The sequence below is a fragment of the Hemiscyllium ocellatum genome, chromosome 13, assembly GCF_020745735.1.
Source record: "Hemiscyllium ocellatum isolate sHemOce1 chromosome 13, sHemOce1.pat.X.cur, whole genome shotgun sequence".
Taxonomy (NCBI): Eukaryota; Metazoa; Chordata; class Chondrichthyes; order Orectolobiformes; family Hemiscylliidae; genus Hemiscyllium; species Hemiscyllium ocellatum.
In genome coordinates, this window is record NC_083413.1 from 27,208,210 (window position 1) to 27,784,925 (window position 576,716).

General features: G+C 41.0%; 7 protein-coding genes and 1 long non-coding RNA gene across 14 annotated transcripts in view; 4 read left to right on the plus strand and 4 right to left on the minus strand.

The window, feature by feature from the left end:
- Positions 1-14,744: 14,744 nt before the first annotated feature.
- Positions 14,745-79,314, plus strand: LOC132821828 (myoneurin-like). 4 transcript variants are annotated; one of them, XR_009645358.1, is made up of 10 exons: positions 14,767-14,813; positions 16,739-17,082; positions 20,122-20,990; positions 27,705-27,864; positions 40,838-41,016; positions 41,896-41,979; positions 48,302-48,388; positions 63,259-63,380; positions 70,359-70,483; positions 79,286-79,314. XR_009645358.1 is itself a non-coding variant. In XM_060834670.1 (9 exons), the coding sequence occupies exons 2-8, from the start codon at positions 16,814-16,816 to the stop codon at positions 55,768-55,770; spliced, it is 1,890 nt and encodes a 629-aa protein (XP_060690653.1). In that variant the 5' UTR covers positions 14,767-14,813; positions 16,739-16,813; the 3' UTR covers positions 55,771-55,805; positions 63,259-63,346. The 4 variants fall into 4 exon arrangements, 3 of the variants coding, with proteins under 3 accessions (XP_060690654.1, XP_060690653.1, XP_060690652.1); XM_060834670.1 differs by lacking the exons at positions 70,359-70,483; positions 79,286-79,314 and adding an exon at positions 55,529-55,805 and having other exon boundaries at positions 63,259-63,346; XM_060834671.1 differs by lacking the exons at positions 63,259-63,380; positions 70,359-70,483; positions 79,286-79,314 and adding an exon at positions 55,529-59,934 and having other exon boundaries at positions 14,745-14,813; positions 16,785-17,082.
- lrrc34 (leucine rich repeat containing 34) lies at positions 79,247-106,371 on the plus strand. The gene is made up of 9 exons (XM_060834422.1): positions 79,247-79,517; positions 81,121-81,185; positions 81,997-82,080; positions 82,645-82,773; positions 85,561-85,656; positions 91,018-91,172; positions 92,193-92,348; positions 97,698-97,824; positions 106,105-106,371. The coding sequence occupies exons 1-9, from the start codon at positions 79,247-79,249 to the stop codon at positions 106,369-106,371; spliced, it is 1,350 nt and encodes a 449-aa protein (XP_060690405.1).
- A 2,880-nt stretch (positions 106,372-109,251) lies between these two features.
- On the plus strand, positions 109,252-128,162 carry LOC132821717 (leucine-rich repeat and IQ domain-containing protein 4-like). The gene is made up of 5 exons (XM_060834424.1): positions 109,252-110,298; positions 112,356-112,529; positions 119,030-119,168; positions 123,674-123,870; positions 127,485-128,162. The coding sequence occupies exons 1-5, from the start codon at positions 109,252-109,254 to the stop codon at positions 127,626-127,628; spliced, it is 1,701 nt and encodes a 566-aa protein (XP_060690407.1). The 3' UTR covers positions 127,629-128,162.
- A 5,765-nt stretch (positions 128,163-133,927) lies between these two features.
- On the minus strand, positions 133,928-180,317 carry lrrc31 (leucine rich repeat containing 31). Of its 3 annotated transcripts, XM_060834080.1 has the most exons (11): positions 180,023-180,105; positions 174,579-174,633; positions 170,524-170,763; positions 167,820-167,966; positions 164,178-164,345; positions 160,753-160,920; positions 153,950-154,117; positions 147,574-147,738; positions 142,516-142,683; positions 138,885-139,052; positions 133,928-134,690 (listed from the first exon to the last, which is right to left on the minus strand). In XM_060834080.1, exons 2-11 carry the CDS (start codon positions 174,610-174,612, stop codon positions 134,371-134,373), a joined length of 1,746 nt encoding a protein of 581 aa, XP_060690063.1. In that variant the 5' UTR covers positions 174,613-174,633; positions 180,023-180,105; the 3' UTR covers positions 133,928-134,370. The 3 variants fall into 3 exon arrangements, with proteins under 3 accessions (XP_060690063.1, XP_060690062.1, XP_060690064.1); XM_060834079.1 differs by lacking the exon at positions 174,579-174,633 and having other exon boundaries at positions 180,023-180,317; XM_060834081.1 differs by lacking the exons at positions 147,574-147,738; positions 174,579-174,633 and having other exon boundaries at positions 180,023-180,317.
- A 205-nt stretch (positions 180,318-180,522) lies between these two features.
- LOC132821830 (uncharacterized) lies at positions 180,523-198,887 on the plus strand. Its single transcript, XR_009645359.1, has 3 exons — positions 180,523-180,623; positions 186,437-186,508; positions 198,768-198,887. It is a non-coding gene; the product is annotated as an uncharacterized LOC132821830 (long non-coding RNA).
- On the minus strand, positions 189,860-487,047 carry LOC132821829 (multiple epidermal growth factor-like domains protein 6). The gene is made up of 38 exons (XM_060834673.1): positions 486,771-487,047; positions 464,502-464,636; positions 461,386-461,495; positions 460,328-460,432; positions 295,560-295,682; positions 282,141-282,263; positions 277,046-277,171; positions 272,472-272,594; positions 265,131-265,253; positions 264,064-264,201; positions 263,186-263,308; positions 261,419-261,541; positions 259,615-259,788; positions 257,490-257,621; positions 246,530-246,658; positions 245,133-245,261; positions 243,739-243,873; positions 242,921-243,055; positions 242,240-242,365; positions 235,962-236,093; positions 232,183-232,311; positions 229,471-229,602; positions 226,116-226,244; positions 221,680-221,808; positions 220,213-220,341; positions 219,115-219,243; positions 218,887-219,015; positions 213,140-213,268; positions 210,227-210,355; positions 204,358-204,489; positions 203,948-204,076; positions 198,757-198,885; positions 197,844-197,972; positions 195,730-195,858; positions 195,075-195,203; positions 192,164-192,292; positions 190,934-191,062; positions 189,860-190,359 (listed from the first exon to the last, which is right to left on the minus strand). The coding sequence occupies exons 1-38, from the start codon at positions 486,848-486,850 to the stop codon at positions 190,277-190,279; spliced, it is 4,806 nt and encodes a 1,601-aa protein (XP_060690656.1). The 5' UTR covers positions 486,851-487,047; the 3' UTR covers positions 189,860-190,276.
- A 25,782-nt stretch (positions 487,048-512,829) lies between these two features.
- LOC132821486 (apolipoprotein D-like) lies at positions 512,830-539,832 on the minus strand. 2 transcript variants are annotated; one of them, XM_060834082.1, is made up of 6 exons: positions 539,729-539,832; positions 537,142-537,281; positions 531,601-531,728; positions 521,735-521,823; positions 517,622-517,645; positions 512,830-513,710 (listed from the first exon to the last, which is right to left on the minus strand). In XM_060834082.1, exons 2-6 carry the CDS (start codon positions 537,259-537,261, stop codon positions 513,484-513,486), a joined length of 588 nt encoding a protein of 195 aa, XP_060690065.1. In that variant the 5' UTR covers positions 537,262-537,281; positions 539,729-539,832; the 3' UTR covers positions 512,830-513,483. The 2 variants fall into 2 exon arrangements, with proteins under 2 accessions (XP_060690065.1, XP_060690066.1); XM_060834083.1 differs by lacking the exon at positions 512,830-513,710 and adding an exon at positions 513,869-513,935.
- A 12,076-nt stretch (positions 539,833-551,908) lies between these two features.
- LOC132821487 (apolipoprotein D-like) overlaps positions 551,909-576,716 on the minus strand; it is a 28,588-nt gene continuing 3,780 nt past the window's right edge. The window contains exons 2-6 of the mRNA XM_060834084.1: positions 575,648-575,787; positions 567,754-567,881; positions 562,276-562,364; positions 558,005-558,034; positions 551,909-552,581 (exon numbers count right to left, since the gene is read on the minus strand). Of these exons, the coding sequence (XP_060690067.1) occupies positions 552,355-552,581; positions 558,005-558,034; positions 562,276-562,364; positions 567,754-567,881; positions 575,648-575,767 (594 nt within the window). The 5' untranslated portion in view covers positions 575,768-575,787 and the 3' untranslated portion in view covers positions 551,909-552,354. The remainder of the gene's footprint in view (positions 552,582-558,004; positions 558,035-562,275; positions 562,365-567,753; positions 567,882-575,647; positions 575,788-576,716) is intronic.

The window sequence follows — 576,716 nt, forward strand, 5'->3', positions numbered from 1 at the left end:
TTTTACTTATGGTCCCCACCATCCAGCCACCATCAAATTCACCAGCCTCCACAATCTTCTCTATGCCAACATTGAAGGCTCCCATCAACAGATCTAGGATTAAGGAGCACATCAACCAGACAGCAACAAGAACAGGAAATGGTTACACTGCTCTTCAGTTTCTCATTTCATCAATCACATGGTGATCATGACATTACTGGATAGTTATAAAAACATATCTTATACACTAGTTTCCCTTAGGGAAGGAAATCTGCCGTTCCTTACCTAGTCCGACCTACATGTGTCTCTAAATCCACAGCAATGTAGTTGACTCTGATCTGCATTTTGAAATGCCCTGCCAACTCATGCAGTTGCATTGGACTGTTACAGAAAAGCCAAGGAACATTCAAAACAAATACAACACCTGGCATTAATCAAGGCACCAAAACAACAAAGGCATACGATGCTGGAACAACTCTGTAAGATCTCTCCTTGTAAGAACTACAGCCCAGTTAGCTTATATCTGTCATATGGAAATGTTAGAAGCTGTTATTAAAGATGTTATGGCAGAGGACTTAAAACCATTCAAGCTAATCAGACAGAGTTGATGTGCTTTTCTGAAAGGGAAATTATATTTAATTTATTAGCGTTCTTTGAATAAGTAAACGTACTGTGGATAAACAGAAACTGGTGCATTTCCTGTCCTTAGATTTCCAGAAGGCATCTGTATGGAGCCACATCAAAGGTTATTGTGAAATAAAAGCTATGGTGTAGGAGGTATGTTGGCGTGGATAGAAGATTGATCGACAAACAGGAACCAGACAGGCATAAAAGGGTCCTTTTCTCATTGGCACAGTGATTGTTACTAGGACTTCAACTGTTTACATTTTTCTTTAAGTGACTTGGATGAAGAGACAGAAAATGGGGTTGCTAAATTTGTTATATCACAAAGAGAGGTAGGAAAGAAAATTATGGAGAAGAAACAAGGAGGAAAAAAAGAATATAAGTATGTTACAAACATAGAAAAGGCTGAAGACAATAAACAGGTCTGTCAGCATCTGTGGAAAGTGAAGCAGAATTGATGTTTCCAGCCTCTATGATTCTTCTTCAGCAATCCTAAGTGTGACTTGTTAACTGGACCATTGATTGTCAAGACGGTTAAGAAATTACTTGGGCACAAAGTTGCTTTATTCCTGGGAAATAATTTAGCAGGACTAAAAATTAAAGCTTCACCTACAGTCACAGAAAGTCCATATGAAGCAGTTGCAAGAGATGGAGCAGTTGCAAGAACAGAGTCTAGGTATTTTTTTCATTGGATGCAGTGATCGGAGGAATGGCAAACCAATGTCTATCACCAGATGTTATAGTTATATCACTAGTGATTGGTAGCATAGTTGAAACTCTACTTAAGAACAAGGATAGTTTAAAAGAAGTATTTGGCATATCTTTATTACCTGAAGCTGAGGAAGTAGGTTCAAAGTTAAGTAAATTAGCACAGACAGCCCATACAAGGTAGATGCAATTCCAGAGAGCTAATATTTTAGAAGTGGAGTTCAGATGAGGATATTCAACCATCATCACAGGCCAGCTGGATGGTTCCTCATTAAATACCACCCAAATATTGTAAGTACACGTTGCAAGTAGCACATGAAATTCCTATGCTAGGCCACAAAGAAATATGAAAAACACAAGCATCAATAAACAAGTATTTTACATAAGACTTCACAAGGATGTAGTGCCGTTCTGTAAAAGGTGTCACACATGTCAAGTGGTAAGAAAACCACAACATGCAATTAAACCAGAACCTTTGTTAACCATACCAGTTTTTGAAGAACCATTCAGTCATGTGGCAGTGGACTGTAGCATCATTCCTGGAAGCAAAAGCAGGGAACATCAGTGTATCTTTCTAATTATGGATAAGACAACCCAATTTCCTTTTAGGATGGTGGTAGAAAGGTTAACTCATTTTTTGTTTCATAATTGTGGATTATTAATTGAGATAAAGTCTGATCAGAGTTTTAATATTATGTCTAAAGGTTTACAAGAGATTATGAGAAATTTGGTGTCGAACAATTGAGGAAACAGCATACCATCTGTAAACATGGGGAACATGGAAAAATACCATCAGGCACTCAAAAGTATATTTGTGCCCAAAAAGACATATTGTTATGAATATCCACATGACTGGGACAGGGGTCAGATTTCTTATGATTTGCTTCCAGAGATTTCCCTAAATGTGGTTTAGTCCATCTGAATTACTTTAGAGCCATGAGATTAGAAGTCCGTTAAAATTGATTAGACAGATGTTCTTGAACAAAAGATGAATCTTCAATATTAGACACTTGTCCACAGCAGTGAACCTCCACAGTTACTGCCTTTGCTGTTGAATTCATGTATCGCTGGACATTGGAGTGTGTCTAGGAAAATTAACAAACAGTGAAATTCACAACTGATCTTGGAGGAACCTGTTTCAGAGAGGTCACAGCACAGAAACAGATATATGAATTTTAAGTGTGGCGTTGCTGTAAGTCTGCAGTAATGAGTAGAGAGGGTTCTTTCTTCATTATAAATTTTATTGAGATATGTCTCTTGATTAAACTTAAAATATAATCCATAAGTATTAAGTTAGTCTGGCGCAGTGTTTTGTTGAAGAATAAGATGGAGCTATTTTCTGGGTCTGCAGATTGGAAGAAGGAAAAATAGAGTGATATGCTCTTCTTGTCAAATGTGGGAGTTTCGGAAGAGTTTATGTGTTACTGAGGAATATATCTGCAATAAATACCATTGGTTGCAGATTGAATGGATCAGTTGGAGTGACAGTTAGAGGCAATGAGGAAATTACAAGAGCAAGGGGTGTGATGGATGGCAGACATGGGAAGGGAGAAAAGTTGCAGATACAGTCACATAGATGGGCTAACTCCAGGAAAGGTAAGAGAGGTAGGCAGGTAGTGCAGGAGTCTTCTGTGGCTATCCCCATATGCTGTTTTGGAAAATGCAGCGGGTGATGGATTCTCAGGGGAATGTAGTACAAGCAGACAAGTTTCTGGTATTGAGGATGGCTCTAATGCAATGAGGGGTACGTCGGGTTACAAGAGATCGATTGTGTTAGGGGATTCTCTACTCCAAGGTACAGACAAGTGTTTCTGTGGCCAGCATGAAAAATCAGAATGGTGTGTTGATCCTGATGCCAGAATCAAGGATGTCTCAGAGAAGTGCAGGATGTTTTCAAGGGGGAGAGGGCCCAGCGGGGAGTCATTATACATATTGGAACCGACACAGGAAGGGAAAAGGATGAGATTCTGAAGGGAGAACATACAGAGTTAGGCAGGAATTTAAAAAGTAGGCCCTCAAGAGTATTAATATCTGGATTACACCTGATGCTACGAACTAGTGAGGGTAGGAATAGGAGGATAGAGCAGATGAATGCATGACTGAGGAGCAGGTGTACAGGTGAAGGAATCACATTTTTTGGATCATTGGAAGAATGGATTGCACCTAAATTGGAAGGAGACAAACATACTGGCAGGGAGTTTTGCTAGAGCTGCTTGGGTGATTTGAACTAGTGAGGTGGGGGGTGAGACCCAGGGATAGAATGAGGAAAGAGATCAATCTGAGACTGGTACAGTTGGGAAAAGAAGCAAGTCAAACAGTGAGGGCAGGTAGGGACAAAGCACAGAACAAGGTAGGATTGATAAATTAAACTGCATTTAATTCAATACAAGAGACCAAACAGGGAAGGCAGATGAACTCAGGGCATGGCAAGGAACATGGACCTGGAATATCATAGCAATTACAGAAACATGGCTCAGGCATGGGCAGGACTGGCAGCTTAATGTTCCAGTATACAAATGCTACAGGAAGGATAGAAAGGGAGGCAAAAGAGGAGGGTAAGTGGCGTTTTTGATAAGGTATAACATTACAGCTGTACTAAGGGAGGATATTCCTGGAAATATAGTCAGGGAAGTTATTTAGGTGGAACTGAGAAAGAAATGGATGATCACTTACTGGGATTATATTATAGAACCACTAATAGTCAGAGGGAAATTGAGAAACAAACTTGTAAGGAGATCTCAGCTATCTGTAAGAATAATAGGGTGGTTATGGTAGAGGATCTTAACTTTCAAAACATAGACTGGGACTGCCACAGTGCTAAGGGTTTAGAAGGAAAGGAATTTGTTAAGTGTGTACAAGAAAATTTTCTGACTCAATATGTGGATGTACCTACTAGAGAAGGTGCAAAACTTGACCTACTCTTGGGAAATAAGGCAGGGCAGGTGACTGAGGTGTCAGTGGGGGAGCACTTTGGGGCCAGCGACCATAATTCTATTAGATTTAGAATAGTGATGGAAAAGGATAGACCAGATCTAAAAGTTGAAGTTTTCTACATTGAAGAATACCAGGTTATAGTCCAATAGGTTTAATTGGAAGCACTAGCTTTCAGAACGCTGCTCCTTCATCAGGTGGTGGTGACGGTATTACGCAAGAGGTAGGGGATGGGACCCAGGCAAGAACCTTCAAAAGCTGATTGGGGGCAGATGTTCGCAGGTGAAGGGACAGCTGGAAAATGGAAACCCTTCAGAAATGAAACAACAACAGTCCAGAGACAGTATATTCCTGTTAGGAGGAAAGGAAAGTCTGGTAGGTGCAGGGAATGCCGAATGACTCAAGAAATTGAGGGTTTGATTAAGAAAAAGAAGGAAGCATATGTCAGGTATAGACAGGATAGATTGAGTGAATCCTTAGAAGAGTATAAAGGCAGCAAGAGTAAACTTAAAAAGGGAAATCAGGAGGGCAAAAATGGGACATGAGATAGCTTTGACAAATAAAATTAAGGAGAATCCAAAGGGTTTTTACAAATACATTGAGGACAAGAGGGCAACTAAGGAGAGAATAGGGCCCCTCAAAGATCAGCAAGGCGGCCTTTGTGTGGAACCACAGAAAATGGGGGAGATACTAAACGAGTATTTTGCATCAGTGTTTACTGTGGAAAAGGACATGGAAGACATAGAATGTAGGGAAATAGATGGTGACACCTTGCAAAATATCCATATTACAGAGGAGGAAGTGCTGGATGACTTGAAACGCATAAAAATAGATAAATCCCCAGGACTTGATCAAGTGTACCCTAGAACGCTGAGGGAAGCTAGGGAAATGATTGCTGGGCCTCTTACTGAGTAATCTGTATCATCAATAGTCACAAATGAGGTGCCAGAAGACTGGAGGTTGGCTAATGTGGTGCCACTATTTAAGAAACAGCAAGCCAGGGAACTGTAGACCAGTGACGTCAGTGGTGGGCAAGTTGTTGGAGGGAATCCTGAGGGACAGAATATACATGTATTTGGAAAGGCAAGGATTGATTAGGGATAGTCAACATGGCTTTGTGCATGGGAAATCATGCCTCACAAACGTGATTGAGTTTTTTGAAGAAGTAACAAAGAGGAGTAATAGACATGATCTATATGGACTTCAGTTGGGCATTCAACAAGGTTCCCATGGGAGACTGATTAGCAAGGTTAGATCTCATGGAATACAGGGAGAACTAGCCATTTGGACACAGAACTGGGTCGAAGGTAGAAGACAGAGATTGGTGGTGGAGGGTTGTTTTCAAGACTTGTGGCCTGTGACCCCCAGTGAAATGCCACAAGGATCGGTGCTGAGTCCACTACTTTTCTTCATTTATATAAATGATTTGGATGTGAGCATAAGAGGTATAGTTAGTAAGTTTGCAGATGATACCAAAATTAGAGGTGTAGTGGACAGCGAAGAAGGCTACCTGAGATTACAAAGGGATCTTGATCAGATGGGACAATGGACTGAGGTGTGGCAGATGGAACTTAATTTAGATAAATACGAGGTGTTGCATTTTGGGAAAGCAAATCTTAGCAGGACTTATACACTTAATGGTAAGGTCCTCGGGAGTGTTGCTGAACAAAGAGACTTTGCAGTGCAGGTTCACAGATCCTTGAAAGTAAAGTCATAGGTAGATAGGATAGTGAAGAAGGCTGTTGATATGCTTTCCTTTTATTGGTCAGAGTGTTGAGTACAGGAGTTAGGAGGACATGTCGCGGCTGTACAGGACATTGGTTAGGCCATTTTTGGAACATTGCATGCAATTAAGGTCTCCTTCATATTGGAATGATGTTGTGAAACTTGAAAGGTTCAGAAAAGATTTAGAAGGGTGTTGCCAGGAATGGAGGATTTAGCTATAGGGAGAGGCTGAACAGGCTGGGGTTGTTTTCCCTGGAGCGTCGGAGGCTGAGAGGTGACCTTACACATGTTTATAAAGTCATGAGGGACATGGATAGGATAAGTAGACAAAGTCTTTTCCCTTTGGTGGGGGAGTCCAGAAACAGAGAGCATAGGCTTAGGGTGAGAGGGTAAAGTTGTAAAAGAGACCTCAGGGGCAACTTTTTCATGCAGAGGGTGGTACATGTATGAAATGAGCTGCCAGAGGAAGTGATGGAGGCTGGTACAATTGCAACATTTAAGAGGCATTTGGATGGGTATATGAATAGGAAGGGTGCTAGCAGCTGGGACTAGATTGGGTTGGGATATCTGGTCGGCATCGACAGGTTGGACCAAAGGGTCTGTTTCCATGTTGTACATCTCTATGAATCTCTGTCTCTAGAATGACTCACATGTGCATGTAAGCTAGCAGAAGAGCTTCTGAAAGTTTCACAGATGAAAATGAAAGAATGGGCAGATAAACTTCAGCAACTAGATCATTTCAAGTTGACACAAAGTATTGTTGCCTTTGCAAAGTGAACTCTGAAAGTGAAATTAAGTGGTCCATACAAAGTAGTTAGGACGGCCAGTAAAGTGATTTATCTGATAAATACTCCTGATCATAGGAAGAATTAATATCACATAAGGTATCATCATAAGGGACAGGATAAGAAGAAATGTATGTCAGGTGATAAGAGTAGTAGAAGATCATGGAGATAATGAGAGTGAGGTTGAAGAAGAGGTAGACAATTCTCAAAGTGAACTACAATTCCACTAGCTAACACAGAAATACCAGGACTATTAAATACTCTGTTTCATCTTAAAAGAAAGGAAAAAGGAAGGATCTTAGAAAACTACTTGGAAAGTATAAAGTAACCTGTAGAGAAACATCTGATCAGATTATATTAGGAAGGCCTAAAGTGGACATAGGAGAATCAGGACCGTTAAGCAAAATCCCTATCCGTTAAGCCTGGACATTTGCAGATGGCACCAAAATCAGTGCTTTGGTTGACAGTAGAGAAGATTATCTAAGATTACAAATGGATCTTGAGTAATTGGGCCAATGGGCTGAGGAGCCGCAGATGGAGTTTAATTTGGATAAATGTGAGATATTACATTTTGTTAAAACAAACAAGGGCGGGACTTATACAGTTAATGATAGAGCTCTGGGCAGCATTGTTGAACAGACACCTCGGAGTTCAGGTATATAATTCTCTGAAATTTGTGTCACAGGTACACAGGATGGTTAAGACGGTATTTAGCATGCTTGCCTTCATTGCTCAGACCACTGAGTATGGGAGTTGGAATGTCATGTTGAGGTTGTACAGGAAGTACAGGAGTTTGGTGAGGCCACTTTTGGGATACTGTGTACTGGTCACCCTGCTATAGGAAGGATATTATTAAATTGGAGAGGATTTGGAAAAGAATTACCAGGACGTTGCCAGGACTGCAGGGTTTGAGTTATATGGAGAGTCTAAATAGGCTAGGACTTTTTTGACTGGAGCATAGGAGGTTGAGGTTTATAGAGGTTTATAAAAGCATAGTGGCATTGATAAAGTGAATAGCAAAGGTCTTTTCTCTAGGGTGGGGGAGTTCAAAACTAGGGGACATATGTTTAAGGTGAGAAGATAAAGATTTAAAAGAGCAACCTTTTCACATAGAGGGTGGTACATATGTGGAATGAACTGTTAGAAGAAGTGGTAAATGCAGGTACTGTTACAACATTTCAAAAAACATTTGATACAAATAGGAAAGGTTCAGAGGGATATGAGCCAAATGCAGGTAAATGAGACTAGTTTAATTTGGTTGGCATGTTTCCGTGCTGTATGACTCTATGATTATATGACTGTAAGCTCATGTGGAAACAGTTTCAATATGTGCTGAAGAAGCACTTGATTGAACCTAGCCAAAACTGCTGGAGATTACCTGTTGAGTTATTTCCTAAACTGGAGGGAACATATTGATTCTGTATGGTTTTTAGAAATGTATATTCAATCATGAAGACAAACTTGAATCCTAATCCATAGTTCAAGGAGTAATAGGGCCTTATTCATCTGTTGAAGGGGTTGTAAATCCATGTATTTTCTTATTTCTATGTATTTTTAATTGTAGACTGACAAAGCAATCATCAACCATGATCAGTTGAATGGTAGAGCAGGCTCAAAGAGCTGAATGGCCTATTCCTGATCCTATTTTCTATGTTTCTCTGAAAAGGGAAAATAATTATTTTAAAGCTTTAGAGGCTGAAGGACCACTATGTTTTTGAAAGCAAGTAAGCGAAACTTATTGTAGGTACTGTTTGCAGAGCTGATGATTCAAGCAGTGCCGGGAGAAGATGCAGACCAGCTGGAGTGGAGGATATCCACAAAAGGAGATTCAGCTAGCAACAAGTAGCTGATGGCGCTGTAAGCAATATTTGGAGAAGCCATCACATCCCTAAATGCTCAGAAGCTGTTTTCTCTGCAGTAAAATGCCACTGTAACCCTAATGAAACAGTAAACTTTCCCTTCAACAGTTGCTGTAAACTGAAAGGATAAATAGATATGTGTTGTTGCTTGTGAATCACATTTTCTGTGATAAACCACATTTTTGAAATGGTGTTTCATCTTATACAAGTGGAGGCATGTAAAGAGGATATATTTTTATTTTTGTACGGAAACAGACCCTCCGGTCCAACTCGTCCATGTCGACCAGATATCCCAACCCAATTTAGTCCCACCTGCCAGCACCAGGCACATATTCCAAACCTTTCCTATTCATATACCAATCCAGGTGCCTTTTAAACGTTGCAATCGTACTAGTCTTCACCACTTCCTCTGGCAGCTCATTCCATACACGTACCACCCTCTGCACGAAAAGGTTGCCCCTTAGGTCTCTTTTATATCTTTCCCCACTTACCCTAAGCCTACGCCCTCTAGTTCCGGACTCCCCCACCCCAGGGAAGAGGCTTTGTCCATTTATCCTATCCATCCCCCTCATGATTTTATACAACCTCTATAAGATCACTCCTCTGCTCAAGGGAAAACAGTCCGAGCCTATTCAACCTCTCCCTATAGCTCAGATCCTCCAATCCTGGCAACATTCTTGTAAATCTTTTCTGAACCCTTTCAAATTTCACAACATCCCTATGTGCTGAACTGAAAAACGGAGACTGTTAGGACTGTGGAAATAATTATTCAGTGCTTTAGAAGTAGGTTACCAGCACCCGTTGTAAGTGTTGTTTACATTGCTGTTTGTTCAAACAAGGATACTGCATACAAACTCTCACTGGTGGTGTGTATAACATGATGTTCAGCCAGTAACAACTAGCAGATTGGTTTACAGAATAGGAACAAATTGTCGATGACAAGGCATTCTTCCTGCCAATAACCATGTTCTTGGCTCCCAAATAGCTGAACACTTTTGGGTGTGAACAAGATAGCCAGAAGCCCTTGGACCTTTGGAAGACAGGTGCTTTCTTTCTTTCGCCACTTAAGTAAATAAGTTTGTTTCTCTTACCAGTTGTTATGAGCTGTTGCTTTTAATCAAATGATCAGATATATATTGTGAACTAGTTAATCCATTCAAACAGCAAGCAAGTGAAATTATCTGAAGAGAGATCGCAGTGCAGCACATCCTGGCAAACAAAAGGGATCACCTTAGTGAGCCCTGTGGACATGGACCATTGAAATGCCTCCTCAGTTTTTCTCTCCACTCAAAGCACCATTTTTTTTTGTACTTGTCTGTATGCATGTGCAGGGGGAGTTTTATAATGGGGTTAGAGTTTAACTAGGAGAGTTATATGTTGATGTTTTATAATTGTTGAGCCGTAGCTAGAGTCTATTTATTAGTCCTAAAATAATTTTTGTTAAGCACAGAAACCTGAGTCTAAAAGACAAAGTTTACATACTTTAATAAAATCTTTAATTTCAGTGACAACCTCTTAACAGGGCTTGATTTCCAGTCTACTACCGCAATGAAATGTGACATCATTCCTTCCTAAACACTGAATATCTTGAATGTTCAGTTTCCAGTCCTGGTTATAATGCAACCATGTGTCTCTATCGGCAATAATATTATAACCTTTAGGTCATCTATGTAATTGTGAATTCTGCATGTGTGTCCTTAACTTTGTGTCTTTACACATCATTCTACATTTGAGGCATATTCAATGCACAAGAGAAAGTGAGGACTGAAAATGCTAAAGAGTCATAGTCAAAAGGTGAGGTGCTGGAAGAGCACAACAGGTCAGGCAGCATCCAAGGAGCAGGAGGGTTGACAGTTCAGGCAAGTCCTTCATCAGGAATTCGTAGCTTTATGCATCATGTGTTCATTTCTCCCTCACAACGTTTCTCCTTCCTGTTACCAGATTAATTCCCTTCCAATTTGGGTTATCCCCAGGTTCATATGCCCTGACAATCTAGTCCAAGCTAACCCAAGCACAACAGCAATCACAAATCCCACTGTGAGCCTCACAGAATCAGTCTCAATCCTGCTAAGATTAGATTACTTACAGTGTGGAAACAGCCCCTTAGGCCCAACAAGTTCACACCAACCCACCGAAGCGTAACCCACCCAGACCCATTCCCCTACATTATCCCTTCACCTAACACTACGGGCAATTTAGCATGGCCAATTCGCCCAACCTGCACATTTTTGATTGTGGGAGGAAACCGGAGCACCCGGAGGAAACCCACTCAGACATGGGGAGAGTGTGCAAACTCCACACAGTCAGTCGCCTGAGGCAGGAATTGAACCCGGGTCTTTGGCGCTGTGGGGCAACAGTGCTAACCACTGTGTCACCGTGCTGCCCACCTGGAGGTAACCCAAATTGGAAGATGTGTTCCAACCAGCTTGTACACATCCCTCCTGCCTCAGAACCAGTCCAAATGTCTCCAAAATCTGTTGTCCCCCCTCTTACACCAGTTCTCTAGCCACATGTTCAATTGATTGACTCTCCTGTTCTTATGCCGACTAGCACATGGCAATTGTTTTCAAGATCTGCTTTTCAATTTCCTCTCTGACATCCTTGACTCTGTCACCACAGAGGGAACATAGCATCCTGGAATCATGTTTCATGCTGCAGAAACACTTATCTGATCCCATGGCTATGTGATCCCCGTCATTGTTGTATCCCCATTCTTCTTTCTCCCCCACTGTACAGCTGAGATGCCCTTGAAGGGACATGGACTTGTCACTGACTGTACTCCCCTGAGGAACCATCACCTTCACTCATTTACAAAATGGAAAACAGACTGACAAGCATGATAGGCTGGGGTTTACTATGTCTGCCTGGTTGTTACCCATTCCTTCTCTGCCTGTATACTTCTAACCTGCAGTATGACCACCTCCATACAAATAACATCTGCCTCAAAGATGCGCAATAGTGACTTCAGCTATTGTTAAAGTTCTAAAAGCTGGAGCTCAAGCATTTGCAGCTTGTGACACTTCTTGCAAATGTGTTTGTCTGGGAGACACAAACATCCATGACTTCACATGTAACACTTCTCCCCATTGACATGCTATCACTCTGAAAACTATTTTCCTCCCTTAGAATAAATATAAGCTAACTATAAAAGCATACTCATAACAACACTTCGTGTATGTTCCCTTTGTTTTCTTTCAGTTTTACTTTATTAATTTTTAGGTTTTGACTTGAATTAATTTTATCCTCTTTTTTCAAATTTTTTTTCCCTGAAATCCAAGCAGCCATGACTATCCTTTATAAATGCTCCTTTCTTTTAGTTTTAATTTTTTTTGGATTCAATCCTGACAATAACTCCTCACCAACCAACAACTTCATAGATTTCATGACAAGTCACTCTTGGAATTTTCCACTCAGCCTCGACTGCACTGTGTTCAGAATGAAACCTCTCCTAGTCCTCCATACTGTTAATCTTTCTACTTCCTCTCTTGGTATTGTGCTCAGAATACACCATATCCTTTTGATTTGCAAACGTACATCACCCCCTTTACTTAGTTTAAAGCCCTCTCTAAGTCCTAGTTGTTCAATTCTTTGGGACACTGATCCCAGCACAGATTACATGAAGCCCTTCCAAATGGAAAACCTCCTGACTACCCTAGTAGTGATACCAATGCCCCATGTGCTGAAACAATTACTCCCATACCAATCATTAAGCCACATATTTACTCCCTTGATTTTATTTCCTCTATGCTCAGTTTGGCCAGGGCAGAGGACAGTAATCCTAATGTTATTGCTTTTGAGATTCTACTTTTAGTTTACCTTCCAACTGTTCAAAATCCTCTAGTAACAATCCCTTTACAGTCCTATCAATCTTGTTAACAGAAACAGGATCCTCCCCTCCTTCTCTGCAGAGAAATCCATTTGTTTCCTCCATTCCTGAAGGCTGTGTGCATTTGAGTATTTCATAGTCATTTTGAGAAATAAACACAATATTCACAATTGCTGGCTCTGTTTGATAGAAAAAAGTGAGGACTGCAGATGCTGGAGATCAGAACTGAAAATGTGTTGCTGGAAAAGCGCAGTAGGTCAGGCAGCATCCAAGGAGCAGGAGAATCGACATTTCGGGCATGAGCCCTTCTTCAGGAATGAGGAGAGTGTGCCAAGCAGGCTAAGATAAAAGATAGGGAGGAGGGACTTGGGGGAGGGGCGTTGGAAATGCGATAGGTGGAAGGAGGTCAAGGTGAGGGCGATAGGCCGGAGTGGGCAGAGGAGATGACCTGGGGTGTGCAGTGAGAGGGCAGAGGAGATGACCTGGGGTGTGCAGTGAGATGGCAGAGGAGATGACCTGGAGTCAATATTTAGGTCATGTTTTCCCAAATATATCCTAGAAATTCCTTCACGTTTTAACCATTTTCCTCTTACATGACTCATCCAAATATCAACTAAGCTGAAGTTCCCTCCACAGCTTTTATCTGAGTTTTCCTTACAGATTTGCTCTTCTCCTTCACTATTTGGGGAACCATAGTGTATACCCAATTGAATGTGTGGTGTTGGAAAAGCACAGCGGGTTAGGCAGCATCCGAGAGGCAGGAGATTGACATTTTTCATCAGTAATGAAGGACTTATGCCCAAAACATCGATTCTCCTGCTCCTCAGATTTGCCTGACCTGCTGTGCTTTTCCAGCACCACACTCTCGATTCCGATCTCCAGCATCTGCAGTCCTCACTGTCTCCCTGTACACCCAATTACCAGATCAAGCCCTTCTATTTTTCAACTCCAAGCAAATTGCTTCTGACTTTTCCCTCTCTTTCAAACACTATGTTATTCTTGATCAGTACTGCTACTCCATTCTCAAACTGTGGGTGGTGTGGTGGCACAGTGGTTAGCACTGTTGCCTCACAGTGCCTGAGACCTGGGTTCAATTCCCAACTCAGGTGACTGACCGGGGAGTTTGCATGTTCTCCCTGTGTCTGTGTGGGTTTCCTCTGGGTGCTCCAGTTTCCTCCCACAGTCCAAAGATGTGTGGGACAGGTGAATTGGCCATGCTAAATTGCCCGTAGTGTTAGGTAAGGGGTAAATGTATGGGTGGGTTGCAGGTTGGTGTGGACTTGTTGGGCCGAAGGGCCCGTTTCCACGCTGTAAGTAATCTAATCCATCTTCCTTCCCTTTTTTTTAATACATTACATTCTTGAATATTTCCACTAAGGAAACAAGAGGTGAGCTTTCAGAAGTGAAATTAGCTAAAACTTCATCACACGATGGATTGTAGAAATTTGAAATGTTGTTCTCCAGATTGAAGCATCTTCCTCCTGTCCATATGTTTCCATATACCTGTATTTTGCTAACAAGATTTGCTAACAACAACAAATTGCATTGTTGGGCAGATGTAACAGTTTGGCTTGGATCAGGGGGTCGTTCAGAGACACTGATAATGTTTGAGGAGGAATGGGGTGATTGTCAGGAGGGTTTGAGGGTGGGGAGTTGTTTGGAGAGACAAATAGTGTTTGAGAAGGGTTTGAGTGTGGGGAGTTGTTTGGAGATACGGATAGTGTTTGAGGAGGGATGGGGGTGATGGGAGAGGGTTTGAGGGTGGGGGTTGTTTGGAGATAGGAATAGTGTTTGAGGAGGGATGGGGAGAGTTTGAGGGTGGGGGTTGTTTGGAGATAGGGATAGTGTTTGAGGAAGGATGGGGGTGATTGGAGGAGGGTTTGAGGTAGTTTGGAGATAGATAGTGTATGAGGAGCGATGGGGGTAATTGGGGAGGGTTTGAGGGTGGGGGCTGTTTGAAGATGCAGATAGTGAATGAGAAGGGATGGTGGTGTTTGGGGAGGGGGCTGTTTGAAGATACAGATAGTGAATGAGGAGGGATAGGGGTGTTTGGGTGGGGGTTGTTTGGAGATAGGGATAGTGTATGAGGAAGGATGGGCTGTTTGAAAATACAGATAGTGTATGAGGAGGGATATGGGTGTTTGGAAAGATGGTAAATATGAGGGGTAAGCGAGTTATTTCAAAGAACTCTAACTCAAACAAACCAGTTAATGTCCACAACGACTCACTTCATTCGGTTTAGCAGCTGGTTATTCTGGTGAAATCGGTCACCGGGTAACGAGCCGTGGGAGAACATCCGGGTTATGACCCAAAGGCACGTGACCGGATGTGGCGACACCGGGATGGCGGTCGAGGGATTGGGAGAGAAAATTAACAGTAAAAAATAAATAACAATTTATCAGAGATGGTGGGGGAAGAGAGGAGCAAGGTGGAGAGAGATGGACAGACAAACAGATGGGAGGCGAGAAAGATGAGACTGCGGAGCATTGGAAAGTCGTGATAAGATTTGACAGAGTCAGCGCAGGAGCTTGGTCAATGGGGAGGTCATTCCTGACAAATCAGTTAGAATTCTCTCAGGAGGTAAAGAGCAAGTAAGACCAGGGAAAGCCGGAGGGCGCGATCTGTTTGGATTTCTAGAAGGTCTTTGATATGGTACCTTACAGGAGACTGCTAAATAAGAGCCCACAGTATTCGGGGCGAGATACTGGCGTCAGTAGAAGATTGATTAACTTGTGGATGACAGAGAGTAGGGGATAAAGGGATCTTTCTCGGGATGACAGTCGGTGCCTGATAGTGTTCGACTGGGGTCTATGTTGGGGCTATAACTGTTTGTGTTATACACTAAAGGTCTGGAAGAAAGAACGGAGGACATTATTGCTACATTTGTAGATGTCACAAAGATACAGGTATTTCTGGTATAATGCATGTTTTGTCGATGTGATTTGGCTGTAATACAATTGATGAATAGTGGATGCTGTTTGAATACCACAAACTTCTACTGCATAGCTATAGCAATTTTCTATATATTTTCACAAGAATGCTACCATCACATTATACCAGAAATATTTGGAGGGTTAGGTAGTGTTGAGGAAGCAGGAAGCTGCACAGGAGTTGGGCATGCCAGGCAAGTGGGCAAAGAAGTAGCAAATGGAATTCCTGTGTGAAAGTGTGACATTAGACACTTTTTGTGTAGACTATTTTCTGCATGTGAAAGGGCTTTGGAAATCTGAAGTATAATGGGATTTGGGAGTTCAAGGGATTAACATGTGGGTTGAGTTGGCAGTTAGGAAGGCAAATGTAATGTTAGCATTCATTGCAAGAGGACTAGAATACAAGACCAATCGTGTTTTGCTGAGGCTCTAAAATGCTCCGATCAGACCACATTTGGAATATTATGAGCAGTTTTGGCCCTGTATCTAAAGAAGGATGTGCTGGCCTTGTGGAGGTTTACAAGAATGAACCTGGGATGAAGGGCTTGTCACTTAGGAGTGTTAAGGACTCTAGGTCTGTAGTCAATGGAGTTTAGAAAGATGATGGAAAATCTAATTGAAACCTCCAGAATACTGAGAGGACTGGATACAGTGGACGTGGAGAAGATGTTTCCTCTAGTAGGAGAGACTAGGACCCAAAGGCACAGCTTCTGAGTGAAAGGACACCTATTTTGAACTAAGATGAGGAATTTCTTCAGCCAGAGGGTGCTGAATTTGTGGAATGCATTGCTCCAGAAGTTGGTGGAGTGAGGTCATCGAGTGTATGTAGGATAGAAATTGATATTTGATTAGTAAAGGGATCAAGGGTTACAGGGAGAAGGCAGGTTGAGAAACATATCACCCATGAGCGAATGATAGAGCAGCCATGGCCAAGTGGCCTAATTCTGCTCCTATATCTTATGTTGAAAAGTGTGGTGCTAGAAAAGTGCAGCAGGCCAGGCAGCATCCGAGGAGCAGGAGAATCGACGTTTCGGGCATAAGCCCTTCTTCCTCAGATGCTGCCTGACCTGCTGCACTTTTCCAGCACCCCACTTTTCAACTCTGGTACTCCAGCATCTGCAGTCCTCACTTACTCCTATATCTTATGGTCTTATGGAAAGGGAGAGAGAGAGGCAGGGCATGGGGAGAGGAGAGAGAAAGAGAGAGAGAGAGAGCAATGGGGAAGGACAGAGAATGGCTCATGGGGGAGAGGAAAAAAACAAGGGAGAAGTTGGACAGAAATGGGGTAGTTGAGGGGAGACAGGTATTTGAAGGATTGCTAATTGAATTGTCTGCTGGATCTCACTGAGTTTGATTACTGATATTTTACAGTGACCTTGGATTTCCTTTACTAATGTGTTATCGCAATGATTTGCAGCTGAGAGCTGATCAACACTATCGGCCAGAATGCAGCAGGTTCATCACTGCAAGCAACTCCTTGACCAGCTCCAACAGCAGCGCCTTGATGGCTTTTTGTGTGATTGTACTGTTGTCATTGGCCAGTTGCAGTTCCGAGCCCACCGAAATGTTTTAGCTGCGTTCAGCAACTATTTCCGATCTGTTTACGGGCTCAGTCTAGACAATAATGTTGTGTTTCTCGATCACAACCACGTCAGCTCTGATGGGTTTCAAAAGATCCTGGATTTTATATACACTGGAAACATGAATATCGATGGGTGAGAACTTGTCTTTCTGTTAAATTGTTAGCTGCAGGCAGAATTACTCATTTCCGACTAAAGTGATGAAATGCAAGGTTCTACCTGCTGCTCCAGTGCTGCATTCTTCAGTAGCCAATTGGAGACCAGCTTTTCTGCCCCTTTGCAGATCCCTTTCACCCCACCACCACAAACAGTTTCCCATCACAGGACTCATTTTACCTCCCTCCAACCCATTCCTTCACCCACGCTGACACATTTCACTTTGTTTCAGTCCCAGGAGTCTAATAGAAAGGGGATCTCATTTTCACGTTTTGTTCACCTGCTTCTGTGAGAAAGCAATCTAAAGGTCAGGTACATGATAAAATTTGATATTGATCTCTAATTGACATCCAAACAGATCTTTAAAAGATCAGGGCATGTGCAAACCTCGTGAAGAATGTACGAATTGCGGTTTCCCACTGTGGCTGTGGAGTGATTATTCCTGGAGTTCTGGAGGAATTGTTGAAATGTTGAACTGAAGGTTTTAATTTGATTCAGTTGGTTATGGTGTTGAATGAGCCAGGACATTCCAGATTTAATTGTTGGTCTGCTGTTTCAACTAATGGCTCCCTGAAAGACATTTGGTCTTCATACCCACATGAAGCCAACATGAGTGGTTCATGTGTCTGTTTAGAAACAGGAGTTTATTTCTCTGCCTGAGCCTGGGACTCGTGTTTGATGTGTTATGACTGATCTGTGACCTGACTCCATGTATCTGTCTTTATTGCATCCTTAATATCTTGCGTGAAGAAAATTTTAAATGAGATTAACCAGCTTAACAATTGATCTAAGCATCAGTTGCTCTTAGTGTAAAAGCACTCAACTATCACTGCTGTGTCTCCCCTCGTCCGGCCAATTGCTTAATCAGATCAGTGATTTGTCCTTAATTCCATTAACTTCAGCTTTAGCTAATAGACTGTGTTTTGAAGATATCTTCTAGAAGTCCATATAAGTAATTTTCTTAGACATTTCCCTATCTGATATGTTAGCCAGCCTTTTATAAACATTTAGTCATATTCTCAGGTAATGCCTACTGTTTATGTTGCCGTACTGACCATACTTCTTAGGAGCATAAGTACATCATTTTGTCCATCGAGACTGCTCCAGCATTCATGAGACTGGATAATCTGACAATCCTCAACTCTACTTCCCTGCCTTGCTCTCGTAACCCCATGTCTGCGTGGGTTTCCTCCGAGTGCTCTGGTTGCTTTCAACAATCCAAAGATGTGCAGGTTAGATGGTTGTCATTGTGGTCTTCTAAGGTCCGGACTTGCTGCTCGAGAGTCCGGACCCGATCCACGGCTGATTCTGCAATGGCCTCGGAGGTCGTGGCCTTTAGCTCCGCCCCTCCGACTCAGCATTCAATTTCTTCGGTGTCTTGGCCGTGCTTTTGTAGCGCGGCTGAGAGTGAATTCCACCGACTTCGGGACTCTTCTATGAAAGCATCGATCTTCGCGTCAAGTTTAGAGATTATTTCCGCGAGGCTCGCCACTGAAAGTAAGTCCCCCGGGGCTGCTGTGGACGTCTCTGCTGCAGCTGGGGAGGGGCTACTGCCTGCTGAGAACTGCGGGCTCCTTTCCCCCTAGTCATTTTTACAGGAGACTGAATTGTATAAATTTAGTACTAAACCACTAATTACATCAAATCAACTAAAAATAGTTTTTATTTAGTGAGTGTGGTGGGGGAGGGTGGCCCACTTTGCCTAGGTCTTGGGAGGAGCACTTGGGAGGAGACTTGCTGAGTCACCGCCATCTTGGATCTCTCCAAAATCACACTTATGTTGCAATTTTCAACAGTCTTTCCCCATTTAATTATATTCAGCATTTTTTCTTGTCAAAGTGCCCTATAACCTCACATTTTCATATGTTGTGTTCCATCTGCCAAGTTTTTGCCCACTCAGAGCTTGCCTATGTCCTCCTGACTCCTCGTGTTACCCTTACATTTTGCCTTACTTCACTTTGTGCCATCTGCAAACTTAGTACATTACTTCTCTCATCCTACTCAGTAATATTAATGGCACTGGTTCTGTAGTCAGCTGAGCATTTCAAGATGTTATTTGGTTTGTTAGTGATGGACTTTAGACTAATCTTAATTATAGACTTCAGCAATTTCGCAGCAACAACTGTTAGGCTGATGAAATATAGTTTCCTGATTTCTCTTTATCACCTTTTAAGCAGAGTGAAATGGACAATTTTCCAATCTAAAGTTGTTCCAAAGTTGTGAGGACTTTTGAAGTTTATAGAATGTTTGCAATGTTCTTACTATTTTTGTTAAAAACCAAAAGTTTTAAACCATCTAGTCCTGAAATTCGTCATTCTTTAGTGTGGTTATTTTCTTTATTACTGCTATTTTGGTGAATCATTATTCTTTATTCAACACTAGTTCCTTTAGAACATCAAACAAGCTGATCTTTTCCTTTGCTGGAAATACTGATGTGCCATTTATTTATATTGATGATTAGTCATCAAAAGGCAGTCACATTGCCGCTGACCACCACCTTATCCTAATACTGTATAAGCCTAAACAGTTGTGTTGAATTTGGTATGCATTAAGCATGTTCTATGGAATCCATCAGTTTGCCAGAAAGTACACAGTGTCCCATATGCCACATTCAAACATCTGAATGTGCACCCAGTGACCAGGTGTGATTGCTGAAAATTTTCCATAGGATTTAGTTTTAGCAGGGTTACTGCTGGATAAAATTTGTATTTGTGCTCAGGCCATCATTTTGAAAGGCAGTTTAGATGTTTTTGCCTGGTTACTGCAAATTGAAACACTTCTCACAAAACCAGTGTATTATCAGTTCTCAGTGATCTTTGATATTTCTGGTTTCCATCTTTTGCGTTTTGTCAAACCAGTTGTTTGGCAGGCTAAAAGCTGCTTGACAACAGCAGTGACTGAGTTGGATGTTCCAGCTTATAGATTTTCCTGAATAGACATGTCAGGCCCCCTGAAATTGGGTGCATGAGATACTCATTGCAACTTTTGCTGTCTTAACCTGATTTGTTGTGTCCACAGATGTAATGTCGCTGCAATAGAGGCTGCTGCTGGTTACCTGCAGATGGAAGATGTGGTGAAAATATGTAAAGTAAAAATGGAATCACCTGTGATTAATTTGAACACTGTCTCTAAAGCAGCATCTGGCATACCGGGGAACATAGAGCTAAGCAGCTGCTTCACCTCTACAGGGACAGAGAAGGACATTGTTCAGGAAGGATCTGGAACAATGGTCAGCTGTGAAGAAAAGTTGCTAAATACTCCAGATTTCAGCCTTCATCTCAAATCGGAAGAACTGCAGATGCAGCCAGCAAATGCAAACACTGTGTCAGGAACCAGAGGCCAGAAACCAAAGGCTGACCACAATTCTGTGCTGCCAGTGAGAGGTATCAGTCCCAAAAACATGCTCAAGTGTACTAAGATGAAACGAAAGAGTGGCTGTGCTGTGAGAAGGGTGGAGAGGAGAATACGCAGTGAAAGTACAGTACAGTTAGACACAGTCAGCTCTGCCCTCCAGCCTAACAAAGACTCTCAATCAGCTTTGTTTAATAACTACAAAAATTCTTTAGCAGAGAATAAGATTATTCAGAAAACAAACAGGAAACAGAGACGGAGATGCTCTCAGCGGCAAGAATCTGTAGGAGAAAGGAGCAAATCAAAGCTGATAACTGGAGGAAGTGGTGTAAGGCTGGTGGAGCCAGGGAATACTGACATGAAGCAGCTGAAAATGAAGCCAATTTGCAACATTTGTGGCAAAGTATTCTCTGAGGCTAGCAGTCTGCGCCGACACATGAGAATTCACAAAGGACTAAAACCTTATGTCTGCCAACTTTGTGCAAAGGCTTTCACGCAGTGTAACCAGCTCAAGACCCACATCAGGACCCACACAGGTATCTGCAAATACAGCAACTAAATGAGACCAGTACTAATTGTATTGTCTATGTTATTACTGGGATTTTGGTGAAAGTGTAATGGTGGATGATGACAGATGTTATAATGTCTAGATTTTGCACATGGAAACAGCTACCTGAACAGGGATAAATATATCTGTCACTATAACACTGGGGTACAGTAAATGTGGGACAGTTCTGCCACTGTATCATCGGTACAATATGGTTTGGGACAGATCTGTCACTACGTAGTACTGGGGTACAATACAAGTGGGGGCAATGCTGTCATAATGCTGGAATACAGTACCAATGTGGACAGGTCTGTCAGTGTGTAACACTGCAGTTCAGTATCAGTGGGGACAGGTCTGTCACTGTGTCACACTGGGATACAGCACTAATCCAGTATGCCTTGAATGCAGAATGATGTCAAAAAGACAAAGTTATGTGCACTCTGCCTGAATGCTCATAGCATTTGTGTAAAGCTAAATTACCTAAAGGCACAAATAGAGCTAAATTGTTATGACATAATTGCCATTACAGAAACATGACTGAATAGTGATCAGAACTGGTAACTGAATATTCCAACGTTTAGGATGGACAGACAAGAAAGGAAAGAAGGTAGAGCTGCACTGATGGTAAAAGATGGGATCAGTGCATTAGTAAGAGAGGATCTCCACTTAGAAGAACAATGCATGCAATTTTTTCAGTAGAGCTAAAAAAAACAGTAACGGACAGCAGACATTGGTTGGAGTTATTTATTGGCTACCAAACATAATGTTAATCTGGGGCGTGATATAAACCAGGAAATGAGAGAAGCTTGTAGCATGACCAACATAGTTGTTAAGGGTGACTTCAATCTGCATATAGATTGGCTGAACCAGTTGAGCACTACACCTGTAAAGGACAAGGTTATGGACTGACTTAGGAATAGCTTTCTAAAACAGCATGTTGAGCCAACTGGAGAAATAGTATTGTGTAATGAGGAACAACTATTGTGCTGGAGAAATTAATGGAGCTGGAAGTTGATAAGTCTCCAGGACCTGATGGTCTACATCCCAGAGTGTTGAAGGAGGTGGCCATAGAGAATGTTGTTACATTGGTAATTACCTACAAAATTCTGTAGGTACCAAGATAATTGCTGTTGATTGGAAGTGAACAAATTTCAGCACACTATTTGAGAAGCGAGTGATAGAGAAAATGTGGAACTACAGATCTTTTATCCATTAACAGTAGCAGGAAAAATGTTACAATCTTTTACAAAGGATGTGCTAAGTGGACGTGGACAACAATTATCTGATTGACTTGCAGTATCCCAGATGTGAACATCACAATTCCAGTGGCAGGACAGGCACAGCAAATGTGACAGTGTGGTGGTATACCTTTGGGAGAGACCTGCCCTGGCAGTCCTCAACATGGAGTCAGGGCACCATGAAGTGTGACGGCATCAGGTGAAACCTGTTCAAGGGAATCTGCTTCTGGTTACCACATGCCCTGCCTGCCACAAAAAACTTAATGAATGAATACTCCTCTATATCAAATGTCACTTGCAGGAAGCATTAAAGGTGTGGAAGATTTTCTGGGTGGGAAATTTCAGTGCCCACTACCAAGAGTAGCTGGGCAGCAGCCCTACTGATCCAACTGGTTGAATCTTAATGGATATTGCAACTAAACTAGGTCTGCAGCAGATAGTGAAGGAAAGAAAAGAGGAAGAAACATATTCTACTTCCTATTCATGGATCTGCCTGCTGCAGGTGCATTTGTCCATGACAGTTTTGGTAAGAGTAATCACTGCACAGTCATTATGAAATTGAAGTCCTTCCTTCACACTGAGAATATTTTGCATTGTGTTGTATGGCAGTATCACTGTATTAAGAAGGACAGATTTTAAACTGATCTAGCAACTCAATACTGGCCACCCAGAAGCTGTGAGCGACAGTGGCACCAGAACTCCAATATAATCTGCACCCTCCTGATTCAGCTATCCCCTGCTCTGCTATTACCATTTAATCCAGGGTATCCACCCTGGTTCAGTGAAAAGTGTGTGAGAGTATGCCAGGAACAGTATCAGGCATACTTAAAAATGAGCTGTCTACCAGGTGAAGCACAAAATAAGACTACCTGCAAGCCAAACAGCATAATTTGCAACTGGTACATAGAGCTAGGGAATTCCACAATCAGTGGATCAAATCTAATCTCTGCAGTCCTGTCACATCCAGTCATGAATAGTGCTGGGCAGTTGACTCACTGAAAGAGGAAGCTCCATAAACATCGAAATCCACAATGTTAGGGGAGACCAATACATCAATGCAACAGATAAACTGAAGCATTTACAAGAATCTTCAGCCAGAAAAGGAAAGTGAATGAACCATCTCAACCTTCTCCAGAGGTCCCCAGCATTAGGTGCCAGTCTTCAATCAACCTCTGTTGGATAGAGTCATGTCTGACACAAAAGAACATGTCCATGGCTGTTTGAAATAATCACCTCAGCTCCAGGACAGCTGTACAGGAGTTCTTGGGGCAGTGTGCTAGGTCCAACTGTTTCATATATGACTCTCTGTCTGTGTGTGTCTCTCTCTTCTCCCTCCTCCCACACCCCAACATAAGGTTACTGTGGGAATGTTTGATGATTAGTGCACAAATGTTCAGCATCATTTGTGACTTCTCAGATACTGAAGCAGTCCATTTCCAACTGCAGCAAAACCTAGATTATATACAGGCCTGGACTGACAAGTGACAACTAACATTCATTTATTCTATACCAATGCCAAACAATGACAATCTTCAACCTGCGCATACACAACATGGGTGCTGGGAAAAATAAGCACTACTGCAGTTAGATGGTAGTGTGGGGGCTGAGAAAAATAAGCACTACCTCAGTTAGACGGAAGTATGAGGGCTTTAAAGAAAAAAAAGAGAAATCTGACCACTATCGTCCTTTGACATTCAGTGGTGTTTCCATAACAATCTACCACATCAACATCCTTGGGTGGTTGTCACTGACCAAAAACTGAACTGGACTAATCATGTAAAAGCAGGGCTACACAAAACAGATCACAGGTAGGAATCTTCCAGTGAATAACCCACCTCCTGACTTCCCCAAAGCCTGACCACTATTTACAAGGCACAAGTCAGTAGTGTGATTGAATATTCCCCACTGAGTTCCAGAAACACTCCAGAAGCTTCGCAACATCCAGGACAAATCAGCCCACTTGATTGGCACCATATCTACAACCATTCACTTGTCCCATCGTTGACACTCTGGAGCAGAAGTGTGCTCCATCTGTCAGGTGCACTGCAGAAATTCAACAAAGATCCTTAGATATCTGCTTCCACAACAATGTCCACATCTGTGTAGAAGGTCAAGGGTAGCAGATACATGGGAACACCACCCATTCCCCTTCAAGCCCATAACCATCCTGACTTGGGAACGTATTGCTGTTCCTTCTGTATTACCGGGTTAAAGTCATGGCACTCCGTCCCTAACAGCATTGTAGGTGTACCTACATCAAATGGACTACAGCACTTTAAAAGTGGAGCTCACCACCACCTTTTCAGGGTTCAGCCAGCAGTGTCAACATCCCATGACTGTTTTTTTTTGAAAAAAAAGGACCAAGGACATCCCTGCAGGAATTTTTCACAGTAAGTCACCAAGATTCCTCTGACAACACTTTTTAAAAATCATGATCTCTACAATCTAGTAGTGTGTACAAATGATGAATATGACTTGTATTAGCTTGAAGTATCTGTCCTGAGAAATGAAGACACTACAGAGGCTGCAGAAAAGATTTGAAAATAGTTCTGGGACACAGACCTTCAATTACAAGGATACATTTGAGAAATTGGAACTGTTCTCTTTTGAGAAGGGAAGGCTGAGTGGAAATTTGATCAACGTATTCAAAGTCCTACATGTCTGGATGAGGTAGATAGGGAGTAACTGTTCTCATTGGTACTATGCTGGAGATTGAGGAGATGCAGATTTAAGGCAACTGTCTAAAGAGATAATGGCAACATGGGAAAATTCTTCTTACACCGTATGTAGTTTCAAATCTGGAATGCACCGTCAAAGAGTGTGTTGGAGAAAGGTTCATTTGAGGCACTTAAGCAGAATTTGAATTACTGTTTGGAAAAGGAAGAGTGTGCAAAAGAAATCAAGGAATGTTTCTTGATAAATCACTATTTCAGAGAGCCACCGCAGACAGCAAAGCTGAATGGCCTCCTGCTGAGCTGTAACCATTTTGTGACGCTCTGATTCCTTTGCAAACCTTTAATTCCTTAAGTGTGATTACGAGAACTGGATCCACTTCCAGTGTTTACCCTATACAAAGCCTTATAAAGATTCAACCTAACTTTATAGATTCACTGAATTCTAGGAGAAAATCTTTTAGGAAATTAAGCCTTTCTACAACCTCTAGCCCCAATTTCTTTAATTTGGGATACAAGATATCTGGGCCAAGTAACTTATCTGCTGTAAGCATGACTGATCTTACCACTAAGTTATCCCTATTTGCCTGTTAGTTTGCACCCTATCTTACATGTATCATTGCTGTTCATATTGTTATTTCATCATGTTATTTTCTCAGTGCACTTAGTATTCCAGCATTGCCATATACCTTGAAGCATATGTTATCCTCCTTGTCCCAAAGATAATCCACTCCATGTCTTACCACCCACTTGCTATTCCAGCATTCACTTTTATATTGGCTACTGTTCCATTCTCATATTCTGTTCTTTGCCAGTCTTTCAGTATGTTGAGAGGGAAATAAAAAGGAAAGTATTTGGCCGCCTCCTACTCGCTTGAAAATTCAGCACCATGCATCAGGCATTTTTTATTTGTTGTTTCTTCATATTCTCTATCTCCCTCATCGTATGAGCAGTCCTAGTTTTGGATTCCCTGCCTTTCACCTCTTGTCAATTATACTTTGCCTATAACTGAAACATCTTTAAATGTCATTTATTATTAATTATAGTATTTCCTATCAGTCCCTGGTTTGTCTGTCTTTTTCAGTGAATTCCATTGATATCCTCATGAAGAAATTGATTACAATAAGATTGAAATGGATTGTCATACGTGGATCAAAAGCACACTTTTTATAAAAATAATTTTTCGATCATAAATCAAATCTATAAAGCTGAAAGGCAAATCTGAAGGTTGTTGTTGGAAGCAAAAGAAAATTCCAGTGATCCATAACTGTCTGAGTGGAGGAATCCCTCCTTATCTCTGACTTAAATGGCTTACCCTTCATCTTGAGGTTATGTTTCCAGCTTTTGATTTACCACCAGGGAAATGTCTTCTCTATATCCACCCTGAAAGAATGTTGTAAGTTTCAATGAGGCAATCCCATATTCTTCAAGACACGAGGAAATGCAAGTGCAATTTCCTCATTCTCTCCTCAGAAGACACGCCTACCATTCTTAGGGATCAATCTGGTATACCTCCTCTATAGCATGTTCTTGTTTCAATAAGAGGACAGGAGCTACACATAGTACTCCCACCAAAGCTTTATACAGCTGCAGTAAGACATTCTTACTGCTGCACTCAAATTCTCTTGTGATGATGCCAACGTAATATTTGCCTTCCTAATTGTTATGGCACATCTCCAATACCAGTGAGATTTGTTGAAACCCCCTTGTAGATATTTTTAATCAGCATGTTCAGATATGTTATGACGCAGGTAGAAATATGGGACTTGAACCCAGACCTTTTTGTCCAGAAAGTAGGAACACTACCATCTGCCATTCTCATTTATATAGATCATGAACAGCTGTGCCCGAGCATTGACCTTTGTTGTATCTCACTAGTAACAGCCTGCTATCTTGAGAAATATCCATTTACTCCTCTCTTTTCTGACTATTAAACAATTCTCAATTCATAGTATGTTTGCCACAATCCGTGTGATCTAATTGTATTTGAGTGGGACCTTATCAAATACAATTAGGTCACATGGGTTGTGGGAAATATACTTCTGAAGCCATCTGAAAATCCAAATGCACATCTATTTGTTCAGTTGTTAATGTTACAAGTATTCTCAAAACACTCCTAAGTTTATCAAGCATATTTTCCCCTTAAATTGAGAAGAGGCAACATAAATCCATGTTGACTCTTAATTTTAGTATTTGTTCCTTAATGCCCAGTTACCACATCCTTCATAACAGACTCTTAACATTTTCCCTAGTACTGGAGTCATGCTCATATATCTGTTGTTCTCCATTCTTCTTCCTCCCTTCTTAAACAAAGGGTTACATTTGCTGCTTTCCACTCTGCAGAAGCCTTTCCAGAATCTAAAGAATTTTAAAAGATAGATAGTAGATACATTTGTGGCTATCAGTCCATCTCCTTTAATCTATTAAACATCAGCCAACACCACCCTCACCATTTATCCTCTTTAGTCCTGCCCATTAAAATTTTATAGCCCTCCCCTCTGAAATCTCTATTGAGTTGCCTCAGCTGTATATCATACGTCCTGGCTTTCAAAACCTTCAGTTTAAACTTTGCTTTCATTTCCCCAAGTTTAGCCACTGTATTTTCCCATGCTCTGTATGTTCACTGCATCCTTTCATCAAAAATGCTCCAGCATTTTCCTGCAACTAAAATGCAACCAAAATCTATTGGACAAAGGAAAATCCTCACTTTCTAATTTCAGTTAGACATTCTAAGTTACAGTTGCACTTTCAGTCTTTTCCTGCAAGCTGATGTACTGCTGTAACCTGTTGCAGGTGAGAAGCCCTATCAGTGTGACATGTGCGATAAAAGCTTTGCCCAGAAATGCCAGCTAGTCTTCCACAATCGCATGCACCATGGTGAGGAGAAGCCATATGCTTGTGACGTCTGCAGCCTTCAGTTTGCTACTTCCAGTAACCTGAAAATTCATGCCAGGTAACGTACAAACCACACATTATGTCAAGTCCATTCTTGAGCATATTCCATCACTGTCATCCGTGGAGTCAGATTTGCTATTTTACAACCAGAAAGCTGTTTCTGTTCATTTGAAAAAACTTTCTTTCCTTTATTAAAAGTATATCTGAGATTTTTATTTGTTTCATTCATTGATTCATGGTATGTAGATATCACTGGCTAGACCACAATTTTGTGTCCATCCCTTCTTTTTTAAATTCAAAAATGTGATTGGTTACCACTGGCTAGACCAGAATTTGTTGTCCATCACTAATTTAAAAAAAAATCATTCATAGTATGTGGGTAACACTGGTTAGGCCAGCATTAATTGCCCTGTTCTAAATATCCTGATGAGGATGATAGTCAGTTTCCTTCATGAACCACTGCAGTCCATGTTGTGTAGGTATGTCCATCTAGCAACAAAAGAACATCAAATATAATTTCATATCAGGGTGGTGTGTGGTTTGAAGGGTATTTGGAAGTGCTGGTGTTTGCATGCATCTGCTCTCCTTGTCTTTCTTGGAATGTATTGTTGAAGGAGTTTTAGTGAGATACTGTAATGTATCATACAGCTGGCTTTCACCACTGTGCATCAGCGCTGAAGAGACTGAATGTTGTAGGTGATTGGTGGGGTGCCATTCAAGACTTGGTAGATTGCTGCAGAGATCAACCCTGTTTCTACTTAGTATTGTTACTGATTTGGACTATATCATCTAGACTTGCATCTTCTCTCTCAGTGCGGAACAAATCCACTTATTCAATTGCAATTTGTAGCTGGCTGGCAATGATTTCTTATCAACCTTTTATATACAAGCTATTTCCTGTACTTAGATCATGTTAAGGGCCGAGAGAGAAATTTCCAAACGTTCATCTTCTTAAACTGGTGTTGGGTATTTTTGATTATTAAACTTTTAATCCACAAAAGCAACAGTGAATTGAGAGTAGAAGATCTGTTCTCTTTGAAATAGGTCTCTTATTCCCACACCATGATATTCTCATGTGGTTGTTGACACCTGAGCTCACCAACCTTATTTATCTCATTTTATGGATTCACATAGATATGCTGTAAACCTAATTTATACCCTAATATGTTTCACCTTCCTCTGACACCACCTAACAGTCATTATTTCTTACTCTAATTCTCTTTGTCTCCCATAATCCCTTGTGCATATTGGTTCCCAACCCCTGCCGAGTTAGTTTAAATCCTTCCAAAAGTAAGAGGAAACATCTCCATGAGGACGGAGATTATACTTCTGTTTAAATGTAGCCTGTTCACGTGTATAAGCTAGTCCCAAGTCCTAAAGAATTCTATTTTGCATAATTCTTCCAGCCACCCATTCATTTTTGCAAGGTTTGTGAAGGTTTGTTGCTCAGGTTGAGGTTTAGGGTGTAGGTTTGCTCGCTGAGCTGTAGGTTTGATATCCAGACGTTTCATTAGCTGGCTAGGTAACATCATCTACAAACTACAAACCTGTGTGTACAGAAAACTGACCAAATACTTAACTACACCAGCAACCATCCCAACACACACAAGCAAAGCTGTACCAGAACACTATTCCAACGAGCCACCTCACACTGCAGCACAGACGAACTTCGGAAAACACAGAAGAACCACCTATACAACATATTCAACAAGAACGGGTACTCAAAAAATACAGTCTGCAGATTTCTCAAGAATAAACCACGACAAGCAGACCAAACACAGCCAGAAACCCTAACCACCTTACCATACATCAAAGAAGTTTCAGAAATGACAGACTACTAAGACCCCTCAGAATCCTAGTAGTACACAAACCCACCAACACTCTGAAACAAAAACTAACAAACTTAAAAGACCCATTACAACCCATGGACAAAACCAACGTTGTCTACAAAATTCCATACAAGGACTGCACAAATACTACGTAGAACAAACAGGAAGAAAGTTAGCCATCAGGATACACGAACAACAGCTAGCCACAAAAAGACACGACCCTCTCTCCCTCGTAGCCCTATACACGGAGGGAAAAAAACCATTTCGACTGGGACAACACATCTATCTTGGGACAGGCTAAGCAAAGACATGCCAGAGAATTCCTAGAGGCCTGGCACTCCAACAACAATGCCATAAACAAAAACATAGATCTAGATACCATCTATCAACCCCTCAGAAAATGAACAGGAAATGACATCACCACAAACCCTAGGAACCTCATCCCAGACAAACATATAAATAGAAAGCAGGAGACAACAGCTTCACTTCACTTGGAGGTCACCACTCATGATATTACCCAGCCAGATAATGAAACGTCTGGATATCAAACCTAGAGCTCAGCGAGCAAACTTACACCCTAAACCCATTAATTTGCTTTATCCTCCTCATGTTCTTCAGGGAAGGAAACTGCCATCCTTTCCTGGTCTGGCCTAAATGTGACTGCAAACCAACAGCAATGTGGTTGACTCTTAACTGCCCTCTGGGCAATTCGGAATGGGCAATAAAAGCTTGCTTTGGCCAGTGGCGCCCTCATCCCATGAATGAATAATAAATATATGTATGTGTCAGTACTTTAGTCCTAAAATCTGCCCTTATAAAATTACTTTTACATGAGAGATGCTCAAACCCATTTTTGCTCCTTCCAAAGAAGCTTTGAGGAAGTTGTGCTGAACTGCCTTGCGCCAATTTATTGGAATTCTTTTTGTGTTGTACACCCACAGCGCTGTTAGAGAAGAAATTCCAGGATATTAACACAGTGATAGAGAAATGAGTTTGTTTTTGTGATGTTGTTTGAGGTATAAAGGTTGACCAGGGCACTGGAAGGATCTTCTCTGATCCTTTTCAGAGTGATTTTTAAATTAATTCTTGGGTGTGGGTGTCACTGGACAACCTACCATTCTTGCGTATCTCTAGTTGCTCTGGAGAAGGGGGTGATGGTGAGCTGTCTTCTTGAACCATTGTGTGCCCACACTTTTGGCAAGAGAGTTCTAGGGTTTTGACCCAGCGACATTGCAAGAATGGTAATCTGCTGCCCTTTTCCTTCTAGATGGAAGTGATTGTTGGTTTGAAACGTATGGTTGGAGGAGCCTTTTTTTAAAATTCATTTGTGGGGCTTGGGCGTCACTGGCTGGCCAGCATTGATAGTCCATCCCTATTTCCTCTTGAGAAGGTGGTGGTGAGCTGCCTTCTTGAATTGCTGGAGTCTAGACGTTGTGGTTGACCCACAATGCCGGCAAGGAGGGAATTCCAGGATTTGACCCAACGACTGTGAAGGAACGTCGGTATATTTCCAAGTCAGGGTGGTGAGTGGCTTGGAGGGGAACTTGCAGGTGATGGTGTTCCCAAGTATCTGCTGCCCTTGTCCTTCTAGATGGAAGTGGTTGTGGGTTTGGAAGGGACTGTCTAAGGATCTTTGGTGAATTTCTGCAGTACATCCTGTAGATAATATACACTACTGCTACTGAGCGCCGATGATGGAGGGATTGAATGTTTGTAGATGTGGTACCAATCAAGTAGGGTTGCTTTGTCCTGAATTGTGTCAAGCTTCTTGAGTGTTGTTGGAGCTGCACCCATCCAGGCAAGTGGGGAGTATTTGATCACACTCAAACTTGTGCCTTTTAAATGGTGGATAGAGTGGTATCAGGAGGTGAGTTACTCACCGCAGTATCCCTAGTCTCTGACCTGCTCTTGTAGCCACGGTGTTTATTTGGTGAGTCCAGTTGAGTTTCTGGTCAATGGTAACCCCCAGGATGTTGACAGTGAGGGATTCAGTGATGGTAATACTGTTGAATGTCAAGAGGTGGTGGTTAGAGTGTCTCTTATTGGTGATGGTCATTGTCTGGTGTTTATGTGGCGTGAATGTTGCTTGCCACTTGTCGGCCCAAATCTGGATATTTTCCAGATCTTGCTGCATTTGAGCACAGAATGCTTCCGTTTCTGAGGAGTTGCAAATGGTGTTGAACACTGTGTAATCGTTGGTGGACATCCCCACTTCTGACCTGATGACAGAGGGAAGGCTGATGAAGCAGCTGAAGATTTTTGGGTGTTGATGAGTAACTAGAGTGTGTTTTGTAGTGGTGCACACTGCTGCAATTGAGTATTGGTGATGGAGCGAGTGAATATTTGTGGATGTGGTGCCAATCAAACAAGTCACTTTGGCTGAAGCAGCATTTTATGTACTTAGCGATGAAGAGATAGCATTACTTTCTAGCAAACCTAACCACAAGTGAACAACTCTCAAGTCAATGGCAAAACAGGAACCAATCTGCAGACTGTAACTCTGCAACTTTCAGCACTAGACCTTTTCTAAATCTCAGTTTGTTTGTCAAGGAGCTAAAGTAATTAAACAGTTCTTTATTTTTGTTTTGGTTGTCTTTCTGCCAAAGTCTGACAGTCCCCATCAAATCAAGCGTGCAGTCTTCCATCACACTTCTGACTGTGCCTTGTAAATGATGGACAGGCTTTGGGGAGTCAGGAGGTGAGTTACTCATCGGATTCCTCACCTCTGATCTCTTGTAGCTCCAGTATTTGTATTGTTGGTACAGGTCAGTGTTTGAATTGTTCAATTTCTATAATGCCATGGCATCTTTTACATCCACTTTAACAGGCTCCTGGAGCCTCAGTTTAATGTCTCACCTGAGATACCACCACCTGTGCACAGCAATGTACTGCAGTGCATCCTCTGTACAAGAGCATTAGTCTTCTCCTGGATCGAGGGGAGTCTAGCACCAGGGGACACAGGATCAGGATACAGATTAGACCATTTAGGACTGAGATGAGGAGCAATTTCAAAGGGTAGTGAACCCATAGAAGCCTCTATCACAAGGCTGTGGTGATCAAATGTTTAGGTTTTAAAGGTGTCAAGGGAATGGGGAGAAAGTGGGAACATTGCTTTGAGATGGAAGATCAATCATGATTATGTTTAATAACAGAACAGGGCTAAAGGACTGAATGGCCTTCAGGGTTTAATTTCTATGATGGTCTGCTCAAGTCCCTGTGAGGGAAATGTGGTCTCACCAATACCCTCTATAACTGAAGCATAATATGTTAAACTCTTCTTGTAACAAAGGGTTGCACCCATTACTCCTCTTTGGTTGCATGCTGTTCTTACATACTAACTTTCCAAGCAATATAACACCTATATTGCTATCCCAGAATTCTGCAGTCATTTTTGTTTAAGTCAAACTGCAACTTGTTCTTTCTGCCAAAGAGCAACTGCACGTTTTCCCAAATATACTCCAAACAGGTTATCTACTAAGCTAGGGTGCAGAATTAGGATGAGGTGCACAGCTCTGCAATATCATTTGACCCTGTTTATCAAGAGCCCAAGGTATCATGGGGTGACTTTCTCTGGGTTCTTTCAGTTAAAGAATTCCACAGAGTCACTCGAGAAAGAGAGAGACGGGGAGAGAGAGAGAAGTAATTACTTGTCATCCTCACCACTTGCCTTCCTACCCATTTGCTGACACAATCACATTGCTGACAGCTACAAAACAATAGAAGGTTTGGGTAAAAGGTCAGTTAAATATTGATTTACTATTGAATTAACAATTTAGCTTTCAGAGGTTGATATCAGAGATATTGATTCCTGGAGATTTCTGTGATTCTCAAGAAATATTTTCTGCCAGTGGTTTGGTTTTCCTCAAGGGTTATGTTGTTACTTAGCGATGAAGAGATAGCATTACTTCCTTGCAAGCCTAACCGCAAGTGAACAACTCTCAAGTCAATAGCAAAACAGGAACCAATCTGCAGACTGTAACTCTGCAACTTTCAGCACTAGACCCTTTCTAAATCTGTTTGTTTGTCAAGGAACTAAAGTCATTAAACAGCTCTTTATTTTTGTTTTGGTTGTCTTTCTGCCAAAGTCTGACAGTCCCCATAAGACACTGCAGTAGAATCTGCTTTGCCATTAAATGATGTTATAACTCATCTGATAATCCTCACCTCCCTTACTGATTAAAAATCTATTTCAGCCTTCAATATCTTAAAATATAATTAGAAATCCTGCAGACTCTACATCCATCTGCATTAAAGAATCCTACAGATTCACAGCTCTCTCAGAGAAGAAATTACTTGTGGTGAAGATGACTTGCCTTCCCATGTACACTTGTCATCTGCAAACTTGGAATAGTATGTATATCTTTCTTCATCCAAGTCATTAATGTACATTGTAAATGGTTGTGGCCCTAGCAATGATCCATGTGGCACTCCACTACTTGTTGCTGTCATGAAAAAGGCCTCCTTATTCCAACTCTGTCTTCTATTAGTTTGTCAATCCTCTATCCATGCAAATATGCTAGCTTCAACACCTAGGGCACTTATTTAGTAGCCTAACATGCACTTTTAACAAATGCTTTTGGAATTACAAATATATTACATTCACTACTTCCCTTTTATTTATCCAGTTTGATACCTCAAAGACTTGTAATAAATTTGTTAAGCATGACTTTTCCTACATGAAGCTAGACTGATACTGCTTAATCCTATTTTGTATTTTTAATGCTCTACTTTTACATCCTCTATAATAGACTCTAGCATTTTCCAAATCTAAGATAGAGTCATAGAGATGTACAGCATGGAAACAGACCCTTCGATCCAACCTGTCCACACCGACCAGATATCCCAACCCAATCTAATCCCACCTGCCAGCACCCGGCCCATATCCCTCCAAACCCTTCCTATTCATATACCCATCCAAATGACTCTTAAATGTTGCAATTGTACCAGTCTCCACCACATCCCCTGGCAGCTCATTCCATACACATACCACCCTCTGCGTGAAAAAGTTGCCCCTTAGGTCTCTTTTATATCTTTCCCCTCTCACCCTAAACCTATACCCTCTAGTTCTGGACTCGCCGATCCCAGTGAAAATACTTTACCTATTTATCCTATCCATGCCCCTCATAATTTTGTAAACCTCTATAAGGTCACCCCTCAGCTTCCGATGCTCCAGGGAAAACAGTCCCAGCCTGTTCAGCCTCTCCCTATAGCTCAATTGGCCTACATTTTTTGTCTACTTCTCTTTTAAATAATATGTCACATTGGCAGTTTTCCAATTCTCTGGGAATCTAATGATTAAAAGATTGCTATCAGTGGATCCACTATCACTGTCTTCTAGCTACTTCTTTGGTTCCCCATTTTCATTCTCTAAGGGGCCTGTGTTAACTTTGATGTCTGTTTCTTTATATTTAAAATAAGCTCTTGCTGTCTGTCTTGATATTACTTGCAAGTTTATCTTTACCTCAAAGTTTATCCTTTTTTTTAAATCAGCTTCTATTGGTTTCTAAAGCTGTCCCAATTCTCTGGCTTACCACTAATCTTTGCCACAGTGTATGTTTTTTTTTCCTTCAATTTGATGCTAATCTTAACTTCCCTGGTTAACCATGGTTGACTTACCCACTCCTCAAATCTCTCTTTATCACTGCAATACATCTTTGTTGTGAGTCATGAACCATTTTCATAAACATCTGCATTGTTCCTCAGGTGTCTTTGCTGCTTAACTCCTTTTCCTGTCCACTCCAGCTAGCTCTTCCCTTGTTCCAAGCTACCCAAGTTCCTCCCTTTCAAGCTAAATGCTAAATTCTGCCAAATTATGGTCACTGTTCCTGAGGGGATCTTTTTCTGACATCATTTATTAAAACTGCCCCATTACATATTATAAGATCCAAAATAGCTTGATTTGTGATTGGATCCATAACACATTATTCCAGGAAACTGACCCAAACACACACAGTTTTTTTTTCTCGTGGCTAACTCTGCCAACCTGATTATTCAAATCTGCAGGATGATTAAGGTCATCCATGATCAGCAATATACTGTCATCTTTTTAAATGCCGTGATTATCTCCAGATATATTCTCTGTCTCACCATATATCTACTTACAGGAATACCTAATAGACAATTCCTACCAGTGGCATCTTCCAGTTTTTATTTCTTATTTCCAGCCGTATAGATTCTATAATATACAATCCAAAATCATTTCTTACTACCATATTTATTTCATCCTGTATTAGCAATGGTACCCACCACATTTTCCTTCCTGCCTGTCTTTTCCAGAAGTTAAATACCTCAATATTGGATTCCCAGCTTTGATAGCTTTGTGACCATATCTCTATATTGAGTATAAAATCATATCCAGTAACCAGTAATTGTGCAATAAATTCATTCATTTTGGTCTCAATACTGTGTTCATCCAAGTAAAGAGCTGTTAATTTTGCCTCTTCACCACTTTTCCCTCTTTGACACTATTTAATGCTGTCATTTCATGTTTGTACACTGTCTCTTCCTGTTGCATTCTGGCTGTCCTGGAAAGCTGCCATCTCCTCTTGCTTTGCAAGTCTACATTTTCATCCCCAGTTAGTTCAAAGCTCTCTCTACAGCCCTAGTTATTCAATTCAACGGGAGACTGGTCCCAGTATTGTTCGAGTTAAGCCCATCCCACTAGAACAGCTCCCTTTACAGTGTGAAAAGAGACCATTTGGTCCATCGCATCTGTACTGATCTTCTGAAGAACATCCCACCTTAACCCCTATCCTATCCCCAAACCCCTGCATTTACCATGGCTAATCCATCTAGCCTGTGCATCTTGGACACTATGAACAATTTAGTACAGCCAATTCATCTAACCTGCCCATCTTTGGACTATGGAGACATGTAGTGGAAACCCACTCAGACATGGGGATAATGTGTAAGTTCAACACAGACAGCCACCCGAGGCTAGAATCAAACCCAGGTCTCTGGTACTATGAGACAGCAGTACTAACCACAGAGCCAGTGCTTCTGCCCTACTAGTGTGAATAACCCACAAACTGAAACCCGTTCTGCACACTCCAATCTTTGAGCCATATAATGTTTTGACTTTGTTTACCGTATGCCAGTTTGCCTGTCTCTGGTGGTACTTATGAGGTTATTACCGTTGAAGTTCTGATGTGTAATTTCGCTCCTAATTATTCAAAACCTTTCTGCAGAACAACCTTTCTAGTTTTATCAATGTTGGTATCATTTCTAAGTCATAATTTTGAGGTCCAGTAAGGAAATGTTTAAGTTTGCATAGGCCCTACCAAAATTTGAGGTAAAGGTTGTGGAGATGTTGTTTATGTCATGTGTGAAAATGACTAAACGAATGAATTAGACCACGTTGCAAGGGAAATCCATGGGATGAATCAGGGTTTGTGAGGGCGTGTCCAAAAACAAAAAGCCACAGATGACATTGTAGCTTTAACTACAGAAGAAGTTACATAGGCTGAACAAGACATATGGAATTTTCTGTCTGAAGGGAAGATAACCCCTTTGATTTCTTCAAAGGAATCGTTGAAGTCCATAACTGTATGAAGGAACACAAGGGCTGTTCAAACTCTTCATGTTGGAAAAGAATTTAGTTTTTCCTCCGGAGTGTTCGTTGAAAGGCATGGTGTTGGTAAATGGGATAGATGGAGAGTATTTCCAGTGACAGAGTTGATTTACCCCGCGGAGTGATTTAGCAGGACTAAATGTTATAGATTCAACTATGTTCACAGAAAGTCCAATTGAGGCTAAAGAGATGGAATAGTTACAAGAAGAGGTTTGAATATTTTTCCATCAGGTGTAATGATCAAAGCATTGACTAAGCAAAATCAGTCACCAGTGGTCAAGATAATAGCATACATATGCAGATATTGAAGGGATGCTAGCACATGCCAGTAACACTCAGGACAAATGAAATTTCTGCTTCAATTGCAACAGATGGGTTATGCCAATGTTTAGTGATGCCATTTGAATGCCACAGCTTCATTCCAGAGGCTATGAATAAATTTATAGTTTATTTCACTAACAATGTCGTTGATTTAGATGATGTCATAGTATATAGGGGAGGCAATGGCCTAGTGGAATTATCGATAGACTATTAATCCAGAAACTGTGCTAAAGTTCTGGGTACACTGGTTCATATCATGCCAAAACAGATGGTGGAATTTGAATTCAATAAAAGTAAAACCTGGTAATTAAGAATCCACTGGTGACCATGAAACCTTTGTTGGAAAAAACACATCTGGCTCACATAGCCCTTCAGGGAAGGAAATCCTCACTGGGTACGGCCTACTTGTAACTCCAGACCCACAGCAATATGTTGACTCTCAACTACCCTCTGGAATGTCCTAGTAAGCTACTCAATTGTGTCAAATTGCTACAAAATCTCAACAAAGACATGAAACCATACGGATCAAATTGACCAAATCAAGTTGACTCCTCAGAATCCTCCATAGAAACATCTGGGGGCAAGTATCAAAACTTTGAAAGCTGTCTCTGAAACTAGTCAAGCAACAGTCTGACATAGTCATATTTATGGAATCATACCTGACAGACAACATCTCAAACACCACCATCACCAGCAGGACAGACCCACCAGAGGTGGTGGAACAGTGGTGTATAGTCGGGAGGGAGTTGCCCTCAACGTTTGATTTCATGAAGTCTCATGGTTTCCGGTTAAACATGGGCAAGGAAATTCCACATACCATCCTCCCTCGCTTAATACTCTATGTTGAACAACACTTGGAGGAAATAATGAGGGTGGCAAGGCTGCAAAAAGTACACTACTCAGGATTTCAAAATTCTACCATTAGGAGTGGCTCAGCAGCACTGATTGATCTGGTTGGGTCTTAAAAGGGCAGAGCTGCTAAACTGGTTTGTGGCAAATGGTGAGGGAACCAACAAGAGGGAAAACTAGACTTGACTTCATTCCTTACCAATCTGCTGGCTGCAAATGCATCTGACCGTGACAGTATTGGTAAGAGTGACAACTGCACAGTTCTTGTGGAGATGAATTCCCGCCTTTACATTTAGAGTACCCACTGTTTGTGTTGTGTGGCACTATCACTGTACTAAATGCGTAGACTTCAAATAGACCTAGCAACTCAAGCAAGACAAGGCATTCGTACTGTGGGCCATCAGCAGCAGCAAAAGTTGTACTCCAGCACAATATGCAACCTCATGCCCTGGCTTATCCCCCACTCAGTTATTACCATCAACCCAAGGGATCAGCACTGGTTCAATGGCAAAAACAGAAAGGCATTACTGGAGCAGTACCAGGCATAACTAAAAAATGAGCTGTCACCCTAGAGAAACTACCAAACAAAGACTATTTAGATGCTAAACATCATAAGCAGCAAATGATGGACAGAACTAAGTGATCCCATAACCAATAGATCAGATCTAAGCTCTGCAATCAGTTGGAATCATATGTGCCACATAGGAATATAGTTGTGATTGTTGGAGGTCAGTCAGCTCAGCTTCAGGACATCTCTGCAGGACCTCTTCAGGGTAGTGTCCGAGGGCTATCCATCTTCACCTGCTTCATCAATTACCTTCCCTGTAACATAAGGTCAGAACTGGGCATGTTTGCCAATGATTGCACAATGTTCAGCATCATTCATAACTCCTCAAACACTGAAACAGGAGCCACAACAAATTCTGGACAATGTCGAGGCTTGAGCTAACAAGCGACAAGTAACATTAAAGCCACACAAATGCCAGGCTATGACCATCACCAATAAGACCATCTCCATTGCCCCTTTGACATTCAATGGTGTTACCATCATTGAATCACCTATCAATGTCCTGGGTGTTACCATTGATCAGAAACTCAACTGGAATTGCCACATAAACACAGTGGCTACAGGAGACAGGTCAGAGGCTAGCAGTATTACAGCAAGTGACTCACCTGTCTCCCCAAAGCCTACCTACTGTTTACAAGACACAGGTCTGGTAGGGCAATCTAGGGCAGCAAAATCAATATCTTTCAAAGCCAAGACCTCTTCCATCTGAAAGGATAAGGGCCTTTGGAATGAGAGACTCTTCAGATGGAATTGATTATTTAAACCATTTAATATAAAGATTATTTACATTTCTGTACTGGAAAAGTTATTTTAATTGCAGTCCCATTGTTTCAGGTATAAATTAAAGGTATAATAAACGGTAAGATAGTGTAAGGGGAAAAGAAGGATGATTGAATGTAGACCTTAATTCATTTTTTGTATATCACATAGCTTGTGATGAAACACATTTCTAAAATGGTATGGCCATTCCTTTAGTATCTTTGGGTCAGAATCTTAGAATTTCCTTCCGAATGGCATTGTGAATTCACCTGTAGAACATAGACTGCGGCCATTCAAAAGGCAGTTCATCACCACCTTCATAATGGCAATCCAATCAGTGATGCTTGCAATGGGAAAAGGGCTGTTTTTAAAAACCAAGGATTGTAGGAAGGATTGCTGCATCTTTTTTAAAGCAGGCTCCCAACACTGATTGTAGATACTGTTTACACTGCTGCTTGTTCAAGTGGTGGGGGAGGTGTTTAATGCAGATTAGCTGGTGCCAGGAGGATTATATAAAGGGAGATTTAGATGGCAACAAGTAATTGGTCTGTGGTGTGGTGATCATTTTCAGTGGCTAAGGCCTTCTGCCTTATACCAACTATGTGATCAGCCTTCAGATACTTAATCAGTGTTTGGGTGTGAATGATACTGTCAGAAGCCTTTGGACCTCCAGACTAGGTGGTAGTGCTTTCTCTCTGTCTCTCTCTAGCCACTAATAGATTCAATTGGGAATTGAATTGAGGAACGTTTACCCAGAGAATAGTGAAAATGTAGAACCAATGCACATAAAAAATGATTGAGGCAATTAGTGTTGATGCATGTGAAGGGGATATATTGTTAAGGTTAAATAGAGTTTTAAAGAGATTTGTGCTGATCATAGGAACTGCAGTGGGCCATTTGTTTCAAATGACCTTTCTCATGTTCGAAGTTGAATATCTCCTGGAAATTGTGATTGAATCTGCTTCCACCAATGTTTATAGCAGTACCTTCTGGACCATTATCATTTCTTGCATTAAAAGAAAATTCTTCTAATCTCTTAATTGGATGAATTACTATTTATCTTCAATCTGCATCCTCTCATAACCAGATTTTAGTGTGCCATTTTCAAAGTGTTTCTCTGGCCTTGTTTCTACAGGAAGCACAGTGGAGAGAAACCATATGTGTGTGACCGGTGTGGCCAGCGCTTTGCTCAGGCCAGCACTCTTACGTACCATGTGCGACGTCACACAGGAGAGAAACCTTACATCTGCGACACGTGTGGAAAGGCATTTGCTGTTTCAAGTTCACTCATCACACATGCACGGAAACATACTGGTATGGTCTGCTCAATGCAGGGCTCTATATTAATATGTAACTTCATGGTTTAGAAGAGGAAGAGATGACTTGATTGAAACATAAAATCATGAAGAGGTTTGACTGGGAGGATGTCAATAGGGTATTTCTTTTTATGGGAGAATTAGGGGTCATTGATTAAAAATCAGGGGTTATTGATTTAAAACAAAGAAAAGTCAAAATATTTCTTGAGATCCATAATGATATCAAACCTTGAGCACAGTTTCAATGGCACTCCAGAAGCTTGACATCATTAAGCAACAGCTAGGTTGATTGGTCCTACATTAGTACCTAAATGACCTGTGACCTTCAAGGCCAAAACACTGTATGATTTCAAGAAGCTATTGAAGCTGCACTCATCCAACCAAGAGGGGAGTGTGCTGTCACAATCATGATTCATACCGTAAAAATGATTGAAAACACAGGGGAGTCCAGAGGTGGATTACATTACTTGTTGCAATATTCCCAGCCTCTGACTGTTTTTTAGTCACAGTGATTTTATGACCTGATTGCATCCAGAGTAAGGTATGTTTCAGTGAGTATGTTCTGAGCTTCCTTGGTCCAAACTGTGTCTGATCAGCTGTGAAAGCCAAGCATGTTCTGCTGCTTGTGTACTCAAGCACTGACCTTCTGCCTTGGCACTAAGAGTATTACCAACTGAATCATGCTGGCATAATATAAAATGGTATGTGACTGGTGCAGCTGGAGACTGTATGTCATGGCAGGTGATTTATTGTGAGGGAGAACAAGAACCAAGGCCCCTCTTATCACTCATAATTAGTCACTGACAATAATAATTTTAAACTGTTTCACGTTGTTGAAAGTGTGTTACACAACCATGTTCCACTCTGTCTGTTGTAGGCGAGAAGCCATATAGTTGCCGGACATGTAATAAAAGTTTCATCTCTTCAGGAGAGCTGAATAAACACAGCCGATCACACACTGGTAAGTAGCGGCATTCTGAGGGGGTCAGGAACCTATGTTGGTCCTCAATCAGCAGAACTTTAAAATTCTAGTGCAGATTGTTAACTTATAGCTTTCCCAGTGGACCAATTAATAAAGAGTACTAGCAACTGAACCCCCTTACCCTCAGTTTGGTTTGGTACAGAGGATAGTTTTGGTGGGGAAGCATGTGAGGGTAAAGTAAGCGAAAGAGGCAATGGGGAAATCAATGGAGTAAGTGAATGAGTGAAAATGAATGTGCTGGGAACAAGGAAGATTGCAGCCTTCATGGGAATTCTGAGCAACTCAGCTGCTTGAGGATGGATCAGGGAAGATATGGCCACTTGCTGTACAAGCAGAACATGAGGAACTACTGAATGAGTGACTGTGGCCATGCAATAACCATTGCACACATGCTAAACTCCTGCCCTCAGAGATTCTGTCCTGTTTATATCACTATCATTCACATCATCCACTGAAGCCCTTGAATAGATTGTTAACCTTGACATCAAGCTACAAGTGCTTCCCCAGCTATACAAATAAAGAAAGGGCACTAAAAATAGAAAATATGGATTAACCAACTATGAGCTATAATGAAATCAGTGTCAAACATAATAGCAGTTTTGGAAATCTTGAACAGTTCTCTTAAATGCATATTAGCTAGTATAGCAAGTCCAACATGAGAGAGTTTAGTCAAGTGGAGGAAGTTCAGGAATGGAAATGACATGATGGGCAAGCTTTTCTATGGTGGAGATAATACGTCAGTAAGTTTAAATAGTTATGGAAAAGGACAAAGCTAGACCAAAAGTTTTAAATTTGAGAAAGGCTAATTTTTACTTAACTGCCGGGTGTTTCATGAAAGTGGACTGAAAACGGCTAATTGTAAGTAAATCAAGGTCAGAGCAATGGAGGCATTCTAGAAACAGGGAGCGAGGGTTCCACTTAAAAACATGGAGAGGAATCTCTGTAGTATTACCTGAGCCACATGCAAATTGGCTTAATGGAAATCAGATTAAAGAGATGAATGAAATACTGGGGCAGGTACATATGTGGTAATGGAAGAGACTTGTGAAATATTAGATGTCATAAATGCACTGAGGAATTTTCAAGTAATATAACATCTTTGAAAGTAGATATTGTCAGGCAGGCCCAAGTAAAATGTATCTTAGGTTGCTTAAAGTTGTAAGGAAGAAATAGCAGAGGCTCTGACCATCATTCTACAGTTGTCTTTAGCTGCAGGCATGGGATCAAAGAAAGGATTGCTATCACTACCATTGTTTTAAAGAGGGAAGAAGGCAGAATTGTTAAAATCATGGAAAGCCATTCAGCTGTCATGTCTATGTCAGTTCTCTGCTACAGCAATTCACTTTGTTCCACCCCTCCATCTATTGTTCTTCATTTTCTTTCTTCAGATAAACATGCAGTTTGTTTGAAAGCCTTGAGCCTACCTACACAGTCTAGATTAGAGTGGTGCTGGAAAAGCACAGCAGGTCAGGCAGCATCTGAGGAGCAGGGAAATCGACATTTTTGGCAAAAACCCTTCATCAGGAATATAGGCAGGGTGCCTGCAGGGTGGAGAGATAAATGAGAGGAGGGTGAGGGTGGGGAGAAAGTAGCATAGAGTACAGTAGGTGAATGGGGGTGAGGAGGGTGGGAAGGTAGCAAAGAGTACAATGAGTGAATGGGGATGGGCATGAAGGTGATAAGTCAGAAACGAGGGTGGAGTGGATAGGTGGAAAGGAAGATAGGCAGATAGGAGAGGTCATGAGAGTTGTGCTGAGCTGGAAGGCTGGAGCTGGGGTGAAGTGGTGGAAGAGGAAATGAGGAAACTGGTGAAATCCACATTGATGCAATGGGGTTGAAGTGTTCCGAAGTGGAAGATGAGGCATTCTTCCTCCAGGCGTCGGGTGGTGAGGGAACGGCAGTGGAGGAGACCCAGGAACTGCATGTCCTCAGCAGAGCGGGAGGTGGAGTTGAAATGTTGGGCCACAAGCAGTGGGGTTGATTGGTGCAGGTGTCCCAGAGATATTCCTAAAGCGCTCTGCGAGGAGGCGTCCAGTCTCCCCAGTGTAGAGGAGATCGCAGCGGGAGCAATGGATATAATAAATGACTTTAGATGTGCAGGTGAAACTTTGATGGATGTGGAAGGCTCCTTTGGGGCCTTGGATGGAGGTGAGGGAGGAGGTGTGAGCGCAGGTTTTGCAATTTCTGCAGTGGCAGGGGAGGGTGGGTTGTTGTGGGGGCGCGTGGACCTGACCAGGTAGTCACAGAGGGAATGGTCTTTGCGGAAAGCAGAAATGGGTGGGGAGGAAAATATATTCCTGGTGTTGGGGTCCATTTGAAGGTGGCAGAAATGGCGTCGGATGATTTGGTTTATGCGAAGGTTGGTAGACTGGAAGATGAGCACTAGGGAGGTTCTGTCCTTGTTACGGTTGGAGGGGTGGTTTGAGGGCGGAGGAGCGGGATGTGGATGAGATGCATTGGAAGACATCTTTAACCGCATGGGAAGGGAAATTGCGGCCTCTAGAGAAGGAGGCCATCTGGAATGTTCTGTGGTGGAACTGGTCCTCCTGGGAGCAGATACGGTGAAGGCGGAGGAATTGGGAATACGGGATGGCATTTTTGCAGGAGGTAGGGTGGGAAGAGGTATAATCCAGGTTGCTGTGGGAGTTGGTGAGTTTGTAAAAAATGTCAGTGTCAAGTCGATCGTCATTAATGGAGATGGAGAGGTTCAGGAAGGGGAGGGAGGTGTCAGAGATGGTCCAGGTAAATTTAAGGTCGGAGTGGCACACTCAGGCGGCCATTCCAGACCTGAATACTTACTGCTTCTTTTGCCATTTACATTAAATTGGTATTCTTTGTTTCTGAACACTCCTAGCAGTGGGAACAGTTTCTCCTTATCTCATCTTGTCCAGACCCTAAATGATTTTGAATGCTTCAATAAAATCTTCTTTTGCCTTCTCTCCAATCAGTCCACATAATTGAAGTTCCTCATCTTCCGAACCATTTTTGTGAATCTTTTCTGTCCTTTTCTAATGCTTTCACATCTGTCCTCAAATATGATGCCCAGAACTGGACACCAGTGGAAGCCAAACCAATTTTTAATGCAGGTTTGTCATAACTTCCTTACTTTGGTACACAATTCCCTATTTATAAATCACAGGATACTGTATGCTTTACTAACCATTCACATAGCCTGCACTGCCACCTTAATTATTTTCACACATGTCCCCAGGTCTCTCTGCTCCTGCACCCGTATAAAAATTGTGCCCAATATTTTGTTCTGTGCAATTTTCTGACCAAACTGAATCACTTGATATTTTTGTTCAATTTCCTGCCTACCCATTCCACTCTATCATTTTAAATTTCTACACCATCCTGTTAATTCACAGCACTTCCAATTTTATGTCATCTAAAAATTCTGCAATTGTACCATGTACACCAAAGTCTAGATCATTAATATATTCCAACAAGAATAGGGCTGGAAATTCTTGTATAACACTCTTCCAGTTCAAAATGTTCTGTTTCTAATTATGCTGCCAGGATCATAGCCATTGCAAGGTTTGTGAAGGTTTGTAGCTCAGGTTGAGGTTTAGGGTGTAGGTTTGCTCGCTGAGCTGTAGGTTTGATATCCAGACGTTTCATTACCTGGCTAGGTAACATCATCAGCGACGACCTCCAAGTGAAGCGAAGGTGTTGTCTCCTGCTTTCTATTTATATCTTTCTCCTGGATGGGGTTCCTGGGGTTTGTGGTGTTGTCATTTCCTGTTTGTTTTCTGAGGGGTGGATAGACCCCTCGGAATCCTAGTAGCACATAAACCCACCAACATTCTGAAACAAAAACTAACAAACTTAAAAGACCCAGTACAACCCATGGACAAAACCAATGTCATCTACAAAATTCCATGCAAGGACTGCCACAAACACTACGTAGGACAAACAGGAAGAAAGTTAGCCACCAGGATACACAAACACTAGCTAGCCACAAAAAGACACGACCCTCTGTCCCTTTTAGCCCTACACACGGATGGAAAAAAACCGCGATTTCGACTGGGACAACACATCTATCCTGGGACAGGCTAAGCAAAGACATGCCAGAGAATTTCTAGAGGCCTGGCACTCCAAACACAACACCATAAACAAACACATAGATCTAGATGCCATCTATCAACCCCTCAAGAAATGAACAGGAAATGACATCACCACAAACCCCATCCAGGAAAAAGATATAAATAGAAAGCAGGAGACAACAGCTTCGCTTCACTTGGAGGTCGCCACGGATGGTGTTACCTAGCCAGGTAATGAAACATCTGGATATCAAACCTACAGCTCAGCGAGCAAACCTACACCCTAAATCATAGCCATTGCAATTGCTCCTTTTAGACCATGACCTTAACTTTACTATCACGTCTGTTCTGCGTCAACCAATCAAACACCGCTTGGAAGTCTGTGTACAGCACGTTAACAGCATCATGCTCATTAACCCTTTCTATTATCCCCTCAAACAAAAACTTTAGTTAAACATGATAAACCCACAACAAATCACGTTCTGGTTTTTCTTAATTAATCCACATTTGCCCAAATGACTACTAACTTTCTCCAAAATTCTTAATGCCATCACCATTGCCTGCACCAGCTAATGTGCAACCTAGATTTGTACAAGTTCAACCTTCCTCAAAAACAGATCCAGAAATCTAAAGCCTCCAATGTCAAGTGATGCATTGCATCTATTCAATCAGGCTATTCCTATATTTATTATCCTCTGCTGCCCTCATGATGGACGGAAGGTCATTGTGAAGCAGCTGAAGATGCTAGAACTCAATCCTGAAGAAGTCTTGCAGTGAAGTGATGTCCTGGGACTGAGATGATTGACTCCACCAACCACAACCTCCATTCTTTGTGCTAGGTATGACTCCAGCCAGTGGAGAGTTTTCTCCATAATTTCCATTGACTCTACTTATGTTGGTGGTTCCTGATGTAGAAGTAATCACGCTCACCTCATCTCTGGAGTTCAGCTTTTCTTGTTCATGTTTGAACCAAGGCTGTAATGAGGTCAGGAGTTTAGTGGTCTTGGCGTAACTGAGACTGAGCATCATTGAGCAAGTTATACCTTTGCTAGCACTGCTTGATAATGCTCTCGAAACCCCTTTCCATCGTGTTGCTGATGATCAAGAGTGGAGTGTGTGTTGCTGGAAAAGTGCAGCAGATTAGCAGCATCCGAGGAGCAGGAGAATTGACATTTCAGGAATGAGGCTTGTAGGCCAGGGGGGCTGAGAGATAATAGGAGGGGGTGGGGCTGGGAGGAAGGCAGCTGGGAATGTGATATGTAGATGAAAGTGGGGAAGGGGAAAACTATGGGTCAGAGAGGAGCCTCTAACTCAACACTACCCTCTTGCCCTGTCCATCTTCCTTCCAACTTATCCACTCTACCCTCCTCGCCAACCTATCACGCCCCCCCCCCCCCCCCCCCCCCCCCGCCACCTTCATCTATCTATTATATTCCTAGCTACCTTCTCCCCCACCCCATCCCCACCTTGCTCTCATTTATATCTCAGTCCCCTTGGCACACAAGCCTCATTCCTGATGAAGGGCTTCGATGCTGCCTGACTTGCTGTGTTTTTCCAGCACTGCACTCTCAACTCTGATCTCCAGCACCTGTTTTGTTTTGTAATTGAAAATACCTGGGAAATTTTCCGCATTGCTAGGTAGATGCCAGTGTTGTAACTGCACTGGAACAGCTTGACCAGTTTCTCAGCAAGTTCTAGAGTACAAATCTTCAGTCCTATTGGCAAAATGTTGTCAGAATCCAATTAATCCGTTACATTAATCCACTGCCTTCAGCCACTTACTGATTTTACATTGAGTGAATAGAACTGGCAGAAGACTACGTCTGTGATGTTATGAACTGAGGAAGGGGTGCGATAGATCATTCATTTGCCATTTCTGCCCAAAGATGGGTGCAGATATTTAGCTTAGTCTTTTGCACTGATGGGTTATGGGGAGCAAGCTGGGCAGTTGGACTAGGATTCGTGCAGGGCTGTGTGGACACAGTAGAGGCCATGGCTTCATGTTTAGCTTTGAAAAAGGGCTTATAGTGAGTATGTGGTGAGTGAGATTAATATAAGGCAATGGGAGAGAGAGGGGCATTGGGATTAGTTTGGGTTTGATACAGGGATATGGATACAGAGCAGAGCAGCAGGATTGATTTTTGGAAGTGTGGCTTAATGCTGATCCTAACTGAAATTTCCATTAAAAAACAGAATAATTTTCTGCATGATAATTTGAACTATTTACATAAATATTTATTTTAAAATATTCCTTTCAGGTGAAAAACCTTTTGTCTGTGAATTATGTGGAAATTCATACTCTGATGTGAAGAATTTAAAGAAACATAGCAGTAAAGCTCATGATGGTGAGTATTTTCATCAAATTTTAAATACTGGCAGTGCAGAAACACATTATTCAGCCCATCTAACACCAAGATTTTCGATGTAATACATTGCCTTCTGAAAGTTCCTATGAAATCTGATACTGCCAACTTTCCAGATGTTAAAAACCTATTTGAGGAATTGATGCAGGGCCACAGGAAAGAAGGTGGACAGAGGAATGCGGATCATGACAGGGTCAGTGAGTTTAATTTTGATACTGATACAGGGCAATGGGGAGAGCACAGAACAGTGGGATTGAGAGCAGTTTATGGAAGAAAGCAAAGCAATGGGATAAATTTGAAAAGAAATTGCCCATTTCCTTTCTAGTTTGTTTACCAATTATTTAGGACTATGTTGCAACCAATTTAAGCAGGACAAAAATGATTTCCTTCTTTGTCTCACTCCTTTACACGTCACAACAAGATTTGAATTTAAAAAGGAAAGTGACGTGACCCATGAGATGTCAGAAATGAGTCACATTTATTTCATAATGAATAGTTAGTTTATTACAAACAAAACTTAGGTAAAGATAATTCAGAAAACATTTGAACTGTGCAAATGCGTACAACTACCCTTCTTGAAAAATGCTATAGACACATACATAAAATCTACACACAACATAGAACACCATGGGAACGGGTTCTTTGGCCCACCATTTCTGTGCCAACCATTATGTAATTTAAAACTAATTCTCTCTACCTGTACATGCCGTATCCCTCAATTCCCTGCCTTCTTACGTCTGACTAAATCCCTGTTCTATGGGCTATGGTATTGATCTTTACTTGTCCCTGCTAAAATGTTCCAGGCTCCTTCCACCCTCAGGGTAAAACTCTGGCCTTGTACATCTGTGTTATATTTCTCCTCAATCTCACTTTAAATCTATGCCCTCTAGTATTTGACATGTCCACCCTGGGGAAATGGCTCCACCTATCTGTGCCTCTCAATTTTATATACTTCTGACAAGTCGCCCTTCAGCCTCCAATGATCTAGCAAAAACAATCCAGGTTTGTCCAACCTCTCCTTATACCTAATATGCTCCAATCAAAGCAACATCCTGATAAATCTGATCCATCCTTTCCAAACCCTCTACATCTTTCCTACAGTGTGGTGACCAGAATTTTGTATAATACTCCAAATGTGGTCAAACTGAAGTTTTATACAGCTACAACATGATTTGCCAACTTTAATACTCAGTGCCCCAACTGATAAAGGAAAACATGCATATGCTACCTTTACCACCTTATCCACTTGTGTTGCCGCTTTCAGAGAGCCATGGACTTGCATCCCAAGATCCCTCTGTATGTCAGTAAATGGAATGCCTATCTGCACAGCTTTCTGCCTCCTATCTGCTCCGCAGTTAGTCCCACAGCAGCTGCAAACAATCCATGTAGTTGGAGAGGAGCTGCAGATGGACATACTTCCTACAGACATTGTTTTCAGGGACGTTCAACTTCTCACTGATCTCCCACATCTCACAGGAGGAGCATTCCACTCCATTAACTGCTGCTACTATTTTTCTAGTATCTATTAGATTAAAAGGAAAGGCAATGCTACTCACCTTCCTCAGCAAAAGCCAATGCTCATCTAAACCTGTGCTTTAACCTCAATAGCAGCACTCCAAAGTTGCCATTCCCTCAAAGAGCTTGCCTCCCTTTGACATGCTGCTGGTAGGAACAAAAAGGTATTCTCGGAATCTCCCAGAATCCTCCTCAGTCACTTTTCACTCCTCTGGTGACTATGGCCATCTGTAAGTAACTCTGACTATTTGTAGGCAGGCTTATCTTAAAATTGTGAAATAACAGTCAAATTCAGAAAATAAAAGTGGACCACAGTGAAGTCATTATTCACAAAAGCCTTGGCATTGGACAAGAGAACAAAGAGCAATACAGCACAGGAACAGACCCTTTGACCCGCCAAGCCTGAGCCACTACATTTTGCCCTTCCAGGCTAAAGCTCTTACAGGAACAGTAATCCTGTATCTCACTATTCCCTTCCTATTCATGTTTTCACCCTTCTTAAATGCTGCTTTGTGTCTGCTTCCACCATCTCCTCTGGCAAGGCGTACCAGGTGCTCACCATCCTTTGTGTGAAAAGCATGCCTCGTTCATGTGTTTGAAATTTCTTCCTTGCATCTTGAACCTGTGTCCCCTAGTAATTGACCTCTCCACTCTGAGAAAAAAGCCTCTACTCTCCACTCTATCCATGCCATTCTCAAGATCGCCTGTCAATCTCCTATGTTCCAGTGAAAACAAACCCAGTCTAGCGAACTCTTCTTCATAGCTAAGATCCTCTGTATTAGGCAACATACTGCTTACCTTTTCTTTACCCCCTCCAAAGCATCCACCTCCTTCTAGTGTTGTGATCAGAACTGTATGCAATATTCCAAGTGTGGTCTAACTAAAGTTCTATAAAGCTGCAGCATTACTTGCCTATTCTTATATTCAATGCTCCTTCCAATGAAGGCAGGCATGTCATAGGCCCTTTTTCACTATCTCATCTACTTGCACTGCCACTTTCAGTGATCCGTGGACCTTCATACCCAGATCCGTCTGCATATTGATACTTCTAAGAGTTCTGCCATTCACTGTATAATTTCTATCTGTACTTGACCTTCCAAAATGCATCACCCAACATTTGTTTGGATTAAATTCCATCTGCCATTTTTCTGCCCACGCCTCCAACTGATCAATATCTTACAGTATCCTCTGACGATCCTCCTCCACCAACCTTTGTATTGTCTGCCAAGTTACTAATTAACATAGAACATAGAACATTACAGTGCAGTACAGGACCTTCGGCCCTCGATGTTACACGCCCTGTCATACTAATCTGAAGCTCATCCCACCTACACTATTCCATGTACATCCATATGCCAGTCCAATGACGACTTAAATGCACTTAAACTTGGCGAACCTATTACCATTGTAGGCAAAGCATTCCATACCCTTACTACTCTCTGAATAAAGAAACTACCTCTGACATCTGTCTTTATACCTATCTCCCCTCACTTTAAAGTTGTGTCCCCTCGTGTCTGCCGTCCCCATACTTGGAAAAAGGCTCTCCCTGTCCACCCTATTTAACCCTCTGATTATCTTGTATGTTTCTATTAGGTCACCTCTCAACCTTCTTCTCTCTACCAAGAACAGCCTCAAGGCCCTCAGCCTTTCCTTGTAAGACATTCCTTCCATACCAGGCAACATCCTAGTAAATCTCCTCTGTACCCTTTCCAAAGCTTCCACATCCTTCTTATAATGCGATGACCAGAACTGTACACAATACCCCAAGTGTGGCCGTACCAGAACTTTGTACAGCTTTAGCATAACCTCCTGGTTCCGGAACTCAATCCCTCTATTAATAAAGGCCAAAACACTGTATGCCTTTTTGACAACCCTGTCAATCTGGGTGGCAACTTTCAGGGATCTGTGTACATGGACACCGAGATGTCTCTGCTCATCTGCACTCCCAAGAATCTTACCATTCGCCCAGTACTTTGCATTCCGATTACTCCGGCCAAAGTGTATCACCTCACACTTGTCCACATTAAACTCCATTTGCCACCTCTCAGCCCAGCTCTGCATCCTATCTATGCCTCTCTGCGACCTACTACATCCTTCGTCACTATCCACAACTCCACCAACCTTAGTGCCATCCGCAAATTTACTAACCCACCCTTCTAAGCCCTCATCCAGGTCATTTATAAAAATGACGAACAGCAGTGGACCCAACACTGACCCATGCGGTATACTTCTAGTAACTGGACATCAAGATGAACATGTTCCATCAACTATAACCCTCTGTTTTCTCTCAGAAGTCAATTACTGATCCAAACTGCTAGTTCTCCCACAATGCTATTCCTCAGCATTTTGTATACTAGCCTACTATGGGGAACCTTATCGAACGCCTTGCTGAAATCCATATACACCACATCAACCGGTTTACTCTCATCTACCTGTTTGGTCACTTTGTCAAAAAACTCAATAAGATTCGTTAGGCACGACCTACCCTTCACAAAACCGTGCAGACTGTCCCTGATCAGATTGTTCTTTTCTAGATGGCTATAAATCCTATCTCTTGTGACCTTTTCCAACACTTTACCAACAACTGAAGTGAGACTCACTGGTCTGTAATTACCGGTGTTGTCTCTACTACCCTTTTTGAATAAGGAAACCACATTTGCTATCCTCCACTCCTCAGGCACTATTCCTGTAGACAATGATGATTTGATGATCAATGCCAAAGGCTCGGCAATCTCTTTCCTTGCTTCCCAGAGGATCCTAGGATAGATCTCATCCGGCCCAGGGGACTTGTCTGTTTTCACACTCTGCAGTATTTCTAATACCTCTTCCTTGTGAACCTCCATCTCTTCTAGTCTAGATGCAAGTATCTTTGTATCTTCCTCGCCAACATTTTCTTTTTCTGTAGTGAATACTGTCGAAAAATATTTATTTAGTTCTTCCCCTATCTCCTCTGACTCCACACACAACTTCCCACTATTATCTTTGATTGATCATAATTTAACTCTCGTCATCCTTTTATTCCTGACATATCTATGGAAAGCCTTAGGGTTTACCCTGATCCTATCCACCAACAACTTCTCATGTCTCCTCCTGGCTCTTCTGAGCTCTCTTTTTAGGTCTTTCCTGACTTCCTTGTAACCCTCCAGCGCCCTAACTGAGTTTTCACATTTTGTCCTAACATAAGCTGTCTTCTTCTTCTTGACCAGGGATTCCACTTCCTGAGTAAACCATGACTCTCACGTTTTATATCTTCCTGCCTGCCTGACAGGTACATACTTATCTAGGACACAAAGGAGCTTTTCCTTGAATAAGCTCCACATTTTTAATGTGCTCATCCCCTGCAGTTTCCTTCCCCATTCTACGCTTCTAAATCTTTCCTAATTGCATCGTAATTTCCCTTCCCCCAGCTGTAACTCTTGCTCAGTGGAGTACACCTATCCCTTTCCATCACTAAAGTAAACCAGCTACATTTTCCTACAAACCCTTTATGTAGATCACGAACAGCAGAGGTCCCGGCACTGATCCCTATGGAACTCAACCAGTCACTGCCCTCCATTCTGAAAAGTATCCTTCCACCGCTACCCTCTGTCTCCTATGACTAAGCCAGTTCTGTATCCACCTTGCCAACTCATTCCTGATGACTTCATGTTTTGTACCAATCTGCCATGAGGGATGTCTTTTTGTACTAGTTACAGTTGGTAAATTCCCCATTAAGACTTCTTCATTTTCCAGCAATGAAAACTTCCCTTTCAGAACCCTCTACTTGGGGTAATGCAATATTCCAATAGTTTTTCAGTTGTCAAACTTTGAGATAGGTTTCAGGGTGGAGAGACAGCAAAGCCTGTTCCATTCAAATTTAATAGCTTTATTACAAATCCCTAACTGGATCATGTGACACACTTCGCCAAAACTATTATAGACTTGGTGACTCCAGTCGAGCAGCTTGTGTTCTTGATAAACGCAACATTTTTTTCCCACTGCAGCCAATTTGTTTTGTTTTCCAAAGTGTCCTGTCCAAAATGCTCAAGATTTGGATGTATGTCCAATCAATAATATTTAAAGTCAGCACCTCAGATATGAAGAGCCATTGGCATCAGAATTGTCTTGAATCACAGTAACCACAGAGCCCTTACTCCACCATTAGTATTAATCCATCAGTCTGGGAGACTAACTGTTCAATAAAGTGTGCAAAGGGGGTATACGAGCAACAGAACCAGGCATACCTAAAAATTAGTTGGCAAAGGTACAAAATTATATTTCGTACCTTTGCAGCTTTATAGAACTTTAGTTAGTCCATACTTGGAATATTACGTACTACCAGAAGGATCTGGATGCTTTGGAGAGGGTACAGAAAAGTTTTACCAGGATGTTGCCTTGTGTGGGGGATTTCAGCTATGTACCATATTTGCATAGTAAACAGTAGAAGCAGCATGCATAGACAGAACTAAGCGATCCCACAATCAATAAATCCAGTCTAAGCTCTGCAGACCTGCATCCAGTCATAAGTGGTGGTGGCTAATTAAACAACTACAGGAGGAGGCTTCACAAATATCCCCATTGTTAATGATGGGGGATCCCAGTAACTCTGCAAAACACGAGGCTGAAACATTCGTAGCCATCTTGAGCCAGGAATGGAGGAATCCGTCTTGGCCTCTTCCTGAGGTCCCAGCTATCACTCATGTCATGATATGATGTGATATGGCTGAATGCACTAGATAACTGCCAAAAGCTATGTGTTCCTGACAACACACCAGAATACTACTGAAAGCTTAAGGCCAGAATTGACATGCCTTTAGTCAAGCTATCCCAGTACAATTATAACTTTGACATCTACCTGGCAATGTAAAAAAATTGTCTAGTTATGCTCAGCTCAGGAAAAACAGGACAAGTCTGACATGGCCAATTACTGACCTATCCGTATACTTTCAAAACAGTGCTTTTGCCCAGCACTTGCACAACAATAAGATACTCACTGACAGTTTAGACTCTGACAGAGTTGCCCAGCTCTTCTCCTCATTACAGCTTTGTCCAAACATGGACAAAAGAGCTATATTTCACAGATGAGTAGCAAGTGCATCCCTTCACGTCAAGGGCATATTTGAATATGTGTGGCACCAAGAGCCTTAGGAGAAAGTGAGGACTGCAGATGCTGGAGATCAGAGCTGAAAAATGTGTTGCTGGAAAAGCGCAGCAGGTCAGCAGCATCAAAGGAGCAGGAGATTTGACGTTTCGGGCATAAGCCCTTCTTCAGGACCAAGAGCCTTACCAAAATTTAGAGTTGGTGGGCGCAGGAGGGAATTTTCTTTGCTGGTTAGAGTTGCATCTAATGTAATGGCAGAAAGACTGCGGAGGTCAATACCAAAGGAGCACTGTACTATCAGGGAGTCTTTACCAAGAAGTTGCTGAACTGTTAAGTCTCATCTTTTTCTGTAATAATGATAAAGGGACTTTAGCCCTAACTCTGCCTGAGTGTTGTCCATTATGGTGAGGCCTGTCTTTATTGAAGAACATTATCCTCACATACTCTTGACATTTGGTGCTTTAAATGAGAAGTGGGGATATCACCATGCTTAATGAGCTTATTCTATGTAATGATTTCCTTTCCAGCTGTAAAGAGGACCAATAGTAATGACCACGAGACAGACTTTGTTGACCGTGAATCACAGGATTCCATGGAGCTGAAACCCTCTGATCTACCCATCCCACTTGCTGTTGCCATGGGTGCGGATCAGCAACAAATGATGTTGACTGTGGGCGAGGGCTCGTCTTTATCCAGTGAACAGTTGTTACGGCCATCGGTGTCCTCTTACTCTGAAACGCAACTCATCTTCCTGCAACAATTATACTGAGAGGATCACAGCACATTGACAGGAGGGGACCTCAGGTCATTGAGGGTCAGAGGGGAGCTCAGGTCGCTGAAGGTTCATCGAGAGTTAGAGGGGTACTTGCTCACCAAGTGTTAAGGAGGAGTCAGGGGTTCTCAACTAACCAAGGTGTGAGAGAAGGATCTCCATGGAGTTAAAGGGGAATACTGAGCTCACTGAGAGGACAGAATCACAGCTTCTGGGTGAGAAAGGGAATCTCAGCTCACTGACGGAGAGAGGGAGGGATACTCGGCTCACTGACAGATGGAGATGAGCCAGGGTGTGTTTGGGAACACAGTTGTTTGCCTGTCAACTGAGATATGAGCTATGAAGCATGAAGTATCTAGACTCCTCACTCCCCAGGGTTTGCTGCTGCATTACTGCTGCCCACAGATATTGACAATGTAGATCCATGTATTTATTTCCACGTTTTTTAGAATATTAGTCATAGCAAAGCCTGTGCTGTTCACACGCTGGAATCATGGTAACAAGCATGTTATTTTGTTCCTGGGATGAATATTTCTGTCTACTGGCCAATCAGAATGTTTGTGTCTGATCATGATTTACTTGCCTCAGGTCTTGGGCATGTTGCCATTATTGAGGAGCTGTACAGCCATATTTCAAGGTATCTGTTTACTGTGAGTCTGTTATCTGGTGCTGTATTTATAGTCAGTATTCCCCATCGGTATGGTTACATGAAGGTAGAGCACCCCTTTTTTTTTAATCCATCTCTCGCTAATATTAATCCATCAGCTCAACCAGCCCACTGCACACTAACTATGGGTCTATGTTTGCTCCTTGTTAAATTCTCTGTATCAGAGATTTCCTTAATTATTTGAATCAGTCTTCCAACAGTGTCACCCTTACCCTTTTGTGGATTAGAAGGAGCTTTACCCAACCTGTATTCTGCCTTGATAGTTTGGTGGGGACAGTGTACAAAATTCTTTACTCTCTAAATAACCCCATGCCGTACCTCTCCTGGGAATGTTTGGAGACAATGTAGAAGAATTAGATTAGATTACTTAGTGTGGAAACAGGCCCTTCGGCCCAACAAGTCCACACCGACCTTCTGAAGAGGAACTCGCCCAAATCCATTCCCCTACATTTACCCCTTCACCTAACACTATGGGCAATTTTGCATGTCCAATTCACCTACCCTGCACATTTTTTGGACTGTGGGAGGAAACCAGAGCACCCGGAGGAAACCCACGCGGATATGGGGAGAACGTGCAAACTCCACACAGACAGTTGCGTGAGGCGGGAATTGAACCTGGGTCTCTGGCGCTGTGAGGCAGCAGTGCTAACCACTGTGCCACCGTGTCGCCCAATCTTGACTTTGTTTACAAAAGTAGAGGGAGCTTTACTTTCAGTATAAAAGAATAGGGGGAAATTTACTATGTGACCCCTGTTCTATACCTACCCTGAGAGTGTATGATGGGGACAGTGTACAGGAAGCTTTAGATGTTTTCTAATTCACATGTTATTACACACTTCTGGAGCAGGTGGGACTTGAACCTAGGCCTTCTGGCTCAGAAGAAGGAACAATATAGGGAGCTTTACTCTGTATTTAACCCTATGCTATCCTTGTCCTGGGAGTGTTTGGAGGATAATGTAGAGGAAGTTTTACTCTCTATCTAATCCTAACTCTACTTGGGAATGTTTTATGGAGAGAGTAGAAGGAATTTTACTCTGTAACTTATTGGGAGGGCAAAGGTTTTAACGGGCTTGAAATTTGATGTCCTATGCCCAGAAGAGGTTAATCCCAGGCTGTTGTGAGAGGCAAGGGAGGAGACTTCTTATACCTTGATATTAATTTTCAAATCCTTTCTGGCTGTAGAAGAGGTGCCAGAGGACTGGGAGGACAGCTAATATGCTAACATTACTCATGAAGTTAAAAATCGTACAATACCAGGTTATAGTCCAACGGGTTTAAACGGAAGCACACTAGCTTTCGGAGCACCGCTCCTTCATCAGGTGGTTGTGGAGGACACAATTGTAAGACGCAGAATTTATAGCAAAAGTTTAAAGTGTGATGTACCTGAAATTATACATTGAAAAATGCCTTTATTGTTTGTTGAGGCTTTCATCTGTTCGAATACCATAATAGGTGTGACACACATACACAAAGACCCACATGCACACACATACGTGTACGTTTGTGGGGTAAATTTGTACTTGCAGAGTTACATTGTACTTTACTCAAAAACTGCATGAATTCATGTAAAACTCTGTTATCTCACTTTTTAGATTAGAATCAGTTGAAACATTATGGCACAGACACAGAACACAGGGGGCTAACACCTTCAGCATATTGTCTGGCGAACACCAATTGTTACAGTTAACCTGAGAATGTAACTTTTTTTTACACATGAAAGAAGTGAAACTATCATGGTATTCGAACATATGAAAGACTCAACAGTCAAGGTATTTTTCAATAATTTCAGTTACATCACACTGTAAACTTTTGCTATAAATTCAGTGTCTTACAATTGTGTCCTCCTGATAAGTGGTGCTCTGAAAGCTGGTGCTTCCAATTAAACCTGTTGGACTATAACCTGGTGTTGTGTGATTTTTAACTTTGTACACCCCAGTTCAACACAGGCATCTCCAAATTATTCATGAAGGTATACTGATAAACCGGGGAATTAAAGACCAGTGGTAGGGAAGGTTACAAAATCATTTGAGGGACAGAATTAATCTCTGCTTGGAAAAGCAATGATTAATCAAGGTAGTGAGCATGGCTTTGTCAAGGGGAGATGATGTCAGACAAGTTTGATTGACCTTTTTGAGGAGATAACTAGATGTGTAGATCAGGGTAGTGCAATTATTGTAGTCTACATAGTCTTCAGGAATGCATTCGTCAAGATGTTGCATGGGAGACTTGGAGAGAAGGCAAGAACCCTAGGATCCATGGCAATGTGGCAATTGAATCTATAATTTTTTTTTTGTTCATGCGATAAGGGTATTGCTGGCTAGGCCCACAATTATTGCTCCGGGGGCAGCATCAACCACATTTGTGTGGGTCTGGAGTCTCGTGTAGGCCTGATAGGATAGCAGTTTCCTTTCCTAAAGGACATAAATGAATCAGATGGGTTTTTCCAACAATAGACAATGGATTCATGGTCATCATGAGAGTCTTAATTCCAGATTTTTGTTTCTTAATTGCATTTTATTTCTAAATTTCACCATCTGCCATGGTGAGGTTTGGACCCTGGGTCCCCATGATATTACCTAGATATTGGCTGGATTAACCTCTAATGAAAATACCAGGAAGCCATCGCCACCATCACTAAATGACTTAGTGGCAAGAGGCTGTGGACCAGTAACAATGGGATTTAGTCCAGAGAAGTGTGAGGTGATGTGTCTTGGGAGCAGGACCCTAGGAAGTACAGAGGATGAGGGGGTCCTTAGTATGTATGACCACAATTCTTGAAGGCAACAGACCCGGTTGATATGGTGATTAGAAAGTATATGGAATACTTGCCTTTATTAATTGAGGCCTTGAATACAAAAGCAGAGAGTCTATGATGGAGCTGTGTATAATGCTGGGCCACAATTGGAATAGTGTGTGCAGTTCTGGTCACCATGCTATGGAAAGGATGTGACTGACCTAGAGTGGGTACAGAGGTGATTCATCAAGATGCTGCTTGGCTGGAGCAATTCAGCTTTGAAAAGAGATGATATCGACTGGTGTTATTTTCCTCCAGTGGTGGAAATGAGGACTACAGATGCTGGAGATCAGAGTCGAGAATGTGGTGCTGGAAAAGCACAGCAGGTCAGGCAACATCCAAGGAGCAGCAGAGTCGACGTTTCGGGCAAAAGCCCTTCATCAGGAATTATTATTATTTTCCTACAGAGCAGAGAAAGCTGAATAAATCTATGTTTTGAGGTGTACGAAATTGAGGGACAGTGGTAGGATAAATGGCAAGAAATGTTTCCCTGTACAAGATGAGTCAGTAAGAGGGGGCCAGATTTAAAATTAGGACAGCATGGGATTGAAAGTATTTAATGAGCTCTCAAAATGTGAGAGCATACAAGACTGCAGTTCAAGTGCGAGACAAAGAAACTACCGTAGATAGGTGCTTGATGATAGGGAGGTGTAACTTATCACATCCATGCTTATTTTCATTCTGTACAGGCTACAGTCCCTTGCTGTAGCTGGCCTTGGGTGGGGGAGGGGGTGCGTGTGGGGGAGTCAGTGTAAGGGGGAATAATGTAGAGTCAATTTTACTTTCAGTTTAAAATAGATGCAAGCCAGTATGCCACATTTCCTCTTATGGTTCTCAGGAGCACTGACCTTATTGGCCCTGATCCTGTCTCCAGTGGTTCTCAGTATTTTTTTTTCAAATTGCTGTTGATCTGCAGTTTTGGATGAGTGAGATTTGCTTTTATCACTTAATATGTGAGTCTTTTGAAATCTGAGCTGCAAAATAAACTGTTTCACTCCATTGGTGTTATTTTTTTTATCAGTTTAACCCCTTCAGCTGCTTCTTCAATGACCTCCCTCCATCATAAGGTCAGAAGTGGGGATGGTTGCAGATGATTGCATAATGTTCAGAACTTTGCAACTGCTGCAGTCCATGTTCAAATACAACTAAATCTGAATGGTCTGCAGGTTTGGGTGGGCAAGTACCATTCACGCCATATGAATGCTATGCAATGATCATTACCAATAAACAACAATCTAATTACTGCCAAGTAACTATCACTGATGGCGGGGGGGGGGGAGAGAGAGAGGTGGAGTTATCATTGACCAGAAACTCAACTGGACTCACCATATAAACACAGGAGCTGCAAGAGCAGGTCAGAGACCAGGCATATTGTGGTGAATAATTCACCGCTGAAAAATGTGTTGCTGGAAAAGCGCAGCAGGTCAGGCAGCATCCAAGGAGCAGGAGAATCGATGTTTCGAGCATAAGCCCTTCTTCAGGAATCCTAAAGAAAAAGGAATATAGTTCCTGATTCCTGAAGAAGGGCTTATGCCCGAAAGGTCGATTCTCCTGCTCCTTGGATGCTGCCTGACCTGCTGCGCTTTTCCAGCAACACATTTTTCATCTCTGATCTCCAGCATCTGCAGTCCTAATTTTTTCCTAGTGAATAATTCACCACCTGACACCTATTTCTAGGTGCAAGTCAGGAGTGTGGTGGAATGTTCCCCTCTTGCCTCGGTGAGGGCAGTTCCAACATCACTCAAGAAGCTTGACACCATTGGCATTACATGCACAAGCATCCAATTTCCTCCACCACTGACGTTCAATACCAGCAGTGAATGCAAACTGCAAGATGCAGTGCTAAATTTCATCAAAGATCCTCAGAAGACCTTTTCCAAGCCCACAACCACTTCCATCTCGGAGGGCAAGGGCAGCAGATACATGGAAATTCCACCACTTTCAGGTTCCCCTCCAAGTCACTCACCACCCTAATGAGGAAATAGATTGCTGTACTTTCACAATTGTTGGATCAAAATCTTGGAATTCCTTCCCCAATTACATTGTGGATCAACCCACAGCAGGTGGACTGCAGTGGTTCTCAAAGGCAGTTCACCACTACGTTCTGAAAGGCAACTAGGGACAGGCAAGAACAACTATATTCCACAAATGTTTTTTTTAAAATCAGCAATCCACAGGCAATGGCTTGGATCTCACACCTGACCCTGCAACACACATACTATAAAGAATAATTCATTGACATTGATACTATTGTCACTTATTCCATTTGTGGCTAGGATTTGCAGCCTTGCTTTCCTAACAGTGTTGGATAATCTGATCTTTTACTGAGCACAATAGCTCTGTGGTTAGCATTGCTGCCTCAGAGTACCAGGGGCCCAGATTGAGTTCCAGTCTTGGGTGACCGGCTACACATTTACACATTCTTCCTATGTGTGGGTTTCCTCCCACAGTCCAAAGATTTGCAGTTTAGAGAAATTGGCTATATTGCCCATGGTGTCCAGGAATATGTGGGTTAGGTGGAACAGGGTAGGAAGAAATAGGATGGATCGGTGTGGACATTCTGTGATTCTATTTGTCTTTTTCTCTTTGCCTATCACCATCTCTGCCCCTCTCTCACCCAGTTTCCTATCATTGTCCCTGCTGTACCTTCCAAGCCCTCTATTCCTTTATCTTTCTCTTTTTGCTTGTTTTTGTCTATTTCTATTTGTTTCCTTTATCTCTGGCTGCCTTTGTCTCCGCAACTCTTTGCAATGTTCTGATCCATGTTTCTTATTGGCCCAATTTCCCTCTCCTCTTCCTGTCTCTATCTCCAACTCTTTTTTTTTAGCCATATCAACACTTATTTTGAGACGTACAGCAAACTTAACACCATGTGAACAGGCCCTTTGGTCCATTAATGCATGCTGACCAGATATCTCAAATTAATCTAGTTCCATTTGCCAGCATTTGACCCAAATCTCTATAAACCCTGCATATTTATTTGCCCATCCAGATACTTTTTAAATGTTATTGTACCAACCTCCACCATTTCTTCTGCCATCTTATTCCATACAAGCACCACCCTCTGCATGAAAAAGTTGCCTCTTAGATCACTTTTGAATCTTCCCCCTCACCTCGAATCTATGCCTCTCGTTTTGGACTCCCCTACACTAAGTAAAAGACTTTGGCTGTTTCATTTTATATCTGTATGTGCCTCTGATCTCCATCACTCTTTGCTATCATTCCTCTCTCCTTCCCCCAACCTTTATCTTTCTCCAGTCTCTACGTGCCTGTCTTTCTCACTCTTTACCATTTCTCCTCCCCCCATGTGTGCCTCCTATTTCTATCATTTCTGTCCCTACACACCTCTCTCTGTCTCCCCCTGGCAGTGGATGCGGTTTTCTGTGTTGTGCTGACATTATGAGAAGCTTGTTGCTGTTTGTCGGTCACCATAGAAACAGAACACGCGGTTTTATGCAAGATGGATTTCACGTTGGATCAGGGAGAGGTCAATGGAGAGGGGGATTAGAGAGGGAGGTTGGGAGGGAAGTCGATCAAGATAGAGGGGAAAGAGCGGCAGGGAAGGGAGATGTGCGGTGGGCGGAAAGGGGAGGTTGGAGAACGCGAAATGAAAGGGAGAGAGAAAACGACAGAGATTGGCGTTGGTGAGAGACAGACTAGACAGCTAGAAAGTAGGAAGAAGTTGAATTAGGAATGATGTGGAGGTGCCGATGTTGGAAAGGGGTGGACAAAGTTAAAAATCACACAACACCAGGTTATCATTAATTTTTTTTAAAAGTATAACCTTTCGGAGCGCTACCTGACGAATGAGCAGCGTTCGAAAGCTTGTACTTTCACATAAACCTGTTGGACTCTCACCTGGCGTTGTCTGATTTTTAACTTTGAATTAGGAAAGCAGAGGCATGAGGCAGATGGGGAGAGGAGGGAGGAGAACCTTATGGAGTGGCAGTAATGAAACAAAGTGGGATCAATTGTGCTGTTGGTTTGTGTCAGACCGTCTAATTTACTTTTGTTATATTTTTAGACCAGGCCGAGCAGTCCAGGAACCCTGATGAACTTTTACTTGCAAACCTGTGCAGACATGAACAAAGAACGCAACCCATACATTGAGGAGGTGACTCGCCAGACTGACCGCCTCCCACCAGGGTCAGTCTGCCCAATACTTCTTCACATATTAAATTTGCAAATGATATTACGGCTAGTAGTAAATGTTCTTATATGAGATACAGAACGATTAAAGGAAATGGGGTTCATTAAAGTCCCAGATATTGTAATTGCAAACAAATGAGCTGCGGGGGCGTTCTGTTAACAAACAGAACAAATATGTATGAACAAATCATAGAGTGGGTGCAGCAGGAGACAATTTCATCCCAACATATCGATGTAACTGACTTGCTTAGATCCATGTCCAATTTTTATTTTGTGGCCCTCTGATCTGTTTTTCTTTAATTCTCAAGTCCATGTCCAACTCATGGTTAAGATAATTTATGGAACCAGCCTCTGAACATATTTTTCAAATTGCATTTTCTACCGTACATCTCGGGAATATCTAAAATAGAGAGACTATTCAGTACCACAATCCTCAAATTGTAACCAATGAGATCATGATTGATTTGTGGCCTCATTCTATCCGCACAAAGCACTGCTGCCTCACAGCGCCAGAGACCTGGGTTCAATTCCCGCCTCAGGCAACTGTGTGGAGTTTGCACATTCTCCCAGTGTCTGCGTGGGTTTCCTCCGGGTGCTCTGGTTTCCTCCCACAGTCCAAAAATGTGCAGGTTAGGTCAATTGGCAATGCGAAATTGCCCGTAGTGTTAGATGAAGGGGTAAATGTAGGGGAATCCGAAGGGCCTGTTTCCACACTGTATCTAATCTGAACTCCATATCCTCAAGATTATTATTGACATCAATTTCAAATTACTATTACTTTTTGTGGGAATGCCATACTTCTGAACTACATGGGAGGTGTTTCTGACTTCTCCATGAAGAACTTGGCTCTAAAATTTGTTTCCTTGACCTATCAATTAATTTCAAAGCCCTAACATTGCCAATCAAATCACCTCTTATCCCTCTATACTGGAGAGAATGCAAATTCCTTCAATGTCTAATCTTTGGAGTTCACGTTGAACTAAATCAGTGCTGCATTCCCACCAAAGCCAAAATGTCTTGTCTAAAACATTGCCCAAAGGTGAACATGATAATCCAGATTTGTTCCAATTAGAATTTTGCAAAGCTTTAACAAAACTTTCTTCCCATTATATTACAGTGGTGTGCTGTGGTTGATATATAACTACAGTGCGGAGTGGTAGCCCAACTCTACAATTAATCTAGAGGTTTAGACTAATGATTGAGAGGCATGAGTTCAAGTGCCACAATGGCAACTGAGAAACTTCGATCAATTAAATCATGCTAAATAAATATCTTGTCTTGGTAATGTCATTTACTAATGTTCCTTATGGAAGGAAATCTGCAGTCATTATCTGGTCTGACCTAGGATAATGTGGTTGATTCTGAACTGCTCCTGGAAATGACCAAGAAAGCCATACAAATTGATAGTTTCATCCCTTGCTTTGAAGGCCATTCCCAAATGCATTACCTCATATTCTTCTGGGTTGAATTCCATTTACCACTCCTCTGTCCAGTTGGCCAATGCATTGATATCTACCTTCAGTTTAAGTCAATCCTCCTCACTATCTAGCACACTACCAATTTTGATGTCATCCACAAACCTCTCAAACATATCCCTTATATTTAAGTGCACATCATTAATATACACCACAAACAGAAAGAGCCTCAGCACATGAATAAATTGTGAAGAGTTGAGTCCCATCACTGATCCCATTCATTGCAACTAGAAAATGACTCATTTGTGCCTACACAAACCACAATTCATTTTTCAGAAATGACATTATGTCGCAATTGTCAGGCAAGGACTAACAAAGGGGAATCTAACCATTACTCTTTGATATTGCACGACATTACTATTACTGAATTCCTTAGAAATAAAATGTTGGGGCATTACCATTCACCAGAAATTGAACTTGACTAGCCATATAAATCTTGTGGCTGCAAGAGTCAGTCAGACACGACGAATTCCGTGACAAAAACTCACCCCCATCGTCTGAATGTTTGTTCACCATCCACACAGCACAAGTCAGGAGTGTACTGAAATACTCAATAAGTTTGACACCATCCACAACTATCCAAGCTGTTAGGATACTCCACCCATCACTTTAAATATTCATTTCCACCGACATACAGCAGTGTGTACCATGAACATGATGCACCACATTCACGAAAGTTCCTTCAACAGTACCTTCCAAACCTGCATCCTCTACCTTCTCAAATGACAAAGGGCAATTGATACATGAGAACACCGCCACCATCAAATTCCCCTCCAAATCACATCCCATCTTGACTCACAACTAGTCAGGTCTGCTATAATGCACGTTTCTTCAATGCAAATTGGCTTTAACACAATTGAAGAATTTAGGCCATTATTTCTAGAAAGCGAACTTTCCTTACCTGTATTGGCTATAACACAATTCCGAACCAATAGTTTAAATGGCGTGGCTATCACGCAATTTTCTTATAACATGGGATCAGATGGAAACGGAACTTTCGCATTACATCAGAACCTACTGTATGTTGCTGTTCCTTCATTGTTGCTGTGTCAACATCCTGGAACTTCCTCCCTACCTGCACAATGGGTGCCCCTATGCTGCAAGAGTTGCAGTAATTCAAAAAGGCAACTCACTTTCTCAAAGATAGTTAGTGCTGGACAAGAACAATGAACATCCACGAAGAAGTAAGTAGCAAACCTACATGGTGCATAAAACCAGATGGTAAAAGTTTCTACAACTGCGTACAAAAAAGAGAAAAAGATTAGTGAAGACATATAGTAGATCCTTAAAGCTCATGGAATGCAAGCAACTGGCAGAATAATTAACATAAATTCCCAAGAAATCTACTGATAAAAAGATCTCAGGAGAGAGACTTGCAATTGCACTCACAATAGTTTTTACTCTTTACTCTTTGATAAAACTCTTTTAAATCCAGAATCTGTCTTGAACGTAACGTCCAATCCTGAGCTATAAGTATGTATTCCCAACACTAATGTTAAGTATTGGGATTGTCATTCCTGCTTATGTCTCTCCATCCTGTCTTATATAGTGGAGGTACACTTGCTACTTTTCATTCTGCAGGAACAATTTCTGAGTCTGTAGAATTTTGAAACCTGACCACTAGGGTTATGAGAACAGGAAACTTGAAGATGTGAACAATTCTTGCTTTGCAAGTGGCTTGTCATGACTTTTTCAAATGCAAGGTCAAATGGTCAAGACAATTGGGGATTGCCTGCAGTTTACAAAACGTTAAGTGACTTCGAGAGAAAACTTTTAAAAGAGAGATAAGAGAATGTTTGATGGTCTATAATTGCTAGACAACAGCTTGAGCTATGAAAGGAACAAAGTGCTACATATGTTGCCAAATTAACAGTCTCCATTCGTTTGATTTCTGTTTGGCCATAAACTTGAGAATTGCTCTCTACTGTTCGTCTTTTCTCTTCTTCCTCTCCTTCAGTAACAAGTAATCCTTAAAGAAACACACTTATCACAATGGAATATTTTCTGGGTATTTTAGAAAGTTCCAGAAATCAGTATCTCGAATCTGCTCATAAATTCATTCTGTTGAACGCTAAACTCAATGGAACACTCGCATATACTGAGAGTCTTTCATCACTTTGTGACCAACAACAATTGGAGGTTTTCAATAACTTCCTCTTTGAAAACAGGCAGAAATATCCTTTTAATATTGATATGCTTTCTTTTATTGGTCAGAGCATTAAGTATAGAAGTTGGGTCATGTTGCGGCTGTACAAAACATTGGTTAGGCCACTTTTAGAATACTGCCTCCAATTTTAGTCTCCTTCCTATAGGAAGGATGTTGTGAAACTTGAAAGGGTTTAGAAAACAAGGCTGTTGCCAAGGTTGGAGGGTTTAAACTTTCAGGAGATGCTGAATAAGCTGAGGCTTATTTCCCTAGAGTGTCGGAGGATGAGGGATGACCTTATAGAGGTTTAGACAATCACAAGGGGCATGGATAGGGTAAATAGACAAGGTTTTTTTCTCCTCGGTGAGGAGTCCAGAAGTAGAGGGTGTAGGTGTAGGGTGAAAGAGGTAAAATTTAAAATGGACATAAAGGGGCAACATTTTCACACAAAGGGTGGTGCGTGTATGGAATCAGCTGCCAGATGAAGTGATGGAGGCTGGTACCATTACAAATTTTAAAAGGCATCTGGATGGGTATATGAATAGGAAATATTAGGAGGGATATGGGCCAAGTGCTGGGAAATGGGATAGATTAATTTAGAATATCTGGTCAGCATGGATGAGTTGGACCGAAGGGTCTGTTTCCATGCTGTACATCTCTATGACTCTGTCTGCGTTTCCTTTTAAATTCACTGTGAATTTAATCAATTCTGTTAGTCATGGACAAACTATTTTTTGCTAATCTTTTCCTTTTATGTATACATATAAGCTTTCCAGTTCATTTTTACATATTTTTTGCTAATTTACTTTTGCATTCACACTTCCCTTTATTGTTTTCTTAGTACTCCGTTGCAAGATTTTAAAATGTTCCTACAGTAAGGTTAGTTCGTTAGGGTCACTATATTTAATAGTGAGTTAGATAACGCAAGCCAGTCATACATTCAACTTTGCTAATTGTGAGTTGATGACAGCGTCCACGATGTGGATGGTGAAATAACTCTTCAGAGGCCAGCATTCCATCACCAATCTCCCTTTATTTACAAATGCATAGTCGTTGACAATAACACCGTGTCTCACCGAGTCAGTCAATCAAGGGACCCAATATCTCTGACTTTCATCCTTTAATGTCAGCCAGGTCTTCTTGATTGGACCAGATTAACAGCCCCAATCAGGAAACTCATATTCAATGAAGTCCAGCTGGCTGATTGCATTACAATTACTACAGGTGACAGTATAAAATTACAGAGAGACAGCAATGTTTTTGAGTGAATGATTTATTGAGTACGCGGTTATCCATTTTCAACCAAAAATGAATGCATCAGTTTACAGTTTTGAAGAGTCAAATCAGACTTGAAACTTTAACTCTGTTTCTCCCTGCACAGATGCTATCAGACTTGCTGAGCACCTCTGACATTCTTTGTATTTGTGTCAGATTTCCAGTATCCACAGCATTTTGCATTTATTTTAGACCAATGTGCATATTTAATCAAATTACTGGAAGTACAAAGAGAGTTAGGAGTCCCTATAGGCAATAAACAAACATTTCAGTGTCAGGACAAAAAAAAATCAAAAACTATTAAGGTTTTGAATGTGTTTTTTTATTTATTTACTGGATTTAGGAGTTACTGGCTTGACCAATATTTGTTGTCCATCCCTAATTGACCTTGAGAAGATATTGATGAGCTGCCTTCAACTTGATTATGTTCAGCGTGTTTATAGCCACAGTATTTATGTGGCTAATTCATTTCCATTTCTGGTCAATGGCATCCCCCAGGATGTTTATAGTGAGAGATTAAGTGACAGTGATACCATAGAATTTAACGAGTCAATGGTTAGATTCTCACTCATTGGAGATGGTAATTTCCCATTCTTGTGTGGTGTGAATTTGCCACTCCTCAGCCCAAGTTTGGACATTGTCCAGGTCTTGCTGAATTTGGAGGTGGACTGGTTCAGTTTTTAATAATTTGTGAATGGTGCTGAACATTGTGCAATCATTAGTGAACGAGCCTACTTTTGACCTTATTATAGAAGTAAGCAGCTAAAAATTGTTGGGCCTAGGACACTACCCTGTGGAACTCCTCAGGGATGTAGGGATGTCCTGAGACTGGTACAACCAACAGCCACAGCCATCTTCGTTTTTACTTGGGCATGACTCTGGATAGTCTGGCTTTTTTAGGTCTGGTCACTGACTGGTATCAGATGGCTTTGTGTCCAAAATTTCTTGAATTAGTCTAATCACTACAGGTAACAATAGCAAGACCTATGCTTGTGCCTTTCTACATTTGTAGATCTTTAAACTGCATGAAATAAAGGAGACAGAGATTCATTTTCAATTTCCTTCTCCCTCTTCTCTCTCATTTATGTACTGGCACTTCACCCACTATCATCTCAAAATGCAATTAGATTCCCTACAGTATGGAAACAGACCATTCGGCCCAACAAGTCCACACCGACCCTCCACTCAGACCCATTCCCTATACTTACCCCTGACTAATGCACCTAACACTATGGGCAATTTAGCATGGCCTATTCACCTGGCCTGCACAACTTTGGATTGTGGGAGGAAACCAGAGCACCCAGTGGAAACCCATGCAGACACAGGGCAAACTCCACACAGACAATCGCCTAAGGCGGGAATCAAACCCAGGTCCCTGGTGCTAACCACCGAGCCACTGTGCCGCCCCGGTGAATGAATCTCCAGATGTAATAACATCATTAGTGAACTTCGACACTTCCTCTCGTACCCAATAGGATACTGCAGCTGAGGCCCAAAGCCTAGCAGCCCAGAGGAGTCCTGTACTTTCCTAATTCAGAACAAAGCCTTTCTAGAAAAGAACAATGGAGTTAGACTAAAGACCTATCTGGCAATTACAGACAGGTTTAGGTCCTTCACACTCATTAGACCAAGCCTGCCATGATGAGGGAAGATAGTCTCCATACTAATTAAGGCTTTTAGATTCTGATTTTATTCTGGATACTTTGTGCATTTTTTGCAGAGAATGTTTATCCTACTCCATTGAAGGGAAGAAGAGCCCAAATGGTAAAGCAAGCTTCTTTCTCATTTCATGTCTGTACTTTGGTTACTTTTGGGGGCTGACCATGAGCTGTGGCAGGCTTCCCGAGCCCAGTGTGTAAAATTTGAACCCTAAACAGCCAAATGACAAGAGGGAAATATTTCTTGCTTGGAAGTGTTAGACGGTGGATGTGAGGGTCCTGATGAATGGACCACTGTCTGATATCCCTGCTTTAGGCACGGCTTCCTGCAATGTAGTTTGGAGAACATGAATGCAGAGAGAGTGTGACAAATCCCAAGTGCCCCAAGTCCCTAACTGACTTGTCTGCCCTTTCCCTGTAGGACAATGTATGGGGGATTCACATTGACTCTCAACGGAAACTCACGGCTTTTTCCTAACCATAAACTAACAGACGATGATATTGCAGTTCTGGTTCATGTCATACATCGAAACACCTATATCACAGGTCAGTAATGTTCTGTCTAATTTTTAAGATCAAAGTATAACTTTAAATTGAATTTATATTTTGTAGTTTGTAAGTTAAGAGGGGAAAGACACAGCCATTTTCAGGGTTTCAATTCTGAGCTTGCAGGGTCTTGAGAAACGGAATCTGGAGATTTTATTTTCTTTATCTGCACTTACATGAGATTTTAAACCCTTGAAGAGAACAGTTCAATGAAATAAAAAGAGAGAGAAAAAAAGTTGTTACCCAGCTAGAGAAGTCCAGTGACACAGAGAAACTGAACAATCCAAAAGGTCAGCCAGATAACTGAGTGAGGGAATTCAAATGTGTTTGCTCTGATGTTAAAAGTGATAGTGAGTTTAGTTTGCAGTTTGTTTTAGGTGTTTTAGGGAAAGGCAGCAGATGAATGCAAAATGCATTTTGTGACTACACCAAAAAGGAAAACCGTTGTAGCTCTACCAGCCTGAGTCTGAGCAAGGAGCTTTAGAGTGAAGATAGTAGTGACTCATCACTGAGGTTTTAATATTTACAAGGATAGCACTTGAAATAAAAGGACTGGTGTGAGGCTTCTTTTTATATTCACTTGCGGGACCTGAGCATTGCTTGTTGGGTGAGCATTTAATGCCCTTGGGAAAGTGCTGATGAGCTGCCTTCTCGAACCACTGCAGTCCATATGCTGAAAGTTAGTCCATGATGCTCTCAAGGAGGGAATTCCAAGATGTTGATCCAACAACCTTGAAGGAAGGGTGATATATTTCCAAGACATAATAGTGAATAGCTTGGTGGGAACCTGCAGGTGGTGGTATTCTCATGTATCTGCTACCCTTGTCCATTGAGATGGAAGCGGTCATGTGTTTGGTGAATGTCTGCAGTGCATCTTGTGGATGGTACTGTGATGAAGCTGCTCCTTTAGCAAGGTTAGGTCGTCCTTGATTTGTTTCAGAGAGGTTGTAAATGACAAAAGTTCCATACATCCTGTGTATGGACGGATTTTAGGGCCAATTTGATAACAGCTAGCAAGAGTTGCCTCAGGCAGAAGGCTTTCAAGTTAAAAAAAACTTGTATATTTGAAGGGGAGTGGCCAGTTCTTCCAGCTCAGCTATTCTCTAGTTTTAATGCAGGTGTGTGTGTGTGTGTGTGTGTGTGTGTGAAGGCTGCTAGACTCTCTCTCTCTCTCTCGCTGCTAGACTCTCTCTCTCTCTCTGTGTCTCTGTCTGTCTCTCTCTCTCTCTCTCTCTCTGACGTCTCTCCTATAAGAACTTGTTTGATTTTTCCTTTTGTGCCAAGGGATGTTTATGGGGATTGTTGCAAGTATTTAGGAACAGCATAATTAAGTTGGAATAGTCTGGGGGTTTTCGGTTAGGATATGTTATTCAGTATTCTGTTTTCTGTTCTGTGTGTTTCATTCAGTAATCTAATAAATAAATTCTGTTTTGCTTAAAATGAAGTGGATTGACCAGCTGAATCTCTCCTGGAATAGCCACTGTACACTTGCTTAAATCAAATAGCAAAGTTAGGGTCTGGACCATCGTCTTGAAATGTTTTGAAGAGTCTGGCCTGGTCCATAATAGATTGAGGGCTATTTGCGAGATTTGTTTTGTAATTCCAAATTGGGAGTGGAATTGATGGACCTGAAGGCAGCAAGTAGTAGTTGTTAGTGTCTTTTGTTCTGGGTATTGATTTAAGTTGGTTTAAAGAGTGCTTGGGATAACAATGGCTCTTTCAGTCACCAAGAGTTTTCTGAGGGTGGAAGAAGTGACCTTGAGGATTTTACAAAAGGTGGTTAAGGCCAAGCTGCGGGAATTAGCAAACAAGTTGGAGTTGCAGCTTCCTCCTTCCGTGAGGGAAGAAGTGATAATTACAGCAATAGCTTAGCATTTAAATTTGCTGGAAACACTGTCACAAAGCCAGTCTTTTTTTCTCAAAGCTGTTCCTTTTGTCAAGGATACTGTATCCTTGATTTTTTTCAGAGGGGTCAGAAAATGCTCCAGCCTCTGAATTGGATGGGTTTTGTACAGAGATGAAAGGGTTTTGGGAGGCCTTTTTGTTTATACATAAACAGATGAGACTTTAGGCCAAAGCTTTTATGTTTTAGAAGTGACCTGTATAAGTCATGGGGGTGTGGCCAGCTCTCTAGCTGTGCAATTCAATTCAGAGCTTTGGTGAGTCAGTTCAGCAGCGAGCTGTGTGGAAACAGGCTGCTCTACTCTCTCTCCATCTGCCCTTCTAACTTCAACCTGTAAGCCTTTGTTTCATTTTTACTGTTAAGGGGTTTGTTTATTGGGAGTGTTGCACATATTTTTCAGAACAGCATCATTAAGTCTAGTTCTGTAGATGTTCTATATTCTGTTATTTGTGTTTCATTCCATAATTTTGTGAATAAATTTCTGTCTGTTTTAAAAGCTGATAGTCAACCTAGCTAACTTACTCCGAGTAATTTTCCCTGTACACTTACTGAAACAAATTGCAAAGTTACAGTCTGGTCTGCCTGCTTAAGAATGTTGTGAGTGATCTGGCCTAGTCCATAACAACACCATCGGAATGTATAGAGATGGCTAAAGTTCAATTTAAAATGAAGCAGTTTTAGTTAGAAGCAAAAGACAAGGAAAGGACAACAGAAATGAGGAAAGAGAAAAAGAATGAATGGCTTTAGAGGAAGAGAGAGAAAAAGAGAGAGTGTTTGAACTTCAGAAATTGGCACTTAGACAAGAGTTAAAAAATTCACTTTCTGAAGTAGTGAGAACTCATGTGGAAGAGCAGAAAGTTACAACAACAAGATTACCAGCTGAAATGAGTTGGTCCATAAAACAAAGTTTGGCATCCCTAATCAATTTCAATCTATAAGGGATAGAAATTAGGGAAAAGAGAAACGCTCACGTGAAAAGGGAAAGGTAGATCTCGGTGAAGATCATAAGGCTAACTTACCATATGGTAAAAAGGAAACCCTTGAAGGGGACAGAGAAGTTAAAAAACCTCCAGTGTTTTCACTGCAGTAAAGTTGGCCACATGAAATCACAGTGTTGCTGGGTTAGGAGAAGCACTGGGAAGCCAGATGTAGGCAAACAGGATAAGCCAGTGAATTTTGTTGGAGTGGGAACAGAAAGCACAGTGGAGGCTAGAAAGCTGCACCAGAATATACAAGCTGGTTGGAGGTTGGTTAAGGAGGAAGTGCCAGATCTTCTTAAACCATATACCCGCAAAGGTAAAATTTATTCACATAAGCTAGGAGCAGCAGGTAAAGAGATTACAATATTAAGAGACAAGGATCCTCTCAGTTGTGATGCACAAAGATGAGGAGACATTTACTTCTGAAGGACCATCACCAGTAACGGGAATTCATGATAAGACAAAAAGCTCTCAATTATGTAAAGTGACATTAAAGTGTTCAGAAAAGTGTGCAGAATTTGTGGTAGGAGTATTGGACAAACTCTCAGCTCCAGGAATACAATTCGTCCTTGCTATTGACATAGCTGATTCATTGATAGGAGTGCTGCCTACTGTGGTTGAAAAGCCAGTGGAAACTCAAGCAACTGAACATTTACAGGATACATATCCTGAAATTTTTCCTGACAGTGTGATAACGAGGTCAAAACGTCACAAGTTGAAACAGGAGACATCAGAGAGTATAGATAAGAAAGTTAAAGTGGGATTAGCAGAGACCTTGTATGATCAGATGGTTGAGACAAAGCAGGAGCAGTTGATGACAAAGCAGACAACTTTAGCTCAGATAAGTTAACTGAGTTACAGCAGAAAGATGAACATTTAAAGCAGTCATATCAAAAGGCACGCACAGAAAAGAAATCTAAATGTATCCTTGAATGTTGTTACATTAAAATTGATGTTTAATGCAGAAATGGAGATCATCTCATATTCAGGCAGATGAGAAATGGGCAGAAGTCATCAAATCAGTGGTGTATAGAAAGGAGGCACATGAGCTACCTCTGGGGGGTCATTTCGGAGTGAGGAAAACACAAGCCAAAATACAAAAACATTTTTACTGGTCTGGACTGCACAAGAAAGTAGTTGAATTTTGCCAGGCATGTAATATGTGTCAGGTGATTGAAAAACCACAGGTGGCAATAAAACCCACACCTTTAATACCTAATCCTGCATTTGAGGAATCTTTTACAAGAGTCTTCGTTGATTGCATAGGTCCCCTACCTCAAACAAAAAGTGAGAATCAGTATTTGTTAATAATAATGGATGAATTGACTATATTTCCAGAGGCTGTCCATTACACAATATCGCAGCTAAAAGGATTGTAGAGGAATTACAAAAATGTTTCACCAGATACAGACTACCAGTACAGATATAATCAGACCAAGGGTCAAACGTCACATCAAAACTATTCAAGGAAGTTATGGACAGCTTAGAAATAAAACAATTCAAATCTACTGTGTACCATACAGAATCGCAGGGAGTGCTAGAAAGGTGGCATCAGACACTAAAGACCATAGTCAAGACTAACCAGATGATTGGGATAAGGGAATTCCGTTTGTGCTTTTTGCGAACAGAGGTGCACCAAACGAATCGACCAAATTTAGTCCATTTGAATTATTTTTTGGGCATGAATTGAGGGGAGTGTTAACATTGATTAAGGAGAAATTAATAAGCCAGAATTCAGAGACCATATATTAAGACTATGTGTCAAATTTTAGAGAATTATTAAATAGAGTTGGGAAGTTGGCTAGACACATTTAAAAGTATTGCAGCATACAATGAACAGGAAGCAGACAAGAAATCAAATGCTTGCAATTTTGCTATTGGGGATATTACTTCCAGTGATAGGTGAACCTTTAAAAGCAAGGTTTAGTGGACCTTATCAAGTCGAAAGGAAATTAATTGAGGTGAACTGCTTGATAGGGACTCCAGACAGAAAGAAATCTCACAGAGTGTGTCTTGTGTATGTGCTCAAAAGGTATTTTGACAGGAAAGGAAAGCAAGAGAAGAATGCATTATTAATTACAACACAGAGGGAAGAACCAAGTTCAGAGAATTCTGAATTAGACATTCCTCAAATTAAAGTGGACAATGAGGAAGTTGTCAAGTATTGGGATAAATTATTGAGTTACCTTCCCAAAGAAAATCAAAATGACCTGAAAGAGTTATTACTATCACGTGGGGAGATATGTGGGAATAAGCTGGCAAGTACTACTGTAATTATGCATGACACAGAGATAGGAGATGCTGTTCCAATTAAGCAACATCCTTATAGACATAACAGTCTAAAGTTGGCACAGGTTCAAAAGGAGATTGAACACATGCTCTAAGATGTCATAATTGAAATGAGTTACAGAGACTGGAGCTCATCCATAGTAATGGTGCCAAATCCAGATGGTACACAATGGTTATGTATAGACTATCGCAAAGTCAATGCAGTTACAAAGACTGATGCATATCTGATTCCATGTTCGGAAGACCCTGTTAAGAAGGTGGGAGAAGCAGCTAATATTTCTAAGTTGGACTTGCTCAGAGGATACTGGCAGAAAGAGCAAAGACAATTTCGGCTCTTGTAACGCCGAATGGGCTGCATCATTTTAAAGTCATGCCATTTGGCATGAAAAATGCATCAGCCATATTTCAGAAACTAACCAATAAGGTCATTGTTGGTCATGTGTCATTTATATAGATAACATGGTGATTTTTAGTCACGTATGAAAGAAACATTTACAACATTTATCAGACTGTTCGATTGACTTCGGAACACAGGCCTGGTGACAAACCTGACTAAAAGTGAATTTGCCAAAGCCCAAGTCACCTTCCTGGGCCATGTTATTGGGCATGGACAAATGGCCCCATGGGATGCAAAAACAAAGGTACTTGGGGAGTTTCCCATACCATCAACAAAAAGAGCAGTACTATGGTTCCTGGGATGAGATGAGTGGATTTTTTTGAAAATTTGCACCAAGCCTTAGCAGTATGGCTGCTCCACTCACTGAATTGTTAGAGAAAGGCAAGAATTTTCTGTAGACAGCAGACTGTCAGAAGGAATCTGACAGCCTGAAAGCTTATATAATAAAAGAGGAGTGGCCAGTTCTCCCAACTCAGCTACTTTCTGGTTTGATTTTCATGCAGGGGTGTGTTTGTGTGTGTGTGTGTGTGTGTGAAGAAAGGCTGCTGGACCTTCTCTCTCTCTCTGACATCTCTCCTGTAAGAACCTGTTTGATTTCCCTCTTGTACCAAGGGATGTTTATGGGGATTGTTGCAAGTATTTTGGAACAGCATCATTATGTTGGGATAATCTGTTGGGTTTTTGGATAGGTTATTCGGCATTCTGTTTTCTGTTCTTTATATTTCATTCAGTAATATTGTAAATAAATTCTGTTTTGCTTAAAACGAAGTGGATTCACCAGCTGAATCTCTCCTGGAATATTCACTGTACACTTGCTTAAATCAAATAGCAAAGGTAGTGTCTGGGCTATCTTCTTGAAATGTTTTGAGGGGTCTGGCCTGGTCCATAACAGTACAGACTGCTGCTACCAAGCATTGGCGATGGAAGGAGTGAATGTTTGCGGATTTGGTACCAAACAAATGTAATGCTTTGTCCTGAATGGTTTGAAGCTTCTTGAGTGTCATTGGAGCTGCACTCATCCAGGTAAGTAGTGAGTATTCTATTACACTCCTAACTTGTCCCTTGGAGATGGTGGACAGGTTTAGGGGAGTCAGGAAATGAGTTACTCACTGAGGTATTCTTTGCTTTAATCTGTAGTTGTAGCCATAGTATTTATATGGATATCCCAGTTCAATTCTCGTCAATGATAGTTATTAGTGGTCTCCCTGCTATAAGAAGGACGTTGTGAAACCTGAAAGGATTAAGAAAAGATTTATAAGAATGTTGCCAGGCTTGGAGGGTTTGAGCTACAGGGAGAGGCTGAATAGGCTAGGACTAGTTTCCCTGGAGCATCAAAGTCTGAGGAGTGACCCTATAGAGGTTTATAAAATCATGAGGAGTATAATAGGATAAATAGACAAGGTATTTTCCTTGGGTGGAGGAGTCCAAAATTAGATGGCATAGGTTTAAGGTGAGAGTGAAAGATTAAAAAGAACCTCAGGGCCAATTTTTTCACGTAGAGAGTGGTGCGTGTATGGAAAGTACTCCCAGAGGAACTGGTGGAGGCTGATACAATTATAACATTTAAAAGGCATCTGGATGGTTATATGAATAGGAAGAGTTTAGAGGGATATAGGCCAAATGCTGGCAGAGAGAATATATTTATTTAGGATATCTAATCAGCATGGACAAATTAGATCAAACGGTCTGTTTCTATGCTATATGCCATGGAGTATCAACGGGCGATGGTAAGATTATCTTAGGAACATAGGATCAGGAGTAGGCCTTTCAGCACCTCAAGCCTGTTTTGCCATTAAATGAGATCATGGCTGATCTGAGACCTAACTCCATCTACCTGCCTTTGGCCCATATCCTTTAATAATTTTGCTTAACAAAAACCTATCAATCTCAGATTTTCTCAATCTCTTATTGAAGATGGTCTTTACCTATTTCTGATGTCTGCAATGAAAGGGCTAGTTTTTATTTTTATTGTTTCCGTATAACAGAGCTCATAGTTTCTTTTCTTTTTCATGTTGTGTTAAAACTGTGCTGCAAGACTGTTATAAATATATTCAGTATCTGATTCATAGAATCCCTACAGTGTGGAAACAGGTCATCCAACAACTCCACACTGACCCTCCGAAGAGTAACCCACCTAGATCCATTCTCCTATCTTTTGAATTAGAATTAGAATCCCTACAGTGTGCAAACAGGTCATTTGGTCCAACAAATCCACACTGACCCTCCAAAGAGTACCCCATCCAGACCCATTCCCCGACATCAATTACTCTAGACTTCCCTTAACTAATGCACCTAGCCTACATATCCCTGAACACTATGGGGTAATTTAGCATGGCCATTTTGCCTAACCTTCACATCTTTGGATGTGGGAGGAAACCAGAGTACCTGAAGGAAACTCACGCAGACACATGGAGAATGTGCAAGCTCTACACAGACAGTTGGCTGAGGCTGGAATTGAACCTGGGTCCCTGCTGCTGTGAGGCAGCAGTGCTAACCATTGAGCCACTCTGCTGTTTTTTAAAAAAAACATGTTAATGTCAATCCAAGCCATTTAACTCTCTAGAATCTGAATTGTCCAGTATTAATATCAGCTAGCATTATGCAAAATCAAATCAATGTGTAGTCTTAATTCAACATATTAATCGAACTCAGTTTGCTTTATTCTATAAACTACCCCTGATGCTTGTGACAGTTTCCTCATTCAATACACATAGAACCAATTTGGGATACAGTTATTTTAGTTCTAGTATTATGCAATGTGGCTGGGTTGATCAGTAAACTCATAGGAAAAAATCCACTGGGAAAAAAGTGATTGTAATACAATTGAATTCCATATTAAATTTGACTGCAGTTACAAAAAAACCCTAAATAAAGCTAATTGCATAGGTATAAGGAGAAAGTTGGTTAATTTGATTTGGTAAATAGAACATAAAGTAAAGGAATATATAAAAAGTGTGAAACAATTTCTAAGTGTTTGATAAAAATTGATTCAACTGAAAAACAAAACTGGACAATGCAGATCCAACTATGAAAACTTGAGGCTTGTAATGATGCAAAGATTTATCTTAGAATGGGGAGTGATTTTACAACAAGCAAACGATTAGCAAAAAAATTGATATAAAAGGATAGATTACATTTCTAAATTAAGCAAAAATATAAAATCTGTTTCTAAGAGCTGTTGCAAGTATATAAAAATGATGGAAGTAGTTAATGTAAAAATGATGTTTTTGAAGCAGAGACAGAAGAAATTATCGTCAGGAGTGAAGAATTGGCAGGGACATTTAACAAACATTTCCATCCGGCTTCAAGTGGAAGACAAGAATAACCTTCCAGAAATCATGGATAAGCACAAACTTAATAATAATGAGGAACTTAATGCCATTAATATCAGCAGAGGAAAAACACTGGAGAATCTTAAGAGACGAAAATTCAATAAATGCCAGAGCCTGATGGCCTGCATTCTGTGTAGATAAAAACAAGGACTGCAGATGCTGAAAACCAGAGTCTAGATTAGCGTGGTGCTGGAAAAGCACAGCAAGTCAGACAGCATCTGAGGAGCAGTAAAATCGATGTTTCAGGCAAAAGCCCTTCATCAGGAATACAGGCAGAGAGCCTGAAGGGTGGAGAGATAAGTGAGAGGAGGGTGGGGGTGGGGAGAAAGTAGCATAGAATACAATAGGTGAGTGGGGGAACATCTCTGGGACACCCGCACCAATCAACCACACCGTCCTGTGGCCCAACATTTCAACTCCCCCTCCCACTCTGCCGAGGACATGGAGGTCCTGGGCCTCCTTCACCGCCGCTCCCTCACCACCAGACGCCTGGAGGTAGAACGCCTCACCTTCCGCCTCAGAACACTTCAACCCCAGGACATCAATGTGGACTTCAACAGTTTCCTCATTTCCCCTTCCCCCACCTCACCCCAGTTCCAAACTTCCAGCTCAGCACTGTCCCCATGACTTGTCCTACCTGCCATCTTCTTTTCTACTTATCGACTCCACCCTCCTCCCTGACCTATCACCTTCATCCCCTCCCCCACTCACCTATTGTACTCTATGCTACTTTCTCCCCACCCCCACCCTCCTCTCACTTATCTCTCCACCCTTCAGGCTCTCTGCCTGTATTCCTGATGAAGGGCTTTTGCCCGAAACGTCGATTTTCCTGCTCCTCGGATGCTGCCTAAACTGCTGTGCTCTTCCAGCACCACTAATCCAGAATCTGGTTTCCAGCATCTGCAGTCATTGATTTTAGCCTGTGTATGTCTATATATTATGTGTAGTGGGGAGTGTGCATAAGTTAGGAAGAGTTTTAAGCAGGAGTAAAACAATGACTGCAGATGCTGGAAACCAGATTCTGGATTAGAGTGGTGCTGGAAAAGCACAGCAGTTCAGACAGCTCCAAGGAGGATGCTGCCTGAACTGCTGTGCTTTTCCAGCACCACTCTCATCCAGAAGAGTTTTAAACAGTAAAGTTTTATGTTGACCTTTTATAATAATATATCTGAAGACAATATTTATTTGTTTATAATAAATAGCAATTCTTGTTAAGTACAAGAATAGTAACACTTGTTAAGTGTTAAGAAACCTTCTGTCAGTCTGGTTCTAAAAAAAAACAGGTAAATTGGGGAGTTCTGCATATTTTAAAAATGGTTTAACTTTTATGACAACTTCAGGAATGACAGGACTTGATTTCCAGCATGCTCTTTCATTGAGGAATGTTTGTTTTTTTTTAAACAGGGCTATGGGGAGAGAGCAACACGCAGGTTATTTCTTTACAATGGGCGATGGGACAGAGGGAAACAATCTTTTTGGGCTTATCCAAGTTGATTAGAAGAGATTGTGGCAGCAGAATGAGTTTAGGATTGCCACAGGGTTAAATGGAGACAACAGACCAGTGGGATTGGTATCGGATGATAGGGGGAGAGTGGGGAAGAATTATTCATTTAGGATTCCTCGCAAATTTACTTATATAGATCAAAGATTTTTTTCAACATTGGGATTGGGAATTGAAGAAAAAAGTAAACTCTCATGAGGAGTCAAGAGCATTCTATTTTCACTTTTTTTTTCAGGCATTAATTTACAGTACAACAACTTGACAAACTGTGCAGCGGAAATGATTGGAAAATTGCTTCTGGTATGTTAGAAGAAAAATACTGGGAAAGGTTTTGGCCCATATAGGGCTATGGGGTGACATTAGGATGGTGGGATTAGTTTGCGGATTGATACAGGGTTATGGTGAGAAAACAGCACAGCAAGACTATTTTTGGATTGATACAGAGTGATAGGAAGAGAGCAAGGTCATCGGATTAGTTTGGGATTGACATAGGACCATGGGAGAGAGCCGCAGAGTGTGATTAGATTGAGATTGATATAGCGTTGAGGATGTAAAGAGTGCCAGTGGGATTAGTTTCCAATTGATACAGGACTATGGGGAAGAGTATTGGAATTAACTGGTACAGGGTGACAGGGAGAAAATTGGCAGTGGGATTTATTTGGGATTGTTACAGGACTGTGGGAAAGAGTGGGACCGTGGGAATAGTTTTGGAATTATACAGGGTGATGATGAGAAAATGGGCAAGTGGGATTATTTGGGATTGATACAGGGCGATAAGGAGAAAATGGGCAGTGAGATTTGTTTGCAATTGCTACAGCGTTGTAAGGATGAGTGGAGCAGTGGGTTTAGTTTTGGATTGACACAGGGGGTTCAGGAGAGGATTGGGAAGTGGGATTAGTTTGGGATTGACATTGGGCTATAGAATGAGAGCGAGACAATCAAATTGTTTGAGATTGATACAGGGCACGGAGGAGGAAAGAGACAGTTGGAATAACCAAAGTAATAGTTTTTGTCAGGTCATTCTGTCTGAATGTGTGGGTAATAATGATGCTGATGTGAATGTGTCTGGTGACTTTCTCTTGATTGTTACTCTTTTGATATCTCCTTCCAGGAGAGCACCACAATTACTGATCTCAACCTCATGTGTAATGACATTGGCAGCCATGGTGCTAAATGGTTGAGCAAAGCTTTACAGGTAAGTCTCTGAATCAGTTGAGCATCACAGGGTGAGCTTGGAACCAGTCCTGATTGGACAGTTCCATGGACACTATCACTCATAGATTGTGGCCTTGCATATGGTGCTATGTGTCATGCTTATGTCACCAATGCCCCCAGGGCCACTTCTAAACCACAGGAAACATGTGATAATAACCACTGTTTCTCCAGTGTACATCAGTGACAGGGTGACTGGTTGCACTTGATGTGGATGTGATTGATCCTTGCAATGGAGTCACTGGTTTGGAGAGCCAGGGTTCAGGGGATCTTGCCTCTTTCTCCAGCTTTGGACTGAGATGTTACCTGTGGAGTGGGTGAGAGAATGGGTGTGAACATTTTCCTTGCTTGGGAGAGGTTTGAATGGATCCTAGATTTTGGGGGTGGGGGTGTTTCAATCAAGTAGTAATAAGCATAAAGGTAAAGATGGTACATTGGGATTTGTCTCCAACTTGCGGTTAGAAGTTGCATTAGCAAAAGCCGAGAAGTGAAATGTATCAACGAGCTTTATTCAGTACTACTATTAAAAATAAACCTTTTCATGCAGTTCAACAGATCTGTGAAGAATCTGAGGATGAATGGAAATAAAATTGGCAACGCAGGTGGAATGCACTTTGCAACAATGCTTCAGCTAAACCGTACTTTGGAATCTCTAGATCTTGGTGACTGTGATTTGGTGAGTCACTCAGTAAGATTCAATTATATAGACCAGTCATAAATGGCCAACTGGCAGTAGCAGAGAATCAGTTATGTGACCAAAGAGTCACGGATGTAGATGCCAGTGGAGTAACATATGCAAAAAGGAGTAGCATGATACAAATTAAAGATTAGATTAAATTAGCTACAGTGTGGAAATAGGCTCTTCGGCCCAACAAGAACACACTGACCCCACAAAAAGCAACCCACCCAGACCCAACTCTCTCTGACTAATGCACCCAACACCATGGACAATCCAGCATGGCCAATTCACCTGGCCTGCACAATTTTGGATTATGGGAGGAAACCGGATCACTGGAGGAAAACCATGCAGACACAGGGAGAATGGGCAAACTGCAAAGCTGGAATCAAACCTGGATCCTTGGCACTGTGAGGCAGCACTGCTAACCACTGAGCCACTGTGCTGCCTATGGATACACATGTTAACGTCTATCAATATGTTTTTGTCAGCATTTCAGTGCAAACGCGAGTGTGTGTATTACAGCATGTCTTTGAGCAGACGTGCCAGTGTGTGTAAATGAGGAAGTGGGTGCAATTGTTTATTTGTGTATGTGCTACATTGAGTGTATGCCAGTCTGTAGGCATCTTTAAGTGCACCCATGATACTGTGAGTAAATCAATTCGAGAATGTATACTGTTTCTTGAGGTTAAATGCCAGTACACACACATGTCTGTGTATGATTGTTTGTATGTCAGTGCCTGCGCACCTTAATGTGATTCTGTTGCTCATCAGTTTTTAAATGATTCTATTTGCTAGCATTTGTACATGTTAGTAATGTGTTGGTCATGTTTATATCAGTGTTTGTGCAGGTTACCAGCACGTATGCTAATCAGTGAGTGTGTTTGAATTAATGTGTATTCATATAGCATGTCTATTTGTTGTATGTGGAGCTATATGCCAGTGTATGTCCATGTCATGTTTTGTGTGTTGTGGAGGTGCCGGTGTTGGATTGAGGTGGACAAGGTCAGAAGTCACACGGCACCTGGTTATAGTCCAACAGGTTTATTTTAAATCACAAGCTTTCGGAGCACTGCTCCTTCCTCAGGTGTCTCTTCTGACCATGTTTTGTTTGTGTTAGTGTTTGTGTGAGTCAGTAGTAGTAGGCAGTTAGCTGGCCAGCTGGTTAACAATGAGAAGTGACACCCACGGATCAGCTTCATTTCCTGCACCAGTTGCGGTTACCTTGATGGTCATCCTTTTCAACTTTGACTCTGGCCTGAATATTGGTGACCATCAGGTAAAATACACCACCAATATTCATTTGCATGAGGACAGCCCTCAGGTTCAGTGGGACTATGCAATGTTATCTTTGCGTCAGTGTGTGGTTTTCTGCGTTTCAGTGTAGCATTTCAGTATGTATCTGTGTATGGATCAGTGCATATGAGCGTGTGTTTTGTTTTATGTTTTTTTTTATTAATTTGACCTCGGGATGTGAGCGTAGATGACTCTTACTTGCCTGAGCAATTGTGGTGCTGAGTTGCTTTCTTGCTGTTAGCGGGGGCAGGTTCAAGATTTTGATCTAGTGACACATGGTTCCACATCAGGATGCCAAGTAACGTGGGAATCTTGCAGCTGATGGTATTCTGAAGTATCCACTTCTAGATTATAGTGGTGGTCAGTTTGGAAGGTACTGTCTTTGAATTCCAAACTTCTGTTCCAAATTCAAGCTTTTTCATGTCTAATTCTCTTGCCTGTTTAAGTTGCTTCATGTGCAACTGAATTCTTGTTAACTCACCTAAATTGCTATTCAGTTTGCTTTCCAGTTCTTATACTAAATGTTGTGCTATTACCTCAATTACACCTGATTTCTTAGCTGGCTTTAAATCTCAACTTAAACTTTGTCTACCAAATTCTAATAACCTTGCCTTGTATTTTTTTTCCAAATCACCCAAGGATAAATGTTCCACCCCCTGAATAGTCAAAGCAACCGCCAAAGGCAATTTGATTGAAAAATGCCCACGAAACCAAAACAAAAGCTGTTAACCGATCAAATTCATTTTCATAAAATTAGTTCAAGCAATTAAGGCCAGCAATAGCTGGAGTTGAAAGCTTTCCAGGAAATGCCTTATTTTAAAAAAAAATTCCAATGTGACTTTACATTGTAGTTTTAAAACAAGTTATCCCCACAACCCTTCAGACTCAAGTCTACAAAAATGATGAAATATGAGCATAACCTCTGTTTCTAATTATGTCTGTTTGTTGCTTGACTGGTCTGTAGAAGATTCTTCTAAATTTTGTTTAAGGTCCTAGAGATTAGGAAGGAAGTCTTTGTGGGAGCAATGGAGTTATATTAGTTACTTCCAATGCCTTGACTGATACTGATTTTCATTCCTTTTCTGAAGCTTTAGATTAATATGATATAACCTTGAGTCACTTTCTAGGCCTTTTCAGTGGCCAGTCAGTCACAAGCTGATGGGTTTTAGCAATAATCGACTTTACGCTGACTATTAGAATAACTTCAATTTCAAATTTATCAATTGAATTTAAATTCTCCCATCTCCCAGACCTTAGCCTGAGTTTTTCTATTACTAATCCAGTGACGTGATCACTACATCACCATCTCCCATGAACTGTGAAGATTTTAGATAATATTGAAACATTTTCATAAATGGTTGCTATAGAAGTATCCATCTTTCAAGCTAGATCAAGTTCTTTTATTTTATTTCCTTGTTGGAATTATGTTTTCTGCAGCATAGATTAATTTTTGTATGGAATTTTATGATGTTTTTCATTCTGTGTTTTCAGGAAACTCAAAGTCTAATTGCCTTAGCAACAGTTCTGCACCACAACAAAACTCTCAGAGCCATTGATGTAGGTCGTCCTATCATTCACACCATTCAGGTACGAGCGGAAAGTCTTCATTGCCAATATTCCTGTTGGCTTATTATTCCTTCATGGAATGTATTCTTATTGCAAATCATGGGTTGATTATTTAACCATTTGCCATTGTTTATCTATTGTCATATTCTAGAATCTAATTTACCAATCCATCTCATCTGGTTCACAAATGCAGTTTGCTTTGTTCAAATTTGAGAACTTGCAATAGTTTGTATCCTTTTATTTTCAGTATTTTTGATCCAGTATCTTTGACTCCTGATGCCTTCAGATGTCAGAGACCTTCAGTATTGACGCTGAGGACTGCAGCCAGTGTGTGGCATGTTAATGTGCAAAAACACATATTTGAGGTTTCTTCTCAACTTTCCTTTTTCCAAAGACTTCTACTGGTTTCCAAGAGGCACTGGGTTTGTGACTTATCTAAAATGTAAAGAAGAACAGTTTTAAGAACCAAAGGTTGTTGAAAGATAGCTGCACATTTTGAAGCAAGTGACTCATTATAAGTGCTGCCTACATGGCTACAAGTTGAAGCAGCAATAGAAGCATGGTTGTAGGGGAGTGGGAACTAGTAGATCTTCAGTCCGAAACAAGTAGTTCATTGAACTGATTAGATTCACTACCGTGTGGAAACAGGCCCTTTGGCTCAACCAGTCCACATCGACTCTCCAATGAGTAACCCACCCAGACCCACTTCCCTCTGACGAATGCACCTAACACTATGAGCAATTTAAGATGACCAATTTACCTGGCCTGCATATCTTTGGACTGCAGGAGGAAACTGGAGCTCCCAGAGGAAACCCACGCAGACACGGGGAGAATGTGCAAACTCCACACAGACAGTCACCCAAGGCTGAAGTCGAACCTGAGATCCTGGTGCTGTGAGGCAGCAGTGCTAACCACTGAGCTACCATGCTGCCCCTAAATGGACTATAGACGAATGGTCTATGGATTAATGTCCAGATATCAATGTCAGGGATCTCCTGCCTGCCAGCCAACAACTATATGAGCTCACTGGGGTATTCCTCTGGAAGTTAAACCCCATTATTCCTGGAGTTGTGACAAAAGTTAAAGCTTTCAAAACAAATATGCAAAATTCCCAAACTACCTCATTTTCAGATGAGCATAAGAGGTACAGTTAGTAAGTTTGCAGATGACATCAAAATTGGAGGTGTAGTGGACAGCGAAGAGGGTTACCTCAGGTTACAACAGGATCGGGACCAGATGGGCCAATGAGCTGAGAAGTGGCAGATGGAGTTTAATTCAGATAAATGCGAGGTGCTGCATTTTGGCAAAGGAAATCTTAGCAGGACTTATACACTTAATGATAAGGTCCTAGGGAGCGTTGCTGAACAAAGTGCAGGTTCATAGCTCCTTGAAAGTAGAGTTACAGGTAGATAGGATAGTGAAGAAGGCGTTTAGTATGCTTCCCTTTATTGGTCAGAGTATTGAGTACAGGGGTTGGGAGGTCATGTTGCGGGGCTGTACAGGTCATTGGTTAGGCCACTGTTGGAATATTGCATGCAATTCTGGTCTCCTTCCTATCAGAACGATGTTGTGAAACTTGATAGTGTTCAGAAAAGATTTACAAGAATGTTGCCAGGGTTGAAGGATCTGAGCTACAGGGAGAGGCTGAACAAGCTGGGGCTGTTTTCCCTGGAGCGTCGGAGACTGAGGGGTGACCTTATAGAGGTTCGCAAAATTATGAGGGGCATAAATAGACAAAGTCTTTTCCCTGGAATCGGCGAGTCCAGAACTAGAGGGATAGGTTTAAGGTGAGAAGGGAAAGATATAAAAGAGACCTAAGAGGCAAATCTTTCACGCAGAGAGTGGTATATGTATGGAATGAGCTGCTAGAGGATGTGGTGGAGGCTGGTACAATTGCAACATTTAAGAGGCATTTGGATGGGTATATGAATAGAAAGGGTTTGGAGGGATATGAGCCGGGTGCTGGCAGGTGGGACTAGATTGGGTTGGGATATCTGGTCGGCATGGACGGGTTGGACCGAAGGGTCTGTTTCCATGTTGTACATGTCTATGACTTTATGAAAGAAAGCATGGTTCACGTTTTCGTACTTAACAAGAAATCACTACTTATTAGAGGTCATTAGACTGTAGCTACAGATAAGCAATTAAATTTAATTAAGTAAGCTCCACAAATTAAAACCTAAACCACTTCAAACTCCCTCTTACACAAGACAGGAATAAACATAACAAAGGTTAAAAAAGGTCACATGGTCAGAGGAAAACTGAGAAGCACACTCCTTATTCACAAAATCTGTGGGTTGATTCTTGCTGATTTAAAGATTTCTCCTCAATCTTAATTTTTTTCAAATACAAGGGGCACTTGCTGCTTGTTTCACTTGTGTAAGGTTTCTGACTTATATAATTCAAAGTCCCAATTTGCAGCATCAATCAAAGAAAAGATAAACTTAAAAATCACACAACACCAGATTATAATCTAACAGGTTTAATTGGAAGCACTAGCTTTCTTAGCGCTGCTCCTTCATCAGGTGGTTGTGGAGTACACAGTTGTAAGACACAGAATTTATAGCAAAAGTTTACAGTGTGATGTAACTGAAATTATACATTGAAAAATACCTTGATTGCTTGTTAAGTCTCTCATCTGTTAGAATGACCATGATAGTTTCACTTCTTTCATTTGTAAATCACAAAACGTTTTTAAAAAGTTACATTCTCAGGTGAACCTTAACAATTGGTGACAGCCCAGATAATGTGTTGAAGGTGCCAGCCCCCTGTGTGATGCTGTCTGTTCCAGAATGTTTAGACTGATTCTAATCTAAAAATGAATTAACAGAATGTTAATAAATCCATGCAGTTTTTGAGCAAAATACAATGTAACTCTGTAAGTACAAATTCACCCCAAAAATATATATGTGTATGTGTGCATGTGGGTTTGTGTGTGTGTGTGTGTGTGAATGTAACTTGTAAAAAAAAGTTTTGTGATTTATATATGAAAGAACTGAAATTAACATGGTCATTCTAACAGAAAAGAGACAACAAACAATCAAGGTATTTTTCAACATATAATTTCAGTTTCATCACACTGTAAACTTTTGCTACAAATTCTGTGTCTTACAACTGTGTACTTCACAATCACCTGATGAAGGAGCAGCGCTCCGAAAGTTAGTGCTTCCAATTAAACCTGTTGGACTATAACCTGGTGTTGTGTGAATTTTAACTTTTTACACCCCAGTCCAATACTGGTACCTCCAAATCGTGAAAGATAAACTGGTTTTGTTCAGGCTTAAAGTGGTTTACTAACAAAGAACACAGAGAGAGAGTTATTGAGCTGCCGGTGACCCGATTTTTCCTCAGTCTATCTTCTCCCTGCAACAAACAGAGAAAATGCAATCTACAGGTCAGGAATGTAATGGAATACTTCCCACTTGTCGATAATAGTGCAGCTCCAAAAACACTCAAGAAGTTTGATACCATCCATGAAAAAGCAGCCTGGTTACCACACATTCATCACCTTCAACTCCTAGTCTCAATAACCTGACAGCCTGTTCCTTGAGTCTTAATGCAACTGTGTTTAGATTTTCTCAGCTTCAAGTAATTCCTTCAGGATTTTAACCAAACCTTTCTGATCTTGAATGTTCAACTAAACTCCTTACATTGAGGTAATCTGTTTCTTAGCAGTTCTAAATCTTCAGGAGACACTGCTTTACACACCCAACTGCAGCCAAGTCTCTGCAAACTTGAATTGAAAACAGCTTTCTTTAAGCTATGGTAGTTTCTCGTAAACCAAAATAAAAAAGTTCTGGAACTTCCTAATCAAAACTTACTGCTGAACTTTTAACTCTGCTTATAAAGCTCACCCAATGAAAACAAAACCCCAGAAAGTCTGTCCCATATTGTATTTTAAAATAAATCACCATGGTGACAGAAATATTTGCTTGTCAATAATTTCATTTTCTGTTCTTTTGGTTATCAATTCAAAGTGAAAAAAAAGACTGTTTTAAAAATCAAAGATTTTGAAAGGAATTGCTGCACTTTTAAACAGAGGTTACTGCAACTCATTATGTGTGGTGTTTCCATTGCTGCTTTGTGCAAGCAGTGGGAGAAGAGGTTTGTAAATGGCACAGCAGTGGCTGTGTGTGCAGTGTGAGATACAGTGCGAGATATTTATAAGTTAATCATTAAACCCTTTAACTGACATAAACCAAAGCCCACATTCTGCTTTTGAACAGACCTCTCAAATGTTAATTCTGACTTCGCTTTGCACCTTCTCTGCTGCTGTAACACTGTACTGTATTCTCCACTCTTCCTGCTATTCTGCTGCACTTTGTATGGTATGAGCTGCCTGTATTGCATACAAAACAGCCTTCTGTTTCTGTATCTCAGTACATGTGACAATACACCAATCAATCAATTATATTAAAATATATAAAAATGACACACCTTAAATCTCACCCCAGCAATTGATCTCTCCACTAAAGTAAACAGGTGTTACCGGTCTCTTCTATCCAAGATCTTCATTATTTTGTAAACCTCAATTAAGTCACCTTTTAGCTTTTTCTGTTGTAAGATAAAGAACCCTTGTCTCTTCAATCTTTCCTCATTTCTGCAATTTCAATCCCTGGCAACATTCTTGTGAATCTGCACTTTCTTTTTCAGGCTAAATTATGTCCTTCTTGCAGCATAATGGCCAAAACTATGCATGAAATTTTATATAGTTCCAGTATTACATCCCTCCTTTTGTATTAAATATCTGGCCAATAAAGAAAAGTATTTGATATGTTCTGTTAATCACTTTATCTACTTGTCCTGAAGAACTTGTGGACTTGCAGTCTAAGGTGTCCTACTGCCTCTACCCCATTCAATAGCCTCTTGTTTATTATTATTAACTTGCTTTGTGTGCCCTCCATAAATGCATTATAGCATATATCTCCAGATTGACTCCTATTTCCCACTTCTCTATCACTAGCTAAAACATTGATATTAATCTGGAGTTAATAGCTATCCTCCACCTCATCTTCTGCATGGTCAAATTCCCAATCATGTCTCCCATCACATTTAAATCCAAATCACCAATGATAAACCATAAACAGCAAGGAATCCAACACTAAGAACACTATTGGAATCTACTTTCCACTCACAAAAACATCTGTTGACTGTTACCCTTTGTTTCCTGTTGCTGAGCTAATTTTGTACCATGCTCACCACATTCCCTGTATCCCATCTTTATATTTCTGACCAAGCTGTCATGTGGAACCTTGTTAAATTCCTTATGAAAATCCACGTAGATATCATCTACTGCACTACCCTCATTACTTAGTATTGATAATATTCCTTAGTAATGATTAATATGCCCACCAGAATTTCTTGTTTTTGTTTTTTTTGTAGGAAGAAGCCACTGTCCACATGGCCCATATGCTTCAAGTTAACCAAACTCTTCAGGAGTTGCATTTAATAAAAATGGAAATGAGAAACTTTGGCATTCAGCAAATTTGTGACAAACTGGTTCATAACCACAGTCTTCGACTCCTTGATCTCCACTGGTAAAAGATAGTTGCCTTTTCTCATTCAATTAATAGCTGGTTGGTGGGCCAAATAACCTCCTTATTTACTGATGTATTCTATAATTTGTTATTGTATAGTGCTGAGGGAGGACAATTAAGCAAATAATTACAATTGTATAACAGAGGCATCTGCAACTGGTAGAATGGTGACAACTTGGTTGAAAATGTTTTCACTTTAGTTGGTCCTTTTACCACCCATCAATGAAATCTCCAATTTCAATATCCAGAGGGTTACCATTGACCAAAAAACTGAATTGGACTAACCATGGAAATATTGTGGCTACAAGAACAGGTCACACGCATAAAGCTCTTCTGACTGATAACTGACATCTTCACTCCCGAAAGCCTGCCCACCATCTAAAGTCAGAAGTACGGCAGAATATTCCCCACTTACCTGGATAGGTGCAGGTCCAATAATTTATAGTATTGCATCTGTCTTCCAATTCCCTACAAATTTGTTGCTCTCTATCTTATCCACTAGTTGGCCGACAATGCACCCAGTAGTTTAGATAGAGTTATAGTGTCATAGAGTCATAGAGATGTACACCATGAAAACAGACCCTTTGGTCCAACTCATCCATGCTAACCAAATATCCCAACTCAATCTAGTCCCACCTGCCACCCGGCCCATATCCCTCCAGACCCTTCCTATTCATATGTCCATCCAGATGCCTTTTAAATATTGCAATTGTACTAGCCTCTACCACTTCCTCTGGCAGCTCATTCCATACACGTACCACCCTCTGCGTGAAAGGGTTTCCTCTGGGTGCTTTGGTTTCTTCCCACAGTCCAAATATGTGCAGCCAGGTGAATTGGCCATGCTAAATTGCCCGTAGTGTTAGGTGCATTAATGAGAGGGAAATGGATCTGGGTGGGTAACTCCTCAGAAGATTGGTGTGGACTGGTTGAGCTAGAGGGCCTGTTTCCAGACTGTAGGGAATCTAATTTAATTTACCTCCAATGTATAGCATATACAGATCATTTCATGTGTCATGTCAGTAACCAGATATCCTCTGATGGAGCAAAGTCTTTGGCTAAGCTACTGAAACACAACACTCCCTTGAAGATCCTGGATTTGGCCGCCAACAGAATTGAGGACGATGGACTGGTTTGCATCAGTGATGCTCTTCGCTACATGAATGATCAGCTTTTAGCGTGAGTCTGTACTCTAATCTAATCTGGTCAACAGGTTAATCCAGTAAATAGGAACTTTCCTTGGGGAAATGAGGCTAAGGAACAAGCACAGATTAATGCACACCTTCAATATAAATAGGCTAGAAGATCAATGAAGGACAATGGTGCATCTTTTTACATTGTGCATGAGAACATAGGGAAAGAAGATAGTCAAAAATTACTCAAATATTAAAACTATAAATGAACGAGAAAGATAGATTAAAGCAGAGACCAAAGAAAATTAAATTGCCAGAGAACAATTTAAAATATAAATATCCTGGGGGATACCATTGACCAGAATCCAATCTGGACAAGTTATTTGAATATGATGGCTACAAAAGCAGGTCATGGGCTAGAAGTCCTGCAGCTCATTATGCAGCTCTTGACTCCCTAGTTTTTATTCACTGTCTACAAGGCACAATTCAGGAATCTGAAAGAGTGCAACTCTAACAATACTGAAGAAACTCAATGTCATCCATGATATAGCAGCCTGGTTGATTAGTACCACAGGGAGAAAGTGAGGACTACAGACGCTGGAGATCAGTGTCAAGAGTCTGGTGCTGGAAAAGCACAGCCAGTCAAGCAGCATCCGAGGAGCAGGAGAATCCATGAGTCGGGCATAAGCTCTTCATCAGGAATGAGGATTTTGGGTCGGGGGCTGAGAGATAAATGGGAGGTGGGGTGGGGGGGGGGGGTGCTGAAGCAGGGGATAGGTAGCTGGGAATGTGATAGATAGCTGAAGGTGAAGGTAAAAGCAATAGGTTGGAGAGGAGGGGGAGCGGATAGGTGGGAAGGAAGATGGAAAGGTCAAGAGGGCCGGAGGTGCTGAAAGATAATTGGGGGGATGGTTGGGGTTGGGGGGAAGATAGCTGGAAATGTGATAGGTAGATGAAGGTGGGGGTGAAAGTGATAGGTCGGAGAGGAGGGTGGAACGGATCGGTGGGATGTAAGATGGACAGGTCAAGAGGGGTGTGCTGAGTTGGAGGCTTGGGTCTAGGATAAGATGGGGGGAGGGGAAATGAGGAAACTGGAAAAATCCATATTGATCCCGTGTGGTTGCAGGGTCCAAGGTGGAAGATGAGGCATCCTCCCTGGGAGCAGGAGGACCAATTCCACCATTGGACATCCCATTGGACTTCCTGCACCTCTTCTCTTGAATCCCATCCCTCCAATCGCAACAAGGACAAAATGCCCTGGTCTTCACCTTCACCCAACCAACTTCCAGATATGTTGCATCATCTTCCATCACCTGCAAACAGACTCCCCACTTGCGATATATTTCCCTCCCCACCCCTATCTGCATTTCAGAGAGATTACTCCCTCTGCAACTCCCTTGTCCAATCCACGCCGCCCCACCAGCCCACCACCCACTCCCAGCATCTTCCCCTGTCTCTGCAAGAAATGCAAGACCTTCACCCACACCTCTCCCCTCACCTCTGTCCAAGACCCAAAAGGATCCTTCTACAACTGACAGGAATTTACCTACTTCAACACATCATCTACTGAACCGATGTGGTCTCCTCTGCATCAGGGAGACAGGACGCCAACTTGCAGATCGTTTCAGAGAACATTTCTGGGACACCCGCACCAACCAACCCCACCGCCCTGTGGCTGAACACTTCAACTCTCCCTCCCACTCCACCAAGGACGTGCAGGTCCTGGGTCTCCTCCATCACCAAACCCTAACCACCCGACTCCTGGAGGAAGAACGCCTCATCTTCCACCTTGGAACCCTGCGACCACACGGGATCAATGTGGATTTTACAAGTTTCCTCATTCCCCCCCCCCCCAGTCCCAAGCCTCCAACTCAGCACACCCCTCTTGACCTGTCCATCTTACATCCCACCTATCCGTTCCATCCTCCTCTCCAACCTATCACTTTCACCCCCACCTTCATCTACCTATCACATTTCCAACTATCCTTCCCCCAAACCCAACCATCCCCCCAATTATCTTTCAGCACCCCCAGCCCACAAGCCTCATTCCTGATGAAGGGCTTATGCCCAAAACGCCGATTCTCCTGCTCCTTGGTCGCTGCCTGATCTGATTGGTACTACATTCGCGGTACCACATCTATAAACATTCACTCCCTCTTTCACCGATGCTCAGTAGCAGCAATGGAGAGAGAGCAAGCTAATGTTTCGAGTCTGAGTGACTCTTCATCAGAGCTGAAGTCAGAGTCATCTACACTCAAAACATTAGCTTGCTGTCTCTCCATGTAGGCCAAAGTTAAACCTGATAAGATTTGTTAGGTGACCTGCAGGAGGCATCAGTGAGCCATAAGAATCCCATTAATCACTGGGCCACTCTGAATTCCAGTGTGGAAATAACAAGTGTTAAAGATGAAACTGAACTGGAGTTGCCATATTATTATTGTGGCTACAGGAGCTTGTAAGTCTATGGCAGGATACCAACTCGCAGAGTATTTAGGAGAACATCTCTGGGACACCCGCACCAACCAACCCCACCTCCCTGTGGCCAACCACTTCAACTGCTCCTCCCACTCCCCCAATGACATGCATGTCCTGGGCCTCCTCCACCTCCAAATCTAAGCCACCTGACGCCTCGAGGAAGAATGTCTTCCACCTTGGGAGCGTTCAACCACATGGCATCACATTGACTTCACTATTTCCAAATCATCCCTCCCCCCACCACCTCATTCCAGATCCAACCCTTCAACTTGGCACTACCCTCTTAACCTGTCCATCTTATTTCTCACCTATCCGCTCCACCCTCCTGCTCCCTGATCTATCACAATTACCCCCCCCACCTCCTCCCAGTTACCGCCCCCCATCCCTAACCCCACTCGCCTGGATGACTGCAGCTCCAACAACACTCAAGAAGCTTGACACCTTCCAGGATGAAGCCGGCTACTTAATTTGACCACTTTCAACAGCTCCACCACCAATGCACATTAGCAGCAGAATTGAGCAGCTTTGTCTGGGTTCTGTTAAATTCCGCCTTCCAATTCTAGTCAACAGGTAGAGTAGGCTGAAGGCTTTATCTCTAAAATTTCCAATGTCTATGCTAGATTGATGATGTTTACTTCAGCCTCAAAGGTGAATGATTTGAATACAGTGAAAACTGGTTAAACTGGAGCAGGTGTGACTACTCAAACTGCAGACAGCCAAAGCCCTGAAGTCATGTCACAAGAAACATGATACCTTAGAATGTATAAGTCAATCTCATCAGGACACGAAGCTGGAGAAACATCTGAGAGAGAAAAATCACAAACTGAGGGAGCAGTGTTAAATGCCACCAATGACATTACATTAGGAGGCATGGTGGCTCAGTGTTTAGCTCTGCTGCCTCACAGCACCAGGGTCCCAGGTTCGATTCCAGCCTCAGCCGACTGTCTGTGTGGAGTTTGCACATTCTCCCTGTGTCTACGTGAGTTTCCTCCGGGTGCTCCGGTTTCCTCCCACAGTCCAAAGATGTGCAAGTCAGGTGAATTGGCTATGCTAAATTGCCCACAGTGTTAGGTGCATTAGTGAGAGGGAAATGGGTCTGGATGGTCGGCGTGGACTTGTTGGGCTGAAGGGCCTGTTTCCACACTGTAGGGAATCTAATCTAATCTGACCTGTAGGTGAAATCAGAACCATGGGCCGTGAATAGTGACTCATTAACCAATAGACAAGGCGGGGAAATCTCTTTGATAAAAACAGAAAGTGCTGGAGAAACTGGCTGTATCTCTGGTGAGAGAAGTAGTTAATGGTTTAAGTTCGATATAACTTTTCTTCTTTACTTCTTTTGCCAGAGATGTGTGAGAATGTAGAATAGCGGTTGTTTGAAGTGAATATTGTCATTGCATTTAAAGAGATGCTAAATTAACATAGGGACGAAAAGATTTAGTGAATATGCTGATTGGGCAATGAAGAGACTTTGGAGGATTCATTGAAAGGTTACTGCAAGGAAAGAGATCATTTAGCCCATCAGTCTATGCTGAGTGAATGAACAAGCCACCCAATCTAATCTTGCTTTCCAACCCTGGTCCCTAGCCCTGCAGTTCATAGGATCTCAGCTGCAGATCCAGTTTCGTTTAAATGAGTCGAGGGTTTCTTCCTCCACCACAAAACTGGATTGTGAATTCTAGACCCATTGCTCAAAACTTAAGTGGCACCGACAGCACCATATTACATTAGAACCAGCACTTGCTCATCCAAAGGAAACGGTTGAAGAGTAAATCACCATAATGTACTTTGCAGCAATGGGATTTGAAACTGCCCCATAACAACAGGAAGCTAAATTCATCACCTCAAACTACTTTGCCACATGATATCATTACACATCGTTAATTAAGACTAGCACGGACCAGATTGCTTGAATGGTCTGTTTCTTCACTGTGTACAATCTCTGCATGAAAAAAATGCCTCAGATCCTGGGGGTTACTCACTCAAGTGAAAGCAATTCATTTTTGTTCGTACCTGAAGATATAGAACTATGGTCTCAAAAACACCAAGCTGCAGTTCAGCAGACTATAGTCCCAGAAATGCCACATCCCTAGCCAAGCAATTCCACCGCACTGGTATCTACTTGACAATGTGGAAATCTGCCCAGGTATGTGCTGCACACAAAAAAGTAGGACAACTACAATGCAAACAATTACGCCACTAGCAGTCTATTCTCAGTCATCAATAAAGTGTCATCAACAGTGCTCATGAGCAGCAGTGGCTTCTAATAATCTGCTCACTGACTCTCAGTTTGGATTCTGTGAAGACCAGTCAGCTTCTGATCTCATTTCAGTTTTGAATCAAATATGGATAAAAGATGGATTCCAAGGATGAGGTTAGAGTGACTGCCCTTGACACTGGGGCAACATCGAATCAAGTGGAGCAATAGACACCCATAGCAAAACTGGAGTACATTAGAAAGGAAGGAAATCTCCTCTGTTGAAGTCCTATCCAATACAAAGGAAGATCATTATGGATGTAGGGTATCAATACTCTCAGCTCCACAATATCTCTGCAGGAATTCCTCAGGGTAATGTCCTACACCCAGCCATCTTCAGCTGCTTCATCACATGGTCAGAAGTGAAATGGTTCACTGATGGTGGCACAATGTTCAGGACCTTTCATAACTCCTCAGTTAATAAAGCAGTCTATATCCAAATTCAGGAATACTTGCATCACATTCAGGCTTGGACCTACACAAATGCCAGCTAATATACATGGTCAAAATAAATGTAATTGTTGCCTCATAACATATGAGTATTGTCATCACCAAAGCCTCGTCAATGTCATAGTTCTTAACTCATAAAATTGTGAAGTAGCCATGCTCAAAGTTTTGAAACCCATTTATAGAATTAATTGTATATATGTTTTGTTCCATCAGATTATCTGTAGCCAGGAATAATATTTCTGGTATTGGACTGATGGCACTTGCAAATGCCTTGAAATCGAACAACACATTAACCAATGTCTACGTCTGGGGCAACAACTTTGATGAATCAGCCTCCATAGTAAGATAAAATATATTCTATGTTTTTGGAATATAATTAATTGTTGAGTTTCATTACAACCAGCATAACCAATGTCCATACTAGAGAAAACTAGTCAACCCCTCAAGTCTGCTCTGCTATTCCATTAGCTCATGGTGAACTGCATCTTACTCCAATTACCCTTCTGAGTTCCATAATCCTTCGCCAACAAAGTTGATCAACCTCAGTTTTGAAATTTGTAACTGACCCCAATTTCAAAAGATTTTTGGGACGAGATTCCAAATTTCCACTCCCCTTTGTACAAATAAGTATTTCCCAATTTAACCCCTGAATGATCTAGTTTGAATTTTTGCTTTGATTTTAACTGTTAAAGAAATGAGCTTTGTGTGGTTTAATTTGAGCCCACTCACTAGTTGAGGCTATGAGCCAACTTTTCCAGACTTCATCTAGAGCTAGAGCTTTTCTAAAAGAAAGCTCAGTAAGCACATGTTTTATTCTTACATGGGCAGTGGGCATGACCAGCAAGGCAGGTATCGGTTGCCCAACCCCATTGCCTTTGTATTGAAAGATTTGGTCAGCCACTTAGAAGGCCGTTAAGAGTCAATCTCATTGCTGTGGGTCTGGAGTCATATATCGACAAGACCTATTAAGGATGGCAAATTTCCTTACCTGAAGGACATTTGTGAACTATATGTTTTTCTTCACAACAATGAACAATATTTTCAAAGTTGCTGTTAGGCTGGCTTTCACTTTTAGATTAATACTTATTATTCACTATCTACATATTGGGATTCAAATTTATTTCTCCAGAACATTAGTCAGAGTCTCAGATTTTTAGACTTGTGATATAACCATTACTCCCAGTAGTCAGTTGATTGGCTGAATTTAGAGTCATAGAATCATGGAGAGGTACAGCATGGGAGCAGACCCTTCAGTCCAACTCATCCATGCCAACGAGATATCCCAACCCAATCTAGTCCCACCTGCCAGTACCCGACTCATATCCCTCCAAACCCTTCCTATTCATATACCCATCCAAATGCCTCTTAAATGTTGCAATTGTACCAGCCTCCACCACTTCCTCTGGTAGCTCATTCCATGCACATACATCTGTGTGAACAAGTGGCCCCTTAGATCTCTTTTATATCTTTCCTCTCTAACCCTAAACCAATGCCCTCGAGTTCTGGACTCCCTGACTCCAGGGAAGAGACTTTGTCTATTTATCCTATCCATGTCCCTCATGATTTCATAAACCTCTATAAAGTCACCCCTCAGCCTCCGACGCTCCAGGGAAAACAGCCCCAGCCTATTCAACCTCTTCCTATAGCTCAAATCCTCCAACCCTGGCAACATCCTTGGAAATGTTTTCTGAACCCTTTCAAATTTGACAACATCTTTCTGATAGGAAGGAGACAAGATTTGCATGCAATATTCCAAAAGTGGCCTAACCATTGTCTTGTACAGCTGCAACATGATCTCCCAACTCCTGCACTCAATACTCTGACCAATAAACGAAAACATACCAAACGCTTTCTTCACTATCCTATCTACCTGCGACTCCACGTTCAAGGAGCTATGAACCTGCACTCCAAGGTCTCTTTGTTCAGCAATACTTAAGTGTATAAGTCCTGCTAAGATTTGTTTTCCCAAAATGGAGCACCTTACATTTATCTAAATTAAACTTCACCTGCCACCTCTCAGCCATTGGCCCATCTGACCAAGGTAATCTGAGGTAACCTCCTTCGCTGTCCACTACACCTCCAATTTTGGTATCAGCTGCAAACGTACTAACTATATCTCTTATGCTCACATCCAAATCATTTATATAAATGACGAAAAGTAATGGACCCAGCGCCAATTCTTGTGGCGCTCCACTGGTCACAGGCCTGCAGTCTGAAAAACAGCCCTCCACCACCACCCTCTGTCTTCTACCTTTGAGCCAGTTCTGTATCCAAATAGCTAGTTCTCCCTATATTCCATGAAATCTAACCTTGCTAACCAGTCTCCCATGAGGAACCTTGTCAAATGCCTTACTGAAGTCCATATAGATCACGTTCACCACTCTGCCCTCATTAATCCTCTTTGTTACTTCATCAAAAACTCAATCAAGTTTGTGAGACATGATTTCCCACACACAAAGCTATGTTCACTATCCCTAATCAGTTCTTGCCTTCCAAATACATGTACATTCTGTCCCTTAGGACTCCCGCCAAAATTTGCCCACCACCGATGTCAGGCTTACTGGCCTGTAGTTCCCCAGCTTGACCTTACCACCTTTCTTAAACAGTAGTACCGTGTTAGCCAACCTCCAGTCTTCCGGCACCTCACCTGTGAATATCGATGAAACAAATATCTCAGCAATCACTTCCCTAGCTTCCCACAGAGTTCTAGGGTATACCTGACCAGGTCCTGGGGTTTTATCCACTTTTATGCATATCAAGACATCCAGCACTTCCTCCTCTGTAATATGGACATTTTTCAAGATGTCACCATGTATTTCCCTACATTTCATACCTTCCATGTCCTTTTCCACAATTAACACTTATGCAAATTACTCATTTAGTTTCTCCCCCATCTCCTGTGGTTCCACACAAAGGCTGCCTTGCTGATCTTTGAGGGATCTTTTTCTCTAGGAGACAGTGAGGACTGCAGATGCTGAAGATCAGAGTTGAGAGTGTATTGCTGGAAAACCACAGCAGGTCAGGCAGCATCCGAGGAGCAGGAAAATGGACGTTTCAGGCCAGAGCCCTGATGAAGGACCCCATTCTCACCCTAAATACCCTTCTGTCCTTAATAAATTTGTAAAACTCTTTGGATTCTCCTTAACTCTATTTGCCAAAGCTATCTCATGTCCCCTTTTTGCCCTCCTGATTTCTCTCTTAAGTATGCTCCTACTTTCTTTATATTCTTCTAAGGATTCACTCGATCTATCCTGTCTATACCTTACATATACTTTCTTCTTTTTCTTAACCCACCCTCAATTTCTTTAGTCAACCAGCATTCCCTATACCTACTAGCCTTTCCTTTCACCCTAACAGGAATATACTTTCTCTGGATTCTCGTTATCTTATTTCTGAAGGCTTCCCATTTTCTAGCCGTCCCTTTCTCTGCGAACATCTGCTCCCAATTAGCTTTTGAAAGTTCTTCCCTAATACCATCAGAAAAAGCATATTGCTGTCAGGGTGAAAGGGAATGCTGGATGACTAAAGAAATTGAGGGCTTGATTAAGAAAAAGAAGGAAGCATATGTCAGGTATAGACGGGATAGATCGAGTGAATCCTTAGAAGAGTTTAAAGAAAGTAGGAGTATATTTAAAAGGGAAATCAGGATGGCAAAAAGGAGACATGAGATAGCTTTGGCAAACAGAGATAAGGAGAATCCAAAGGGTTTTAACAAATATATTAAGGACAAAAGGGTAACTAGGGAGAGAATAGGGCCCCTCAAAGATCAGCAAGGCGGCCTTTGTATGGAGCCACAGAAAATGGGGGAGATACTAAATGAATATTTTGCATCAATATTTACTGTGGAAAAGGATATGGAAGATATAGACGCTAGGGAAATAGATGGTGACATCTTGCAAAATGTCCAGATTAGAGAGGAGGAAGTGCTGAATGTCTTGAAATGGTTAAAGGTGGATAAATCTCCAGGACCTGATCAGGTGTACCCTAGAACTCTGTGGGAATCTAGAGTAGTGATTGCTGGGCCTTTTGCTGAGATATTTGTATCATCAATAGTCACAGGTGAGGTGCCGGAAGACTGGAGGTTGGCAAACGTGGTGCCACTGTTTAAGAAGGGCGCTAAAGACAAGCCAGAGAACTATAGACCAGTGAGCCTGACCTCGGTGGTGGGCAAGTTGTTGGAGGGAATCCGGAGGGACAGGATGTGCATGTATTTGGAAAGGCAAGGACTGATTCGGGATAGTCAACATGGCTTTGTGCGTGGGAAATCATGTCTCACAAACTTGATTGAGTTTTTTGAAGAAGTAACAAAGAAGACTGATGAGGGCAGAGTAGTAGATGTGATCTATATGGACTTCAGTAAGGTGTTCAACAAAGTTCCCCATGGGAGTCTGATTAGCAAAGTTAGATCTCACGGAATACAGGGAGAACTAGCTATTTGGATACAGTACTGGCTCAAAGGTAGAAGACAGAGTGGTGGTGGACGGTTGTTTTTCAGACTGGAGGCCTGTGACCAGTGGAGTGCCACAAGGATCGGTGCAGGGTCCTCTACATTTTGACATTTATATAAATGAGTTGGATGTGAGCATAAGAGGTACAGTTAGTATGTTTGCAGATGACACCAAAATTGGAGGTGGAGTGGATAGCAAAGAGGGTTACCTCAGACTACAACAGAATCTGGACCAGAGGGGCCAATGGGCTGAGGTGTAGCAGATGGAGTTTAATTTAGATAAATGCGAGGTGCTGCATTTTGGGAAAGCAAATCTTAGCAGGACTTATACACTTAATGGTAAGGTCCTAGGGAGTGTTGCTAAATAAAGAGACCTTGGAGTGCAGGTTCATAGCTCCTTGAAAGTGGAGTCGCAGGTAGATAGGATAGTGAAGAAGGCGTTTGGTATGCTTTGCTTTATTGGTCAGAGCATTGAGTATAGGAGTTGGGAGGTCATGTTGCAGCGGTACAAGACATTGGTTAGGCCACTGTTGGAATATTGCGTGCAATTCTGGTCTCCTTCCTATCGGAAGGATGTTGTGAAACTTGAAATGGTTCAGAAAAGAGTTACAAAGATGTTGCCAGGGTTGGAGGATTTGAGCTACAGGGAGAGGCTGAACAGGCTCTGGCTGTTTTCCCTGGAGCGTCGGAGGCTGAGGGGTGACCTTATAGAGGTTTACAAAATTATGAGGGGAATGGATAGGATACATGGACAAAGTCTTTTCCCTGGGGTGGGGGAGTCCAGAACTAGAGGACATAGCATTTGGGTGAGAGGGGAAAGATATAAAAGAGACCTAAGAGCCAACTTTTTCACACAGAGGGTGGTACGTGTATGGAATGAGCTGCCAGAGGATGTGGTGGAGGCTGGTACAATTGCAACATTTAAGAGGCAATTGGATGGGTATATGAATAGAAAGAGTTTGGAGGGAGGTGGGACTAGTTTGGTTTGGGATATCTGGTTGGCATGGATGGGTTGGACCAAAGGGTCTGTTTCCATGCTGTACATCTATGGCTCTATGACCATTAAAATTAGCCTTCCTCCAATTTAATCTCCTTTTTCATTTGTCTTCACTTTTCAGTTCTTACTGAATTTCTGCCAATATCAGGATTGACACCGTGTAAGTTGTGAGTGGAAACTGTTGAGGTTTCAGTGACTTTTTAATCCAATAGACAGCAAAGCAGAAAATATTTTCTTTTCTTTGATGGGTTGTGAATGTTGCTAGCAAGGCCATAATTTATTGCCCAACCCTAGTTGAACTGATTGGCTCTCTGGAACATTTCAGGGGGTACTAAAGTTGCTCCAAGTGTAGAGTTACATGTCACCCAGACCATTCAAGCACGACAGATTACCTTACCTGAAGGGGAATAGTGAACCAAATGGGTTTTTACAATTAATGGTTGTCTCACTGTTACTGAGACCAGTTTTGCAGTTCCACTTGTAGTTTTGTGTACAGTTTTGGTCTCCCTTATCTAAAAAGGGACAAACTTGCCATTGAGGGAGTTTAATGAAGGTTTACTAGAATAATTACTAGGATCATGGAATTATTTCATGAGGAGAGATTGAGGAAACTGGATCTGTATTCCCTTGAGTTAAAAAGAAAGACAGGTGATTGTATTGAAATTTATAAAATTCTTACAGGGTGCAACAGGTTGTATGTACTTAGGATGTTTCTCCAGCATGAACCAGGGGACATAATTTCAGGGTACATTGGTGGCAATTTAAGACTGAAATGGTGGAGAAATTCCTTCACACAGTAAATGGTCAATCTTGGGATTCTCTACCCCAAAGGATTGTGAAGGCTCAATCATTGAGCATATTCAAGTCGAAAATCAATAGATTTTTGGAAACTCATGATGTCAGGTAATATTAGGATAATGTAGGAAAGTGCAATCCAGTAGCTGATTAGCTATGATTAAGAATAGTGGGGTAGGTTCAATGGGCTGAATGGCCTACCTCTGCTCCTATGCCCAGTTCTGAATGGCATACTTTAGGAAGGATATAAAGTATTAGAGAGTCATAGAGCCATAGAGATGTACAGCATGGAAACAGACCCTTCGGTCCAACCCGTCCATGCTGACCAGATATCCCAATCCAATCTAGTCCCACCTGCCAGCATCTGGCCCATATCCCTCCAAACCCTTCCTATTCATAAAAACCATCCATATGCCTTTTAAATGTTGCAATTTTACCAGCCTCCACTACTTCCTCTGTCAGCTCATTCCATACACGTACCACCCGCTGCGTGCAAAAAGTTGCCCCTTAGATCTCTTATATCTTTCCCCTCTCACCCTAAAACTATGCCCTCTAGTTCTGGACTCCCACCACCCTAGGGAAAGATCTTTGTCTATTTATCCTATCCATGTCCCTGTGTGAAGAAGAAGCTTGAAAAAGGTTGGGGAATTTCAATTACGAAAATAATTTGGAGAAGTTGGGACTGCATTCCTTGCTGAAGGTGAAGAGGAGATTTGATTAAAGCATTCAAAATCATGAGAGTTTTAAACAGAGTAAATGGGAAGTAAATGTTCCCATCCTGTGAAAGGATGGAGAACAAGAAAACACCATTTTAAGGAAATAGTAAAAGAAAGAAAAGTGATTAGGAGAAAAGTCTTTCAAGCACAAGTAAGTAGGATCTAGAATGCAGTGCCTAATAGTGTGGTGGAGATGGGTTCAACTGAGGCTTTCAACAGAGAATTAGATGATTATCTGAATAGAATAACATACAGGATTATAGGGAGAAGGCAGATATGTGGCATTAGGAGATCTGCCAATTTGAAGAACTAGCACAGACACATTCGGCCAAATGGCCTCATGTTTCTGTGGTTATTTGTGAGAAACAAGTTGTAATTTTTACAGCTAATGGAGACTGAAAAGAGGCAGAAAAAGGAATACTGCTTCCCTTTATGTAGTGACTTCACGTGAACCAAATTCTCAACTCTTCATTTAGGTGCAGTGGTCTCTCAACTCACCTATTACTTCAATGGCTAAGCAGTGTGTGAGGGTCAGATAACATTGAAATTCTGAGACAGGAACTGGTTAGTCAATTTGTGTCAGAGGGCATAAAAATGGCCAGACTTCTATATCCATATAATCAACATTAACCAAGTTACATATAAAATGTCATGACACACACTTAGGAAAATGTGCTGAAACTCAAGTCGACTGGTCCAAGGTTGTCACAAAAGCTGAAGATTTCATTAAATTATTCAATTTAACTGTCTACTGTACTCACCAGATATCACTGACCACATTTCCATATTTAACAAGAAACTACTATTTATTATAAATAAATAAATTCTAAAAACAGGAAACAAAGTATGAATTATCAACTCCTCCAGCTTAAGATCGATCCCCTTATGAAATCACTACTCACAAATGGTGACAGACACAAACAAGTAAACAAAAACACATGGATGTTACTGGTCTAAGGAAAAGTACTGGACAAACACAGTTCAATTGCACAGGATTCATTCACGTGACTCTTTTACATCATGTGATCATTGATCACTTTTTTCCAGAATCATTCCTTTGTTAAAGATGGAGGTGGTTAACAGATTATTTGTTCATACTTTCAATCACTGGCTAGAGGCAGTAGCAAATGATGGAATACGTGAGGTAATTTTTCAGTTTTTAGTTCCTGCAGTGCGCAGAGAGAAACAAAGAAAACCAGAGAGAAACACCAAGAGGCTGTCTCTTGCAGTCTGGAGACCTGTGTCTACCTCTGTACTGTTCACACAGAATCTATAAACTTGTCCAGAAGCCAGTGTTGCTGTCATGCGGATGGGTTTGGGCTCACACAACTGATCCCAACTGGACAACCAATCTGTCTCTGAGTGACCACATTGTACCAACAAAGCCATGAGAGTTAAGATATATTCCCCACTGCTTGAATAAAGTAACAGTACAAACACAACTCACAATGAGTTACAGTAACTTAATTTCAAAAATGCAGCAACTCTTTCCATAGTCTTTGGTTTATAGCAATTATTTTACCATTTTGGACCACAATACAAAATAAAAGATGTGGTCTGTACAATAGACTGTCTAGAGGTAGGGAGAATGCTGATGTTTTATCTGACATCATCAGCTGAGCATAGACTCTACTGCCCTTTAACACCTTTCATTTAATATTTCAGGACTTTGCAAACCTGATCAAAGCTGGGCGTTTGAAGCCAAAACGAACAGACATTAGCCCATACTGGATTGATGGAAGAGTCTACCTTTCTGAGCTAGCTCATGGGCTGCAGATGTATTATTACTGGACTCCCCTGTACGGTGACAGGGATGAGGCAGCTTGTAATGCCAACACATACCTGCTGAAAGAGCCAAATACTTCCATAAGCCAGATCGATATAGAAGAATCCATAGACACTTCCAGCTTTGAAGGAGACCAAACTTTCTAACATCTTTCTGCCAGCTCTTTCTACCAGCTATTCAACGAATCTCATTCATCTGCTTTTTATTGCTGCATAGTTCTGGAAGTGTTTCTTTTTAAAATATGCAACCAAATCCCTTTTGAAATTACCATTGCATCTACTATACTAGCTGATCAGACAGTACATTCCAAAGGACAAAAACTCACTACATAAAAAGTATTCTCATCTCCCTTGATTCCTTTAACAATTACCTCAAATCTATGTCCTTGAATTATTGATTCTTGTCCTAGAAAAAACAATTTCTTCTTGTTTACAATTTCATAATTTATTCTGCCTTATGAAAAATAGCCCAGATTCCCCATATAACCAAAATTCCTCACTCCTGAAAATACACTTGTGAACTTCCTTTCTAAAATGAGGTCACCCAAAGTGAACACAATACTACAACAGAGCCTGAACCAGTGCATTACAAAGTGTTTACCCACAAATTCCTTGGGTGTGCACTTTGTGCCTCAATTTATTAAGCCAAGGATTCAAGTGACTTTTTAATGACTTGTCACCCTTAAGGATTCTGCATGAAAAAACCCAGATCCATCTGTTTCCACACCCACTTTAATATTGAACTATTTAAATATACTTGGCCTCAGATTGTTTGAAGTAAATAGTATTAGGATAAATATTAATCTCAATTTAACCTCATTTGTATCAATGGGATATTGTTTGTACTCATTTCTAATTTAGTGTAAATTTGATTAAATGCTATGATTAGTATCATTAAAACTCTCACCTAATTAACCTAAGGGTCCATATTCCCTCTATGCATGGCTGCACAGACACTCAGCAGGACCATGCATGACTTCCTGTTCTGGAAACCACTGCAATGTGTGGGCCACAGAAGTGTGCACAGCAGCAGGAAAAGTTAGAGGAAACATAGCTCAGAGTGTTTTACTACAAGTGTACCAATTACAAGATGCACTGCTGCAACTCAAAGGCTCCTTCGACAGTAACTTCCAAATTCGCAATATCTACATATAAAAGGACAAGACCAAGAGAAATAAAGGAACACCACCACTTGCAAGTTCATCTGCAGGATGCTCATCATCCTGACTATGAAATATATTGTCACTGGGTCAAGATCCTGGAATTCATGGCTGATCAGTAAACTCAATATTCTGTTCCTTTCTCCCTGTAGCCCTTTATTCCTTTAGTCCTAAGAACTTTAACTTTTTAAAAAACATTCAATGTTTTGGCCTCAACTGCTTTCTGTGGAAGAGATTATTGTCTTTGCCACCAATTCCATTCCATATCTACTAACTCCTCCTCTCTCATTAGATATTGTCTGAAGTAGAGTTAGCCTGCTTGCAAACTTGCTATCATACCTTACCTCAAAATGAGCTTCCAACTATGTGTCTGTGCCTTCACCACAACTGACTGTTTCAACCATCTACAAGATATGGGTGGCATGGTGGCTCAGCAGTTAGCACTGCTGCCTCATAGTGGAAGGGACCTGGGATGGATTCTAGCCTTGGGCAACTGAGCAAACTTCATGCAGATATTTTCCCCGTGTCTATGTGGGTTTCCTCCGGGTTCTCCGGTTTCCACTCACAGCCCGAAGGTGTGCAGGTTAGGTGAATTGGCCATGCTAAATTACCCATAGTGCTCGGGGATGTGTAGTTTAGGTGCATTAATCTGGGGAAATATTGAGGAATGGGTCTGGGTGGGTTACTCTTTCGAGGGTCAGTGTGGACTTGTTGAACCAAATGGCCAGTTTCCACAATGCAGTGATTCTATGACGATCCACTGCAGAAATTTACCAAAGATCCCCTGGTAAAACTCACCACCATTTCCACCTAAATGGACGAGATGCATGAGAACCTGCAAGGCACTTGCCATCCTGATTTGGAAATATTCCTTCAGTGCCACTGGATCACTATCCTGGAATTTCCAACCTAAAGGCATTGTGGGTCTAGCTATAGCACATGAACTGTCAAGAAGACAGTTCACCACGACCTTCCAATGAGCAACAAGGCATGTACTACAAAATGCTAGCCCAGTCAGCGATGCCCACATTGCACGAATAAAAAAATTCTTCCCTATGTTCTCTATGTCGATGAATGCTGTGTTTTCTTTTGTTCTAGGAGGTCACGTTGTTTATCGATGGGCCAATGCTTTAAGCTAGTGCTTAATAACAGACCCCCTGAAAGTCAACAAAAATTCCAGTGTATAAAGCAGTTGTCAAACACTGCAATGAAACCTGGGCGATCTATCAGCAACATAACAATGTGAGGGAAATTCTGCCAGGCACGCCTCTGACCCATTCTCCAGATTCAATGGGACGATTCTTAAATGAATGCTAGTGTCATTGTTAAAGTCACAAGCATTTCGACTTAAATCCTGCAGTTTTGAGGTCAGTTCTGAAAAAAATGATTCCCTCTGCAAGTTCTATCTTTTCAAATGGACATTGTTGGTGGTGGGGGAGGTGTGAGAGAAAGCAAGTGCTACCAAAAGCAGCTCACAACCACACTCACAAGGAACAACTAGGGACTGGTAATAAATGCTGGGCCAGCCAGGGGCACCCACGAATAAATGAATTTAAAGCAAAAGGACCTAGGGCAGAAACAGTCAGCTCACCCAGTAAGATAGCTGCTGCTCATGTTCCTGCCCTGGGTTTTTGTTGGTTTCTGCTGAGTCATCGCGTCTCTTGTCTCCATGGAGACGCCCTCCCACCGTGAGCTGTAACTCACAAACCTGGATGGGATGGGGGGAGGGAGGTTTTAAAGGGGCTGTGGACTGAAAGTTTATTTTGAAGAGGGGGGATTTTTTGTGGGGGTGTGGGGTTTGAAGGGGTTATTTGACTCCCCCCGCTGGATATTTGAAGGGGGGTGGGGAAGGGAAGGATTTTCCCAGATGTTGGCTGCGGGACTGCAGCAGTTTTCTTGCGCCCCCGCCCAGGGAAGTGGGCGCTGTGTCAAGGAAGGTGCAGATGTCCCGCCGCTGCTGCGGGGCCGAGTCCTGTTCCAGGATTTTGGGGAGATGCAGTTGCCGAGCTTCCCGCCCGCCGTCTTCCAGCTGCAGCATCTGGAGGAGTTACACCTGGAGGGGAACCTGATCGAGGAGATCCCGCCGCAGATCGGGCGCTTGCGGAGGCTGCGGGTCCTCTACCTGAACGGGAACAGGCTGCAGCAAGTGTGCGGGGAGCTGGGGGAGCTGCAGCGTCTGCAGAGCCTGGACTTGAGCGACAATCCGCTCAACTGCAGCGCCCTCACCGAGACCCTGTGCCGCCTGCGGCAGCTGCGGCAACTCCGCCTGTACCACACCAACCTCAAGCAGCTCCCAGGCCAGCTCTGCAAGAAACTCCGCCACCTGCAGCTGCTGGGCTTGTCCGGGAATAAGCTGGAGTCGCTGCCCTGGGAAATCAGGAGCCTCAGCGAATTGCAGCAACTTTACCTGCAATGCAACAACTTGCAGGGTTTACCCGTCGGCTTCTGCCAGCTGCACAATTTAGAGGTATTGGATCTCAGGGACAATGAAATGATTTCCCTCCCAGACGATATCAACTGTTTGCAAAACCTGAAACACCTGTACCTCGCCGATAACAACCTGGCATTTATTCCACAGACTCTGAGTAGCTGCAGCAGCCTGTGTGTGTTGGACATCAGCAGAAACAGTCTGGACCCGCACCACCTCTGGCCACTCCCGGGTTCTCTGGCCGAACTTGACCTGTCCGGGAACTGTCTGCAAACAGTCCCGGCTGTCGTCTGCGAGCTCGGCGCCGCCTTACAGCTGCTCTACCTGAAAAACACGCACATCAGAAGCCTGAGCTGCCGCTTTTCCCAGTTAACAGGACTTCGCCTTTTGGACCTCGGCCAAAATGTTCTGCGGTACTTTCCGAAGCAAATCTGCAGCCTGGGCCATCTGGAAGTTCTGTCGTTGGATGACAGCAAACTGAAAGAGGTACAAACCTTCCTGGTCAGAATCGAGCAGAACAAGAGGGTGGGGGAAGAGAGAATGGGAGGGCACGGGGGAAGGTGGAAAGAACATATTTCCTAATCAACCTGTTCAGATATTATTAAGGAGAAAGTGAGGACTGCAGATGCTGGAGATCAGAGCTGAAAATATGTTGCTGGAAAAGCGCAGCAGGTCAGGCAGCATCCAAAGAGCAGGAGATTCGACGTTTCGGGCAGGGCTTATGCCCGAAACGTCGAATCTCCTGCTCCTTGGATGCTGCCTGACCTGCTGCGCTTTTCCTGCAACACATTTTCAGCAGAGATATTATTACACAGCTCTAGAGGAGGTGGGGGCTGGAACCTGGCAATAGTGAGGACTGCAGACACTGGAAATCAGAGTCTAGATTAGAGTGGTGATGGAAAAGTATTGCAAGTCAGGTAGCCTCCGAGGAGCAAGAAAATCGACGTTTTGGGCAAAAGCCCTTCGTCAGGAATGGGCCTTACACCTGGCCTGCCTGACTCACTCAAAGGACCCCAGCACACAAGAGCCTCCAGGCGATTAGCAATAAGATTCTTACTGGAGATTCCATATGATTCATGGGGACCAGGATTCAGATGCTGAAACGTATTTTGAGCATAAAATTTTAATATATTGGAAAGGTCCTAGAGAGTGTTGCTGAACAAAGAGACCTTGCAGTACAGGTTGATAGCTCCTTGAAAGTAGAGTTGTAGGTAGGTTGGGATAATGAAGAAAGCGTTTGGTATGCTTTCCTTTATTGGTCAGAGTATTGAGTACAGGAGTTGGGACATCATGTTGTGGTTGCCCAGGACATTGGTTAGGCCACTGTTGGAATATTGCTTGCAATTCTGGTCTCCTTCCTATCTGAAAGATGCTGTGAAACTTGAAAGGGTTCTGAAAAGATTTACAAGGATGTTGCCAGGGTTGGAGAATTAGAGCTATAGGGCGAAGTTGAATAGGCTAGGGCTGTTTTTCCTGGAGCATTGGAGGCTGAAGGATGACCTTATAGAGGTTTACAAAATTATGAGGGGCATGGATAGGATAAATAGATAAAGTAAATTTCCCTGGAGTGGGGGAGTCCAGAACTAGAGGGCATAAGTTTAGGGTGAGAGGGGAAAGATATAAAAGGGACCTAAGGGGCAACTTTTTCATGTAGTGGGTGGTACGTGTATGGAATGAGTTGCCGGAAGAAGTGGTGGAAGCTGGTACAATTGCAACATTTAAAAGGCATTTGGATGGGTAAATGATTAGGAAGGATTTGGAGGGATATGGGCTGGCTGCTGGCAGGTGGGACTTGATTTGGTTGGGATATCTGGTCGGCATGGACGGGTTGACCGAAGGGCCTGTTTCCATTCTGTACATCTCTATGACTCTGTGACTCTATATGTAAGAACTATGTTTAAAGAGGCTACTGTAAGAACTGTATTTTGGGATTCTACTGTCCCCTCAAAGTTGTTCTACTGCACTTTCTGAATAAAGAGGCTATTTTCGCCATTCACTGATTTTGGTCATTATTTGAACATGATCCCAAAGAGGGCTGTGAAGGCTCAGTTTGGTAATCCAAAATCCATCAATTATATCGGGGTTATGGGGTTGGGGTGGGTAAAATATCAATAGGCAATTATATTAAATGTGGGGCATACTGAACAGGCTGAATGGCTTACCCCTGTTCATATGTCCCTGTAGAATCCTTTTTTGCAGCTTTCCTTTTTATCCTGTATATTAGTTCAGACAGGTCTAAGTGGAAGCAACTGTGGGCATCACGCACAAAACAACTGCCAGTAAATGACTCTGGGCTGGAAATGTGGCCAGAATCGAGGATATGTTTTTGTGGTGGGAGGAAGTCCTGTCATACAGGAGCAGTTGTCTCACTGACCAACAGGAAAACACTAGCCCTGGTCTCTCTAAACAGAGAGCAAACCAAACTAGCAGTATAATTCCGATTCTGCTGCCTATTGATATTTAGTTGGTAGTTCTGGTCTGAGACCACCAAATGACACTCCCATATTTTGTTGGCAACAACAAAATCCTCATTACATTCGCAGGTCGCTCCAGGAATAAAGAATTTGAGCAAACTGAAGACCCTCGGTTTGACTGGGAACAGGTTCCGGGCTTTTCCCCAAGAGATTTGTTTTGTGAAATCCTTGGAAAAATTATACCTGGGACAAGATCACGGGATGAAGTTCATCCACATACCTGAGGAAATTTCCCAACTTGTGGTAAGTGATGAAAAATTGGAATATCAAAACTCAGTGAGCTCTAACAAGCTCTGGTTATTGTAGACAAGAGGGAATGCATCTGTGATAACTTAGCTGTCACATCCCAATGTTCTCTGTATAAATGGCCAGTGCTTAGAATGGAGTGATGGTGGTGTCTTAATATCCCTGCCATGGCACACCTCATTCCTGAAGAAGGGCTTATGCCCGAAACGTCGATTCTCCTGCTCCTTGGATGCTGCCTCACCTGCTGCGCTTTTCCAGCAACACATTTTTCACCTCTAATATCCCTGCCATGTAATCCAGAGGTTGAAATTCTGTAGATATGAGTTCAAACCCACCCACTGGCATAGCTTTAAACATAAAGCTAATCTTAATCATAACAGCCATGAAATATAAGGAGGAACAATAAATACTGTCATCACATTGAATAAAAGAATTACAACTGTTTGTAATCCTGTTGAAATGTTAACTTGTTCCAAAATTACACCCCTATTCCCCTCACCCACACCCCCCCACCACTTCTTAAAAAGGGTCATGGGGCCTGAAATGTTGGTTGTTTTCTCTTCACAGAGGCAACACGATAGGACACAGTACTGTATAAGTCTCAATGTGTTGGTCAGAATGTTGAAGCGAGATTGAAATGGTGTGCATCATAAGTTTTTTTTCAGGATAGTTTTGCATCTGCAAGGAGAGTGATCAGTTAGATTAGAAAAATCAAAAAGGTCACAAGCGGGAGTTGTTCACGGATCACCTGACATGGCAACACTATAGGGACAGCACTATTAAACAAGAAATAACGGAGAAAGATATAATAAAGAATTTTGGATGCTGGGAATCTGAAACAAAAACAGATATTGCCAGAAATTTAACAGGTCCAGCAGAGAGAAAGGAGAGTTAACAATACAAGTCCAATGATCCTTCTTCAGCTTGTACAACTTCTCTTTTAACTCCTCTCACTTTCTTTAGATCAAAGTCGTGGCAGTGGGTACCCACATGGGCCCAATTATGCCTGTCTCATAGAATGATAGAATCCCTGCAGTGTGTAAGCAGGCCATTTGGCCCATTAAAAGCATACTGACCCTCCTAAGAGCATCCCAAACCCTATCCTATCCCTGACACCCTGTATTTCCCATGGTTAATCCACTAAGTCAGCACATCCTTGAACATAATGGGCAATTTAGTGATGGCCAATCCATCTAATGTGCTCATCTTTGGACTGTGGGAGAAAACCCGCACAGACATGGGGAGAATATCCAAACTCCACACAGACAGTCACCTGAGGGTAGAATTGAACCCTGGCATTGTGAGGCAGCAGAGCTAACCACTGAGCTACCATGCTGCCTCTTAGTGGGGCATGTGGAACATTCATTGTTCCAGTCCTACTCTGGTCCCTCCCCCATAACTCTTTCCCCTGTAATTGCTGACATAGTCAGTGCTGCCTCCATCGCTCATTCGGAATTGGAAAAATTATCAACTTTGCACTCTGCTCTCATCTTCTTTTGATCAATCTCTGATTTCTCCTTTCCCTTTCTCAACATTTCTGCTTCCATTTCTGATAATAGACTGGTCACCGATTTCCACTACGAACCTGCTAACCCCCACAGTTACCTGTACGACACATCCTCATACCCTGCTTTCTGTAGAGATTCCATTTCTTTGAAGAAAGGTTACTGGACCCAAAACGTTAACTCTGCATTCTCCCAACAGATGCTGCTAGACCTGCTGAGTCTTTCAGGAAATAATGAAGGCTTGAAACAGCAATAGTTGAGGGGGACTTTAATCTTCACATCGAGTAGACAAATCAAAGACAGGCAGGAGATGACTTCACAATGTATTCCATGGTGGTTTCATAGAACAAATACATTCTAGAACCCATAGGCAATAAGCTATTTTGGACTTGATCGTGTGTAATGAGACATGATTAATTAAGAACATCATAGTAAAGGATTGTCTAAACATGCTTCAGTTTGAGTGGGAAATGTTGGTGCACATCTAGTTTCTTAAACTTAAATCAAGACAAATACAAAGTTATGAAGAGACAGAGTTATGGAGTGGAATGGGACAGAAAGGTAGATACTGAGATGGTAGAGGAACAGTGGCAGATTTTTCATTATTTTCAACAAAGATACATTCCATTGAAAAAGAAAGATTTTACAGCAGGAAGCACCATCTGCAGCTAGGTAAGGAAGTTAAGTATGATGTCATAATGAAAGAAAAGGCTAAAAATACAATGAAATTGAGTGGTAGGCCAGAATTTTGGGAGGTTGGGATGATAAAAAAAATGACTAAAAAGGAAAATAAAGAGGGAGACATTTTGAGTATGTGAGAAAGCTAGCAAGTAATATATAAACAAACAATTGTCAGCTGTATCTCAGTTCAAGTTTGATGTTTACTCCAAGTCAAGGCTTTCTGTCAAAGATCATCATGTAACTAATTCTCAACCTGCAAATCTTTGGACCTGGTGCAGGATGAAGTACTGACAGACAATAAAAGCTTTTTTTCTATGTACAAAAGGTACAAATAGCTTAAGTGAGCATTGGTCCTTAGAGGATGAAAAATTAATACAAGAAAAGGAGGAAGTAATGGAGAGTTTGAAGGAGTACTTTATATGAGTATTCTATATTGTCGTCAGGGTCGATTGCAAAAACAACTCAACAGTACTGGGACATAAATAGGAAAGAAAGAGAAGGAATTTAAAATAATAATGATGATTTCTCACTTAATTCTCACTTGATACTATTCTGCCTTTCCTTCACTGCTGCTGTGTTAAAATCCTGGAATTCCTTCTCTAACGGCATCTGTTGTGGCCATGTCCACCCAAACTATCAAGAACCTCGATAGGTATTTATTGACAGCAATACTTCATTTGGTATAAGTCTAAGTTGCTAATTCCAGGTGAAGAAGGATGCTCACAAAAAATCTTCAGCATAAGAGAGGGTCAATCATTTCCAACAGAGTTGGTTTATTATATAGCACTTAACAATTAGTTGTATTATGTGTGAGTTGGATGGCATTGTAAGACCTCAAGCTAGATTTAAAAGTCTGTGCACATTTGTATTGAGCGAAATGGAATTTAGTAGTTTGGACAACAAACCAAAGTTGCAACACTGATTAACTCCTCCCAGGAACAGCCCTTCATATCGTTATCTCATGATGTCAGTTAATCCTTCAGATACTGACTGCCTTCCACAGAATCAGAAGTCACATGACACCAGGTTATAGTCCAACAGGTTTATCTGATATCACAAGCTTTCAGAGCGCTGGTGCTTCGTCAGGTGAAGTGACTTTCAAACAAACCTGTTGGACTATAACCTGGTGTCATGTGACTTCTGACTTTTTCCACCCCAGTCTAACACCTGCATGGTTGCCTTATACAAGATCTCTTTGTGATCCCTAAAAAGCTATTTTCCAGTTACAAAATTTTAATACAATTGTTACAAATTTATAAAACTAAAATAGGCTTAATACCCCATCTCCCCTCAAGTCTCTGACTTTATAGATTCTGGTGATCTTGAGTCTAGACTAGCCTGAATATGTGGTGGACTGAGATTTCAGTTTTTTTAATTGTTTGAGCTTTGTTGATTTGGCTGTTGATTTCATGCTGGAGGTGACCATAGCTGATTAGGCTCTTGATGATCTTCATTAGGGTTCATTCTTTAAAGGAGCAATGAGCTATGATTCATTAGTGAGACAAAATCTGCAATATTGATATATTAGTGAGTTATTGCCAACAGGAATCCTGATGAGGGGCTTATGCCCGAACTGTCGATTCTCCTGCTCCTCGGATGCTGCCTGACTTGCTGTGCTTTTCCAGCACCACACTCTGGGCTCTGATCGCCAGCATCTGCAGTCCTCACTTTCCACTTTGTTGCATGACAGCACCATGAGTGCTGAGATCCTTAATCCATATGGTTTGCTCTTACTGCTCAAGTCTTGGTAGAGTTCGAGGTAAAATAATTTGTTCTACTTAGCTGTTTGTCGCTGACAAAATTTCTGTTCTTTGAGATAAATGTTTTTTAGTTGCATGGGATTCCTTCATGCAGTCAACCACCTTTTGGAGAGCATAGTGAGCTACTTTTAGTTTTCTCCCCATTTGTTGTTCTAATGATGAACAGCCAGATTACATTCAGTGGAATGAGGTTTTGTGACTATATGGACTCCCCATTCAGCTTATATGAGGATAACTTGGTGAACTTATTAAGCATTGGGACCCTGAAATAGACATAGTTTTCAAAGATTCTGTTATTAGATATGGAATTGCCAAGACATACCAGGCTATGGACCAATTGCTAGAAAATGGGATTATTGACTGGCATGGACTCGATATTTCTATGTTGTAGACCTCTATGATTCAATATAACCACATCTGAGATTACATGGGTGGCAGATAATTTGACAGTGAAATTTCTTGACTTTGATCTATTGACATAAGTAGTTGACTTCAGTTACATAGCAGCACCTTCCAACACAAACAGGTTAGTCCATATATGTCCCCATGATGAGGCTTCAGAAAAGATTTACAAGGATGTTGCCAGGGTTGGAGGATTTGAACTACAGGGAGAGGCTGAATAGGCTGGGACTGTTTTCTCTGGAGCGTCGAAGGCTGAGAGGTGACCTTATAGATGTGTATAAAATCATGAGGGGCATGGATAGGATAAATAGACAAAGTCTTTTCCCCGGCGTGGGGAGTCTAGAACTAGAGGATATAGGATTAGGGTGAGAGGGGAAAAGATATAAAAGGGAGCTAAAGGGCAACTATTTCACGCAGAGGGTGGTGTGTGTATGGAATAAGCTGCCAGAGGATGTGGTGGAGGCTGCAACATTTAAAAGGCATCTGGAAGGGTATTTGAATTGGGAGGTTTGGAGGGACGTGAGCCAAGTGCTGGAAGGTGGAACTAGATTAGGTTGGGATATCTGGTCGGCCTGGACGAGTTGGGCCAAAGGGTCTGTTTCCGTGCTGTACATTTCTATGCTGTACATTTCTATGACTCTATAGTGGAAAAGGTAGTTGGGATCAGTCATTCCCTTCTTTCATAGTGATGTATGACAATCAGTCAGTGATTGTCTCTTTGTTAAGTGACTCCTGGCTGCTGTACTGAAGGTGAGCTTGAACTCTACATTTGGACATGTCCAGGTTTCTTTGCTGTATCTTGTCCAAGATACCAGTGCTTTATGAAGGAGGCAAATGAGTCAAAAGAAGTTATATGATTGGTTCAAAGTGTACAGTATTAGTTGCATTCTTTTATAATCTTTCAGAAGTATCCATCACTTTGCTTATATTGTCATTTTAAAATATGATCTGCAACTCTACCTGCAAAACAAAGTGCTGGAGGAGCTGAACAGATCTGGCAGCATCTATGGCTGGAAAACAGCTAAAAAACCTACGATTTTAATACCTTTTCTTTGGAATATCATTTGCATTGAGATGGAATGGACAGGGAAGAATCCCTCAAAATTGTTTGAAAGAAACCTGGAACTATACTTGAAGCTCAGTAACCCGTTAAGCCACTTCTAGTACTGTTACTTGGGATTAAAATTGATGGTTAACTTTCTTTCCCTCCCCCCATTTCTAACCTAATGATGGAGGGAAGGTCATTGATCAAGTCACTGAAGACAGTTGTCTAGGACATAGAACCTGAAGAACTCCTACAGAGATATCCTGGAGCTGAAGTGAAACCTTCTAAAACCACAACTATCTTCTTTCATGCTGAATATGACATCAACCAGTGGGTGCCCTTTCCCTGATACCCATCGATTCCAGTTTTGCTACAGTTCCTTGATGCCACATTCAATCAAACGAGGCCTTCATGTGAACAGCAGTCACTCTCACCTTTCCTGTGGAATTTAACTCTTTTGTTTGAGCTAAGCCTGCAATGAGAATAGAAGTGGAGTGGTCCTGGCAGAACTCACACAGCATTCGTGAGCAGGTTATGCTGAGCATGTGCTGCTTGATCACACTGTCGATGACACCTTCCATCACTTTACTGATGATTGACAGTAGACTGATTGAGCAGTAATTGGCTGGGTTGGATCTGTAGTGCTTTTTGTGCAGAGGGCAATTTTCCACATTGTCAGGTAGATGATAGAGTCTCAGGTGTACTGGAACAGCTGACTCAGGGTACAGTTATGTGATCAATATTACTTTCTCTTGGGATATGGGTGGTTTTGTGCTTACTGAAGCTACACTCATTGTGTTATAGTGAGCTGTACTAATGCCCCGACCTTCATTGAGCCTGAGGCCCTGGTTAGGCTTTACTGAAGTCACTATGAGCACTTGGGAACATCACACATTGACCTTGTTAAGAGTGCAGTTTGGATGTATCAGCATGGCCTTGAGAGGTTGAAATCACAAAGCTAGGCTTGTATTTCAGGAAATTTGGAGGGTTAGGGGTTAAAGGATTTCAGATGTTCAGGTCGATTGATAGCGCAGATTAGAGAAGTTATTGCCTGTGGTCAGAAGCTCACAGTTTGTGTAACTACAACCTGTGTTGTGTTTTCAGAACCTGAGAGAATTATACCTCGAGAACAACGAGATTGAGTTTTTGCCATCAACAACTGGGTTGCTCCAGAACCTGGTTGTGCTTGACTGCCATGAGAACCGTTTACTGGAATTACCTCAATCAATTGTGGACATCCCTGGTACTTAGCTCCTTCTGTCAGCAGTCACATCTGCTTCCAGTGTGGTAAAAAAAACCCAAACGAAAGGTCTGTGCTGAGTTAGTCAATGTCAGAAGGCTACAAAAACTCAGGTGGGAAAACTAAGATGATAGCCAGAGATTTGTGGGAAAACTGTGTTATTGGCTGAACAGTGGAAATTTGAGACTGGACACACTGGTGTCCTTCCCTCCATATTGCCCTACCCACTCCCTTGAGCACATCCACACATTTGAGCCTTTTTTTTGTACCCTCACTGATGGAAGACTGTTGATACGAGTCTGTGACAGGGCTACAGATCATTGGAGGATGGCTCTTCCTTTGCTGCTCTCAATATTCAACATCAAGGGTGAAGCTCAAACCTGGGTAATTTGTGAGATAAATAATATACAACTGAGATCCATTAACTTGGTACAGACTGAAGAGTTATCCTGTTTACTGCAGTTTGCCTTTTTAAGTGTCACATGTTTATTACTTGCTGTTAAAGGATGCAGCTGTGGTTTTACTTCCAGCAGCCCCTGATTTTATGGAAATCATGATCAGAACTTTATGGCTGCAGGCATAGGATTGGCAGTTTGGTGGGGGAGGGAATGTATGGTTAATTGTGGGAACAGTGCCCATCCTCCATGTGACCCCATCCACACCCGCAATGATTTTTTTCAGTGGCAGAAGGGGTTGGTGGCCAATCAAGAGAAGATGCTGCCTTTTTTTTGTCCCTACTATGCCAACTGTAGACAGCTGATCTTTCCCCTGCCCCTTTGCGTTGTCCACCTAAACCCCACATCCTTCCCCAGGGTTTGTCAGCCTTGCCTCAGCAAGGCTCAAATACTTTCCCCAGGCTCCATCACCATCTCTTCCCCACAACATTTACAGTCATAGAGCTGGAGAGTTTGTGGTGGTCTCAGCCGTTATCACTCTTGGTGACTGTGTTCTCAGAAGCAATTTCATTCCTGGTGGGGGATGTTCAATCTCAATTATTAAAAGGCTGACAACTATTAAATAGCTACAGAGCAGCCAGCCAAGCTATCTACCACACACCCCAGGCACAAACTTCAGATCAAGGAAATGGAAACTGTGAGGAAAATCTAGCCAGTCTCAAAGGATCAACAATTTCAGTGTTTTCTTTTCCAATTTGTCTCTAAGACCAGAAAATTCTGCACAAAGAACTCCTCAGAAGCTAATGATGCAATTTTGATGACAGGGCACTGAACTGAAATGTTGACATTTTCCTCACACCAAATGTACTATGTGTGGATTTCTGGCATTTTGTTTTTATTTGAAGTAAATAGTTGATTGCATTTTTTTTGCTTGAGAATGAACATTATCAGAGGGGTGACAGATGTAGGACAGATGTCAGAGGTAGTTTCTTTACTCAGTAGTAGGGGCCTGGAACACCCTGCCTGCTACCTGCCAACTTTAAGAGCATTTAAATGGTCATTGGATCAACATATGGATGAAAATGGAATTGTGTAGATTAGATGGGCTTCATATTGGTTTCACAGGTCAGCGCAACATCGAGGGCCGAAGGGCCTGTACTGCACTGTAATATTCTATGGTCTAGAGGTGGGCCCTCCTCTACCCTTTATACAGTCTTTCTTACAAACAAAATTGTAGCTTTCTTTTATATTAAGACCAACCAGCATTCACTCTCACACCTACATTTTTCCACATCTGTTCTGATTATTCCATCTTCCACAGAGGGGGTGGGGGGTGTCTACTTCTGCCCTCACCCCTTTCCTTCCAATGACAGCCTCTGTAGGCTCACTCTGGTCCTCATTTACTATCTTACCAGCCTCTGCATCCAAAGGCTTGCAAGTTGCCATTTCCTTCACCTCCAACAGGATGCCATTATCAGACAACATTCCTCTCCCTTTCTTTGTCAGAATTCCGCAGGAACCATTCCCTCTGGGTCACTCTGGTCCATTCCTTTTCCATTCCCCAATATCTCCTCACACTCCCACAGCGCGTTACCACGCAAGCACAATAAGTGTAATAGCTGCCAGTTTACTTCCTGGCATCCCAGACATACCTTCCAGGAGAAGCAGTGATTTACCTGTAATTCACACAATCTAGTCTACTATATTCACTGTTGACAATGTGGTATGAAACGCAGGCTGGGTAAGCACTTTGCAGAACACCTACTGTCTGCCCACAAAAATGATTGAGCTTCCAGTTAAATGCCACCTAACACACCATGTTCCCACGCCATCATTTCTGTCTCAAGCCTGCTGCAGTGTTCCAGCAAGCCTCAGAACAGGCTGAAAGAGCAGCACCCCATTTTCTGCTTAAGATCCCTGCACCATCCAGGACTCAACATCAAGTTCAATAATTTTAAGAGGAGGATTCCATCCTTCCATGTTTTGTCCACTTACCCCACAACCGGTCCTGTTTAACATGGTCATCCATTCTCACGTACTTAGAATCATAGAACCACGAGTGTGGAAACAGGCCCGTCAGCCCAACAGGTTCACACCGACCGTCTAAAGAGTAACCCACTTAGACCCCTTCCCCTACCCTACTATGCACCTAACCTACACATCCCTGAACACTATGGGCAATTTAGGCATAGCCAACTCACATAACCTGCACATCTTTGGATTGTAGGAGGAAACTAGAGCACCTGGAGGAAATGCACACAGACATGAGGAGAATGTGCAAACTCCACACAGACAGTTGCCCAAGATGGGAATCGAACCTGGGACCCTGGTGCTGTGAGGCAGCAGTGCTGAGCAGTGAGCTAACCTGCTATTTTAAAAACAAAAGGCCAAGTTAATGTCTATCTAAGTCATATAACTCAATGGAATCTGAACTGTCCAGTATCTGGCATCTTGTAAAATCGAATCAATGTGTAGTCTTAATTTAACATGTTAATCTAACTCAGTTTGTTTTATTCTATAAACTACCCCAATGCTTGTGACAATTTCCTCATGCCATACACAGAGACGAGATTGGGGCACTGGAAAAGCATAGCAGGTCAGACTGCATCCAAGCAGCAGGGGAAATTGATGTTTCGGGCATAAGCCCTTCATCAGGAATCTGCATCGAACCAACTTGGGATATAATTATTTTAGACTGCATAATATTCTATGTAACTGGGTTAATCAGTATACTCACAGAAAATGATCCACGAGGAAAAATTGAATTCCAAGTTTGACTGCAGTTTCAACAAAAAATATTAAACTTAAATAAAGCTACTTGCATGAGAAGAAAGTTGGTTAATTTTATTAGGTAAATAAAACAAAGTAAGGGGATCTAAGAGGTATGACATATTTAACATTATGTTTGTTGCATTCAGGACAGCTAACCCACTTTCTTACTCTTAGCTCTCATGATCACTTTCTTTTCCTCTGTTTGGCCTGTTATCAATAATCTCCTTGTTTACCTATCCCTTTCATCTCGTGTTCTCTCTCTCTACTCACCTCCATTCCCTATCCCCACCACCAGAAATTCTTTTTCCGAGCTGCTATCCATTCTGATGAGTCTCTCGACTCTAGATGTTAACTTTGCTTTCTTCCCATACATGCTGCTAGACCAGCTGAGTTTCTCCAGCAATTTCTGTTTTTGCTTCAGATTTCCATGGACAAAACAAAGAATTGCAGATGCTGATGAGGAGGTTAGATTATATTACTTACAGTGTGGAAACAGGCCCTTTTGCCCAACAAGTCCACACCAACCCGCCGAAGAGCAACCCACCCAGACCCATTCCCCTACACTTACCCCTTCATCTAACACTACGGGCAATTTAGCATGGCCAATTCACCTAACCTGCACATCTTTAGACTGTGGGAGGAAACCGGAGCACCCGAGGAAACCCACACTGACACGGGGAGAATGTGCAAACTCCACACAGGCAGTCACCGGAGGAGGGAATTGAACCCAGGTCTCTGGCGCTGTGAGGCAGCAGTGCTAACCACTGTGCGACCATGCCGCCCACACGGTGCTGGTGTTGGACTCAGGTGGACAAAATTAAAAATCACACAACACCAAGTTATAGTCCAGCACTTCCAAATAAACCTGTTGGACTATAACCTGGTGTTGTGAGATTTTTAAACTTCGTTTTATCCAAGTATTCTTTACTTGGATGGTGATTTTCCAAAAAAAAATGCATTTTTCCAAGATGATGCATGCAGAAAAAAATCCACCATCCATGAATAATCAGTGATTCAATTGCACAACATTTAGCTCTTCACTCAATTTATACTCTCAATGTCCAGGTTGCAAAATTACTCTTTTCATCTCACTCCCAACTTCCTAATTTTTAAATAGTGACCCCATAAACCTAGATATTCATTCCAAATAACTGATTTGAATCAATTGTGTCAAATTTCTCCAAGCAAAAAAAAACACTGCAGAATGATGGCTCTTGGGAAAACGTAAGATCACAAACAATAGAACCTATTGTGGGGAATGTACATACTTGAAAATAAAGTTTAACCAACTACAGTCGGTTGAAAAAAACTACTTTTATTAAACATGGTGTGATCCTACAGGCTTGAAGCATCTTTTTGCAAGTTGTAATCGGATAAGACATCTTCCAACAAACTTTGATAAACTGAAGAATCTGGAAATCGTCTCCTTGGAGAGAAACCCACTGGAAAAACCTCTTGATGAAATTTGTCACAAGGGAGTGTCTGCTATATTCCAATACTTTGAGAAACTGAAGACTCAGAACTTGAAGGCAACCAAGGTATTAATATTTCCATTCTTAAGATGTAAAACATTGGTCAAAGTATATCAGTAATCCCAGGTCTCAATTAAAGGAAATCAGCTGTCCTTGCCTAGCTTACTTGATCTCTACACCATAGCAATGTGATTGGAGAGTCTATCAGCTCTGAAATGGCCCAATGAGAACCTCAGCTTTACTAAAAGGAATGAAATTGGGTTGTCCAATTCCCTCCACCGGACATCGACATTGGCAGCAGACGTGATAGGGGCCTACACACCCATATCAATCCTGCAAAATCCTCATTTATTTCTGGGGGACTGTGCCAAAATTTGGGGGGGCTTCTTTTTTCATCATATGGGCACCACCGGCAAAGCCAGTATTTATTGTCCATCCCTAATTGCCCAGAGGGTAGGTAAGAGTCATTGCTGTGGGTCTGAATCACACAGGTCAGAAGATGGCAGATTGCCATCCTTAATAGACCAGATGCATTTTTTTTTTGATAATTGACAATGGTTACATCAGCATTAAGCTAGTTTGTTTGTATTCCAGACTTTTTTTTTATTGAATTAGAATTTAATTACTTGCTATGATGGGATTCAAATTAATGTCCCAAGATCTTAGCCCTGGGATGTGGAATACCAGCCCACACCACTGTATCCCCATACAAAAATTCTCAACAACCCATTACAATCCTTGGTATACCCAAATGCAGCATTGCAATAGTTCACTAGGAGTCTTCAGCATGAACAAACCAAATCTTCTGCTGATTACCACCTACTGCTCCCCTTCAGCTGATCAATCCATACTCCGTGTTTAACACCAGTTGGAAAAAGTATCGAGGACGGCAAGGATATAGAACATACACTGGATGGGAGACTTTAATGTCTCGCATCAAAAGTGGCTTGGTAGTACATTTACTGACTAAATTTGATAAGTCCTCCAGGACATAGCTGCTAGCTTGGGTCTGCATCAAGTAGTGAGAGAACCAACAAGAGGGAAAGTCTTTGACCTTGTCCTCAGGTTACCTGTCACATGTCAGTCATACAGCTCAGACACCGACCCTACAGTCCAACTTTTCCATTCCAGCCAGGTTTCCCAAACTAAAATAGTCCCATTTCCTGCATTTAGCCCATATCCCCATCCTGTTGCCTTTTAAATGTTGTAACTGTACCCACCTCTACCACTTCCTCCGACAGTTCATTCAATACATACATCACCCTCTGTTGCCCCTCAGGTCAGTTTCAAATTTTTCCCTTCTCACCTTAAACCTATGCTTTCTAGATTTGAAATCCCCCAGCTCTAGGGAAAAGACCTTTGCTATTCACCTTACCTCTGCTCATGACTTTGTAAGCCTCTTTAGGGTCACCCTTCAATCTTCTATGCCCCAGAGAAAGAAAAACAAACAAAGAAAAAAAAAAGTCCCAGCCTATCCTCAAACCATCTGGTCCTCATAACATCCTTATAAATCTTTTCCACGCCCTTTATAATTAAATACTATCCTTCCTATAGCAGGGCAACCAGAACTGTGCACAATACTCCAAAAGTGGCCTCACCAATGCCCTGTACAGCCAAAACAATATACTTTCCAAATCATATATTCAACAGTTTAAGCAATGAAGACAAGCATGCCAACGTGTCTACCAATGATGCCACATTCAAGGAACCATGTATCTGAGTGAGGTCTCTCTGTTCAGCAACACCCCGCGGTCCTACCACTAATTGTGTAAGCCCTGCCCTAGTTTGTCTTACCAAAGTGCAATACCTTGCGTTTACTTAAATTAAATTCCATTTGCCACTCCTCAGCCCATGATATTGCACTCCTAAATAGTCGTCTTCACTGTCCATTATAATCATCAATCTTGGCGTCATCCACAAACTAATCACACTTCTTATATTCTCATCCAATTATTTAAATAACCGAGCACCAATCCTTGTAGAGCACCACTGGTCATAGGCTCTAACTCCAAAAAAAAACTCTGTACCACCACCCTGTCTCCTATAGTTAAGCTAATTTTGTATTCAATTGGCTAACTCTCCCTGGATCCTATGTGATCTAAATTTATAACCAGTCTATCAAAGGATAACAGTGCTGGTAGAAGTCACCACCTTTGTGGAGACAAAGAGCTGAATTTTATTTGAAACTGGCCTAGTGTCAATCTAGACAAGCTTCACGAAGGGTTTCTCTCGATGAACTCTAGTAAGAATGCTGATGAAATTTCCAAAAATCAGCTCATTCCCAATCATCACACCACTCTATCTTCCCCCCTGCCTCAGCTGGGTCTTCCTGGGATCCTTGGCGCTGGCACCACCTTAAGTGCCTAGCCATGCATTCAGACTAGTCCTGCCAGCCAAGAGTGGCCCATCACTGTGCTTATTGTGGGAAGGGAACCAAAGAACAAACACTTTTCAGGGTACACAGACAGCACGGCTGACACTATTTCAAATACAAGTGCACATCTGTAAAAACTATTGCTATTTAAGAACTGAGCTACGCAAGTTACCCTTTCTTAGGCTCATCCTGACTTTGAATCTAGTATGAGGAATGCTATACTTTCCTTAACACCCATCTTCAGATATTCAATGTGAAATCAGCACATTGAAAACCTTTCAATAAGATGCGTTGAATCAATTAACTATAGTTCCTGCTGCAGTCTGCTTAGTGAATTAAGGAGAAAGCAATTGTGTAGTAGTAATTTCACTTAAGTATTAATCCAGAACTCAGTTAATGTTCTGGGTTGATTTACTAAGGCTCATTTTATAGCATCGTCCAAGCTCACAATCACTACCACAAAAAAGAATAAGATCAGCAAATACATAGAATACCACCCACTGCAAGTTCCCCTCCAAGCCACTCGTCATCCAGACTTGGATGCACTATTACTTTTCCTTCAGTGTTTTTGGGTCAATATCCTGTAACTCACTCCCCACTGGCATTGTGGTTTTATCTAATCCAAGCCGACTGCAATGGTTCAAGAAGCCAACTTACCAACACCTTCTCAGGGGCAACTAGAGATTGAGCAGTAAATTCTGGTCCAGCCAGTGATGCCCACATCACCTGAAGAATCAAGAGGGAATCATGGCTACACTAGTATTACTCTGATGTTCGTTTCACATCCATATGTTCACATCCATATTCTTTCAATCTTTTTAGACTACTTCACTGTAGTCTGTTGTAATCTACTTTGCTGGTGGGTGTTCTAATTCTGCTGAAACTGTGCATTTTATGCTCAGTGATTTGCAGCTAAATCATATCAAAGTTGTTCCAGGGTACTGAAGGCATTTCCCAACAAGTCTAACTCTCACTCTCTTTATCGACTGCTTATCTCCCAATTCAAATCTCACTCCCTCCTTTCCTGATTGGTCACCTCTCAGTCTCACTGTCTTTTGCTGATGGCTTACCCTTCAGTATTGCTCTTCCCTTTCCCTGTTCACTTCTTGGGATTGCTGCCATTCATAACGTCGCTGCTATGTATGATTTTGTATTTGCCCCTAGCTCGCCATCATCCTCTAACCAACCTGCCCCTCTATCCGTATTCTCAGCTGATTACATTCTTGCTGGCCTGATATTTGCTCAGTTGCAAGCAAGGAATTCTTACCTTGTTCTTAACTCAAATGTTTATTTCTCCATCTGACAGATCCAAGCATGGTGGCGTGGACAGATGGTTCGAAAAGAACTAGGACCTTTCAAAAACCTGTTCCCAAAGAAAGACAAAAAAGGGAAGAAAGACAAAGGAAAGGAGGAAAAGGGAAAGCAGCAGCAGAAAGGAAAGAAAAAGTAATAAAAGTATTGACATTGTCAAGCCAGAAGGCTATTTGTGAATGTGCATAAAAGCTGGAGAGTCCGACAATATTTCCGGCTTCAGGAAACCACTAATTATTGACCAGAACAGCAATGACAGAGTGAAGGGAAAATGGATTGGTTTCCGCAAGAGCCTGTCCATGTCATTGGATATCCACCTAGAGGCTGGGGGTGAGGTTGAGAGTTTACACACAACATGAACCACAATCTGAGCTACAAATCTTCTTAAAAATTGCAGAGACCTAGAGGCTGTCCTTATCAGAATTATCTGAATGTTTGAATATTGCACCTCACTTTCTAGATATCAGGGGTAATATAAACCAGGCAGGAGCAAGGCCCACCCCATTTTCCAGCACTTGTTTAAAGGAACTGCTGGCTTGGTGTCATCCCATTTCGAGCTTTCACTGAAGACCATTTTCAGCTTCTCTGAGAAGTTCAAAGGTTACTCTCCTAAAATATCCACCATTGGAGAGTTGAAGGTCAATATTTTAAAAGTTATGATCAGAGATAAACAATCGAACATGCTGGGATGTTTGTAGAACTTGAGAGAAATTTTGTAACATCTACTCACTGTCCTGCACTTCATAAAATAGCTGCCTGATAGACACTATAATCATAACTAATTGTAAATTGGCAATACCAGGCCTTTACAGCATGCAAGACAAAAAAAATGTAGTTTGAATGTTTAACTTATATGATCAAAATTAGAATGTAAGGATTCCAAGCCAGGCATTGCACAAGCTGCATTTCTCAAAAGGAAAAAAAGCTTAGTGAGTTGCAACTTGGAATTTTATTCTCATATGCAGCTAAAGCAAACGCAATGGAATAACTCTAGTATTTGGTTACTCCACCAAAATATTATGGAGTGTTTGATCAACATTTTTAAATTCTTCCAAGTAATAAAGAACAATAAATAATGCATGACGTTTGGTATATAAAAGATCTTCCAAAAGGGTTTTGCTATTGGACCACATAATTTTATCAGGTTGTATTTCCTGACAGACAGTTACTGGGATTGGAAGAATATCAAAGAAATCTTCTAAAAACCTTGGTACTATGTCTGTTATAATTAGTTCACAATGTACTTAAACAATTTGAATCAGGAATCAGACGTACTTCGCACAATGGGACCTGGGTTTGATTCCACCCTCAATAGCAGTGTCTGTGAAATTTGCACATTCTCCCAGTGTCTGTGTGGGTTGCCTCCAGGTGCTCCGGTTTCCTCCCACAATCTAAAGATGTACAAGCTAATGATTGGCCAATGTAGATTGGCATAGTGTGAGAGATGAACCATGGGGAATGCAGGAATCCAGGGATAGGGTAGATCTGGGTGGGATTCTCTTTGGAGGATTGGTGTAGACCCAATGGACCGAATGGCCTGCTTCCACACCATAGGGATTGAATGATACAAGTTCGAAAACAGTAAATTACATCAAATTAAAGGATTAGGGTCAGGAAAAAAAAATTGAGAGTGTAGTGAAGACTGAAAAGAGCTGTGGCAAAACACAAAACATAACTTGCGGAATGGGCATGCATTGACACTAATTTCATGTGAATAAGTGAGGTGGTGAAGTTTAGTAGAAGAATGAAGGGGATTTTTTAAAAGTATAAAACAGAAAGTAGGAGCAAAGGGATCTAGCAGTACAGAGAAATAAATCAGTGATTTAAGTCATAAATTAGTGATTAGTGATAAATAGAAAACAAAACATATTTCTAGAGGTATAATATTAAAAAGCAGAGATGATAAAATGATAGAGAATCCTCATCCATGCTTGGAATTCTGGGAAAGAGGTTAAAGATACACATTTACTTTTGGTATGAAGTGGCAATTAATGTCTGTAAAAATAATCCTCTGTAGTTGCAAGATACAGAACTAGTATGAAAATTGGTGTCTTTCCGATCAAACTAATTCCAATTGTTAAAAGCTAAGCTACCTTTTGGATAGACATTTTTGTACTTTTTAAAAATAGCTGCCATGACTTCTGGAACTCCAAATATCAAATGCTTCTCGAGGCTTTGAGAACGGAAATACAATGGATATGCCAAGACAACATTCTTATGGAATATCACATCAACAATGGTCAGAACTCACTACAAAAACACCATGTCAATAAGCCAAGACTGAACCTGGTTAAGGAGCAAGACACCAGTTGAAAGTCACTGTGTCTAAGGAAGTGTCAAACACCACTGTCAATCTCCGGTTGTATTTTCATCCATGGAGGCAGAGGCTACATGAACACAAACAGGCTACTGATTGTCATCAATGGCAGTTATTTTATAACATGGAAACTGAATTTTGAGACCAATGTGTATTAAGCTTGGCTTTCTTTTGAGCCCTTTGCAAGAAGTAACGTCAGACAGAAATTGGGACACAACATCCAACTTTTTAACCATGCCACATGGCATGAATTTTAAATCCTCCTAGAAGGTAGTTTCCCCAAAGATCATGGATTTGCCAGGAAAGGCAAACTGACCCTCTTTCTGCAATCATTATTGAAATCTGCCTTCTCAACTTGGTATGCATCTCTTTTACTGAAGAAACTTTACAAATTCTGGTCTTCTTGCTATCGAGACCCGTCTAGACTTTAACTCCAAAGTATAAGAAATCCTGTCACTGGAATCTTAACAGTCATGTGAACTTAACTGTTTTGGTCAGTTTTAATATTTGTAGAAGTGAAATTCCTTGCTCTATCTCATGTATAGTGTCAAAACAATGCGGCGTTAGAAAAGCACAGCCAGTCAGGCAGCATCGGATGCTGCTTGATTGATTGTGCTCTTTCAGTGCCACACTTTTTGGCTCTGATCTCCAGCATCTGTCGTCCTCACTTTCCTCAGGTGCATTTAGTGTGTCATAGTAACTAATTTTTTTTTTGAGTGTAGTGCGTTTTCAAAAAAAACCCCAGGGTAGTCAGCTGCTGATAACTTCGTTTTTTAAAATAAACTGATTACATAAACAGGGTTTAGGAAACAACAGAATTATCAAAAGAAACAATTTTAATCACAGAAAGGAGGACAGAAATCATATTGGGGGTTCAAATTGTTTCTCTCTCCATCCCTAATACTGGAATTAGAGTAGTGCAATAAAATTTAAAAGAAACTTCCAAGAAAACTTTTGCACTAATCATGCTCACTCACTGATGTAGTTTCTGGATAGCGTAGCCTGATGCAGAGAAAAATGTTCAGAATTGTATTTTGGTGGGAAGAATGAGTAAAACAATGTAACAGTAGTGTGTTCAGTTTGTTGAGTCGAGACAGTAATTGTGAACCAAAGGCAGTTTTTCTAAGAAAGTGTGTGACTTAAATTAATTGCTGAATATTTACAAACTCCATTTATGATCCAAAAACTGGATAGTCAGGGGACCACGAGAAGGTGGAGTTCAGTCGAAACGTCATTCCAGCAGAAAGGTTTTTTTTTAAAAAGATTTGTTGAAATCTGCAGGCTGTCAGAATTGGGTAAAAAAGAATCAAGGTCATTAGAGCTGGACTCAAAAACAAGAGTGAATCTTCACTGGGATTATGTACTTATACATACTCTCCCCTACTCATTTCTCTTCTCCTCTCTTTCTGCACACTGACTCTTTCTCACCACCTCTCCTTGCACCCCCCCGCACCCCCCCTCCCCTCCCCCCGCACATACCTTCCAACCCCCATTTCTCCAGCTGCCTCCACCTCTTCCCTCTCCCCCTCACCCTGCCGTCTCTGATTTGGACATGAGCATCATTAGCAAGCCAGCATTTATTGCTCGTCCTTAGTCTGCCTTGATGTGCATCGAATCTTTTTCTTCTTTACTTTAAAGATTTTTTTCTAAATTGTCACATACACAGCTTTGCTCTTTTTCCTTTTGTGTAATAAACTTGTGTCTTTTTCAAAGAGAACTTTGACAACTTCATGTCAACACGTTCAGAGGTTGATGATCACATTACACAACCTGCAATAAGACGACTCTGGGTATATCAGCCAGGTTTCTGCCTGGAATCTGGCTAGTCTCGCATTACCATCAGCTGGAATCAGAAAGTTGTGGTGCATCCAGGACTGAAATTCATTGAACTTAAGAGCAATCTGAAAGTCCAAAAGAGAGAGTGCATGGACGTACTGGACAAAAAGGAAAAAAAAAGTGCTATTGTGAAGTAAATTACATGAAATAGAATTTCAAAATAGCTTTGGCAGGTTTTAAGATGTTTCTGGGAGTTGTAAATGAATTAATGGAAATCTTTGACTAAGGTTACACTGAAAGAGTTAGCAGATAAATTGAATGTTAAAATAAAAGCAGATTCTTGCAAGAATAAAATGCTTGAAGTAATTATCATGAAGTTAGAGCTTAAAAAAAAGTACAAGAACTGGAAATTGAGTTAGAATTAGCTAAGATTCAATTAGAAAGTATAAAAAATTAGAAATGAGAAGAGATGAAAGCCAAAAAAAAGCAACAGAAATGGAAAAGAAATTAAAAAATAGGGAAAACAAAACTGGAAATAAGGAAGTTTGAGTTGGCAAATTACAAGAAGGATCAACAAGGAGAAATTGAAAAGTTAAAAATAAAAGCAGAGACTAAAAGAAGAAATAGAAATCCAGGAGGATTCGGATTCAAATGAGGGATTTAAATATAAATCTACTTTTATCTTCAGTAAAGCTAATCAAAAAAGCTTTCACCTTATTTAAAATAGTAGTTGAAGATAGAGTAGCCAAAAGATGTTTAAGTTTACAGAATGTTTCAATAAAATACACAACTATGGAATGTGTACATTTGTTGTCAGAAGAACAATCTGCAGACTATGTAAAATACTAAAAGAGCTATGTTCAATGCTTAGGAACTAGTCCCTGAAGCTCATCAATTAAAGTTTTGGATTATAACAAAAAAACCTCAATTAGACAAGAGTAGAATTTGAGAGAAAAATAATTACAGCATTAGCATTTTTAAATGCTGAAGTTGCAAATAAAAATCGAGAATTTGAGGAAGTGATTATTGAAGAATTCTGAAAATTGTAGAAACTCCATTTAGTTCAGTATCATGCAATGATCCAAGCAGTAGCAGTTCTGGCAGATACCTATGATATCTCAGAGATAAGTACATACGGCAAATGATTATATTAAAAAAACTCAACAAGGAAATTGGAGAAGCGGAAAAACTAGGGATGGAAGGTGGTACTCAGTTTAGGGACCAATCAAAAATGTGAAAATAATGAACTGGAAAGATTAGAACCAAGTGACGTAAAGAAAATTATAATAAAACTGGAAGTACTACAGCTAGTAGCTGAAAGCTAGAGAGAAGATCAATTGTAATAATAGGAAGTGGAAGGAAAATTGTTATTAAAACAGTGGTATCGATGGAGTGGGCTCCCTCAGAGTTTGCCAGGATGGATAACTCAGGAAAGCAAATAACATCCTTCTTGGGATTATTATTAAAAGATAGACTTTTGGAAGTTGTAAATATTCTGAATAGACTCATGCCTTCTAGATGGTGGACAGGCTTTGGGGAGTCAGGAGCTGAGTTACTCATTGTAGACTTCCTAGGCTCAAATCCACTCATACAGCTACTCTATTTGTGTGACTGGTCCAGTCACAGTTTAAAGATATGGGTTAGGTCATTTAGACTGAGATGAGGAGAAATTTCTTCACTTAGTAGTGAGCCTGTGGAATTTACTACCCCAGAAAGTGGTTGAGGCCAAATCATTGAAGGTTTTCAAAAGGAATTAGATATTCTTTGTTTCCTTCACTCCTAAAGACTATAAGGGGAGATTGTGGGATCAGGCTATTGGGTTGGATGATCTACGCTTCAACTGATTGGCCCAAATCGATCATGATCTCTTTGCAAGCTTAGATACTTTCTTCACTGTCCACCAAACCACCAGTTTTGGTGTCATCTGCAAACTTTTTAACCAAACCTCCTGCATTCTCATCCAAATCATTTATGTAAATGACAAAAAAAAGGATACAATACGAATCCCTATGGAACAAGGCTGGTCACAGGCCTCCAGTCCCTCCACCACTACTCTGTCTTCCACCATAAATGTGGTGGTGTCCCACCTTAAAGCCAATTTTGTATCCAATTGGCAAGTTTACCCTTAAGCCCACGTGATCTAACTTTACTCAATGACTTTCCCACGTGGAACCTTGTCAAAGGCTTTACCAAAGTCCAAGTAATCAATGTCTACTGCTCTGTCTGCAATCATTTCAATTACTTCATTGAAAAATTCAGTCAAGTTTGTGACACCTCATTTTCCTCACACAAAATCAGGCTGACTATCCCTGATCAGTTCTGGAGTCAAAAGGAAAACCAGAATATGTTGAAAATTGACGTATTTAATGCACTGGGTGAAGACAGTTCAGAGTTAATAACATGGCACAAAGTTAGTTAACAACAGAATCCCAAATGGTGCAAATTTCAGTAATTCAGTCTGTGGAGCCAAAGAATCAGCTGAGGGGAACCAGTCCATTCGCTCCAGTCATATGCTCAGCATTTCCATTATCATTCTCCATCTCTGAACCTCAAATTGTTCATCAACTTTAAATATACTGACAGACTGAAATCAGTCAATGCACAGATTTGGATGTTTGAGAGAGGTGGACTGGAGTCAACATCCTAGAACCAGACCAGTCTGGGTGTGAAACGCTTTGAATGATGTCCTTCCATTTTGAAAGAATTTTTTATTTAAAAAATCTGTGATCTATGACGTGCTGAGCTTAGTCCCCACCTTTGAATCTCCATTTTAGCATCAACCAAATGACTAACAGTGGAAAAGGATGTTCCTTTTATTATCGCTGTTAAAAGTTTCCAAACGTTTTCGTTGTGAAGCGCTAAGGACCCAGTGATGCATCCCGAACTCGGAGAGTGAGGGAAACCTAACCAGGCTGTCCAGAAAAATGCTGATCCATGGGTCACAAGCTCGATGAGTCAAAGGTCGTAGGCCAATGTCTAGCTCGGACAGCTCCTTTAGGCCACTTATTTCCTGGAAAAACATTGCCCAAGATTGACCATCGACAGTATTGTTGTAGGTTAAATCCAGATTCTCAAGGTTCGCTAGAAATCCAGCACGTGAGACAGACACTGGAGAGAAAGAAACAGCAATGAGCTTTGAACTCTGAGAATTACTTTCCCTGGATATCACCAGGATTAGGCAGGACACACACATATGACATTCCTCCCTCCCTGAAGAGGGCACTCAAGCGTCTGTGACGGAGTGCAGCTTTAAACAGCATGTGAAGGAAGCACAGCAATGAATTCCAGTCCCGACTGTATCCCTGATACTGGTCAGAGACCTGTTGGAATAAATACTTCACTCACCTGGTGAAGATCTCCATTTCCTCAAACCACAGAAAGATAGAACCGCTTTGAAACCTTTTATTAGGGGAACAGAATCTGGAATAGCCAGAGAGATCCTTTAAAATGTGTTGGTATTCATACGGACGATGTAATACCTAAATAAGCTCAGAGTGACAGAAATATGTATCCCTCATGATATTTATGAAAAGAAAGAGAAATACATTAAGTCAATGAAGAAAGCATTGGAAGGTGAAATGGTATTATGGAGATTGTTTTTTGCATTGGGAAGGAGCAAGACAGGTTCTTACACTTGAGTGAACAGAAGCTGCTGTGCAGTTGCAGAGGGATGTCAACCAGTGACAGTACATTAAACCAATGGCATTGATTTGTAAGAGTAATTAAACCTGTGAAAGAGATACAAATACTAGAAACTCTGAGAACTTGCTCTTTCCAGCAGCCAAGAATTCACTCATTCCATTTCTGAGGAGTCCATAGTACTGAGAAACCTAGATTATCTGAATGAGGTGGGTGAGCACTATTTCATTTGGATAATTGATTATTCGGTTAATTGATTTAATGTCTTTCCTCTGGGGCTTGGAGTTTTCTGTTAATCTGCTCCCGTTCAGGAAATGAGGCAGCAGTACACCGCGCATGAGCTCCTGTGCACCCCATCACGCCCTCCCCCCCCCCCCCCCCCCCCCCCCCCCAAGTCCCCACCCTGTCCAACACCAACACCCCCACCCCACCCCAACCAATATACCCCTTTCTCCACCCCCCAGCTATCCCCAACCCCGTCCAACACCGCTATCCATCCACCTCAAGCCAAACTGCCCCCAATCCATCCCCTGCCTGCTCCCAACCCCATCCAACACCATCCCCCGTGCGCCCCGACCCCTCTCCGGGGCAGCCGGACTGGACACCAACGACAAGATTTCTGCCTTTTTTGGGGTGTGTCTCCAAATAGAGCGCACACACACACACACACAACGTTTTACCAGGTTCCACCTTTGCCCTGTGTGGGACAACATTGGAGAGATCATCTGAGGAAGGGGGTACACACCTATGTAGAACTCCAGGGAAAGCGTGTGGGGAAAGAGAGAGAGGGGGCGGGCGGTCAGTTAGTCAGTCATTTGGAGATGGGGTCTGGGCTCCCATCAGTCCAGGACAGCTCTTGGCAACACGTCAGTGAACCGAGTTCACTTTTAATCACTGTAAACAAAAGACGCGATCGGTGTTGGAAACACTTCTTTGATATAATGTTTCTATTGGGACCTCGAGATCTCTTTCTGACAATCTGATACAGGTTCCTCTATACTGCCAGATTACTATCTGGGCCCTCAATTTGTCTATTTTATTCACTAAACCCTTTGGTTTTATGTTCTAACTTTTGTTTATCTGCCTTTGATAATGCAATCACCAATTTTGTACATTCCATTTCTAATATTGTCCCCATCTAAATTCACCCCCATCTCCATTTCCTTCCTGTACTTGCATAAACCCGGACCAACAATACAAACAAAAATTCAGCAAGGATACTTGATTTAGTCTTGTTGGGGTGCAAACCATCCAGCTTGTGTATACAAAAAAGTGACAAAATAATTGTGGAATCCTTAGGGGGATATGACTGGGAAACTGATAACAGGTTACAGAAATGGCAGATAATTTAAACCAACTGTTGTTATGCAAGAGTCTTCAGAATGGAGGAGACTGTAAACATCCAAGAGACATTAGACAAGTAAATGCTAACACAGACACACAGTCCCTAACACAAGGAATCAAGTATTTTACAAATTAATGGGACTGAAGGCAGACAAATCACTATGGTGTGAAAGCTTGTATCCAAGTGTTGTAAAGGAAGTGGCTGCAGAGATAGCGAAGACATTTGTTGAATTATTCCAGAACTCTGCTGGCAGAGTTCAGTAGGATGGATAACGACTAATGTCACACTCCTACTCAAGAAGGGGAGACGAAAATGAGGCAACTGTAGGCCAGATAGCCTAACATGTTCATTGGAAAAATGCTACAGTCCATAATTTAAAATGTAAAAAGCAGGACATTTAGAAAGGCTTAAGAGAATCAAGTTGAGAAACCTGCTAGGATCCTTCGTGGATATAACAAATAGTTGGTTGGAATTTAAAAGTAGGGAAGTCTTGTTACAATTGTACAGGACATTGGGGATAGTGTACAGTTATGTTCCCTGTACTTAAGAAAGGGTATACAGGTAGTTCTGGGATAACGGGTTTTAGCAGCACGATTCAGCTATAACGTCGCGGATGAATTAGGGAATGGTATTTTTGAGAGAGTTGGCAGTAGTGTGATTCCAGTGGGGATAGGTTTGCATGCTTCACCCTGTGCATGTGCTGATGTTAGCACTGGAACCTCCACACCGTTCTGTGCATGCGTAGGTATCTGCACCATTCCACGCATGCACAGTCCACTTCATGTCATTCTGCACATGTGCGATGTGAGCTGCTGACAGAGTAGCTTTCTGAGACAGCTACTGTAGAGACAGCAGCTTTCTTACATTTAATAAGTGTACTGTATTAAATTTACTCATTTCATAAATAAACATGGCTTCAACCTTCATTCATGCTGTGCGATACTTTGTTAGACTTTTGGATCATTTTTGAGTGATCGTGAGTGATATTTTTAAGCTGGTCTGCCCCAACTCCACTTTTTCCTATAGTGGGCCCCATTATTTATATTAAGTGATTTTCATTTAAGCAAGATTTCACTGGAACACAACCACGGTGTTATAGGAGAACTTTGTACTGCATTGGGGGCAGTTCAACAGTGACTTACTAGGCTGATTCCTGGGATGAAAGGGTTGACTTATAAAGGAAAGGCTAAACAGGTTAGACCTTTACTCATTAGAAATAAGAATGGGGGAGGGGAATCTTATTGAAACGTACAAAACTCAGAGGGCTTGATAGGATGGATATGGAGAAGTGTTTCCATGAGTAGGGGAATCCCCAACTAAGGGACAGTTCCAGAAAAAGAGCACATCCATTTAAAGCAGATGTGAGGAAATTTATTCTCCTAGAGGGTAGTGAATATCTGAAAATTTCTACCCCACAGCGTTTGAGACGAGATCACTGAAAATATGTAAAGAGGAAATAAGTAGATAGATTTTTGACCTAGAAGAGTTGGGGCTCTTGAGTGGGATTTCTGGTTTGCTGCAGTTAAAACTCACCATTATCCTGAAGTTTATTTTTCCTGCAACAGTTGGTGAAAGCTGTGACTTAACTGATAAGTTAGAAACCTTTTATAAAGGAACCAGCCACCCTATATCTGATATCAAGCAGTGGGAGAAAAACAACTGAAACAATGGCTGATCAGCAGAAAAAACACCAGGACCATCACACAATATTTTACAACATGTCTGTCGGTGTGTTTCAGTCTGTGTAAGGGGTCATTTCTTAGGTGATTAAGGTTTTAATTAATAGTGTTAAATGCCAAAGGTTTCGAACTGTTTACCCGTAGAGTTCAACTATTTCTAATAAATGGTGATTCTTGTTCAGTACAGAAACCTCTTCCATGATTTCTATCAACAGAGGTCGGAATGTCATGTAAATCGGGGAACTTTCCATCTTTCATAAAATCTTTAACTTCTGGGGTGACTCTGGGAATAGAGGGGCACAATTTCCAGCTTTCTAGCCCAGTAAGGCACAACAATGCTCACATATTCCCTTTCTCGCTCGATGTACCCTTGAACTGTAGGGTGACCACATCTAGAACTGTGCAGTCCATGTTGCTTCCAGATTCATGGCTGCACCAGTGACACTAGCTGCTGGTCCAAGTTCTGAAACGTGGAGCCGCTGCCACAGTCAACACTTGCTGCACAAACGGTTATCAAAGGAGCCATGAATTATACTGGAGAACCCACATTACACAGGGCATGCATTCAGGGCTGCAGTCATCCAACCATTACTTTATTCATTAACTCAAACTTTGTTATTGCCTATGTGATGGGATTACCGAGCGATTCCAAATCCTGGCGAGTCAGATTGCAGCTACACAGCTTCAGGACACGGAGAGATGAACTACTTTGCAACGTTCGGAGAAGTAGCCCCAGATTTCCACCGATGCATTTGTTCCAGGACACATCCAAGGTCTCTAGTTCCATTAGGTTTGGGATGGTGTCAGCTGTAATATTTAAACACAATACTTTCATTTGTGTCATCTATCTTCACAAAAATATAAAAAGACAAGCTGAATGGAACTTAGAGAATAGCAGGTGGCATTGTAGTTCACTGGTTAGCACTGCTACCTCACAATGCCAAGGATCCAGGTTTGATTCCAGCCTTGGGTAACTGTGTGGAATTTGCACATTCTCGCCCTTAATTTGCAGCCATCCAAAATTCATCTAATATTTCCAAGGCCATTTCCTTTAGTGACTCTGGGATGCAGATTACCAATCCAGGCAATTTTTCAGACTTTAACCTCATTAAATTTCCCACCTTCTCTTTTAAATTACAAATACCGATTTTCAATTGCTCCCTCTCATGAGATTCTTGGTTCTCCAAACATTTCCACGAAGCTAGTTGTGCCCTCTTATGAGCACTGAACCAAAATATTTGCTCAATTCTTCCGCCATTTCTTTGTTCCCAGTTATAACTTGACTAACGTTTCCACTGACTTCTGACTTAAAGGGAACTAAATTTGTCTTTGTTAATCTTTTTCTCTACACGGAATTTTAGAAGCTTTAGGATTGGTTCTTAAGTCCCTTGTAAATTTACTCTCATGTTACTTTCTCCCCTTGACCAATCTTTTTGCCCTCGTTTGCTGAATTCTAAACTACTCCCAGTCCTCAGGCTCACTGCTTTATCTAACAATGTTATATATGTCTGGTCTTTGGATCTAATACAATCCTGAATTCCATTTGGAGAGCCAGTGACCCAAGGCTGAGTCACCTTTCCTGTTTTATTTTTGCACCAGATGGAAATGAATAATTGTTGTTCCGTATACTTATGATTCCTCACATACTGGAACAGCCCATGCCCAAATACAGCTAGACCTAACAAATTTGACGATGAATGTAAATAACATAGCTATGAGAGCAGGTCAGATGCTCAGAATCCCGCAGCAAGGATCTCACCTCCTGACTCCCCAGAGCCTATAAAGGCACAACTGAGATTGAGTATTCCCCATTTGCCTGGATGAGTGTAGCTCCAACAACTCTCAAGTAGCTTGACACCATCCAGGTCAAAGCAACCTGCATGATTAGCACTACATTTGCTATGTCCACCACAGACAGCCTGTTGTAACACAGTGTATACCATGAACAAGATGCATCACAGAAATTAACTAAGGCTCTGTATCTTCCAACCCAGTCCCAGTACGAACTAGAAGGAAAAAGGCAGGAAATATATGAGAACACCACCCATCTGCAAGTTTCCATCTCAGCTACTCACTGTCCTGATTTGGAAATACATCACAGCACCTTCAGTGTCACTGTGATTGGTGGTAATATACTGGTAGGGACTGAGAATTGGTTAGCAGATATGAAAATAGTGTTGGAATAGAAAGGGTTATTTTCCACAGTGGAAGGCTAAAGGAGACCTGCAGGGATCACTGTTGTGACCCCAGCTATTCACAACATAGAATCCAGATGTGGAAACAGACCCTTCAGCCCAACAAGTCCACACTGACCCTCCAAAGAGTAACCTATCTAGACCCACTCCCCCACCCTATTACAATATATTTAATCCTGACTAATGCACCTAACCTACACATCACTGAACACCAAGGACAATTTAGCACGGCCAATTCATCTAATCTGAACATCTTTGGACTGTGGGAGGAAACCCACACAGACACGGAGAATGTGCAAACTCCACACAGACAGTCGCCAGAGGCTGGAATTGAACCCAGGATCCTGGCGCTGAGGCAGCAGTGCTAACTACTGAGCCACCGTGCCACCCTATGTGTACTAACAGTCTGGGTGAAAGAATTTAGTTCAAGTTTAATAGTTCCAACTTGCAGATGACAAAACTAGGCACATATGAAGGAAGTAAAAAGGGCTTCAGGTTGATGTGGAGAAGCTGATTGAGTGAGCAAATGCATGGCAGATGCAAGATAACAGCCTAAAAAACTCTAGCAGTTGTGCTAAACAAAATTTCCATTTCATATGTTATGATGAAAAGACAACATAGAACATAGCCTCACAAATCTTACTAATTTCTTTGAGAAGGTGACTAAGGAGGTCGACGAGGGTAAAGCAGTAGATGTGGTGTATATGGATTTTAGTAAGGCGTTTGATAAGGTTTCCCATGTTAGGCTACTGCAAAAAATACAGAGGTATGGCATTGAGGGTGCGTTAGAGGTTTGGATTAGGAATTGGCTGGCTGGAAGACGACAGAGGGTAGTAGTTGATGGTAAAGGTTCATCTTGGAGTGCAGTTACTAGCGGTGTTCTGCAAGGATCTGTTTTGGGACCACTGCTGTTTGTCATTTTTATAAATGGCCTGGAGGAGGGGCTAGAAGGTTGGGTGAGCAAGTTTGCAGATGATACAAAAGTCGGTGGAGTTGTTGACAGTGAGGAAGGATGTGGCAGGTTACAGCAGGATATAGATAAGCTGCAGAGCTGGGCAGAAAGGTGGCAAATGGAGTTCAATGTAGCTAAGTGTGAAGCGATTCACTTTGGTAGAGTAACAAGAAGGTGGAGTACTGAGCTAATGGTCGGATACTTGGTGGTGTGGATGAGCAGAGGGATCTTGGTGTCCATGTACACAGATCTCTGAAAGTTGCCACCCAGGTAAGTAATGCTGTGAAGGCGGCATATGGCGTACTGGCTTTTATTGGTAGAGGAATTGAGTTCCGGAGTCCTGAGGTCATGTTGCAGTTGTATAAGACTCTGGTGTGGCCGCATCTGGAGTATTGTGTGCAGTTTTGGTCGCCATACTATAGAAAGGATGTGGAGGCACTGGAACGTGTGCAGAGGTGGTTTACCAGGATGTTGCCTGGTATGGTAGGAAGATCGTATGAGGAAAGGCTGAGGCACTTGGGGCTGTTTTCATTGGAGAAAAGAAGGTTTAGGCGTGACTTGATAGAGGTGTGCAAGATGATTAGAGGTTTAGATAGGGTTGACAATGAGAACCTTTTTCCATGTATGGAGTCAGCTATTATGAGGGGGCATAGCTTTAAATTAAGGGGAGGTATGTTTAGGACAGATGTTAGGGGTAGATTCTTTACTCAGCGAGTTGAGTGTTCATGGAATGCCCTGCCAGTAGCAGTACTGGACTCTACCTATTTATGGACATTTAAACGGGCATTGGATAGGCATATGGAGGATAGTGGTCTAGTGGGTCGGTGCAATATCGAGAGCTAAAGGGCCTGTACTGTGCTGTATTTTTCTATGTTCTATGTTGCCTTTTCATCATAACATAAACAATTTGTAAGTGTCTTGCTACCTGTCCTTTTATAAGCCTCCCATCATTCACCTTCCAGAGACTTCAAATCCTCCATAAACTCTCATTAGCACAGATTTGTTCATTGCTGCAAACTTCTAGCATTACAGAGCCATTTCAAGGAAAATTATTTCATCATATGACACTAAACTCCCAAAAGTAAAACATTCACTTCTTGAATCACAGCAGCAATTTTCTTACCTAATTCCACAATTGATTCCTCGGATAAGTTACAATTGTTGGCTACAAGAGTTGTTAATCTTGGTAAAAACCGCAGACGGGCAATCAGGTGTTTCAGAGAATTTCCTATATTCTTATTCAGTGCTAAATTCAGCACTTGCAGACTGGACAGTAAGGGCAGTATCTGGGCTATAGAAGGGAAAAAGCATAACACCACAGTGAAGTAGGTAACTGATTGGTGAGGGTTTTGCTTGTTTTAACTTTTGTGAACACGCATGTAGTAACAACTGCAAGGTTGTATTTCTAATAACATTTACCAGCAGTAACACTTATTATAGATAATTACTCAAATCATTTAAGAAACTAATGCTGGAGTAAAAATGCTGAGTATTAATAAGTTAATTATTAAAAGCTGGTGAGCATTGTTTTATTTTTAAGTGATATTTACAACATTATGAGTGATATTTATAAAGTGTGCTAAATGTCTGTAGGAGTTTTCAGTATTATTCAGTTTTATTATTAGCAGTATGGTTTCTTAGAATTGGTGTTTATTATTAGCAATAGCAAGGTTAAACTTAAAAGTAAATGGCTGGGCTGTCAATCTCAGAAACACACACCAAGTACAATATGCAAACTCAAGGATGCTTCCGGTGTTCTGCTTATCCATTTGTGAGGCAAGGCTCATGTCACTGTGGTATATTCGGGGGCTTAGAGCTACATGGATAACACATTTGCAAATGTGGTCACCCTGCAGCATGTGCTAAGAGATCTTTAGGAAGGACAGATAAAAATGGAAAAGGAGATGGGGTGGCATTGTTAGTGAAAGAGTAAATCAGTGTAATGATGAGACAGCACACAGTTAAGTGTTGGACCCTGGGGAGTGTTGCCGAGCAGAGGGACCTAGGGTTCAGGTACACATTATTTTTGAAAGTTGCGTAACAGGGTTGTTAAGAAGCATTTAGCATGCTTGCCTTCATTGCTCAGAGCATTGAATATAGGAGCTGGGATGTCACGTTGCGGCCATACAGGACATTGGTGAGGCCACCTTTGGAATACTTTGTACAGTTCTGGTTGTCCTATCAGAGGAAAGATATTATTAAATTAGAGACCATTTAGAAAAGGTTTACCATGATACTGCTAGGACAGGAAGATTCATGATGCAAGGAGAGGCTGGATATGCTGGTACTTTTTTCACTGCAATAAAGGTGGTTAAGGAGTCATTTTATTGTACATTTATAAAATCATGAGGGGCATGGGTAAAGTGAATAGCAAAAGGTCTTTTCCCTAGGGTTGGGGAAATCAAAACTAAGGGATAGTTTTAAGATAAGAGGAGAAAAAGTTTCAAAAAGGAACGCAAGGGTGGTTTCCAGAGGGTGTTAATGTGTGGAATGAATTGCCAAAGGATGTTTTAGACACAGGTACAATTGTAAACATTTAAGAGACATTTGGACAGGTACACGACAAGGAGAGTTTGGAGGGATATGAACTAAAAGGTTGGGAAATGGGATTAGTTTGGTTTGGAAAACTTAACTGGCATATACAAGTTGGATCAAAGGGCCTGTTTCTATGCTACAAGTCTCTATAATCCTTGCAAGAAACAAGATACAAGGAATTGTGGTTAAGGTAACTTTGGGAGTTGGGTTTGTAGTGGAATTTGGTCATCAACCTATCCCCAGGCACAGGCAAATCAATGAACGGAAGATTCAGAAATGGAACAGGTCAAAGTGAGACAAGGATGAAGAACATTGAAAGCAGAATTAAAAATCTTTTCCAATGCTGGCTCAGAGCAGGAAGAGACATCAACAAGGACATTGGTGTACCAGGGAAAGAGCACTTTGCGTTGCCCAAGCGGGATTGGAACAGAACTTGTACTAAACTTCTGTAAGACAATCGCTTGGCCTCAGCTGAAGTTTTGGGCATCACACTTTGGGAAGGAAGGATAAGATGACATTGCAGAAAGAGTGGAGGAGACGTTTGAGAATGGTTCCAGGAATGAAGAATTTGAATGATGAGGAATTAATAGAGAGATTAAGACAATTTGCCTTGGAGAAATAAATGCTTGAATGGAGATTTGAAAGACTCACTAGAAATTCTGAAGGAGAGAGAGAAGATGGGCAGATGAAATAATTTCAATTGATAGAGGAAAAGCAAGAACCAGAAGCCACAGAAGTAAAGAAAACAGAAGACGACTCACAAAAAAAAATTGTTTTTCTGCAGCAAGTAATTAGGATCTGAAACACTACCTGAACATGTGGTAGAGACAGGCCCAAATGGAATTGGACTGTTATCTGAACAAGATTAGAGTGGTGCTGGAAAAGCACAACAGGTCAGGCAGCATCTGAAGAGCAGGAAAATTGACGTTTCGGGCAAATGCCCTTCATCAGGAATGAGGCTGGGAGCCTCAGGGGTGGAAAGATAAATGGGAGGTAGTGGGGCTGGGGAGAAGGTAGCTGAGAGTGAAATAGGTGGACAGAGGTGGGGTAAAGATGATAGGTTGGAGAGGAGGGTGGAGCAGATAGGTGGGAAGGAAGATTGACGGGTGGACAGGTGTTGCTGCGCAGGAAGGTTGGAACTGGGCTAAGGCGTGTGCGTGTGCGCGAGGGGAAATGATTCTGGGGTTGAAGGGTCCCAAGGCGGAAGATGAGGCGTTCTTCCTCCAGGCATTGGGTGGTGAGGGAGTGGCAATGGAGGTGGCCCAAGACCTACATGTCCTCGTCAGAGTGGGAGGGGGAGATGAAAAGCTCAGCCATGGGAAGATGGGGTTAATTGGTGTGGGTGTCCCAGAGATGTTCTCTAAAGCACTCTGTGAGAAGGTGTCCAGTCTCCCCAATGTAGAGGAGACTGCCTCGGGAGCAACGGATATGATAAATGACACGTGTGGAAGTGCAGGTGAAATTTTGATGGATGTGGAAGGCTCCTTTGGGGCCTTGGATAGAGGTGAGGGAGGTGGTGTGGGCATAGGTTTTGCAATTCCTGCGGTGGCAGGGGAAGGTGCCAGGACGGGAGGGTGGCTTGTTAAGGGGCATGGACCTGACCAGGGTAGTCACGGAGGGAACAGTCTTTGCAGAAAGCGGATGGGGTGGGGAGGGAAATATATCCTTGGAGGTGGGGTCCTTTTATAGGTAGTGGAAATGTCAGCAGATGATGCGATTTATGCGGAGGTTGGTGGGGTGGAAGGTGAGGACCAGAGGTTTGTCTTTGTTGCGGCTGGAGGGGTGGGGTTCAAGGGTGGAGGTACAGGACGTAGATGAGATGCATTGGAGGGCATCTTCACCCATATGGGAGGGGAAAGTTTGGTCTTTAAAAGGAGGCAACTTTCTGATGTGTTCTGTCGTGAGACTGATCCTCTTGGGAGATGTGGCAGAGACAGAGGAATCGGGAATACTGAATAGCATTTTTGCAGGAGGTAGGGTGGGAGTTGGTGTAATCTAGGTAACTGTGGGAGTCGGTAAGTTTGTAAAAAAATGTCAGTGTTGAATCAGCCCTCGTGGATGGAGATGGAGTCGTCTAGAAGAGGAGAGGGGTGTCAGAGATGGTCCAGGTGAATTTAAGGTTGGGGTGGAATGTGTTGAAGTTGATGAACTGTTCGACCTCCTCATGGGAGTATGAGGTGGCACCGATGCAGTCATCAATATAGCGGAGGAAGAGGTGGGGAGTGGTGCCGGTGTAACTCCAGAAGATGGACTGTTCTGCGTAGCCAACAAAGAGACAGGAATAGCTGGGGCCCATGGCTACTCCTTTCGTCTGGAGGATGTGGGAGGATTGGAAGGAGAAATTGTTGAGGGTGAGAACCAGTTCAACCAAACGAATAAGAGTGTCAGTGGAAGGGTACTGGTGGGGATGTCAGGAGAGGAAGAAACGGAGGGCTTGGAGGCCCTGGTTATGGCGAATGGAAGTGTAGAGGGACTGGATGTCCATGGTGAAGATGAGGCATTGTGGGCCAGTAAATGGAAGTCTTGGAGGCGGTGGAGGATGTGGCTGGTGTACCGAATATCTCCCCCAACTTTACCCCAGTTCCAATATTGTATTTGTTGCTCCTCTACATTGGGGAGACTGGACAACTTCTCAGTGCTTCAGAGAACATCTCCAGGGCACCCGCACCAATTAACCCATGGCCAAACATTTCAACTCCCCCTCCCACTCTGCCAAAGACATGCAGGTCCTGAGCCTCCTCCACCACCACTCCTTCACCACCCGAGGCCTGGAGGAAGAACACCTCATTTTCCACCTCAGGACCTTCCAATCCCATGACTTCAATGTGGACTTCACCAGTTTCCTCATTTCCCCTCCCCCAACTTTACCCCAGTTCCAACCTTCCAGCTCAGCACCATCCTCATGACCTGCCAATCGTCCTTCCCACCTATTTGCCTCACCCTATCACCTTCTCCCCCGAATGCGCACTCAGCTGCCTTCTCACCAGCCCCACCTTCCTCTCCATCCCCAAGCTCCCAGCCTCATTCCTGATGATGGGCTTTTACATGAAACGGTGATTTTCCTGCTCTTCAGATGCTGCCTAACCTGCTGCGCTTTTCCCCCACCACTCTAAATCATGACTCTAATCTCCAGCATCTGCAGTACCCACTTCTGCACTGTGATCTGAACAAGAGATTGTGTAATATTACTTGGAGAAGGCAGGGTAAGGCACAAAATGAGATGCTCATTTGAAGAACCAGCACAGACACAATGACCCAAGTGGCCTCAATCTACACTGTAGCCATTCTGTGGTTCATTATAATACCGTCATAGGGTCAATGGCTAATGCCCTTTAGCAGCCAGATACTGAGGCAACAGCTGATATTTCATCTAAGCCCAGTTCCTGCGACAATGAAAGATGCATTCTAAAATTTCAAATTGGAACAGAAATGGGAAGTTCCCTTGTTTCTCTTACAATGCTACTCCATTCGAGTGACATTAAAACTAACTTCAAAATAACAAGTGGGAAAATATTCAATTTTCTATCACTACCTTTCTTAATAAATACAAATTCTCATTTTTAAAACATTCACTCCAAGATTTCCTCCTGGAGAGGTGTTCAGCTATTAAGAATAGTACAGAACAGTTGATTGCAGCTTTACTCACTGAGAGCAGAAACATCATCTTCAGTCAATGAGCACCGATGTACATCAAACACTTGGAGCTGTTTGAAGTTTGATAAATGGGCTGCTGTCTCATTGAAACTACCTCCAATGTCATTACAGGAGAACACTAACTTCTTCATACAAGGCACACATTCTAGTGCATCACCTGCAGATATGGAGACAAATTTATTAAAATTAAATGTTGATTGAAGACATATTGGAACTGATCAGATCAGACTGTGCTGTTAAACCTCTTACAACCAGTGATGCTGAATACCAGAACTCATTCTTCCCTTAAATTTTATTCAATGTGAGACGTTACAAAATATTTAAATCCTAAGTCAACAACTCACAGCAGTATCCCTTTGACAGTGCAGCACTTGATCACTAGTTTTTTTTTAAGAAAAAACAAGTTTCGACACCAAGAATGCAATCCAAAACCATCAGATTCAGAATCACTACAGTGTGGAAGCAGGCCATTTGGCCCATTGAGTCCACACTACCCCTCCCAAAAAGAGAGAGTGTCGCATCTCCATTACCCTATAATGAATGAAAGTGGTAGAGCGTGAGCCTTGGTGAAGTAGGTTCAATAGTAAAGATGGAGTGAACATCAGGTAGCAGAGAGACAATGGTGGCACTTACGCTGGCAAAGTGGAGAAGGTTTTGGACCTTCTGCCTACAGAGCTACGTATTTATCCAGATGGATAAGACTGCCATCCAGGTTAAAGCAATCTCAGACCAGGCTGATGTCATCAGCCCTGCTGGCAAAACAGGAGACCGACTCCCCCTCTTCTCTCATGTCCAGGGGAATGTTAGACACCAGGTAGGGCAACTCTAGGCACAGTGTTTGTCGGGGGGGGGGGGGGGGGGGGGGGAGGATCTACAAACCTTTAAAGTTGGTACAGGCACAGAGCCGACAGGGAGTCCCAAATATTCCAGGAGCAGCAATTTGTTCTGGGAATGGTGTTGAAACAGTTGGGGATAAAATCAAAAATGTGGGGCCCTTTGAGACAGGATTAGATAGTTAATGAGGCAAGTTTGTCAAGACACTGAAAACATGGGCTAGGCCTTGTGGTGAATATCACAAGAGAAAAAAAAAACTGATGCAGCTTGCACTTATCAAACAGAAAGGTGAGCTTCAGCCCAATGACCAATTCCTGCTTTCTCAGTATTCATTACCAATCTGTGCCAGCTGTCTTTAAAGGTAAATCATGTTTGATCAACTTGTTTAAACATTTTGATTATACCTTCTCTGTGGCATGATCAGCTTAGTGCAGAAGATGTATACCTGGAAGGTTCGAAAAATGTGCCATAATGTGCACAGAGAGGTGTGCCAGAAGGTAAGCGGAGACCTGTTTAAATTAACTTTTTTCTTTTCGTAGTCTGTGTTTGTTTTCAACTAGGAGTGGGAACCCAGAAGTCATCAACAGAGGCTTCTGGGAAGGTAAGTTTGAGTGGAGAAGGAACCAGAGACACTACACGTGTAGTGTCTCCCACCCGCTCTCCTCCTCTAACCTAAAAAAAGGACTCAGTCGGCTGAACAGGTAAGCTACTTAGTGTTCTTGTTTTGGAGACTAAGTGTAGAGTTATGGCAGCGCAGGCAGTGGAATGTTCCTCCTGCAGGATGTTGGAGGTAGGGGTGACCACCGATGCTCCTGCTGACTTCACCTGCAGGAAGTGCAGCCAGCTCCAGCCCCTCAGACCGCGTTAGGGAACTGGAGCTGGATGAACTGAGGATTATTCGAGAGGCTGAGAGGGTGATAGATAGAAGCTACAGGGACATAGTTACGCCAGAGAACAGAGGTAGCTGGGTAACAGTTAGAGATGGGAACGGGAGGAAGCAGGCAGTGCAGGGATCCCCTGTGGTCGTTCCCCTCAACAATAAGTATACCGCTTTGGATACTGTTGGGGAGTCGGCCTAGCAGGGGTAAGCTGCAGTGACCGGGTCTCTAGCACGAGGTCCAGCTCTGAGGCCCAGAAGGGAAAGGGGAGAGGAGGAGAGCGCTAGTTATAGGAGACTCTATAGTTAGAGGGACAGACAGGCAGTTCTGTGAAAATGGGCGAGACTCTTGGATGGTTTGTTGCTTCCCAGGTGCCAGGGTCCGAGATGTCTCGGACCGTGTCTTCAGAATCCTTAAGGGGGAGGGTGTGCAGCCAGAAGTCGTGGTGCACATTGGCACCAACATAGGTAGGAAGAGGGGTGGGGAGGTCATTCAGGAGCTCAGGGAGTTAGGCTGGAAGCTAAAAGCTAGGACGGACAGAGTCGTCATCTCTGGTTGTTGCCGGTGCCATGTGACAGTGAGGCAAGGAATAGGGAGAGAGTGCAGTTGAACATGTGGCTGCAAGGATGGTGTAGGAGGGAGGGCTTCAGGTATTTGGACAATTGGACTGCATTCTGGGGAGGATGGGACCTGTACAAGCGGGATGGGTTGCACCTGAACCAGAAGGGCACCAATATCCTGAGAGGTAGGTTTGCTAGCACTCTTCGGTGAGGGGGGGGGGGTTTACATAGAATGCTGCAAGACAGGATCGGAGGAACATAAATTGGGAGCATAGGCTGTCAGGGAAGGATGTCATTGAAATGTGGAACTTTTTCAAGGAACAGATACGATGTGTCCTTGATATGTATGTACCTGTCAGGCTGGAAAGAGATGGTCGTGTGAGGGAACCTTGGTTGACGAGGGACGTTGAATGTCTTGTAAGGAGGAAGAAGGAGGCTTACATAAGGTTGAGGAAACAAGGTTCAGACAGAGCATGAGGGGGATACAGGACAGCCAGGAGGAAGCTGAAGAAAGGGATTAGGAGAGCTAAGAGAGGGCACGAAAAATCTTTGGGAGGTAGGATCAAGGATAACCCCAAGGTCTTTTATGCGTATGTGAGAAACATGAGAATGACGAGAACGAGGGTAGGTCCGATCAAGGACAGTAGTGGGAGACCGTGTATTGAGTCGCAAGAGATAGGAGAGGTCTTGAATGAATACTTTTCTTCAGTATTTACAAATGAGAGGGACCGTATTGTTGAAGAGGAGAGTGTGAAACGGACTGGTAAGCTAGAGGAGATACTTGTTAGGAAGGAAGATGTGTTGGACATTTTGGAAAAACTTGAGGATAGACAAGTCCCCCGGGCCTGATGGGATATATCCTAGGATTATGTGGGAAGCAAGAGAGGAAATTGCAGAACCGTTGGCAAAGATCTTTTCGTCTTCACTGTCAATGGGGGTGGTGCCAGGGGACTGGAGAGTGGTGAATGTTGTGCCCCTGTTCAAAAAAGGAAATAGGGATAACCCCAGGAATTACAGGTCAGTTAGTCTTACTTCGGTGGTAGGCAAAGTAATGGAAAGGATACTGAGGGATAGGATTTATGAGTATCTGGAAAGACACTGCTTGATTAGGGACAGCCAGCACGGATTTGTGAGGGGTAGGTCTTGCCTTACAAGGCTTATTGAATTCTTTGAGGAGGTGACCAAGCATGTGGATGAGGGTAGAGCAATGGATGTAGTGTACATGGATTTTAGTAAGGCATTTGATAAGGTTCCCCATGGTAGGCTTATGTGAAAAGTCAGGAGGCATGGGATAGTGGGATGTTTGGCCAGTTGGATAGAGAACTGGCTAACCGGTCAAAGTCAGAGTGGTGGTAGATGGTAAATATTCAGCCTGGAACCCAGTTACAAGTGGAGTTCCGCAGGGATCAGTTCTGGGTCCTCTACTGTTTGTAATTTTTATTAATGACTTGGAAGAGGGAGTCAAAGGGTGGGTCAGTAAATTTGCAGACGATACGAAGATTGGTGGAGTTGTGGATAGTGAGGAAGGCTGTTGTCGGCTGCAAAGGGACTTCGATATGATGCAGAGCTGGGCTGAGGAGTGGCAGATGGAGTTCAACCCTGTCAAGTGTGAGGTTGTCCATTTTGGAAGGACAAATAAGAATGCGGAATACAGGGTTAACGGTAGGGTTCGTAATAAGGTGGAGGAGCAGAGGGATCTTGAGGTCTATGTTCATAGATCTTTGAAAGTTGCCACTCAGGTGGATAGAGCTTGTAAGAAGGCCTATGGTGTATTAGCGTGCATTAGCAGAGGGATTGAATTCAAGAGTCGTGAGGTGATGTTGCAGCTGTATAGAACCTTGGTAAGGCCACATTTGGAGTACTGTGTGCAGTTCTGGTCGCCTCATTTTAGGAAAGATGTGGAAGCTTTGGAGGGGGTGCAGAGGAGATTTACCAGGATGTTGCCTGGAATGGAGAATAGGTCGTATGAGGATAGGTTGAGAGTGCTAGGCCTTTTCTCATTGGAACGGCGAAGGATGAGGGGTGACTTGATAGAGGTTTATAAAAGGTGATCAGGGGAATAGATAGAGTAGACAGTCAGAGACTTTTTCCCTGGGTACAACAGAGTGTTACAAGAGGACATAAATTTAAGGTGAAGGGTGGAAGGTACAGGGGGGCTGTCGGGGTAGGTTCTTTACCCAGAGAGTGGTGAGGCATGGAATGCGCTGCCTGTGGGAGTGGCAGAGTCAGAATCATTGGTGACCTTTAAGCAGCAATTGGATAGGTACATGGATAGGTGCTTAAGCTAGGACAAATATTCAGCACAACGTCGTGGGCCAAAGGGCCTGTTCTGTGCTGTATTATTCTGTGTTCTATATGGGAGACTCATTAGGATTCTTGTGGAGGAGTAATAGTACCTGTACCACTGGGTCAGAGGTCTAAATTTAAGTCACAGCTGTTCCAGGTCATCCTGTTTGAATAGATTAATTAGAAATATCCTTAGGAAGCCTAGGTGGCAGACAATTGTCTCAGTGACAGGAACAAAGGATGATGGGTAAATGAATGTTTTTCAGACGGTGGGGGTGGCTTGCAGTATTGTGATCCTTGCTTTTCCTCAAATGTAATTAATGGACTCTATTAGTGAACAGGGCAGCATTTCAAACTTTTTCTAGGATAGAAAACTTGAAAGAATTGTGAAGGGGTCAATGCAGAACTTCATAAAAAAATTGTTGAAAATTTGGTGAAGTGAATGGATAGATGGCAGATGAAGTTCAATGCAGAGAAATGGGAGGTGATACATTTGAGGAAAGAACATGGAGAGATTATATATAAATAAAGTTCAAAGTAAAATAAAGTAAACCTAAAACGAAGCAAAGAAACTTGGGTGGGTATGTGCTTAAATCATTATAAGGTGGCAAGACATCTGGAGAGATCAGTTAACAAAGCATGCAGGATCCTCTACTTTATTAATGGAGCATAAAATACAAGAACAAAGAGGGTCTGCTAAGCTTATAGGGCACTGGTTAGATTTAAACTGGAGTATTGTATACTGAGCAGGACTGAGAGCCGCACATTCAGAAGGGACGTAAACACAGAACTTGCAGAAGAGCTTTACGAGAATGGCTCTAGGGATGAGACGCTTGAGTTATGGAGTTAGATTGGAAAAAGGTCAGGGTCGTTTACCTTGCAGAGGTGAAGGCTGAAGGATGATTCGGCTGTAGCTTGCAAAATCATGAGGAGTGTGGACAAAGTAGTTAGTGAGAAACGGTTTCCACTCGCTAAAGATTGAAAACGCTTAAAGCAATTTGCAAAAGCAACAAATGTGATGCAAATTTAAAAAAACATTATGTAGGGAGTAGTTAAGATCTGCAAAACACTGTCTGGACGTATGGTGGAATCAGGTTCAAGAGAACAGCAAATGATTAAATTTGAAGAGAAACAGCATGCAGGGTTACAGGAAAAGACAGGAAAATAGTTTTGAGTCAGATGTTCATTCAGAGAGTTTGTGCAGATGTGATGGCTTCAAATAGCTTCCATCTGCACCCTAACAATTCTGGAACTCTAACATTTATTTTGTTTGTTCAAAACTCTGGAATTCTGTGGCTTTATTCTCCTGGTGAGTAACTGCGATTTCAAAACTTGGTTTACTTGCTTAAAATGTTTATGGTCCCTAATCAGATTGCAATATATAGTGATTTGGTTTGGGAATGAGAGAAATTGCAGCAAAATTTCCTTGTAACTAAGGAGTTATATCAATTATCTTCCAAATTACTCATTGTAATTGTATGGCAACATTGTTATTTGTATAGGATGCACCCAAATCCTTCTGAACATCAATTACCAGTTTCTCATTTTCTTTTTTTAAAGAAAAAATGCTGTTTTACCCTTCCTACCAAAATGGATAATTTCACACTTCCATATATTTATTCCGTTTGGCGGCATCTTGCTCAATATCCCTCTGCAGCCCTCTTGAGGAGTAGGATCAGGAAGAAGTGTAGCAAAAAAAAAACACAATGGGGATGAAGGTAGATGTGAGGAGAGCTGAGAGAAGGAACGTACAAATTAAATACAACAGGAAGAGGCCAAGTTAATCTCATTGCCACCTTAGAGAAATTACCCAAATTAATGATGCTGCCCCCTCTTAATCCACACAGGTGCAACTTTAATACTTGCAGATGAGGTACGTGCTTCAGCTCCTGAAATAAGGCTTCCAGACCACTTCCCACATCTTTATTCATGGAGAGATCCAGAACTTCCAATTTTGTGATTACAGACAAAGCCTGTCCTTTAGGAGAGAAATGAAAAAAAGTTGTTACTGTAGATGCAAAAATTCTCCAGCTTTAAAAAAAATCTGAATTCAGCAATTTAGTGAACTGACAAAGCTGGATAATATGACTCAAAGAACAATTTGAAAGACAGATTCAAATTCATGGGACATTGGCACCGGTACTGGGGAAGGAGGGAGCTGTTCCAATGGGGCAGGCTCCACCTGAATCATGCTGGAACCAGAGTCCTGGAGATTACAACTAGGGAAGTAGCTAGGGCTTTATATTAAAGTCATAGGGTAGGTTCTGTTGCACAGAAAATAAAATCAAAGGTAAAAGAGAAGGAGAATTTCAGGTTAGTGAAGGGGTTGATTGTTACCAGAGAGGAAAAAAAAGTGACAATGTGCTAATGTCATACTGTATTAAAGGAACCATAAAAGTTCAGGGAAACTTGACAGGAGAATAAACTAAAAGGCTTTGTATCTTAATGCACAAAGCATTCAGAATAAGGTAGATGAACTAATGGTGCAAATCAAGGTAGATGAATATGATCTCATCGCCATTATGGGAACATGGTTACAAGGAATCAAAACTGAATTTAACATTCAGGAATATTTCATGGGACCTTTTGGAGAGGCAGAAGGAATGGAGAAGGTGGTGGGATAGCACTGTAATAAGAGAAGAAATAATGACAGTTGTGAGAGATGATCTCGGCTTGGATGATGTAGAGGAGAAAGTGAGATGCTGGAGATCAGAGCTGAAAATGTGTTGCTGGAAAAGTGCAGCAGGTCAGGCAGCATCCAAGGAGCAGGAGAATTGACGTTTCGGGCATGAACCCTTCTTCAGGATGAGGAGAATGTGCCAAGCAGGCTAAGATAAAAGGTAGGGAGGAGGGACTTGGGGGAGGTGCGTTGGAAATGAGATAGGTGGAAGGAGGTCAAGGTGAGGGTAATAGACCGGAGTGGGGGTGGGGTGGAGAGGTCAGGAAGAAAATTGCAGGTTAGGAAGGCGGTGCTGAGTTCAAGGGTTGGGACTGAGACAAGGTGGGTGGAGGGGAAACGAGGAAACTGGAGAAATCTGAGTTCATCCCTTGTGGTTGGAGGGTTCCTAGGCGGAAGATGAGGCGCTCTTCCTCCAGCCGTCTTGTTGCTATGGTCTGGCGATGGAGGAGTCCTAGGACCTGCATGTCCTTGGTGAAGTGGGAGGGGGAGTTGAAGTGTTGAGCCATGGGGTGGTTGGGTTGGTTGGTCCAGGTGTACCAGAGGTGTTCTCTGAAACGTTCCACAAGTAGGCGGCCCGTCTCCCCAATATACAGGAGGCTACATTGGGTGCAGCGGATGCAGTAAATGATGTGTGCGGAAGTGCAAGTGAATTTGTGGCGGATATGGAAGGATCCCTTGGGGCCTAGGAGGGAAGTAAGGGGGGGGGGGGGGGGGGGGGGGAAGGAGAAAAGGTGTGGGCACAAGTTTTACATTTCTTGCGGTTGCAGGGGAAGGTGCTGGGAGTGGAGGTTGGGTTGGTGGGGGGTGCGGACCTGACAAGGGAGTCACAGAGGGAGTGGTCTTTTCGGAACACTGATAGGGGAGGGGAGGGAAATATATCTCTGGTGGTAGGGTCCGTTTAGAGGTGGCGGAAAGGACGACAGATGATACGATGTATATGGAGGTAAGCGGGGTGGTAGCTGAGGACCAGTGGGGTTCTGTCCTGGTGGCGATTGGAGGGATGGGGCTCAAGGGTGGAGGAGCGGGAAGTGGAGGAGATGCGGTGGAGTATGATGTAGAGTCCATTTTGGCAAAGGTAAAAATAGCAAAGGAAAAGAAGGCAGATAAGAGTAATGTACAGACCTCCACACACTAGATAATAGGTCCAAAAGATATATCAACAAATAACTGCCTCATGTTGACAAGAAATCGAGCAATAATTATGGGTGATCTTCATGTTGACCAAATTAATGAAAATGCAAACAATAGCTCCGATAATAAATTCATAGAATGCATCAGGGTTAGCTTCCTCGAGCAATATGTCATGAAGCCAACCAGTGTGACAATGAAACTCCTTGAACAAGGTTAGGTTGTCCATGGTTGTCTTTACGACCCTTCTGGGAAAAAAAAGAGAGGTTCTGTTTTATCTGCACTGATCTACTTGAAGATTTTGAGTTTAAAAAAAACACTTATACAATGAAAGGGGAGTGACCAGTTGTCCCAGCTCAGCTTGTCTGATTTGTTTGAGTTTATGCAGCCTGGCTGTTCACAGCTGCTGGTCAGTTGGGAATCCAAAAGAAACAGCTCCATGGAAGGTGTTCCATGCGGAATCTTTCTGCCATCCCTCTCTATCTCTCTCTCTCGTAAGACCCTGTGTTTGATTTTATCCTTTTTGCCAAGGGGTGTTTCTGGGAATTGTTGCAGGAATTTCAACAGCATCATTATTTTTGGATAGTCCATTGGGTTTTGAATAGGTTAAGCTAATCTGTTCTCTTGTTTGTGTTTCATTCAGTCCTCTAAATAAATTCTGTTTTGTTTAAAACTGAGGAGTTTTGAACAGCTGCAGCACTCCTCAGACATAGACTTTAAACCTGCTCAAAACTACTAGAAATTTCACCTTCTTGAAATGTTTTAAGGGAGTCTGACCTGGTCCATAACACCAAGAAGCAGGTTTTCATGGGTCTGGTAATGGTAATGAGAAGAGTTTAATAAATTACCTCAGTTATAAATCCCTGCAGAAATAGTGATCATATATGATGGAATGAAATATTCAGTTCAACAGTGAGAATTTGGGACAAAAATGACTGTTTAGCTTAAATAAAGGGAATACAATGAAATTAGGATAACATTATGAAGAAAGGTCAGTGGACTTGAAATGTTAAAGGAATTCTCTCCATAAATGTTATTAGACCTGCTGAGTTTTTTCCAGCAATTTCAATTTGCATTTGTGAAATAAAGATAGAGTGAACTGGGAGGATAGATCAGCAGGACTGACAGTAAGCAAGTAGTGGCAGACATTTCATGGGGTGTGTGGGTGTGTAGGTGTGTAGAAAGGCTGCTGAGATCAGTCTATTGAGAGTGGAACACCTCTCTCTCTCCATCTGCCCTTCTAACTTCGACCTGCAAGCTTCTGTTTCAGTTTTATTGTGTTTAAGGGGTTTGTTTATTGGGACTGTTATGTACTTCAGAACAGCATAATTAAGTCTAGTTTGGATAGACAGATCTATGGGCATTCTGTATTCTGTTCTGGGTGGTTCATTCTGTAATTTTGTGAGTAAGTTTTGTTTGTTTTAAAACCTGGTAGTCAACCTAGCTAACCTCTCAGTAATTTTCATTGTACACTTACCAAAACAAATAGCAACATTATGGTATGGGCTGCCTGCTTAAAAATGTTTTGAGTGGTCTGGCCTAGTCCATAACAGATTATTATATTTGGATTTCCACAAGGCATGTGACAATGTACCCCATAAAAGATTAAGTCATAAGATAAGATAAAAGAGGGTTCTTTGTCAGATTAGTGACCTATGATCAGTGGGCTTCCACAGGGATCAGTGCTGGGACTTCCACTGTTTAGGTTATATCCTAAATGATCTGCATGAAGGAAGTGAATGTATGGTTACCAAATTTGTAGACAACACAAAAATAGGTGAAAAGGCAGATTGTGAGAGGGATACAAACATTTAGAGATGGGCTAAGTGCTCAATAAGTTGACAAATCGAGTATATTGTGAAGAATGTTAGGTTGTTCATTTTGGAATAGAAAAGAGAACAGAATATTATTTAAAAATGAAGAAAAGCTTCAAACAAAAAAAAGGACTTTGGGATACTTGAGCATGAAGCACAATGCTAGCATACAGGTTCAGCAGGTAATTAGGAAGGCTAAAGGAATGTAGTACTTTATTTCAAAGGAGTTGGAGTATCTCTACAGCTAGAGTAGGGAAATCTTACAGCAACTATTCAAGGTGTTGGTAAGACCACATCTGCAGTATGGAGAGAAATTTTGGTCCCCTTATTTCAGGAAAGATATAATGTCACTGGAGGCAGCTCAGAGAAGGTTCACTAGGCTGAGCACTGATATGGAGGGATTGTCTTATGTACAAAGATAAAACAAGACTCTCCTGGTTGGAAGAATGAAAGGTGATCAGAAACATAAGATTTTTTTAAGGGGCTTCGCAGAATGCTTAACCCTCAGTGTCTAGGACCAGAGGACACAGCCTCAGAATAAAAGTTTAAGCCTGGAACAAGGCGTAATGTCTTCTAAGGGATGTACAAGTTTGGAATTCCTTGCCACACAGAGCTGTGGGGCAGAGTCTTTGTGTATATTTAATTTGAGATAGACATATACTTGATCAGTCCGGGAAATCAAGGGTTTATGGGGACAGCACAGGCAAGTGGATAGGTGGAATATTGGATAAGCCAAAATCTGACTGACTGGTGGAGCAGGCTCAAGGGGCCAAAACAGCTTGCTCTTGTTCCTGATCATCCAGGCTCAAATTGTATACACTGCTGTCTCTCTGCACTGGATTGTGAGATTACACAAAATAGGAGTGAACTATCACAACAGAAAGACAGTTGCACATTGTGTTCAAAGCACTGGGACTGTTTTCAGGTGTACATTGCATTTCCATCAACTTAGAACTTAAGAAAAATAAGAAAAACTCAATTCTTTTAGAAATTAAGGGGAGTAAACATTTGAGTCTGTGGGGGTGATGTGGAGGCAATGCCACGGGACTCGTAATTCTGAAATCTGGGGTCATGAGATCAAATCCCAGCGCTGCATGTTTCAAAAAACAAGACAAAAAAAAAGCTAGCTTCATGGTGACCTATAACCACCATCAAAAAAAAAATCCAGCTGGTTCACACACATTCAGTGAACCAGATGGGTTTTTCTAATGGTGGTTATGGGTCATCATGAAGCTAGTTTTTTTCCAATTTTTTTTGTTTTGGTTTGTTTTTTTAATGTGCAGTATAGGCATTTGATCCCATGACCCCAGGGTTTAAAATTACTAGTCCAGCGACTTTAGATCTTTATCTTGTACCTACAGGAGATTCCAGATCCACAACAATGGTTGACTGAACTACCTTCTGGGTCATGAGGGATGGACAATCAGTACTGACCAGAAATGCCAACATCCAATGAACGTTTTAAAAAAAAATAAAACTGGGCTGAAAAGTCATTGGAGGAGGAGTGATTCAAAAAAAAACAAAAAAAGCACAAGACAGTCATTTAACCCAAAGCCCTGTAATTCTTTCCTGATCAAGTTTAGTAAACTTGTTACTTTACACTACTAACCAGCATTCTCTTACAAATGGCAAGGTAAATTTCTTTTCCCAATGTTCAGTTTTTTTTTTCAAAAATAGTTGATTATAAATTGGCAAAAGTTGTTCTTGGGCACGACATTGAAGTTCTTGGGTCAGTTTAGTTTTGATATACTGTACCACTTGGAGGAAACGTCAATTAATCCATTATTTCTTAAAAAGGTAATTGAAGATCATGGGTCAGCCTGTACTTCCAATGTGGTGATTTTATTGTAGAGTTTTGTGCTGGCGATTCCTCAACCTCCTTGACTCACATCTCAGTTGGATTTGCCTCCACAGCATTTTTAGGCAGTGCATCTCTGATCACATCAACTCACTTCGGTTTTTGAAAAAAAAAATCACCTTAAATCTGTCTCCTTCCAATACTTTTTCCATTAGAAAAACATTTCTTCTTTCTTACTTTAGTAGAACTCGTGACTTTGAGCATCTCTTTGCTTAGTATCTGCACCCTAGAAAACTCCGTTTACTCAAATTTACAGCATAGAAGGAAACTATTTAGCCTGTCGGGTCTGCACCTGTCAACAACATTCTGACAACAGACCCCATTTCCCAGTTTTTGGTCCATAGCATTGGAGTCTATAGCAAAGCAAGTGAAAATCTAATCCTGCATCAATGTTACAGGAGTTTCTGCTTGAACCAGTAAGAGAAATCAAGGGCTGTGGGGAAAAGGCAGGAAAGTAGATATGCACCGAGCTGCCTGTCACCTCCTCAAATAATTTTGAGCAATAAAGTGAAAGATGCTTGAGCAAGACAAATATGGATGGAAGGAGACTTGTCCAGAGGATACACCATTCTAAACTATTTTGGAAATGGTCGGTTTCTGCACTATAAATACCTGATGTTCCAAATCCAGTAAAACACCTTTAACAAAAATGTAAGCTTGTTCCTGGATGAGGACATGCTGTGTAGGCCAGCACCTATTGCCCAGATGATAGTTAAGAGTCAAAAACATTACTGTAAGTCCAGTTTCACATGTATACAGACCAGTTCAGACTAGCAGATTTCCTTCCCCAAGGGATATTCATGAACAATTGACAATGGTCATATGTTTGTCTTTGTGCCATTTTGTTTTATTCCAGGCTATTTTTCGTTGAATTTAAAATTCAACATTTGCCATGGGATTCAAACACTTGATCCCAGAACATCAGCCTGGAGTTCTGGATTACTCAACTATTGACAGTGCCATCACATCATGGCCTCTAAATTAATGAGGATTTCTAAATTTTCATTACTTCTCAGAGAGCAAGATAAAAGCTCAAATTCCCACAACTTGTGCTTAATGTGACCAAATAAAACCTTGCCAAGATACAAGAAAAGAAATTGGAATCAAAATTCCTTTCTGCTTGTAATCATTACCCAAGGCTTTCGCATCCTTTGCGGTTAAGTCACAATCTACCAGCTTTAGAATCTTCAGCTTAGAGTCTACTCCGAGCTTCTGAGTAAAGACAGACAGGTTTCCTCCCAAATCACTGTTCCAAGATAAATCAATTTCTTCAACATTTGGCAAGTGTTGAATCCAGTCACCTGCAAAATAATTTCTCAATTAGTATTCCATTTAATTTCCAGATGGGTAATTGTCAAAGTAATATATTTTACATGGTAACTATCAACCGCTTTCTATTGTCAAGGTTCAGGACATCTGCTCAGGGCTGGAAAGGAACTTGCAGTGGGAGGGCAAGGATGAATGCTGTGAGCCATGTATATACCAAAAGCATAGGCAGGATAAAGGAAAGAGGTACTGCATTGGTACTATGAGGAGCAAAAAACTAGACTGAAGAGCTGAATTTCCTAGGTAACATTCACCAGATCATTATCTAAGCAATTAGTGAATCAGCGTGGAGCAAATTAGCTGAGAGAAACGAGTGGCTGGGAGAAGTGGGTTCACAGTCATGGGACAGTGGCACCAGTATTCGAGAAAGCAGGATCTGTAACGATGGGATAGTTTACACCTGAACATGCTGCAACTGGTGTTCCAGTGGGACACATGACTGGGGATGTAATAGGTGTCAAATAGTGGGAACAGGAATGAAATATGGGAAGATGCAGAATATCTAAAAGTAGAGTCAAAGCAAACTAAAAAAAATAGTTATATGGAGGTGTAATGGACAGCGAAAAGGGTTACCTCAGAGTACAACAGGATCTTGACCAGATGGGCCACTGAGAAGTGGCAGATGGAGTTGAATTCAGATAAATGCGAGGGGCTGCATTTTGGGAAAGCAAATCTTAGCAGGACTTATACACTTAGTGGTAAGGTCCTAGGGAGTGTTGCTGAAACAAAAAAAAAAGAGACCTCGGAGTGCAGGTTTATTGTTCCTTGAAAGTGGAGTCACAGGTAGACAGGATAGTGAAGGCGTTTGGTATGCTTTCTTTTATTGTTCAGATTATTGAGGACTGGAGGTGGGAGGTCATGTTGCAGCGGTACAGGACATTGGTTAGGTCACTGTTGGAATATTGCATGCAATTCTGGTCTATCGGAAAGATGTTATGAAACTTGAAAAGGGTTCAGAAAAGATTTACAAGGATGTTGCCAGGGTTGAAGGATTTGAGCTATAGTGAGAGGTTGAACATGCTGGGGCTGTTTTCCCTGGAGCGTCGGAGGCTGACGGGTGACCTTATAGAAGTTTACAAAATTATGAGGGGCATGGAATAGGGTAAATAGACAAAATCTTTTTCCTGGGGTCAGTAATTCCATAACTAGGGGGCATAGGTTTAAGGTGCGAAGGGTCTGTTTCCATGCTGCACTCTATTTGGGAAGTGATATACTCTCTTTTCAGTCTAAATCAGTAGATAAGAGTGGAGGTTCCAAAAAAAATTCATGATAGAATCCCTATAATGTGGAAGCAGGCTATTTGGCCCATCAAGTCCACACCAACCCTCCAAAGAGCATCCCACTCAACCACCTAATCACTGTAAACCTGCATTCCTCATTGATGGGGCACCTAGCCTACACATCCCTGGGCACTATGGGCAATTTAACATCGCTAATACATGTAACCCACCCATCTGTGGAATATGGGAGGAAACTAGAGCACCTGGAGGAAACCCACACAGACAGAGAACTTGCAAGCTCTACACAGTCACCCAAAGGTGTAATCAAACCCAAATCCCTTGTACTGTGAGGCAGCAGTGCTATCTACGAGCCACGATGCCAAATACCCAAATAAAAAAAATACGAAGTGAAGGCTCTGTATCTGAATTCAGTACAAGTACACCACATTGGAAATTGGAGTCAAGAGTGTGGTGCTGAAGAAAATGTACAGCAGGTAAGGCAGCATCTGAGGAGCAGGAGAATCAATGTTTCAGGCAAGAGCCCTCCATCAAGAATCATTCCTGATGAAGGGGTCTTGCCAGAAACTTCAATTCTCCTGCTCCTCAGATGCTGCCTGACCTGCTGTGCTTTTCCAGCACCACACTCTCAACTAACAGAATGCTATGATGCCAAAAATGTCTGAGACACAAATGAACAAAATGGCACATGAGTTCTGGTGCCTGTATGATGCCAGGTCATATGTCCTATAATCAGGCACATCATATCATTCAGCTATTCATACGTAAAGGTACAAACCATACCAAACCTTGAATCTTACAATGAGTCACCTCCACACTCCCCAGAGACTAGCCACCAACTACAAAGCACAAATCAGTAGTGATGGAATACTTCCCTGGATGAGTGCAACTTCAGCAACACAAGAAGCTTGATGCCATCCAGGACCAAGAAGTCACTTAATTGGCACCACATCTCAAATATATAATCCTCCACCACCAATGCTCAGTGTGCATCATATTCAAGATGCACTACAGAAATTCACCAAGGCTCCCATGACAAAACCTTCTAAACAGAGGATCACCACATTTAGATTGACACAGGAAGATGATACAGGGTCATCACCACCTGCAAGGTCCCCTCCAAAGCATTCACCATCCTGACCTGGAAATATCTTGCCATTTCTTCAAATTCCTAGAACTCCCTCCCTAATAGTATTGTGGGTCTGTCTATACAAAATAGATTGATGATGTTCAAGTAGTAAGCTCTCCACCACCTTCTCAAGGGCAACTAGGGATGGACAATAATGGCTAAGTCAGCCAGAGATACACAAATCCCATGAGTGAATGAAAAGCAAACTTGTGTTTGCAAACTCTTGATGTCACCACAATGTTGTCAGGACCCGCAGCCTTTTCAGTTTTGAATGCCTCTAATGATTTCTTGATAGGATGTGGAATAAGCCAAATTGACTGAAGACTGGCATCTGTGACGATGCTGAGGACTTGTGCAAGAGGCAGAGATGAATCACCACTCTGCAGATATTTGCAAATGTTTTATCTTTTGCACTGATTTGGTGGGCTCCCTCATCCTCAAGAATGGGGGTATTTGTAGAGAATCCTCCACCAGTGAATGGTTTAAATTTTTCACCACCATAACAATTAAAATCAGGCAGGACTACGGAACTTAGATCTGATCGGTTAATCATGGAATTAGTTAGCTCAGTCCATTACATACTGCTTCTTCTATTTAGCAGATCATTAATCCTGTTTTGAAGCTTCACCAGATTGGCACCTCTTTTTTAAATTATGTCTGGTGTTGCTCTTGAACTACTGTTGATCTCCTGGCTTGATGGTAATGGTAGGTCCTTCAGGAACTGTCCTCCAGTCAGAATCAATGATTTTAGATGAATGAGCAATTTAAGACACAAAAGGTTACAGTTATACATAAAAATCAAAACTGCTTACTGCAATGTCAATACTCTGGCACATTAGGAAGTGTAGGAATAAAGTATACATACCTAGGGCAGAAAGATCCATCTCTGACAGTCTGCAGCTTCCCAGCACCAATACTCTAAGCTGGGGTATGTGCTGCATAGGATTGGTCAGCACTTTGAGAGTTCCACCAATTAACTCATTCCATGAAAGATCCAGTTCCTCCAATTGAGGCAGGTTTGGCAACAAGGCAGCTAGAAATGAGAATCAAAAATGTTTTCAATACGTGCAAGATGGACTTCAAAAGTAAACATTTAGAATTCATCATTGCAATAAATAGCAATGTTTGATCAAGTCAAACATCACATCTCACATTGGTGAAGCCACAGAGCAGAGGAGGTTGGGTCATTGATTTCTTTTCAAGGCTGGCTTAAACAAATTCTTGAAGGAAGTCAAGCATTATGTGGGTATAAGCAGAAAAAAAAATGGTGTTAAAGCCACAATCTGGTCTGATGAAGAGCAGGGCAAGATCTTTGAAGTAAATGTCTACCTCTTCCAATTTATGTTTATTAATTATTATTTCCCTCAAAAGTGACAAGAGCTATTTAAACTCAAAATTATCGAAGTTAGATGAATTCCAATACAATCACAGTTGGGGGATGGTGATGGAGTGGTGACACGGGGTGGAGGGATGTGCAGATGTCACAGTGGAGATAGAAAGGGCACACATCAGATGAAAGTGCACGAGAAAGGGCAGATATGATAGCATGGATGAGAAAACATTATGGTAATACAGAGATGGACCATGAAACATCCCAGTTTAAAAATATGTCGCTGGAAAAGTGCAGCAGGTCAGGCAGCAAAGGAACAGGAGAATCGATGTTTCGGGCATAAGCCCTTCTTCAGGAAACGTTGATACTGCTGCTCCTTGGATGCTCCCTGACCTGCTGCACTTTCCCAGCAACACATTTTTAAAAGGTCTGATCTCCAGCATCTGCAGTCCTCACTTTCTCCATGAAAGATCCCAGGGTATACTTGGGGACCATTGAACAAAAACATTTGAATTAGAAGCAATAATACACAGGGGCCTACTCTGCCATTCCACGAGATCTTGCCTGAGCTGTTTGTTTCAAATTCCACATCCCCTCCACCCCAATCATATTGGAATCCCTGCCTAAGAACTATCTCCCTAACATCTTGAAATTAATTCATGGCCCTGCCTCCACTACCTTCTTGAGACATAGTGATCCAAAATAGTTAAACTCAAAAATTTCTTCTCATCTCAGGGTAAGCATTAATTTTAAATAATTGCTCTCTTGATCCAGACTCACCCAGAAGAGGAAACATCCTTTCCACACCCACCTTGATCAGACCATTCAGGATCTTATGTATTTAAGTAAAGTCATCTCACAAACCTCTAAACTCCAAAAGGAAGCAAGCTCAGCCTGCCCAACATTTTCTCAAAATAAAAACACCCCTGCTTATTCCAGGTATCAATCCAGTCAACCTCCTCTGAACTAACTCCAATATATTAACATCCTTCCTTAAATAAGGAGCCCAAATTGAGACCACAGCAGTGATCTCAGCAATACTGTACTTAACTGAAGCACAGCATCTTTTTTTTTTGTGTTGATTTTTTCCTGTCATAAACTATAGCATCCCATTAGCTTTCATGATGTGCTGTACCAGCACTAACTTTTGTGACTCATACAATGGACCACTTAAATCCTTCTCCATCTCAGATTTTTGTAGCCGTTTTCTGTCTAACTAATACACTATTTTTTTAAAAATCCTTCCTATTAAAGTGAACAATTTGTTGAACAATCGTTAGATAAACATATCCTTCTATTTGCTTCTCTGCCATATGTTGATGGGATGAGAAGAGAAGAGGTTCCTGTAGTTCATAAATATCAGCTCTGACCTGACTGTACAAAATGAGCTTAAAAACTAAACAGCAGGAGTATGCAATTCAGTGCCTTGCCCTTGCTCTGTAATGGTCTGTTTCTTGCGAAAGTTATGGTGTTACTTTCAAAACCGAAGGCAAGATTTAATAAAAGTTGCGTAAAACTATAAAGGTGCTTACAGTAAATGCTGAGAGAAAGAAAAAAGGAATCCATTTGAGAGATGACAAGTATTTTTTTCTACATGTAAAAAGTGAGGTCTGCAAAGGGCTCTGGCCCAAAACGTCGAATTTCCTGTTCCTTGGATGCTGCCTAACCTGCTGTGCTTTAACCAGCAACACATTTTCAGCTTTTTTTCTACATCACAAGTTATGATGATTTGGAATATGCAACTTGAAAGATCAGCAGATTCAGAATTAGCCTTAAAGGGGGAATGGCATAAATATTTGAAAAAGCAAAAATACGCAAAGCTTGTATAAGCAAAGGAATGGGACTAATTGCGGAGCTATTTAAAAAACTGACAACGCAGCAGAGCCAAATGGCTGTATAATTTGCCTTTTAGATAAAAACTAAGATAGATAGGTTCTTGAGTATCAAGGGTTATGGGGAGAAAGGAGAATGGGGTCGAGAAAGTTATCACCCATGATTGAATGGCAGAGCAGCCTCAATGGGTTGAATAGCCTAATTTCTGCTCCTGTGTCTTATGGTCTTATTCTCGGCCATTAACTACCCTCAATAGATCTCCAATGAAACACCAAAGAAGTTGGCATAGAGCAGGTAACTCTGTTGGGACAGTTGCAAACACAAGACAGTATGTACATGACTTTAAACAAATGTTCTTCATCCTCTTCATCACCATGCAGGTTCTCTGAAACCTAGGTCTGAAAATTAACTCTGGCTTTTCCCCTCCAAATCCTTCCCCCTCATTGCTGACTTCATGAATACTGCCCACACCATAAGCCTATATAGTACCCTATATATCCCTGACCAGAGCTGTGGGCCCCAAAGACAGTTTGTTTGCATCCCTTATTGCTTGTTGACATGCATGGCTCTGTTGTTCCACAATCTATGTGTTTAGTAGGATCTGATTCACCTACTCCACTGCAGAGCCAGCCACTGCATTCAAAACCTTTACTGCCTATATCCCACTTTTTAAATCATCCAGACTTTGGCAACATACCTTACTTACCACTCTCAAACATTTCACTACAAAATTTTCTTTCTTATGTTTAAGTGCCTTATAGGTCTTGCCTCTCCTTTCTTCCTACAACTTTAGTCTGACCTTGCAACTCTGCTGAATAAAGTCCTTGGTATATTTACTTCACATCACCTTTAGTTAGTCCTTTGACCTTAGACTCTTTCTTAAACTTTTTGGTTCACAACATTCACCTCCCTCTTTTAAAACACTCCATTTTCATCCCTTCTCATACTCATTTGTCTGCCAAATTCTTGGAAATATTTTGCTACACAAATGAAATTTGTTGTTGTGATTGATTGGCAAATGCTTTTAGTGCTGAATGGTTGACGATTCAGTGGAAATTTGGGAATACTACCCATGAAAGTTTGCTTGGCAAAAGTTTCAACTTTGCCCTGGAACTGCCAAATCACAATTTGATATTTTTTTCTCTCCATTACCCAGCTTTGCTGATTTTCATAGCTTTAACAGTTAAGTGAGTTGTTAACATGCATATTAAAATTCCTGTTTGCTGATTTCCATTTACTGCCTCTGGTGCTGTTAATTCTTAGCAAGCTTTTTGCATAATGCTTTTGCCGAGTGATTAATATGCCAAATCCAAGCTCAAGATTAATAATATCAGACAAACTTACCCAACTGAACTGCATCATTAGCAGTGAGGCTGCAGTTATTAAGATTCATACATTTCTGATCTGGCTCCTTGCCCAGCCTCTCCATGAACTCGACGACTTGCTCCCATTTTGCTGTACTGCCCTCAGGATCTGTGGACTTGAATTCATCTTAATGCAAGAAACGCAAACAAATCATTCTAAGTAAATGGGTCAAAGGATGTCAACCAAATGTCAATGCAAATACATCTAACTAGCAACTCATTTCTTTCCCCCCCCCTCAAATCTTTTTCCTCCTAACTCATAAGCATACACAAGCTGACAATGGTTTCTGCATACCTGATATTCTTGTAAAATAAAACTAAGCATCAGAAAACAGCACAGGAACAGGCCCTTCAGCCAATCATGCTTGTACCATATATGATGCTATTCTAAACCAACTGCATCTGGCTGAACATGTTCTGTGTCACTCTACTCCCTGCCTGTTCATGTGTTTGTCAAAATGCCTCCTAAGCTTTGCTATTTCTATCTTCTACAACCTGCCCTGGCAGCGTATTCTATGCAGCTACCACACTCTGCATAAAGAGATTTTCCTGGCACATCCCCCTTAAACCTTTCCTTTCTCAAGTTAAACCCATACCCCCGAGTATTTTAGATTTTCATCCTGGAAACCAAATATTGAGACAAATTTAACCACTGCCTTCGGTTCCAGCCATAAGTCCCATTCCCTGGCTACGAGCTTCCTTCCTGTGCCTGACAAATATCTGAGCTCAGCCAAATAGTTCCCAACTTTAAATATCAAACTTGGTCCAAGGGAAGCTATCGATCACAAATCCTTACCATTGCTTGACCTCAATTTCACCTCTGCAACATCACTCCACTCCACCCTGCTTCAACTCATCTGCTCATGAAATATTCCTCCATGCCTTTGTTGCCTGTTCACCCTAACCCAGAGTACCACAACAATTTGCTGACACATCCATAACCTCAGGACCATACAGAACTACTATTTGGGCCATAACCTAATCTACTTCTGGTCACCACGGTCCTTGTGCATGTTGACCTATTTTTGCTCTTGGTCTGGAAAAGCCTCAGTGAAAATCTTCTCTTCTTGCTTAAAAATCTTCCAAAACTCCACCTTCCCAAACATCTTGGCAATCCACTCGCTCTTTGAGAGGAGTCTTAAAATTGTCGCTTTGACCAAGCTTTAGGCCATCTGCCCCTAGACCTCATTATGTAGATTAACATCCAGTTCAGTTTGTTAATAGTTTAAGAATGATGTCTTCCTTTTAAAACTGATGTGGAGAACTTTCTCTTTCCATTCACTCAATTCTATCGTGGGTCACACTACGGCAGAATCCTCTTCTCCAGAAGATAGTGGAGTCGGGACATGGGAGTTAAATAAATCTTTGACAGATAAACAGGTTTAGGGTAATGGGGCAGATGAGATGCAAATCAGACCAGCCACAAATCGATCTTGCAAAAAAATATCCAAGTGTAGCACCTCAGGCAACTGGGTGACTAATGAGTACATGAGTATTCTATTCTTTTCTATTGAAATTGGAGGCATTAATTTTCCAGTTCCAAATTTGAAACCATGAACTAAATCAGATTGCTACAGAAGTAAATTAATAAAGATAAACACTCAGGGCTGATCTCAAAGTGTTAATTGATATGGATAGTTCAAACATCGTCAATCTCTCTCTCCATCACAGACTGTGTATACCTCCTTTCTGCAGAAAATGGAAAGACAGGACAAAAATATCTAGAGCTCCCCGGATGGGAATGGACAGTTTGACTGGAAATAGACTGGGACCTTTTTCACTGGAGCACAGAAGGTCGAGGGGTGACTTTAAGAGAGGTTTATAATATTGTGAGGGGCATAGATAAGGTGAATGACAAGGGTCTTTTCCCTAGGGTTCAAAACTAGGGGCATATTTTTAAGATGAGAGGAGAAGGATTTGAAGAGAGAGGAGGGGTCAACTTTTTTTTTAGAAAACCGGTGTGGTTCGTGTGAGGAATGAACTTCAGAGAAAGGGGTGGATGCAGTTATAACATTTAAAAGGCATTTCAATAAATTCATGAATAGGGAAGGTTTGGACAGATATCTGCCAAACTCAGGCAAGTGGGTCTAATTTTGTTTGGGAACACAGTCAGCGTGGACTAGTTGGACGAAGGATCTGTTTCCATGCTGTATGACACTATGACTCTATAACAAGCTATTGTGATTAAGTTAAAAAAGAATGGTCTATGACAGGAGTCAGATGGATAATATAACCCAGAACCATACTGAGCATACAGAGTTCAGAAAGGACCTGAAACATTAACTGTATTTTTCTCTCTACAGATGCTGCCAGACTTGCTGAACTTCCCCAGCACTTGCTGCCTTTCTCTCAGATCTCCAACATCCACAGTTCATTGCTTATATTCCTAAAGTGGAGGTGCCAACATAGGTACAAGGTTTTGCTTGAGATACAATGGGGATGTGAGAAAGAACATTTTCACGTGGCAAACACTGAATCTGTGCCAAAGTCCTAAGTCTTTAATCAGCCATTAGAGGCACTACAACCAGTGATTGCAAGTGTGCAAAAATGTTGCCTTGACAGTGTTATTCAGCCTTTACCCACAGCATATGTCAGATGTAACTAGGTGATTTTATCTTCCTGCTTATTTTTAGACTTAGCAAGGCATGCCTCTCAAATTGTAAAGTTAACGTATTTATGCATACCTGATGATAGCTTTGAAGCATTCTCTTTATTTTCTGAATCCAGTGAGGTTTTCCCTTCCTTCTGCTTTTCTGTCACACAGGCAGCTTCATTGGAATTCTCAGTGACCTTAAAGAAGCGTGCCATTGAAGATTGTGGCCATCTCTCAGAAAAAGATTTACTCCTCCAAATCTGGTTCACAATCAGATCGAAGGGAGACTTTGAATGCTTCATGCTGATTTCATCCTGGTGTTGTTTAGAACCTAAAAAACCCAGAAACAACACTTGCCTTACAGGGCCAACCTTGCTCAGATATTCACAGACTAACAGTGCTTATTTCCTGGACTTCCATTGAATACTTGGAAGAACAAGGCCAAAGAATATAGAATATTACAGCGCAGTACAGGCCCTTTTGGCCCATGTTGCGCCAACTTGTGAAACCAATCTGAAGCCCATTTAACCTACACTTCCATTAACATCCATATGTTTATCCAATGTCCATTGAAGTGCACTTAGAGCTGGCGAGTCTATTACTGTAACAGGCAGGGCATTCCACACTCTTACCTTTGACATGTGTCCTATATCAATCACCCCTCAATTTAAAGCTAGGTCCCCTGGTGCTAGCCATTGCCAACAAAGGAAAAAGGTCTCACCTGTCCACCCGGTCTAATCCTCTGATCATCTTGTACGTCTCTATTAAGTCAACTCTCAACCTTCTTCTCGCCAACGAAATCAGCCTCAAGTGCCTCAACCTTTCCTCATAAGACCTTCCCTCTATACAAGGCAACATTCTGATAAATCTCCTCGGCACCCTTTCCAATGCTTCCACATACTTCCTGTAAGTGTGGCAACCAGGACTGTACACAATACTCCAAGTGTGGCTGCACTTCGTACAGCTACAACATGACCTCATGGCTCTAAAACTCAATACCTCTATCAAAGGTAACAGTATACACCTTAACAACTCTAAATCAACCTTAGTGGCAACTTTCAGGGATCTATGCACATGGACACAGACTCTCTGCTCATCCACACCACCATGAATCTTACCATTAGCCCAGTACTCTGTATTCCTGTTACTCTTTCCAAAGTGAATCACCTCACACTTTTCTGCATTAAACACTATTTGCCACCTCTCAGCCCAGCTCTGCATCTTATCTACGTCCCTCTGTAACCTGTAATATCCTTCGGCACTGTCCACAACTCCACTGACCTTATTGTCATCCACAAGTTTACTAACCAATCATCCAGCTCATTTATAAAAATAACTAACAGCAGAGGGCACAAAAAAAAATCCCTGCCGTACACCAATAGTAACTGAACTCCAGGATCAACCACCACCCTCTGTCTTCTTTCAGCTAGCCAATTTCTGATCCAAACTGCTAAATCACCCTCAATCCCATGCCTCCATGTTTTCAGCAATAGCCTATCATGGGGAACCTTATCAAACTTTTCTGAAATCCATATAACCTCAACTGCTTTACCCTCATCCACCTGTTTGGTCACCTTCTCAAAGAACTCAAGGTTTGTGAGGCATGAGCTACCCTTCACAAAACCACGTTGACTATTCCCAATCAAGTTATTCCTTTTCTAGATGATTATAAATCCTCTCTCTCATAATCCTTTCCAACACTTTACCCACAACCCAAGTAAGGCTCACTGGTTATAATTATTAGGGTTGCCTCTACTATCTTTGAAGAAAGGAGCAACATTTGCTATCCTCCAGCCTTCTGGCACTATTCCTATAGACAATGATGACATAAAAGATCAAAGTCAACGGCAATGCCAAAGGCAAGAGAATACTGGGATAAATCCCATCCAGCCCAGGGTACTTAGCTATTTTCACTCTCCCCAGAATTGTTAGTGCCTCCTCTTTGTGAACCTTAACCCCATCTAGTCAAATAGCCTGTATATCAGTATTCTCCTCGACAACATTAGTATTAACACAGGAAAAAGACAATTAAAAAAAAATTCATTTAGCGCCGCTCTTATTTCCTTGGACGCCACACACAACTTTCCACTACTGAACTTGACTGGCCCTAAGCTACTCTAGTCATTCTTTTATTCCTGACATATCTATAGAAAGCTTTAGGGTTTTCCTTGATCCTAACTGCCAAAGACTTCTCATGTCCTCTCCTGGCTCTTCATAGCTCTCTCTTTAGTCCTTCTGGTTAATTTGTAACTTAAGCGCCCTAACTCAGCTTTCATGTCTCATCTTTACATAAGCTTCTTCCTTCCTCTTGAAGAAGAGATTCAACTTCTCTAGTAAACCACAGTTCTCTTGCTCGACCACTTCCTCCCTGCCTGACAGCTACATACTTATAAAGGACACGCAGTAGCTGCTCTTTGAACAAGCTTCACATTTCAATTGTTGCCCATCCCCTGCAATTTCCTTCCCCATCCTAATTCTTGCCTTACATTTTAATTGCCTTTCTCCCCAACTAGAACTCTTGCCCTGCTGTATATACCAACCCTTTCCTTTACTAAAGTAAAGGAAACAGACACACTCATCTAGTCCCCTTCAATTGAACTTCAACAGTAAATATCTATGCTCAAAGAATAGCAGCAGGGAGGAGGTTGCTATTGGGATTTTCAATATGAATGCACAGACCATAACCTTTGGAAAAAAAAAACAATTTCTTCAAGAGGGACAAAAATTTGGGAAGCCAATGCTTTTGACTCAGTCATGGCAGCACAGGAAACCACTCAGCTCACCCAGTTCATATGAGCTCTCTCATCTCATGCCCACACTTTTCATTTGCAACTTTTATTTGGTTTACCTTCTTTAAATTTGTCTTCAATGTTGTACACCTCCATCAAACCTTTCCTCAAGTGTCTTTGCTTTGGGGAGAATGTCACCAGTTTTTCTAACTCAGGCATACTTATCACTGGTAAGTAACAAATCTCTGTACCCTCTCAAGGATTCGTGCATCATTCCTGAAATGCACTGATGAAATTGAAAGCAATACTCTCGCTGTGGCCTAACCAGTTTAATAGATTCAGCATAATGTTCGTGCTTTTGTACTTCAAAGTTTTGGTCATGAAGTCCAGGTTTCAGATTCTTTGCAAACTACTGTCTCAAAACGTCCTGCCATCCTCCAGGTTGTATGTAAATGTTCCTCGACTCCTGCACCATCTTTAGAACTATCACATCAACTCAATGCTGCCTCTCCCAATGCCTTCTGCCAAATACATCCCCCCCCACCAAGCTTCTCTTCTATTAAATTCCATCCACAAGACATCTGCCAATTCTTCTGGCCCATGTCCTGTTTTACTATAAGGTGTAGGAGCAGAAGGAGGCCATTCAGCCCAGCTAGACAGCTCTGCCATTCAATGAGAAAATGATCGAAATTATAAAGAGTGACACTTTCCTGTCTTTATCCCAAACTCTGTAATTCACTTACTGATTAAAATCTATTACAGCATTAAATATACTTAATGACAGATATACCACCCTTAGAAGAAATTCCTCATTTCTGTCTTAATGCATGACCCCTTACTCTGAAATTATGCACTCTGGTTCGAGACTCTAAGGGAGAAAGCCTCAATATCTAGTCTGTCATGCCCCTTAAGAATCCTACTTGGTTCAATAATAACTTCCTGTTCTAAAATCCAAAAGGTACAGGCCCAGCCTATTCAACTTTTCCTCATAAGAAAATCCCTTCACACTCGGGATCAATCTAAATGACTTTTCTCTGTACTGCTACAAGCAAAGCTAAGGGGCCCTTTAGATAAAGTTGCAACAAGACTATCCAGCTCATAAATTCTACACCCCAGCTAATGAAGACCACCATCCCATATTCCTATCTACCCATGCTGACACCATAAGGGATCCATGGACTAGTACACCAAGGTCCCTTTGTTCCTCCATACTCCCTAGGGACTTATTTCTTCCTTTATTAGAATATCCCAAAATGCATCACATTTATCAGGACAACATATATGATCTTTAGAGAATATTTCAAATTACAAAATCAAACAATTCAGAAGGAGACCATTCAGTTCATCATGCCTTCGCAGGTCCTTAAAAGAGCTATTAAGCTAGTCCTATTTTATCTACAAAATAATCATACAATACCTGAAGTCTCCATTTTTTGTTGAAATAAACTCATCCTGGGCCACGCTATTCCTCCCTTAAACCAGAAAAATATTTATCATTACAGCATAATTTAATGGTCAATATCATTCATTACTTTCACAACAGTTTGCATTTTCTACAGCACCAACGTCACTTGGCAAGACGAAAAACTTGAGACTTGTTTAAAAAAAAAATTACATGCTGTCAAAGCTCTTCATTTTGCACTCATCAGGACAGCATCTCAAGAACATCAAGTCTCAAAGGGAATGCAACATTGAGCTGCATTAGGATGGGATCGGTTAGTAGGCAAACAAATTCTTACTGACTAGAGGTGCTGCCATGCAATTAAATTTGAGACAGGTAATTCAATTTCAATTGGTCACAACACCACCATTGGGAACACAGCAGGGAAAGACTGCCCCCTCAAGCTCTTTTAGTTGAAGGCAGCAAAATGTGTGGATGTGTTCCGTTTGCAAAGGACAGGGCCCCATTGATGAGAGTGTACATGGCTTTAAGTAGCCCATGCTATAACCCTAACTGACATCTTTAAATGACTGGCTGATATAATGCTTAGCGCAACCAGACTACTTATTAAATGTTATGCAAATTCAGAATTACATCTAATGTTGGACACGATACTCCAAGCAGGGCCCAAAGAGAGTCACACTAGTCTCAAAATGTTAACTGAATCAGTCTCCAGAGATGCTGTCAGACCTGCTAATTTTCTCCAGCATCCTACGTGTTTGCTTCAGATTTCCAGCATCACCACTGTTGTGCTTTTATCTGGTCATTTATGGTCAGTGCTCTGACAGTTGTGAACAACTGAAGGAAGGGTGTACTGCTTGAAATGATCTACCAGTGTTTTGAACTTCCAGGTGACATACCTGTTATTAGTCTGGTACTGAAATTAATATACCACATTTACTTGTGCTGCAAGCAGTATCTTTTTTAGTTTAATGGCAACATTTTGTTTATCAGAGAACACCACTCATGCTGCATGATTCCAGCATAAAACAGCTAATTTCACCTGTACCTTAATTTTTTGAGATACCTTACCCTTCCAAGTAGACTGGGAAATGACTAAACAGTAGTCCGTGGAAGGTCAGACAAGATTGTTGAGGGTTATTTCGAGGAGATCAAGAAATTTAGTTTCAAATCAATTGGGGATGGGAGAATGCAACATAACATTTGTCTTTTTTACAACAGAGGTGTGAAGTGTTCAGTCCGCAGTATGTCTAAGTGTACTAAAAACAACAATCTTACACATTGAAATTCACATCTACTAAACTCCCCCTGATGCTTGTCCAGGCAGATCATCCCTTGAGGAGTTAAACTTCCTAAATGATTTTTAAAATTCTACTTTGTACTATTTTAAAACCTCTTTTGAAATGACTATCACTTATTGCTCTTTCCAGTCTCACTCCTCCTGAACTTGATAGCAAAAGCAGCACATTCACTTACCCAAATCAGCAGTCACAAATCCTGCTTCACATTCTTGCTATTCTGATAAACTGTACAGTACAGTGATGTGTCATGAACATTTGGCTTAATGTTAAGCCTAGCCTGTTAGATTATGTTAAATGTGATACCCTATTTTTACAAGCAGCAGCAATTTCAAAGATCAATGCTACAATAATCAAAGGCCCATGAAAGATGGGCAAAATGAGTTGTAAAGAGTCAGGAGAAACAGAGGTTGCAAAAGGGGTAAATGCATAGGGTTATAACTTGTACTTAGATCCAAATATTTATTGTCTCAAGTCTTTTTGGGTTTTTTTTTTAAAATTGGCATAATCTACTGCCACAGGTAAATTTCACTCTCTTTAAAATCAAGACTCAATACAAAGTTGAGTACATCGACTAAATCCCCCCGAATCATCTGTCTTCAGCTTCTCCCCTGAAGGAAGTCATTCACTCTCATCCATTCCCCAATCAAGGATGAAAGATTGAGACAGAAGTGCAGGGAATTGGGAGCATGGTGAATGCAATTAGAAATATTTGTTGAAGATATACTGATAGATTGGGTGATCCGTTTCCATATTGTGACTTGTATTTCTATAATTAAAGTGCTGTTTTACATTCTCCACTGTGTTACTCCTATGTCTTTATGCATCGCTCAAACAGCTCTCCTTCTTGCATAACTTCATCCAAATTCAGTATCTGCTGAATAATAGTGTGAACAGAACATCACAGCCAACTGTTCATCTTGTCTCACTCATATCCATACAGACTTATTTCTCATAAACCAAAAGGATAGTAAACAGGAGCTGAATCCCTGGAGTTCCTTTGAGACCTGACAAAAATTCTTTGCGCCTTAAGGACAATGTCAATACTTAGTGTTTGGCTAAGTGGTATTTAGAAATCAGAACCTTCCAGGTCAGTATGATGAGAGTCCAGACAGTTATGAAATTATTGAGTTTGGGAAGGGGGTGTGTGGGTAGGGATACATGGCTGATGAGTTAATGCAGGGACAGACTCAAACACTGAATATTAACAGTATTATCTTTAAATATTTGTACTTTCTTAATAAATGTCTTTATACATGTGCCAGAGGTCAAACAACTGAACATTAAAATCAGGACACAATGGGGCAAAACTTTCTGTAAGTGACAATAAGGCTACTGCACAGAGACTTGGACAATAACTTCAAGCGAGCACAACAGCACAGAGAATGAGAAATTTAAAATTTAAAATTGCCCAACATCTGTCTTGCCTCCATAAGCTGAATGAACACTGCATTTTATCGTCTTCCTCCCATTCAACTACCATGAATGGTTTGTAGTTCCTCAACTTGTACAGTACTAGTCTCAACACCTCACAGAAAGTTAACATCTGTCCATATTAGTCTAAAATAGTCCTTTTAATTTTATAACAGATCTTCTTTACTTTCTCTCATTTTTCAGACACTGAACCAACTCCATGGAATTTCACTTCTGAAGCTTTCAACTGTTAATAGACTCTTGTTGGGCAGAATTTTAGGGAGACCTGAACAATGTGGGTTGTGGTATCAAATGTGGCAGAATCACATGAAAAGTCAGGCGAAGCCTATCTTGATGTCAGGAACAACTTGCTGCATCTTTCAACTAAGTTTGGGCACTGAAGTAAGATTCTCACTGGGCAGCAGTGTTTATTAAGGAGGATTATTGTGCCTCAATTACCTTGTGAAAAGTGCATCTTGCCTCAGATTTTTATGGTACCACTAGCTATGACCAAATCAAATAGAGAATTCTTAATATGGAAGTCAACGAGGATGACAAGCAATTTCAGCTTACAACTTGCTCAAAAGGACTTCCAAGTTGGACACTAGACACCAACATCTCAAGGCATGGTCCATGCGCACCAGCCATGTGGTGACAGACAGTGGCATACAAATATGCCAGCCTGTACAATTCAAAAGGTGTATCTCCATTCCACATCATAGAATCCCTACACAGTGTGGAAGTAGGACAATCAAGCCCATCAAGCCCTCACCGACCCTCTGAAGGGGATCCCACCCAGACCCACTCCCCCACCATATCCATATAACCCTGCATTTCCCATGGCTAATCCACCTAGCCTGTATATCCTTAGACACTGAGTAATTTAGCAGGTCCAATCCACTAAACCTGCACATTGTTGGACTGTGGGAGGAAACTAGAGCACCCTGAGGAAACACACACAAAGGGGGAAATGTGCCTGTGTGAAGTTTGCAGTCACCCAAGTGACTGCATTTCAATGCTGAATCTCAGACAGTAACAGCATTTAATGTTGCAAGGTCATGCCCCCAGCTCACAGACTTGACCAGGGTACATCACTGCCTTACTCTTTTGCATCTTTCCCCTCAGCCAGAGATACCAGGCTCACTGTCCTGCTTTATTAATGCACTACTTAGCACAGGTACACAAGCAGGAGGCTTATGGTTGTCAACAAGCCTTAGTCAAAGGGAGTAGCCTTCAGTCAGAGAGTCCTAGCACAGTCAGTCAACAGCAGCCTTATGTCATTCCAGGGGCTTGGATAGAGTCAGTCGGTCAGCCAGCCAGCTATCAACCTGTGGCAGTTAAAGTCAGGTCCTCTCCTCAAAACAGAGGAAGAAACAAGTATGAGATAGCACAGCAGCTGTGTTGGCTCATTCTGTCCTGTTAATGGCAGCTTTCCTTCTGAAACAAGTGGGGACAGGTATTAATGAAGATAAAAGTGAGTGGCACAGCCATTACTTTCATTTGTGGAACAGAGAAGTATCCCAAGCGAGTGAATAGGCAGCACAGAGGGCATGCAAGGTTAGTGCTTTCAGGTAGGCAACAGCAAGTGAAGGAAGATGTCGCAGGTAATCGAGAGAGTGTGGTAGGGCATGAATCTGGACACGGAGGCAAAAAGAGAGTGTGAGGCATCAAAAAGAAGACAGTGGCACTTACAGTGGCGGAGTCAAAAAGTCATTGATCACCTCTAGTTTCCTGCTCATAGAGTAGAGCACCAACTTTCTCTTCTGTGCCACATCTGGGGAGGTGACCAGAACTGTGCAGAGCAACTCTCAACAAATATTGCCTGTCTGGGTGCATAACAGCCTCTTAAAAAGGTGGCACCGACAATTTTCCAACAGTGAGTAGTTGTTCTGAGTACAGTGAATGGTATAGAAGGGCAAGAACCAGACAACAAGCATGCCAGTGGTTGGAGTGCACAGTTAACAAAGGTTGGCTTTAGTAAGATCCAAGAGGAAAACAGGAGACGTCACAATGACAGAAACCCTCCATGAAACTCAACAACACATTAACTTAGCCACAAAACATTCAAGATTCAGCCCATGACTGTGAGACAGAACAGATAAATCAAATCTTGACTTCTAGTATCTGATTTGATCTGAATCTGCCTGGTTCAGACTCTGTTCATTCGATCAACCTCTCCTAGATTTCTGGTAGAAGGCTCTTCAAGAAGTTCAAGTGTGTGAGGAGAGAACCAGGGAGAAATTAAGAGTAAATCCAGCCCTGTGCAGGCACTACACTGTACTCTGAAACCACTTAGATGTTAGCAAATTAATTTGTTCCTTCATATTTCGTTATCAGAAACTCAGCAGATCTGGCAGTATTCGTGGGAGAGACAAACAAACAGAGTTAAGATTTCAAGTCCCAGTATGAGTCTTCCATAGAAATCTCCAGCGCTGAACGATTCCACTCCGCCGGAATCAAATTGACGTTTATCCCCTTAAAAGGAAACCTTCCGGATCATGGGAAGATTGATACTGACATCACTGAAATTCTTTAAAGAGGAAACGCCAGCAATTCAGATTTAAACTGAAGATTTCAAGTTGCTGTTATCTCCAATACCACCCTTCCATACACGTACACACAAGGAAATGATTTTACTTAAAAAAAAAACTTAATGCAAAACATTTTGGTGTCCCCGCCCCCAAAAGGGAAACAATATTTTCCGAGAAAGGCTGTTAAATCGCAGAAACAAACATTGGTCTGTCCTACCTGGGTAAGACACAGCCCCACCTCCTGGAGATTGCAGCCAGGAACTGGATATCACTCCGAACTGGATTCGCCTTTTACTCCTGCAACCGATAGCACTGACCATCCAGGAAACCAGACTGACATCTGGGAGGCTACAGATGTACAGATCAAAGGCTACAGATACAGCTCAGAAATCTAATAAAAACCCCATTACTGCGCTTCACGCAGCAACGCAATTAACCATCTCTAAATAAATGTAAGATTATCCCAATTAATGGTCAGGGGGGCTTTCTCGGGAACTCCCTGTTCACCTGAGCTTACCTGTGCTGATTGGCCGCCTTTCTGTGTTCTGGTTGGTCATTCGACCATAAGGCTCGGATTGGATAATCGGAAGGGCGAGGAACGCAGGGATTGGATGTTAAAGGAAATCACCTATGCCCAGGTTGAAGAAACTCAAAGCAGCTACTGCGGCTCCCTGACTACAGTAACAGGGCTGGGTAATCTACCGGAATTATCCAGGGCAGTCAATAGAAGGTTCGGACAGTAAAGTCTCGGCACTGCCAGGGATACTACACAAGAGTTATCAGTTACCATTCTGCAGCGCATGCCAGGATTAACCTAGGTGAGACAAAAGGGATATCTTTAAGAGTTACTAGGGATAATCTATGTGAGATATTGGCGTGATCTATATGAATTACTGGGGGATCCTATCAGGGTTACAGGAGATATTCTATCAGTATTACTGGGAGGTAAGGGTAACTGAAGTAAGTCGTAAGAGTGATATATAACTTTATGTAATATATAAAGTAATCAACACGAAGTTATCTGATTTAATATCTAGGATTTATTGAGTCAATTTCTAGGGTAACAAAGGCATGTTTTAGGAATTACTATGGAAGTAATTAGGGTATTCTGTAGGGATTACTGGATTGAGGGATAACTTTTAGGAATTATTGAAGGTAATCTTTAAGAGTTACTTGAGAATGACCAGGTTTAGTTTATAGGAACTGCTGGGTTTAATCCTTGGGAGCTTGCTGAGCTGAGTGTAATGTATAATTGTTACTGGGATACTCCATCAGAGTTACTATGCCATATTCTACAGAGGTTATTGGAGATATTAGGGCATTACTGGGTGGCTGGTATTTTAAAGGGGCTACCTGTGATAATCTACAGGATTTACTGCAGTCATCTATAAGAGTTACTGGGGGCAATCGATAGGGGTTATTGGGGGGAAAACTATAAGAGGGCTGGCATGTGAATGATATAGAATATCTTTGGTAAATCCTCTGCACCGTACCAGTAGGGGTTTTCTATAGGAATTACCAGGAGTAATATAAAGGAGTTACCGTACCTAATAGTAACCATGATAAAAACCACACGAATGGTCTTTAGGAAAGGAAACCTGCTGACTTTACATGTGATCTAGACCTACAGTAATGTGGTTGACTCTTAAATGATTATTTTCATAAATGCCTTCTGTACTCTTTGCAGGTCACTCATACTCTCCTGTGGTGTGCCAAAAACTGTACATCATACTCCAACTTCTAAATGTTTGTCATAACGCCATTGCTCTTGTAAGCTAAGCCTCTATTAATAAAGCCTATTAATAATAATTTATTAATTAATGAATACTTAATTAATAAATCTCTTTGTTTACCCTGCCATCTTTAATGACTTAAATATATGTACACTCAGGATTCTCTCTTTCTGCATGCTCTTTATCTTGTACTGTTTCTCTAGGTTCTTTGTTCCAAAGTGTATCGCCTCACACTTTTCCACATTGAACTTCATCTGCCCACTGCACCCCAATGTGTCATTATCGTTTTGAAGTTCTATACTGTTCACCTCACATTTTACAATTCTCCCAGGTTTTGCATGCATATATCAGGAAAAGCAAGGTCCCAGTACTGACATCTGGGGAACTCCACAACAAACCTTCTTCCAGAAGTACCTATTAACTAATGCTCTGTTACACCCCCTCCCACCAGCCAATGTTGTATCCACACTACTACTGTCCCTTTTATTTCATGGTGTATAATTTTCGTGACAAGTCTGTTTTGTGTCATTGGATCGAACATTTTTTGGCAGACCACATACTCATGATCTTTTCCCTCATCAGTTCTCTCTGTTTGTGTTAACTCTCTAGAAAATTAGATAGACATGATTTTCCCTGAAATAGATTATGTTGACTGTCCTGAATCAATTCTCATGTTTCCACATGGCTATTTGTTCTATCCAAAATAATTGTTACTTAAAGTTTTCCCACCATTGAAGTTGACTGATCATTACAACTTTTGTTGAGCAAGGGTATAATGTTTACAGTTCTCTAGTCGTCCAGCATTAAACCTGAACCCAGAGAAAACTCAAAGATAATTGCAAGTGCCTCTGGAACTTCCACTCTCTCTTCCTTGAATATTCTTGTATGCACCTCAAGAAAATTAGGAGAAAATGTTTAAGGAGTAGAAGACAGGTGAATGATGTGCAACGGCCACAAGGGAAGGAAAAGGATGTAAGAAAGTCAGCATTAATAATGAAAGAAAGCTTTATTCAGATAATTTGGGCTGGGAAGCAAAGGAGTGGTGATGGTGATGATGACCATTGGAGTAGCATTCCTGGGATAAGAATAAAAATGCACCTGAAAATTCAGAAGTAGAGTTCTGGGGTATGGCTTGGATAAGGAAGGACAGACAACAAAGGATGTCCAAAATGTAGTTCCCATTGAAACTAGAAAGTGACAAGTATTACATGTGGGAGGACAGAGGACATGATGGGACCTCCTCTATTCATGAACAATTCACCCAAGAAAGATTACTTTCAATGAATTGCTGCCACTTAGTGTTCACAACATATAAAGTTGCAGCACAGCATTTTAGATCACACATGTTAACTATGTCAGATTCATCTTTAAGCTGCAACATCAGTGATCAACTAGAATGACCAGCTTTTTCTCTTGGCTTAATTGTAAGTTTCCTTTTGTCTACTGCAAAGCAACTCTACTGCATGACTTGTTTTGAAGTTCATATACACCACCATGGTGGCTTAGTGATTAGCACTGTTACCTCACAGCGCCAGGGACCTGGGTTTGATTCTAGCCTTGGTTGACTGTCTGAGGTTTTCACATTCTCTCCATGTCCGTGTGGGTTTCTATTGGGTGCTGCGGTTTCCTCCTATTGTCCAGAGATGTGCAGGTCAGGCAGATTTGCCAAATCAAATTGCCCCATAATATCCAGGGATTGCAGACTTAGATGGATTAGCCACAGTAAATGTGGGGGAAGAGGGCTGGGTCTGGGTGGGATGCTGTTCGGATGGTTGGTGCAGACTTGATTGGCTGAATGTCCTTTTTCCACACTGTAGGAATTACATGATGCTATCATATTCTCAAATTGCTCATATTCGAGAAATAATTTGTAAGTTGACCTTTTAGATATTCAGGTCAACCAATTGTTTTATTTTTTACCACACTCCATTTCTGAGTTACTTATCTAAGTTCCTGTTATATGGCTCAGTGTCTTCAACTGCAGATGCACCAGCATCTCAATTCCTGTATTGCAATACATGCATTAGTTACACTGCAGTCTCCTTACAGCATAATGCTCACATTAGATGTTAACATAATGTGCATGGATTTTAAAAATGTGTCAAATACAAAGGGTATGGGATATATCCAAGGATAAATGATATATTGATTTTTTTATAGCAAGGGCTGCTGAAGTACCTATGTAAATTCAAGCAAAATTTAGTTTCCAGAGCTTAACAAATTTGCACATATTCTGCAGAAAGATATTGGATGTAGACGGTATTATGTATGTCTTACATTATGTAAATTAAACCTGTGATATTCTCATGGCTAATATAAGAAGATCTGAACTCAGCTGTCAGCATAAGCCCAAACTGAACAATAATCAGTGTCCTGTGATATCCTTGAACTAGAAAATCAAGAGTTCGAAGTTGGAAAAGTATGTACATCACTTTTTTCACTAATGCAATAAATGTTTATGAATCATTTCCTGCACACTGTGAAGTGTAATTTTGTACTTTTTTTGTTTCTGAACCTAAAATCTGCCAGATATATATACTTATGATTGGATGCAGTTTGTGGTTTTGTAGCATGATGAGCAAAGAGCAGGGAGTAGGTGGCGTGACTGCAGTCGTTAGCTGGAGTTAGAATATGGTACAGGCTGAGCCAGTTACCAGATTGGAGGAAAATTTACTTCAATAAGTTTCTTGTTTTTCAGATTTTCTGTGTTCTGCCCAGATGACGTTGATCAGTCTGATGAGAAAGATAACCAGCTAGCTCTCAACTTTCCTATTCTGGATAGATATTCAGAATAAAGGCAAAATACTGTGGGCAGGGTTGGGAATCTGAAACAAACACAGATAATGCTGTGAGAAACTCAGTAGGTCTGGCAGCATCTGTGGAGAGAGAAATCGAGTTAATATTTCAAGTCTGACAGGACTTTTTTTCAGAATAGAATTTCAGGACTTGAAATGTTAATTCTGCTTCTCACTCCAGATGCTCCTAAACCTGCTGAGTAATCTCAGCATTCTCTGTCTTTAAGCCAGATAACATGTCCTCGCTTACCATCCTTTGTAAATAGTTATGTTCTACAAAACCTGTTGCTGTTCAATTGTGTATGGATCTTACTATACCAGACATCGATGCGATACTGAAAGAGAACTGTTTGAGATATTAGGTTTCAAAGGATCTCTCTGTCCTCTTAAATGCATGTAAAGGATTTCATGGGACTATTTTGAGAAGCAGCAGAGAAGTTTGCCCCGCGGTTTTCGCTAAAATGCACCCATCAATCAACATCTCTAAGACCACTTTGTTTTTGGAAGCTTCATAGAATCCCTACAAATTGGAAACAGGCCATTCACCCCAACAGGTCCACACTGACCGTCTGAACAGCATCCCACTCGACCTGTCCCTTCCCTATCCCTGTAACTCTGCACATCCCTGAACACAATTTAGCATGGCCAATCCTAGCCTGCACATCTTTGGACTTTGGAAGGAAATCCACGCAGATATGGGGAGAACATATAAACTCCACACGGACAATCTCCCAAGGGTAGGATCAAACCCAGATCACTGGTGCTGTGAGGCAGCAGTGCTGACCACTGAGCCACCATGACGCTTACTGAGCACAAATTGGTCACTATGTTTCCTACATTACAACAATGTCTACACTTCCATAGTGTCTCATTGGCTGCGAATCACTCAAATGTTCTGAGATCATGAGAGACACTATACAAATATAAATCTGACATTCCTTCTTTTGGATCATATTTGAAAACTTTGGTTCACTTAGGTTGAATATGGGAGGGGAATAACTGTCTGTGTGCCTAGTAAAAGTCAAGGAATTGACAAAATTGTTCAATGTTTTTGAAAAGAGGAGTTGTAACTTTATTTATAAATTGTGTATAAAAATAGCACCAAGTTCAACACAGAATATGCTTGGAAATGCGTTATTCAATTGAAACAATAACATTACAGAATTCTGAGATAACTTTGCAATAACATTCACCTTTGGCAGGGAAGAAAGAATTCTAGGATTGAATCATCAGCGCCCACCATGAGGTTTATTCACCCTGCCTAATTTTGCCTTTCATTGAAGACAGTGCAAAAGAAAATGGGGAGGGGGTTGCAGCAATGGGAGACTAGTGTGATACCACTGGCTTTTCACTTGCTTGAAGTTGTAAACTACCGCCAAAGGTGGAGGGTCAATCAGTGGGAGCGAAGTGGTGACTGGGAGAGTCAGGAGAGTCAAGAAGGCAGCAGTGAGCAGTAGGTAGGTGGTGAGTTTGAGGGTGACAGGTTGAGAAGCAAACAGCGAGTCAGTATATCAGGATATGGCAACATTTTCAATTCCGTGATCCCTCATTCTCCACAACTATTCCTGTTACAAATGTGCAGACCGATTAAAAGTTAAATAGTGAAATATAATTAAGTTGCCACTAGATGTCACTATCATAATTTGGAAACACGAATATTAACATGACAATGCTAAATATAGTAAAAGGCAAATGCATTATTCCAGACTTTGTTAGACGCTTGGACTTCTTAATCCAATACTGGATTTGATAATCTTGGTAGCTTTTAATATTTGAATGCAAGATCTAATCAGAATCAAATTCCCACAAAATATAAATAAAGAGCAAATAATAGATGGTACTACCCTCCTGGTATCACAAGCTCTCTTTATGGTGTACTCCCATAACTGAGTAAACCAATTTCCATGTTAATATTTCAAGTACAGCACACATTTACAGTCAAATGATTTTATAAAACAAACAAGCATACACAGTACAGACATTAATACAACTCAAATACAATCTAAAGGATTTAACACAGATAAATAAAATAGGTTGTTGTACAGAAGACTTGCTTGAGTGTCTAGCAGTTGGGTCATACATTATTTTTGGAATTTTCCATAGTGCCAAAGGAACACTGTCAAGAAATGAACTCTGCGCCAGCTTCCAGTCAAGCCAGGAGGTACAATCCTAAAGGTTGGAAATAACCAGGAGGGTCAAGTATTCTGATTCAAATAATTGTGTTGCTGACATTACTCATGTGGATTCTCTCAAAATATCAATGCATAAACAAATGATCTAATATTTCATCAAAGTAAGAATATACACAGACAAATGAGCTCCTGGCAGTCTCGTGGATGAAATAGAAATGTTTAGCACAATCATTTGTAATACGCTTTGAAAATTAGGGGTGAATCAGTGACTCAGTGGTTGTGCTGGATACATTTAGTATCTACACCTTGTATATTTACCAGTTATTTAGAAATGCATTTCCCCTTATCAAAGCACAATCAGTATACACTTCTAATCAATACACTTATCTGCCATGCACAATGAAGCTGTTATACTTAGAATTTCAGAGCACCTTTTACAGGGAGGTAACTGGGAAAGATTAAAAGATATGGGAATAAGAAAAGTGTAGGAATTGAAATCAGATTAAAAAGAAATAAACAGAGAGTTGTTTCTCAGAATGGTTGGCAGGAGGTAGAGATGTCCTGGAATCTTTGGTGCTCAAGCTTCTTTGGTTAACCATGGTTTCAGTACAGAGCTAAAAAATAGGCAGAGTACATAAATTTTGAAGATCAAAGGAAGCTGCGGGAGACATTTTTATGACAATGGAATGGACAAAAATGCGGTAGATTGAATTGAGTTCAGAAAATATGAGGTGCTATGTTTTTGTTAATAGTATAAATAATTAATATTCTAAAAATGAGAAAAAAAGTTGTGACTAAGATTAGAAAAGGGATTCGGCGGATGGGTTGTGTTCAGGTCCACAAGATATCAAAAGAGACACCTCACATGGATGAAAGCATTATAAACACAACTAAATATTGAATTTTATGAAGAGTAGTTTAGAATATAAAAGTTGAGATGCAATGTTACTTACGTATAAACCAATAATTAAGACTGTTAGATAATTTTTTAGAAATAAAACAATGAACTGCAGATGTTGGGGATCTGAAACAAAACAGTAAGTGCTGGAGAAACTCAGCAGGTCGGGCAGCATCTCTGGAGAGAAACATCATTCTCTCCTCAGATACTGCCCGATCTGCTGAGTCTCTCCAGCACTTCCTGTTTTAGATTTGAAGGTACAAATTTTTTAAGCACAAAGGAGATTATGAAGTGATTTCGTAGAACATAATGAAGCAGTATATAGAAAGATGTATTTCCTAGTGATTGCTGAGTATATGAAGAGAACACACACTTAAATATCAGAGCTTGAAGAAACAGAGCTGAATAAATCTTTATGTAATGGGATGTAAATGTGTGGAGTGCATTACCAGAGTTAGTGTTTGTTTGACAGTTGTTTGCCCATTTTGCATCGTACTCGAATGTTTGCTGCCATGCCATCCTGCTAATTTGATCTTTGGAGTTTTCCAATATTTCTAAGTGATGCTTAACCACTCCCCTCACTTCAATTTTTTTTTGGCAGATGTTGTAAAATTTTGGTGTGTGTCCTGAAAGGATCAAATATTCTACAAAGGCAACCAGGTTATTGGGGAGATGAGAATGTAATTGAAGGATAATATATATTGATTGTTACTGTTTGAGGCCTTCAGCAGATATTTATCTTATGCACAGCGCTCTTCTGCATTCCTCTATCTTCACCATATCTAACATCATTTCATTGTCCACCAGGGTTCAAGTCTCACCTGCTCCAGAGGTACATAATAACATCTCTGCACAAGTTGTTTAGAATATAGCTGAACAATTGTGTTTGGTACTGCACGGTACGAGAAATTCAACAAAAATGATGAGTGGCTTCTTGTGGTTATGCTAGTTTTCTACTGGAAGGATCAAAGGTATTCTATGAATGGGATTCTAAATAATAAAGCAGTTATTCAAAACAAATATTCAGGTGTATCAAATTACTAATACAACAGATCTCAATTCTTGCAGGAGGCTATAACAAAAAAGTACAATATTTTATGAAATATCCAAAAAACCCTGATCCAGCTCATGCATTTCCATATTTTATACATGATGTTTAGTCAACATGCCAATTCAACTTTACACTTGCTGCAGGGTACCAGCGATTTGCATAGAGATTGCTGCATATATCCTCTCCCTGTGTTCAGAGATCTCAGTAATTTTTTAACTGCAGAAAATTCTGTGGGAGCACCCCTTAAATGCTGGAACTGGATTACCCCAGCTGAAATTTCACAAGTTGTTGACATTGATCAGGAAGCCTGTTGGCCTAGTGTTTGGAATGATGTGTAGAAATTTTATGATCAATCTGATCAATGAAGTTATTACACACCTCTGGAGCAGGTGAGACATGAAACCAGACCTCCTAAGCATAGAGGTAAAGGCACTACCACTGTGCTACAACAGCTCTAGAAATGAGGTATATATGTATCCTTGAGGTGGGGAATCTTTAAACGTTCAGTCACTTCAAATCAATAAAAGTGGTTATGGTGATTGCCTGCTGAGGCAAAGTGCTCATAGTCACAACTGCTAACTTAGAGGAGACTAACTATTCACAGTATATCCTGCAATATGATGGAATGTGGATTCCCTCTCGATCTGGGGAATTTTAAGCTTTCAGACAGCAAAATTGAAGTAATTATGAAAATCCCATAAGTATAGATTTTAGCCTTCCTTTTTCATTGCAAGATTGCAGTTGCTTCTATCTATCATTGACCTTAGAATTTGTTACAAAATGAAACCATTAACTATAAAGGGAACAGGATAATATACAACATTTTAAAAAGAAACAATGTGGATCTGCATTCTGGAATATCAGAGAGCAGAAACAAAATGCTGCTGCGACAGGTTAAGAGGAGAGTCACTGAAAAACAAAAGATCACTTTATGCACAAATGAAAACCTGCTTCAAAGGACTGTATGGTGTCAGTAACTGTTTAGGGTACAAACATTTTTCAGGGCTCTTAGTGTATTCCTTCAAGTGTATTTCTCTTGGTGACTATGTTTCTTATTTATTGAAAGATCAAATATCTGTCCTTTTCCACTGCTCTCTCAGCAGAATGAAATATGGAATTAGGTAGCCATGGGCACATTCACAGTTTTAGTCCAACCATTGATATCTCCAGACTGGATTGTGCTTATATGTGATGAAATCAAGCTTCAAATAGATATGGCAACTTTTTGGTAATATTCTCAAAATGTTTGAAAATTATTGAACATATTATTAATTAACATATTACAATAACAAAGGCATGATTGCAAATGAGGTGACAAATAAACCAATATACGTAAATGAGACTAGGATTCAATGGCATTCCAAAATAATGAATGAGATGACGTCAAAACGTGCATAGAATTGGCTAGTGTCTGTGAATCAATTTAAACACTTTAATCTAAAAATGTTGTTAATGTAACATATGTTCATGAACCCTTTATTGCAACAGTATTAAGCTTCTGGAGCTCCTTATGATTAATTATTGGAATCTCTCTTTTTGTCTTTGTATGAGATTTATGATCTTCCCATGAATAGAAGTATCTCAAAGCACCAAGAGCTGACCAATTCTCAAAATTGCACATGCTCACAACATTCTTCATCGGAGCTTAAATTGCTCTAGGCTAGAATCAGAATGTTGAAATGGTCACAGGATGTCATATGATTACTGAATTTAAGTACAAAGCCTTTGGTTATCCTTTGGGGTCACTTGGATAAATTCTGGGCTGTTACTCAAGAGTTCATAACATTTCCTGATTTGTTGAGGAACTCTTCAGCTGTAAACAAATCCCATTGCTTCTCCCAAAACCTGAAACTGGGATCAAACTATGAGCGATAGAAAGTTCTTTGCAGATGATGTTCTTCTGGCTGAGCACGCTCATGAGGAATCAGAGACAGTGAAGGACCACCTGAATAGAAGTAGGAAAGGCTTTTTGTTATTTATATTCCAGATCCATAGCTACTAGACTACTTCAAAATGACAACTAAAGAATTTGTAATCAGCTAACCCTTTGATGATGAAAAATGTTCTTGGCTTCAAAGCATGCAACTTTTTTCTTACACAATTCATATTAAATGATGATCAGATACAATTACAATGATGTTTAAAACAACCAAATCCTTTGTTTTCAGCTATTTTCAACTGTTTTCCCTGGTGTAAAGCCAATGCGCCCTCAGTGTTAATATACTTTTATAACAACTTGATCTTTTTTTCTTACCCTAATACCAACAGGGTAGTTCTTGAAAGGAGTAAGTTGCATTTCAATAGCACCATATATTATTTTCAGGCTATCCCAAAGTAATCAATCACGAGTGAATTATTTTGAAATTGTTTTGATCTCGTATCAGTTTGTGAACAGAAAGGTCTTAAAAGTTTTTAAAATTCATTCACAGGGAGGAGGATTGTCCTGAATTGACTCTGTGAATTTGTTTTTGATAGTAATGGTTGAATTATTGTCATGTTAAAGCAGGTCATGACTATACCTTCTTCACAAGTTGGACCCATCCACTGGAAGGAGCACACACAGCTTCCATTGCGGGAATTGCAGTGTGCCTTGTTAGCACAATTGCAAGTCAAGGAACAGTTAGGCCCAAATTGATTTATTCGGCATTCTGAGAAAACAACAAAATATCAAACTACTTTCAGAATCAACACATGAAACTTCATTTGTTCAAAAATTCAATTTCTTATCTACATTACAACAACTAGAATGCTTTTTTTTAACAACAAGAAAGGTTAATCTGTTCAGAGGATTAGAAACTTCTCTGTACTACTTTTCATTGATTGGGAGATGCTGGTGTTGGACCAGGGCGTACAAAGTTAAAAATCACACTACGCCAGGTTATAATCCAACAACTTTATTTGGAAGCACTAGCTTTCGGAGCACTGCTTCTTCATCAGGTGGTTGTCTGATGAAGGAGCAGTGCTCCAAAAGCTAGTGCTTCCAAATAACCCTGTTGGACTATAACCAGGTGTTGTGTGATTTCCTACTTTTCAATGTTACTCTGTTATGAACAGACAGTGACGTCTCATCAGAAAAACAGAGATTCTGTTAGAAGGTGTCAATTAATGCTCAGTTAATCTGCCAGACTGAGATTAAGTGAGAATCAAATTACACATATGTAGGACTGAAGGGAGATCCAATTTATATTTGTGAAATTACCAATCAGGTGCATCCAAAATTCAAGTATGGTTCCTCTTGAATGTCAGCCAATGAAGTATCACTGCTTTTATTTGTTAATGATGGTCTCAATTTCAATCTACATTAAAATTCCCTGAATGATAAGCAATGCTGGTATTTCTCAAACAAGAATGACACTCCTAAGAAATGATCTATTAAATGAAACTTCCCACATTCACCACTCCACCATTTAAGCACAGTGAATAACAGTCTAACAGTCTACCATTCCAGTTCAGAGTTCTTGCAAAACCTAGATTTACATCTTATTGTTGGAATACAATTTTGAACCCTCTGGGTAGGAAAGCAAAAATGAGAGCTAATGAGTCCTGGGAATAGGAGTCCAACATGATCCAGAAAGGCTGACAAGCACTTTCAACAGATCACAGCTCCACTCCCAAACATTCTACAATTACAGCTGCCAGACTGCATCCACATTATTTAAAATAATGAATACTCAATTACTGCAGTCATGTATTTTATCTGTGCAAAAACAGATTACAAAAAAATGGAATAGACAGGATAAAAAGATTACCACGATCACATCGGTCTCCAGTTCTACCTGGTGGACAAAGGCACTTTCCTGTAACTGGATGGCATGGTGTGAGGCCTTCACAATCGCATATCTCCTGACATCGCTCCCCAAAGCGTCCAGCTTCACAAGCTAACATATAACAAAGCAAGGTTCACATGTTAACACCTAAAACAGGGAGGAAGACTCAACTGTGCCACACTAACTCTTCCCAGTCACACACTGTCATCTCTGGAGATTGAACATTCGTGGGAGGCATTTGAAATACGGATTCATCATTCACTCTTCAAAAAGAAATAAATAAATTTCACCTATCCCAAACAAAGTTCAATGAGAGATATTACTTAGAATCATAGAATTCCTACAGTGTGGAAACTAGCCCTTTGGTCCAACAAATCCACACCAATCCTCCATAGACTAACCCACCCAGACCCATTCCCCTATCCTACCACTCTTATATTTTATGCCTGATTAATGCACCTAACCTACACACAATATGGGCAATTTAGCATGGTCAATTTACCTAACCTGCACATCTTTGGATTATGGGAGGAAACCCACGCAGACACAGGATGAATGTGTAAACTCCACACAGACAGTGGCCCAAGGCTGGAATCGAACCCGGATCCCTGGTGCTGAGGGGCAGCAGTGCTAACCACTGAGCTGCCATGCTGCCATTAGTGTTTATAATGTTGTCACAGGCCTCCAATGCATTCAATATTTGTTTTCTGTGCTTGTCTGTGTTCATATATAAATATGAACAGATCAAGGTTATGTGTAATCATATGTTAGAGAAATACAACAATGGTAAAAAGATTGCACAAAATACTATATCTAGTTTACTGTTTAAAACAGAAAGACTTAGATTCATGGAGTGCATTTCATGACCACAGGATGTCCCAAAGTGCATTACAGCTTTAAAGTATTTTTTTTTAAGTGTGTTTGATGAGGCAAATCAAGGCAGGACTTATAAACTTCATGGTCAGGTCCTGGGAGTGTTGCCGAACAGAGAGATCTTGGAGTGCAAGTTCATAGTTCCTTGAAAGTAGAGTCCCAGGTAGACAGGATAGTGAAGAAGGCACTTGGTATACTTCCCTTTACTGGTGCATTGATTATAGGAGTTGGGAGGGCATGTTGTTGCTGTACAAGATATTGGTTAGACCATTTTTGGAATCCCACATTCAATTCTGTCTCCCTGCTATCGGAGAGGTGTTGTGAAACTTGAAACGATTCAGAAAAGATTTACAAGAATGTTGTCAGGGTTGGAAGGTTTGAGCTAAAGAGAGAGGCTGAATGGGTTTGGGTTATTTTTCATGGAGCCTCAGAGGCTGAGGGGGTCTCCTAATAGCTACTTATAAAATCATGAGAGACATGGACAAGATGAGTAGCCAAAGTCTTTTTCCCAGAATAGGGGAGTCCAAAACTAGAGGGCATACATTTAAGGTGGGAGTTTAAAGATTTGAAATGGAACTAAGGGGAAACTTTTTCATGCAGAGGATAGTACATGTATGGAATGAGTTGCCAGAGGAAGTGGTGGAGGCTAGTTTAAAAGGAACCTGGATGGGTATATGAATAGGAAAGGTTTAGAGAGATATGAACCAATTATTGGCAAATGGAACGTGATGAGTTTAGGATATCTGGTTGGCGTGAACAAGTTGGACCAAATAATCTATTTTCATGTTGTACATCTCAATGACTCTATGATTTAGTCACTAAAATTATATAGGACACAGAAAAGCCAACCTATGGGTTCCAAATTTCCACAAATAGCAATGCGATAACAACCAGATAATCATTTTGTGTTGCTGATTGAGGGACAAATATTGGGGCAGGATGTCAGCAGTAACTCTCCAGCTCTTCTTCAAGAAGGGTGCCAAATTATCTTTTACATCCAGCTGAGTGTGCTGATGGGGCATTGGTTTAATGTCTCATCTGAAAGATTGTATCTCACAGCATCTCCTTGATACATTCACTGGCGTGCCAGTCTTTACTTTTGCACTCAAGACCAGGTATGGGACCGAAACACTTCGTGTTCTGATGTAGAGGCAATGTTTTACCAATTTAACCATAAATTTTGGGTCTGCAATTCAGCTCAACTCTTGAATAATTTTCACTACCATGTATTCATTACTCTTAGGATATGAAATCTGTTTAAGTAGTAATCTTGTGGAACAGATCACACATCTTAACAGGAACCACCACTGAAACCATTGTGAAACCTGGCAAATAGTGGGATCCACAAAGGTCTGTGCATCTTCTTATTCAGATAACTGCCCAAATGAAAATTTCTCTCCATTATAATCGCAGTCACAGTTCCTCAGGCAGATTCTAACCTATGTCTCATGCACCAGGTACAAGTCTAAATAGAAAAACGATACTTAAATTGTTCCTTGCAACTCTCTGCGAGATTTATTCTACAGATTTGAGTGATAGTAATAGATTTGGTGTATTATCGCTGGAAGATTAATCCAGGGTACCAGGTAATATTGTGGGGACAAATGTGCAAATCCTGCCATGACATTTGGTGGAGTTTGAAGTTAATAAAAATCTGGAATTAAGAGTTTAATAATGACTACGAAACTGTTGTTGACTGTCAGAAAATTCCATCTGGTTCACCCTTGTCTTTTAGAGAAGGAAAGTGCTATCCTTACCAAATTTGGCCTACATGTGACTCCAGAGCAAAAGCAATGCAGTTGATTCTTAGTTGCCCGCTGGACATTTAGGGACTGGCAATAACTGCTGGTCTAATCAGCAAAACTCATATCATATAAATGAACACAAAGAAAATATTTGAAACCCATCCATTGCATTACAGGCTATGTGGACCCATTGACAATCATCAAACTCTATTTCATAATCTAAACGATAGTGAAATGGCAACAATGTTGGAGAAAAAAGCCACAAGTGACATTACCTTTCTCGCAGTAATCACCATGGTAACCAGGTGGACAGATGCATTGGCCAGTGCTAGGTTCACAAGCTGCACCATGCTTACAGTCACAGGAGCGCGCACAGACTAAACCATGAAACCCCAGAGGACAAGCTAGGAAACAAAGCGATGAATTACACAGGTAAAAATAACGCACCCACTAACAATTTAAAAATTCTCACACCAGTCTCTACCCTGTTTCCTGAAGGAATTCCACATACGACTGACTCAATAAACTCTGTTTAGGAGCAACGTGCTGCATGGCAACAGCTGTGTATTGATTCCAATCAGGCAGGAGGATTGGTCACAGCCAGCTATTTGGTTGAAATAAAATTGACTTTGATGATCAAAGTACTGAAGGGAATGTGAGTTTAAACCGTGAACTAATGATTCACAGCATTCTGGGAAATAATTAACAAGGTGACAAACTGCTAACATCTGTTTACACTATAAAAGCCACATGAACCTTAAAACACTCTGTAAAAAGATTCCAGTTATTTTTCCATCAATATGCAGACTTGAGATAGCCCCAGCCTCACCAGATCACCCAAGTTACCAAGTCTCAAACAAGCCACTGCCAAGTTTTATGCATGTTGTTTGATTGTTAGGTGATGATTGTGTAAAATATTAAGCAACTTACTGTGTTCACACAAAGGGCCAAAGAAACCATCCAGACATTGACAGCTGCCAGTAAACCGATCGCACCTTCCATTATTCCAGCACAAACAGTCCAGCTGGCAGTTGGCTCCATATTTCCCCTCAGGACAAGCTGAGATACAAAAGAAAATCTTTCACGAAATATTTTGTCACAATCTTTTATACATTCCCCAGAACAGAAAACATTCTCCTCTCAAATGTATCAGTCACAATACCAGGAGTTCACTTGTCACCTCACACTCTCCATGACTTCCACGGTTCCTATTCCTCTCCCCATTCCTACTTCGCCCAACATCCCAAACCTTTGAGCATTCCCATCTGCACACACTATTCCTGAAGCCCTACCTCCACTCCCAGCACCATGACCCCCCCTAAATCCCAGAACCATTCCCCCCTTCCACTCCTAGCACCATTTCCCCTCCTACTCCCACCAGCATTCCCCCTCCACTCCCAGCACCACTCCCCCCACTCCCAGCACCAGCCACCCTTCACTCCCAGCATCCTTCCTTCATTAAGAGCTGTGCTGCCAATGGCTCCTGTAAATTTGGTGGTATCACTATGTAATCAATGACAAAAATAAGTGTAAATCAGTGCAATTAGAAATAACAGGAATGCAGAGTACTGGGCAAATGGTAAAATTCTTGGCAGTGTAGATGAATAGAAAGATCTTGGTGTTCAGGTGCATAAATCCCTGAAAGTTGCCACCCAGGTTGATAGGGTTGTTAAAAAGGCAACAGGTGTGTTGGCATTTATTGGTAGGGGGATTAAGTTTCGGAGTCACACGGTCACGCTTCAGCTGTACAAGACACTGGTAAGGTTGCACCTGGAGTATTGCGTGTCGTTCTGGTCACCGCATTATGGGAAGGATGTGGAAGCTTTGGAAAGGGTTCAGAGGAAATTTACGAGGATGTTGCCTGGTATGGAAGGAAGGTATTATGAGGAAAGGCTGAGGGAACTGAGGCTGTTTTCGTTGGAGAGAAGAAGGTTGAGATGTGTCTTCATCAAGGCGTATTAGAGAATCAGAGGCTTAGATAGGGTGGACAGTGAGAGCCTTTTTCTTCAGATGATGAAGGGGACATAGCTTTAAATTGAGGGTTGATAGATTTAGGACAGATATCAGGGATAGTTTCTTTACTCAGAATGACCTGCCTGCAACAGTAGTAGACTCAGAAATGTTAAGGGCATTTAAATGGGCATTGGACAAATATGCTGAAAATGTGTTGCTGGTTAAAGCACAGCAGGTTAGGCAGCATCCAAGGAACAGGAAATTCGGCGTTTCGGGCATAAGCCCTTCATCAGGATGAAGGGCTTATGCCCGAAACGTCGAATTTCCTGTTCCTTGGATGCTGCCTAACCTGCTGTGCTTTAACCAGCAACACATTTTCAGCTGTGATCTCCAGCATCTGCAGACCTCATTTTTTTACCCATTGGACAAATATGGATAATAATGGAATTGTGTAGGTTAGATGGACATCGGATTAATTTCGTAGGTCGGCTCAACATCGTGGGCCAAAGGGCCTGTACTGTTCTGTAACATTCTATGTTCTATGTTCTAAATTAAATGATGTGAGGCATTTGAGGGAAAATGCCTTCCCTTCTTATCCACACTTCACCGAGCACAGAGTCGATGGGTCAACACCATTGTTGCTCTTTTCAAGTTTCATTTTAGTCAGTGTAAACTAATATTTCATTCCTCCCCCGATTTTAGTATTCTGAAATAAATCATACCTGATATTATGACACTCTTAAATATATAAGATTTACTTCAATACAACAAACTGATTTACATTATAGTTCTTCTTTGTAAAATGTTACAATATACCTCTACCTCACATTCATCCTAATGTTCAGTGAGATATTTGGCAGCTCTTGCTTTAACATTCTACATTATATCTCATGCACTGTTGATGACTCCTTTATTATAGACTCATACAGAATCATTCACCATTCATTTCTTCCTCAAATGTCCAGTATTTATCTAAATCATTGACATGGTTACAACAATATTTATTGTCATTCATCCACTGTCTTAGTTCATATGTCGCTTAAATATAGAATCTGCCAAAATAGATGTGCATCTTTAATGAGTGAAGATACCTTTTTCACAATGGCGACCTGTCCATCCAAGTCCACAAGAGCATGTCCCATCTTTTGGATTACAGATACCATCATTCTGACAGGCACAACTCTCCAAACAGCCTCGTCCATAACTTCCCTGTGGACACACTGAATCAAAACAACAGCAAATTAAACTGGTCAATCAGCAACAATTGTTCTAAACTGTGTTAAACAGTGTCATTAAAACCTACCAGATAGGAGTAGTTAATTTTTCAGGATTTTGTGAAGACTTGTAGCTTGGGTGTGGATGCAGTTGTTGGTTTGCTCACTGAGCTGGCAGGTTGTCATGCAAGCGTTTTCTAGGTAATTCAGTATCAGTCAGAATATCATACCTCATGTCCAATAGATGCCTCCCTTATATCATCAGTGCAGAATTTGTTTCACCTCTTGCTAAATTTTAAAATTATCTTAGAGTTTTCTCAGTTTAAGTGAGTTCCTGTACTGGTGAGCATAAACCATCTCGAACCTAACATTGATTAGTCGAATAAATTTAGATGGGAATTCAAGCAGGCACTCCTTTCACTAACGTAGAAATGTGTTTTTATAAAACTGACAAATCTGAAGGCTCTGTTAATATTCTAAAGCACTCATATTATTAAGATAGCCCCTTGTTGAGTTTTTTTCATGGTAAAATATTTGGGTGGCAAATGGAAATTTTTCTGATCTATTGACTTTTGTGTGATGTATCAAGTAGCAATTCAAAATGATCAAATTAACTATTACGTAACTGCTCAACTATAAATAAATGAATCTGTGTTATGGGCCTTGCACAGTTCATGATCCTAGGTTTTGTAAATTGAATCTCACAATCTCTTCTCAATTCAGATATATCAAAAGTTACATTTGTATTGTGAATATGATTTGGATTTTAGAATAAATCACTTAACTGTACCTTTCTGGCAGGTAGAGCCCATTGTACCAGGCCAACAGTGACACATTCCTGTCACTGGGTCACATCGACCTTCTTCACCACATGGACAAAGCATCCTACAATCTTTCCCATAATAGCCTTCTGGACAAGCTGCAAAAGAGAAATATTTGTTCTGGTAAGTGTATGTTGTGAAATCTGAAATTCAATATTTAATAAGAACCAACAGAAGCATATTCATCCAAATATTTGAGAATAGACAGAGTGTGCAGTTTTGTGCCTTTGGCTGACCCAATGCTTGAAACAATTGGATACATTCTGGACTGGAGGCACAGTGGATCACCGATATGTTGCTAACTCTGCAGGACCATATTTGTGGTATACAATTATACAATGTTACCTGTTAAGGTGCCTCACCAAGTCTTGAGTCGAGAAACATATACTCTTATTTGTACAATATTTTCAGATTTCATGACCCCCTTTGCAAATGAAATAAACTTGTGTTTATATTATTGCCTTCAAAACCTTAGGATATTTGAAGTACCCCGCAGCCAATTAAATACTTCCAAATATGTTGTCACTGTTGTAATGTGGACAAATACAGCTGCCCAGTTGTGAACATCACAGTTTCCCAAACAGTTAATTTGTTTTTAGTGATATTGATTGGGGAGTATATTTATTTGCCAGGGCACTGGAAGCACTCATGTGCTGTTTGTTAAACAGTGTCATTAAAACCTACCAGATAGGAGTAGTTAATTTTTCAGGATTTTGTGAAGACTTGTAGCTTGGGTGTGGATGCAGTTGTTGGTTTGCTCACTGAGCTGGCAGGTTGTCATGCAAGCGTTTTCTCACTGTGCTAAGTAATATCTTTAATGCGACTTCCATGAAACGTTGTTATTATATTCTACTTGATATTTATACGATCCCATCTGTTAAGGTGGGTGTTGTCATTTTCAGTTTTGTTCTGCATTGGTTTGTATATGGGGTCAATTTCAACAAGCTTGCTGATGGCATTCGAAGTTGAAAGCCAGGCCCCTATGAATTCCCATGCATATCTTTTGTTAGCTTGTCCTTGGATGGTTGCATTCTCCCAGTCAAATTGATGGCCCTCCTTTCTGCGTGTATTGAGATGAGAGAGAGTAGTCTTGCTACTAGCTGGTGTTTGTGTATCTGGATTGATCGTTTTCTTCTGGTCTGACTGATTTAGTGTTTATGGAAGTTGTCACATAGGATTTTGTATATTATGTTGGCCCTCCATGTTGTGGGTATGGTGTCTTTCATCCTTGTATGTAATTGGCATAGTGTGGCTGTGGGGTGGTATGCTACCATGATTCCTAGTGGTTGTAGGAGTCTGGCCTTTTTGATCTGGTCTTAATGTAGAATACCTATGTATTAGGGCAAACAGTGACCTCATGGGATTGTCTGTCTGATGGGCAGTGTGGAGGATTCAATTGAGGCATTCAAGTGTGCAATGGATGATTATATGAATAAAAATAACATTTAAGGGTATGAGGTGGAGAAAAGGCATGAGCTTGGCATGAGGTAATGTTGCTCATTTAACAAGCCAGTTCAAGCATGATGGGGCAATGGCTTCCTGCTGTGCAGTAACAGTTCTGTGATTGTATAAATTGATCTGTGTATACAGAGCACTTTGAGAATATGTAGGGATTTGGAGACAATTTCAAACTGGTTACAATGAACAGAAACTAAATACTGATACCTTCTGAATACTTTCTTGAAACAGAACTTCAGTCATTTTAGTTTACAATTTCTCTGGTGAGTTTTTTTGTTGAGAGAAAAACAGTACTCATAACAAATGATATATAAGGCGACACATTACTGGCACTTAGTCATTTCAAATTTGACACCCAGGGTGAATCCAGTTCATACTGCAGGAATGAAAGTGTACTCTATCTTCTAACTGTCAGAGTGTCATGTACAATGATTCTACAGCGTCAGATGATGTGGAGTTTATGTGGATGGAATTGAGGAACCACAAAGGCAAAAAAACCATACTTGGAGTTGTGTACAGACCTCCTAACAGTGGTCAGGAACAGAGCCGCAACATGTACCAGGAAATAGAGAAGGCATATCAGAAAGACAAGGTCACAGTGATCATGGGAGACTTCAATATGCAGGTGGACTGGGTAAATAATGTTGCCAGTGGATCGAAAGAAAGGGAATTCATGGAATGCTTACAGGATGGCTTTTTGGAACAGCTTGTCATGGAGCCCACAAGGGAGCAGGCTATTCTGGACCTAGTACTTTGCAATGAACCAGACTTTATAAAAGATCTTAAAGCAAGGGAACCCTTAGGAAGTAGCGATCATAATATGGTAGAGTTCAGTCTGGAGTTTGAAAGAGAGAAGGCAAAATCAGATGTAATGGTGTTACAGTTAAATAAAGGTAATTATGAGGGCATGAGAGAGGAACTGACAAAAATAGACTGGAAACAGAGGCTAACCGGGAAGACAGTAGAGCAAAAATGGCAGGAGTTTGTGGGTATAATTGAGAACACTGTACAGAGGTTCATCCCCAAGAAAAGAAAGATTATCCGGGAGAGATTAGACAGCCATGGCTGACAAAGGAAGTCAAGAGCAGTGGGAAATCAGAAGATTGGGAAGGCTACAAAAACAAACAGAGGATAACAAAGAGAGTAATAAGGAAGGAGAGGATCAAATATGAAGGTAGGCTAGCCAGTAATATTAGAAATGATAGTAAAAGTTTCTTTCAATACATAAGAAACAAACGACAGGCAAAAGTAGACATTGGGCCACTTCAAACTGATGCAGGAAACCTAGTGATGGGAGATAAGGAAATAGCAGGAGAAATTAACAAGTACTTTGCGTCAGTTTTCACAGTGGAAGACATGAGTAATATCCCAACAATTAAAGGGAGTCAGGGGGCTGAGTTGAGCATGGTTGCCATTACAAACGAGATAGTGCTAGAAAAGCTAAAAAGTCTTAAAATTGATAAACATCCTGGCCCCAATGGGATACATCCGAGAGTTTGAGAGAGGTGGCTGAGGAAATAGCGGAGGCATTGGTTGAGATCTTTCAAGAGTCACTGGAGTCAGGGAAAGTCCCGGAGGATTGAAAGATCGCTGTTGTAACCCCCTTGTTCAAGAAGGGATCAAGACAAAAGATGGAAAATTATAGGCCAATTAGCCTAACCTTGGTTGTTCGTAAAATTCTAAAATCCATCATTAAGGATGAGGTTTCTAAATTCTTAGAAGAGCAGAGTCTGATTAGAACAAGTCAACATGGATTTAGTATGGGGAGGTCATGCCTGACAAACCTGTTGGAATTCTTTGAAGAGGTGACAAGTAGGTTAGACCAGGGAAACCCAGTGGATGTGGTCTATCTAGACTTCCAAAAGGCCTTTGATAAGGCCACATGGGAGGCTGCTGAGCAAGGTGAGGGCCCATGGTGTTCGAGGTGAGCTACTGGGATGGATTGAGGATTGGCTGTCTGACAGAAGGCAGAGAGTTGGGATAAAAGGTTCTTTATCGGAATAGCAGCCGGTGACAAGCGGTGTCCCGCAGGGTTCAGTGTTGGGGCCACAGCTGTTTACATTATATATTAATGATCTGGATGAAGGGACTGGGGGCATTCTAGCGAAGTTTGCAGATGATACGAAGTTAGGTGGACAGGCAGGTAGTACTGAGCACATGGGGAGGCTGTAGAAGGATCTAGACAGTTGGGAGAGTGGTCCAGGAAATGGCTGATGGAATTCAATGTGAGCAAATGGGAGGTCTTGCACTTTGGGAAAAAGAATAAAAGCATAGACTACTTTCTAAATGGAGAGAAAATTCATAAAGCCAAAGTACAAAGGGATCTGGGAGTGCTAGTCGAGGATTCTCTAAAGGTAAACATGCAAGTTGAGTCCGTGATTAAGAAAGCGAATGCAATGTTGTCACTTATCTCAAGAGGGTTGGAATATGAAAGCACCGTTGTGCTACTGAGACTTTATAAAGCTCTGGTTAGGCCCCATTTGGAGTACTGTGACCAGTTTTGGTCCCCACACCTCAGGAAGGACACACTGGCACTGGAATGTGTCCAGCAGAGATTCACACGGATGATCCCTGGAGTGGTTGGTCTAACGTATGAGGAACGGCTGAGGATCCTAGGATTGTATTCATTGGAGTTTAGAAGATTAAGGGGAGACTTAATAGAGACGTACAAGATAATACATGGCTTGGAAAGGTTGGACGCTAGGAAATTGTTTCCGTTAGGCGAGGAGACTAGGACCCGTGGACACAGCCTTAGAATTAGAGGGGGTCAATTCAGAACAGAAATGCGGAGACATTTCTTCAGCCAGAGAGTGGTGGGCCTGTGAAATTCATTGCCGCAGAGTGCAGTGGAGGCCGGGACGCTAGATGTCTTCAAGGCAGAGATTGATAGATTCTTGTTGTCTCGAGGAATTAAGGGCTATGTGGGTAAGTGAAGTTGAAATGCCCATCAGCCATGATTGAATGGCAGAGTGGACTCGATGGGCCGAATGGCCTTACTTCCACTCCTATGTCTTATGGTCTTATGGTCTACAGAACATCAACTGACCTTAGTGATTATCATGGTAAAAACACCTTTCATTTATTAGAAAATAAGTATTCTGCCTAATGCAATGGTATATATCATGCATGCACCATGGTAACTTGTAGGTACCTTACTAAAATGCAAACAATAAAGTTGAGAGCTTATACTCTATGTTTTACAGCATATATTCACACAATCAACAAACTACTGCACAAGGATTGAAGAGGGCTACAGTACAAAACCATATATCATTTGCATCACTTATGTGAAACAAAGTCAAACCTCAGATGAAAACATTTTATTCTTCCTCCTACAATGTCAGCAACCTCATGTTTTCTCAAAATGGGAAGCAATGATGGATGAACATATAAAGCCATACCATCAGTACTTTTTTTACAGACCAATACCAAATAACATGCCTTGAACGAATTCAGGACTATTCTTCAGAAGTTCAGGTTATAGTGTATTGTAGATACAATATATAGAGAAAGAAACGCTCACCAAACAGCCAATATTAACAAACTGGAAGCTACCTGGCTAAAAATAGGAAGTTCACATGAATATTTTCGTATTTTCATCACAGTGTGATTAATTTCATAAATTGCTATGGTATTAAATTTCTGTCTTACTATGTTCTCACCAGTGATTCCTTTTGGAAGGTTTGGACAAGGGTGACTTACTGATTGTGCAGTCAGCTCCAATAAAACCAGGAGGACAACTACAGGTTCCAGTTACAGTGTCACATTGTCCCTCGTTCTGACATTTGCAGCTCCTTTTACAGTAGGGTCCATAGGTTCCCTCTGGACATTCTGAAAGACAAATCTACTTTCTTACTGAACAGGGCCGAAAGACTATTACAGCTCAGAAACATATACAAATCATAGGTAAGCAACAATATGTTATAAATACATATCTAATAATGAAGGTGTGAAACAAATAACTTTAGAATCAATTGAAGTTGTTGAATGGAAGAGAACTCCAGTAATTTTGTAACATAGCATTTATAAAATTTGGAAAAAAATTTTATCTAAAGAAACTGACAGATATCTTCCAACTAGAAAGACATCAGTGAAATTCAATGAATACATACGGAGGTCACAGCGGGTCCCATAATAACCAGGTAAACATGTACATTTCCCAGTGACAGGGTGGCACTCCTCATTCACTCCTGAACACTGGCACACCTGGTTGCAGTTCTGTCCATAGGTACCTGGTGAACAGTCTGGAAGGGAAAAGATATCATGAAATGAAAAATGTTTTTCACAACACCAGTACTAGTACCATCCCACGAAACAATTGCACCTAGTGTGTTATTGAACAGCTCATGTCTGACTCAGAAGTGTCACCATCCTGTATGCATTGATGTAGAAACATAGCAAATAGGAGTGGGATGAGGTCATTCAGCTCCTCAACCTATTCCACCATTTAATATGATCATGGCTGATCATCCAACTCGCTACCCTGTTCCTTTTTTCTCCCCATTCTCTTTGGATGCTTTAGCCTTAAGAATTCCTAATTCCTCTAACTCTTCTTGAAAACATTTAGTACTTTTTGTGCCACAGGCTCACCACTTTTTTGTGAAGAATGTTTTCCTCATCTCAGTCCTAAATGTCCTATCCTGTATTCTTAGACAGAGGCTCCTGGTCCTGAGCTGCATGGTCATCAGAAACATCCTCCCTGAGTTTACTCTGTCAACTCCTGTCAATATTTCATAGGCTTCTATGCAATCTCCCTAATTCTTTGAAACTCGAGGTGAATTAAATACTAACCAATCCAGTCTCTTTAAATGTCAGTGCGGCCACCCCACGAATTAATCTGGTAAACAGTCATTGCACTCCCTCCACATCCAGAGTATCCTTCCTCCAATAAGGAAAACAAAACTGCACACAAAACTCCAGATGTGGTTTCACCAAGGCCCTGTACAATTGCAGCAAGACATCTCTGCTCCTGTATTCCTATCCTCTCACTAAAAAGGCCAACACAACATATACCCTCTTCATTACCTGCTGTATTGCCTGGTCTCAATGACTGGTATTCAAGGACACCCAGTTCCGATTGCAGATCCCCTTTTCCTGATCAATTGTCTTTCAGATAATAATCTGCCTTACTGATTTTGTAAGTAATGTGGATAACCTCACATTTATCTACATAATACTGCATCTACCATGCATTTACTCATTCACTCAACTTGTTTAAGTGACAGTGAAGCATCTCTGCATCCTCCTCACAGTTCTTCCTCCCACCCAGCTTTGTCTTCTATGCAAACTTAGAAATATTGTATTTAGTTTCCTCATCTAAATTATTAACATATGTTGTGAATAGTTGGGATCCTAGCACTGATTCCTGTGGTACCCCACTACTGTCACTCAGAAAGTAGCTCATTGTTCGTATTTTGTTTCCTGTTTGCCAAGCAATTCTCTATCCATGTCAGTACACTCCCTGCAATCACATACTCTTTCATTTTACAGGTGGGACCTTAGCAAAAGACTTTTGAAAACTTAAGTCGAACATAGAACATAGAACAATACAGCGCAGAACAGGACCTTCGGCCCTCGATGTTGCGCCGACCTGTGAACTATGCTCGTCCCCCTACACTATGCCATCATCATCCATGTGCTTATCTAAGGATTGTTTAAATCTCCTTAATGTGGCCGAGTTGACTACATTAGCAGGAAGGCATTCAGCCACATTAGGAAGATTCACATTCAGAGATGCTTCACATTCACTGGCTCCCCCTTATCCACTCTATTATATGCTTCCTGGAAAAAGTTCCAGTAGATTTGTCTTTTCTAAACCCATGCTGACTCTGTCCAACACTGTCACTGCTCCAGAGTCTATTGAATCTTGAAACATGACCAACAGTGCATTTACGATTCCTAGGGCCACTTAAGTGCTCTAGGATGCAGATTACTAGGCCTTGGGTTTTGTCAGCCTTCAATCCCATCAATTTTCCCAGCATCATTTTCCCTGCTACTACTGATTTCCTTCAGTTCCTCCCTTTCACTAGACCCTGTGAGTTCCCCAAAATTTCTTGGACGTTATTTGAATTCCCTTTGTGAAGACAGAAGTAAAATATGTATTTAATTGGTCTGCATCTCTTTGGCCCCATTATAACATCCCCTGTTTCTGACTGTAAATTACCTACGTTTGGCTTGATTAATCTTTTTCTTTTCACGTACGTTTAGAAGTTTTTACAATCAGTCTATATGTTCCCCGCAAGTTTACTCTCATACTCTGTTTTTCCACTCTTCATCAATTCTGTTGTCCTCCTTTGCTGATATCTAAACTGCTCCCAATCCTCAGCTCTGCAATTATAGTTGGCCAATATGCATGCCCTTTTCTTGGATTAAGTGCAATCCTTAACTTTCTTTGTTAGCCCTGGTCGGACCATTTTTCCAGTTTTAGTTTGCACCAGACAGAAATGAACAATTGTCGTCATTCTTCCATGAACTCTTAAAATGTTTGCCATTTTCTGTCTGCTATCATCCTTTTAAAGAATGTTCCCCAACTTATTACAGCCAGATCACACCTCATAGCAACGTAGCTTCCTTTGTTTAGTTTCAGAACTCTAGTCACAGAATCAACTACTTCACTCTCCATCTTAATGAAGAATTTTACCCTATTATGGTCATTCTTCCCTAAAAGGCCTAGCAGAGCTAAATTGCCATTTTTTTCCTTCTCATTATACAACACCCAGTCTAGAATGGCCTGTTCTCTCATTGACTGATCAACTACTGATCCACAAAACTATCTCATACACACTCCAGAAATTCATCCTCTATTGTTACTGATTTGATTTGCCCCATCTATATGCAGATTAAAGTCACCCATAATTACAGCTATAGCTTTATTGCTTGTGTCTTCAACTTTCTGTTTAATGCCTTCTCCAATGTTACAGCTACTAGGTAAAAACAAGGCCTGCAGATGCTGGACACCAGATTCTAGATTAGAGTGGTGCTGGAAAAGCACAGCAGTTCAGGCAGCATCCGAGGAGCAGGAAAATCGATGTTTCAGGAAGGGTTTTTACCAAAACATCGATTTTCCTGCTCCTTGGATGCTGCCTGAACTGCTGTGCTTTTCCAGCACAACTCTAATCTAGAATGTTGCAGCTACTGTTTGGGGATCTATATACAGCCTTCACATTTGCTTTGTGCCCCTTCTTGTGTCTGGACTCTACCACACAGAGTCCACTTCACCAGAACTGATATCCTTCCTCCAAATGTTGCCTTAATGTCCTTTGTAACCAGAAATGCTATGCCATCTTCTATTCCTCTTTGTCCTTCTTAAAAATTGAATACCTTTGGATAATCAGTTCCCATCCATAATCACCCTGCAGCCTTATCTCAGGACTCCTAACTATATCATACCTGTCTATTTTGTGAGAAATATATTGTAGTGCTCTACACATTAAGACACAAGGCTTTAAGGATTGCCTTTTAATGTTCTTAACCATATTCACATTATTTTACACTGTGACCCTGTTTGATTTTTACTCTTGAACCTTGTGCCTGGAACTTTACAAATTTCCCATTCTGTCTTGTTTTTGCCCTTCTGTGGGTTCTCATCCTCTACCATTTTAGTTTAATCCTTTCCCAATTGCTTTACTGAAAACACCCCTTATAATACACACAAGATGAAAGAGAAGAGTTCAGTTTTCGAATCATAGAATCCTTACGGTGTGGAAGCAGGCCAATCAGCTGATTGATTGCACTCTGAACCTCTAAAGAGCATTCCACCCAGACCCACCCCATCCAGTTAAACCTTGCGTTTACTATGGCTAGTCCACCTGGTGTGCACATCCCTGGACACTGGGCAATTTACCATGTTCAATCCACCTAACCTGCACATTTTTGGATTATGAGAGGAAACCGGAGCATCGGGAGGAAAACCACTCAGGCATGCAGAGAATGTGCAAACTCCACACAGACAATCACCCAAGGTTGGAATCAAACCCGGGTCCCTGTGAGGCAACAGGGCTAACCACTGAGCCACTGTGCCAACAAATAGTCCTGATCAGTACTAATTATCAAACAAATTGCATTTTCATCAAGGTTGGATGTGAGTCAAAGATTCTCTACATAGTAACTAGCCATGATTATGCTCAGATTATTTAAATATACTCAGAGACTAGTGATTTTTGAGAAGAGTTGTAGCTCAGGTTGATGGTAAGTATGTAAGTTAGCTCACTGACTTCCAGCTAATTTACATACTTATACTCAGATATTCTAATCTCCAGTGTGTGGGGAAATACATAGCTGGGCTGGGATCTCAAAACCCATTTGTGACATAGCTGTCTCTTCATAGCAAGCAAAGCCTGGGTGGAGGTGAATTCAATAAAGGAATGTCAATTGTTGATTATTATTATTATTTCGTAAGATATATAAAATCACTTAACATGAATTCAAGGACACAATCTGTACTCCAATACTAATTGAATTTGGAAAGCTTTAAAATTCAGCTATGGATCTTCACTGATGATACCCAAATAGATTTGACAAGAGCAGTAAATATTTATTTTGGGCTCAGTAGCATGAAGACAGTGAATGTAAGTTTGGTACAAAGTTAAAGTTTACATCCAGAGAAATGAGCAAAGTAGAGCCACGAAGATGTGAACAATACCGCGTGACCATTTCATTTTGTATTCATTTTCATTTTGCAATCCCTTCTTTTAACATTGAAATAAGAAACACAAGCCTTTCCTCAGCCTGATGTAAACTGGGGCAGGTAGGGGTAGGAGTAAAATTTCAGTTTAGTCAGTGGTGTAAAACAAGTGGTTTTCGATCAGTGGCCAGCTACACACAATTGGTGATAATCAATCCCATTGTAGTCAATGAAATTAAAGGCCAGACACTGCATTTCATTTCATGATTTAATACACTTATATAATGTCAACCTGTAATTTGCCTTTTACAAATGAAAAATATATGAATCTTTTCATTCTTCATGTTTATATTTTCGTGCATTAGGTAGAATCCTGGTGAAATATTAAACATGGAGAAGATTGGAAACATTTCTGTAATATTTTATATTATTTTTGCATCTGGATGACTACATTGTAACTTTTCTAAAGGCTCAATGTTGTTGTTATTTTTTGGAACCCAAAACTACAATGAAGTTTGGTCATTGATGTCTTACTGCCTGGCAAGTTTACTTTCATCCAAATAGCAATTCCTTGGCTTTGAAATTGATGATGTGGATGTGCTAGTATTGAACTGAGGTAGATAAAATCACCAGGTTATAGTCCAACAGGTTTATTTGAAATCATAAGCTTTCGATGGACTTCACCTGATGAAGGAGCAGTGCCCTGAAAGCTTGTGACTTCAAACATGATGGACTGTAATCTGGTATCATGTGATTTCTGACTTTGGAAATGGATAAGAATTTCTTTTCGAATGCTTCAAGAACACAACAATTAATTCTGATATTAAGCAAGAACAAATGTATATTTGTTTACTTCCATAATTCTAATTAGCGGGTGGCACAGTGGCACAGTAGTTAGCACTGCTGCCTCACAGCGCCAGAGACCCGGGTTCATTTCCTGTCTCAGGCGACTGACTGTGTGGAGTTTGCACGTTCTCCCCGTGTCTGCGTGGGTTTCCTCCGGGTGCTCCGGTTTCCTCCCACAGTCCAAAGATGTGCGGGTCAGGTGAATTGGCCATGCTAAATTGCCCGTAGTGTGAGGTAAGGGGTAAATGTAGGGGTATGGGTGGGTTGCGCTTCAGCGGGTTGGTGTGGACTTGTTGGGCCAAAGGGCCTGTTTCCACACTGTGAATAATCTAATCTAATCTAATGTTAACTGGGGGCCACACGCTATCACTTAGCATACATCTTTATTATTAGACAGAGAAAACTGACATAGCCGATTTCAATTGGCAAAGCATATCATCAACTTCCTTAAGTATCAAATAAATACACCGTTGTTCAAGAAGTTACACTTGGAACATTTACTGCCTCCTTACTTTCTTCACAACCATTGCCAGTGAATCCAGCAGGACATCCACATTCCCCAGTCACATGGTTACATGCAATGCCAGGGTGGCACTTACAGCTCTGGCCACAGTTCTCTCCATAGTAACCAGGCAAACAAGCTACAAGAGAAAGAAAGCAAGAAGTATCAGACACTAAATCAATTTTTTTGTAATATATATTAATAGGTGTTTTAATGATCTCGACATGAGAGACATTGCATTGCAAAGTTGAATAATTTATTTTCAAGCCAATAACTCCCACCACTTTCCAGTCAGCTAAGACATAGTTAAATGAAGAGTAAATCTAACCAAATCCAGAAAATCACCCTTCCTGAAGTTTCTCTTTTGGGATTGCATCACTGTGCTTTGATGAGCCTGTTTAAAGTTCTAACCTGCATTGATTAATATACTATGTGTGCGTATAAAGATATTGAGGTTTTCAGATTTCAAATTAAGCCACTGATAAGGCAACAATATCAAGAGCAGTCCTTTCTAAACCAAATTTAAATGGATCTAAACCGGTGCAAAAGAAATGCAAAGGTAGATTTAAGAAATGCAACAGTGGTTTCTACAAGTTGGTGTTTTCACTGCACTCACAATTTTCTATCTTATGACATGAATGAATGGAAAATAATGCAAGGTATGCACTGGCCCATGTGCCTAAAACTCATGAAATGCACAGGCCTTCTTTACCTCTTTGAGCCAGTCGAACTGACTCACAAAGTGCAGCCAATAAGGGGACATGACAGAGTTTTTTGGGCATCGATGCCAGGGCTAGCAGGTTACATTTGGCCTTGGGACTGCAGTTCAAACATTTTCCATTTTCGAAGTAACCAACCTGTGGGCACTAAATGAAAATACTAATTGTAGGTGTATGGATCCCATTTAGCTTAAAGATAGAGAATGTCTTTCTTCAAGTAGCCTGAAATGGATTAAAACTTGTCTTTCAGAAATGAAGCATAAGTGCCTTAGACCTCTGCATCATCCAAGCATGAAGAGCATTGGTCATATAGAGACACAATTCTGCTTAGTCTTTCCTCACCTTACTGAGGTTTAAATGTTTTAATCTAAATATGTATAAAACAATAATAAAATGATGGTATTTATTTGTAAAATCATACACCACCAATTCACACTTATCCAATACCTGTATGTACCTAAATGTACCTGTTACATCTATCTTCTTGTAAACTGAAACTGACATTATAGCATCTTATTATTTTGTCCTATTCCACACCAAAGTGCAAACCTGTTACATCTCTGCAATACAGAGGTCTACAATTGATTAACTTCAGGCACCCAGCAGATAACCTCACCCACCAGAAGAAAGATTGAGAATTTAGACACATGCTACCATTATTTCCCAACCACTTATAGGAGCATTGTGATTACAACAAGCCATCTAAATTGCAAGTGCATTCCAATTAATAAAGTGTTCAAATGACTTATTTGTCAGAGAGTGGATACTACAATTTACAGAATAGGAATTACAGGTCACAGTCAATGCTTTAACCATTGAGAAAGTGCTTTCTATGAAGTGGAGGGAAAAGCCATTAATGCCCAAAAGGGCACAGGAGGTCAACATGTGAGGCACATACCTGTGATTTCTGCAAGAAGAAAGCACTGGACTTGAAAAAAGTGGAAAGCTAAACACTGATAAAGCACAGATAAATGCAACCCATAAGGAAACTGCCACGCATAAGGATAAGCAATGACAAACTAAGAAATGTATCTACATTAACTAAGTTTGCTTGCAAATGTTAGTACATACGTGTTAATCAAGTGGAAATAATATCAAAATAGTCACTAGGTTGTATAGAACTTGAGTACTGTTTAAAAATGAGGCTGTACATCCCAAGGAATAGTGGATCATATCAAACAGCTTATCCCTTTTACTTCAACAAGCAAGGTACAGAGCATATTCCAACCAGCCTGGGCTTGCAAAACTCGCAGTGGTGTCCAATGTAAGATTAGATTCTGTTATTGGGCAATATATCCTGGATAATTCTCATTACGCCATTAATTATGTTGACAACTAATTTAGTATTATCAGTCGTGCTGTAAGTATGACACACTTGTAAGTACTGGAAGCTACAAATATTAATAGATATGGCTGTCTTCTTTCCAGTTAGAATGTACCTGCACTGTGTCTGCTTCAATTCAACAAAATAGGTTACAATCATTCACTGGTTTATTTTTGTGGGCAATGAGCTGACCAATCATTCAGTCTTGCTGATTTGCAATTTAAACAAAAGCCTGGCAGTGAATTGGCAGTTATTACTCATTGGTGCATTTTCCATGACAATGCCTCTTCCAAACAGAGTGCACTTAGCAACCAAACAGCAACCTTCTCTCAATCATATTAATTTTGGCTTTCCCCTTGAATTGGCATTCTTGTGAATTGTCCTGATGAGTGCAAGATGAAAACTTGGACAAAATGTGTATTTTTTTTCAGCATGACACACATAATCTAATTAAAAGGCTTATAAATGGATTTAAGAAGAAACCATAATAATGAATTGTGGAAGACTGAAGATTCTAATTCTTCCAACATAAAGCTGACTGTTGCAGTGCACACAGTTCTCAAGCATTCTCCCATTCAGCAAATAAGGTGTGCATCACAGTATATCTAAAATGTGCAGTAAAATAGTATTTGTTATTCATTTTTTTATCGCATTGTAGATTAGGGTTACTTTCATATGGTAGAGCACAAAATATGGATAGTCAGGTTTAGTAGTAATGCATGAATATTCCATGTATCAAAGTACATTTAATATAAATCAAATATATACATTTAATCATTCCATTCACTCCATGTCCTACATATTCTCTTGTTTATTTTAAATCTTGACCAAAAATGTCATGACTGACTTGCACTTAATGGATCCCTGGATTTTCACTTACGTTTCTCACATCTCTTCCCCCTCCAACCTCGGTTACATTGACAAGCTCCAGACTCATGGTGACAGGAAATGGCATTTTCACAATCGCATCTCTCTCCGCAATGCAGTCCATAATATCCACTCGGGCAACCTAAAAAGGCAAACCAGACACTTAAATAAACAGCTGTTCAGTATACAGTGGAAAAGTGACAGTTCAGTGAAAGTCTCAACATCTTACACTCACTCATCGAGGACTGAACATTTGCTGCAGGTGCGGAAAACAAGTATCATGTTCATGATGTCATATCTTCAAAAGTGTTCTTTTGACATATTCATCTAAGTGTTACGATGCAGAAAGAGGCCAATCAGCCTGTCATTCCTGCACTGGCTTGTTAAACAAGCATCATTACATATTGCCAAGCTCTTTTCCCTTCCTTGTATATTATTCTTATTCATGTAATCATCCATTACCTTCTCAAATGTCTGGATTGAACCTACCTCCACCCCATTTCCAGGCAGTGCATTCCATACCCTAATAACTTACTAAGTGAACAAGTGTTTTCTCATATCACCCTTGCCTTTTTTGTAAATCACTTTAAATCTATGCTCTCTCATTCCTGCTCCGTTTACAAGTGGAACATTTTGTGTATCTCCTCTATCCAGCACAATCAAGATTTTGAAAACCTCTATCAAATCTGCTCTTAACCTTAAGACCCATAATTCACATGACCAGAAGTAGGTGATTCAGCCCATTGAATCTGCTCCCTTATTCAATGAGATCATGGTTGATCTGTTAAACATTAACTCCACTTTCCTGCCTTTTCCCCTTAAACCTTGATACTGATGAAAAATCTATCTCAGCCTTGAATATCCTACATGATCCAGCCTCAAAAGCCCCTTGTAATAAAGAATCCCACAAATTCATCTCAGAGAAGAAATTCATCCTAATCTTAGTTTTAAATGGGTGACCCACAATACTGAGATATCCCCCTCTGGCTCTGGGTTTCCCCTCAAGGGGAAACAACCTCTCTGCATCTACCCTCCAAGCCCAATAATAATCTTGTATGATTCAATAAAATCATCTCTTGTTCTTCAAATTCCAACGAGTATAGGTCCATCCTACTCAACACCTCACACAAGACAGTCCTGCCATATCCAGTGTGAGGGTAGTGAACCTTCTATGAACTGCTTTCAATGCCAATATATCTTTCCTTAGATAAAGGGCCCAAAACTGTTTATAGAATTCCAACTACGATCTGACAGTGCCCTGTTTAGCTGTGGCAAAACCTTCTTACTTTTATACTCTATTCCCATTGAAATAAAGGGCAACATTCCATTTGCCTTCACTATTATCCACTGAACATGGCTGCTATGTTTTTGTGATTTATGCATGAGGACTACCAAATCCCTCTGTGCTGTATCTTTTTGCATTCTTCATTTAAGTAATATTCAGCTTCTCTATTCTTCTTGGCAAAGTGTATAACCTCACATTTTCCCACATTATGTTCCATCTGCCAAGTTTTTGACAACTCACTTAAATTGTCTATATCTGCAAAGTCTTTGTGTCATCCACACCATTTGCCTTCCACATCCATTTGTCATCCACAAACTTGCTATTGAACATTCTGTGATATTGTAAACGTCAAAACTTGAATAACTGTTTACAATACTTCCAAGTTTCGTGTCATCTTCAAACTTTGAAACTGTTCCCTGCACACCAAAATCAAGATCATTAATATGTATCAGGAAATGCAAGAGTCCCAGTCTTGAGTCCACTACAAACCTTTCACCCATCCCAAAACTACCCATCCACTATTATTCTCTGTTTCTATCACTCAGCCAATTTTGTATCCACTAACCCTTTTATTCCATGACTTGTAACGTACCACTGTATATAGCACTGTATCAAATACCTTCTGGAAATCTATGCATATCACATCAACAGCATTCTCTCTAGAGACTTTGTTACCTCTTATAAAAACTCCAGAAAGTTAGTCAAACACAATTTCTCTTTTAGGAATCTATGCTGAATCCTCCTAATCAAACCATCTCTTTCTCTGCAACATCTAATTCTTACCAAATAATTGCCTCTGGAAACTTCCCACCACTGAAGTTTCATTGCTAAAACTCAAATGTTTGAGGCAGAAATTACATAGGAATGTAGGAATTAGGAGCAGGATTAAGTCATCTGGGCCTTTCAGTAATTTCATGATTGATGTGGTTACGGTCTGAACTCCACTTTCCTGTCTGCATTCCACAACCACTGACTCTTATCTATAAAATTTGTATTTAATGTAGACTTGAATAAATATAAAAATCCAGCCTACACTACAATAACTCAGAGGAAAAGAATCCCCCACATTGCTGTCTTTAAAGGGAGACTTCTGATTAAAACATATCCCCTCCATTCCAGCTCCCCCACAAGAAGAAATATTCTCCCAGTATCCCTTGTAATAAGCCCCCTTAAACTCTTCTAAATTTCAATTAGGTCACCGCTCATTCTTTTGAACTTTAAGGGTACAGGATTAATCTGTTCAGCTTTTCTTCATAAGATACACCTTTCATCTCAGGAATGAGTAAAGTGAATTGCTTCTAAAGAAATTATATCTTTCATCAAAAGAGGAAACAAAAACTGTACACAATATGACCACAAACACCCTGTACAGCTGCAGTACAACTTTCCCACTTGCAATAAATGACAACATTATATTTTCTGTCCAAATGCCTTGCTGTTCCTCCATTATAACTCAATCTGATTCAAATGCAAGGGCACCTAGATCCCCCTGTATCACCAAGTTTAGTGACCTCCCTCCATTTAAATAGCATACTGCTTTTCCATTCTTCTTTCCAAAATGGAAAAGTTTACATATACTGACAACTCAAATTGTCAAATTCTTGATCACTCAACTTAACCTGACTATATCCCTTTGCAGATTTTTTACACCCCCTTGAGACCTTACTTTCCTCCACATCTTGGTGTCATCAGCAAGTTTAGCTATTATCATTTGGGCCCCTTACCCAAGTCATTCATATAAATTACAAATACTGAAGGATCCAACAATTACCTGTGACATTTTACTAGGTACAGCTCGCCAATATGAACAATAATTGGTCTCTACCCTCTGCTCTCTGTTAGTTGATCTAATACATTACCTTCTACATCATGTGCTTTCATCTTGTTTATTAACCTTTCAGGAGGCACCTTATCAAATGCTTCATGAAAAATCAAAATATACCACACGTACCACCATGAATGTTAATTCTCCAAAATTCTTGAATAGATTAATTCAGCATGATTTCTCTTTCACATATTGGCTCAGCCTGATCACATTGTGATTCTCTAAATGTTCCTTAATAATGGATTCTTGAATCTTCCCTGTGATATTTGTTTAAGGTCATTGTTTTCTGCCTCCCTGCTCCATTTTTTTTCTTGAATACAGATTTTGCATTTGCCACTTTCCTGTCCAAGAATCCAACTATTCCTGAGTCTAATTTCATCTATTGAAAATGATAAAATTTTAATTCAAGAAAATATGGGCTTAAAAATTTAAAAATCAATGTCAAGGAAAGGAAATCTACCATCTTTACCTGGTCTAGCCCATGTGAGGTTTCAAACACATAATATGATCTTATCTGCCTCCTGAAATGGTCAAGCAAACCTTTGGTTGCATCAAACCACTATAAAGCCTAAGCAAACAAAAAAACTAGACAGACCACTCAGCATCAGCAATCACAGCCTGGTCAGCCCTGCTGTTCTGCACATGAGTATCTGGGAACCTATGCCAAAACTGCAGACTACTAAAGCAAGAGCCTGACACACTCAAGGAACCAAATTTTGCTGAAAATATCCCAGAGTCAGCCTGTTATCCCTGGGTGTGTCGTGTCCCATCTGTATACAGTCAGAAAGCTATTGAGAATCTGAGAAGGATGCCCAAATGCATCAAGACCTGGATGACATCACACCTTGGGCTAATCAAAAACAAGTAATATGTGCATTACACAATGGCAGGCAGTGATCATCTCCAACAAGCGAGAATCAAATCATCGCCCTTGACATTCAATAGCATCACCATCACTGAATCCTCAACTTTCAACATGCTGGGGGTTACCATTGATCGGAAGTCATACAAGTACTGTGGCAACAAGAGCAGGTCAGATGCTAGGAATCTTGCAGCGAGTAACTCGTCTGCTGACTCCTTGAAGCCTTTCCACTATCTGAAAGGCAGAAGTCAAGAATGTGATAGACCACTCCCCCTTACCTGGAGGCTCTCAAATCCAACAACACTCAGGAAGCTTGACACCATCCAGATCAAACAACCTGCTTAATTAGCATCATATCCATAAACATTCAATCCCTCCACAGTGAATCCTCAACAGCAGCATTATGCAAAATCTGTAAGGCTCCTTTGACAGCGGTTTCTCTGACCATTACTGTCAAGAAGGACCAGAGCAGCAGTTACATGGGAACATCATCACTTGGACATGCTCCTCCAAGCCATCCAGTACTCTGACTTAGAAATATATTGCCCTTCCTTCAGTGTCCCTGGATCAAAATCCTGGAACTCCCTTCACAATGGCATTGTGGGTCGACCTACAGCAAATAGAAAGCGGCAGTTAAAGAACAAAAGTTGACAACACCTTCTGAAGAGCTACTGGGGATGGGCACTAAATGCTGCCACAGCCAGTGGTGCCCATGCCCCATGAAAGAATTTTAAAAAAGATGTGACCATTGAAGGTAGAATGATTGTGGAAAAAGGTTGCCCCAGGCATCAGTAAGAAATGGCAGATCAAAAAGTGAGAGTGAGGACAGAATTTTGAATTGGGCAGAGGGATTTGTGAGAAAGCACAGAGTTAGTCAGAGACTTATCTATGATGAACCCCATGAGCACTTGAAGATAAAGGTTGTTCTAGTTTAAAGGGATGAGTGGACAGTGAGCGTTGATAATGAAGATTGACAGAAATGAGAAAGGATGTATTGTGGGTAAGTTTAAAATCAGTAAGAAGTAATAATTGCTTGATACGAAGGTTAGACAGGAGGAAGAAGGAATTCTATTCTATTCTATGTTAAGGAGGTGATTCTTTTGAGGAAATTGCTTTGGGCTTTGGGGAAGTTGCAGAAGAAGAGACTTATGGAAGAACTACTTTCTGGTGGTAGTGATTAAATGATTAATGCTGTTCTCAGCCCTCTTCAAAATTTTTAATATCTTCCTGACCAGATAAATCCTGGAACGCCCTTCCTAACTATGCTGTGGGTATCCCTCCAATTCACAGACTGGGGTGGTTTAAGGAACTCACCACCATCTTTCCCAGGGTAATGGTGGAAGCCAAAAATGTCGTGCAACTAGCAATGTCCAGATCCCACGAATATTTTTTTTTAACTCATTCAAAAGATGGGAAAAAGATCAGATAAATGATCAACAATTGAATGTATAGGTATAGACAGCACAACTTGAGGCAATAAGAAAACCTACAGATTTCTTCTCAATTCTGAAAACAAAACTATGTCAAACCCTTTGATATGTATTCAGAAGTACAATTGTAATATTGTAAGTTGTCTAGTTACATTCCACAGATGGCACATCAGTAGTCCTATCAGTGTTCTAAACAGACAGGAAACCAAAGGATGACCAGCTAAGAGTAACTTCAAGTTGAATTTGTAAATAGATTACTTATGAACTAGGTTTGAAGGGATCTATTCCCATAGCTACAACTCAGAGATGTTTTGTTTTAATCTGAAACATAACCCTTATAAGACTGAAAATTACTTACGAGTCTCACACTTTGCTCCAATCCAGCCAGATCCACAAATGCACTCTCCAGTGTGTCGCTCGCAAGTTCCACCATTACTGCAGCTGCAGTATTGCTGACATCCTTCCCCATACCATCCATCTTCACACTCTAAAAAAGAAGTGCACACATCCTCACAATAAACAATAATTTTGCATTGTTTTCCTTCTTTAACTAACTGCTGATCTTTAAACTGAATTCTGAGCTTACCAAGTTCACAAGCGATACCAGTCCACCCTTTGGGGCAAATGCATAATCCACTCACATGGTCACACTGGGCTGTGTTTCTGCAGATGCAGAGCTGTAAGCAGTTCAGTCCATAGGAGCCGGTGGGACATCCTGTGGGAAAAAAAAATACAGGATAAAAAAAAGTGGCAAAATAAAAATGAAGAGATGATAAAATTTGAATTCAATATAAAATAACTAGAATTAAAAGCTGGGTTCAACGTTGTTTGTTGTAAAAATCCCTCTGGTTCACAAATTCCCTTTTGGAAAGGAAAGCTGTCATGCTTACCTGGTCTGGCCTTTATGTGACTCTAGATCCATAGCAATGTAGGTGACTATTAAATATCCTCTGGACATTTAGGGATGAGCTATAAATACTAGCCTAGCTCATTGTGCCCACAACCCCTGAACAAATAACAAACATTATGCAACTTACAGATAGTATGAATGACAGCATGACTCTATCATTGTAGAAAGAAAAAAAAAATCCTTTGATAAACTTGTTTTTATGAATCCAATTGAGTCTGGGGCAATCTCAATCTTCATTCTCATGGACACAAATTTGAACATTAAAACTGTGAATTATTCACCATGAATTGCCATTGATTTGATAGTTTTATTGAAAGTCCACAACAGTCAGTAATGTGGAGAAGGATAATCCCATATTGTTGCAGTCAAGAAATACCTTCTCCGTGGTTAATAAACAACCTTAATCTTAAGCATTTTCTAATTTGTATTTGCCAGGACTTAGGGGACTTATTGGGCTTTTGTCAAATAATTATTTGTAGTCCTTTGAATCATAAATTAAAATTTACCCACATTCTCTCTTCCCGCCTTCACATCAGTTTGATTTCAATCTGTCATTAACTATTAATTTTATATTAGTTTCAAATGAGAGTGGGAGGAGGGGGTGGCAGGGAGCAACAATGTCGAAAGTACTATCCTGGAGAAATGTTAATGCAATGGAATTGAAAACCAGACAGAGCTACAGAGCCACAGCATTCCCTGAATAGCTGCACTGAGGTGAATGTTGTGATACCATTGTAAAGTCCCACCCTCTCAATCCTGTTAATAGCTACTTACTTTGTTGACATGCAGTTCCAGTCCATCCAGGAGTGCACAGGCACTGGCCAGTCACATGATCGCATGTTGCATTATTGGAACAGTTACAGAGCTGGCTGCAGCCCTTACCATAGCTCTGTCCTTGACATGCTGGAGATATAGAAAACAAAGGTGGAATACGGCATTCAGTCCACACTAAACAACAAGTAAACTGCATAGAAATGTGTTGTGATGTAAATAATTTTCTCACAAAATTTCTAATTTTAGCTTGTCATTTTGTCAATGTATACTATCAAAATTACACTAGCAGCACAGACACAGTTACTTTTGCTTGAGCATGGGCTTGTCCAATTCCTTAATTCTTATAGATTAGATCAGGGCTCAGTTAGCCTAGTTGGCTGGTTATCATGTGGAGGTGCTGGTGTTGGACTGGGGTGGACAAAGATAAAAACACACACAACACCAGGTTATAGGCCAACAGGTTTATTTGAATTTACAAGCTTTTGGAGTACTGCTCCTTTGTCAGGTAGGGACTGGGCAGTATCATAGGACACAGATTTTATAGTAAAATATCGAAGTGTTATATAACTAATGAGATGTATTGAACAAACCTTGATTGCTGTTAAGTCTTTAATCACTTTGAATGTATTGCAGGTTTGATATATTAATATGTAAATTCTAGAATTTCTTTCAAGTCATATTCCTGAGATAACAGATTTTTAAAAAAAAAGTGACATCTCACCTCAGACAATACATTAAAGATGTGAGGTTAGAGTCTGTCTGCATTCCAACCTTGAGTCAGACTGGTTCTATTTCTAAAGTAGGAATTTATAAAATGTCACATGAACTGACTGCTTACAGATTGTGTTGGTTTTTTGGTGGTCAATTTGCAATGCAGAGTGATACCTACAGCATGAATTCAATTATTTTACCAGCTGAGATTAACCTTTCCCTTCACCCAAGGTCTGGTCATCCTCAGGTTAAACCACCTCCAGTCATCTCTCTTTAATGTGAGAGCAGCTTCTGGTCTGGTAGGACTATAGTGATTCGCCCTTTCATGCATCAGACTGAAGCTTGCTGGTTATTGGAGTCCCTTGTAAGAACCACATTACAACAATCTGGTAAATAAAACAGACAGTGCCCTTTCTTATCAGTGAGTATGATGTTACTCTCATATGTGAAGTCTGTGCCCCAGTAGTGAAATTTCCTATGGATCAACAATATTCTCCCCAACGAAAGGGTGATATTTAGTGCTAACAATGATAATGTTTCATCTGCAGGTATACGTGCCACAGACACATACGTTCAAACACATAATGTCAAAAATCTCTAATGTAGTTACAGTGATGACCAAAAGCAAACAAATCCTTGCTACAAAGTTTCAGAAATTAAAGTGACTCCTAAAGTTGATAACCCTAACCTCAGCTCCAAATCTCTTTACAAATTCAAAACCAAATCAGCACCCTCTTCCCTTCAGAGTAAACTTACGCTGGTTGCACTGCGGTCCCAGCCAGCCTGGAGGACAGTGGCAAGCTCCAGTCACATGGTCACACCTGGCACCGTTTCTGCAGTTGCACATCAGCTGACAGTCAAAGCCATAAAATCCATCAGGACATGCTGGGAGTGAGATAATAGTCATGGTTTAACAGCTTGGTCAGGCAAAGTAAAAGACAGTTAGAATAATGTCTGCAAATCCCAGCACAAGGAAATCAATCAGAAATGATGAGACATTAAACAAAAAGACACTTTTATTCAATTACAGCATGTGCTATTCTGTCAGGTTTTCTTCACAAATCCCTCCCATGGACAACCTGATTATATTAGTTATTACAGCTGGGTTGAGTGGGTGTGAGATGTAACAAGACAGTTCATCATGTGACTGCACTAGAAGGATGAAATCCACGTAGCCATTGAGTAGCAGGTTATAGCATCCAAACTGATCCTGCCATTTTCATATGCCTGGCTATTCAGAAGAACTGAATTGCTGTGAGTTATAAACCATGAGCTCATCATTCTCAGTGTCCACCAGAGGCTGCTGTCTACCACTTCTCTTACAAAAGTGGGTGATACTCACTTATAAAAAAGCAACATATTCACAGCAGAAATGGAAACTTCTGTGCCATTTGCCACCCAAAGTTATTATATTTACTTCTGTCAACTGAATAAATTAGTAGCTATGTTGTTCTCCATATATTATCACATGTCCATCTAACTTCTGAGGTGCACAGAGTACAAAAACAAAGAACCTAAATAAAGAAGCTTTGTAAAATAATACCTCAGCCTCAACTGCAGTATTGTATCCCATTCTGGGCATTGCACTTCAGAAAGAACATGAAAGCTTTAGAGAAGATTCAGAAAAGATTTAGGAGAATGGATCCAGATGTCAGGAACATTTTTACCTGCAACATTTTATCCAGTTTCAGATTACTTCCTGGCTGTTCATAAGCTAGTTTCTTAAACTGAATTAACAATCTACTTTTCACCCAGGGAGTAATTACATTGAACCGAAGAGAAACTATGGTACCAAGATTGGCCATCTAGTCCAACTCCCCATTATTGCTAACAAAATCAACCACCCATCCACCCTCTTCACTTTACTATCCTGTTTCACCATATTCCTTTCAACAGTCACATTCAATAGTAAGCATCTCACAGACATTCCCTTTTGTTTTTCCTTCTCTTTTGCCATCTTTCCCTGTGTCTGTACCTGTTTAAAACCTGCTTAGAACTGCTATATCACCCAGTTCTGGTGAAAGGTCATTGACCCAAAATGTTAACTTTTGGTTTCCTCTTCCACAGATGCTGCCAAATCTGTCAGGTATTTCCATTGTCATTTCAGACCTTAACATTTATGTAAAGAAAACAAACTATTTTCCATACTTTCATAGTAAATTAGGTGTTATTAGACCAGCAGGGTAAAGTACTTGTATAGATGGAGGAGTTTGACCATTATGTGCAGATTTACAGATTACAATGGAGCTATGTTGTTGTCAACTGTGTTTGAAGTTGTAACATTTAAACATGTGTTGTCTTGTGAGAAGATGGCAGCATTTGTGAGAAGAGCCAAACAACTCTGGTTTTCTCAATGTTTAAACAAAGGAAATTCGGGCACATCCAAGACTGGACATTGGGCAAGCAGTCAATAAATGCAAAAGTAGTAGAAGGGAGGTAAAGCTTTAAATTGAGGGGTGATAGATATAGGACAGATGTCAGAGGTAGTTTCTTCACTCAGAGAGTAGTAAGGATATGGAATGCTTTGCCTGCAACGGTAGTAGATTCGCCAACTTTAAGTACATTTAAGTCGTCATTGGACAAGCATATGGGCGTACATGGAATAGTGTAGGTTAGATGGGCTTCAAGCTGGTATGACAGGTCAGTGCAACATCGAGGGCCGAAGGGCCTGTACTGCGCTGTAATGTTCTATGTTCGAAGAGTTGAGAAATGTGGAAGATTGGTCAATATTAGGTCCAAGGCAAGGTCCAACAATCAACAGGCTGTCAAGGTTAAAGTCAATTCAAACTGGAAGATGGCTGGGAACTTGCCATGACCACATGGAAAATATGGTAGGAGTGGAAGAGATGGTTTCACCTTTCTCACTGTTTAACTGAAGAAAATGCTCACAATTCCAAAATAAGGTTTGGATGTGTTGTGAGAAAGAATGTAGAGGTGGTTTTGAAACAGTGGAGAGATGCTCTTGGAAAAGAAAAGTGAGGTCGATGCAGTTCAGCCAATTATGGTTATAAATGGCTAAGCTATAATTTTTTATTTAAAATCATATGCTTTTTAAATTACCGACATTGCTTTGACATCACTCCTTGCATCTATAATGGAACATCCCTGTTGCCTCTTCAACATTCTTTCATACGTTTTTAATGTCCCTGCTAGTCTCCAGACACTCCCTCATTGTCTCTACAACCTCCTGTAGTTCTGAAAACCCATCTTAGACCTTGTTCCCCGCACTTACAATTATTTCACTTTGGATGCTTGTGCAGCCCCTTTTTATATTCCAATATTAGAGGCTAGCCCTTCTGAAAGCAAGACACAATCCATTGGAATTCTTTCCATAAACCCTTCATCTGGACTTCCTCTTTCAACCCACCATTTTACCAAGGTTTTGACTATTCCTCCTAAAAATATTCTTTTCACTGGTATGTTGTACATTTTTGTCAAAGTGAGCTAATGTGAAGTACTTCAGGAAAGAATCTAAGTTTAAAGGGCTGTGTGTTTTGCTGGTGATGGCACTGGTGACTGTGAAGGAGATAGCTGTGTCCCCGACAGGGGTGAATAGAGATGAATCACTTTACATCTTACTAACAGAGTGAATGAAACAGCTAAATCATATCCTGTGAGAATTGCATCTCATTCTCCCAATTCCTCTAGATCTATCGGATGAGGAGGCATTCCACTTGAGAACATCCCAGATGTCCACCTATTTTGAACACCGTGCTTTTCCTCCCTCTGTCATCCAGACAGCCCCCCCAACACACCACCTCCATTCCCCATTCCACTGCTCTAAACCATTCCCCCCATGCAATAAAGAGAGTTCCCCTTGTCCTCACCTACCTTCCCACCAGTCTCTGCATCCAAAGCATCATCCTTAAACACTTCTGCCAACTCCAACTGGACCACATCACCAATAACATCTTCCCTTTCCTACCCCTTCTGCAATTCCTTCAACAATTCTTGGTTTGCATCACTCTCCCCACCAAACCCTCCGAACTCCCAAGTACCTTGCCCTGCAACTAGAAAAGATGCAAAATTTGCCAGTACACCAGGCCCCACACCTCCATTCAGGGTCCCAAACAGTCCTTCCAGATGAGGCAGAGGTTCACTCACCTCTCTTCTAACCTAGTTTACCGCATCAGGTGCTCCTGATGTGGTCTTCTCTACATCAGGGAAACCGAACATAAACTTAGGGAACAGTTCGCTGAGCATCGTAGCCGGCCCTACAGGGGCTGACCAAACCTCTCAGTCACCGCCCATTTTAATTCCCCTTCCCACTCCCTTTCCAACATGACCAACCTTGGCGTCCTCCATTGCCATAACGAACCACACCACAAATTGGAGGAACAACACCTCATCTTCTGCCTGGGCAGCCTACAGCCTGGAGGACTCAACACTGAGTTCTCCAAATTCAAATAACCTCCCCTCCCATCCCCAACTCCCTTCCTAACCCCTCCCCCTCCATTCTACTCCTCCCAGCCACCAACAGGATTCATTCCTCCCATTGACCAATCAGGTTGTACACTCTACCTGTCATCACCTATCCCCACCTCACCACACTGCCCCACCATCCCCTTTATCTACAGCTCCCCCTACACCCACCCCCAATCCTGAAGAAAGGTTACACCAAAAAGTCAAATTCTCCACCTCCTTGGCTTGCTGTGTTCTTCCAGCCTCCTGCCTGTCTACTTCACCACAAACTCAGGAAATGTGTTCCAGATCCTACATCCCGCTGCATAAAGCTTTTCCACCTGTCACCTTAGTTACTGATGAATATAACAAATAGGTGAAGCAGTAAAACTATTTAGTCCCTCATCCACCATTCAATAAGATCATGGTAATCTGATTGCTGCCTTATTTCCACTTTCTTGTATGTGCCTCAAAAACCCTTGTCAATCAAAAGGCAAATTCAGTCTTGAATATATTCAATGACCCAGCCTCTGTAGCTTCTGAATTCCAAACACTAATGATCCTCTGAGAGAAGAAATTCCTCTTCATCCCTGCCTTAAATGGGAGACTCCTCATTTTGAACCTGTGCCTGCTAGTTTGAGATTCCCCCACAAAGAGAGGCACCGTCTCAGCATCCACCCTGTCAAAGCCACCCAGAATCCTTGATTTCAAAACAGTTATTTTACCATTCTCTTTTAATTTGTAAGCGATTGACAACAGAGATGCTTGAGAATGGAAAATGAAAGGCTTACATCTTTCACAGAATGTTCCAGTCCATCCTGCTGCACAGGTGCATGCGCCACTGACGTGGTCACAAGCTGCCCCATTTTCACATTGACATCTGAACTTACATCCTGAACCGTAACTTCCATCAGGGCACTCTGCACACAGGAAAAATAGAAAGTCAGTGTGAGGATCTGTTCCATTGCTGTGCTGCAGACTAATGTGTTGCACCAGTTCAGTGTACAGTCTGCCCTGCCTTCCAGAGTCAGCTCACAATAAAGCCAACTGAATGAATGCAACTGTATCTGACATTCTGTTCATTTCGAAGTGACCAAAGGAGAATGTGATCAATGCATTACAAGCCAGCTAATGTTGAAAAGTCACACACACAATGTTATTGGTGAGAGATCTTACCTTGTGTCTTCAAAAAGTCCACATTACATTTTCTTCAACACAAAACACATTAAAACACTTATATTGTTGCATACAGTGCAACATCTCAACAGAGTTGAAGGAGGAAATGATTAAAGGAGCTGACCTGGGCTTTAGTCCAACAACAACAGAAAATCACAAATCTCAGAGGCTATGATTCATTTCATTCATGATCAGAACTAATGACTATTGTAGTTTGAAATATTTAAACAATGATAATTCCTGAACCTTGACATATTAAGAAACTGCTGGAAAAACACAACAGGTCAGACTACATCTGTGGAGAGAAAGCAGAGTTAATATTTTGGGTCCAGTAACAGTTCTTCAGAAATACTGACTTTGCTTTCTCTCCATAGATGCTGCCTCATCTGCTGAGCTTTTCTAGCAATTTCTGATTTTGTTTCTGACTTCCAACATCCACAATATTTTGTTTTTGTTTTGACTGACATATTAAGAATGAGCAGCAAATTCCAAATTCCAACAGGGAAAGCAGAATTGGAGAATGAATATATTTAGTCTTAACGACTTCAAAAAACAACACACTACATACTAATCTATTTGACACAATGCTTTTTAAATGACAAAAACCAAAAGAACTGACGATGCTGTAAATTAGGAACAAAAAAAATAGAAATTGTTGGAAAAGCTCAGCAGGTGTGGCAGCATCTGTGAAGAGAAATCAGAATTAACATTTTGGGTATGGCGACCCTTCCCTAATTCTGAGAAGAGACACTGGACCCAAAATGTTAATTCTGACTTCTCTTCACAGATGCTGCCAGACCTGCTGAGCTTTTTCAGCAATTTCTGTTATTGTTATTTAGATGATGTTTTGTCCATATTTATGTTCTGTCTAACCTTATAGAGAAGACAAATGTTTGTTTTACATTAACTCTTGAGATAGGGGTATGACTTTCAAGATCAGCATTTATTACCGAAACCTAACTCTTGCTTAATAGGTGGTGATGAATCTTTTGAACTGCTGCAGTCATGTGATGTAGATATGCCCACTTATTAAAAGAGGGACTTCAATGGAGTAGAGGTCTTCTTGTAAGCCAAATTGTTTTGCAGTGAACCAGTAAAAGCTCACTGAAAAGAGGTGACATTAGCTCAATGTCTCATTTAATCCCTGCTCTAAGGAAAGCAATAGGTTCAACAATTGTACAATATTCCAAAGGCCGCAACAGAAATCAGGACTCTTTATAAATACTTTACCATCTGGTAAACCTTCTGAAAGTGTCCTTATGAGGATGTCAGCTGAGATAAGCACCAGTGTCTGTTGTCACATCCGTCTATCACATAAACGAATACTATGGTACATGATTTTCAGTGCTGGTATGATACCAGACACATAAGGTCTATACTCCAACAATTTTGGCTATTCAAAACAGGCAGAGTGCTGACCACACTCAATCACCCCATGCCTGCAAATCTCAGAACATAGTGTCCATTAGATGTGATTCTGTTATTGGACACAATTTACTAAACCACATCTCCTCCACTTCCCGCTCCTCCGCCCTTGAACCCCGCCCCTCCAATCGCCACCAGGACAGAACCCCACTGGTCCTCACCTACCACCCCACCAACCTCCAGATACATCGTATCATCCTTTGTCATTTCCGCCACCTCCAAACAGACCCCAACACCAAAGATATATTTCCCTCCCCTCCCCTATCAGCGTTCCGGAAAGACCACTCCCTCCGCGACTCCCTCGTCAGGTCCACACCCCCCACCAACCCAACCTCCACTCCCGGCACCTTCCCCTGCAACTGCAAGAATTGCAAAACTTGCGTCCACACCTCCACCTCACTTCCCTCCAAGGCCCCAAGGGATCCTTCCATATCCATCACAAATTCACCTGCACCTCCACACACATCATTTACTGCATCCGTTGCACCCGATGTGGCCTCCTCTACATTGGGGAGACAGGTCGCGTACTTGTGGAACATTTCAGGGAACACCTCTGGGACACCTCCACCAACTAATCCGACCGCCCTGTGGCTGGACACTTTAACTCCCCCTCCCACTCCACCAAGGACATGCAGGTCCTTGGCCTCCTCCATCGCCAGACCATGGCAACACGACATCTGGAGGAAGAGCGCCTCATCTTCCGCCTAGGAACCCTCCAACCACAAGGGGTGAATGCAGATTTCTCCAGTTTTCTCATTTCCCCTCCCCCCACCTTGTCTCAGCCCCAACCCTCGGACTCAGCACTGCCTTCTTGACCTGCAATCTTCTTCCCAACGTCTCCGCCCCTAACCCCTCTCCGGCCTATCACCCTCACCTTAACCTCCTTCCACCTATCACAGTCCCAACACCCCTCCTCCAAGTCCCTCCTCCCTACCTTTTATCTTAGCCTGCTTGGCATACCTTCCTCATTCCTGAACAAGGGCTTATGCCCGAAACATCGATTCTCCTGCTCCTTGGATGTTGCCTGACCTGCTGCGCTTTTCCAGCAACACATTTTTCAATTCAAACATGAATAATGCTTAAGTTATGAGTGGGGAACGATAGTGGGATGGAATACAGAATAGGAATTTGGCGCTAAGGTGGGAGGGGTTGGTGCTGCTTTCAAGGACTGTGAAGCAATGCCCCAAAAAGGAGGCACACAAGAAAGGGAAAGGAAGCAAAAGAGTAAAATGTTAACAGTGGAAGAACTCTCTGAACACACGTGTAGCATTTGCTTTAACAGTTACATTACTGTTTATCTATTGTTTAAAGATAGATCTCAGAACACCTTAACATTACAATGCTGGACAAACAGATCTGTAATTAAATTATTAATATAAGCCATTCAATGCACTGCATTACTTTAATAATCATGCGTCTTTTACATATCATGAACTTCTTGATTATTGTATTCCTTTCCCATCAACTGGATTATACTCCCCTCTGCTCTAGATTTGCATAGGCACAGTACAATAGGTGAGTTCCATACAGAGTTCTGAATCTTACTCTGCTCACAGCGATCCCCTGTGTAGCCTGCTTCACACAGACAGTGGCCAGTCACAGGATCACAGCTCCCATCAGCATTGTTACAGTCACAGGCATTCTTGCAACCATTTCCCCACTGGCCAACGTCACAAGCTGCAGAAAATAAAACAGACAGGGTGTGCAGAATCCGTCATGACAGGTTGATGTGCATAACACAAGATCTGACAGCTGCACCACTGACTGTAAATATTCTGAAGATGTCTTCATTTTGAAGGCATCACAATCTCTTCCCACAGTCATCAATCAGTGCTGAGAGGTAAACTTATAGAGGTTTATAAAATCATGAGGGGCATGGATAGGATAAATAGACAAAGTCTTTTCCCTGGGGTGGGGGAGTGCAGAACTAGAAGGCATAGGTTAAGGGTGACAGGGGAGAGATATAAAAGAGACCTAAGGGGCATCTTTTTCACACAGAAGGTGGTACGTGTATGGAATGAGCTACCAGAGGAAGTGGTGGAGGCTAGTACAATTGTAACATTTAAAAGACATCTGGATGGGTATATGAATAAGAAGGGTTTGGAAGGATATGGGCTAGGTGCTGGCAGGTGGGACGAGATTGAGTTGGGATATCTGATCGGCATGGACAGGTTGGACCGAAGGGTCTGTTTCTGTGCTGTATATGTCTATGACGCTAGTGTTAGTGTCAACTGCTTCTGCTTCCACAGTCTTGGAAGGAGAGAGCTGTGGAATCATGTCTTTTGACACTGGCTCAAGAGAAATGATCAAAGAAGAGGCTTGGAATTGACCTTAATATTTGCAGGTTTGGGCTCTTCATTGTGCTTTCTGCTCTACGACATGGATTTTAATTCAGGTTCAATTGATTAAACAAGTTAAAAGTCTCTGAAAGATGCCAGGTCTCATAGGAATTAATTTGAGATTCTGTCATCTGAATTTCTGAGGAATATGAATCTTCACCAAAAGCAATTAATCGAAGACAATTATTTAAATTAACACACACATTGAGTCAGTCAGAATGATTGATGTCTGGGGGTGCACCATTCATACTGGGTTGCTCTTCAGAGTCCCTGCACATTTTGCTTTGGATCGTATTACTTTATATCTGGCCTGACAATGCCAATATTAAAACTAGATGTCCCATTACCAACAACACTCTCTCTGATGAGCTGAACAAAAAAATCCAGCCAAAAGCAATTTACAAACAAAATGTTTGAGAAAGGCTGAAATTTATGACATCAAGCTAATGGATAAGAGAAACTAATGACAATTACTTCTGTCACAATGTTATGCTCCCTAGAATACCAGAAGAAATAAAAGGTAGTATTAAAAAAAGGAATGCAATAACAATGGGTGGCGTAAATCTGCATGTTGAAGGGATGAATCAGATTCATAAAGATGAATTGGAGAATGAGTCCATAAAGTGTTTTTCTTAGAGCAGTACATTCGAGATCAACCATGGAGCAGGTTTTTCTTGACCTCTTAACATAGAATAAGATAACATTAATTAATAACCATATAGTGAAAGGAGCCTCTAGATGACAGTAATAATAACATGGTAAAAATTTATGTTCAATTTGAAGGTAAAGGGTGCAGCTCTAAGACTAGTTTTAATACCAAATAAAGATAATTGTAAGGAAATTACTATAGATGTAGCTATACTGAATAGAAAAGTGGGTGGAAATGTAAAACATACAGAGATACCATGGACACCATTGGAGAAATTTAATAATTCAAAGATTTATCTCAGTGAGAAAGAAATACCCTTTGCGAAGGATGCATCATCTGTAGTTAAGGATAGCGTTATCTTGAAAGAAACATTATAATATTCTGCAAGGAAGATTGGAGGGATGTTAAGAACCAACAAAACGTGATCCAAATAAAACCAAAGAGGGAGAAATCAAAGTACAAGAGAAAATTAGTTAGAAAGACAAAAATAAATTGTAACAGTTTCTACAAACATTTAACAATAAAAGGTGTAAGTAAAGTGAGAGTGTTAATTCTCCAGGAAGTCAATTTGAGAACTAATAATGGAAAACCCCATGGAAATGCCAGAAGCACTGACTGTATTTTTCATTGTAAAAGACTTAGAAAGCTCCCCCAGAGGCAAAAAAAAGGAAGTATAAGGAAAGACAGTGAATATGTTCCAAGTTTCTGTGCTCATGTGTCTTGGTATATCATTCTTAGTTTTCAGAAAGGGACCTAAGGGGCAAGGTTTTCTGATGAAGGGCTTGTGCCCGAAACGTCAAATTTCCTGTTCCTTGGATGCTGCCTAACCTGCTGCGCTTTAACCAGCAACACATTTTCAGCAAGGTTTTCATGCAAAGGGTGGTAGGTAAATGGAATGAGCTGCCAGAGGAAGTGAAGGAGACTGGTAAAATTACAACACTTAAAAGGCATCTGGATGGATATACGAAAAGTAAGAGTTTAGAAGGATGAGTTGGAGCAAAGGGTCTGTTTCCATGCTGTACACCTCGATAATTCTATGACTAATTAAAGTAATAACAGTAGAAAATGGAATAAATATAATTAAGGCAGTCATGCTGTAAGGCATTCCAAGGTTATGCCTGATGTTGGTTGTTGTAATTTTTGGTTATGTCTACATTTCTATTAGTTGTGATATAAAGCATATCTTAATTTCACACACACACACACACACACAAATCGTGGACGAGAACGGATACTTAAAATGTATAGCTCTTCAGTATTTTAACTTACATGCTTTGCAGTCACGTCCCACCCATCCAGGGCCACAGATGCAATCTCCAGTTACGCTGTTACACTGGGTGTCATTTCCACAGAGGCAGAGATACTGACAAGCTGGCCCATAATAACCTGGAGGGCAAACTGGGAACAAAATATATAAAAGACAAATGGACAGATTAAAATACAGATCACCTAATCATGGGAGATCCACTGATTGTGACACATTCAGACATTTCCTTTTGCTGCAGGTTACATTTATTATATAGCACCACCTGGGAAAAACTAGTTATCTAGTAATCTTGAAGTTGCAATTCATTTTTTTCAGTAATGTCCCAAGTGCTTTACAACCATTATAGTTCAATCAATTTGTAACACAGGAAATTAGGCAGTCAATGCACATTTCAGAATAAGTCCAGTGAAGTTCTATGGATGGAACTTAAAAATAAGGAAGGGATGATCATCTTGTTGGAATTGTATTATGGACCTCCAACAGTCAGCAGGAAATTGATAAACAAATATTTAAGGAGATCTCAGATATCTGTAAGAAAAATGGGATTGTAATGATAGGGAATTTTAACTTTTCAAACATGGACAGAGACTGTCATAGTGTTAAAGGCTTGGATGGGGAGGAATTTATTAAGTGTGCACGAGAGTACTTTATTTTTCAATATTTGGGTGTGCCTACTAGAGAAGCTGCAATTCTTGACAATTCTGTTGGGAAATGAGAAAGAGCAAGAGACAAGGGTGTCAGTGCGGCAGCACTTTGGGTCAAGTTATCATAATTACACTACTTTTTAAAATAGTTATGGAAAAGGATAGAACTGATCAAAAAGTTAAAATTCTAAATTGGAATAAGGCCAATTTTAACTGTATGAGATGGGAACTTTTAAAAGTTGATTGGAGGAGGCTATTAGCAGGTGAAAGGATGGTTGGGAAGTGGGAGTCCTTTAAGAATGTGATTTGAGAGTTTCAGACACAGTATGTTCCTGTTAGTGTGAAGGACCAGACTGGTATTCATAGGGGATGCTGGATGAGTAGAGAAATTGAGGCTGTGGTCAAGAAAAAGAAGGAGGCATATATCAGGTGAAGACAGCTGGGATCAAATGAATCCCTAAATGAATATAATAAGGGTATTAGGAGTATACTTAAGAGGGATCTCAGGAGGGCAAAAAGTGGACATGAGACAGCTTTGGCAAATATAGTTAAAAAGAATTCAAATAGATTCTATAAGTACATCAAGGGGAAAAGAGTAACAAGGGAGAGAAACAGGGCCTCTTAAAGGTCAATGTGGCCATCTGTCTGTGGATCCAAAGGAGATGGGTGAGATAATAAATGAGTATTTCATGCCAGCATTTTCTGTGGAGAAGAACATGAAAGCTAGGGAACTTGGGGAAATAACTCCAAGACCAATCAGGTGTTCCCCAGAACTTTATAGTTGTTTAGATTAGATTCCCTACAGTGTGGAAACAGGCCCTTCAGCCCAACAAGTCCACACCGATCCTCCAAAGAGTAACCCATCCAGAACCATTTCCCTCTGACCAATGCACCTAACATTATGGGCAATTTAGCATGGCCAATTCACCTGAACTGCACATCTTTGGACTGTGGAAGGAAACCAGAGCACCCGGAGGAAACCCATGCACACACGGGGAGAATGTGCAAACTCCACACAGTCACCCAAGGCTGGAATCAAACCTGGGACCATGGTGCTGTGAGGCAGCAGTGCTAACCACTGAGCCACTGCACCGCCTGATATTTGCATCATAAATAGCTGCAGGTGAGGTGCTGAAAGACTGGAGGGTGACTAATGTGTGCCATTATTTAAGAAAGGCTGTCAGGAAAAGCCAGGGAACGAGAGACTTGTCAGCCTTATGCCAGTGGTGGGTGAGTAATTGGAGAGGATTCTAAAGGACAGATTTCACTGCATTTGGAAAGCAAGGACTTATTAGGATAGTCAGTACAGCTTCAGTACACTGACCTGAACTAGGGTCACTGGACGCGAAACGTTAACTCTGATTTCTGTCCACAGGTGCTACCAGACAAGTTGAGCTTTTCCAGATTTATTTTGTTGTTGCTGAAATCCAGCATCCCAGTTCCTTCATTTTTTTAATTTAATGGTGAGGGGCATTTGGGATGCTTGCCTTTATTGGTCCTAACATTGAGCATAGGAGTTGAGACACATGTTGCAGCTATACATGACATTGGTGAAGTCACTTTTGGAATTCTGGTTGTCCTTCTATAGGAAGGATGTTGTGAAACTTGAGAGGGTACAGAAAAGATTGACAAGGATGTTGCCATAGTTGGAGGGTTTGTGTTATTGTGGGAGGCTGAATAGGCTGGGGCTTTTTCCCCTGGAGCATTGGAGACTGAGGGACGACCTTATTGAGGTTTATATGATCATGAGGGGCATGGATAGGATAAATAGCCAAGGTTTTTTTCCTAGGGTAGGGAAGTCCAAAGCTAGAGGGCATAGGTTTAAGATGAGAGGGAAAAGATGTAAAAGGTCCTGAGGGGTACGTTTTTCATGCAGAAAGTGATGCATGTATGGAATGAGCTGCAGAGGAAGTGGTAGAGACGAGAAAAATTACAACATGTAGAAAGCATCTGGATGGGTTCATGAAGAGGAATGGTTGACATGGATATGAACCAAATGCTGGCAAATGGGACTAGGTCAGATTGGGGTCTCTAGTTGACGTGAACACATTGGACAAAATGCTCTGTTTCCGTGTTGTATGACTCTATGACCAAATAAATAAATGACAAGTTCATGTTGTCCAAATCACTGGGACTACTCTACCCCTCCTTTTTCCAAAAGCAAAGATGAAAAGATTGCATTTTTGTTACATTTTTCATAGCCACTGGATGCATCAAAACACTTCACAGCCAAAAAAAGCACTTTTGAAGTGTAATTGCTGGAGTAATGCACAAAAACTACAGCCTGAGCAATAATAATCTATGATGAAAAATGAAGTTGATCCTGGCTTATGCTAAGTTATTGGGTGGCATGGTGGCTCGGTGGTTAGCATTGCTGCCTCACAGCACCAGCATCCTGGGTTTGATTCCCACCTGTCTGTGTCTGTGTGGGTTTCCTCCGGGTGCTCCAGTTTCCTCCCACAATCCAAAGATATACAGGTCAGGTGAATTGGCGATGCTAAATTGCCCATAGTGTTAGGTGTGTTAGTCAGGGGTAAATATAGGGTAGGGGAATGAGTTTGGGTGGGTTTCTCTTCAGAGGGGCGGTGTGGACTTATTGGGATGAAGTGCCTGTTTCCACACTGTAGAGAATCGAGTCTAATCTAACTATTTACAACTGGACCAACGGTTGGGTGCCTATAACTGGGCTCAAATAGAGTTTGCAAAAAGTGAACTAAAGCTCCCATACTTTATTGCTAATCAACATTTATTTGATATGATTTAATTTAATTTAATTTGATTTATTGTTGTCATATGTACCGAGGATGGATGAGGATAGAATGAAAATTAGCTCAATTTTCAGGCCATCCATGATGGAACAGTAAGTTAAATCTCGTTCTCACACTCCCACTCGGTGTCAAAGATATGCATTCAGTAGATGTCTGGGATTATGGGTCTGGGGAATAAATTGCTTTATGCTCTGGTCAAGGCAGAAATATAGAGTTCCCTGAAGAAAAGAACAACATCACAGTAACAAAAACAAACTGAACTTGTAATCGACAATTTTTAATAAGGGAGGATGGTGGTAGTAGTGTCAAACCCATCCTTCTGAACAAATTGTTCACACATTCTTCAATGTGTTTAAAAATGATACCCACCATCCTGACAAAGTGCTCCAATAAATCCTGCAGTGCAGTCACATGTTCCCAGCTCCTTGTTACAAACACCTCCATTTTCACAATCAGCACAGGCATATTGGCAGTTTATACCCCACCGATCAGCTGGGCAGTCTGTTTAAAGACAGTGAGAAATCAGTTGCTTTCTATAATCTAGTTTAGATATTCACAATGCACAGTGTGATGATACCATAAAACCACTGCACTGTAGGATCAACCCCCCCATTGGGTTTGCTCTGCCATTCAATGAGATCTTCGCTCAACTCCAATCTCTGGCCTTTTCCTTGCAACCTTTGATTCTCTCGCTAATTAAAAATCTACCTACTTGAGGATCCAAGATGGCGGCGACTCAGCAAGTCTGAGTTTACAGTGCTCTTCCCAAAACCTGGGTAAAGTGAGTTACTCACCCCCACCACACTTACCAAACCACCCAAAAAAAATTTCTAACCTTAATTAGCTGCTTACTATTATATTTAAGCAGTTTAATATTAAGTGGATAATGAGTAAACCAAAGGGATCCCGCAGCTCTCAGAAAACAAAGACCCCACCCCCACCCTCCTCTCCTCCTCCAGCTGCAGCTGATGTAAAAACAGGCCTTGAAGAGATGATTGCCAGGCTGGAAACGACACTCGTCAATTTCATTGTAGAATCCAGACAGAGATGGAATGCATTCGAAGAAAAGTTACAAAAGTACAGCCAGGCTCTCGAGGAATTACAGGGCCGAGTGAAGGGGGCAGAGCTAAAGGCCACGACCTCCGAGGCTGCAGCACAAACAGCTGCAGAACAGGTGCGAGCTCTGGAGCAGAGAGTCCGGGCCTTTGAAATCTACATGGATGACCTGGATAATAGAAATCGGAGAAAGAATATCCGTCTTCTGGGCCTCCCTGAACAAGAAGAGAAGGGACAGTTAGCAGTATTTCTGGAGCGATGGTTGCCCCAGCTTTTAAACCTGGGGGCTGAAACTGACCGGGTAAGGGTGGAGTGGGCCTACCGGGTCGCAGTACGCGGATCTGGCCCAAACCAGCGCCCACGCCCGGTCCTGTTCCGGCTGCAGAGTTATAGGGAGAGGCAGATACTCCTGGATGCCTCCAGAAATCTTGGAAAGGATCCTAAAGCTATGATTCATGAAGGATCCAAGATTATGTTATTTCAGGACTTCTCCCCGGCTTTGGCACGAAGGAGGAAGGCGTTTGATGAGGTGAAGAAATGTCTAAGGAACTTAAATATTCAATACACCTTACGCTACCCAGCGACGTTATGCTTTACCTACGAAGGATCCGAGTATAATTTTAGATCACCAGAAGAGGCTAAGGAACTTTTAGACTCGTTTAAATAAATCGTAAGAGACAATTTATGTTGGCTTGCCTCTTCCACACTCCGTGGGGAGAAATGGATACTTTACTTTTGCTTCTGGGAGCAGGGTTGTCTTCTCTTGCTATTTTATGTTATTATACTTAACTGTAATTTGTTGGAGTTGTAATTCTATAGTTATGTGTGTTTGTACGTGGCATTGATGCTATCAGATATACTCAGGTATGGGTGGGGAGGGGTGGGGGTGGGGCGCTCATTGTCAACTCTAGCTCGGTATTATATCTAAATCCTATTAAGGAGCGCCCGGGTCAAGGGTGGGATACTGTTTGGGAGAGGATATGGTGGACCTTTAGAAAGGAAGTAAGGCCCCCTGAGAACAAGGGGGAGGATCTCCATTCAAACATGTTTTATTTTTTTTGTTCTTATTGTTTGGAAATAGTTTCCTTTTTATTATACTGTTATGAGTGTATTAGAGAACATTTTCTCTTGTTTGAAGGATGTAAGTGACTCAACTATACACTCTGGATAATTGTGGATTAGATTAGTAGTTAACTGAGTTTCATTGTTTTTCTTTCTTCTTTAGTATCATTCCTTTGAATTTTGATGATTATATATTTAAGATCTATTTTTATATTAATGTTTGTGCTTGAAAGTTCTGTTTATTTTTGTAAATCTGTCAAAATATTAAATTTCTAATAAAAATATCTTTAAAAAAAAAATCTACCTACTTAATGACCCAGCCTCAACAGCCCCCTGTGGGGGACTTAACTGAGCAACCCATTACTCTGAGATGATGCCGTCTGGTCCTCGGTTCTACAACAAGGCGAAACCAACCTTCCCACACTTATCCTGTCAAGTGCTCATAGAATCTTGTATGTTTCAATAAGGTTGCCTCTCAATCTTCAAAAGGTAAAACAATGACTGCAGATGCTGGAAACCAGATTCTGGATTAGTGGTGCTGGAAGAGCACAGCAGTTCAGGCAGCATCCGAGGAGTAGCAAAATCAACGTTTCAGGCAAAAGCCCTTCATCAAGAATAAAGGCAGAGAGCCTGAAGGGTGGAGGGATAAGCTAGAGGAGGGTGGGGATAGGGAGAAAGTAGCATAGAGTACAATAGGTGAGTGGGGGAGGGGATGAAGGTGATAGGTCAGGGAGGAGGGTGGAGTGGATAGGTAGAAAAGAAGATAGTTCTTCCTCCAGGCGTCTGGTGGTGAGGGAGCGGCGGTGAAGGAGGCCCAGGACCTCCATGTCCTCGGCAGAGTGGGGGGGGGAGTTGAAATGTTGGGCCACAGGGCGGTGTGGTTGATTGGTGCGGGTGTCCCGGAGATGTTCCCAGACCCATTATCTCAGCATACTCCTGCCCCTGAATTCATCTCTACCTACATCGACACTGTCCTATCCCCCCTAGTCCAGGAACTCCCCACATACGTTCGAGACACCACCCATGCCCTCCACCTCCTCTAAGACTTCCGTTTCCCCAGCCCCCAATGCCTCATCTTCATCATGGATATCCAATCCCTCTACACTTCCATCTGCCATGACCAGGACCTCCAAAGCCTCCATTTTTTCCTCTTTCAACGTCCCCAACAGTACCCTTCCACCGACACTCTCATTCGTTTGGCCGAACTGGTCCTCACCCTTAACAATTTCTCCTTCGAATCCTCCCACTTCCTCCAGACGAAAGGGGTAGCCATGGGCATAGATATGAGCCCCAGCTATGCCTGTCTCTTTGTTGGCTACATAGAACAGTTGATCTTCTGTAATTACACTGGCACCACTCCCCACCTCTTCCTCGGCTACATTGATGATTGCATTGGCGCCACCTCATGCTCCCGCGAGGAGGTTGAGCAATTCATCAACGTCACCAACACATTCCATCCTGGCCTTAAATTTACCTGGACCATTTCTGACACCTTTTTCCCCTTCCTGGACCTCTCCATCTCCATTAATGACGACCGACTTGACACTGACACTTTTTACAAACCCACCGACTCCCACAGCTACCTGGATTACACCTCTTCCCACCCTACCTCTTGCAAAAATGCCATCCCATATTCCCAATTTTTCCGCCTCCGCTGTATCTGCTCCGTGGAGGACCATTCCACCACAGAACACACCAGATGGCCTTCTTCTTTCGAGACCACAATTTCCCTTCCCCCATGGTTAAAGATGCCCTCCAACGCATCTCGTCCACATCCCGCACCTCCGCCCTCAGACCCCACCCCTCCAATCGTAACAAGGACAGAATGCCCCTGGTGCTCACCTTCCACCCTGCCAGCCTTCGCATAAACCAAATCATCCGCCAACATTTCCACCACCTCCAAAAAGACCCCACCACCAGGGATATATTTCCCTTCCCACCCCTTTCCGCCTTCCGCAAAGACCGTTCCCTCCGTGACTACCTGGTCAGGTCCACGTCCCCCTACAACCCACCCTCCCATCCTGGGACCTTCCTCTGCCACCACAGGAACTGCAAAACCTGTGCCCACACCTCCTCCCTCACCTCCATCCAAGGCTCTAAAGGAGCCTTCCACATCCATCAAAATTTTACCTGCACATCCACTAATATTATTTATTGCATCCGTTGCTCCTGATGCGGTCTCCTCTACACTGGGGAAACTGGACGCCTCCTAGCACAGTGCTCTTGGGAACATCTCCAAGACACCCACACCAATCAACCACACCGCCTGGATCAACCCAGTGAGCCTCCCCTGGACTGCCCCCAGAGCCAGTAATGCTGTCTTTAGATAAGAGGATGAAAACCGTTCACAGTATTCCAGAAATAGATTAGATTAGACTTACAGTGTGGAAACAGGCCCTTCGGCCCAACAAGTCCACACCGACCCGCCGAAGCGCAACCCACCCATACCCCTACATTTACCCCTTACCTAACACTACGGGCAATTTAGCATGGCCAATTCACCTGACCCGCACATCTTTGGATTGTGGGAGGAAACCGGAGCACCCGGAGGAAACCCACGCAGACACAGGGAGAACGTGCAAACTCCACACAGTCAGTCGCCTGAGTCGGGAATTGAACCCGGGTCTCAGGCGCTGTGAGGCAGCAGTGCTAACCACTGTGCCACCGTGCCGCCCACAAATAAAAGCAGAAATTCCTGGAAAAGCTCAGCAGATCTGGAGTGAAACCAGAGTGAGTGTTTTGTGTCAATATCTGCAGTCATTGTTTTTACCTAGCTAGGAAAATATCACTTTATATGCAGAATATAAGGTGGGGATAAGGAGTAAACATTGAAAGCCCAAAGAGAGAGGAGAACAGTTGGACAAACAAAAGAGAGAAGAGCTATCTGGATAGGAGGGTGAATAACTATTAATGGAGACTATTAGTGTTAGCAGTGGGTTTTGTGTAATAGCCAACTATGTGTTAACAAGGCCTGATGTGTGTAGTTTGGGATAAGGACATGGGAGAGCTTTAGACCTAAAGTTATTGAACTCAATATCGAGTGCAGTGGGCTGCAGGTCTCCAAGTAGAAAATGAGATGCTGGAGGACTCTATTCAACTGTTCTCCTTTCTCTTTCTGCTCTACCCTCACCTCTCGTTTACTCTTTATCCCCTCCCCATCATAATATCCTCTGCATATAAACTGATCCAGACAACAGGACAGCATTCTCTCACATGCATAAATGCATCTTGCAGATAGTGAACAGTCTTTGCAGAATCATGAAGTGATTTACTCCCAACAGAATTCCCAGCTGTTGATCTGCTGTTATATCATTTATATATTAACAGTTCAGTTTTATCCCAGTGGTAACCCCCAGGTTACCATTTTCACCAACTGATAGTTGGGGATTCAACTATGGTAAAGGTATTGAATGTCAAAAGGTGATGATTAGATTCTCTCTGGCTGGAAATGATAATTGTCTGGCACTTATATGGGATAAATATTACTTGCCATTTATCAGCATAAACCTGGATATTGTCCAGGTCTTGCATCATATAGACACAGGCTGTTTCAGTATCTCAGGAGTCTTGAAAGGTGCTGAAAATGGTGCAATCATGAATGAACATCCCCAGTTTTTACTTTATGATAGAGGGAACGTCATTAATTAACCAGCTGAAGATGGCTTGGGCTAAGACACATCCCTGATGAACTTGTTCAGAGATATCCTCAGATTATAAAGTAGTCAGGAGCTAAGTGGCTTTGATAAACCCAAACTGCACATTGTTGTTATCTAAGTGCTGGGAGAAAGTGACGACTGCAAATGCTGGAGATCAGAGTCGAGAATGTAGTGCTGGAAAAGCACAGCAGGAAAAACACAGCATTTGTGAAGCAGGAAAATCGAAGTTTCGGACATAAGCCCTTCAGGAATGCTGTTATGTAAGTGCGGTTGTTGATGACAACTTCCATCACTTTGCTGATGATTGAGAGTACAGTGGGCCATAGTAACTGGCTGAGGTTGATTCGTTCTACTTTTTATGGACAGGACATACCTAGGCAATTGACAACATTGTCGACATAATACCAGTGTAATATTATAGTGGGACAGCTTGACTAGTTCCCAAGCGCAAGTCTTCAGTTCCTTTGCTGGATTTTTATTGGGCTCCAAAGTTTTTGTAATGTCCAGTGCATTCAAACCATTGCTGGACATCACACAGATTAAATTGAACTGGAATGCTGGTATTTGCGACATTGTGAACATAAATGCAATACAAAAATCATCATCAACTCAGCAAGTCTGGCTCAAAGTGAAACAAATGCTGATGTGTTGGGTTTCAGCCATCATTGTGGATACTTATGGAACCTTTTTCTCCCAATCATTGTCCACCGTCACAACCATTCAATAGTTGTGGTAGAACTGTAGACCTGTTGCGGCATTGCTTACCTCTGCCAAATTAACATTTCATTTTTAGATGCTGCTCATAGCTTGCACTCTTCATTATTTTAGGAAAGGTGATGATAAGTCATGCTGATAATTTTGGATATGCCTTACCTATTTCACAAGACAATCCCATTTTGCCAGCAGGACAGATACACTGACCACTCCATGAATCACAAGGTGCCCCTCCACAGTCACAGTTCTGCCTGCAGTTAATTCCAAATTTCCTGGAGCTGCAAGCTGTCAACAATAAAAATGAGTCAGCAAGAGTGTGGATTGAAGCAATAACAAATTAAACCATTTTCAGAACAATCTGAGTAGGAGAAACTTTCCCATTTCATCTCCTTGGAAGTACCAGAGGGAGCAGGCGTTTCTATAAAACAATATGAGATGTCAATGTCAATTCAAGGTGTGTGTGTTTCTTATTAAAAGTGAAACAACATTATTTTCTGCTCCTCCTCACCCTAACCTTGATTAAAACCTTCCTCTTTACCAAACTTGCAGTCATCTCAATTAATGTCTTCTGTTGTGACTCAGTGTTATACTTTTACACATATTAAAAACATCAAGGAATATAGGGATGGTGCAGACAAAATGGTGATGAAGTAGAAGTTCAGCCATGAAATTACTGAATGGAGAAGTGTATGTACCAAAGAATGGTGGTCCTACACTTTTTAAAAAACATTTATATTTCTTTCCTGCTTACATTGCTGTATCTCTTCCCTTTGCCTTCTACATCATTGCTGATTATTATCCTAATCATATTGCTCCTGATCCTTGGACAAAAACACTTACGCAAATGGCACTGGTCTCCATGAAACCCTGGTGGGCACTGGCGATCACATTTGCCAGTCTCTTGATTGCATGGCACACCAATTGGACAGTCACAACGGAATGCACAGCCAGCACCATAGAAGCCAATATTGCATTCTGTTGAAAAGAGACATAGAAGCTTGTTTAAGAAAAAATGAAAACTGTTTTTGTGGCCATAATCTTTCCAGCTGGATGGTGTAACTTGAATACATTACATTTAGTACATACACACAAGCATTATGTTGATTCATAAGAAATAACTTCATCTTCATTTGGGCACTACCTCAACATTGGGGTGATTGTCTTTCACAATGAGAATGTACTTGTCACCTCTATGAGTGCACACATGCACCAAACCAAAGCAAAGTGTCACTGGCTGCCTCAATAATATAAATGTTATAACATGAAGAGGTACCGGATATCCATCGATTTACTTTGAGTAATAATTTTGTAATGGGGAAACGAACATTGATGTTTACCCAAAGTTGATAAAGTGCCAAATCAGGATTTAAAGCTAAAATAGTTTACATCAAGCAAAAGTATACTTTTTTGATGTAAGCATTACGATGCCAATAAATGAAGGGTATTAATTTAATGCATTCACTTCATTTCTAATGCAATCTCTGCATCAGATGATATGCAAGTAACCTGCTTCCTTATCTCAGCTGAGAGATGCACAATTGCCAATTTGAAGAGGAGGGGAATAATAACTTGCAAATTCAGTTCAATTTATCTGAAAGTAAGTGCAAATTCTTAGAACTTTGTTTCACATAATAGGCGCTTGGCAACACATGCATTACCTTTCTCACATCCAAGGCCATGGAAACCTGGTTTGCAAATGCATGTGCCATTTTTAGGGTCACAGCCTCCAGCATGTGCATGCACACATTGACATTCTTTGGAACATCCAGGTCCAAATGTCCACTTGGGACAAGCTGCAAAAGAGTGGAAATGATTATTATTCCTTGAATCTAGAACTGACCTATGGAGAAGGAAATCAATGAATGTACCTGAGGAAAGAAGCATCCGCCCAGTGACACTGTCCTTCTTAATAATCATAGTTTTTTTAAACCCAGGAAGAAATCAGGAGATGAGATAATCATTCAAGACATAACTGGAGCATTACAATGAACAAAAATGATTTCTTGTCAATTTCTCCCCTAGCCACTCACTCAAGATTGAATTGAAAAATAACAATGATTCTGCAATAATACTGGAGACACAGAATGGACAATAAAAGCAGTGATCAAAAGCATAGTGACAAATTTTGGATCAGTTCAAAATGTCTGCTGAGGTGAGAGAGCTGTAACCATGGTTAAATCCAAGACGCATAGTGATGAAAATGAATCCAAGAATGAATTCAGGATTGTATTCTTTGAAGAGTGAATATTTTGAAACAGTGATGTTAAATTAGTGAGATAATTAATCAGCATGCTAAGAATTTGCTAATATTGGCCTGAATCAGTTTAATGGCATTTCATAAGATTAGTTGTAACCTTATAGTCATGTTGATACTGGAAAAATATTACTCATAATGTTCCTGTTGAATAAAAATACAAAACTGCATGCATGAAGGACCACAGGCAAACCTTAATCATGTAGTCAACATAATAGCAAAAACTGAAGTGTTTGATTAAGACATTTGAGGTTTGGTAAAGTTTAAGTTACAGCTCCATGAGGATATGTGGGGTATTGTCCAACTTTGTGAATTTAAGGCATTCATCTCATGAAAGCTCAATGCAATAAGGGATGGAATTAGTGGTAGACAGGCTCACTGCAATAGATATAAATAACAGCACACATCTTAAGGAATATCACTCATCAAAAGATACCTCTTGACCACAAGACTTTCAACTATCAGTCAAAGTCTTACAGATAGAACAAAGCCATCACAAAGAATTGTCCAGAAGTCATTGCAAAGGATACTTGGCAGCAGTGCAGAATGGAAAGAAATTGTATGAATACAGAGAAGGGTGTACAGTTTATTGTTACAGAAAAAGAGGGCAAGGGTGCTGGTACTTCATTTTGTAACTCCATGTGCTATATTTGATCAAAAGGAGCTCAGAGTCAACAATGCCTTGAAGTTACTTTGCTTGAGACACAAAAAAGCACACTACAGAATGAGATCCGATTCCAAGCAAGAAGGATGTATAAATCATGAGCATTTCATGGTTTGAAACATCAACATACTTACATAAATGGCAGAAGCGTCCATATAGTCCAGGATCACACAAGCAAGCACCATATAATCGGTGACAGTAGCCATTACTGGCACAATTACATCGTTTATTACATCCCTTTCCAAAGAATCCTTTAGGGCAACCTAACAAGAAGAAGGATAAGACATTTACAAAACATACATACCCAATCGTTTTAGACATATTGTCAGTAAACTAGGAACCAATAAATTGGAAGAAACAGCTTGTAAAATTTAGATTTCCAAATTACATTTGGTCATCAAAGCTCTGACTAATTCACCGAGTCATAGAGCCCTTTGGCACAAACTGGTCTGTACTGACCAAGATGTTCATCATCCACCTTAACCCCATTTCTCCACAGTTAGCCCATATCCTTCTAATCCTTTCCTTTCCACGTATTTGTCCAAATGCCTTTTAAATGTTGTTAATATACCCACTTCAACCACTTCCGTTGGCAGCTCATGCTATCTGCGTACCATCGGCTGCGTAAAAACATTACCCCTCAGGTACCCTTTCATTCTCTCCCCTCTAGCCTTAAACTGATGCCCTCTAGTCCTTGATTTCCAAACCCTGGGGAAAGTATTGAGTGCATTCAGCCTATCCAAGCCTCTCATGATTTTATACACCTCGATAAAGGTCCCTCAGTAAGTTTTTTTCCTAATGCAAACCAATTTGCCTGTTAATGTTATTTGCAAAATCCATCGAATAGACAATAGCATGACCTTATGGGATAAAAATCAAAGTGGCTGATTTAAGAAACATGGGCAAATCTTGTCTCATCAAATAATTACCAAACTTCCTATTAAAAACCACAGTTGAATCTGCCTCCATCATAGAAGGAAGCAAGCTCAACAAATAGAGGGGGCAGAGTTTCCAGGTTTTGTTCTTGATTATGTTGAAATGTTTGGACACAGCAACTAAACAGCAAATTAAATAAACTTCTTTATGGCCAGATTCCTCCTTATTGGTTGTATCCAGGTATTCATATATATGTCAGATGTAGGAACAAAACAATAAATGAAATGAACTTGAGAAAGCATTCTCAACTCAGTAAAATTACTGGTCATGATTCATTGGTTCAGGGGAATTCCCTGACCAATCCGAGTCAACCTGCCTGGTTCAAATTTTAAACAGAGCTCGGCAGTTAACTGTGAATCTGCATTAATTGGCGTTCTCTCCAAGGAAACTCCTCTAACAGTCAGACTAGACTTGTCTCCATTTCATTCCATGCAGAGTATTTGTTTTGTATTCTCCTTAAGTCTCTTTCTTGCAAATCATCCTGATGAATGCAAGATGAAAAGTTTTGACAAAATGTGACTTGTTTCAGCTGTAGTCAAGTTCTATATACTAAATAACCTTATAATATATAGTTTGTAACAGCAAGGGTACCAACCATCTTCACAAAATTCTCCACCGATCCCAGGTGGGCAACGACATGTCCCTGTGACTGCATCACATGATCCTCCATTCTGACACTTGCAAATACTGTTGCAATCCTTTCCAAAGGTACCCTGGGGACAGGCTAAGGCAGAGAAAAAAGGCAAGTGCAGACATGAGCTAAAATCTATTTATGCCATTGCCATATTTTAAATTGACAACAACATTCAATTCTAAGTGGAACACAGTACATCACTTTCTCAAGGGTAATGTTCATAGAATTGCTTAAAATTCAACACCGACATTTTAATTCTGACAAACCAAGATTTATCTTTATGTTTAACTATTTGAAAATATATAAAAGAGGTACACAAATAATAATTTCCAATCCTGTACTGGAGCAGAGGATGTACAGAGAAAATACAGATCAATGAGGTGATTTAAGTCAAGTTGAGTTTCAATCAACACGGATTAGTGAGATAAAATTTCTCACCCACTGCTGGCTATTGAAATGCAAAGTGAAATCAGAAGGACAAATTGTGAGCTAGTTCCGATGGGAAAAGCCCATAACAGCAAGTAACCCTCCATCCCTAATTTCTGCAGGGCAATGTACCACCTCACTCAGAAAGCCACAGTTCAGCTAGATTGGGAAATGTGAATGCAGCAGGTTAAGTAAGAGAAACTGTTGTGAATTTTTTACACTGCCAATATAAAGTAAATGATGTGATAACCTGTGTATAATTGTTCAATAATGTGTGGTGACTGTGGTGAGTCTGGATGGCAGCATCAGTACCCTTGACCTTCATATGTTCAACAATGCACTAACATATTGTAAATTTTAATAAAGCAATAAATAATTCATTGCATGCAATTTTATTAAATATTATTTTCAATGCATCTTAGAGAAAATAAAACTAACACTTTGTGCAACAATACTTTCCATTTGTAATATCAGTCATCTTTCCCTTTAATCTACAAACAAAATGTCTTGACCAACTCTCAGTTTGAAATTAGCCTCAGTAAACATGTTCATTTATGTTTGGAATATCTGATAACCACTTTGAATATTTCCAAGTAATTGGGTGCCGAAGTGCATTGTAATCTTGGGTCTTTAAGGTCACTTCACAAGCTACTGAGCAAGTTGGAAGATGGCATCAAGTTACCTGAGGAGGAGTCAATCCTTCAGGAGACAAGATGCAATGTAAACAGACTGTCATTTATCTGTGTGGAGCAGGGGTGTGGGGTAGTCGTTTGTTTAAGTGACTGGCACACGAGTGTATGGTCCTTTAATTACGAATGCTTCCTGTAATAGATACTCTGTGGATGAATTGGAGCTCTAGAAACGACTTTATCTCCACAGCTCGAACACAGCTGTTCTCAAGATTGAGTTCACAGACACATACTATGTCGCCATTCACTGCAAATACTCAATAGGGGTTGTTACAAATGGTCTCAGTGTTATCTCACCTATAATTATGTAGTCTGTAATGGCCCTGTAGCTTCAAATTTAAAGATGTATCCTGTGGTTATGGATTCTACATAAGGCTGTGATATTATTGTGAACACAGCTATTTAATTCACCTGTAGCAAACGGGATTAAGTTTGCACTAACTTCCACACAATGCCATGTTGTACTGTTCTTTCCCTATGCTGTGTTGTTCCTACTTGCTCTCCTATACTTTGTTGTCCCTACTAGGCTCCTGCTTAGTAGCAGCCAAAAGAACTACGGATGCTGGAAATCGTTGGAAAGGCTTGCAAGTCTGGGAGCATCTGTGGAAAGGAATCAGAGTTAACGTTTCAGGCTGAGTTCTGAGGAAGGGTCACTGAAGCCGAAACGTTATCTCTGATTTCTCTCCACAGATGCTGCCAGATCTGCCAAGCCTGTCCAGCAATTTCTGTTTTTGTTCCTTTCTATTGGTTCTGTTCATCTCTATGCTAGTATATCCACTTGCTGTTCATTATGTGCAGTATCTGTTCTTCACACTGACTGCCTCGTGTCTGTTATAGATGCAGTGCCTGTGCCCTGAGCCATACTCGTTTTATCTTCTGCAGTAGATTCTATCTTCTTGGGTGTATCTTCAATGCTATTGATGATATCTAACAACACAAGAAATGCCTACCATATTGATGAGCCTTTCAACCAAAGCTATCGTTTGAACATTTCTATGACCATTGAAAGAATGGTTTTTCCTCTTCATCTCATGTACAATTGCCTCATTCATTTTTTTCTGGGTGTGTCAACTTTACCTAGTTTTCAGGTATCTAATCCAATGCAGCACCCTCTTGAAGGTATACTGAGAATGGGAAAAGAAAATAGCAGGAAATCTCTTCAACAAATCAAATTAAAGAATCCTCACTGCACCGACAAATTGCAACGCAGTAAGTAAAAATCAAGCAATAGAGATGACCCAAGTGAAATAGAGCATAAACCTATGGGTTTGCTGAGGAGTGCAGGAGGTGTTCCTTTCCCTTTTTTGTTCCGAACCTGTCAGCCTCCAAAAGAGTTGAAAAGCAGCAAGAGAGGAGACAAGGAGCAATTGGGAATTCAGCTCTGCGAATCCCACAAAATCCAAATCACATTTGGACGAAATAAAAGGCCACTTCATAGAGAGACGGGTAAGTAATTCATTGGTCAGTACTTTGCTCGTAAATCTTCTGGGCTTTAAAATGAAATTAATAGTAATTATTGGTTTCAGTAAAGTTTATGATCCATAATAAATCTTGAGAGTAGTGAAGTCTATCAATTGTAAATTAATTCAAGTTAAAATAAGTTAATCAGGACACAATAATGATGGCATGGTCTGCAGGATCCCAGAGCTTGTGAATACCAGTGTGATCCTGGATAACCGAGTCAGAAGTAATTATCTGCAGTTCAAGGAATTTAAGTTCATAACCTGAAAGCCAAGTTGCAGATACCATGATACATTAAGGAGGGTGAAAGATATAGGGAACTTTGATCCAGGAGGTGTACAGCTTTTAGGAAAGAGGCATCTGATCTGGTCAGTGCTCAGGGATAGAAGCCTGCAACTACAAGTGAGGCAGTTCTGGGGTCCCAGTAGGTAGAGGAACCTCACCTTTTGCAATTGTCAGAGGGATTGATTTTCTTTCTGCTTGCTTGATCTGCAGAGTGGATGAGTAAATGTCAATAACATAAAATGCAGGAAGCCATTCAAGTGGGGGAGCTAAAAGGACTAGAGAAGGGTCAGTGTGGTGAGGAGGATTGATATTGGTCTCTACAGCAAAGAGAGAAAGTCCAGAGCTGCCTGCCCACTGCAAGGGTTCAGGACATCTCCTTAGGGCTGGAGTGAATTTGCTATGACAGGGGGAAAATCTACTTGTTGTGCTCTATGTAGCCACTAACAACAAAGGCAAGACGACAAAAGAGACTCTGCCTACAGTGTGTGAGGTAATGTGAAAGAAATTAAAAAGCAGCATCTCAAAAGGTAATAATTTGCAGATTATTCCGTAAGCTATGAACAAATTTGCACAGAGCAAATACAATTAGAGAAACAAATGCATGGCTTAAACACTGGAGTGGGAGAAAAGGGTTCCAGTTCATGGGACACTTACATCAGTACTGGGGAATGTGGGATTATACCACAGGAATAGTCTGCAGCTAACAATGCTGTGGCTGGTATCCTAGTAAGCTGCCTACACAGAGAATTATAGAGGGCTTCTGAAGAGGAAATTGTAGAGTAAATCAACACATTTAAAACGTTACAAAAATGCTCAAAGAACAAAACCAAAAGCCCTCTATATGAATGCACATAGCATTTTGAATAAACTAGATGAACTGATAGTGAAAATACAGAGATACAAGTATAGTCTGTTTGCCATTACAAATACATGGCTGCATGATGACATAGATTGGGACCTGAATGTTGAAAGGATAGGACAATCAGGAAGGACTAAAAACTAGGAAAAGGTGGAGGGGCAGCTCTGTTAATTAATTTTCATGTGAGGACTGGAAAGAGTGATAACCCATGTTCAGGAAACTAGGATATATACAATGTTTGGATAGAGAGGAAAAATGATCAAGGTAATAAGTCACTTGTGGGAGTAGTATACAGGCCCCCTAAAATCCACCACACAGCAGGTTGGAACACAAATAAAAATCTATCGGAGACTTATCAGAAGGATATGACAATAACTGATAAATTTAAATCACAGAAAGACTGGAATAATCAGATGGACAAAGTTTGCCCAGAAGACAAAACTTTAAAGTCATTTCTTAGAACAGCACATTCTAGAATTGTGCAATGAGATAGGGTTAATTAATAGGCCTCATAGTGAAGGCGACCCTCAGTAACAGTAATCATAATGTGATTGAGGTTCACATTCAGTTTGAGGTCAAGAGGACAGCTAATATTTTAAAGTTAAGGTCAGGTTTAAGGGTATGAAAGTGAAGTTAAAGTACACTGGCTAAGGGATATGGTCAACAGAGATATAGTGAGAAACATGAAAGAAAAATTTCAGAATACAGATAATAGCTACATTAGAAAGGGAGGACTCACCACCTGTGGTTAACTAAAAAAGTTAATGATAGAATCAAATGCAAAATAAAGGCATATCTTATGTAGATTTGTGGGGTGGTAAGTCAGAACACTAGACAAGGTTATTAAATCTCATAAAGGCTGACTAAAAGACCAATAGGAGGGAACAATTAGAGTCTGAGAGGAAGCTAGTGAGAAATATACATGCTGTAAGAGTCTATGACTTTACGAAACAGTTTCTAGTCAAATATAAATAAAAGATAAAGAGTTAATAAAATGAATGTTGATCCTAGGGAACTGGTGATTAATCATACAATATAACATAATGGCATAAGGTATGTTGCATCAGTCTTTACTATAAAGGATAAAAGAAACATCCAAAAATAGGGAGATGCATTGTTGGAGTAATCTCGAGCCCTAATGTTTGGATGTAGGTCCAAATCCTACAATATCAAATCGTGAACTTTGAATTCAATAAGAAGCTGGCTCCACTGGTGACTATGCAACCCGTCTCAGTTGTTGTAAAATCCCACATGGTCCACTAAAGTCCTTTGGAGAAGGAAATCTATCATCCTTGCTGTGTCTGGCCCATGATTCCAGACTCACAGCAATGTGGTTTGTTTTTAATTATCCTCTGAACAATTAAGGATGGGCAATAAATGTTAGCCTATTGTTAGCACAGTGATACTTGGATCCCGGAATGAAGTAAAAAATGGTGTAAATCAGGAACTAGAAGGGAGGGAGAACTGAAGAAAATTATAATAAATAGGGACGTAGTACTGAGCAAACTGTGAGAGCTGCACATTAGCAAGCCCTCATGTTCTGATGGACTAACTCTTAAAGAGTTAAGGTGGCCAGTGAGATAGTTGATGCATTGATTTCAATTGTCTAAAAGACCTTTGATTCAGGAGTTGTTTCATTGAATTGGATGTAGCTCCTTTATTCCTAGAGGGAAACAGAGAGTTGGAAACTAAAGGCCAGTTAGCTTAACATCTATCATTGGGAAAATGTTAGAAGCTATTATTAAAAATGTTATAGTAGGGGCCCTCAACAATTTCAGGGTAATCAGCTGAATCTGAAATGGTTTTGTGAAAGAGAAATCATGTTAAGAAATTAATTGGAGTTCTTTGAAAGTGACATGTGTTGTGGTTAAAGGGAAACCAGAGGATGTGCTATATTTGGATTGGCAAAAGATGCTTTATCAAAGACTACAGCAAAAAAATAAAAGCTTGTGGTAATATATGGTACATATTACCATGGTCAAAAGTTTGGCTAACTAACAGGTAACAAAGTAGTCTTAAAAAGGTCATTATTTATTTGGCAAGATGTAACAAATAATGTACTACAAGAATCTGTGCTGGGGCCTCAACTTCTTCCAATATCGATAAATTACTTAGATGCAGGGACTGAAGTGAAGGTTGCTAAATTTGCTGGTGACACACAGCTAGACAGGGGTGTAAATGATGAAAGGTATATAAGGAAGATACAAAGGGTTATAGGTTGACTGGACAAAGATGTGACAAATTGATTATAACGTGGGAAAATAAATTGCCCATTTTGGTTGGAAAAATAAAAACGAATACAGAAGAAGAGAGATTATGTTTCAGTATACTGCTTCTGGCTGGAAAGCACATCTGGAATACTGCAGACAAGAATTGTCTCCTTACTTACGGAAAGATTTGATTCAGAGAAGGCTCACCAGAATAATACCTGGAATGGGTTGATTGTCTTACAAGGAAAGGTTGGACAGGCTAAGCTTATATCCCATGGAGTTTAGAAGGGTAAGGGCACCTTGACTGAAATATAAAAGATCCTAAGGTGAATACGGAAATGATATTATGAGAGCACTTAGAGCGAGAAGTCACTACTTAAAAATAAGGAGACAACTATTTACATCAGCAATAAGGATTTTTTTTTCTCTAATGCAGGGTGCTGAGTCTTTGAGACTCATTTTCTGTCGAACAGAGAGTTGGGGGACAGAGAGTGGGGGGATGGAGAGAGGTGTGGACGGAGTGGAGGACACAGAACGAGGGGACAGAGAGAGGGGAAACAGAAAGAGGGCATTCAGAGGGGGGACGCAGGGACAGAGAAGGAAGGGGCAGAGAGGGGGGACGGGGGGGAGAGAGAGAGAGGGGGCACAGAGACGGGGGACAGTGAGAGAGAGGGGACAGAGAGAGAGGGGGACAGAGGGGATGGGACAGAGAGAGGGGGGACAGAGAGAGGGGACAGAGACATGGGGGACAGAGATTTGGATATCTGCTCAGCATTGACAAGTTGGACTGAAGGGTCTGTTTCTGTGCTGTACTTCTCTATGACTCTAAGTACAGACCCAGAGTCCTCAAATTCTCCCCATATGACAAGTCTTTTATTCCCTGGATCATTCTTGTGAATTTCCTCCGAGCCTCTGCCAACGCCAGCACATCAGCTGGACCTGTCCTTGTGTTCTAGTCCTCTCAAAACAAGTGCTAACATTTGCCTTCCTAACTGCCAACTGAATCTGCATTTTTAGCTTCAGAGAATCCTGAACTGGGACACCAAAGTTCCTTTGAGCTTTAGATTTTCGAAGACGTTTCCCATTTAGAAAATAGTCTATGTCTCCATTCTTCCTACCAAAGTGCATAATCATACACTTTCCCACATTGTATTCCATCTGCCACACCTTTTCCCATCCGCCTAGCATGTCCAAATCCTTATGCAGCCCAGCTTCCTCAACACTATCTGTTCCTCCACCCATCTTACAGTCATCTGCAAACTTAGGAACAATATATCAGTTCCTCCCTCCATATCATTAATGTATAATGTGAATTATTGTGCTCCCAACATGGATCCCCTTGGAACTCCATGAGTCACCAGCTGCTATTCTGAAGTGACTTCTTTATCTCACTCTCTGACTCCTGCCAGTCACCCACTCCTCTATCAATGCCAGGACCTTACCCTAACACAATGGGCTCTTGTCTTATTTAGCAGCCTCCTGTGTAGTAACTTGTCAAAGGTCTTCTAGAAATCCAAATAGATCATGTCCACTGGCTCTCCTTTGTCTAACTTGCTCATTACCTCCTCAAATAATTCTAACAGATTTGTCAAGCCTTTAGATTAGATTAGATTAGATTACTTACAGTGTGGAAACAGGCCCTTCGGCCCAACAAGTCCACACCGACCCGCCGAAGCGCAACCCACCCATACCCCTACATATACCCCTTACCTAACACTACGGGCAATTTAGCATGGCCAATTCACCTGACCTGCACATCTTTGGGCTGTGGGAGGAAACCGGAGCACCCGGAGGAAACCCACGCAGACACGGGGAGAACGTGCAAACTTCCTTCTCTTGGCAAAGCTGTGCTGACACAGCCTTATTTTACAATGCACTTCCAAGTACTCTGCAATCCCATTCTTAATAACGGATTCTAATATCTTGCCAGTGACCAAGGTTAAGCTAATCGGCTTATGATTTCCCATCTTTTCCCTCCCTTCTTAAACAAGGGTGATACATTCGCTATTTCCAGTCCTCTGAGACCTTTCCTGACTTCAGTGATTCCTGATAGATCACCATTAATGCCTACATAATCTCCTCAGTAATCATTGGCATCATCTCATGCTTCCATGAGGAGGTTGAACCGTTCATGGTGGCTCAGTGGTTATCACTGCTGCCTCACAGCACCAGGGACCCAGGTTCGATTCCAGCCTTACGCAACTGTCTGTGTGGAGTTTGCACATTCTCCCCGTGTCGGCATGGCTTTCCTCCGGGTGCTCCGGTTTCCTCCCACAGTCCAAAGATGTGTGGGTTAGGTGAATTCGCCATGCTAAATTGCCCATAGTGTTAGGTGCATTAGGCAGAGGGAAATGGATCTGGATGGGTTACTCTTCAGAGGGTCAGCGTGGACTGGTTGGGCCAAAGGGCCTGTTTCCACACTGTAGGAAATCTAATCTAATATTATTAACTTCACCAACATATTCCACCCCAACCTTAAACTCACCTGGACCAAATCTGACATCTCCCTCCCCTTCCTGGACTTCTCCATCTCCATCAACGGTGAATGACTCAACACTGACATTTTCTACAAACCCACCAACTCAGACAGCTACCTGGATTGCACCTCCTCCAACCCTGCCTTTTGCAAAAATGCTACCCCTTACTCCCAATTGCTCTGCCTCTGCCCCCAGGAGGACCAGTTCCACCACAGAATACACCAGGTGGCCTCCTTCTTTAAAGACCACTATTTCTCCTCCCATGTGGTTGATGATGCCCTTGAGCGCATCTCATCCACTTCCCACACCTCCACCCTAGAACCCCACCCCTCCAACCGCAACAAGGACAGACCCCCCCGGTCCTCACCTTCCACCCCACCAACCTCCATTTCCATCGCATCATCCTCCGCCATTTCCGTCACCTACAAATGGACCCCACCACCAGAGATATATTTCCCTCCCTATCCCGATCCACCTTCCATAAAGACCGTTCCCTCCACGACTACCTTGTCATGTCCGTGCCCCCCGAACAACCCACCCTCCCCTCCCAGAACCTTCTCCTATCACTTGCAAACCCTGCGCCCACACCTCCTCCCTCACCTCCATCCAAGGCCCCAGAGGAGCCTTCCACATCCATCAAAGTTTCACTTGCACTCCCACACATGTCATTTACTGTATCTTTTGCTCCCTGATGTGGTCTCCTCTCCACTGGGGAGACAGGCCGCCTGCAACATATTAATACAACTACCTACTGTATATAGACATGGGCCAAATTTATTCTGGTTACTATTTATAGTAAAATTAAAAAGGCAACCCTTTTTTTTACAGTGCTCTGAATCAGTACCAGTCTGCCAAACCTTGAAGCACAATTTAATTGTCCAGCATTTAGTCAAACCTGAAACCACCGACTATTGAGTAACGTTTGGCTAGGCAAACATGTTGAAAACATCCATCAAATAATAATCCGGTAATTTGTGCTCTGTTCTCCTCTGTTTTTGCTGGAGAAAAACATTTTTAAAACTTAACTGTCTTTGCTAAATCCTGTTGATGATTGTTTTTAGGTTTGCATTTGAATGTATAGTCTGCAGTATAGTAAGTGAGTTTTAAACATTTTCTAAATGTAGGTCTGCTAAAATACGAACAAGCATAATTTTTAATTTGAAATCACTTGAGCGATACCAAGCAACAAAGCTACACATGGAAAGAACACTATATATTCCCAATGATTTATTCCTGGTTTTCAAATGCAATTATTCATGTAGTACTTTCAAAGCATGTAACTAAATCCAGTCCTTTATGCATTGGTAATTAAATCTATAAAACCCTGAGTTAATACAAATACTCATTTTGAATAACCATAAAAACAAAGCAAGTTGATTGTCTAGTGATTTGTCTCGGCCTCTGGAGGAAAATTGCCTATCCCCCATGTTTTTCCAAATCAGTCAATCAGAACAAGTTCATATAATTAAGGTAGTTAAGACTTTTTGCTACAAATTCCAGATGTCATTAGAGGTTAACCCATGACCATGATGACATGTGATTTTAACTGTGAAAGGCTCTCTTGATCCCAAATGCACGGATGAGGGTGAATGGTAGAATTTACAAACCAAATATTTAATGAAGGGGTTCAAATTGTGTCAGAAGTCATGAGAGTGTGTTTCAAGGTACTTATAACTCATAAAGCTCACTCCAGCCAGTTCAAGGGTTGTTCAGTGTTTTTCAGTTTTAGTATTAGAGCTTGTCCCTTAGTGTACTTTAGTCCTGTAGCACATGTTGATTATTACAGGTCTGACAGAGAGTATTCCGCGTGCTATAACCAGAATATAATATCAATGTCTACATAACTGACCAAGTAGATGTTGAATATCCAAAATAAAACATGGGACTATAGATGCCGGAGATCTGAAATAACCAAATCAGAAATTGCTAGAGAAACTCAGCAGGTCTGGCAATGCGTTTGGAGAGAAAAAAACGAGTTAATGTTTTGAGTCCCGTGACCCTTCTTCAGTACTGCAATTCTTCAGACAAAAAAGTCAAGAAGAAGATGTGAGTAAATACAAATAAAATCACTGAAGGTCAACTTACATTTGGAACATTGCTAAAGTCAAGGAAATGCAAGGAAAGTCAAAGCATTCCTGATGAAAGGCTTATGCCTGAAACGTTGACTCTTCAGCTCCTCAGTCACTGCTGACCTGCTGTGCTTTTCCAGTGCCACACTTTTCGACTGAAGGAAACAAAGAAGAGGCTAAAATACGACACAGTTTCAAAGTCAGCTTTGAAAATGGGTTAATGGACTCAAAATGTAAACATGGATACTGCCAGACCTGCTGAGTTTCTCCAGCAATTTTTGTTTTTGCTTGTAACAGAATGGTTCTGAAATCTAGTGCAGGTAAAGATTCTCCAAGAAAATTGAGATTAAACTGTAGACTTTAAGAAAGGACATAAATAAATGACTCTACAGGCTAAATCATAGCTGGAACCTAAATTTTCAGTGATGAGAAGTAGTTCACTTACTTTCATTACAGATGAGGCCTGTTCGACCTGCAGGACAATTGCAGCCATCTCCCTCAGCATTGCAGACACCGCTGTTCATACAGTCATCGCAAGTGAGACTACAGTCATTCCCAAAAGTGTTATCCAAGCAAACTATAATCAGAAACACATGTTGTAGTGAGAACAATCAGTGAAAAATCAAACAGCAGAAAACTGGATCTCAAAAGACCAGAGTAAATTTAAATAAAATCATGAAAGATCAAGGCACATTTGGAATATTGCTACAAGTCAAGGAAATGAGCAAAGGACTAACATAAGGCACAATTTGAAAAGAAACAGTTATTCCTGCAGTCTGAGAAGGTAATTTTTATTGTCCACAATACAAACTTGAACAAGAGTGAGCCACTCTGCCCTTCGAGCCAGCTCCATCATTTATTAAGATCGTGGCTCATCTGATTTCAACCTCAACTCTACATTCCTGCATATCCATGACAATCTTTCATTCCTTTGGTAATCAGGAATCTAACTACATCTGTGTTAAAAATATTTACAGATACTGCATCCACTGCCTTTTGAGGAAGGGGATTCCAAAGACCCTCAACCTTCTGAGAAAAAGAATAGCCTCATCTCTGTTGTAAATGGATGTCCGTTTATGTTTAAATAATGACATCTAGTTTTAGACTCTGACACAAAAGGAAACACGCTCCCAGCGTCCACCAAACAAGACACCTTAGGCTCGTTCATGGTCCAAATAAGTCACTTCTGACTCTTCTAAGATCCAGAGGATATAGACTCAGTCTGTCTAGTTTTCCCTCATAAGGGGATCTTCTCATTCCAGGTGTTAGTCGTGTAAACCTTCTCTGAACTGTTTCCAACATATTAACTCCATTCCTAAGTACAATGATCAGTATTGTACACAGTACATCAATATGGTCTCACTACTGCTCTGTAAAACTAAAGCATAACCTGTCTTCTTTCATTCAATTCCCCTCGCAATAAACTGTAGCACTCTATTAGCTTTCCTGAAATGGAGGTTCCAAACATTCTACTGGGTGTGCTGTCACATCAGTTGTATTAAGAGGTATTTCTTAAAGTTTGCAGGAATCCTGGATGTTACCAAGTGTGGAGAACATCTTCAACATTGGCTGATTTGAAGACACAGAAGCACAAAAAGTATCACAATTCATATTTGGAAAACTTGTATGACATACAATCAAAAACCACTGGATGCCATGTTCTCAATTGTCTGGAACCAATTATGTTTGGAATTTTCTTTCTTGTTTTGTTTTGCCTTCACCATGAGCAAAAAATACCCAAGGGATTTGGCATAAGATTGAACAGCATGACCATCTTGCAGAATGGTGCTACAGGACTGAAAATGTCACGAATCGCAGCATCTTATTGCATGTCTGATAGTTCCAAAGGAAAAGTCTCTAATTTCTACATTAGTCTTTCTTGTATGGAAAATGTCTGCTGCAGATAATTTGACATTGTGTTTACATTTCAGGACAATTGTGTCAAGCCATAACTTGAATAAGCAACATAAAAAATGCAAAAGTTGAAATTTAATGCTAAAATAATCAATGACAACATTGACAAGAAAAGCTTAATTTGTTCTGAAGTGCATGCATCTAATTTCAGCCGAGACTTTGACAGCCGAGTCACAGCATACATTGGTTTGCACTAGTTTAGTGCTTACAAAGGAAGGGAAAGGTTCTAGAGTTTCTGCACTTTATGCAATGACCTTAGAGTCTCACTTGTAAATTCCAGTTCTGCCCGCATAATCTAACATGAGTCTTTAGCAGTAGTTAGTGTTTTCTGAGATTGAACTGCTATGAGATCCCACTTATCTAAAAGTTAAGATTTAAAAGAATCATATATTATCCATTGTCGTTGCGACCAAATATGAAGTGAACACCTCATGAGAATCACAATAGTCAACAAGCTATGCTTCATGAGAATCCTTTCTCAAACACTATCATGCGCTTTCCTCACTGAGCAAATCATGTGATTCTCCACATTTATCTGGGGGAAGGATAGGAAGTTGGGATGGAAGAAGTGAACAAGGAGCAAAACATGATGGAATGTGAAAACCTCAGTCAGTAACACGTACAACTAATTGAATAAATAGATAAACAGCACGTACTGATTTTCTGCACAAGTCTGAGTTCACTCCTCAGATCTTCCTGAAAAAAGGGTGTCAAGGAGGATTTGTAGTGAAGAAGCTGTGGAGGGGTTCTTAATAAAATGTCTTTGAATCTGGCAAGTTTGATTTCTTCCTCTTCTTCATCTGACTCCCCTTCGAATTCATCATCCAGGGCTGAGGACAGAATAATACCATGTCAATGAATGATTATCACACTGCATTCTCCCAGATTCACCTTTCACCTTCAACTTTCCTTCCATCACCTTTACCCTGCCATCTATAACACTTCAACCCCCAACCATCACATGTGGGCAACAATCTATCAAGAGCAGCCCGTATTCTCGATCCTCCTCCTGTCACCCCTGAAATGATCTCAGTTACATGCAACTCTCCCTTTAACCTGTCTCCAATCACAATTCACTCTCCATCACACTTCAGATGCCTTCAAAAGAGATTAACCTTCAATCTGTCATTTAGCTCCTTCTCTCTATCTCTTACAACTGTTCTTAGGGCCATCATATAGTGCTATTTCTGGACAGTACTTAGTGCAACAGCTCAGCCTCTTCTCCCCTGAGGCAACAAAGCTTCCCCCACAGGAATAGGGTTCTTACCCATTCCAGATCTACTGGGAAGATTATCTGCCTGAAAGCATAAAGGTTCTTTAAGTTGTTTACTGCCAACTTAATTACAGATACAATTTTATCTTGTGACTATGCTTTTTTAATGACGATGCATGATAGGCTAATGCATTAAAAACAGGTTCTTATTGCTTGTTATCAGGAATCAAGATCTACCTTGAATCCATCGCAAACCTGTTTTCTGATTTTCATCCTGCTATCAGACAGCTGTCCTTTTATTTCCCATACAATTAAGTATCCCTGTTCAATTCATTTCTTGCTCCCACAAGTTTCACTAGATTCTACTCTGGGTTGCAAAGACAGAGGTTTGGCAGTGGGATTTCTTTCCAATATCTTAGCTGGGAATGGTGTATATGGGGAATGGAACTCAGTGGTTAGTACTGCTGCCTCACAACACCAGGGTCCCAGGTTCGATTCCAGCCTCGGGCGACTGTCTATGTGGAGTTTGCACGTTCTCCCTGTGTCTGCGTGGGTTTTCTCTGGGTGCTCCGGTTTCCTCCCAAAGCCAAAGATGTACAGATCAGGTGAATTGGCCATGTTAAATTGCCCATAGTGTTAGGTGCATTATTCAGAGGGAAATGGGTCTGGGTGGGTTACTCTTCAGAGGGCCGGTGTGGACTTGTTGGGCTGAAGAGCCTGTTTCCACACTATAAGGAATCTAGTCTAATCCAATCTATAATATGGTGAGAGTGCTGCAGTGCAGAGAAACTCAAATAAAGAAAACAATTCCCCATATTGGAAGCTTCTCTGATTTCCCAAATGCAGATCATGGGTATACTCCAGTCCATTGGGACAGACACACATCCATTTTAATTATAATAGAACAATCCAAAAGACTGAAGAAAATAAGTTGTGACTAACACAGCAGGAGTTGTAATTTTAAAAAAAAACCTTTGAATCCACTCATTATTAGGTGAGGTTTACTCACAAATGGCCATGAGACAGAATATTTCAAAATATCTCACATATCCATTTTGAATGGTAAGGTCAATTTGAACTTTCAAATACTACTATCAGAACACTAGTCAATAGCTGGTGGTTGGAAAGTAAATCCACATTGTAAGACTGATCAGTTGCATGGCTTGAGGCACTTAACAATTAATTCTCTGAAATCACAGATGAATGGTTTATACACTCTGCACATTTGTTTAGTCATCTTTACTCACATGTACAGCTTTTCCTATCTGTGTCCAGTCTGTATCCACCTTGGCATGTACACTGATAGGACCCAAGAGTGTTTATACATAAATGGTCACAGCCGACATTGTCTGCCGAGCACTCATCCACATCTAAAAGCAGAAATAAGGACATAAATATAACATGGAATATAACATAAGCATGGAATAAAATAATGTCATTTGATCCATGAGGAGATGGATATCTCCTTCTTTAGGGCAGATGCAATCCATTCCGTCAAAGACTCCTATCCAGTAACACTCGGGTGAAAATGTCTATACAAATCCCCAAAGGTTGTCAAGAAAATAGCAGAATATTCATCCACAATAACTTAGTTGCTTATACTCCAATAACACCCTTATATCAATGGCACAGGAACCTGTGTTCCAAAGATCTTTTCAGTCTATTACGATGCCTACAAGCACCAGTCACATTTATACCAGACAGAAGACAGATTCTTTGCATGGTTCCTCGTCTGCCTTCTTTTCTGTGTAAGATGCTTTAGAAAAGGGAAGTGCATTGATTCAGTTAAAGGCAAAACTTTTTGACAGGATTGATTTCCCCCTCTGCCTCTGTCCATACCTCAAATTCATCCTCAGCTGGGAGGACAAGCAACTAACTGTTCCGAGGCCTTGACCTCTGTAACTATTAACATTTTAACTATAAACAAAAGGCTGGTAGTAAGCCCAATGTGGCTTCAACTTCCAAACCCTTGCATTGGCAGAATGGCATCTTCTGATCAGAGCATGTGCATCGCGAGGGTGATTGGCGAATACTTGAAATAGTGCGGCATTTATAGTCATTTTGACTGCACAATCTGTGAGAGATGGCCAACTGAAGGAAGGTAATGGAGGTGGCGATGGGGGTGAGAAGGTTTCACAAACAGTGAAGTGCTGTTGTCTGACCCTGAAATAAAAATTACTGGCCCAGGCTAATCCCAAATGGAGCAGTTGCTTCTTTTGCTTGCAATGACATTGTCTTTACATTTACATGTGTGTTCCTTGTGCCATCTAGAAGTCACATTGATATGATTCAGAGCCCCCTAAAACAGTTTGAAATCTGAATAACTTAATCTGTGTGAAATGAGCAACTAGGTATAAATTGGTTTAGTTCTTACCAGTGTTCCAAATCTGTGCAAGGAGCCGATACAGGTCCTTCTGCTATAACGCACATCTTGTGAACACATATTCGCTGTAAGGCGATTGACAAACTGGGGACACTATTTCTACAGCTCGATATTTTAAAACGTATGATTGCTGTAACACGATTACATCGCCAACACTAGTGCAGGGTTGCACAAGAATGCAACCATCGCATTACAGAAGAACTACTTGTACCTATCATGTAGTGAACTTATCAATCACAGAAAATGACCACAAAATGGATAGAATGAAAGTGCCAGGTAACAATGAATGTAACAATGATATTTGGAGATTGCCACACAAATTTCAGTTTCTCCATCCCAGTAAGGCATTAGGGATTCTGTAAAGTAAATTTGCAGTGAAAAGAAGTCTTAATTAGGCATTCACGCAATAGTTAGTGTTGTCTTTAGAATTTCCCTTCTTCCTCTTAAAGCATCCTGCTCATTTCATCTTACACAATACAACATCTCTGCAGGACAGAATGGAAATACAGATAGCCTGATCCCACATGGGTACTGTGGGACATTCCCAGTAAAATGCAATTCCAACATGCACAAAATACAAGTTGGATGTAGTACAAAGCACTTTTCAATTTTTCTTTCACCCTCACTATACCATCACAGCTGCATCCATCCATGTTCAGCCTGTATCCCGCTCGACAGCTGCATTCATAGCCTCCAGGATTATTATTACAGTCTTGTGCACAGCATGCCGTGTCAGTCTCACACTCATTAGAATCTGTAAGGAATAGAAACATTCGGAATTGTCAATGCCATAGCAACCTGAAATCAGTCTTCAGCAAGGCACGAGATATACCAACTCAATCATCAAACCTAGATAAGATTCATATGGGTTAATTCTACTATTAGATCTATTAATCAGACAATGTTGGGATCACTATCATGGTATCAGAAAACAGTACTATCATGTTGCATTATGACTGTATCATGTATAGCATCAAGACTCATAGAGATCGCAGACGTACAAGTACAAAAGCCATTTGACTCAATCAATAACCCTTCTGTAAACAAATATTCAAATTAAAAACATTCCAGAACAAGGAGACGTTAGCATAAATGTCAAGTTGAGAATTAATTAGGATGCACTTTCTGACTCAGATGGAGATGAATAGATGGAATGACCTATCGGTTCTCCAAACTAGCAATCTTAGTATTGGCTCTACCCTTCCAGGACTCTGTTGACCTCAGAGCCAGAATGAAAAGTAACAGAAAACTGTACAGCCTGACCAGAGTACTGTTCTAATCTTGAAACTGGAATGACTCTGCAGCATTCTCTGAGTTATATCAAAGCAAACTTTTATAAATGGCTGACTGATAAGGAACACTCAATACAATGTTACACGTTTAATTTTACTCTGTTACACTGCTCTTTAATTGAGCTTTAGTTGTGTTAAAATTAGTAATTGAAAATCTAGCTACAGGATATATTCATAATGCCTGGGTTTGACTTCAGATGTTTGGATATTGCCATACCAAGGCATGTGCGCCCATCGGAGTCCAGTAGGTATCCCTGATTACAAGAGCAGGAGGGCCCATTGGATGTGTGCATGCAGTGATGAGTACAGCCTCCATTGTTCCTCTCACAGCTGTTCACGATCTCCATTTCAATACCTATCAAGCAAAAGATAAACAAAACATCAACCACTCAGAACCATGGTCTCAAAAGTCAAAGAGGGTTCCATTATAATTCTGATGGAGCCCTGGATGGAGATGTGGTCACAACAGGTATCTGGCACTTCTATGAGTTTCTGATCTGAATTGCAAGAGCTGAAACATATATCTGCCCTAACAGTACAAATAATTGGCAGGATCCACAGTCAGAGATAGAGATTTCCTAAGCTGGGAGTTCACATATTCTACATCAACAGTCAGATCTTGGGATTTATGTGATAATCAGTATGCCGATTGAGATGAGACAAACAGCATTCAGAAGATAATTCCTGGGTTCCAGGTTCGACAAATAGCCTGAACATCCCAGGAAATAAAGGCAAAAATACGAGCAAATGAAATCGGATCAACTCTTTAGCTCAGGAGCTGATTTTGACATTTAGAAGTATTCAGTGACTGCAATTCCAGCAGTGATAATAAAAATGGATAAAGCTAAAAATACTCAGCTGGCTTGGCAGCATCTATGGAGAAAACAAAGTTAACTTTGGTGGCATTTCATCAGACAGGCTGAATATTTCCAGCATTTCCTAGTTTTATTTCAGATTTCCAATATCTCCATTCTACTTTTGTTCATTCTTACAGTGACAACATTTCAAATATACTTCAATGACTATGATAACATAAGAGATGCTAAACAAATGGATATTCTTCATTTTCTTTACCTGTCTGCTGTGCTACCTGACCTATGTAGTTGATCTTGATTGTTTTTGAGAGCGAAAGACATTAAAACTCATGCTGTGAGTTATGGTTTAAAACTTCACTACCAATTACCATTACTTTTGTTTATGGTATGGAGAAAATGACCTTGACAAGATATCTAATCTGGTGAACATCTTGTTGATTAAATATGTCAGCTTGATGATAGTACTTACGGTAACACTGCTTCCCGTCAGCACCAAGCTCAAATCCGGGGTTACAGACACAGCTGAATGATCCCAGAATATTGACACATTGATGAGCACACATTGCAATTCCTGTGGTACATTCATTAATGTCTGCAAAGAAAAGGTGGTTATTAACTGAGAAAACAGTAAATCACTCATCAAGCAGAACAATAAAGGCCTTCACAGTTAACAACAGGGAGAGAGAGAGATAAACAGGAAAATGATACACTGGTGATGATTAAGCAGCCTTTCAGGTCATTGCATATACCACAACTCCATTCCACATGTGGTGTTGGCATACTAAATAATCACTTTATCTTTTCCAACTAAAAATATTTACAATAGTGCTGGTTGATACTCACAACCCTCCAATGACCCCAATCATAGAACATCATGTACAATGACTCTTGTGCTGTGTCCACTGCACAGCTGCCTCCTGGTAGAAGCAATGTTTACTCAATGAGGTAGGTGTTAAGGACACTAAACACACTTGAAATCTGAGATGGTCACGTTCCAGGAAAGGATAAAATAATAATGTGGCGATGTGCAATGGGATGGAGTTTAAACTCCTGCTGAAATGGACCAGTGGGGATTGAGTAGGACATTAAAAATTTGTAACAGACAGCGATTTATGGCATTAGTGTAGGAGTTCTTCTGAAATTAACAGTATGCCCATTGTTTATTAGAAACCCACTCACTCCAAATAGTTCACTGGGCCAGTAACCTCTAACTACATGTTTGAGGACAGCAGGCATGCTGACACAGGGATTTTGAACAAATACTGCCATTTATTGGGTATAATTGGGTGCTTGAGTCCTTCCTGATGCTTCGAGTAAAAAGTGAGGTCTGCAGATGCTGGAGATCAGAGCTGAAAATGTGTTGCTGGTTAAAGCACAGCAGGTTAGGCAGCATCCAAGGAACAGGAAATTCGACGTTGCGGGCCAGAGCCCTTCATCAGGAATGAGGAGAGTACTTGCGGAACGCTTCAGGGAACACCTCTGGGACGCCCGGACCAACCAATCCAACCACCCCGTGGCTCAACACTTTAACTCTCCCTCCCACTCCACCGAGGACATGCAGGTCCTTGGACTCCTCCATCGCCAGAACATAACAACACGACGGTTGGAGGAAGAGCGCCTCATCTTCCGCCTGGGAACCCTCCAACCACAAGGAATGAACTCAGATTTCTCCAGTTTCCTCATTTCCCCTCCCCCCCACCTTGTCTCAGTCAGTTCCCTCAACTCAGCACCGCCCTCCTAACCTGCAATCTTCTTCCTGACCTCTCCGCCCCCACCCCACTCCGGCCTATCACCCTCACCTTGACCTCCTTCCACCTATCACATCTCCATCGCCCCTCCCCCAAGTCCCTCCTCCCTACCTTTTATCTTAGCCTGCCTGGCACACTCTCCTCATTCCTGATGAAGGGCTCTGGCCCGAAACGTCGAATTTCCTGTTCCTTGGATGCTGCCTGACCTGCTGTGCTTTAACCAGCAACACATTTTCAGCTCCTTCCTGATGCTTGCATATTCTGCCATTAGAACCAATACCAAGCAAAATGTTGCTGGATTTTCTAAAGTCGATCACTGTGAAAAAGACGCATCTCAAAATAACCTCTTCCCAGCAAATGATATAACGAAACTGAAAAATTTACAATGGAGGTATTGCCAATTGTAGAAACATTTGATTTGATTTATTGTTGTCACATGTAACGAAATACAGTGAAAGATATTATTTTACACACTAACCAGACAAACCATATCTTACATAAGTCCTTCAGGGTAATACAGCAGAATATAAAGTTACAGCTGCAGAGAAGGTGCAAAGAAAGATCAACTCCAGAATATGAGAGGTTCATTCATAAGTCTGACAACAGCAGGAAATAAGCTGTCCCTGAATCTGTTGGAATGCATTTTTAAACGTTTGTATCTTCTATAGAAGAGGGTAGAAGACAGTATACAAAAATGAAGTTACTGGAAAAGCTCAGCAGATCTAGCAGCATTTGGGAAGAAAAATCAGAGTTAACATTTCCGATCCTGTGACCCTTCCTCAGAAGACAGTGCAACTGGGGTGGGAGAAGTCTTTGATTATGTTGCAAACATGCAATCAGCGTAGTTAACTCGAGCACAACTCAACAGATTTCTGATGAGCTGGATGCACTCAATGCATACTGGAAGCTGTCTGGATTCTTGTAGAGGTGTATTCCAAGTGAGCTATATTCCATGACACTACAGTGCAGCTTGTTACTACACAGAAGTATTCAGCAAATATTTCCCAAAACTGTATTCAATCCAATGCTCTTGTAGTGCAGTGGTAATGTCCCTATCTCTGGGCCAGGAGACTTGGGTTCAAGTGATAAGGTGCCACACGGGAGGCTGCTGTGCAAGGTGAGGGCCCATGGTGTTCGAGGTGAGCTGCTGGGATGGATTGAGGATTGGCTGTCTAACAGAAGGCAGAGAGTTGGGATAAAAGGTTCTTTTTCAGAATGGCAGCCGGTGACGAGCGGTGTCCCGCAGGGTTTGGTGTTGGGGCCACAGCTATTCGCATTATATATTAATGATTTGGATGAGGGGACTGGGGGCATTCTAGCGAAGTTTGCCGATGATACAAAGTTAGGTGGGCAGGCAGGTAGTACTGAGGAAGTGGGGAGGCTACAGAAGGATCTAGACAGGTTGGGAGAGTGGTCCAGGAAATGGCTGATGGAATTTAACGTGAGCAAGTGCGAGGTCTTGCACTTTGGAAAAAGGAATAAAAGCATGGACTACTTTCTAAATGGTGAGAAAATTAGTAAAGCCAAAGTACAAAGGGATCTGGGAGTGCTAATCGAGGATTCTCTAAAGGTAAACATGCAGGTTGAGTCCGTGATTAAGAAAGCAAATGCAATGTTGTCTCTTATCTCAAAAGGGTTGGAATATAAAAGCAGAGATGTGCTACTGAGACTTTATAAAGCTCTGGTTAGGCCCCATTTGGAGTACTGTGTCCAGTTTTGGTCCCCACACCTCAGGAAGGACATACTGGCACTGGAACATATCCAGTGGAGATTCACACAGATGATATCTGGAATGGTTGGTCTAACATATGAGGAACGGCTGAGGATCCTGGGATTATATTCATTGGAGTTTAGAAGATTAAGAGGAGACTTAATAGAGATGTACAAGATAATACATGGCTTGGAAAGGGTGGACGCTAGGAAATTGTTTCCATTAGGCGAGGAGACTAGGACCCGTGGACACAGCCTTAGAATTAGAGGGGGTCAATTCAGAACAGAAATGCGGAGACATTTCTTCAGCCAGAGAGTGGTGGCCTGTGGAATTCATTGCCACGGAGTGCAGTGTAGGCCGGGTCACTAAATGTCTTCAAGGCCGAGATTGATAGATTCTTGTTGTCTCGAGGAATTAAGGGCTACGGGGAGAACGCTGGTAAGTGGAGTTGAAATGCCCATCAGCCATGATTGAATGGCGGAGTGGACTCGATGGGCCGAATGGCCTTACTTCCACTCCTATGTCTTATGGTCTTATGGTCTAAGTGCCACCTGCTCCAGAGTTGTATAATAATGTGCCTGAACAAGTTGATGAGAAAATATCTGCACTTTATCCCGAAGGTTCTGTAAATGTATTGTACAGTCTGGTTAGCTCAGGGTGGTTATAGCTAATAATATCAAGGTCATGGGTTCAATCCCCATGTTGCTGTCTTAAAATTGAATTCTTGTCCTGCTTGTGGTAAAATGGTGATGTCCCTACCCTTTTAAGTCCCACCTCTCCAGAGGTGGGCAATGACATCTCTGAACAGGTTAATTAGAAAAATAAGTTTAAAAAAAAATTAAAGGACTTCAGAGCATTTTCTGGACACTCTTTGGATTGAAATGTCTGTTCTAGTCTGCCACAGTCATGTGACCTCTACCATGTGGCATTCACCCAGTGGGCAGACATCTTAAGCTTCACTTCAATAAAGTCCATATGTTAAGAGTGTGTGCAACACAAACGTGGTGTCAGAAAATGTACTGAGGTGAGTGGAGAGCTGAAACAAAAAGTACAACTGCAGAACTGTGAGCTGCCACTGAAAATGAAAAATTGTACGTCACAGAAGACATCTCTTAAAAGAAAATGGCTGCAGCCTTTCCGACCAGCTCCTGTTAAATTAATGGGAATATGATCAAAACTGGGAATTTTCCCATAGTTTAGCAGTTTTTCCCTACAAGCTCTTAGTCAAATTTCTGGGAATAGGAATGACAACTGGCATTTTTTCATAGTGTAGTTACTCAATGTTATGGACTTGTTGAATAAATCAGAACAAGTATGAGTCACTGCACTTTTATCATTTTTGGGAAGAAACTGTTTTGAAATATATTCCAATCTAAATCATTCCGAAGAGCTGAAAAAACACAGGTGAAATTTTAAAATCTTTAAAGGCATGTTTTGAGCAAAGCAAATGTAACAAATGAATGGTATTTGAGTATTACCAGCTAACAATATGAAAAGGAGTCCATTAGTCAATACATAATTTCATTAACACAGCTTGCAGGCACAATTAAGGAGTGAGCTAATTTGGGACAGGATTGTATGATAGATAAGGGATCCAACAGTGAAAGCATGTCTATTAAGAGAAGGCAAACTTATGTTGAGGAGAGCAATTGACTTATGCAGAAGTGACGAGGTTGTAAATTATGGAGCTGGAGCATATTCATGCAGGATAGACCAGGTCTTGCATCGTGCTGACAGACACTTCAGGCACACAGGACTGGATAATCACAGACAAATGGCAGGATGCCAGAACTGCAGAAGACATCATGCAAAAGAGGAGGCATGTCCAGCATGGAGTAACCGGTGTTTGCACTTCAAAAAACTGAATCACTTTTGTGTCTGCATGTCTAAAAAGAAGCACCACAACTACAAACAGATGGTCACTGGACAAGCAGCACTGAAGATTCTGATGAAGACAACGTGCATGCTCAATCAGAGCAAGAGGTGAGACATGGTTTGTGACTGTTGAATGAGGACTGCAAAAGAAGGGCATCAGGTTCATGTAAAACTGTTGTGTCATGCAACATAATGGTCTTGCCAGAAGTGGCTCAACGTGGCAATCCAAAAATGAAGCCCTCGAAAGTAAAGGCTAAATACCTGAGCCAAGAGGACAGTTTATTCAGTAAGCCCAAAGCAAAAACACAAACATGGATCTGGGGTTCAGAGCAAATGCTACTCATCATAGGCAAAGCAAGTCTAAAAGTGAATTGTAGGGTATCACTACACACAAAAGCACTGGCCATGAAATGCATCCTAGATGAGTAAAAAGATGTGTTCACAGGGTTACTATGTGTTCCTGGAGATTATCATCATGAAGGGGATGACCAATCCAGCATCTGCTGAGGGAAATTCTAGCTACCCCAAAGGCCCAGAAAATGAGGGAGTAATCAAGAAAGTGACAACTCCTGTAAAATGAATTAGCAGCATGGCAGAAGTGAAATAATCAAACATCTGAGACTATATAATAACCCAATAAGTCTAAATAAAGCCCTGTAGATATCTCACTATCGCATGACAACCACTGATGTAAAGTTTTCACCACCCTTTGTAAGAAAGATGGTTACTGGCAAGTAAAGCTGCATGAGCACAGAAGCTTTCTAACTACATCTATGCCCCTTTGGGAGATACTGATGGCTACCCATGTTGTTTGCCCTTTCCATTGATCCAGAACAACAGAACACAGATATCATGAGATAGTTAGCAATCTTGCTGAAGTGAAAGCTATAATGGATGATCTGTTAATTGATGAATGTACAGCCATAATGAAAGAAGCCGTTGCTGACCACAATTACAATTTACCATGACTGCTCGACAGAGCTTATAATGTGAGCATGACACTCAACAAGAAAATAATAATTTAAAGATGCTCAAAGTCAAGTACATGTGCCATGCACTGAGAGCAAAAGGTCCTTGCCCGGATACTGAAAGGTTGAGAGCTCTAACAAAAATACAGCTTCTAGAGTGTGAACAATTATGACAACTCACAGCCAAGAACATACAATGCTATTTGAACATGAAGTAGCAGCATTCACTCAAAAACAAGCAACTTGTGATGGCAACAGCAGTGTTGAATTGCTCCACTGTAATTGATGAATTTACCCTTCAGTATGACATGACTTGAAGCAACCCTAATACAGCAAAGCATTCAGCAGCATTTGGCAAACTAATACAACTGAAGGCAAACAAATCACCAAAATCTGATGGCTAGCACTTAAGAAAAGTGGCTGCAGAGTGTGTAGAGATCTTAGTGGAGACATTTTGAAATTGCAAATCAATGCATCTGCATACCAATCCACAGCTTAGAGTGAACACTGGTCACACGATCTCCACCATGTGGCACATGACCTGGAGACAGACATCTTGTGCTTCATTTCATAAAGTCGTTATATTGAACATCTGCTGTAATGTGCACTCAAAACAAACACCATTTCCCAACTCGAGATGATGTAAACCCTCTTCAGAGAATCTATCTGTCAAGTTAAATTAGTCAAGTAAACTGAGTAGTTTCACTTATCGAACAGGAAGTAAAGTTTTTACTCTCTGTTATCAATTGAGGCAATGAATAAGTGCAAAGAATTCTCGTGGGATGCATTTCCAAATACCAGTGTACTATGAAAGGAAACAGTATTGCTGATTCGTGGAGTCAGCAGTGTTCGACCATTTTGAAAAACACCGTTTCATTGCACCAGGCTAAACTCAAGAATCAATGGCCAATTTACATCTTTAGCTGTCCAATATATGTTTGGACCAACTCCCTGTCATTCCACTTTTAGCTGTTTTCTAGCTGTATCATCATCCAGAATTTCATATAACATAATAAAAATATTCAGGTGTGTGGGGAAACAGAAGTATTTCTGGCGCAGCAACCATTAACACATCTAAATATTGAGGGAGTACAATCATGAGCGATGCACTGAATTCAGTTAGCACAGTAGTGCAAGCACAATGGGCTAAAATAAAGAATATAAGTGGCAGTTTAAACTTTTTTGTGTCATTTTGTGAATCAGAAAATGATAAGGAAATATTTTGTTTTGCACTGAGAATGTTTCACTTGCCCATATACAGGGTGGTGTTGGTTATTACTGGAAAAATGGAAGTTCCCATTTAAACAGCAAGATAATGATTTGAAACCATCATCATTTTAGTTGTCAATATGTTAATTCAAAACTATTTCAGTGAAAGATGGCTGGTATTAGTCTTTGGTGTCCTCAGCGTGGAAACAAAGAATATGACTGGATTGAACTGGGAGCTGGGATATACACAGGCTGCTGTTTGAATCAATCACACTCAAGAAATCAAGTAATTTCCTCACCTTCACAGCTTTTTCCATTCGACATTAGCCGATATCCAGGATTACATTCACATTGTGCAATTCCAGCTTCACTATGGCATGTGTGACCACACCCACCATTCCTCTCACTGCAAGGATCTTTCACTGGTGAGAACAAACCAGACATAAATAAACTCGGAGCACTTCACTTGGTGTGCTATAGTGCAACTCTTTGTTAACAGACAGTGTGTACACTGGAGAGTCCACATCCGTGCACATTAAAACATTCTCCTTAATTTTACCATAAGGCTACCTGCTGTAGATTACAATGCAATGGTTTTTTTCTATTTTTGGAAAGGGCTACTAATGTTAATTCAGCATAGTTTCTTTTAAATTTTTGATTGAATTACAGTTCTATGTTCTAGTTCTGTCAACTTTGTTTTTCTCACCAGCCATTTTGAAAATAATATGTTTTCAGCATGTGGGTAACACCAGCAAAGCTAGTATTTATTGCTTATTAGTAACGATTCTGAGAAGAAGGCATTGGATCTTTATCTTTGACCACAGTAACCCTTATGGTAATCTTTCTGCCAAGATTGCACTCTATAGGGAATTTACAAACTGACCATTAGCATTGAAGGATTGGTAGTAAGTATCCAATTGAGGACAATAGGAGACTTTTATTAATCCATTCATGGGAAATGAGCTTCATTGTCAATGCCAGTATTTATTATTCCTTATTAATTACCCCAGAGATGGTGGTACTGATCTGCCTTCTTGAACCACAGCACTCCATTTGGAGTCAGTATACCCTACAGTGTTGAAATAGCATTCTGACCTAGTAATAATGAAGAAATAATAACATATTTCCATGTCAGGATTTTGTGCATCATAGAAGATAACTCAACCAGGCAAGTGCAGAGTTTTCTATCACAGTTCTGACTTACGCCTCAAAAATTGTGGACAAGCTATGGGTCAGTGAAGTTACTTCCTTCAGAATTCCCACCCTCTGACCTGTTCTAGTAGCCACAATATTTATATGGCTGGTTCAGCTTAGGTTTTGTTCAATTCTAACATGCAAGATGTTGATAGTGGGAGAGTTTCAGAAATGGCAATACTATTGGACATCAAGGGGAGATAATGGGATTTTTCCTTGTTGGAAATAGATGCAGCTTGGAAGTTGGGTGATATGAATGTTACTTGTCAGGCTGAATGTTGTCCAGATCTTATTGTATATGGGCATAGTTTGTTTCAATAGCTGAGGGGCATTGAACATTATGCAGTTATCAGTATCTATCATCAGCTTTGACTTTCTGATGAAGGGATGGTCATTATGAAGCAGCTGATGATGGGTGGGCCAAGGACACTCCCACAAAGAATTCCAGCAGAGATGTCCTGATATTGAGATGAGTGGGCAACAAGCTTCCTTCATACTACTCATGACTCCAACCACTGGAGCACTTTTGTTCCAATTCCAGTTGACTTTCTTTTTTTCCCTCAGGCTCTTTGATACCACAATTGGCCAAGTGCTAATTTGATGTCAAGAGTATGCACCCTCATCTGTGTTGCAGACAGACCTGCAGGAGTGGAGCTCTGTTAAATAAAGCAGAACTCCAGTCTTATACTCCAGTAATGTTAAAGCTGCCTGGAAATCCCAGACCATACTCTATAAGTGACTGTGCTCCTGGGTCACTTCTTAGGGCTTTGGTGTAAATGTGAAAAATATACAAGTTTGTCAGGCATCTCGCTCCAATCTGGCAAGTTCAAAGTTTAACTAGAACAGCAAAGGCTGCTTAGCATGCAATATGATCAGGAAAGTTGGCTGTCTTTAACATATACTAATTGCTTAATTGGAGAGAGATTTCAATGTGCTTTCCAATTTAAAAATTGCTCCTGGGAGAGCTGAAAATCACTATTGAAAGTAAGGTGAGGACACAGCGGCAATTGAGAATGCTCAATCAAACTCATAGGAATGCTGCAATAAATACTTAATGCTCTTAGGTACTACTGGCAAAGATTTGTTCACATTAGAGTCAAGAATCACATAGCATTGAAGAGCCCTTCTGCCCATCGAGTCTGTAATCTACTGAGAGTTTACTCACTAATTTGTAGGTTTTCTGGGTCATTTCAGGATAGATAGTGTGTTGGCTGCTGTGGTTTGGACCTCAAATAGATTAGATTCCATTAAAGCAGCAATAAAGAAGATGGAGGGACCTGGAGAGCAGCAAAGGGATGCAGTTCACAAGAGATGTTACTCACAACACAGAGTCTTACAGGCAGAAGATGAATTTGCTTGACTTATCTGATCAGCAGAGTTTTGGAGGCTTCAGATTGTCACATAGTTACTCATGGGTATTTGCAGCCTTTTAGATGACGACTTGCTGCCTGGTGGACCTTGAGCCTATGGCTTTACCAGCTGCTGCCAACGATACCATTGCCTTCAATCGTTTCCGCCTCTGGATTCTTCCAAAGTTCCTTCACAGGCCCGTTCACAATCTCACAATTGGCAGCTCAAAGCACCTGATTGGTGGGTCAATTGTACATAATGTGAGCTTTGCCTGAGAAGATGCCAGGAGAAAGTGAAAACTCCAGATGCTGGAGATCAGAGTCGAGAGTGTGGTGCTGGAAAACACAGCTGGTCGGGCAGCATCTGAGGAGCAGGAGAATCAATGTTTCGGCATGAACCTTTCATCAGGAATGATGATGCCAGTCAAAATGAGCAGTAATTAAAGTTGGGCTGCTGTTCCAAAGGTGAGGACATACTGTGGTTGACCATGCATACATTGCAATCCAGCTTTCACAGATCATCTAGAAATGTTAGTGAATGACCAGGGCTTACATTCTATCAATATGAGCTGGTGTACAACTACTTAATGATAATTCAAAAGAAGTCCACACAATTGAAAGGTGGCTTGTGACCACCAGAAGTGTGACTGAACAAGCCACTGCAGGTCGATGATGTATTTCAGACAAATCTGGAGGTACCATTGACAAAAACTAGTCAGGGTGCATTGAATGGTCACAGGGCACTGTGGCTTGCATAACATAGTGCAGCAAGAGAAATTTGGAAGGAGCATGCTGCGAAGTCAAGATCTGAGAGGAGCAAGTCATGAAAGCCATGCACCATCAGCCACTGGTGTCGATTCCTTGGATGCCTTTATAATTCTAGGCTCACTTAAGTTTTATCAGTGAACTGACATCAGAAGAACATATTATAACTTCTCTTCCCTCCCACACATTGCACTGACACAAAGACCCCCTCACAACAACCAACCACCAAAGGCTGAGATAAACAGAGTTTTAATCAGTGAGGGAATCAAGGGTTATGGGGAAAAGGGAAGGAAGTGGACTTGAGCAATATAAGGTCAGCCATGATCTCGATACATGGTGGAACACATTCAATGATCTGAACGGTCTACTTCTGCCCTTATATCTTATGGTCTCAGGCACAGCACTCATTTGTCCTATCAGTTCATCATCCTTTACTTCAAACAAGTGCAGATGGTAACAAGCCACCCAGCAATGAAGAATGGGTATTATGGGAAATGGCTCAAAAAAAGCAAAATGTGAGTCATTGATAAACATTTCTCATTCATCCATGAGCAGCTATAAAGCTTTCTTCTTTTGTGTTTCCAGTTGATACATGGTCCAATTCCAAGAAATTCAGCAAAGGTAGAGGGCTACTGCTCAGACCCACATCTCTGCTCTGAATGCCATGATGCACTTAGCCAACATCCTCTTGGAATTTGAGTCTATGAGGGCTCTACTGTGGACCACAACCCCTGCACCTGCGTAGAAGTACACTCAACTATCAAGAAAGAGACAATAAAATGACTGATGCTGATTTGGGCCTGAGAGTGTAGTGGATGAGAAGTGAGAATGTTTGAGTGGAATTCACACAGTTCCGAGTGCCCATTAGTCATTGTCCTACTTATGGGTCAGTTGAAATTCAATGCCCTGCTCAACAATACTTTGGAGCTGAAGAACTGTGAGGCTAAGACAAGTTATCAAGTTTATCCATTAAACTTATCAAGTTTAAAATGTCAGATGTGATGGTATCCAGAGACTGCACAGTCATATTCAAGGTCTGCATGAACTCAAGCATTTGCTGTTCCACAGAGTTGGCCACTCTATCCATGCACAATGACATTCTTATCCTTATTATTGATGGCCCTGAGGTTATAACCTCTATGATGCACAGACACTGTGAATCGAATTGTCACTCTTCAAACTCCTTTAGGTTTGGATTAAACAGATCAATCAGTTATTCTTCCATTCAGCCCAAGGGGGATTAATAATTGTGAGAAACTGAATTTTAAAAAAGTCATTAATTGCTAAATAGAGTTAGGCTCGGTTGGTACCATAAACACGGATATAGTATGCCATTTGCTAAGCATTAAAACTTTTAACAGAAATAATTTTATAATGTTCAAAGGTTCAGAAAAGGACAAACGCTCCCTTTCCTCACAGCCTCCACCTTGAAATTTGATATCATTGCAGAATTCCGGCACTCCTTCACAAACCCCACTAATTTTACGTACTACAATTGTCCCTGCTTTGTACTATAAGTGCTCGGTAATGAAAGAGTGTTTGGTAGTGTAAAATGCGTAGCTTACATTCACAGTGCTTTCCATCTCTGATCAGCTGGTAATTCAGTCGACAAAGGCATTGGTAATGGTTTTCACTGATCTGCACACACTCATGCTCACAGCCACCATTGTTCATCGAACAGGAGTTGACAGCTGATTTTAAAATAGAAGACACAAATTAAGATTTAAAATCCTGTTCTTTTGTCATCACATTAGTACCACTTTCCTCTGGTCCCTATTGATGACTAGTGGAGAGCAGCTGTAGATGATTCAATCATTAATGATTTAACTTCCCACATATTCATTCTCAGGTCATTTATAATACACAGCCAAACTCCAGCCATAAACCCCACCATTTGCAGAATCTATAGTCCAGAAATAAGAAAAATCAGTTACTATTGTGTGTGGTCAGGACCTTCTAATTGTTATCTGAACATTGCAGCCAAGAGGGTTGTGATTCTCCTGGGCTCAAAGAAACGACCCAAGAACCACTTTTCTGGCCACTCCAAGTGTGTTCTCAAACAGGAAATGATGTGAGAAGATCAGCAATGTCCCTTCAAAATGAACTGTCATGATCTACACTTATTACAAATAGAAGTTACCAGCACAAATTCCATTTCATGACACTAGGGAAGGCAGAGATTCAGTATCAGAGATCAGTACCTTTCCCCTGTGCATGCGTTCTTCAAATAAATGCATTTCAGAATGCAAGAGTTAGGAAAATCAGTCCTATCGACTCCCCTGCCCCAAAACTCTGAGACTATGCAAATGACAGATGAACTGTTTTTAAAGAAATCAATTAAAATAATTAAGAATACAGAATCATGATGTAGGAGACCTCGAGTTAAGAAATAAAGAGGTCAAAGTATAAGTACCACATAGGAGATGAGCACTGAAAGTCACTGGAACTGTCTGTATAATTAATGCTCCCATTTCAATGCAGACAACAGTGATCCTACTAATCACAGCATCTCCTAACCTCTAAGTTCATCTGAATGTTATTCATCTTTCCGAAGACTTTAACATTCACTCAAAGTGGTCACGCTAAGGTGCGATTAAGCAGAAACAGCATCAAATAACAACAGTTTAACTTTAATGCCAGCATTGCCTTTAATAAGTCTGTGACCTTTTAGCTTCAAAGTGCTGCTTGTTTAATGATGTGGAAAATATCCAGGATTTTTTTTTTCTCCCTGAGGTAAAGTTCCTTTTTCGTTCACTCCCCAATTCGCTTCAAAAGAGCAAAGTTGGTAAATGTTTTGCAGCAAACACATTTCCAGCCTGCTGTGTAAGAGAATGGGATGGCTTTGCTGCATCTTGCAGCTGCCATTCAAATTAACACTTATCCATCAAAATCTGAGATAGGGATCAAAGCATTGGCAATTTAGCGCAAAAAAAACACAAAAAAGGGGGCTGACAGGCAAGGAAAACAGGACGGCTCAGCTATGGTTTACAGCCTTGAGGTTGGAATGTCTAAACCTCATGTCCTGTATAGGCTCAGTGAGGGTTATTAAAAATTCCCAAGGCAGTGGTGATTGAGCTTGACTATGGCATACAATGTCGCTTAGGTTTTCCAATCTGAATGCTAATGGCAGCCTATTAAAAATGAGTGTGCTGCTTTTGATGGCATGGCATAAAACATTACAACTGTCACATCAGTATTTAAAAAAAAGATAGGCATGTTATGGCCTTGCAAAACTCAACCAAAACATTTGATGCCTGTATGGAAATAGTACACACAAAGAGTATAATGCAATTGTGTAAAACATTTGCCAAGAAACTCTGCTTGGAGTTTCTACCTTCACAAGTTTGATAGCTGCCTGTTTTGTCCGGATATAGACAAAACATTATTATGTTGTCTTCCTGATTAAACTGTCCAAAGTGTAACATGCTGTGACCAAGTACAAAACACTGATGGTGTGTAAATTGGAACTATCCAATGAGAGATGGAGAAAGATTAGGGTAGTCTGGAGTGAAATAAAGACAGTTTGAAATTCAAAAGAAATGTATCTCTGAGTCAATTTACCAGGTGGCTAAAGATACTTTCTTACTTTTACCTGGGGCATTCAGGAAAAGGAATAAAAATTGTGTTACAAAGTATAAGGAGTCACTAGTATTGAAAAGAGGTTCGCAGTAATAAGAAATCACTCAGTTGACAGTGTATAATAAAAAAAATTGCTGTGCTTGACAGTGGTAATTTGTGAATAATGTTCCTACAGAAATGGATTGAAGGATAGCCTAATTCATTTTGCACTTAGCTGTGGAAGTGGTTTAATCATGTTACCTTCTGACCTTTTTCAAAAGCATCTCTTTTGTACATCTCCCAATGCCTTATGTATCTGTAGACTGCAAAAAGCAAACAAGTCTTATTTTTATTTTTACCGTGTTATTCTGTGATAGAAGCACTCCTTTACCTATCAGCTCTTCTCCTTACCCTGACCTCATACACCAACTGATGAAGCTAACCTCTATCAATGTAGCTCAGAGCCAATAGAGGCAAAACAATCCAGGCACTCAGTTCACAATGCAGAGCAGTGGCAGTTTAGCATGATGTGAAAGCATACCGTCCAAGTTCAAATAGCGCATCCAAATAACAGAGGGTTCCCAATTTACAAACGTCCAATTTACGAATGCAATCTTATACAGCGGCATAATTTGAAAGACCTGATGTATGAAATTCCCTGTAGTGATGAATGGCTCCGTTATGCTGTCCTGCACTGGGTTCCAACTTGCTGACAAATGGACTTGCAAACAGACTCCAGTTTGGAATCCTTTCCCAATCCAGGAATGCCTGCACACTCAGCTGACAAAACAGCTTGGTATTTCTGCAACTACACCTGCAGCACAATGCGCCAGGCAGGTCTGCGATGCAGAACCTAGTTTTTACATTTTGCCATATTGTGTATTTAAATACATAGATTTGATTACTGAAGAGGAAGGAATGACAGAAGGGCAGATCAATATCCCTTCCCAAAAATTAAAATCACTCTTCCGTTATCTCTTCATGACCTTCTCCAGTCCCACAACCCTTTGGGAGCTCTATACTTATCTATTTCTGATGTATAATGTCAACAGCCTTGGTTCAATTTTAATTCAGACTGAGATTCACATGGGGCCTATCTCCTCACCCTTCTATTCTGGCATATTTTCATGGTTTGGTGAATAATCACCACACACCTTCCCTTGGGTAGAGAACTCAAGAGGGAGAACATATACAGTGTTGTCCATTAGGCACCAGCTCAATGATAATCCAATGGCACACCACGAATAAATAAAGAAACAAAGGCAAAATCAAAGCTGAAGAATAAGAACTCCATTAAGTATATAGCCAGCTAAGAACAAGATGGCCAAGGGGTAATTTAAAAATGAATATTTGTTAAAAAGTTTTAAACTACAATATATAAGAATTAATAAATAGTAAATAATTCCACAGCCAAATAAATAACCAATAAAGGGATACAAAGAGTGCTACTACAGGATATGCATCATTAACAGCAGAAAATGGCATAAAAACTGTAGAGCTACTAAATGATTATCAAGAAATATACTAGACAAAACTATAAATTGTGATGATACTGTGACTTTAAGAGGTTTATTTTGTCCCTTTTTTAATGAGGAAAGATTGAGACACAAGCAATGAGCCATCTGCTCAAAGCCATTAATAAACAGCTTGTAAGCTTTTGGCATTTCTTAAAAAATTGGAACAGAAATAACCTGAATGGATGGGACCAATCTCCAATAGAGCCAGGAATTTTAGTTTTAGCTTTCTGCAATTGCTGGGGTCTTGAAGCTGAATGTGGAAGCTTTTATTCCTCTCTCTGTTACAGTTAAAACCTGGGATTTTCCGGCTGCTTCTAGAATTGCATATGAGACAATCCATCCTGGCCTTTGCCAAGGGTGTGTTTATGTGATGTTACTATGTTGGAATTGCTAATTAGTGGTAAATAATATATATTAAACATTTTGAAAGAGTTAAAATTAAGTCAATTCTTCTGTTATATTTTATCTTGTCGATATTTTAACTGTAGTGTTAAAAAAAAATGTGTTTTGCTTTAAGTTGATAGTTTGACCAATCAGATTGCATCTGGAACACAACATCCTACACTTAGTTTTAAAATAAGGAAAAGTTCAGGTCTAGACTACCTTCTTAACATATTTTGAAGGGTTTGGTCTGGTTCATAGCAAGAAGATCAAAAAACCTGTACAGACTTTCCAGATAAAAATGGGTAGTGGACTGATGATCAATAAGGTGACCTAACTCAGGACAGGAACAAAATCTCTAGGTCTGGATAGATTGTATCCAAATATATTAAAATAATTTAAAGTAGCAGAGCTTCCACTATGGCTGCTCAAAAAATTGTTGAGAAAGGCAATAATGCCAAGAACTGGCTGTTAGCTAATTTGATTTTAATATAAAAAAAGAGAGTTAGAAAAACTCCAGCTTCACTATCTCAATGAAGCATTCTCCGATTAAATGTGGCATGGCTTAGATATATGCTTGTAAAGTGCCCTTCATACCACGTTTTGCCTCATGAGCAATTTGAATACGAAATATTGAATATATCACAATGTATGGTGGCTCAGTGGTTAGCACTGCTACCTCACAGTGCCAGGGACCCAAGTTCGAATCCAGCCTTAAGCTACTGTCTGTGTGGAGTTTGCATATTCTGCGTGGGTTTCCTCCGGGTGCTCCGGTTTCCTCCCACAATCCAAAAGATGTGCAGGTCAGGTGAACTGGCTATGCTAAATTGCCCATAGTGTTAGGTGCATTAGTCAGGGGGAAATGAGTCTGAAAGTGTTACTCTTCAGAGAGTCGGTGTGGACTTGCTGGCCTGTATCCACACTGTAGGGAATCTAATCTAATCCACTCTGAATAGACCTCATTTATTCAATTTTAAATCATTTCTTCTTACAAAGAGAGTCAGAGTGAAAGCAGAAGCGAAAATATTTTTTCAACTGCACTTTCTCAAGATAGTAATGCATAGCAAAAAGGTCATCAAATTCAATGGGCCCTGAAACTTCATGAATAGAGGGAGGAATATTCAAAGTGATTGCTCAGATTTATAGAAAACGGGTCAGCAGGTCACATAATACATGCTTACCATACTTGTGTGTGTAAACTTACTAATGCATGTGCGGCCATCTGCATGGATCTTGTACCCATGCTCGCATTCGCAGTAAAAGGACCCATGGGTATTGACACAACTTTGTTGGCAGCCTCCATTGACCACAGAGCATTCATCAACGTCTGCACAGCAATAGAGAAGTAAACATTCAGGCTTGGGTGAAACAGAGCATAATAATATTTTGAGAGAAAAGAATACTGGTATATTAAATGTAAAACACACCATTGAATAAATAAGCGGTAACCATTCCTGATGATACATCAGCAGTCTGTGCCAAGAATAGTAAAACTTTTCCTGCAAAATTGAGATGCTGTGGCTGATCCGAGAAGGGAAACATTGGATGGATGGTAGCTGTACTTACATTGTCCTTGGCATCACGAAGCTGCTACCCAGAGCTCTTGGCAGAATTCAGCAGCTTTCCCCACTGTCAGGGAACAATGTAGCCCACAGTAGGATCTAAAGTAAAACATTCCTTCAAGCTGTGTTGGGCCCAATTTAAATATGGCATTCCAATATGCAGTCATCCCTATTTAAAGTGTACTCATCATACTAGATACACAATACAAAGACAGGAGTCAGGATTGAATAGCATAGGAAATATATAATGGACGGAAGATACCATGAAGGGTGGTGCCTATATTGCAGAGGTGATCGAGTACTTGAGAAGAACTGACTTGCATTAAAAGAATTGAGGAGCTTTCTGCATCTAATACAGTCTTGCTTCAATGTAGGAGATACAATCACAGAATCATAGAGATGTACAGCACAGAAACAGACCTTTCCGCCCAATTCATCCATGCCTACCAGGTATCCTAATTAAATCTAGTCCCATTTGCCAACGATTGGTCCATATCCCTCTAATCCTTTCCTATTCATGTAATCATGCAGATGCCTTCTAAATGTTGTAATTGTACCAGCCTTCACCACTTTTACTGGCAGCTCATTCCTCTGCACACCACTCTCAGCATGGAAAAGTTGTCCCTTAGGTTCATTTTATATCTTTTCCCTCTCACCTTAAATCTATGCTCTCTAGTTTTGGACTCTCCTACCTGGGAAAAAGACCTTGGCTATTCAGCCTATCCATGCCCCTCATGTTTTTATAAATCTCTATAAGGTCGCCCATCAGCCTCAGCTGCTCCAGAGAAAACAGCCTCTCCCTAAAGCACAAACGCTGCACCCCAGCAACATCCTTGTAAATCTTTCCTGCACCTTTCAAGTTTTACAACATCTTTCCTCCCACAGGGAGATGGGAATTGAATGCAGTATTGCAAAAGTGGCCAAGCAAATGTCCTGTACAACCACAACATGATATCTTAACTCCTATCCTGTGAATAACGGGCATCACATCCAAAGTTGGATACTGCACAGATTATTACAGTTAGGCACATGTGATAGCAGTTGGAGCATGCACCATGTTGTCACAGAATTTATTTTATATTTTGGGCTTATAGATACACAATTCTATGGCATCACAGTAAAATGAGTGATGGCTAATTCCAGTTGACATGGTCATAAAATAGAGCTAACAGCAAAAATATGGATTAAAAAATGTTTTGCTGGGGAAACTGAAATTTCACACTAATGCAACTTTTGTATTGTAGCTCACTTGAGCGAGGAAATAAATAAATTCAGTAACAACACAAGTTGTGAACAACTAAATCTATGTGACAGCTGCAGAGTTAATGCCAAAATGCAAAGGAAAAGCAATTTCAGCCAGAAATAGCAGGGAGCTCAAAGTATCAAACCCTGGAAGCTGCTGACTCCAGTCAATAGTTGGATTGAGAGTGCAGGGACAGAAGCTCCAAATACAAAGTCCCAAAGAGCTTTCTATTCAGCTTTATACAAACAGAAGGGAAAAGGAAACTATCTTTATGAAAGTAAAGCCTGGAGGTCAAGAAAAGATTTGGTGCTTTTTGTGCTTAGAAAAACAAATAAAATGATGCAATGCATTGATTTAAATAGTACATGACTGAGTGAAGTCCACTGTCTGCCCAACTCTTTCTCACACCCACAGCAATGTCATGCATACCTTCCCAAAGTCTCTGAGATATTTATGAGGATGTTTGCCACTGTGTGCATTTGTTATTGTTACTGTGCAGTTTCCTCCTCCTACATTCTCCCTTCCTCCAGCAAAAGCACTGACACACACCAGTGCAAATTGACAGGAACTGTCCGTCTGAAACATACTTTACATGAATGGTAATGTTACAGTTTGAAACATGGGTATTAGCCAAAACAGGTCAGGCCATCTAAATCTGATCCTGCGTGGTTTCTATTGGGAATCATTAGACAGTGAGGTGAAGCAGAAACTTGGATGATTTATCCCCTTATTAGCTCAGGGCACTGAGAATACATGTAGCATCCCTGACATCAGTTTAGCAATAACTCATGAATTCCAAATGGCTCCTAAATTGATAAAACATTACAGTACAGAAAAAGCTCACATGGGGAATCAACTATTCTGTGGCAGCCTTTCCCAATGGTGTTATCAGATCAGAGGTTGCAAAAATTACACAGTGACAAAAACAAAAGCAGCCGTTCAACTTTCTGCAGAGATTATTTTTATTCATTTTGCTGTGGAGAAACAAAACTGTTGCTATGCCAAGGTCAGAACTCAGCTTCCTTTCTCCCAAGTGCAGAGATTTTGTGAATAGGTGCATTAGGGAGATTATTAACAGTGAGTCACAAAGGAACTACTTCACAAATGGATAAATCTTCATCATGTTAAAGGAGATTTATTAAAATGATGAAGGGATAACTAAGCAACAAATCTCTTTGTCTCTTCTAATTCGAAATCCACCTGAAAGCCTTCAGGACTGACTATCCACTGATGTACTGAAGGATTGCTGCAATGTTAAAGGTGCCATCCTGAGACTAAGACATTAAACAGAGACCTCAATGGCTCCTCAGGTAGTCTTGAAAAATATTGTAACAGTACTTTGAAGAATAGCAAGGCAGTTTGCTGGGAAGTCAGGAAGTGGGTTAGTCATAGAACATAGAACATAGAACAATACAGCACAGAACAGGCCCTTCGGCCCACAATGTTGTGCCGAACATCTATCCTAGATTAAGCACCCATCCATGTACCTATCCAATTGCCCCTTAAAGGTCGCCAATGATTCTGACTCTACCACTCCCACGGGCAGCGCATTCCATGCCCCCACCACTCTCTGGGTAAAGAACCCACCCCTGACATCTCCCCTATACCTTCCACCCTTCACCTTAAATTTATGTCCCCTTGTAACACTCTGTTGTACCCGGGGAAAAAGTTTCTGACTGTCTACTCTATCTATTCCTTTGATCATCTTATAAACCTCTATCAAGTCACCCCTCATCCTTCGCCGTTGCAATGAGAAAAGGCCGAGAACTCTCAACCTATCCTCGTATGACCTATTCTCCATTCCAGGCAACATCCTGGTAAATCTTCTCTGCACCCTCTCCAAAGCTTCCACATCTTTCCTAAAGTGAGGCGACGAGAACTGCACACAGTACTCCAAATGTGGCCTAACCAAAGTCCTGTACAGCTGCAACATCACTTCACGACTCTTGAATTCAATCCCTCTGCTAATGAACGCTAATACACCATAGGCCTTCTTATAAGCTCTATCCACCTGAGTGGCAACTTTCAAAGATCTATGTACATAGGCCCCAAGATCCCTCTGTTCCTCCACCTGACTAAGAACCCTACCGTTAACCCTGTATTCCGCATTCTTATTTGTTCTTCCGAAATGGACAACCTCACACTTGGCAGGGTTGAACTCCATCTGCCACTCCTCAGCCCAGCTCTGCATCATATCTAAGTCCCTTTGCAGCCGACAACAGCCCTCCTCACTGTCCACAACTCCACCAATCTTCGTATCATCTGCAAATTTACTGACCCACCCTTCGACTCCCTCATCCAAGTCATTAATAAAAATTACAAACAGCAGAGGACCCAGAACTGATCCCTGCGGAACTCCACTTATAACTGGGCTCCAGGCTGAATATTTACCATCTACCACCACTCTCTGACTTCGACCGGTTAGCCAGTTTTCTATCCAATTGGCCAAATTTCCCTCTATCCCATGCCTCCTGACTTTCCGCATAAGCCTACCATGGGGAACCTTATCAACCTATTCGCTGCAAGAATCCTAGCCTCTGATCAGCTGCTTCGGTCACAGTACTTATATGGCTAGTCCAGTTCAGTCTTTGTACACCCCAGGATTCAGTGATGGTAACATCATTGAATGTCAAGGGGTAATGGCTAGATTCTCTTCTATTGAAGATGGTCATTGCCTGGCACTTGTCAGCTGAAGCCTGGATACTGTCCTCAGCGAGAAGCAGCTGCTTGAGGATTAGGAGAAGCAGGCCTCTCCAGGGCTTTTGTGGAATCAACCACAGTCCAAAAGTAGAGCTTCAGATGAGGAAAGACATCTGAAGGTCTATAGTTGGGAGAGGGTGAAGGGTCCCTGGAAAATGGGACCCTAAGGTTTCCTATGGCTGCCCATATGTAAACTATAACTATCTAGGCCACTTTTAGCCCTGGGATGATTAGCCTGAAGAAAAACATCACAGTTGTACTGTTCAGGCCTCAGGCTCATATTGCACACAGGCCTTGAATCCAATCTGCAAACTCAAAGAAGAACAGTTCTTTACAACTTGCAATGTAAAATTACAGCTGATGGGATTGGGGAGGGAAATCAACAGCTCAATTCCTCTGGCCCAGTTCAAGCACCGTCATGCCCAGTTTCCAAATTGGGTAGGGGGAGAATTTGTAAAATTCTCTCTTAATAATGCTCTTTGCACATACCCAATGTGAGACTTTCAAACAAAGAAATAAACCTGAAATAATTTAATAGGTGGCATTGTTATTTGCGTACCAGTCAAAGCCAGCTGCTCCACAGCTAGATGTGTGCTTTCCCTGCCTTTATCAGCAAGAAGCCCCACCTAACAGTGCTGCTGGCCTGTATAGGTCTTAGAAGCATCATTACAGGGCACAGTGGTCACTAAAGGTCTATGAACAGACCCTGTATTTTCAGTCCCATAGCCAAGATGGTAGTCAGTTAGGGTCTTGTAGTGGCAATGAGAGGGGAGCCCCATGGTAGAGATGGGTTTGGGCAGGGGTGAAAGTGCTCAGATGTAATACAGAAAGAGCACTTGTGAAGCTGAAGGCAGATCTTGGCAGAAGGGGGCACCTAATATAAAAAGTGGGCCAGGGAGAGGGGCATCTCCCATTCCAAATTGCTCACAGCCCAAGCAAGATGATGTGCGGAGTAGCCACCCAACACCCCTCTGCACCCCTACCTTATTTCCCCCAAATACCTTCCCCTTGCCCCCAGCTTGTCCTTGAGCTCCTCTGATGACTGGAAACTTGAGTCCAGAGGGACTCTTCTCCTAAGGGCTATTAATCAACCTCAATTAGTGCAAGGGAAAGCCACCCGGTGCCTCACCCACAATTCTGTGTAAACTGAAAGTAAGTTGCAGTTGGTAGGAGGGTAATTTAATACACATCTCCCACCCCTACCTACAATCTCACCAGGAGGAAGCATAAGATTCGGCTGGTAGAATATGAAGCTAGTTTCAATAGTAACTCTATATTTTCTCTATACATTCACAAACATGACAATTCCAGATCATAGTTCAAGCCCATGTGGTTCATTATTGTCCTTAAAGGAATGAAATGTTATCCTTATAGAGTGTGAACTGTAGGGTAGCTCTAGATTCCAGCAACTCTCTGGAAGCACACCAACAGACAACAACCATCTACATGTATAGGAACACAGAGATGACAGATCAGTCATTAACTCATGTCACAGCCTGGTATTCCTATAATTCCTATGTAGAGGTGTACTCAGGAGTGATGTTTAATAGTTCTACTTGAAGTCTAAGGTTAAAGAGAGTTGTGACTGCATTCTCCTCGATCAAGCTATCTCAAACATAAACTCAAAGCATGGCATCAAACCACACAATAAATGTGTGGACAGTTGTATGGGTGTGGGCTTACTTTTTAAAAATGTCTACATGAAGAGGAGGGGGCTGTGGAGTAGTGGTAATTTCACTAGAATAGTAACCCAGAACCCAGATTCAATGCTCCGGAGACAGGAGTTCAAATTCAACAGTCACAAATAGTGAAATTTCATTTGAAAAAAATTAGCCTATCAGCAACCATTTAAAGAAGGAAAAAACAATACACCAGGGAGGGCACTTGTGTGCTGCAGTGATTGTGTCCCTATTTCTGAGGTAGAAGGCCTGTGTTCAAGATCCCACCTGCTCCAGAGGTGTTTAATAACATCTTTGAACAGGTCAAAGCAGACTTGGGGGGGAGTGGGTGAAGGGAGTCTGCAGAAGTGTCTGTCCTAGGCTGGGACGAGTCTATGTACATCTCAAGTAGTAGCTCTATTTTGGTGTTCAACAATAAATTATGCTCTTTTCCAGTCAGGTTTCCTGAGTATTACACCAATGACCTCCATCCTTATCTGCCTGACAAAATCTGGGTTTCAAATTCAGTCTCCCCCATCCTTGTGCTCTACTGTTCCTCTCACTGTGATACACTGGCCCTAGCCTTCTCAGACCACTCAAGTACCTCATTGGCTCTCTTCATGCAGTGCTGGCAGTGCCTTCTACTGAGCTTTGCTGACAGTGATGGAACTGCCAGCAGTTATATTCGCCAGCAGATTCACCAACTCCCAAATGAGTTAACCACCGTTAACCAATTTAGCCTGGCTACAGCATATTATAGCTGTAAGTCAGCCTTGCGAAGAGCAAGTAGGCTTCCAGCTCCCCCAGTAAATTTCTGCCCAAGTGGCCCTGAGTCAAAATCTTGGAATTGCCTCAGAAATGGCACATGGCATGTTGCAGTTCAAGAAGGTAGCTCATTAGCACTTTCTCAAGGACAATTAACAGTAGACAAAAACTGTTGGCTAGTCAGCACTACTCTCATTCCAGGAATGAACGGAATAAAAGGCCTCCTGATGTGAATCCCACATTCACAGTTAATGACATTTCATTTTGTTGATAGATATAACTGCAGTAAACTTGTTTGTAATTTCCTTTTTTATACAACATGCAGTTCAAAACTAGGTAATATTACAAAAGCATTGATTGAAAAAAATTACATGACATTTTAGTTTTCTGGCTTTCCTTGTCTGAACCTGTGACTTGGATCTTCCTCAGCAAGTTGGCAATAATGTGTGCTGTTTCTTTCCTAAATTATGAATTTCATATCCACACTCCTTTAAAGTCTTATTCCTGATGTTTGTGGATCAAAATACCTGGCACCAAATGTTTTGAAAATCAATATTAAATATAAGCCAGTTGGAAATAATTTGGCTCCTTAGGGAAGATGTTGCTGAACGATCTGCATGTAACAGCTAAACCAGAATACTCAATGACCGTTTAAGAGTGTATTCATGAAGTAAATCTGATTGAGCCAAAACCTGAAACTGACACTCATGCTCCCTCCATACGCTCAGGACCAGTCAAACACAATCCTGAAGCTCAGATGTCAGCTATTTATGAGAGCCTCATGCGACAAACAATGTATGGAATGAAATTGCTGGTGCAGGGGCAAGCTGCAAATTAGAGACTGTTTCTTTTTTGCCTAGGGTTGTGTATAATTTATGAATAATGCTGCAGCTGTAATGATAAATCAGTCCCATAACAGCAGAGCATTTACACAGATCAAATGATACAAGAGCGTAACCCTGTATTGCCTGTATGCATTCACAAGTATAAATCAGCTCCACATGTGTCTGTCAGGAAGCCACCTATGGATAGGATTTTTTTGGACGGCAGAATTTCTTACTATGCCCCATGAAATAACTGCACAGAGACTGGTAGCCTTTATTTACATGTACACAGTACATGGACTCTGACCAGCCAGCATACAGCCAGTCCCGAGAGAGAGAGGAGAGTCCTTACATCTCCTGTTTATTTTTTTTGACACTCCTGTTTGTTCTTTTTGTCCTTTTTTTTCATTGCGCCCACACTACCGCCTAACAGTGGTAAGTGCTTATTTTTCCCCAGCACCCGTGTTGCGTGTGTGCAGGTGTGAGTCACAGTGAAACATCTCCTGCTTATATCTGTCAGCCAGAGATTCCCGGTTGGCCCAGGTTTACAACCCCAATCAAGGATCTCATAGTCAATGAGATCCACCTGGCTCTCGGTCCAATCACTACACCAAATGAAGAGTCAGCGGGGAACATGTCCACTTCAATACCATCTGCCCAATATCAATCTGGCCTTGTGGGAACAGACATTAATTTGGGCTTTGAGTAACACCACAGATAGTCTCTCTCAACAGATGCTGCCAGACCTGCTGACTTTCTCCAGCACTTTGTTTATTTTATTACAGTCGTCATCAAGATCAGCTAATTCAGGTAGAATGTTCTTGATACAAGAGAGACTTGCCATTCTTCAGATTCAGACTTCTGAAGGTAGGAAATAGTTTTAAAGCAAGTTTTACTTTTAAAAACATTCCATCTATAGATTCATGTCCCCACACAGAGTCTTAGAGTCATAGAGGTATACAGTACAGAAACAGGCCCTTTGGCCCAACTCGTCCATGCCAACCAGCTTTCCTAAAGTGAACTAGTCCCATTTGTCTGTGTTTGACCATATCCCTCTTAATCTTTCCTATCCATGTATCTGTCTAAATGTCTTGTTAAATGTTGCAATTGAACTCACCTCTATCCCTTCCTCTCACAGCTTGTTTCACATACACACCACCATCTGTGTGAAAGAGTTGCCCCTCAGATTCCTTTTAAATCCTTCCCCTATCATCTCAAACCTATGCCTTCAATTGATGGCCATATATGGGTATAAACTCAGTTCTCCAATGACCTGACTCTCTCGTTGGTTACAAAGGCAATTAGTTTCCTGTTTGGGAAAGTAAATTTGGGGCAAGAATAGTCAAGGAGATGGTCTCTGAAATCTAACATCTAACACCTAAGCCTCATGACTCCACCTCACTACAACTCACACCCTGTGAAGAACAAAAAACACTTCTCATTGCTAGGTCCCCAGAAGAATGGCTCACTGCTGGCATACTTTCTAAACAAAAAGGTACTGTTTTCCGGATTGCAGCTTTAGGTGACCTGTTTCGCTAGTCTTGAGGGTGAGATACCCTGATTGTATTCCAATAGAAAAAAAATAGGAAAAGTCTGGCCGCAGGAACAACTGCTGCTCATGAATTTAGGACTAGAGAACATGGTTTATAATTTAGATAAAGTCCTTTCAAGAGTAAAATTAGGAAACACTCTATTTGCAAAGAGTGGTGCTGTTTTGGATTGCTGATCTGTGAATGGCAATGGCTGCTTGGTTAATTGTTAACCTTAAATCTGAGAATCATAGCTTTGGTTATCAAAAATATAAAAGGATATCAGGCATCATTGGGAATGTGATTGTGATTTCATTGAATGTCACAGTGGGCTCAAGGGATTAAATGCTATTCCAAATGTCGTGGGGAAAATGGTCAGGGTTCCGCAGTTTTGACCACGTGTTTGAATAATAAAATCAAATTCTTGTATTGTCACAAAATAACAATGAGTTACTCCGCTCTGCTCAGAATGGTTACAATGTGGAGATAAATCAAGGGAGATGAATGTGAAGGGAAGCTAGATAAGTACAAGAGGGAGAAAGGAATAGAAAGAATGTGCTGATGGAGTTAGATGAAAGTGTGTGGGAGAAAGCCCACCATATCTCCAGTAAAGTTTTCATAGATCAGTCGGATTGAAGCCTCTCCCTTTGCTGTAAATGTTGTGTCACTGACAAATTCTTCTATAATGCAGGCGTCACTAAAATTGATGTAAGACAAAGTTAAGAGTTCGTACTGTTTCTCACAGATATCAAGCCACCATCAGGTATTTGGATCAGTTACATCACCTCCCCAACTGGTGCCAGAACTTTTGAAGATGGAGTATGGCAGGCTCCGTAGAGACCTGTTGTGAGGCTTTTCCTGAGTGCTAGCTGAGAGCCAGGATTGCAGGAAGGGATTGGCTGTTCATGTTTCAGTTTCAATGGGCTCTCCGTTGACAAGTTGCCCTTTGGAAATTGGAGTCACCTCCCTGATTCCACTGGTTTTGCTTTGAAGGAGGAGATTGGATGATGAATACTTCAGTGAGTTATTGTCCCAAATCTTTTGTTTAATTCAAATAAAGGCGCGATGCCTGGAAATGTTCTTTTTTTCCTGCAGAGGACAGATTCCTGTGTGTGAATACATGTGACTTTGAGCAAGTGTAAATAAACCATCTTGCAGGATGATGTTCTCCACGGCAGTGCCATGACCAACCAGGGCTTACTTGCCAACTAATCAGCATCCTTCTCTTGTGCAGTACAAATTGTCGCTCTCTTTAAAATTTGACATTTTTTTGTCTATCCTGTTATGATCCCGTTGATGGCAATATTGGACGAGTCAGTTCCCAGAGGTATTTGAAAGACTATAAGTTTTATTTTCTCAATTTGTTTACCATGATAGTCAGCCATTGAACAGACTCACAAGAGAAAACCGATGTATTTTTCAATCAAACCTCAGTGAGGGGTCCCCCATCTCTATTTTAAAGTTCCTTATTCAGTTGGCATTCTGTAATCAGTTTGATTTCAGCAAATTTCTCAATTAACTGGGTGCTATTTTCTTCCGTTAATGTATAAACCTAAGAACCTCAACTAAACTGCTAATACAGCTCACTTATTATTAACAACAACAAAATTAGAAATTACTTGAAATGTTCAGCAGGTCTAACAGCATCTGTGGACAGAAGTCAGAGTTTACATTTCTGGTTAAGTGACCCTTTTTAATACTGATGGTAGCTACGAAAATGTTAGTTTATTTGAAGAAGATAAGGTGGGGGGGAAGAGGATATGGTTTAAACAATAGGTGGGGATAGAGCCCAAATAGAGAGACGAACAGTTTGACAGACACCGGACTGTGTAATCATCTGGCTAGGAGAGTGAATAGCTGTTAATGGAGACTGTTAATGGCTAACAATGGATTGTGTGCAATGGCAGACTATGTGATGACAAGGCCTGGTGTGTGTTGCGTTTGGGGTAAGGACCTGGCAGAGCTCAAGCCCTAAAGTTGTTGAACTCAATATTGAATCGAGAAGGCCACAGGATTCCCCAGGGAGAAAATGAGGTGCTGTCCTTCCTGTTTGTGCTAAGTTTTGCTGGAGCATTGCAGCAAGCCTGAGACAGAGATGTTGGCCAGGAAACAAGATGCTATGTTGAAGTGGAGTCAATTGGAAGCTCAGGGTCTTTTTGGTGGACAAAGTGGAGATATTCTGCAAAATGGTCACCCAGGCTATGCTTCGCTTTCCCTGATGTGGAGGAGACCACTTATTATTAAACCTGGTTTCCTTAAACTCATATCTTCATCAGCTTTTTACTCCTAGAGTTTTCTTCTAAGCAACGAAGAACTTTCTTCCATTTCTGACTGCTCAGGCGACTGTTATTAACAGCAGCTCTTCTGGTTCAGACCCTTTCTCTCTTGAATGAATCAGCAAACTGCCTGATGAGTTCTGGATGGTTCAGACTTTCCATGTTATCAAATTCTTGTTGCAAGTCAACAGCAATTTTGCTTTTAATTCTTACCTTTGTTTTGATAATGCATTGAAGTGTTTATCTCGAGAGTTTAACGGACTTTGTTTAAATGCATGTCAACAAACAAATTTCCAGATACACCAATACAACTGTCAGAACTGCAAGATGAAACTGTAACTATGTCTTCCCTCTGAGCACGCAATGATGGAAATGCAAATTAATCTCCTATGGTATGCCTCACCAGCGTAGCATACTAGAACTCAAGCCCAGTTATTTCCATGGTCATCAGGAAAGTTAAAGATTTTATAAATATGTGCAAAGGATCCCAATTTTCCTGTCGTTTAAATCCAACTCAGGTCTCTATGTTTAACAATTATTATTTATTAGAAATTAATACGTTCTATTAAACAATTATGTAAACAATTATAAATCAGAAACATATACTTCTGTTACTTAAAACTTTAATCCCCTTATAAATCTCCCCTACACACACATACTGACAGACACAAAGCATAGTAGCTATGAGTACAGGGAAAGACTGACAAGTTAGTTCAATGGCCCCTCTGCATAGAGTTCAGTGAAATGATCCTTTTAGTTTCCCAGATCCTGTTGCTCCTCAATCTTTCTTCTGTAGACACTTCCATTTGCTGGTATGAGGCACAGAACAAATAGTTCATATTTATATGAAGTTTCAGTCTTATTGGTCATGAGCCACAGCTTGCAGCAACTGATGTAGAAAAATAAATTGGTATTCTTCAGGCTGGAAGTGTTTTTACTTCAAAGAGAAAGACAATTCCTTCTTTTGAAGAAGTCCAATAGCTTCTCATTAAACCTTCATATACTCAAGCTAATCAACTACCTCAGAACAAATTACATAGTTGTTGGTAGGCAGAAGGTTTTTGTAATTGACAACTGGTCACAAATTCCCAGATCAATCAGTTACTTGTTGCTGGCCAAATCTCTATTCATGATCCCTTAGCTCCAATTTGTCTGAAACTAGACTCTCCTCCAAACACTTGAACAAACAGCAGTGTAAATAGCACTCATAATGAGTGTCAGATAACTTGTTTTTAAAAAGTGCAGCAATCCTTGCTTTTTAAAACAGTCTATTCCCATTTCAGTCCGCAATCAAAAACACCAAAAAATAAAAAGGCACTGTCTTTATATTTAAAAGTTGTACATTGTTTTCTCCCTGTACAATGTGAATTTTCAAATAATCATAAAACATAAACCTTCATCACAATCCTGATAAGTGCAACATGAAAAGCTTCATCAGTTTCAAAGAACAAAGAACAATACAGCACAGGAACAAGCCCTTCAGCCCTCTAAATCTGTGCCAACATATTTTTCCCTTCCATACTAAAACTGTCATCACTTACAGGATCCATATCCCTCTACTCCCTTCCCATTTATGTACTTGTCTAGGTGCTTCTTGAATGCTGCTGCTATGTCTGACAGTTTCTCCTTTCTTTAGCAATATTCAAACTCCGTACTAAGTTACCAATTTCAATGAACGTATTTTGAGATGATTAATAAAGCACTAATATTTGAACCAAACCCTAATGTGTAGAGGGACAGGGTATTTATTAAAATTGTGGAAAGTGATGACTGCAGATAAAGATCAGAGTTGAGTGTGTGGTGCTGGAAAAGCACAGCAGGTCAGGCAGCATTTGAGGAGCAGGAAAATCGACGTTTCAGGCAAGAGCCCTTCATCAGGAATTAAAATTATTAAAATTGTGCCAACTCCCCAGAATCACCAATTGAATGTCACTAGTATAGAGATTAGGTTATTGAAATTCTTCCTAAACATGGTTATGGGCAGTGTACAGGATGTTAGGTTAATGTCTGTGAATTATCATACTCTCTCCCTACTCTCTGCCTTACTTATGATTCGCACAACTTACCTTCACAAAATTTCCCATTAGTCGCCAATCTCTGCCCAGTTGGGCATTTGCAATAATAACTGCCGATGGTGTTGCAGCACTGGTCTTGGCAACCTCCATTTTCTGTAGCACATTCATTCACATCTGTCAGAAGGGGTGAAAAAAACAATTCAGTGATTATAAATAACTTTGATTAAAAAAATGTTTAATTTAAACATATGCAGGAAATAGGGTGGCATTTTCAAGTTAGCCCGTTGTTGATCATCATACAATAATGATCACCTCAGGCAAAGTCAATGAGTGGGGAAGACAGAGAGAGAGAGAGATATTTTTACATTGTCATTAGTCCACATCCCAAGTATCTATAATCATTGGCTACATACAGGTAAGAGACAAAAAAAAACTGCAGCTGCTGGAATCCAAGGTAGACAAGCAGGAGGCTGGAAGAACACAGCAAGCTAGGCAGCTTCAGGAGGTGGAGAAGTCAACATTTTGGGTGTAACCCTTCTTCAGGACTGGATGTGGGCGTGGGTGTGGGGGAAGCTGTGAGATAAAGGGAGCAGGGGGTGGCAGGGTAGTGAGGTAGGGTAGGTGGAGATAGGTAGAGGATACAACCTGGTTGTTGGATAGGAGGGATGAAACTGGTAGGTGGCTGAGGGGAATGGAAGGGAGGATGAGGGGATGGGAAGGGAGGTTATTTGAAATTGGAGATCTCAATCTCCCTTCCATTCCTCTCAGCCACCTACTGGATTCATCCTCCAATCGACCAATCAGGTTTACCCCCACCTGTCTCTATTTAACCACCCTCTCCTCCCCACCCCCTTTATCTGCAGTTCCCTTACACCCTTCCCCAGTCCTGAAGAAGAGTTGCACCCAAAACATCAACTTCTCCACTTCCTGAGGCTGCCTGACTTGCTGTGTTCTTCCAGCCTCCTGCGTGTCTACATACAGGCAAAGCTGGTAGCCCAGAGACCTATTTTCCCCTGAGTGCTACCATATGTCATTCAGTAATCACATGAACAAGCATCAGCATGGTCTTTACTTGGATTGGGCATACTGATTTGATTTGATTTATTATTCTCATATGTACCCAGGTATGGTGAAAAGTTCTGTTTTGTGTGAAATACAGACAGATTATACCATACAAAATGCATTAGGGTAATAGAACAGAATGAAAAATGTAATGTTATAGCTGCGATAAGGTGCACAAAGAATGAGATCAACATTAAATTTTAAATTTCAGAGGTCCTTTCAGAACTCTCATAACTGTGGAGCAGAAACTGTTGGTACATGTGTTTAAGCTTTTGTACTTCCTGCCCGAGGAAGAGGTTGGAAGAGATTATAACCATGTGGGAGGGGTCTTTGAATATGCCTGCATCCCAATGTTACATTGTGAATTTATTATGTACACATCTCTAATGGGTATATGCCTTTGACTGATGGCATCATGGTGTAATTTCATCACATATGCTCACAATCATTCTGTGCAAGTATTTTCTCTCAGAACTTGTCTGGCCAGCAGGAGTGTATCTGTCAGGTAAGTCTTGGAATGCAAAGACATTCTTCCAAGACACAATCTAAATACAGAAGACTGTATAATTAAAAATGTCAGGCATTGCCACATCATCTTATAAGTGTCCCAGGTAAAAGTCTTCCTGGAGTCTCAATTTAGTATTTTAATGGCTCTCTTAGAAATCTTAGGGAGTTGTGCAAGACAGTAGATAGAATGCTTTCTCCCACATCTGCCTGCAAACTTTGATCTCAATCAGTGTTAGAGAATTCAATTTTTTTTCTAGCTACTTGCTTCTTTCAGAACACAGAAATAATCTTAACTTGTCAGAAGGTGGCACTGAACCCAAGCTAGATGGTGTAAAAGCTGAAAGATTCTCCCACTAACTAATCTATTCTCTGTTGCAAACTTTCAGAGGCAGGTCTGCGTACACGATCTCTGACCAAATTTATGCCATGACTAGTGTTATCGTTAGAGTTTGTTTTGTTTGGAAACACTATCTTCTAAGTGTAAAACAAAAGTAAGCTCTTAAATGATCTGTGAGATTTCCAAGTGCACTTTATTGCACTGTTAATGATCTAAGATATAATGAATTCATGCTGAGTACCAAAATAGTAAAAAAAATTATAAGGCTCTTGCTATAATTTGGCACCATTTATCTTGATGATCACAAAACTTCACTAAAAATACAAATGTAACAAATTAAACCCAGCCACCTGAAATTAAAGTAAATACAAGAGTGTGAGGTAGATAGCACCGTGGTAAGTAATAGATTAAGGAAATGTTCTGCAGCCAGCTGCAAACACTCAGGTCACATAAGTGCACGTCAAGGTTAGGGATGTTGTGAGCACTTAGATGATTCACTCCCCTGGGATCACTAATTGCCCAAGTTGTTGAAGAGTTAAGCAGTCATCCCTTAAAGATTTACTCCATTTTATTAACTTGATACTGCCTTACAAAGAGATTCTCCCACTAATAAATCTATTTTCTGTTGCAACCTTTCAGAGGCAGGTCTGCATACATGATCTCTGATCAAAGTTATGCCATAAACTGTGGTCAGTAATGTCAAGTTTGTATTATTATCTTTCAGCCTATTGATAATTCACAAACTGAGGATTATAACAATGTACTGTGCATTAGACTAGGACCAGACACATAGAACATAGAACATTACAATGCAGTACAGGCCCTTTGGCCCTTGATGGTGCGCCAACCTGTGAAACTAATCTGAAGCCCATCTAACCTACACTATTCCACAATCATTGTTATGTTTATCCAATGACCATTTAAACACCCATAAAGTTGGCGCATCTATTACTGTTGCAGACAGGTCATTCCAAGCCCCTACCACTCTCTGCGTAAAGAACCTACCCCTGACATTGTTCCTATATCTATCACCCCTCAATTTAAAGCCATGTCCCATTGTGCTAGCCATCACCAACTGAGGAAAAAGGCCCTCTTTGTCCATCCTATCTGATCATCTTGAGTCACCTCTCAACTTTCTTCTCTCTAATGAAAACGGTCTCAAGTCCTTGTCTTTCCTCATAAGACCTTCCTTCCATACCAGGCAACATCCTGATAAATCTCTTCTGCACCCTTTCCAATGTTTCCACATCCTTTCAATAAAGTGACAACCAGAATTACTGCAATACTCCAAGAGCAGCTGCACCAGAGTTTTGTACAGCTGCAACATGACCTCGTGGCTCCAAAACTCAATCCTTCTACCAATAAAAGCTAACACACTGTACGCCTTCCTGACAACCTTATCAATCTGGGTGGAAACTTTCAGGGATCTGTGTACATGGACACTGAGATCTCTCTGCTCAACCACACTACCAAGAATCTTACCATTAGCCCAGTACTCTGTATTCCTGTTACTCCTTCAAAAGTGAATCACCTCATACTTTTCTGCATTAAACTCCATTTGCCACCTCTCAGCCCAGCTCTGCAGCTTATCTATGTCCCTCTGTAACCCGCAACATCCTTCAGCACTGTTCACAACTCCACTGTCCACTGACCTTAGTGTCATCCGCAACTTTACCAACCCATCCTTTTACGCCCTCATTCAAATAATTTATAAAAATGACAAACAGCAGTGGCCCCAAAACAGATCTTCGCGGTACATCATGAGTAACTGCACTCCAGAATGAACATAGCAATAGTCATGTGCAGAATACAACTCTTAAGTTGTACTATAGTGCTGAAATCAAAATTAGCATTGCTGGAAAACCCACACGTTCCTTATCAAAAGTTTAGGATTATAAATCAATTTTATGATAAAATGAATCTTGCCATTAAAAGAGAATAATTTTTAGCATCAATATATTGAATATTCCTTTTCCAAGAATACATTGCATCATTGATACAAAAGGATGAAAGATTCCAAATTTAGATGGTAGCTAAGGATAGATAACGCAGTATTGAAATATCTACCAATACACAATAAACATCACAGCACTCAAGCTGCTAACAGGAAAACATTGTTAAGTGAGGAGATTCTGATACGCAATGACATGAACAACTAATGAAGGGTTCCACCAGAGATAAATATGGAATATATTTGTCTTCTGTAAACAACTCAATTAACTGGGTTACATAGATGTGTTTGGTGTGAGATCCCAAAGACAACTGAGCAGCATAGATGTGCAAATTTGTCTTTTGCAATGGAATAAAACAGGGGGAGGCAATGTTACCAGATCAGCAGCACATTATACATAGTTTCTGATACACTGTTCCATTGCAGTGAATGCAATTAAATATCAGGTCCTGTATTTAACAGTAGAGACTGATGCAAGACTAATAACTCGCTCCCAATACTTTCCTCAACTTGTTGGAGTAGAATTTGATTTCTAATTTATTAATGTTGACTCATAAAAATAACAAACAATATTTTAAAACAAAAACAAATAACCAAATATCGAATAATGTCAAACCAAAATCTTAGGAAATGCAGAAAATCAGCTTGGGCATTTTAGACTTTCTGAATGAATTGAAATGATATGGGGAGAGGGGGCATGAGGATTGTGGTGATTGCAAAAATGCAGCAAGACAAATATCCAAAAGTGACAGGTGATAGTATCTTTATGCTCAAGAAAAGTTGTTGCATTTAATGACATAATTTTAAAAAATTAAAGCGTTTATGTTTCTGATTGAAGCACACAGAAACAACAAAACCAAAAATGCTTTTAAGGAGCCCAGCGGCTGTCTGTGTGTTGGCTCATTACTTCTAGTGACTGCCAGATAGATCATGGATCTGAAAGTTTATACAGATGCAAGACAAAGTGCATGCCCCTTGCAGCCTTTCCCTTGGGGGCACCTGCTTTTTGCATTTGTACGGATAGTCACGGTGACTGGCAGCTGTTTAGTCACTCGGCCCCTATGCATCTTCTTGTACTACTCTAACAGTCTTTCTAAAATGCCTTGAAGCTCACTAATCACATCAGGTCCAAACACACAAAACTATTGCTAGCTGGCTGAGTTGACATTTCTTTTAGTGGCAGTGCTAAAGCTCTGTTATTACAATATATGTTACTGTACATGGACACACTCCTTATGGGTCTGCAAAGGAGCACTTAAATTTCCCTTAAAGGTAGCATTGTCATTCCATTTCTGATGGTAAGAAAAAAGGAGTTAATCCCCTGAAAGGCTATGAAGTCATGTTGCTTTTCTTCACACAAATGTGTATAAGTTACTTCTGATCTTTGCTGAGCAATTGATATTTAAAATAAAGATGGTACCCTAACAAAATCTTATTGCTCTACAAGTCCCAGAAAGAGCTGAAAATGCAAAGAGCCGCACTCCAGGTTTCACAGCTAAATTAACTTCCTTGAAAGGTTACCATAACTTTTCTAATCCGGTTTATTGTTCAAAAAATTATTGTTACAAACCTATGAAGTACTGTCAAGGACATGGAACAAAAATCTTCTGTGAACCTCAGATGGCACTGGTTAATGAACATTACACAGAAATGACTGAATGGCATTGCCGCTAATATACCAACTTATGATCACTTGGGACTGGCCTGAAATCTAGCTGTTGCTGGAGACCAGCTGGTACATTGCAATATTCAGTGGGATATTCCCAAGTGTGTTCACAGTCCTTACCATCCTCACATACAGATCCCGATATCTCACATGTGTGGGTTGTGTTAATTATTCCATACATTTTCCCTGTGGCATTTCGATGGAAAAACATTAGTACACAAGGGAAAATGCTGGCAGAACCTGCTGCCACTTTTATACATGAATCCGTAATGGGGTGCAAGGAAAAAGATTTTAAAAACTAACGTTACAGAAAAGGAGAGAGAGGGAGAGAAATTAATTAGGTCAATGCCACGTTTACACAACACGAGGTATATGGTTTCATCGTGATTCAATAAGAGTGAGCCACAATTTCAACAGCAGCTGTGAGTTTGGAAGAGCTAGTGCTCACACATGGTTTTCAAATTGCACTTTTATGATTGAAAACAACTGAAAAAATGGTCATCAAATTGAAAAAGAAAATGGCATGGCAAGCCTTGTTTTAACTGGAAGAGTTAGCTATTGCTGCTAATGCTTTGGATAAGCTGCTTTGACACTATAGTCAATGGCTTTTTCTGTGATATGACAATGGGCCGAGTGTTGTCCACTTAATCGTTGTATTGAAAGGAGGGAGAATTTTTGTGTCAGAAACAGTGCTTTGCTGTTGCTTTTGCCCAGAGAAAACTAATAATCAGCACTTGCTTCTGGTTTCTGCGATTAGGAAAGATTATGCCCCTAAATGAGCAATGCTCAATGTCTACTTGAAGGAACTCCAAGGAGTACTCACATTGGCAGCAGTGATTGTAGCATTGTAAAGAAGTAAGACTGCGGTACAGGTGGAAGACTTGGGAGGGTTAGTCTTTGGTTCATAGACTCATCTTTTGAGGTGATTATTGATGCTCTGAAGAAAGGGGGAAAAGTCATTTTCCCTATGGATGGCGGGAGAACACCAGCCAAGAGGGTGTAGGTCTACATTGAAGAGTTTTTAGCAGCCAATGTGATCCTGAAGACCCAGATTCAAGATTACACAATACTCAGCTGTCACTTTCTCATCCCTTCCTCATGCCGCCTCCACCCCCGATCTCCAATGTTCTCCTTACCGCTCTCTGATCAAAACATCTTGATGTCACACAAGCTCCTTTCTCTTCAACCTCTTCCTAAAACTTCTATCTCAACAGGCAACACTTGCATGCCACTATTGCTGTTTCACACCCTTTCTTTAAAGTCACCCTCTATAGATGTTTGTACTCAATCCTCGACAACTGGTGCCACACTTAGCTCTTTGGCTTTCCTTATTGCATGAGAGAGTGTGCATAAAACCAGGAAGGGGCCAAAAACTAGACATGTGCTTGTAGTGTACACACTGCATGTACTTTAGTCAAGTCTTTCTAAGTTCAAGGGGAGCATCTTAGTCCAGTTAGGGGGATAGAGAGGGCACTACAGTTAGTTAAACACATTGTCTAATCTCAATGCAGGAGTAGGTCATAGCCAGTCAAGTGTTTGCTATCATCAAGGTCTGAGATTGAACCATGGTCAATTTTGGGGATTGAGTCTAACAAGTCTGAGGATTACTGGTAAGTCCATCAGGGAGCTACAGAGGTGGGAGCTGGCCCACCTCCAGTCAGGAAAGCTGGTGAAGCATTCCAAATAAGTGTATAGAAAGCAGGAAAAATTATCATTTTGGGAAGGTGGGATGCAAGAGAGCAGCTGAGAATAGATGTTACATACAATATGAGAGACATAGAGTAGGAGCCCTGGTGGGTGCTGGGTGCAGTAATGGAATTGCACTGTGTGAGGGAGCAGCCAGAAGATGGAGGCAGTTATCCTTGCATACCAGAAAAAGTCATTAACTTTCTTGCAGCATTGCTATATGTTTCTCCACCAATAGACATCACCAACCAAAGTGACTTTCTTCAGGCTTTGTCTGGCGCTCTAGTCTCCTCTGGCAATCCTGAGATAAGAGGCCAGCTCTCCAGTTTACCCCTCCCTCCCTCCCACCCCAACAGGATGTGCAGCTAATCAGCTGAGCAGTGGAGAACTGCATGAGAAAAACACCAAGGGTTTCCCATCTTTTGCCAGAAAAGTACACAGTTGAACAGCAGGAAAATTCAGCCCCGTGTCAATTTCAGAGATTTTCCAATCCCACATGCACCAATATTCACATTCACCAGCCTAGAAAAAAACATCTACCCTGTGTCTTCCAGTTAAATCCTGATTTGGAGCTGTTGAATACTATCCATGGAGTTACCAGAAGGTACAACTCATCCACTCTGTCATAATTAAATAGCTCAGTGACTTATAAAACTTATGGACATAAAGAACAACAGCAGGAATAAACCATCCAACCTCCATTCAATAAGAACATGGCTGATCTTCAGCTTCAATTCCACTTTCTCAGCTGTATCCCCTGTGACCAAAAACTCTGTCCATCTCAGCCTTATATAATAGAGAATCCACAACCTCTTGAGTAATGAATCCTCCAGCTCCACAGCCCTTTTGAGAAGAAATTTCACCACAATTCAGTTCCAAATGATCTGCCATTTATCCTGACTCAAAGCTTCATTTTGCTAGCCACAGAGTAAAAGCAGGTTAAGGGAGGGCAGATGAAGCTTGTGTGATTGCACTGCTTTTATTTTAGGTGATGAAGTGAGATCATATCATAGCTGTGCAGATTGAAAATAAATGAAAATCTTGCAACTTGAGTTTATCTTTGCTCACTCTTTTGCCTTTCAAACTTTTAAATTTGATTTCTTATCCAGCTCAAAAATGTTGCCTTGAAAGTCTCCTGATTCAGCAAGCTGTATAACTCCTCAGAGACATAAGATTAGGCAATCTCTAACTAGATCTTAGTAGGTGCAGAAAGCTGTGCATAAATTCTGCATTAAAGTCGCTACCTCAATCAGTGAGGTCATAGGAATTACTGATGTGGTAAATGGAAATTAGCACTGGGATTGCACTTCCCTGGATTCATGATGGTGCACTCCAGCAGCTACTCACTGCATGATTCCATCTCTTCATCAACACGAGATTCGAAAAGCATCTGGGATTCTCTGAGCTCCAATATGTCTCAGCTGCTCAAAGCAACTATTGCTTGTGTCTTTCTTCAACTCCACCATCAGCTGCACTGAAATATAATTTGCTTCGGGACTTCTTCTGAGCCCTAACTTCCTCCAAGAACCAATGATTTTACATCACTATCTCAATCCCTCATGAGTGCTAATGCTAACATCAGCAATGTTTACTCAATGGAGCCTCATTCACCTGTTTCTGTGTATCTGATTGACCGGCACCCATAAGTAGAACCTCTTGCTTTGAATACCTCCACCCAATAGGGGGTTACATCTCAACTCTAACTCTTGAATGACGAGTTTACTGACCCTTGAATTGGTCTGGATGACCTATCAAAATTCTATAAGAACGTCTAGCCTTGTTACTAGTAAGGAACAAAATGCTCCAAGCACTGGAACACCTTGTGATTAAATGTTAAGATCTTGACAGACGGCCAGCCAACGCAATATAAATAATACAAAAAAAATCTGGATTTTATCACAGCTCCCAAGTTCGAATCCATTGGACCATGCCTGGGACATCTTTTTTTTAGGATCAGTATTGCCTGTATATTCAAAACATGGAGTTTGTATCCAATATTTTGCTGCAAAAGTTGCTGATATATGGTTGTGGGGACAAAGAAGAGGGAAAGAGAAATTATTTCTATTAACGGGATGTCTTGCTGTCATCCATTGGCAATATCAGGATTCCTCCTTCCTTTGAATCATCATTGCTTATCCATCCCTTCATCAACATCAGCTCCTAGGAATATTGCCAATGTGTCAGTGCATACTTTAGTCTATACTGTCTCAAAACTTAAATATTGGCTCAAAGAGAAAGCAAAAGCTCCCAGACCAGTTCTCAACTGTTTTCACCTGGGAGGAAATTGTATCTTTTGAATTTCCTGCCATGAAGATATTTCTTTCCTGATACATAGATTGTATCAAAGGAAACGGAACTCAGTTGACATTTCACGCCTGTGCTAAATTTAAGATCCACTTGGATTCAGATTTGATGTCATTTAATTTTCCTGCATTCTCCATAAACTAATTCAATTTTCCAGGATGAATACAAAAGTACACTAGAAACATTTAAAGCAAGCTGATTCAGCCAACGGCTAACTTGTACACTATGGCTCTAAACAGAATAGACGCTCCAACAGATTTTCATCTCACGTCAGGGCATAACTGCAAGGCATAAAGAATAAATGGAGCCTGGAATCTCAAAGAGCTTGCCCTCCATTTCCAAAGCACCCAACATTTGTTAAAAACCATCATCTACCAATGTGTTTGGAACTACAAATAACAAGTAAAGACAACAGACACTAAAATCTAATAATTATTTAAAGGTGAATTGCATTCACATTACAATGTTTGTATCAGTATTAATTGAAGCCCCTTTGAAACTGATAAGATTCAGCAACTACAGTGGATCGCTCTATACATTGGAGTGACATATTGACTGTAGGCCATATCAGGACTTCCCAAAATGGGAGTCAGAACTTCAAGAGGAGTTGCAATTTGAGATTTTAGGGTCACAAGCTCTGAGGCTGCAATGGCTGACACTTCCTTCCCTGCTTTCATGTATTCTCTTTGGAAAGTTGGCATCTATAAGTAAATGTCGCAGAAGCATCGTAAGAAATACTATTGAATATCATCTTAATGTCAACACTGTAACAGTTTTTCAAATTAATTCCAATACATATTTACATCTAATATTCTTAGAATAGAATATCTCCAGTGTGGAAACAGTCCCTTCAGCCCAACAAGTCCACACTGACCATCCTAACAGTAACCTACCCAGACACATTTCCCTACATTTACCCCTGACTCATGCAACTAACCTACACATCCCTGAACACTGTGGACAATTTAGCATGGCCAGTTCACGTAACCTGCACATCCTTGGACTGTGGGAGGAAACCCACGTGGACACAGGGAGAATGTGCAAACTCCACACAGTCGCCTGAGGCTGAATTGAACCCGCGTCCCTGGCACTGTGAGGCAGCAGTGCTAACCACTGAGCCACTGTGCTGCCCTAGTTGCTGAGTAGCTGGGAAGGCTTAGTAAAATTACTAGCTATATTGCATGAAACTGAGTAGTATGAACCACAAAGAATCCAGGGTCCATCCACATTCCAAACTGCAGAGATGGCAAGGAAGACGTGAATTTCTTCAGTATTCCCATACTACAGGAAGGAAGAGATCACCAGACATATGAAATGCTCAAAGTTAATCCTGCCACCCAAACAGATTGGGACAGACAAGTGATTAACCTTACTGCCCAACTTCCAAATGAATTCACGACTATCCTTATTTTAACCACGTAGCATTCGGTGTTGAACAAGGTGCTTGCTACAGGCAGACATTGATCTGACACAGTTAGCACCCCTAGAGAATGTTAACAATCAATCTGGCAAATGTCACACAGTCGCACTTGCTAAAGATATTTACAGGGAGCAGCGGAACTGGAGAAATTCCACAAAGGGATGTACTGAGAAGAAAGAGCACTAGACTGGGTTCCACAAGGCGACATGGAGACTGCCCTGATTAGATCTTCTATTTCATTTCCCAATTCTATTCCATTGCCCATTGACAACTCACTTGTAGTGATGAGGATCATTTCTTCAGATTACCATCAGTGGCTTTCTGACAATTAGTATCCTCTTCTGACCCACCTGACAGCTGCAGATTCCAGACATCCAACACAGAAATAAGGGCCTAAAGTTAATATATCTCCCTCCTTCATTTTCACTATCACCACCTCTGCCAGCTTCCACATGAGACATTCACTCCTAAATACTTGTTATATGATTCCAGAGTTTGGGAGGTGTCCATTAATCTTCCGTAAAAATTTCTTACAGCAAGAATTCAAGCATTCCAAAATGGGTGAATTGCAGAGAGAAATAAAACACATGCAACTGTCATTCAAACTGTTGTGCATATTTTTTTGTTTAAAATACATTTACCTTGTTTTTGTTTGGTTCCTTTATCACTAGAATTAGAAAACAGAGGCGGCAGGTGGCTCAGTGGTTAGCACTGCTGCCTCACAGCTCCAGGGACCCGGGTTTGATTCCCAACTTGGGCAACTTTCTATGTGGAGTTTGCACATTCTCCCTGTGTCTGCGTGCGTTTCCTCCGGGTGCTCTGGTATCCTCCCACAATCCAAGGATGTACAGGCCAGGTGAATTGGCCATGCTAAATTGCCCATGGTGTTAGGTGCATTAGTCAGGAGTAAATATAAAGTAGGGGAATGGGTCTGGGTGCGTTACTCTTCGGAGGGTTGGTGTGGATTTGTTGGGCCAAAGGGCCTGTTTCCATACTGTAGGGAATCTAATCTAATCTCATAATTCTCCATCCGAGTAATTCTTGTGAAGAATACCTGGGTATCATTGGTGAGAGTATTGGTATCATTGCACATCCTCAGCTATGTTTGGTACTTCTGCAGCTCAGACCAAAGACTAAAGGCAATCTGTACATCAGGTCCTGGTCTTTGCATTACTGTCACCAGTCATCCTGACAGCAGAATTACAAACGTACACAAATGTATTCCAAGTAACGTGAAACTGTCTTTGGATGGAAACTATAATCAGCCGTATTTCAGTGATAGCCTTTTCACCTTTGAGTCAGTAAGTTGTCGGTTCAAGTCTCACTTGAGTAAATCCTAAGTTGATATTTTACTTGGAGGGCAGCATTTGCAAAATACCATTTCCTCCAAGAATCTCATCAAATCACACAGGATCTCTACTTTGATTTTTATTATCATGTAGCAAAAGCTATTTTACGTAACAGATTTGGAACAGTATCTTCACCACACCATAGACCATAGGAGAAGAAGTCGACTATTCACCCCATCAAGTGTGCTCCAGCACTTGATGAAATTGTGGCTGATCTGATAATCCTCAACCCAATTTCCTGTCTTTTCCTTAAAATTCTTGATTCCCTTACTGATTAAACATCTGTCTATCTCAGCAGTGAACATATTTCTTGACCTAATCTCATCAGCTCCTACAACTGCAATGGTTTACAATGAATTCCTACCAGCAGCTTCTGTTTAGTTAGGGATAGGAAATAAATGTTGGCTTCATCAGCACCATCTGCTTACGAAGAATGAATGAAACAAAAGTTTCGTCCAGTGTAGTAATACATCATCAGCTACAAATTTCCACGTAAATGTTAATATTTAGTTTATTTCATCAACTGGAATTAATGCCTAATTCAGTTTAGTTTGCAGTTTAGTTCAGTAGATATGACTGCTGCTAAACATTGCATCCCAATCAACATTTAAGCCTGTGACTGTTGTGTTTTGGTGCTCCTGTTCACTTATCCATTTACAGTTTGTAAGTGCTTTGACAATGTCTTGCTTAAGCCACAGTAAAGCCAGAGATGACAATTGGAGACAATGAAATGATTAGGAAGGTTAAATGCAGAATCAGGAATTTTCTGTTCAATTTCTCTAGATTTGTCACGAATGACTTAGGTTACACAGTGTAGAAACCTCAACATCTCTTCACCTCTGAGTCATAACATTTCAGTCCAGAAAGCTGGACAGAATTCCATGTTCCTTAAACTTAGATTTGTATTCATAATAGCTTTGCTCTCTAGAAATGATTAAGTATTTGCTGATGTGATTTCCTTATCCTTCCTCAAAAACTAGTTGACTCTCGCTTGGGGAAATGGAAGGCTTAAGATCTCAGAGTAAAGACAAAGAAAACCTGACTGTAAACAGCATTTGGCTTTCAACAATGAAGGAATTTGAAAGAACAATTCACTTGTTTCAGATATTTAAGTGCAGTATAGGAGGCATACAGGAAGGAAAGAATTATGCTGCTATGTGGCTGACATCTAATCACCTAATCACTCTTTGTAGCCTTTGCTTAGACTTCTCTAAAATGAAATTGACTTCCGTTCATTACCACACTCAAGAATTTCAGACCTTTCTCAGCAGGGGAAGACTTAAAACAAAAACATTTAAGTTTCAGGCTGAAGCAAAGTAACATCTGCAAGATCTATCAAAAGCAGAGCCATGAGACAAATAAATAACAAGAAATAAGAAGAATCATATCTATCCATTGATGAACATCCTTCTACAAAGAAAAACACTGGGTATTCTTTGACATTATACACATCATTTTTTTCCTCTTGTGTATTTAAACAGCAATTCCATGTGTCTCAAAATGTTTTGAAAAAATGATAGTCTTATCCGATGATGCAGAACAGATACAAAAGACAGAACCAGTCCACCCATAGCACACAAGACCACCAGAGTCAGTCCAGTCCCCTCATATAATTGGTGCCTCTCTATTGTCAGCAGACTACAATAGGGACACCCTCATGCTCTTTTCATCCACCCATTATCCTATTCTTTACCAATCCAATGCAAAAAAGCAGGCCAGAAATTGGCTCCAAATAATGCTTTAAATATTTTTAAAATAATTTGTTTATTCAAATTTTACCCACATCAAGTGACAGATTGGAAACAGAATGGAAGAGAAACACAGATCAGTGATTTAGAAATGTGCTGCTTTAGGCTCAGTAATAACGCAGTCTTCCCTTCTTTTAAATTGTTGGATGAAGTACTGCATCCATCCCAAGTGGTTGCAACACTAATAGTTCTATTCAGTAAGCACTTCACACAACTTCAATCATTTCATTGCCAGTTGTGTCTGAGGGGCCAAACTGCTAACAGCTCACAGAAGCTAAATTATTGGATTAACTCTTGCACAGCAATGAGGTTTGGCATTGACCTGAGACTCTCCACATATGCTGTGCTTTCCAGATCCCTTAATACTCCTGCCATGTATCTCAGGTTACTTCTTTCCTCCTTCCTAGCTACATATCTTTCTATAAACAGCACTGTTTGCAGCAATCTTTACTTTGGTATTAGAGAAATATCCAAGGAACTTGTTCTGAAAACCAGTGTGTTGCTGCTAGTGTATATGTGAGACAGCTCACTTCCATCAATTTACTCCAAGCAATACTGAATAAAGGTAAATTTACCACAGTCTTACCAGGCCAGAGGACTGATGGTGGCTTAACTTGAGGGTCATCATGCCTCAGGTAAAATTTATAAGTATTGTTCTTCATGGTAACCTCAGCTGATGTAAGAACAGAACCTATGCTATTGACATTGCTCTGTATCACAAACCAGCTAAGTGAGCTAATCAACCCTGACTGAGTGCTACACTTTGGGAACTGTTTTTCTTTTGATGAACTGTTAAATTGAGGCCCTGTCTGTCCTCATAAATAGTTATGGACATGGTAGTTGGGCAGGTAAGTACAGGAGAGTTACACTCTATGCCCGAGCCTATACAAAGTTTGTGTGAAGATTTGTAGCTCGGTGGCTCGTTGTGGTTTTATTCGTCGAGCTGGGAATTTGTGTTGCAGACGTTTCATCCCCTGTCTAGGTGACATCCTCAGTGCTTGGGAGCCTCCTGTGAAGCGCTTCTGTGATCTTTCCTCTGGCATTTGTAGTGGTTTGAATCTGCCGCTTCCGGTTGTCAGTTCCAGCTGTCCTTTGCAGTGGTCGGTATATTGAGTTAACAAAGACTGCATACTCAAACTACTGGACCTGTGCCTCACAACACACTTCACATTCAACAACCAAATATATGAACAAATCAACGGCACACCCATGGGCTCACCCATCTCTGGACTCATAGCAGAAGTGGTAATGCAAAGATTAGAACAAACGGTCTTACCGCAAATTCAACCCAAACTCTGGGTCAGATATATGGACGACACCTTTGTAATCATTAAAAACACAGAAATAGAGAACACACACCGGATCATCAACGCCACACTCACAGGAATCCGATTCACTAGAGAGGAAGAAAAGGACAACCAACTCCCATTCCTAGACGTGATGGTACAGAGAACACCTAACGGAGAATTCACCACAAATGTAAACAGGAAAGCCACACACACAGACCAAGTCCTGAACTATGAAAGCAACCACGCCAACACACACAAAAGAAGTTGCATCAAGACACTGTTCAAAAGGGCCACAACACACTGCATTACACTAGAACTGCAAAAAGAACACCTATACAATGTATTCGCCAAAAACGGATACCCGCGCAATTTCATCAACAGATGCCTAAGGGAAAGACAATGGAATGAGGACATGCCGCAACCCAAAGGACTAGCCACACTACCATACACCAAGAACATTTCCGAACTGACAGCCAGATTACTGCGACCACTAGGACTCATAACAGCACACAAACCAACAGCCACTCTCTGACAACTCACCAAAACGAAGGACCCAATACCTAGCATGAGCAAAACCAAAGTAGTGTACAAAATCCCATGCAAGGACTGCACAAAACACTACATAGGACAAACAGGAAGACAGCTAACGATCCGCATCCATGAACACCAACTAGCCACGAAACGACACGACCAGCTATCCTTAATAGCCACACACGCAAATGACAAGCAACATGAATTCGACTGGAACAATACTATTATTATAGGACAAGCCAAACAGAGAACAGCCAGGGAATTCCTAGAGGCATGGCACTCATTCACAGATTCAATCAATAAGCACATTGAACTGGACCCAATATACCGATCACTGCAACGGACAGCTGGAACTGACAACCAGAAGCGACAGATTCAAACCACTACAAATGCCGGAGGAAACATCACAGAAGTGCTTCACAGGAGGCTCCCAAGCACTGAGGATGCCACCTAGACAAGGGACGAAACATCTGCAACACAAATTCCCAGCCTGGCAAACAGAACCACAACACCTAGCCTATATTTATTCCTCCATCAGCATCACAGGGACCGATTATCTGGTCATGATCATGTGTTGTTTGTGGAAACACCGTGGAAGAACAGTATGCAAATTGGCTGTTGAAATTCCAACATTGCATGATCACTGCACTTCAAAGCCAACTTCTGTAAAGTACATTGGGATATCCTGTGATCATGAAAGGTGCTACATAAATGCTATATAAAATTCTTTATTTTCATCAATATTTCAAGAAGGCAAAGGAAAGATTGGAAGGTGTAATATCTACTCAACCTGCTCCATTGCTCCAAAGCAATCCCATCATTTACACGTGCTTTATCTCTTCGGGATTGCCTTTCTGACCCTCCATTTCATTTTTCATGGGAACTATCAAATTGTACGTTCTAATGACTTACAAACAGCAGAGCTTGACTTGTCTATTTTATCTAAGATGAACACTACTCATACACTTGCAACTTTCAAAGGTTACCAGGCTGACATGTCCAGTGGCTGATCTGGTTATGTTCATGAATTAATGATGACTATGCAAACTCTGGGCCTCAAGTTTAATTCCTGGTCTATGTGGAGTTTATTATCTCTGTCAGCATAGTGGAAGAGGTCCTTTTATTAACAACACTGTTTTTTTGGAACAGCACACTATATTTTGCACTCTAGATTATGACTGAGTGATTCTTGATGGAATCGGCGAGGTCAGTCGGATGCTGAATCAGTTTGAGTTGTGAATCTAACAACTTATTGATGCTTACCATTGCATTTTCACATTGGACAAGGCAAAAACTCAGAGGTATCTGTTTCTGACCATGACTCCGAGTTTTTATCAGAGCAGAAATTAAAATTACCAAGATATACTTGATAGGACAAACCAGGGACCACTTCAATTCGATCATACTCTAATCCTGAATATCATTTTTAACTCTACAAAAATGTGTATTTTACAACAATTGATTAAGCAGTACAAATAACACAGCAATGTGGGAATTTAAAGGTTAAAAAAGACTGAATTGTGAATAAATTACACTCTGAGAAATGATAACTCTGAGTTATCATCTCAGAATGATGGTATAGGAAATGCCAGAAATTTTTAACATTTCAGGCTGTCTGTGGAGAGACTGAAACAAAATAGTGTTTCATTTCATTGAGCTTTTTAAAGGTATGCTCTGTTTCTCCCTGTGTGACCACTGCGTATCCTTTTGATTGCTTCCAATAGAAGTAAACAGCATTAACAGGATTATATCTGGACACTGAGGAATTAAAATGAAGATTGCAATCGTCTCAAGCTTTACATTAATATAGCTTAAAAGATAACTTCTCTTTAATACTCAAAAATTCAATGGAAGTAAAGAATTTGTTATCTGAAACAAATTTGATGAAGACATTTTTTCTTTTGCTCTTTCTGAAAACAAAACAGTACCATAATTTGCCCAACAATGCCACAATGTGCTTTACCTGCAGCGCTGCATTCAACCCAAGCAAATACTACTGCTACAAACTACACTAAACAGATGTATGTCAACGTGCCTACAGAAATGAGTAAAGGTTGCTTTGAATGTTTTACAAGCTTTCAGCAGCTGCAAAGGCTTTCAGCTTGCTTGTTTACATGGTCTTGAAACCTACTATCTTGGCATTCTGTAGATAACATCTAGATGAGCTACTGCATCAATCTCATGGAAGTAATGTTCCCGATTTCCAGATGTAATTGTTGCACAGTGCATAGTAAAACATCTTTTTTTAATCAACAGTTTTACTGCAGGGGAGCTGCTTCTGACACAGAGAATTAAGATTCCAACAGAGTGAGCTCACAAGTCCCTTGACCAAAACAATGTTTTGGCAGAACACCACCAGGCTTTTGTCCTAATGATATGAAACTGCATAATATTGACAGAGTGAATTATTCAATTGCTTCTATTACAATCATTGTTCCTGCTATAAAGCAACTTTGATTGTAATGCTAAAAAAATGATGTTGGCGCTTTCTCCTAAAATGTTTTCTCAATAACTATCTCATCAGCAGTTACCAGAATCAATTTTTATTTCTGTCCATCTAATTATTGTACATTTTTGACACTTCTATTTTTTTGGTTCATTCATGGGATCTGAGCATCACTGGCTGAGCCAGCATTTACTTCTCATTCCTAACTGCCTAGAGCACAGTTAAGATTCAATTACATTGCAGTGTGTCTGAAGTCACATGCATGCCAGACTAGAGAACGAAAATTAGTTTTAAAAAAAATTAAAAACACCTATGTGTACTTTGGTTGAGAAATAGTTTAAGAATTTATCAATTTTAAATTGTCACTAATTAAACAAATGTATAGGTTAGCAAAAAAATGGCACCATGCTAAGAGCAGCTACAGCAGGAATTCTTTGTAACTTTGAATGGTAGAGCAATGAAACATTTAATGTTAGAAGGAGAAGTTAGAATATTTCTGTGAATCAAAGGAATCTACAGGACCATGGAGAGACAGAGCATGGGATTATCTTTGAACCACTCAAACAAGGGAGTTAACAAACAGATTTATGTGAATGGTTTCCTTCCATATTTCTGGTTCTGCAATAGCTAAACGGCAGCCTTCATTTGAATCCGGAACTGCACACGGCTTGTATGGTGTCAAGTTCTGGTGATATACAGGGTTAGACAGGAGAGAACTATTCCTTTCAATGTGTACCGAGCAATGCAAGGCCTGGCATGGAGATGGCAAGTGAACTATTCCCTTTTACCTAACATGTTTATAAACTATTCAAAAGAAATTGTTTAGGCACTTTAAACACAGCATAAAAATATGCAGCTCAGCCTTCTGTCTGGTTTTATATTCATGCCACTTTTTAAAGTTTCTTATAGAATAGTTGCATCATTCCCAAGACCTCCATAAAACATACAACTGATTTTCCACATTTGAAACATCATCATTATACAGTGTGCAGGAGACTGTATAAAAGGTGGTGCAACCCACAATAGAATTGATTTGAAAGCCTGTTTTATATTTCCAATAACAGGGCTATTTTAAAATGCTTAAGGAGTTTGCATTGTGATACTTATGCTGTCTAGACAATAGAGGGAAGGAAAAATTCACAGACATTTACAGTCATGATAATTAAGTATCACCTGCAAAACCATAAGCATTGCAGAAAATTGATTGCATTCTCCAATGCACAAAAACAGGATTAATTCATATTGTAGACTTAAGTGCAATCACAACTTAGAAAAATGGGGAAAACGTTCTCTTATTTTAATCCATTGCAAAGGTCCTAAATGAAATGATTTTGGACAGGATTAAATTGATTTTGTTGAATATGCCATCGTAAAACGATGGTAGTGTCATTAGGACAAGTCACAATGAAGAATGGCAATCTGAAGTACTTCAGTCTACTTCAGAGCTCAGATTAAATGAATGAATTTGTCTTTTTGTAGCACTTTTCATGTTGTCAATACAATTAATTAATGGAGTAGTTACTGTTGTATATAGGTAAATAACAATGTCCCCTTGAGGAATGTTGGAATGTTTCACAGTTTAATCCAATTTGGTTGAGGGCTCGATGTTGATGAAGATAGTGGGGAATTGGACTTTCTTCCATTATCCTGGAACAACGGGTAGGAAACAAGACTTCCCACTAATTTTTCAATCATGTCCTCCTATTACTATCATTCCCTTAGATCATTGGAAGGTGTCAATAAGTTTGGACAGCAATATCAATGGCCTGATGCAGTAAAAGACAAGGTGAGGGTAAGTCAACGTCTTCTTCAGTTTGACCCGAAGGATTCAGCCTTTTAGTTGTAATCTCAAATCAATAGTCTTTACAAATGACAGGCAATAACCACATCCAAAAGAGAGAATCCAACCAATTCTCTTTGACATTCAAATGATATCACTATCCAAAAGTCTCCACTAGCAACATCCTAACAAGAAACTGAATGGGAATAGCCATATGAAAGCAGGTCAGGGGCTCGGAATCCTGTTGTAAATAATTCACCTACTGATTCCCCAAAGCCTGTAAGTCAGGAGTGTGATGGAATACTCCCCAGTTACGTGGATGAGTCTTGATGCTATCCAAAACAAAGCTGCTCACGATCACCTTCTCATGGACAGCTTTGGAATAAATGTTGGTCTAGCCAAGACATCCACATCACATAAATGGTGAAGAATATGAATGAAACATTAAAACAAAAAGCTGTTCAGAGAATGCAAGCGGGAAGTTGGGCATCCCATCTGATCAGTGAACTATTTTGTTTAAGGAATTATAATACCATGGCATGTTAGCTCTCCTTTCTTCCCTCAGCTCAGTATGTTCCTGATTGACACCACATCCACAAACATTCACTTCCTTCATCACTAACACACAGTTTCAGCAGCGGGTACCACCTACAATATGCACTACAGAAATTCACCAGCGTTTTTTAGACAGGGTATTCTAAGCCTGTGACTACCACCATCTAAAAAAGATAAAGGGCAGCAGATAGATGGCAATTCCTTCAAGTTTCCCTCCAAACCATTCACCATTTGACTTGGAAATATTCCTTCAGTGTCATTGGGCCAATATCCTTAATTCACTTCCCAACAGCATTGTGAATGTATACCAAATGGATTACAGCGATTTAAGAAGGCCATTCACCATCATCTTCACAAGGGCAGTGAAGGATAGGTAATAAATGCTGGTCCAGCCAATGACACCCGCAGCACATGAATGATGAAGAGAAAACATGGTTGTTCAGAGAAGGCCAAATGATATGTGGGCACCTCATCTGATCATCAGTGAAATATTCGATTTGAGGGGAATTATAATTCCATGGTACTTTAGCATTTCTTTCTTCCCTCAGCTCAGTACTTTCTCCAAATATATTCTGTAAAGTAATTTAAGCACAATCTTCCCTTCAGCAATTAAAGCTGACTATCCCTGATTAGATTATGTTTTTCCAAAAAGAACACGAGAAACATACAGAGATCAACACCATCTGAGATTCAGGTTCTTTATGCAGCAAGAAAAGTATCTAGAACATGTTCAACATCGGCAGCACCCAGCAGAGTAACTGCCACAAACATGACTTCAGCTGCTTTAATCAAGTGGCGTCAGTTCATTTCCGACTTTTGAAAGTGAATGCGCCACTGGCAATACATTACAAGTTACAAGCTTACCAAGAAACAGAACTCACTGCCAAGTAATGCAATAGACTACTATAACTGTGACCGCAATTCCATCCATTCATAGTGACACAATCCCTGGCATAGCTCTCAACTCTGTGGTCCTAAATGAAATAGCCTGTGGTTTAATGTAGTTCCAGTCTTTCCAATTATCCAAAACAGCAATTGCACTTGTTATAAGCTGTGCAGACCATAGTCAGGAGCATGTGAGCCTGTGTCTCATCCACAATAAATAGAAGTGGCTAAGTACACACTCCTTGCCTACTTACTGAACAGGAAAGAATTCATTTCAGGAATGTAACATTAGATTGAGACATGGGATCCACATCACATGAATAAGTGATACACAGTGGCAAGGTCTAACTCAACAGAAATCCTTATGGATATAACAGAATGTATCCAATGCCACCATTGTGGGCCTCTTCCAACTATATGAGTCTGCTTCTGGCTCCTTTTCTCTCTCTCTCTCTGGCAGTCATAAAACTCAAGTCAGGATACACCTCAGCAATTATCTCTACTGTGATTTTTACCGGTCACAACTGAAATGACATGATTTCTTGGAATTGCTTTTTTCAACATAATAGTCAAAATGGCTTCACACAATCAAAAACCTACATCTACTTTCTTTGCATTGGAACCTAAATTGACAAATAATAATATATGATGAACTTTCATAACAAATGCAATTCCTTCTTAAATTTCCATTGAATCTGCTTCCATTGCCCTTCAGATGATGCATCCAGAATCAAGACAACTAATCACAAAGAAGACTATATTAATTTTCCCACTGGATTTAAGCTAATTAGAGTCACAGAGATGTACAGCATGGAAACAGACCCTTCTGTCCAACTTGTCCATGCCAACCAGATATCCCAACCCAATCTAGTCTCACCTGCTAGCATCCGGCACATATCCCTTCAATCCCTTACTATTCATATACTTATCCAAATGCCTCTTAAATGTTGCAATTGTACCAGCCTCCACCACTTCCTCTGGTAGGTCATTCCATCCACGTACCACCCTCTGCGTGAAAAAGTTGCCCCTTAGGTGTCTTTTATATATTTCCCCTCTCACCCTAAACATATGCCCTCTAGTTCTGGACTCCCCACCCCATGGAAAAGACTTTGTCGATTTATCCTATTTATGCCCCTCATGATTTTGTAAACCTCTACAAGGTCAACCTCTGACACACCAGGGAAAACAGCCCCAGCCTGTTCAGCCTCTCCCTATAGCTCAAATCCTCCAACCCTGGCAACATCCTTGTAAACCTTTTCTGAACCCTTTCAAGTTTCACAACATCTTTCCGATAGGAAGGAGACCACAACTGCATGCAATGGTCCAACAGTGGCCTAACCAATGTCCTGTACAGCCACAACATGACTTCCCAAGAATACCAAACGCCTTCTTCACTATCCTATCTACCTGTGACTCCACTTTTAAGGAGCTATGAACCTGCACTCCAAGGTCCCCTTGTTCAGCAACACTCCCGAGGACCTTACCATTAAGTGTATAAGTCCTGCTAAGATTTGCTTTCCCAAAATGCAGCACCTCGCATTTACCTGAATTAAACTCCATCTGCCACTTCTCAGCCCATTGGCCCATCTGGTCAAGATCCTGTTGTAATCTGAGGTAACCCTCTTCACTGTCCATTACACCTCCAATTTTGGTGTCATCTGCAAACTTAGTAACTGTACCTCTTATGCTCACATCCAAATCATTTACGTAAATGACAAAAAATAGAGGACCCAGCACTGATCCTTGTGGCACTCCACTGGTCACAGGCCTCCGGTCTGAAAAGCACCCCTCCACCACCACCCTTTGTCTTCTACCTTTGAGTCAGTTCTGTATTCAAATAGCTAGCTCTCCCTGTATTCCGTGAGATCTAACCTTGCTCATCAGTCTCCCATGGGGAACCTTGTCGAACGTCTTACTGAAATCCATACTACTCTGCCCTCATCAATCCTCTTTGTTACTTCTTCAAAAAACTCAAAGAAGTTAGTGAGACATGATTTTCCCACGCAAAAAGCCATATTGACTATGCCAAATCAGTCCTTGCATTTCCAAATACATGTACATCCTGTCCCTTAATATTCCCTCCGACAACCTGCCCACCACTGACGTTAGGCTCACTGGTCTCTAGTTCCCTGGCTTGTCCTTACCACCCTTCTTACACAGTGGCACCATGTGAGCCAACTTCCAGTCTTCTGGCACCTCACCTGTGCCTATTGATGATACAAATATCTCAGCAAGAGGCCCAGAAATCACTTCTCTCACTTCCCACAGATTTCTCGGGTTCACCTGATCAGGTCCTGGTGGCCTCTGGCAGCAAGACACTTACTAGGAGTTCCCTACTCACTCTATCAAATCACTGAATATGTACCTAAAAATATTGTCTAATTTTGATGAATTATATTCTTTGTTGACAACAATTAATGTGTACAAATAATCTCAGTACTGAAAAGGCGAAAGATCCATCTTGTCAATCTTCCTCTTGTTGCACCAATGTTATCTCATGCGTTTCTACCAAACTATTTGTGTGCATAACATGCCTCACAAGCAACCCAAAAATACATTATTTTCTCAGCAACATTTCTTTACAGTCCACCTGAATCTATCCTTCTCTGTGTATAGTCTCTTGCCCTCATTTTTCTGTCTTGAGTGTTTAGATGTAGCTCTGATTGACCCTATTCACTCAGCACATGATTAATATGAAAAGCTCAATTATATTCCTCTTTATTCATTTCCTGAGCAACAAAGGTCCCAGTTCTTTGAACCCACTCTATTATTCTCTAGTCCCTTATCATCTTAAGCACTGTTCTCCATATTTCAGTTACATCCTTTGTGTAGTGTCAGTTCCAGAACTGTACACAAAACTCGAGGTGGAGTTCAAACCAAGCTCTATATAATGGCAGAATTAATCCCTTTGATCTACACTCTAATACCTTTTTTATTCAACTAACATCCCATCAACTGTCACATTGATAAGCCATGGCTGAGCAGGCAGGTCTACAAATTCTCAACTCCATTCATCTATGATTTATGTTAAGCTTCAAACCTGACAGCTTTGTTGATGTAAAATTGTTGAGGGAAGGATTCAATCTCTGCATCATTCACCTTCTATTTGTCAGGAAACATCATCACCATGGAAGCATGAGACTGCATATGAGAGATTTCAGTTTGACATGGACAGTTCTTGGGGAAATAGTGGCCGAATTGTGATCCTGCCTAACATTTACAATCCTAATCAACTAAATGCCAATACCGTGGAGTACTATGGAGCAGGAGAGATGACTTGATCTACGGTTGATTATTTAGAGCCTTGCTGATCAAAATATCTGTCACATTATCTTGACTGACTTGCCATCACACTTATGATTACTAACAAATGGACTGCATTATTCTATAATCAAACAGAAGGCTTGTCATCAATAGAAAATACTTCCTGGCTTTCAGAGGGATGATGTCCTGCTATGGCAGCACTATATGCAAATACCTGACCAGAAATGCACCTTGAGTTGTATGTGTCCTGTCAGTATTGAATCAGGAACATTCAACGATTAACATGCCTCACAAGCAATACACTGCTTTACCTCTGTCATTAATGATTTACAATAGCTGCAAAGAAAACATGGATTCAAGCCACTTTCATGACTACTTCTTGCAAAACTTTCTATATTGAGACTAGTGCAAAACTTTGAATTGAAACTATAACCATGTCCACTGAACTTTGAGAAACATCCTTAGCTAAACGTTCAATAGTACTGCAAACGTTAGGGAAAAGAAACAAGATATTCAGTTGTAATGATTTTGTAATGATTTTCTTTAGCCACAGGTGAGATCCCAGAAGCCTGCAGAATAGCCAATAACAAAGACAGAAAGTGTCAGAAAAATTCAGCAGGTCAGGCAGCATGTTGAAGAGAATGTAGAATTAATGCTTCAGGTCCAGTGTCCCTTCTTCAGACTGTGAAGCCAATAGTTGATGTTGTTCCTTTGGTTAAGAAGAGTAACAAGGTTACTCCAGGAAATTATAGATGGTGAGCCTTACATGAGTGTTTGCAGAATTATTGGAGAAGATTCTTAGGGACAGGGTTTACTCGCATTTGGAAAAGAGTGCAATTATTAGTGATGATCAGCATAGCTCTGTGCAGGGGAGGTCTTGTCTCACAAATTTGGTTTCAGTTTTTTGAGGAAGTGCTGAAGATGTTTGATGAGGGTAGGCCAGTGGATGTTGTCTACATTGACTTTACTAAAGCATTTGACAAGGTCACTCATGGTAGGCTGTTCCAGATGCTGAAGTCACATGGGGTCCATGGAAAGTGGTAACTTGGATTCAAAATTGGCTTGATAATAGAAGAGGGATTTTTTATTGACTGGAAGTCTATGATCAATAATGCTCCACAAGGATCAGTGCTAGAACCTCTGCTATTTGTAACATACACAAATGATTTGAATAAAAATGTAGATGATCTCATTAGTAAGTTTGCAGATGACAGAGAATTGGTGGAACTGTGGATAGTCAGGAATGTTGTCAAAGAATACAGCAGGATATAGATCAATTGGAAACTTGGATGGAGAAATGGCAGATGGACTTTAATCCGGAGAAGTGTGAGGTGATGCATTTCAGGAGGTCAAATGCAAGAGGATTATACAGTAAATGGCAGGACCTTAGGAGCATTGATATAAGAGGGATTTTAGGTTGCAAGTCCACAGGTCCCTAACAGTGGCAAAAGTGGCAGTAAAGGTGTACAACATGCTTGCCTTCATCAGTTGGGGCATTGAGTATAAAAGTTGGCAAGTCATGCTGCAGCTGTATAAAACTTCATTTGGGTCACTTTTGGAGTACTGTGTGCAGTTCTGGTTACCACACTATAAGAAAGATGTGGTGACTTTGGAGAGGGTGCAAATGAGGTTTACCAGGATGTTCTGGTAAAGACTCACAGGACTCAAAACATAACTCTGTCTCCTTCCCATCGATGCTGCCAGACTTGCTCAGCTCCACCAGCAATTTCTGTTTTCAGGATGTTGCCTGAATTGGAATGGATTAGCGAGAAGGAGAGATCTGAAAAACTCAGATTGGTTTTGCCACAGTGTCAGAGGCTGAGGGGCAACCTGATAGAAATGTAGAAAATTATGAGAAGCATGGATTGGGTAGATCCTGAAAATGTCAAATACAAGGGGATGTAGGTTTAGGTGAGGGGGCAGAGTTTCCAGGAGATGTGCAAAGCAAGCTTTTCTTTACACAGAAGATGGTAGGGGCCCGGAATGTACTGCCAGGGGAGGTGGTTGAAGCAGATACAATAGCAACGTTTGAAGGCATTTAGACAAACACATGAACAGACAGGAAATAGACGGATACAGTGTGCAGGCAGATGAAGCTGGTTTAGATTGGCATCCTGGTTGGCACAGACATGGTGGGCCGAAGTGCCTCCACCTGTAATGGACTGTTCTATGTTCTCTGTGTTATGACATGATGATGGAAGGGGCTCAAAGATCAGGGGATGTTGAAGCTTCCATAATGTTATCTACACACTGCTGTGGGCATGCGCAACTTCATTATCACACGAGTTACGAATTGAGTTGAACTCTGCGAACTTTTTAACAAACAGCTTCCCTTCTAAGCTTATGACAGAAGGAAGAATGTTAAGAAGTGGCTGAAGATGGTCGAGTCATTAAAAAATGTTTAGATTTGCCAGGAAAGAATATAGTTAAGGTGAAAGATTTGAAAAGCAGTATGAGGCTTGGAGTTTTTCACTCTTCCCTCTATGGAAGTGAACTGCCAGGCAGTGGGTGTCAACATTGTACAGATGGTGCCACCCCATCAACTTCCTTGTTTCCACTAGTATTTTGCCATAACCAGTGATGGGCAGGAAGTGAGCAGTTTACACATCTTTAGCCAATTAAGGCCTTATAAGTGGCCAATTAATAGCTGTTTATGGCTACTTTCCAGTTGGTATTTTACCAGTAGTTTAGGGACTGAGGAAACACACCACAAGAGAAGGTCACCAGACCATGTATAACCGGGAGGCTTGTGTGGGGATTTAGGAAGGACTGAAAATGTGTTGCTGGAAAAGCACGGCAGGTCAGGCAGCCTCCAAAGAGCAGGAGAATCGACGTTTCAGGCATGAGCCCTTCTTTGGCTCATGCCCAAAACTTCGATTCTCTTGCTCTTTGGATGCTGCCTGATCTGCTGTGCTTTTCCAACAACACATTTTCAGCTCTGAACTCCAGCATCTGCAGTCCTCACTTTCTCCATTTAGGAAGGACCCTCATGATGAAGTGCCCTCTGCCAAACAGAGAGCATAACATGGCTGTTTTCCTCCAGTCTTCACTCACTTTCTTCTCAAGCTGCTAACTCTGTATCATCACAGCAGTAGCAACCAATCTGGGTAACCCAACCTGGCTGTTGGGCACTCAGAGTGGCAGATGTCATGGCTTCAGGCAATGAATTCTTGGACCACATAAAACAGTCATGGTTTCCACAGCCAGTTAAGATTGGCTCGCTCCAATATTTCAGCCAGTGGGCAGAGTCACACTGCTGTGTTATATACCAGCCATATTGTTCAAAGATATGAAAATTTCAGAGGGTAAATTGTGAAGGAATATGTTCAATAGTCTGTTAATAGAAAGCAAAGAAGAATAAAACAAAATGAATATATAATGGAATAAAGAGGCTAGACTTTTTTTCTTGTAAAGGAGCGTTATGTGCATCACCTCAAATGGCAATTGAAAATGTGCCAATCATAAAATTTATGTTAGAAATTTAAATATTTGCTAAAAAAATCAGACCCTATAAGGGATAAAGCAGGAAAATTAGAAAGTCCAGTAGAGAGGCAGCAGCAGCACAAGCACAATTGCCCAAATCTTTTTGTCTATATGTGTTTGAATTTTTCTGATTATATGTTATGCAGTAGCCTCCTCACTTAAAAGATACTTTTGTATTGTGTCCACTCTGTACAGATTTGCAGGTGTACAAGTAGAACATAATGGAATGGCTGGCAGGTGTTATGCTGACCATAACCATATAAACAAACATTGATATCAGGAAGTCTTGAAACTTTAATCACTGAAACTCAGAAATATTTAACTGGGTGATAGTGGCTTAGTGGTAATGTCATTGGACCAGACATCCAGCCTAAAGCTATGGGGCAGTGTGTTTAAATCCCATCATGACAACTCGTAAAATTTGATTTATTTGAATAATAACAAAATCTGGAATAGAACCCAAAAAGCTATGGTTGATTCTGGCATTCTCTCACTAGTGTCATTTGGGGAAGGAAATCCTTTCTGAATTATGCTGATTTAGAATCCAGATCCAAAAAGAATCTTAACTGACCTTTGAAATGGCCATTCTGTTGAAGGGTAATTTGGGAATGACAACAAATGCTACATTTACTAATCATGGCTGGGTTGTATGAAAAATAAATAAATCTGAGAAGTCATAAATCACAGAAATCAGCAAATATACAGGGACATACCTGCAGAAGTGTAGGATATAGAGAAAATCTTTTGAAATCAATGACAAAATAGTGATAAATTCAATTTATATCTTTCAATCCAATCTCAATCTCATTTTTCCATTCATGCCCTCATGATGCTTTAAGGCAGATCTAGGTTAGAGTGACAAGAAATATGTTCAGCTGCAGCTTTACCTTCCTTCTACTTTATCTCACTCCACCCTCTATCACATTTGATGAGTCTGGAGTTGCACACTATACTATACAAGTATAAACCAATAACATTCAAAGCAGAGTGACAAAGATTCTGCTTTGGTTCGAGTGCTGTTGCTGTCTGCTGGGCTTTCATGTCTAGCATTTGTTAGTAAACAGAGGGTGGAGAAAATGGCCTAAGAAATGAAGACTTATACAGTGGCATGGCAAATAGTTTATTTGCTCCCACTTTATGCAATGCATCTTGTACATGGTGCATACTGCTGCTTTGGGACATCAATGTCGAAGGGAGAGATGCTGAAGGTAGTGGATGAGGTGCTAATCAAGTGGAATATATACTCCTGTAAAATGTGGAATTTTGTTTCTGTACATTCATGAGGAGCATGCTTTACTAGCTGGGCCTGCATTTATTAACCATGCTGACTTAGAAAAATTGGTATTGAGCTGGCTTCTTGAACCACTTCAATCTATTTGGTGCAGGTACACCTACAATGCTGTTTAGGAGGGAGTTCCAGGATTTTGACACAACAACATTGAAGACATAGTGGTATATTTCCAAGTCAGGATTGTGGGTGTTTTAGAGAGGAACATGCAAGTGATGGTGTTCCCGTATATCTAATGCCCTTGCCCTTCTAGACTGTAGTGACATATGTTTAGTAGATACTATCTAAGGAACCTTGGTGAATTTCTGCAGGATTTCCTATCTCTGACCTGTTCCTGTAGCCAATGCATTTATGTGGCTAGTCAAAATTACTTTCTAGTGAATGATAGCACCTCGTTTGTTGATAGTAGAAGATTCAGTAATGATAATGCCATTGAATGTGTAGGGGCAATGTTTAGTCCCAACATGATGGAATGAAGGTGTCTTATCATTGTCATGCTGTTAAACAAATTTCTGAAGTGTTGACCATTGATAAAACTATTGCCATTGTGCAATACTATTGGTGACAAATTGACAGATGAGCTAATGTCCGAAATGTGTAATGAGGTATTTAAGGGCCTTGGTCATGAGCAAAGAACTCTATCATATTAAACACTAATGAGGAATTAATATGATTATGGGATAGGATGTCACAATTTATCTGCCTTTGATAACAGTAAGTAACACCCCATTGGAACTGGTTAAATTCAGGACCTCAGGTTCACAGTGACAGACCATCAGTCTCGTGAACTCAACACAGAAATAAGAAAAGCAACTGCAGGATCTTTTTATTCACTAATGGGCCGTGTGCCATAGGCCATGGACATCACTGGCCAGACCAGCACTTATTGCCCAACCCTAGTTGCACTTGAAAATATGTTAATGAACTGCCCGGACTCAACATTGAGTCCTCCAATTTTAAACAACCTCCCTCCCCATCCCCTGATTCCCTTCGCAGCCCCTTCCCATCCTTTCCACTGCTCTCTGTCACTAACTGGATTCATTCCTCCCATTGACAAACCAGGTTGTACCCTCTAACTGTCTTCACCTATCCCTACTTCACCACCCTTTTATCTGCAGCTTCCCCTGCACCTATCCCCAGTCCTGAAGAATGGTTACATCTAAAACATTGACTTCTCCACCTCCTGATGCTGCCTGGCCTACTGTGTTCTTTCAGCCTCTTGCTGTGTATTTCTTGAACCTCTGCAGTCCATGTGCTGTAGCTAGATCCATAACTCCCTTAGGGAAGGAATTTCCAGGATTTTGACTCAATGACAGTGAAGGAGCATCTATATATTTCCAAGTCGAGGTGGTGAATGGCTTGAAGAGGAACTTGTGGGTGGTAATGTTCCATGTATCTGCAATCCTTGTCCTTCTAGTTGAAAGTTGTTTTGAGTTTGGAAAGTGCAGTCTAAGGATCTTTGTTGAATTTCTGCAGTGCATCTTGGAGATGGTGCACACTGCTGCTACTGAGAGTCAGTGATGGCGGGAGTAAATGTTTATGGATGTGGTGCCAATCAAGTGAGCTGCTTTGTCTTGGATAGTGTCAAACTTCTTGTTTTGTTGTCAGAACTGCACTCATCCAGACAAGATGGGAATATTCCATCACACTCCTGACTTGTGCCTTATAGATTATTGAAAGGCTTTGAGGATTCAGGAGGTAAATTGCTCACAGGAGTATTCCTAACAACTGACCTGCTCTTGTAGCCAATGTATGTATAAGGTGAGTTCAGTTAAGTTTCTGGTCAATGATGACCCACAGGATGTTGATAGTGGGGGATTCAGTGATTATATCATCATTGAATGTCAAGGGATGGTAGTTAGATTATCTCTTACTGAAGATAGTTATTGCCTGGCATTTGTATGGCATGAATGTTACTTGGAGAAAGTGAGGACTGCGATGCTGGAGATCAGAGTAGGGAATGTGGTGCTGGAAAAGCACAGCAGGTCAGGCAGCATTCAAAGAGCAGGAGAATCAACACTTTGGGCATAAGCCCTCCATCTCTTGGCACCTGTCAGCTCAAGCCTGGATATTGACCAAATATTGTTGCATTTGGACATAGACTACTTCAATCTCTGGAGGACTGTGAATGGTTCTGACCATCCCTGCTTCTGATCTTATAATGGTGGCAAGACCATTGATGAATCAGCTGACGATGGTTGGGTCTTGCTGAACTTAAAGGGCATTCGTGGAATCGCATCAAGCTGACCCTTAGCACTAAAATGTCAGTTTACAAGTTCTGCATTCTTAGCACCTTTTTGTACAGTTGTGAATCATGGAGAGCTTACAGTTACCGAGAACAAAAGCAAAATATCTCTCTATCTTTGCTGCCTGTGATATATTCCAGGCATCACACAAAAGGAAAAAAAGATCAAGTGCCCACAATTCTCCCAAGGGTAAATCTTGCCAGCATGTTGCATTCATCAGACGGAATTTCTTTAGCTTGGGAATGTTCATAGAATGGAAGCTGACTCACACCCAAAGATTTTCTGAGTAGTGATGCAATCGGAGCCAGATGACCAATAGTATGCCTTATTTCAATGATGCTTCAACATGTGACATCAATTCTTACCCTTGTGAGTCACTCGTTGACAACAGGGGGAAGTGGTGACATGCTGGTGTGTGTCACCATGACAATCACTGCATACAGCAGATTGGCAACAGGCACCAACATAGAAAACAACAAATCAAAGGACACCAAAGAAGTATTCCATATGTGTCACTGTGGGAGAAGCAGTCTCTCACAGCTTGGTTTCTGCAGCAATCAGCAAATGTGCTCCACATGAAATTACATCATCACCAACAGATTTGCAGCATGTCCATTATCTTATGTCAATAATGATAATGTGGAAAAGCTAGTGCACTCAGCAGCAATTTCTATCACAAGTGTCTCTGAAGAGAGCTGTTGATGAATTAATGTCAACGGATATGTTAACTCCTGAGAATAAACCCACCAAGCTGTGATGAATTTTGATGATAATTGCAAAATCAAATAAACTGAGATGTAGCACACTTTCTACGGTTCTAAATAAACAGTTAATAAATCCCACTATTTTACAAGTCACAGTACTTGTATAGGTTTGTAAGAAACAGCCATGAGGAAATGTAATGCTCTTGAGCAACAAAGGAATGAGCAATAAAATCAAAGGAGATAACCAATAAAATGAAAGCTTGCAATAAAGGAGTTTATGATTGTGGTATACATTAAAAAAAGAGAAAATCTCTCCCATGTGTCACACTCTGCAGAGTTTGGAATTAGGCAGGGGATAGTTAAAGACTAACTACTTTCCTGTGTTTTAACAGGACCCTTAAGCCTGGAATTGGAGCAATCAAACTGGCTCATCATTCCTTTTTGATTTAGAGTTGTCATTTAATGCACTAAACTTCTGTTATGTTAATTCTATGAGCTCACGTTTTGTTCTTTATTTCTCCCTCTCTATGGGGTCAGGGCTAACTTCTTTATTTATTATCTTTTGAAAAAATCATTAAGCTGGTGAAGTCTACAAGTATTCCACTTACATTACCAAAATTCCCGGAAATCCCACATCTCTGAAGCAGAGCTGCAGGTCAGTTTTAGTGGGACCAGTGAGTTCTTCTAATTGGAAAACCTGTATTGACAGCAGTCACCACTGGTCTGTGGCACTCATTAGCTGAGCAATATCTTCTACAAATGCTCACCCAGGAGAACAGACTAGTACATAATTTATAATGTGGCTCATCACATGCAGTAGGCAAACAGAGACAGATACACAAATTTGGTAATACGATCTTCAAGACATCCTCACTTTGACTTAGACTGTTTCTATTGGATATCATAATTTGCAAAAGGCAGAATGCCTAACAAACAAAAGCAACTCGTTACACTTTTTAGAACAATGATCTGCCACTGTGAGAAAACGACTTCAGGACAGAATGGGGTAATAATCTCTTACCCAATCCATTGTTTTGGCTCCAATGCAGAGATCCACTGGGAATTCATTCTGATGTGGGTCAGAAATTGTGTCTTACAGTCATGCAAATCCAACCAGTTACAGTGAGAAACTCACTTCTGAATAAAGTCAATATCAATATTGGAAGTTTTCTTGATGGTCTACAAAGCTGAAATAATTCAGTTGTCTCCAAACTATTCTTCCATTAACAGATAGGTCTGAAGACAGTGAGCAGATATTCAAAGTAATTACTTCAAGGGGAACAGAGGAAAACTTTTTCATCCAGAGTTCAGAATTCACTATCTGAGTGGGAGAAAGCCTCAAAGCATTTTTTTGAAAAGTCACAGTTGGATCTGCACTATGATCCAAGAACTGGAAAGTGGGATTAGAATGGCTGAATCTTGTGCATGGGGGTATATAGCTTTATCTATGCCATATATTTCTAGGATTCTACTTTGAGCTGAGGTATCATTGAAGTGTCGGTTTGGACATATGTTTGACAGCCAAGTATTTTCAACTGATGAAGGGCTTTTGCCCAAAACATCAATTTCCCTGCTCCTCGGATGCTGCCTGGCCTGCTGTGCTTTTCCTGCACTACTCAAATCTTGACTCTAATCTCCAGCATCTGCAGTCCTCACTTTCGCCTAACTATTTAGTTAGAGCCTTGGAGAGAGCACACCTGGAGTATTATGTGCAGTTTTGGTCTCCTAATCTGAGGAAGGACGGTCTGGCTATGGAGGGAGTGCAACAAAGTTTACCAGGCTGATTCCTAGGATGAGCACAGCTGGTCAGGCAGCAACCAAGGAGCAGGAGAATCAACATTTCAGGCATAAGCCCTTCATCAGGAATGAGGCTTTTGGGCTGGGAGAGGATTGGGGGGGGGAGTTGGCTGAAAGATAAATGGGAGAGGGGTGGGATTGAGGGGAAGGTAGCTGGGAATGCAATAGGTAGATGAAGGTGCAGGAGAAGGTGATAGGTCGGAGAGAAGGGAGGAGCGGATAGATGGGAAAGGCAATGGACAGATCAAGAGGGCGGTGATGAGTTGGAGGCTTGCGACTGGGATAAGATGGGGGAAGGGAAATGAGGAAACTGGTGAAATCCACATTATGTCTACTTATGCCCGAAACATCGATTCTCCTGCTCCTCGGATGCTGCCTGACCTGCTGTGCTTTTCCAACATCACACCCTCAACCCTGATCTCCAGTATCCACAGTCCTCACTTCTCATGCTTCCTGGGATGGCAGGACTGACGTATGAAATGTTACTTGATTGGTTTGGACTATATTCATTGCAGCTTAGAAGAACTGAGGAGGGTCTCATAGTAACCTATAACCATTTTAACAGGACTAATATGGGCTGAATGCAGGAAGAAACAAAAACAAATTGCTGGAAAAACTCAGCCAATTTGGCAATACCTGTGGAGAGTTAACGTTTCAGGTCAAGTGACCCTTCCTCGAACTAAATGCAGGTAGGATGATCCTGATAAACAGAATCCTGAACCAGGTATCACAGTTTAAATATATGGGATAAACCATTAGGACTGCGATGAAGAGCAGTTTCTTAACCCAGAGAGGGGAGAGTCTGTGGAATTCTTTGACACAGAAAGTAATTAAAGCTAAAACATTGAATGTTTTCAAGAAGGAATCAGATGCAGTACCTAGGGCTAAATGGATCAAAGAGTATGTACAAAAAGTGGGAACAGCATACTGAGTAGGATGTTCAACCATGTTCATATTGAATGATGGACCAGGCTCGATGGGCCAAATGGTCTACTTCCGCTCCTATTTTCTATGTTTTTATGTTTGCATAAGACATAGGAGCAGAAGTAGGCCATTAGATCATTATTTCCACTCCACTATTCAATGAGAACATGGCTAATTACTAATCCTCAATGTTACTTTTCTGCCTTTTCCATGTAACCCTCAATTCCCTTACTCATTAAAATTCTGTCCGTCTGTCTGAGCCTTGAACATACTTTTCAGCACAGCCTAAACAACTCTGAGTGATAAAGAATTCTTTATATTCAGGGAGGACATTGCTTCCTATCTCTGTCTTAAATGGACAACTCTTACTCTGGGATAGTGTCCTCTGAACCTACGTTCTCCCATAAAGGGAAACAACTTCGCAGCATCTACCCATTAAGTCCCCTCAGAATCTTATGCGTTTCATTTATTCTGCTAAATTCCAAGGAGTACATTGTAATAACTGCCTTAACAATTACTCAAATCTAAGAAGCTTCTTTATCTGTTTACTATCTACCAAAGGAGAAGGGAGAGAAAGAAAGAAAGGATTCAAAATAAATTATTTAACAAGAGAGATCAATTTTTGTTTGATTTGTTTGTAAAGTATGCAGATCCATTTTTTTTCCATTTGAAAGAGGTAGAAAGTAAATAAAGGAACAGGCCTTTTGTATTCTTTTGCATGTTTGCAGTCAACTATTTAATAAGAAAACCAGGATATAATAGTTCTTTGCCAACCTACATGTTTTATTGGCATGAGTTCAAATATGTGATCCTCAGGTCCATTGGAGGATAGGAAAAAAGAAAATGAGGCTCACAAGACATAAGCCAGAGCTCCTTGTCAGTGATTTACCCAGAGCCATATTTCTTGAGGTCAGGTTGACTTGCTGATGAAGAGAAATTTTAATCTTGAAGGACTAATTATAGTAAATAGGGACTCTGCATAAAATCTCCAAGGCAGGATTAACCTGATGGTGTTGAAAATCAACAGTGGAAATTATAGGATGCTGGTTTTCTGCCTGAAATTCCCTCAGTAATGAGAGAGAGAGAACCACACACTCCAAGTATGGAACAAGAAGCTCCTCCTGGAACACCCTTGCAGTTCACCTTTGTGGTTTTGAGTAGTTGCCTTTGGAGTAGCTTTAAAAGAACTTTGATTAAAGGCACACAAGGGAGGGAGAGGGTGGGAACAGATGTGGAATATCTGTATTTTGATCACCAATATCCACTTATGCTCCAGAGATCTGCTTTTCCCATCTAAATGCCAAAAACATAACTGCACTAGATCAGCTAGAATCATAGAATCCCTGCAGTGTGGAAACAGGCCATTTTGTGCACCGAGTCCACACCAATCCTCCAAAGAGCATCCTACCCAGACACAGCAACCCTATTCCTGCATTTCCCATGGTTAATTTGCCTAACCTGCACATCCCTGAAGATTATGGGAAATTTAGCGTGGTAAATCTACCTAACCTACACATCTTTAGACTGTAGGAGGAAACTGAAGCACCCAGAGGAAACGGACACATGAGGAGATTGTGCAAATTCCACACAGACAGTTGCATGAGGGTGGAATTGAACCAAATCCTTGGCACTATGAGGCAGCAGTGCTAACCACTGAGCCACTGTGTTGTCCAAAGCCTAACCTGTACTGTCCCATTTTGGTCTGAATTTTTGTGGAAACCGGGAGGTTCTGCACATTCCCAAAAATGGCACAAGAGGCCTGAAGTTGTGTCACCAATCCTAGCCCCCGCTATTTCTGCAGAGGGTGGATTATAATTTGCAGTTTCATCGGATCATGAAGGCACTTGCAAATGTTAAAATACAGCTACTCTCAGTCAGATCTGATGTTCATTAGTGGATATCCAAAATACAATTCTTACACTTCATAATAAGAAAATTAACAAAAAAAAAACAAAGATCTACGGATGCTTGAAATCAGAAACAAAAACAAAAATTGCAGGTCTGGTAGCATCTATGGAAAGAAAGCAGAGTTAATGTTTCTTTGGAACTGAAGAAGGGTCACTGGACCTGAAATGTTAATTCTGCTTTCTCTGCACAGGGTTGCCAGAAGAAAAATTAATATTGCCAAAGCTCCTTCTAGAGGTAGGATACCCTTTTGGAGAAGGAAGGTGTCCATTTGAGTATGGTCCCATGACACCTTTGAGCAAGATCACATATTAATTGCAAGAGGCAAGATGCTTTGGTAATGGTCAACCGCCCTTTTGGATAGTTAAAAGTAGACATTAATGTGGGTAAAGGATACAGAAACTCATAGGAATTTTTAAGCCCAGTTTAAACTGTCAAAGGTGACTGTAAAATGGAACTATCAAATCAAACAGTCAAAAAAATCATATTATTTAAATATCCTGCCCATTAAATATTTGAACCATCTGCAGTACTAAGAAGAAACAGTGCTTGAGATTTTAATCTGTATGTTGACATAAGTCTGACAATTATATTGTAACCCATTGAGGTAGCATGCTGGAAATCAAGTTCCCCTATTGCTGGGGTCATCACACATAAAAACATGTTTAGTTAACCTGTCCAATTTGGAATTGTCAATCAAACTGTAAACTGACAGGAACTGCACTGTGTGATTGTGAGAACAGTCCAACCACACTAACTCCCTCATGATAACTGCGAAGACCACATCTTCTTCCTTTGTTATTTTTGACTGTAGATTAAAACTGGAAAAATATTGTTTTGGCATGGTGGGTTTAAGGGCAAATGCTGTTAAACAGAGACATAGAGCACAGAAACAGACCCTTAGGTCCAACTTAACTAGGCATCCTAAACTGAAGCAGTCCCATTTGGTCTATGTCCCTCTAAACCTTTTCACATACCTGCCTTTGGCCCATATATCAGATTACATTTTCTTCATAAAAATTTATCTCAGATTTAAAATTAACAGTTGACCTGAATTCACTGTCATTTGGGGAAGACAGTTCCAAACATCTGCCGCCGTTTGTGTGCAGAGGTGCTTCCTAACATCTCTCCTTAATGGTGTTGCCCTAATTGTAAGAGTTTTAAAATCCCCAATCAGCAGAAATAGTTTATCTTTATTTACCCTGTTAATATCTTGAAGACTTTAATCAGATCACTCCTTAACCACCTAACCTTATAGAAAGGGGACTACTTTGTATAATCTCTCCTCATGACCTCTGAAGTCCAGGTATCATTCTTGTAAACCTACATTGTACTCCCTCCAAGGTTAATACATCTTTCCAAAGATGTGGTGCCCAGATCTGCTCTCGATCCTTCGGGTGGGGTCTGACTAGGGTATTGTATAACAGCAGCATAACTCCTGCATTCTTGTATTCAAGTCTTCTAGATATAAAGACCATATTCCATTAGCTTTCTTGATTATTTTCTGCACTTGTTCATGACATTTTAAGATCTATGCACCTGAACTCCCAAGTCGCTTTGGACATTCTGACGTAATGAAGTAAGATTTGTCAGAGTATATGGGGAAGATGTTTTGACATTTGCTGGCTTAGAGGATATAAGAAACCACGGGCAGAGGTTAGCATCAGGATTCAAATGATTTCTTTTTGAGGGCTAGCGAAATTGTTTGGACAGATATCCTTTGATTTTTGAGGGCTTCATTTCATTCTCATAATTCATTTACTAGTTGTAACATTATCTTCTATTCAGGATTTTCCTGATGAAGGGCTTATGCCCGAAACATCGAATTTCCTATTCCTTGGATGCTGCCTAACCTGCTGTGCTTTAACCAGCAACACATTTGCAGCTGTGATCTCCAGCATCTGCAGACCTCATTTTTTACCTGAATACCCTCAATTACACCTCCATTAACTCTAATGCCACAACACAGTAAAATATTAAATTCCTAAGCAACAGTTTTTACATTTGCATATGAGAACACAAATACTTTAGCAAAAATGTATTTTTTGAAATAACGGTCACAAACATACACACAAAAAGCCACCATCATAAAACATTCCTTCTACATATTGGCGAGGATGCAGCTAATGTGTTCCATTATCTATGTACAAAGCTGGAACCTTCTAACCAAACAGTCACAACTTTCTTTCTGCACCTCAAATTTGAGTCTCAGATTTAAATTTAGCAGTTGACACATTGTCCCGGACATTGACAACCACCATCTTTTTCCCCGTGTAGTAGCTCCTGATGTATGCGGCCATTGTAAAAACTTAAGCCTTTCGTTATGTTTCAGGCTTCAAGCATTTGATGCTTTGCTGCTTTGACTCAGTACATAAAGTGATCCACCCATATAAAATCAATGCTAAAGTTCTCCCGAAGAAGAACATGAGGAAATAACCAAATCTGAATACTGTAATTGCTTTATGGGCCAGTCGTCATTAGATAACAATAGCTTCTTGTAAATTTAAGGCTCTGGGTCAGGAAAACTGAGAACTCTTTCTTACTAACATTGCTTTGAATGTGTAACAAAATGCAACATCCAGAGTAGGCATATATTAAATACAGAGCAGCCAGACAGATTTTGCGGCTTAATATTCATTTCAATTACATTTCAAAGCCAGCAGTCGTGCTTGAGGGATCATGAGCTGCTTTTGCTAAATGCCACAAAAGCTGTACTGTTCAACAAGCTAATCCTTTAATTCTTTAAAGGATAGAAAGATAAAAATAAATTTTTTGGAAACCAAAAATACACAAGCAAAGGAAGAATGAACATTCAAGTAGTTGTTTCCCAATGAAGGATATTCCAGCATTAGCTCAATTAAAGAAACAGTGTTCTTCCATGAAAGAGATGTTGCTTGGCAGAAAACATCCTGCACATTTCTGCCTGTAAGCCCTGATTGGAAAAGCAATCAGGTCTCTTTATTACAGTAACTTATGTTTAGCCTGGCTAATAGTAAGTTACATGGAAACATTCTGGGAATGTCTTCATTCTCACTCATACTCCCACTCACCTGCAATCTATATCTTTGCTTATTCAAAGTCCATCACCTAAAGCCTAGGAAACCAAGTATGGGTCGCCTGCTTTGCACATCATAGGCCACACCCAAGCTTGATTTCTGAGGCCTGAAGGGCAATTCTGTTGCTGACATTCACAGGAAGCAAATCCTTTAAAGTCACATGGCTTTTATTACTTTGTTATGTTGGCAGATATCAAGGCCAATTGTCCCTGTGTAGAAACATGGCTGCCAAACCCAAAGATTCAAGACAGTAGGATCGAAAATGCAAAAGGAAGACAACTGCAAAGCCAGAGAAACATCTGGGATTATGATCTGGTTTTGCTGAACAGATCAAGCAAGAGCAGGCTCCTTATTCATGATGTCGGCTTGTAAATCAGAGTTATACCAGATATACATACCTATTAAGCATCCAAGCAGAATAACTAATAAGTTATCAGGACCTACTGAAATTGAGAAGGATCAGCATGGGTTTCTCTGATGAAAGGTTGAGTATGTTTGGCCCATTACTTTGGAAGGTTGTAAAAGATTGAGACATGATTCTGAAGGGGCTTGGCACTGTGAGGTTGTTTCCTCTGGCAGGAATAGGGGCTGAGAGTCAGCCTCAGGTTAAGTAGGTAATTATTTAGGATTTCAATGAGAATAAAGTTCTTCACTCAGAGGGTTGTGATTCACTGGAATTGTCTGTGCAGAGGGTGTGAGTGAATCATGTGCTGACCATATTTAAGACCAAGGTAAATTGCTATTTGATCTCTTAGCGAGTTGAGGTATGTGGCCCATTTGGCAGAAAAGTGGAGTTGAATCAGAAGTTCAGGTTTGAATGGTGGAGAGGCTCAAAGGGCTTAACATTGGACCTGGGTCAAAAGGACGAATGCTCCTATTCCTTATGTACTTAAAAAAGGTAGAAGAAAGTGAGGATTGCAGATGCTGGAGATCAGAATCGAGAGTGTGTCGCTGGAAAGGCACAGCAGGCCAGGCTGCATCCAAGGAGCAGGAGAATCAACGTTTCAGGCGTAAGCTGAAGGCATTCAATCATTTCTGATGAATGGGCTGATACCCAAAACATTGATTTTCCTGCTCCTTGGATGCTGCCTGACCTGCTGTGCCTTTCCAGCATCACACTCTCGATTCGTAAACAGTATTTGATACAGACGTAGATCCTCTGATTCAGGAACATGAATCTTTTGAATGACTCAACTTGCTCACTTAAATGCATATTATCTGCTCTTTAGTACAAATTGTGCAGCTATTCATTGTTACTTAATTCTATATAGCATGATTCATAGTATTTTGCAAAGTAGCCATGTGCCAAGAACAAACAATAGTATGGGAGAAGGATTCACATTTTTGGACCATTGGAATCTCTTTTGGGGTAGAAGTGACCTGCACAAGAAGGACGGTTTGCACCTAAATTATAAGGGGACTAATATACTGGCAGGGAAATTTGCTAGAGCTGCTTGGGAGGATTTAAACAAGGTGGGACCCAGGGAGATAGTGAGGAAAGAGATCAACCTGAGACTGGTACAGTTGAGAACAAAAGCGAGTCAAAAAGTTAGGACAAGCAGGGACAAGGTAGGACTAATAAATTAAACTGCATTTATTTCAATGCAAGGGGCCTAATAGGAAAGACAGATGAACTCAGGGCATGGTTAGGAACATGGGACTGGGATATCATAGGAATTATAGAAACATGGCTCAGGGATGGGCAAGACTGGCATCTTAAAGTTCCAGAATACAAATTCTACAGGAAGGATAGAAAGAGAGGCAAAAGACGAGGGGGAGTGGCATTTTTGATAAGGGATAGCATTACAGCTGCGCTGAGGGAGGATATTCCTGGAAAAAACACCCAGGGAAGTTATTTGGGTGGAACTGAGAAATAAGAAAGGGATGATCACCTTATTGGGATTGTATTACAGACCCCCTGATAGTCAGAGGAAATTGAGAAACAAATTTGTAAGGAGATCTCAGATATCCGTAAGAATAATAGGGTGGTTATGGTAGGGGATTTTAATTTTCCAAACATAGACTGGGACTGCCATAGTGTTAAGGGTTTAGATGGAGAGGAATTTGTTAAGTGTGTACAAGAAAAATTTCTGATTCAGTATGTGGATGTACCTACTAGAGAAAGTGCAAAACCTGGTGGAGGCTGGTACAAATGTGATAATTAAAAGGCATTTGGATGGGTATATGAATAGGAAGTGTTTGTTTGGAGGGATATGGGCCGGGTGCTGGCAGGTGGAACTAGATTGGGTTGGGATATCTGGTTGACATGGATGGGTTGGACCGATGGGTCTGTTTCTATGCTATAAAACTCTATGACTCTATGACTCTAGAATAAGTGGTCAATTTTAACCCAGTACTGGTTTATTAGTTTTGAGGAGAGGGGTTACAGTGCAATTGTGAAACATAAACACTGGTCTAAACATCAGAACCAGAACATTTTAAATCCTATTTTTTTAATGCCATCAGCCCACTCCCGCTGTAGGAAATTCTATGAGATCTTAAGACATAGAACAGAATTAGGCCATTTGGCCTATCAAGTTTACTCTGGCATTCATTGAGATCATGCCTGATCTAATAATTCTCACCTCCACTTTCCTGTCTTATTCCAAGAAACCTTGCTTCTGTAACTGGTAGGAAAATCTGTCTATCTCCACCTTAGTGAGTGGTCATGGTCAGGGCACCTGGCTGGTGTCAGGGGTGAGATTTGTAAAGAATCTCATAGGACCAATGAAGGATGACAGTGCCAAGAGAAATCACAACAATCCTCTGCCATCTTGAGTACAGTTCTGGCTATTTTAATGCGACCACTGAGATTGAAGTGTGCACAATTTCACTTTTAAGTTTGCTTCTTCCTTTGAACATAAAAAAGTTTGCAACATGACTACCTGGTTGATGTGGCCAATTATCAGTTTGTGGCTGCCATAGTCTCATACTATGTCAGGATTAGTATTCAGAACAAGTCAGCTAGTTTTCTTTAATCACCTATAAGTGTTTGGTTCATTACAAAAACATACTTACTGAAGCAAAGATGCAAAAATCTTTGTTAGTTATAGACACACACATCTATCCACTTAAAAAAAACTCACACACACAAATATTTGAGGAGAAATGTAAAAAGGCAAACTCTTCACTGCGTTAATGCTAAAATATTTTGGTCAACTAACAATTAAACATGTGAAAAGAAATGATATGTCATGGATTGTCCAAAATAGTGCTCTAATTCTGAACTTATCTTGAACACAGACATACAAAACACACAAACATATGACACTGGAGTGTCTTCATAGAATACATAAAGTTGGCTGAATTATCTTTGCTTCACATGGTAAGACCATAAGACCATAAGACATAGGAGTGGAAGTAAGGCCATTCGGCCCATCGAGTCCACTCCGCCATTCAATCATGGCTGATGGGCATTTCAACTCCACTTACCCGCATTCTTCCCATAGCTCTTAATGCCTTGTGACATCAAGAATTTATCAATCTCTGCCTTGAAGACATTTCGCATCCTGGCCTCCACTGCACTCTGCGGCAATGAATTCCACAGGCCCACCACTCTCTGGCTGAAGAAATGTCTCCGCATTTCTGTTCTGAATTGACCCCCTCTAATTCTAAGGCTGTGTCCATGGGACCTAGTCTCCTCGCCTAACGGAAACAATTTCCTAGCGTCCACCCTTTCCAAGCCATGTATTATCTTGTAAGTTTCTATTAAATCTCCCCTTAATCTTCTAAACTCCAATGAATACAATCCCAGGATCCTCAGTCGTTCCACGTATGTTAGACCAACCATTCCAGGGATCATCCATGTGAATCTCCAGTGGACACGCTCCAGTGCCAGTATGTCCTTCCTGAGGTGTGGGGACTAAAACTGGACTCAGTACTCCAAATGGGTCCTAACCAGAGCTTTATGAAGTCTCAGTAGTACAATGGTGCTTTTATATTCCAACCCTCTTGAGATAAATGACAACATTGCATTCGCTTTCTTAATTACACACTCAACTTGCATGGTTACCTTTAGAGAATCCTCAACTAGCACTCCCAGATCCCTTTGTACTTTGGCTTTGCAAATTTTCTCACCGTTAAGAAAGTAGTCTATGCTTTTATTCTTTTTTCCAAAGTGCAAGACCTTGCATTTGCTGACATTGAATTCCATCAGCCATTTCCTGGACCACTCTCCCAAACTGTCCAGATCCTTCTGCAGCCTCCCCACTTCCTCAGTACTACCTGCCTGTCCACCTAACTTCATATCATCGGCAAACTTCGCTAGAATGCCCCCAGTCCCTTCATCCAGATCATTAATATATAAAGTGAACAACTGCGACCCCAACACTGAACCCTGCGGGACACAGCTTGTCACCGGGCTAGATTTCAATAAAATCCACTTCAGGAACTCTCCCCAAGTGGCAAAGAGGAATGTTGGTAGGTGTTTCAGCTGAAGCATTGTGCTGAGAGGTGATGCAAAAAGACAGAGTGTGAGCAATAGGCTATTGTTTCTGAGGCAGGTCTCAAATCCTCTCCCACTGATATCAAAGTGTTATTGTATTCACAAAGCTGGCCACGTACCTCCATCTCCTTGTAAATGCTCTTTTATTGTACCCAGTGCCCTTTCCTTTGCAAAGTGTCTTTAGTTTACAAGTTCAAGGTATATTTATATGGATCTACATTATCTTTTCAAAATAATACATTGATCACATCTCTTCAAAATAGTAAAATCATAGACTTAATCTGAAAGGTTCTTCATTGTCCCAACCAGCTATTGAGTGCTTCAGCCATTGCAACATCCTAATTCCAGCTCAGGGTTAAATACCATCCAGCTCCTACTGATATAATGGCACCTCCATTGACTTGAGGTTCAGCTTGCTATGGGCAGGTGGCTTACACTTGTAGAATTATGTACCGTAAGATTGAAGCAAACAAGAAAGCACTTTGTCTGTCAGTAAATTATATATATTTGAAGTTTTGCAAGTCTATTCAGTGCAAAAGACTCAATCAGCAGAGGCTAATGGTATTTTCTTTCCAAAGTCCAAGGTACACATACATGTTCTGGAATCACCAAATAGCCATTTTTCCTTCCCTCCCTCCCTTCCAGACATATATGTGAACTGTCAGCCCAAGCTTCTACCACTAACCCAGATGAAATCAGATAACTCAGTAAAAGTCAAAGAACAGGTCAGACACTTCCTTATCTCTATGGTTCAATAGTATTGAACAACAGACAACCAAGTGGTACATTTACCCAGCAAGGAATTAAAATAGTTAATTAATGAACAGCATACATTTATAACAGTAGGCTGTAGGTAATTATCAAACAGATGTAATAGATTTGGAAAAAAGCAGATTGAAATTATGTTCAATGGCTAACACTAGTGTTTCTTGTTAAAGGTTCTATTTTCTACACACAGGTGTACAGCTCAAGTAACTCATGATTAATAAAAATCAAATCAGTATTCAGACATTAGGGATTATATAAACAAAAAAGCCTGATGTCCCATACCAAGGCTAGACTTGATTAATATAACCTGCATTTTCAATTCCTGTATTGTGGCCTCAAAGATATCATAGGCGGAGGTAATTATTTGTTCATCATCGGCTTCAGACCAGCCAAAAGAGAAGGATGTTAATGACAACAATTCAACCTGTGTAATCGTCTTTTTTAAGAATTTGTAACTGGAGGATTGTAACTGAGAAGATCAAAGCCAATCCTTTACACAATGTCCTGCATTGTTATTCCATTTATATGTTTGCTACCCCTTGACAAAAGAATGTAACCAAAGTATATGGTCCAGATCCTCACTAACCACTTCCTGGAATTTCTGGACAATTAATAAAGTCCATGTCTGTATTTCATTCAGTTTGACAAAACAGAGGTCACACAAACCCTAACTCACATCACAATACTTTTCAATTAAACCTTTGTTTCTCTCAGTTCATATTTCAATGGCCTGATTCAGATTTGAAAAAAATACTATCATTTTCTAATAAAGTCAATTTCATACTTTGGTGACTCATTTAAGGAAATAAGCCTGAATCTCTGATGCAATTTATCTGCATATGCTGCTTTCAAACTTCTTTGTGTTCATGAAAACTTTCCTGGAAGATAATCTGAATTGTTTTTTGAAGAAAACACTGGGAAAAAGTGCAATGTATCTCTAAGGAAAAGCTTCCAAAGCTTTACCTTCAATGTTCTCTCTTTTTCACATCTGAACTGACATTCAACAAGCCAAACTACCTGTAATAGCCTTCGTGATTATTTAATGATCAACAATAGACACAAATCATTTCTTCTCGCTTTCCACCAGGTAATTTTCAGTGCACTTGATGGTTTAGGGTTAGACTCATTTAATTTAAGATGGCATCGTTCTAAGGCTGTTGTTGCATATTAATTTAGAATCAGGGATGATTACTGTGTCACTTTTTTAAAAATTTAGAGCTGTGTATTCTGGTAACTTCAATTTCAACCACTTTGTCACGAAACACTGTGATCATGCGGGTAACCTTACCACATTCATTTCAAGAATATCACAATAAGCATATTTTGGAGAGAAAAGTAATTTTTTTTGTATTGGATGCACCTGGGAATGGTATGGAGTTTTACAGAATTTTGGGATTACCTCTGATTGAATTTTGCCCACCCCAACAACTATTTTTTGTTTTTGCAAACAAACTAATTATAACAAACTGTTAGTTTTTCAACAGAAACCAAATGAGCTTCAATCCGAATTATAGTCTATTTAAAACCAAATTAAGGTAAGCTTTTTCATGTTGCACAACTCTCATATTTAAGACAGCATCCCTGAGAACAAAAGGACTAACAAATTAGTAGGCAAGCAGGTGCAAAGGTGATGTAAACATGCCAATTTGAGATTTCAATGTTAATTGTTCTTGTAATTTGCTGTTAACTTTAGCTTTGTGTATAATTCGCACAACAGAAGGGTTCTGCTGGAAGTTACCGCTCCAAGGACACAATTCTTATGTATCTGCCTCCAGTTTGATGCTGAGGTGAAGTACTCTGGTAGCAATGAGCATGTCAGAATTTTGCCATAATATTCACAGATATTCTGTTATATGTAGAGCTCATTGCAGTATCACACACAGCTGAGTGTGTATAATCTATTTACAAACTTTAATCCCTGAACACCCTATAAGCCATGAGTGACTGGCATACACATTCTGTGTAATCGTCAAATTAATATACCCCTTAAACAAAATCCCTTTGGATTTTCTGTTTTAAATTCATTCATCAGAAAGCAAAACGCTTTTCAAATGGGTTTATATTTTTGTGGCAGCTTGTGTAAGTTTGCAACATGGTCAACTGTATGTCAGCGTTAGAACAAGTCCTGGCTCCATATGCAACTGTAATATTGGCATAAGTGATGCACAATTGCTTGAGCCATTCATCAACAGATTGGGTTGGAAATTGACAAGCTTTAGAATCACGAGGTCTACAGCACAGAGAACGGCCCTTCAGCCCATCATGTCTATACTTGTTAAAAAGAGCCCTGACTATTCTCATCCCATTTTCCAGTGTTTGATCCATTGCCAACAGCAAACACTGATCTGGTGAGACCCATCTGACAGATTTCCAGTCAGAAACTCAGCCCTCAACCATTACCCTTTGATTCCTGTCACTCAGCCAATTGTGGATCCACTTTGCCAAATTTCCTTGGATCCATGGGCTCTCCCTTTGCAATTAGTTTACCATCCTATGAGCAAAGGATAAATAGTTTTTTAAAAAATTCATTTGTGGGACGTGGGCATTGCCAGCTGGCCAGCATTTATTACTCATCACTAGGTGCCCATGAGAAGCTGGTGGTGAGCTGTCTTCGTGAACTGCTGCAGTCCACTTGTTGTATGTTGAACCACATTGTCATTAGGAAGGGAATTCCAGGATTTTGACCCAGTGACAGTGAAGGAACAGTTTCAAAGTCAGGATGGCGAGTGGCTTGGAGGGGGACTTGAAGATGGTGGCATTCCCATGTATCTGCTGCTCTTGTACTTTGAGAAGAAATTTTCCTGGGTTTGGAAAGTGTTGTCTGAGGATCTTTGCTGAATTTCTGCAGTGCATCTTGTAAACCATATGCACAGCTATTGAGCATCGGTAGTGGAGGAAATATGGATGTGGTGCCAATCAAGCAGACTGCTTTGTCCTGGATGGATGGTGTCAAGCTTCTTGAGTGTTGTTGGAACTACACCCATCCAGGCAAGTAGGGACTTCTGACTCCATTACACTCCTGACTTATGACTTATGGATGATGGACAGGCTCTGGGGAGTCAGGAGGTGAGTTAGAGTTCCTAGCCTCTGATCTCCTTTTGTGTTTATATGCCGAGTCTAGATGAGTTTCTGGACAATGGCAACCCACAGGATAGTGGACAATTCAGTGATGGTACCACCATTGAATGTCAAGGAGCAATGGTTAGATGGTCTCTTGTTGGTGATGGTCGTAGCCTGGCATTTGTATAGCTCAAATTTATTTCCCACTTGTTAGGCCAAGCTTGAATGTTGTCCAGATCTTGTTGCATTTGTACATTGATTGCTTCAATATCTGGGGAGTCGGGAATGGTGCTGAACATTGTGCAATCATCAGCAAATATTCCCACCTTTTGCCTTATGATGAAGGGAAGATGAAGCAGCTGAAAATGGTTGGGCCGAGGACATAACCATGAGGAACTCCTTCTGAGATGTCTTAGAGCTGAAATGACTGACCTCCAACAACTACAATCATCTTCCTATGTGCCAAATATGACTCCAACCAGTGCAAAGTTTGCCCCGTAATACCCATTGATTTCAGTTTTGCTAGGGTTCCTTGATGCCGCACTTGGTTGAATGCAGCATTGATGTCAAGGGCAGTCACGTTCACCTCCCTTCTGGATCCAACTCTTTTGTTTGAACCAAAGCAGTAGTGAGGTCAGGAGCTGGATGGCCCTGGCAGAACCCGACCTGGGCATCACAGAGCAGGTTATTTCTGAGCAGATGTTGCTTGATAGCACTGTTGAGGAGACCTTCCATCACTTTAGTGATGACCGAGATAGACTGATGGAGGGGTAATTGGTTGGATTGGATTTGTCCTGCTTTTTATATACAAGATATACCTGAGCAATTTTCCACATTGTCAGGGAGATGCCAGTGTTGTAACTGTATTGGAACAGCTTGGGTAAGAGAGCAGCAAGTTCTGGAACACAAGTCTTCAGTACTGTTCCAGAATGTTATCAGGGCTCATAACCTTTGCAGTATCTAGTATGTCCAACTGTTTCTTGATATCACTTGACGTGAATCAAATTGGCTGAAGACTGGTATCTGTGATGCTGGGGACCATTGGAGGGGGCTCTGATGGATCGTCCAACTCAGCACTTATGGCTAACGGTTGCTGTGAGTGCTTCAGCCTTATCTTTTGCACTGATGTGCTGGGCTCTTCCATCAGGGAAGGTCATGTCTTACCAACTTAATACAATTCTTTGAGGAGGTGACAAAGTTGAGTGATGAGGGAATGACTGTAGATGTCATATACATGGACTTGAGTAAGGCATTTGATAAAGTTCTCCATGGTAGGCTGATGGAGAAAGTGAAGTCACATAGGATCCAGGGTGTACTAGCTAGAGGGATACAAAACTGGCTGGGCAGCAGGAGATAAAGAGTTGTGGTGGAAGGGAATTTCTCAAAATGGGGAACTGTGACCAGTGGTGTTCCATAGGGATCCATGTTAGGACCACTGTTGTCTGTGATATACATAAATGACCTGATGGAAGGTAGAAGTGGTCTGATTAACAAGTTTGCAGATGATACTAAGATTGGTGGAGTAGCAGATAGTGAAGGGGTCTGTCAGAGAATGCAACAGAATATAGATAGATTGGAGAGTTGGGCAGAGAAATGGCAGATGGTGTTCAATCCAGGCAAATGTGAGGTGATGCATTTTGGAAGATCCAATTCAAAAGTGAACTATATGGCAAATGGAAAACTCTTGGGGAAATTGATGTGCAAAGAAATCTGGGTGTTCAGGTCCAGTGTACCCTGAAGGTGGCAACGCAAGTCAATAGAGTGATCAATAAGGCACATGGGTTGTTTTCCTTCATCGGACGGGGTATTGAGTACAAGTGTTGACAGGTCATGTTACAGTTGTATAAGACTTTGGTTCGGTAGCCACATTAGCAAGAGGATGTGGAGTCATTAGGTCAGGTAGAGGCTTTGGAGAGGGAGCACAGGAGTTTCACCAGGATGTTGCTTGGTATGGTGGGCACTAGCTATGAAGAGAGGTTGAGTAGATTAGGATTATTTTCATTAGAAAAACGGAGGTTGAGGAGGGACCTGATTGAGGTCTACAAATTCGTGAGAGGTGGATAACAAGAAGCTTTTTCCCAGAGTGGGGAATTCAATTTCAAGGGATCATGAATTCAAGGTGAAAGGGGAAAAGTATAAGGGAGATATGCGTGGAAAGTTCTTTACACAGAGGGTGAGTACCTGGAACACGTTGCAAGCGCAGATGGTAGAGGCAGGCATGATAGCATCATTTAAGATGTATCAAGACAGATACATGAATGGGCAGGGAACAGAGGGATACAGATCCTTAGAAAATAGGTGACAGGTTTAGATAGAGGATCTGGATCTGCACAGGCTTGGAGGGGTGAAGGGCACGTTCCTGTGCTGTAATTTCCTTTGTTCTTGTTCTTTGGTGTCACATGTAAGCCAGACCAGGTGGGGTTAGCAGATTTCCTTCCCTGAGCCAGATGGGTTAATTTCTGACAATCGACAACAGTTTTGTGTGATCAGTAGATTCTTAATTCCAGATATTTTATATTGAATTCCAATTCCACAACTTGATCCTCAGAACATTTGTCAAGTTTCTGGAATAATATTCTCCTAATAATATCATAAAGCCTCCTCGTGGGTCTGTACTAACTGGAGTTTAGAAGAATGGGAGATGATCCATTTGGAAGATACAGGATTCTTAAGGGGCTTGACAGAGTAAATGCTGAGAATATATTTCCTTCATGGGAGAATGTTGGAGCAGCTGGGATTGTCTCAGAATAAAGGGATGCCAATTTTAGACTGAGATGAGGAGGAATTTTTCGCTCAGAGGTTTGTGAATCTTCAGAACTCCTTGCCACAGAGCTATAGGAACAGTATCCTTGTGTATATTTAAGGCTGAGATAGATAGATTCTTGATCAATCAGGAAATCAAGAGTGACAGAGAGAGGGCAGGAAAGTGAACGTGAGGAATGTCAGATCAGCAATGATCCTACTGCATTGTGGAGCAGGCACACGGGACTGAATGACCTACTCCTGTCCCTATTTCTTCTGGTTTTATGAACCTTATCCAAATCCTTGGTGAAATCCAAGTAGATTACATTAAAAGCAAAGCCCTTCTACATATCCGGTCAACACTTCAAAAAATTCAAACAAGTTGGTCAGGCATGACCTCCCCTTAACAAGACCATGCTGACTGTTTTTGATTAATCCCTACCTCTCTAAATACAGGTTAACTCTGTCCCCCCGAATTGCTTCCAATAGTTTCCACACAATCAAGGTGAGACTGGCTGGCCTGTAGTTACCTAGTTTAACCCTTTCTTCCTTCTTGAATAGCGATACCACATTGAATGTCCTCCAGCCCTTTGTTACCTCTCCTGTAGCCAGAGAAGAATTGAATATTTCTCAAGGATCCCTGCTATTTCCTCCCTTTCAAACCTTCAGTATTTACCATAAGTTTTCCTTTCTCTCCTAATCCAATACTGTATAGCTCTCAATATCCAGATTTACTTAAAGGCATCTGCTCCTGGTCCACTCAGGCCAAATCATGTCTGATCTTATTAAAATCAGATATGTTTCAGTTGAGAACTTTGACTCCAGGCTCATCCTTGTCCTTTTCCATAACAACTTTGAATCAAATGGAGTCATGATCACTCCACAAAATGCTCCCCTTATGATACTTCAGCCACTTGCCTAGCTTTGTTTCCTAAAATTAAGTCCAGGACTGCCCACTTTTTTGAAGGGTCTTCTATGTACTGTCTTAAAAAGCCATCATGGATGTATATTAAGTATTTCACTCCCTCCAAACTTCCATTCATCATGCCCAAATCAGATATGATTTGGCCAGAGGTGGACTGGGAACAGATGCCTTTAGGTAAATCTGTCTCATAGGTAAATCTGTCTCAGACAGTGGGATATATTCACAAAGGAAACAAAGAGAGTACAGAACCAAAGTTTTATAATAAAGACAGAGGGGGGACCATCAAATCTTGTGAACTAATCTTGAATTATCCTAGAGAGCAGTTCACTTCTTTTCTCCATGAGCAGCCAACTCCATCAATCCCTCTCTCCCACCAACAAGTGCTCATAGGCTTCTTTGTTACTTGGACTAAGGCCATCTAAGATCGATACCATATATTCCGTTGCTTTCCATATTCATTTTCCCATGCCCAACAAGTCAAACTTTCTCCAACATCTACCCCTGGGACTGCCCTTCTCTATTTCTGAATCCATCATTTTGTCACCTATGCCTGCCATAGCCTCTGTGAATTCATCTGGTCCACAAATTCTGGATTTTCCTCCTTTAACCCAATTTGCAATAAATTGATTAGCAACTAATTTGTCTTCCTGGCCCACGTATTAGTTGGCAAATGTCCCTCTCCTTGCATTAATGTTCTTTTCTCTTTCAAACCTGCCAATCTGTTTGAGCAGATAGTTAATGTACTTACTTTAACTTAATTTGAAACCTAATAAAGTTGTTAATAACAACACAAAAGAGCGACAGTTGAATGCTGGTCTCCCATAAATTGGAGTAGGGTCAGTAATTATAGGTTTTATACAGGACTAAACTGTCATTGTGGACCCCTGCACTCACAGTGGATTAGTGAACCTAAACTATTAACCTGTGTTCAATATCTTCTGTTTGTTTGAAAGTAAACTTAAAAAAATGTATCCTTCAAGAATACAACAATCCACTCAAGTAAACAGCTTATTTGTGGTAACAAGGGTCTCCTTAATGCTGCAGCAATCACAAACAAATAGCATATATCCTTTAATACTTTTCTGATAAGGAGATCCAAAATGAAACATTCACCCTTCTACAGCATCAGCATAAATTGTAGACATCAAAGGGCTCCTGCAACATTAAACCAGATGCTACAACAGTTGGGAATCCAAAAAATAAAGTCCCAAGAACACCGATCTTGTTCAACTTTCATTTTAGAAGTATTTGATAGAGAGCTCCCTGTGATCTGAAACAAAATTAATCTCTGGATCTGTCATGCTAGGATTAATCTGAAAGAAAAAGGGGGTAGAAACAGAACATAACTCAGTTAATGATAGGATGGTGACAGCTCTCATAACTGTTGCGTTCAGGGCTTACTCAAAACAGACCAAAGGAAATCAAGTTGAGCTGGATGTGTGCTGAACTCTTGTCCAATGCAACTCAATTTTCACATGTGCTGTTAGCAAACTACTTCCTTCAACCTTTTGCCATCTCATTTAACCTATTATTTTCCATTGAAAATAGATTTGCATATCTCAATCAAAGAAAATACTTTTCAGATTTATTTGAAAAACCCAGTTTATTTGAAGTGTTTATTTGTTCCTAGCAACCTCAAACTACCACAAGCTCTAACTCTTTCAAAAGGCTACAACCCCATCCTCAAACTCACCCTCTCCAAGAGAGACTGCTACCCCTCTGCCACATTGTGTCAACATTAAAATTCTTACTGTTGATTCAAATCTCACTGTAGACTTGCATACTCCGCCTTAGTAATCATGTCCCACTTTGTAGCCTTGCATGCACCTCTGTCTTCCAGTGACTGAACACCTCTATATCTTGCTTCTCCACTACATCAGTGCCAAATATCTGTTCGACCACTATGCTCCTGCCTTCAGCAACTTTCTACCCAGTTTCCTCAACTTCACCATCTCCTCACTGCTTTGAACAACCTCCTTAAAAACCTTTTTGTTGACCTTGCCTTTGGTCCTACATTTCAGCCTCTCTATCATTGCCCCATGCTTCCTATGATGATGTCTAGATTAGAATGGTGCTGGAATGCCGTTTTTTGAATCCACTCCTTCACTCCCTTCCCTTGCCTCTAATTGGCCACAACTTGGGATAATTTGAGCCCCCAAGCAAAACTGAGGACTGCAGATGCTGGAGATCAGAGTTGAGAGTGTAGTGCTGGAAAAGCACAGTGGGACAGGCAGCATCCAAGGAGTAGGAGAATCAACATTTTGGGCAAAAACCCTTCATCAGGATTTTAAGCCCCCATCCAAACCACAGCAAGAAGGCCATGTTGGGTCTCCCCATTGAAAAACTAGCCACGTTTCTCACCGTCAGGGAGATGGTTAAGCAGGGAGGTGGTCATTAGTTGGCCATTTAAGGACCTCAATTGGTGGTGAGTTAAGAAGGTCCCCAGTGAGGGAGAAGAGGGTGAGTATCTCTGCTGGGCCAACTCAAACAATCACTTCCCCTTCTTGCCACCTATTTCAACACCTACAGGGAAAAGAAAATTGTGCCCACCATCTTATTTTTGCCAAACAGGCTCCTCCCTTCCCCAACACTGACTTTGTATGGGACTTGATTTAACAGACAGCTGCTTCCTTTGTTATTTCATGTTATACTTATCAGAAAATGTCAGTAAGCTTATCAATCAAAGGAGTTTCCATAACCAAGTCCAGTCCTGATCTATTTCCTTTAAGCAGGTTTTGGGCGCCTGTCATAATTAATATCTCCCTATGGTGCTTGTTCATTTCAAATTTTGTTTTCACGATTGGATTGCTGCTCAATGTCCACACATAGATCCATCCGTGTTCACTGGATATTGGTCAGAAGCAGGATGTCAAGTTGATTTTCTTAAGACCAACATGCATTGAGGACACCTCCTGCCCATTTACTGTGCCTTAGCTCAAGGCTACTCAACCTAGCCTTGGGAATCAGTGCCAGAATTGTCTTGAGACTTATTGCTATTCATTAGTAATTATTTTGGATGTAAAGGGAATGCTTGTTACATCAGATAGACCTTTTCATTTTCCCCACTCCTGCCAGTCCCATTTCTCAATTCTCAGGGGACAGTAGGAGAGTAAGTCATTCTCAGCTCTCTGTTACATGACCTATAACACACGGCCTTAAGAGTGGATGCAATTGCAATCTATCAATTTTCTCTCTCACTCATTGCACAAGTTTCTCTCATAGCCTCCCTACTCCACAATTACCACTGTTAGGGATTGACCACAGGGCTGACAGTGAGCCTTCACATTCCAAGAAAGAGAATTCTATATCTTTGAAAATCGTGAATAGTAACATTTAAATAATAAAATGAAAGAGCTCAATAACAATGTATATAGAACCACCTTCAACAGCATTCAGAAAACTCTGCACTCTACAGTGTCTGAGCAAGAGGTCTTAACCAGGATTGTAGCAGCATTAGCATGTTTTTATTCCGTGACTGATAGTGAATAATTAAAGTACAATAGTTCAGTCAATATCATTTTTCAAACTGAAAATATTCAGAATAAAGCTACAGATTATGAAAAACACACTTGTGCTGGGTCCAACTTTTACTATAAGGTTTTAGAAGACATCTTAGATGTAACTCATTCAAAAGTCCACAGCCTGTTCTTACATCTTGTATTTTGAACAGTCTCCAATTCTGTAATACTTGTCATAATCTCTCCTGTTGAATATCAGACATTCAATCAAACAAGAACAGTAGAACATTCAAAGGAGTGGTATCCCACATTAAACAAGTTAACTGTAACTTAGTACAGCTCTCCCCACCCCCTACAATGTGAGGGATTCTCTTTACATTTACCCCATTCAAAAAGAAGGCCTTACCAAAAATCAAAGTATGCAACCCATATACTAAGCAATGTCAGCTAACTTTACAGAGTTTGGCTGTGCCACTGTCATTAAAACATGACAATAGAGGGAATTCCGGACTGCACTTCCTTTCTATTAAACTTTTCTTCAAGCTTAAGTAATCATGTACTTGGCATTTTAACAAGCAGCCTGAGAATGGGGCTTTAGTCCAGGGACAAAAATAGAACAGAGTCAGGAACCAGACCAGGAAGTAAAGGAGCACTACAGAATACCACACTAATAAAAAAGGAAGCACTTGAGAGTATTGCCTGACTTGGCCACCAAAGTGCAGGATTTTAAAAAATGCAGCAAGGCAAGATATCAAATTAGAAGTTTAGCAAATGAAGCATCATTTCATGATGCATGACTGAACTGCCAACTCCTTAAAGGCACGTCCAAATATTTTCTGTTTAATTAACTGTGAACAAAACTGTGCAAAAACATTGATGTTATCAAGAGGCTTTGCTTCATACTCGCATTTGGTTTTTAATTCAATTTGCCTAAAGAAAATACACCAGGGAACATATTAGGTAAACAGTTGATGAAACAAACTGTGTTTTGTGTGTAGTTGCACGTGCGTGTTGACTGCAACAATGGGAACCCTGGGTTCATAGCAATGCCCAGCAGGGGAACGAGACCTCTACCTGACCCAATGACTCCAAACCACTGTCTCTGCTACATCCTCTGTCCATAACTTTTCACCACAAATTTACTCTTAGAGAGACTAAGCAATCAGACTCATAAATCCTGACTCGACATTCTCATTGTTTGTAAAAGGTATTGAATAACTCCCTTGGTTAAATTATGTACAGTTTAAATAATAAGGCCATTTTCTAAAGATCAGAGGACATAAGGAACTGCAAATCCTTAGGATTCATAAGCCAAATGTCGAATAGCATCGAAGCCAGGCCTCATAGCCTTTGAGTTGAAAACTGTTGACTGACTTTTCCATAAGAAGTTGCTTTCAAAAACAAAAAAACGTACATTCATCCATCAGCTCAATAAGTAATGTTCCGGCCAAAGGTAAAACAAACAAAGCTGCAAAGTGGTTTTTGTCAGTTCAGTATTCTGTTCCTTTTCTCATATAAACAAGCAACTAATAAGTAAAGAACTGAAGAAGAGTCAGACTGGACTTGTAACGTCAATGCTGTTTCTTTTTCCAGAAATGCAGCCAGACCTGAGAAGTTTCTCCAACATCTGCAGTTTTTGGCTTTTATTTTCAGTACGAAATTCATTAGGTTACTCTCTTTATCTCTCTATGTACCTTGCAGGAACCTTTTCACTACTTCATATTTGCCTTTCATCTGGCATTTCCAAGCCAAGAATCCCAAAATGGTCTGCTAACAAGAACAACAACAAGATGTACATAGTATCTTTAACGCAAGCTGCTTCACATGAAGCTTATAGAATAAAATGATACCGAGCCACATGAGGAAATAGTAAGTCATAGTCATACAGTCAGAGATGTACAGCACGGAAACAGACCTTTGGTCCAACCCGTCCATGCCGACCAGATATCCCAACCCAATCTAGTCCCACCTGCCAGCACCTGGCCCAAATCCCTCCAAACCCTTCCTATTCATATACCCAGCCTCCACCACATCCTCTGGCAGCTCATTCCATACACGTACAACCCTCTGCATGAAAAAGTTGCCCTTAGGTCTCTTTTATATTTTTCCCTTCTCACCCTAAACCTATGCCCTCTAGTTCTGGACTCCACCCCAGGGAAAAGACTTTGCCTATTTATCCTATTCATGCCCCTCAAAATTTTGTAAACCTCTATAAGGTCACCCCTCACCCTCCGAGGCTCCAGGGAAAACAGCCCCAGCCTGTTCAGCCTCTCCCTATAGCTCAGATCCTCCAACCCTGGCAACATTCTTGTGAATCTTTTCTGAACTCTTTCAAGTTTCACAACATCTTTCCGATAGGAAGGAGACCAGAACTGCATGCAATATTCCAACTGTGGCCTAGCCAATGTCCTGTACAGCCGCAACATGACCTCCCAACTCCAGTACTCAATACTCTGGCCAAGAAAGGAAAGCATATCAATGCCTTCTTCACTATCCTATCTACCTGTGACTCCACTTTCAAGGAGCTATGAACCTGCACTCCAAGGTCCCTTTGTTCTGCAACACTTTCTGGGACCTTACCATTAAGTGTATAAGTTCTGCTAAGATTTGTTTTCCTAAAATACAGCATCTCGCATTTATCTGAATTAAATTCGATCTGCCACTTCTCAGCCCATTGGCCCATCTGGTCCCGATCCTGTTGTAATCTTAGGTAACCCTCTTCGCTGTCCACTACACCTCCAATTTTGGTATCATCTGCAAACTTACTAACTGTACCTCTTATGCTCGCATCCAAATCATTTACGTAAATGACAAAATGTACAGGACCCAACACCGATCCTTGTGGCACTCCACTGGTCACAGGCCTCTAGTCTGAAAAACAATCCCCCACCACCACCCTCTGTCTTCTACCTTTGAGCCAGCTCTGTATCCAAATGGCTAGTTCTCCCTGTATTCCATGATATCTAACCTTGCTAAACACATGGGGAAGCTTGTCGAACGCCTTACTGAAGTCCATATTGATCACATCTACTGCTCTGCCCTCATCAATTTTCTTTGTTACTCAAATTACCACAGCTCGGCCAAAAAAATAGATTTAAGGAGTGTGATAAAAGAGGGAATTAAGATAAATAAGGGGAGAAGTGTGGAGCTGGAGATGTAGGCATCTGAAGGCATGGCCATCAATAGTGGAAACTTATAGTTTATTTGATAGAGGTACAAGATGATGCGAGGCATAGATAGAGTGAATAGTTAGAGATTTTATGCCAGGGCAGAAATGGCTTTCACAGGGGGACATAATGTTAGGGTTATTGGAGGAAAGTTGATGGGAGATATCAGAGGTAGGTTCTTTACACAGAGTGTGGTGGATCCACGGAATGCACTGCCAACAGTGTTAGTAGAGTCAGATACATTAGGGACATTTGAGCGACTCTTGGATAGGCACATGGATGATAGTAAAATGCAGGGTATTTGAGTTAGTTTGGTCTTAGTATAGGATAAAAGATCGGCACAACACTGAGGGCCGTAGGACCTGTACTGTGCTGTACTATTTTGTGTTCGATGGAATGTACAAAAGGCCAGAGTTAGAGGAGGACTGAGAAGTGTTGTTGGGCAGGAAGAGATTACAGAGATAGTAAAAGATATGGCCACAGGGAGATTTGAAAATAAGAATTAGAATTTTAAGTTAAGATGCTGCTTTACCGTGAACCAGTGAAGATCTGTGAGCGAAGAGGTGGCAGGGGAATGGGACTAGCTGCAAAGTAAAACTTAGGTAGCAGAGTTTCCGATGACCTCAGGTTTATGGAAGCTAGAATATAGGAAAGCCATCAAGAGTGTGATTGCCGTTGCAAATTTTGTTCATGCATTACTCATGCTATCACTAATGATACTCATTTACTCACTAATGCTTTTGAGGTATAACACTTGCCATAACTGGCAAACACATTTTGAACAGAAAACATTATTCCACTGGTTGCACATGAGATTGTACAACTTGGCCAGCAAATGTTGCATTTGTATGATAATGTGAAATTCATCTGAAATAACTGTAATTGGCATCCTGTGACAAACTGCTGTTCCCAGTAAAAGCTGAAGGCAGAGAGGGGAGGCACATAAGCCTGTTCCTTCTTGAAATAGTCTTTCACAATCTTTCAGACACTGAACTGAACCAGCCATAAAAGTACTGTAGCTACAAGAGTAGCTCAGAGGTTAGGAATCCTGCAGTGAGCAATTCCTGTCCAACTCCAACAGCCTATCCACCATCTACAATGCGTAAGTCAGGAGTGTAATGGCATACTTCCCAATGCCTGGATGAGTACAGCTTCAACAACACACAAGCTTGGCACCATCCAGGTCAAAGCAGCCTGTTTGGTGAGCATTGCATAAACATGGACTCCCTTCACCACTGAGGCATTGCAGCAGCAGTGTGTACGATCTACAAGACACATCACAAGTATTCGCCAAGGCATCTTCGATAGCACCTTTCAAACTCATGACCACTTCCATCTAGAAGGGCAAGACCAGCAGATACATAGGATCATCACAACCTGCACGTTCCTCTGCAAGACATTCACCATCCTGACTTAAAAATGTATCCACAGTTCCAGTGCACTTCATGGTATCCATATTTGAAGCAAGCATTGGTTGCTTGAGGAATTTCAACTCAGAATTCACAAGCTGCAGTCTGAGCTGCAGACACTGCGATACATCAGGGAGGGAGAAAGGGACCTGGACATGTTTCCTGAGGCAGTCACATCCCATAAGTTGATTATATCAAATTTGTTCCATGGTCATGGAATGTAGGGTGTGAGACAGGTAGAGAGATTCAGAATTTTTAGCTTCGGGGGAGCTTCAGACATTGTCCTTGTTCAATAAGTACAAAGTTCTTATTCCCAGTGTGGACAAGGGCACAGCCGGTAGGGAAGATAAGCAAACTGACTGCAGCATCATGATCTATAGTGCCGTTCAAGAGGGAGGAGGAAAGATAAATATAGTACTAATAAGGGATAGTATTGTAAGAAGAAAGGATACTGTACTATGCAACAACATCCAAAGAATTATGTTACCTAGCTGGTGCTAAAGTTAAGAACATCTTTTTCTGAACTGGAGAGTAACTGGGCATGGGAGGGTAAGAAACCAGTTGTTGTAGTCCATGTAGATAAAAAAAAATGAGACTGGGAAAAAATTCCTACTGAGGGATTATGAGCACCCTAGGCTAAATTTGAAAAAAACAGCCTATCTGAGCCACATGTTAATTGGTGCAGGGTAAATTCGATTAGCGTGGAAAGTGCCTGGTTCAAAGATTTGTGTGGGAGAACAGGGGCACTGGCACCAGTATTGGGGAAAGTAAAAGCTGTTTGGCTCAAATGGGCTTCATTTGAACCATGCTGGTACTAGTGTCCTGGCAAATTGTCTAACTTCATCTGTAGGTCGACATTTAAAGTAATTAGTGGAAACAAGGTTCACTTAAAGGGAAATTTAAAAATCAAAAAGAAACAATAGAGCAGAGGTTCAGGTGGAGAGGTGCATTATAATCAAACCGTTAAAGGATAGTTAAAAAGCATACACAGAAGTGTGCAGCAGAAATGTGAATCAGACTAAGAAAGTCAATGCTTCAGGCTCTTTATCTAAATGCACACAGCATTTGTAACAAGGTAGATGAATTAACGGCTCAAATAGAAATAAGTGAATCTGACCTGATAGCAAGTACAAAGGGGTCTTTGCACAGTGACCAAGGATATTCAAAGTTAGAGAAGAATAGGCACAAAGGAGTGTATCAGTGCAGTGGGGAGGAGTGACATTGGTGCATAGACAATGTCACGCAGAATTGATATGAGTGGAAATAATGAATAACAAGGGAAAGAAGCCCCTGAAGGTGTTGCCTCAATGCATGACAAAATACAATTCAGGAGATAATGTAGGTATGAAGAAAGGCACCACTATCGGCATGAATGATTTTAATCAGTGTATTGACGAGTCAGAGTGGAAAGGTGTGGCCCTGGAAAAGCACAGCGTCAGGCAGCATCTGAGGAGCAGGAGAGTCAACATTCCTGATGAAGGGCTTATGCCCAAAACATTGACTCTCCTGTTCCTCAATGCTGCCTGAGGTGTGCGTTGAATCGCCAGCATCAGCAGTCCTCACTTTCTCCATATTGACTCGACAAATTGGTTGGGCAAGGGTTTCATGGAAGACAAATTTGTCAAGTGCATCAGCAATTGTTTCTTAAACAGTGTGCTGCAGAACCTACCTATGAACAGGCGATTTTAGATCTAGCAATGTGTATAAGTTAGGATTCATGAGAAATCTTGTGGTTAAGAACTCTCTGGGCATTAGTGATCATGACATGAGAGGATCTCAAATCCAGTTTGAAGGGGAGCAATTCAGATCTCAAACCAATGTCCTCAATTTAAATAAGGGAAATTAATGAGTGATGAAAAGAGAATTCTCTAAAATAGACTAAGAGATCGTTGGATGAGCAGCGGAAGACATTTGATAACATGCAGCAAAAAATTATTCTTGTCAAAACAAAGGACTTGATGAGAAGAATAAAAATCATTAATTAGACTGTCCAATCAAAACTTGAGGTTTACAAGGTGGTGAAACCTGTGATTGACCGAGGTATTGGGACTTTGTTAAGAACCAGCAAGATTTGACCAAAAAGCTAAAGAAAAAGGATGAGAATGTACTATGGAAGTAAATGGGCAAGAAATATAAAAACAAACACCAAGAGTTTCTACAGGCGCATGCCAAAAAAGAACAGCTAAAGTAAGTGTGGGACACTTGGAGGATACAACTGGGGAGTGAATCCAAGTTAATTCTCAAATTTTGTGACCTATTTCTGGATAATTGCTCAGATCTCAAAACCTTCTTGTCCCACAGAAAGCTTTGTGCTGGTACATCTTCTTCTGATATTGTATAGACATTGAGCAGACAGATGAACCATGCATGTTGCAGGTTCATGGACTGACAGAAAAGGCAAAATTTCACTGAACCCGCATTGATAAGCCAATAAAACGGACTGTGCAGCAGCAAATCTCCTCAATAATGGAGAATCTCAGGGCTCATGGTTCTCTTATCTGGCTCCAACATCATGGAAAAGGCACAAGATAAAGTATTTTCTTTATGTATGCCTGCACTAAGGGCGGCACGGTGGCACAGTGGTTAGCACTGCTGCCTCACAGCGCCAGAGATCCGGGTTCAATTCCTGACTCAGGCGAATGACTGTGTGGAGTTAGCACGTTCTCCCCGTGTCTGCGTGGGTTTCCTCCGGGTGCTCCGGTTTCCTCCCACAGTCCAAAGATGTGTGGGTCAGGTGAATTGGCCATACTAAATTGCCCATAGTGTTAGGTAAGGGGTAAATGTTGGTTGCGCTTTGGCGGGTCGGTGTGGACTTGTAGGGCCAAAGGGCCTGTTTCCACACTGTAATTAATCTAATCTGGCATGCAGCCAGTCTTTGAGGGATAATCATATTCCTAGTAGTGCTTGCCAAAGTTGCCAACAATCCACAGATGCTCTTTGTAAAGTACAGTTAGTTATAGGTAAATGACTGGGCTATCAATATACACACTCTTAGAGGTAACTGAAAAGTTGCAATCACCTCCTTTTGAACTAAAAGCCACATGATTAATCTTTCAGGGATCATATCCTCTCTGAGGTTTCCTTCATTGTGAAGCAATTCTGTCAAAGACAGCAGACCCAAAACTGGCAATGTTCCAGTGCTCTTCTAATGTCCATCGCTCTCGGTTATTAATTTATACTATCCTCCGACACTGTGATACTGACACCACAGCTTTCAATCCCCGGCATCAGTCCAAGCTTCCATGTTGATTTAAAGTTGGATGCAACCCAGCGGAACAGATAGAGGGAGAGGAGATCAGTTGTAGAGGCAGGAAATTAAATAATTTCAATATGACAGTACTGAGGTAGTGGAGCCACAGCAGATGGCGATTATTGCTCAAAATGAGCATGAGCAGAAAGAAAATGCATTCGTGAATGTTAGAAAGCATGAGGGTGAGAATTATTGTTGTATGAAGTCTGACATTTCTTTTACATGCAAGTATAATTTTAAAATATGTTCTCTTATGGGTGTAATGCTGGCAAGACCACATTTATTGTCAATGCCTAACTATTTTGATTATTTTACAATTAAGTGTCTTCCTGATCCATTTCAAAAAGTATTAAAAAGTTAACCAGTTAAATGCGGAAATTGAATCATGTTTAAGACATAATGGGTGGGAATGGCAGGGTTCATTTTTACATGTCATTCATGAATCAGTTGGCACTTTTGTGCAATCAAGCAGCTTTCTCAGTCATTCGTGTATGGGTGCCATGCCACATATGGCCAACTTCATTGAATTCGATTTCACAATTTACAAAAGAGGGATTTGGGTTTACAACATTTGGCTTGCCAAGTTTATGTAATAAACGTTACACTATTCTGTTGAATAAAATAGCACTTAAAGCTAGAATAATGCCAAATAGTAGAAAAACATGAATGAATTTGGTTGTTGATATTCTATACTATACAAGAAAGTTGGCCACTTTGGTTCTCAAACTTCTAAGGATCCTGGCAAACTCCAATAGTCAGGTTAGCAGAACTATTGAAAAAATACCGACTACTAGATCATCTCAATGACTTTGAGAGCATCCAGACACAACTTTCCATCCATCCTTTGTCAGATCAATGCCATTGGAACCATTGGGACTGACCCCTACATTGCGAGTTCCCATTTATCAGATTAATTAGCTCCTACTGTAAGATTACAGTATTGATTTCAAGCAAGATTGTCTCCAGCACAAAACAAGTAAGCCCCACTAAAGAGAATAATCGTTATCCTACAGAATTAGAATCAATATCCCTAGAGTGTGGAAACAGGTCCTTTGGCGCAACAAGTCCACATTGACCCTCCTAACAATAACCCACCCAGACCCATTCCCCTACTCTTAACTAATTACGTACACTATGGGTAATTTAGTATGGCCAATTCACTTAGCCTGCATATCTTTGGATTGTGGAAGGAAACCAGAGCAAACCCACGCAGAGAATGTGCAAACTCCACACAGACAGCCGCCTAAGACTGGAATGAAACCCAGGTCCCTGGCACTGTAAGGCAGCACTGCTAACCACTGAGCCACCGTGCCACCTTATCCTGAAAAAGATTACTTATATTGACTTTACTGTACAAATCTCTTTGCCAGTTCCCTCAGTCAGGGTTTTCAGGACTTAAGTGAGTCTATTCAACATGTTGCTACATTTAGCTTATCATAGCTTGTGATCAATGCTGCTGAGATGTGGAGAGTAGCCATAAAGATTGCTACTTTTTAGCATGAATGCTGACACATCCAAAGGCAATAAAGGAGGAAACTACTAGTTTGTACCAAATAGGTACTGACTACGTAGATAACATGGCTCTCCGAGCATGTCCTTTACTGAGATGAATGCTATTTTTCAAGAAGTTGATTGCTGCAGCCTCAATAACAAAGAGTAATAACCTCTGGCCATGAGGTAGCGACAGGCACCAGCGAATGGTTAAGATCACGATTGATAAGAATTTTCAGCACCATACTAGTCAGAATAATAAGACAATGCAGTGAAGAAATGTACAAGTTTGTAATTTTTTTCAATTCCACCTGTTTATTTCCAGACAGACGACCTGATTTTCTTTTTATATAGTAATTGACAGTTGTTACTGTTTTCTCCTGTACGACATATTGGAGGCATTACTATTTAGCCATTGTATAAATTTATTGGCAACAATTAAACACCATCACCCTTCATAAGACATCTGCAGGGGACTTCCTAAGCTGGAATACAGGATGAATCTTTTGGTTACTGATTGACTCATCTGGATATTTCTCTCCATTAATGCAGAACACCTTTAAATGTCCAACAGCCTTTTAAAAGCAGCAGATAGAAAATAATAATATAAATACTCATGGGGCACTGTGCATTATAACAAAGGGTTAGTCCAAAGCATTGGAGTTACATGAAATACCTGAAGAGGATTGATCCTGCCAATCATGAGCCAAGATTGCATTGACAAGCTTAATGTCAATAATGACATTAATGATTGAAATTAATTGAAATGTAAATAATTTTTAAAAAAATCCTTATCTAAATACCTCATTCACATTCCTGGCCTGGACTTGACGGTATAGGAAATGTTGAGGTTGTAGATGATCGCTGTGAAGAGTATATAACAGGTTCATGCATTGACAATATATACACAATTAAAGCAAATGTGGTGTCTCATTTATTCAGACTGTAATCCATATTGGATATTTTTTTAAAATTAACATTTTATTCATCTTTTAACTTCTTTGTAATCCTGGCTTTCAATCTCTCTATTTCAATATTTGTACACTTTGTATTGAAATAATTGCTCTAACTCATAATTCCTGCTTTGAACTCTGTGTGGTTCATGTCCCACCTGCCCTGGAAGTGTGGCATAACACAGCTGAACAGGTAGATTTAAAAGTAATTCTCACATCCAGCCAGGAGCCATTACTTTGATTTGTTTTGAAGCCAACCTAATTTTCTCTTATGTTGTTTGGCATCAAATTTTGTTTCACATCTAGAGTGTGTGAAGAATTAAATATTGACAACTAACTTATTATCATCAGTCAGATTTGTGATGCGGTGCATTTGAAGATATGAAAGCTACATCTATGGGTATAACACACACATACAGCATCTATTTCAAATCAACAAAATAGGGGATAGCCATTTTGTGGTTCATTGCTCAGAGAAAACCTGCTTTAATTTAAACAAAACTTGGTAGTAAACTGTCAGTCATCATCTAAGATGAGAGTGTGAATTTGAAAACTAAACAGATCAGCCATCATCTCATTGAATGGTTGAGTACGTTTGCTCCCATTTCATATGTTTGTTCCCAACTTGTGCATTCTCCATTGTAATCTACTTGCCAACCAATCAGCACTCTCCTCCTGTACAGAATACAGTAACTGATCCTTTTCCTGATATTTCTTGAAAATATCTGAATGAGAGCAAGTTGAAAATTATGGAAGACAAAATACACATTTAAAAAATTCAAAATTATTTAATGAAGGCTTTACCAACATAGCTAATGATAAAACTGAACTAACCTCTGGAAACCACATGGATTTCTTTATACTGGCATTAGAAAGATTAAGCACTCAATTTGAGAATTTCAGCTCGTCTACCATTCCCTCCATCCATAAGACCATAAAATATAGGAACAATATAGGACATTCAGCCCATCATGTCTACTCCACCATTCAAAGAAATTACGGTCGTGACTAATCTAATAATCCTCAACTCCAATTTCCTGCCTTGCTTACCTTACTGATAAAAAATATGGCTTTCTGAACTTTGCATCTTCTTCACAACCCAAGCTCCATTGGCCTCTGCGGTAAAGAATTCCACATATCCAAAGACAAAAAACACTGCTTATTGATGCCCCTAGCTACTTCGATGCTATTCCTTTAGGAAGGATGATTTGAGTCATTTTCCTTAATTATCCTTGTCTAACACAGTTTGAGATGCTTCACTGAATTAGCCCCTAGATATAGATGGAGTTGACACACAGAGCAGCTCGGTGGAGAGTTAAGGTCAGGCCCCCTGCAGCACTCAAAACTAGTACCAGCTGTATTGGAGCAATAAATCAGTGATGGGTTTATGAAAGTGTGTGTGAGAGAAAGAAAAATATAAGCTACTTTGGATGATCATTGTTCAGTGAAAATGCAGCAGAGAGATTGCACAAACATTTTGAAATACAATTTGACTGCAGAATTAGAAGGCAGTAATAAAAAGAGGAAGAAATTTATCTTGAGCCAAACCAGGCACAAAATCATTCTGCGTAGCAGTCTTTGTCAGTCTGAGACCAGGGCCAAACTGGGCTTCAGGCATCATTTAATTTCAATGCCACTGGCAAGCTGTAGGCACACTGTCATTGCACAGCCTTTGGAGGTGGGCAGAATCAAGATTGATTCCGGGGCAAGCCTTGGACTGGAGTATTTTTGAGATCCCAGGTGCAGCAACTCTACATATTCAGGCCTACAAAATTAAAGACGAAAATTCCTTGAACTTTTTTGAAGCAGCCACCAGTAACTTAAAGATCCAGTAGTCAATAGTTGCAATCTTTTATTCCTGATGAAGGGTTTTTGCCCGAAACGTCGGTTTTCCTGCTCCTCGGATGCTGCCTGACCTGCTGTGCGTTTCCAGCACCACTCTCATCTAGACTGTGATTTCCAGCATCTGCAGTCCTCACTTTTGTCTAATAGTTGCAATCTGACTACTGCAACTAGCCAAGGTCCTCTTTCTTCTTATTTTTAACAAATCTAATGACCATTTCAGGTTGGACCCCTAAGACAACTAAAGGTTGCATAAACTAAAATGGCATCCACCTCAACTGTGTTCTAGATCCCATAATGGGTCAAAATACAATATTTGGAAGCTAATAACCATTAATAGACTCACAAACTCTTCGCATTCACCTGTACCTATGTTTTTGTTTTGCTGCTGTTTACCTATAATTTACTTATCTATGCGCACAAGACAAAGATTTTTCACTGTGCCTCGGTACACCTGACAGCAAGTTCAATGCAATTCAATTCAATTAAATGAGCAGCTTTTCCTTCAGAGTTTTCCTTTGACTACATAATCAATGAGAGTAGTTTAAAAAGAGCAAGCTAATACTCTAAAGGACTAGGTACCAAGTGGTGCAAAGGATTAGAATTATATTATTTCAGATTGAGACTTATTTTGAAATCCATGTTAGATTATCCAAGTAAAATCTGTTCCTTTTTATGGGTGTAATGATTAATGTTGCTGCTCTCCCATCATTTCATTGTGAAGTCCAAAATTGTGTCTCAGTCTATAGCATATTTCAGCTTCTGGGTGCTTCACAGATATTTTGAATTTGACACTCTACCTCTCCTTCACTGCTTCAGATGTTCCTTAAAGCTTTTCGGTACCTGCCCTAATACCCTTATGTGGCTCAGAGTCAGATATTGTCTGCTAAAACATATGTAGGTGCCTTACTGTCTCGTTATGACTTTAAAGCTGAAATTTGTTCCTGATGTTGTTAAACCTGAAACTGTTTTCAGTTAAAATTGAAATGAAAATGTCAATCTTGCAACGAGATATATGACAGGCAAGGACACAGAAAGAATTAATTTCAATTCAGTGGACGGCATGGTGGCTCAGTAGTTAGCACTGCTGCCTCAGTGTTTGGGACCAGGTTCGATTCTACCTTGGGTGACTGTGTGGAGCTTGCACATTCTCCCAGTATTTTCATGTGTTTCCCCTGGGTGCTTTGGTTTCCTCCCACAGTTAAAGATGGATCGGCATGCTAAATTGCCCACAGTGTCCAGGAATGTGTAGGCTAGGAGGCATGGGAAATGCAGCATTGCTGGGATAGGATAGGAGGCTGGGTCTGTGTGGGGTGCTCTTCAGAGAGTTGGCCTGCTTCCACATTGTAAGGATTCTATGATTCAGATGTCCTTTCTTTATTGAAAAACAATCAATAATCAGAAACAAAGTAGATTTTGTTAGCTGTGTTCCAAAGGTAAAGAGAAAGCAGAAACATTCTAATCGGACACATCCAACAACCAATTGCAAAGTGTTTGTAGGATCGTTAAAACTCATAGAAATTCCTGCTGCCATATCTAGAAAATCACTAATGTAAAATCTATATGAACTACCCTCAGTTTTTCTAAGCTTTAATTTCCTTTGCCATATTATAACAAAGACAGGCCCACTTTTAGATGAGATTACTTACAGTGTGGAAACAGGCACTTCAGCCCAAGAAGTCCACATCGTCCCACTGAAGCACAACCCACCCAGACCCATTCCCCTACATTTACCCCTGCCCCTAACACTACGGGCAATTTAACATGGCCAATTCACCTAACCTGCACATTTTTGGACTGTGGGAGGAAACCGGAGCAAACCCACACTGACATGGGGAGAATATGAAAAACTCCATACAGTCAGTCGCCTGAGGCGGGAATTGAACCTAGGTCTCTGGCTAACCACTGTGCCACCCACTTGACACACTGCCAAAGACTTCTTGTCCAAATAGTCAACCATAAGTCAAATAGTTGTGAATGCAATTCTGATTCCAGGATTTGAGCTAAAAAAAATCAAGTACTGAGGGTACTGTCAAAGGTGTCAACTTTTGGATGGGATGTTAAACTAAGACACGTGTTTGCACTCTCAAGTGAATATAACAGATCTTTTGGGCTTTTATTGTAAAAGGGAACTAGGGAGGTATTCCTGATTCATTAACAATATTATCAGTTCAAAAAGAATATTTAGTCATTATCAGATTGTAGTTTGTGAGAGCTTGCACTGCACAAATTGCCTGCCATATTTCCCACATGCAACAGTTCTATGTTTACAGGATGTTTCATTGTTCTAAAGTGCTCTGGGATGACCCATTATTACGAAAGGTGTGATATAGGTAAAATTTGTTTTCCGAATAGAACCTTGGGCCTGTGTACTGCTAAACTTCCATATGCTGAAAAATACCCCAATTCTGTCCAATCTCAAGACTACTCCAAATGCTACTAATGCTTGGAATTGTGCTGAATGCAGCTGCAGTTTACCATTTCTCAATTTTGCTGAATGCCAGTACCGAAAACCAAACGGCATGACAGTACTGATAAAAGAATGTGTCACTTTTATAAATAATAGCTGTTGATTTATTTTTACAGAATATTGGACAGAAGTATAGAATCAAACATTCAAATAACCAGAGATCTGTGCAATAAAGGGACTTGTAAAATTATGTAAATACCTGACATCAGCGGCCTTGAGGTACCTTTAACAATATTGACATTGTTTGTGTATGACCAAAGGCATCATGTATAACATTCAAATATAAAATGTTAATTCAAAAGGCTTTCTAGAGTTTATAGCATTCTGATTAAATATATACAACAGGATCCATTATGTAATACCAAGAACTCAACATGATGCTAAAATATACATGAAACAGACTGTGCTGATGTGGAGTTTCATTCCACTTAACAACACTGTATAATAAAAATATATATGGTACTTTATATAGTCACAAACTTTCACTGGAACAGTTTTGACATGGTGCAAGTTTAAAATATTAACTATGAACTTATAGCAATCAAAAATCCCTCTTCTCCTGTCTCCATCACTTCATGAAACTTACCCTCATCATATGAAATAAAACAGGTTATTGTCTGGTATTGTTCTTAGAGTCCCATTAATTTGCTAGCTACATTTGATGCAGTTCAGTGGCAATATATCCAATTGAAATCAAGAAATTCTATAACAATGTCAAATGTTGACTGTGGTAACATTCTACAGAGCTAAGTGCAAACGATTTAAATTCTTTTTCACATTACAGCTTTATTTGACTAGAATTGAACTTAATTTACAACAAACTTAATTAAAATACATACCTAATATATTTGTTTATATGTAATCACTTGATAACAGATTAAAATTTATTCCTTTTAAGACAAAAGTGACAAGGCCAGAAACTTGATATTAGCTTGCCACCAATGCCCTACAGCATGGGTATTGGGTGCAACTACACCTCCCTGCACATTTCCCACACATTAAAACTGAAACATTGTTTATTCCACTAATTTCAAAACCCAAGCTTCCAAAGTGCTAAAACATCAAGGGATTTTGCTGAAACTATTCCTTTCCTCTTAGCTCTTAGGATGTTGCAGTGGCAGGAAACATTGCAAGGCAGCAGCAGTATGGGGAAATACGAATCTCATACAAAGAGAAGACTATTCACATTTAAGAATGTTATGCAGGTATCTTCTTCACATGCTGATTCCAAGTGTGGTCAATGTTAGATGGATTGCCTATACCATAGATAGATTATAATAGTTCCTTCACATGTGCTGATGAACAAGCCAACGCATTACTCCTGTACATTTTTAAAGACTGGTAATCACTTTATTCCTGGCTAGTGACTTCCACAGAACAGTCATTGGGAAGTTTCCTGTACCATCATCCATTGACGAAATCAGTCCAAAGGAGCTCATATTAGTTGCCATCAATCTATACTACACAGGAAAAATTAGCTCAATTCAGAAACCTCCAGAGTAACTAAGGTCAGATCTGTAATATTTTGCAAATTTTGATCCTGAATCCTCAATGCACACATCAAACCATTTTCTAAGCTACGGAAACAAAGTGGAAAATTGCCCTGTTGCTTCAGCTTGCGGAATTTTCCAGAACTGTATGTGATTAAAGGTGTGACAGCACCAACATTTATTTTCTGTCTGACCAGCTCCTTCAGTGAATTGTACAATGGTGCTTAACAAACACTCATTAACAAGATAAACTAAATCTTGTTATCCAGCTGAAGGCTAATTGTACTTTTCAGATAAACATGCAGCTCTTTGTATCAAGAAAGTTGTTTAATTGTGCAAATATTTATAAGGTTGAAGTACGTATAAGTTAAAAAATGTATTTTCTATGTATGGATATGACTGTATTCCTGATGAAGGGCTTTTGCCCGAAACATTAATTTTACTGCCCCTCGGATGCTGCCTGAACTGCTGTATTTTTCCAGCACCACTCTAATCCAGACTCTGGTTTCCAGCATCTGCAGTCATTATTTTTACCTATATATTAACTACCCTGTTGTACCCCATATTGTTCATATTGCACAGTAGGAAAGACACAATCAGAGGCTATACTTAATGACTATGTGGAGCAAAAGACAAAAAGTGGATAGAATAGCTAAGGATTCCAAGGTGCTTTCCCTCATTTTATGCTGCTTGGAATAGGAAGACTGGCAGATGTAAAGAATTAAATAATCTTTATCAACAGTGTCTTTTTGAAAATCAGCTGGTTTTTCTAGCTCATAGTTTATGGAATCTGATGTAACATAAATGTGACATTGGCCTGAATTTTGTTAATGAAAAAGAGGATATCAATCTTAAACAAAATAGTATTTGAGATAGGATTCCTAATTTTCCACCTCCAAAACTGGCACCTCTCATTTCCAGCTTGGGAGGGTGGAGATGCTGCTAATTAGGAAGCAAGGCTGACCCACCCTCTGATTGGCTGACAGCTCTTGGAGACATGCACTTCCTTCAGAAGAGCCTGGGAACCCCAGCTGTATGGAGGTAAATACCTCTAATTGGGATTTAGTCCCATCAGAGCACACAGAAAAGGCCACAGCAGGGTTCCCTTCATGGACGGGACCATCAGTGCAGAAATTCATATTGTTGTCTCCCTCAGTGGCCTACAGGACAGCCAGCAATTCACAATAAGTCAGGACTTATACACTTAATGGTAAGGTCCTAGGGAGTGTTGCTGAACAAAGAGACCATGGAGTGCAGGTTCATAGCTCCTTGAAAGTGGAGTCGCAGGCAGATAGGATAGTGAAGATCTGAAAATGTGTTGCTGGTTAAAGCACAGCAGGTTAGGCAGCATCCAAGGAACAGGAAATTCGACGTTTCGGGCCAGAGCCCTTCATCAGGAATGAGGAGAATGTGCCAGGTAGGCTAAGATAAAAGGTAGGGAGGAGGGACTTGGGGGAGGGGCGATGGAGATGTGATAGGTGGAAGGAGGTCAAGGTGAGGGTGATAGGTTGGAGTGGGGTGGGGGCGGAGAGGTCAGGAAGAAGATTGCAGGTTAGGAGGGCGGTGCTGAGTTGAGGGAACCGACTGAGACAAGGTGGGGGGAGGGGAAATGAAGAAACTGGAGAAATCTGAGTTCATTCCTTGTGGTTGGAGGGTTCCCAGGTGGAAGATGAAGCGCTCCTCCTCCAGCCGTCATGTTGTTATGTTCTGCCGATGGAGGAGTCCAAGGACCTGCATGTCCTCGGTGGAGTGGGAGGGAGAGTTAAAGTTTTACATTTCCTGCGGTTGCAGGGGAAGGTGCCGGGAGTGGAGGTTGGGTTGGTGGGGGGTGTGGACCTGACGAGGGAGTCACGAAGGGAGTGGTCTTTGCGGAACGCTGATAGGGGAGGGGAGGGAAATATATCCCTGGTGGTGGGGTCCATTTGGAGGTGGCAGAAATGACGGCGGATGATACGCTGTATGCGGAGGTTGGTGGGGTGGTAGGTGAGAACCAGTGGGGTTCTGTCTTGGTGGCGGTTGGAGTAGCGGGGCTCAAGGGCGGAGGAGCGGGAAGTGGAGGAGATGTGGTGGAGGGCATTGCGATCACGTCTGGGGGGAATCTGCGGTCCTTGAAGAAGGAGGCCATCTGGGCTGTACGGTATTGGAACTGGTCCTCCTGGGAGCAGATGCGGCGGAGAAGAAGGAATTGGGAATATGGGATGGAGTTTTTACAGGGGGCAGGGTGGGAGGAGGTGTAGTCCAGGTAGCTGTGGGAGTCAGTCGGTTTATAGTAGATGTCTGTGTTGAGTTGGTCGCCCGAGATAGAAATGGAAAGGTCTAGGAAGGGGAGGGAGGAGTCTGAGACAGTCCAGGTGAATTTGAGGTCGGGATGGAAGGTGTTGGTAAAGTTGATGAACTGTTCAACCTCCTCGTGGGAGCACGAGGCAGCGCCGATACAGTCATTGATGTAGCGGAGGAAAAGGTGGGGGGTGGTGCCAGTGTAGTTGCGGAAAATGGACTGTTCCACATATTCTACGAAGAGACAGGCATAGCTGGGGCCCATGCGGGTGCCCATGGCAACTCCTTTAGTTTGGAGGAAGTGGGAGGATTGAAAAGAGAAGTTATTCAGGGTGAGGACCAGTTCAGTCAGTCGAAGGAGGGTGTCAGTGGAAGGGTACTGGTTGGTGCGGCGGGAAAGGAAGAAGCGGAGGGCTTTGAGTCCTTCGTGATGGGGGATAGAGGTGTACAGGGACTGGATGTCCATCGTGAAGATAAGGCGTTAGGGACCGGGGAAGCGAAAATCATGGAGGAGGTGGAGGGCGTGGGTGGTGTCCCGAACGTAGGTGGGGAGTTCTTGGACTAAAGGGGACAGAACCGTGTCGAGGTACGCGGAGATGAGTTCGGTGGGGCAGGAGCAGGCTGAGACAATGGGTCGGCCGGGGCAGTCAAGATAGTGAAGATGTTTGGCATGCTTTCCTTTATTGGTCAGAGTACTGAGTCAAACTCAAATCAAATTAAAATTCCAATCTATGCTGATTTTGCTGATCTTTTAAGTGAGCCATGTCACACTTTTTGTCCTCTCAGATAGTAAGATTATTAGAGGAACTGAAAGGGACTTAGAGTCATAGAGATGTACAGCATGGAAACAGGCCCTTCGGTCTAATCCGTCCATGCTGACCAGATATCTCAACCCAATCTAGTCCCACCTGCCAGCACCCAGCCCAAGTCCCTCCAAACCCTTCCTATTCATATACCCACCCAAATGCCTTTAAAATGTTGCAATTGTACCAGCCTCCACCATGTCCTCTGGCAGCTCATTCCAAACATGTACCACCCTCTGTGTAAAAAGGTTGCCCCTAGGTCTCTTTTATATCTTTCCCCTCTCACCCTAAACCTATGCCCTCTAGTTTTGGACTCCCCCACCCCAGGGAAAAGACTTTGTCTATTTACTGTATCCATGCCCCTCTAATTTTATAAACTTCTATAAGGTCACCCCTCAGCCTCCAGGGAAAGCAGCCCAGCTCTCTCTATAGCCTCTCCATATAGCTCAAATCCTCCAACTCTGGCAACATCCTTATAAATCTTGTCTGAACCCTTTCAGGTTTCACAACATCTTTCCGATAGGAAGGAGACCAGAATTGCACACAATATTCCAACAGTGGCCTAACCAATGCCCTGTACGGCTGCAACATGACCTCCCAACTCCAGTACTCAATACTCTGACCAATAAAGGAAAGCATACCAAACGCCTTCTTCACTATCCTATCTACCTGCGACTCCACTTTCAAGGAGCTATGAACCTGCACTCCAAAGTCTCTTTGTTCAGCAACATTCCCCAGGATCTTACCATTAAGTGTATAAGTCCTGCTAAGATTTGCTTTCTCAAAATGCAGCACCTCGCATTTATCTGAATTAAACTCCATCTGCCCCTTCTCAGCCCATTGGCCCATCTGGTCCAGATCCTGTTGTAATCTGAGGTAACCCTGTTTGCTGTGCACTACACCTCCAATTTTGGTGCCATCTGCAAACTTACTAACTGTACCTGTTATGCTTGCATCCAAATCATTTATGTAAATGACAAGAAGTAGAGGGCCCAGCACCGATCCTTGTGGCACTCCACTGGTCACAGACCTCCAGTCTGAAAATTAACCCTCCGCCACCACCCTCTGTCTTCTACCTTTGAGCCAGTTCTGTATCCAAATGGCTAGATCTCCCTGTATTCCATGATATCTAACCTTGCTAATCAGTCTCCCATGGGGAATCTTGTCGAACGCCTGTGTCATGGTTGATACTTAAATCTCAATCTTCATCAATAAAATATTTTTTTTTGTGGAATTTGGCGATGTGCAAGTTAGCTATTTTAATTCACACACTACAATAATGACTAGTCTTTCAAAATATTTAAATTTTTGTGAAGCATTTTGAGCTGAGAATATTCAACGTATGAAATCAATGCAACTCATGCCTTCCTTTCTTAGTTAAGGCACAATAACTGTTTTTGACATCCTTGGATGAAGGAAGAGCAAGACAGAGGAACTAAATCATCAGCAAGGGTCCCTACTCTTGTTGAGTGTGTTAATGAGCTAATGAGCAACTCTGTAGGATTAAATGAGGCTGTGATTCCTTCCCACAGTTGAATAATTTGTCAATGGTCATTATATATACTGACACACTGACAAAGGACTTTTTCATGAGTCACCCAAAGTACCTATTAAATAGTGACCCCCATGCCAATATATTAAGATGACAAATTTGCAGCACAGATTAATTTGAGTTCTTCTAAGCAGTGATTGTTCAAATAACTCACAATCACACCAAGTTAATTAGAAGTTTGATGTCTATAATAATATAGAAGTACCCAAACAGAAGGACTCAATGCTTTTAGTTCTTCATTTTGTAAGCAAAATGATTAATTTTCCCCTTTTTTGGATTTCCAAGTTACATTTGATATAATCTTTTTGACATAGTGAGTAGCAGATGCCCAAATCCTCAGCTAATGTTGCTTTTGACGCAGCCATCAGACACAACAACTCTCAAATCTGTGCTCCTCCAAGCAAGGCTAGTTTCAGATGAGAATGAAAAACTGCAACTACCTTGGAAACTTGACAGGCACTAACACAATATTGGATTTAACTGGGAAGCTACAACGACAATAGCCAACCAATGAGGCTAACAAAGAGCTTTTCTGGTGTACACTGAAAAGGAATCAAATTAAACAGGACATTGATTGTATCAGTCAGTGCTTTATTTGGAGAACAAGAGCAACATTCCGAAAACTTGTGTTTTCAAATAAACCTACTGGACTATAGACTGGTGTGTGATTTTTAACTTTATTTGAAGAAGGCAGAAGCATGCAAAATACATTCAACAAAAAGGGAAGATTTAGATATCTGATCAAATCCATCACATTTTTTGTTCATGATTTTGCAATTGAAATATCACTGCACTTCCTTTTCTCGCACCAGTTGTACCTTGATGTGATTAACAGAGACTGGTACTATGAAACCTGAGTAGCGCTATCCGGTTGCATCCTAATTAGACCCTGCAATTAGGTATCAGCAGGCAGTACAAATGACTAATGATCGTTATTAAACCATCACATGCAAAATGACTCTCTGCAAGTCTCATAACTCACATTGTTAAAAAGAGAGATCGACGTTACATACGGACTGCTTAAATTATAATGGAGATTTGTCATCATTTATGAAACAGAGCAGAAAGTGGTTGAAACAAAATGTGAATAGCCTAAGCCAAAACTATAAATCTCTGGAAGAACAGTTTGGATATTCCTCTGAACAATAAGATATAAATACTTCATGCATTTGTGTCAAATAGCTCTTTTCACTCTCTTCTTGCAGACTTCAACAATTTGATTTTAAACAGCTTATTGGTTATGTATGATCAATATGTCATAAATTCAATATTAGAAGTTGCCATCTTAACCCTTAAAGCAAAATTATCACAAGTATCAACAAAAAGCTTTTCATTCCTTGATTTCACTTCATGAATTTCCCATCTTTCCATATCCTGTAAATTTAACAGACAATACAGCAATTCAAACATTGAGCATTTCTCACCCTTGTCTTGCTGTTAAAATGGCTAACACTGCCATGTCAGCACCAAGGTAAAAACAACAATGCCACCGTGCGCGAAACACTGCTTTTGATCATGAAGGTCAAAGGCCATTGCACAACCCTTTGTAAAGTACCAGACACTAAACCATCAACAACAAATAAAAAGATCTGTTAATACACTAAAGTTGAAAGCTTGGAAAAGATGGATGTGGCACTTACCTGTCAAGAGATGTCAACAAGATTGATGCGCAATTCATCAAATTGTTGATTCAGCAGCATGGAGGAAAACAAAAGAGTAAAGTTCTCATTAGTGGTCAATTCTTTTCTAGTAGATTTTCACATCTCTCTTCAATAACAAGATAAAAAATTCAGAGTTGAATCTGGTGGTAAGGATATTAGTTTAAAAGCTGCAATGAAGCATTGCTAGGGCTCAGAGCTAACCCTACCTGCCTGGAGTTGGACATATATACAGCTGAAAATAAACACATTGCTGACCTTCTGAAAACCTGAAACTTCTCCATTCCCTGCAACATCTACAGGCTCCAACAGTGTTTTACCTGTATTTGGGAAGTGGGGAAGCCAGTGCCATTCTCGGCCAGACTAAAGCAGGCGCACACTTGTGAGAAGGATAAAGTAACCCTCAATTTGTGTTGATATATGCCTTCAGAAAGGAGAGGTTGAGACCCTCCTATTATTTCCCCTGGATGGTATGGATGTTTTCTCACTGTCATTTAGCTGGAAGACTGGGCTGGCTATGAGCTAGTCTGATTTTTACTTGCTCGCAACTACTCTTGAACTGTCTTCCCATTCTTTATTGGCAATAAGTGGATCCGCAGCATTTAAATGAGGTCTAGTTGTTTAAAATCACTCTGGCCTCCTGTTATATGTCATAGGCTGGAAATTAAGTTGGCAAAGTGGTTTCCATCGCTGATCTGAAGTGATCAGTAAGGTCACAAATTTAATCCCTGGATTGCACTAAATTAATGATTTCAGCCTGTGCAGCACTGTGTGTGGGCACTACCCTTTGATTAAGAACTTATTTGCAAATTTTCCTGCCAAGTTAATGTGGGCCAGATTCTCTTTCACCTCAGTGAATGGTGTTTTCTCCCAGAACGAAACCAAGCAATGTTTCTTCCTTTGTGAGACAAGAAACATGCTGACCTAGGGAGCAATCCGAGACACATCCTCAATAATGTACTCCTCATGCAAGAATTCCCATTATTCTAGTCAATTCTGAGATAATTAAAACCACCCGATGTTATTACCCTGCTGGTTTTATTCCAATTCTCTGAATTGTCTGTACTTCTCCATTCCTATCTCATCCTCAAAGATCGGTGGGTTCTGTAACACATGCCAAAAATTGTTACATTTTTGTTTCTTATTTTCAGTCATATGGATTCTGTTTTAACACAGCCCCCTAGGTCATCTCTACATTCTAGTGGTGTGTTAGAGGCCTCTTTAATAATGTGAACTTCCATCCCTCGCACACCTCACCACAGCCACCAGCCCACATCTTTCCCAACCCTTCTTCCGAAACTGTTATAACCAGGCATATTGAGTTTCTACTCCTGTCCAAACTTTAGCTAGCTGTGTTATAGCTATTAGCTCAACAGTCTCTGCAATTATATATGTTCTAATTCTCATGCAGTGCAGATTCATCAATTTCCTTGAGTATCAAATGCTGCTTGCTCCAGTTTTTAATGAAATGTTGACCTTTTTTCTTTTTCCTGGTTTACAATTTTGTGTTTTAATATATTTTGCTCTTTTCACATTTTGTTTCTATGTTGCACAATATGTCTCATTCAAAGAGTGATAAAGTCAGAGATGTACAGCAAGGAAACAGACCCTTCTGTCCGTCTCATCCATGCCAACCAGATATCCTAAATTAATCTAGTCCCATTTGCCAGCTCTTCACCCATACCTCTCTAAACTCTTCCTGTTCATATATCCATCCAGATGCCTTTTAAATGTTGCAATTGTACCAGAGTCCACCACTTCCTCTGGCAGCTCATTCCATACACACACCACTCTCTGTGTGAAAAAGTTGCCCCTTGGTCCCTTTTAAATCTTTCCCTTCTCACCCTAAATCTACGCTCTCTAGTTCTGGACTCCCTCATCCCACGGAAAATACCTTGTCTATTTATCCTATCAATGCCTCTCATGATTTTATGAACCTCTATAAGGTCACCCCTCAGCCTCCAATGCTCCAGGGAAAACGTCCTTAATGTATTTAGAAAAGCCCTTTGGATTCTCCTCAACCCTGTTTGCCAAAGCTATCTCATGTCTCCTTTTTGCCCACCTGATTTCCCTCTTAAGTATACTCCAATTGCCTTTATACTCTAAGGATTCATTTGATCTCTGCTGTCTATACCTGACATATGCTTTCTTCTTTTTCTTAACCAAAACCTCAATTTCTCTAGTCACCCAGTGTTCCCTACACATACAAGCCTTTCCTTTCACCCTAATAGGATATACCATCGCTGGACTCTCGTTATCTCATTTTTGGAGGCTTCCTATTTTTCAGCTGTCCCTTTACCTGCAAACATCTGCCCCCAGTCAGCTTTTGAAAGTTCTTGCCTAATGCCATCAAAATTAGCCTTCCTGCAATTTAGAGCTTCAACGTTTAGGTCAGGTCTTTCCATTTCCATCGTTATTTTGAAACTAATAGAATGATGGTCACTGGCCCCCAAGTGCTTCCCCACTGATACCTCAGTCACCTGTCCTGTCTTATTTCCCAGGAATAGGTCAAGTTTTGAATCTTCTCTAGTAAGTACATCCACGTACTGAATCAAAAAAGTTTGGAGGAGGTAGGGGAGGCCCTTAATGAATATTTTGCTTCAGTATTCATTCTGAGAGGGACCTTGTCATTTGTCAGCACAGTGAGAAGTGAATTGATATGCTTGGACAGCTTGATGTTAGGAAGAAGATGTGTTGAAAACTTCGAAAAACACAAGCATAGATAAGTCTCCTCGGCCAGATGAGATATACCCAAAGTTCCTACAGGAAGCAAGGAACGAGACCACTGTGCCTTTGGTGATGATGTTTGCATTCTCACTGTACACTGGAGCCGTGCCAAATAATTGGAGGGTGGAAAATGTTAATCCCTTGTTCAAGAAAGTGAATAAGGATAATGCTGGGAATTACAGACCAGTCAGTCTTACATTAATGGTGGGAAAATTATTGGAGAGGATTCTGAGAGACAGGATTTATGATTACTTGGAAAGCCTTAGTTTGATTAGAGATAGTCAGCATGGTTTTGTGAGGGCAGGACATAAGCCTTTTTGAATTCTTTGAGGATGTGACAAAACATGTTGATGAAGGTAGAGCAGTACATGGATTTTAGCAAGGCATTTGATAAGATTCCACATGGTAGGCTCATTCGGAAAGTAAGGAGAAATGGGATTCAGGAAAATTGGCTGTTTGGATACAGAATTGGCTCACTCATAGAAGACAGAGGGTAGTAGTAGATGGAAAGTATTCAGCCTGGAGCTTGGTGACTAGTAGTGTTCTGCAGGGATTTGTTCTGGGAACTCTACTCTTTGTGATTTTTATATATGACTTGAATGTGGAAGTGCTGAAAATGTGTTGCTGGAAAAATGCAGCAGGTTTTGAACCTTCTTGAAGAAGGGCTTATGCCCGAAACGTCGAATCTCCTGTTCCTTGGATGCTGCCTGACCTGCTGCATTTTTCCAGCAACACATTTTCAGCTCTGATCTCCAGCATCTGCAGACCTCACTTTCTCCTTGGATGTGAAAGTGGCAGGGTGGGTTAGTAAGTTTGCTGATGACACGAAGGTTGATGGAGTGGTGAATAGTGTGGAGGGATGTTGTAGGTTGCACTGGAACACTGGCAGGCAGAACTGGGCTGATAAGTGGCAGATGGAGTTCAACCTGTAAAAGTGTGAAGTAAATCACTTTGAATGCAGAATACAGGGTTAAAGGCAGGATTCTCGGCAGGACTGCAGATGCTAGAGATCAGAGTTGAGAGTGTGGTGCTGAAAAGCACAGAAGGTCAAGCAGCATCCAAGGAGCAGGAGAATCAATGTTTCGGGCATAAGCCCTTCATCAGGAAGGACTTCATTCCTGATAAAGGACTATGCCTGAAATGTCAATTCTCCTGCTCCTCGGATGCTGCCTGACCTATTGTGCTTTTCCAGCACCACACTCTCGACTCTGATCTCCAGCATAGACACTCATAGACAAGGAAAACTCTTGTAGGCCACAAGCCAGCTGCACAAATAAAGATAGGTATCTCCTCAATATGCATACTAGAACCTGAGCCACAAACCTTGCGGCATTATGAACCAGGAATGTGCCTTGATCTGATTCCATGGCTCCCTCTGATGAAGCATTTTGCCCAAATTCATCTCTTGATAGCAAGATTGGGAATTCACCACAAGAACAATTAAAAGTTGGAACAAGTAAAGTCCCACCTGCTCCAGAAGTATATTAACATCTTTGAACAGGTTGAGTTGAAAATAGTTTCCCCATGCTTCAGCAGACTGGGGCATCAATAATGCAGATCCAATAGGTCATTACATGATACATGTATATAATAAGCAAAAGAACCATAATGTTTATAAGGATAATGTGTCTGAGCTTGTTTGGGATTGGAATGGAAGCATACAATGAAGTGAAATAAAAAGATTCAGCTGCTGGCCACAAACCGATGTCTCCACTCGATAGCGTGCTGGCTGCAGAAATAGTTTTCAGATGTCCTGAGGTTTGGATGTTGTGGTGATTTGGTGATTGAACCTAACCACATGTCCCACAGTTATTTATCTCTAAACAGCACTGTTTCAGGGCTGCCTTCAACTCAAAAGGAATCAAACAGCCACATCCTAATCCTGATTATAGAATCACTAAAGAGAGAAGGCTAGCAACAATGATGTTGTCTCAGAACAATAATAAAATTTCAAAACCAGTTCTTATGGGTGATCCTAGACTATGAGATTCTCTTCAATATAAATAGAGTAACATTCTGTATGTTTAACATTTCGAGAATGTTCCAAGAAAAAAGTCTATCCTCAAAGATTTCTTGAAATTGCACATGAGATGTAGGCATTGTTGAGAAGGCTAGTGTTTAATGCTTATCCCTTGAACTGAGCAGCAGCATGGTGGCTCAGTTGGTAGCATTGCTGCCTCACAATGCCAGGGACCCAGGCTCGATTCCAACCTCAGGTGACTGTCTGTGTGGAGTTTGTACATTCTCCCCGTGTCTGCATGGGTCTCCTCCAGGTGCTCCATTTTCCTCCCACTTTGGATTAAGTGAGTCGACCATGCTAAATTGCACATGGTGTTAGGTGCATTGGTCAGGGGTAAATATAGAGGGGTGGGTTGCTGTTTGGAGGATCAGTGTGAACCTGCTGGGCTGAAGGGCCTGTTTCCACACTGTTGGGGTTCTATTCTATGAAACTTGCTGGTTTAGTTCAGTAGGTAATTGAGAGTTAACCACATTGCTCTGAGTACACACTAACATGTAGGTCAGACTAGGTATGGGTGACAGATGTCCTTCACCAAAGAACATATTTAGATAGATGTTTATGGCAAATGACACTAGTTACATGGTCACCAAACTAACTTTTAATTTCAGATCTTCACTGAATTCAAATTTCACTAGCTGCATGGCAAAATTCAAACCCATATCCTCAGATCTTAGTCTTAGATTCTGGATTACTAGGTTTCGTGATTTATCACTATGCTATCACCATCCCTTACAAAACCTGAGTTAATATAATCCTGCATTAAAACAAATTATAAATTGCAAAGTCTTAATAATAGAGATTTCTGATTTTGACAAGCAAAACATAGTGCTTCGGAAAGATTAAGAACTGACAACTCAGTCAATAAGTCCATAAGGGATACTGTACTTTGCCTTGTCTGGTTGCAATTTTGATTATTTTACATTCTTACCAAATTCTTATATTTCAACTCTTCTGCTAGCATCACCATTCAACAATCAAATACTTAGCCAAGTGAGTCACAGTTCTGTAGTGATTGTAACAAGGTCAGGCATGTGGACATCATAGAATATGAGTTCCCTGATTGGGGATGTTAATCTATCTAGTCCAATTAGATAGACAAATATTAACAGGAGTGTAAGAGGTTCTATTCCCCAAGACCTGGCTCTCAGGAAGCTAGATCAGTGTCAAGGAACTCCCACATGTAAATACAGGATGACTTGGTGACAAGGATACTGGCCTCTGTAGAGTTATTTCAGTGACAATGAGAGAAAAACACACTCCTGAAGAAATTCACTCTTTGAGTTGGTGGTAAGTATTTCTGGCATTGTGCTATTATATGGGAAGTTTGACTCATTCACTGTTGCCATGGAAGACTGGACCCTGTATGTGGAAAGAATGCATTACTTTTTCCAGGCGAATAACACTGGGACAGTGGGAAAGCAGCAAGTAATTCTCCTGACAGCTTGTGGACCCGCAGCTTTTTCAGTTATTAGGAGCCTAACCTTCCCTGAGGCATCAGATACTAAAATCTTTCAAATGAAAACAGATTTAGCTAAGGAATATTACAACCCCAAGCCTCTTGTAATTCTGAGATGCTAATGGTTTTTCACTCCGCAATTCGTGAACCAGGTTATATATATCAGGATTTTTTTACTGAGTTAAGACGACTGGACGAGGCATGTAACCCTGGTTTAAGCCTTAATAAGAAGTCGAGAGACCATGTGATATTTGGCATTAATGATGTAACCATGCAAAAGCACCTATTAACTGAAGTTTAGCTAGGTTTCAAACACTACAACTGGCTTTATCATTGGAAAATGTGGCATACGGAGAATATGAGTTGCACTGTACTCCGAAGGCAGTGGACACCCTTGCTAGTTTAACTGAACTTCGGGAACACTGTTTCAATTGCATAGTCTCACACAGGACATATCCTAAACAGAGAGACTCTAGGTCAGCCCACAGCAAAACCCCAAAGGAAAGCCAAGCCTTGGTCAAGTGGTTAAAAATTTCTTTAGAACCTGGGCCGTCAAGCCATTGTCGTGGCTGGCATGCAGACATGAGACAGCAAAATAATCCCGCTAGACCTACATTGAATAAGGGAACTCATAATCTGCACCCTGAAAAGTCCACTGCATCTGGGTTGGAACAGTTAAATTGTTTAACAACATCCAAACCAGAACTAATTTAAATAAATGTCTGGTTAAATGGTCACCCGGTTCTAATAGAGGTCAATAAGAGTACAACAGTTTCAGTATTGCAGAACCAGTTTATAATAAAAGTTGCTCTGAACTCCAACCTTTACATTTATGCAAGACTTTGGCTAGATTGAGAACCTACACCAGGGAACCATTACAAATTAAGGGTACAATTCAGGTCCAATTTCTTATGAGAAGTGGCTGGCTCTGTTACCAGTGATTATAGTAAAAGATTCTGGCCCAAGCTGGATGGCACAAATTTGATTGAGAAAGATTCACATGGATTGGCTCAACATTTTTTCGATTAAGAAAATGGCTGCCTTGGTGAAGTCCTAATTAAATACCTGGAAGATTTTCAGGAAAGGTCTGGGGACTATCAGAGGGCCAATGCCACTTTGCATATTGATTAGGAAGCAATTCCACAATTCAGCAAGGCCTGCCTAGTCCAATTTACAAAAGCAGAGGGAGAAATCAGGAGGGTGGAAAGCAAAGGAATGGGTAGCAACGGTCATACTGATTGTGAAGTCTGACGAATTGGTTCGCCTTTGAGGGGACTTTAAACAAACATATTTTTCCTCCACTCCTTGCAGCTGGATAAATATCCAATTGCTCTCATAGAGGATTTATATGTAAAACTAGGAGGGGGGCTGTCCTTCATGAAGGTGGAAGTGAGCCATATGCATTTGCAATTGCAATTAGATGAAGATTCCAGAAGTTTGCTACAATTAATATCCATAATTACTGCCACTGGAAGAATCTGTAATGGTTATAAATTTTCTGGACACACTCCCAGGCATGCAACTACAGGGATAATACCAGCAGATTTGCTAATGGGGAAGACTAAAACTGATCTTCACAGACCTGGGAGGGAGATTGTGGGGTGAAATGGCATCAGGAATGCCAGTGCTGGATACAAGATGTCATTAAGTGAGACAGACAGTTTACTACAGGGGAAGAAGTTTGTTGGAGGAACCATGGGACTGGACTTGCATGGGTAATAGGCATGATTGACATGATGTCAGGTCCAGTGACATGTAAAATGTGGGTAAGTCCTAAACAAGTATGTGGACCATATGAAAGCTGCAAATCTGTAAACAGTATGAGAGCAAATCGTGCCCAGCTCCTCAGCTGCCTTTCTGACTGTTCTGGAACCCTGGGTTTTCCCACTCCATCAAACATTGAAGATACCGCAATACCTGAGATGGTCACAGTAGATGTCACTGCCTCAATGCCTTTGCCGCCCAACAATAGAATGAATGTCTTCTGAGATGCACTGGGTGCAAGAGGAGAGCTACTGTGCACTACATATCGCATGTCAGAGGCAGAGTTGGAGGATCCCGACCTGGTGTTATACACCCCAGGAAGGGCTACAAAAAGAAAAGACTCATAGGGGGAGGGAAGTAGTGAATCTAATGAGGTCAGTCAGTGAACCTCATAGACTATGAGTTCCATGATTGGGGCTATTAATCTTGTCCAATCAGGGAGCCCTGACTGACTGATATAAACAGAGGTGTCAGACGTTCTGTTCAGTCTGAGAGCTGGCTTGACAGAGCTGGACCAATGACAAGGACTTTCCATGTGTAAATAAAGGGTGACTTTCTGATGGAATACCAACCTCTATGGAGTTATTTCAGTTCCAGCCCAAGGAATTAGCTGGAGCAACACATGAGATTTCAGAAATTCCCTATTTTCAAAAGGAGGCATTAATTACTTGATAGTCACCTCTTTGTCTGCACCAGAATGGCTGAAGAAGCTCTGCTCAAATTTCAAAATTAGATCTCTCTAGAAACGATGATAAAGGACATAATAACAAGACATTAGAAAATAATGGCAGGATTGGGAAGAGACACTGTAGATCTATGAAAAGGCAATCAAGCTTAGCAAACCTGTTGGAGGTTTTATAAGCATGTAACTAGAATAATAGATAATGATGAATTGGTCAATGTAATATATTTAGATTTTCAGTTTTTGATAAGATCACACACAAGAGGTGGATAAACAAAATTAGAGCATAGCGGATTAGGTGAATTGTACTGGTATGGATTAAGAACTAATTATTGAACAGAAAACAGATGAAAAACAAATGAATCTTTCATCCTGTAAAGGTGACAAATTAGATCTCAGACTAAAGTTCTTTGAGCTGGGATTCAAGCACTGATCCTTGTGATTTACCACTTGTCTTTTCTCAGGTTTGCAAGCTGTGACTAGTAGTATATTTACCAAACTAATTTCTGGAATGAAGATATCTCTTATGAGGAAAGAGTGGGTCATTATCCACTAAAGTTTAGAAAAATGAGAGGTGGTCTCATTCAAACAGGCAAGAATCTTCCAGGATGAACGCAGGATGATGTTTCCCCATCTGGAGACCGTAGATCCAGGGGACAGCCACAGAATAAGGAGGAGGCCATTGAACGCTGAGATGAGGAGGAGGGCTCTTCATTCACACAGTGGTGCCTCTTAAGAATCTCTGCCCCTTAGGGCTGTGGAGGTTCAGTTGTTGAATATGACACTGATAGATTTCTACATAAGGAATAGAAACCTGATTTCTCTCTAAGGGATAGGTTGAAAATGGAAAACATTGTGTGAGTAGATCAGCTGTGATCTCACTGAATGGTGGATCATGCTGAATGGCCTACTCCTGCTCTTATTTCTTTTGCTTTTACTTTGAATGTCTAATGGCATACACAATAAATAGCTGCTATAAGCAATAAAGTGGTTTGACAAAAGCTCTATAAAAGGTACTTTAGCTCTTGCTGTTATTATCATTCCAAGAAGAGACTCACATTCCACCTCACTATACTATTAACATTGTATTCCAATGAACACAAAGGACAGAAGATAATGATTTCAGATTGAACACAGACATTGTAACTGTGGAAATGATCCAGTTCCTTCAATTCACTGTGCTTCATTATTATATTAGATACAGATGGGAGCACTCTGGAACCAAAAGGGGAAAATAAACTCACACAAACTGAACTACAGGTCTAATTCAATCATTGGTTAACCTCAGACCATCATGGATATCCTTTGAATTCAACCCCCCTCCCCCACCCCCTCCCCGAGCCATTTTTGAATTACCCACATTTAGTAGATAAATGGCTAACAGCTGGCAAGAAAACTGGTTCAATATTTCTCCTCAACCAGTCAGATTTAGTAACGCTGGAAGAAATAAAGAAATGTCCTAAAGGGTTTTTATTTGTAAGATGAGTGTTTCAGTTCATTGAGTTTAAATTGTTTTCCTTTCAGGGAAAGGACCATTTCTTTAATTCCTTGCCCAAATTCAAAATACACCATTCAAGTATTGCAAGCTGCCAAGTAAAGTTTCATCCATGGTCATCCCCCTGAGGTTCCTAATACCATTCTCAGAGAATCTGCACTCTCCTGCACTATAATTCCAGATTTGTCAACATGAAAGAAATACAATTTATTATTAGTAACAACATACAGGTTATAAATTCATTCTATGCAAGAAGCTTATGGTTATTTGGTAAAGAAAAGAGCAAACTTTAAGTATTTCAAACCAAATTTAATTGGGAGATACTGTTCAGACCCATGTCAGAGGCCAATAACCCATGTGCTTACTTTTACAATAATAGAAATAGATATCATGTGAAGTGTTTAAACCACAGTCGTAATTATATTCAGGCATGCCTTATATTAAAGTGCATTTTCACTCATTATGCCAGGTGCAACAACTCTATCACAGAATTCAATGTTACTATGAAGAGATGCATGTAGCCAATACTTTTCATGACACACTCCGCAGGACAAATGCAAAAATACCAACTGTTAGACAACCACAACAATTTATACTATGGGAGAAAAGGTGCTGATTAGTTAGCAAATAAATTCTGATTGACGAAGCTATTACTATGGAGAATATAATAGGGTAGCATGTGCTTGCCAATATCCCTGTAATCAGTACAGTTAATTACATTATATCAGATTGAGTCTATCAGCCTCTTTCTTAACTCATCCTTTTCAACGTCTCTATTGCTTTCAATGTCATTGTTCACTTAAAGATTTCATTCTGGCTTTCAATCCCTGTGGAAATTGAATTCTCCTCCGTTTGCTTTTCATTTGATTCAACACAAGCACTACACTGCCAATAGCCTATCCTCCTTTGTTCACACAGGGGGTACCACATGATCTGAAAATACACCTGCCACACTTACATTGTCCACATCCAATCAAATCTGCCTCATTGATCCAAATGTGGTGTTCACACCTACAAGTCATCCACTTGATGTCAGTATTTGAGGTGACCTAAATCTTTCTCAATCAGAACACTCACAAAAGTCAAGACCATTCTCTTTGGTTTCCATCAGCGTTCCCACTATCCCAGATACCACCTCAATGTGTGAAGAACTGTAGCTCCATTGTATCCTGCACAATCCCTTTATACAATTGTTCAGTTAGCAAAAGCAGAACTATATACCTGCTTAAAAAAATAATTATAATCTTATTTCTTCTTTTCTGTTGTTTACTCCTGGTCTATGCTTTTACCATGTCAAGGATGGACTCAAACTATATCCATATTACAGCAATCATCCATTTTGACTAGCCAGAAGAAAGTTACTGAGGATGATGCTGATTAAAGTGACTCAGTACATCTGTAGTCACCATTAGAAATTTGCAAACATTATACGTAATTTCAAATGCAATAAAAGTGCCTTTTTAAGGAACAATCCCACACAAGGATTTCAGAATTGATTAACCCAACTCTCATGTACTATGTGTAAAAAGTGAGGTCTGCAGATGCTGGAGATCAGAGCTGAAAATGTGTTGCTGGTTAAAGCACAGCAGGTCAGCCAACATCTGATGAAGGGCTCCGGCCCGAAACGTCGAATTTCCTGTTCCATGGATGCTGCCTGACCTGCTGTGCTTTAACCAGCAACACATTTTCAGCTCATGTACTATGTCACATGAATGGCACTCTTCATGTGTAAACTGGATTGCATAGTCAAGCAGAATCTGCTAGTTTGGATTGCTTGCTTGGTCCTAAAATCCAGCTCTTTGACCACACGATGAAACAAACTCACGACTCCAGCTCTTTGTCCTAAAATCCACCAAGTTAAGAAATATTACTGGCTGTTCAAATGAAGTGACACTTTCCACAATCGGATCGTGAGAAGGTTGACAGACAATAGCAGCTCAGAAATCCAGTACGCTAATTTGAGAACAGCTTAGGCATTCCAAGAAAGAGGCAGAGCAGCAGTTCCTCTACACTCTCTCAGCATTTTCAAGTAATAAACAAAGATTCCCGATTTGGAAATGTGACAGATTTACTGGTTTTTAAAAAGCAGATTGATAATCATCGTAGGGATTCTCAAACACCCTGTAGTTAAATTGTACTGAAGCAGAACTATACTGCCGTTTCATCAAAACAAGAAAAATAGGGGTATTCTGATGCGCGGACACTGTGCATTGTGAGAACAGATTAAAATTATTGCAGACTCATTTTTCATCTGTCTGTTGCAATCCTTTACCTGCTCATTCAACTGTGTAATCAAAATCTACAATATACAGACCTAGCTGTGAACAAGAGCTTTGCATAGCCATGATCATTATGTAATCATTCCACAAAGTGGCCTGTCTGCCATTAGGGTCGGATGATCACTCCATCACGGCTAAGGGCCAAAATCAAAAAGTTATTTCAGAAGAAGTCAGAGGCCATGAAATTCAATAACCTTAGAAAACAGGCATGAGGACTGTGATTAATCTGTGCCTGTTACTTTCCATGCAGGCACCACACTAACCTCCTGCTGTTCACTGGTTCAGATGAGCTGCAGCATGCTGCCCATCTCTGTTCAGAGTCTGCACACTTGAGTAGGGGGTCTAAAATCCTAAGAGGTCAACTGGGTCAAAGCATGTCTGAAATATTGAAAATATCCCTTGGGAGGAAGTATAGTTTAGCCTGACTGGGTGCTGGAAGTCATAATGAAAATAATTTTGACTCAGTGAGAAAGGTACAAATATAACAAGGCAAACAGAGGGTCCTCAAGACATTTCAATGCTGCACTCAAGGGTTTGTTGAGGGCATAAACGAAAGAGGTCATAAGTCCACAGAGAGCCTCCAGCCAAATTTTCCAAAGGCAGTGTGGGCAGATACTTCTGGCAGTCAGTGCAAGAAATCTAGCTCCATAGACTTGGATGCACCAGCAGTGGAGAAAGTAAATGTTGGGTTTGGTGAATGTGGTGTTGATTGGGTAGGTCACTTGCCTTGAGAGTGACATCAAGCTACTTGAATGATGTTGTAAGTGCACTCATTCGTGCTAGTAAGAAGCATTCCATCACACTCCTGACTTGCATGTAGTAGATGGTAGAGGGGCATTGGGGAGTCACTTACCTCAGAATTCCAAATCTGTAACATCCTTCAGGGAAGGCGATTTTCTACCTTCACTTTGTCTGGTCTCCTTGTTATATTGGTTGTAACAAGGCCAGCCAAGTGGACCTTATAGAATGAGTTCCCTGATTCAGGCTGTTAACAAGGTCCAATCAAGGAACCCTGGCTGACAGATATAAACAGGAGTGTCAGAGGTTGTATTCACTCTGAGAGCTGGCTCTGAGGAAGCCAGAAAAGCATAAAATACTATGCATTTGTATATAAAGGGTGACTTGGTGATGAGATATCAGCCTCTATGTAATAGTAAGTGCCCCTCCCAGTCACTCACCATACTGAGTTTAAATTATATTACCATTCCTCCATTATTGCTGGGCCAAACACTTTGAACATGATGATGGGTATATCGGCACTACATAGACTGCAGCAGTTCAAGAACGTAGTTCACAACTATCTAATCAAGGGCAGTTAAAATGGGCACAATATAGTGACCTAGCCTGTGACTAACCGAAAAGAAACCTCATAATTGTAACTACAATACTGTATTATAATCTGGAAGTTTTTGAGAAGTGCACGCTGCATTTGCAGTTTTATGTTTCTTGTTGTTTCTGCATTGAAATTGTGTACTGTTCCCAAACTCACAGTGTTTTATTACAACCCTCAAAGAATGAAATGTAATTGTATTCTTAGTGCAGTGACTGTCATGCCAATGAAATATACCAGTCACCTCACGTGATCTGCAAAGTGTGTTCATGACAGCAGAGACGTTCATATTAAAAAATGATATATTTTCCATATTTTGTGCAGGATCAAGGCAAGCAGATTAGATATAAAGTGACTATTGGCCAAGAAGGTATCCAGGTGAAGCCACAATGTAGCATTCCCTGTGTATACTGTCTAAACACCCTTGAGTCTTAAACAAGAGTGTTCCATCTGAGAACTGAGAAGTGTACTGATGATCATGACAAGGATTCTCAAGCAACTGGTTATTGAAACAGTAGCCACCTTGGAATTAAAGCCACAACACTTTGCTGCATTTCAATACACATTTAAGTAATCCACAGAATTTTAAATCTTCCACTTTTTCTTTTTTTATGATAGTTCTGAGGTTTCCACTATAATGGAATTTAGTCCAAAGTCTACACAGAGTTGTCCTGAACTGTAATCCCAATTTTCCACGGTACAATCATATGATTCTTGCTACTAATTCTTGATTTACTCATAGTACCTGGTGCATCAAAACAATTAAATACTCTCCACATAATTAATTACGTTTGGATACTACTGTGCTGTTTTATGGAAGAATTATTTTTGTGCTGTTGAATGGATTGTCGATATTTTTAAAATGGCTCTTTTTATCTCTCATCTATTTCAGTTACTTTTCTCAGTTTTTCATTCCATGTTCCACACTTCATAAGACCATAAGATTATAAGACATAGGAGCAGAAGTTAGGCCATTCAGCCCATTGGGTCTGCTCCATCATGCAATTATGGCTGATAAGTTTCTCATCCCAAATTCTCTCACCTTCTCCCGTAACCCTTGATCCCCTAGATTCTCAAGAACCTATCTATCTCAGTTTTAAATACACACAATGACCTGGCCTCCACAGCTTTCTGTGACAATGAATTCCATAGATTCACCACTCTCTGGCTGAAGAGGTTTCTCCTTATCTCTATTCTAAAAGATCTTCCCTTTACAGTGTCCTCAGGTCCTATTCTCTTCCACCACTGGAAACAGCTTCCTAACATCAACTCTGTCCAGGCCATTCAGTACTCTGTATCTTTCAATTGGATCCCATTCATCCTTCTAAACTCCATCCAGTATAGACCCAGAGTCCTCAAACAGGAATCAATACAGGAATCAACAAGATCTGTAAGGTGGGAAGGTGTGGAAGCTGGTACAAATGCAACATTTAGAAGGCACATGAATAGGAACAGTTTAGAGAGGTATGGGCCAAATGCTGGCAAATGGGACTAGATTAATTTAGGATATCTGGTCAACATAGACAAGTTGGACCAAAGAGTCTGTTTCCATGCTGCACAACTCTATGATTCAATGAGAGAGATGAAAAATCCCATTTACATTATCTACAGTAGATCAAGAATCCAAAGTGTTTTTCAAAAATGTCAATCTGTTCTATCTGAAAATTGGATTCTTTATATTTTCATCAAACACTAATCAACGCTAACCATTTGGGCTAAATGGCTTTGTTTCCTGGAGTATACTCAGCGTAGCATTGACGGTCAACATTAGGAATGGTTAACCGAGGTAACCTTGCCCCAGTAAAAGGTGGGTGCCAGAATTTCATACGTCAGACGCTAGACAAGCACAAAGATGGAGCTACAGGATAATCTGTGTCCTCTTACCCCATGCCAATTAAATTCCTTGTTACCAACGTCAGATGGGTCTGTCATGGAGGACACCAGCAGCCACAACACAGGCATAACCTCTGGGTCACATCCTGAAGAATTATATCTCTTTCAAATGTTAAATGCTCAAGTACATAAAGATCTCCTTCCTGATATGTAAAAGAGATCAAGCCAATTATTGATCCATATCCAAAATAAATGTTTTATAGTTTGTTCAAGTTTATTTAAAATACAACACATTGTTCTAATATAAAGCAGAATCTGGGACTAATTACTGCCTTACATGATCTCTTTCCCACAAAATAAATCACTTGTGAGGTTCTGACCAACCACAAAATGCCCTCTGGGCATGGTATGCTACCATCACCTAGAAAAGAAATCCAGACACTATTTCCTACTCTGGACTTCAAAAATTATTTAAATAAAACCATTTCTGAAATTCAGTACCACAGTTTATTAAAACACAACTTAATACAAGGAATTGAACATGGTGCACATATTTGGATGGTAAACTTGTGTGCTCATTTCACTCATAAAGTGAATTTTGGGTGGTCCTAATTTAGTTCCAAGAGGACCTAAATAGATCTATCTCATAAAAATAAGCATAATGCAGAAGAAATTATGGCTAAGAAGTCTGAGTCACAGAATCACTAAAATCTACTTCTTTAAGATTCATGAGAATAATATCACAAAGAAAAAGATGCTAGTTTTGGGGCGGCACAGTGGCTCAATGGTCAGCACTGTTGCCTCATACTGCCAGGGTCTCAGGGTCAATTCCAGCCTCAGATGATTGTCTGCGTGGAGTTTGCACATTGTCTGCGTGGCTGCATGGGTTTCCTTCGGGTGCTCCAGTTTCTTCCCACTGTCCAAAGATGTGCAGGTTAGATGAATTGGCCTTGCTAAATTGCCCATATAGTATTCAGGGATGTGTAGTTTAGGTGCATAAGTCAGGGGGAAATGTAGAGTTATAGCAGAATGGGTCTGGGGAGTTACTCTTCAGAGGGTTGGTGTGGACTTGCTGGGCTGAAGGGTCTGTTTCCACACTACAGGAATTCTAATTTTAATGTTGGCAGGATTTAGAAAAAAAAGCAGAGCTGTACTTATTTATGAAGTGTTTGATGTGATCTTAATATTTTATTTTTTTGTAAGTGTTTGTTAAACTGTATCTACTTAGATTAAGGCAGAGCCCGGGAGAAAACCTCAAATTTATAGAAGTCAGATAGAGTGTATTCTAAAAGGTAAACCTCCACTAGTCAATTGACCAGTAAAAAATTAAAAAAATGCCAAGAATAAGTTGTGGAATCATGAAAAGGTGCTCAAACAGATTGTTTTAATGGAAAGTGTTGTTAGTGGCTTTTTAGACATCTTACAAAAAATAAATGTCTTAAACCTTATCATAATCCTTTCCTCTAAATCTCGCATTTCCTGTTCTATATCTGGCATGTGAAGTTCTAACATGTTCATTAATGCGTTAAGTAAATATTGACATTTGGTCCCAACTCTTGGAGGTAAACTAGAATGTGTTTCATTTCCTAACAATGCTCTCATTTTCTTTAAAGGCAACAAATCTTTAGTCCCTTATGAAAATATAAACTTTAAAAATATATTTTGCATACCATCTCTCTTCAGGATCTGATCCACCAAGCTAAACTCTGCAAGAGGTGGATAATCTGCACCATCACACTGCTATCCAAGTGCCAATGGCAAAAATTACCAATTTACATATTTACAGAAAATTAAACTTTGTTTTTACTTCATACTTTCATGGGATATGAGCATCACTCGCAGTTTGTGTTCATCCCAGATTGAGAGACCATTGTGAGACGATAGCAAATAGTCAACCATATTGGTATGGAGTCACATGTATGCAGACCTGGGCTGATAAAAGGCAAATAACATTCGCATTATATCAGCATCAGACAATGACCACATTCAACAAAAAAGAATCCAACCATTACTCGTAGACATTCAAACACATTACCATTCAAACACACCACTACTGTTAACATTCTAGGACTTAGCATTGACCAGAAACTGAACTGAACCAGTCACAGGTGAGGAATTCTATGATGAGTAATCCCCTCCTGTTGCACCATTCTCTATTCACTGTCTACAAGGCACAAGCCAGGGGTGTGATGGAATATTCTACACTTAACTGGATGAGTGCAGCACCAACAAAACTCAAGCAGTTTGAGAGCATCCAAGACAAACCAGCCTGCCTGATTGGCACCCCTTCAACATCCACGCTCTGCACCATTGATGGTGGCAGCAGGGCATACTATTGATTAGACATACTGCAGCAAATCACCCAGGCTTCTTCAACAGCACCTTCCAAAGCCATGAACCCAACTATCTGGAAGGACAAAGACATCAAATGCTTGGAAACACCAGCACTTGAAGGTTCCTCACCAAGTCACTTACCATTCTGACTTGGAAATAGGTCAGTTATCCCTTCAGTGTACCTGGTTCAAACTCATAGACTTCACCTACTTCTCCACCCCAAGGATTGCAGTGGTTCAAGGAGACAGCTCACCACCATTCTCAAAAAGCAATTAAGGTGGGTAATAAAAGTTAGCCGAGCCAGTGTTGCCTACATATCATGAACAAATTTAAAATTCTAAAGGTAGTTCATAGGCACCCTAACAAATAAGTTTTAACACTGTGGTATATTTTGAGATACAATGATAGCAAAGAGGTAGGTTAGCAGAGTTCAGTGGGTAATGATACAGACAGACTTGAAAACAAGGATGAGAATTTTAAAATGAAAGATTGCCAAACCTGGGAAACAATGCAATTTAATGAGCCAAAGGGAACTGTACATTGTATGAGTTAGCTTTTCAATGAGTTCAAGGTTTTGGCAGGTGGAAGATGGAAGGCTGACCAGGAGAGCAATTAACATACAAAATGTGCCCAGCTTCTTCAGATAGAGATATGGGAACAAATAGGTAAAAAGAATGGTTCTTGATAGACAAATAAATCTGACACTATGAACACCATGAATTAATGACTTAGACAGAAAACCACTTCTTGCTTTGAAATTCAAAACAAAAATCCATTGGGCAGGACAGTTTAGTATTTATTTCTAATTTTTTTTCATTATCACTTCATCTGTGTTAGGAGAGAACAAGAACAAAATATGTACCCTACAATATTCAAGTAATAGAATTGAGGAAAGGTTGCCTAAGTAAGTGCTTCTGCCTTGTCAGGAAGGGGTCTGAATGACGTTTTCAGATTAGCAAGGCGGCTGTAAGTGAACTTCTGTTCATGTTTGCATGAGATAAAATCTGCAAGTTCAATATGAACATTTCCACCACCAATACATTAATAATGGTTTTTAGAATATCATAATTATCAACTAAGAAGATCACCATTAGTAGATTATAAAACAATCAAGGCAGCATTCAAGAATTTATTATTGGAGGCACAGAATTCAAAAGGCAGGAAGTAAAGCTAAACCTTTATAAAACACTAATGCAGTCATGTCTGGGAGTACGGTGTCAAAGTCTGGGCACCACATTTAAGGAAGGATTTGAAGGCTTAGGAGAAGTTACAGATAAAATTTATTATAATGGTTCCAGGAAAGAGGGATTACAGTTATGAGAATAGACTGGGGAAACTGAAGTTGTTCTCCATAAACAGTCAAGCATATGAGTTAGGAGAAGGAGTAGGCCATTTATTACCGCAAGCATAATCCTTTATTCATTAAGATCAAGACGGATATGATTGTAATCTCAAATCCACACCTCTGCCTATCCTTGCTTTACTTTCAATCCTTTGCTTAACAAGAAACTATCTGCCTCGGCCTTAAAAATATTCAAGGACTCTACTCCCACCTCTGCTTCAGGGAAACCGTTTCAAAGGCTGATGAAGCTAAGAGAAAAAGTTTCATCCCCCTCTGTTTTAACTGGGCAACCCCTGATTTTTAAACTCTGACCCCTACTTCTAAATCTTCCTAGAAGAGGAACAATCCACTCCATATCTGCCCTATTAAGACCCGTCAAGTTTTTATTTGTTCTAATAATCACTTGTTGCTCTTTTCAAGTCCAGCTGATACAAAACTAGTCTGTCTAACCTTTCCTCATAAAATAATCTTTTCATTCCTGGTATTAGTCTGGTAAGGCTCTTTGAATTGCCTTCAACATATTTAGATCCTTCCTTAAGTAAAGTGATCAATACTATGCAGAATACTCCAGATGCAGATTCACACATGCCCTTCAGAAATGAAACGTAATCTCCTGATATTTGTACACAATGCTCCTCACAAAAAAATGATAGCAGTCTATGAGCTATTCTAATTACCTGTCATACCTACATCTCAAGGTACCTAGATGTCTCTGTGTCTCAAAGCACTGCAATCTCTCACTATTTAGATAATATGCTTTTTTTTATTCTTCATTCCCCAAGATGGACATTTTCACATCTTTCTACATTATGTTCCATTTGCCACAGTTTTGACAACTTTTTTAACTTATCAATGCATTTTTTGGAGACTCCTTATACCCTCTTTACGTCTTACTTTCTTATATATACCCTGTATCATCAATAAATTTATACCATCCATCTCTTCATCCAAGTTAATTATAAAAAAGTTTGTAGTACTGATCACTTTTCTGATGATTCCAAAGACATTCCTATTTCTGCAATTGTGCTCCCATTTATCTTCCAACAATTGGCTTTGGCACGAGTGGTCTAACTACAATGTTCATGACTTTGTTTATCAACTTTTGATTCTAATCTTTCTCCTTTAATATATTGGTGTCCTTCTGCTTTTTCTAAAACCAGTATCTTTTCCATTCAGAGATTTTCTATTCTTCCAATTTCCTTGTGGATTTCCACATGACCATCTCCCCATCTTCAGTTGTCTGTGCAAGATATCAAAGGTTTCTTCTCGAACTGCTGTTTCTCTGATCATTAAAAGTTGATGCTCAGCTGAACATGTCTGCAGGAATGCTATTTCTGAATTCTCCCATAATCATACTGTCCCTTACACTTTTATTTATTTCTCTAGGTTGACTGATCGAAATGACTGATCCCACAACATTTCTTGCTCCCTTGAAAATTCCACACATGTATCATTATGTTTATTTCTTGTAGCCCTATAGTTTCATTGATAAGCTTCAGGCACAAGCTAATAAATATTGAGTACTTATTTTTGACAGCGACTTATGCTGCTGATTGTTTATCAGACAAGTTGGCAAATGCCATCATAGCTTTAACATTCAAAACATTAAGTTTGGCCAAAACACTTTTGAGAGTTATACAGCATAGAAACAGACCCTGCGGTCCAACTCATTCATGCCGACCAGATATTCTAATAAATCTAGTCCCATTTGCCAGCATTTGGCCCATATCCCTCGCAATGCTTCCTATTCATTTGCTCATCCAGATGCCTTTTAAATGTTGTAATTGTGCCAGTCTCCTGGCATTCTTCAGTCATTCCTGAAGAAGGGCTCATGCCCGAAACGTCGATTCTCCTGCTCCTTGGATGCTGCCTGACCTGCTGTGCTTTTCCAGCAACACATTTTCAGCATTGTGCCAGGCTCTACCACTTCCTCTGGCAGATCATTCTATACACGCACCACTCCCTTAGGTCCCTCTTAAATCTTTCCCCTCTCACCTTAAACCTATACCCTGTAATCCTGGGCACCCCCACCCTGGAGAAAAGATCTTGGTTATCTATGTCCCTCATGATTTTATAAACTTCTATAACGTCACCCCTAAGCCTCTGGCACTCCAAGGAAAATAGTCCCAGTCTATTTATCCTCTCCCTATAGCTCAAATCCTCCAACACTGGCAATATTCTTGTAATTATTTTCTGAACACTTTCAAGTTTCACAACGTCCTTGTTATAACAGAGAGACTAGAATTGCATGCAGTATTCCAATACTGAACTAACCAATGTCCTGCACAGTCTCAGCATGACTTCTCAACTCCTGCACTCAACACATTGACCAATAAAGGCAAGCATGTCAAATGCCTTCCTCACTATCCTATCTACCTGCATTCTAATGTCTATCTATTCAGCAACACTCCCCTGGACCTTACCATTCATCTATACCTTCTCAAATGAGATATGATACTTTTTGGCACCATCCTCAGTATATTAAGGCACTCAGCAGAGATTCTTCACTGAAACAAATCCCTCATTCAGGTCATAATCATAATTCGAGATATTATTTTCTCCTTCCTGCTTAAAGCTTTTCTTTGATCAACTTGTATTCTCCAGTTCCCTACCTCTAGAATTCATTTTTAAAAAAATACTTTATGTTCATCTTCTTTCCATTGTCCTCAGTTTCCATATCCTTCCAATAGCCCCCTTTTCATTCCCATTTGATTTTGTTTCCCCTCACTTTCCATCTTCTTCTGTTTTTTCCCCTCAATTTCCATTATCCTTCATTCGTATCCTAACTCAAGCCTTTTCATTTCTCATTGTATCTTAGCTAATTTCAGCCCAATTTCACATTTTCCATTCTTTCAATTCTAAATGTTCAAAAATCACTTCAAATTCTCCTCCTTATGAGATGTTACTTTTATTCTACTTTCAATTTACTAGCTAACTCTCTCAGTTTAACTTTAAAGATTTAAAATAATCAACTGTTCATTCTCCTCTTTCCAGAATGCTTTTAGCCATATTCAGAGCCACCTTTAAATTCCTTGCAATAAACATCACTTCAACAGCTATTTTATAGCCAAACCCACACTCTGCCTGTTATCTTAAAAGGAAAAACACAGATCCCTCTTAACTCTCATGAATTCAAATCCCAGACAAGTCCCCATTGTTATGATGCCAGCTGATGTTACTAGTGGACAAGTTAGATCTCGGACTGAAATCTGGCTTCACAGATCATATTTTATTTTGTTTTTATTTAACAAAGTGTTTTTTCACTGAAACAGAACCACACAAGGCTACAGATTTAACATTAGGTGGGTGTTTATTATTGAAAAGACAATAAGATAAACTTGAATAAACCAAACTTTTTACATACACCATAGCTTGAAAGAGTTTGGAACACATAGTAAAAATACAATTTCACCTTTCCCAGCACCCATCACTTTACAATACTCAAACACCAAAGAGAATTCCCTACTTTAACACATCTATAAATTTACTTTGTTTCTTTTGCTGCCGGGTCTTAAGAGTTTGGTAGTCTGTCCATTATGTTCATTCCAAAATTTAAAAATTTATAAGTAAAATGTACAGCCTATCAAGCCTGATTTTGTCTAAAATTGCAAAAGTCCGGTATTATTATCAGCTGGGATCATAGCAAATGTCAGTGGATTTACAGTTCACAAGACTAAAGGATACAGGCGTAAGGGAACATGAGTATACTAAACTTATAAACCATATCAGTGAGAACTTTGAAAGCAGTAAAATAAATACTTTGCCATAATTAGCCTGGCATTAGCTAGAGATTCTAATGAAATTGTGGCTTTGCATGATATAGTATGGGATAAAGAAAATAAAAACTCCTTCCCTTTCATGGACATGGCTTCTAATCAGGACTGTGATAGAATATTGTCCACTTGGCTGGATAAGTCACCAAAGATCTGCCCACACTAATCCCATTTTACAGTTGTTAGCCCATAGCCCTGGGGGTAATGGTAACACAAATAAATACTGAAGCAGTGCCTCAATGTTTTTGGAGGTTCCAACTCAACCATCCTTTCAGGCAATGAGCTCTGGACTTCTACCACCCTCTGGGTGAAACGGTTTCTCCTCAACACTTCTTTGCCTCGTACCTTTTACCTTAAATCTGTAGCCCTTGGTTTTTGACCCCTCTGCTAAATGGAGAAACTGCCTTCAAGTCTTCTCTCAAACTTTATTCCCCCAAGGAATACAAACCCAGCCTATCCTATTTTTCCTTATAGTTCAAACTCTCTAGCCTAGCAAGCAACAAGCCTGATTGATTTTTTTTTAAAAGATGCATTCTGTCCCTCAGAACTCCTTCCAATAACTTCTCAACACCAAGATTACACTAACTGGCTGTGGTGTATTGGTCTATCCCTTCCTTCTCTTTTGATTAATGGGACAACATGAGCTCTCTGGCACCTCATCTGCAGCTAGAGAGGATTTAAGAATTACATCCAGACAGCCTGCTAACTTGTCTGTACACCCCTGAACAGACAGCAATACATGGCATCTAGGCCTGCGGATTTATCCACCTTTAAGGCTGCTAAATCTGTGCGCACCTCATCGCTCTCAATCTTTCTTTCTCCAAAATTGCATATTTCCCATACTGGTATCTATTTCTACTTTGGTCTGTTCCATTGTGAAGATAAAAAAAAGTCTTCCTTGAGGACTGTGCTCAAGTCTTCTGGGTGTACACACACATTATTCACTGATCCCTAATGGGCCCTAATCTTTCCCTAGTAATTCTTTCTATCAAAGGAGGTGTGAAAATCCTCAACATTAATCACAACAAAAGAAAAGTTCTGGCTGACGAACGATGATACCAGATGTCATCAGGAATTTGCATCCAGGACAACATATGGTTTCTGAAGTTTCTAAGCAGATGTGAGCCTTGCAAACATTGTCGACACACACCACACAATCTCTCATGTGGCCCTTGTGGAAGACTTTACCTTGCTGGAATCAATTTGTCCAGCAAACAGCAGAAGTGCAGCAGATAATCCCAGCTGACCTCACCAACGTTCTGAGGCTGCATTCCCACCAGCTCTTGCAGATGGAAGGGTGCCAATCACAAAAATGGGCCATTCAGCCTTACTAGTCCATGCTGTCTGTGATCTACTTGGGCTCCTCCCATCTTCTCACATTGAAATGTACAATCCAAAGACATCTATTCCTTTGTTCCCCTTACTTTTGTCTAGTTTACCCTGAAATAGACCTTGAATTTTGAAGGAGTCACAGTTTAGCAGCTAACTTGCAAAAAATTGTAAAAGTCACAAATGAGACAAGTGATCATTTACTTTGTTTCTTCTTGATAAAATTGATTGGAACTTCATTGATCAGAGTATACTGAGATCTGCATTGTGCTTTTTGTTTGTACAGGGCCATGAGATATTGTAAGTCTACTCCTACAGGCAGGTGGGAGCTTGGCTCAAGATATCTTTTCAAAACAACACTTACCATGATAGAAATGATAAAGACAAAGGATCAGCTGCTGATCACTGCACGTTGGAAAGTGAACATGTGCAGTTATTGGGTGAGGATATATGTGAATGGAATAAATTGCCAACATTCAAAATGCAGGGTCAGAAATAAGGAACCTTGACAAAGCTCAGGAAATCTACTTATAACCCTGAACTCACAGGCTTAGGCAGAAATCAGTTTTCAGCAGATAAAGAGAGAAAATGTCAGCAGGAAGTTTGATGCGAAAGAAAGAGAGGTAGCTTAAATAACCTAACCTGTGCCACACCTGACTTGGACATATATTTTACAGGCTCAAAAGGTAGGAAAATCGTCAACTCCTGACTCCTACTTACCACCCTTTCATGAACACAAATATGTTGTATTTTTGTCCAAATGAATGGATATGAAAAAAATCACATGTAACAAAACAGATATGATTTCCACCTGCACTGGATCTCAAACTCTCCCCTCCATGGACCCCATTTACAACTCTCAGTGCCGTGAAAAGGGTGCCAACATCATCAAAGACCACCTGGCAATGATCTCCTACAATCTTCCATCAGGCAGGAGATACAGGAGCTTGAACACGTGCACCAGCAGTTTCTTTCCTGCTGTAATTAGACTTATGAATGGATTCTCTAACTTCAAATAATGTTGATCTTGCCTCGCACACAGTGTAACCTGTATGCCTCATTCTGTCCAAGTTTTTTTTCACCCTATGATCTGTACGCCCTTGCTGACTATGATCTGCTTGTCCTGCTTGCAAACAAAGTTTTTCACTGTACTTAGGTACACATGATAATAAATCAAATCAAGTAAAATCGCTGCCAAAGATATTAGAAATAGAACTGTCTTTCACTAATAAAATCTCTCCCTGATAGTAATAGGAGTAATTTCATACCAGATGTAGAAATATCTAATTGGATCAGATTAAATTTGTGACTTTTATTTGAGCAGTGGTGAAATCGGGAAGCAGCTGAGTAAATAACGTGGGAATTCTCCTGACTGGTCATGGTGACCTATACGTACACACACACACACATATGCACACATGTGTACACACACAGACAGAAGTTTATGTTTTTACAGGTACAGGTCTGTCTGCTATGACGCTCATTTCATTAATGCCGATTTGCTATGACATGATTCACTAATTGGGACATTGTTTCTATAGTGCAAACTTTTAAAGCATGTATTGGTTACAACATGATTCCGGCACCATTAGTTTAAGTGAAGGTGCTACTACGCAATTTTCTTATAACACGGGGTTGCACAAGAACAGAACTACCACGTTATGTCAGAAATGACTGTAAATGATTTGGAAAGATCATACGCATCAATCTGCCTGAAGCTATATTCCCGATTTCTCCTGTTTCAAATCTCAGAATTGTCAGATAGAACCAAGGCAACTACCTCAGCTCTGCGGTCAAGCCAAACACGAAAATAATAAATCAGATTTACAGAGTGCACTGTCGTGCTAAATACTTTCACTCTGAGTTATATTAATACAGCATTGCTTACATGTAATCTGTGCATAAAAAGAAGAATAGGAAAATCATGTACAGTACATCATGGCTGTACATTGTAATTGATAATTGGCGATAGGGTATAAACAGGAAAAGCTAGCTGATTGGTAGGACAATGGATTGCTAAATGGAAATCTGTATTTGAATTTAACGTTATTAACTGCAATGAGGATGGGGAATTGCAATGGCTTGGCAGCAATATTTCTGATCGAGCTGGTCAGGTCTTAAAGGATATAACTGCTAGACTGGGTCTGCGGCAGGAGGTGAAGGAAAAAAGAGGAGAAAACATACTTCACCTCATCCTTACTACTCTGCTGGCTACAGAAACATCTGTCCATGACAGTGTAGGTAAAAGTGGCCACAACACTGTCCTTGTGGTGACAAAGTCTCACCTTCACATTGAGAATAATTTCCATCGTGTTGTGTGGTACAATCACCGTGCTAAATGGGCCAGATTTAGAACCAATCTAGCAGCTCAAGACTGAGGATCCATGAGGTGCTGTTGGCCATCAATAGCAGCAGAACTGTATTCCCGCAAAATCTACAAACTCATGGCCTGGCATATCTCCCACTGAACCATTACCATCAAGCCAGGGGATCAATCCTGGTTCAATGGAGAGTAGTGGATGGCATGCCAGGACCAGCAACAGGCATACCTAAAATGAGATGTCAACCTGGTGAAGCTATCAAACTGGAATATTTGCATGCCAAACAGCAAGTGATAAACAATGCTAAGCGATCCCACAACCAACGGATCAGATCCAAGCTCTGCAGTCCTTCCACATCCAGTCGTGAAAGGTGGTGGACAATTAAACAATCACTGGAGGAGGAGGCTCCACAAATATCCCCATCCTCAATGATTATTGCAAAAGATAAGGCTGAGGCATTCGCAACAATCTTCAGTCAGATGTGCCGAGTAGATGATCCATCTCAGGTTCCACCAGTAGTCCCCAGCATCACAGATACCAGTCTCCAACCAATCTGATTCACTCCAGCTGATATCAAGAAATGGCTGGAGACACTGGATACGCAAAGACAATGGGCCCTGATAACATTCCGGTCAATAGTACTGAAGACATGTGCTCTGGAACTTGCCGCTCCCCTGGCCAAACCATACAATTACAATACTGGGGCATCTTCCCGACAATGTGGAAAATTGCCCAGGTATATCCTGTACACAAAAAGCAGGTCAAATCCAATCTGGCCAATTACCATCCAATCAGTCTACTCTCCATCATCAGTAAAGTGATGGAAGGGTCATCAACAGTGCTATCAAGCAGCACCTGCTCAGCAACAACCTGCTCAGTGATGCCCAGTTTGGGTTTCACCAGGATCACTCAGCTCCTGACCTCATTACAGCTTTGTTTGAAACATGGACAAAAGAGCTGAATTCCAGAGGTGAGGTGAGAATGAAAGCCCTTGACTTCAAGGTCACATTTGACCAAGTATGACATCAAGGATCTGCAGCAAAACTGGAAACAATGGGTATCAGGAGGCAAACACTCCACTGGTTAGAGCCAGACCTGGCACAAAGGAAGATGGCTGTGGTTGTGGAGGGTCAGTCATCTCAGCTCCAGGGCATTTCTGCAGGAGTCAGTGTCCTAGACCCAACAATCTTCACTTGCTTCATCAACAACCTTCCCTCTGTTATAAGGTCAGAAATGGGGATGTTTGCCGATGATTGCACAGTGTTCAGCACATTTGCGATTCCTCAGATATTGAAGCAGTCCATGCTCAAATGGAACAAGATCTGGACAATATCCAGGCCTGGGCCAACAAGTGGCAAGAAACATTCGAGCCACACAAACGCCAGACAATGACCATCTCTACTCTGGCCAGAATCTTGCTGTTATGTTGAACTTTTGAATAATCAACATTCCAGCCATTTCAATAGGATGTTATGGTGCCCTTTTTTTTGTTAAACATAAACATTTGCAATAAACGTCTGTAATTCCTAGTAAGAAATGAATATGCCAGTCAGCACTGACATTGTGTGAACAACAAGGGAAAGAATTCAACTCTAGATATTGTGTAACAATTAACAACATAAAGCCCAGCGTTTCACCACAACATCAACAACCTGGAAGTTATAAAACACTTTTAATATATTAAAACACCTCAAGGTGTTTCACAGGAGTAGCATTACCAAGCACAAAATGAGATAAGACAGTGTTAAGGCAAATAATCAAAAGGTGGAAGAAATTAGTTTTAAGGAGGGACTTAATGGAGGGAAATGAGATGGAGATGTTACAGGAAGGTATAGACACCGTATCAAAGACTGCAGACAGGTCTAGGGCAAGAAGGGTAAGAAGTAAGAAGAAAATGTTTCCTTCTAATTAATCACAATTAAAGCGGATGCAGTTGCAACTTTGCTAAGAACTATTCCATTTCTGGAATACAGATAAAAAGCTCATTGCAGGGATTCAAAAATACAGTTCAAGGAAAGTTTTGAATGGATTTAGGAAGTGACAATAATTGAAGAAGAGGAAAGAGAATTTTGTGATGAGACAACAGTTGCAAAGGATTGGATGTTTGAGGAGAGATGAGGTGATGACAGATTTAGTGGAGACAGGTGCAATCCTCCTGAGAGAACTGTCAACAATATTGGTAAACATGGGACATAAGAGTGGAAATTAGTCAGTATTTAATGGGAATGGAATTGAGGGAGCAAGAAGTGGGACTCTTATATAAGATGAACTCAGAGAGAGGACAGAAAGCAAGATAGGAAAGATTTGAGTGCAGGAAATGAGTTCAGTGCTAGAGTAAAGGGGACCCACGTACAAAACAAGTGATGGGCTTGTGGAAGGGAGGAATACGGCAGAGGCAGCTGATGGATGTTCCAGATCTTAGTGCTAGTAACTCTAATGTTTTAAGAATAAAAGTACCTTTTCAGGGAATTGGCTTTGCTGATGTGGAAAAGTGTGAGGTGATTCACTTTGGAAGGAGTAACACAGTTGTTGGGTCAAAATCCTGGAATTCCCTCCCTACCAGCGTTGTGGGTAAACCCACAGCAAGTGGACTGCAGTGATTCAAGAAGGCAGTCTCTCAAAGGCTACCTCTCAAAGGCAAATAGGGATGGGCTGAGAATGCTGGCCAGCCAGCGATGTCCAAGTCCCACAAATGAATAAAAAAAATGCAAAGGGATAAAATATGTTACAGCCTCAACGGGAAATGCATTTTATTAAGCATTCACTTCTTGTGCTACCATCACAATTCTTAACACTAAAGTAAGGATTCTTGGGCAGGATGATTTTATAATTTATTGGAGGATAGCAAGTGGCAAAATAGAATGATGGTGCATAATTTCATCTTCTATAATTTTTAACGGCAACGGTATAAATAATGGGGATAAAACTCATCTTCACCCGTAGTGCAAAACATCTTGGTAGTAAATGAGCAGTCCCTTTTACACCATGACCATTTTTATTGTTTTGATTGGTAGTCAAGGGCTTTTTACTTATTGTGAGCCAATTATTGCTGATAGCAAAGATCAATTTTGCAACGTTATCAAACTTCCCATCTCTTTTGTCAGAAGTTTATCAGAGTGGGAGCAAGTTGGTGATCCATGACATGACAGTGGACAATTAAGAGTAGCTTCACATAAGCAACAAGGATACAATAAATATTGTGAGTCTACTTGTAAAAAATTCAAGCTCTCTATCATCACTTTACGGTGAAAGTGGACTACAAATGTTGCAGAAGTGCCAACAAATTTAAGAACAGCTTTTTCCCTGCTGTTATCACAGTCATGAATGTAACTCTCATGTATTAGAGTTGATCTTTCTCTGCACCTTCTCTGTAGATATAACACTTAATTCTGTATTCTGTGCTTTTACCCTGATGTACTCGTGAGGTATGATTTGTTTGGTTAGCATGCAAACAATACTTTTCACTATACCTTGGTACATGTGACAATAATAAATCAATTATTACTGCCAACTACAGCGCAACCTTTCCCAAATATATGTATAAAATAATGAAAAGCTTCAAACCCCAAACTACTACAGTTCATGGAGAAATGATGGAAACTTTGTATCTCATAATAGGTATAATTTTTAAGACCAACAATATATTGTATTTAATAAATGTAGAGAATGCTGGAGAAACTCAGCAGGTCTGGCAGTATTTATGGGAGAGAGAAACTGAGTGAATCTTTCAAGTCTGATATGAATTCGTCAGAAGTGAAATGGCTATAATATTAAATTCTGAAGAATAGTCATAGATTTTCTATCCACAGATGCTGCTTAGTACCACCAGCACTTTCCATTTCTATTTCAGATCTCCAGAATCTACAGTACTTGGTTTTCATTTTAACTGATTGTAACTGTTATGCTCCTCCAATCTGTCTGTTGTAAACATTTATTAAAAGTATTCAAAAAGAAGCTAGGTCTTACGTTGACTAAAAAGTGTTTGATTTCTCAATCCAAATGTGGCGTTGCTGAGTACACAGAAATTCCTTCCCCAGAAACTTCTAAACATTAGGATAATTTCCTCATAAGTCTCTATTGTGATTTGTAGATCTTTATATTGTCATGGCCCATTAGGAAAACTACTTCTTAATCACTTGAAAAATTAATTGCTGCTCAGCAGCATTCCAGACTGCTTTATCAAGGAGTAATTAGTCAGATAGTTGAAAAATGGAACTAAATTGAAAATGGTCTAACAAGCCGTACCCATTAAAATTCTGGATTTGGTTCATATGTTTGATCCTGATAGTTGATTACTATATTCCAAGCTTGCCTGAAGGTGTTTAATTTTGTGGAGCCAGGTATGAGCTCCTCCCAATCCCTGTGGAGCAATCTCAGTGGCACACCACCATACCTGCAGCATGGCACAGGGCACAAGTGGGAGACAGCACAGTCAAGTTCCTGGAGATATTGGAGAAGAGCCTAGATGTTCCGTACCTGCAGGAAGAAGGCAGTAACCTCACATTGCTATCTCACTCTCCTATTCTGTCTGGCCCTCATCTCATCTTTCCAAATCTTGCACAGATCAGGGCTTTCACTGGAAAGTCTCCAAATGTACTTCAAAAGTTCACCTCACAGCTTCAGCAACACTTGAAATATTTAATTTCTCTTCAGCTAGTGTTTAAAATAAATGTTAAATACATGTTTATTCTCATACAGCTAATCACTGTTAGTAGAGAGTGATAGTCAAAGCATTAGTCACCAAAATGTTATGTGGCCTTGTTAATGAGTGCAAGTTACTACTTCAAGTGACAATTAGCCATGTAATGGGTTCTGATAGCTGTTCTTAGCATTGGCTTCAACTGTACTCCCAAGATGACAACTTGTGTAATGAGGGATAAACTTGGACACCTCGGAGAATCTCCAATTCCTGAACAACAGCCCACAGTGATTTTTCATTTCCTGCATTAACATGTCAATATGCAGTTCTGCTCAGGGCTGGCAAATTATTAAAGATGACAAACCATACCAACCAAAGTAACTTGTCCAGAAGGCTCTGAGTTATCACTGCTGGGTAATTCACAATTCAGTGTTAAAGTTTTTGATTGACAAAACCTATAATATATTTTCTTGGCACTAGATCACCTCAATGCTGCTAGCCATGATTTGGAGATGCTGGTGTTGGACTGGGGTGTACAAAGTTAAAAATCACACAACACCAGGTTATAGTCGAACAGGTTTATTTGAAAGCACCAGCTTTCGGAGCGCTGCTCCTTCATCAGGTGATTGTGGAGAATAAGATTGTAAGGCACAGAATTTATAGCAAATGTTTACAGTGCGATGTAACTGAAATTATATATTGAGAAAAACCCGAATTGTTTAAGTCTTTCGTCTTTTCGAATGACCATGTTGGTTTCAGTTCTTGCATATGTAAATCGCAAAACCTTTTTTAAAAGTTACATTCTCAAGTGCACTTTAACAATTGGTGTCATGTCAGCCCAGATAAGGTATTGAAGGTATTAACTCCCTGTGAGGCTGTCTGTGCCACAATGGTCAGACCGATTCTAATCTAAAAATGTTTACAGAATCTTACATGGTTTCATACAATTTTTGAGCAAAGTAAAATGTAATCCTGCAAGTACCAATTCAACCCACAAAAGCTTATGTGTATGTGTGCATGTGGGTCTCTGTGTGGGGTGGGGGGGATGATTATGAGTGTCTGTGAGAGGGTGTGTGTATGTGTGTGAGTGTGAAGGGGTTTAAGTCTATGAGAGGGTGTGTGTGGGAGTGTATGAGAGAGGGTCTGAGAGTGTGTGTGTGTGTGTGTGTCCGTCTGTCTGTCTGTGTGTCCGTCTGCCTGTCTGTGTGATACACACGCAAATTTCCAGTGGTCTATCCAAGACCTATTTAAACTAGGAACAAATCTCATGAAGTTCCTTTCCTGTCCTTCACAGTTTGCTACAAGAACCCTTTGAGGAGGTGAATATCAGAAATAAAACAAAGATTACCCCTCCCCCCCACCCTTCCAGATTTTCTGAGGCCTTGTGCAGAAGAACAATAAATACTTGGAAAGATAGGCAATGTTGATAAGAAACATTGGTTTCTCTGTATTGGAGCTTAAAAATGTGTTGCTGGAAAAGCGCAGCAGGTCAGGCAGCATCAAAGGAACAGGAGAATCGTGCCTGAAACGTCGATTCTCCTGTTCCTTTGATGCTACCTGACCTGCTGTGCTTTTCCAGCAACACATTTTTAAGCTCTGATCTCCAGCATCTGCAGTCCTCACTTTCTCTGTATTGGAGCAGATATCAGGGAGAAAATATGAGATAAGAGTTAATCATACTCAGAGGTATTGAAGTCCATCACAGAGCTGCACAAGGAGCTGCTTTGCAAGTCTGATGGCTAGTAGGTAGGAAATGTAGATCAAACACAGTGAACTCCAAAACAACAGCAATGACCCCCAAAGTTATGAAAATTACCTCTGAAGCAATGGGAGCACACTTTCAGGACAGATCCTGAAAGCAAAAGCTTTCCATCTTGGAAGCAGTTGTCAGATCTCACTGCTGGATGTCTATCAGTTGCTCAGAATTCCCAAACCCGGCCTCTGTTTTACCATGTCTTCTCAGTGAGTTTGAGGAAACCTTTGCAAACACCGGTGAATTGAGGATTAAAGATGCAGACAATGAGCATCTTACATTATTTAAATAACTGACTCATCAGTCACACAGGGATTTCCCATGTGCTGCAGAGTGATAGATTCCTGCCGGCTTCTGAGCACAAAAGCAACTGTCCACTTGCCGACCACAGTACACTGGCAAAGATTAAAATGGCAGGTAAAAAATAGTGGTTGAGTTCAAAGACTCACATGTATTAATAAAAGGATGAAGAGGACGATCTCAGCTTTGCTATTGATCATCTGGAGAAAGTTTAGGTAGTGTAGAAAAATAACACTCAAAACAGTGTACAGAATTCCATCTAATTTCAGGGTGTTCTAAAACTGACCATGAAAAAGTGTTTAAGGTTTTAACCGAGAAACACCATGGAGTACCTGAGATTGGCATTACTTCTGATTTTCCTCTATTTCCTGGGAACAATGTCAGTGAAATGATCAAGAACGGTATCTACCTGAATTTGTTTCAGCACTCAAACTTATTTTCTTAAAAGAAGGGGGGGAATAAATGAAAGGTTTTTATTGAGACTTATGTTCTTGGGCAACAAACGGATAAAACTACCTTCTTAGCAAAATAAAGACTTCCAGTGAAGACAAAGAGTTAAGTTATAGACTAGACGTACACGGCATTTGGTGAATGTGGCATGTGGAATAAGATCTCCTACTTTGGTGGTCCTGCAGTAGAACACAGCCAAAGGCAAAATTTACAACTTACTGCTGAGGGAAATAAGATTCAGGTTTACAATGCAACATGCACGAGAGAGTTGTGAAGAACAGAAATGTACTTTGATACAATATAAAATAGATATGTGGAAAATAAAAGAGAGGGTGAAATTCGAACATTTAGATCAAGACTTCACTAAAACACATGTTGAAACTGAAAGTGTAGCAAAACAGGCCTGTGTGCACAAAGTTGACAATAAAATATATACATCGCATACTGCAATAAATCAACTATCAGTTACTGATGTGCACAATCCTAAAAGGGGACAAGTTGGCAAAATATTGCAGAAGCTAACTGATGGCTCCCAGAGGCGGATTTCAGGCAGAGAAAATACTTTGGGTGCATTCAGAAAAATGCAATCCTTTGCCAGAGTCTTTTCATCACATAGATGTATCTATGCTAAAGGATTACTTGTGATCTTTGGTCATGCTTTTGAAGAGGATTTATTAAAAACGATTTCCTGCTACCAAACTTTGGAAACATAATCAAATACTGGAAAGGATTTAATGAGTTCTGTCAGAAAACTCAAAAACATTTTCAGATCTGCTCATGAGTAACTCTATTCATTAATGATTTGGAGATGCCAGGTAAAATTGATTTGGTGTTGGACTGGGGTGTACACATTTAAAAATCACACAACACCAGGTTATAGTCCAACAGGTAAACCTGTTGGGCTATAACCTGGTGTTATGTGATTTTTAACTCTATTCATTAACACTGCGTTTACAAAGGTCTGGAACTTGAACAGAGAGATGATGGCACTATTTGGGAATTGGATAGGGTGGAAAGGGGAAAGGATCAAGTGTGGGGTGCTGCGCATTGTCTTAAAAATTAGAATGCCCAACCTAAGATTTAGTTAGATCATGAGCTAAGGACATTACATCAATATTGTTTCCACAACTGGAGATGATGGTGATATTTGAAACCAAATAACGTATGACCATGACAAGGAATTACCCCTTGGGAGTTGGTAAACAGCCAAAGAGCTGAGAACAGCATTAATATGCAATTGCAAGATCAGAAAAATTAGTTTTTTGATGTCAGAAAAGGCAGTCCAATGTGTCATCCAAGGTTTTAACAACTAGATGACTGGTAAGGGGTTAACTTTCATGCATTAACATCTTACCATTACATCATCACTCCTCATTTATATGCAAGTTGTTCCCAGGTAGTGGGGAGAAATGTGATGGTAACACACCAACATGAAAGTCCCCATGTGGTTAATGGCAGCTTCAATTAGGTGCTTGCTTCTTAGGTCACCATCTTGGCCAGCACTCCTCATCACCCAAGGGCACATTTGATGGGCAGGGACTACCTGTACATCCTGTTCATGCATTTTGGAGCTGACTGATACCTTTCATTACAACACTGCTGCCAGGCAGCTTTGCACGCTAGGACAGGCAACTGCCTCAGAAATCTCAGGGCTCCTTGCTTTTTTTTTAGTATTCATTCACCTTGTCCCTCCTTGGATGCTCAGAGCGTCTCTGCCTTGCTTTGCCTTTTTATGCAGACACAAAGCTGGATAGCCTTATATGTTAGCAAGCAATGATCAGTCAGGGAGGCAGGCATCTTGCTGTATGGCACTGGGCTGTGGCAACATCTCACTTGCAGCATGTACCAACAGCTTTCACTGGAAATGCAAAATCACAGCAGTGTCAAAGCACAGCTGGAGGCCATTCAGTCCACTGCACCTGCATTGGGTCATTATATGAGCATTATGATTTTGTGCAAATCTCCTGCCTTTTCCCCATCCCTTGCACAAATAATCTTCCAATGCTCTTGCGGATGTGCCAACTGAACCTGCCCCCATCACACTTCCAAGCAACTCACTGAGTACTCTGCATGTGCTCCAATTAAATTGCCATGTCTCAAAGTCTAAAGAGAACAAGTCCTCAGGAGGACTGTCGTCAGTCAGGGGTGGTCACCACACACAGCAAAAGGCATTGTCCAATCTCAGACCAGGAACTCAGACATGGGCAGTTTTTCCAATTCAGAAAGTCTGGTGCTGGAAAAGCAAAGCCAGTCAGGCAGCATCCAAGAAGCAGGAGAGTCAACGTTTCGAGCATAAGCTCTTCATCACATACCCACAGGCACATACACACATATAAGTTTGTGGGGTGAATTTGTATTTGCAGAATTACATTTTGTTTTGCTCAAAAACTGCATGAATCCATGTATGATTCTGAAAATCCCCTTTTTAGATTAGAATCAGTCTGAACATTGGGGCACAGACAGCCTCACACAGGGCACCTCACACCATCGATGCATTATTGGGGCTAATATGGCACCTATTGTTAAAGTTCACTTGAGAATGTAAATTTTAAAAAGTCCTGGGATTTACATATATAAGAACTGAAACCACCATGGTCATTCTAAAAGATAAAAGACTGAACAAACAATCCAGGTCTTTTTCAATATATAATTTTGGTTTTCCCACATGGTACACTTTTGCTATAAATTCTGTACCCTACGAACGTATACCCCACAACCACCTGATAAGGGAGCAGCACTCTAACGCTAGTGCTTCCAAATAAACCTGTTGGACTATAACCTGGTGTTGTGTGATTTTTAACTACGTACAGGTGACCTTGTAACATCGGCACCTCTAAATTCATCAGGAATTTGATTGACATTTTGATGAAGAGCTTATATTCAAAACATCGACTCTCCTCCTCTTCAGACACTACCTGACCTGCAGTGTTTTTCCAGCACCATCCATTTTGACTCTGATCGCCAGCATCTGCAGTGCTCATTTACTCCCAGTCCTTCTAATTCAGTCAGGTGGAGATGCTGTTCACTCAAAGTCAAGGGGAAGGGGGTCATCAGGGGCTACTGCTGTGGGAGCAAGATGGAAAGTCAACTGGAAGGATTGGAAACAGCATGTTGGGATGCAAGAGGGCTTTGATTTTGAAGGTTAACTCAACACATAAGAGTGGGTGCAAATAGGGCATTGGAGGCACAGAGTACTACAGGAGGAGGACATCAACTGTCACTACCACCTTGACTCAGTGTAGGGAGTTGGTGAGGAGTCAGTATAATGACATTTGGCATAACTAAGCTGGTTAACAGTTTGAGCCAGTTACTCACTCTGTGAATTGTTAATGGTGTTGCCTTCCGTGGGGGAGGAGGAGGAATGGTTTCATTAATCCTACTACACTTACAATCTCCTATTTTATTTGTGTAACAGGACTTGTGTTGCATACATTAGAATAAGGTTCACTGTAGAATCATAAAGGTCTACAGCATGGAAACTAATACTTTGGCCCAACCTGCCCATGCCTCTCAGTTTTCACAATTTAAACTAGTCCCATTTACCTGCATTTTATCCATATTCCTCAATACCTATCCCATCCATGTACTCATGCTATGTCAAAGATCTACAGCCCTCCTTTGCAGAGTCCTCAATATCCCACCGAATGGAGGTCTATGGTAAACTGTCATGTCTCTATGCTGTGACTGCTGGCTCACATTCCTCAGGAGCTGCTTTGTTTCTGATATTCCCCACGCTGATCCATTGGAACTGTGGGTCCACCCACAGCAGGGCTCTTGCTCACGGTGACCCACAGTGCAAAGGTACAGGGAAACTGAGCTGGAACAAAGGTGTCAATCAACTAGCAGCAACCTCCAATGACTGCCAAACCGTCTCCACATTAAGGAGTCACAACAGAAGATTCCCGTCAGGATGTGGAGAATGTACAGGAGGCTGGGAGATTACCACCTTGATGTCAGTTCCTCCAGATGGAGTACCATCATAGAACTGTCAAATGCGAGAGCAAGACATGTGACCTGAAGGGGTGAGTGGTCATCCTGTCCATGTGACTATCAAGCTGACAGCTATACTAAATATCTTTGTGACTGGCTGCCTCCAAGGAAACATTGGGGACCTGTGTGGGATCTCACAATTCTCAATCCACAAATGTATCAAAGTTGGTTGTGCCAGATCACACCACTTCACCCCATTTCTCCATAACAAGTACAGTACTGCAGCACCAGCACAAGGCTTTGCCAATGTAGTTGGATTTCCACATCTTGAGGGCACTAGAAACTGTACAGACATTGTGTTGAGTGTGCCATATAACAACATAGCTGATTTCTGTTGAAAATGGTTCCATCCCATCAATGTGCAAGTCATTGGTATCACATCTTATAGGTCCACACCACATTTCTCTAGAAGCTCCCATAATGCCTATATACTTGATAATGTGCAGTTTCCTGTTGTACTTCAAGGGCCATTGAAGGCTGACTACTGGGAGACAAGGGCTACTGTCTGTCACTGATGACTCCATTACACAACTTCCTGACTGTGAGGTAAAGCACCAATACAATGCAGTCAATTGTTCCACTGGATCCAATGTGATGAGGTTCTGATGCTTGGATCAGTCTGGGTTGTGCTTGCTGTATGCTCCAAACTGAGACAGATGCAATGTGCTGAATAATCCTTGCATTCCACATCCTGCACAACTTGAACAGGTAAAGAAGAAATATGAGGGACTCTGATGCAGTAATGAATTGCACTGTAGTCAAATTCGCAGATGACATTAAAATAAATCGGAAGGTAAATTGCGATGAAGAAATAAGAAATTTACAAATGGATAGGATAAGTGAATGGACCAACATTCAGCAAATGCAGTATAACATAAGTAAGTGTGAGCTTGTCCATTTTGGATGGAGAAATAGAATAGGTAGGCAAATTATCTAAATAGAGAGAAATTTCATCATGCTCCGGTGCAAAGAGATCTCGGTGTTCTCGTGCACGAATCACAGAAAACTACCAAGCCGAGTAGAACAGGTAATAAGGAAGGAAAATGGAAGGTCAGCATTTATTGTTCAAAGTGTAGAAGTAGGATAGTGTTGTTGCAACTACGCAATGCATTTGTCAGGCCACACTTGGAGTATTGCATTCAGTTTTGGTCCATTTGAGAAGGAGTACGATTGCACTGGAGACAGTTCAGAGGAGGTTCACTGAATTGATTCCAGAGATGAGAGGTTTGTCTTATGAAGAGAGATTGTGCCGTTTAGGCTCATACTTTCTGGAATTTAGAAGAATGAGAGGAGATCGAATTGAGGTATTGAAGGTTTTAGAGAGATTGACAAAGTAGAGATAGAGAGGACATTTCTGCATGTGCGACAGACTAGAAAGAGAGGTCCCAGATTTTGAATAAGGAGTAACAGATTTAAAACAGAAATCAGCAGATATTATTTCTAACAGAGATGTGAATGTCAGGACATTGAGTGAATTTAAGGAGGGGACAGATTTATAATTAACACTGCATTGAAGGGTCATGGAGAGCAGGCAGGAAAATGGAGTTAAGGGCAAGATGAGCTAGCCATGATATTATTAAATGATGGAGCAGGCTCAAGGGGCTGAATTGTCTACACCTACTCCTAGTTCTTCTGTTTTTACTATGCTTTAAACTTGACCCCTGTAATCTCTGATGTTTCCACCCTGCTTCCTAGGGATACAAAAGGAATATCTGCAGAGATAATGGGGATAGGCTTGTTCCAAAATACCCTGGAATTCAGAACAGTGCCAATTTATTGAAAGTTCGTAAAAAGTAACACCGTTGTTTAAATAAGGAAAGAGGGAGAAAGCAGGCCAGTTAGCTTGGCATCATTATCTGGACAATGCTGAAATTTATTATCAACTTATTATTATTTCACAATGCATTTGCTTCATTATGGAAAGATCAACAAAGTCAAAATTGTTTACATAAGATGACTCATGATTGACAAATTTGTTAGAAGTTATTTTAAGGATATGACTAGTAGGATGGACAAGGGGATCCAACAAATGTGATATACCTGACTCAAGTCACAGAACAGAATGGGTTGTTTATTTGGAAGTGAAATTATTTCAGACAAAAACAAAGTATTGCAAAGCACTGAGTTCACACTGCAAATCAAAACTGGCATACATATTCAGTTGGTAATTTACAAAACCCCAATGTATTATCATAAAATAAACATTACAAGGTCCCATCAACTAAAAATATTCCAATTCCAAAACGAACATTCTCTACAGACTTGTGGGAATGGAATGTATTCTACACAGTGATGTTGTGACAGAAATCACAAAATAAATTTATCAATCATTCTGTATTATACAGTCATAAAAGGAATACACAGACTGAAAATTAAAAATGCCCACGTTTGACAGAACTCGCTATACTGAATAACTCTGTCAAGACGTTATAGATTGTTCAAGTTTCCATTTGGTTTGTTTGATAGCTCCAGGGGTTTGTTATAGAAATGAGAATAGTCATAACCTTCAGACCCTCGAATATCTATTGTTTGTACTGGATGCTAACTCATTAAATCCTGCCCTGCAAAGAAAACACATTCTCCAATCTTGTGATATCACATGTTTCACATTAAAGAAAGCCATCAGCTACAGTATGTGTAATCAATACTCACTATCCTGCTCAACCATTTTAAAGATAAATTAAACCCAACTTCAAAGCTCCATCTAAGATTCTTGTTTGTCCAACAATGGCAGCTCTCACAGGCTGCAAATCAATTGGGCCTGAAACAACAGGTTAAAGATATGGGACTGTTATTCTTGGTATAGATCACACATTAACAATATTTCTACAGGGTACGTAATGAGGGGAGACTGCTTATGAATGTAAACTGATACTTTTAAACTCTTTCTAGGCATATAGAATATGTGCAACTTGGATTATTTAAATAGAGAAGATACAATTTAAGTCGAGGTTAGAATTGCATCAACAAAATGTCACCACTGGCCTACCTCAAAAGACTCCCAAATTTAGATCCAACATTTTGACTTAACACAAAATGTCTTTTTTTTTATCTTTAGGGGATGGTAATGATAATCCAATCTGGACCAAAAAATAATATCTTTGCTACAAATGTTACTGTTGAGTCCATCCCTGAAAATAAACAAGACCAGACTTCAAAGCTCGATTGAGTACTATTGTATCTATTGCAGTGACAACCCACTAGTTTGCAAACACATGGATACATAACAGCTCATTAGAGCTACATCTTTCTTCAGAGCGCAAGAAAGTCAGATGTGGACTATTATAGTAAACATTTGTTAAGAGTATAAATAACACTGAGGGTAAATATTAAGTAACCTTATTTGCTTAATAACGGGCCTTTAAAAATACACATATTTCCAAATTTGTTTGATTTTGTAATTACTGTTCAGGCTCCATGTATTTTGTTTGCTTCTGCCATACTCCACAAGTAACTTGTTCAGTTGTGATTGGGCTTTTGGCAAAGATGAGAAAGACATCAGGTGGAAAATTGACAGTAAGAGTTATAATTTTTACCCCTGTGCAAGATGTCCGATTGTGGAAGTGTGCATTTGGCATCAGACCCAGCCGTGACGCTGTCGCAGTTAAATAGGATACCAGCTAGTACTTTTGCCTGAATGATACGTCATATCAGCAGAATAAAGAAAAACTGAGGAAAGGAAGATTTATTTCACAATGAGAATTAAAACTTCATTTTGGGCAGGAAATAGATGAATCCACGTAGCCACTGGTCATGATTTAAGTCGAAAAGATTAATATATTATGTTTCTATGATTGTAGAGGTAAAGTTGCCATAGTCCTTCCAGACTATAGGGCTGCCATCTCATTAGACAGAGCTGACTAGTAGTGGTTTAATCTGAAGATCACCCAGGCCTCAGGTGAAGGGAGAAGTTGAGAAGGAGAATCCTTCATGGTAATCTCAACCAGTACAGAAAATGAACCCACTCTGTTGACAACACTGCATTGCAAACTAGCCAACTGAGATAACAGACCCCTTCTCTAGGATTGTCTTAAGAAGAGAATGCGTAAACATTATTTCTGCAGTTGGCTTGTTCTGCCTCTTTTACAAATGTGCTAGGTATTTCATACAAACGTGGAAGTCAAGAACTACATGTGCTAATGTGCTGTGAGACCATGAAAGACAGATTTTCTGCTAAGCCCCATAAAAGTAACATAGTATCTTGAAACACAATCTCTAGGACACCCTCTCCCTGAGATGTCATTCAACTTTAGTTCATGTTTTAATAGCAGCTGGAAACAGCATGGCATTTGTAAAACATTACTTCATACATCAGCTAATTTAAAGACAAAGCCAACAGTCTTTGACATGCTCCCTCAACTATTTTTTTGCTTTGGAAGGAGTACACTTGAAACTGTGAGCCTCTGATTTATTACATTAAGTGTTTGGTGATGAAAGAGGTGTGGGTATTCCTTTGGCTTCTATCGAGAGAAACACAAGCAGAAAAGGCAAAGTGAACACACAAGGAGAAAGAAATTTTAAATGTGAGTAATCTACATGTAGTTTCATACAAATTGTGATGCAAACGTTTCCAGTCACCTTCATGCTCACATGGTTTATAAATATTCACAATGGAATTGTAATAATAATTTCTATAATAAACCATTATGTGGGCAGCATGGTAGCTCAGTGGTGAGCACAGCTGCCACACAGTGCCAGCAACTCGAGTTCAACTCCACCATCAGGCAACTGTCTGTGTGGAGTTTGCACATTCTCCCTGTGCCTGTGTGAATTTCTGGCGGGTGCTCTGGTTTCCTCCCACAGTCCAAAGATGTGAAGGTTAGGTGGATTGGCCATGCTAAATTGCCCATAGTGCCCAGGGATGTGTTGGCCAGCTGGATTAGCCATGTGAAATGCAGGGATGGGGTAGGTGGCTGGGTCTGAATGGGATGGTCAGGACTCAACGTGCTGAATGACCTGCTTCCACACTGTAGGGATTCTATGAACAAAATAGTAAATAGTAACTGAAAGTAAACCCTACAACCTTTGTAAATCATGGCTTGGGAAGTTTTGCTAGATTGCACAGATTTTTTTTCTGTATTCAATTGAGTTGGGCAGAAGTATCAATAGGGGCTTCCATTGACATGACAATATCATTTTTAATTAAGAAGTGAGGTCTGCAGATGCTGGAGATCAGAGCTGAAAATGTGTTGCTGGTTAAAGCACAGCAGGTCAGGCAGCATCCAAGGAACAGGAAATTCGACGTTTCGGGCCAGAGCCCTTCATCAGGATATCATCTTTAAAAATACTTCATGTTGAACAGAATCAATCATAATCTTTTTCTTGATTAATATATTTTACAACAACTAGGAGGCTTCATAAATTTCATAAAAAGTGGATAATTTTTAAAATCATTGCACAAAATCCATCAACTTCAAGCATGAACATGGCATATATTTCAAATTATGAATATGGGCATTACATTAATAGGATTGCAAAATGTTTCAGTTCATCCAACCACACAGTCTACAATTCCATAATTGCTATTTATTGGAATTGCCTGTCAAGGGAAAATAAGGAGCCAGACCATAATCCTGATGACTGCGCAAATCTAAACAGGCTTGGAGTAATTACAAACTAATTAGCTGAAATTAGTTCCCCAAAGAGAAACATCTTCTAACATTCCAAAAACATTTTCAACTTCCAGGCACAAACTGGTGTACACTAAATTAGCTTCACCATTATTAAATAATCAATAAAATAATTTCTATAAACTTTTCTGACCACTCAATTTGAACTGGTGACAATGAGAGATATATAATGCATACAGTTGCAAAGGCTTTATGGCACATTCAGCTCAAAAATCCATTATGGTTTTTATCTCTACTTCAGCCTCCTTTTGTTTTTCTCACCTAAATCTAACATTGTAACCCTTTATTCTGTTTTCCCACATACATCTGTCTAGTTTCCCCTGCATCATTTGCTTTGTCTACTCCTTGTGGTAGCAAGTTTTGCACATTTTCACCTCCATTTTGGTAAAGGAGTTTCTTCTGAATTTCCTGTTGTACTTGTCAGTGATGATCTTACATTGATGGACTCGAGCCATGCTCTTTATGGCAGTCTGTATCCACTCTATCACAATTTTCCATAATTTTAAATACTCCTCTTAGATCACACCCTCAGCCTTCTTTTTCATGAATAATAGACTTCACCTGTCTATTGTATTGTCATTGGCACCACATCCACAAGTATCCACTCCATCTGCCACCAATGCTCAGTGGCAATAGTGTGTACTATCTTCAAGATGCACCATAGAAATTCCTGAGATACGACCTTCCAAACTTGCAACCACTTCCATCTGGAAGGTCAAGGACAGCAGATACGTGGGAAGACCACCACTTGCCAGGTCCCCTCCAAGCCATTCACCATCCTGACTTGGATAGTTTCTGCAGTGTCACTGGGTCAAAATCCTGGCATTCCCTCTCTAAGGGCATTGAGGATCAACCTACAGCAAATGGACTGCAGCAGTTCAAGAAGGCAGATCACCACCACTCAAAAGGAATGAGGAATGGGCAATAAAGTGCCAACCAGCCAGTGATGTCTATATCCCATGAGTGAATTAAGAATAAATGTATTTTCCTGGAGTTAGAGGCAAACTACACAATAAGAATAGAATCCTGGTGCAATAGGCTGTATGCACACAGCATTTGTTCACTGCTAATGGCTCTATATAGGAGGCTGCTGATATATTATTGCATACTAACATATACCTGATCTAACAGATAGAATGCAAAAGACCAACCATAGAGGAGGAGCTTTCCCTACCCCTGAACAATGGGGGCTATGGCAAAAATGTTGGGAAAAACAGATACAATGTCCAGTGATGTCCTTCTCAATGTTGAGACAAAAATGTCACATTTTCCAAACAACATCAAAATGAGATTCTCATTAATAAAAAGTGAGAGACTAAACTTAGCATGAGTTATCATTCATTATCATTCATTATAACAGAATCCCACCTCATCCATCCTACCACTCACTGGATGAAATTAGATGCTGAGAATTCCCAACATGAAAGTCAGAGTGAGAACTGGGGATGCCAACTCGCCCCTCTGACCTACTACCCTGGATGGCAGCACCAACATCTCAGGGCACACTTCATGGGCAGTGACCACATTCACCCCACATCCACGGATACTGGCATCTGACATGTCTCATCATCTCTGCTTCATGGCTCTGATCCTTTTATTGTATGTTTCTGCTTTATTGCTGTATTTTGGAGCACACTGGTACATCTCATTGCAAGGCTGCTGCAAAGTCACTGATTGTGTAGGGACCAGCAAACAGATTGCACGGACTGCATCTCAGGGCTGCTGACTCACTCTCTTTGCAATCACTCACTCGCTTTCTGCCTATTTCGGTGCTCACAGCATCCCTGTTTTATCTTGCCTTGCCTTTTTGTGCTTTGCTCCCTCTGTCAGAGCTACTGGGCAGACAGTACAATTATCTCGCTGTGCGCTTGTACAGTAGTCATTGGTTAATAGGGTGAACATGGAGCTGTAAGCACTGTGTTTGTCAATCACTCACCTACAGCATATGCATAGGAGCGTGTATTTAATTGTAAATGTAAGGAAGTGTCAGTTGTGCAACACATGCCATTAGAGGCATTGGTTGTGGACACTGTCACACTGTGTGCATGGTAAAGAGCAACTTTGGATTGCTAGTGCTTGACTAGCTATATGGTTGGGTTTCCAATATTGTATCCAACAAATGGCTAAGTGATAGAAAGTAGAGAGTAATGGTCAATGGATATTTTACAGACTGAAGGATAGTTCGTTGGGATATTCCCCAAGGGTCAGGACAGGAATCCTTGTTTTTCATGATATACACAACAATCTTGATCTTAGTGTGCAGGGAGCAACTTCAAAGTTTGCAGATGACAACAAACTTGGAAGAATTGTAAGCTATGAGGATTACAGCATGAATTTCCGAAAGCATACTGATAAGTTGGTGGAATGGACGGATAGATGGCACATGTGACTCAATGTAGAAAAGTCTAAGGTCTGAGTTGCTTTGCTTGAACGAACTTTGAAAGACAATATACAATATGGGATACAATTCTAAAGGAGGTGTAGGAACAGAGGGACTTGTGTGTATCTATGTATCTCAGATCATTGAAGGTGGCACAATAGTGGAGCAGTTAATAAAGCATACACTGTGTAAAGAGTGCAAGAGATTCAGAATAATGTTTCCAGGAATGAGAAACTTCATTGTTTTTATTTATTTAGGGGACGTGAGAGTCACTGGCTAGGCCAGCATTTACTACTCATCTCTAATTGCCTAGCAGGCAGGTAAGAGTCAACCACATTGCTGTGAGTCTGGAATCACATAGAGGCCAGACCAGGTAAGGATGGCAGTTTTCATCCCTAAAGGACATTAGTGAACCAGTTATGAGGGTAGTTTGAAGAATTTGGGACCGTTCTCCTTGGAGAAAAGAAGGCTGAGGACGTCTGATAGAATTTTCAAGATTATGAGCAGGCTGGACAGAGTAAATGGGGAGAAGTTGTTCCTACTCATAAACACCAAAAGGACACAAGGGGACAGATTTTAAAGTGATGTGCAAATGAAGAAAGGGTGATGCAAGAATAAACTTTTTCACACAGTCAGTAGTTAGGGTACAAAATGCAACACCTGGAAATATGGTGCAGGCAGGTTCTAGTGAAGCATTGGATGATTATTTGGGTAGAAATTACAAGCAGGGATATGGGAAAAGGCAAGAGATTGACACTAGGTAATAGTGCGGACACGGGCCAAATAGTCTCCTTCGGCACGATAACGATTCCGTGAAGCTTCCCCATGACTGGTCTGTAACTCAGGATTACACTTACAACCTTTCTTGAACAAGGCCGTAATGTTTGCAATTCTTTTGTCTTCAGGCACCTCCCAGAGTCCAGGGAAAGCTCAATGATTGTGTCCAATGCCCCCACAACTTCTACCCTCACTTCCTTCAAATTTCTTGTATGGATCTTATCCAGGCACAGTGTCTTGTCAATTTCAAATGCCAATAATCTAGCCAAAACTTTCTTTTGATCCGCTTTAAACTCTACCAGTGACAAGAGATTCCTCCTCTATCATCATGGTCTGGGCAGCATCCTCTTAAGTTGTAAAGGCAGGTGCAAATTATTCATTTACCATCTTTGTCTGCCCCTGTCTCAAGGGTGAGGGGAAGGTTACCCCTCTTTTAGCCACTTTCTTATTGTTCATATGCCTATGGAAGACGTTGGGATTTCCCTTCATGTGAGCTGCAAGTCTTTTCTCATATTTCCTCTTTGCTTTTCATATTTTCTTTCACACCTCCCTCTAACCTTTTTGAACTCCTGTTGATTCTCAATTGTATTTTCTGCCTTACACCTATCATAAGCACACATTTCTTTCTAATGTTAATTTCTACCTTCTTTGTCACTGAAGGATCTCTGCATTTGTTGGTCCTACCTTTTGCATTAGAGGGCAATATACCCGACTTTAGCCAAGCTATCTGTTCTTTCAAGATGGCCTGTTGATGAGTTGCGGTATTTCTTGCTAACCTCTTCTCCCGATCAATCTTGCTCTGCTCCATCCTTGCCCAATGAAATTCAGCTCTCTGCTAATTGAATATCCTTCACTGAATTTTTGCACGTCATTCTCCAACACCATCCTGAATTTTATAATGCAATGATCATGGATCACAAGTATTCCTTCCTGCCACTTGATCTACCTCATTTTCAAGGACCACGTCCTCCCTCCTTCCTTGTTGTATTGGATGCATACTGCTATCGGACACTCTCCTTAACACAATCCAAGAATATCTGCCCCTCAAACTACCATTAGCCCAATCTACACTTGGGTAATTAAAGTCTTTCATTATAACTACTCTAAAGTATTGGTATTTCTCTGTAATTTCCTTGCAGATTTGTTCATCTACTTCCTTTACACTAGTTTGTGGTTTATAGACAATATTGAGTAATGTAACTGCACCCTTTTTATTCTATAGCTCAAGCCAAACTGACTTCATCCATTAATTCTGAGATATCTTCCTTCTCCAGCACTTCCATACTCCATTTCTATCTGTCCTGAACTTACAGTTATCATGAATTTTTACCCTTCCATGAACCTGGTCTCTGTAACCACTACAACATAATTCCAGATTGCAATCTGCATCTGTAATTCCCCAACCTCACTTCATATACTCCTTGGTTTTTCATGCATGTACATAACACTACTTTGAACTTCCTTTCTTTTCCCCATACTCTATCTTCACCTAACTACTTACTATTCTTTATGTTAGTGCCAGCTGTTTCCCCAAAGTTTTGTGAACCCTGATAGTCTCCTTTACTATTTTTTCTTAGTTCCCATCTCTGCCAAGTTAGCTGAAAGCACCTCTCCTCCTTCCAGTGGCACGAGCAAAGTGTCCTGCAAGGAATCCAGTCTCAGCTCTGTTCAAGGGAAATATGTTTGGCCTGTAAAGATGCTATCTTTCCCAGAGCCAGTCCCAGTGTGCCAGCAATTTAAAACTCTCCTTCCTTCACCACTTTTCCATCCATGCATTTTGTTTTATGCTGCTATTTCTGTACTCGCTTGCAGAGATCACTATATTGGTGGTCCTGCTTGCTATCTACTGAGCTCCCTAAATTTTGATTGTAAGACCACACCCCCCTTTCTACCTCAGTCACTGATGAATCACAACCTCTTGCCGATCACCCTGCCCTCCTCCCTCCCCATTTAGATAATAATATGTTGGTAAATTATATATTAATCATAAACACTGATATTGGTAAACTTTAGAAAAATGGTGTTTCTGCTAACATACCGTGGGCGGCACGGTGGCACAGTGGTTAGCACTGCTGCCTCACAGAGCCTGAGACCCGGGTTCAATTCCCGACTCAGGCGACTGACTGTGTGGAGTTTGCACGTTCTCCCCGTATCTGCATGGGTTTCCTCCGGGTGCTCTGGTTTCCTCCCACAGTCCAAAGATGTGCAGGTCAGGTGAATTGGCCATGCTAAATTGCCTGTAGTGTTAGGTAAGGGGTAAATGTAGGGGTATGGGTGGGTTGCGCTTCGGCGGGTCAGTGTGGACTTGTTGGGCCGAAGGGCCTGTTTCCACACTGTAAGTCTAATCTAATAGTCTAATCTAATCTAATACCTGTTCTATATTCTACTCAGAGATAACCTCGCTGGTTTGAAAACTCCGAGGAGAAAGGATATTTCATAATAGGACACAGTCATAGCTAATAAAATTGACTAAGTTCCCTGATTATTTAAAATCTCTAAGTTGAGCTTTTAAATTACAATAAGTTTGACCAGGTAGGTTTACCATCTCGAGGAGTAAAGATAGTAGAAACTTTCACACAAGTATATAATGATTTATTCAGAGAGACAACTATCTCACGTTGTTAACTCTAGCCATTGCCACCGTATTTTGATTTGCGTGTCCATGCATCAATTGGCTGGACTATCAGGTCCGGGAAGCTCAAACAAACAGCTGTAGAGCTAGAAGGAAACACATAAGTGCATAGGAAATTGAAAATTCAGCAGATAAATCATTACATACTTGTGTGAAAGTTTCTACTATCTACTGCCATCAATCTACTGTCTACTATACCTCAGCAAGGTGAATTTTCATAGATTAAAACGGAAATATAACTTTAACTTTTCAGAAAATAGTAGGCTTCCATTTCAGCAAATAAAGGACAGGATTGTGATTGATGGCAGCAGCAACCTGAAACAGTGTAATGTCAGTTGTATATGTATGGGAGCACGACGACAAATGGAGTTATAAGTAAAATAAGGAAACAGCAAAACCAAGAATAAAATACTCTAGAGGACTGCAATGTGTTACAAGTCTGTGAGGACAAGACCTGCAGCAAATAAATAGAATTCAGTAAATGGATGATAAGTGCTCATCTCATACTCATCCTGTGCTACTATAGCAAATCGTACAGATTTCATAGCTTTCATTTTGTTGTCTCAAATGCTTTCAATACACAAAATTGATTGTGAAATTTACAAAGAAGTTGTCAATGGAATCACAAATTAGCTGAACACAGACACCAAGCATTGCTGTCATGATTCTAGGCTTCACCAAAGGATGCAGTATTAAAGTCACCAACAGACTAAAATCAAACAGAAAGCACTGAACTAGTGCAAAACTAACATTAGGTCTGTTCATCTTGTCTGTGAAGGTCTTTGAAACAGCTGTCCTTTGTTGAATGAGGTGCTATTGTGTTCATAATCACATACTATGTTTATAATTACTGCTGATCCTCCTTACTGTCCATGAAAAATGAATCTTATATTGAAGGGAATGACATAACATTTCTCTCCTTTACCATCTGCTGAGCCTACATGCTTAACTTCAACAACTGGTGTACAAGAACACCCAGGTATCATTGTACATCCCCCTTTCCCAATCTATCACCACTCAGATAATAATCTGCTTTCCTGTTTTTGCTTCCAAAGTGGATTGCCTCAAATTTATCATCATTATAATTCACCTGCCATGCATTTGCTCCTTCACACAACTTGCCCAAATCACAATGAAACATCTCTACATTCATCTCACAGTTCACCCTCTCTTCCAGCTGAGTGACATCTGCAAACTTGGAGATATTACATTTAGTTCTCGCACATAAATCATGAATAGAAATTGTGAAAAGCTGGGATCCAAACACTGATCCCTGCAGTACCCTACCAGTCACTGTCTTCCACTCAGAAAAAGACCCATTTATTCCTATTGTTTGTTTTCTAGACTTAATACTATTCCTAATTTCTGTTGTTAGCTCAGGTTGGGTCAATTTTCACATTTTATTTTTGTGATAGACTGAATGAACAATTATTAAAGTGTCTCCAATCACCTTTTGAAAGTGTACCATCATTATTGCTGGATATTTGGAAATCCCCTTGACTTAGTGCCAGAATCAAATTAATGAAAGAAAAAGGAAAGTCCGTGCTGCTGAGATCACTGGAACTATTTTGGGCAACTTTCTTCAAGATCAGTGCCTCAATGCTTCTTCACTTAGCTCAGAAATCAGCATTATAAAGAAAGGCTGAAGTGGCCAGAACTTTTTTTCACTGGAGCTTTTGAGGTTAAGAGGTGACCTTATAGAAGTTTATAAAATAATGAGGGGTATTATTGAATTAATGGTAGTTGTCTTTTCCCTAGGTTGGGATTTCAAGACTAGGGGACACATTTTTAAGGCGAGAGGAGAGAGATTTAAAAAATACATGAGGGGCAAATTTCTTTATACAGAGGGTAGTTCGCATATGGAATGAAATTCCTGAGAAAGTGGTGGATGTGGGTACAATTACACCATTTAAAAGACATTTGGATTAGTACATGAGTAAGAAAGGTTTGGAGGGATATGAACCAGGAGCAGGCACATGGGATTCAAAACATTAGCATGTTTTCTCTCCATGGATGCGGCCTGACCCATTGTGATCTCCAGCACTTTTTGCTTTCAGTTCAGATTCCAACATCTGCAGTAATTTGCTTCTACATTGTGTTTAATTGACTGCTATGTGGGGCTAGTTTAGTTTGGGATTATGTTTGGCATGAACTGATTGGACTGAAGGGTCTGTTTCCATGCTGTTTTACTCTATGACTACGGTCATTCCCAGGTAGATCTGTGTTATATGATCAGGAAAGTTCCTATATGTTAAGTCATGTATAAATTTTTGCACAAGCTCTCAAAGAAGTACTTCACTTCTTCTTCCCCAAAAATAAATGTTTCCTAACGATTATCAGAATTGGGAGACTTTTCAAACATATATTGGAAATAATGTTATTGGGCTGTATATTTCACCTCCTAGCACTAAGAAAACGTGAAACTGGAGGTACAGGGTACACGAATTTGCATTTACGAGGCCGTTCAATAGACAAGGAATCCGGCAAGAAATATCATGACCTTATCTTCGCACGATGTGTTGGTCAGGTTGCTATATAAATGCCTGCTGAGAATGCAATTTTCTCCCAATAATGTTATTTGTTGCCAAGGGGAGTGGATTCCTAAAGGCTGTATGAACCATGTTCGGTAAATCCGTTTGTAAACCTTGGCTGAAGACTGTTGTGCAGACAGGAACCTTTTAGTACGTATGTTAAAATAGATTAGATTTTCTACAGTGTGGAAACAGGCCCTTCAGCCCAACAAGTCCACACTGACCATCCGAAGAGTAACCCACCCAAGACCCATTCCACTACCGTACATTTACTAATGCACCTAACATTATGGGCAATTTAGCATGGCCATTCCACCTGACCTGCACACTTTGGATTATGGGAGGAAACCGGAGCACCCGGAGGAAACCCATGCAGACACAGGAAGAATGTGCAAACTCCACACAGACCGTTGCCTGAGGCTGGAATCGAACATAGGTGCCTGGAGCTGTGAGGCTGCAGTGCTAACCACTGAGCTATCATGCTGCTCAGATGTCCGTACTAACTTCAAATGTCACAATTAAACATTATTTGATCAGTTAAATGTGATTTTAATGCAGTAATTAGTCATAATACTGTTCATAAAAGGAAAGTAACTAGCATTGTGTAGGGTTTGTACGTATTAATTTATCCAATGGATAGGCTGCTTTAGTTGCACTCAACAATATTAAGAAACCGGTGTAAATAAGTTAACTGGACATAGTTCTTTGATTTTTATATCGATTAAAAATCCAAACCTCACTACAGCTCTAGAGATAAAGGTCAATGGATGCCTGACTCTCTGCTTGAACTCCATCAGGTTTGCTTGTGGAAAAAAGGAGCAGATAACTGGACATCTGATAGAGGGTATGTTTGATCATTTGTGCAATGTATTCCAATTATGAATACATGGCTGAGATGAAAAAACACATCTGGCTATAGAGGAGATGTTATGTTTGTTTTATTGACAGCTCCATAAGTAACTAATAGGATTTAATATTTTCAGAAGAGTTTTGAATGACTGTTAATTTTGTTGGATAGATTGAGGAGTGCCTGAGTGGAGGTTGGTTTATTTCAAATCAAGTTTGAATGATTCTTGTTTTAATTTCATGAGGATCACAATGGTTTCCCATTATTATTGTATGGCTCATGACTTCAAAAGAGAGTGCATTCTGAGTGGATAGGTACACAGGAGACATGGGGATTGCGGACAGGGTCTGGGGAGACGGCAATTTGGAGGGATTTTAGAGGCATAGAGACCTGGAAAGAATATGGGTTAGGCAATGGGGTATGGATTTGGCATAAGAGGTTATGAAGAGGGCATGAAGAGGCATGAGGTGGGGTATAAGGAGAGAAGGTCAAGAGAGTCTAATGCTGTTGTCCCAATGAATGAAGTAATCCTAATAGCCAGCAATTTTGGTAATTATCCATATCTGTTGTCACTTTTTTTTCTGCTGGAAGAGGCGTTATCACAACTCCAGCTGGATCCTGACTCTAGATAATGCCTAACTCAAAAAGAAAATCCAGCTTATCATGACTGAATTAAACATATAGAATTCCTAAAATGCAGATAGGGTCTGTACCAATCCTCTGAACAGTATTCTACCAAGACCCACCCCATCCCTGTACCCCCACATTTACCATGACTAATCCATGTAGCCTGCACATCCCTGGACACTTTGAGGCAATTTAGCATGGCCACTCCACCTAACCTGTACACTTTTGGACCATTGGAGGAAATCGTACCACCCAGCTGAAAGCCACACTGACATGGAAGGATGTGTAAACTCCACACAGACAATTACCCACAGTTGGAATTGAAGCCAGGTCCATAGCACTTTGAGGCAGCAATGCTAACCACTGTGCCATCCCAGGTGGCAACTATAGAGGTGAACTTCCTGAGAAGCTTGTTATTCACAATTTTGCACGAAGATTTGCAGAAATCCAAGAACAATGTGGATATTGTTGAAATCCACGATGATGGTGACCACAAGAGAGAAAACCCCTCCTCCCTCAGAAATGTACGTCTGTTAAACTTCAGACAGTGAACCTTTGCAGGTGATAGGAGTGTGTGCACCAACATGTATTCAATCATCCTCATTGCCAATGAGACTATGTACTTAACCTCATCTCATCCAGGATTCCCACAACTGTTGCCTCAGACCAAAGTTATGTTTAACTACTGAGAGATTACCGTCTGGAAATTCATCTCAAATTTCCACTCTGGGTTAAAAGGGCATTGGTTTAATCAAGCAAGTGACTAAGTCCCCAAATTATTTGAAGCTGGAAAATTATCATTAAAATAAATAGATTTGGTCAAAGGTTTATATTTAATTTTTGAATGTTTAGTTGTTTTAAAAAATATAAAGGTTTTCTGCAACAGACTGCCCATATTAATACACTTCACAGATTCAATGAAGTGGATGTTCTGACATAATCGACTCATTTGACTAACTTCCAGAGCTTTACTGTCTACAATAAAAGCGAAAGAGCCTTACAAGAAAAAAAACTGTAACTTTCTGGATCCAACTTCAAGATGGAATAATAACAAAGATATTCAATTCCAATTACAATAATATGCACAAATTACTAGGTTTCCTTTGTATATGTTACAGGCTACAACCCATCTTAGTAGGCTCATTTTTAACTGATGATCCATGTGAACCTTAATTAGCTCCGTCCCTCAGAGACTGAGAACAAGGTGCTGTCAAAGAGCAAGGAAACAAAGCAGCCTGTGGAAAGTCACAGGCTTATTAATGTGTCAATTTCCTTCAGTCAATCACAAGGGGGCCAAGCAAAGATTCAGAACTGATAACCCATTGTTTCCATAATATGAGAAGATGGATGATCTAAAGTTCAAGATACAGTCAGACTACTTTCCATTGGGTTAATATTAATTATTATATGAATTTGGAGTATTATTGTCTAAGCCTCTCACACTCACTCAGTTGTGCAAGTGATGAACTTGTACTTCCTACATTTTGCTTAAGTGTCATTTACGAGGAATTTCCTGAATGGATTCCTTCCGTGGCCCTTGAAGACTTTTCTCTTACAATCTTCCCCTGATAACCTCAATAATTATGCATCCGGCCTCCATGACACCCTTCATGCAATGCTCTGCCATTGACATGGTGAGCTTAAATGTGGACCCCTGCACTTCACATGTGCACATGCCACCATTCTCTCTCCACCACCTCACACTCTCTGTAACTCCATCACTGAACATACTCCCACCAAGGCTAATGGTCTTCCACTCTCACGCTTGCATGTAGACATCGTCACTCAATGCTTATTACCCTCTCCCACCCTGCTAAACAGCCCAACCTACTGTACTTTCTACTTACTCACTCAGGACACTTCACCAGCATTTCTGCTCCTGCACTGCTACTAATAGCTCTAAGAGCTACTTACAACTCACTCAATTCCCCTTTCTGCCAAGGTGATGTGATTTGTGAAACCATCCATCGCCCACAGTCTACAGTGCCCTCCCATGCTGTGTCAGATCCCACCCCATGCTTGAAACATTCCCCCCACTTTCACAGCCATTATCTCCTCAATATCCCTTCGTAATAACTCTAATTTCCAGACTTGAGTTTCTTACTTTCTCCAACACAGTGCAGTCAGCCCCCTGATAACTTCCCTCAGTGATGACTACTCAATTTCCCTGGAGGTACTATGGTCAACTCCTTGTACTGAGATGGAATGCTACATTGATTCAGTGTGGCAGCACCCCCCTGATGGACCATAGTCCCTTTCACTCATCAGACATGATCATTTGGATGAAGCTCATGTAGTCTGCTTGTCAACGAAGCTACATGCTGTCAATATGAGACTGATGTAGTATGGTGCCATTCAGTAACATGTCTTCTCTGTTTTTATCTCTAGCAGTTGACTCAACACAGCCATCTATTTCAAACACACCAACTATCACAGCTACCTGGACTATACATCTTCCCTCACCTCCCCCACCACCACCCCTTTCCTGTAAAAACGTGATCCCTTGCTTCCAATTCTACCACCTCCACCGTTCCCAAGAGGAGCAACTCCACTCCAGGACATCCCAGATGGCCTCCTATTTCAAGGACCGCAATTTCCTCCCCCACGTAATCAACAATACTCTCCAGCGCATCTCCTCCACTTCCTATACCTCCGCCCTCGAACCTCACCCCTACAACTGCAACAAGGTTAGAAACTCCCAGTCCTCATGTGCCACCCCACTAATCTCTGAGTACAGCAGATCCTCTACCATTTCTGCCACCTACAATCAGACCCCACCAACACAGATATATTTCCCTCCCCATCCCTATCTACATTCTGAAGAGACCATTCCCTCTGTGACTCCCTCATTACGCCCATGTCCACCATCAACCCATCCTCCATACCTGGCACCTTCCCTTGCCACTGTACAAAGTATAAAGCCTGCACCTGCACCTGACTCCTCACCTCTGTCCGAGGCTCCGAAGGATCTTTTCACACTTGGCAGAGATATTTCTGCACATCCACCCACCTCCCGATGTGGTCTCGACGACATTGGGGAGATAGGACGCCAACTTGCAGAGCATTCCACGTAATATCTCTGGGCCATACACTCCCAACAACCCCACCGCCCTGTGGCCAACCACTTCAACTCCTTCTCCCACTCCCTCAAGGACATGCAAGTCCTGAGCCTCTTCCACTGCCAAATCAAAGCCACCCGAGAACTGGAGGAAGAATGCCTGATATTCTGCCTTGCAAACCTTCAACCAAACGGTATCAACATCAACTTCACCAGTTTCCAAATCTCCCATCCATCCACCTCATCCCAGCTCCGACCCTCCAACTCGGTACTGCCCTCTTGACCTGTAATACCTCTCCATTTTCTCACCGATCTGCTCCACTATCCCCACCGACCTATCACAATTACCTCCCACCTGCATCTGCCTACTGCCTTCTCAGCTACCTTACCACCAGCCTCATCCCCAAAGCCCCTATTTATCTCTCAGCACCAACCCCAACAACCCCCCACCCCCACCCAACATTCCTGATGAAGGGCTTATGCCTGAAACGTCGACTCTCCTGCTTCTCAGATGCTACCTGACCTGCTGTACTTTTCCAGCACCACACTTTTCGATTGACCGTCCAGCAACTGCAGTCCTCACTTTCTCCTATGTCCATTACCTTTACTGTTCAGTGCCAGCATCAATGGTTCTGGCCTTCTGCTGTGTTAAAAGGCAAGGTGAGATCCTGTCAGCACCCAAATGCACACAGATTAAGTGAGTGCTATGTAAGCCCTGAGGTGCATCCTGTGCAGATGTATGAGATGGTGTGGAGGAGAATGTAGGAGCAAATTACTGTCGATACCGGAATCTGTGCTCACGCCCAAAAATGCTGGAGATCACATTGGGTCAGGCAGCAACAATGGGGACAAAGCAAGCTAACATACCAAGTCTAGGTAACTCTTCATCTTCTGACAAAGAGTCATCTAGACTCGAAATGTTAGCTTGTTCCCTCTCCATGGACGCTGTCTGACATGCCGTGATCTCCAACATTTTTTGGTTTCAGTACTGGAGTAGACTGTTTGACCCCTCAAGTCTGCTCCACCATTCAATAGGTTTATGGCTGATCCAACATGCCTCATAGAGCCATAGAATCATAGAGATGTACAGCATGGAAACAGACCCTTCGGTCCAACCTGTCCATGCCGACCAGATATCCCAACCTAATCTAGTCCCACTTACCAGCACCTGGCCCATATCCCTCCAAACCCTTCCTATTCATATACCCATCCAAATGCCTCTTAAATATTGCAATTGTACCAGCCTCTACCACATCCTCTGGCAGCTCATTCCATGCACGTACCACCCTCTGCGTGAAAATGTTGTCCCTTATATCTCTTTTATATCTTTCTCCTCTCACCCTAAACCTATGCCCGCTAGTTCTGGACTCCCCGACCCCAGGGAAAAGACCTTGTCTATTTATCCGATCAATGCCCCTCATAAACAGGCTGGGGCTGTTTTCCCTGGACCGTCGGAGGCTGAGGGGTGACCTTATGGAGGTTTACAAAATTATGAGGGGCATGCATAGGATAAATAGACAAAGTCTTTTCCCTGGGGTCGGGGAGTCCAGAACTAGAGGGCATAGGTTTAGGGTGAGAGGGGAAAGATATAAAAGAGACATAAGGGGCAACTTTTTCATGCAGAGAGTGGTACGTGTATGGAATGAGCTGCCAGAGGATGTGGTGGAGGCTAGTACAATTGCAACATTTAAGAGGCATTTGGATGGGTATATGAATAGGAAAGGTTTGGAGGGATATGGGCTGGGTGCTGGCAGGTGGGACTAGATTGGGTTGAGATATCTGGTTGGCATGGACAGTTTGGACCAAAGGGTCTGTTTCCATGCTGTACATCTCTATGATTCTATGACTCTATTAGGGCCAGGGGACTTATCTGTCTTTAGCCCCATTAGTTTGTCCAATACAACATTTTTCGTGATTGTGATGATACTTCATTCCACTCATATATATTTTTAGTATCAATGAGATGTTCAAAATATCTTCCACCATAAAGACTGATGCAAAATATTGGTTTAACTCCTCTGCTATTTCATTGTTCCCTAAAACCATTTCCCCAGATTCATTTTCTATGGAGCCTACATTCATGTTGACCTTTCTTTTCTGCTTTTTCTACTATTAAAGAGGCTATTATTGTCAGTTTTTATATTCCTTGCTAGTTTACTCTCGTAGTTTAACTGTTTGGTTAACCGTATGGTTTACTCCAACTTTATTTTTTGATAATCATATGACAAAAGAAAAAGAGGAGGTTCGGAAGTGGAGGCAGATAGGGGAAAGTACGTAGATGTAAAAAATAAAGAGTGTGAGATAGGAGGAAGGAGAGAAAGAGAAAGAAAGGAGAGGAAAGCAGGGAATGAATGAAAATGAGATTGGAATAGTAGTGAGGAGAGAGGGAAAAGAGGGAACAAGAGGTGGAGAGAACAAGAGAAAGCGAGAGAGAGAGCTCAAAGGTGATAAAAGATTACAAAGGAAGCCATTCGACTCAACCATTACATACTGGTGTTTATACTCTTGCACCATCCTTTCACCTGTCCTCATTTAAATCAATTCTCTTCATCCCCTTCTGCTTGTCCAGTTTCATCTTAAATGTCTTGATGCCATTCACTTCAAAGACACAACTTGGTAGTAGGTTCCACGTTCTTCTCACGTACCAAGTTAATAAATTTCTTCTGAATTCCCTCTTGCATTTCTTGGTTCCTGTCTTAGATTGTCAGCCTTTAGTGTTGCTCTTCTCCACAAAAGAAAGCATTCTCCCAGTCTGCTTTCATTTAAAGGAGAGTTGGAAAAGGGAGAAAAAGAAAATGGAGGAAAGTATGAGGATGAGGGAAGGGAGAGTGGGAAGGGGAAAAAAAGAAGTTCAAGGACATTGAGCAGTTTCCCCTAAGTTTTGAGTGCATTCAGAAATGCTGCACAAAATTGTCCATAAGCTGGACTTGTTGGGAATGGACTTGCTGGAATTAATGGCTTGCTTCCAAACTGCAGAGATTTGATTCTATTTAATTTGATTCTATTTGAACATGGGTACATTGACAGGCCAAAATCCTGGTGCTCCTACCTCCCTGTTCAGAGTGCCCAATATAGCAACCCTGTCCTGACCCACAGACAACAGACCACTACGATCATGATGTACCCCATATCCCAGGCAGTGGGTATTTTCCTGACATACCCACCTCATTCTCATTTCATTGAAATGATGATTGCAGAGAAACAATGCTGGTTAATGAAGTACTTAAAATATAAAAGGAAACTATTTACTTGACTTATAAATTCAGATCCACAGGGTACATGATTGAAATTAATAAAGCGCAAAAGAGGTTAGTTTTGGAAATAATAAACCTTTTCTGCTCCATAGTAATGGTTAGATAAAAGAAAGTTCAAGGTGAATAAATAGACTTTAAGTCGCGGGGGGGAGGGGACAAACTGGATGTTTAAGAAGGAAATTGAAGGGAAAGTTAGAACAAGGGAAGTCAAGAAAGATAACTGTATCAATGAGGCAGAAAACTCAGAAAGGGATCACGCTGTAAGGTTGAGTGAAATAGGAGTTGATGGGAAGGGTGAGGGCAGTAACAAATTAAAAATACTGTATATGAACGCACGAAGCATTAGAAATAAGATGGATGAGCTTGAGGCTCTTTTGGAAATTGGCAGATACGATATTGTGGGGATAACTGAGACGTGGCTTCAAGTGGACAGGGCGTGGGAAATAAATATTCAAGGCTACACGTGCTATTGTAAGGACAGACTGATGGGCAGAGGGGGTGGGGTGGCCATGTTGGTAAGGGATGATATTCAGTCCCTTGCGCGGGGGGACCTAGAATCAGGGCATATAGCATCAGTGCAAATAGAGTTGAGAAATACTAAGAGTAAAAAGACCCTCTTGGGAGTTATCTACAGGCCCCCAAACAGTAGTCTGGATGTCGGATGTAAGTTGAATCAGGAGCTGAAATTGGCCTGTCGCAAAGATGTTACTACAGTTGTTATGGGGGATTTCAACATGCAGGTAGACTGGGAGAATCAGGATGGTATTGGACCTCAAGAAAGAGACTTTGTGGAGTGCCTCCGAGACGGATTCTTAGAACAGCTGGTGCTGGAGCCGACCAGGAAGAAGACAATTCTGGATCTGGTATTGTGCAATGAACCAGAATTGATCAGGGACCTCGAAGTGAAGGAGCCATTGGGAAGTAGTGACCAAATATACGATAAGCTTCAATCTGCAATTTGAGAGGGAGAGGGTACAATCGGAAGTAACAATATTTCTGTTGAATAAAAGGAACTATGGAGCTATGAGGGAGGAGCTGGCCAAAGTTCAATGGTGCAATACCTTAGCAGGGATGATAGTGGAGGAACAATGGCTGATATTTCTGTGTATAATGCAGAAGTTGCAGGATCAGTTCATTCCAAAAAGGAAGAAAGATCCTAGGAGGAGGCATGGGTGGCCGTGGCTGACAAGGGAAGTTAAGAAACATATAAAGTTAAAAGAGAAAAAGTATAACATAGCAAAGATAAGTGGGAAAACGGAGGACTGGGAAGCTTTTAAAGAACAACAAAGGATTACTAAGAGGAAATATGCAGAGAAAAAATGAGGTACGAAGGTAAACTGGCCAAAAATATTAAGGAGGCTAGTAAAAGCTTTTTTAGGTATGTGAAAGGGAGAAAAATGGTTAAGACTAAAATTGGGCCCTTGAAGACAGAAACAGGGGAATATATTACGGGGAACAAAGAAATGGCAGAAGAATTGAATTGGTACTTCAGATCTATGTTCACTGGGGAAGACACAAGTAATCTCCCTGAGGTTAACAGTGGCTGAATGACCTGAACTTAAGGGAATTTATATTTGCCAAGAATTGGTGTTGGAGAGACTGTTAGGTCTGAAGGTTGATAAGTCCCCAGGGCCTGATGGTCTACATCCCAGGGTACTGAAGGAGGTGGCTCGAGAAATCGTGGATGCGTTGGTGATTAATTTCCAGAGTTCCATAGATTCAGGATCAGTTCCTGCGGATTGGAGGGTGGCTAATGTTGTACCACTTTTTAAGAAAGGTGGGAGAGAGAAAGCAGGAAATTATAGACCAGTTAGTCTAACCTCAGTGGTGGGAAAGATGCTGGAGTCTCTTATAAAGGATGAAATTATGGCACATCTGGATAGTAGTAACAGGATAGGTCAGAGTCAGCATGGATTTATGAAGGGGAAATCATGCTTGACTAATCTTCTGGAAGTTTTTGAGGATGTAACTCTGAAGATGGATGAGGGAGATCCAGTAGATGTAGTGTACCTGGACTTTCAGAAAGCTTTTGATAAAGTCCCAGATAGGAGGTTAGTCAGCAAAATTATGGTGCATGGTATTGGGGGCAAAGTTCTAACTTGGATTGAAAGTTGGTTGGCTGATAGGAAACAAAGAGTCGTGATAAACGGCTCCATTTTGGAATGGCAGGCAGTGACCAGTGGGGTACCGCAGGGATCAGTACTGGGACCGCAGCTTTTTATAATATATGTTAATGATATAGAAGATGGTATTAGCAATAGCATTAGCAAATCTGCTGATGATACTAAGCTGGGTGGCAGGGTGAAATGTGATGAGGATGTTGGAGATTACAGGGTGACCTGGACAAGTTAGGTGAGTGGTCAGATGCATGGCAGATGCAGTTTAATGTAGATAAATGTATGGTTATCCACTTTGATGGCAAGAACAGGAAGGCCAATATCTACCTAAATTGAATCAATTTAGGTAAAGGAGCAGTAGAGAGAGATCTGGGTGTTCTTGTACACCAGTCAATGAAGGTAAGCATGCAGGTACAGCAGGTAGTGAAGAAGGCTAATAGCATTTAGGCCTTCATAACAAGAGGGATTGAGTATATAAGCAAAGAGGTTCTTCTGCAGCTGTACAGGGCCCTGGTGAGACCACTGGAGTACTGTGTGCAGTTCTGGTCTCCAAATTTGAGGAAAGACATTCTGGCTATTGAGGGAGAGCAGCGTAGGTTCACGAGATCAATTCCTGGAATGGTGGGACTACCTTACACTGAAAGACTGGAGCGACTGGGCTTCTATACCCTTGAGTTTAGAAGACTGAGAGGGGATCTAATTGAGACATATAAGATTATCAAAGGATTGGACAGTCTGGCAGCAGGAAACATGTTTCCGCTGATGGGTGAGTGCCGAACCAGAGGACACAGCTTAAAAATATGGGGTAGACCATTTAGGACAGAGATGAGGAGAAACTTCTTCACCCAGAGAGTGGTGACTGTGTGGAATGCTCTGCTCCAGAGGGCAGTGGAGGCCCAGTCTCTGGATTCATTTAAGAAAGAATTGGATAGAGCTCTCAAGGATAGTGGAATCAAGGGTTCTGGAGATAAGGCAGGAACAGGATACTGATTAAGGATGATCAGCTATGATCATATTGAATGGTGGTGCAGGCTCGAAGGGCAGAATGGCCTACTCCTGCACCTATTGTCTATTGTCTATTGTCATAACTCCTACCTCAAAAAGAATCTGACAAATGTGGATCTGAATGTGTTGTTTAATGGATCAGCCTTTATTAAAATGTTGAAATACATTACAAGACAGCTCAGATGAAGAGTCATCTCGACTCAAAACATTAAAATGCCCTCTCTCTACATGGATACTGTCTAACCCACTGTGATCTCCAGCATTATTTGTTTTCAAGACAGGACTTGCTCAATCTGGGTGTGTTACTGTGATTGGAAACCCAGATCTACTCCACCACTCAAAGTCACATGCTCATACTGTAATTTTCTAGATTACAAATAAATACAAAAGAAAAGTATATGGTGCCTTAGACAATGAGTCAATAGACAATTAGACAACATTAGAAAATTTATTGAATGATATTTCAGAATGATTATTTTCTTTTGGGACAATGACACAGTTTGTTCATCTCAAATGACCATATAGCATTCAGTTTAAATATGTAAAGAAAAAATGGAAATTGATTTGTTCAGTTAGAAATTTATACAATGCAAATAGATCAGAAAAGGTTGGCATATTAGAGTTTATAATGTGAATGCAACAAAAGTAGTTTGGCTAGTAGTGCAAGTGAATAGAAAGGGGTTTGTTCAAATAAAATTCTTGTTTTTTGTGTAAAGAAAGCTGTTTTAAATAATGTGAGATTGAAACACTTCATCAGTATCAAAGTAGAAAATGAAATGAAAGATCAGTCAACAGCTGGAATGCAGATGTGAAGGCAGGATGGTCATGGAAATTCAGATATTAACCTTTGACCCAAGCAGGACATTAATCCATAGAAAACATTCTGTGTACTTAACACTTCTTTAACACAAATCATTTGTATTGTTGTGGAATATTACTTCACTTGCAACCTTCTCTTTTAAACAATAATATTTTGACAACAATATTAGATTAATCTAATCAGCTGACCTTATGGGCATGAACTTAACCCTGATCTACCTGCAATGGAAATCTTGTTGGCAGGCAGATAGAATTGCTATTTTAACTAATAATAATAATGATAATAATATCAAATGGTGGTCTGAGCACATCAGTGAATGTGAAAACACCAAAGTATTTGCTTCAATATCCAGCCTGCAGTGCAGAGTGCATGATCCAAGGTGGCCTCCTCCAAGGTCACCAGTGTCATAGTTACCAGGCTTCAGCTATTTCAATTCACTCCACATGATACCAAGAAACAGCTAAAGGCACGGGAAACCACAATGGCTATTAGTCCTGACATCATTCTGGCAATAGTATTGAACACTTATGCTCCAGAACTAGTCGCTCCTAGCCAAACGGAGTACAATTAAAACACTGTCCTGTACCAGACAATGTGGGAAAGCAGTAGGTGAGCCAGTCACTGTAGAATTCCTTGTCTCTGACCTGCTGTTGTCACCACTATATTAATGGGTAGTCAGTTATAACCCCGCCCCAAGGATGTAGATGGTGGGGACTCAGAGATGTTAATGCTATTGAATGTCAAGGGTGCTGTTTGGATTCTCTCTTATTAGAGATGGTCATTGTCTGACACTTGTAAGTTGCACATGTTCCTCTGGTACCTATCTGCTCAAGACTGAATCTTCTCCAGGTCTCAATGTATTTGAACACAGACTACTTCAGGATCTGGGAGTCACAAAATGGTGCTGTATGTTTCTACCCAGACAAAGCAGAACAATTCCAAACTGGCCAATTACTGCCCCAGTCTATCCACAATCATCAGCAAAATTATAGAATAGGTCATTAACAGAACTGTCAAGCAGCAGTTGCACAAAATAACCTGTTCACTGACACTCTGTTTTAATTCTTCCTCTCAGCTCCTGAACTCATTACAGTTTTGTTCCAAATATGGATAAAAGAACTGAACTCAGGGAGGGAAATAAGGGTGACTAACCTTAACATCAAGGCAACATGTGGCATCAAGGAACCTGAGCAAAGCTGGAGTCATTGGGAATTGGTGGTGGGAGGGGAAACTTCATGGCTGGCATCATACCTGGCACATAGGAAGTTGGTCATGGTTGGAGCTCAATGATCTCTGCCACAAGTCACAAGTAAACATTGTGTGGAGGTACCAGTTTTGGATTGGGGTGGACAAGGTCAGAAGTCGCATAACACCAGTTATAGTCCAAGAGGTTTATTTGAAGTCATAAGCTTTTGGAGTATTGCTCCTTCATCAATGCATCTCTTACAACACACAAGTCAGGAGTTTGATGGAATATTCCTCATGTGCCTGAATGAGTGAAGCTCCAATAATACCTGAGTAGCTGAACACCATCAGAATAAAAAGGTACCATGGATCACCCTCAACATTTATTTCCCCACCATCAATATACAATGACAATAATGTATACTATCTACAAGATGCACTGCAATAACTCATGGATGTGTGAATGAATAAAAGAAACTAAAACCAATTAGAAATTAAAACATATCAGTAAAGATGTTCAGTGCATAAGTAAAATAATAAATAAATACATAAAACTTCGATAAGGATAGCACCACAGGCTATATTTAGTTCTCTTATTGGTTTGGCATCAAATCAAATAGTCAGAGGTTGATTACCTAAAGTGAATATGCATGGCTTTGGAGCATGTTAACACAACTCAAAGGACATGTACATTTTATTTTGCCAACTTTGCTTTGCCCATATTGTGTACTGAATTGTAAAATCTTCTAAAAGATCAAACACACAAGTTACAGTTATAATCGAAAGGATTATTTATTATATTTTGGGCCTTGTGCAATACAGTATGATCCCAAGCAAACCCATTGACAGTACATGATTGCATCTTGAAAATTTCAATTTAAGAATTTTTCACCTGGATTTGGATGCGTAGACATTGCAAAACAATTGGCTGGGGATGTTACCTAGCCACTTCGATCCAAGAGACATTCATAATACTTAGACTAGGAAGTGTAAGACAATCCACCTGCTTTGGGAAAAGCTTGTAAATTCTTTTGTGTAATGTCCCCTTGGAGACCAAGTTGAACCGAGTTTAATTGGTTTTCTGATAATTATTAGGTACAAGAAATGCCAATATAGTTAGCTTGGGGCCGAAAGGGTAAACTGAAAACTAATCCTAACGGTGTTCAGTACCAGCACTTTGTTTTTGCTTGACAGTTCAGAAAGCACCAAGCATTTATGTAAGAGGAAGCAAGAAAGGCTCAATCCAAATGGATCAGATTTCTTTCGACAATTCAGAGCACATCATTGTGTTGAAGCAAGTCACTGAGAATACAGCAGAGACTAATGTGTCTGTGATTGGGGTAATTGTAATTCAGAATCCTATGGAGACATGGGTTTAAATTTCACCGTGACACAAATGTAAATAATTTATGACTGAGATAAGTAGGAATTTCTTCACTCAGCAGGTGATGAATTCTCTATCCCAGAGGATTGTGGAGGCTCAGTGATTGAGTACATTCATGCCAGAGATCAATAAATTTACACATATTAAAGCAACATTAAAGATGTGCGATAGTGTCACGCGGGCAAAAGTGCAGCCATAGTGGAGTTGAATGATGGTACAGGGCTCTGGAGCCAGTGGGTCTTAAAACTAGGCCTCTTGGCTCAGATGTAGGGGCACTATGTCTGCACTACATAAGCAAGCCCTCAAAATGTGTGTGTAGATCTAGAAGTGAGGGCAGAAAGAGCATGGGATTGTGGATTAGACTAAACCCTTTATAACCCTATGTAACCACACAATAACCAAACCTTAAATTTGTAAAAACAAACATACAAAATTAATTGATTATTTTAAAGCATTTACTTTCCATTCGCATCAAGCATTTACTCTCAGGTCAAGCTTCAATCCTAGTACAGGCACAAACTGAATTAGGTTGTCTTGCTGGCTTGGTATCAAATCAAACTGTCAGAAGTTGATTATTTAAAGTGAATATACATGGTTCTGGGGCAAAATAACACAATCCCAGAGCTTTATACAGAGTGCATTTCATTTTACCAACTTTGTTTTGTCCCCAGTGTGTACTGAAACATAAACATTGGTCAAAATAGACAGGTTAGGGAATCCAAGATGGCGGCAATCTAAGAAGATCTCACTGCAGAGCTGCACACTGCAACACAAGCGGGATGAACCTTTAACCCGCCCAACCCAGAAAATTGCAACATCTTGGGACTCCAGAAAGATTGTGGAGTCCCAAGAAACTTTTAAAAATTAATTACCTGCATTTTCAGACATCCAGAGATGCCAAAAAAGGGAGGAGGAGCATTCGAGTCCGGGTCTGCAGCTCAGCTTGCAGGTTCCTCGGAGTCGATTACTTTCCAGGCCCTGGTGAACAAGCTCACGAAATCTTGTGAGATGCTGGGAAAACAGATTGAGGAGAAGCTGGCTCCAATCTCTCTCATGCTGCTTGAAGCATGAGCACCACCTGGGAGACCTGGAGAAGAGGATGGATGAGGTGAAGCACAGGGTCATAGTGGTAGAAGCTGATGCCAGTTCATCCAAAAATAGGATCCAAGCCCTGGAAACGCAGATCTGTAATTTGCGTGACCAAGTGGATGATCTTAAGAACAAGGGCAGGTGTAAAAAACGTTCGGATTATTGGTCTGCCTGAGGGTAAGGAAGGTGAGTGGCCTGCAGAATTTGTTGAGGATTGGCTGCTGAAATTCCTTGACTTGGAGGCTGGCATGAGAGGATTGAAGGTAGAGAGGGCTCACCAGGTCGCAGCACGGAGATCGGGTCTGGGTCAACATCCTTGTCCTCTCCTGGTGTGGTTCCATCATCCTGGGATAAGGAGAGAGTCATGGAGACTTCCAGGGTCCAGGAGAAGGATTCGACGGCCCTAATTTATGAGGGTTCCAAGACCATGTTCTTTCAGTACTTCTCAGCGGCAGTGGTTCAGAAATGAAAATTTTACGACGGTGTCAGGAGAACACTGAGGGAGCTTGAAATCCAGTACTCCCTGAGGTATCCAGCATTGCTTCTGTTCACCTTAGATGGATCCATACATCTCTTTGACAGGTTGGAGATGGCAAGAGACTTTGTTGACAAATTAACCTAATTTGAATGTTCCTTTGTGTATAAATAGTGTTGTTTGGGTATGTCTTTATCATTTTGTAAAAGAAACGGAGGAAGTCGAGTTGCAGCTTTATTTTTCTTTTGTTCTCCTCTATTGATAATAAGTTGGTTTAAACTATGTTTGGTGGCAGTTGAGATGTACATTTTCAATTTTTAGGTTAGGATATACCAAAGGATACGTGAGGTATTTATTCCCCAGTATTTTTAAAAAAATTTTTTTTATTCATATTGGTATTCTATGGGGCGTTTATTCTTTTCTGCTTGTGTTTGCGGTGCAGCTCTAGCTGGGAGAAGTGAAGGTGGTTGGGATGGTTAGATGCCTACTTATGGGCAGTTTGGGTTGGGTAGTTGCCCCCTCTGGGCAGGGAGTGAGTTCCCCTACTCAGCCCTGTTGGCGCTTTATATGTTGGTTTGTTCTTTGGTTTTTGTTGTTTTTAATTTTCAATAGATTTGTAGATTTGTTAAATGTAATGGTTTTAGTTTATGTAGTTGCAATATTTGCTGGATCGTGTGACACTAAGACTCAGCAGATTGTGATTCGGGTTCCTCCTCTCTGGAATTTAAATGTTATTACAGAAGACTATGGCTATTGGCTTGATTAAATGGTGTACTGGAATATCAAGGGAAGTCATTCACCAATTAAGAGGAAGAAGGTACTCTGAGTCTCAGAAAAGAGAGGGTGGATATTGCTTTGTTACAGAAGACACATTTGGATGACAAGGAGCATTTAAAATTACAGCAGAATGGCTTTGACCGAGTTTATTTTTCATCTTTTAATACCAGAAGTAGGGGAGTGGTTATATTGGCTCGGAAGAACCTCCCATTTAAGTTGTTAGTGTGTTCAAAACACATCCAGGAAGTTTGTAATTCTTAAAGCCTTGATAAATAGGGAAGAACATGGTGTTTTAAATGTTTACTGCCCTGCAGCTCATCCCCTTCAATTTTGGTAGATGCTTTTTCTAAACTGATAAGTCTCGAGTACCGGTAGAACATCATTAAAGGGGTAAGTTTTAACTGTCTCATGGACCCCACAGTATACATTTTGCTCAAAGGTCCCTTAATGCCCTCTGTGCAAACTAAACAGTTAGTGGGTTTGTGGGGGGAAGTTAGGGTTGATGGACGTTGGGAGGCATCTCCACCCTACAGGTTGGGAATTTACATTTTTCTCCAATTCGCACAGATGTCACAATAGGATTGTTTTTTTTCTGACGCCTGTGGTAACCCTGGATTTGATGTCATCTTGTATAATTGGTAATATTACCATCTACGATCATGCTTCAGTATACCTTATGGTTAAGATTAAGGACGTTACAGTGGGTTCGAGATACTGGCGATTGCATCCCTTTATCCTCAAGGATGATAAGTTTGTGGAGTATTTCTCCAGAGAATTCGGGCATTCCTAAACAACAACTTAGGCTCAGTTGGTAGCTCATCTGTCCTCTGGGGAACTGTCAAAGGCTATGCTAGGGAGTTAGTTATCTCATAATACTCCAGTAGGAAGCAGGAGAAGGGGGAGCAGTAACGTCTCCTTGAAGCACAGTTGAAGGCAACCAAGAAGGCTTACTTTGACAAACCCTTGTTAGTCAAACTACAGCAGATGACGGCACTGCGGTCTACATTGAATTCCATGCTCATGCAGATGGCAAAGAAGGAGCTGGCTTTTGCAAAGCAAAGGTTATATGAGCATGGTGACAAGCCAGGCAAATACTTAGCGAATCTCGCCAGAAAAAGGAGTGCCCCAAAAGCCATTACGGTGATTAGGGAAATGTCTGGGAACCTGACATGTGATTCTAAAAAGATTAATGCGGCATTCCAGAGATTTTACTCTAAGTTATACCAAACCGAGGATTGTAAGGAGGTGCAGACCAAAATGGAATCTTTTTTAAGGATTTGAAGCTCCTGGGTGTGACTCCCGAACAACAGTCCTTTCTCAATGCCCCATTATCAGAGCAAGAAGTGCAGGAAGCTGTGAGGCAGCTTCAGAGTGTAAATGCGCCTGGTTTTGATTGACCTCCCAGTGAATTCTATAAGGAATTGATAAGTATACTGTCAGGCCCAATGCTCAATATGTTTAATGATTCATACAGTCACGATTGTCTCCCGCCATCTCTGAGAGAGGCCAATATTTACTTAACCTTAAAAAAGGGAAGGACCCAGAAGACTGTGGTTCATACAGGCCCATCTCACTCTTAAATGTGGACATTAAAATCCTCTCTAAGACTCTCATGTTAAGGCTTGAGACTGTGTTACCTTCTATTATTAAAGAGGATCAGATGGGCTTCATAAAGGGTTGCAGATCCTCCAATAATGTTAGGAGGCTGGCTAATGTAATTCAAGCATGCCAACAGCAGCCAATGCAGGGATTGGTGAATTCTCTAGATGCCCAGAAAGCATTTGACTGAGTTGAGTAGCCATACCTTTTCTATACTCTGGAGCGGTTTGGTTTGGGCGAAGTCTTTATAAGATGGGTAAAGGTTCTCTACGGTGTCCCTCTCGTGGTGGTCATCACCAATGGGGTATGATCAAGCAATTTTAATATTTTTAGGGGCAGCCAGCAGGACTGTCCCCTATCACATTGCTTTTTATGTTGGTGATTAAACCATTGGCAGAGGCCATTAATGGGGATCCCAATACATCAGCTCCAGAAGTGGGGTCAAACTTACTTGTTTTGTACGCAAACGATGTCCTAATTTTTTTGACAAATCCAGCAGCTTCAGTGCCGCATCTGATACAATGCATTCGCATGTTTGGCGCTTTTTCGGGGTACAACATTAATTTTGCAAAATCAGAGGCTAAGCATAAGGGTGGTCTTATGAGGGAGCTAGCTCTTGAGGGCGACTATAGATTCCCACTTGGGTGGTCATAGAGGGGTATTGTGTATTTGGGCAAATTCATTACTCCAGTTCTAGGTCGGCTGTTCAAAGCCAATTTTATTAAATTATTTGAAAAAAATTAGACAGATCTTCAAAGGTGGGAGGCACTTCCAGTCTCGTGGTTGGGTCGGATACTGCTTATTAAGATGAATATTCTCCCTCGTTTGCTATACCTTATACGAAGCTCCCCCTGATTTTCAATAAGCATACACTCAGGAGACCGAACGGCTGGTTCAACTCCTTTATTTGGCATCGTACGCGGCCCCTCATTAAATTAGCCAAACTGCAACTGCCTTACAGATTGGGGGGAATGAACCTTCCAGACACTAAAAATTACCAATTAAGCTCACCTTTGTCCTACATGAGTGATTGGGTTTGTAGAGACCGTTTTTCAATATGGCTAGATGTCAAAGCTTCCCAACCAAGATGCTCCCTTACCAGTTTGCTATTTTTGGACAAAATGAGGACAGTTCGGGAATATTGCTGTAACCCAATCATTATCAGTACTGTTAAAACATGAAGGGCAATTTGGCAGAGGGAAGGCAATATTGGCAAAACATCTTTGTTTACAGCATTAGTGGGTATGCCGAGTTAGATTCAGGATTTAAACGTTGGGCAGCTAAGGGTACGTTTTGCAGGGGCAATTTATTTGAGGGAGATATAATGATGTCCTTTGATCAGTTAGTACGGAAATACGAGTCATCTAATACAGACCTCTTTTGTTTTTTTTTCAAGTTAGGGATTTTATTCAAAAAAAGGCCACACTTTTGACTGATCTCTACAAATCCGACATAGAGAGGGGGGTGCTAAGGGCTAAGAGTACACTCTCTATCAGAACTTTATATCATCAATTGGGGGGGTGCCCCCTCAGATGGGTTTGATCGACTCTGCATGATATGGGAGAGAGAGCTGGGTGTTGAAGTTTCCTCAGAGGCATGGGAGGGTATTTGGGAGAATGCAAGGATATCAATTTGCAATAGGACCCATGCTTTACAGTTGAAGATTCCCCACAGGGTCCACTTAGCTCCGGACTTTAAACCAGGGATATCTTCAGCATGTCCCAAGGGTAAGGTCTGCACAGGCACTCTTACCCATTATCTCTAGTCCTGCAATAGGCTTCAAACATATTGGAGTGCTGTGGCAGGTGCAGTGGAAAGGTTTTTGGGTGTAAGGGTGGAGAAGGACCCCATCTCTCTCCTTTTGAGCCTGCCCACTGAATATCTTACAGACGCGCGTAAGAAAAAATTTTTCAATATTCTCACGTCCTACGCAAGAAAGAATATCTTGGTAGGTTGGATATCTGAACCATCGCCACCTCGAGGCTGTCAGGTTGGTGGATGATCATTATGGAGCATATTCCCTTGGATTTTCTCACAAATACAGTACACCACAAAACTGAAAATTTTTATAAAATTTGGAATACCTTGACACAGATTTATCTGCCACGTTAACAAGGGCTTTTATATAGCCGTAATGATTGTGTTTTACGAGTTCAATATCTGGGGAGGAGGATCTGTGAACATATGAGCGTTTTGTTGGGCTGGGCTGAGTTATTACTGTTTATTAGTTTGTTGTTGGTTATTTATATATTTAGTTAAATATCCAGTTTGGGTTTTTTTTATTAAATATTTTTCTATATGTTTATATTTTTGTACATGAGGGTAGGTTGGGGTTTTTCTTTTACTTGTTTTTTTTCTTGTACTGTTTTGAAGTGTGTTGTTTTGTACTTGTTGTAATATTAAAAAATCTATTTTTCCAATAAAAATATATTTTAAAAAAAACAGGTTGGCAAAATATTCTAAAAGAGCAAACATACTTAAATTTGCAGTTATAATCAAAATGATTCTTTTTACTGCAGATTACACTTAACACCTGTGTGACCTAGTTCCATTTAGAAGAGGACTATACCCTCAGGTCACTTCATTTATTAGTGGCAGTTGATTTGTGAAGTGTTCCCAAATGTTTAAAGAATTAACCCCATAAAAAAAGATACATGATGTCGCTGAGGGGGGGGGAAAGACACCTCATCAATTATATTTCGCACCAGCACACTGTCTTTCTCAAGTGGACAGAACCGTATTAGTCTTAATGCAAAACCATTTCTGTCCATCAGTTCTTTCTTTGAAGGTAAAAAGGAATCATTCCCAAGGCTTGCCCAACTCTCTATATTGCATGGATTTTCTGCAACAGGGTCATTTCAGTGGGTGATTATAAGGCCACATGTCAGCACATCTCTGAAAGCATTCACACTATTTTGTTATTACAGTCACATTTTCAAGCCTATATAGATCATATAGATCAGATCTCCATAACGCAATTTCAAAGCTGTCCGAATCTCAAAAATATTATCAAGTTATCCTGACTCCTAAAATCATGTCATCCTCTCTACTCTATAGAGTCCAATATACAAATATATTATTTTTCTACCATATGATGGAGATATATTAAAAAAAGGAATTTCATAAAACATGTGTTTTTTTTTGCCCTGGGTGACAGAAAGCATCAAACAAATTTGACTTGATAAGCCAAGTGCGGATACATATATGTGCGTGCAAAAGACTTGATTCAACTCTGATTCTCTGACAATCAACCTCCATATCCAAACACTAACATATTGAATTTAACCCTGCTTCAGGGAAGCCATTCCTTTGTGACTGCTCCAACCAATATGTTGCTAACTGGTAATTATGAACAGCTGTTTCTAAAGTGCTTGCTGGATGGAGTGAACACAGAACAGCTCATGGGGTCAAGAGCAGAAGTAGTGAAATATTGTAGAAATTCTCAGGAATTGTGCTATTCATCAAAGTGTTGGCAGTCTCTCAGTCTTGCACTCAACAAACTCTTCAAAAACATAAAAGCTATAAGGTAGGTTTTGGAAAGTGGGATGCAGTACAATGTTAACATTGGCTTTTTGGAAACAGAGGAAGTCTGTAGTAACATGGTCCTTACCATAACCTCCAGGCACTGCAAAGCAGTTCACACAGTATTTTGCAGGAACTGTCACTCTGCAAAATAGGAAACACCTCAGCAATTTGACACAGTAAGCTCCCCACAAATAGGCATATAATCACAAGTAGATAGTCTGTGCTTCTGACTTGCCCTTTCCTTTTTCAAAATTATATCATAGGAATTTTAACATCCATTTGAAAGTACAAACAAAGCCTCAATTAATGTCTCATCAGAAATATTGCACTTTTAACACAATTCTCCTTCGGTGTTGCACTAGGGGTCAGCCTCAATTTTCGGATTCAAAACCTGGAGTGGGTCTCAAACCCAAAATCTTCTCACTGAAGGGCAAGAAGGGGTAACAATTAGCAGGATAAAGTTGCAGGGCTTTTAACGGATTTCAACAACCTCAGCGATGACTTTCAAGCTAGCAGTCCATAACATCTAGAACTCCCAGTTAAAATGATTTGTTATTGGAAAGGACGATGGATGAAGACTCGCCATCTGAAGTAGTTTGGGCTGAGCTTAGAAATAGGAAAGGTGAGGTCACTCTGTTAGGAGTTTTCTACAGGCCTCCTAATAGTCCTAGAGACATAGAAGAAAGGATTGCGAGGATGATTCAGGAGAAGAGTGAAAGTAATAGGGTGGTTGTTATGGGGGACTTTAACTTTCCAGATATTGACTGGGAAAGCTATAGCTCGAGTACGTTAGATGGGTCGGTGTTTGTCCAATGTGTACAGGAGGGTTTCCTGACACAATATGTAGACAGGCCAACAAGAGGTGAGGCCATACAGGATTTGGTTCTGGTAATAAACCAGGCCAGGTGTTAGAATTGGAGGTAGGTGAGCACTTTGGGGACAGTGACCACAATTCAGTGACTTTTACTCTAGTGATGGAGGGGGATAAATGTGCACTACAGGGCAAGAGTTATAGCTGGGGGCAGGGAAATTATGATGCGGTGAGGCATGACTTAGGATGTGTGGCTTGGAAAAGTAGGCTTCAAGGGAAGGGCGCAATCGATATTTGGAGCTTGTTCAAGGAGCAACTATTGAGTGTCCTTGATAAGTATGTACCTGTCAGGCAGGGAGGAAAGGGTTGTGTGAGGGAGCCGTGGTTTAATAAGGAATTGGAATCCCTTATTAAAGGGAAGAGGGCGGCCTATGTAAAGATGAGGCGTGAAGGTTCAATTGGGGCAATTGAGAGTTATAAGGTAACCAGGAAGGATCTAAAGAGAGAGCTAAGAGCAGCAAGGAGGGGACATGAAAAGTCCTTGGTTGGTAGGATTAGGGAAAACCCAAAGGCTTTCTATAGGTATGTCAGGAATAAGAGAATGACTAGGGTAGGAATAGGTCTAGTCAATGATAGTAGTGGGAAGTTGCGTGTGGAGGCCGAAGAAATTGGGGAGACACTGAATGAATACCTTTCGTCAGTATTCATTCAGGAACAGGACATTGTTGCCGATGTGAATATTGAGTCATAATTAATTAAAATGGTTGGCTTTGAGGTATGTAGGGAAGAGGTGTTGGAAATTCTGGAAAGGATGAAAATAGATAAGTCCCCTGGGCCTGATGGCATTTATCCTAGGATTCTCTGGGAAGCAAGGGAGGAGATTGCAGAGCCATTGGCCTTGATTTTTATGTCCTCGTTGTCTACAGGAATAGTGCCAGAAGACTGGAGGATAGCAAATGTGGTTCCCTTGTTCAAGAAGGGGAGTAGGGATAACCCTAGTAACTATAGGCCGGTGAGGCTTACCTCTGTTGTGGGCAAAGTCTTAGAGAGACTCCACTCCACCGAAGACATGCAGGTCCTTGGACTCCTCCATCGCCAGAACATAACAACATGACGGTTGGAGGAAGAGCGCCTCATCTTCCGCCTGGGAACCCTCCAACTACAAGGGATGAACTCAGATTTCTCCAGTTTCCTCATTTCCCCTCCCCCTACCTTGTCTCAGTCGATTCCCTGGAACTCAGCACCGCCCTCCTAACCTGCAATCTTCTTCCTGACCTTTCCGCCCCCCACCCCACTCCAACCTATCACCCTCACCTTGACCTCCTTCCACCTATCACATCTCCATCACCCCTCCCCCAAGTCCCTCCTCCCTACCTTTTATCTTAGCCTGCCTGGCACCCTCTCCTCATTCTTGATGAAGGGCTCTGGCCCGAAATGTCAAATTTCCTGTTCTTTGGATGCTGCCTGACCTGCTGTGCTTTAACCAGCAACACATTTTCAGCTCTTAGAGAGAATTGTGAGGGATAGGATTTATGAACATCTGGATAGGAATAATGTGATCAAGGATAGTCAGCATGGTTTTGTGAAGGGCAGGTAGCGCCTCACAAACCTTATTGAATTCTTTGAGAAGGTGACTACGGAGGTGGACGAGGGTAAAGCGGTAGATGTGGTGTATATGGATTTTAGTAAGGCGTTTGATAAGGTTCCCCATGGTAGGCTACTGCAAAATATATGGAGGTATGGCATTGAGGGTGAGTTGGAGGTTTGGATTAGGAATTGGCTAGCTGGAAGAAGACAGAGGGTAGTAGTTGATGGTAAAGGTTCATCGTGGGCGGCACGGTGGCACAGTGGTTAGCACTGCTGCCTCACAGCGCCTGAGAGCCGGGTTCAATTCCTGACTCAGGCGACTGACTATGTGGAGTTTGCACGTTCTCCCCGTGTCTGCGTGGGTTTCCTCCGGGTGCTCCGGTTTCCTCCCACAGTCACAAAGATGTGCGGGTCAGGTGAATTGACCATGCTAAGTTGCCCGTAGTGTTAGGTAAGGGGTAAATGTAGGGGTATGGGTGGGTTGCGCTTCGGCGGGTTGGTGTGGACTTGTTGGGCCGAAGGGCCTGTTTCAACACTGTAAGTAATCTAATCTAATCTTGGAGTGCAGTTACCAGCGGTGTTCCGCAAAGATCTGTTTTGGGACCATTGCTGTTTGTCATTTTTATAAATGACCTGGAGGAGTGGCTAGAAGGTTGGGTGAGCAAGTTTGCAGATGATACGAAAGTCGGTGGAGTTGACAGTGAGGAAGGATGTGGCAGGTTACAGCGGGATATAGATAAGCTGCAGAGCTGGGCAGAAAGGTGGCAAATGGAGTTCAATGTAGGTCAGTGTGAAGTGATTCACTTTGGTAAGAGTAACAAGAAGATGGAGTACTGGACTAATGGTCGAATACTTGGTAGTGTGGATGAGCAGAGGGATCTTGGTGTCCATGTACACAGATCTCAGAAAGTTGACACCCAGGCAAATAGTGCTGTGAAGAAGGCATATGGTGTACTGGCTTTTAGTGGTAGAGGAATTGAGTTCCGGAATCCTGAGGTCATGTTGCAGTTGTATAAGACTCTGGTGTGGCTGCATCTGGAGTATTGTGTGCAGTTTTGGTCGCCATACTATAGGAAGGATGTGGAGGCACTGGAACGGGTGCAGAGGAGGTTTACCAGGATGTTGCCTGGTATGGTAGGAAGATCGTATGAGGAAAGGCTGAGGCACTTGGGGCTGTTTTCACTGGAGAAAAGAAGGTTTAGGGGTGACTTGATAGAGGTGTACAAGATGATTAGGGGTTTAGATAGGGTTGACCATGAGAACCTTTTTCCACGTATGGAGTCAGCTATTACGAGGGGGCATAGCTTTAAATTAAGGGGTGGTAGGTATAGGACTGATGTTAGGGGTAGATTCTTTACTCAGCGAGTCGTGAGTTCATGGAATGCACTGCCAGTAACAGTGATGGACTCCCCCTCTTTATGGGCATTTAAACGGGCACTGGATAGGCATATGGAGGATAGTGGGCTAGTGTAGGTTAGGTGGGCTTGGATCGGCGTAACATCGAGGGCCAAAGGGCCTGTACTGCGCTGTATTTTTCTATGTTCTATATAAAATTTACTGATTAATTTCCTAGTAGTTTGTTTGCAATCAGACACTGAGCAGGTAAAGTTATGGATGGCAAACTCTGTATTTGACTAATCTTACATTTCACTTCACTTTATAGATATAGACAGCAACAGGTTGCCTGACCTTTTAATGATATGGATAATTATACTAGAACCACAAAGACATTAGCTTCAGCAAGCAATAGCTCTTCCTACACGAAACACACAATGCTTGACCAATAAGATCTGTTCACAAAAAGAAATTATAAATTCATCCATATATTAGCTCCTATACAAAATTTCAAAATGATAAAATATGATAATAGGTACACCATATTTAATATTGGTGGAATTGTGGTCATTAATGTGTGCATTTAAGACATAAATATTTGAGATTTCTGTACAAGACACTCGCCTAGTGATGACGGGTTAAAACTAGCTAAACCTGCACTTCCTTTTAAGGCAGAACCAAGGAAGGTGGATTTGGATCCACTCCCAAACAGGAATCAAGTCTTCAAAATATGGATAATGGTTTCTACACAGATCAATAAGTTCTGGTAAAATATACTCTCTGCTTAACAGAATTAATGTACACATTCATTCACTGATATAGATAACCCAATGTCTAATTGATCTAGTTGTTAAACATTGACTTGTTTTATTGAATGATATAACAATCACATCATAACAAACATCCAATAAATATAACTTCTGAAGTAGGGTCACCCAACCTGAAATATTAACTCTGCTTTCTCTCCACAGATGCTGCCAGACCTGCTGAGTTTCTCCAGCAATTCTGTGTTTGATACCTAATGATAGAGATGTCAAGCTGGCAAAGTGAAAAAACACGACTACTTCCATGTCAATCAACATAGGCAAGTAATAGGCAGATGTAAGTGACTCCACAACAAACAGATCAGATCTAAGCTCTGCAGTCCTGCCAAATCCAGTCAAGAATAGCGGTGAATGATTAAATAACTGGAGGAAGTGGCTCCACAAATACTTCCTTCCTCAATAATGGAGAAACCCAGCACATCAATTCAAGAGAGAAGTCTGAAACATTCACAACAGTTTTCAGGCAGATATGCTGAATGGATGATCAACCTCAGCTTCCTCCAACATCACAGGTTCTAGCCATCAGACAATTCAATACATCCCATGTGATATCCAGAATCAACTTGAGGCACTAGACACTGAAAAGACCCTGGGCTCTGACAACATTCCAGCAATAGTACTGAAGACCTGTATTCCAGAACTTTCCGACCAAACCAAGCTGCAGCAGTATTTATACCACTCACAAATGAAAGTTTACCATAATCCTCGAGACAGTAGGACATGGAGGATACTGACGAAAGCAGCCATAGAATGTAGATATTATTGTGATGTATGTCACAGGCAACAATGCACAAATACAACATGGTTTTTCAGTCTGATTTCTTTTGTATATATTCAGCCATGGGAGTCACTGGTTAGCTGCAGTGAACTGCAAGTTTCTTTCATTGCTTGTACTCCCTCTTTCTTTAAAATAGTCCTTAACACTACCTCATGTGGCCAGTTTTTGATCATAAGTCTTGACATGTCCTTGTTTCAAGTGTTGTTTGACCATTCTTTTGTGAAGTCACTTGAGATCTTTTACTGCAGGAAAAGGAGCAACAAGTATGTAAATTGTTGTTTGTGCATCATTCATTCAGAATAGCATGGCAGTATTTGATGGTGATGCTGAATTCACAGGGAAACTGTGTCAGTAAGTCTCTGTAAACTTGCAGTTGTGGTTGAGTAATATACCTAAAATTGTGAATTTAACATAATACTATATTTGCCCTAACCATACTTTACAACTGCCCTCAGTCTTTAATGTAATGCTTGCGTACAAATATTTTCCCCTTAACTGGATCCAAATGTCCATCTTGTTTCAAGTTCAGAGGAATTCCTGACATTTTCAGCAGGACACAGGTTAAGTATGGGCTGTTGATTGGAATGCCTTACTGAGTAACAATTCTTTAAAATTTATGTGTTGTCCAATTCAAGTAGTCAATTGAAAAGGCATGGATTAGAACCCAATCAACCGAGTTATAGAGAGGACATAAAGCTCTGGACAGAAAAAAAACTTTTCCAAGTTTGTGAAGGATCAGACTCAACTATGCAACAACTTTCTGGGATCCTGCAACCATTAACCAAGGCAGCTATTTGAAATCTGCACAAGAATGAAGAGAAGTTTGAAGCGGAAAATATGAACCTTAATTTGTGTACATAAATTCATCATTTTAGCAAGGTCTGGCCCATATGCTTAGGTTAAAATTGAGGGGTGATAGATCTAGGACAGATGTCAGAGGTAGTTTCTTCGCTCAGAGAGTACTAAGGGTATGGAATGCTTTGCCTGCAACGGTAGTAGATTTGCCAACTTTAAGTGCATTTAAGTTGTCATTGGACAAATATATAGACATACATGGAATAGTGTAGGTTAGATGGGCTTCAGGTTGGTATGACTGGTCGGTGCAACAGCGAGGGCCAAAGGGCCTGTACTGCGCTGTAATGTTCTATGTTCTATATGTTCTATGTTAGCTCTTTTGAAAAAGTTCATCATTGAGTTTAAGGCAGGTACTACTGTCTCCTCCTCCATTGGTTCTTCAGTTCTTTGTTCTTCCTCTATTAACACTGCCTGTTTCTACTTGCTCTGCCAGCTCTAAGTGATTTGACATGATTGCTGACTATTGGGAATTTTCAGATTAAGAAGTGAAGGGCTATATGACGGCGAGAAAGTGAGGGGTACAGAATGACAAGTGACATTAAAAAGAAGGAGGAAGGTCAAGTGGGAGGAAAGAGGAAGAATGCCACTTTAAAATTTAGAATCCCTACACAGAGAGGAAAGAGGCCAGTCAGCCCATCGAGTCCACGTCAACCCTCCAAAGAGTATCCACCCAGACCCCAGTATGTCTACAACTTTAATATTTACCATGGCTTAACCACAATCTGCATAGCCTTGGACTGTGGGAGGAAACCAGAGCATAGCCACACAGGTATGGGTAGAACAAGCAAACTCAACACAGTCACCCAAGGCTGGAATTGAACCCAGGTCCCTAGCACTGTGAGACAACACTGCTAACCACTGAACCACCGTACCAACTTGAACAGCAGGGAAGGAAAAATGCTAAAACATCAAGAGAAATTGCAAGAAAAGAAGAAAACTTCGACTAATAGAAGCTTGTATGTAAGGGTGACAGATTTGCTATCTAATTGTACGCAATATATAGGCCAGCTGGCTGCCTATTATATATCCTGTCAGTATTTTTTCATTTCTTTGGAAGAAGATTGCCCACGAGGAAGCAAAGATAATTATCTGCTTCTAAATTTTCGATTGAGCATGAGACTTCAGAGTCTTATCATTTAAAATCCTGCAGAACCAGAGGAAGAGAGCAAACACACAGGAAGTAGTTTGAAGAATTCATTATACATAGTAGTTTTATATAATATCCACGGCACATAATATAGTTTTCACACCAACAGATCCATGCCAATTTCTATGCACCACAAGAGGTTTGAAGACTTTGTCAATTGCCAGTCTCAAAATGTATGGTGCTGGAAAAGCATAGCTGATCAGGCAGATCCAAGGAGCAGGTGAGTCGACGTTTCAAGCATGAGCTCGTCATCAGGAATAACCAGTCAAGAAGTGGTAGAACTCACAGGGATGCTCTGAACAGCAGTAACAGAACAGTCATGACTGGAGCCTTCACTCTTGATCATCTTACATGGGATATGGCCAATGCAAGAATTTGCCATCCATCGCTAACCTTTTCAAAACTTGCTTGTGGAATGTTGACATCAACGTTAGATGAACATTTATTGCCCAACCCTAAGAGAAGAAGGTGGTGGTGAGCTGCTTTCTTAACTGCTACAATCATGGGAGTACATGGGCACCCACAATGCTGTTAGGAAGCGAATTCCAATATTTGACCCAACAACACTGAAGGAAAGACTACATAGTTCCAAGTCAGAATGGCTAGTGGCTTGGAGACAAACTTGTAGGTGATGCACTTGCCCTTCCAAATGGTAAGGTTTAGAGATTTAGAAAGTGCTGCCTAAAGAGCCTTGGTCAGTTATTGAAGTGCATCTTGTACGTGGTACACAGTGCTGGCAGATAGGGATTATCCACTCAGCAGTTCTAACGGATGCAAATATTTCAGCCTTGAATCAAAGTACTAGGCTCTCCCATTATGGAGAATTGGGATTTATATATTGAGCCTTACACCTTCTCTATATTCGACAGGACAGCAGAGCTTAGATCTGATCACCAGTTTTGAAAAAGAGTCATACTGGACCCAAATCATGAACTCTGTCTCTTTCATCACATACGGTGCCAGTCCTGCTGAGTTTCTGCAGCTCATTCTGTTTTACGACCCATTATCACTAGTTTCCATACACACAGACAATGAAGGACACCACTTTGACTCGGACAACACACACATCCTTGGACAGGTGAAACAAAGACACGCAAGAATTCTGAGAGACATAGTATTCTAACCAGAACTCCATCAGAAAAACACATTAATTTAGATCTTATCTACTTTCCCTTGGAAAAAAAAGAACCAGAGATGACATCACCCTTAAGAAACTAAGACCTATCAACTTGGGGGGGGGGTGGGTGAATACCACCAGCATTTCACCAGAGACTCTCACTGATGATGTTACCTAGTCATGGTGATGAAATGTCTGAAAACAAACCTTCCAGCTCTGCAAGCTAACTTACATACTTATCATCAACCTGAGCTACAAGTCTTCTAAAAAAATTCTGCTTTAATCTTAGATCGGATCTATAGGGCTGCCCTTGATCTGTGTGGCTTGCCAAGCCATTTGAGAAGCTAATGAAGAGTCAACCACACTACTGTAAGCTTGGAGTCACGTGTAGGATAGACCAGATGAAGATGGCAGATTCTCTTCCTTAAAGGACATAAGTAAATTAGATTTTTTAAAAAACAACAATTGATAGCAGGCTTATGGGGTCACTAATACTGAGATTAGCTTTATATTCCAGATTTATTAATTGAATTTAAATTCCACCAGCTTCTGCAATCATTGTAACTAACCACTTTCACATCAGCCATGCTTCAGTTGGTGACACATTTGCAGCTGAGTAACAAAGTTTCAGATTCAATCCCAATTACAGGGCTTGAAAATTAAATCAATGCTGACATCCCTGTTGAGGGAGTAATCCACCATCAAAGGTTCTGTTTCTCGAATGAAGTTTTAAATGGAAGTTCTTTCTCCGTACTCTTGTGTATGTAAAAAATTTGTGCATCACTTCTATGAAGAAAAAATAGAGCACTTATCCTTCATGACCTGTTCAACGGTTATTGTTTTATCAACAACAGAAAAAGAAAAATTGAGTCATTATTTAAGTAAGGATGTGAATTTGTTGGAAGAAGCTCAGAGAAGGTTCACTGAATTAATAACTAGAATGATGAGGTGTCATAAAAAAAGGATGGACAGGATTGCTTTGTCTCCACTGGAACACAGAAGAGTGGATGATTTGTTTGAAGCATAGAAGATCCTGAGAGATCTTGACAAGGTGCAGGTGAAAGAATCGACAAGCAAGGGTCATGAGATTTTTTTCTTCTGAGAATCATGAGTCTTTTGAACTCACTTCCTCAAATGAAGCATAGTCTTTGAATATTTTTCCACTCTGAGAGATAGATTCTTGATAGACAAAAGGATGAAAGGTTATCAGAAATAGGCAGGAATGTGGAGTGATCAGATCAGCCATGATCTTATGGAATGGTGATGGTTCAAACGTTCAAATGGTCTACTCTCACTCCTCAATGATATGTTTGTACATCATTATAATATTGTAGTGCAAATTGGCTGTCTGCATACTGACTGCTATACATTGCAATAATGTTGACGTTAAAAATGCACGGTTTTTTTTGCTGCAAAGTGCTTTGAGATATCCAATGGTTTGAAAACACTAAGTAAGAAAAGTTTTTCTCTCTGTCAAACATTCACAACTTGCCTGTTTCACTGAAGATGACTTTCCTTTTGTAACTTCATCTCATGGCACTGGCAACTTGTTAACAAGCTGGGAAACATGTTCTACTTCTTGGAAATGCAGAACTCAGTGTTAAAGGATTTCATAATTAGTTTCTCAATAAGTTAATCATTCATCACTTGACAGATCTGGGGAAGCTCCAACTCGCCTTCAATATCATTTTGGGGAAAGCAAGAAAGTGACATGATCACATCTGGATCCCAGCTCTTCATCTGTTTCCAGGATTTTCCCAGCCCTTTCGCATGAGCCACCAATCTGAGAAAACTCTGCCCTGTGCGGCTGAGGGAAAATGTTTTATCCATGGATTAACATCTCTTGACACACACATCTTTGAAGGGATCTATAAATCTCAATAACTTTTAAAACTACTACTGACACATTTTACACCAGCTATCTTTCTATGCCCACCCTATGACATTAAAAATTAATCAGAGGTAAAACATCTTGAGAAAGTTAAGTTCATGATTGTCATTACATAAGTGCGCATATACTAAAATATAATTTGAACAGGGAATAGTAACATCAATATTCAACCATTTGTGATATACCAGAGACATAGCAGGTCCACCACTCTTCAAACTTATGACAATAGTACAGTATAGTTCAGTAGACAATATTCTACTGAACTCTCAAAACCAACATGACTAAGTGCATATACACAGAACTTGATTTGCAGTACATCCACAAGCATCCACTCCCCCCACCATCAATGCTCAGTAGCAGCAATGTGTACTATCTAGAAAATACACTGTAGGAATTCACCAATAGAAACCCAGTCCTTATATAGGTTTAATGTTGAGATTATTGGATTTCTGATTATCAATGTGGATAGTGTGGGTAAAAGTCCTTGACTATTCAATCAACCATGATTGAGCCTGCTCTGCTATTAAATATAATGGACTGAATGGCCTACTCCAGTGCTGTTGTCCTCTGTCCTATTGCATCACATGCCTGACATGTGCCTTGTAGGTGTTTGACAGGCTTTGGGGAGACAGGAAGTGGGTTACTTGCTGCAGGATTCCTGGTTGCTGACCTAGCCATAGTATTTCTAATCCAGTTCAATTTCTGGCATGAATATTACTCTCTACTTATCAGCCTATGTCTGAGTATTGTCAACGTTTTGATATATAATGAAGTTCGGTTCAAAGCTCTCTCAGTTCAGCCTTTATTGGCATGTTTGGATGACTGTGAATATTCTTAGTTAGTGTGCTTCCAATTAAATCTGTTGGACTATAACCTGGTGCTGTGTGATTTTTAACTTTGTCCACCCCACTCCAACACCAGCATCTCCAAATCGTGAATATTCTTGGAACAGTTATCCTTCCATTGTGAAAGCTGATGTAGAAGATCAGGGGATCATGCTGATCTACATATGACCAGGATGTCTGCTGCCTTTCACAATGGTGGAGCTGAAGGAGTTCCAAGGAAAATCCAAGTCACTCTTATGCATCATTCATCAGGAGATGTTTACAGTTTTTAAAATATATTCATTTTATGGGGTGTGAGCGTCACTAGGTGGGCCAGTATTTATTACCCATCCCTGGTTGCCCTTGAGAAGGTGGTGGTGAGCTGCCTTCTTGAACTGCTGCAGTCCACCTGCCATGGGTTTACCCACAATGCCATTAGGGAGGGAATTCCAGGGTGTTGACCCAGTGACAGTGAAGAAACAGCAATATATTTCCAAGTCAGGATGGTGAGTGGCTTTGAGGGGAGCTTGAAGGTGGTGGTGTTCCCATATATCTGCTGTCCTTGTCCTTCTAAATAGAAGTGGTTGTGGTTTTTGTAGGTGCTGACTGAGGATCTTTACAGCCCTCTGAGATAAAAGAACTCCATAAATTCATAACCTTCTAAAAGAAAAAAAATCCTCTCACTTCAGCACGAAATTGCAATATTCTTATTTTCAAATTGTACTCCTGGTTCTGGATTACCCAACCTACATTTACCCTGTCTATCCCTTGAAGTATTATATAGAGTTCAATAAGATCATCTCACATTCTTCCAAAGTCTAAGGAATACAGGCTCAGTTTACCTAACCTCTCTTCATAGGACAAGTCTGGTGAACCTGCGGTGCATCTCCTCTATGGCAACAAACTCTTTCCCAAGTAAGGAAACCAAAAGTTCACATGTACTCTAAGTCGGCTCCAATACAACCGAAGTAAGGCTTCACTACTCCTGTAGCTTAAAAATGTGTCGCTGGAAAAGTGCAGCAGGTCAGGCAGTATCAGAGGAACAGGAGAATCAACGTTTCGGGCATAAGCCCTTCTTCAGGAAGAAGAGCTTATGCCCGAAACATCGATTCTCCTATTCCTTTGATGCTGCCTGACCTGCTGCACTTTTCCAGCAACCCATTTTTAAGCTCTGATCTCCAGCTTCTGCAGTCCTCACTTTCTCCTAGTTTTACACTACTCCTGTGCTCAACTCATTTCATTAGCCTTCCTTAGCTGCACCAGCATGTTAGACTTCAGTGACTAATGGAGAAGGACACCTCAATCCCTTTAGGCATCCAAATTTTCAATAATTACTTACCATACACCGTACATGTGTTCCTTCTAGCAAAGTGGATAATCTCACATTTTTCCACATGAAATGCCATCAGACCGGGATTCTGGATTACTGTCCCAAAGACTCTAAACAGTGGAGATTGCTCCCCACCTCTTGATTCCCACTGACTTCAGTTTTGCACAAGTTCATTCATGCTGCATGTAGTTCAAATACTTTGATTTCAACAGCAGTCACTCTCACCTCAACTCAAGATCAGCTCTTATATGGTCCATATTTAGAACAAGATCTAGGTCAGGAGCTGAGTGGCCCTACAATTCTCTTGCAGGTAACACACCATCCAGGCTAGGAAAGTTAACAGAAAAGTCCTGCTGAACAGGGCTCTTCTCTAAACATTGTTAGCTTTGGACAGAATTCATCTGAACTTCACCCTGAACTAGAAATCTTAAGAACAGGAATTGACTTTTCCATGGAGCACCTTGCCTGTTCTTCACATGTCATTTTTCTATCTTCTTTCCAATTCCTTCTATTCTCTTTTATTTGCCAGATATTGTCTTTGAACCTATATGTACTCCTAAGTTCTCCTCATTACTGATTGGCTTTGTCTACTATGCTTTTGTTTGAGTAAAGTTTAAAAGTATTTCCCCAGTTTTGAACCATTCTACAGTGTGAACAGCTTGCCTGGTTTGACATCAACCATTGAAGCCAATCAAGTGTTGACACGTAAAACAAATGTGATATCTTTACATTCTCTAACTGCAAAGCAATTGCATGATTCTGAGTCTTTTCATGTACCTTTCTGCATGATTTGCACCAAATAAGATTTAAATGTATTTAGTAAGTGAGTCAATAATTGCAAGAACTTACCATATTGGCAACGAGGGCCCTGGAATCCCTCTGGACACTGGCAGGCTTGAAAGATTCCTTCAGCACACTTGCCTCCATTGAAGCAAGTTCCAATAGCACATGTAGCTAGGAAAACACAACACCATACTCTTAAAAATGTCTGTGCATTTTCAGGAATTCAATTCTTTTCCTCATTCTAAAAACTAATTAATTTGCTTTCACTTCACTTTTTTCTTGGGATATGGGCATGAAGTTAATGGCAGTTGTTGCCTATCTCCAGTATCCCTTGAACTGAGAGGGTTCCTAGGCCATTTCAGAGGGCAATTGAGAGTCAACTACATTACTGTGGGTCTGGAGTCATATGAAAGTCAGCAAATTTCAGTTCTTAAGAGGCACTGATGAACAAGATAGGTTTTAGAACAACTGAAATGAGTTGTTGAACCCACTGTCTGCCAACGTTTTTGAATGAACCACGAAGCATGAAGCAGTCATTGTCCCTTGTATTGCCCACACACTGGATGGGGATTAATGGTAATGGATAGTCTAATTTGGTCACTTGTGCCTAAGCTTCTCCCAGAAGAGTAGACAGTGACACAACTAGAATTTGGTGTGCCATATTCCATCTTAGAGAAATACATGGAATTAATGCATAACAAAAAAATTAGTGTATCAAAAAGGTTATTACCCTCTGTTGGTGAGGCCTACTCTACATTTATATTGACAAGTGCTGCATTTTGTAAAATGGTATTTCACATCAAGAGGGCTCCCCACTCTTTTGAGGTTTAGAGGATGTATTGACACATTCAGCAATATTCATTTTGTAACAACTGCACTTGCCTACTTAATTTTCTTTTGCATATTTAGGAAGGTGTCCACAGATACAGACATTTTTTTGTGCCCTCATTTTAATGTCTCCACTCCAAAGACATGCTGATGTCCTGACCTGCTGTCAGGCTTACACCCTTCCTTCCAGGACCAATTCCTCAGTGCTCATGGGCCAACACACATGACAACATCTTTATGTCATTGTACTCAGAAATCTGAGCTGAAACACCATCAAATGAGAGGTTGATACTTACGATGTAAGCAGCCTGGCTCATCATTTTGCTGGTTCCACCCTGGACAGCATTTATAGATAGTCTGGAGCTCCACACTGTACACCTGTCTATAGGCAGTATAATACCCAGTCCTACAGGTAAAAGGAAAAGTGGTCAATATATCAAACAATTTATTTATTATAAAGCATCTAACACAATTCAGTTAATCATTGACAGCAGTCTTCATCCTGAAACATTAGCAAATGGAATTAAATGTAAGTTTTCACATGTGGCAAGCATTTGTTTTCAGTCTACCTGAAAGTGATGTAGGAAAGGGATAAAATGGATAGGGCATGTTGCTCCTGACAACTCACGAGTGGGCATACATCAGAGAGTCCATATGCAAGACTGACCTGCACTTGTTCATGCTGTGCATGAGAACACTGCCTGGCACCAAATTATAAAATAGAAACTATTCAGCCAACCAATCTTTGACAGAAACAAAAACTGAAACTGCTGGAGAATCTCAGCAGGTCTGACAACATACTAGAAGAGAAAGCAGAGATAACATTTTGAGTCCAGTGACCCTTATTCAAAATTTTGGTAGCTAAGAAGAGGTTTTTAAATGCTGTAAATGGGTAGCAGGATGGCAAGGATTGAAAGGATAGCAAGAAGGAACCCAGAGAGAGAGAACCACAGTAAGGCACACAAGAGAGTAGATGATAGTTTAGGAAGTAAGAAAAGCTGATAGTGGGGTCCAGAAGTAGGTGAAAATGGGTTAGCTGTGCCAAAAGCAGCTCATGTTATGACAAAGCTTGAAATTTAGTGATGGGTAGGATGGTGCTCAATTTCTAAAATTACTGAACTTCATATTGAATCCTGAAGGCTGCAGGGTCCCCAAGCAAAACATTAGGAGAAACAAGCTTGCACTGGGAACTACAGGCCAGTTAATCTGCTATCTATCATAGGGAAAATGTTAGAAGCTATTATTACTGAAGTTAAAGTGGGCGCTCAGATAAGTTCAAGATAAGTAGGCAGAGTCAACATAGTTTTGTGAAAGATAAGTCATATTTAACCAATCTGTTTGGAGTTCTTTAGGAAAATAATATGCTGTGAATAAAGGATATTTTAAGTACTCTAGTTAGATTTCCAAAAGGAATTTGATAAAGTGCCACATCCAAGGTTATTGCAAAAAATAGAAGTTTGCTGAGTCAGGTGTCACATATTGGCAAGGAGACAAGATTGGTTGGCCAACAGGAAGTATGGGGTAGACATAATTGGGTCTTTAGGAAGATGTAACAAGTGCATGTCACAAGGTTTGGTGCTAGGACCTCAATATTTTACAACTTATATAAACAATTTGGATAAAAGAACAGAAGGAGTGGTAGCAAATTTGCTGATGACACATAGGTAGGTCAGAAAAAAAACTCTCACAAAAAACATAAGGAGATGTAGAAAAGTTGAGAGTCGAGAAAGAGATCTGGCAAATCGAGTATAATATGGGAACATTTAGCATGTCCATTTTGGCAGAATAAAAAGAAAGCATTTTATCTCAATGATGAGAGATTGCACAACTCTGAGGTGCAGAGAAATTGAAATATCCTCATACATGAATCATAAAGAGTTAGCATGCAGGTACAGCAAGTAATTAGGAAAGCTAATATCATGTTTTAATTAATAGCAAGGTTAACTGAATACAAAAATAGGGAGGTTATGTATCAATTATATTGGGCACTATTGAGACCATAACTGGAGTAATGTGTACAGTATTGGTCGCCTTATTTAAGGAAAGATGGGAATGGAGATTGTTCAGAGAAGGTCCAAACATACCAATGAGTTAGGTCATTTGTCTTATTTGGAAAAATAGATAGGCTATTTAGGTTTACAAGAATAAGATTCAACTGGATTAAAAACATAAAAGAACCTGAGGGATCTTAACAGTTTGTATGTGGAGAAGTTGTTTAACTCTTGTAGGAGAATCAAAAGCCAGACATGACTTAAAACAGAAATGAAGTAAAATTATTTTTCTTAGTGTTGAGAGTTCCAGGGACCACCTTATGGAAAACGCTGTGGAGCCAGAGTCCTTGAATATTTTTCAAGCAGATTCTTGCTAAGCAAGAGCGACGGAAGGTTATGAAGGGAAGGCAGAAATATGGATTACAAGTTAAAATCAAATCATTCATTACTTTATTGAATGGTGAAGGAGGTTAGAGAACCTGAATGTCATCCCTGTTCCTCTTCAAATATTTATGTTGAGCAAATTTTGTTTGCACCTCTCCAACAGAACAAAGAGGGTAGCAGAGTCAGCAGGTCTGACATTATAGTTGAGACATTTCTCCTTCAAAAACTTACCTGATCTGTTCATAAATGGCTCATGGTTTCTGCTTCAATCACAAGCTCAATGCACAGACTCATAAACCCTTGACGTGAAAGTATCCGCCTCCTCTCTAACAAAGCCCTCCCATGACAAGAACCTCTCTGTTTTGCTGCCTATCCTCATAATCTAAAACACATCTACCAATTAATTATATTATCTATTTTGTTGTAATAAAATCTCAAGCAGAGAATTAAAAAAAGGGAGATTAAAAAATATTTTGCAAGATATTGTACCAGAAAGTGAATTTATGCTCATAAACTAACAGCTGAAAATCCATTCTTCACATTCCTGTTGAGAGGGAAAAAAAGAAGTACACAAGGTGCTTCCACACAGGAAAAGGAACATGTTGGATCCTTCATTCCAGATGAACTTCCATGCATGGCTGTGGTTAACTAAGAATGGCAGAGGTCTATAGGCAATCCCAGAGTCAGTATCCTGGTTTTGGAAGGTATATGGTTTCTTACGAAAGAAATAAAAAAGTAACATAATGCATGTTACACTTAAAAGGAAAACAACAATGATGAAATGCTGCAATGAAAATCGTTTTGACTTGTTTTCAAGCACTGCTAGAAAGTGCACAGCTTCCCTGATGTCCCAGTTCTTAAAGGTCAGAACGCCACAAAGTCAAAAAAAACTTAGTTTAAATCTCTGGTCTGTACTGAGTTATCTGAAATCTGAATTTTAGCCAAGAAAAAAAAGCAAAAATGGTAACAATGATAACTTTTATAAAGGTCTCTGGAGATGCACAAGGTCTGCATCAATTCAACAACATTTTACTCACCTCCTTTCATACCCTACACACCACCGTTGTGCAGCACATCCCTGTTTCCACACTTTAACCATTCGGGTGAAGGCTTGAACACACGGTTGTCGGTGTCCCACCATGGCCAGTTCCTGCTCCATACACACGTGTGGCCTGCAAGAAATATGTTAACATTAACAATGGGAGTTCATAGTGTCACATTGATGAATTTATGCATTTTATTTCAGGCAGTATTTGAACAGTCTCCTTTCCCTTACATACAAAAAAATCTGAATTACTCAATTAAATTGCAACCTTTCAACCATTTGCAAGTTTTATTTACATTCTTATATTAAAAGTATTGGCTCTAATTCCCTTTACAGAGTAAGGTACATAAAAGACATGAAGGATAAATCCAAAATTAGTTTATACCTTTTAAGTGGGATGTAATTTCAAGACTTCCTATTTGTCCCTAAAAAATTGAGAAATATTTTGTATCGGAGGTGAATTCATTGTTTTTTTGTAAAAAAAACACAATTACTATTTTCAGCTTTTCCAGGCAATTTTTATTAAATGCCAAGTATGAAAGGTACCTAATCCTGATTTGAAAGCCACCAAGCAATCTTTTCTCCAAGAGTTATCAAAGGATGAGGCAAATATGGTCCTTTAAACAGTGATTTGACACTGCTGAGGAGGGCAGGATATGAGGGTGCACCATCTAGTGGAGATGTTGTGCCTGACAATCTTTGTTGACAATTCTATTGCATGCGCATTGTAGTTACTGTAAATAAATCAGGCTTCACTGCAGCTAATATTGTGTACTGGCCACTCCAGGTAGCTCTAGTACTTCCTTGAGAAATGAGTGCTTGATAGAAATTATATTCAGTTCAATTACATTATGGCTTATCCCAAGATTTAGTCAAGTCAATTCCTTTAACTTGCAAGTAACCCCATTCATGAAGAGTGCTATAAAATTCACTGACATGGTTTTATAATTTCATTCAATTTGATTAGTTACTACAAGTGAAGCAAGGTACTGCCAATGTCAGAGATCTGAATTAAAAACAGAAAGTGCTAGAGATACTCTGTAGGTCGGACAAAATCTGTGGAGAGAGAAACAGAGTTAATGTTTCAATCCTGATGAGACTCTTCTTTGGAACTGGTAAGTGAGATACTTGACGAAGTATAATGTATTGTACCCACAGATGTTAATAAAACATGTATCGATGTAGGACTGCTCTTATAATCCCAACTGTTTTAGAGCAAATCAAGTCCTTTTGATCCTTGTAATTTAAACAAAATTGTAATATTAAATCACAGCAGTCAATATGGAAAAAACTAAGGTTCTACGAGCTGCACTGTGACAAATGAGCAAATTATTTCATAAAATGATCTAGTTGAGAGATAAATGATGCCTAGGATAATGGTAGAATTCTCTTGCACTTCTTCGAAGAACACAATGGAATCATTTACATTCATCTATTAGTGCAAATGGAACCTGAGTTTTACATCTCATTCAAAGCAGCATTGAAACACTCACTCAATTGTACATATAGTGTTGTAAATCAAAACATCAGCCTAGTTACGTGCTCAGGTTTTTAGTCAACCTACAGCATTCAATCTCAAAGTTGAGAATGTTCCACTGAATCCCAGCTATTATATGTGTCAGTCAACAATATACATAGTATTATTTCTATCGTAGCAACATAGAACTAGGACATTCAGCCAGTAGATCCATACCAATGTTTATGGTTAAGCTTCTCTCTAGAACTAGAAAAGGCAGCTCTGACAGAGTCTGAAAAGCCAGGCACTTCATTAAAATGCAGCAACTCAAAAATAATCTCTGGAGTACTACCTGAGCCTCAGGCAAATTGACATAGAGCAAATAACATTTGTGAAATGAATGTGGATTTGGAAGACTGAAGTGAGAGATGGGGATACTGCATCAGTGCTGAGGAAATTGGAATCTGTCCTATTACCAAACAGCGCTGGAACTAGCGTTTTAATCAACCCAATAGCAAGGAAAGTAGAGAGAATCTTAAATTAAACTGGGAGGTGAGGAATCACGTAGGGATCAACTTGAGACAGCAGAGCAAATTAGTAACATGGAAATGAAGATTGGAGAATGGCCTGGAGCCAGAGAGAGAAAGCTGTGAGAATTCACCGAAATAGTCAATACTATATGTAGCAAAGATAACAAAAAGTCAAAAACAAAAGCTCTATATCTGAATGCATATAGTATTCATAACAAAGTAAATCAAATGATACCATACATTGAAGAAAATAAATATGATTTGATAGCCATTAGAGAGACCTGGTTGCAGAATGACAAGGACTGTGTCCTAAATATTGAGAGTTATTGACAATCAACAAGATAGCAATAAGAATGGAGCAGGAGCACAACATGTCATTGGTGCAGTAGTTAGAGCTGGGGTTGGTTCAGATCAGGATGTAGAATCGATTTGAGTGGAGGTGAAAAATATCAGGAGAAAGAAGTCATTAGTGACAGCAATATACAAGCCCTCAAACAGTAGCTACAATGCAGGATGAAGTACAATAATAGACATATTCTGTATTTGTAAAAAAGACATGGCAAAAATTATGGGTCATTTTAATCCACATATAAACTAGAAAACTCAGATTGACTGTCATGGCCTGGCTCAGGAATCCTTAGAATGCTTTCAAGAGAGTTTCTTTGTATAGAACATTCCAGAATTAATCATGGTGCAGTGATATTAGATTTGGAATTGAGAAATTTGGTACAGTGCAATGTGATTGGATTAATTAATGACCTCAGATTAAAGGCTGCTCTGGGCAGCAGCAACCACAATACAACTGAACTTTACTTCCAGTTTGAAAGGGAAAACTGCGGTCCTAATATTACATTTTTAAACTTAAGACCAACAGCGTAGACATGGATTTGAGCTCAACAGAAACACAGCGACAAATATTTAAGGAGTTAGTTCAGAATGCTCAGATTAAGCATAGTCCTACAATGAGGAAAAATTTGAAGGAGAGGACCCATCACCATGGTTCATGAAAGAAGAGAAGGAAAACATCAAACTTAAGGAAAAAGCATACAATTCCTCAAATATAACTGGCAGGTCAGATGATTGGTCAGAACATTGTGAAAGTGGAAATGTCAAGAGAAAGAAATTAAAGTATGAAAGAAAACTAGCCAGAAATATAAAAACGGATTGCAAATGTTCCTACAAGTATCTAAAGAGGAAATGATTAAATAAAGTTACTGTTGGTTCTTGAGATTGGGAGTAAAGAGTCAGTAAGATCAAGAGATAAGAAAATAGCAAATTAATTAAAATATTTTCTTTTGGTGTTCAATATACGGAATACAAAAAAAACTAGTAATTTAGAGGCGGTGTAAATCAGGAGGTGCAAAGAAGATAGGAACTTGGTGAAATTACAATCACCATGGAAATGGTACTGAGCAACGTGATGGAGATGCAAGCTGATAAGTCTTGATGGACTTCATCGTAAGATCTTAGAGTCATAGAGTCATAGAGATGCACAGCATGGAAACAGACCTTTCGGTCCAACCTGTCCATGCCAACCAGATAACCTAACCCAATCTAGTCCCACCTGCCAGCACCCAGCCCATATCCCTCCAAACCCTTCCTATTCATATACCCATCCAAATGCCTCTTAAATGTTGCAATTGTACCAACCTCCACCACATTCTCTGGCAGTTCATTTCATACACGTACCACCCTCTGCGTGAAAACATTGCCCCTTAGGTCTCTTTTATAGTTTTCCCCTCTCACCCTAAATCTATGCCCTCTACTTCTGGATTCCCCCACTCCAGGGAAAAGACTTTGTATATTTACCCTATCCATGCCCCTCATAATTTTGTAAACCTCTATAAGGTCACCCCTCAGCCTCCGACGCTCCAGGGAAAACAGCCCCAGACTGTTCAGCCTCTCCCTGTAGCTCAAATCCTCCAACCCTGGCAACATCCTTGTAAATCTTTTCTGAACCCTTTCAAGTTTCACAACATCTTTCCAATAGGAAGGAGACCAGAATTGCACGCAATATTCCAACAGTGACCTAACCAATGTCCTGTACAGCCGCAACATGACCTCCCAACTCCTGTACTCAATAGTCTGACCAATAAAGGAAAGCATACCAAACGCCTTCTTCATTATCCTATCTACCTCGACTCCACTTTCAAGGAGCTATGAACCTGCACTCCAGGATCTCTTTGTTCAGCAACACTCCCTAGAACCTTACCATTAAGTGCATAAGTCCTGCTAAGATTTGCTTTCTCAAAATGCAGCACCTCGCATTTATCTGAATTAAACTCCATCTGCCACTTCTCAGCCCATTGGCCCATCTGGTCCAGATCCTGGTGTAATCTGAAGTAACCCTCTTCGCTGTCCCCTACACCTTCAATTTTGGTGTCATCTGCAAACTTACTAACTGTACTCTTACGCTCGCATCCAAATCATTTATGTAAATGACAAAAAGTAGAGGACCCAGCACCGATCCTTGTTACACTCCACTGGTCACAGGCCTCCAGTCTGAAAAACAACCCTCCACCACCACCCTCTGTCTTCTACCTTTGAGCCAGTTCTGTATCCAAATGGCTAGTTCTTCCTGTATTCCATGAGATCTAACCTCGTTAACCAGTCTCCCATGGGGAACCTTGTCAAACGCCTTACTGAAATCCATATAGATCACACCTACTGCTCTGCCCTCATCAATCTTCTTTATTACTTCTTCAAAAAACTCAATCAAGTTTGTGAGACATGATTTCCCACGCACAAAGCCATGTTGACTATCCCAAATCAGTCCTTGCTTTTCCAAATACATGTACATCCTGTCCCTCAGGTTTCCCTCCAACAACTTGCCCATCATTTAGGTCAGGCTCACTGGTCTACAGTTCCCTGGCTTGTCTTTACCGCCCTTCTTAAACAGAGGCACCATGTTTACCAACCTCCAGTCTTCCGGCACCATACCTGTAACTATCGATGATAAAAATATCTCAGCAAGAGGCTCAGCAATCACTTCTCTAGCTTCCCATAGAGTTCTCTGGTACGCCTGAGTCTTAAAAGAGGTGACTACTCAGGTAGTAGATGCATTGGTGTTAACTTTCTAAAATTCATTAGATTAAGGAAAGGTTACATCAGATTGCAAATTCTGATGAATAGAAGTACTACAAGAAGAGAGGGAAGCAAAAAGCAGGAAACTCGACCAGTTAGCTTGGTGTCTGTTATGAGAAATGTGCTAGAATCAACAATTAATGAGGTTGTTGCTTGTCACTAGGAGAAACTCCAGGTAATTTGGAAGATTTGGCATGGCTTTGTGAAAAGGAAATCATGTTTAACTGATTTATTGGAGTCCTTTGAAGGAGAAACGTGTGCTATGGATAAGGGGGAGCTCACTGACACAGAGTAAATAAATTTCTGGCAGGCATTTCACAAGATGTCACATAGAAGGTTAATGCACAAAGTGGAAGCAGATGGTATAAGGGGGTAACATACTAGGGAGAATTGGCAGAAAACAGAGTATGCATAGATCGGACCTTTCCCTGAGTGGCAGCATGTGATGAATGGAATCACACAGGAGTCTGTGTTTTGGCATCAGAGTTTTACAGTTTATATCAATGACTTAATCGGGGTTAGCAAAAGGCACATTCACTAACTCTGCAGATGACACAAACACAGGGAAGAATACATGCTGCAAAAGGGACATAATGAGTTTGCAGACAGATTGTAGATAGGTTGAGTCAGAAGGCAAAAATCTTGCAGACGGAGTATAATGTGAAATTGTTCACTTTGGCAGGAAGAATCAAAAAGCATATATTAGCTAAAAAAAAAGTGGATGATTGCAGAGTTCTGAGGTGCTGTGAGATCCAGGCATTCCAGTGCAGATGTCATCAAAAAGTTATTAAGTATATATAACAAATATTGAAAAAGATTAATTAAATGCTTTCTTTTAATGAGAGAGGAACTGTGCATAAAAGGGTGTCATATTTAATTTTTAGAAGGTATTGGTGAGACCACATCTTGGGCATCACTTTGGCACTTGGAAGTTCTTCAGAACAGGTTTACTAGATGGGTTGTCTAATGAGGAAAGGTTGAACAGATTAGGCTTGGTTTCATTAGAGCTTAGAGAAGATTGACTTGATTGAGATGAAAATGATCCTGAACAGTTTTGATAAGGTAGACATGGAACACATACTTCCATATCCACTTTTCCACAAATTGAATGAATGGGCAAATGCATGGCAGGCGAAATATTAATATGGATGAATGTTAGTGTGTGGAGTTTATCGACTTTGGTAACAAAAACAGGAAGACAAATTATTACGTGAATGCTGACTGAAGGAGGTGCAACAATACCTAGATGTCCTTTTATACCTGTTGCTAAATGTAAGCATGAAGGGACAGCAGACACTGAAGAAGGTAGATATTATGTTCGCCTTCATTGTGAGAAGATCGGAATACAGGAGTAGGGGTGTCTTGTTGCAATTGTGTGGGGCCGTGATGAGACCACACCTGGAGTACTTTGTGCAGTTTTCATCTCATTATTGAGGAAGGATATTCTGGGTATGGAAGACGTGCAACAAAGATTTATTAGCTTGATTCTTGAGATGATGGGATTGAAAGATACCTATAAATTTCTAACAGGATTAGATAGGGTAAACACAGGAAGGATGTTGACCAAAGACTGGGGAGCCCAGAACCAGGAGTTAAAGTCTAATGATACAGTGTAGGCTATTTAGGACAGAGATGAGAAGACATTTCTTCTCAGAGAGTAGTGATCCTTTGGGCTTTTCTACCACCGGAAGCAGTTGAAGACAAAAATATTGAATGTTTTCAAGAAGAAGTTAGATATAATTCTTAGGGCAAATGGCATGGGGACAATGAGGGACAGGGTACTGAGTAGAATGATCAGCCATGATTATGTTGAATAGTGGAGCAAGGTCAAAGGGCTGAAAGGCCTACTCCTGTTCCTAATTTTGAAGTTTATATATTTTCTCTTGTGGGTGAGTTCAGAGCGAGAAAGTACTGTTTTAAAATCAAGGATCAATCTTTGAGGATAACAATGAGGAGCCTGACATCAGTAGTGGGAAGTAGTTGGAGGGGATTCTGAGGGACAGGATTTACATGCATTTGGAAAGGCAAGGACTGCTTAAGAATAGTCAAGATGGCTTTATGTTTGGAAAATCGTGTCTCACTAACTTGATTGAGTTTTTTGAAGAAGTAACAAAGAAGATTGATGAAGGCAGAGTGGTGTATGTTGTGTATATGGACTTTGGCAAGGCATTCAACAAAGTTCCACACAGTAAACCCATTTCCAAGGTTAGATCACTTGGAATCAAGGGGACCTTGCCAATTGGCTACAAAATTGGTTTGAAGGTAGGTGACAGAGGGTGGTGGTAGAGGATTGTCTTTTGGTCTGGAGGCCTATAACCAGCAGTATGCTGCAAGGATTGGTGCTAGGCCCACAGCTTTTCATCATTTACATAAATGATTTGAATGTGAATATAGGGCGTAAGGTTAGTAAATTTGCAGGTGCCACCAAGATTGATGATGGAGTGGACAGTGAAGAAGGTTATCTCTGAGTATAACAGGACCTCGTTCAGATGGGCCAACGAGTGGCAGATGGAGTTTAACATAGATAAATGTGAGATGTTGCGTTTTGGTAAAGCAAACAAGGGCCTATATAATTAATTTTAGGGCCCTGGAGAACAAAAAGATCTAACAGTGCAGGTGCAAACTTCCTTGAAACTGGAGTCGCAGGTAGACAGGGTAGTGACAGTGCTTGCCTTTATTGGTCAGTGCATTGAGTATAGAAGTTCGGATGTCATGTTGCGGCTGTACAATACTTTGGTGAGGCCACATTTAGAATATTGGATTCAATTCTGGTCTCCCTGCTATAGGAAAGAAGTTGTTAAACCAGAAAAGGTTCAGAAAAGGTTTACAAGAATGTTGCCAGAATTGGAGGATTTGAGATATAGGACAAGGCTAAATAGGCTGGGCCTTTTTCGCTGCAGCATTGGAAGCTGAGGGGTGACCTTATAGAAGTCTATAAAATCATGAGTAGGCAAGGGTAGGGGAGCGCAAAACTAAAGGTGAGAGAAGGAGGATTTAAAAGGTGTGATTTTGGTGCATAAATAGAATGATTTGTCAGAAGAGGAGGAAGAGGCCAGTACAATTACAACATTTAAAAACATTTGTATGGATACATGAACAGGAAGGGTTTAGAGATATGGCCCAACTGCTAACAAATGGGACCAGGTCAAATTGGAACGTCTGGACAGCACGGACAAGTTGGACCGAAGGGTCTGTTTCCTTGATGTATAACTTTTCCACGATATATAACTCTATGTCTCTGTGAAATCATTTTTCTGAATGTGTTGTGACAGCTTGGAACTCTCTGCTTCAGTGCACGTCGGAGACAGGATCTCTGAATATATTTTAAGACAGAGTTTGATAGATTTTTGTTAGTCAAGGGAATCAAGTGTCCCCAGGGGTTGATGGGAATGTGGAATTTGAAAAACAAACAGATCAACCATGAATCTTCAATGGAGAAGCAGGTTCAAGGGGATGAATGGCCTACTTATACTCTTTATACATATGCTCATATGTTTGTATGTAGCCTGAACTTAACTCTTAGCTCCAATCAAAAGCAATTTGAAGTGAGGGAAAACTCAGTAGGTTGGAGGTAGGTTCAACTGAGGCATTCAAAAAGGCATTGGATAAATATTTCGATAAAAATAGCCTACACGCATATGGGGAAAAAGCAGGGAGATTGCCATGAGGTGATGATGATCACTTAATGAGCCAGTCCAGAGATGATGGGTTGACTAACTCCATTTACCATAATACCACTGTGATTTTGTGATGCTGAACAACAGATTTTCAACTGAACTCCCCCTTCTACTTACCTAGTTTCGCCTTAAATACACCAATGTTATTTGCATCATCTGCCATAATTAGTTCTCCATTCATATGAATCTTTAGGTAAAGATGTTTCTCCTGAATACCCTGGTGGATTTATACGTATCATAGAATCATAGAGATGTACAGCATGGAAATAGACCCTTCAGTCTAACCTGTCCATGCCAACCAGATATTCCAACCCAATCAGTCCCACCTGCCAGGACCTGGCGCATATCCCGCCAAATCCTTCCTATTCATATACCCATCCAAATGCCTCTTAAATGTTGCAATTGTACCAGCCTCCACCACTTCCTCTGGCAGCTCATTCCATACACGTACCACCCTCTGCGTGAAAATGTTGCCCCTTAGATCTCTTTTATATCTTTCCCCTCTCACCCTAAACCTATGCCCTCTAGTTCTGGACTCCCCTACCCCAGGGAAAAGACTTTGTCTATTTACCCTATCCATGCCCCTCATAATTTTGTAAACCTCTATCAGGTCACCCCTCGGCCTCCGCACTTCAGCCTGTTCAGCCTCTCCCTATAGCTCAAATCCTCCAACCCTGGCAACATTCTTGTAAATCTTTTCTGAACCATTTCAAGTTTCACAACATCTTTTCGATAGGAAAAAGACCAGAATTGCATGCAATATTCCAACAGTGGCCTAACCAATGTGCTGTACAGCCACAACATGACCTCCCAACTCCTGTACTCAATACTCTGACCAATAAAGGAAAGCATACCAAACGCCTTCTTCACTATCCTATCTACCTGCGACTCCACTTTCAAGGAGCTATGAACCTGCACTCCAAAGTCTCTTTGTTCAGCAACATTCCCCAGGATCTTACCATTAAGTGTATAAGTCCTGCTAAGATTTGCTTTCTCAAAATGCAGCACCTCACATTTATCTGAATTAAATTCCATCTGCCACTTCTCAGCCCACTGACCCATCTGGTCAAGATCCTGTTGTAATGTAAGGTAGCCCTCTTCGCTGTCCACTGCACCTCCAATTTTGGTGTCATCTGCAAACTTACTAACTGTACCTCTTATGCTCACATCCAAATCATTTATGTAAATGACAAAAAGTAGAGGACCCAGCACCGATCCTTGTGTGGACTAACTTACTTTTATTAACCCTAATTCTGTTCTTCCTCATTGATGGAATGGAAGCCTCCACATCTACCCTCTCAAATCTAATAATATACATCCACTTATTCTGCTTCGCATTAATGCAGAATTTAACTGCAGGATTAGACTGAACTAGGCACAGTAAAGAAGGCTGTAGAAAAGTATAATCCTTGTACTATGGTACAGTTGTGACATTATATTTTGTGGGACCTTGAATAAAAAATATATATGTAAGTAAGTCCCAGCGAAAGGAAATTGAGAGCACTGATTTGACTACCCATGACCAAAAAAAGAGATATCTTCAGGATCTGAACAAAATTTATCATGTTCTCCGCCCTTTGAAATTTTCTGATTCTTGATCAGAAGTTGAACATGATTTCAGTTTGTAGAACTTGATTTTTCCATGCTGAAGCAGTTTAGCTCCCATTGTATAAATAAATTTCCACCATCCACATTTGGTAAGATCGATTCTCCACAGCCTGAGGTAAAAACATGTTGCTGGATATAGGTGCAACTATATACATTGAACATATTATGAATTACTGCAAAGTAATGCAAATACTTTTCTTTTTTATTCCTCTTTTGCATCTAAGATTTGTACCTAGGTACTTTGCAACCGAGATGACACCATAAGAGGCGACATTGTAAAAACATCTTTCACTGTACTCATGTACATGACAATAAAGGATATTCTATTCTATTTATTCTATTCTATTGCAGGTGAAGAGCTTGGATTTAAAATGGACAGATCCTCGCTGCTACTTGAAGTGCATAGGGGAAATGTAGCAACTCTGCAGACTTCTGTTAAACCAGAATTCAATTAATTTTATATAAATATAGAAGCTATGAAGAGAGGCTGGATAAGTAGTTGTTTCCTTTGAAGGAGGACCTAACTGAGGTGTATATAATTATGTGGAGCATGGACAAGTGCATAGAAGGCAGCATTAGACAACAGGCCAATATTAAGGGGGAGTAAGTTTAAAGTGAAAGCCAGGAGGTTTAAGAGGAGATTTGAGGAAAACGTTATTTCACCCAGAGGGTAGTGGGATTATCTGGAATGTACTGCCTGAGAGGGTAGTTGAGGTGGGAAACCACACAACCTTTAAAAAGTGCATGGATAAGCACTTTAAATGTCATAACTATCAATGCTATGGGCCATGTGTGGGAAAGTGGGACTAGTGTAGTATCAGCATATTTTCGGCAGTATGCATTGAATGGGCCAAAGGTCCTCTTCTGTACTGTAAGATTCCTGTTCCCAGCACTTTCTGAATCAATATATATTATTTAAGATGTGGCAAAAATAGAAATTGCTGGAAAAGCTCAGCAGGTCTTGGAATACCTATGGAGAATAAATATTTTGGGATGGGTGACCCTTCATCAGAACTGGCAGAACTCCACCAAAACACTGACTCTGATATCTCTCCATAGATGCTGCCAGACCTGCTGAGTTTTCTATTTTTATTTTGCTGAGCAATTTCTATTTTTGTCTCTGATTTACAGCATCCGCACTTCTTTCATTTTTTTATTTAAGATGTATATCAGTATTCCCACTTAAAACTCATTCAGTATAAGTCATTATGTTTACCAAAATAACTTGGACTTGCTAGACTCAATGAATGGAAGGAACTTATTTTGAAAACCCACTCTCTTCAATAGTTAAAATTGATGAAAATTGCATCAACACCAATGTGTAGACATTTCATTGTGGTGAACCAGAACTGTATTAGTCACTAGGGGCTGAATTTTAACTTTGTTTTTGGCGAAGTCTAAACTCCGTTGAGAGTTTCTTGGCTGTAAGGACTAGCAGGTTCTATTGCCCTATTTTATTAAACCCATCTCATTAATTACCTACTACATCCCTAAGGCATTTCTCACATCCAGTTTCCACCCCAACTTACCATATACCATTGCCAGAACAACTCATCACTCACCAGATACCCCAAAATTCATGGCATCCCTTGTGCCCATACCATCTTTAAAAGCCCATTAGAACACAGTAGGTCCATAGATGCCCTGCACAGTTGCTGACATTTACACCAGACATGGCAGACAGGGGGAAAATTACTGAGCCACTTTGCAGGAACTCCTGCAGGATGGAGTGATGCACATGCTGCATATTCTCTACCCTCTCCCCCTTACCACCTAGCCATGCCAGCCTTGCCTGAGCTGCCAGTCAGCTCAAAACAGCCTTAGCTCTCAGGAGTAAATTCCCTGCACAGCAGGAAGAAAGTCAATGACTTTCTCCACTCCATCAGGGTAAGTGTCATCATCTTCCCTCAAATCCTCACACTTATTTAATCTCCGCTATTAGGCCCACCTCCCACCAAGGCTCAAGCTCTGCTACTGAATGCAACACATTCCCACCGTTTCTCCCTTATCCCAACCCCAACATCCCTAACCTTGTGCTGTCCCCATGTCCTCTGAGCTGCCTACTCACTCACCGGGATACCTTCCCAACTGCAGCACCAGTAATAGCTGTGCCTCCCACTCTTCCATAATACTTGCCTTGCATTCCATGAGGCAAACAGGCCATAATAAGCCACAAGGAGTCATGATGGACATTATTGACACTAGAGCCAGGACACAAAAAGCAAATAGGGCAATGTGGTCAGCTCAATCAAGCACATAGTGAAGCTGTACTGCTTTCCAAGAGCCATGCAAGGCATGTGTTACTAAAGGAATCCCGGCCAACCTATAGAAGGATTCTGGCTCCTACAACAACTTCAAGCTGCTGAATGTAATGCATAGCTCTGACAGTGGAAAAAAATGTATGCTTACTGCTCCTTAACTCACAAGTCCCAACATTTCACTGGACTTCATAAATGCAAGGGGTTTCTGTTCCATTTTCACAAGAGAAAGTTCCTTCTGTCTGATGGTTTTCTCATCCAAAGAAAATGACTTTGAAATGCCTTCAGTATGAAGCCCTGAAACAGTGAGAAATTAATCTAATTCATTTCCAAAGTAGGAAGCGTTGTAAACATTCCCAAATGGCAGTTCAGATACATGTCCACAGAGTCATCACAGTTATTTGAGAGAGAAGATTGCAAAGACTGTACTGTTACCATTTTGTCTAGTTGTTTTATGATCCACAAGGACAGCAGTGAGAGTACTGCACTCCATAGTTCACATTCTTTCCCATGTTTGGAATATATTTGCTAATCATTCATTACATCTCACATCCTCTTAGCTCCAGGTGGCCTGTAACTATCACTGAGAAAATCAAGAGCACAAATCCATGCGTTTTTGTTCTTTGACTTAATTTTTTTGCTACACCAATGATTTGTACATACCGACCCACAATAAATGTTTCGACAGATGTTTCTAAAACTTTGTGCAAACTGTGTCATATGGTAAATGCATCAACATAACTGAGCAAAAATCCCTGCACTCTTATATTCTATGGTATGGGGTATTATAATGATCCACAATACTCTGACAATGTTACATAGAACTGCATAGAATTTACAGCACAGGAATATGCCACATTATCAAATCCAAAGAGAAAGAGGTAGGAGGACCCTGTGCTTCTGCATCAATGCGTGAGAGAGTATGGAAACAGCACCTTCATAAAGAGCACAACAAGGAGCAGGCCAACAGTTTCATAAAGAGCAAGGGAGAGAATGGGCGTCAGCAAATTCTCAAACAATGAGGGAGAGGTGTTTGCAGTTTCATAAAGAGCAGAGGGGACATGTGTTAGAGGGCAACTGTAACAGAAGATTAAAAAAAACTGTGGCAATTTGTGAGAAGGGTAGTGGCAGCAGGAGATTTCTTTAAAAAGCAGCAGAGATCCTCTTCCAATGGCTTCTTCCTATCAGAGACAAAGTGTGATATCGCAGGAAAACACAAAAGTAATTAGTGGATATTTCTTCTATGACTCTTTTGATTGGCCAAGTGGTTTTAATCAATTAATGCTGAAAAATACAGTTATGAAATTCACTTTCAAAAGATTTAACATGCAAGTTAATGAACTGAATAGGACATAGAGATGGCTGGGCAGGCGAGTGTTGCAACTGTAGTATGTGGGAGCCGTTAGACGCCAGAGTGACCACATCTACAGCAAGTTTTGGCTGCTTGAGGAACATCAGCTCACAACTGATGAGCTGAAACCACATTGTCAGCAGTGACTAGGGCATGCAGAATCAAAAAATGTACAAATAATTCGCAAAGGCAGATACTACAGATAATGGACATCTGAAATAACTCCTGGCAATGCTCAGCAGGGTGGTTATTATATGTGGGAGGAGAAACAGAATTCATGTTAAGTATGATTTGGAGATGCCAGTGTTGGACTGGGGTGTACAAAGTTAAAAATCACACAACATCAGGTTATAGTTTAATTGGAAGCTTTCGGAATGCTGCTCCTTCATCAGGTGATTGTGGAGTATATAATTGTAAGACACAAAATTTATACCAAACTATTTGCTATAAATATATATATTACACAGCTATAAATTGTGTGTCTTATAATTGTCTTATAATTAGTGCGCAGCACGGTGGCAGAGTGGTTAGCACTGCTGCCTCACAGTACCAGAGATCCGGGTTCAATTCCCGACTCAGGCAACTGACTGTGTGGAGTTTGCATGTTCTCCCTGTGTCTGCGTAGGTTTCCTCCAGGTGCTCCGGTTTCCTCCCACAATGTGCAGGTTAGGTGAATTGGCCATGCTAAATTGCCCATAGTGTTAGGTGTAGGGGTATGGGTGGGTTGTGCTTTGGCAGGTCGGTGTGGTCTTGTTGGGCTGAAGGGCCTGATTCCACACTGTAAATAATCTAATCTAATCTATATTCCACAACCAGCTGATAAAAGAGCAGCACTCTGAAAGCTAGTGCTTCCAATTAAACTTGTTGGACTATAACTTGGTGTTGTGTGATTTTTAACATGTTCAGTATGCAAGTTAGCCCACCAAGTGGTTTTCAGATGCTTCGTCACCATGATGAGGTAACATCATCAATGAGAATCTCTGGTGAAGCGCTGGTGGTGTTTCCCACCCATCTCTTTTTAGTTCCTGGTTTCTTAAACTGGGTGACATCATTCAGGTTCTTTTTTCAAGGGAAGGCAGAAGGGGTCTAAATCGATGTGTTTGAAAAAAAGGACCAGAAATGATATCAGCCATCTTAAGAAACCAAGACCTATAAATAGAGAGGCAGAACATACCAGCAGCGCTTCACTGACTCTCACTGATGATGTTACCTAGTCACAGTGACAAAATGTCTGAAAACAAACCTTTCAGCTCAGCAAGCTAACTTACATATTTCTCATCAACTGGAGCTACAAATCTTCTCAAAAATTGCCAGCAGAGTTCATGTTTCAGTTCAGATTACAGTTTTACCTGGAAGGAGAGCTTTAGACCTTGTGTAATGCAAACGAAGGACTAAATGTCTGCTCCCATTTTTCTTTCACAAATGAAATTCAAGAACACTTCTACACACAAAGGGCTGGATTTTATCTTCAATCATTAAGAGATTTGAAGAAAGGGGCTATGTAAAATCCAGTTAGTGACTTTCCCTCCACCGATCTGCCCACTCCTGGCTTGTCTGAAGTTTTTTGGGGGCTTAAGGAAGGCAGAGGGTAACCCACACACCCTTAGGCCTGTTAAGCCCCTAAGGCAACAATTAATGGCCACTTCAGGGGCTGATCCCAACCTCATCAGCTGAAAGACTCATGCCATATGGGAAGCCAGACAGCAGAGGCTGCATAGACTCAGGCAAGAGAGATTTCTCCTTGGCTGTCTCTGGACTCATCAGAGGTCCTGCCCCAAGCTAATCAGCCCTTTAACCCTGGGATCCTGGTCAATAGAGGTTGCCTGTTGTCCAAGCAGTGTCCACCACTTTCAGCTGGTACAATATATTAAAGGTCAGCCATGATCTTACTGAATGTGGAGCATGCTTTCGGGGTTCAATGGCCAACTCCTGTTCTTCTGGACAATTATGTCAGTAGCTTTTTCAAAAGACATGCTACTTGGATGACAGAAAACACGACTGGATGAACAGACTGCAGCAACCTTTAGAAAATCTCTGGCTTTAGAAAATCTCTCCTCAGGGCCAAATAGAAGAAGAAGGAGACCTCTACCTGCCCCTTCAGAATCGAGGCCCTATTTCCTACATTGTGGTTACAGAAGCAACTATGCAAGGCCGGTGCCTGTTGAGTTACTTGCCACTTTTAATGAATGCAATGTTACAAGTAAAGAAACAAAAAGCAAATACTTATGTAGGGCCTTTTAACATCCTCAGGACATCCCAATCCATTTCACGGGCATTTGAGTGCTTTTGAAATTGATTTACCGTTGTAATGCAGAAACACGGCAGCCAATTATTGTACAAAAATCTCCCTCAACTGCAATCAAATCAGCAATCAGACAACCAGTCTTTTACATATTGCTTGAGGAATAAGTGGTGCCCAAGGCACCAGGAAAACAACCCTGTTCTTTCTCAAAATAACACCATGAGATTTCTGAATGTCTACGTAGGTTTAATGTTTCGTCTGAGAAACAGTTCCAAGAATCTGGAGTGAGGGTTGACTTAAAAGATTTCCTCTGTCCGAATGCTTTCCAACATTTTGAATCATACAGTGACTCAGTGGTTAACACCGCTGCCTCACTGCACCAGTGGCACAGATTTAATTCTCACCCTCGGGTGACTGTCTGCGTGGAGCGTGCACATTCTCCCTGTGTCTGCATGGGTTTCCTCCAGGTGTTCAGGCTTCCACCCACAGTCCAAAGAGGCGCAGGTTTAATAGATCAGCCATGGGAAATGCAGAGTTACATGGATAGGGAAGGGTGTGGGTGAGGTCCTCTTCAAAGGGTTGGTGTGAACTCAATGGGCTGAATAACCTGCATTAATTCTATCTAATCATAAAAGGTTGCAGGTTACAGCACCAAGCAAATGCCTGCATGTTGAACTCCAAATAGGTTTATGCTGGGCAGTAATGGTATGGCTTCACTGAAAGTCCAAGTTCTTGAGGCTAACAAGCCCCACACTTCCAAGCAAAAATAATAAAGAATGAAACTCCAAAACCAGTTCTTATATAAAGTACATATGTGAAAGTGGTAGAAATTGAAATGAAACAGAATACAAAGCATAAAATTCAACGTTCCTGAACAAATTTAAGAAACACATTTGTAATTCACTATAAAATGCAGGAAGTACAGACACGCTGAGGGAAACCAGCAGTTTCTAAGAGGATTTCAGTGGGGACAGATTAAAGTGGATCTTTACATTTTGTAACTGTACTGTGAATGTTTTTAACCAGCTATAGTTCTGATTATACTCAGTACTCTGAAGTATTCCTTCATCTCTAGAACTGTTACCCTCACTCCCACTCCAATTCTCTCAAACTCTCTTTCCTCCCATAAGATGCTCTTTAAAAACTAGCTCTTCAGTAATGTCTCTGATACTCTCTCCTAACATCTCCTTTCAGCACTCAGTGTCAAATTTTACTTGTTAAAGCCACTTTGAAGCTGTCTTATACAAATGCAAGTTCTTTCATCTTCTCTCAGTCCACATTTTTCTAAATAGAATGTGTGCCGTACAGTACAATTAATACCGGGTTGGTTTAAAAATTGCTCAGAAGAACGAAAAGAAAGGAAGTTGCATTTCACAGCATGTCAAACTGAAGCTCTTGAAGAATGTTATGAGTTGCTAAATTCGACTCAGTCTAAATCAGTCTTAAATCAGTCTTGGCAATAGATTCACATTATCACCATTGTGCATTAACACAGAATGATAGTCCGAAGCAGGGACGCCAATAACCAACGGCAGGGTACTGGCCTGGAACAGGAGCGGCGGAAGCTACCCAGTGTGTTGTGTGGCATTAGCCAGCAGTGAGACGACATGGAGACTCCCTGTACAGGTCTGCTGAGGAAAGAGTGTAATGTTTGTCTTGCTAACGTTTTGTTTTCCTGACCTGTAGTCATACCGTGCATAGCTGCAAAGTAACTTTTGTCTTTGTTTCTCTATTCTACAACTGAGGATTGTACCTAGTTATTGTGATGATAACATTGTTACACTCTAACGTATATTGTAACTGAAGGTGGTGTACCTAGGTACCTTTGTACCAAAGATGGCACTGTAAGTGTCGGCTTATACACTTTTCACTGTATTCATTTGAGTACATGACAATAAAGCTAATTTAATTCAGAATATGTGAGGGTCCACTGTCAGAAGGATTATTTCCAGAATTTGAAACCTCAATTCAAAATCAGCAAATTTGCAGATAATTGCAGCAGTGGAATTAAATGAGACAGCTCTGAAATTACAGGTGGGCTTAACGTCTCATTCAAAAGATGATGCCTCTGGCAGTAAAGCATTCCCTCAGTGAATCTTAAAATCACCTGCAATGTAAATGGACTACCTTCAGAGCTGTCACATTAGGTTATTTGAAGAATGCAGGTGAATCTTCTCCACCCAGAGGGTAGTGAGACAATGGACTCTGCAAACACAAAATATTGCTGAGGTGAACCGCACATTTCATTTTGAATCAGAGTGGAATTGAAAGACGTGGGGATGGGATGGGGTCAGGAGTGGGGTTCGCTGATGACTACGCAATGTTCAGTACAATTTATGACTCCTCACATATGGAAGAAATCTATGTGCAAATGTAGCAAATCCTGAAAAGTTGCAACATTCATACCGCAAAAATACCAGGTAATCACCATCATCAACAAGAGGGAAGCTAAATATTGTCCCTTAACATTCAATGACATTATCATTCCAGAATCTCCAAATATCAACATCCTGGGGGTGTTGACCATACATTGAACTGAACTAACCTTATAAATATTGTGGCTGCAACAGCACGTCAGAGGCTATGAATTCTGCTGCAAGTAACTCACCTCCTGACTCCCCGAAGCCTGTTCACCATCTACAAGGCACAAGTCAGCAGTATGATAGAATACAGTCCACTTGCTTGGATAATTGCTGCTCTAACAACACTCAAGAATCTTCTTTTTAAAAAAAATTCATGGGATGAGGCATTGCTGGCTAGCCCAGCATTTATTGGCCATCCTGTACTGCCCAGATGGCAGTTAAGAGTCAACCATAAAGTTGTTCATCTGGAGTCACATGTAGGCCAGACCAGGTGAAGATGACAGTTTCCTTCCATAAAGGACAAAAAGTAGATGGGTTTTTTCTGACAATCAACAATGAATTCATGGCAATCATTAGACTCTCAGATCCAGAATTTTTTGAATTCAAATTCACCTTCTGGGGCAACTTGAACCTGGGTCTCTGGATTAACAGTTCAATGATAAGGTAAAAACAATGACTGCAGATGCTGGAAACCAGATTTTGGATTAGTGATGCTGAAAGGGCACAGCAGTTCAGGCAGCATCCGAGGAGCCAATTTAGGCCATCATCTCTCCTTGGCACCATCCAAGACAAAGCAACCCACTTGATTAGCATCACATCCACAAATATCCATCCCCAATGCACAGTAGCAGCAGTCTGTACCATCGACAAGATACATTGTTGAAATTCATCAAGGCTCTTTAGACAGTACCTTCCAAACCTGTGACATCTAGAAAGACAAGGGCAACTGATATATGGTAATATCAGCACCTTCAAGTTCCCCTCCAAGTCATTCACCATCCTGACTTGGAAGTATATTGCTGCTCCTTCAATGTGGCTGGGTAAACATTCTGGAATGCCCCTCCCTGACAGAAATGTGGAGGTACCCAAACCAAATGTACTCTAACGGTTGAAGAAGATAGCTCACCACCACCTCCTCAATGGCAATTAGAGATGGGCAATAAAAGCTAGCCAGCCAGTCATGTACATATCCCATGATGGAAAATAGGTCTGGAAGTGACTGATGAGGTGCACGAACACAAGCACAGACCTATCGGGCTGAATGGTCTGTTTCTATAATGTAAATTCGGTGCAATTTAATGTTTCCAAACACGATATAATGTGGAAAGAATAATAACATTTAAAGCAGATTATTGTAAAGTGCTATTCATAAAGTGAAAAAATTGACACTGAATAGAGAGAAACAATGAGGCTGAAATAGCTACAGATCAGCAAGAAGAGATCTTACAAATAAAAACCGAAAGAACTGCAGATGCTGTAAATTTGAGGCTGAAACAAATTGCTGGAAAAACTCAGCAGGTCTGTCAACATCCGTGGAGTGAAATCAGAGTTAACATTTGGAGTCAGCCATTGTACTCTATGCTATTTTCTACCCACCCCCACCCTCCCCGAGCTTATTTCTCCACGCTTCAGGCTCACTGCCTTTATTCCTGATGAAGGGCTGTTGCCCGAAACGTCGATTTCGCTGCAGTTTGGATGTTGCCTGAACTGCTGTGCTCTTCCAGCACCACTAATCCAGAATCTGGTTTCCAGCATCTGCAGTCATTGTTTGTTTTTTCCCTCAGAACTGACAGATCTCCACCCGGAAACATTAATTCTGATTTCTCTCCGCAGATGTTGGCCTGACCTGCTGAGCTTTTCCGGCAATTTCTGGTTTTGTTTGAGATCTTAGAGGCTCAGCGTTAATGTGTGCACTCAATACTGAGTGGCTATGGGTTAATCCGCGGAGTGCCGGTCTACATAACTTGAGAGGGAGAATTAAACGCGGGGAAAGCGCAACCTGATAGAGATTCAGGAGTTGGAACAGCTTATCCAGAAAGTTAACCTAGAATGTCACGTTAAATAACAGTAGATCATAGGCACACTGATTCAAACTGGAGGTATGCAGTGATAGGACTGATGTCCGGACATTTCTGCAGGCATGAATATAAAATAAACTCCCCGACAGCATGGGGAAAACGAACATTATGCCGTAGTGTGGTGTCAGATTTCTCCAGATGAGTGGAATGAATGATTTGATTTACCGAGTGCACAATATTGTCCCGGAATACACGTCTGTAACATTAATAACGTATTCATATTCACTCTGACGCTTCATAAGAAAAAGGCTTAACCTACCTCTGATTAATTCAAAGTTCTCCAATTGTAATTTATCTACTGTTTAAGTATTACATTCGTATTTTGTTTTTAGTTTGCATTGCATAGCCTATTTTTAATGCAAAACAAAGACTTAGATTAAGAAAAGTCAACTATTGCCTATCCAGAAGAAAGGATGCCTTACAGATTTCCTCAGAGCACTGGGACTGATACAAACCGGTCTGAATGTAAAATGTACAGATGCAACTGCAGCCGTGGTTCACACTGACCCCTGCAGACAGATTCAAACAAGTTCATTTATTTGTTGGTATTCAACCATGTCGCGCTGGAGTGCCTGAATAATAAGATAGCGGGGCAACTGTCAGAAAGCGCTGGAAATCTCCGTAAATGACCACATTTTGGCGGTACAGCTTTCTAAACCAATAAGTGAATCCTAACTCTGAGAAAGAAGGACGGAGCCGCACACATTGTACAGCAACACATCCTGTATTTTCAAATGAGATAAATGCGCAGGGCGGCTCAGTGGTTAGCACTGCTGCCTCACAGCGTCAGGGATCCGGAATCAATTCCCGCCCCTGGCGACAGTCTGTGTGGAGTTTGCACATTCTCCCCATCTCTGCATGGGTGTCCTCACACAGCCCAAAGATGCACAGGTTAGGAGAATTACCCACAGTGTTAGGTGTAGGGGAAATGGGGCTGGGTGGATTGCTCTTCGGAGGGTCGGTGTGGACTTGTTGGGCCGAAGGGCCTGTTTCCACACTGTAGGGAATTGAATCTAATCTATTGCGGAAACCAGAGCAGCCAAATAAAGAAAATATTCCGGTGGTTTCCCTGTATACTGAATATAAAACGTCCCAAATAAGATCCCAGGTATCGATGCCTATCATTGACAAATCCAAATCTTAGAGTAACTGCTAACTCACACAGTACAACATTATTGGGGGTGTGCACGGAATAGAGACCTGCTATTGTTATTCCCCATAGTCTCGCTATTTCCCTGCAAGGATTTTACATGAGTCCATATAGTAATCACTGGGTTTCTGTTAAGCCGACTGGCCGAGGTATGTGTGAACAGAGTATTTCTAAATTCAAGGCAGCTCGGAAATCTCAGCTCAAACTGTCGGCTGTTGTTCCAATTCGGACAAAGCCACAACAGAGCTCAGTGACTGGCCGTTTCAGCTCTTGAGCTACCTTCCCCTCGCCGTGGGAAGGATCACCCCGACATTGCTGCCTTTTTGAGCACTCACGACAGAAGCAGATATTCAAAACACTGAACGGAACTGACACACGAACTGGGTTTGTTCTCAATGCGGGGCTGCAATGCTGCAGATTGCATGGAGACGGTATAAGAAATGTGAAAGATAAGTCGCACTCACATGTCAGCTTGAAGTTCGAGCGAAACTGCCTGCCTGATGGCAAAGTAGTGGAGACAGATCATGACCACGGTGCGCTCCATTGCTGCCTCCCTCGCTGAAGTTTGGGGAGGAAGTGGGGTTCGAACAGGCGATCTCTGGGTCTGATATACTCCCCCAAAGCTCTTCAGCCTGAGTGAATCCCACGCTGCTGCATCCCGTTTAGCTTGCAACTTTATTGCCTGGATTTGAGGAAGGTGTTCTCTGAATAACGGACGAGACTTGTCCTAAAGGTTACATTTATCGTACCGCTTTGCGATTCTTCTCCCAACTTTAACCCCCCCCAGTCCCAAGGCGTCCTCTGTCCGATTCAGCGATTCCTCTTCCCCCTCCTCCCTTCCCTGCCCTTGTCACCTCCCAGTCTTGGGCCCTCACTGTTAACCGAGAGGGCGGTCAGTGGCGTGTGGGACCTGTTCTGGCCGATCCCTGACTCAATCACCGACTCTCCTCAGATATCCAGCACCAAAACCACATTTCCGTAAAGCAGCCCCCTTCTCGGAACATGTGACCCCTCCGGAGTCATGGTTACTGCACACACTCACACAACGGGGGTCTTTCCGCCTCTGTTTAAACTCTGCAGCATCTTAAATCTGCGCGCAGCCGCGGGGAGTTTGCTTAGAAGCATTCATAGACTGAATGAGACGCACCACTTTCTGGTCTTAACTTGCTAGTTAAATTTACAAGCTCTGAGGAAGGATGACTTAACTCGAAACGTGAACTCCGATTTCCCTCCACAGATGGCCGACCCGCTGAGCACTTCCAGCAATTTCTGGTTTTGTTTCTGGCCTTATCTATGTTGCATTAAAGGACAGTGCTAAGGACTTGCAAAATGAGTTAAGGGATGCAATTTTCCATAACTGCATCTCTTTCCTGCACTTTGTTTAGGGACAGTAAGTAAAGATGCCAAGATCCCAGGGGAGTATAGGGCCAGAGACAGTGGTGCGTTTATCCTGAGGGTCACCACACCTCAAAGGAGAGAAGTTGAGAAGGTAGGACTTTCATGGTGACCTCAGCTCTGCATGGAAAACCAGCAATCCAGCCAACCAGCCTGAAAGAGCCACTTTGTTGGGTACACAAGTGAATAGGTCAACAGTTAATTCCTGTCTGTGAACGCAGAAGTGTGTTTTTCAAGTCGCCAAAGGTGTTTGGAATTCCAGTAGAATCCAGAGGCTTCCCAATTTGAGCTGTGTGAGGTGAGACTTCGCCTCCCCACAGGTGGAGGAGAAAGATCCCACTGTTATTTCTTGATCCTCCCTTTTCACTCAAGAGCTGCATTCAGAACAAGTGGTCTAAATATCTCCTCATTGAAGAATGGTGCATTGTAATTAGAAGTAAACATTAGGATAAATCATGGACGCTTTGATATTTAGGAATGCAAGCTGAGAATAGTGTCCTCAGATTTACAAGAGACCTTTATTCATTCTCAGGTTGTGCACATTACTGGCTGGCAGGACAGCTATTGTTCCCCCTTTGACTGCTTTGAGAGGATGGTGATGAGCTGCATTCTTGAACTGTTGCGGTCAATTTGGGCATTCCAGGATTTTGACCTGGTGACACTGAAGGATTAGTGACATGGTTTCAAGTCAGGATGTGTTTGGGCGAATTTGCAGGTTGAGGTGTACCCTATCTGCTGTCATGTCCTAAATGGTAGTTGTTGTGAATTTGGAAGGTGCTGTCTAAGGAACCTTTGTGCAGAAATTCTGTGGATGGTACACACTGCAGCTATAGGTCAGTAATGGAATGTGGATGCTGTGTCAGTTAGGTCAGCTGCTTAATACTGAATGGTGGAAAGGTTCTTTAGATGGAGCTGCACTCATCCAGACAAATCGCAATTGTCCTTCACATGCATGATATGTGCCTTGTGACAGGCTTTGGGGAGCCAGGAGGTGAATTGTGTTTTGTATGACTACTAGCTTCTGAGTGCTCTTATAGCCACAATACTTACATGGCTAGTCTAGATCCTCAGGATCCTTATATTGAGGGATTCAGTGACAGCAATGCCAATGAATGTCCAGGGCAATGATAAAATTTGCTCCTACTGGAGATGGTCATTGTCTAGCACTTATGTGGCATTAATATTACTTGCTACATGCCAGCCCAAACCTGAATGTATGTGGGTTAACATCAGTATCTGAGAAGCATGAAGGGTGCTGGCCATTGTGCAATTATCAATGAAAACTAGGCAAAGAGTGTCAATTTCCTTCCCTAAAAGGAAGACAATCAGCAATGATTTCTTGGCCATCATTAAACTTTTAATTTCAGGGATTTTTTTAAAAATTCAAATGCCACCAGCTTCCACTGTGGGATTCGTATCTCGGTCTCTGAATTACTAATCTAACAACAATGTCATTATGTAATTATGTCTTGTCATAAACTAAACAACATTCTGCCTGCTCTCTGATGATATTAAAGTTGGAAACCCAAGGCAGGTTACAACATTCCAAACTCAAATTCACTCAAATTCACTCATGGCTTAATTGGAAGTCAGCCACTCCCAGGGTGATATTTTATTCAGGACTCCAGCTGACAACTTTAGGTTAGGATGAAACTGTCTGGCAACTGGCACAAATTGGGCTTCTTCCCTGCTGTATCCACTTTATTTTTTCTTTAAATTTGGTATTTGAGAATATTGACAGGTCACATACATAAAAGACCCAGCTGAAGTAGGGAACAAAACACAAGGGAATTATTCAACCCAAATTAACAGTTGCAACTAGAACTCTCAATAAGAAAGGACTCCAAAGTAATACTGACCATAATTTTCATTTAAACTTTTCATACTTGGCTTTCAAATATATATAACTTAATTATAACCTTTACAGGATCGAGAAAATTAACATGCACATTAAAATTTTAATTTAATATTAATTCTTACAAGATGGTCATATTATTTATGGTTATGTAAAGAGCAGTTACTTAATGAATAGTTGGTTATTTGAATCATTGTTCCTTTTTAAATCTAAAAATCTCTTGGGTTCTTTGATAAACTACATGTTTTCTGTATTCAGTAACCATTCTTTTCTCATTGCAGCTGATGCCAGTCTTTTTGGGATCTGATTGCGCATTCAAATGATTGGATGGGAGAAAACTCATGTGAAGCATAAACACATCGCGGAGCTATTGGGCTGAATGACTTCTTTTGTGCTATAAGTTCAAAATAATTTTATGTGTTGTTCTCAGTTTGCCAGTTTTTCCCTTCCTGTTCTATTTTTTTCCGGTTCTTGCCATTCCGACAATTTGCATTTTTGTGGTTCCATTGACATAGCAAAACATCCCAGTTCACTTTCATAGAAAATCTCATGCCATAATCTCCCATGCTGTAATTCTATGCATTCGTAACATTGATGGATTTTCATGGTATGTACATTATCTGTTGGTACTTCCCAAGATTACTTATCATCACTCGTCTTTAAGCTATTTTTAAAATATGTAAATTGATGCAGCATCTCCCAGCAAAAGTTCAACAAACTGTGGAGTGAACATACTCAGCCAATATCAGGTATTAGAAATTTAAATGTGTCTTTGCCTTGGCATCAACATGATCCCTAGTTACCTTTTTCTCTCCAGATTCCATGAAGCATTTAAGGCTTGGAAAAATAAAGTGCCGATCTGTGTAAAAAGTGACTAAGGAATAAACATGTGTTTAATATCATAAGAGGAAGATGAGCAGAAAGTTTTGTCTAAATGTACTTCATGTAGATAATGGTAAATACATGGATTGTTTTGGAAAAATAAATGACTGAGAGGTAGAAGACAGAGCACTTTCAGATTTGGGGAGTAGCTAGAAGAACTGCAATGATCTTATCTGTTACTGTAAATTCTTGTGTTACAAACTTGAACTGATTTATGTTGCTTTAGTCCATCTGTTCCACTCTTTACCTGCCAATTCCATGGAGGAGTACTGCAAAAGTAGTTATGTGATAGTAACAGTTTTGTTTAAACTCTTAGAACCAATCGAAATAAACAGACTTGTGGTGCGCTCTTTTAAAAGTGGATTTCTCAGCCATGATTGGATGACAACAATGAGTAATCCATGGAAATAATTGTTGAAAAAATACACTTTAGCTCAATATAGTTTGAATTTTGAAATTCAATGGATTGCCATTTTGAATGACACAATATTATGTAGACAGTACCAATTAGGTGGCATTTAAGCCACTACAAAGCAGCTTCAAAACCACCTTGGCAAAAAATAATCCTCACTCAGTTTGAAATCTGCTGATCACCACAATGTCTAAGTCTGCCTCAGAAATCTCTTTCCATTGCATAGGCATCAGGGTTCTCTACAGTGTCCCTTTATTCATTCTCTTCCTCATCCTGTCATCATCTGAGGTGCAGATCCTGGCAGTGCAGATCATCTTCTTCATCAATCTCCAATCCATTGTAAGCTTATATTATGTAACATGGAGTAAATGACCACAATACAACACCCTGGCTGGCATCTACTGGAGGGTGCCCTGAATGATACAATCAGTACAGATCTGAGTTCGGAGATAGGTTTGGTTGGAGCACCTTTCGCTATCCATTTCTGATCATTGAGCACCAAAGCACAAATGTCTAAGACCCTTTGCCTGGATGAGACACTATCTTCTGCATTACTGGTATCCTGTCATTTGAACGTAGCTGACATTTGAATGATGCACTCCATCTCTTGGATACTGCCTTATTCCCCTTTGCAGCTTTGTGCTGTGTTTCTCTGGACTCTCCTGAACAGGAGAATAGCGCAGCTGAAGTTCCTCCTCACTATCCTGTCCAATGTCAGAATAGGCAATTCCCATTTCTGTTCTCTGATGTTTGCTCATTCCCTCAGGCTTTCTGTCAATCATTGTTACCCAAGTGATACCAGCAGCTGGATACCCCTTTCTGAAAGGCTACGTCTCACAGTTGAAATATACCAGCTTGTCAGTTCTTGCAAATCTGTGTCATTAGTTATGCAGCTGAGCTTTATGCTGCACCTTTTAGATGAGCTGTTCAGTGTATCGCTTAGCCCTGGTGGTTTCCTGCTGTGCACACAGCAGCTGCAACCTCACCTGTCACCCAGAGTGTTATTTTGAAATCAGTCTATTCGGACACGGTTTGATACACATCAAAACAAACAGAAAATGCTGGACAAAATAAGTTGTTCTGGCAGCATCTGTGGGGAGCGAAACAAACATTGAGTCCAGTAAGACTGTTCTTCATATCAGACTCAATGCTAATTGAGTTCTTCAATCAGACTCAGTGGTACGGGGCGGCACGGTGGCACAGTGGTTAGCACTGCTGCCTCACAGCACCAGAGACCCGGGTTCAATTCCTGACTCAGGCGACTGACTGTGTGGAGTTTGCACATTCTCCCCGTGTCTGCGTGGGTTTCCTCCGGGTGCTCCGGTTTCCTCCCACAGTCCAAAGATGTGCGGGTTAGGTGAATTGGCCATGCTAAATTGCCCATAGTGTTAGGTAAGGGGTAAATGTAGGGGAATGGGTGGGTTTCGCTTCGGCGGGTCGGTGTGGACTTGTTGGGCCAAAGGGCCTGTTTCCACACTGTAAGTAATCTAACTCTGTTTGTCTCTCCACAAATGCTGCCAGACCTGCTGAATTTCTCCAGCATTTTCTATGTTTGTTTTAAATTTCCAGCATCTACAGTATTCTGTTTTTATTATGATATACCACCATGGCCTGAGGTAGGATTTAAACTTGGTGCTTTCGGCCCAGAAATAGGACCACTACCAGTGTGGCACAAAATCCTCAACCCAACTTAAACCAACCTGTTCAGCCATGTTATGACACACCTTCAGCCGGGAATACAGCCCCTATGGCCCTTTTAAGAGTCAACCACATTGCTGTAGGTCGGAAGACCAAGTAAGCCAGATCAAGTAAGGAGATTTTATTTTAAATCTAGCTGTTCAGATATGTTGTAACATACCTCAAGGGCAGATGGCACTTGAACTCAGGCCTCCTAGCCTCAGAAAAGAATCAGATATCAATTCACACTAAGGGTCCTGTGCTCTCCATTAACGTATTAATTCTGCCAGATATTTTGATCAAAAGCAGTATAGATATTATCTCCTTCTGACCAAAGGCTAAATAAATATACACTCAAGGCAATCTGAATGCCATCCTGAACCAGACCTAACAGGTGCTTTGAAATAGATAGCTCACTTTAATATGCTTTCCCTGTGAGAACTTGGTATGACATTGGGAATACAAATCCCTTCCTTTGACTGTCTCCTCCTCATCTCTGCAATAGCCTCCAGCTCTATACCCTTCACTCCTCCAGCCCTGTTTTTTTGCATAGCTCTGATACTCATTAGTCTGTTATTGGCAGCTATGACTTCAATCAGTTAGGTTTTATGCTATAGGGTCACTCCCTATCCTTTACTGCATCCTCATCTTTCATCCACTGAATGCTCCTTAAAGCTTCTTTCTCTGACTAACCTTTCATTTTCTGCCCTTCTACTCCTTCTGTGTCAGAGTTCATTTGATAATTTTCCTGTGAAGAACCTAATAACATTTTACAATGCTAAAGGCACTATATAAAAGCAAGTTGTTGATAAAACTCATTGAAAACCAAAGGGGATGAGTGTGAACATGTCTATTTCCTTTTCCACTCTCAACAAACAGGATATTCCCACGAGTGTTACAAGTAAACATAGGTTTGCTTTGCAACAACTAGCATTTTCCAGTTTTCTCCAATATTGTTCAACATTCTGTTGAGTTTTCTCATTTTCCACTGTCAAAATCATCATTACAATCTGCCAGTTATTAGCAATTTCTAACACATGACCATTTTGATGAACCAAGTGTGTTATGATCATATATCATATAATTTCAAAATTTGCCACATATATCTAGAGATGGAGTGGATAAGTAAGTGGATAACTGAAAAATAAAATCACAGAGTAAAATAACTCATGGCCATGCCTGATGCCAATGCAACATTATCTTGATCTTAATGTGTTGTTGTTGTTCATTCTAAATTGATGTTATAGTCAATGCTTTTCCCTACAAATCTGGAAATATTTCTAGTGCTTTGTATTGCAGGAAAATACAACAGTTACCAGACAGACAGGCCATTCAGCCCTTCCTTCCTGGACTGGAATTTAAACTCCCTTTCAGAGGCTTATTTTACATTGGTTGTTTTGTAGCTTTAGATTAGATTAGATTACTTACAGTGTGGAAACAGGCCCTTCAGCCCAACAAGTCCACACCAACCCGCCGTAGCACACCCACCCAGACCCATTCCCCGACATTTACCCCTGCACCTAACATTACGGGCAATTTAGCGTGGCCAATTCACCTAACCTGCACATTTTTGGACTGTGGGAGGAAACCAGAGCACCCGGAGGAAACCCACGCAGACACAGGGAGAATGTGCAAACTCCACACAGTCAGTCACCTGAGGCGGGAATTGAACCCAGGTCTCTGGCGCTGTGAGGCAGCAGTACTAACCACTGTGCCACCGTGCTGTTTCTTGCTTTGTTTCCATGGTGATGTATCTTTTAAGTCCTGTGTATGCGATTATCATCTGTCAAAGGGTGATGTTGGGGAATTGACCCATAACTTATAAATTGCCATGTTCAAATCAAGCAGCAAGATGGTTAACAGCTACCTAAATTCCTTCCCCAGCCAACATTGCTACGGCTAAATGAATAAATCCACTAAGTGTATTGAGACACGGAGCAGAAATAGCAAATATTTCATCCCTGGTACCTACAAAGCTGACATGTTTTCAGTCAGACAATCCTGGGCATTTATCCTTTGTTCGAAAAGCACCTTTCATAGTTTGAATTTATCATTATGTGATAGAATCTTTGCTTGATGCTAAGTAAATTAGTACAAGTTACACTGGCCTGACCGGTTGAGTTTTTCCAGCACCATATTCTTGACTTTGATCTCCAGCATCTGCAATTCCCACTTTGTCATTTGTTCAACAGAATGGAACTTTCCTTTTCACTGTTTGCCTAGAATAACATGAAGCCCTTAATTCTCATTTCCTTCTTTTGTAATTTTGTGAGGAGATGACGCAAACTACACACCTATACTTTGCAGCCTCATCTGCTGTGATGAGTCATTGTAAAGCAAGAGTAACAGGAAACATTTCAGCTCCCCGTTGATTCCCCAAGGTCCATAGTAGGATGAGAAATACTCCTCTCCGTCTGAAAATGATCAGAGATTGTTTGCATTATCAAAATAGGGTCTCACTTTTCCTTTGTTGCATCCAGTTGTACCAGCATAACACTTTTTTCACATGGACTGGAAGAAAGCTGCTAATGAAGCACACAAAGTGACTTTGGCTTTGCTTGATGGTCTCAGGGAGTACAGGAATCAGAATCTTTACAATGAGCTCAAGCAAAGAATGCTACATTCATCCTTTAATGGAATTAAAAAGAAAGACTTAAATCCTCATTCTCTTCAGTAGAAGAAACTTTGTTTCATTTGTGAGTCAAAATTTGGTGAGGAAGACATTCCCACAAGCTTTCTTCCCTCAGAATTCCCCAGTAACCCACAAACAAAAACAGAAATTGCTCAAAAAGATCAGCAAGTCTGGCAGCATCAGCGGAAAGAAATCAGAGTTAATATTTCAAGTCCAGTGACCCTTCTCCAGAACCCACAATAACCGACATAGCTGTCACCAGAAGTTATTCGATTCTAATCATTCCCATCCCATTTTCACCAGAAAACCACCCTGTAAACCCTAATTCCTTACTCAAACATGACCACAAAATTGGGCCAACCAGACCACGAGAAATACAGACTCTGTTTATCTTTGGTATGTATAACTTCCAGTTTTCTTTTTCAAATCTGTTCCATGCGTATTTTTAATATATAATTCTTATGATGGCACCTATATTAAAAAAAATTCCTGGACGATGCAGATTTATTTGCATAAATGTCCAACTTTATATGCATGCTTGCACAGATCCATGACACAAGCCTCACAAGATGTAAGGAAGCTGTTATTATCTAAAGGAACTAAAAATAGGACTGAGATCATTCAAATAATGCTCCATTCATCAATAGGCAATTAAACATTACTGCTGGATTATTGTAACCTAAACATATATGCAACTCACTGAGACTATAACTTTGTGCTGTACTGAGCTCCTACTAGCATTAAACACCACAACTTCAGTTCAGTGTTGAACATCTACTCAGGTTTTCGTAGCTCACTTACACTTTTCAATGAATTTCCACTATGATGTCATTACCATTGGCTGTTTAAATAAAATTATAAAAGGAAACCTATACGAATGTGAAGTTAGTGATAATTCTTTCCAGCTGGCTTTTATTTTGAAAAGGAGTTCTGCTTCCCTTTTTAAAAAGATTCCTGATTATGAGCCACTATGTGAATAGTAACAACCACATTCTAAAACACACAACATATAAAAAAAAGTTTTTTTTTTCAAAGTCAAAAGGAAATCATCTTCTAAAACAGGCAATTTTTCTGAATCTGCCTTCCTCCAGTCTCTGAGATCTGCTAAATCCATTTCAGTCTCCCGTGTACTTGCAATGATGTCCTGTTTTGAATAATTAAGAATTAGCTCATGTGTGTTCATAAAATACAACCATAGAAATTAATCTCTCCTGTCACATTCCTCCCCTTATAGCAGAATATAACTGTGTTTGATAATTAAATAAATTCACTGACTTTGAGTGGTTTAAATTTCAGTTTGCAGAGTGAAAGTGACTGAAGTCTGGTCATAGACAGTAGTGTGGAAAGAAGGGGGCATATAGTAAACTAACAGCAGAGCAGAGAAGGAGAAGCCCCAGCTCATTATGCCCATTCCAGCAGTCTGGGTTCAACTTTCAGAACCCAACGCAAATGGAAAAGGAGGTGGACAAGAGGTGAAAATATCGGCATCAACCAATGTGTTGGTTTTATGATGCTATTGCTGGCACAGACTATGTTTGCCAGGGCAAGAAGCCAGTCCTCATTGCAGAGTAGAAGTTTAATACTCGAACACGTAAGTGGTAAACCACATCAATAGTGATGTAAGAGCTCACATGCTGAGAGACTCTGAAGAGATATGCTGCTGTAGACCTCAGTGATTTGTCGAAGAATGTAAATAACTTTTAGTATGTTGAATAAACAGTAATTGTACAGAGACATTAGACTCCAGCAACATCTCTGAAATGATGTGGTGCACCAGTCTCCTCCAAGACTACCACCACAATAACAGAGGGTGAGAGACCCTGCAGTTAGATATAACAAGAGAAACTTTGAAGACAGTCTCGGCAGTAGGTCAGAGCAGTGAGATAATCACTACAACGAACAGCCCAGCAACTGGGAAGCAAGTAGCCACACAGTACTGGGAACAAGAGAAACAATAAGGAAGCAAGTTTCAATGAGAGGAAACCAGAACAAATCCATTGAACTTTTTGAGAGAATCTTTTGAGTACATGAAATGTCTAAGGCAAACTAAGAAGTGACAGAACAGGTGTATTTGATACAGGAACACTCCTGTGTTCCTTTTTATGAAACTATTTTTCTAAATCAACCCAGTTAAGAGATATCATTACATACTTCTGGAGTAAGTCGGACTTGAACCTGGGCCTCCTGCTCCAGGGGTATCAACACTACCCTACATCATAAGTGGGCCCCATAAATGAAATCAGAACTAGAATCAAACACAGGCCCCTAGATGGAAGGGGCTCTGGATTAATAAGCCAGCAGTAAACCACTAGGCCATTACGTACCTCATGGGGATATACCCAATGGATTTCCTAATCCATCACCTTAACCGCTTGACCATGACTGTGCATTTTTAATGGGGACAACATTCACTCCGTTGTGCACAGGAGGTGAGGGACTGAAGGCCATCATGAGGAGGCAAGATCCCTTTGCAGAATGGAGATGGCGCCTCGAGTTTCGAAGACTAGAGTGGTGTGGAGACTTGGCCCCCTGCAGTTTGGAGGCTAGGTGCTGTCACAAACTATGGTGGAAGAACAGTAAATTGTGTATTTGTTAAATTTTTGTGCTCATGCTAGACTTTTTTTTTCTCTATTTTATATCAAATACTTAAGTATATGTGTCAGAAAGGGTAACACTGGAATAGCACAGCAGGTTAGGCAGCATCCAAGAAGCAGGAGAGTTAATGTTTCAGGCATAAGCCCTTCATTAGGAATGTGGAGGGGCAAGGGAGCTGAGAGATAAGTGGGGGCAGGGGGGTGGTTGGGATGGGGGCAAAGTGGGTGGAAAAACGATAGGTGGATGCAGAGGCGTAATTGTGATAGGTCAGAGAGGAAAATGGAGCGGATAGGTGGGAAGGAAGATGGACAGGTAGGACAGGTCATGAGGGTGGTGTTGAGTTAGACAGTTGGATCTGTGATGAGGTGGGAGGAGGAGGGATTTGCAAACAAGTGAAGTCAATGTTGTTGCTGTGTGATTGAAGGGTCCCAAGGCAGAAGATGAGTACTTACATACCTTGTACCTAAGATGGCACAGTAAACACTGACTTGTAAACTTTTCACAATACTCATCTGAATGTATGTGACGCTAATTCAATTCAAGTCAATTCCATCCAACATCATGTTAGGGGAAATTTAAGTAAGGATCAGGTGAGTACTCTAAATATGCAATTGGTAGCTTTTATGCTCACTAAAGAACATGCTTGATTTTGAGAGTGTAGTTTCATTTCTGAATTAGTTATATTGCCTGGATAGAAGAAGATGATTTGATTAGAAATTGGATGGTGATCAGAGCTTGGGAAGAAGACATATTGGATTCTTACAGTCCTGTGTTGCAGTGCAATTAACAAGACCTTTATTTGAGATACTACAATGATATTATGGAAGGTAAAACATTCAAGAAAATACAATATGTTGGTCACAAAACTGAAAGCAAACCAAATCCTAAGTTAGGGAAATGTGATAAAAGGCACCAGATGCTGTCATGCAGTGACCTTGCTATGGTGAAATCCACAAGCGCAAAGACTATCCAGCTACAAATATGGAGCCACGTTCCTATGGGAACACCAGCCATTTAAGAGTGGTCTGTAATAGTAAGAAGATGTTGATGCCAAAATGGTGAGTACACCTATGAAACTGAGTAATATCCCAGGAGATTGAAGATCCAGACAGTGGTGAAGTAACTCCCTGAGGAAAAATAAAATTATCAAAAGGAAGAATCATAATGCTATTATAAAAGAAATTGGTTACTTAATGAATTTTAAACTTAAGACTGGAGCAGATGTATCAACTTTCTCAGAGAGTGTAAACTTGCTGAATTGAGAATCACTTCAACTTTCCATCATTTTTCTTTGAAAGGATGATTTTAATTCTTTATCTCCTCTTAGACCAGATGAGATTCAGGCTTCTTTGTTTAGCCATTTATTCATACATGCATCAGAGATGTAACCATCAAGAAAATGGCATACAGCTCAAATTCTACTGCAAGAACAAAGGTTTCATACGGCTTTACTGATAATAAGCATCCCATCACGGGTTAAACATTTACTCAGTACATCTTCATTCAATCATACTTACATAGTTCATATTCCAAGTTGGTATACATGATTATATTACGTAATACTATTCAAACTAACATGCAAGACTACATTATTCAATCATATCACGTCTCAAACTGTTAATATATGCTTTGCAATTACCATTACACTGACGATCTTTTTTTCCCTTTTAGTCTCTACTATTGCCAATATTGTGTGTGTTTTTCTTTCAACTACATGGACCAGTAGACAGTCAGCTAAAAGTGAGTGGTCAGTTGATTTGTGATTCTGCAGGATAAGACAAAGCTGCGATGGAGACTTTATGCATGATTCAAAATCAAGAATATTTTTCAGTGAGCAGAAAATCATGAACAGATCTAAAACTTATTTTCCAGTTTTGTGCAGTGTACAGCTAGGTAACAAAAAAAGTGAAATGGATTCAGAACTGCATTTCCATACATGTTCAGAAGCCTACAGAAGCTAAAGGCAACACGCCTAAGTCAATTTGTATACTTGCACCTAGAAAGCTCCATTTTAAATTCGGGGAAAAACAAAACGTGAAATAGAGGTCATTCTTCGCAGAGAAGTACTTTCATCAAGGACTAAGCCGGCAAATTGGTACCAGTCCCAAAACTAAACGTCTCATTAAGATTTCATGTGCACCTTACACAATTATCTTGAACTCCTCTAGAGGTCCCCAACATCAGCTAAATTAGATCTTGCCTGAGCCTTCTCTGTGCTAAAGAAAACAACCCCAGACTATCTCGTCCTTCATAGCTGAATCACTCCAGCCCAGGCAATACCCTGGTGAATCTATTTGACACAGTCTGTCATACAATCACCTCCTTCCTATAGTGTGGTGACCACACAGTACTCAAACAATGGCCTCATAAACATTATATATAGATGAATCATAATCTCTTTACATTTATATTCATTACTTTGACTAATAAAGGCCTTGATAACCACTTTACCCACCTGTTCTGCTGCCTTCAAGGTTTTGTAGACATACAAACTAAGGTCCCTCTAATCCTCCGTACATTTGAGGGGACTGCCATACGTCATGTACACCCTTGCCTTGTTAGTCCTCCAAAAATACATCACCTCACGCTTTTCAGGATTAAATTCCATTTACAATTGTTGAGCCCATCTGACCAACCTGACTGCATCTTCCTTAAGGCTTTCCTCCTCACCATTTACCAGACCACCAAGTTTCATGTCATCTCTGAAATTGCTAACTATTCTGATCAATGAGGAAGGTGCACCCATCGACTGCATCTTCTTTGTTAAGTAAGTCATGCTGTGGGAATTGAAACTGTAGACATCTACTGCCTGCAGGATTCTGCCAGTGGTGAATAATTTCATCAAGGTGGTAGCAGAGTAGGACACTCCAACAGGAGCTCCTCCATTCCTTCTGTTTATTTCCTGTTTTCTTCTCTTCTTTTCTCCTTTAATCCCTTTTGGTGTTTTCTCCACCGTAGAGTGGCTGGAGGAATGGAGCAGACTGGGTTTGGCCACGTGCCCAGGTGGAGCGGGTTGGAGGCTGAGTGGAGCAGGGATGGCCAGGAAGCTGGATGCTCAAGCAGAGGGGGATGGATATTGGACTGGGGACCGGTGGAAGCCCAGTCAGACCACATGTGGAAGCCCCCTGTGCTAATCACTGCAGGCACTTTATAGCAAGACTGGAACGCTTATCTTTTTAACTTAATTTCTCTTTTTTTCTAACTTACACTATGAATAACTGTAAGTAATGTACCTATTTTCCTTTTTTTCCCCTTTATTTGTATCTAAGTTCTGTACCTAGGTACTTTGTACCAAAGATGGCACTATATGGGGCAACGTTGTAAGCTTTTCATTGTAGTCTTGTACCTCTGTACTTGAGTGCATATGACAATAAAGGTTATTCTAATCTACTTTAATTTGGCATGACCTTTATAAACAGTACAAGATGTGTGAAGTTGCTTATGGTGTTCAAGGAACTCTAACATTCAAGGTGGAACTGCTGTTTACCCTGCTATTGCAACAGAACTGCATTGAGACCTTAGCAGGTGTTAGGTATGTAAACAGCACTATTTTAAGCATGCCTACAGGGGATGGAGCAACTGACAGTGGATAGGAAGGGAGCTATCCTGCCTCCATCCAGATTTGCAATCTGTGATATCAGGCATGTCTGGTCCAGGCCTGGATACCTAGTATACCCATGGAAACTCTGGTCACGTGACTGCCAACTGGCACTCTGTAATCTGGAAGAACTGCAAGCAGGAGAGCTACGACACAAAGGACAGAGAGCAGATTAAATGCTCTAGCCTGTGGTGGGACAGACCACCATCTTTAGGCTGGCCAAAAACACTGTCTCAGTTATGCTAAGGCAGATGGAGATACAAAGAGGCATGGACAAATGTACATGGCTGCGTGGGAAGGGAAACCAGATACCTTGATCCCAATAAGTCCCCAGTGAGGACAACAGGATGAAATGCAGCAGACAAGAAGGAAAAGCAAAAGGCAACAGCTGCCAGCTACTGGCACTGTGCCCTTAGCCAGGTCCAAAGTAGGCAGAATCAATGGGAAAAGAGCCAGCACCAGAAGATTCTAGGGCATGACTTTCAGAAAAGCTACAAAGAAAATCCAACAAAGGAATATAGCCATCCCATAACAGTGGCAAGAAATCACTTCTGTCTGAAATGAACCTCCTCTTTGGACAAAGAAGCATAAGAAAGATGTCAGCAGCAAATAATTGGAAAAATGGTCAGGAGCTGGAGGAAAAGAACCCACATCTCTTCCCAACCCCATCCCAGCTACTCCCACCTCCCCACCCACCCCCAGCCCCAAGTTCCAAAATACTGAAATCAGCAAGTGACGGAGTACATCCCAACCTCAAAATGTTATTTACATTGAGCCACCCAGTTCCTAAAATCTATGAGCAGTATTGTCCTCAAGCATGAGGAGAGTGGAAAGACTACACTAATGGAGGATGGTCCAACTTCCTTACTTGTAATGCAACATCCCCTGGGCAGGATTGTCTTTTTGCAAACAGGGTCTGAAGGAGTATTTCCAAGACCCAAGATTGTCACAAACATTTGGACAAATAAGCTACACAGGTTTAATGTGTAAAATGTGTGATATAAGCATATATATTTCACGTCATTTATTGTATGCTTGGGTTTGGTTTCTGAGTTAGTCACCTGCGGGTTTTCTGTGAAATTAATCTGTCTGAAATTAATAATTAACCTGTAAGCATTTCTGTAGCCATGGTTATTTATTTTAAAACAGATTTGAAGCCTACCTTTGAAGGCAATGGATTTGTGTGCATAACTAATCTAAGATTTTATTTTATTTCAAATTGGTTTGAAAATGAGTACAGTAAATAATGCTGCCTCATGTTTGCTTGAGATTCCTGGAACATTTTTTTTAAATGTTTAAGGGCAATACCCATACTGAAGAAAGAGAGACTTTTAGTTTCAGTTTTACTTTTGGTAGGGCAATCATATGAAGTCCTTTGAATTGGATGGGTGTGTAGACCACTAATGCTAAAGAGGGAAAGATATGTAATGGACTAAGTTACCTTAGAGTGAGGAATTAGCATTAGTCCCAGACCAGAAGTGGTTGGGTTCAAATCCTGAAGAGGTTCTTTAAAGCTGAGTATAGTTAAGCTCAGGTGTATGATTGCTTCAGGAAGAATCTATCTGCAGTTCCAGTCTTAAAGTTGAAATCACAAGTGACGTATAACTACAGGGTCTCAGATGCAGAGACTCTAGTGTGAGTATTGAATGAATGATATTTTTGAGTACTGTACAAGAGGTACTTTTTGGTTATGTACAAAAGCTGCTGTTTTTGTTTTTTCAATTTGCAAAGCAGTTTATACGATTATGTTTCAACCATATGCTTAAAAATCATTGAATTTGTTTGAAAAGTAGATGTTTTGGTTTATTTCATCTTCATTTCTTTTGTTAATAAACTTTTGTTTATTGCTAAGGTGAAATCTGCAGCATTGCATGCTTATGTTTCAGAGAGAGATTATTTGTTCAAACGAAACTCATTAAAATATGACCTTTCAAGCCTGGTTTCTGTGTAGAATTTGACTTGTCTCGGAATAAATCAGTTGGGTTCATAAATAGATCCAAGAAATTACTCCATTAACATGTATAGTTTCAATTGGAACATGTGAAGATGACTTTGGCAAGGGTAGAGTTTGTCCAAGATCCAGATGGCAACTTGTATGTGAACAGAAGATGTGGGAAGGACTTTTGATAGGTTTGACTTCAGCTTCACAAACAGGAGAAAAGATGCAGCTATCAGGAGGCATGTGAAATATTAGACAAAATAAGCATAATAAGAAGGGGATTACAGGAGGAGCTGACATCTTTGAAAGTGGATAAATTGCCTGGGAGGAAATAACAGATGTACCAAGGACCATTTTCAAATCATCACCAGATACAGCCAAGCATTAGAAGTTTGGGAAGATTGTACTATTATTGAAAGAAATGAAATAAGTATAGGCCATTCAGGTTGAACTTGATGGTTGGCAAATTACTAGAATCAGCAATGAGTGATACGATTAACTGTTAGTTAGAAAAATATGGATTGATCAAGAAATGCCAACATGGTTTTACTTGGGCAAGGTTATTTCTTACTGCCCTAACTGAATTTAGTTGAGGAAGTAACAAAGGGGATTGATGAGACTAGTACTGTGAACGGTGGTCTACATGGATTTTACAAGGTCCCACATGGCAGGGATTTGAAAAGGTCCTATATGGCAAATTGACCAGAGGAATTAAAGCTCATGGGACACAGAGGAATGTGGCATGTTGGATTAAAATTAACTCTGTGAAAGGGAAACCTTTGCGACTGGAGAGCAGTTTTCAAGTAATGTTCCACAGGGGTCAGTGTTGGGTCCTTTACTGTTTAGGGTATATAATAGTGATGTAGACTTAAGTACGGGAGGCCTGATTGGGAAATTTGCGAATAACACAAAAAATGGCAAGGTCGTCAACGGTGAGGACCACATGAAATATAAATTGTTTCTTTGAGTGGGCAGAAAAGTGACAAATTGAATTCAATCCAGAGAAGTGTGAAGTTTTGTGCTTGGCAAGGTCAAGAAAAGCATGAAATCACAAAAAATGGGAGGTAGAGAGGGGTACAGGAGGTGAGAGTCCTTGGAGAGCATGCTCACAGTTCCTTGAAAGTGGCAGGACAGGCAGATAAGGTAACAAATGTGATGAGTGCTTATAATTGGTGGGTAGGAAATGCATTTTCTGGAAGAGCAATTGGGCTTAATTAAGAAGCAGTCCAGACTGGTTCTTCATTAAAATGAGCAGTTTGACGTTTTGTATTAGAGCATATAACAGTGGCAATCTTAGTATGCCTTAACATCTGACTGCAATTTACAATAGAGAGCCAGTTAGGTAAATAAGAGAGATAGGAGGACAAGGGAAAGAATCACTCTTGCTTTTCCTAACTTCCCCAGGAATTGAATCTTACTATGCCACAGAAGAAGGGATACTTATTTTATGAATATCTTGTAAGTGATTAAGGTTTATTCTATTCCCTAAGCTTTAACTAGTATAGCAACTCCTGGTAAGGTTTTAAAGTATTTAAGAACTTAAGTAAATACATAATCACATGGAAGAATTAAATCCTTAATTAGAGCAAATCAAGGATGTTAGAGCGGATGATGACTCCCATCTATAGCATGTGGGAGTTCCAGGATATCAAGTTTGTCCAGACTACAGCAATTGTTTTATGTTCAAGTAGCATTGACTCAGAGTTTATGAACTGAAGGCTGAACTATAGATCCTATGGTGCATCAGAGATTGGGAAAGTCGCTGGTTATTTTGTACCAGGAGACAGTCATAGCTCTTAGTATTTGAGTCATTGGATTCTGTAAAATGTTTGAGGACAGGAGTTTGTGACCGTGAGTGAGGCTGGTAAGAGGACTAAGAGGGCAGGACTGTAGGAGCCTCAGCCGCTTCAGTTTACCAGTAGAATGGGAAATCTACTAGGTGAAAGTGAGGACTGCAGATGCTGGAGATCAGTGCTGAAAAATGTGTTGCTGGAAAAGCATAGCAGGTCAGACAGCATCCAAGGAGCAGGAGAATCGACATTTCAGGCACAAGCCCTGTCTGAAACATTGATTCTCCTGCTCCTTGGATGCTGCCTGACCTGCTGTGCTTTTCCAGCAACACATTTTTCAGAATGGGAAATCCAGTATTTTGACACATCACTGAAGGAATGGTGATTTACTTTTCAAGTCAGGATGACAATTGGCATGGAGGCAAAACTGCACGTGTTGTTGTTCCAATATATCTGCTGCCCTTCACCTTATGAGAGTGGTCATGGATTTGGAAGATGCTGTCAAAGGATTTTTGGTGAATTTCTACAGAGCTTTTTTATAAAAATGTTGCACTGTTTCTTCAGGGTCATTGGGTCAAAATCCTCGAACACTTTTGCTTCCAACTTTGTGTGTCTACCAACAACAGATGGACTGCAGTGATTCAAGAAGTCAGCTCACTAACCCCTTCTCAAGTGCTCTCAAAGAGAGGCATGACTGCATTCAGGAAACCAGAATGTGAAAAATAGCTTGGGTAGGAACAAGAAATGATGAAGCAAGATGTACGTTGTGGGTGTGGTGTACAGGCCACGTAATAGCCACACAGTAAGGTGGTGCATAAAGGAAGAAATAATGAACATTTGTCAGAAAGACATAGCAATAATGTTGGAGATTTTAATCTTCGAACAGACAGGAAAAGTTAGATGAGCAAAGCAACTTAGATGAAGAGCATTCTATTTTGATGAAGTAGATTATTTTTGGGACAGTTTCTTAGAACAGCATATTTCGGAATTGGCCAGAACAGCAGGCAATACTGGAGCTGTTATGGTGTAATGGGATAAGATTAATGTTTGATGACCTGGCGAAGGCACTCCTAGATTGCAGCAACCATGATTGATATTTTTAATTCAGTTTGAGGGAGAAAGGTGTGGCTGTATGTATATAGACAGAATCTTGTGTTTTTTATGGCTAAATGTCTAGCTTTTGGAGGGATTTCTGCCATATCTTACTAAAAACATGCTTTTGATGTCCCTCTGATCTGATTCTGTCCCCACCTTATCACACACTGATCCCAGAATAATTCACCACTCAATAGATTTCTAATAAAAGACCAACATCCCTTGTGTTTGCACTATCTTTGAAAGGCTGCTGTGCATCCAGACAAGTGTTAACAATCCAGAGTTGCCCCTCACCAGCAATATAACAGTATAGCAACCACAAAGCTATGGCACAAAACTGGCATTACAGAAATCATTGAGTACTATGCCCAATTGGGTATGTTTTCATATTGTAAATGATAAAGCATCCCACCATTAGATATAGGAACAGAATTAGGCCTTTAAGCCCATCGTGCTTGTTTTGCCATTTGATCATGGCTAATATGTTTCTCAAGCCCTTCTCCTGCTTTCTCCATGGAACCCTTGAAACACTTACTAATCAAAAATTTATCAATCTCTGTCTTGAATATATTTAATGACTTGGCCTCTGCAGCAATGATTTCCATTGATTCACCACCTTCTAGCCAAAGAAATTCCTCCTCAGCTCAGTTCTAAAGGGGTCTTCCTTCACCCTGAGGCTGTGCCCCTGGATCTTGGTTTCTCCTCCAAGTGGAAATATTTTCTCCACATCCACTCTATCCAGACCTCTCAGTATTCTGCCATTTTTAATCAGATTCTAAACTCCGAGTACAGAGCCAAAGTTGTCAACCACACTTCACTTGAGAAGCCTCTCATCCCAGGATCATTCTTTTAAACACCCTCTGGACCCCCACCAATACCAACACATCCTTCCTTAGGCACAGGGCCTAAAACTGCTGACAATATTCCAAATGTGGTCTGAACAGGGCCTTGTATAGCCTCAGAAGTATATCTCTGCTCTTGCATTCTAGACTTCTTGAAATTAATACTAACCATACATTTTCCTTCCCACCTGCCAAATGAATCTGCATGTTAACCTGAATAGAACCCTGAACTTGGACTCTCAAGTCACTTTGCACTTCAGATTTCTGAAACCTTTCCCTGCTAAGCATATAGTCTATACCTCAACTCTTCCTACCAAAATGTATAACCCACACTTTGTCAGACTGTATTCCATCTGCCACTACTTTGCTCATTCTCCTAGACTGTCCATGTCCATCTACAACCTGCCCACTTCCTCAACACTATCTCAACCTCCACCTATCTTTGTGTCGTTTTTTCATCTAGATTGTAAATGTAGGAATAGTTGCGGTCTCAACATTGAGCCTGTGGAACTCTACTAGTCACTGGTGGCCATCCTGAAAATAATTCCTTCATCCCCACTCTCGGCCTTCTGAAAGTCAGGCAATCCTTTGTCTATGCCAGTACTATGCCCCTAATACCATGCACACTTAACTTATTTTGCAGCCTCCTATGCAGCACCTTGTTAAAGGTCTTCTGGAAATCCCAAATAGATCACATCCACTGGCTCTCCTTTGTCTAACTTACTTATAATGTCACCAAAAAAATTCAAATTGATTTGTTAGGCATGACCACTCCTTGATGAAGCCTTGCTGACTCCGCCCTATTTTACCATGTAGTTCCAAATACTCCATAATTTCATCCTTAATAATGGACTCTAAACGCTTACCAATGACCAAGGTCAGGCTACCGGGCCTACAGTTTCTTGTCTTCTACCTCCCTCCCTTCTTAAACAAGGCTGTTATATTAGCTATTTTCCAGTCATCTGGAACTTTCCTTGACTCCAGTGATTCTGCAAAGATCACCAGCATGCTCTACAATTTCCTCAGCTGTCTCCTTCATAAACCTGGGTGGAGTCCATCCAGTATGAGTGATTTATCCACCTTCAAACTTTTCAGCTTCTCCACCACTTTCTCCTTAGTGATGCCCACTACAGTCACCTCTGCCCCCTGACTCTCTTAAAGTTCTGGAATGTGATGCTAGTGTCATCCACTTTGAAAACTGATGCAAAGTACCTATTTGACCCCTCTGCCATTTCTTTGTTCCCTTTTACTACTTCTGTCTTATATTGCAGCAGTCCTACGTCCACACTTGCTTCTCTTTTACTCTTAGATATCTTTAGAAAACTTCTGTAATCTTCTTTTATATTACTAGCAAGCTTACACTCAAATTTCATTTTCTCTTGCTTTTTTGTTATTCTCTGCTGGTCATTAAAGGCTTCCCAATCCTCTGGCTTCCCACTAATCTTTGCTACATGGAATGCTTTTTCTTTGGCTCTTATGCTGTCCCTGACATCCCATGTCAGCTATGGTTGCCTCATCCTCCTCTTGATATATGTCTTCTTCCTTGAGATGAATTCTGCTCTGCCTCCCATATTATCCCCAGAATCTCCTACCATTGCTGCTCCACCATCTTCTCTGCTCAGCTCCCCCTCCAATCAACTCTGGCCAGCCCCTTCCCTTCTGTCTTCATAGTTAGCTTTACTCAATATACAACTGATGCATTTGAAAGGTAGAAGCTGGAATCAAATGTAGGGTGAATTCTATCATACTATGGTCATTGTCCCCTAGAGGTTCCTTCACCTTCAGCCCCTTAATCAAGTTTGCCTCATTGCACATCAAATTATACATCACAAAGAACTTTGCAAAAGACCTGAAAGGAAATGTAAAGACCCACTCCAGTTTTCAAGAATGAGTTTCATTGGTAAGAAATTAGGCACAAAAAGATTTTATGCTTAGTTTAGAAAAATGTTTACAATGTTATTTGTGGCATAGTGGTAATTTTTTAAAAATTCACTCACTGGATTTTGGTGTTGTTGGCTGGCAGCATTTATTGCCCATCTCTAATTGCCCTTGAGAAAGTGGTGCGCAACTGCCTTCTTCAGCTGCTGCAGTCCATCTGGTATAGGTAGACCCATAATGCTTTTAGGGTGAGCATTCCAGGATTTTGGCCCAGTGACAATGAAGGAACGAAAATATATTTCCAAGTCAGGATGATGAGTGGCTCGGAGGGAACTGTGCAGGTGGTGTTCCCACATATCTACTGCCCTTGTCCTTTCTAGATGGAAGTGGTCATGGGCTTGGAAGGTGCTCTCTGAACATCTTCGGTGAGTTTCTGCAGTGTGTCTTGTAGATATTACATGCTGCTGCTAGTGAGAGCATGGCTGCTTGTAGATGTGTCCTGGATGGAGTCATACCTATTGAGTGTTGTTGGAGTTACACCCATCCAGGCAAGTGAAAAGTATTCCCTCACACTCCTGACTTGTGACTTGTTGATGGTGGACAGGCTTTTTAGGGAGTCAAGAGACTTTGAGACATGTCATGAGACATGTAATCCATATCTAATAATGTTCTGTGGACTTTGGATAAGATTCTACAACAAAATTTGGTGAAATTTGAAATCAATTAATAAAATCTGGAATTGAAACTTAACTTCAGTATGATGACCACTGATTTTCATAAAGAACATGTAGTTTATTAATGTTCTTTTTAAGGGAGGAAATCTGCCCTCCTTGGCTGATCAGACCTATGTCTCTACACCAGTAGCAATGTGGCTGCAAAATTGAATTAACTGGAAAGAGATTGTAGCCCCACAAATCTTACAAACGAACATGAATCAAGATGATCAGCAATGTTGTTAACTCTTAACTGCCTTCTTAAATATAAGAACTCGGAGCAGGAATAGGCCTTCTGGCCCTTTGAGCCTGCTCAGCCATTCAATAAGATCATGGGTGACCTTTTTGTGGCCTCCGCTCCACTTACCCACCCTCTCACCATAACCTTTAATTCCTTTATTTTGCAATAAAATATCTATTTTAGCTTTAAAAATGTTTACTGAAGTAGAGTCTTAGTGTCATCTGCAAACTTTGACACATTACATGCCCCCAACTCCAAATCATCTATATAAATTATGAATAATTGTAGTCCCAATATTCATCCCTGAGGTGCACCACTGGTTACTAATTGCTAGCCAGAATAGCACTCATTTATCTTTGCTTCCTGTTAGTCAAATAGTCCTCTATCCATGCTAATATTTTACATGTAACGCTTTGCATTTTTATCTTAGGCAGCAGCCTCTTATGCGGCACCTTCTCAAAGGCCTTTTGGAAATGTGGGCACACCACATACACTGGGGGTCCCTGTTGTCTACCATGCACATAATGTCTTCATAGAATTTCAAAAGATTAGTTACGTGTGACCTGCCCTCTTTGAACCCAGGCTGCATCTAATTCATGATGATTTGTGCCATTAACTCATCAACCTTGTTATGCATGCAACAAGCATTCAGGTAAAGTGCCCTTATGCTATTTTCATACCCTCGTGATTTCCAACATCTCTAATAATATCTCCTGAATTATGCTTCCTTTTTGCTTCTTTCATAGTCTGCCTTGTAGTTAAACCCTCCATTACACACGCTAAGCTACTGCTTACCTTTTTTACTTATCACCATACGTTCTTTCCTTCCCCCGCCTCCCCCCACCCCGACTCACTAGTTTAATGTCCTAGTCAATACTCTATTTATCTTTTTTTTTGCTAGAACACCGGTTCCAGATCGGTTCAGGTGGAGACTGTCCCATCGGTACAATCCCTTCATTTCCAAAACTGATGCCAATGCTTCAGGAAATGGAACCCCTCTTTCCCACACCACTCCCTTAGCCACATGTTTACTTCCCTAATTTTCTTATCCCTAAGTCAAGTTTCATATGGCTCAGGCAGTAATCTGGAGATTATAACACTTGAGGACTCGTTCCTTAATTTTGTTCCTAGTGCTTTGTCCTCCTTCCCAGCCTTGCCTATGTTGTTTGTCCCAATGTGGGCCATAGCAACTGGATCCTCCTCCTCCCGCTCCAATATCCTTTCAATCCTGTCCTGTACCCTGGCACTGGGCAGGAAACATACCATGCGGAACTCCCCAATCCAGCTTGCAAAGGATACTATCTATCCCCCAAAACACAGAATCCCCTTTAACTACCACTTGTCCTTTTGCTTCCCCCTCTCAAATGGCCTTCTGAAACCTGGTGCCACAGTCAGCTGGCTCATCCTCCCCTCAGCCCTTTCCCTCATCCACACAGGGAGCAAGAATCTCATCCCTGTTGGACAAGGTGAAGAGTGTCTGTTCCTGAACTCAGGATGCCCCTGCCTGCCTCACTTGCAGTGACACTCTACTGACCCTGGTCACTGACAGATTAAGTAATTCAAATTCAATCAGGTGTGACTACCTCCTGAAACAAAATGTCCTAGTAACTCTCCCCTTCCCAGATGTGCTACGGTGTTTGAAGCGGATTATGTCTAAAAGGACAATTAGGAATGGGTAACAAATGTCAGTAGTTACCTTTACTCCTTAATGGCAAGCACTTAACTGGTTAATTTATTGCCAATTAAATTGCTCTTATCTGTAGAAACTGAAAGAAGTGTGAATGCTAGACATCAGAAACGAAAATAGAAATTGCTGGAAAAGATCATCAGGTCTGTCAGCATCTGTGAAGAGAAATCAGTTCATGTTTCTGGTTCAGGTTCTGAGGAAAAGTCACCGGACCAGAAATGTTAACTTTGATTTCGCTTCACAGATGCTGCCAGACCTCTCAGCTTTTCCAGCAACTTCTGTTTTTATTGCCCTTATCTATCTTGGGTTGCTAGGTCACTACGTTTTTACAACATTCAATAATGGTTTAATGGGCACCATTCAACAAGCATTTAATTCCAGGTTTTAACAACTGAATTTAAAATCCACCAAATTTGTCCTTCATTGCTGAAGGGAGGAAGTACAGAGGTTATGTTGCAACTGTACAGGGTGCTGGTGAGGCCACATCTGGAGTACTGCATGTAGTTTTGTCCTCCTTACCTGAGAAAGGATGTACTGACACTAGAAGGGGTAGAGAATGTTCACCAGTTTGATTCTGGAGTTGAGGGGATTGGCCTACGAGGAGAGACTGAGTGGACTGGGATTATATTCATTGGAAGTTAGAATGGGGGGGTTCTTATAGAAACATATAAAATTATGAGGGGGATAGATAAGATAGAAGTCGAGAGGATATTTCTGCTGGCAGGTGAAACTAGGACAAGAGGGCATAGCTTCAAAATTAGGGGGAGCAGATTTTAGGACTGAATTAAGAAGGAACTTCTTCACCCAGAGGGTTATAAATCTGTGGAATTCCCTGCAGGTGAAATGGTTAAAGGTTCCTCAAATGTTTTTAATGTGAGGATAGATCTCTTTTTGAACAGGAAAAGAATTAAGGCTGATAAGAGGGTGGGTAAGTGGCACTGAGGCCACAAAAAGATCAGCCATGATTTTATTGAATGGTGGAACAGACTCAAAGGGCCAGATAGCCTACTCCTGATCCTAGTTCTTAAATTCTTATAATTTGAAACCACATCCCCACAGCGTCAGCCTTGATGTCTGGATTACGAGTCAACCGATATCCTCTCCACGTCACTGTCACCCTTACACCCACTGATGTAATAAAGATTCCAGGGAATGGTATTATGAATGAAATTTACACACCCACACCATCCTAACCATGCAGGCTAAACATATACACCCAAATAAATGGATAACTGTGACATGAGGATCAGAAGAAACACACAACTTTAATTTCTCATTTTTATTGCCCATAAAGCACTTAGTGCAATAGATGTCTGATACTCTTGTGGTGCACAAAGCCAAGTAACTGTACCAACCCCAAACTAATCAAAGTTCTAAGTATTGCATAGTATTTAATTGAATAACATAAGAATAGCAGAAATATAATTCTGAGGTCAAACATTAAAGTCATTGAGCTCAAAATCATATTTTCTGCTTATTTATTGCCTGTCCATGATTTTTTTATCTAATAATAAAATGATTGGGAGAAGAAAATATGGATTGAAATGTCACAATCAGAAAACTCTGGCTGATGAGTACAAAACCAAGCACCAACAGGTGACCTCTTTCAGTTCATTCACATTAATTAGTCAATCTCTCTGCTTAGATCAAATGTTGGTGGCATGACATGTGATCCCAATTTTAAGTTGCACTCATGGTTCTCTAGTGCTGGACCAATTAAGATTTCACCAATGATTTGAATTTCAGAGGGGATAAATATTGACAATTGGAAGTATTTCATCAAACACTTGCACATTTGTTGAAAATAACTCAATTCATAGTCGAACACAGCAACTGCAGCAGATATATCATTTCAGCTATGCTAACTCCAGTTTAAATTGGAGTAAACTAAAATTAAGTGCATTTTGACGCAGGTTACAATCTTTTGTATGTATTCTGATTAGCTCTTATGTGCAACTTTCTTGATTAGTTTTCACAAGATCACGAGTGTTAATCTTATATTTTTCCAGGACACCATGCAGGTACTGTGCGGTATTTGCTGACAGCTGTCGTTCTCTTGAAAGAATCCAGGCATAATGGGTGTGTGTTATGCCAAGGAATGATACACAGGAGAATACCAGAGAGTAACTTTTATAGTCAGTGTCTAACACCCAGTAATCAAAAGCTTTATCATCTGAAATAAAAGAGTACAGAATATTAATCTATGATAAAACAACAGTTAGGTTTTTTTGACTGGCTCATTGGTTAGTCAAATTAAGTGCAATATTTGGAAAAGAAATTCAGACAGACTAAATATAACATTTCCAACAATTACGTGATAATTATCTCCATTGGTTGATTGTGGCTTATCTTGCTACTGTCAGAGTACGGGATCACATCTTGGCACCATCCCATTGCCCTGGTAAGCAAGCATTGACACCTTTAGTTTTACAGAACTTGTGGTGAACTGGATCTTTGCAGATCTTCAGGCAATTTCTTAATCATTTACACCTCATTTTAAACTTTGGTTCTCTGATCTTAGACACATCTATACTGTACTTCAATCACATCATCCTATCTGCCTCCTCTGCTCCAAGGATAAAACCCTGCTTATATAAGCTCTCCTCATAACTGAGATTTTCCTTCTCAGGCAACATCCAGGTGAATCTCCTCTACACCCTGTCCAGTGCAATCCCATTCTTCCAATAGTGTAATGATCAAATCTGTGGCTTACGCAATGTTTTATAAAATTATAACAAGTATTCCTTAGTCCTATATTATAAACCCAAGCTAATGAAGGCAATCATCCCATATGCCTCCTTCATCACTCTGTCACCTTTGTTGACACCTTCAGGATCAGTGACTTGCACACCAATGTTGCTTTGTTATCCATTATTCCCTAGAGACCTATCACTCATTGTGTAATCCTTCCCTTATTGCATCTCTCAAAATGCATCATCTCACACTTATCAGAACTAAACTTCATCTGTCCATTGCTCTGCTGATTACCAGATGATCAATATCAGACTGGAACCGGAGACCATCCTCCTCACAATCAACAGCACCACCAACTTCTGTCATTCAAACTTATCCATGCACATCCAAGTCAGTAATGTACATAACAAGCAACAAAGGTCCCAGTAATAATCTCTGTGGTATTACCACTTGTCACAAGCTTCCAGTCACAAAAATAAAACCTTTCACCATCACCCCTTTACCTTCTACTTGCAAGCCAATTTTGGATCCACTTTGCCAAATTGCCTCAGATCTCATGGGCTCTTACCTTTTGTTTTAAAGATTAGATTACTTAGTGTGGAAACAGGCCCTTTGGCCCAACAAGTCCACACCGATCCACCGAAGAGCAACCCACCCAGACCCATTCCCCTACATTTATCCCTAACCTGCACATTTTTGGACTATGGGAGGAAACTGGAGCACCTGGAGGGAACCCACGCAAACACAGGGAGAATGTGCAAACTCCACACAGGCAGTCACCTGAGGCGGGAATTGAACCCAGGTTTCTGGCACTGTGAGGCAGCAGTGCTAACCACTGTGCCACCATGCCGCCCAATTGGACCAGTCTTCCATGTGACACTCTGATAAAGGCCTTAATAAAGTCAATAGAGACCACATCAACTACATGACCCACATCCATATATTTAGTCACCTTTTCAAAAAATTTAATTTTGTCAGACAGGATCAGTTTGCCAGTTTTCTGAACTTAATTAGTGTCACAGGGTCATAGATATACAGCACAGAAACCGACCCGTCAGCCCATCTCACCCATGCTGACCAGATATCCTAAATTAATCTATTCCCATTTGCCAGCACTTGGCCCCTATCCCTCTAAACCTATCCTATTCATATATCAATCTAGATGCCTTTTAAATGTTGTAGTTGTACCAGTCTCCACTACTTCCTCTGGCAGCTCATTCCATATACACACCACCCTCTGCATGAAAAGTTTGCCCCTTAGATCCCTTTGAATTTTTCCCCTCTCACCCTAAACCTACACGCTCTAGTTTTGGACTCCCCCACCTCAGGGAAAAGACCTTGTCTATTTACCCTATCCATGCCCCTCATGATTTTATAAAAATCTATAAAGTCACCCCTCAACCTCCAATGCTCCAGGGAAAACATACCCAGATTATTCAGCCTCTCCCTGTAGCTCAAGTCCTCCAACCCTGGCAACATCTTTGCAATTCTTATTACTGTAAACACAAATAGCTAGCTTGCTGAGATGAATAACATTTGAAAGACCACCTCAATTTGCCTGTTGATACTGAAATTATGTTCAAAGCCAGTGGTAGGGTGTGGAATGCCCTACCTGCTAGTGTAGTCAACTCTGCCACATTAGGGAGATTTAAACAATCCTTAGATAAGCACATGGATGATTTTGGGATAGTGTAGCTGAGAATAATTCACAGGTTGGCACAATATCGAGGGACGAAGGGTCTGTTCTGCGCTGTATTGTTCCATGTTCTATGTAAATGAGGCCTGCTCAACTAGCAAAAACTTACCACCTAACATAGACAGTGGTCATTCTACCCTCCTGTGGGAAGTTGTGCTGCCATAGCATTCTAATCAAAGACTCAGAGCCACATTGTTGAAACCCTATCACAGTTCACACTTATTGTTTGCAACACCCACTGCTGACACAAGGCCTGAATGGTTAGCACTGCTGCTTCAAATCACCAGGGACCATGTTTGATTCCACCTTCAAGCGACTGTTTTTGTGGAGTTATCATGTTCTCCCTCTGCCTGTGAGGGTTTCTGCTGGATGCACTGGTTCCCTCCCACAGTAAAAAGAGGTGCATGTTAGACGAATTGGCCACAATGTTCAGTGATGTGTAGGTGAGGTGGATTAGCCATGGGAAATGCAGGGTCACTGGGATAGGGTAGGGGATGGTCTGGGTGGGATGTTCTTCGGATGGTTGGTGTGGTCTCTTTTGGCCAAATGCCCTGTTTCCACCCTGGGAATTTTATTGTATTTTATTCATTCTATTCAAGTTTATTCATTCTATTCCGTTTAGTGAGCACAGACCTACACCAACAATGTCATAACGTAAAATAAAATCTCTATCCAATGTCTCAAGTCAGAGGCAAATCAGTCACTACTGGAGTTTACATCCCTTTGAGGTTTTTCATTTAAGATTGAAGAATCAGTGTTGCTGTAAGAGGACAGATTTTGTCACAGCTTTCTGACTTACACTTACTGGACATTCACAAGAACCCCAATGTGAATAGGAATGACCTCAATTTCTAGCATTCAATTAACTGAATTTCAGATTACCCAAACAAGGTGGCAAGGTCTCGATGCTTGACTAACTTATCCAGCATTCGATTAATTGAATGAAATACCTCCCACCCATGTCCTTCAGATAATCTAGGTTCCCCTGTATTCTTTTTAAGACAGTGCTAACTAGTTGACAAATATACATTGTCATTAAAATGCACCAATCAACACACTCTTCCCACATAGCATTCAATGTTGTTCTCCTTTATAACGATATTCTTGTGAATGTCCTGATGAGTACATGATAAGACGTTTTAGTGAAATGTCTTTTTCTAAATTATGTGTTCCTAAATGATATTTCAAAAATCTAATGACTTTTTTTTACCCACACATCAAAGTATTTAAAAATATAAATCTCCCAGAAGTCTTTGGTTTTTATACACTGTTCCACCTCGTGATGTCAGTGATTCTGCACTCTATACTTGTATTCATCCTTATTGGCTGGTGTGACATGAGTAATGTTCCATCACTGGAAATGATGTGGAAAATATCTCATGTTAGTTATTGGCTAGCAGCAGAGTTTATTCAGGAAGCTTGTTTCTCAGTAAAGGCTTAACATCAATTTATATGTTTGAAAATTTTTGTGGAAATTATTTACCAGCTTTATCCCCAACAAATGCCAAACTCAGAAATTAACCACGTTTTTAATCACTGCCAACATACTGAGAAACAATCAACAGGAGTTATTAGAAAAATGTAATCAGTAGTCAAAACATTGAACCTTGTATTACATTTAAAATAGGATCAGATGTTGTTTGTTATTGTATAACATACTTATTAATCGAGGAATTATGCTTTTTAAAACATACCTAAAGGCTCTTGCATTAGTTGTTCTGTGGAGTGAAGATAATAAAAATTAGTCACAAACTACAAACTTTGCATCGATTTTTTTTAAAGTAGAACAAAATGGAAATTTGCACTTTATCTTTGAAATTAAAATCTTTCACAATAATCAACCAACAACAAGTTGTATTTATCCATTACCTTTAACAAAATATCCCCAAGGAGGATCATAGGAAGAAAAGATTGAGTGTTAAAATGACTAATAACACAGGAGGACGCTATTAGAACCTTCAATCCATGTTGATTGTTCCGAAGCAATTCAGGCAATCCCGAGTCACGATTCAATTCGTGTAACTGTAAAAGTTCATGTCCTTCAGCCAATCCAATTTCCTTTCTGAAATCATTGATTGTTCCCATTTCCATCACTTTCACAGATAGTGAACCCCAGGTCTGTATAACTCACTGCATACAAAGGTTCTTTCTTATATTTCCTTGAATCTCTTGATCAGATGTCCATCTATGTCACCTAGAAACAGTTTGTCATTGACTACCTTATTTTGGTCTGTCATAACCTTGTGCGCTTCTAACACATCTTCCCACCATTTCCATTGTTCAATGAGAACAACACCACATTTTCCAACTTAACCTTGTAACTAAATTCCCCTGTATATGGAGGGTAAATCCCCTTCATATTCATATGCATTCTAAACTGTAATCTTTGTTATCCATTCCCTGAATATGTTCTGACATTTTCAAAGATCAATAGACGTGAACCTGCAGCACCACTGCTCCTGTAAACTGTTTAGAACACTGGTGTTAAGTCTCTTGCCTCTTCCTACTCCTTCTGCCAAAATACATCACCTCACACTTCTCTGCACTAAATTTCACGTGCAACTTCTTCACCCATTCTCTTAGCCTAGCTATATTCCATTGCAAGCAATTTGTATCATTTTCACTTTTTGACACTCCTTCATATTTTAGAACATTAGCAAAATTTGAAATTTCCCTCCATTCCATGATCCAAGGCATTTCTCCACAACAACACAGAGTGGTGGTACTAACACTGGCTGATGGGAAACACCACTACCTGATCTTCCTGCCTAAAATATACCCAGTCATCACAATTTGCTGCTTAAATTCCTGAGCCAGATTTTTAAATCCAACTTGATAGTGACCCTTAATTTCATGAGCCTCAATGTTGTTAACTAGCCTTCTACTTGCTATCTTATCAATGCTTTTTAAATGCAAAATGTTTTTTTAAAAGAAAACCATAACCTCTAGAGAATAAAATCTTCTGTAAAAGCAAAATATTTTTTTCTCCAGTCGATGATCCTGCATATTGAAAGTGGAAAGCAGCAATAGTCTGCACAGGATGAGACAGTGGGATTATGGCAATGTCAGTGGTGAAGATGCACTCTCTTTGAAGAAAAGTTCAAATCCCACCATTGCAGCCGGTAGAATTTAAACTTGATTAGTAAGTCTGGAATATAAAGCAACTGAACGACAACCACTCCCTCCAACTATTTCGTTTACAGACCTAATTTTATGCTTCACCTGGATTCTGGTCCCAGAATGATTCAGGTCGAGCCCATCATTTTGGAACAGCTCCCTTCTTCCCCAACCCTGGTGCCAATGTCTTATGAATTTGAATCTACTTTTCCCACAACAATCTTTACTTTTTCCATCTTCTTAACTTTGTGCCAATTAGCTCATGACTCAGGTGACTCTTGCTTTTTATAGTTTTAGCAAGATATCCCTATTTTTATGCTCCATTCCCTTTGAAATAAAACCAAACCAATACTCCATTTGCCTTTCCTTTTACAGTTGAAATTGGATTTTAGCTTTATGTGATATATGCATAAGGATTCTGAAATCCTTCTGTGTTATAACTCTCTGTAGCCTTTTCCCAATAAAATAATATTCAGCTTTTCTCATCTTCCTGAAAAAGTGAACAATGTCATACTTTCATCGTTTATAATGCATCTGTCAAGTTTCTGTCCACTGACTGGACCAGTGTACACCCTTGTCTCATCATCGCTCCTTATAAGTACACTCATTCATGTAATATCTGCAAATTTTGCAATAGAATATTTACTTCTATCATCCAGGTCATTAATACAATATTGATAAAAATTGTGGCACTGATCCTGCAGCACTCCACTCATTACAGTTGTCATGCTGAAAATGTCCCCTTTATTCCAACACTCTGACTTCTATTAGTTAGTTAATCCTCTATCTATGGTAGTGTTCTACTCTCAATGGTCTTATATTATAAAATTGACTTGTATGCTGTATCTTAACAAATGCCAATGTGGAAATTTAAATGTGTTACATCAATTGCTTGTTCTTTAAATATCCTCCTTTTTAATTTAATACGCATTGTTTTTCCTTGTATTTTTTTCTCTCATGAATGGTTTGTGTTTATTTCATGCCAGTTTGACATTTGTTTTCTTGATTATTTAGTTTTTTTGGGGAATGCCATTAATGTCTTTCATTGTGAAGACTGACAAAAAATATTTCTTCTGCCATTCTCTGGGTTGCCTTGTTATTGCTCAGCTTTGTTCTCTGAATAACCTGTGTTCACATTGTCCTCTTTCTTCTTTTTTATACATAAAAATAATTTTTACTGTCCATTTTTATATTAGTCGCTAGTTTGCCTTCATAATTTATGTTCTTCCTCTTTTTTTTGCTTTTGATTATTTTCTTTGGCTTTTAAGACTTTCTAAATCCTTTGGTTCGGCACTAATCTTTGCAACATTATAAACTTTTATTTCCAATTTGGTGCTATTCTTAACATCCTTAGTTGGCATAGTTAGTTTAAATCTTCACTGGAATCCTTCTTCCTAACTGGGAACTACCTTTACTGTGAATCTGAATGCTTTTTTCAAATGTCTGCTATTGTTCCCCAACCATCTTTTTTGCTGAACTCTTTTGCCAGTCCACTCTAGCCAACTGTGCCCTCATCTCTTTGTAATTATCTTTATTTATATTTAGCACAGTTGATTCTGACTCAGGTTTCTCACTCTCAAACTGCATGCTAAATTCTACCATGTTGTGGTTACTGATCCCAGGGGATCTTTTAGTCTGAGATCCATGATTCCTTGTTGGATCCTCAACATAGTTTTCTGGGAAACCATTCTAGAAAGTTTATTTATTATTCCTTGTGGCTGCCTTTGCCAATTAGATAATCCCAATATGCCTGAAGATTAAATTCACCCAGGATCAATGTACTGTCTTTTTTTATATGCCCTCATATTCTAATTTATTGGTTTTCTTATATTTATGATAGCAACATCTAAGACATTTGGGCAGACACATGAACAGGAAGGGAATGGAGGGATATGGACCATACACAGGCAGATGAGATTACTTTAGAATGGCATCTTGGTCAACATAGACATGGTGGGCTGAAGGGCCTGTTCCAGTGCTGTTCTGTGTTCTAACAGTCACTATTAGGGAGCCTATAAACTATTCCCACCAATATCTTCTTCCTCGTGTTATTTTCTACCACCACCCATACAGATGTTACATTATCCAATGTAAGGTCATTTCTTGCGTTTATACTTATTTCAGATTAACCATGAATTTAAAATGCTATTAAGTCATGCTCATCAATCCCTACTGTACTGTTAATTTGTTTATTTTTATGAATACAGTATACATTTATGTAAAGAGCTATTAATTTTGCTTTTACACCAATGTTCTTCCTTTGATCTTATTTGCTCTGCCCTTTCCTACCCGTTTTGAGTACCATTATAAAAATTATTGCTTGCAGTTCTGTCATTTCCTTTTGCTTGATAAAACAACATTCATTCCCTTCTGAAACCTTCCTCCTCTAATTAACTAAAAGCCCTCCAAACCCACAACCCCTGCCAAAAATAGGACAAAGGCAGTGGATACTTGCAAACACTGATCTGCAAGTTCAGCTTCAAGCGACACACCATCTCAACTTGGAACAATATCACAATTCCTTCACTGTTACTATGTCAAAACCCTAGAACTCCCTTCCTAACAGCACAGTGGATCTATCTACACTCCATGACTAGTTCAAGAAGGTTGGTCATTACCACATTTTCTAGAGGTGATTATTAAATACTGCCGAAACCACATGAAAGATAAATAACTTAAAAAAAACTTACTAAGTCTGTAGATTAGTTTTGCTTGATCTTTGGCTGTCTTGTCAGGTGGAATTAATTCTGCAGTGTGTGCAGCCACCTCATTACCCTTCCTGCAAAAAGGAGAAAAGCTTTGTACATATAAAGACAAATCCTATACTTCTGTAATGAATTCATCTGAAGTAAAGAGGTGGCAGTGATAGGACTGACTCACTTGTTCACAAGCCCTTCATCAGAAATTCCTGATGAAGGGCCTTTGCCCAAAACATCGATTTTCCTGCTCCTCATATGCTGCCTGACCTGCTGTGCTTTTCCAGCACCACTCTAATCTAGACTCTGATCTCCAGCATCTGCAGTCCTCTCTTTTGCCTCACTTGTTCTCAGCTGATTTCCAGTGAGATGGATCTCCAGTGTACCCCTTCACATCAACCACAACATACACCAGAAAGATTTGATGTTATCAATGAGGGGATACTGTTTTAATGTGGTTGGAGACTAAGCGGTCTCTCCATATTAGGAGGAGGAAACTTGCTGCCAGATTTGTGAGACAAGTATGAAAATAATTCTTTTCTGTGACTCTTTAAAATTTATTTATTGATTGAAATGAATTTTATCATTTGGGTGAACACATTGCTGAATCCAACAATAAAATATGAAAGAAATCAGATGCATGAATGAAATAGAGCAAGTGAAATGTGAGCAAAGACGACAGTTAAATGAAGATCCAAGGACAGACAGATAATGCAAGTACAAATACCAGAGCACAAATTCAATTCGACAAGTTTGTGGAAACAGAGATTTGTCCACAGGACCACTGAGCAATAATACATTTATACATTCTTACAGAAGACATAGCTTAAACACAGAGTCAAAAAGCATGGTACTGGATCATTCGGGAGGCAGAGAGGGGCTATTGAGAGGAGTTACAGGGAGGTAGTTACTCCACAGTCACGCAAAGAAAGTAAATGGGTTACTGTCAGGAGATGGAAAGGGAACTGGCAGGCAGTGCAGGGGGTCTCCTGTGATGATTCCCCTCAACAACAAGTATACCGTTTTGGATACTGTTGGGGGAGGGGATGACTTACCAGGGGTAAGCAATGGGGCACAGGTCTCTGGCGCAGTGTCTGTCCCTGTTGCTCAGAGGAGAAGGGGGAAGAGGAGCAGAGCTATAGTCATTGATGTCTCATAGTTAACGGGACAGATAGGAGGTTTTGTGGGAACAAGAGAGACTCACGATTGGTACGTTGGCTCCCAGGTGCCAGGGTTCACGATGTCTCTGATCATGTTTTCGGGATCCTTGAGGGAGAGGTGGAACAGCCCCAAGTTGTGGTCCACATTGGCACCAAACGACAGAGGTAAGAAGAAAGGTGAGGATCTAAGGCAGAAATTCAGGGAGCTAGGATGGAAGCTTAGAGCTAGAACAAACAGAGTTGCTATCTCAGGTTTGTTGCCCGTGCCATGTGCTAGTGAAGCGAGGAACAGGGAGAGAGCGGAGCTGAACACGTGGCTGCAGGGATGGTGCAGGAGGGAGCATTTTCGATTTTTGGATAATTAGAGCTCTTTCTGTGGAAGGTGAGACCTCCACAAACAGGATGGTCTTCACATGAACCAGAGTGGTACCAAAATCCTGGGGGAGTATTTGCTAATGCTGTTCGGGGGTGTTTAAACTAATGCAACAGGGAGATGGGACATGGATTGTAGTTCCAGCGTACAGGAGGTTGAGGGTAGTGAGGTCAGGGACAGATTTACAGAGAGGACACCAGCAATCAGGATGTTGGTTTGAAATGTGTGTAATTCAATGCCAGGAGCATCTGGAATAAGGTGGGTGAACTTGCAGCATGGAATGGTACCTGGGATTTTGATGTTATGACCATTTCAGAGACATGGATAGAGCAGGACAGGAATGGTTGTTGCAGGTTCCAGGATTTCGATGTTTCAGTAAGAACAGAGAAGATGGCAAAAGAGGGGTGGCTTTGGCATTGTTAATCAAGGGTAGTATTAAGCAGATGACATAATGTTGGAGGACTCATCACTGAGGTAGTTTGGGCTGAGGTTCGAAACAGGAAAGGAGAGGTCACACTGTTGGGAGTTTTCTATAGGCCTCGAATTGTTCAGGAACGTAGAGGAAAGGAGAGAAAAGATGATTCTCAATAGGAGCGAGAATAACAGGGTAGTTGTTATGGGGACTTTAACTTTCCCAATATTGACTGGGAATACTATAGTTCAAGTAGTTTAGATGGATCCGTTTTTGTTCAATGTGTGCAGGAGGGTTTTCTGACACAGTATGTAGTCAGGCCAACAATGGGCAATGCCATATTGGATTTGATACTGGGGAATACCTGGCCAGGTATTAGATTTGAAGGTAAGTGAGCACTTTGCCGATAGTGACCACAATTCGGTTATGTTTACAATACTAATGGGCAGGAATAGATATATCCTACAGGGAAAGAGGTATAGTGGGGGAAAGGCAAATGCAATGTGACTAGGCAAGATTTAGGATGCGTAGGAGGAGGAAGGAAACTGCAGGGGAAAGGACACACTTGAAATGTGGAGCTTATTCAAGGGACAGCTACTACAGGTTCCTACAAAGTGTTTACCTAGCAGGTAGGGAGGTGAGAGGGAGCCACAGTTTACTAAAGAAGCTCTTGTCAAGAGAAAGAAGAAGGCTTACGTGAGGATGAGATGTGAAGGCTGAGTTAGGGGGCTTGAGTTTTATGTTAGCCAGAAAAGATCTAAAGAAAAGGCAAAAAAGAGCCAGAGGGGACATGAGAAGTTGTTGGTAGATAGGATCAAGGAAAACCCTGAGGCTTTCTATAGGTATATCAGGAATAAAAGAGTAAGATTAGGGCCAATCAAAGACAGGAGTGGGAAGTTGTGTGTGGAATCTGAGGACATAGGGGAAGTACTTAATGAATACTTTTTATCAGTATTCATGTTGGAAAAGGGCAATGTTAGTGAGAATATGGAAATACAGGCCAAAAGATTAGATGGGATTGCGGCTGACAAAGAGGAGGTTTAAGCGATTTTAGAAAATCTGAAAATAGGTAAGACTTCTGGGCCAGATGGGATTTATCCTTGGATTCTCTGGGAAGCCAAAGAGGAGATTGCAGAGCCTTTGGCTTCGATCTTTATGTGATTATTGTCAACAGGAGTAGTGCCAGACACTGGAGGATAGAAAATGTTTTTCCCTTGTTTAAGAAAAAGAGTTGGGACAACCCTGATAATTATAGGCTAATGAGCTTTGGTTGTGGGTAAGGTGTTGGAAAAGATTAGAAGATAAAGGATTTAGAATCATCTGGAAAGGAATAATTTGATTTGGGATAATCAACACGGTTTTGTGAGGGTAGGTGATGCCTAACTAACCTTATTGAGTTCTTCGAAAAAGTGACAAAACTGGTGGGTGAAGATAAAGCAGTTCATGTGGCGTACATGGCCTTCAGTAAGGCATTTGATAAGATTCCACATGGTAGGCTATTGCACAAAATAGAGTTTCTGGATTGAAGATGACTTAGCCATTTGGATCAGAAATTGGCTAGCTGAAAGAAGACAGAGGGTTTTGATTGATGGGAAATGTTCATCCTGGAACTCAGTTCCATGGTGTGCTGCAAGGATCTGTTTTGGAGCCACTGCTGTCTGTCATTCTTATCTGGATGTGGGCGTAAAAGGATTGGTTAGTAAATTTGCAGATGACACTAAGGTAGGCAGAGTTGTGGATATTGCTGAAGGATTTTGTGGGTTACAGAGAGACATAGGTAAGATGCAGAGCTGGGTTGAGAGGTGGCAAATGGAGTTTAATGCAGAAAAAAGTGTGAGGTAGTTCCTTTCAGAAGAGGTAACAGGAATGCAGAGTACTGGGTAATGGTAAATTCTTGGCAGTGTAGATGAACAGAGAGATCTTGGTGTGCAGGTGCATAAATCCCTGAACGTTGCCACCCAGGTTGATAGGATTGTTAAGAAGGCATATGGTGTGCTGGTGTTTATTGCTAGGGGTATTAAGTTTCAGAGCCACAAGGTCATGCTTCAGCTGTACAAAACACTGGTAAACCCACATCTGGAGTATTGCGTACAGTTCTGGTCACTGCATTGTAGGAAGAATGTGGAAACTTTGGATAGGGTTCAGAGGAGATTTGCTCGATGTTGCCTGGTATGGAGGGAAGGTCTTACAAGGAAAGGCTGAGGGATTTGAGGCTGTTTTCATTGCAAGGAAGAAGGTTGAGATGTGACTTAAATCGAGACATATAAGATAATCAGAGGATTAGATAGGATGGACAGTGAGAGCCTTTTTCCTCAGATGGTGAAGGCTAACATGAGGGGACATAGCTTTAAATTGAGAGGTAATAGATTTAGGACAGATATCAGGAGTAGTTTCTTTACTCAGAGATTAGTAGGGGCATGGAACAGCCTGCCTGCAACAGTAGTAGATTTGCCGACGTTCAGGGCATTTAAATGGGCATTGTACATACATATGGATAATAATGGAACAGTGTAGGTTAGATGGGCATCAGATTAATTTCACAGGTTGGCGCAACAAGGTGGGCCAAAGGGGCTGTACTGCGCTGTAATTTGCTATGGTCTATGTTCTATGTAAAAGCACATCTGATCAGGCAGCTTTCAAGAAGCAGGAGAGTCGACGTTTCGAGAATGGATGCTGCCTGATTTGCTGTGCTTTTGATTTGAATTGAATTGAATTTCTAGTCATGTGTACCGGGGCACAGTGAAAAGCTTTGTCTTGCGAGTAATACAGGCAGAGCTTTTCACTGTGCCTCAGTACACATGACAATAAATTCAGCTTTTCCAGCAGCATACTTTTCCACTCTGATGTCAGCATCTGCAGCTTTCACTTTCTCCAGAGCTTCAATACACTCCATTCAAAAAAAGGAACCTGCTTGTAGCTTTCAAATGACAGAGATGAATAGAGATCAGGAAACGATGTAAATTTCAGGTTAAGGCCAAAGATGGCTGCAAATATTATTGTGAAAATAATAAAGGAGAACATAAGTAAGATTTGATACGCTGGGCCACTGGAAAATATTCAAGACACCATTAAAATTAGGAAAGCTTGGAACAGAGTAGATGGAAGCAGAACACTTCCAGTGTTGATGGTCAAAAGCAATGAGGGAGATTCCAAGATAAACCATGAAATGTATTTTTAAAAAACTGTAACTTTAACACACTTTATTGTGTGGCCGTGGAATTAAGTCCAGCTGTAAGGTTAAGTGAATACTCAAGATTGTATTTGACAGATGAAAAAAATGTTGAAGAGAGATGAGAAGTGAGTGGATAAAAATCATAGGAACCATTTGCTCACAAGAAGGGTGAACATCAAGGTGACTGGGTTAAACCGATGGCCTGATTCTATTTATAACTTCTGTGAATTTCCATGTGCAAATCCAGCTTATTTGCCTGGGTTCATTTCACATGAAGGAAATCACACCATCTGAGGATATGTGAGAAGTGCTGCAGTGAAGACATCACAACAAGACCACAAGTGGTAGAAAAGTGAGGAGCCTCCTGAAGATCAGAACATATAATTCAACTATAGGTCTCAATAGAGACTGAGGTCTTCATCCACGAGGTATGGGCCTGGCACAGGAGCAGAGTGGCCAATACAAACCTCTTTTCCTCCTTTCAAGGAGCCCAGGTCCCTTACATTGTTTTCTATTATATAGTGAGATCTTTCACATGGCAGTGCGAAGATGCAAGGTGGACAAGAGTGAACTCTGCTGGGATTGTGACAGGCAAAGAAGGAGTCTCTATTGGCAGCTCCAATGGTATTTATCCTTATCAGGAAGAGTCAAGTTTTGATTCTATAACAAAATTTTTCATAAGACAATGATTACAGCATCCAAACAGGAGAGTGGAGCTGAGACTACACCCAGATCAGACATGATCATATTGAACAGTGAAGCAGGACCGAAGGGGCAAATGGTCTACTCTTGCTGCTACGTCCTACATATGTATCTAAGGTGTGGAATCCATGGGCTGAATTCTCAAAAACAAATGAGCTAGTGTCATTTCAGAGGTTAGAATAGAAAACAAATATGAAACATGGCATTTTCATTTCAGGGTGGTACCTTGATGAATTTAGGGTATCTTAAAAGTAATTAGCCCTCGTCTTTCTAACTTTTTCACCTATGCTAGTGGAAGCACAGTCGGTCGACACTCGCCCAATGTCTGCTGCCAAACACCTTATGGTGTGGCTGGTGTAACATTCCAGTCAATTTGCTTGCAGCTAGCTCATTTATTCTAAAATTAATTTCCTTCAGCCCATGCCTAATTTCATGTGCATTTAACATCAGGTTTGCAGCATCACACTATTTGAAGCATTCATTGGTTAGTAGCTGTCTTGATTTCCAAATGTAACACTTAAGTCTCTTAATGAGACTGCAGCCTTCATTTACATTCATGTTCTTTTTAACCACAAGCAGCAGGGTTTCCAAGGATAAAGTAACTCTGCAACAGTGTTTATTGTGGAGAAGGACATGGGAAGATATAGAATGTGGAGAAATAGATGGTGACGTCTTGAAAAATGTCCATATTACAGAGGAGGAAGTGCTGAATGTCTTGAAACACAAAAGTGGATAGGTCCTGAGCACCTGTTCAGGTGTACCCTAGAACTCTGTGGGAAGCTAGGGAACTGATTGCTGGGCCTTGCTGAGATATTTGTATCCTCGATAGTCACAGGTGAGGTGCCAGAAGACTGAAGGTTGGCTAACATGGTACCACTATTTCAGAAAAATGATTAGGAAAAGCCTGGGAACTATAGCTCGGTAAACCTGACATTGGTGGCGGGCAAGTTGTTGGAGGGAATCCTGAGGGACAGGCTTTAGATGTATTTGGAAAGGCAAGGACTGAAGGTAGAAGACTGAGGGTGGTGGTGGTGGACAGTTGCCTTTCAGACTGGAGGCCTATGACCAGTGGAGTGCCACAAGGGTTGGTGCTGGGTCCATTATTTTTTGTCATTTAGGTAAATAATTTGGATGTGAACACAGGAGGTATAGTTAGTAAGTTTGAAGATGACACCAAAATTGGAGGTGTAGTGGACAGTGAAGAAGGTTACCTCACAGTATAACAGGGTCTTGATCAGATGGGCCAATGGGCTGAGGATTGGCAGATGGGGTTTAATTTAGATAAGTGCGAGATGGTGCATTTTGGAAAGCCAAATCATAGCAGGACGTATACACTTAATGGTAAGGTCTTAGGGAGTGTTGCTGAAGAAAAAGTCCTTGAAGTGCTGTTCATAGTTCCTTGAAATTAGAGTCACAGGTAGATAGGATAGTGAAGAAGGTGTTGGTATTTTTTCCTTTATTGGTCAAAGTATTGAGTATAGGAGTTGGGAGGTCATGTTGCAACTATACAGGACATTGGCTGGGCCACTTTTGGAATATCATGGCCAATTCTGGTCTCCTGTACAGAGTTTTCCAGCTGCAGGGATGTTGTGAAACTTCAAAGGGTTCAGAAAAGATTTACAAGGATGTTGCCAGGGTGGAAGGATTTGAGCTATAGGGTGAGTTTGAATAGGCTAGGCTGCTTTCTCTGGAGCGTTGGAGGTGGAGGGAGGACCATACAGAGGTTTATAAAATCATCAGGGGCATGCATAGGATAAATAGTCAAGATCTTGTCCCTGAGGGAGGGGAATCCAGAACTAGAAGGCATAGGTTTAAGATGACAGGGGAAAGATATAAAGAGACCTAAGGGACAATTTTTGCACACAGAAGATGGTGCATGTATTGAATGAGCTGCCAGAGGAAGTGGTGGAGGCTTGTACAATTGCACCATTTAAAAAGCATCTGGATTGATATATGAATAGGAAGGGTTTATAGGGATATGGGCCTAGTGCTGGCAAATGGGACTAGATTAGGTTAGGATATCTGGTTGGCATGGACAGGTTGGACCGAAGGGTCTGTTTCCATTCTGTACATCTCTATGACTCTATGACTCTAACTTAAAAGAACCACAGCTTTCTCAGTTCATATGGCAGGTGCCTTGGCAATATTGCTCGCGGGCCAATAGGAATGTTCTTGATCTGTCTGTTTTCCATATCACTTCCAGAGGCCCTCAAACATCATCTGCTCCCCTGGGCCTTCATCCACCAGTGGGCCCTCGCTGATAATCCCGGACTACTATTGGATCCAACAGAACACTACCATCTCCACAATCAAAACCCCTATTACACCTTTCATACCCTTTACAGAAAGATGTTCTGCCTGTCGATCAGGCTGACTTAAGGGTTGAAATTGCACAAAGTATCTACACACGTATCACCTTTGACCAATAGTTTAAATAGATAGAGTCATAGAGATGTATAGCATGGAAACAGACCCTTCGGTCCAACCTGTCCATGCCGACCAGATATCCCAACCCAATCTAGTCCCACCTGTCAGTGCCTGGCCCATATTCCTGCAAACCCTTCCTATTCATATACCCATCCAAATGCCTCTTAAATGTTGCAATTGTACCAGCCTCTACCACATCCTCTGGCAGCTCATTCCATACACATTGCCCTTTAGGTCTCTTTTATATCTTTCCCCTCTCACCCTAAACCTATGCCCTCTAGTTCTGGACTCCCCCACCCCAGGGAAAAGACTTTGTCTATTTATCCTATCCATGCCCCTCATAATTTTGTAAACCTCTAAGGTCACCCCTCAGCCTCCGACGCTCCAGGGAAAACAGCCCCAGCCTGTTCAACCTCTCCCTGTAGCTCAGATCCTTCAACCCTGGCAATATCTTTGTAAATCTTTTCTGAACCCTTTCAAGTTTCACAACATCTTTCCGATAGGAAGGAGACCAGAATTGCATGCAATATTCCAACAGTGGCCTAACCAATGTCCTGTACAGCTGCAACATGACCTCCCAACTCCTTTACTCAATACTCTGATCAATAAAGGAAAGCATACCAAACGCCTTCTTCACTATCCTATCTACCTGCGACTCCACTTTCAAGGAGCTATGAACCTACACTCCAAGGTCTCTTTGTTCATCAACTCTCCCTATGACCTTACCATTAAGTCCTGCTAAGCTTTGCTTTCCCAAAAGGATTAAGATGGCTGTATGTGTGGTGGATAAACACTGTCACATATTGGTCTGGTCAGGCAACTTTCTTCCTTATTACAATTTGATGTAATTAAAGTTATTTTACATATCTGCTTATCGTCATTGGAGACAGGAAAAAATTTTAATCAATTGGTTGGCCATTGGGTCAATGTTGTGGTGCTGATTTCTACATTGAATGAAAGTAATTAGCACAGTTGGTCAAATAGGTATCAGGGATCACTTGATGGGATTATCATTTACTGGGATCAGTGTCCAGTGATGCTTCACTAAAACCTGTTTCATGGTGGCTGCAGTCAAGTGCAGGCCAATTAAAAAAATGCCAATTTATCCGCACCTGAGACTGGAAGATCAGTCTGGTACAGCAGAAACAGCAGCTGCTGCAGTGCTGAACAGACCCAGTTTATTGTCACAGATATTGCTACATCTTCTTAATCTTTCTCCTTAGCGATCTGGAAGAAGATTTTTAAGTCTGCAATTAAGTGCACAAATAGGAAACACAATTGATGTACTTCATTCCCATCTTTCTAGAATTCAATCCTTTCAAATTTGTTCAATTTTATGCACCCCCAAGCCATTGCTACACATTGTTCCAAATTTTCATGGTTCTAATCAATGAAGGAACTCATGGTGATCACACTGCCAGTTGGAAAGCAACAGTAACACCCTATTCTGCTGTACCAAAATAGTTTTCGCTCTCCCTTTATTTGGAGAATTATGGTCGCTAAATTTTAATAAGGAGGTCATGACAATCATTTTAGTGTCTCACGTGTGCACATTTAGAACACACACAAATCTGCACACACGCGCACACACACAGTATTTACAATAGAACTTACGTAACCAAAGTGATAAGCTCATATATGGTTCTTAGCCCATTGTAGCTCGAGGATATTGTTTCAGAAATACATCTGTTGTCTTCAGTGACATTATAAAGTCGCTCAATTTCATACCATGTTCCCATATACTGTAATATAAAAACAAGTGTATTAGTTTATTAGTTATGTGCATAATTAATTGAGGACCAAATGCTGTAGATGGGAATTAAATCGATACTTGCAACACATTGCTCCGGTTTCCTCCCACAGTCCAAAGATGTGCGGGTCAGGTGAATTGGCCATGCTAAATTGCCCGTAGTGTTAGGTAAGGGGTAAATGTAGGGGTATAGGTGGGTTGCGCTTCGGCGGGTCGGTGTGGACTTGTTGGGCCGAAGGGCCTGTTTCCACACTGTAAGTCTAATCTAAAAAAAAACATCTTCACAAGATCACCATGAAGTTAAACCCTGCTGTGGTGGTGTATATCATGATTCTGTAAACATGATTCTCCATGCACCAGTGACCAAATCTCAATTCCTCAGATTTACCAGAAAATAAACATGCACTTCGTGTTCCTTGTAATTCCTCCTGGGAAATAATTGCAAAGTTTCATTAGCAGAAAAGTGCAAGTAGATCTTGATTTCATTTCTTTATTGTAACTTGTATTTTGGTACAAAATACAATGGAAAGTGTTGTAGAGTGTAGCCATTCTCTGGCGCTGTTTTAAAACAGAAAATTACACGAAAACATGAAGGCAGAAAAATGAATAAATAAAGAAAAAGTGTTTTAGTTTACAGTGCTTCTTGTTAAATGCTCCGTCATGGAGTAGGGGGCCTGATGACCAGGTCAGAGTCCCTTGGCAGCGCCTCTGCAATGAAAGGCTGTTCTCATCGGCATCATTTCGCTTCCACCGCCGCTCTCTCCGCCACTCTCGCCATTGCTGGACCTCGCCAATGTCGACTTGATCAATGCCATATCTCTGTCTCTTCAATATTAGAGAACAATGTGTGGTTTGGGTCAAAAGGCCGGAATCTTTCATGAAAATGAAGGTATCAAGGAGAAAATGAGCATCACTTATGGATCACTGGCTTCCATATTTATGGGATTTCAATTGCAGATCAACGCAAATTAAAATGGAAACACTTAAATGCATAACATAACATCCGAATGAGAGTAGCAGTTTATTTTTTTCTGTGGGACAATCCTTTGTCAGATTGTCACGGGGAGACAGAGGTGCCTTCACATGAACTACTCAAAATAGGAACAGCACAGAAATGGAAGGTCTAGAATACAGGAATATTTACTAACATAACAGCTGGTTTTTTTAAGAAACTGTTGTTGGATTAATAGGCGGCCATCATGTTTTAAAATCATGCAACATTTTTATGTATAGAGTTGCAAAAACCAAAGATAAATGAAACAGTTGCCATGTAGGGGGAGGTAGTGGATATTATTTGGTTGACATGATAAAAGGCTGGGAGAGAACAAGGACCCCTGGAAGAACAGCAGAGAGGAGGACCTGGAGACAGTTAGCAGCACATAAAAGAATGTGAGAGGAGACATTTTTGAATACGAGTCATATTTGATTTTTAAAAAAGTTAACTCTGTTTCTCTGTCCACAGATGCTGCCAGATCTGCTGAGTTTTTCCAAAATGTTCTGTTTTTTTTAAATTTCAGATCTCCAGCATCACAACAGTACTTTTATTGGGAGAGAGGAGGACGTGGATCTAGCCCAGGCCAGCCCAGACCAGCCCATCTTCCACTGGGTGGACCGGCCATACTCTAAAAAAACTCAAAGTGGGACACAGAACAGCAAGTACTTAATTGGATGCTCAATACCTTTCTTTATTAACTTATTTTCTAATTAAACAATTCAGAGATGTTATTACACACCTCCAAAGCAGGTCAGATTTGCATCCAGTCCTTACTGTCCAGGCATCCGGACACTACCACTGTTCTATATGAACCCTTCAACAATTTTCTGGTTAATCTTGCTGGACCCATTGCAATGAGAGATGTCAAGTGAAAGGATAGTTTAGCACATCAAATAACAAATATTAGTGAACTCTGTTTTATGGTGATAAAACCATGAACTGCATTGATGAAGATCTGAAACAAAGAATAACAGAAATTGTGAAGGTTATTGATGAAGCAGCTGAAGATGGTTGAGCTTTGAATACTACCCTAAGGAATTCCTGCGGAGATGTCCTAGAGCTAAGATGAATGATGTCCAACCATCTTCCCAAGTGTCAGGTATGGCTCCAACCAGTGGACAGTTTTCCCCTGATTCCTACTATTGGAATACTGTCTGCAATTCTGATCTCCCTGCTATAGGAAAGATGTTGTGAAACTTGAAAGGGTTCAGAAAAGATTTACAAAGATGTTGCTCGGGATGGAGGATTTGAGCTAGAGGGAGAGGCTGAATAGACTGGGTCTGTTTTCCCTGGATTGTCGGAGGCTAAGGGGTGACCTTATAGAGATCCATAAAATCATGAGTGGCATGGATAGCGTAAATAGACAAGGTCTTTTCCCCGGGGTGAGCAAGTCCAAAAATAAGACATAGTTTAAAGTGAGAGGGGATAAACTTAAAGGGACCTAAGGGGTACATTTTCACACAGAAGTGGTGCATGTATAGAATGTGCTGCCAGAGGAAGTGGTTGAGGCTAGTACAATTCAACATTTAAAAGGCATCTAGATGGATTTTTGTACAGGAAAGGTTTAGAGGGATATGGGTCAAATACTGGTAGATTTATTTAGGATATCTGGTTGGTATGGACTGATTGGTTTGAAGGGTCTGTTTCAAAGCTGTACATCTCTGTGACTCCACAACTCCAGTTTTGCTCAGGTCCTTGCTAGGGATCCTCAGTCCAATGCGGCCTTGGTATCACAATCACCTCGTTAGAATAGTTAGATATTTGTTTTTGACTGGAAGAGACTGAATGGGCTGAAGGGCCCTTTACTGTGCTGTAGATCTCTATGTCTCTTCTGAATGAATATGAAGGCATTCTTGGAAGTGGTGCAAATTGGTAGCTGCCTTTGCATTAGCAACAAGTTTCAATGGTCAGCAGAGAATGATGAAAAGAGATTTAGATTAGATTACTTACAGGGTGAAACAGGCCCTTTGGCCCAACAAGTCCATACCAACCCTCCAAAGAGCAACCCACCCAGAACCATTCCCCTACATCTACCCCTTCACTTAACACTACAAGCAAATTAGCATGGCCAATTCACCTGACATGCACATCTTTGGACTGTGGGAGGAAACCGGAGCACCCGGGGGAAACCCACGCAGACACGGGGAGAATATGCAAACTCCACAAAGTCAGTCGCCTGAGTCGGGAATTGAACCCGGGTCTCTTGCGTTGTGAGGCAGCAGTGCTTACCACTTGAGTCTCTGCCAGTCAAAAACAAATACCTAACTATTCTAATGAGGTTCATTCATTTATTTTTAAAATAAGTATATTTCAAACATTATCTTCTAAATTGGAACATGCTCCTCAATCAAGACAAAAGCTGTTGATTAAACACTTCAATAAATGTTTTCTCCTACCATCCCTAAGGCCATTTAAATATTTAGCAATCTATCAGTCTTTACCTTAAACATTGTCAAAGACTGAGCTTTGTCAGCTTTCTTGGATAGAGAATTCCAATGATTCGCAATCCTCGAGATAAAAATAATTCTTAACAGTTTGGTCCCCCTTAATTTGAAACGTTTTCCTTTGGTTCTAAATTCCCACACCTAACACCCATACACAAATTTGGAGACACTTCTTGCTCACATCTCCCAGACTAACACTATCCTTTTAAGCGTTCTGTACGTTTTAATAAGATCATCCCGCATTTTCTGAAACTCTTCCAAAAACAGGCCCTGTTTCCCCAAACTGTCTTCATTGAACAGCTCCACCATCCTCGGAACAGGTCCTGCATGGAAACGTAAGAAATACGAGCAGGATTAGGCCATTCAGCCCTTCGAGCCTCCACCCACATCCCACAAGAGAATTTTACAAATCACATTTTCCAACACTTAGCCTATCGCCTTGTCTGCCTTGGCATTGCAAGTGCACATCTAAATCCTTGGAAATTTTATGAGCGTTTCTGTCTCTACAATCCTTGCAGGCAGTGAGTTCCAGATTCTCACTAGCTTTGGAGTTAAAAGATTTTCCTCACATCTCTTCTGAAACTCCTGCCTGTTACCTTAAATCTGTGACTCCCAGTCACTGATTCTTCTGCCAAGGGTAAAATTCTTTTCACGCTTCAGGTTCACTGCCTTTATTCTTGATGAAGGGCTTTTGCCCGAAACGTCGATTTCGCTGCTCCTTGGATGCTGCCTGAACTGCTGTGCTCTTCCAGCACCACTAATCCAGAATCTGGTTTCCAGCATCTGCAGTCATTGTTTTTTACCTCTAAAATTCTTTCCTGTCTACCCTACCCTCATGTGATCCTCATAATTTTATACATCTCTATAATGTCCCCCCCCCCCTCAGTCTCCTCTGCGTCAAGGAAAACAAGCCTAGTCTATCCAATCTCTCCTCATAACCAAAACTCTTCAGCCCTGACAACATTCAGGTAAATCTTTTTGTACTCTCTCCAGTGGAATCACACCCCTCCTATTATGTGGATTCCAGGACTGCACATGAAATTCTAACTGTGGCTGAACCAACATTTAATATAGTTTCAGCAATAAACAATGTGTGCTGCTGGAACCCACAGGACAGCACTTAACATTAATACTAATTTCCAAATAATTTAGAAACATCTTCCCAAATAAGTCCTTAAATTATAATCCAAATTGTTCAATATTTACCAAAGTAAAACAAAGATAAATTTCCCCTACTCTTATGGTCTGTAACTAGCCCAATATTAGAACTGCTATATTCAATGATTACCCTATTCCCATTAAATTTCCGGTGTATTTTACATGATAGATTCACGTGAATAGATACAATTAATATAACATGATTGTTCAGCAGAATTATCTATTAAAATGATTTGAACAAATGAATATATTTCCTGTATTTGGGCAAGTTACCTTAAAGGACATTACACTGAATATATTAGTGGCAACAATTTCTGGAACTAAATCACCACAGATATAGATTTAATGTGATTATCATAAAGTATTTGTTGAGACAAATAGGTAACTTTGTGGATCAGTGTTAACCCTTCATCAGAAATTTCAGAAGGATCATCAATGACTGAAAGGTTAACTCTGTTTCTCTTCACAGGTGCTGCCTAACCCACTGAGTATTTCCAGCAGTTTCTGCTTTGATTATTGATGGGTTTCGTGGTGACTTCCACACTCAAAGACATTTGTTTCGGAGTACTAATGTAAATGTATTATAAGCCCTGTTTGTGCTAAATGAGAAACCATATGAGTTCAGATATAAGAACATAAATTGATTTTGCTTTGGATCCCTATCGGTAAAGTTGAGCAGATGGTGTGAAAATCTATTGAACTGACCAATCCTTTGGCAAAAGATGTTTTATTGATCCTTTGGCATCTGCATAATTTATTTCCTTATACAAAATGGAATTGCCAAGCAACTAAAGAATTAACAGACAAACCTGATTGAGACTAAAATTCTTTTGCACTTCAACATGTTCACATCTACCCCATTGGACAGCTTGAACTCTTTTGGTTAAACAAATGGAAGTGATCAACAGCGACAGGAACGGCCCCCACATGGTAGCAGCTTGAGAGGAATCTGAAACACAAAAGAGATTTCTGAACCAAATATACTCACAAATTAACTGAATCACAAAAACAGAGGCTGTTCATTTAATTTTATGGAGGCAATAATTTGTCTGTAAATTCTCGTAGGGGTTGCCGGTTCACTCAGTTGGCTGGATTGCAATATAGAGTGATGCCAACAGCATGGCTTCAATTCTCACTTTTGCTGAAATTACCAAGAATGACTGTCTTTCTCATCTCAGTCCTCACCTGAGGTGTGGTGACCCTCAGGTTAAACCACCACCAGAGCAATCCTTAAGGAACTCTATTTCGAGAGTACACTTCTTTTTATAAAAAAGCATGCTTCACCATCAGAAAGGATTTTACCTTAACAATCCACATCCAGGAGTAATCCCTGACTAATCTTGTGCAAAATGCTTCTCTATTTCTGTCATTTCTTAAATCTACTTTCCTTACAATGCCTACAATCGTTATTATTTGGAGATGCTGGTGTTGGACTGGAGTGTACAAATTGGAAGCACTAGCTTTCAGAGCACTGCTTCTTCATCAGGTGGAAAGGAGTGGCGTTCCGAAAGCTAATACTTCCAATTAAACCTGTTGGACTATAACCTGGTGTTGTGTGATTTTTAACTTTGGACAATCATTACAGATTTCTTAGGGCAATGTAACCCAATGGATTCTTCTGACACTTTGTCAAAATGGTGTTCAGCAAAATGGATTTTTTTTTAAAAAAACAACCTGGTTTATAGTCAGGGCTGATACTGTGTTCTGTATCTACAATGGAGTGGTGCTGGAAAAGCACAGCAGGTCAAGCAACATGCGAAAATTGATGTTTTGGGCAAAAGCCTGTCATCAGGGATGAAGGCAGAGAGCCTCCGCAGTGGAGAGATAAATGGGAGGGGGGTAGGGCTGGGGAGAAGGTAGCCAAGAGTACAATAGGTGAATGGGGGTGGAGATGAAGGTGATAGGTCAGAGAGGAGATTGGCAGGTAGAACAGGTCATGAGGACAGTGCTGAGCTGGAAGGTTGGAACTGAGGTAAGGTGGGGGGAGGGGAAATGAGGAAACTGGTGAAGTCCACATTGATACCCTGGGGTTCCAAGGCGGAAAATGAGGCATTCTTCCTCCAGGTGTCAGGTAATGAGGGAGTGACGGCAGAGGAGGCCCCAGGACCTGCATGTCCAGGGAGGGGGAGTTGAAATGTTGGGCCACGGGGCGGTGGGGTTGATTTGTGCGGGTGTCCCGGAGATGTTCCCTAAAGCACTCTGCGAGCAAAACGTTAGAGCAAGTTACAATTAGCAGGACCAATTAGAAATACTCCAATGAAGTCAGTGTTGAGTGGGTGGATGAAGCCATTGGCTTGATGTTGTGTTGTACTAGCTTGTCCTGAAATTTTATTCTCATGAAATGTCAGTTGTTCGCTTACAGACATCATCCTCCATTTGGTCTACCCAAGGAGTCGCTCTGTATTGGGATCCAGCTTACAAGCTCTGATGTTGGCTTTCACATTGTCTCTACCCAAAGAAGGTCTCTACCAAAAGGTAAACTTCCTTCCGGTGAAAAGCACTTCATTCATTTGGGCTGCTTGTGAAAACTGACACCAGGTCCAGAGTGAACTCCACTCACCTCGGGAACAGCGTGGCATCCTCCTTCTCTGGACAAATCAACTCAACTCGATACAACGAACTAATCCCAAGCACAACCCCAGCTCTCTTCATTCGGGAAGCTGCTGAGGAGCAACAGTCTCCCCGCCCGGTCTAAACACGTGTGTGTGTGAAAGAGAGTATGTGTATGTGTGTATATGTATATATGTGTGTGTATATATGTGTGTGTGTGTATATGTGTGTGTATGTATATATGTGTGTGTGTGTGTATATGTGTGTGTATGTGTATATGTGTGTGTGTATGTGTATATGTGTGTGTGTGTGTGTATATGTGTGTGTGTGTGTGTGTCCAAAGCAGAGCTCCCCGTGTTCCAGTCCAGGCCAATGTTTATCCCTTGATCCTCCCCAGACGGACTGACGCTCGCTCCCTTTAGGAACAGCATCCTGGCTGTATCCAAAATGGTCAGAGCCCACTGCACAAACGGAGCACCTTCAGGCGGGACAGGAGCTGTGTTCCCGAAGTTCCTGATTGTTATTATTATCACAGAATCACTCAAGTGTAGAGGCCATCCTACTATCGACCCAGTCTGGTTTTATTATCTAACTCGGATCTAATCCGGTTCCAATAACTAAACCGGCTCCGTTATCGAGCCCGGTCCTATTATCCAGCCCGACCCTAGTATCCAGTACCAATGCTGCCCTCACTCGCTGTGTGAAATAGGATTGCTTTCCCCCTCAGATCACTTTGCTTCGTGTGTACATCATTGTTATATCGCCTTTCTCTGCTCCGAGCTTCTCACAATAACTCTTCTCCCTTTCAGTCAGCCCTCTCCTCCCTCTCATTTCCCAGCAGCTTACCCTGAGCAATGTGGAGAGTGAGCGGCGGTCAGTCCCACAGCCGCTGGGTGCCAGCATCTGCCGAGCAAACTCACAGCCAGTCCTTATATTGCGAGTCCGCGCAAACCCCACAACTCCGAGATCACTGAGCGAACAGGGAGAGGGAGATTCAGAGCCGCCTCCCCCGAGGGCAGCTGCCACTCACTCACGGACACGCCCGCCCCACGGAATGAGAAAGCAGCTCAAATCTCCCGTTCTGTCCACAGCCCACTCACCCCTGGGCCATCGTCTTCAGGAATCATGTCAACAATATTAAACCCACCTTTTGTGGGCTCTGTCAGTGCTGCTGGTTTGATTTTAGTTTGATTTGTTACTGTTACAGGGAATAGCATTGTACTGTGTGCTATCCAAGCTAATCATACAGTCCACAAGTGCATCAGGCTCATGGGATGCAGAATATGGTCTTCCAGCTGCAAAGGAAGTGCCAGGCCACAGGAGCAATGCCCTGGACTGGTTTAAATAGCCAGGATGTAGCTGACCTTCACAGTGGGACTTGCCACTTAAAGGACTGAACCCCTGCCAATACCTCACTTCCTTATCTTCCTCACTGCTTCACTGAATGCCAGGATGTGGAGATGCTGGTGTTACACTGAAGTGACCTTCTGACTTACTTCCGTGAACTATCATGTTCCAGTATCAGGAAAGGAGTTAGATCCCACAATCTGATCCTTCTGAAACAAAAACAGAGATTGCTGGAAAAGCTCAGCAGGTCTCAGCAATGACCCGAAACGATTTCTCTCCACAGATGCTGCCAGACCTGATGAGCTTTTCCTGCAATCAGTATTTTTGTTCATGATTTACAGAATCTGCAGTTCCTCTGATTTTTACCTGATTCTTCTGGTTTTCTGAAGCTTTATTTAAAAACTCTGAATTGCTAAGAATGAGATAAATAGCATCCATTTACCCAAAAGACAAGATGGATTCCTTCCCAGATTCAGCTTTTTCATATTAAAAAGTCCTCAATTTCATTTAATCAAAAACACAGAGCTAATCTTAAGTAATCATTGTACTTTTGGGATGAGCTGGTCAGGTTTTAAAAATCATTTACTTTGGGTTTTGCTCACAAGGAGAATATTTCTTGTCCATGCTCACTTGTTCTTGATGAGCTGGTACAGAATGGTCCTCTTGAACCATTGCTGTTCCCTAGTGAATGTACCAGTGAGGATTGGCAGCTCTAGGATTTTAACTCAGTGATAATAAAGGAATGGCAGCAATCTATTTTTAAGCCTGACTGATGTGAGTCTTGGAGTTGGTGGTCTTCCTGTTTGTCTGTTTCCACTTGTTCTCCCATACGGTTGAGGTCACAGGTTTTGAAGGTGCTGTCAGAGGAGCCTGGATGAGTTGCTGCAGTGTATGTTGTAGATAATGCACACTGCTGCCACCGTGCATTAGTGGGGAAGGGACTGAATGAACAAGGTGGTGGATGTGTGATCAATCTGCTTTGCTCTGGATGGTGTTGGTTTCTGTATGTGAACTCATTCAGGCCAATGGAAAATAGTCTGACACACTCCTGACCTGACACTCACAGACGGTGGAATGGGTTTGGGGAGTCACAATGTAAGTCATTTGCGATAGAGAAGGGGGAATCTGATCTATAAACTGAAACAAAGTTGTACAGAATTTGATGCACAGAAACAAATCATTTGTCCTAACAAGTCTCTCCACTTGGCAGAAATAAAGAAGCAATTGCTGAACCAGTCAATGAAAACAATGCAGATTCTTTTTCATTTATGGCAAGTGCTTGTCCTGCCAAATTCTCCTAGTTGAATTATAGAATCCCTACACGCAAATAGAGGCTATTCAGCTGATCAAGTCTGCAATGACTCTCCAAAGAGCATCCCAAGAAAAACCCAGCCATCGCACCCCCTTCCCCCTTACCATAGTTAATACACCTCGTGTGCACAACGCTGAACACTATAGGGCAATTTACCATGGCCAATCTACCTAACCTGCACATCTTTGGACTATGGCAGGAAACTGCAACATCCAGCAGAAACCCACACAGATTCCTGAAGAACATGCAAACTCCACACAGACAGTCACCCATGGGTGGAATCGAACCTGGACCCCTGTGGGGGGAAGCAGCAGAGCTAACCACTGAGCCACCAAGATTATGGAGATGCTGGTGTTGGACTGGGATGGACAAAATTAAAAATCACAAACACCGGGTTATAGTCCAACAGGTTTAATTGGAAGCACTAGCTTTCAGAGCGCTGCTCCTTTATCAGATGGTTGTGGAGTAGAAGATTGTAAGACACAGAATTTATAGCAAAAGTTTACAGTGTGATGTAATGAAATTATACATTGAAAAATACCTTGATTGTTAAGTCGCTCATATGTTAAAATGACCATGTTAGTTTCACTTCTTTCGTATGTAAATCACAATTTTTTTTTAAAATTTACATTCTTAAGTGAACTTTAACAATTGGTGAGAGCCCAGACAATGTATTGGGTATTAGCACCCCTCTGTGCTGCTGTCTGTGCCATAATGTGAATTTGTACTTGCATAGTTGCATTGTACTTTGCTCAAAAACTGCATGAATCCATGTAAGATTCTGTTAATTCATTTTTTTTAGATTAGAATCAGTCTAATCATTATGGCACAGATAGCAGCACAGAGGGGTGCTAATACCCAATATATTGTCTGGGCTCTCACCAGTTGTTAAAGTTCGCTTGAGAATGTAACTTTTTTAAAAAAGTTTTTTGATTTACATATGAAAGAAGTGAAGCTAATGTGGTCATTCTAATAGATGAGAAACTTAACAATGAAAGTATTTTCGATGTATAATTTCAGTTACATCACACTGTAAACTTTTCTATAGATTCTGTGTCTTACAATCTTATACTCCACAACCACCCGATGAAGGAGCAACACTCTGAAAGCTAGTGCTTCTAAATAAACCTGTTGGACTATAACCTGGTGTTGTGTGATTTTTAACTTCGAACCACCAAGATGCCTCCTCAGGTGTTCTCATGAAGAGTCACTGGACTTGAAAACATTAACTCTGTTTTCTTTCCACAGATGCTGCCAGACCTGCTGAGTTTCCCCAGCAAATTGCTGTTTTTGTCGTTTATTGCCCATCTCTAGTTATCGGTGAGGAGGTGGTGATGAACCGCCTTCTTGAACTGCTGCAGTCCATGCAGGTTAGCAATGCCATTAGGAAGGGAATTTCAGGATTTAATGACACTGAAGGAATGGCAATATATTTCCAAGTTTGTAAAAGTGAGTGATGGTGCAAGGCATGAGTTATTTGTCTGGTGGCTTACATTTTTCTTTATTTTATTTTTTATTTTTTTAACTTTGCCACTGTAATTTTTCAAGATAACAGTAAGTGCTCAAGAATAGTAAGGAACACATTGCCCATCATTTCACATTTTTTTCGCTGCACATAAATACTTCAGTGCAACTTATCCCATAAGAGAGTCATGCACATGGATCATTTGCTACAGCTCAACTGTACACTAAGCAATAAACGGTTTCTTTCCATTATAGTTACGCATTCCAGAAACAGCTAGATCAGGTTTCATGCTGTCCCTGTCAACAAAACATACCTTCTGCTCCACAGCTCCAGATGTTACATAATGTGCAAATACCCTGAGGACAGAGGCAGAAATATGTCAACAAATACATCACTTTCCACATGAAATGTTCTTTAAGGGAGCATTGCTCTATAGTTTCTTAACGTGAATATCATACTTGCAATTTGGTTGTGATTTTTCCACATCTGCATAATCCAACAATTTATCAATCATCTCCCAATTACATTATTTAAACAATCAATGGACAGTATATGTAAACCTACAAATTCAAGGAGAAACAAGCCACTCAGCCCCACAAGTGAGCCCAATATTAAATAAAATAATTATTCCACATTCCTGCGTACCCCTGATAACACTGCAAAAGTGAGGACTATAGATGCTGGAGATTAGGGTCGCGGATGTGGTGCTGAGAAAGCACAGCAAGTCAATGTTTCAGGCAAAAGCCGTTTTGATGAAGTGGGACCCAGGGAGATAGTGAGGAAAGAGATCAATCTTAGACTGGTACAGTTGAGAACAGAAGCGAGTCAAACAGTCAGGACAGGCAGGGACAAGGTAGGAATAATAAATTAAACTGCATTTATTTCAATGCAAGGGGCCTAACAGGGAAGGCAGATGGACTCAGGGCATGGTTATGAACATGGGACTGGGATACCATAGCAATTACAGAAACATGGCTCAGGGATGGGCAGGACTGGCAGCTTAATGTTCCCGGATACAAATGCTACAGGAATGATGGAAAGGGAGGCAAGAGAGGAGGGGAAGTGGCATTTTTGATCTTCCCAGAAATACATCCAGGGAAGTTATTTGGGTGGAACTGAGAAATAAGAAAGGGATGATCACCTTGTTGGGATTGTATTATAGACCCCCCCCCCCCCAATAGCCAGAGGGAAATTGAGAAACAAACTTGTAAGGAGATTTCAGCTATCTGTAAGAATCAGTGGTTATGGTAGGGGATTTTAACTTTCCAAACATCCACTGGGACTGCCATAGTGTTAAAGGTTTAGATGGAGAGGAATTTCTTAAGTGCATACAAGACAATTTTCTGATTCAGTATGTGGACGTACCTACTCGAGAAGGTGCAAAACTTGACCTACTTTTGGGAAATAAGGCAGGGCAGGTGACTGAGGTACCATTGGGGGAGCACTTTGGGGCCAGCGACCATAGTTCCATTAGATTTAAAATAATGATGAAAAAGGATAGACCAGATCTAAAATCTGAAGTTCAAAATCAGAGAAAGGTCAATCTTGATGGTATTAGGCAAGAACTTTCAAAAGCTGACTGGGGGCAGATGTTCGCAGGTAAAGGGACGGCTGGAAAATGGGAAGCCTTCAGAAATGATAACGAGAATCCAGAAAGTATATTCCTGTCAGGGTGAAAGGGAAGGCTGGTAAGTATAGGGAATGCTGGATGACTAAAGAAATTGAGGGTTTGGTTAAGAAAAAGAAGGAAGTATATGTCAGGTATAGACAGGATAGATCGAGTGAATCCTTAGAAGAGTATAAAGAAAGTAGGAGTATACTTAAGAGGGAAATCAGGAGGGCAAAACGGGACATGAGATAGCTTTGGCAAATAGAATTAAGGAGAATCCAAAGGGTTTTTACAAATATATTCAGGACAAAAGGGTAACGAGGGAGAGAATAGGGCCCCTCAAAGATCAGCAAGGCAGCCTTTGTGTGGAGCCACAGAAAATGGGGGAGATACTAAATAGATATTTTGCATCAGTATTTACTGTGGAAAAGGATATGGAAGATATAGACTGTAGGGAAATAGATGGTGACATCTTGCAAAATGTCAAGATTACAGAGGAGGAAGTATTGGATGTCTTGAAATGGTTAAAGGTGGATAAATCCCCAGGACCTGATCAGGTGTACCCGAGAACTCTGTGGGAAGCCAGAGAAGTGATTGCTGAGCCTCTTGCTGAGATATTTTTATCATTGACAGTCACAGGTGAGGTGCCGGAAGACTGGAGGTTGGCAAACGTGGTGCCACTGTTTAAGAAGGGCGGTAAAGATAAGCCAGGGAACTATAGGCCGGTGAGCTAGACGTCGGTGGTGGGCAAGTTGTTGGAGGGAATCCTGAGGGACAGGATGTACATGTATTTGGAAAGGCAAGGACTGATTAGGGATAGTCAACATGGCTTTGTGCGTGGGAAATCATGTCTCACAAACTTGATTGAGTTTTTTGAAGAGGTAATAAAGAAGATTGATGAGGGCAGAGCAGTAGATGTGATCTATATGGACTTCAGTAAAGTGTTTGACAAGGTTTCCCATGGGAGACTGATTAGCAAGATTAGATCTCATGGAATACAGGGAAAACTAGCCATTTGGATACAGAACTGGCTTAAAGGTAGAAGACAGAGGGTGGTGATGGAGGGTTGTTTTTCAGACTGGAGACCTGTGACCAGTGGAGTGCCACAAAGATCAATGCTGGGCCCTCTACTTTTAGTCATTTACATAAATGATTTGGATGTGAGCATAAGAGTTACAGTTAGTAAGTTTGCAGATGACACCAAAATTGGAGGTGTAGTGGACAGCGAAGAGGGTTACCTCAGATTACAACAGGTTATTGACCAGATGGGCCAATGGGCTGAGAAGTGGCAGATGGAGTTTAATTCAGATAAATGTGAGGTGCTGCATTTTGAGAAAGCAAATCTTAGCAGGACTTATACACTTAATGGTAAGGTCCTAGGGAGTGTTGCTGAACATAAAGACCTTGGAGTGCAGGCTCATAGTTCCTTGAAAGTGGAGTCACAGGTAGATAGGATAGTGAAGAAGGCATTTAGTATGCTTTCCTTTATTGGTCAGAGTATTGAGTACAGGAGTTGGGAGGTCATGTTGTGGCTGTAAAGGACATTGGTTAGGCCGCCTGTCAGAATATTGCATGCAATTCTGGTCTCCTTCCTATTGGAAAGTTGTTGTGAAACTTGAAAGGGTTCAGAAAAGATTTACAAGGATTGGAGGATTTGAGCTGTAGGAAGAGGCTGAACAGGCTGGGGCTGTTCTCCCTGGAGTGTCAGAGGCTGAGGCAAACCTTATAGAGGTTTACAAAATTATGAGGGGCATGGATAGGATAAAGAGGCAAAGTCTTTTCCCTGGGGTCGGGGAATCCAGAACTAGAGAGCACAGGTTTAGGGTGAGAGGGGAACCATATAAAAGAGACCTAAGGGGCAACATTTTCACGCAGAGGGTGGTACATTTATGGAATGAACTGCCAGGGGAAGTGGTGGAGGCTGATACAATTCCAACATTTAATAGGCACTTGGATGGGTATATAAATAGAAAGGGTTTGGAGGGATATGGGGTAAAAACAATGACTGCAGATGCTGGAAATCAGATTCTGGATTAGTGGTGCTGGAAGAGCATAGCGCTTCAGGCAGCATCCAAGGAGCAACGAAATCGATGTTTCGGGCAAAATCTCTAATGAAGGGCTTTTGCCCGAAACATCGATTTTGCTGCTCCTTGGATGCTGCCTGAACTGCTGTGCTCTTGGAGGGATATGGGCCGGGTGCTGGCAGGTGGGACTAGATTGGGTAGGGATATCTGGTTGGCTTGGACAGGTTGGACCGAAGGGTCTGTTTTCATGCTGTACATCTCTATGACTCTATGACTCTATTAAGGGCGATAGAGTAACTTGAGAGAAAATTTAGGCCATTGAAGATCAACATGACCATCTACATGTGGAACAACAGGAGATGGTGACATACTAAACAAATATTTTGGGGTTAGTATTTACTGTGGAGAAGTACATTGAAGCTAGGGAACTTCAGGAAATAAATAGTCATGTTTTGAAAAGTGTCTACAGTACAGAGGGAAGGTACTGGAAGACTTAAAATTCATAAAGTAGATAAATCCCAAGAAGCTGGTCAGGTGTAACCCAGAAATTTATGGAAAACTAGGGAAGAAATTGCTCGGCACCTTGCTGAGATATTTGTATCATCAATAGCCACAGGTGAGGTGCCAGAAGAGTGGAAACTGGCTAATAGGGTGTCATTAGTGGGTGGCACGGTGGCACAGTGGTTAGCACTGCTGCCTCACAGCGCCAGAGACCCGAGTTTAATTCCCGCCGAAGGGCCTGTTTCCACACTGTAAGAAATCTAATCTAAAAGCAAAACTCAAGATGTTTGTGGGCGGCACGGTGGCACAGTGGTACAGTGGTTAGCACTGCTGCCTCATAGCGCCTGAGACCCGGGTTCAATTCCCGACTCAGGCGACTGACTGTGTGGAGTTTGCACGTTCTCCCTGTGTCTGCGTGGGTTTCCTTCGGGTGCTCTGGTTTCCTCCTACAGTCCAAAGATGTGCGGGTCAGGTGAATTGGCCATGCTAAATTGCCGTAGTGTTCGGTAAGGAGTATATGTAGGGGTATGGGTGGATTGCGCTACGGCGGGTCGGTGTGGACTTGTTGGGCCGAAGGGCCTGTTTCCACACTGTAAGTAATCTAATCTAATCTATTTACGAGAAATGGTAACGGAAAAGTTAGCAAACTAAAAAGTGGTGAGCGGTGAAGGGATTCTGAGGGTCAGGATTCATATGTATTTGGAAAGGCAAGTACTGAATAGGGATAAGCGCTGAAAATGTGTTGCTGTTTAAAGCACAGCAGGTTAGGCAGCATCCAAGGAATAGGAAATTCGACGTTTCGGGCATAAGCTCTTCATCAGGAATGAGGAGAGTGTGCCAAGCAGGCTAAGATAAAAGGTAGGGAGGAGGGACTTGGGGGAGGGGCGATGGAGATGTCGCAGTAGGTTAAAATCTTCGGGTAAAAAATGCGAATCCTTCAAGGATGCCTTCCTTGAAGAAGCTCTCTTCCTCCCTCTACAAGGATTTCAGTGAGTCTCTCTCTCACTGCACCCCCCCAGGTCATCTCCTCTGCACAGAAAACCTCCTTCCACCTATCACATTTCCATCACCCCTCCCCCAAATCCCTCCTCTCTACCTTTTATCTTAGCCTGCTTGGCACACTCTCCTCATTCCTGATGAAGAGCTTATGCCCGAAACGTCGAATTTCCTACTCCTTGGATGCTGCCTAACCTGCTGTGCTTTAACCAGCAACACATTTTCAGCTCTGATCTCCAGCATCTGCAGACCTCATTTTTTACCTACTGATTAGGGATAGTCAACATAGTTTCCCACGCTGAAAGCTATCTCACCAACTTAATTGAGTTTTTTGCTGGTGAACTGCCTTCTTCAACTGCTGCAGCCCACCTGCTGTAGGTTGACCCATAATGCTCTCAGATGAGAAATCCAGGATTTTGATGAAGCGATAGTGAAGGAATGCCAATATATTTCCAAGTCAAGAAGATGAGTGGCTTGGAGGAGAATTTGCAGGTGGTGGCATTCCCATGCATCTGGTGCTCTAGTCCTTCTAGATGGAGGTGATCATGGGATTGGAAGGTGCTGTCTGAGAACCTTTGGTAAACTTCTGCAATGCATCTTATAGATCGTACAGACTGCTGCTACTGTTTGGTGATGGTATAGGAATGGTTGCTTGTGGATGTCGTTCCCAATCAAATGGCTACATTGTCCTGGATGGAATCAAGCTTCTTGAGTTTTGTTGGAGCTGCACCCATCCTGGCAAGTGAGGAACATTCCATCACACTCCTAACTTGTGGCTTGTCAACGTGGATAGGCTTCAGGAGAGTCAGGAGACTTTGTGAGACATGTCATGAGACATTTAATGCATATCTAATAACATTCTGTGGACTTTGGTTAAAATTCCACAACAAAAGTTGGTGAACTTTGAATTTAATTAATAAAATCTGGAATTGAAACTGAGGCTCAGTACGACAACCACTTAACTACCAATGATTGTCATAAAACACATTGGTTCATTAATGTTCTTTCAGGCATGAAATCTGCCCTCCCTGCCTGATCAAGCTGATGACACTCCAGAACAATAGCAATGTTGATGCAAAATTGGATTTACTGGGGAAAGAGATCATAGAACCACACTAATGTTGTATAGGAATATGATTCAAGATGAACAGCAATATAGTTAACTCTTAATTGCCTCTGAATGGCTTACATTTAAAAAGGCAATTAAGACCATAAGACCATAAGACATAGGAGTAGAAGTAAGGCTATTTGGCCCATCGAGTCCACTCCGCCATTCAATCATGGCTGATGGGCATTTCAACTCCACTTACCAGCGTTCTCCCCGTAGCCCTTAATTCCTCGAGACAACAAGAATCTATCAATCTCGGCCTTGAAGACATTTAGCGTCCCGGCCTCCACTGCACTCTGTGGCAATGAATTCCACAGGCCCACCACTCTCTGGCTGAAGAAATGTCTCCGCATTTCTGTTCTGAATTGACCCCCTCTAATTCTAAGGCTGTGTCCACGGGTCCTAGTCTCCTCGCCTAACGGAAACAATTTCCTAGCGTCCAGCCTTTCCAAGCCATGTATTATCTTGTACATCTCTATTAAGTCTCCCCTCAATCTTCTAAACTCCAACGAATACAATCCCAGGATCCTCAGCCGTTCCTCATATGTTAGACCTGCCATTCCAGAGATTATCCGTGTGAATCTCCGCTGGACACGTTCCAGTACCAGTATGTCCTTCCTGAGGTGTGGGGACCAAAACTGGACACAGTACCCCAAATGGGGCCTAACCAGAGCTTTATAAAGTCTCAGTAGCACATCTCTGTTTTTATATTCCAACCCTCTTGAGATAAGAGACAACATTGCATTCGCTTTCTTAATCACGGACTCAACCTGCATGTTTACCTTTAGAGAATCCTCAACTAGCACTCCCAGATCCCTTTGTACTTTGGCTTTACTAATTTTCTCACCATTTAGAAAGTAGTCTATGCTTTTATTCTTTTTGCTGAAGTGCAAGACCTCGCATTTGCTCACGTTAAATTCCATCAGCCATTTCCTGGACCACTCTCCCAACCTGTCTAGATCCTTCTGTAGCCTCCCCACTTCCTCAGTACTACCTGCCTGTCCACCTAACTTCGTATCATCGGCAAACTTCGCTAGAATGCCCCCAGTCCCCTCATCCAAATCATTAATATATAATGCGAATAGCTGTGGCCCCAACACTGAATCCTGCGGGACACCGCTGGTTACCGGCTGCCATTCTGAAAAAGAACCTTTTATCCCAACTCTCTGCCTTCTGTTAGACAGCCAATCCTCAATCCATCCCAGCAGCTCATCTCAAACACCATGGGCCCTCACCTTGCTCAGCAGCCTCCCATGTGGCACCTTATCAAAGGCCTTTTGAAAGTCTAGATAGACCACATGCACTGGGTTTCCCTGGTCTAACCTACTTGTTACCTCTTCAAAAAGTTCCAACAGGTTTGTCAGGCATGACCTCCCCTTACTAAAACCATATTGACTTGTTCTAATCAGACTCTGCTCTTCCAAGAATTTATAAACGTCATCCTTAATGATGGATTCTAGAATTTTACCAACAACCGAGGTTAAGCTGATTGGCCTATAATTTTCCATCTTTTGTCTTGATCCTTTCTTGAACAAGGGGGTTACAACAGCCATCTTCCAATCATCCGGGACCTTTCCTGACTCCAGTGACTCTTGAAAGATCTCAACCAATTTCCTCAGCCACCTCTCTCAGAACTCTAGGGTGTATCCCATCGGGGCCAGGAGATTTATCAATTTTAAGACTTTTTAACTTTTCTAGCACTCTCTCTTTCGTAACGGCAACCATGCTCAACTCAGCCCCGTGACTCCCTTTAATTTTTGGGATATTACTCATGTCTTCCACTGTGAAAACTGACGCAAAGTACTTGTTAAGTTCTCCTGCTATTTCCTTATCTCCCATCACTAGGCTTCCAGCATCAGTTTGAAGTGGCCCAATGTCTACTTTTGCCTGTCGTTTGTTTCTTATGTACTGAAAGAAACTTTTACTATCATTTCTAATATTACTGGCTAGTCTACCTTCATATTTGATCTTCTCATTTCTTATTACATTCTTTGTTATCCTCTGTTTGTTCTTGTATCCTTCCCAATCTTCTGATTTCCCACTGTTCTTGGCCACTTTATAGGATCTCTTTTTTTCTTTAATACATTTCCTGACTTCCTTTGTCAGCCATGGTTGTCTAATCCCTCCCCGGATAATCTTTCTTTTCTTGGGGATGAACCTCAGTGCTTGCCTTAACTCCTCAATGGCAAGCATTTAACCATTCAATTTATTGCCAATTATATTGATATTATCTGTGGTGGGTTGCGAGGCCACTAGGTTTCAACATTCATCAAGCATTTGATTCCAGATTTTAGTAATTGAATTTAAATTCCACTGAATTTAAATCCACATCCCCATAGTATTAGTCTTGATGTCTAGGTTACCAGCCCACTGATATTTTCTCTATGTCTCTATTACCCATACTGTCAGTGATAGAATAAAGATTCAAGGGAAAGGGGTTATGAAGGAATACAAAATTTTCACACACAGACACACACACATTCAAAGCATTGTAGCTGTGTAGGCTATATGTACATACATAATCAAATGGATTACATAGAGATGAGGATAAAAAGAAAGACACCATTTTAATTTTTAATTTTTATTGCTGAAAAAAGGACTTAGTTTAACAGATTTCTGATACTCTTGTTGTGCACAAAGCCAAATATCTGTGTCAATGCCAAATTAATCTAAGTTCTAAGTATTGCACATGATTAATTGAAGAATGGAAGAACAGCAAAGAAATAATTAGGAGATCAAACCAGAAGTGCCATTAAAGGCATTAGCACTAATTAGTCAGTCGCTGTGCTTAGACCAAATGTTGGTAGCATGATGTCTGATTCCAATTGTCTCTAATTTTAAATGGAACATATCTTCATCTAGTGATGGACTAGTCAAGATTTCACCATTGATTTGAATTTCAGAGGGCGTTGATATTGACAATTGGAGGTATTTCTTCAAACTCCTGCACTTTATTGAAGATAACTCAATTCATAGTCCATCACAGCAACTGCAGCAGATATTATATAATTTCAGTTATGCTACCTCTAGTATAAATTACAATGGAGTAAACTAAAAATAAGTGTATTTTGATGGACAGTAAAATGTCTGATATGCATTCAGGTCGTCTTTTATAAGCAACCTTCTTGACTAATTTTCACAAGATCATCAGTTTTAATCTTATATTTTTCCAGGACACCATGCAGGTACTGTGTGGTATCTGCTGACAGCTGTCGTTCTCTTGAAAAAATCCAGGCATATGGGGTGTGCATTATGCCAAGGAAAGATACACAGGAGAATACCAGAGAGTAACTTGTATAGTCAGTGTCTAACACCCAGTAATGAAAAACAACTTCATCTGCAATAAAAGAAAAAGAGTACTGAACATTAATCTCTGAGAAAACACGCAGCTAGTTTCTTTTCGTTGGCTCACCAACTAATCAAATTAATTGCAGTTTTGGAAAAGAAATTTAGACAAACTGAAACACAGCATTTCCAACAGTCATGTAATAAATATTTCCACTAGCTGTTTGAAGAGCATTTCACTACTGTCAGATTGCTGGACCAATTCGATTTCAGCCCCAGATGACTGTCTGTGCGGAGTTTGCATATTCTCCCCGTGTCTGTGTGAATTTCCTCCACGTGCTCCAGTTTTGTCCAATAATCCAAAGATTGCAGGTTAAGTGAATTGGCCATGCTAAATTGCTCATAGTGTTCAGGGATGTGGAGATTAGTTGTATTAGTTAGGAGAAATGCAGAGCAATTGAGTTGGGGAATGGTTCCGAGTGGCTTAATCTTCGGAGGGTCGATGTTGGGCTAAATGGCCTGGTTCCACACTATAGAGATTCGATGATTCTATTTACTCTATCCCTGCTCCTCACAGTTTTATAAACCACTATAAAGTCACACCCTCCACCCCTCCCCAATTGGAAGTTGCATAACATCTTTGCTGCAGAAGATCTGGCTCTTTCTTCCCTCCCACCCTCCAGCCAGGTTGGACATTCTAGTGCAGCTTTTTAGCCTCCGCTGTGCTTTGTTTTACCACTTTAACAAATTCATTGGCTTACCCTGTTTTCCTACATCCGTCATCCTTATGCTTTTATCTAACCCATTAACACTGTGACTTCATGCAGCCTACTCTATTACAGTGAATACACTGCAGCTTTTTAACTTCTCTTTCCCCTTCATGGGTTTCATTTTACCTTGTGGTATGTTATTCTTATTCTCTTCACCGATATCTGATTTTCCCTTCCCACCTGAAGACTTCTCTTTTCTCCATTGTTTTACCTCCTGGATTGAAATTGATGTCAGAAGCCAAAATTTGTTTTATGAACCAGTTCATAACCATCAGCCATTTCAGCTGCTAACCTTGCCGGTTTAACTCTCTGCTCTTCCACATGAGGCAAAAGTGAGGACTGTAGATGTTGGAGATTAGAGTCAAGAGCCTGGTGCTGGAAAAACACAACGATCAGGCAGCATCCGAGGAGCAGAAAAATTGACGTTTCGGGCAAAAACCCTTCATCAGAAATCATTTTGCCCAAAACGTGGATTTTCCTGCTCCTTGGATGCTGCCTGATTGCTGTGTTTTTCCAGCACCACACTCTTGACTCTTCCACATGAGCTCTCACTACCCCATAGTGACTTTTTAAATTCCTCCAAAATAATCAACTCTCTAAGTGTGTCATATGTTTGACCTATTTTTAAGGAACTCATTTATCTCTCAAAATTATTTTGTTTTATCCTTTCAAGTTCAATGTATATTTGACTGGGGTCCATAGAACATAGAACATAGAAAAATACAGCGCAGTACAGGCCCTTCGGCCCTCAATGTTGCGCCGACCAAATCCTACCTAACCTACACTAGCCCAATAACTTCCAAATGCCTATCCAATGCCCGCTTAAATGACCATAAAGAGGGAGAGTTCACCACTGCTACTGGCAGGGCATTCCATGAACTCATAACCCGCTGTGTAAAGAATCTACCCCTAACATCTGTCCTATACCTTCCACTCCTTAATTTAAAGCTGTGTCCCCTTGTAACAGCTGACTCCATTAGCGGTAAAAGGTTCTCAGTGTCTACCCTATCTAAACCCCTAATCATCTTGTACACCTCTATCAAATCTCCCCTAAACCTTCTTTTCTCCAATGAGAACAGCCCCAAGTGCCTCAGTCTTTCCTCATACGATTTTCCTACCATACCAGGCAACATCCTGGTAAACCTCCTCTGCACTCGTTCCAATGCCTCCACATCCTTCCTATAGTATGGCGACCAAAACTGCACACAATACTCCAGATGAGGCCGCACCAGAGTCTTATACAACTGCAACATGACCTCAGGACTCCGGAACTCAATTCCTCTGCCAATAAAGCCCAGTAGACCATATGCCTTCCTCACAGCACTTCAGGTCCCTCCTGATGTGCCTGAAACGTTGTCTGTAGACTTCTGGCACAAACTGATATGCATTTAAAATTGATTTCTTCTGCTCCTCATGCACTCTCGATAGGTCCTTTAGCTGTACCCACCAGCTTGGTCTGGATCATCAAAACCCAAATGGTTACTGGCCACTTCATTCTTTAGTCACTTTTGCAAATGAAATGAAAAGACTTCAACATCCTCTAATCTTAGACACATCTGCTATGAAGAAAAGATTCTCATGATCTATTCTGTCTATACCTCTCATAATTTTGTATTCTTCAATCTGCCTCCTCTGCTCCAAGGAATATGACCCTGCCCATCTCACTCTCTCCTCATAACCAAGATTTTCTTTCCCAGGCAACATCTAGGTGAATCTCCTCTGCACCTTGTCCAATGCAATTCACAATCTTCCAATAGTGTAGTGAGCAGAACTGCACACTGTATTCCATTTGGGGATTACCCAATGTTTTATAAAATTATAACAAATATTCCTTGCTCCTATATTACGCACCCAAGCTAATGAAGGCAATCATTGCCTTTTTCATCACTCTGTCACCTTTGCTGACACCTTCAAGGATCTATGACTTGAATGCTTTCCTTTATTGGTCAGAGTATTGAGTCCAGGAGTTGGGAGGTCATGTTGTGGCTGTACAGGACATTGGTTAGGCCGCTGTTGGAATATTGCGTGCAATTCTGGTCTCCTTCTTATCGGAAAGATGTTGTGAAACTTGAAAGGGTTCAGAAAAGATTTACAAGGATGTTGCCAGGGTTGGAGGATCTGAGCTACAGGGAGAGGCTGAACAGGCTGGGGCTGTTTTCCCTGGAGCATTGGAGGCTGAGGGGTGACCTTATAGAAGTTTACAAAATTATGAGGGGCATTGATCGGATAAATAGACAAGGTCTTTTCCCTGGGATTGGGGAGTCCAGAACTAGAGGGCATAGGTTTAGGGTGAGAGGGGAAAGATATAAAAGAGGCAACTCTTTCATGCAGAGGGTGGTATGTATATGGAATGAGCTGCCAGAGAATGTGGTGGAGGCTGGTACAATTGCAACATTTAAGAGGCATTTGGATGGGTATATGAATAGGAAGGGTTGGAGGGATATGGACCAGGTGCTGGCAGGTGGGACTAGATTAGGTTAGGATATCTGGTCGGCATGGACGGATTGGACCGAAGGGTCTGTTTCCATGCTGTACATCTCTATGACTCTATGACCAACATCCCTTTGTTATCCATTACTCCCTTGGGACCGACCACACATTGTGTATAACTTCCTTTACTACATCTCTCAAAATGCATTACCTTACACTTATCAGAATTAAACTTCATCTACCCATTGCTCTGTCAATTACCACGTGATCAAAATCAGACTGGAGCCTGAGACCATCCTCCTCACAATCAACAACACCACCAATTTCTGTCATACAAATTTCTACTTGCACATCCAAGTCATTAATGTACGTAACAAACAGCAAAGGTCCCAACAACAATCACTGTGGTATTACCCCACTGGTTAAAGGCTTCCTATCACAAAAATAAAACCCTTCACCATCACCTCTTTGCTTCCTGTCTGCAAGCCAATTTTGGATCCAGTTTGCCAAATTGCCCGAGATCCCATGGGCTCTTAACTTTTGGACCAGCCTTCCACATGGCATTTTGGCAAAGGCCTTAATGAGGTCTATGTAGACCACATTAACTACACTACCCACATCAATATACTTAGTCAACTTTTCAAAAACCTCTGTTAAAGTTGTCAGATGGGAAAATTAACACAGTTTGTCAGTGTTCCAAACTTAATTCTTATTACTGTGTACGCAAATAGCTAGTTTGCAGAGATAACAACAATTTACCTGATGATGCTGAAATTATGTTCAAACCAGCGAATGAGCCTGCTCAACTGGCAAGAACATACCGCCCAAGACAAAGGTCATTCTACCCTCCCAGTGGGAAGTAGTGTTGCCACAGCATTCTAATTAAAGACTCACAGCCACAATGTTAAAGCCCTATCTGAGTTTACACTTATTGTTTGCAACAACCACGAAAGGTACTGTGGTTCAGTAGTTAGCACTGCTGCCTCACAGCATCAGCTCGTTTGATTCTAGCCTCTCTATGTGGAGTTTGCATGTTCTCCCTGTGTCTGCATGGGTTTCTGCCGATGCTCCAATTTCCTCCCATATTGCAAACAGGTGCATGTAAAATGGATTGGCTGTGCTAAATTGTCCATAGTGTTCACGGAGGAGAAGGTTAGGTCCGTTAGTCATGGGAAATGCAGGTGTAAAGGAATAAGGTCGGGGGATGGGTCTGGGTGGCATGCTCATCAGATGGTTATTGTGAGCTTGTTGGGATGATTGGCCTGTTTCCACACGGTGCGGATTCTATTCTATTTTCTCCATTCTATTCCATCTGGTGAGCACAGATTTACACCAATAATGTCACAATGTCAAAAAAAACTCTACCCAATGTCACAAATCAATCAGTCAGAGGCAAAATAAGTCAATTAGAGTCAAAATATGTAAATAAGTCAGTGAGTCAGCTCTTGAAGGTTTCTAATTTAAGGTTCAAGAATCTGAGCATTGCTCTAAAACGAGATATTTTGTCAAAGCTTTCTGTCTTAGATTTACTGGATATCCACAAAAGACCAGTACGAGTGGGAATAACATTGCATTCTGTTTGAGAAGACAGTGCTAACTGGTTGACAAATAGACATTGCTATTAAATGCACCAATCAACACTCTTTTTACAAAGCATTCAATGTTGTTCTCTTTCATATTGATTCTCATGTGAATGTTCTGACTATTGCGCCTTAAAATGTTTTTAAAATGTACCCATTTTTAGCAATATTCTAAACCTGTATTATTAAATGACTATTCGAGAGTCTCATGACTTGTTTTGCACACACATTAAAGTATTAAAAAATGATTTCTCCCATATGCCTCTGACTTATACACTGCTCCGTCTCATGATGTCAGTGATCCTGCACACTGTACTTGTATTCATCGTTAATGACTGTTGTTACACGAGCTATATTCCACCACTGGAAATGCTACGATAAATATCTCATGTTAGTTATTAGCTGGCAGCAGAGTTTTATTCTGGAAATTTATTTTTCACTAAAAGCCCAGCATTAATTTGTATGCTTGGAAATTTTGGTGGAAATTATTTGCGAGCTTAATCCCCAACAAATGATGATGCCAAACTCCAAAATGAACAAAATTTTAGTCACTGCCAATGTAATGAAAAACAATTAACAGGAGTTACTAGAAAAATGTAATCAGAGGTCAAAACACTGAATATTGTATTACATTCCCAAATAGGATCGCACTTTGTTTGTTTATTAATCAAGGAGTTGTACTTTTCAATACATACCATCCATAGGCTCATGCCCTATTTGTTCATCTGTTGAGTTAAGAAAATAAACATTAATCACAAGCCACAAACTTTGCATTGACTTTCAAAGTAGAACAAAATAGAAGTTTGCAATTTACCAATGAAATTAAAATCTCTCACAATAAGCAAACAACAAGTTGTACTTGTCCATCAACTTTAATAGAATAAAGATGAATCATAGGAAGAAAAGATTATGAAGTCATAAAGTCTCTAATAATACAGAAAGAGGCTATTTAGAACTTTGAGTCCATGCTGATTATTCCTGAGCGATCCAGTCAATCCTGGGTCTTGAAACAATTCCTGTAGCTCTACAAGTTTATTTCCTTCAAATGCCAATCCAATTTCCTTTTAGAAATTATTGATTATTCCTATTTCCACCACCTTCATAGATGGTGAATTCCAGGTCTGTACAATTCATTGCATACAAAAGTCTTTCTTATGTTTCCTTGCATCTCTTGATCAGGTGCCCATCTGTGTCGCTTAGAAACAGTGTATCATTGACTACCTTATTTTAGTCTGTCATAATCTTATACACTTCTAACAAATTTTCCCACAATTTCCATTGTCCAATGACAACAACACAAGATTTTACAACCTAACTTTGTAACTAAATTCCCCCATGTCTGGGACTATTGAGGGTAAATCTCCTTCATACTCATGTCCTCTCTAAATTGTAAGCTTTGTCATCCATTTCCTGAATATATCCTGACACCTTCAAAGATAATAGACTTGAACCCACAGCACCCCTGCCCCTGTAAACTCATTAGAACTCTGCTATTAAGTCTATATTGTCTCTCCCTCCTCCCTCTGCCAAAATATATCACCTCACACTTCTCTGTAGAACATTTCATTTGCAACTTGTCCACCTATTCTGTTAGACTATCTATATTCCATTGCAGGCAATTTGTAATATTTTCCTTTTTGACACTCCTTCATATTTCATAACATTAGCCAATTTTGAAATTTCCCTCCATTCCAAGATCCAAGGCATTTCTTCACAGCAACAGAGTGGTGGTACTAACACTGGCTGATGGGAAACGCCACTATCTGGTCTTCCTGCCTGAAAAATACCCAGTCATCACAACTTGCTGCTTAAATCCCTAAGCCAATTTTTTTGAGGTTACCATGAAGGACTCTCCTTCTCGAACTCTTCCCTCGCCTGAGGTCTGGTGGCCCTCAGGTTAAGTCACCACAAAGTCACTTCTCCCTAATGAGAGAGCAGTCCCTATGGTCCAGTAAGACTATGGTGACACAAAAACAATTTTTTATCCAACTGGATATTGACCCTTTGATTTCATGAGCCTCAATTTTGTTCACCAGCCTTCTACATGCTATCTTGTTAAATGCTTTTTAAATGCAAAAATGCTTTTCCAAAATAAAAGTTACCACCTCTAGAGAATGAAACCCTCTGTACAAACAAAATATTGTTTCTCCAGTCAATGATCCTATTTATTGAAAGTGAAAAGCTTCAATATTCTGCAAAGGATGAGGCAGTGGGGTTATGATGTTGTCAGTGGTGTAGATCGGTTCTCTGAAGTTCAAATCCCATCATTGTAACTGGTGGAATTTAAACTCAATTATTAAGTCTGGAATACGAAGCAACTGAACCAGAACCCTTCCCTCCAATTATATTGTTTACAGGCCTAATTTTGTGATTCACCACAATTCTTATCCAAACATGAATCAGGTTGAACCTGTCCCATAGGAACAGCTCCCTCCTTCCCAGTAATGGTGTCAATGTCTTATGAAGTTGAACAGATTTCTCTGATGCCAATTTTTGAGTCATGCATGTATTTTTTACATCTTACTGACCTTGTGCCAATTAGCTCATGGCTCAGGTGATTCTTACCTTGTATAGCCTTAGCAAGACCTCCCTACTTTTATCTTCCATTCTCTTTGAAATAAAAGCCAATGTTTCATTTGCATTCCCCATTACTGTTGAAATTGGATCCTAGCTTTGTGCGATACATGCATCAGGACTCTGAAATCTTTCTCTATTATAATTCTCTGCAGCCTTTCCCCATTTAAATAATATTCAGTTTTTCTTGTCTTCCTGCAAAAGTGCATAATGTCATACCTCCATAATTTATATTCCATCCGTCAAGTTTCTGTCCACTCACTTGACCGGTCTATACCTGTCTATATATCCTTGTATCATCCCCACTACTTATAGTACACAAATTAATGTGTTACCTGCAAATTTGACAATAGTTCATTTACTTCTTTCATCCAAGTCATCAATACATATTATTAATAATTGTGGCATGATCCTGTAGCACTCCACTCATTAATGAGTTGTCATCCTGAACATGCCTCTTTTATCTCAACACCCTGACTTCTATTAGTTAATTAATCCTCTATCCATGATAATATTCTGCTCACAAGGCTCTTATATGATGAAATATGTGCAGTATCTTATCAAATGCCTTTATGGAAATCCAAATATATTATATCTACTGTTTCCCCTTTAAGTTTCCTCCTAGTTAATTTATTTGCCATTGTTTTTCCTAGTACATCTTCTCTCATGATTGTTATGTGCATATTTCCTGCTCGTTTGACATTTGTTTGCTTGAGTATTTAGTATTTTTGGAATGCTATTAGTGCTTTCCATTGTTAAGACTGACAGAAATATTTATTCTGCCATTTCTGAGTCCCATTGTTATTTCTCAGCTTTGTTCGCTGATGGACCTCTTCTTTTTCATAAATATAAAAATAATCTTTAATTGTCCTTTTTTTAACTTGCTAGTTTGCCTTCATAGTTTATTTTCCCTCTTTTTTTTCTTTTTGGTTATCATTTTTGGCTTTTAAAACTTGCAAAATACTCCAGTCTTTGCAACATTGCAACTTTTTACTTCCACTTTTCTACTATCCTTAAAATCCCTGTTTAGTAGAGTTAATTTTAACTTTTACTTGAATCCTACTTCCTCACTGGGAAATATCTTTACTATGAATCTGAATGATTTCCTTAAATGTCTGCTATTATTCCTCGGCCTTCTTTCCTGCTGAATTCTTGCCAGTCCACTTTAACCAATTTTGCCCTCATGTATATGTAATTATCCTTATTTAAATTTAGCACAGTTGATTCTGACCCAGGTTTCTCACCTGAAATTGCAATCTACCATGTTGTTGTTACTGTTCCTGAGGGAAACTTTTACTCTGAGATCCATGATTCCCTGTTGGATCCACAACATTATGTTCTGGGACACTGTTCCAAAAACAGCTTATTAATTATTCCTAGTGGCTACCTTTGCCAATTAGATTTTCCCAATATACACAAAGATTAAAGTCACCATGGATCTATGTACTGCTTTTTTTTAACATCCTCTTATATTCTGATATAATCACTGTACGATATTAATGATAGGAACATTTAAGAGATATTTGGATAGACAAATGAACAGGCAGGAGAGAGAGAGGTATGGACCATGTACAGGCAGGTGGGACTACTTTAGAATGGCATCTTGGTCAGCACAGACATGATGGGCTGAAGGGCCTGTTTCAGTGCTGTTCTATGTCCTAGCAATCACTATCAGAGGGCCTATAAACTATTCCCAACAATATCTTCCTCCTCTTGTTATTTTCTATCACCACCCATATTGATGTTACATTATCCAATGCAAGGTCATTTCTTGCAATCATACTTATTTCAGCTTTACTAACAAAGCATCCTCTTTATAACCATAAATTTTAAAATGCTATAAAGTCATATTCATCAACCCCTACTGTGCTGTTAATTCATTTATTTTTATGAATACAGTATTCATTTCAATAAAGAGCCATTAATTTGCTATTATACCATTTTTTTCTCCTTTGATCTTATTTGCTTGTATGCTCTGCCCCTTCCTATTCCACTTTGAGTACCATTATAAAAATTATTGCTTGCAGTGCTGTCATTTCCTTTGGCTTTGTAAGACAACATACGTTCCATCCCAAAACCTTCCGCCTCCAATTAATCAAAAGCTCTCCAAACCCACAACTTCTACCAATTGGAAGGACACAGGCAATAGATAATGGGAATACTATTATCTGCAAGTTCAGCTTCAAGCCATACACATCCCATTTTGGAATAATGTTACAATTCCTTCACTGTTACTATGCCAAAACCTTGGAATTCCTTTTGTAACAGCACAGTGGATCTATCTACACTTCATGACTAGATCAAGAAGGCTGTTCAGTACCAAATAAAGCAGTCAGAGATGGTCAATAAATGTTGCCCAAATCCCACGAAAGATAAATTAAATAAAACTTACCAAGTCTGTAGGTAAGTTTTGCTTGATCTTTGGCTGTCTCGTCAGGTGGAATTAATTCTGCAGTGTGTTCAGTCACCTCATTACCCTTCCTGCAAACAACAGAAAAGCTTTGTATATCTAAAGACAAATCTGTCCTTCCACTTTGACATGAATTCATCTGAGTAAAAAGTGAGGTCTGCAGATGCTGGAGATCAGAGCTGAAAATGTGTTGCTGGTTAAAGCGCAGCAAGTCAGGCAGCATCCAAGGAAGGAGGGCTTATGCCCGAAACGTCGAATTTCCAGTTCCTTGGATGCTGCCTGACCTGCTGCGCTTAAACCAGCAACACATTTTCAGCTATGAATTCATCTGAGGTAAGGGGTGGTATTGATAGGACTGACTCACTTGTTCACAGCTGATTTCCAGTGGGATGGATCTCCAATCTACCCCTTCACATCAACCACAACATACATCAGAAAGGCTTGATGTTATCAATGATGGGATACCAATTTAATATGGTTGGAGACTAAGGATTAAAAGGGGTCTATCCATATTATGGGGAGGAAATTTGCTGCCAGATTTGAGAGACAAGAAGGAAAATAATTCTTTTCTGGGACTTTTTAAGTATCCACTTAGTGATCTAAACAGAGGATATTTGGTATTTGGGTGAAGACATTGCTAAGTCCAATAACAATTGAAGAGAGAAATAGATGGATGAGTTAAATAGAGAAAGCAAAATGTGAGCAGTGATTTAAATTTTAATTAAAATGCGAAAAACAAGTGAAAATGCAAGTACAAACACTAGAACACTATATTAAATTCAACAAGTTTGTGGAAAATCTAGAGGTTTGCACACAGGACCACTGAGCAATAACAGATTTATAAATTTTTCCACAAGATACAGATTAAATATACTCCATTAAAAGAAAAGGAGACTGCTTGTAGCTTTCAAATGACGTAGATGAATAGAGATCAGAAAACAATATAAATTGAAGATTAGGGACAATAATGGTTGTAAATATAAATCTGAAAATAATAAAGATAATATAAGAAAGTAAGATGTTAAGTGGGTTTAGAAAGATCAGAAATGATATTTTACAAATACTGTGCATTAGCAAGAAACAATTAAAAGTGAGGGAGCGTGTGGAGATGTGAGGATCATCAGTTTGTAGATAATTAAAAAGTGGAACACAATAGTCAATATGCTTTTGCTGAACAAATATGGTTGGAGACTAAGGATTAAAAGGGGTCTATCCATATTATGGATGTTGCAGAGGAAGTGAAATCTGAAATATCTGGGAACAGAGTAATATTCTAACCAAAGACATTTTTAGGGAAGGGGCAATGAACCATTAAGGTCTGCTAGGATACATCTAGTTAATCCAGCAAAACTTGGGTAAAGCCTTAGAAGGTGAAATTTCAGAACTTTATTGAATGTAGGTGTGTGCCACTGGACTGGAAAGTGACCAATGCTAAATTCATGTTATAAAAAGAGAGTCAGAGTTGATCTAGATAATTACAAGCCAGCTAGTTTAACATCTGTGGTATAGAAACTCTTTGGAATGATTAAGTATGTGTGAAATTACCATGCATCCATATAAAGAGTCAATTGTAAGAAGTTGCTAGCAGGAAATCCAATAGGCATGATCAGCCAGTAAAAGAACATCTGAAATAGCAATGGAAGTATTCCGTTCAGCCCCTCAAGTCTACCCAGTCTTTCAATAATATTCAATAATAATACTTGCATTCCTGAGGGTTCAGTTTGAGATCAACTTCTGTTCACTGTATGTATGAGCAATTTAAATAAAGCCTTGTTTTGAGAAAAAGACATGAAGACAGATAGCTAAGGGATATTGCTCAACAGAGGTTAATGGATTAAAATGTGGGAAATAAAATTCAATGATCCTAGGTTTGAGTTGACGCAAATAGGGAATTAAGTAATACATAATTGAATGGATGTAGTCAGAATGCTGCAGAGGAGGATCGGGGCTGGAAAATGTAGGTTCACAGAACATCAAAGGGAACAATATAGATTGTTAAACATGTCAGTTAGCTGAACAGATTTTATGCATTGCAGTATGATACTAAAAGAGTAGGTTGAATTTCTATACTAGCTGAGGTCATTGTGATGATTTTGAGTTTGTAACCTTGATCCCATCTGAGGCATGGTGACCTTCCGGTTAAATTAAGCACCAGCTGCCTCTCTCTAATGAAAGAGCAGCCCTCTGAGCTGATAAGATCATACTGACTTTCTAACAAATAAACTTCTAGCTTTTATCTCAGGATGCCTTAATTATTAAAGCTAAGAGGTTATAATGAGTCTAAATTGAAAAAAACTTATTCCCACAAACCACAATATAGTATTGGGTTTGATGATAGGAAGAATATCAGTACTCTTTGATAGGGTTAATTATGATGTTCCCTGATATATGGCAATACAGAAATAAAGGAAGATTTGATACGTTGGGGCTTTCCTAAGAGCAATACAGTTCACAGGGAAATATGCAAGACACCATTAAATTTAGGAAAGTTTGGAACAGGGTAAATGGGGGCAGACCATTTCAAGTGTTGATGGTCAACAGCAGTAAGAAAGATTCCAAGATAAACCATGAAATGTCCAATGAAAAACATTGAATCTTTGACACATTTTATTGTGTGGCCGTGGAGTTAATTCCAGGTGTAAGGTTAAGTGAAAATTCAAGATTGTATTTGACTGATGAAAAAAATGTTGAAGAGAGATGAGAAGTGAGTGGGTAAAAATTATAAGAACCATTTGCTCACAAGAAGGGTGAACATCAAGGTGACTGGCCTGATTCCATTTATAACTTCTGTGAATTTCCATGTGTAAATATAGCTTATTTGCCTGGGTTCATTTCATATGAGGCAAATCACACCATCTGAGGATATGTGAGAAGTGCTGCAGTGAAGACATCACAACAAGACCACAAGTGGTTAAAAAAAAGTGAGGAGTCTCCTGAATACCAGAACATATAATTCTCCTTTAGGTCTCAATACAGACTGAGGTCTTCAGCTGCAGGGTCTGGGTCTAGCACAGAAGCAGAGCTGGCCAATACAAACCTCTTTTTCTCCTTTCAAGGAGCCCAGGTCCCTTACATTACTTTCTATTGTATGGTGTGATCTTTCACATGGCCGTCCAAAGATGCAAGGTGAGTATGAGGGAACTCTGCTGGGAAACCCTCCCACTCCACAATTTGGATTGTGACAGGCAAGGAAAGAGTCTCCAAAGGCAGCTCCAATGGCATTTAACCCTATCAGAAAGAGTCAAGCTTTGATTCAGTAACAAGATTTCAGATAAACTAGGGAGACATGGATTACAGCATCCAAAAAGGAGAGTGGAGCTGAGACTACAACCAGATCAGACATGGTTGTATTGAACAGTGAAGCAGAATTGAAGGGGCAAATGGCCAACTCTTGCTCGTATGTCCTACATTCATGTCTTAGGTGTGAAATCCATGGGCTGAACTCTCAAAAACAAATGAGCTGGAGTCATTTCAGAAGCTAGAATAGAAAACAAATATGAAACATTGCAAGGAGGAGAATGGTTTATGACTCAATAACACTACCCCAGCCTCCCTGGTCACAAACAAGCTCAATGTGAGATTGTTGCCTCTTGGTGGAAGGGTGAGGGCTCTGGCCCAAAACGTCGAATTTCCTGTTCCTTGGATGCTGCCTAACCTGCTGCACTTTAACCAGCAACACGTTTTCAGCTCTTGGTGGAAGGGGCAAAATCTACTTATGAAAACTAAATGGATAGTAGACATATATATGTCAGGGCTTTTTTAGGCAAAGATCAAACACCCTAGTAAAGAATAGGGTATTCCTAAATGCAGATATCCCTCGACCTTTGAACTTTTTCACCAATGTAGTGACAGTGTAGGCTGTCAACACTCACCCAACATCCTCTGCCAAACACCTTATGGTATAGGTAATGTAACATTCTAGTCAATTGGCTTGCAGCAAACTCATTTATTAAAATTATTTTCCTTTGGCCCATGCCTAATTCTATGTGTATTTTAACATCAGGTTTGCAATATCACACTGCATTCGAAGCATTCACTGGTTGGTAGCTGTCTTGATTTCCAAATATAACATCCGAATCATGTAAGTCTTTTAATGAGACTGCAGCCTTCATTTACACTCACGTTCTTTTTAACCACAGGTAGCTGGGTTTCCAAGGCCACAAGTAACTCTGCAACTTAAAAGAAGCAAGGCTTGCTCAGTTCATATGGCAGGTGCCTTGGCAATATTGCTCGCAGGCCAGCAGGAGTGTCCCATGATCTATCTGTTTTCCATATCTCTTCCAGAGACCCTGAAGTATCATCTGCTCCCCTGGGCCTGCATCCACCTGAAGACCCTTGCTGATACTCCAGGGCTGCTACTGGATCCAACATAGCCCCACCCTCTCCACAATCAAGACCCCTATGACACCTTTCATATGCCTGTCAGTCAGGCTGATGTATGGGTGAGAACTGCACAGAGTATCTAGACGCGTATTACCTTTGACCAACAGTTGAGATAGATGGCTGAAAGAAATAGAAACAAATGGGACTAAGATGGCTGTATGTGTGGTGCATAAATACTGTCACATACTGGATTGGCCAGCCAACTTCCTTCCCTGTTATAATTTTATGTAATTAAGGACAGTTTACTTCCTGAGTAAGAGCTTACTTATGTAATTGCTTACCGTCATTGGAGACAGGAAAATGTTTAACTAACTCTTTGGCCATTTGGTCCATTGGACCAATGTTGTGATGCAGATTTCTACATTCAATGAAAGCAGTCAGCACCGTTGCCCAAACGGATATCGGGGATTACTTCGTGGGACTATCAGTTACTGGGATCAGTATCCAGTGATGCTTCACATGACTCAAAACAATTTTTCTCAGAGTCATAGAGGTCTACAACATGGAAACTATGGCATGGTAGCTACAGTGAAGTACAGGCCAGTTAATAAATGTCAACTTATCCACACCTGAGACTGGAAGATCAGACTGGTGCAGCAGAAACAGCAGCTGCTGCAGTGCTGAACAGACCCAGTTTGTTGTCACAGATATTGCTACATCTTCTTAATCTTTCTCCTTAACACCTGGAAGACTTTTAATTCTGTAATTAAGTCCTCAAATAGGAAAAGCAAATGATGTACTTCGTTCCCATCTTTCTGCAATTGAAACCTTTCAAACTTGTTCTGTTTTATGCTCCCCTAAGCCATTGCTACACTTGGCAGTGTTCCAAGTTTTCATTGCTCTAATCAACGAAGGAACTCATGGTGATCGGTTGGTGTATCATACTGCCATTTGGAAAGCTACAGTAACGCCCTATTCTGCTGTACCAAAATAACTTTTGCTGTCCCTTTATTCAGAGTATTATAGTAGCTAAATTTTAAGAAGGAGGCCATGACAATCATTTAATGTCTCGCGTGTGCACAAATAGAACACACATAAACCTGTACACACATACACAGCAGTTACAATCGAACTTACGTAATCAGAGTGATAAGCTCATATACAGTTTCTATCCCATTGTAGGACGAGGATATTGTTTCAGAAATACATCTGACGTCTCCAGTCACATTATAAAATCGTTCGATTTCATACCATGTTCCCATATACTGCAAAATAAGAACAAATGTATTAGCTTATTAATTACATGCATAATACATGGAGGACCAAATGCTGTAGATTGGAATTAAAAAAATACTTGCAACACAACAAATCAAAAATATCCTCACAAGATCACCATGAAGTTAAACACTTGTGGTGGTGTATGGCATGGTTCTGTAAACATGATTCTTCATGCACCAGTGACCAAATCTAGATTCCTCAGATTTACCAGTCCTTTCAGAAAATAAACATGCACTTAGTGTTCCTTGTAATTCCTCCTGGGAGATGATTGCAAAGATTCGTTAGCAGAGAAGTACAAGTAGATCTTGATTTCATTTATTTCTTGTCACGTTTATGTTGTTACAAAATACAGTGGAAAGTCTTGTAGAGTGCAGCCATTCTCTGGCACTGTCTTAAAATACACAAAAACATAAAGGCAGAAAAATGAATAAATAAAGGAAAAGTGTTTAACTTTACAGTGCTTCTTGTTAAGTGCTCTGTCACGGAGTAGGGGTCGGGTGACCAGGTCAGAGTCCCTTGGCAGCGCCACTTGAATGAAAGCAGTGAGCCATCGGCATCACCTTGCTTCCACCGACGCGTTCGCCACTGTGAATCATCGCTGGACCTTGCCATGTCGATGCCACCAATGCCACCAGGGGGAGACAGAGACACCTTTACATGAACTACTTAAAATAGTTAAAAATCACACAACACCAGGTTATAATCCGACAAGTTTAATTGGAAGCATACTAGCTTTCGGAGCGACGCTCCTTCATCAGGTGATTGTGGAGGGCTCAATCGTAACACAGAATTTATAGCAAAAATTTGCAGTGTGATGTAACTGAAATTATACATTGAAAAATTGATTGTCTGTTAAGCCTTTCATCTGTTAGAATTCAGTGATAGTTTCATTTCTTTCATGTGTAAATCACAAAATCGTTTTTAAAAGTTGCATTCTCGGGTTAACAATGGTGATAACTAGACAAGATATTGAAGGTGTTAGCCCCCTGTGTTCTCTGTCTATGACCTGATGTTTAGATTGATTCTAATCCAAAAAGTGAGATAACAGAGTTTTACATAAATTCATGCAGTTTTTGAGCAAAGTGCAATGTAACTCTGCAAGTACAAATTCACCCCACAAAATATATGTGTGCGTGTGGGTCTTTGTCTGTGTGTGTCTGTCTGGGGTGGGGATTGTGAGTGTGAGAAAGTGTGTGTGTGTGTGTGTGTGTGTGTGTGTGTGTGTGTGTAGCGAGTGCAGAGTGTCTGTGAGGGGGTGCATGTGTGAGTGTGGGAGTGTGTGTGTTGGTGTCTGTGTGTACTTGTGTCCGTGTGTATGTGAGAGGGTGTGTGTGTAGGAATATCTGTGTGTGTGTGTGTGTGTGTGTGTGTGTGTGTGTGTGTGTGTGTGTGTGTGTGTGTAGTGCAATGGTGATCACCTGTAATGTGATATGAACCCAAGGTCCCGGTTGAGGACCTCCCTATGGGTACCGAACTTAGCTATCAGCCTCTGCTCGGCCACTTTTCTCTGCTGCCTGTCCCACAGTCCACCTTGGAGGATGGTCACCCAAAGGTCCGAGGCTGAATGTCACAGACCACTGAAGTGTTCCCCAACTGGGAGGGAACCCTCCTGTCTGTTGATTGTTGTGCAGTGCCCATTCATCCGTTGTCGTAGCCTTTGCTCGGTTTCCCCAATGTACCATGCTTCCGGGCATCCTTGCCTGCAACGTGTAAGATAGACAACGTTGGCTGAGTCACATGAGTACCTGCCATGTACAAGGTGGGAGGAGATACCACTATTACACGCGGGAACAATGTCCACAATCTGACTCGTCTTGCAGCATCCACCGTGACAGGGTTGTATGGAGTTGTCCTGAGAGCCGGGCAATTTGCTACGAACAATGATCTGTTTGAGGTTTGGTGGTTGTTTAAAGGCAAGTAGTAGAGGTGTGGGGAAGGTCTTGGTGAGGTACTTATCCTCATTGATAATGTGTTGCAGGTCATGAAGAACATGGCGTAATTTTTCAGCCCCTGGGAAGTACTGAACAACGAAGGGTACCCTGTCAGTTGCAGCATGTGTCTGTTTCCTGAGGAGGTCATTACGGTTCCTTGCTGTGGCACGTCGGAACTGGCGGTTGATGAGTTGAGCATCGTATCCCATTCTTGTGAGGGTATCCTTGAGTACTTCCAGGTGTCCGTCACGTTCCTCCTCATCTGAGTAGATTCAGTGTATGCATAGGGCTTGTCCGTAGGGAATGCCTGTTTTAATATGTTTTGGGTGGAAGCTGAAGCATTGTGAGGTTGTCTGTGGGCTTGCGGTAGTCTTCACCTTTGACAACCAATTCTTCATCCAGACACACGGAACAGCTATGGGGACCAAATTTGCACCCCAATATGCCAACACTTTTATGCACAGGTTCGAACAAGATTTCTTCTCTATGCAGGATCTCCAACCAACACCGTGCACCAGGTACATTGATGACATTTTCTTCCTCTGGACCCATGGCGAGGAGTCACTGATAAAACTACACAGTGACATCAACAAGTTTCATCCCACCATCAAACTCACCATGGACTACTCTCGACTGTCTGTCTCATTTTTGGACATGTGCGTCTCCATCAAGGACGGACACCTCAGCACCACACTCTACTGCAAACCCACAGACAATCTACAATGATACACTTCTCCAGCTTCCACCCAAAACATATTGAAACAGCCATTCCCTATGGACAAGCCCTACGCATACACCAGATCTGCTCAGATGAGGAGGAACGTGATGGACACCTGGAAGTACTCAAGGATGCCCTCACAAGAATGGATGCTCAACTCATCGACTGCCAGTTCCGATGTGCCACAGCAAGGAACCATAATGACCTCCTCAGGAGACAGACACGTGCTGCAACTGACAGGGTACCCTTCGTTGTTCAGTACTTCCCAGGGGCTGAAAAATTACGCCATATTCTTCGTGACCTGCAACACATTATCAATGAGGATGGGCACCTCACCAAGACCTTCCCCACACCTCCACTACTTGCCTTTAAACAACCGCCAAACCTCAAACAGATCATAGTTCGTAGCAAACTGCCCGGCTCTCAGGACAACTCCATACAACCCTGTCACAGTGGACGCTGCAAGACGTGTCAGATTGTGGACATAGATACCACTATTACGTGTGGGAACACCTCCCACCTTGTACATGGCAGGTACTCATGTGACTCAGCCAACGTTGTCTATCTTATACATTGCAGGCAAGGATGCCCGGAGGCATGGTACATTGGGGAAACCGAGCAAAGGCTACGACAACGGATGAATGGGCACTGCACAACAATCAACAGACAGGAGGGTTCCCTCCCAGTTGGGGAACACTTCAGTGGTCTAGGACATTCAGCCTCGGACCTTCGGGTGACCATCCTCCAAGGTGGACTTTGGGACAGGCAGCAGAGGAAACTGGCTGAGCAGAGGCTGATAGCTAAGTTTGGCACCCATAGGGAGGGCCTCAACCGGGATCTTGGGTTCATGTCACATTACAGGTGATCACCATTGTACTACACACACACACACACACACACACACACACACACACACACACACACACTCTCACATACACATGGACACAGGTACACACAGACGTGCACATAGACACCCACACACACCCTTATAGACACACACACTCCCACACTCACACATGCACCCCCTCACAGACACTCTGCACTCACTACACACACACTTTCTCACACTCACAATCCCCACCCCAGACAGACACACACACAGACAGACAAAGGCCCACATGCACACATATATTTTGTGGGGTGAATTTGTACTTGCAGAGTTACATTGTACTTTGCTTAAAAACTGCATGAAGTTATGTAAAACTCTGTTATCTCACTTTTTGGATTAGATTAGATTAGACTTACAGTGTGGAAACAGGCCCTTCGGCCCAACAAGTCCACACCGACCCGCCGAAGCGAAACCCACCCATTCCCCTACATTTATCCCTTTACCTAACACTACGGGCAATTTAGCATGGCCAATTCACCTGACCTGCACATCTTTGGACTGTGGGAGGAAACCGGAGCACCCGGAGGAAACCCACGCAGACACGGGGAGAATGTGCAAACTCCACACAGTCAGTCGCCTGAGTCGGGAATTGAACCCAGGTCTCTGGCGCTGTGAGGCAGCAGTGCTAACCACTGTGCCACTGTGCCGCCCAAAGGAATCAATCTAAACATCAGGTCATAGACAGAGAACACAGAGGGCTAACACCTTCAACATATTGTCTAGCTATCACCATTGTTAACAGCCAACCCGAGAATGCAACTTTACAAAAAAGGGTTTTGTGATTTACACGTGAAAGAAATGAAACTATCACTGTATTCTAAAAGATGACAGGTTTAACAGACAATCAATTTTTCAATGTATAATTTCAGTTACATCACACTGCAAATTTTTGCTATAAATTCTGTGTTACGATTGAGCCCTCCACAATCACCTGATGAAGGAGCGTCGCTCCGAAAGCTAGTATGCTTCCAATTAAACTTGTTGGACTATAACCTGGTGTTGTGTGATTTTTAACTTTGTACACCCCAGTCCAACACCGGCATCTCCAAATCATACTTAAAGTAGGAACAGTAGAGAACACGGTAGATCGAGAATACGGGAACATCTACTAACATCGCAGGTGTTTTTATAAAGAAACAGTTGTTGGATTTAATAGGCAGCTGTCACGTTTTAAAATCATGCAACATTTTTATGGATAGAGTTGCAAAAAATCAAAGATAAATACAACAGTTGCCATGTCGGGAAAGGTAATGGATATTATTTGGTTGACATGATAAAAGGCTGAGAGAAGAGAAGAGGACCCCAGTAAGAACAGCAGAGAGGAGGACCTGGAGACAGACAGGACTACATAAAAGAATGTGAAAGAAAGAGACATTTCCATACAAGAGATGTCCTAAAGCTGAGATGACTGGTGTCCAATCACCTTCCTATGCATCAGGTATGGCTCCAACCAATGGAGAGTTTTCCTCCTGATTCCCATTACTGGAATAATCTATACAATTCTGGTCTCCCTACTACAGGAAGGGTGTTGTAAAACACAAAAGGGTTCAGAAAGGTTTACACGGATGTTGCCTGGATGTTGGAGAATTTGAGCTATAGCAAGAGGCTGAATAGACTGGGGCTGTTTTCCCTGGATTTTCGGAGACTGAGGGGTGACTTTATTGAGGTTTATAAAATCATGAGGGTCATGGATAGGATAAATAGACAAGGTCCTTTTCCAAGAATGGGGGACTCCAAAACTGGAGGACATAGGTTTAAAATGAGAGGGGAAAGATTTAAAAGGGACCTCAGGGGCAGATCTTTCACACAAAGGGTGGTACATGTGTGGAATTTGCTACCAGGGGAAGTGGTGGAGACTGGTACAATTACATTTAAAAGGCATCTGGATGGGATTATGAATAGGAAGGTTTAGAGGGACATGGGCCAAATACTGGTAGATTAAGTGTGGGTGAAAATGTGTTACTGGAAAAGCAAAGCAGGTCAGGGAGCATCTAAGGAACAGGAGAATCGACGTTTCGGGCATAAGCCCTTCTTCAGGAGATTAAGTGGGGATATCTGGTTGGCATGGACGAGTTGGTTTGAAATGTCTGTTTCAAAACTAGATCTCTGTACCTCCACAATTCCAGTTTTGCTCGGGCTCCTTGCTAGGGATCCTCAGTCCAATGCGGCCTTGGTGTCAAGGGCTGTCACTGTCATGCCATTAGAATAGTTAAGTATTTGTTTTTGATTGGCAGAGACTCAATGGGTTGAAGGGCCCTTTATGGTGCTATAGATCTCTATGTCTCTTCTGAAAGAATATGAAGGCAATCTTGGAAGTGGTGCAAATTGGTAGCTGCCTTTGCGTTAGCAACAAGTTTTTGTAATCAGCAGAGAATGATAAAAAAGAGGTTTAGTTCATTCTTTTATTTTAAAAATAAGTATATTTCAAACATTATCTTCTAAATTGGAAACAGGAGTTGACCATTCAACCCATTGAATATGCTCCTCAATCAATACAAACGCTGTTGATCAAACACTTCAATAAATGTTTTCCCCTACCATCCCTAAGACCATTTAAATATTTAGTAATCATTTAGTAAACATTGTCATAGACTAAGCTTTCTCAGCTTTCTTGGATAGATAATTCCCATGATTCACAATCCTCGAGATAAAAATAATTCTCCTAAGTTTGGTCCCCCTTAATTTGAAACTTCTTTCCTCTGGTTCTAGACTCCTACACACAACACGCATACATAGATTTGGAGAGATTTCTTGCCCACATCTACCAGACTGTCAACTATCCCTTTAAGCATTCTGTATGTTTTAATATGGTCATCTCTTATTTTCTGAAACCCTTCCAAAAACAGGCCCTGTTTCCCCAAACTCTCTTCATTGGATAGTTCCACCATCCTCGGAACAAGTCCTGCATGGAAACGCAGGAAATAGGAGCAGGAGTAGGCCATTCAGCCCTTTGAGCTACCACCCACATCCCACAAGAGAATTATACAAATCACATTTTCCAACACTTAGCCTATCGCCTTGTATGTCTTGACATTGAAAGGGCACATCTAAATATTTTGTAAATGTTATGGGAGCTTCTGTCCCTATCATACTTGCAGGCAGTGAGTTCCAGATTCCCAATACCTTTGGAGTGAAGATTTTCCTCACATCTCTTCTGAACCTCCTGCCTGTTACCTTCAATCTGTGCCTGACGGTCATTGATTCTTTAGTCAAATGTAAATTTCTTTCCTGCCTACCCAACCTGTGACACACAAAATTTTATAAATCTCAATCATGTCCCCCCTCAGTCTTGTCTGCTCCAAGGTAAACAAGCCCAATCTACCAAATTTCTCCTCATAACCCAAACACTCTAACATCCTGGTAAATCGTCTTTGCATTCTCTCGAGTTCAATCACCTCCCTCCTATAATGTGGATTCCAGAAATGCACATGCAATTCTAACTGTGGCCAAACCAACATTTAATACAGTTTCAGCAATAAACAGTGTGTGCTGCTGGAACCCACAAGACAGCACTTAACATTAATACTAATTTCCAAATGTTTGGGAAGGTATTTCTAAACTAAATCCTTAAATTCTAATCCAAATTGATTGATATTTACCAAAGAAAAACAACGAGAAATTTACCCTACTGTTATAGTCTGTAACTTACCCGATATTATATATTACGCTGAAATGAATTAATATATTAGTGACAACACTTTCTGAAACTAAATCACCACAGATATAGATTTAATGTGATTGTCAGAAAGTATTTGTTGAGACAAATAGGTAACTTTTTGGATCAGTGTTAACCCATCATCAGAAATTTCAGAAGGATCATCAATGACTGAAAGGTTAACTCTGTCTCTCTTCACAGATGCTGCCTAACCCACTGAGTATTTCTAACATTTTCTGCTTTGATTATTGATGGGTTCAGTGGTGACTTCCTACTCTCAATAAGGGACCACGCTCAAAGACATTTGTTTTGGAGGACTAATGTTAATGTCTTATAAGCCATGTTTGTGCTGAATGAGAAACCATATGAGTTGGGATGTAAGAACATAAACTGATTTTGCTTTCATCTCTGTCGCTAAAGTTGAACAGATGATGTGAAAATCCACTGAACCGTCCAATCCCTTTGGCAAAATATGTTTCATTGATGCTTTAGCATCTGCAAATTTTACTTCCTTACGCAAAATGGAATTGCCATGCAATTAAAGAATTAACAGGACAAACCTGATCGAGACTAAAATTCTTTTGCACTTCCACATGTTCACATCCCCCCCATTTGACAGCTTGAACTCTGTTGGTTAAATAAATGGAAGTGATCAACAGCGACAGGAACGGCCCCCACATGGTAGCAGCTTGAGAAGAATCTGAAACACAAAAGAGATTTCTGAACCAAATATACTCACAAATTGACTGACTCACAAAAACACAGGCCGTTCACTTAATTTTATGGAGGCAACAGTTTGTCTGTAAGTTCTCGGTCGGGGTTGCCGGTTCACTCAGTTGGCTGGACTGCAATATAGAGTGATGCCAACAGCATGGATTCAATTTTCACTCTGGCTGAAATTACCATGAAGGACTCTCCTTCTCATCTCAGTCCTCACCTGAGGTGTGGTGACCCTCAGGTTAAACCACTGTCACCAGCCGTCTCACTCTGGGAGAGCAATTGCTTTAGGAATTCCACAGAGGGGACACTAAGAATTCTTTTTGAAAAAGCTTGCTTCACCATCAGAGAGAATTTTAACTTAACAATCCACACCAAGAGGTAATCCCTGATTATTCTTGACCTGAGGAGCCAGTGTTGGACTGGGATGGACAAAGTTAAAAATCACAACATGCCAGTTTATAGTCCAACAGGTTTATTTGGAAGCACTAGCTTTTGGAGCGCTGCTCCTTCATCAGGTGGTTGCGTGGCCAAACCATAAGATATAGAATTTATACCATAGGGATTACAGTGTCATGCAGCTGAAATAATATTACAAACAAATTTAGGTTAAGTCTTTCATTTTTCAGAATGGGTTTGCTGGTTTCAGCTCTCCGATACATAAATCCCAGAACTTCTTTTAAGTTACATCTCAAGATACCTTCAGGTTTTCTAACAATAGTTGATGTGTTCAGCCACAGGGCATTAGGGTTGGTGAGTGCAATGTCCCAGAGATGTTCCCTGAAACAATCCACAAGTTGGCATCCTGTCTTCCCAATGTAGAGGAGACCACATGGGGTGCAACAAATGCAAGAGGTGACATATGTGGAAGTACAGGTAAATTTCTGATGGATGTGGAAGGATCCTTTGGGG

Excerpts from the sequence above, each read along its gene's own strand:
- LOC132821486 (XM_060834082.1), bottom strand. The coding sequence starts at position 537,261 with ATGTGGGGGCCGTTCCTGTCGCTGTTGATCACTTCCATTTGTTTAACC. Across the intron at positions 517,646-521,734 it reads AAAACTAATCTACAGACTTA|AACAACTAATGCAAGAGCCT; the intron begins GTAAGTTTTTTT and ends TTCACTCCACAG. Across the intron at positions 513,711-517,621 it reads ACTAATGCAAGAGCCTTTAG|ATGATAAAGCTTTTGATTAC; the intron begins GTATGTTTTAAA and ends CTTTTATTTCAG.
- lrrc34 (XM_060834422.1), top strand. The coding sequence starts at position 79,247 with ATGATGGAAGTAGTTAATGTAAAAATGATGTTTTTGAAGCAGAGACAG. Across the intron at positions 92,349-97,697 it reads ATGAATGATCAGCTTTTAGC|ATTATCTGTAGCCAGGAATA; the intron begins GTGAGTCTGTAC and ends TTGTTCCATCAG. Across the intron at positions 97,825-106,104 it reads TTGATGAATCAGCCTCCATA|GACTTTGCAAACCTGATCAA; the intron begins GTAAGATAAAAT and ends TTAATATTTCAG.
- LOC132821828 (XM_060834671.1), top strand. The coding sequence starts at position 16,814 with ATGCAGCAGGTTCATCACTGCAAGCAACTCCTTGACCAGCTCCAACAG. Across the intron at positions 17,083-20,121 it reads GGAAACATGAATATCGATGG|ATGTAATGTCGCTGCAATAG; the intron begins GTGAGAACTTGT and ends TTGTGTCCACAG. Across the intron at positions 48,389-55,528 it reads TAGCAGTAAAGCTCATGATG|CTGTAAAGAGGACCAATAGT; the intron begins GTGAGTATTTTC and ends TTTCCTTTCCAG.
- lrrc31 (XM_060834079.1), bottom strand. The coding sequence starts at position 180,125 with ATGGTCAGTGCTATCGGTTGCAGGAGTAAAAGGCGAATCCAGTTCGGA. Across the intron at positions 167,967-170,523 it reads TGCTTCAAAGCTATCATCAG|ATGAATTCAAGTCCACAGAT; the intron begins GTATGCATAAAT and ends TCTTGCATTAAG. Across the intron at positions 139,053-142,515 it reads GGAATCAATTGTGGAATTAG|CTGACACCATCCCAAACCTA; the intron begins GTAAGAAAATTG and ends TAAATATTACAG.
- LOC132821829 (XM_060834673.1), bottom strand. The coding sequence starts at position 486,850 with ATGGAGCGCACCGTGGTCATGATCTGTCTCCACTACTTTGCCATCAGG. Across the intron at positions 245,262-246,529 it reads TGGAGAATTTTGTGAAGATG|GTTGCCCTAAAGGATTCTTT; the intron begins GTTGGTACCCTT and ends TCTTCTTGTTAG. Across the intron at positions 226,245-229,470 it reads AGGGGATCGCTGTGAGCAGA|AGTGCCCTGATGGAAGTTAC; the intron begins GTAAGATTCAGA and ends TCCTGTGTGCAG.
- LOC132821717 (XM_060834424.1), top strand. The coding sequence starts at position 109,252 with ATGTTGGCTGCGGGACTGCAGCAGTTTTCTTGCGCCCCCGCCCAGGGA. Across the intron at positions 119,169-123,673 it reads ATCAATTGTGGACATCCCTG|GCTTGAAGCATCTTTTTGCA; the intron begins GTACTTAGCTCC and ends GTGATCCTACAG. Across the intron at positions 123,871-127,484 it reads AGAACTTGAAGGCAACCAAG|ATCCAAGCATGGTGGCGTGG; the intron begins GTATTAATATTT and ends TCCATCTGACAG.